Genomic DNA, 576,716 nt, shown 5'->3' on the forward strand with positions numbered 1-576,716 from the left:
CAGTTTGGATACCGACACCGCAGTCACCTAGATCCTTCGTGGGACAGCTCGAATCCAGATCCTGGTCATCGTCGACGCCTCTTGGTCCTCGTGGCTACAGAGACAAGCTTCACCTCTTCACCTGAATCAACTCAACATCGCCTGGTTCCTTCCTGGTTTCTTCCTGGTCACTGGATAGTGACCCAGACTTTGTCCTCTCTGCTTTCAGGTTCCTCTCATCTCTGATCCACCCTTGGATCCACCCGGACACTTTTCCTCTGGTCGCCTGAAGCACTTATTTGTAGATCTCCATAGAAAACATCGACGAAACCCGACACGAAAAGACACCTATGCACCCGGATTCCCTGGGTGAGTTAACTTGAGTACTTTGGTGCTCCCGTGGGTGTTTACTCTCAAAGTGTCCTAGCTTAAAGGGCTTTTACCGTAGTCCATCCGAAAGTGTCCTTTTTCAGTAACTTTGTAACTTCTTTGTTCTCCATTATAAGTCAATGGTAACTCGCGACTGTGCTTAGACACTGCACGCGTCTCCAGTGGGTCTCCTACTTCCTAACCTTTGGTTGTCTAGTGTAGCCCCAGCGATTCCCTAGGCCCTAGGCCTATTCCCTATTCCTGAAGTGGTTCTTATACCACTTACTTAGTATATAGTTTGTGAGGCTCCTAGGGCAGAACTGTATTTGTGCAACTTACAGTATGCTTAATGAGTAACTTGTAATGTATATCGATCTCTGACCTCATAAAGAGTTTAGAGGGGTTGTGTTAGTAATAAATACATATATATTTGATATATACCCTGTGTGGTGTCCTTTCATTTGGTACTCAAGGGATTATAATTGGTAAAACAGCTTGCTTTACATGCTCTCTGAAGTTTTAGCCTAAGACTGCTGGTCCATGCTACCACTAGGATAGCTGATCTATACAACCCCCATCAATAAGGGTTGTTTAGACTGGTGCAAGGTGCCCACTAGAATAGTGGACATCATATGCCAGGCTAACTTCTCACATGGCCCGCCGCAGAAGAGGAGCTGTTGCTGCTGAGAGCCCGCATTTTCCTGTGTTATCAAAGTCATCGCTATCGCTATTGTGGGCTCCCGCAGCAGAGGAGCTGTTGCCGCTGAGAGCCCGCATTTGCCTGCGTTACCAAAGTCATCGTTATCGCTATTGTGGACCGTTGAAGCTGAGGAGGTGTGCCGCCGAGTGCCCGCATTTGCCGTCTTACGAGAATTATCGCTATCGCGGGCAGCTGCAGCTGAGGAGCTGTGCCGCTGAGGGCCCGCATTTGCCTGTGTTACCAAAGTAATCGCTATTGCTATTGTGGGCCGCCGCAGCTGAGGAGCTGTGCCGCTGAGTGCCCGCATTTGCCGTCATGCGAGAATCATCACTATCGCTATTGTGGGCCACTGCAGCTGAGGAGCTGTGCCGCTGAATGCCTGCATTTGCCTGTGTTAGCAAAGTCATCGCTATCGCTATTGTAGACCACCGCAGCAGAGGAGCTGTTGCCGTTGAGAGCCTGCATTTGCCTGTGTTACCAAAGTCATTGTGATCGCTATTGTGGGCCACTGCAGCTGAGAAGCTGTGCCACTGAGTGCCCACCTTTGCTGCCCTACGCGAATCATCGCTATTGTGGGCCGCTGCAGCTGGGGAGCTGTGCCGCTGAGTGTTTGCACTAGTCCCCACTTCCAGGATTATTGAGAGTGCACGCCACGGACCGCTACAGCTGGGAGCTGTGGCCGCTGTGAGTCCGCCTGTCACCACTGCGGATTCATTATGAGGCTGCGTGCCATGCCCCTTTAAATCTCAGGTACATTGTACATCACCGGGTCGCATGGACCCCGGCCTCGAACTAAGTCTGTTCCACATCCTTTTTGAGAGCCTTTATTGCTTTTGAAGTAAATCTGTAATTATGTGCATTGTGGCTCCTTCAGCGCTTTAAGCCTTGTGTGCAGTCTATATAAAGATAACTATTTTTCTATAACTACTTTTGGTGTCCTTTTGTAGCGTCTCTCTTGCGTTGTTGTGTATGGTCATAAATGCTTCACACACTGCCTCTGAGATAGGCCTGTCTGCTCGGGCTACGTTACCACAGTGTTGAGCAGGGGTTATCGAACGGTGTAGCCCCCTTACTCTGACTTAGGAAGAAGGATCACTATTTGGACCTCGGCGCTAGCCTCTGCCAACTAGAGATCCCCATTTCAAATATTGGTGCTCAGCGGTGAGGATCAGGACTTGCATTTATGATCCACATACAATAACTGGTGTACGCTACTAGTGAGGGTAGGCCTAGGTGCCACCACATACGGTTTGATTTTGTTCTATTGTTGATTGTAATTGCCAGTTATGTCTATAATGGGTAGGCCAACGTCCAATGCTTCGGAGGATCTCATCGGATATATGATGTTACAACGCGTACTTTTAGCACGCATACCATTACCACGGATTTTTTACAACACAGGTCATGTTATAACGGATACCTTTACAACGCAATACACTACAACGCAGATACTATTACAACGCATACCATTACAAAGTAAGTATAGGTAAGTATATAATATTAATATATATTGTAAATAATTATTTATGTAATATTTAATTTAATGAATAATTATTAAATTATAAAATAATTATATTAATGAAATTAAATTAATTTTAATGTTATTATTTGTAAATATATATTAAAAATACCCCTGTACCCCAAAACCCAAACCCAGCCCTAAAACCTAAAAATACCCCTGTACCCCATAACCCAAACCCAGCCCTAAAACTTAAAAATACCCCTGTACCCCAAAACCCAAACCCAGCACTAAAACCTAAAAATACCCCTGTACCCCAAAACCCAAACCCAGCCCTAAAACCTAAAAATACCCCTGTACCCCAAAACCCAAACCCAGCCCTAAAACCTAAAAATACCCCTGTACCCCAAAACCCAAACCCAGCCCTAAAACCTAAAAATACCCCTGTACCCCAAAACCCAAACCCAGCCCTAAAACCTAAAAATACCCCTGTACCCCAAAACCCAAACCCAGCCCTAAAACCTAAAAATACCCCTGTACCCCTTAACCCAAACACAGCCCTAAAACCTAAAAATACCCCTGTACCCCAAAACCCAAACCCAGCCCTAAAACCTAAAATACCCCTGTACCCCAAAACCCAAACCCAGCCCTAAAACCTAAAAATACCCCTGTACCCCAAAACCCAAACCCAGCCCTAAAGCCTAAAAATACCCCTGTAACCCAAAACCCAAACCCAGCCCTAAAACCTAAAAATACCCCTGTACCCCAAAACCCAAACCCAGCCCTAAAACCTAAAAATACCCCTGTACCCCAAAACCCAAACCCAGCCCTAAAACCTAAAAATACCCCTGTACCCCATAGCCCAAACCCAGCCCTAAAACCTAAAAATACCCCTGTACCCCATAACCCAAACCCAGCCCTAAAACCTAAAAATACCCCTGTACCCCATAACCAAATACCACAAAAAAATTTAAACTTACCTATAATAATACTTACGATGTAATGGTATGCGTTGTAATAGTATGTGCGTTGTAGTGTATTGCGATGTAAAGGTATGCGTTGTAAAATGACCAGCGTTGTAAATGTATGCGTGGTAATGGTATGCGTTGTAAAAAATCCGTGGTAACAGTTACATACCATCTCATCTTTGAGGAAGACAGGTTAGAAACCTACACTTTCAAACAGCTAAAGTCTTTTTGCAAGCGATTCACGGTCCCTGTTGTGGGTCTCTCTAGGAAGGATGAGTATCAGAAGGCCCTTAAGGCCTGGTTAGAAGCGAGAAAGTCTGCTAGGAATGAGGGGGAGAGAATGCTGGAGGGCAGCAGGATGGCGAAGTGGATTTAGTGGGAGGTAAAGCACTTTCCAATCCAGGTACTAGTGTGTCCTCAAAGGGTCTGTCTCCAGAAGAGATGAAGGACAGGGAGAGAGATAGCAGGCATAGTTTCGAGTTGGCCAAATTGGAAGGTCAGAAGGACCTAGAGAGTAAAAATTTGGATATTGAGGATAACAGGTTGGCATTTGAGCTTGAGAAAATGAAACTTGAGCATCAGAGAGTATTGAGGGAGATGGAGATCAAGGCTAAGAGTCAAGAGATCTCCCCCTCTGGTGGCAGCATACCTTTAGTACCTACCGAGAGTAGAGTTTACATACCCAAGGATGTCATCAAGGATTTCCATAAGAGTGAGGATATTGGGGAATGGTTTGCCGCATATGAGATAGCCATGGTGTCCCAGCGGGTTCCTGAGAAGGATTGGGGAGCGGGGTTGTGGGGACACTTTGTGAGTGATGGGAGGGATACCATGTTGGATCTGCTTGAGGAGAGCAGGATGGTGTATGCCCACATGAAAGAGGCCTTGATAACCAGATATGGTTTGACCCCAAAAATGTACAGGCAGAGGTTTAGAACCTGCAAGAAGTTAGAGGGTACCACTTGGGTCGAATATGTGTCTTTTTTTGCAGAGCAATGGATCGCGGGGTAAAGGGTAGCAAAGTGGAAACATTTTTGCAACTGTATGATTTATTTGCATGGGAGCATTGATCTAGTAATTGTTTTCCAGAGCTATGCCAGCACCTTATTGATAGCAAGTTAACTAACCCTAGGAAGCTTGCTGAGGAGGCGGACTGCTCGGTGAGCACCTGGGTTCACAAGAGTCCTGTGGGAGACTTTGCCAAAGGTGGGCAGGCTCCCCAGCAGAGAAGTGGGGAGGCAGGGGTAAACAGGGGAAGTTCCAGAGAGGGCTACCCAGTAATTCCCATGGTAACCAAGGAGTGGTGTCCCAGCCTCCCCCTGAGAAGAAGCCAGTGCCCCTGACAGGTAGGCCTATTCAGAGGTGGGCTCTTACTTGTTTTAAGTGTGGCCAAGTGATCCACTGGTATTACGATCCCCAGTGTCCCCAGAGGGACTCCAATGCACCACCCCTTACGCCCCTCGCCAGATTGCTAGTGTAGCCCTGGGAGGAGAAGAGATGGGTGCCCAAGGTGGGTGGGATCCCATAGAATTGACCCTTGTCTCGCTAGGAGACTTTGAGAAGGTCCCTAACCCCACGGTGCCTGATAACACTAAGAAGTACAGGAAGTGGGTGCCCATCAATGGCCATAGGGTGGAGGCTCTGAGGGACACAGGAGCTAGTGTGACTGCTGTCAGCTCCTGGTTGGTGTACAAAGAGAAGGTGGTCCCCCATGCATTCTGCCCAGCAGTGTCAGCAGACAACTCTGAGAGCCAGTGTGAGGTGGCTCAAGTTATCTTTGAGTGGGGGGGGGGTCTCAGGAACTCTTCAAGTGGCTGTAAGGCCAGCAATGCCGGTAGACTGTCTGTTGGGCAACGATTTAGAGAACTCCCCGTGGGCTACTGTGGAGAGGAAATCTCACTTGGAAATGTTGGGCCTGCCTGAGTGGGCGTGCGCGACCACTCGGTCCATGACAGCCAGTCAGGATGTTCAGAAGGACCTGGAGCCTGAAAGTATGGCCCAGGCCCCTGCCTTAAAGAGAAGGGGTACGGGGTGCGGGAAACTGGCCCCCATGGTTCCCACGGTCCAGGAGGGAGCAGACCTTGAAGGGGATGCCCTGGAGCCTACAGGGGAACAAGTTGTCGAACTGGGGGACATGCATGACCTGACACATTGGCAGAAGGAAGGGGGGACCACCAGGGAGAAGTTTTGTGAACAGCAGAGAACGTACCCTTCTATTGGGGGGCTGCAGGGACAGGCTGCAGCCCAGGATGCAGGTGATCAGTCAGGGTCACATCTGATCTATTGGGAGAATGACCTTCTTTACAGCGAGCCTAAGGTTGCCGAGCCTGGGTCAGCCCGTGTGCTGGTGGTACCCTAGTGCTGCAGATCCTTCCTACTCTGGTTGGCTCATGATGTGCCATTGGCCGGACAGCTGGGGCAGACCAAGACCTTCGAGAGGCTGGTCACCCATTTCATTGGCCTCAGATGCACAGGAGCTCAAATGCTCACTGCAGGACATGTGAAACTTGCCAGGCAAGTGGGAAGAGTGGGGGGAAGATCAAGGCCCCACTCCAGCCCTTTCCAGTTGTCAGTACCCCATTCGAGCGAGTGGGCATTGGCATTGTGGGGCCCCTGGATCCCAAGACAGCCATGGGCAACAGGTTGATCCTGGTGGACCATGCCACCCGGTACCCGGAAGCCATCCCACTCAGGACAGTGACAGTCCCTGTGGTGGGATTCCCAAGAGAGGAGGTGTCTGATAGGGATACTAACTTCATTTCCAAATATATGAAGTCCCTGTGGGAGGAATGTGGGGTAACTTACAAGCGTATGACTCCTTACCACTCCCAAGGTAATGGGCCGGTTGAGTGATTCAACTGGACCCTCAGGGCATGATGATGGGCCTAGAGGAACCCATGAGGCGTAAGTAGGACGTCCTTCTGCCATGCCTGCTGTTTGCTTACTGTGAGGTGCCACAGAAGTCCTTAGGATTCAGTCCCTTTGAACTGCTCTATGGTCACCCAGTAAGAGGACTTCTGAGTCTGGTCAAGGAAGGCTGAGAGCAATCTCCCAGGAAACCTCCCCAGGATGTGTTTAGTTACATGCTGGCCTTCAGAAAACTTGCTGAGGCAAATCTGGAAGCCAGGCAAGAAGAGATAAAACACTAGCACGATCAGATGCCACTCTGATTGAGTTTCAGCCTGGTCAAAAGGTTTGGGTCATGGCCCGGAGGAGCCCTGTGTGCTCCAGGATAAGTGGACCAGCCCCTTTGAGGTGGTTAACTATATGGTGGACTTGTGGTCTCCCAGGAACCCCTTGCGAGTCCTGCATATTAACCACCTGAAGCCCCACTTTGAGAGGTCTGAAGTGGGCATGCTTCTAGCCACAGATGCTGGAATGGAAGAGGAGGGTGAGCCTCTTCCTGACCTCCTGTGTGCAGAGGAACAAGATAGGTCAGTGGAAGGTGTGGTCCTCTCCACCATACTGATCCCTGAACAGCAGAGCGATTGTCACCATCTGTTGGGGCAATTCAGTGATCTGTGCCTAGTGTCACTGATTGGTGCGTCTATGACGTAGACACTGGGGACAGTCCTCCTGTCAAGCACAAGTTGTACCAAGTGACTGACCGGGTCAGGGCATACCTTAAGGAGGAGGGTCTCCAAAATGTTGGCTTTAGGGGTGATTGAGTCCTCTAGCAGCCCTTGGTCCAGCCTGTGGTCCTGTTACCAAAAGCTGCAGTACCTGGTGAGACCCCAGAACTTCGGTTCTGCGTGGACTACCGAGGTCTCAATTCAATCAAGAAGACTGACGCGCACCCCGTCCCCAGAGCTGATGAGCTCATAGATCGGTTAGGGGCTGCACAGTACCTCAGCACGTTTGATTTGACATCTGGGTATTGGTAGATCGCCTTGACTGATGGGGCAAAGGAGAGGTCAGCATTCTCCACACTAGATGGGCACTACCAGTTCTGGCTGATGCCCTTCGGGATGAAGAATGCCCCTGCCACCTTTCAGAGGTTGGTCAATAGGGTGTTGGTTGCGCTGGAAGATTTCAGTACCGCCTACCTAGATGACGTTGCAGTGTTTAGCTCCTCATGGGAGGACCACAGGCGCCACCTATGGGGAGTGTTGATGGCACTGCGAAAGGCAGGCCTTACAATCAAGGCAAGTAAGTGCCAGATTGGGCAGGGTTCTGTTGTGTACTTGGAACACCAGGTGGGAAGAGGCCAGGTGGCGCCCCTACAGCCCAAGATTGAAACCATCCTGCCTTAGGAGCCCCCAAAGATCCAGACACAGGTGAGAGCCTTTATATGACTCACGGGTTATTACAGGAGGTTTGTCAAGGAGTATGGCAACATTGTTGCACCCTTGACTGAGCTGACTTCTATGAAGCAGCCAAAGATTATGAACTGGACTGACACCTGTCAGAAAGCTTTTGACACCCCGAAGACTGCCATGTGCACAGCACCAGTACTTCAGGTGAGCAACTTTTCAAAAGAATTTGTTATCCAGACCGGCGCTACCGAGCATGGCGTGGGGGGCGTTCTGTCACAGATCAATGAGGAGGGCCTAGACCAACCTGTAGCCTTCATTAGCAGGAGTTTACTTCCAAGGGAACAGAGGTGGGGTGCAAGTGAGCGTGAGGCATTTGCTGTGGTCTGGGTACTGAAAATACTGAGACCATACCTGTTTGGGACTCAATTCCGGCCCCTCAGATGGTAGATGCAGATGAGGGGTGAGAATCCAAAGTTGTTGAGGCCGTCCATTTCCCTACAGGGTCTGGACTTTACGGTGCAACACCGCCCTGGTACAGAACACGCCAAAGCTGATAGTCTGTTCAGATTTTTCCGTCTTAGTGATGAGAACTACCAAGTGGGTGGGTAGGTCTCCCCACATGTCAGCTGGAAGGGACGTGTGTTAGACCTGGCACGATTGGCCCTTCCATTTTTTGCTTTTGTCTCCTCTGTGTTTGCTGGTGTTAGATGCTCTGAGGGCGGTGCCACTGTCATTCAGTGCCACATCGCATATGCTCCCTATTGCAAATTGACTGTATGAATTGGTATAATCCTAATTGACCCAAGGAACATGATAGAAAAGTTGAATTTATTATGCCTGAGCTCCAAATATTAAAGTGCATCTTTTAGTGACAATTATTGTTATATTCTGTGATTGAAAATACTTTTAGGAAATAGGTATTTCCTTGCCTACACCTTCCAGTGCGCTCTGCTGTTAAGTGTATGAGCTGTCTGGTTTTGGAGGGTCAGGGCAGGCTGAGCCCGACCAGGCTTGAATAGAGAGATCTGCAGTTGGAGTGTGGTGAGGGGTGACCATTTGATCTGAGCAAGGCTGTGCCTGGCAAGGTGAAGGATGGCTCCATGTCCCATTATGCATATGATGGCAGACCCTCTCTTCCTGATAGGCAGGATGCAGCCTTGTAAACAAAGTGTTCCAGGACGACACCAAACTGGTTCAGGCTGGGTCCAGTGATTTGTGACTTTTTTTTAGAACATAGACTTTTGGGGTATAAAGGTCTGTGCAAAAAACCCTACAAGGTGTGTTACTTTGGGATGTCAATACGAACCTCTGTCCGTGTAAGTAGAGGAAAAGGACTTTGAAACTTTCATCCATCTTGCTGAAGCAACTACCCAAGGGCCTGATGAGAGCTTGCCTCCTGCTGAAGTCTCAGTGACGTTAGACTTCACCCATTAGCCGCCTGGATTCCAATTTGAGGGGGATTCTACTCGAAGGGGAGGCCTCTGTTGAGAATTCCAGAGCCTCTGGTTCTACTGCGTGGAACGCAGGCTGAAAGTCATTGTATCGCTATTGTGGGACACCACAGCTGAAGAGCTGTTGCCGCTGAGAGTCTGCATTTGTCTGTTACCAAAGTCATCGCTATCGCTATTGTGGGCCGCAGCAGCTAAGGAGCTGTTGCCGCTGAGAGCCCGCATTTGCCTGTGTTACCAAAGTCATCGCTATCGCTATTGTGGACCGCCGCAGCTGAGGAGCTGTTGCCGCTGAGAGCCCGCATATGCCTGTGTCACCAAAGTCATTGTTATCGTTATTGTGGGCCCCTACAGCGAGGGGCTCAGCCGCTGAGTGCCCGCATTTGCTGTCCTACGAGAATCATCGCTATCGCTATTGTAGGCCACTGCAGCTGAGGATCTGTGCTGCTGAGTGCCCTTATTTGCCCGTGTTATCAAAGTCATTGCTATCGCTATTGTGGGCCGCTGCAGCTGAGGAGCTGTTGCCGCTGACAGCCTGCATTTGCCATCCTATGAGAATCATAGCTATTGCTATTGTGGGCCGCTGCAGCTGTGGAGCTGTGCCGCTGAGTGCCCTTATTTGCCTGTGTTACCAAAGTCATCGCTATCGTTATTGTGGGCCACCGCGGCTGAGGAGCTGTTGCTGCTGAGAGCCCGCATTTGCCTGTGTTACCAAAGTCATCGTGATCCCTATTGTGGGCCGCTACAGCTGAGGAACTGTGCCGCTGAGTGCCCGCCTTTGCCGACCTACGAGAATCATCGCTATCACTATTGTGGGCCGCTGCAGCTGAGGAGCAGTGCCGCTGAGTGCCTGCACTACTCACCTCTTCAAGGATCTTGTTATCACCTGCGTGTGCCGCTGGGTGCCTGCATTTAAGCCCCGTCCCAGGATTATCACAAGTGCATGCCGCAGACCGCTACAGCTGGGAGCTGTGGCCACTGCCAGTCCGCCTGTCATCACTGCGGCTTCCTTGTGAGGTTGCCCCTTTAAATCTCAGGTACAATGTGCATCACCGGGTCGCGTGGACCTCGGCCTTGAACTAAGTCCGTTCCACATCCTTGTTGAGTGCCTTTATTGCTTTTGAAGTGAATCTGTAATTATGCGCATTGTGGCTCCTTGAGCGCTTTTAGCCTCATGTTCAGTCTATAGAAAGATAACTATTTTTCTATAACTACTTGTGGTGTCGGTTTGTAGAGTATGTCCTGCATTGTTTTGTATGGACATAAATGCCTCACACACTGCCTCTGAGATAGGCCTGTCTTCTCGTGCTACGTTACCACAGGGTTGAGCAGGGGTTATCAAAGGGTGTAGCCCCCTTACTCTGACTTAGGAAGAAGGATCCCTATTTGGACATCGGCCCCAGCCGCTGCCAACTAGATATCCCCATTTCTAACAATGTTTTTCATTCGCAATTGGACAAAGATAACCTCAGATTCATGGGTCTCGAACACTGTTCAAGGATATCAGATAGAATTGACTAAGACCCTGATTCAACAGACCCTCTACTCCACTTTTCCTGACAAGAAGAGTTTTCTATAGACCACAAGCTCTTAGATCTTTTGGCATCAAAAGGCCATTGCTGTGGGGACATTTCAGCAAGAAGGTTTTTGCAGCAACGTCTTCTTGGTCCAAAAGCAAGGAGGTGGTCAGAGACTGGTCTTAAATCTCAAGAGCGTTCCACCCCTTTGTCACATACCGTCATTTCAAAATGTAAGGGATCCACCTTCTAAGAGATCTGTTGCTAGAAAAGGACTGGATCGTCCGGTTAGTGCTAAAGGACACCTATCTGACAGTCCCAATTTATTCCCCTCACCAACTTTACATCCAGTGTCAATGGAAAGGTCAATGGTTTTGGTATCTTTCCCTACCATTCGGCCTCTTCTCAGCCCCTTGGGTATTCACAAAACTAATGAAACCTGTGGTGACTTGATTATGAGAAATGGGAGTTTGCATGATCGTATATCTGGACGACATGCCCTTGCTAGCTCAGGATCACACTCTGTTACTAACTCATCTGCAATGGACTGCATTTCTCTTTCAGAACCTCAGCTTTGTGATAAATCTCAAAAAGCCCTTGATGACGCCATCTCAACAGATGGACTTTCTAGGATTCCAGATCAACTCAGTGTTGGCCCAACTACTTCTCCCTTCATCGAAAATAAAATCCATCAAGAGGGAAATCAAAGCGACATTATCGAAACAGACAGTTTCTTTGAGGTCCCTGGAGAGGATTGTCGGTCTTCTGGCCTCCTCTATTCAAGCGATTTTTGCTGGTCCTCTTCACTATAGGGCGTTACAGTGCCTGAAAATTCAGTATCTTCAACAGAACTTGAGTTACGATCGTTCTTTCACCCTAGATCTGGAGGCGCAAGAAGAACTCCAATGGTGGATGAACCACGTGGAAGCTTGGAATGGCAAGGCCATTTTCGGAGTCTCTACCGATGTAGTCATCAAGTCAGACGCCAGTCGTTGGGGCTGGGGCACAAGATGCGGAGAGTTCGCTACCGGTGGACGTTGGTCGTCAGAGGAACTGAAACTTCATACCAACTGACTGGAATTGCTGGCAGGTTCCTTTGCCATCAAGTCGATCTCTCCTGTGAAGAGCAATTGTTGCATCCTTCTTCGGATGGACAATGTGTCAGCGGCACGATACATAAATCGCATTGGAGGTACAAGGTCCCGTCTGTTAGCCAACATAGCCCAGAAATTCTGGCACTTATGCCTATCACAGAAGATCATGGTGTTGGCAGAATACATTCTTGGCAAAGACAACTTAGTGGCAGACTGGAATTCCAGATTGGTGAGAGACTTCAGCCATTGGTAACTCCACCCTTCGCTATTTCAAGAGATCATGACTACTCAAGGCCCGCGCTTCATAGAACTGTTTGCCTCTGGCCTGAATGCTCAAATTCCCAGGTTCTTCAGCTGGAAACCGGATCCGATGGCGGTAGGAACAGATGCTTTTCTCCATCATTGAGGATCTCAGATGATTTATGCCTTTCTAACCTTTGCGATGATTCTGAGAATGGCGGCCCAGCTCCGTCGACTGTAAGCATCATTGGTTTTAGTCACACAGTTATGGAAGACTCCGTCCTGGTTTCTGACTCTCTTGGAGTTGTCAATAGATTTATCCTTTCGACTTCCTGTATTTTCACAGTTGCTCCTGGACACAGTCGGGTCCCCCCATCTGCTGGTTCTGCAGGATCAACTGATGTTCATGGTTTGGAAAGTATCAGGAGACACAAACAAATTGAAGGCTTTTCATTGGCGGCTGCTGAATTATCACAATACGCTTGGGCTCCTTTCACCCGTAAACAATATTCTTCTACATGGAAACGTTGGTTGGGTTGGTGCCTTCAACGTGAGGTGGATCCTGTGGGATCCGATCTAAAAGACATCTCGAACTTCCTCTTGGAGGGTGCAGAGTCCGGATTATGTCACAAGTCTGTAAAGAATTTTAGATCTGCTTTCTCAGCCGGACATAACCATATTGATGGGAAACCGGTAGGTGTTCACTCGGTTGTTTGAAAACTATTGAAAGGCATAGGAGTTGCTCTGCCTCAAAAGTCTAGGTACAGCACGCTATGGGATGTTTCAAATATGTTAGCATTATTTGAATCTTGGCCAGAGAACAGAGAGTAATCATTAAAACAGCTTTCTGCAAAACTTACCATGCTTTTGTGACTCATTTCTTGTCGGAGAGTGTCAGATGTACGTGCACTTGATCTAGCAGGCACGTTATTTTCTCCACATGGTGTATCATTTATTATTTTTAGACGAACTAAGACTATGTTACGCTCAATTGATTACTCTGATTTTCCCCACAATGATAAACTATGTGTGGGTAAATGTTTGAAAAGTTATGAAGAGCGTACCTTGCCTCTCAGATCTGAACCCTTAGGACCTCTTCTTTTGTCAATCAAGAAACCTTTCCGCCCGGTTTCAGTGGCTACTTCAGCTCAATTGGTTCGATGGATTATGGCTGAAGCCGGTATAGATGTATCTTTGCATGGATCTTATTCTGCTAGATTCCCAATGGCGTCCAAAGCCTTTGTTATGGGATCCAGGCTAGAGGATATTCTTAAGGCAGCAAATTGGTCATCTGATTCAATGTTCAAAATATTTTATTATAACCGATTGTTCATGTTTCTTCTCTTGTGGTTGGTCAACTTTGAACAAGCATAATCTGAGCCTCTGGTCCTGCCATAGAATAAAATATTTTCCAGCATACGTGACAAGAATTTTAGTTTCTATTAAGGACACGGAGGTGAGGATTATCCAAGAAAGTGGGATAGGTAAGAATGATCCTGTGAGAAAGTGAGTTTCTGTTGCAGTACCTCCCCACTTTTTGCCTGATATCTGATGCACTTTCCCTTGGTGTGCCCTGGGTCCCTGCCAATCAGGTACCCAGGGCCTGTGTTCCTGCCCTAAAAACTATATATAAAGCCTAACCCCAATTGGCATCTCTGGCCACATGTCAGCCCCTAGTAAATGGTACTCTAGGTACCCAGGGCATTGTGACCAGAGAAGAGCCCTAAGGGCTGCAGCACTTATTGTGTCACCCTTAGGAGCACTGTACCTTGACACCCACACACTGCCGGTGCAGGCTGAGTGTCTAGGTGCAGAACTAAGCAAAGAGTCGACATGGCACACGTCCCTGTGTGCCCTGCCCACAAACCCAATGCCCTGGCATACATCAGCCACCACTCTAGGTGGGTGCCCTATGCCAGTGGTATGGGCACAGGTGCCTGAGCCCTGTGCCCCTATAGTACCCAGGGCCAAGCCTCCTCCCCCATGATGGGCAGGGGATGCTTCAAAGGCATTCCGCATTTCGTGAGCTTCTCCAGACCACTTGCTGTACTCAGCAACTGGCCCCCACCAGTTCTGACCCCCACTCTGGCTGGAAAACTGGCAGAAAAGCCTACATCAGAAAGGGGGATGTGCCAGCCTGTGCCAACTCCACCACTCAGGTGAGAGAGGCGAGGTGATGCACGACCCCGGGCTACGGCCATCTTGAAGATGGGGAGCCCTGCCCAATCGCAGCTAGGCTCCTGCCCCCCTCCCACAGGAGAGGAGCAGGCTAGGGGGTGTACCCACCCAGGACAGGGACCCATTGGTCCCTGCCCTTGCCCTACCTGTACCACCCCTAAATTTAGTATTTAGGGGCATCCTGAACCTTTTTCCACAAATCCAAATTATGAAACAAGAAAAAAGATCAAGGAACACGAAGACCTGCCGTGCAGCTGCTAAAAATAGGAAGACACCAACTGACTTGGCCCCAGCCCTACTGTCCTGTCGACCCTCGAATCTGCTCCTGTTAAACCCCGGCATCTCCAGTGGTCAGCAACCTCAAAAACCCCAGAGGACCTGACTGCCTTGTGAATCTGACTACCTGGGTCTCCCACACGCAGTGGTACTGCTCAAAGCAAGTAACAAGCCCTGGCATCAGCCCGGAACCGCGAACCCTGCACATTCTGCACCCGCCAAGCCTTGCCTGTGCCGGAGTGAATCAAGACCCTGAGGACGTCCCCCGGGCAATTCTGGCCTGGAATCCAGTGCCCAAGGACCCTCCTCGATGACCCCGACGACGCCTGCAGCCTCAAGACAAAGGACACCTCCGTCCGCGACCAGCAGGGGGTAAAATTTCCCAACCTCAAAAGACACCCCTGCATCCGGCGCCCCACGGCCCCCTGTGCCCAACTCCTGGGTGCCTACCTATCCCCCAAGATCTCAACTTACCCCTCGAAGTGTTGGTCGCTCCAGAAGATCCACCGTCCCCAAGCCTGCAGCCTTTGTTCCCTTTTCAAGATCCTCACTGAATAACATTGAGCGCCCAACGGCTCAAAAGCACTCTGCACCTCGCCGCCCGAGTGCCCCTGGGAGTGCAACTTTTGGCCTATCCCACTTCCCCATTTGCCCTGAGCAAGTGACCAGGAGCCCAGCTCCCACAGCTGCGTGGCCTGCTAGCCAGCAGCCACCAACCGAAGGCCCCTTGCCTCTCGTTGCATAACATTGGGCCTAACTACCTCTGCACCCGGCCGCCCCAGTGCCGCTGAGGGTTTACCAACTGTACCTACCTGACCCTGGGGGACCCCTGAGTCTATGCCCGGAACCTTAACTTCACCAGTCGAGTACTCACCTGAAAACCGATGACTCACTTTCCTGCCATGGGATAACATTGACTGGTTTGATTCGAAATGTCTTCTAAGTGTGAAGTTTTGAAACTTTAAAATATTCATCTAAAATCAGCCAAATAACGAATTTCGAATTACTTGGGATCAGGAGAGAAGCCAGTACTGTACCTTGTAGCCCAGTACTTAACCGCAAAAGTAATCACAACCGTGTTTGCTAGTAATCTAAATTTCTGTCATAGGAAATCATTGACTGTTTTTCTGTGAAAATTCTTTTAAGTGTGAAGCTTTGAAATGTTAAAATATTCATCTAAAATCAGCCGAATATCGAAATCCGAAGTACTCACGTGTAATCAGGAGAGAAACCAGTGCTGTATCTTTTAGCCCAGTACTGAACCGCAAAAGTAATCACAACCGTGGTTACTAGTAATCTAAATATCGTCCATTGGAAACCATTGACTGTTTTTCTGTGAAATTTCTTATGTCTACTTTTGAAAGTTACAAATATTCCTTAAAAATCGTAACAACTACTAAACGTAATTACTTACCTGTCTTAGGTAGAGACCCCAGTGCTGAACCTAGGAGTCCACTACTGGATTACAAAAGTAACGAGATCCTACTTTACCTGTGCTTTGAATTTCCTTCCATTGGATAACATTGCAGGTTTTGCACTAAACAGTTTCTAAGTGTCAACTTTTAAAATACCTTTATATTCTTTAGAAATCATTGCAATAACTAAAAAGCTTTTACTAAACTGATTTCAGCTTAGACCTCAGGACTGAATCTAGGGTCCAGTTATGAAGTTACAAAAGTAATTTATAAAGTAATCAACTGCATTTATGTAGAAAATGTTAAATTGTGTTTAGAATTGTGTTGCCTACTGCAACTATTGTACCTATTGTGTTTACAAAGTTTATTGCCCCTTTGCAAAGTAATTACATGAGAGTACTCATATCGAGAAAAGTATATTTTGATACTGGTTGGTTCTAAAAATAAAATATCTATATCTTTCGATATAAAAACAATTGGCCTAGAGTTCAGTTCTTGAGTGTGTGAAACCTTTTGCTGACTGTGTGCAACAAATGCTTTACATTGTCCTCTGGTACTGCCTTACTGCTCGACCAAGCTAACACTTTAGAGAGTAAGGTCAGACCTGACTTTAACCTCTGTTATACCTCTGGGGATTGTGGACTCTATACATACTGTACCTTCCTTTGGTCCAGTACATATAGAGCCACTTTCTCACAGATCCTTAACTGCCATGATGTCTTATGAGATAACTTGACATGTTGATTTTCCCTCGCTTGTTATGATAAAGTGATTGGATACCATAGTATTCAAACTTCTTTTTGATTGCAGGAACGGATTCGAAACAGAGCTGATTCTGGAGTCTTACAGCTGGCTGGCGAGTTCTATGCTGTTATGGATACGTTTTCTCTTCTGGGACCTGCTGTGTGGTGGTTGCTCTCCGTTGAGAGCTGGAACTGTATCCTTTTTGATTTATACTAATAAAGGACTGCTTGCTGCAAAGAAAGAGGTAGTAAGATGGTGCCTAGCTATTTTGTAGACACTGGACTACTCTGATTGGCAGTGCTAAGGAAGTGTGGTTCAAAGCCTCATGGGATTTGAAGTGTTTGTTTTTACTGCTTTTTTATTGGCTGCTGTTTAATGTGCAATAAAGATTGAGAAGCATATTCTTTGTCTCCGTGTACTTAATAGAATCTAAAATTATTTTTGCAAATGCTGCAAAGTTTTCTATTCTGATGGGAGACTACTCATTTCAAGGCTAGTCTCCCGCCTCCCGATTCCTGCATGCAGGAAAGTGATTCGGAATGCCGAATCATGGTCTGCTGAAAACAGGGCAAAAGTGAAATGTTGTTGCCTGTCACATACACTCCAATCTCCCCCTCCAAGAATTACCTCTGTCATCAAAGGTTAACTCTAAAAATACCCCTGTACCCCATAACCCAAACCCAGCCCTAAAACCTAAAAATACCCCTGTACCCCATAACCAAATACCACAAAAAATGTTAAACTTACCTATAATAATACTTACGATGTAATGGTATGCGTTGTAATAGTATGTGCGTTGTAGTGTATTGCGATGTAAAGGTGTGCGTTGTAAAATGACCAGCGTCGTAAATGTATGCGTGGTAATGGTATGCATTGTAAAAAATCCGTGGTAACAGTTACATACCATCTCATCTTTGAGGAAGACAGGTTAGAAACCTACACTTTCAAACAGCTAAAGTCTTTTTGCAAGCGATTCACGGTCCCTGTTGTGGGTCTCTCTAGGAAGGAGGAGTATCAGAAGGCCCTTAAGGCCTGGTTAGAAGCAAGAAAGTCTGCTAGGAATGAGGGGGAGAGAATGCTGGAGGGCAGCAGGATGACGAAGTGGATTTAGTGGGAGGTAAAGCACTTTCCAATCCAGGTACTAGTGTGTCCTCAAAGGGTATGTCTCCAGAAGAGATGAAGGACAGGGAGAGAGATAGCAGGCATAGTTTCGAGTTGGCCAAATTGGAAGGTCAGAAGGACCTAGAGAGTAAAAAGTTGGATATTGAGGATAACAGGTTGGCATTTGAGCTTGAGAAAATGAAACTTGAGCATCAGAGAGTATTGAGGGAGATAGAGATCAAGGCTAAGAGTCAAGAGATCTCCCCCTCTGGTGGCAGCATACCTTTAGTACCTACCGAGAGTAGAGTTTACATACCCAAGGATGTCATCAAGGATTTCCATAAGAGTGAGGATATTGGGGAATGGTTTGCCGCATATGAGATAGCCATGGTGTCCCAGCGGGTTCCTGAGAAGGATTGGGGAGCGGGGTTGTGGGGACGCTTTGTAAGTGATGGGAGGGATACCATGTTGGATCTGCTTGAGGAGAGCAGGATGGTGTATGCCCACATGAAAGAGGCCTTGATAACCAGATATGGTTTGACCCCAAAAATGTACAGGCAGAGGTTTAGAACCTGCAAGAAGTTAGAGGGTACCACTTGGGTCGAATATGTGTCTTTTATTTGCAGAGCAATGGATCGCGGGGTAAAGGGTAGCAAAGTGGAAACATTTTTGCAACTGTATGATTTATTTGCATGGGAGCATTTATCTAGTAATTGTTTTCCAGAGCTATGCCAGCACCTTATTGATAGCAAGTTAACTAACCCTAGGAAGCTTGCTGAGGAGGCGGACTGCTCGGTGAGCACCTGGGTTCACAAGAGTCCTGTGGGAGACTTTGCCAAAGGTGGGCAGGCTCCCTAGCAGAGAAGTGGGGAGGCAGGGGTAAACAGGGGAAGTTCCAGAGAGGGCTACCCAGTAATTCCCATGGTAACCAAGGAGTGGTGTCCCAGCCTCCCCCTGAGAAGAAGCCAGTGCCCCTGACAGGTAGGCCTATTCAGAGGTGGGCTCTTACTTGTTTTAAGTGTGGCCAAGTGATCCACTGGTATTACGATCCCCAGTGTCCCCAGAGGGACTCCAATGCACCACCCCTTACGCCCCTCGCCAGATTGCTAGTGTAGCCCTGGGAGGAGAAGAGATGGGTGCCCAAGGTGGGTGGGATCCCATAGAATTGACCCTTGTCTCGCTAGGAGACTTTGAGAAGGTCCCTAACCCCACGGTGCCTGATAACACTAAGAAGTACAGGAAGTGGGTGCCCATCAATGGCCATAGGGTTGAGGCTCTGAGGGACACAGGAGCTAGTGTGACTGCTGTCAGCTCCTGGTTGGTGTACAAAGAGAAGGTGGTCCCCCATGCATTCTGCCCAGCAGTGTCAGCAGACAACTCTGAGAGCCAGTGTGAGGTGGCTCAAGTTATCTTTGAGTGGGGGGGGGGGGGGTCTCAGGAACTCTTCAAGTGGCTGTAAGGCCAGTAATGCCGGAAGACTGTCTGTTGGGCAACGATTTAGAGAACTCCCCGTGGGCTACTGTGGAGAGGAAATCTCACTTGGAAATGTTGGGCCTGCCTGAGTGGGCGTGCGCGACCACTCGGTCCATGGCAGCCAGTCAGGATGTTCAGAAGGACCTAGAGCCTAAAAGTATGGCCCAGGCCCCTGCCTTAAAGAGAAGGGGTACGGGGTGCGGGAAACTGGCCCCCATGGTTCCCACGGTCCAGGAGGGAGCAGACCTTGAAGGGGATGCCCTGGAGCCTACAGGGGAACAAGTTGTCGAACTGGGGGACATGCATGACCTGACACATTGGCAGAAGGAAGGGGGGACCACCAGGGAGAAGTTTTGTGAACAGCAGAGAACGTACCCTTCTCTTGGGGGGCTGCAGGGACAGGCTGCAGCCCAGGATGCAGGTGATCAGTCAGGGTCACATCTGATCTATTGGGAGAAAGACCTCCTTTACAGCGAGCCTATGGTTGCCGAGCCTGGGTCAGCCCGTGTGCTGGTGGTACCCTAGTGCTGCAGATCCTTCCTACTCTGGTTGGCTCATGATGTGCCATTGGCCGGACAGCTGGGGCAGACCAAGACCTTCGAGAGGCTGGTCACCCATTTCATTGGCCTCAGATGCACAGGAGCTCAAATGCTCACTGCAGGACATGTGAAACTTGCCAGGCAAGTGGGAAGAGTGGGGGGAAGATCAAGGCCCCACTCCAGCCCTTTCCAGTTGTCAGTACCCCATTCGAGCGAGTGGGCATTGGCATTGTGGGCCCCTGGATCCCAAGACAGCCATGGGCAACAGGTTGATCCTGGTGGACCATGCCACCCGGTACCCGGAAGCCATCCCACTCAGGACAGTGACAGTCCCTGTGGTGGGATTCCCAAGAGAGGAGGTGTCTGATAGGGATACTAACTTCATTTCCAAATATATGAAGTCCCTGTGGGAGGAATGTGGGGTAACTTACAAGCGTATGACTCCTTACCACTCCCAAGGTAATGGGCTGGTTGAGTGATTCAACTGGACCCTCAGGGCATGATGATGGGCCTAGAGGAACCCATGAGGCGAAAGTGGGACGTCCTTCTGCCATGCCTGCTGTTTGCTTACTGTGAGGTGCCACAGAAGTCCTTAGGATTCAGTCCCTTTGAACTGCTCTATGGTCACCCAGTAAGAGGACTTCTGAGTCTGGTCAAGGAAGGCTGAGAGCAATCTCCCAGGAAACCTCCCCAGGATGTGTTTAGTTACATGCTGGCCTTCAGAAAACTTGCTGAGGCAAATCTGGAAGCCAGGCAAGAAGAGATAAAACACTAGCACGATCAGATGCCACTCTGATTGAGTTTCAGCCTGGTCAAAAGGTTTGGGTCATGGCCCGGAGGAGCCCTGTGTGCTCCAGGATAAGTGGACCAGCCCCTTTGAGGTGGTTAACTATATGGTGGACTTGTGGTCTCCCAGGAACCCCTTGCGAGTCCTGCATATTAACCACCTGAAGCCCCACTTTGAGAGGTCTGAAGTGGGCATGCTTCTAGCCACAGATGCTGGAATGGAAGAGGAGGGTGAGCCTCTTCCTGACCTCCTGTGTGCAGAGGAACAAGATAGGTCAGTGGAAGGTGTGGTCCTCTCCACCATACTGATCCCTGAACAGCAGAGCGATTGTCACCATCTGTTGGGGCAATTCAGTGATCTGTGCCTAGTGTCACTGATTGGTGCGTCTATGACGTAGACACTGGGGACAGTCCTCCTGTCAAGCACAAGTTGTACCAAGTGACTGACCGGGTCAGGGCATACCTTAAGGAGGAGGGTCTCCAAAATGTTGGCTTTAGGGGTGATTGAGTCCTCTAGCAGCCCTTGGTCCAGCCTGTGGTCCTGTTACCAAAAGCTGCAGTACCTGGTGAGACCCCAGAACTTCGGTTCTGCGTGGACTACCGAGGTCTCAATTCAGTCAAGAAGACTGACGCGCACCCCGTCCCCAGAGCTGATGAGCTCATAGATCGGTTAGGGGCTGCACAGTACCTCAGCACGTTTGATTTGACATCTGGGTATTGGTAGATCGCCTTGACTGATGGGGCAAAGGAGAGGTCAGCATTCTCCACACTAGATGGGCACTACCAGTTCTGGCTGATGCCCTTTGGGATGAAGAATGCCCCTGCCACCTTTCAGAGGTTGGTCAATAGGGTGTTGGTTGCGCTGGAAGATTTCAGTATCGCCTACCTAGATGACATTGCAGTGTTTAGTTCCTCATGGGAGGACCACAGGCGCCACCTATGGGGAGTGTTGATGGCACTGCGAAAGGCAGGCCTTACAATCAAGGCAAGTAAGTGCCAGATTGGGCAGGGTTCTGTTGTGTACTTGGAACACCAGGTGGGAAGAGGCCAGGTGGCGCCCCTACAGCCCAAGATTGAAACCATCCTGCCTTAGGAGCCCCCAAAGATCCAGACACAGGTGAGAGCCTTTATATGACTCACGGGTTATTACCGGAGGTTTGTCAAGGAGTATGGCAACATTGTTGCACCCTTGACTGAGCTGACTTCTATGAAGCAGCCAAAGATTATGAACTGGACTGACACCTGTCAGAAAGCTTTTGACACCCCGAAGACTGCCATGTGCACGGCACCAGTACTTCAGGCGCGCAACTTTTCAAAAGAATTTGTTATCCAGACCGGCGCTACCGAGCATGGCGTGGGGGGCGTTCTGTCACAGATCAATGAGGAGGGCCTAGACCAACCTGTAGCCTTCATTAGCAGGAGTTTACTTCCAAGGGAACAGAGGTGGGGTGCAAGTGAGCGTGAGGCATTTGCTGTGGTCTGGGTACTGAAAATACTGAGACCATACCTGTTTGGGACTCAATTCCGGCCCCTCAGATGGTAGATGCAGATGAGGGGTGAGAATCCAAAGTTGTTGAGGCCGTCCATTTCCCTACAGGGTCTGGACTTTACGGTGCAACACCGCCCTGGTACAGAACACGCCAAAGCTGATAGTCTGTTCAGATTTTTCCGTCTTAGTGATGAGAACTACCAAGTGGGTGGGTAGGTCTCCCCACATGTCAGCTGGAAGGGACGTGTGTTAGACCTGGCACGATTGGCCCTTCCATTTTTTGCTTTTGTCTCCTCTGTGTTTGCTGGTGTTAGATGCTCTGAGGGCTGTGCCACTGTCATTCAGTGCCACATCGCATATGCTCCCTATTGCAAATTGACTGTATGAATTGGTATAATCCTAATTGACCCAAGGAACGTGATAGAAAAGTTTAATTTATTATGCCTGAGCTCCGAATATTAAAGTGCATCTTTTAGTGACAATTATTGTTATATTCTGTGATTGAAAATACTTTTAGGAAATAGGTATTTCCTTGCCTACACCTTCCAGTGCGCTCTGCTGTTAAGTGTATGGGCTGTCTGGTTTTGGAGGGTCAGGGCAGGCTGAGCCCGACGAGGCTTGAATAGAGAGATCTGCAGTTGGTGTGTGGTGAGGGGTGGCCATTTGATCTGAGCAAGGCTGTGCCTGGCAAGGTGAAGGATGGCTCTATGTCCCATTATGCATATGATGGCAGACCCTCTCTTCCTGATAGGCAGGATGCAGCCTTGTAAACAAAGTGTTCCAGGACGACACCAAACTGGTTCAGGCTGGGTCCAGTGATTTGTGGCTTTTTTTTAGAACATAGACTTTTGGGGTATAAAGGTCTGTGCAAAAAACCCTACAAGGCGTGTTACTTCGGGATGTCAATACGAACCTCTGTCCGTGTAAGTAGAGGAAAAGGAGTTTGAAACTTTCATCCATCTTGCTGAAGCAACTACCCAAGGGCCTGATTTGAGCTTGCCTCCTGCTGAAGTCTCAGTGACGTTAGACTCCACCCATTAGCCGCCTGGATTCCAATTTGAGGGGGATTCTACTCGAAGGGGAGGCCTCTGTTGAGAATTCCAGAGCCTCTGGTTCTACTGCGTGGAACGCGGGCTGAAAGTCATTGTATTGCTATTGTGGGACACCACAGCTGAAGAGCTGTTGCCGCTGAGAGTCTGCATTTGTCTGTTACCAAAGTCATCGCTATCGCTATTGTGGGCCGCAGCAGCTAAGGAGCTGTTGCCGCTGAGAGCCCGCATTTGCCTGTGTTACCAAAGTCATCGCTATCGCTATTGTGGACCGCCACAGCTGAGGAGCTGTTGCAGCTGAGAGCCCGCATATGCCTGTGTCACCAAAGTCATTGTTATCGCTATTGTGGGCCCCTACAGCGAGGGGCTCAGCCGCTGAGTGCCCGCATTTGCTGTCCTACGAGAATCATCGCTATCGCTATTGTAGGCCACTGCAGCTGAGGATCTGTGCCGCTGAGTGCCCTTATTTGCCCGTGTTACCAAAGTCATTGCTATCGCTATTGTGGGCCGCTGCAGCTGAGGAGCTGTTGCCGCTGACAGCCTGCATTTGCCATCCTATGAGAATCATAGCTATTGCTATTGTGGGCCGCTGCAGCTGTGGAGCTGTGCCGCTGAGTGCCCTTATTTGCCCGTGTTACCAAAGTCATCGCTATCGTTATTGTGGGCCACCGCGGCTGAGGAGCTGTTGCTGCTGAGAGCCCGCATTTGCCTGTGTTACCAAAGTCATCGTGATCCCTATTGTGGGCCGCTGCAGCTGAGGAACTGTGCCGCTGAGTGCCCGCCTTTGCCGACCTACGAGAATCATCGCTATCACTATTGTGGGCCGCTGCAGCTGAGGAGCTGTGCCGCTGAGTGCCTGCACTACTCACCACTTCAAGGATCTTGTTATCACCTGCGTGTGCCGCTGGGTGCCTGTCTTTAAGCCCCGTCCCAGGATTATCACAAGTGCATGCCGCAGACCGCTACAGCTGGGAGCTGTGGCCACTGCGAGTCCGCCTGTCATCATTGCGGCTTCCTTGTGAGGTTGCCCCTTTAAATCTCAGGTACAATGTGCATCACCGGGTCGCGTGGACCTCGGCCTTGAACTAAGTCCGTTCCACATCCTTGTTGAGTGCCTTTATTGCTTTTGAAGTGAATCTGTAATTATGCGCATTGTGGCTCCTTGAGCGCTTTTAGCCTCATGTTCAGTCTATAGAAAGATAACTATTTTTCTATAACTACTTGTGGTGTCGGTTTGTAGAGTATGTCCTGCATTGTTTTGTATGGTCATAAATGCCAAACACACTGCCTCTGAGATAGGCCTGTCTTCTCGTGCTACGTTACCACAGGGTTGAGCAGGGGTTATCAAAGGGTGTAGCCCCCTTACTCTGACTTAGGAAGAAGGATCCCTATTTGGACATCGGCCCCAGCCGCTGCCAACTAGATATCCCCATTTCTAACAATGTTTTTCATTCGCAATTGGACAAAGATAACCTCAGATTCATGGGTCTCGAACACTGTTCAAGGATATCAGATAGAATTGACTAAGACCCTGATTCAACAGACCCTCTACTCCACTTTTCCTAACAAGAAGAGTTTTCTATAGACCACAAGCTCTTAGATCTTTTGGCATCAAAAGGCCATTGCTGTGGGGACATTTCAGCAAGAAGGTTTTTGCAGCAACGTCTTCTTGGTCCAAAAGCAAGGAGGTGGTCAGAGACTGGTCTTAAATCTCAAGAGCGTTCAACCCCTTTGTCACATACCGTCATTTCAAAATGTAAGGGATCCACCTTCTAAGAGATCTGTTGCTAGAAAAGGACTGGATGGTCCGGTTAGTGCTAAAGGACACCTATCTGACAGTCCCAATTTATTCCCCTCACCAACTTTACATCCAGTGTCAATGGAAAGGTCAATGGTTTTGGTATCTTTCCCTACCATTCGGCCTCTTCTCAGCCCCTTGGGTATTCACAAAACTAATGAAACCTGTGGTGACTTGATTATGAGAAATGGGAGTTTGCATGATCGTATATCTGGACGACATGCCCTTGCTAGCTCAGGATCGCACTCTGTTACTAACTCATCTGCAATGGACTGTATTTCTCTTTCAGAACCTCGGCTTTGTGATAAATCTCAAAAAGCCCTTGATGACGCCATCTCAACAGATGGACTTTCTAGGATTCCAGATCAACTCAGTGTTGGCCCAACTACTTCTCCCTTCATCGAAAATAAAATCCATCAAGAGGGAAATCAAAGCGACATTATCGAAACAGACAGTTTCTTTGAGGTCCCTGGAGAGGATTGTCGGTCTTCTGGCCTCCTCTATTCAAGCGATTTTTGCTGGTCCTCTTCACTATAGGGCGTTACAGTGCCTGAAAATTCAGTATCTTCAACAGAACTTGAGTTACGATCGTTCTTTCACCCTAGATCTGGAGGCGCAAGAAGAACTCCAATGGTGGATGAACCACGTGGAAGCTTGGAATGGCAAGGCCATTTTCGGAGTCTCTCCCGATGTAGTCATCAAGTCAGACGCCAGTCGTTGGGGCTGGGGCACAAGATGCGGAGAGTTCGCTACCGGTGGACGTTGGTCGTCAGAGGAACTGAAACTTCATATCAACTGACTGGAATTGCTGGCAGGTTCCTTTGCCATCAAGTCGATCTCTCCTGTGAAGAGCAATTGTTGCATCCTTCTTCGGATGGACAATGTGTCAGCGGCACGATACATAAATCGCATTGGAGGTACAAGGTCCCGTCTGTTAGCCAACATAGCCCAGAAATTCTGGCACTTATGCCTATCACAGAAGATCATGGTGTTGGCAGAATACATTCTTGGCAAAGACAACTTAGTGGCAGACTGGAATTCCAGATTGGTGAGAGACTTCAGCCATTGGTAACTCCACCCTTCGCTATTTCAAGAGATCATGACTACTCAAGGCCCGCACTTCATAGAACTGTTTGCCTCTGGCCTGAATGCTCAAATTCCCAGGTTCTTCAGCTGGAAACCGGATCCGATGGCGGTAGGAACAGATGCTTTTCTCCATCATTGAGGATCTCAGATGATTTATGCCTTTCTAACCTTTGCGATGATTCTGAGAATGGCGGCCCAGCTCCGTCGACTGTAAGCATCATTGGTTTTAGTCACACAGTTATGGAAGACTCCGTCCTGGTTTCTGACTCTCTTGGAGTTGTCAATAGATTTATCCTTTCGACTTCCTGTATTTCCACAGTTGCTCCTGGACACAGTCGGGTCCCCCCATCTGCTGGTTCTGCAGGATCAACTGATGTTCATGGTTTGGAAAGTATCAGGAGACACAAACAAATTGAAGGCTTTTCATTGGCGGCTGCTGAATTATCACAATACGCTTGGGCTCCTTTCACCCGTAAACAATATTCTTCTACATGGAAACGTTGGTTGGGTTGGTGCCTTCAACGTGAGGTGGATCCTGTGGGATCCGATCTAAAAGACATCTCGAACTTCCTCTTGGAGGGTGCAGAGTCCGGATTATGTCACAAGTCTGTAGAGAATTTTAGATCTGCTATCTCAGCCGGACATAACCATATTGATGGGAAACCGGTAGGTGTTCACTCGGTTGTTTGAAAACTATTGAAAGGCATAGGAGTTGCTCTGCCTCAAAAGTCTAGGTACAGCACGCTATGGGATGTTTCAAATATGTTAGCATTATTTGAATCTTGGCCAGAGAACAGAGAGTAATCATTAAAACAGCTTTCTGCAAAACTTACCATGCTTTTGTGACTCATTTCTTGTCGGAGAGTGTCAGATGTACGTGCACTTGATCTAGCAGGCACGTTATTTTCTCCACATGGTGTATCATTTATTATTTTTAGACGAACTAAGACTATGTTACGCTCAATTGATTACTCTGATTTTCCCCACAATGATAAACTATGTGTGGGTAAATGTTTGAAAAGTTATGAAGAGCGTACCTTGCCTCTCAGATCTGAACCCTTAGGACCTCTTCTTTTGTCAATCAAGAAACCTTTCCGCCCGGTTTCAGCGGCTACTTCAGCTCAATTGGTTCGATGGATTATGGCTGAAGCCGGTATAGATGTATCTTTGCATGGATCTTATTCTGCTAGATTCACAATGGCGTCCAAAGCCTTTGTTATGGGATCCAGGCTAGAGGATATTCTTAAGGCAGCAAATTGGTCATCTGATTCAATGTTCAAAATATTTTATTATAACCGATTGTTCATGTTTCTTCTCTTGTGGTTGGTGAACTTTGAACAAGCATAATCTGAGCCTCTGGTCCTGCCATAGAATAAAATATTTTCCAGCATACGTGACAAGAATTTTAGTTTCTATTAAGGACACGGAGGTGAGGATTATCCAAGAAAGTGGGATAGGTAAGAATGATCCTGTGAGAAAGTGAGTTTCTGTTGCAGTACCTCCCCACTTTTTGCCTGATATCTGATGCACTTTCCCTTGGTGTGCCCTGGGTCCCTGCCAATCAGGTACCCAGGGCCTGTGTTCCTGCCCTAAAAACTATATATAGAGCCTAACCCCAATTGGCATCTCTGGCCACATGTAAGCCCCTAGTAAATGGTACTCTAGGTACCCAGGGCATTGTGACAAGAGAAGAGCCCTAAGGGCTGCAGCACTTATTGTGTCACCCTTAGGAGCACTGTACCTTGACACCCACACACTGCCGGTGCAGGCTGAGTGTCTAGGTGCAGAACTAAGCAAAGAGTAGACATGGCACACGTCCCTGTGTGCCCTGCCCACAAACCCAATGCCCTGGCATACATCAGCCACCACTCTAGGTGGGTGCCCTATGCCAGTGGTATGGGCACAGGTGCCTGAGCCCTGTGCCCCTAGAGTACCCAGGGCCAAGCCTCCTCCCCCATGATGGGCAGGGGATGCTTCAAAGGCATTCCGCATTTCGTGAGCTTCTCCAGACCACTTGCTGTACTCAGCAACTGGCCCCCGCCAGTTCTGACCCCCACTCTGGCTGGAAAACTGGCAGAAAAGCCTACATCAGAAAGGGGGATGTGCCAGCCTGGGCCAACTCCACCACTCAGGTGAGAGAGGCGAGGTGATGCACGACCCCGGGCTACGGCCATCTTGAAGATGGGGAGCCCTGCCCAATCGCAGCTAGGCTCCTGCCCCCCTCCCACAGGAGAGGAGCAGGCTAGGGGGTGTACCCACCCAGGACAGGGACCCATTGGTCCCTGCCCTTGCCCTACCTGTACCACCCGTAAATTTAGTATTTAGGGGCATCCTGAACCTTTTTCCACAAATCCAAATTATGAAACAAGAAAAAAGATCAAGGAACACGAAGACCTGCCGTGCAGCTGCTAAAAATAGGAAGACACCAACTGATTTGGCCCCAGCCCTACTGTCCTGTCGACCCTCGAATCTGCTCCTGTTAAACCCCGGCATCTCCAGTGGTCAGCAACCTCAAAAACCCCAGAGGACCTGACTGCCTTGTGAATCTGACTACCTGGGTCTCCCACAAGCAGTGGTACTGCTCAAAGCAAGTAACAAGCCCTGGCATCAGCCCGGAACCGCGAACCCTGCACATTCTGCACCCGCCAAGCCTTGCCTGTGCCGGAGTGAATCAAGACCCTGAGGACGTCCCCCGGGCAATTCTGGCCTGGAATCCAGTGCCCAAGGACCCTCCTCGATGACCCCGACGACGCCTGCAGCCTCAAGACAAAGGACGCCTCCGTCCGCGACCAGCAGGGGGTAAAATTTTCCAACCTCAAAAGACACCCCTGCATCCGGCGCCCCACGGCCCCCTGTGCCCAACTCCTGGGTGCCTACCTATCCCCCAAGATCTCAACTTACCCCTCGAAGTGTTGGTCGCTCCAGAAGATCCACCGTCCCCAAGCCTGCAGCCTTTGTTCCCTTTTCAAGATCCTCACTGAATAACATTGAGCGCCCAATGGCTCAAAAGCACTCTGCACCTCGCCGCCCGAGTGCCCCTGGGAGTGCAACTTTTGGCCTATCCCACTTCCCCATTTGCCCTGAGCAAGTGACCAGGAGCCCAGCTCCCACAGCTGCGTGGCCTGCTAGCCAGCAGCCACCAACCGAAGGCCCCTTGCCTCTCGTTGGATAACATTGGGCCTAACTACCTCTGCACCCGGCCGCCCCAGTGCCGCTGAGGGTGTACCAACTGTACCTACCTGACCCTGGGGGACCCCTGAGTCTATGCCCGGAACCTTAACTTCACCAGTCGAGTACTCACCTGAAAACCGATGACTCACTTTCCTGCCATGGGATAACATTGACTGGTTTGATTCGAAATGTCTTCTAAGTGTCAAGTTTTGAAACTTTAAAATATTCATCTAAAATCAGCCAAATAACGAATTTCGAATTACTTGGGATCAGGAGAGAAGCCAGTACTGTACCTTGTAGCCCAGTACTTAACCGCAAAAGTAATCACAACCGTGTTTGCTAGTAATCTAAATTTCTGCCATAGGAAATCATTGACTGTTTTTCTGTGAAAATTCTTTTAAGTGTGAAGCTTTGAAATGTTAAAATATTCATCTAAAATCAGCCGAATATCGAAATCTGAAGTACTCACGTGTAATCAGGAGAGAAACCAGTGCTGTATCTTTTAGCCCAGTACTGAACCGCAAAAGTAATCACAACCGTGGTTACTAGTAATCTAAATATCGTCCATTGGAAACCATTGACTGTTTTTCTGTGAAATTTCTTATGTCTACTTTTGAAAGTTACAAATATTCCTTAAAAATCGTAACAACTACTAAACGTAATTACTTACCTGTCTTAGGTAGAGACCCCAGTGCTGAACCTAGGAGTCCACTACTGGATTACAAAAGTAACGAGATCCTACTTTACCTGTGCTTTGAATTTCCTTCCATTGGATAACATTGCAGGTTTTGCACTAAACAGTTTCTAAGTGTCAACTTTTAAAATACCTTTATATTCTTTAGAAATCATTGCAATACCTAAAAAGCTTTTACTAAACTGATTTCAGCTTAGACCTCAGGACTGAATCTAGGGTCCAGTTATGAAGTTACAAAAGTAATCTATAAATTAATCAACTGCATTTATGTAGAAAATGTTAAATTGTGTTTAGAATTGTGTTGCCTACTGCAACTATTGTACCTATTGTGTTTACAAAGTTTATTGCCCCTTTGCAAAGTAATTACATGAGAGTACTCTTATCGAGAAAAGTATATTTTGATACTGGTTGGTTCTAAAAATAAAATATCTATATCTTTCGATATAAAAACAATTGGCCTAGAGTTCAGTTCTTGAGTGTGTGAAACCTTTTGCTGACTGTGTGCAACAAATGCTTTACATTGTCCTCTGGTACTGCCTTACTGCTCGACCAAGCTAACACTTTAGAGAGTAAGGTCAGACCTGACTTTAACCTCTGTTATACCTCTGGGGATTGTGGACTCTATACATACTGTACCTTCCTTTGGTCCAGTACATATAGAGCCACTTTCTCACAGATCCTTAACTACCATGATGTCTTATGAGATAACTTGACATGTTGATTTTCCCTCGCTTGTTATGATAAAGTGATTGGATACCATAGTATTCAAACTTCTTTTTGATTGCAGGAACGGATTCGAAACAGAGCTGATTCTATTACAGGACCGGAGGCTTCGGATTATGCTTCTCTTTCTTATATTTGCTACTCACAGCAGCCAATGAAAAACGTTTTGTATGCAAATAAAACTACATTTCCCATGATGCTTGTACATACATCACATCCTGTATAGCCCCATAAGAGCTGCTGTATCCTGTGTCTCCTCCTCTTTCTTTGCTGCTCACGCAGACAGTTAAGTGCTCACAACATTGTGCCATGATTAATGTCTTAATTGACTGTTAGATTACCTTTGATGTTATTACTTAATTGACTGTTGGATTACCTTTGATGTTATTGCCTGTATGTTTGCGCTCATATCGCGCTATTTTGAATGCTTTGCGCTCATATCGTGCTATTTTGAATGCTTTGCGCTCATATCGCGCTATTTTGAATGCTTTGCGCTTATATCGCTCTATGTAAAATGCTCTGTGCTTTTATCGCGCTGTATTTACTGCTTGTGGCACGAAGGTGTTTTTGTTACTACACGTGTGTTTTTGACAAATTAAATCAGGATTGCCATGACTGTGTCTTGAACCAACTCTCACGGGCGCCTTTGGTGTTATGGTTAGAGCGGAGCAGCTCCCGCTGGGAGCGGCGTACTCCGTGCACGCTTTGGATTATTTGACGGTTCGGCCTCTCCGGTCGAGTTTTCCGTCCCCCGATGGCCTGCGGGCATGGCAGTGTTTTATCGCGGGGAGCGGCGTACGGGTGTTGAGCCCCCTCCCGCAGCGAGTCTGTGGATTGCTCTGTTGGCCCGTTCGGGCGCGGCTTCAGTCCCTGTTGGCCGCTGAACACCGCGCAGCTTCAGGGCTCTCTTTAATAAAAGGCAGATGCGTGTCGCCTCGTGGGCACAACCTGGGGCTGTGGTTGTGGCGGTGTAGCCGCTACGCGGGTGGCCTTATCGGGCGTTCTGTACTCCCACTGATTCTCAAATGCCGCGCTTCCCTGCCGGGGTCTTCAGGCCTCATCAGCTTTGCCATGATTGGTTTACACGTGGCCTAGGGGGAAGGCGGTTGCCTCTCATATCCATGGTGCAGGGTTCGAGCCCAGGAGCCCCGAGTCATGTTTTTTTCCATTTGTAAAATGATATGAAATGTTAATAATTTCTATTTTCGTACTTTACTACAATTTAGGTTTCATATTCTCCTGGTGCATGTTTTCATTATTTATACTGGAAGGCCGTAGTGCGCTTGGTAGCGTTTTTTGTTTCACACACCGATACAAGTTCAGATTGCTCCTGCAGGAGTGGTGAGGTCGCTCTGCTCTTGCTGGTGACATTAAACCTCATGGGAGGCCTTGACTCGGCCACAAACTGAATCAAACGCTCCCTCCGGAGCTGAAATACGGCGCTGGCATGGCGCCATGATGAACAATGATTGTGTCTAGATTTTTTGCTCCTAGATTAGGTTCCAACGTTGCTGTTTCCACATTGCAATAGATTTTCCTGTCACTTCCATAGGGTTGGTTGAATTATTGCGCGGTCTCGTGCTTTCTCCGCCAAAGGCTTTCCCTAGTAGCCGAGTGCGGTTATGGAGTCATAACGCTCCGGTGTGCGTAACCCACTTGGGCACAATTTTGGGCTTAATTTTGGGCACTTTGGCCTACGCACGTCGCATGCGTCCCCTGTTTTGTTTTGTTTCGAGGTCTCAGTGCCTCCTGCTTTACCTGAGCAGATTGCCTGGTAGCCTCCAGGTTTAACAATAGGCTGGCCCTCGGAGTGCGCACACGCTCCTTGTATTTTACAATGACTCCGACGCCCTTTGGGCTGGTATAATGACTACAGCTTTGCTGAGGAGCCGATACATTATTCATTCTCTGTTTTAGTGTGCATAGGGTTGGCTCCCCCTCTACTCCTCCATTGCACTGTGCTTTGCACTACCATATATATTGAATACCGATATCCCGTGAGGGTGATGATGGGATATATATATATATTGGAGGATGACAACTAACTGATAGGAGCGCAAGAGCCTCCTGACCTAATTATGTTGACACCCAGGTTCTTCCCGTTCTTGTGTGGTCAACAGGGCCTCTAGTATGACGTTACCTAACTCAGGGTGACAGGGCTTGATTGACGCCCATTTTCGTTCTGCTACCACAAATCCTTGAGCATGATTTTGTTTTCTATGTACTTATTATCTTTATTATTTTTATTTATTATTTTTATTTATTATTTTGATTTCGTATTTCCTTTTCGCCAACACGTAAGGCAGCCGCGCGCGTGTGACGGGATTTAGCCTAGGGCGTTGCGACCCCCTTTTTAGGGTATAGCTGAGGAATTGCCCGACGGCGTCGCCAGGCTTCTTCTTTTCTAGTCGTCTCAGAAAGGGATTCCCAGATTTGACAGGCTGCAAATCAATGTCTTAGTCAGCGGCGATAGGCGTCGGCATGACGCCATTTGCGCCAGATCGTCCGACAGGCGCAAAGCCTTTCATAAGGTTGGACGCCAGATCCAGGTAGGCCTTTTGCGACAGGCCCCTATGGGACAGGTTTATTATCGTTGAGTGTATAAAGGGTAGAAGTTTTTTGCTTGTGGTCACATTCATACTAGTTGGTCGGTTCTTTTTCCATCGTTTTTCCGCAGCTTCTGGTGCTCTCCTCCCCTACAATGGCAGTTGTGGCGGTTCTAATGGTTGATGAGAGGTATAAGTTATCCCTAAGCTCTCAGCTCTCTAGTACCCTCCGAGTACAGAGTTATTTTACCTTTCAAGTTAATTGGATACATATATGTATGGATAGGTCTATCTTAACAGGCCTTGGCCTCACATTTCCAGACATCGGATTGATGTGCTGGAATGGACCGGTTATAACCTTCATACATTGGTGGCTCTTAGTTTAGGTTTCCAGGTTTATCTCAATCCTACGCGACTCAGTGGTTGTTCGACCCAATCTACAATGCGAGGATGACTTTCCGATGGTATCAGTACAAGAGTTTCCCTTCATGGGAGGGCCACAGTAGCGGTGTGTTGGGCACCGTCATTCAAACAGTTTTTTACGAGCCTTCGGTCATTCGGGCTCCTTATCGTGCACGCCTCTGGAGGCTTACGGTTCACCATGCGCAATATCTCGACGGCGTGAACGATCAGCGGATATGGGCATATAGGTCATCTTCTTAGTGGACTTGTTCCAGGACTCAGGCCATTCTGTCGAAACGTTCATATTTAGGTTGTTGCGGTATACCTCTTTAGCCTACTTGGCAGTAAAGGTTTGTTCCATCCGGTTTCCTTGTATTTCTGGCGACTGGGTCACAACTTTCGTGCAGGGTGGACTCCATTTTTGAAATTCCAATGCCCCTTGGGTCGGCGGAGGCCGGCTCGGTTTCCTGCCTTACCTTACAATTTTCCCTTTTCTCATGAAGTAGAACTCATGTAGTTCAAGGCAGATGCCTTTATGGTTCACCAGGGAGCTACGACCTGCAGATTCTTTGTTGCCGTTTAGTAAGCACGGGTCTGGGTCTGACACATGGCAATGTGGTGAGTACAGTTTTCACTAGGTGTATGTATTCCGACTTTGCTTTATTTACGATCAAGTTCTGGTATTCTACAATACTTCCTGGTTTTCGAACGCGCTGAGGGCGTTCATTTCGTATTCTGGGTCCTTCCATTACCGACATACGTTTCGGCGATAGAGGGTCGCTTTGTTGATATGTACGCCATTGGCGGCTTTGTGAGAACTGATTTCTCTACTTGTGAATTATTTACCAAATAATGTACGGGGTCTTCAGTAACGTTCATCTTATAGCATCCGTTTTGGCCGTTTTTCCGCGGCTCATTCTCGGTTCAGGGCAGGTTGCTGAACTTGCGTCGGGTTTTCTTTCGAATTCTTTTTGGTGGCGTAAATATTCCAAACCGGACTAATTCTCGTGATTTCCTTTTTATTTTTAGACATATAATAGTAGGTCGACTGGACATTAAATATTGTCAGGCTGTGTTACGAAGCATTCCACCTACGGGTGTTCCTATGGCGAGGCAAGTCCGCCTTTTACAGGTACAGTATATACTTTAGGAAGTTGCTCTGTCAGCGAGGTCTGAACTGCATGTGGTCAGTGCCTGGTCACACGAATTCGAGATAATGCACTTTATGGGTTTCTTCACATGCCTCATGGCTTACAACGATGATTCTCGGATTTACTATCTGAGGTTTTCGCATATATGTTCATATGATTGTTGATGATTAGTGACATTTATATGTGAGTACGAGGCTATTACAGCCGATGGTTGAGGGCCTTTGGCCGGAATGGGTGTTAGAACCAATTGTGAGATGCAGTTGCTCAAGTACCATACTTATCATTCTTGTTTTGATAATTACCATTGTTGTGAAAGTTTTAATTCTTCTGATGGAGTTTTCTCTGACTCTATTTAAACAGTGTATTATGTACCGGTGGGAGATTTAAGACTGTAGTTGTGTTTAATAAGCGTTGAACTAGCATAATCCGAAGCCTCCGGTCCTGTAATAGAATCAAAAATTAGCTAGCATTCGCGCCAAGAATTTTCAATTCTTTTAAGGACACGGAGGCGAGGATTATCCCACCCGGTTTATTACAGTATTGGTAATAATTACCCACCCGCATGTTCTTGATATTCTGTATCAGCAGAAGTTACGGGTTTTTCCTGTCTCATTCCTTTCAGCTTCGAGTAAAGAAGAAGGAGCAGGTGTTCTTCTGGCTTAGAAGACGTAATCTTTCCAGTTTGACGATGGTTCTCCATGTTGAAGGATGTTTATTGAGACTCATATTCTGTGGAATGGACTGGATTTATTAATGTGTGGACTGTATATGTTCGAGCAAAGAAAGAGGAGGAGACACAGGATACAGCAGCTCTTATGGGGCTATACAGGATGTGATGTATGTACAAGCATCATGGGAAATGTAGTTTTATTTGCATACAAAACGTTTTTCATTGGCTGCTGTGAGTAGCAAATATAAGAAAGAGAAGCATAATCCTCGCCTCCGTGTCCTTAATAGAATTGAAAATTCTTGGCGCGAATGCTAGCTAATTTTTGATTCTGGAGTCTTACAGCTGGCTGGCGAGTTCTATGCTGTTATGGATACGTTTTCTCTTCTGGGACCTGCTGTGTGGTGGTTGCTCTCCGTTGAGAGCTGGAACTGTATCCTTTTTGATTTATACTAATAAAGGACTGCTTGCTGCAAAGAAAGAGGTAGTAAGATGGTGCCTAGCTATTTTGTAGACACTGGACTACTCTGATTGGCAGTGCTAAGGAAGTGTGGTTCAAAGCCTCATGGGATTTGAAGTGTTTGTTTTTACTGCTTTTTTATTGGCTTCTGTTTAATGTGCAATAAAGATTGAGAAGCATATTCTTTGTCTCCGTGTACTTAATAGAATCTAAAATTATTTTTGCAAATGCTGGAAAGTTTTCTATTCTGATGGGAGACTACTCATTTCAAGGCTAGTCTCCCGCCTCCCGATTCCTGCATGCAGGAAACTGATTCGGAATGCCGAATCATGGTCTGCTGAAAACAGGGCAAAAGTGAAATGTTGTTGCCTGTCACATACACTCCAATCTCCCCCTCCAAGAATTACCTCTGTCATCAAAGGTTAACTCTTTCTCCTTAACTCTTGGTGGGGGAAGAGTGCATTCTGTGCTAAGCCTCAACGTTTTTTTGGGTAGTTTTACAGAGCACATACAAAAAAAGAGTTTAGAACTCTGTATTTGTTTACAGTTATTAAACTGCCAAAAATGAAATGCTGATTGTCTGTCAGCATACAAACCAATAGACCTGATTAAGGGCACATTGCCTCTGCTTCTATATAATTCAATGGGTAAAATATATTCTCCCAACGTTTTATTTTTAAATCACCCACTTGCCTGCTCTAAAATGTTGCCATGCATGTAGCAGGCCTACTCGCAATATTTCCATGCCTACATTTTTTGCAATATTAAATGTAGCTTCGTTTTATTGTTTCTGAAGGGGAATTTGATTTGCCGATTGTATTTGCATTTGATAATGTTTTTTGTGTGAGCCATGTGGCTGCTAACTATGCAGTGTTCGAGCAATGTTTACTCTCAGTGTGTATTCCACTTCCAGCACCCGTCTCTAGGTGAGGTTTATCTCAGGAGAGTAGGTGTGACGTTTACGGAGAGCCGTGTAGATTTTAAAAAAACCTACTCGTTTACAACGTACCCTGCTTGGCCTCCTTTAAACGATCTAGATAACAGACCGCATGATTGATGAGCTGTCGGGCGCCAGCGGGATGGAAGCGGCAGCGCACACAAGCCACACTGGCGATACTTCTGCACTCAACATAAGCTTACGTTGCTCTGATTCAAAAAGACTGCCACGTGAGGACGCACTGTCGCCACTAAAGGCCTCAGAAGTCTTCCTGGATAACAGAAGCTTTAGTGATCAGGTGGAAGTCCAAGCGTCCTATTATACTGCGTGAAAGTCTGCGCAAGCATGCGCACTAACACATCGAGCACGTCACTGGGAAGGAGCTGACAGGAAGAAAGTAAATAGGAGGGATGGCCTTCTGAACCGGAAGTGAGTGGGGCGCATTGAGAGAGGCGTTCTGGGGCGTTGCGCGAGTCTGGAGCATCCAAGGGTCTGAGAGGGTAATTGCCGCCCGGTACCATGGCAACCAGCGTCAGCACCCAACGAGGCCCGGTGAGAGGAAGTTATTATTGTGAACCCCCAAACTGTAGTTTTTAAGAATTACCCTTTGGCCAATTTCTCACCCTTAGGAAGCCTCCGTTGGTAGTGTCAGCATTCTCTCCCTCGTCCAGTACGCTGAGCGATCCTTTTCGAGATCCCTTCTGTCTAACGTAGCACCTTTATGTTCGTAGGTCTGTCGCAACGAACGTCAGTCTTCATTGCTGGTTGATGATATGTGTCCTCTTTCGTGCTTTGCCCCATCCACTTCCCATGCTGCTAGGTTGTTATTCGTGACAATCTGTAGCTACTTGTGCCTCTTACCATAAAATATTTTGCTTGTTAAAACCTGTCGGGATTTTTTGAGCATTCTGTCATAGGGTGACCAACTGGCATGGGTGCAAAATGCAAATTCAGGACGGTAAGTGTAAAAAATCAGGACAGAAGGTCAAAATTCATGACAAAACTTAGGAACAAAAGGTACGTTTTACAGACATATCAGAGGAAGTGGCGCAATAGTATAAAAGTATATAAATAGACAAACACTTTAAGTACAAGTCAAAATAAGTTTTAGATTAAGTTGAGACCATCGTTTTTCGGTATACGTGCAGCTTTGAGCAACTGTGCATGTCTTTTTGTGGTATTTCATATGATAATCTATTTATATGGTTACTGCACTGGGTGTCCAGTCGGATGTTTTGTTTATAACTCACGGTCCTGAGCAGGAATGTTTGGTGAGAGAAGTGGTCAGGAAGATCTGCTCGGATAGACTTTCTTACTAGCATTTCACATCTGAGTGCTATTGTGAGATGTAAAGCGGCACGCATAGTGAACTAAAGAGAGGTTTGCTGTTATAAAATCACTATAAGGAACGCATTATGGCTGTTTCAGCAAGTGGAACTTAAAATATGGAATCTGACTTCGCATAGAGTTGCACTAGCTGACTGAAGTCAACAAGGTGATTTTTCCTGCAGCTTTCTTCAAGAATGTACTGTCGATACACTATTACATCGTTTATGTTTGATGCCTTGCCTATTGCTACAAACACAATATACATCTCAATCACAGCTCATGGCATTATGAGGCTCTCTCTAAAACCTTACATCCAAAACAAAGCATGCAAAATTTTACAATTACTAGTGTAACCATTCAAGTAGCAGTTGGGTGTCACTCAAAATGTCATATACATGATGTATAGATCCCACACATAAGCGCACAGCAAATACAGAATATTAACACATAGGCAAGGGAGTTGCCAGAAAATGTAAACACCTCCCACTTTGAACTAAAGCTCTTGTGGCACCAAGAAAGCAAAGTAAGTCATCAAGTCAAGTCAAGTCAAGTCAAGAGATTTATATAGCGCACTACATACCCAGAGGGTTTCAAGGCGCTTAGGAGGGGGAGGTGGATTATTTGTCAAATATCCACGTTTTAAGCTGCTTTCTGAACGCTAGGTGATTCTGGGTTAGGCGAAGGTAGGCGGGGAGTGAGTTCCATGTTTTGGCAGCCAGGTAAGAGAAGGATCTGCCTCCCATGGTAGTCTTGTTGATGCGAGGTACAGTGGCGAGGGCTTGGCTGGAAGAGCGGAGTTGGCGGGAGGGGGAGTAGAAGGACAGTCGAGAGTTGAGGCAATCTGGTCCGATGTCGTAGAGTGATTTGTGTGCGTGGGTGAGCAGTCGGAAAGTGATCCTCTTATTGACGGGTAGCCAGTGGAGGTCTTTAAGGTGACCAGAGATGTGTTCGTTGCGTGGGATGTCTAATATGAGCCTGGCTGAGGCGTTTTGGATTCGTTGTAGTTTCTTCTGGAGTTTAGCGGTGGTACCTGCGTAGAGGGTGTTTCCGTAGTCCAGTCGGCTCGTGACCAGAGCATGGGTGACTGTTTTCCTTGTTTCGGTGGGGATCCAGCGAAATGTTTTTCTGAGCATGCGAAGAATGTTAAAGCAGGAAGAGGATATGGCGCTGACTTGTCTGTTCATTGATAGTGAGGAATCCAGGATGACGCCAAGGTTCCGTGCGTGGTCTGTCGGGATGGGTGCATTTCCGAGGGCTTCCGGCCACCAGGAGTTGTCCCATGCAGAGGGGGATTTACCTAAGATGAGGACTTCTGTTTTGTCTGAATTCAGTTTCAGTCGGCTTTGTTTCATCCATTCGGCGACTTCTTTCATTCCTTCGTGAAGATTAGTTTTGGCGGTGCTGGGGTCCTTGGTGAGAGATAGGATCAGTTGAGTGTCATCCGCGTAAGAGATGATGTTGAGGTTGTGTTGGCGGGCGATGGCCGCGAGGGGGCTCATGTATACGTTGAAGAGGGTGGGACTGAGTGAGGATCCTTGTGGTACGCCGCAGATGATTTCAGAGGCCTCGGACTTGAATGGTGGGAGGCGGACTCTCTGGGTTCTTCCGGTGAGGAACGAGGTGACCCATTCCAGTGCCTTTCCTTGGATTCCGATGTTTCTGAGGCGGTGTAAAAGGGTGCTGTGGCAGACTGTGTCGAAGGCTGCAGAAAGGTCGAGGAGGATGAGGGCGACAGTGTCTCCATTGTCCAGTAAAGTTCGGATGTCGTCTGTTGCTGCGATGAGGGCGGTCTCAGTACTGTGTTTGGCTCGGAAGCCCGATTGTGAGGGGTCGAGTGAATTGTTGGCTTCGAGGAAGGCGGCGAGTTGGTTGTTGACAGCTTTCTCGATGACTTTGGCCGGGAATGGAAGAAGCGAGATGGGGCGGTAGTTTTTGAGTTCGGTGGGGTCTGCTGTTGGTTTTTTCAGAAGGGCGGTGAGTTCAGCGTGTTTCCAGTCTTCTGGGAAGGTAGCGGAGTTGAAGGAGCAATTGATGACGTCTCGGAGGTGAGGAGCTATGACGGAGTCTGCTTTGTTGAAGATGTGGTGAGGGCATGGGTCTGTGGGGGATCCAGAGTGGATGGAATTCATCAGGCGGATGGTGTCCTCAGTGGAGATAGGGTTCCAGGCGTTAAGGGTGTTAACGGGGGGAAGATGGTCAGCTGAAGGTAGGGTGGGTTGGCTTCCGGGTTGGTTGTCAAAGCTGTTGTGGATGTCCGCAATCTTGTTGTGGAAGAAAGAGGCTAGGGAATCGCAGAGGGTTTGAGAGGGGGAGATGTCGTTGGCGTTGGCCGAGGGGTTGGAAAATTCCTTGACGATGTTGAAAAGTTCCTTGCTGTTGTGGGCGTTGTTGTCAAGTCGATTTTTGAATGCTGTTTTCTTGGCTTTTCGGATCAGTTGGTGGTGAGCTCATCCATCCCTTCATCCATCCATTCACTCATCCATCCAACCACTTACCATTTCACCCAAGCATCCTTTCACTCATCCATCCACTCTTCCACCCATCCATCTATTCACTCATCCATCCAACCATTCACTCATCCATCCAACCATTTACCCTTTCACCCATCCAGCCTGTAAGACAATAAGAAATTTACATTTGTCAGGTGTCAAGCTCTGTGAAATGTGCATAATGGGGTTTGTGTGTGAACTTGAACGACCCCAGTACATCGTTCACTGGAAAAAAACATAAACGATAAAGTGCACTTTTAAAGCACACATTCATTCTGAAAGGTTAGTTGGCGCTGTATACCTGATATGTATAGTTAGACTCCTTACACAAATTAATTATGATAATTTTATCGATCAAATGAAGATGGAAGGTCTATACAGCAGCATGAGATTAGGGTACCTTACACTTTTACACGCGTTCACTGAAAAAGGATTGCATCCTGGTATCTTGAATAAACCGAAGTGCATAAACATGCGTAAACATTCAGACACAAATGAAACACATTCGAGGTGTCTTTGGGTTCTTGTTCAAGAGCTATGAATCCCAAAAGTTACAGTGGAGTGGGGCATGCTTCCTCACCTTTCCAGGACTGAAGAGGGTGGTTCTTGCCTTTTATGCACAGCCAGATGCGGAGTGTTCGCTTCTCTGATTTGAGCGAGCAGGCTGGAGAGAAGGGACTAGCGTGCCTCTTTGGGAACTCGGCTCACGGGTAAACAGCCCTTCAGGAGCCTTCGCTGCTCGGCTTTTTTTTATTTTAGACAATACTGTGTAATAAACCAGCCTTGAAATAATTGAACTTCTATTTGAAACACATTACACCCTCCGTTCATTTTCAAATGTGGCACATCGTGTTAGCTGTCATTATGTGCCAAAAGAAGAGAAAGAGACAGACTCCGGACCCTGAGGCCAGCAGCATACTTCTGATGAGATTTTTGGGAGTGCCCTTCACCAGGTGTTAATGTTGCCGGTGGCCGCTACTGCGCAGGAGGCGGACCACCACATACTGTGACACACAATTTGCCCATTGTCATTCTGTATGTGACAATCAGCAGCATATAGAGTGACAATGGGCGGGGTGAGGTTGTTCCTGTGCTTCACAGATGAGTGCCCCATCAGAGATCTGGGGCCTCTCACAGGGAACAGCTCTGTTCGCTCTGTTCCCTGCCAGGCCCAAAATTACGGACAAAAGGCGTCCGTAAAAGGGACCCTACGGACGTGAGGTCCAATTTACGGACAGTCTGTGAAATTTACGTCCGGTTGGTCACCCTATTCTGTCATTGTTTGCAGACTTGCATGCACCCTGTCCGTTATCACACACAGCAATTATTTATAAGCAGAGCATGCTTCACTCAACAGAGAACACCCTCTTACACAAGTCTTAAAATAAAATGATTGCTTCAGCTATTCTGCGCTTCCAGTTATGTTCTAAAACGTATTTAGTATTTCAGACCTACGTCCGAACATTTAAAAACTGCTTCCAGAACAGTATAATAGATTGGTATTTATTATGTGCGTCTCAGTGGGAGGCACATTAAGAATAAAAACTGTTTGGGATTCTACTAAACTGCGCGTGGCATCTTCAAATAACTACTACTTTGAGAATAGTCTGTGATAATTTTAATTTGTGTGTATAGTGAAACACTTTTTTTTCACGGTTCATAAGTATTTGCACTCAGTTTTTATTTCCTTTACGCAGGTAAGGTTTTTGCTTTCTATTGCTAGTGCTCTTCTCCAGACATCAGTTGAGCCTGTTACCAAAGATTGGCACAAGTGTCACCTCTTACACTGGCCACTGAAAAGTGGTGTGGTAACATGTACACCGTGATATTGACACTTTAATTAATGGTATTAATGTGTTGTATGAAAACAACTATGAATGCACGGTGCAAAGAATAACCAGTTTCCAGTTACTCTGGTACTAGTGTAACGCTGTCACTAGGCCACATAAAGTTTGTATGACTGTGGTGTACCCTGAAAAGGTGTTAACCGAAACTGTACAGTTTTGACTACATCTTCCAAGTGATGTAAAACCTAAAAGTGATCAAATATACCTACAAAAAGGTGTTAACCATATTTTGTGTCTTGTCAATGAACTGATAAATTATGTACATCTCATTAACGTGCAATATTTGTGAATTTACTTTCACTCCATTGGACCGCATCCCTAATTTCAGCATTTTCCCCCTTTTGTAAGATAGAGAATATCTTTTATTATGCATCATGTGTAATCCCTCCCTATCTGTCTGAATCTGGTTAACTGACAATTGGCATGGAGATCTTCATTGTTTTTAACACAAATGTTTCAATTAGATTGCTTAGTGATGCCGTCTGATCTAGGGTGTCCTCAAAAGTACTTTGATTGCACTGTACCAATGCAGGTACAGTGTCTCTCATCGCACTCCTTGTGGTCCCAACAGGGGTTCATCTCTAAGTTCTCTGTTGTTTAAATATGTTTACATCATTGTCTCAAAGACATTTGTAAACGAAGATTCATAAAAACAAAACATTCTTCTATTGATGTTTATTTAATTATTTTAGTGTTTGTAATTGTTTTTAACATGTGCTTTTATGATCTTATGTGACTGAATAAATTAGGAGTATTGTGAGATATAAACATAAAAGTTTTCTCAAAACAAAGTAAAGGCTGTTTGAAATGGCTATATGAACCTACATTATTATGGTACATGCTAAGCCTTATGAAATATGTACTGAACAACATGTTTTCGAATAATATTAGGACACTTCTGATGAATGTCATTGGTTGATACAATGATGACTATATGAAATTATCAGTTTAATTATTAATTATATTTTATATGACCAAACTACATTATTTAAATGTTTGAATATATGATTTTCTTTCATTCCAGAACACTTAGGCCCCCATTAGGATGGTGGGCGGACTTTGCCCGCCCGCCATCCTCCCTGTACAAGGGACCACCCGCCATAAGGGCGGGGGTCCTGTAGGTGGAATTAGGATGCGCCCGCCACAGTGGCGGGCGCATCCTACATTTTTACCATTGCGCAGGCTTTGCTAAAAGCACCGCCCGCCGCAATGCTAAAAATACATGTTGTGCATTTCAAAGCACAACATGACGGGCACCGCACGGTGCCTGCCATGTTGTTCTTTGAAATGCTGGGGGGTACCATAGGTACCCCCATGTGCACCCCTCACCCCCCCCCCCCCCCCGGAGTCCTTGGGGGCCTGCAACGTGCCCCCAAAGCAGACTCTGCATGCCTGAAAGGCATTGCAAAATGCCCATTGTAATATGGCTGGCGGTGTCTGATAGACACCGCCACCATATAAACCCTTGACCAGGGCGGAAATGCGGCGGACAGTCTTTCCGTCCGCCGCGGACCCCCCAGCCATGTTAATATGGCGGGGTGTCATTTGTGCACGGATGGCGGGCGGATCGCCCCCGCCAGGCAGGCGGTGGCGATCCGCCCGCCATCCTAATGGGGCCCCTTAATGTCCTCTTGATGAAGGACCAGCGGTCCGAAATGCATGGAGGATTTATTTTCATGTTTTATATCACAAACATATTGTTGAATATTTGTGGGCCAAAGCCACAAATACGTTGATAACCTACTACAAGAAGGAAATAAACATCAACAGAAGAATTAATTGCTGTACGAATCTTCATTTACAAATTCCTTTCAGACAATGATGTAAACCTATTTAAGAAACAGATAACCTAGGGAAGAACCCCTGATGGGAATCACAAGGAGTGCGAGGGGAGGCACTGTACCAGCATTGGTACAGTGCAACCAATACACATTTTGGCAGATTTGCCCACTTATGTTTCTGTTGTTCCTCCCAAGCTTTTGCTGGTTTACTTCCCTTCACTTCCATTTAGTGCTCGCATTAGGCTGGAGTTGCCTTCACTCCTCTGTGCTTTCCGACAGGAGCCTCTCTGGCTCCTGTTTCTCTCTGCTAGTCTTAATCACCTGCCTCGTACAGGTTTGCAATGCTTTATAATTTTTTGTATTTTTGTAGAGAAGCCCGTTTTACTTTAAAGAAAACTGGCTGCATTGCAAAAAATCTATTTTGCTTTATGTAAAAAGCAATTACAGACATGGTGGTCTGCTGACCCCAGCAGGCCACTATCACTATAGCCAGTCTCACTCGGTCGCATATTGCAACCTGCCTCATGAATATTGATGAGGCAGGTCCATTTGCGACCATTGTAAATCGCAAACCGTGTCTAAGACACTGTTGTACATAGCTGTTTGCGAATTCCTAATTGCAAATTGCTACAATTTGCAGTTAGGAAATGGCAAATGGATTCTACATACATCTGGCCCTAAGGCTCTTAGCTTCTATATGCAATTTTGGAACCTCATTTGACACTTGCATCTAGGCTGCAGAGACGCATTCTTGTCTGAGGACACCAATATTGCCAAGGACATTGAACATTCCATTGTCTCCAGTTGACTTATGTCCCAGCGACATAACATTGCTAATTGAGTTCTCATAAAGAAACTCAACAGAGTTAGGAAAAGTGAGTCTAAGCGTATGGATTCCGCGTAGGTTGTGAAATTACCTAAGGGCTTTTCTTTAGTCTCTGGGAAGGGTTGGTGGAGCAAGAGGTGCTTAGTTAGGCTTTTCTCAGAACAAGCAAGGGAAATATTGGCTGTCAAGACTAGTCACAGGTTAGCATTTGACTTTAGTCATTACGTTGACAGTTCAGGGTCGTGTAATATTCAATCTCCCTTCCTCCTAATGCATCCTTCCAGTGTGTCGTGTCACCTGATACGTCAGTCAACAGTAATTTGACTAATCATTCCATTGCTAGTTCAAGAGTTGTCAGGACGGTCTTGGAGAATTACCTTGAGGTATGTAAATGTAAATGTATTTGAGCTTATATAGCGCACAGCTACCCGCAGTGGGTTTCCCGGCGCTTGTTTAGGGAACCCGTCCTGGTATTCCCCTGTGAGATAAGCCTGGCAGGGTATCCACAAGGTGAAAGCCAGGCATCCCGCCGCGAGGGGCCATTGTGGAGATTAAGCAAGCTATTGCCCAGAGTCGCAGAGTGTGAACCCGTGAGTCGAGAAGGCACCGGAGCGAGAATTATCGAGTCCGTGGAATTTTTAGCCCAAGACCCGCCGAGGCGGGGAATTGAACCCTGGTCCAGGGCCGATCTCAGCTTCCGGGTCTGCCGCCTCTAACCCCTGAGCCACACTTCTCCACATGTATGTACCTCGCCATCTCGCCATCTCATGTTCGTGCTGCTTTTGATCTCCAACCTGCTATTAGCAGCATACATGTCAACCCTCCTCATTCAGATGGGAGACTACAAATTTCAAGGCTGGTCTCCCGCCTCCCGATTACCTGCATGCAGGAATCGGATTGCCAAATCATGGTCTGCTAAAAGCAGGGCAAAAGTGAAATGTTGATGCCTGTCACGCACACTTCTATCTCCCCCTCCAAGAATTACTTCTGACATCAACGGTTAACACTTTTTCCTTAATTCTTGGTAGGGGAGAGTACATTGTGTGCCAGGCCTCAACAATTTTTTTGGGGTAGTTTTACACAGCACATACAAAAACTGTGTTTAGAACTCTTTATTTTTTTGCGTTGCACTATGTTATTACACTGCCAAAAAATGAAATGCTGATTGTCTGTCTGCATATAAACCTATAGATCTAATTAATATTGCCTCTGCTTCTATATAATTCAATGGGTAAAATATATTCTCCCAACTGTTTTTTTTTTTTTTTTAAATCACTCACTTGCCTGCTCTAAAATGAGGCTGTTTGAAATGACTATATGAACCTAAATGATTATAAATTCACTCCTCAGTGCTTTCCGACATAAGAGCCTTTCTGGCTCCTGTTTTTCTCTGATCGACTTAATCACCTGCCCCGTACAGGTTCACATTGCTTTATAATTCTACCATAAGCAGCTTGCATCCCTGTTGATTTGACACTACTCCTCTGCTGCCTGCTGGTCACCCACCTACACTTACTCTTAAACTCTGACCTCAAGCCATTCTTATTTCTGTTGTCTTCCGATAACCCACAGCTTCTACTAGTCACCTTCCCACGTCTCTCCAGTTTCACGCTGCCGTCAGGCTTGAGATATCCCGGTCCTCTGCAGACTACCAGCCACCTTGATTGATCATTGCACGTGGTCACAGTAGGTTGTTGCAGATCTTTAGATTCTCTCTGCCTAGAATTTGAGCACTCCCATGTCAGAAGAAACATAGCTTTTCTAGGCACCAACAGAGTTCATAATCTGCTGTTAGTACACTGGCTGTTGGAATTCAGTGGCCCTCAGGGAGGAAGTCAGAAGAAGACTCAGTTATTTCATATACTTTCACAACACACTGGATGTGATGTGATGTGTACTTTGGGCTGGAGAGGGAAAGGGTTCTTCTAAGAGTGAACGAAAGGTCTCTTGTTGCAGGCGAGTATGCTTACTAAACTGAAACACTACTCTATGGTGTTCGCTAGCACTTAGGGCCTCATTACGATGTTAATCAGAATTCCGACCGACTCCTTGTCGGAATCGCTTCCGATCGACTTGGGTTCAGGGAGTCCGACTCACTGATACTATGGTTCCGAACACCGTTCAGTTGGACTCCCATTGACTTCAATGGGAACCTGTGTTCCGACTGACAACATAGACTTCCATTGAAGAAAGGGGTGGTTGCAGGAAACCTTGCACCCTGTGGCGGGCACCCCATGTTGCCTGTCAGACTGTGTATGGTTGGATAGAGGGGACCCATGGGTACCCCCACAGGCCCGAGCCGGAAGTCTCTGGGTGAAGAGGGGCCTGCTACAGGCCCCAAAGTCAGTTTCCGACAGCTGCTCCTTGTCGGACAAACCGATTCAGAAAGGCTGTTCGAATCAGACATCGTAATGTGTCAGTTGGAAACGCAGTCCATAGAGCTGTACAATTTGACTTCGACCAACTCGTAGTCTCAGATTGCCGGTCGGAACCGAGTCGGACAGACTGAACAATTAACTTCCATTGTAATCGGTCGGTCGGAATATTACAGAGTTGGTTGTAAACTTGGGTTCTGATTCGGGTTTGGAAAATCCGAATGCCGTAAGGAGCCTTTCTGACTGACATCGTAATGAGCTCCTTAGTTGTAATTCTTGTCATTTTGGTTTCAGTGTGTCTGTTTATTCCATGACCCGTCCACTACGCCTCACTTAAACTCACGTTACTGTCTCTAGATTGTGACATGCAGTTGGTCCTGGGGTTGGCAGCTGAAGTCCTCCTCATGCTTCTGGTTCACAGACAAAATCTTCAGCAACTGGATAGACAAATTCGGACAATTCCCAGACAGACCTTTTCCCAGCTTGTTCCAAACTGGAATGAAATGAGCAGCACAGTTCTCCATATTCAAATAGCACTGAATGGGTGCTCTTCATGCAGACAAGGTGTTGTTCTGAAAAATACCATGCGCAGGGTCTCAGTATTTGTACAATCAAAGGGATCAATAGTGGGCTGGTTAAGTTTCTAAAACATTGACAACCTACCAATCTCCAAGGTGGAGAGGGAAGCATGCTCTTTTGTTGGCATACTGACACTTTCCTCACAGTTATAAGGACACCTCCTGTAAACCATGGCATAAGGCATGCAAGTATGGTTGCATACACAGGATGGACCTCCAATATGGACAAGCAATATCACAGTCCTCCCTACTCCCGATGGATATATGCAATCTCACTTCTAAATTAAGCATCCTCTAATTGGGGACTACAAAGATATTTACACCATGGGTGGTAACATCTGTCAGCAGTTTTCCTTGCCTCTGATGAAGTAAACTACCTCACAGCCCAGACAATGAAGTCGCTCCTGTACATTGTGCAGCGGTCGCGCTCAGCGGTTGCGCCCCAGTTGCGCCCCAGTTGCGCCGAAGGTGCGCAAAATGTAAGCCCGTCTACGCCCGTCTGCGCCAAGCCCGTGCCCTGCGCCAGACCCCCTGGTCCTCGTCCCTCCCACCCTTCCCGCATTACTTACGATGCCACTTCCCTCCTAGCCCTTAACCCCGGCCGCCCCCCCAACTGCGTCCAAGCCGCTCCTGGACACACCCATGGACCCTTCTCATGCAACTCCTGCAAGTTGGACGGCACCAAAACCAACTCCTCATCCACCAACACCAAACAGAGACCTGACATCAACCACCTAAAATGCATCCTACTCAACACCCGCTCGGTCCACAGACACGCCATCGACCTCTGGAATCTACTAGACACCATCTCACCGGATGTCGCCTTCCTAACAGAAACATGGATGAACGCCTCCTCAGCCCCAGACATCACCATTGCCTTCCCGGAAGGATACAAGATCATCCGTAAGGACCGCGTCAAGCAAACAGGAGGAGGCATCGCGATCGTCCATAAGAACTCCATCCGCATCTCAACCAGCTCAGACGTCAACCTTGCCAGCGCCGAGCACCTTCACTTCCAGATCCACACCGACCCCAAGACCACACTCAGAGGCACCCTCCTCTACCGGCCCCCGGGACCCCGTGCACAATTCAGTGACGACATCACTGACTTTATCACCCCACACGCCCTCCCCTCCGAGGACTACATTCTATTGGGAGACCTCAATTTTCACCTGGAAAAAAGTAATGACAACAGCGCCACCACCCTTCTGGACAACCTCGCCAACCTTGGACTCAAACAACTTGTCACTACCCCCACCCACATTGCAGGTCACACACTCGACTCTATCTTCCCCTCCAGCAAACATGTCTCATTCAGCCACACCACAGCTCTTCATTGGACGGACCACAGCTGCGTTCACTTTATCTACAATAAGACCACAATCCACAACCATCCGCAACCCACCCTGCGTAGAAATTGGAACAAACTCACCATCGACCAGATCTCCTCATGGCTCCTTCAAAACCCCCCTATCCACTCCTCAAACCCCGACCAAGCAGCCACTAACCTCACCCTTTGGCTATCCAACAGTGCCGACATCCTAGCACCGTTGAAAAAAGTCAAATCAAACTAGGCAGCAAAAACGCCTCCTGGTTCAACGATGATCTTAAGAAATCGAAGAAACTCTGTCGCTCCCTCGAGAAGGCCTGGAAAAAAGACCCAAACACCAGCACCAAGAACGCCTTCAAAAACGCCACCCGCATACACCACCAACTAATTCGGTCCGCCAAGAAAGCCGCATTCAAAGACCGACTAGATAACAACGCCCACAACAGCAAGGAATTATTCAACATCGTCAAAGAATTTACCAACCCATCAGCCAACTCCAACGACATCACCCCCTCCCAAGCCCTCTGCGACTCCCTAGCTTCCTTCTTCCACAACAAAATCGCAGACATCCACAACAGCTTCGACAACCCACCCGGAGACCATCCCACTCAACCTTCTGCAGGACCTTCACTCCCCCCTCCCCCCCCCCCCCCCCCCCCCGAAAATCCTTAACGACTGGAACCCAATCTCCACTGAGGACACCATCCGCCTGATGAACTCCATCCACTCAGGATCCCCAACTGACCCATGCCCTCACCACATCTTCAACAAAGCAGACTCCATCATAGCTCCACACCTCCGTGACGTCATCAACTGCTCCCTCAACTCCGGCACCTTCCCGGAAAGCTGGAAACACGCAGAACTCAGCGCCCTTCTGAAAAAACCCACAGCTGACCCCACCGAACTCAAAAACTACCGCCCCGTCTCGCTTCTTCCTTTCCCGGCCAAAGTCCTCGAGAAAGCCGTCAACAACCAGCTCGCCACCTTCCTCGAAACCAACAAATCCCTCGACTCCTCACAGTCCGGATTCCGAGCCAAACACAGCACTGAGACCGCACTTATCGCAGCAACGGACGACATTCGCACTCTACTGGATAACGGAGACACAGTCGCCCTCATCCTCCTCGACCTCTCCGCTGCCTTTGATACAGTCTGTCATAGCACCCTTCTACAGCGCCTCACAAACGTCGGAATCCAAGGTAAAGCACTGGAATGGATCACCTCGTTCCTCACCGGAAGAACCCAGAGAGTCCGCCTCCCACCATTCAAGTCAGAGGCCTCTGAAGTCATCTGCGGAGTACCGCAAGGATCGTCACTCAGCCCCACCCTCTTCAACGTGTACATGAGCCCCCTCGCGGCCATCGCTCGCCAACACAATCTCAACATCATCTCCTACGCTGACGACACTCAACTGATCCTCTCACTCACCAAAGACCCTAACACCGCCAAAAACAACTTACACGAAGGAATGAAAGAAGTGGCCGAGTGGATGAAGCACAGCCGTCTGAAATTGAACTCAGACAAAACAGAAGTCCTCGTCTTAGGCACCTCCCCCTCCGCCTGGGATGACTCTTGGTGGCCAGAGGCCCTTGGAAAAGCACCCATCCCGACGGACCACGCACGGAACGTGGGCGTCATCCTGGACTCCTCACTCTCGATGACCAGACAAGTCAACGCCGTCTCATCATCTTGCTTCAACATTCTCCGCATGCTCAAAAAAACATTCCGCTGGATCCCCACCGAAACTAGAAAAACGGTCACTCACGCACTGGTCACGAGCCGCCTGGACTACGGAAACACCCTATACGCCGGTACCACCGCAAAACTCCAGAAAAAACTCCAACGCATCCAGAACGCTTCAGCCAGGCTCATACTAGACATCCGGCATAAAGAACACATCTCTGGTCACCTGAAAAACCTCCACTGGCTCCTCATAAATAAGAGGATTACCTTCCGCCTCCTAACCCACGCACACAAAGCACTTTACGAACTTGGACCCGAATGCCTCAACACACGACTGTCCTTCTACACCCCCTCCCGTCAGCTACGATCCTCCAACCAAGCCCTTGCCATCGTACCTCGCATCAACAAAGCCACCATGGGAGGTAGATCCTTCTCCTACCTGGCAGCTAAAACTTGGAACTCTCTTCCCACTCACCTTCGCCTTACTCAGAACCACCTAGCATTCAGAAAGCAACTTAAAACTTGGATATTCGACAAGTAATTCCCCCCCTTTCCTCAAGCGCCTTGAGACCCTCTGGGTATGTAGCGCGCTATATAAATCCCTACTTGACTTGACTTGGTTCCTGGCTTGAGAGACCATCGGATGCAAATAGACAGAGGGTACACGGTGAAAAAGTATGCTGCGCAACAGCAGTAAAAAACCTCTCCTGGCCTTTGCACTTAACATAACTAATTCCTAAGCACACCATGTGATTGTTCAATACAAGGGTCCCTCTTCTGCTCTTGACAGAGTATGAGTTTGGGTTAATCCCCTGCAAACCATTGGCTTGCTTGGGTGAGCTTCCTTCACCCATTGGCCTGGAACACTGTCAATCACATTTTGGATCAGCCTAAAGGAATGTTTTAGTCTTGCTGTTTTACCACTGACTGTTTGGGTACATCAAACCCCCTTCTGTGAAGTCCTTTCGTTAGAATGCATGCTGGGTATTTTACATTAGAAAAGTAACTCAATCACTAAACTTTTTGCACATTGCATTTCTTATATACAAACGCAATCGTCTCTTCATTTTTATTTTTCGCTGCACAAGATGCATTACTGCAAAACATAAATATATCGGTGGGAATGCCAAGAGTCTGTTTCTCTATGTTGTCTATTCGAAGCCATCATTTTCGACATCCCTATAAACTGCAAACATTCCTTGGGCCACTGGTGAATTTCAGTGTACTTTGTAGCTTCCCTGCTCCATTTGCCTGGCTACTGTTGGAACACAAATCAAGTGAACCAGCAGTTTTGGAATCCAGTAGGTCTGTTGTATAAATGAACATCATAGCCAGACCTATTGGCTAAAAAAAAAACCACGATGTATTTAGGCTCAGATCTATGTACTGTGGTGAATGTATGACCTTGTTCTGCATTTTTTCCATCAATTGTTCTTTTTTGCAACTTTTTTAAAAGTGGCATTTTCAAAATTCTAATCTAAAATCCAACTTTACCATTACTTATTTTAAATTACAATTCATTTGTGTGTACACATAATTTCTCTATCGGCTTCCAATCAGAGATTAGCCCTGAATCCAAATAGGGTAACCCAGTGCTAACACATGGGAGTGATAAGAACTTAAAACAACTTTAGGAGTTGTTAACTGTCCGGATATGTAAAACTAAGCACTCGTCCAATCCTGTCAGATGAGCATGTAGGGCCTACCTTTGTGGTGGCTTTTAAGTATTAAGAAGCATTTACAATGCAATGGTCTCGGCATTATTAAAGGTAGAGCTATTGGCATTGCTCATGATTTTTTTAAATCATAAATAAATAGCATTGTCATTAACCTTGCCAATAGCTTAATCGTTAAATAAATGGCATTGTCATTTACAATGCCAATAGCTTAATTGCTCCCATATGCATGACCTATTGCATTTACACCCACACAGAGCCACACACACAGTCATTCACATAGAGCCACCCACACACACACAGCCACCTACCCAGAGCCACCCTCACACAGACAGAGCCACCCACACATAGAGCCACGTAGAAAAAAATCTATCCACACGGAGCCACACACACACAGACTGGCTTGTTAGTAGAAAGTAGGGACGCCCTTTCATCAAACGAAAAAAGGGCGTTAAAGGAGTCTCATTTGCGATTAACCGATGTGAGCGAGCCCATGCTACCCTTTGTCCCAACTTGGGGCCGCTCACCACCAACCAGATGTCCCACACACACCACTGAATTCCAACAGTGCTCTTCGTGATTTACAATGCACCTTATAAACTTGCTGGGTAAAATATTCCTGTAAGTACCACTCTCAAAATTAAACACAGGTCAGAAGTGCAGACCAGGCTACTGAAGTATGCTCGTATAACAAAAGAAGAAATAGACACCCACAAATAAAAATGCACTTAGTGCCAGACCGTCTGACGACATGTTTGGAAGTTCGATTTAAAAATAAATAAATAAAAAATGGTTTGTGCAGGCAGGAGTGCACCCAAAGAAAACAGAGCAGACATTTGTCAGAAATCTGAAACCCACTAGAGCATGAGTGAAGTGCTCAGAAACGGTAACGGAGCTCGGAGCGACATCGGTCACAGAAAAATGTAATGATAAAACAGGAAGGGAGCATACTGAAAATCATGGTGCAACCTTCAGCTCCGTGCCCAAGGGGAATACTACTTGTCCTAGCACACACTTTTTAATTGACACAATGTACCACACACAGAAACACAAGTGCATGGGTTATGCGAGTTTGATTTGTTTGATTTTATCTTTAAACGTAGAGGCGAGGAGCTGCGATCTCAGAGCGGAAGGGGCGAGCAAACAAGCACCGGGAGAAGCCTCTTACCCATGTCCCTTTCAGCAGTATTTGAAGAGTTAATTTGTACCCACTCACTTCAACCAGCGGTACCCTGCTTTTTGCACCTTGATTCGCCTTCTGGGACTTAAAAACAGAAAACTTGTAGCAGACACAACGCAGAGTTGTTCTTGTAGCGCTTTGACCACTGTTAAACTATTGGCCTGCGCATAGAGGCAGTTTGGTTTGCAAAGTAGCCTATGTGCACAATGATTATTATTATTTTTTTTAAAATATATTTTTATTGCAGGAATTAGCCAAAATTACATGTCGGACTAGCAATACAGTTACAGTAATAAAATATTGGACACATCCGATCCCCCGTGAGAAAACGACATGAGTACACAGCCATTCAGCCCACAACCCGAGGGTCGGGCGGCGAACACAGGAGGGGATCTGATAGAAGGTCAAAGCTGGTCCGGATAATCCAATGGGCTTCATCTGCTTTTCTAGATCAACCTACCAAAAGGGCAAAAGAACCCCCCCCCGCCCCCCAACAGCCCAATGATTGAACTTGTTCCCCCCTCCCCCCCAACCCCGCCATCAGTGTGTTGTAGTGTGTGTAGGAAGAGCCTATGGGAAAAACCCCAGATGATTCTATTCATATCTGTATTGTGAATGGTTATCGGGACTCGGAATGTGCCGCATCTTCACCCTCGGAATCGCTGGAAGCGCAATAATCTCTAAGGGCCTGCACTAACGTCTCCCATTCTAGTGCTGATTCTAGCGCTCTCTCGTTGTGCTGCCGCCTAGCCAATTGGTATCGCAGAGTGCTCTCCCCCGCAGCCCATTTCAGAAGTTCGCTGTGCCACCTAACTCCTGTTGGACCAACTCTTGCCTTCCAATTCCTAGTCACCTCCTGTTTAGCGAGGATAAGGTGCACAATGATCTGACTAGCTCAACACTGACGAGGCAGTAATGCTCAAGACGGAATGGCACAGGCAAAAGTTAATAGGTGAGGGAAACCCCTTCTTCACGCTCTCTCCTGGAACTGCCCAAGTGCTGCTCACCTGCGTCATTGCACATCTTCAAACAACACAGAAGAAACGAGTGAATTACAGAAGTAAAGGGTCGATAATTTAGTGGGGGGTGGCCATTGCTCCAATAGAATCTGTTCAGTTCTACAGATCAAGCCATGTGAAAATGGCAGAAAAGCGCCGGATGTGAGGCATGGTATTGGGCTGTTTGTTAGTTGAGGCTCTTTTCCGTGGCTAATCAGTGCGGGGGTGGCCACGGTTCAGTGGGGTGGGGGGGGGGCAGGAAGTAATGATCAGTGAGGTTAAAGTAAGGTGCTTTAAAGGCAGGAAGCGCTACATACTATATGAAGGTGAAGCACAGTAGAGAAGCCCTTCTCAACAGCACTATCTACCAAAAGGAAGAGCTGACTGCAGAAGGTGCATTAACCATGGAAGGCGGTTATGAGGGGCTCTTGAGGGGGGAGGGTGCTCTCGGGTTGAGGACGGCTTCACATTGGGTGGAGGTCTCAAATCCGGGGGGTGGGACTCTGCTGGGTGCCATTTATTATGTGGGTGGGGGGTAGAAGGTTGTCACTGCAAGGTTGCCAATGTACTGTGTAGCAGGGGACATTCGATACAGTAACGCGTTTTGCACAAGGCAAGTGAAACACGTCTCATCAAAGTGAGCATTTAACAAGTGGAACATGCAAGACAACTGTGTACAGAAACCGCGGGGACAGGACTTGAGTGGCAAGGCTATTCACTATAGCTAACAACGAGGGGCTCCTCTCTGAGAGGGCACTTTGCTCCACTGGGGTCCATCCTGCTGTGCTAGTGACGCGAGGCTATTGTTTCTTAACTCTCTCCTCCCTGGGAGGTATTCACTCTCATGGTCTGTTCTCTGTGGGAGGTTAAGTGACTGACGGGACGCTCTGAGGAGTGCTCGGCCACGGACCCTATACATAGGTGTAAACCCTAACCCCTGTTCACCCACCCGCAATACTTTACATTCTCAGCCCCTACCTGCCCTCCTGGATCCACTCTGCTCTACCGCCGGCACTCTGGGCCTCTCCCTCTGCACTGTGCATGCGCGAGGGGCTTGGTTCAGACCGGAACTCAACGCCGACTCTTGACAATCTGCCCCAGGACAGAGGCGACCAGCAGACGCTGCCTGACCTGCAGTGAGGGGGCATCGCTCTGTTTCATCTTGGAAAGTTTCACTGTGAAGTGTTCTATTAAATTATCATTTTAGATGCTCACAGAATAGAACTGTTTTTGTCCTAGAAAGAAAATCCGAACTGTCCTACGAGTGCGACTTGAGAACCACACAATGAGGCTTCAATTAGAAACCCGGAATCACTGGGCAGACCAACACCGGCGGAGGGGTAGAGAGGAGTGTAACTAATCACCTACACTGTGCCCCTTCCCACGTGCCCCATGGCTTGTAAGGCCCCCGTGGGGGTAGAGAGAGACCTGGGGAGGGCCCTAAAGGCAAGAGAGGAGCGCTCCACACCACCATCTTTCTCCGAGGAATTAGCAGGAATGCCTCGGAGAAACCAGCGTCATTTTTGCATTTGGGGCGTGTTTTATTTCTCTCCTCTACCCATTGGCTGGAAGGTAAAATTCCAGCCAATGGGAAGAGGAGAGAAAGTAAATAGAAAGACGCTTAAAATACTCGCCGCCGAATCTGAAAAAGACGGGGCTTTATTGGAGTGACTCCCTTCTCCTCCAATTGCTGGCCTCCGTGTAGGAAGCCAGTCAATGGAGGAGAGAGGCGGGTTCAAAGCCCCTAACTCCAAAACATTAATTCTTCGGGACTCCGCCCCTCACTGCTTTCGCAGTGAGAGATTCGGTCCCTCGACCTAAAAAGGAAGGTTAACGCCTGGCAAAAGCAGCCCTGTAGTAACATTAAATTTACTGGCTCTGGGTACATGTACCATTTAGTAGGGGCTTGCAAGTAAATTAAATGCTCCAGTTAGTTGTAGTCCAATATTGCGATGGTTTAAGAAGAGAGCACACGCACGTTAGTTCTGCTTAGTAAGGGTTAAGTGCACAGAGTCCCTAATCAAACCAAAATGAGTTCAGCAAAGTAAGGAAGTGAAGGAAAAAAGTTTGGGAAAATGCCACGCAAAGGATGTCCGGTCTAACATATGTATAATGGTGAGTGATCAGCAACTCCCCCCCCCCCCCCCCCCAACAATAACAGTTTTAAAAAAACATGACAAAACAAGCATTGACAAAGCCTAAAGGGTGGCAGATCACTCCAGACCTATATGCTATGCCAATGATTGTTACTTGTAAATACGTGTAACATTGAGGCTTTTACATAATGCTTCAATGATAAATTCAGTATGATCCACTTATGTCACCTGCTTCTGTTTGGGTTATTTTTAATATCACTCTGAACTCTTAGTCAAAGAGATGTAGTTCATCTAGCATACTTGCATAAAACAGTTTGTTTTCAGTATTATCTGGGAGTGATCGCTCCTTTTATACAGTGTGAGCAGAACTAATAGGAAACGGCTTTGAAAGGTCAGGAACTTATGGCAGGGTGTCAGAACAGCCAACTTTTAACATGAGTGTATATGCTCAGATATATTGCTCCAGTCTGGAGTTATGTCAGCTGGCAGTGGGCACACAATACAAACCGTCCAGCATTTAGAGATTATCCATTGGAGCAAATGGATTAAAACAAATTATGCCCCAAATATGTATAAAATAAATTAAAGTCTGTTGACCTGCTCGTTATGTACATTTATAATGCTATATACATCGGACTACCGATATCTCAAGTGTGTGGCTATCTGTACTGAGTATTATACACCGCAGTCTTTGACTGTTTGTCGCAGAGAAAGCATTGTTTCTTTAGTTGCCCAACTTCCGGTATCTTGCACAACCCCCTAGGCAGCTCTGTAGCTCTCCTGGCTATTAAAGCCGATGCCAGCCCTTACGCGCTACAGAGCGCAAGTAACCCTGAGCTTTTAATATATGAATTATGAGGCAACTAAATCATGTTATTTGATCTCCTCTGGTGTAACTTGCACTTTTAACAAAACATACTTTTATTTGCGCCGTTGCTTTCCGGTCCATCGCAGTTTTTGACGGTTTGTCGCAGAGAATTAATTTTTTTTTCTTTGTTGACTCACCTTTGATATCTTGCACTAGCTCTCCGGGCTATAAAAGCCTCTGTCGGTCCGGACGCACAGTGGACGCCTGCAGCGGGTGAGTTGAAGGCAAACCCTTCTGCGCCTGGACATCATCAGGACCCCTGGTCCACCAGGGTAAAAATGTATTTTGCTTAATCAAATCTCCTACTCTTTTGCTTCCCTCTATCAGATAAACGCTTCTTGCAGACCTAGCAACCCATACCAGCTGCTCTGTACAAACCGCTTTCCAAAAACCCTGGAAGGCCTGTTGGCATGCTACCGCAGTCCCTTTCAAAGTGGTCAGGACCACCCTATGCTGTTTGCAGTGACACAAATCGGGACATAACCACATCTAATTTAATGTGAAATGGAATTCACTGTACCTCCCACAGTGGCCCCCACCATTCCACACCATGTTTCCCGCTTGAACCATTCTAAAAAACTAGCATAAAAAGCTTTCTCTGAAATGTAACACCGCCTAGCTTACCACACTACCAAAGTAGGGTACATTAGACCTCTCTATCTCCAGACTTATGCTTTCTTATAGAAACATGGCTGAATGCCTCTAACCTCCCAGCCATCACTCTCGCCATTCGTGACAAATACCAATTAATAAGGCTTGATAGAGACCGGAAAATAGGAGGAGGCATCGCCATAGTTTAAAAAAAATTAGCTCAAAGTCTCATGGATCAATACTTCTATCACTGCCTTGATGGAATTGTGTATTTTTTAAATAATTCTATCTGCAACGGATAGCTGGAAAGGTGCTTTGATATACCGGCCGCCTAGGTCTGAGAAGGGTTTTAGACAACGTTCGAGGGAAGTAATAGCCCCCCAAGTCTTCGCCACTAAAACCTTTCTCCTCCTGGGTGACTTTACTTACCATGGAGAAGATCTAGCCAACCCAGAGGTAGTGCAGCTTATGGCTGATATGGTAAGTGTAGACCTACACCAATGAATAATTGGCCCTACTCAGTAAGTGGGCCATTCACTGAATTTGCTATTCACTAACAAAGTGGCAATTAGTTGCGCAGCACCTCTTCATATAACTTGAACTGACCATTATATAATCCCCTTTCAAAATCAACTTCTCTTACTAACAAAATTGTCGGATAGTAGAAGAACGGATAAGACCTTAAGAAGGGCCTGGTACTCACTCTCCTTGGAATGTTTCAGTGAGCCGATTCATCCGGGCTTACCATCAGGGGTCTCTGACGTCAAGGCTTCGTTAGAAAATCCTAACATAGCTCCAGCAGAGGTTTTTGATACAATTGTGCATCTTAGAAAGAGGAGTATCACTAAAGTGGAGAAGTGTGGCTCAATGATTAGAGCGGCAGACCCTGATGCAGAGGACCAGGGTTCAATTCCCCGCCTCGGCGGGTCTGCGCTAAAAAATTCCACGGAACTGATAATTCTCGCCTCGGTGCCTATTCCAATCATGGAGTCCCACTCTGCAACTCAGGGCAATAGCTTGCTTAATCTCCACTACGGCCCCCACAACGCTAAGGATGCCTGGCCTCCACCTTGGGGGTGCCCAGGAGTGGACGCCTCACAGGGAAAGCCAGGATGGGTTCCACAGCGGTATTCGTACAAGCGCCTTGAGACCCTTGCGGGTGAGTAGTGCGCTATACAAGTATCAGTTTACATTTACATTTAAAGTATGCCCCTCTGCACCTTGGTATACGAAGGAGCTAAAAATAGAAAAATTGGCTTGTAAAAACTTAGAGAGAAGATGGAGCAGAACTAAGAATTTGCAGGATAAAGATGCTTATAAATCAGCTCCGCCTAGATATAATTGCAATATTAGAGCTATGCATCAGCTTTAATCTCTAACCAAATTGAACAGGCAGATAACGCAGCGGAATTGCTCTTTAAAGTCATTCGCGATTTCACAAGCCCTTTGGTGTGTGCGTAGCCCTCCTTAGCATCACAGGTACTGTGTGACACTCTCGACACTTTTTTCCAGGAGAGAACCTCACAGATTTACTTAAATTTCAACATCTCGTTCATCATAGACTCTTGCTTATCCAGCGATGTGTCTGACATGGGAGCAGTTGGGACTCCCACACTAATCCAGTTTAAACCATTCTTTCTGGAGGAGGTACAAAGGTGTCTAAATTTGTCGAAGTCCCGCTCCCCCTTAGATATCTGCCTTCCCAGAATTATGGCATCACTAGCTAGTCAGAAGAAAAACATTAGAATGGGGTCCTAGGGCTATTTTAATGAACTAACGGACACATGCCCTACTGACACTATAACTAGAAAAGGTGTCCGGGGGTCTGGAGAGAAACTACGAATCTACTTTAGAGACATCAAAAAGAAATGTTATGTGGTGATTAGAGTGATCCTGCACGCAAATTCCCATATTTGGAAAAAAGTGCCCATCAGTTCCCGCCTGATTCCGCCCTACATCATTTGGGCTCTCCTTACCCAGGAGAAAGTGCAGTATGTATCCACTCAATAACTACCTAATTTTAACATTGCACTATTTTTTCACACATTTAATTTGGCACTGTAATTCAGTTACCCGCAGTAAAACAATTCAGCAGTCCTACCAGCATAACTTTGGAAATTTTCTGAAGTTGATCTATCAACACTACACTGATAGACCTACTGCACTTTCTCCTGGGTAAGGAGAGCCCAAATGATGTAGGGCGGAATCAGGTGGGAACTGATGGGCACTTTTTTCCAAATATGGGAATTTGCGTGCAGGATGGCACATAGTCACATCACTCTAACCACCACATAACATTTCTTTTTGATGTCTCTAAAGTAGATTCATAGTTTCTCTCCAGACTCCCGGACACCTTTTCTAGTTCTATAATCACTAGCTAGTCATCTTGCTCCGGAAATTTAATCTTACAGTAGAAACGGGCATTATCACCTCTGAATGGAAAGCAAAGCCGTACATGTTCTACTGATCCTAAAGAAAGCCAACCTGGATCCAAACATCATGTCTAACTACCGTCCCATATCACTGCTACCCCTTCTGGGTAAATTGCTAGAAGGCTTAATCAACAACCAATTAACAGCCTATTTAGAAAAGAATAAAACTCTGGACTCTTCGCAGACCGGATTCAGACTGGGCTATAGCTCTGAAACAGTCCTGCTGGCAGTCGCTGATTCTTTGAGACTCACTCTAGACGCAGGTACCCTTTCCATGCTAGTGCTGTTGGATCTCTCTGCAGCTTTTCATACAGTCTCTCATTCTAGACTGTTGATGAGGCTGTATGAGATTAGTATTCGAGGGACTGTGCATAAATAGATGAATAATTCTTGGAAGATCGATATCAAATGATCACTCTGGGCCTTTATACCACTTGTAAGATGCGTTTGGATAAGGGTGTTTCACAGGGCTCATGCTTCAGCCCCACTTTGTTCAACCTACATATTGCACCCCATTCAGCCTTTTGGCTTTGGAATTATATCCCATGCTGACGACACAGCTAACCTTCACTTTTGATTCTGCTTTAACTAAAGATCGCTTTACAAAAGGAATGTTAGCCATTTTATGTTGGATGACAGACAATTCTCTACAATTGAACATTGACAAGAACGAGTTCATGCTGTTCAGCAAAGCCATCACTCTGTGGTCTAATGAGTGGTGGCCCTCCCAACTAAGATTAGTCCCATCTCCCAAACAATCTGTGAAAAATCTTGGCATAAAAATGTATCATGCCCTCTCTATGAACGATCATATCCTGGATACCACTGGCAGGTGCTACCATAATATGCATCTCCCATGCAGAATATTCCCTGTTCTACCTCTCTCTGTGAGCAGAACATTATTTTAACCCCTAGTAGTGAGTCGGATAGATTACGGGAACTCTCTATTGGCTGCAGCTAATGAGACGCTTGTGGATAAACTACAGGTGGTGAAAAATACGTCAGCCAGACTTATTCTCTTTCTTCCGCCGGGTACCCTGTCAGCTCCTTCATTGAAGTCTCTGCACTGGCTGCCAGTAAGAAACAAGCATTTACAATGCAATGGTTTTGCCTTTGTTAAAGTTTGAGCTATTGGCAATGCTCTTGACATTATTTTTATTTGTTTTTTTTAACATAAATAATTGGCATTGTCATTTGCAATGCCACTAGCTTTATCTTTCGCAAATGACACCCACAAACACCTACAGAGAGCCCCCCAAACACACACCCACACAGAGCCCCGCCCACACACTGCGAGCCCCCCCACACACTGCGAGCCCCCCACACACACTGCGAGCCCCCTCCACACACTGCGAGCTCCCTCCACACACTGCGAGCCTCCCCCACACACTGAGAGCCCCCCACACACTGAGAGCCCCCCACACACTGAGAGCCCCCCACACACTGAGAGCCTTCCCCACACACTGAGAGCCCCCCCACACACTGCGAGCCCCCCCACACACTGCGAGCCCCCCCACACACTGCGAGCCCCCCCACACACTGCGAGCCCCCCCACACACTGCGAGCCCCCCCCACACACTGCGAGCTCCCTCCACACACTGCAAGCCTTCTCCACACACTGCAAGCCTCCACCACACACTGAGAGCCCCCCACACACATTGAGAGCCCCCCACACACACTGAGAGCCCCCCACACACACTGAGAGCCCCCCCACACACTGAGAGCCTCCCCCACACACTGAGAGCCTCCCCCACACACTGAGAGCCTCCCCCACACACTGAGCCCCCCCACACACTGAGCCCCCCACACACTGAGAGCCCCTCCCCCATACTGAGAGCCCCCCACACACACTGAGAGCCCCCCCACACACTGAGAGCCCCCCCACACACTGAGAGCCCCCCCACACACTGAGAGCCTCCCCCACACACTGAGCCCCCCCACACACAGAGAGCCCCCCCCCCACACAGAGAGCCCCCCCCCCCCTTGTCAAACCTCCTGCCTCTGGAAGTCGCCAGCGCTTTTTTGTGCTGGTGCTTGTAGGTGCTGGCCAACGACACTCATGGTCCAGCATGACCTGGAAGAAGCAATGCCGTGGAGTGCGGAGAACAGGAACACACATCCAAACATTACTGGCAATACTTTGACATTTTCAAAATCAAATAGCCAAACCGGAACGGATTGGCATTTAACGTGGAGTTCCATTTGTTGCGCTATATACCAATATGCAACGTGCCGGTTTCCTTACATGACCTTTTGGAACCAGTCTGTAAGATGACATTCGATGGGACATCCGCATTACACAAAGAAACACAAGTGTTTGCGTTATTCAGATGTGAATGATTTCGCTAAACGTTTGCCACGAATGGCGCTTAATTGTGGTTCTTAGTGAGGTAAGTAATGTTATGAACTTAGCATAACCCGTGCAACATTAAATTACGCGAACCAGAAGTGTCATCAAATCAGGTACGGAAGACTTGCCCTTCATTCTTCTGAAGTCGATAACTGAGCCTCGAGCTCCGTGAATCCCAGGAGACACACACCCGCGACACTCAAAGAAATCCCATCTCCCCCACAAAGCAAAAAAGTTCAAACAAAAAGTACGTCTCCTACAATGCAGCGGGAGGGGGGCGGGAACGGCCACACACTGACAGCGGGGGAGTGGGGGGGGGGGGCAGGAACAGACACACACGGACATCTCTCGGGTGAGCTCCGATCCTGTTCCTGCAGTGAGGGTGAGGGGCTCACAGGGCTTCCTTCTTGTTTCACCCCTGCTAAGACCCCCGCAGCTCCACTCCGCCTCTTGCTTCAAGGTTCAGCCCCCCCCCCCCCCCCCCCCCCCCACCCGGCTCTAGTTGCGCCTCTGAGTGAAGCTCACTCAGGTCTTTGAAGTCAGGAAAAGCAGGGTACCAGTCTCACCGGCTTCTCCTGCTGTTGCGGTTCCGGCAGGATGCGGGGCCCTCCTGAGCGCATGGAGGTCCCGTGGCTGGACCGGCGGACGGCTCCTTTCTCCTGGGCGGCGGGGTTCTCCTCCTCGCAACGGAGCCCCGCCTGCACCATCCGCCGCCTCTCTTCTTCCGTGTGAATGCACCGGGGCGCAGAGTAGGCTCCTGCCTGCCCCGGTGCTCAATGCAGCCGCGATTCTCAGCTGCCCCACTCACCGGCTTCTCCTGCTGTTGCGGTTCCGGCAGGATGGGGGCCCTCCTCAGCGCATGGAGGTCCCGTGGCTGGACAGGCGGACGTCTCCTTTCTCCTGGGCGGCGGGGTTCTCCTCCTCGCAACGGAGCCCCGCCTGCACCATCCGCCGCCTCTCTTCTTCCGTGTGAATGCACCGGGCGCAGAGTAGGCTCCTGCCTGCCCCGGTGCTCAATGCAGCCGCGATTCTCAGCTGCCCCACTCACCGGCTTCTCCTGCTGTTGCGGTTCCGGCAGGATGCGGGGCCCTCCTGAGCGCATGGAGGTCCCGTGGCTGGACAGGCGGACGGCTCCTTTCTCCTGGGCGGCGGGGTTCTCCTCCTCGCAACGGAGCCCCGCCTGCACCATCCGCCGCCTCTCTTCTTCCGTGTGAGTGCACCGGGGCGCAGAGTAGGCTCCTGCCTGCCCCGGTGCCCAATGCAGCCGCGATAAACAAAGCACTCACGTGAGCAGGAAGGCGGGTGCCGGCTCCATGCCGGACCAGATTCGGGGGCGTTCCCGGCTTTTGGCTGACGTCGCGTGACGTAGCCAAAAGCCAAAAATTCTCGGGAACGCCCCTGAATCTGGTCCGGCATTGACGGACAGGCCCGTCTTCCAATGGCTAGCCTCCATTTATGGAGCTAGCCAATGAAAGACGGAGGCCGTTCCTGTCTCCCGTATAGATCTCAAGAGGTTTTCGCCTGCGCGAAAAAGATGCGCAGAGCGCATCTTTTCGCCAGGCAAAACCTAAAAAGGGCATGTTTAAGATCTGCTGCCTCACATATAAGGCTGTATGGGGCACTGGCTCCAGCTATCTCCAACAGTAAGTTAAATTGTATGCACACACCAGAAGTCTAAGATCCAAGGACAAAGCCCTGTTGTGTGTCCCCTACATTCACCTGACTAGATGTGGAGTAAGAACCTTTTCTTACCTGGCACGGTCTATTGAAACAGACTCCCAGTGCATTTTCATACCTGTTTGAATTATTGGCAATTTAGGAAACTGTTGAACGCCTCCCTTTTCCAATGCGATCTCTTTTGTAGATGCATTCCTCATCTACAAATTGTAGTTCTGAGATACCCATGGATGATTTGAGCACTATATTAAATTTAATTATGACGTATTCTAAACTCTGAAGTATTATTGTTGGATTGACAGGCCTGAATAAGGCACATCTCATACCTCTTAGCATTGCCTAGTTGTCAGTGGTGGTAGGTTAACAAAGGAGGTAGAAGCGCCATGGGAACTACCAACTTGCTCCTTGGGACAGTTGACACCACTTCCTGGTGAGACTTTGGCCAACTGACGAAGACCCATTGGGCATCTGGAGAGTTCTAACCAGGACCCTATCCCCATTATTGCTATCCTCCATCCCCTGTAGACTGGTACCAAGGCTAAGGAACCGGAGTAACTTCCAGAAGGTGATAGTGCCCAATATCTTTCATAAATACTGGCACCGTTCCCTCGTAAACTCTGAACTTCTCATAGATATTCAAAGTGTCAGGTATGCTCCGCAGAATCCAGTTGTTGCTAAATGGGGTCCACCTCTTGATGTCACCAGCACTCTGAAGTGGAAACACAGGGTGTTCGAACCATCAAGCGAGGGAAAGGAAAGGAAAGGGAAGGGGACAGTAGCGAAAAGAACCTGAAACAAAATAAAAACAATGATATAAACAAAGCATATGTATATAAGACTACTCTCGTGTGGTCTCACTAAACTGCTCAATACCTGTTGGAGAAAAGAATACACTCTCAAGGCAGTAACACCTCCAAGACCATTCCCTTCCTGTGTCAAATCTGTATGTACAGGAATCACTCATGGATACTTATAACCACACATACAGTGAACACCACCCTTCCCTGTTTGTTCAACATGTACACTCATACCATAAATAAAGCCTCAGCCTTCAAGAAAAGTATTCCTTCAACAACTCCAATGAGGGAAGCCACCCTAATACTTGAAAGTTGGAAGTTTGAGAAAGTTGAGACCCCTCCTTCCCGAAAGGGTAGAAAGTGATAGAACAATCCTGCAAAGTTTTTGACATGAGCAAGGCACTGCAACAACAAGGGATGGCAAGCGAATAAAGTCCTCCTCCTCCTAAAATGAAAGCAAAGAAATCAAGAATAAATGCGGCAGTATGTGGTTACACTCACCACCAAGCTCCGTTTCTTTGTACTTGTCTGTATGCCAAGAGTCAGGTTAACACGGTAATGCCTGGTAGAAACACCACCGTGCTCCCCGTCTAATGCAGCAGAAAATTAGGCAATGATCTCTTTGTAGAGCCACGGGCAAGAGAGAACACCGCATCGTGTGGTAACCTACCACCACGCTCCGCTTCTCTAACGATAAGGTGATAGAACCGAATACGGTAAAGCGTAGTAAATAATACCACAGCGCTCCGCTTCACAAGCAATCAATCCTGATAACTGAGGGAATACAGTAGCGCGTGGTATGTCACACCACTACGCTCCACTTCTCTGGTTAAACAATCCGGGGTAACGGTATGAATACAGCAGCGCGTGGTTATTCAGACCACAGCGCTCCGCTTAAGGGATCTTGCCGCTACTTTTCTGCACCGATCCTGATGCCTCAGAAGACAGCCCCAGAAGACCACGTACGACGGGCATAGAAAGGACTTCACTCGGTGGACGCAGTAATCTTTGTTCAGGAAACAGAATCAAACTTGAAACAACAATCAGAATTACGCGCATACATCCCAGCGCGACCTTGCCTGAAGTACTTCCTCCCCTCAAGCATCATGGGAGTTGTAGTCCAGGACATGTAAGGCAGGTGCGGCTAGGACCAAACCTGACACAAAGTACTGCTGGTAGACATTAGCTGTTACATTCAGAACCAAATTATTACTGCTCCTTACAAGGCTCGACCAAGCCAGAAGCACCTAAGGATTCACCAAATTCCCATGTGCTCTGCAGGCAGAATAGGAACTGGTCTGATGCATTTGGAGCATCCTCTACTCTGAGCCACGGCCCAGCTATTACTTCGAGCTCTGTAGGAAGACTGATTCAGGGTAGCTCAAGGAGGAAAAGGCCCCAGAGCCATGATGCTCAATAGGGCTGCAAAACAAATATTGAGACATTCATGTGAGCCTGAGGTGTGACTCTGTTTTCTGAACTTGGTTACCTAAGTATACCCCAATTGCCTTCCTCACTGCTTGTTTTTAGGTCTGGTGTTAGCCAAGACCTTTTGATTTTACTGAAATATGTGTAATGTACTTATATAAAGGAGCTTTCAGCCACCTCTCTTTATCCATTGGTCGGTTGTTGTCATTCTTATTTGCTCCCACACACCACTGCATACAGCCTGGGGCAGAGGGTTAGCCTACCTAGGAAGCCACTGTTTAACTTCAAGTGACTGCATTTTGTTTTTTTATCAAAGAACACTTCTGCACACACAGTAGTTCTCTCAGTGCCAGTTTTTTTTCTCAATACTTTAGTGTTGCCTTTGTGGTTAGAGCCTCATGTGATAGCAGGACACTTCTGATGAGGGCACACGGCACACAGATCCCATCCCAGTGCTGTTGTAAATTCCCTTTGGATTGTTCCAGATAAAGTCCCTTTAACACTGTTCTGTATTGTTATCCTTTTTTTTCCTCATTTTTCTTGATCTCCTTCCTTCTTTCCTTTTTGGCCTACTTTTGTTACTTTTTTTTATTCTTTCTTTCCTTTTTTCTGTATCTTGCCTTTTTTAACTTGTTTTCTTTCCTTTCTTCTTTTTTCTTTCTTCCCTTTCGTTTGTTCATTTTCTTTTTACTACAAGCTTCCATTTTCTTGCTTGCTTTTTGCCCTTTCTTTCTTTTTTTTCTTGACTTACTTGTTTCTTTTGTTCTTGCCTGCCGTCTTTCATTCTTTAGTCCATTCTTTTTGTTCACTGTTCTGCCTACTTTTTTTCTTGACTTACTTGTTTCTTTGTTGGATTGTTTCTTTCATGCCTTTTTTCCAAAAGCAAGAGATTTGCAGCCAATGATAGACTTGATGGCATTAGTCTGTGGTTGGTGTCCTTCACATTTTTGTTCCACTCAGTTCAGCATTCATTAAGAACAATGGGTCAGCCCACTTCAGCCATTGGCTTAATCCACCACAAGTTATAGAATGCCTTCCTTTCACAAGGAGCACCTCCACACACAAAGTAGCTCCTTCAGTGCCAGTACTATGGTAAAGTGTGCCCACCCCCCTGGCCCTAAACTATTTTGACCTGCATTTCCAGTGGGTGCACCTTGTGCTGTCCATTTTACTGCTAACTTGAATTCTGGAGAACATTGACTGCTCTCAGTAAAGCCCCCTCACCCTCAGTACCATAGACTGCAGATCTATTTAATTAAAATGGTCCTGACAATGATAGAAGTGAAGGATCATGTGTCTGAAGTTTAAAATCACCTAAAGTAATGCCGTTCTAATTAAAAGAAGAGCCAAACACAGCCATTAAAATATCCCAGAAAGGACATCTAAGGGCCAAGAGGGAGGTAACTAAGAATCCTTGTGCTTCAACACCCTGCGCATGCTCCGAAAGATCTTCCGGTGGATCCCCACCAAAACCAGGAAGACGGTCACCCAGGCCCTCGTCACCAGCTGTCTGGACTACGGGAACACCCTCTATGCTAGAACCACAGCCAAACTCCAGAAAAGACTCCCAACGCATACAGAACGCCTCTGCACAACTCATCCTGGACATCCCCTGCCACAGTCACATCTCTGCACATCTAAAAGATCTGCACTGGCTCCCCGTCAGCAAGAGGATCACGTTCAGACTCCTCACCCACGCACACAAGGCTCTCCACGACATGGGCCCGAAATACCTCAACAGCTGCCTCACATTCTACACACCCACCCGCCAGCTCCGTTCCGCTAGCCTCGCCCTCGCCTCCGACCCACCAATTCTCAGATCCACCGCCGGAGGAAGATCCTTCTCCTACCTGGCGGCCAAGACATGGAACTCCCTCCCCACCCACCTACGGCTGACCCTGGACAATCTCTCCTTCAGGAAACAACTCAAGAACTGGCTGTTCGAGCAGTAGTGACTTCCTCCTCCCCCCTCCCCACCCAGCGCCTTGAGACCCTAGTGGGTGAGTAGCGCGCTTTACAAATCTGTCTGATTGATTGATGATAACGGTAGGGAAGAGACGTATTTGAATGCTAAGAGTGAAAACATTCATTGTGAAGATTTAGTTTTGATTAAACCAGACCAAATAGGGTTTCTAATTTGCTCATTTTTAAGGAATCTAAAGGATAAGACCTCATTGTTTATGAGAGTTTGGTTGTGGATTGATTAGTTTAAATAGTGGATTCATTAATAGTTTTCCCTAGTTACGGTGTGTATACGAAGTACCCTTGTGGATAAAGCTCTTCCTTTTACCCCATTTTGCTGCGCAAGTTAATGCAAATATTGCAGCTGCGTGCTTTTTAAACCTTGCTTCCCCCTGGCAGACCAACATGTTCCATGTAACCATTATTTGTACTGGATAAAAAAATCTTCTGCAAAAATGTACCAGTCACCATTTCAACACATCACAAATGATAACCATGAAATGAATGGTAAAAAATAAAATAAATGAAATTTTTTTTATGACCATTTTCACATTTGTTATGAAGTTGGCGCTGAAAAGCTCACAGAGCTCCCCGATTGTCATTGATTATACGCATTATTTTCCTTAAACCAGTTTCTAGTTAGACAGAGTTTGACATCTCAAACTGTACAATTGCTTTGCTCTACTGAATGTCTAGGAGAAATTATGATAAACCTGAGAAATCATTGTCATTATTTTTCAGAATTCATCATTTTTCCTCTTAATGACACAACCATGTTATGGAAAAACATTAACAATCTGCAGAACATGACAGCGTTTTAACTTTGTATACACTAAATTTTGATACCACCAAATCTGTTCCAAAGAGGTCACTTTATACATTCAATTTGGTACTGCCCGAATGGCTTGAACACAGAACCCATCACACTATTTCTGCTGTATAAGCCAAATTCGATCTTTCTGATGTGTGGCTCTTAAGGAAATCTTTCAACTCAAAACAATAACTTGTCCTTCTATAAAAAAAAGGATACATATATATATATATTGTTGGCCCACTTGGTCATTAAGAGCCATATGTAATTAATTCACTTTTTAAAATGAAACCGTTGCTTAATGAAATGCAAGGGAAATTGTAGTGTAGCACTGATGAAGCCCCCTGCAGTGGTGCAGCTCTCAAACCTTGGCTATATATCCCTACTGGATGAGTGAGGGTGAAAGTATTAATTCAGGTCAGCAGTTATCCCTAGAAAAAGCAGTCATTTCTAAAACATTGCAGTGGCTAACAGTATGGCATCCCATACTCGATTACTTTTCTTTTACATTCAAATATTTATGGATTAGCACAAATGTCTTATTGACTTATTCTGTGTTTAGTTCTCTTTTTCACATGTTCACTACTGATCACCAGATTTCCTTCCTCTTTGCGGTTACAGTGAGTCATTTTATGCCATGGGCTGGAAAATATTTCAACACTCATTTGTCTTAGTGATTGTTCATGGCCAATAATGGGAGAGAGAGAGAGAGAGAGAGAGAGCAGAATGTTTTTCCTGATATCTTCCATATCTAAATATATTAATTATGCATTTGTTAAACTGCAATGTGGCCTGGTTCATCCACCAGTTTGTTCTGGTGTCAGCGCTTTGTGACTGGTCTACTAGGTACTATTGTAAAGTGATAACCGATCAATCAGCTGGGTTGTGTACACTATAGTCAGGAATACAATTTTATCAGTTAAAAAATAAAATCTGGGTGAGGATGGAAAATTTTCAAAAGGCCACCTCAAGCAACTAATGGTCAGCTTTTGGTGCACTTGATTGAATTCATTTTCTCACCTAATACTTCTAATAGTTTTCCATTTGTTCAGAGGGCTGCAATATTATTGGATAACTTGGTCAGTTGAATTTGAACTGTTAGTTTTACTTGAGGTCCAAGCCTTTGGAACCCTTCAAATGGTAAACTATTTTTCAATTAAAATCCTTGGTGATTTGAGCCTTGATCGTTAGCAGTGCTGAGAGGGCATCATTTAAAAAACAAAACACAACAAAAAAACTTGAAACGTATGTTCATGTGCGATAGCAGTTTTTTATGAATTTGTGAATCATGAATCCTAGTCAGCTCTGTCCCGTTCATGTCCAGGTTTTGTAAACTGTTTTTCGTAGCTATTAGTATTAGTATAGTATTGGTTTGTTGAACACTTTTGACAAGCAAAAGTTTAATTTCAGACCTTTTGCCTTCTGTTCTGCACTTTGGAGTAAGTAAAGTACTAAGAAAGATGATGCTTTTCCTTCAGCACAACAGTGAAGTTGGGTAAACTTTCAGTTACTGCTAATTTCTGAACAGGAACATAACTCCTTTCACCAGTTTCTAAGATAATGTTATGAATGTTATCTTACAGTTTTTTTGTATGTAGCATTGGTACCACTCTCTCACCTTGCTTCAAGGACAAGTGAATCATTTTCAGTGTTTTATAGTGGTCTATACAAGGATCACTCTAGGGTTGGGTATGGTATGGAGGCGTGGGTAATAAATAGTACAATGTGTGAGTTTCCTACTGCAGCCCCTAACTGCCTCATGTGAATTGATTTTGGGTACTTGTGCTACCGGAAGCATTAGCAAAGGTTGAGTAGCTCAGATAATATCTGTTTGAGTACGCTCCACCAGCGAATCCTAATGCTGTCAGGATCTGTCACCAGAGTGTAGTAGGAGCACAGGTTATCGTTTTCCTTCTAGGATAGTTTTCTTTTTTTTTTAGAAGATCACCCTGAATTAGATTATTGAGTTTTCTTTTGTGTTGGCAGGACAGCTGTCGACAAGCCCCTTTTTACAAATTCTTTAAATTATACATATATTGAGTTTTGGCTCTTCCCAGAGGAGTACCCTTACCTAAAGTATTCCCTGTTTGGCTCATCATTCCACCCCTGTACAGTGTGTCCATTGCAATTAATTTGGGATTGTTTTACGTCTCAGAGGTAGACTAAGTCTTTAGGCATTAAATTCTTTAGTATCCTCGGTCCGTTGTATGCAGAAAACAATTATTTTTGTTTTGCTTTAACATTGCAGTACGTTTTTTCCCCCAATGTTTAACTTTCAACTCAAAACGAAAGCCAGACCTGTTGGCCTTAGCACTGTTTGCCTTTGTCTGTAGTGGCTTTTGGTATATTAGAGAGGCGTGTACTGAATGTAATATTTAATTGGGAGTCAGCATTGTGAATGTAGTGTTGGAGGAGATGTTATCCACATATGTGATATTGTTATATTGCAGAGATGAGGCTTTCTGCACTGTACCAGTATGGCTGTGCGAGTCTCACAGACTTCCATTAATGGCATGCTCCAGTAGTTGAGCTCTGAGAGTGGCAGGGTTAGAATCAGCTTTCAAAAAATGAAGACCTTCTGATATTATAAGACGACAGTCTCCCAAGCAGCAAGGCAGGTGGTGTGTATTCACTCTGGCATTTTATTCTGCTATTTAAATGATATGGCCATTCAGTCTATTTTAAATCATAACCATAGTGTGCCGTCCTGGTGGAGAGCAGACCTCTCCTTGCTAGTACATCCCATACAATTAGAAACAGCAAAAACATACCATACAAACAATCCGTGAAAGGTTGCCACACATTAAAGCTGGTGTGAAGGGTTTTTGTATTGGTAAAACAAATAAAAAAAGAATTGTGAGAAGGCCAAACTCCAATATTTGGGGAGGAAATAATGGTTGCAGATCACCCAATGAAGAGAGGATTGTGGAATTAAGTTGTTTTAGGGAACTATACCAATTGTTGTTTTGTTTTGACCATAGGAAATGAACCAAAAGTTTCAGAGCGTCTTTGGAGAATGCAACAAGATTTGTGTGCTAAATCCCAGATGTCAGAAAACCAGGTTCATAAATTATTCAATGAAGCTGCTGGGACTGTAGTGGAGCGCCAATAGTAATTGGAAAGTGTTTCTCAAATAGTATCAAAAATAATATGCTGGGACCCTCTTCAGTGTTCCAGAAAAGATATGGCGGCTATACATTTTAATAAAATATCAAAGTGCTCTAATTTATTTCATTTATCAAGAAAAGGTAGGGAATTCCATTGTGTGCTTACCTTTGTCAAAGGACTTTGGGAAAGCTGGTCTTCCCAGTGAAGCTTATAAGCTTCTTAAATCTGAGCTAGCCCATTGGTTGATATTTAAATCTTATTTGTAATTCCCTGTTTAGGGGGTGAGGAAGTGATGTAATGTTTTGATGAAATGGGTTGGTGTCATTTATAAAACTGGAACAAAATGCTGGGACCGTTGGGTCATACTTACCAACCGCACTTTTAGATACTGATTACTATGCAGCTATGGGTGCACCTGGCATGTATTGCCCCCCTCACCCCCCAAACAATATGTTTAGTGCAACCAGGATTTGGCATGTCACCTAATTGTGGCGTTGTGTTGTTGTGCTTGTACAGAGATGCCTTTTATAACTTTTAATTCTTGATGCTGAAAAGGCTTTCTAACCTAATAAACTGGGTGTATTTGGACCCTAATGTGCATGAAATCATCTTTTGCACCGAGTTTCCTCTAAAGTGACTGAGGGACACCGTCATTGCTGTATGATTTGACTTTTGAGTAGTGTACTGTTAAAGAGCATCTTGTTCAGATCTATGAGCAGCTGAGAACTTCCATTAATTTGGTCATGAAAAAATTCGGAAAAGATGGACCGATTAATTTTGGGTTGAAATGTATTGATGTAGATTAGGAGCACATTGTCAAAATTTGTTTGCTGCTATACAACGATTATCTTAAAAGGATCAATTATTTTTCAGTATACCTGCTCTACTAAGTAAAGTAATTGTTTGAATAAGTACTTGGAAAGCTGTGACACCTTCGGGTAAAGTCCGCGCTATATAAAAATGCATAAATAAATATAATGCCAAACTGCATCTTGCAGCTCAACACCTACTTCATGATCTTACCCAGAGCTGTAGAGGTATTGGCAACCAATTTTTAGTATCTCTTTCCCCCCTCAAGTCTGTGGGATAGGTAATCCGACAGATCTTTGCTTTGCTGGATCGGTTCCCCCTATAATATTATTGCGCTCGATCCTTCGATCATGTGATTTTCTTCAGCACACAAATGGCAAAATTATTACCTGCACAGAATGGTGGTATCTTACAAATGGAGTGGCTGGGTTGATTAATTTGAGGCAATATGGGGCTGACTATTAGAGAGTACTTTGAGGGTGTTCGCTTATTGAAAGGAAGCGCCAATTATTTAAGGGATGTTTGAATATTGACAGCATATATAGGGAGAAGATGTGCCGTTATGGCCTGAGCTGCTGATTTAGGAACTGGGGAACCAGGTTTGAGTGTCTGCATCTGCTTAAATCCTGTGATTCTTGGCAAATCCCTCAATCTTCTTTGCCTGAAACAATAAATGTGAAATTGTGTAGCGTAACTGGTGCCCATGTACAGCACTCCAATTTTTGTTTTCTATTTGTTTACTTTTAAAGCAATTGCGGCACCTGCACTTTAGCTTAAAATTTTAGGTAAAATGTGTGCCGCCATTGTAGAAATAAAGGAAATAAACAGTAAAAGAAAGGCGCTCGGCCTGCAAATGACAAAAGAAAAATGCGTCCATGCCATGCTGGATAAATGGGGGGAAAAAATGTTGAGGGAGAGCGTGACAAAGCTATCTAAGAAAATAGTGTTCAGGGGCTGTAATTAAAGCCTACTGAGTAACATCACATGTAACAATGGGTGGCCCTGTAGGAGGAGACAAGGCGGTACTAAGAAGAGTGAAGTAGTGTGGCTCACTGGTTAGAGGCGGCAGACCCGAGAGCAGAGGACGGCCCGGGACCAGGGTTCGATTCCCGGCGCGGCAGGTTTCTGGACCAGGGTCAGCGGACTCGATAATTCTCTCGCCTCGGTGCCCACTCTGATCAGCGATCAAACTCGGCAACTCTGGGCATTAGCTTGCCTCATCTTCACTAACGGCCCCACCAGACCGCCGGGGATGCCTGGTCTCACCCTGGAGATACCCATTAAGGGACCATCTCTCAGTGAAGCCAGGAAGGGTTTCGCAGCGGTCGAAGCGCCTTGGGACCCTCCGGGTAAGTAGTGCGCTATATAAATGCCTATACATTTACATTTACAAGGGACTACTAAACCTATTGACTAATGAAAAGCCACAGTTTACAAAGGACAGTGACATGAGCCAATTAAAAGATGGGCGGAAAGTGGGCGGAGCTTCATGCCCTTTACTGAATACAGCATGTCTCTAAGAGACTGCGCAAGCGCTGCCTAAGTGAGACCTAAAAAAGCCCCAATTCCCACTTGTGGTTGTTTTTATGATAGAATCTTTTGGGCTGAAAGACGTTGAGGGACTCCGACGCATGTTTGTTTTACATTTATTAAAAAAAAAATGTTTGGAAAAAGATAATCTGCTTTATGTATATATTTATTTACTCACCCCTTGAAAAAGCTAAGAGGCTCCCTTTTTAAATATTTTGGTGTTGCAGAAGGCATTGCGTGGCATAGGTTTGGTGACTTGGAAGCGTGGCCGTGTAGCCAAACCCCACGGGGGGAGTGGTTGAGGGTTGGCCACAGGGCCTAGCCAAAAGGCAAATGCTGTGCGCGGAGGTGAGTTGGCTTTACCTATTTTAATACAATATTACTTTACATAACAAAACCTTAGATAAAACAAAAGGTTAAAGTGATGTTATAGTGAGGTGAAAATATCAGTGAAAACATGCTTTTTAAGACTACACAACGGCTGAAATTCACCAGTTCTAGGTATCTCCAGTAACTTTAACCACTGCCCTTCAGTAACTATTACTCACTCCATCTCCATGCACTGCTAATTACTCCACATATATTGCATCACTCATAACTTCTAGGACATCATTAATAATTACTACCACATTTGCAATGAAATAATTGATGAGAACTGATTGGCGAGGGCATAAGTTATAATTACCTTGGGGCACAAGTTTACGAAATGTATGCATGTTACTATTGCTAAAATGTTAATGAAAAACAATCCCTGGTCAGTTCACCTGATTCATCCATAAATGAGAGAGTGGATAGAGAATTGCAGAATAAGACCAGAAGATCTGAAAACCACATTTTTCACCAGACGTGCAGAACCCACATCTCCCACAGTAGCCTCTTTTCTGATTTTTCGATCCTAAGGATGTTGACTACAAATATTCTGTGTGAAATGATTTCCTACCCATCTGATTTTTCATCCCTCATGATTTCTCCACAAACAGCAGCTCCGCCTAATCTACAGGTTTCTGATACTGTAGCAGTTTCAGAAACTTTGACAAAATTGTTCCTTCCTTCCCAGGTCTCCTACAGCCAGCCTCATTGCTTTGTCTACAAGAGATATTAAATTGGAGGGCATGAATTGAAGGCAGAGAGGATTATTTTTTATTTGCTACATCTGTGGCTAACTTATTTTAGTAACTCATTGGATACACGTTTTCATGATCCATATTTCTTCATTGATCTTAGTTCCAACAGTAGAAAAAGCAGAACAGTTGGGAATTAACATGTTAATTTGGGGAATTTAAGTTCAAGGCACACGTAGGAAGGTATTTGAATTTGAACTCTGGTATGTGTAATGAATTACACAAAGTCAGAATGTGTAATGGAGTGACTACATTGGCAAGGTATACTGATTGTATTAAAAACTGACCTTTTGTTAATTAAAAAAACAAACAATATGTGTGTTTCTTTTAGAACCGTCATAACTGTATTTACCTGTGAACATTTAAAGAATGCGGTAGAAGTTTTGTGCCATAATGGCAAATAATTGTGAAGTCTGAAAAGTCTATGCATTGCTTATGAAGTGCATTTGTATTGACCTAGTTTACAATTAAACTCGGACTGTCCAAGGGAGTACATGACTTGTTTGTCCTGCATTCCCAGTTATATTTCTTTCTTTCTCTGTCTTGGTACAAAATCGTCCATAGTCCCTGGTTTATCAAGGCTGCCGCAACCACCACCTTCAGTTGTGAGATCAGGAGACAAATTCCTAGAACTCTTCCAGTCAAATTCCTAGAACTCTTCCAGTCAATTAAACTAAGAGACCAATGGTTGGGTTGCAAAATCGGATACACTAGATGTGTCCTTGAGGTCTATCCTCTCCAGCTATTCCCTTTGGTGTAAGGCATTCCTGATGAGATGGGCTCCTTCCATATTGAAATGCCTTTACACCACCTATGTATGCCTCAAACATTCTCAGGTCTACGTCATGTCTTACCACACTGTTTTTTGTCCAGGAAATAAGATGTTCAGATGAAACCTTTTTGGTGCTAGAACAATTTCACAATCTTCTCTGAAACATGGTCTCACTAGAAAATACATTGGGTTTGAGGAGCAAAAAGGCTAGACCATTTTTGGCAAACTTTATCCTTAACCCATGAACAGTCTGAGCCAAGTCCTGTGGCCCAGTAGATTAATGCTACCACTGCAGGTATCTGTGTTTGACCTCATGGTCACAAGTTTGACTCTCAGTGGGTCCACTCAGCCTTTCACCCTTCTGGAATTGTTCAAATGAGCACCATTGAGTTGGATTACAATATACATCTGTTATGTAGCACCAGAATACTCCTCAGGGTGAATGTGCTTTTTACAAATAACACGCTATCTAATGGTATGTAGAACCCATGCATCTGTGGTTGGCTCCTGCATTTTTCTAACAAGTCCTGTGTCCCCATCTTTAAGGGAAGAAAGAAAGGGGATGGCTCAATACATTGAAGTGTGGGATTCTTTAAGCCCACTCTTGTGCTGTGTCCTCTGCTTGTTCTCTCTGTTGCAGAGAGCAGGTTGAAACAATATTTGTCCTTCAATTGTATGCTACTCATTGATTTTTCTGTCTTCATTAGAAGGTCTACGTTTTTGCTTAGCCTTTTTGCTGCCCACCCCCTTCCCGAACCAGTGCCAAATCTGTGAATATGTGGATGTTTTTTTATCACTTGTGTAAACTGTGCCAAACTGTCATCCGCTCCACTGGACCCATTTCTGAAGAGAGGTTCTTACAATTTAAGATCCATTCTATCACATCCAACCTGCACTTCTCAGGGGATTCCACATTGGCCTTCCCTAGGAGCCATGTGGTTCATTGAGCCCAACTTGTTAGCATCCCTTCACACACTTGAGCCTAGCCGTCCTGTTTGGCCAATTCTGCTATATCCAGCATCTTGGATTTTCAAACTACAATTTCCAAGAGTTTGACTTCACTAGCTCTTTTATAAACCGTGCCTAACTGTCATCCCCGCACCACTGGACCCACTTCTGAAGAGAGGTTCTTCCAATTCAAGGTCCATTCTCATCACATTCAACCTGCACTTCTCAGAGGATTCCACATTGGGCTTCCCAGGAGCCAAGTGGTTCATTGAGCCCAACTTGTTAGCATCCCTTCACACACATGAGCCTAGCCCTCCTGTTTGGCCAATATTGCTATATCCAGCATATTGGATTTTCAAACTGCAATTTCCAAGAGTTTGACTTGGCTAGCCCTTCAAGACTTTTTGTTACTCTTCATGGGGCCTTTGACAAATTTTCTCATCAGTGTTAATGTTAAACCAAAGCACCAACCACGGGCACCTAATCGCACAAGACTGTGTCAAAGTTGTAAAATTCGGCCAAGCTCTGTTTGGATCCCAGAAGTGGATTGGGCCTGGTCAGCAGTTACCTTCGGACTTAGAAAAATTTCTGAGAAAAATGTTCTGAGAAGTTAAAATTCAGTGAGGCAAAGCTGCAACAGGTGTCTGAGGAGGAGGCATCATCCCCAGGTAGCCTTGGGTCAAATGTTCGGACTTAGTCTCTGAAATGGAAGCCGAAAATTTCTAGTGGCAGAGGGCTGGAGCCGAAGACAGTTACACGAGGTCGGATACACCTCTGGCGAAGGACCGCTGAAGCGGGTTTGCAGCTTCTCCCTCTACGTACTTCTCTGCAGCAGCAAAGTCAATCCGACCGGCGATGCACCTCGGGCAGATAGGAGTGCAGGTTGGTCCCTGTCTCCTCCTTGTTCACAGAGCAGTTTTTAGCAAAAAAACTTCTAAGTACCCACTTTTGGAATGTGGCTATCTGGTCGCCTTTAACACCACTTCCAAGGGTCCTGGACTAGAGGGGCACCCCTTGGAGGGTCAGCTCTCACTCGGCTGGGTCCAGACATGGGTTCAAGATGAGGACGCTTTTTGTGTCCCTGTGTCTCTGAACAGGAGGATAGCAAACTAGCCTTTGTGAGTCACTCTGGAGGTCCCGGGACAGTTGAAGATCTGGTCCTTGTACCCAGCCAGATGGTAGTAGGGCAGCAGTCAGCAGAGTGGCAGACCTTCCAGCAGCACAATAGTCCTTCTGCAGAGTATCCACACGTCCAGAAGTGTACTGAAGAGTTGATGTCTGAGGTTGCCTTTTTATACTCTGGTATCCTCCTTCTGGAAGATGGGAGAAGCTTCTAAACAATGGCTTTGAAGTGCATGGAATTTCCTGACTTCTCTGCTCTGGCTCCGAACTGGCTGCAGTGACAAAGTAAGGGCGTTGGACCAATTGCGTAAAGGAAGAGCACAGGCTATTCAGTTGCGAGTGGTCTATACTCCTCTCCGCTTCCCATCCTGCCAGCAGTTGGCCCATTAAGGCACACCTAATCCCTTTATTGTATGACAGTCTGGCAGGAAGTTATGGAGTCTGTCAGTTATACCCAGTCATGTGACCCCGGCCAGGCTACTGGCATAAAATGGCTAAGTGCAGAAAGATTCCAACTTTCTAAAAGTGGCTTTGTTTAAATTGTAATCAAAAACTGGGCTTTACCATTAAACAGGGCATTTCACTGCAATTCAAAGACAACAATCATGACATATCTACAGCTCCCATTTGGAAAGTACAGCTTATTACATGTAATAAGCAATCTCCAATGTTCTCCTATGGGAAGGGTAGGCCGCACAGTAGTGAAAAACGAATTTAGGAGTGTTTCACTTCCAGGACATGTAAAACTTAAAAGTACATGTCCAACCTTTTAGTTACACAGCGACCTGCCCTCTGGGCTTCTTAGGGCCTACCTAAGGGCGACATATATGTAATAAATGGGGAGTTTTAAGGCTTAACAAAGGGGGTTTTAATGGCAAATCAACTTGGCAGTTTAAAACTGTTTTTATAGTGTTACTTAAGTGGGTGGCAGGCCCACTGGTAGCACTTAATTTAATGGCCCTGGGTTTATGACCTACCACTCTACAAGAGACTTCTAAGTAAATTAAATATGCCAATTGGGTATACGCCAATGTAACCATGTTTGAGGGGAGTGAGCACAAGCACTCAAGCTCTAGTTAGCAGTGGAAAAGTGCACCAAGTCATATGACCAACAAAAATAAGTTCAGCAAAAATGGAGGAGTCAATAGCTATATCCATTTGTGGCTGGTGTGTGGTAGTCAGAAGTCTTGTTTGAAGGCTTCTGTTTGGAAATGATTTACAGGTGTGGTGATCTCTTTCACTTTCAATATGTAAACTAACTTAAATACTTACAAGAGAACATTGAGTCCAAAAATATCAGAGACACAACTTGGTTTCAAATTTGTATTTGATGCAATGTGACCTGAAGGGAGCCCTCTAGAATTTGTCTTAAATTGCTAACTCACATTAAGTACAGCTGGATTTAAGTTAAGATTCAGGAACAGCGCAAGGATGTTTGTTGCTCCCCATCCGCTGACAGAAATGTGTTTTCTGCCGATTTATTCTTAAAGGGTGTCATCATTGTGCAATTCTCTGAAGCTGTTGCTTTATCCTGCCTTTTGAAAAGTTTGGCACTGTGGAAAACTGCAGAGTTGCTATTTATCCGCTGTTCCTGCACTGTGGTGTGAGTGGGGACTCCTTTACTGTTGGAATTTACATAGACCTCTTTCCTCCTACTGTCATTGCTCGATCTCTTTCCAGGCTGCTCTCCTCTTTCTTTGTGAAGGGCTCTGAATCACTTGCTGATGAGAACTTAACACACCCTCTCCCTTATTTGCTCACTGTGAGAAGTTGGCCCGATATGCAGTGTTCACTATTCTAGCGACCACTATGCAGCGGTCCAAACGACCCTTATGGTGATTGGTTGTAAGTCAACCTTAGACCAGCTATCCTAGTAGCGTGGATACGAGCCGTCTTCGGGCTAAACTCTAGAGGGCGTGTTAAGCCAGCTGTTATACCATCACATACCCCTTGAACACCAAGTGAAAGGACACCACACAAGTGTTATGAAAATAAACAGTGTATTTATTAGAATCACAACAGCCCTGTACTCTTTATGAGGACAGGGTACTAAGCACACAACGAAACTCTTAGGAAAATACTTCAAGTGCACAATCAATACAAGTGCCCGAGGGCACGGAAAGTTTAGTGGTCTCGGGCGGACCCGATGAGGCAAGTCGGAAGCGAGGGACTCGGGACCCTTAAGTAAGGAGGCTATGCGGGCACCGAAATGCCGAAGTTACCTAGCCACAAGGGCTGCGGCTGCACAAGTCTTACAGGCGTTGGGGGTCTTCGCTGACGAGCCAGGAGCCGGAACGAAGGAGTTGCTGGCCGGCGACCAGTAGAGAATAGTTCGTAGAGATCCAAGCCTGGATCAGAGATGGATGACACCTGAAAGCAGAGGGGACCAAGTTCGTACTACTAGCCAGTAGTCAGAGGGTACCAGGAGGGCACCGGATGATCGTCGCCTCGACTAGGTGAGTGGGCGACGCTAGGCTCTGCAGTCTCACGGACCAGGAGGGGTTGTCGGCGACCAGGATGGAGGTGCGAGCTGTCCCACGAAGATTGATGCTGTCGGCGTCGCTGGGCCCAGGATTGGGGCAACAAGCCTTGGCAGATTTCAGGGCCACGTGGTGGGCCTAAAATGGCGTCTTGAGTGGACCAGGAGGGTCCGGGGTGCTCCTCTCGCAGAAGGGAGCAAAGGCTAGTCTGGAGCAACCAGACCAGCAGCGTTGGTTGTCGGTTGTCGTCAGAGAGTCACAAGCCAGCGGCTAGTGATTGGACAACGTGCTGAACAGCGAAGCAGAAGGGCCCCACGCAGATCGTGGAGATGCTGGGAGACTGCACTTCGGTGCTGGAGCTGCTCAGGGTCGGGGCTTCTCGGACCCCAGAGCACTCACCAGAGGATTCCTTCGGTGGTTGTGCTGGTTAAGAAAGCGTGCAGGTTTTGATGATGGCCGGTCCCTCGAGGTCTCGTCGCACCCACAGATCTCAGCTGAGCTGACGATGTGGGTAGAGGTCAGAGGTGAAAGGGAAGCCGGTTCTCGTCGAGCTGGGCAGTCGGATTCCTGAGGAAGGACTTGCAGCAAACCGCAGAGTTCTTAGATGGTGCCTGCGGATGCAGGGTGACTACTCCTTAGCCACAAGGGAGAAATCTTAAGAAGAGTCTCGAAGTCCTTTCGTAGAAAGTATTCTTGATTCAAAGATGATCTAATTTGGAAGGGTCCCCGCTCCGGCCTTTATCCTAAAGAAAGGGGTGGGTACATGACTAGGTCCTGCCCTAGGGGTGGGACCAGGAAGGGGGGTAGTTACACCCCTCTCCCCTGCCGGACTTTCCCCAGGTCAGGGGCTGCGCGCCCCTGGAACTGGTTCTAACCGGCAGATGCGTAGTGAGCACCGGGGTGCCACTCCGCAGTCACCTTCTTGTAAAGCCCTGCCTACCCAGGATACACAAAACCCTGTCTGGGATGGTGCGAACACCGCCCTGGACAGGAAACCCTTTGTCCGAGCTCTCCTCGCTGGAAGGACTCCCAGCAGCAGGAGGTCAGACTCGTGTCTGTGGTGGCAGCATCCATTTTGTGGAGCTGAGGCTTCAGTTAACTTTAACCGGGGTTCGCAGTTACGTACATGTCGTGTCCCTCTAGAAGGGCGGAATGCTAACGTCGTCGCCAGCATTGGTGAGGGGGCAGCATCCCGATTCGTATGACTCCTTACTCGACATGTCTTGATAACGCTATACCGAAGTTACTAATATGGTACGCGTTATGATGGAACAGCCATTGGGTCTTGGTTCCGCAAGCTGCAACCGGGCTCGGCTTGTGCCAGAGCCCAATTCACACGATTCCACGCACTCTGCCTTCAGGATTGTCAAGGCCTGCCATAGGAGTGACTGATGGGAACTCGGGTGTCCACTCTAGGGTTAGATATAGGGATACTATACCTACAGCATCGGGCGAGTACGCCACGTTGCCCCAGCTGTCGCGCAGCCAGTTGTGTCAGATTTAGATGGCCATCCAGGGGTGGCATAATACATGCTTCAGCCCCTGGTAGGCCCGGGGTACACCGATACCCTGAGTTACAGGGTCTGACAAGGTGGCCCAGTTCCAATTGGGTAATGCACCTAAGGTACACACATCAATTTAGCGAGAGAAGAGCTAGGCTGTGGGTCTGATTGGCAGGCCCACAGCCCGAGAAAGTCGTAAACCAGTGAAACAAAAGCAAAAAGTCTGGGTGATCATAGGATTGCAGACCCTACTCTCCTACATGACCCCCTCTCCCCCCCCCCCCCCCAAACGTTGGGACAATAAACTAACCTTGACCAGGTGAGTCTACTTGTTCTAAGTGGAAATACCTGGAGAGCCCATCTGCATTGCCATGATCAGTACCAGGTCTATGCTTCACTGTGAAGTCCATCCCCTGTAGGGAAATGGACCACCTAAGCAGTTTGGGGTTTTCACCCTTCATCTGATTTAGCCATAGGAGGGGCTTATGGTCGGTCTGAATCTTGAAATGAGTGCCAAACAAGTATGGCCTCAGTTTCTTCAGGGCCCACACCACAGCGAAGGCCTCCCTCTCTATAGCTGACCAATTTTTCTCTCTGGGGGTCAGCCGTCTGCTTATAAAAGCAATGGGCTGGTCATTACCATCAAAATTCAGTTGAGATAGAACAGCTCCCACACCCAACTCAGAAGCATCTGTTTGGACAATGAATGGTTTGGAGTAGTCTGGACTCTTGAGGATAGGCGCCGTGCACATGGCCTGTTTTAGGTCATCGAATGCTTTTTGACAGCTCGCTGTCCACTGAACCTTTTTTGGCATTTTCTTACTTGTCAGTTCATTAAGCGGAGTCACAATCGATCCGTAATTTCTGACAAACTTCCGGTAGTAACCAGTCAGGCCCAAGAAAGCTCGAACCTGAGTCTGGGTGGTTGGAGGAGCCCAGTCCCTGATTGACTGGATCTTGCTCTCCAGTGGTTGAACTTGGCCTCCACGACAAGGTGGCCCAAGTATACAACCTGTGTCTGCCCTATCTGGCACTTGGTAGCCTTGATAGTGAGACCTGCTGCTTGCAGAGCCTCTAACACTTTCCGCAGGTGGACCAGCTAAAGACAGCAATATCGTCAAGATACGCCGCACAGAAGTCATCCAGCCCAGTGAGAACGTGATTCACCAACCGTTGGAAGGTGGCAGGTGCATTTTTAAAACCAAAGGGCATTACCACAAATTGATAATGCCCACCAGGGGTAGAAAATGCTGTCTTAGGCTTGGCGTCCTCAGCTAACCTGATTTGCCAATACCCAGCTGTCAGGTCAAACGTACTTAAGTAGTTGGCAGAAGCTCATCTGCCCTTGGTATTGGGTGGGCGTCAGTCTTAGTGACTGCATTGAGACCCCTGTAGTCTACGCAGAACCTCATCTCTTTCTTACCGCCCGGGGTGTGAGGTTTTGGCACTAGAACTACGGGACTAGCCCAAGGGCTATCCGAGGGTTCAATGACTCCCAACTCCAACGTTTTCTGCACCTCAGTCTTGATGCAGTCTCTAACGTGATCGGGCTGCCTGTAGATTTTACTCTTGACGGGCAAGCTGTCACCAGTGTCAACCTCATGGGTACACCAATTGGTCTGACTGGGTGTTAGAGAGAACATATGCCGGAAGGATTGAAGAACCTGTTTACAATCCTCCTGTTGATGTTCGGAGAGGCTGCCACAAAAGACAACACCGTCTACCGATCCATCGTCAGGATTCTGAGTGAGCAGGTCTGGGAGAGGGTCACTCTCTTCCTCCTGTCCCTCATCTATGGCCATGAACAAGCTCATGTCCTTCCTGTCGACATATGCTTTGAGCCTGTTGACATGGAGCACCCTGTGGGGGCTCCGGGGAGTTCCAAGGTCTACCAGGTGGGTGACCTCTCCCTTTTTCTCCAGGATGGGGTAGGGCCCGGACCATTTGTCCTTGAGTGCTGCTGGCGCTACTGGCTCCAACACCCACACCTTCTGTCCGGGCTGATAAACAGTCAAGACAGCCTTTTGGTCATGCCAAGCTTTTTGGAGTTCTTGGCTTGCCTTAAGGTTTTCGGATGCCTTCTCCATGTACTCAGCCATCCGGGAGCGGAGGCCAAGCACATAGTCCACTATGCTGGTTGCAGGCTTTTTGAGAGGTCTCTCCCATCCTTCCTTCACCAAACACAGGGGTCCTCTTACAGGATGCCCGTACAAAAGTTCAAAAGGGCTGTAGCCAACCCCCTTCTGTGGGACTTCTCTATAAGCGAACAAAAGGCAGGGAATCAGGACGTCCCATCTACGCCGGAGCTTTTCAGGTAGTCCATGAATCATCCCTTTTAGGGTCCTGTTGAACCGCTCCACAAGCCCATTGCATTGTGGATGATAGGGTGTAGTGAACTTGTAGTTGACACCACATTCCTTCCACATAGCAGTCAAGTAGCTCGACATGAAGTTTGCACCTCTGTCAGAGACAACCTCCTTAGGGAAGCCCACTCTGGAGAACACTCCAACTAGGGCTCTTGCCACCACAGGGGCTGTAGTGGTCCTAAGGGGAATAGCTTCAGGATACCTGGTGGCATGATCCACTACCACCAGTATAAACTTGTGCCCTGATGCTGTTGGGGGTTCCATTGGACCGACAATGTCAATCCCCACACGTTCAAAGGGCACCCCCACCACAGGCATTGGTATAAGGGGGGCCTTTGTCGTGCCACCTGACTTACCACTGGCTTGGCAAGTGACACAGGAGCGACAAAACTCCTTGGTATCTTCGTTCATGTGAGGCCAGTGAAAGTGCGAGACAAGCCTGTCCCACGTCTTCGTCTGGCCTAAGTGTCCTGCTAAGGGAATCTCGTGGGCCAAGGTAAGAAGGAAACCACGCTGAGACAAGGGGACAACCAGCCTCCTGGTCATGCCAGGCTTGGGGTCTCTTGCCTCAGTGTACAGGAGTCCATCCTCCCAGTATACCTTGTGGGTACCTGTGGCGTTCCCGGCAGCCTCAGCAGCAGCCTGCTGTCTGAGGGGTTCAAGGGAAGGGCAGTCTAACTGGCCCTTCCCCAGGTCTTCTCGTGTGGGTCCCCCTGAGCCCAGAAACTCAACTTGATCAAATTCGAGTTCTTTAGGTTCAGTTTCCCGCAATTCCTGGAGGTCAGCCTCCTCTGAGACTTGATCCTCGACCTGGGGCAAGGGGGAAGGCGCTGCCTTAACCCGACTGCTCTTCTTCTTGGGAGGCGTCTGGTCCGTTGTTCCAGTATCCAGCACCTGTTCAGTGGGGCATCGTCTGACCTGTGACCTAGTCACAGCAAGCACATGTGCTGGCAAGCCTAACATCTCCATGTGAGTCCGGTGCTCAACTTCGGACCATTGTGATGACTCCAAATCATTGCCCAACAAACAATCCACTGGGAGATCTGAACTAACAACAACCTTTTTCTGGCCATTTACCCCTCCCCAGGAGAAAGCAACAATCGCCATACTATGACTGGTAGTGACGTTGCTGGCATTGCTCACCAGGAAATCTGTACCTGGCATGATCTGTCCAGGGTCCACAAAGTTAGGCGTCACTGGCACAAGTGTCCCTATAGGCCTGAGCCATTCTTCCATTGATCAAAGGCGTCTGTCGGTATTTGCCCAAAGTATTGGGACTGACATCAGGGGATATATCCACATCCCCCGTACAGACAAGGACAGCCTGAGTGAGTGTGCCAACTAAGTTGTCACACCCCTCAGAACCCAAGGTTAACCCCACTAGTCCCTTGGGAGGCACACTACTACTGCTGGCTGTACTAGGGGGCACAGGTGCCTTAGGGGCTGCAGTAGCAGGAGTCTGCCCTCCTTTCTTGGTGCACTCACTAAACCAGTGAGTTTTACTTTTACAGTATTGGCACCACCTTTTCGATTGGCCTTCTTGATTCTCCTTTTTCTGGGAAGCCTGACCCCCCCCCCCTCTTTGGGTTGTTGGGGACCTGTCGAAGACTTCTGGTCATTTTGTTCCCCTTTTGAATCTTTACCCTTCTGGTCTGCTTTCTTCTGACCACCCTGGTTCTGGCCCTGGTTTTGCTTAACCCTTGTTCTGACCCATCTGTCTGCCTTCTTTCCCAATTCTTGGGGAGAGGTCAGATCCGAGTCGACAAGGTGCTGATGCAACAACTGGTTCTGGCAATTGTTTAAAATCTGTTCTCGCATGATCAAATTATACAATCCTATGTAATCAGTAACCTTGCTGCCCAGCAACCAGCCCTCCAAAGCCTTAGTGGCACAATCAACGAAATCAGACCAGTCCTGAGACTGAGTTTTCTGGGTATCCCTGAACAGCAACCTGTACTGCTCAGTGGTTAGGCCGAACCCACCAATCAGTGTGTTCTTCAGGACCTGGTAATTGTTAGCATCCTCGACTCTAGTAGTGAGGAGCTTGTCTCTACCTTTACCTTCAAAGGAGAGCCACAAGATAGCTGCCCACTGACTCTGGGGGACGCACTGGACAGTGCAGGCCCGCTCCAAAGCAGTAATCCATTTGTGGATGTCGCCCCCTTGCTTAAAGGGGGACACTATCTTACTCAGGTGCCTAGTGTCTAAACTCCTGTTTTCCCGTGGGGGAATGCTGCCACCAGTGGGAATTGTCCCACTCAATTCTTGCTCTCTAGCGAAGGCGAGTCTTTCTTTGGCTAGGGCAAGTTCTTCCCTTTCGATCCGTAGATTGACTTCCCGCTCCTTAGCTTTGTACACTCTCCTCTGAGGGGATGTCATCCCTCTTCGAGCAGAGCCTCGAGAGCCATTGGTTCGAGCGGATCTGTTAGAGCCTCTCGATAGAGACCTAACTCGTCCACTCCCAAGGTTAAGCTGGCCTGAGAGGGGCCCCAGGGGTCTCCTAGTACCATTCTCGTGCCGGCTTAAGTTGTCCTTAGTTAGCTGGCTAACCACTACTGTTACCCGCCCTTCTAGCATCATAAGTCTCCAAGAGACCAATCAGAAACGGAGTTGTAGGGTTTGAACCCTGTTTTAACTTCCGAGATGTACAGAGCTGTCGCATCTCTTGGAAGCTAAGTGCAGCATATCTGGCGTGACCTGTGGAGGGTCGACTGACACAAGGGGAGACTCAGAGTTTCCTCCTTTGTCGGACATGCTGCTTCTAGTGTGGTGTAAGTGATGCACCTACCTACACTATATGTTTACCTACTGATCCTTGCTAAGAGTTGTAGCCAAGGTGTGCTAAGCCTTGAGGAGCTACAACAGCTGGTTCAGTAGAACTCAGAGTATTCTAAGCTAAGTTATATGTACCTGGAGTACTTGTGCGATCTTTCACAAGATATTCTTAGGATACGCGTGGTAAAACAACAGCAAGCTCAAATCCCAACCGCTGCTCACCAATGTGAGAAGTTGGCCCGATATGCAGTGTTCACTATTCTAGCGACCACTATGCATCGGTCCAAACGACCCTTATGGTGATTGGTTGTAAGTCAACCTTAGACCAGCTATCCTAGTAGCGTGGATACGAGCCGTCTTCGGGCTAAACTCTAGAGGGCGTGTTAAGCCAGCTGTTATACCATCACATACCCCTTGAACACCAAGTGAAAGGACACCACACAAGTGTTATGAAAATAAACAGTGTATTTATTAGAATCACAACAGCCCTGTACTCTTTATGAGGACAGGGTACTAAGCACACAACAAAACTCTTAGGAAAATACTTCAAGTGCACAATCAATACAAGTGCCCGAGGGCACGGAAAGTTTAGTGGTCTCGGGCGGACCCGATGAGGCAAGTCGGAAGCGAGGGACTCGGGACCCTTAAGTAAGGAGGCTATGCGGGCACCGAAATGCCGAAGTTACCTAGCCACAAGGGCTGCGGCTGCACAAGTCTTACAGGCGTCGGGGGTCTTCGCTGAGGAGCCAGGAGCCGGAAGGAAGGAGTTGCTGGCCGGCGACCAGTGGAGAATAGTTCGTAGAGATCCAAGCCTGGATCAGAGATGGATGACACCTGAAAGCAGAGGGGACCAAGTTCGTACTACTAGCCAGTAGTCAGAGGGTACCAGGAGGGCACCGGATGATCGTCACCTCGACTAGGTGAGTGGGCGACGCTAGGCTCTGCAGTCTCACGGACCAGGAGGCGTTGTCGGCGACCAGGATGGAGGTGCGAGCTGTCCCACGAAGATTGATGCTGTCGGCGTCGCTGGGCCCAGGATTGGGGCAACAAGCCTTGGCAGTTTTCAGGGCCACGTGGTGGGCCTAAAATGGCGTCTTGAGTGGACCAGGAGGGTCCGGGGTGCTCCTCTCGCAGAAGGGAGCAAAGGCTAGTCTGGAGCAACCAGACCAGCAGCGTTGGTTGTCGGTTGTCGTCCGAGAGTCACAAGCCAGCGGCTAGTGATCGGACAACGTGCTGAACAGCGAAGCAGAAGGGCCCCACGCAGATCGTGGAGATGCTGAGAGACTGCACTTCGGTGCTGGAGCTGCTCAGGGTCGGGGCTTCTCGGACCCCAGAGCACTCACCAGAGGATTCCTTCGGTGGTCGTGCTGGTTAAGAAAGCGTGCAGGTTTTGATGATGGCCGGTCCCTCGAGGTCTCGTCGCACCCACAGATCTCAGCTGAGCTGACGATGTGGGTAGAGGTCAGAGGTGCCAGGGAAGCCGGTTCTCGTCGAGCTGGGCAGTCTGATTCCTGAGGAAGGACTTGCAGCAAACCGCAGAGTTCTTAGATGGTGCATGCGGATGCAGGGTGACTACTCCTTAGCCACAAGGGAGAAATCTTAAGAAGAGTCTCGAAGTCCTTTCGTAGAAAGTATTCTTGATTCAAAGATGATCTAATTTGGAAGGGTCCCCGCTCCGGCCTTTATCCTAAAGAAAGGGGTGGGTACATTACTAGGTCCTGCCCTAGGGGTGGGACCAGGAAGGGGGGTAGTTACACCCCTCTCCCCTGCCGGACTTTCCCCAGGTCAGGGGCTGCGCGCCCCTGGAACTGGTTCTAACCGGCAGATGCGTAGTGAGTTCCGGGGTGCCACTCCGCAGTCACCTTCTTGTAAAGCCCTGCCTACCCAGGATACACAAAACCCTGTCTGGGATGGTGCAAACACCGCCCTGGACAGGAAACCCTTTGTCCGAGCTCTCCTCGCTGGAAGGACTCCCAGCAGCAGGAGGTCAATCTCGTGTCTGTGGTGGCAGCATCCATTTTGTGGAGCTGAGGCTTCAGTTAACTTTAACCGGGGTTCGCAGTTACGTACATGTCGTGTCCCTCTAGAAGGGCGGAATGCTACCCTCGTCGCCAGCATTGGTGAGGGGGCAGCATCCCGATTCGTATGACACCTTACTCGACATGTCTTGATAACGCTATACCGAAGTTACTAATATGGTACGCGTTATGATGGAACAGCCATTGGGTCTTGGTTCCGCAAGCTGCAACCGGGCTCGGCTCGTGCCAGAGCCCAATTCACACGATTCCACGCACTCTGCCTTCAGGATTGTCAAGGCCTGCCATAGGAGTGACTGATGGGAACTCGGGTGTCCATTCTAGGGTTAGATATAGGGATACTATACCTACAGCATCGGGGCGAGTACGCCACGTTGCCCCAGCTGTCGCGCAGCCAGTTGTGTCAGATTTAGATGGCCATCCAGGGGTGGCATAATACATGCTTCAGCCCCTGGTAGGCCCGGGGTACACCGATGCCCTGAGTTACAGGGTCTGACAAGGTGGCCCAGTTCCAATTGGGTAATGCACCTAAGGTACACACATCAATTTAGCGAGAGAACAGCTAGGCTGTGGGTCTGATTGGCAGGCCCACAGCCCGAGAAAGTCGTAAACCAGTGAAACAAAAGAAAAAAGTCTGGGTGATCATAGGATTGCAGACCCTACTCTCCTACACTCACCAGTTAATAGATTTCCCCACAAACCATCCTTCCCATAGAAGTCCTAGGTTTGCCATAGGAGCCTTCTGTTTTTTTCTCAGAGTGCAATCCTGGTGAAAGTAACCAGTCTAAAAGCAAATTTCTACAATTATCTTTGAAAGCAAGCCCAGGAACATAAACTCCCTAATGTATTTGTTCTTGTACGGTTGAAGTTTGCCTGCTGCCCTGCTCTTTTTTGGTTGGTGTATCACACTGTTCTTTGAAAGTGTAGCGAATTCTGGTAAACTTGTGAGCAAGGCACTGCAAAATTGACGTCCTATACATACTGCTTATTTATTCATATGATCCCCAAATAATTCGAATCAAAGTCTTTCGTTCGGGCCTGATGTAAAGTCCTCATTTTTGACCTATGCTTACACCAAACTTTTTAAGGTTTTTACTTTTCCTAAAACAACACTTCGAAGGCACAAATCTGTTTTTGCAGAAGCAAAAACGAATGGCCCCACCACCATGGGAGTTTGCTCCTATGGTGTGGAGGTCATGTTTAGGTTTCGCCTGCACAGCGCTTGCGAAATCTTTTGTATTTAATGTATCTTAAAAGTGGTCTCTTATGAGTTCCCATCGCTGAATTAATGGGTTCATTTGTTTTTGTGTGAAACCCTTTTTTTTTTCTTTTGCTTTCTTTCCGCTGGCTGCATGCATTTACGATACTTCTGCTAAAGCTGTTAACACTGTTTTAGGCCCATTTGCTTTCGAGATGAGATCTCTTCCTACGGAAACGGCAGGCCGCTTCCAACAATATGCTGGAATGCTTGTTTTTTATTATGTAGTTGTGTAAAGAGGATATTTTAGCCTTAGAACGTTGGTGGCATTTCTTATACATGCCTTCATACACTTTGTAGCCCTTAGTTGATTATTTTTTTTTAAACTTAATGTATTTGGTTATTATGATTGAAATCTAAACGTAATTAACTATATTTTTAACACCCATTTTTAATATACAAGAGCTGTGCTATTTTTTACTACTAAACATGCAGCCAGAAGTGCAGTTACCTTGCAGACAACAGGGTAATGATTTGAATGATGTAGCAGGGGCAGTAGCACCGGGCTCAAAAGTTGTTAGAACTCCTCTAAACACATAGGGGCTGATTAGGATACGGCCTGTAAAGGCTCTGAGATAAAGGCTCTGACCTCGGCCGCATCGTAATGGGCCGTTCGCTTTCCTTTACGACCGCCTCATCTTGATGGAGGCAGTCGAAATGGAAACCGTACGTCATTGCTGATGGCTACTGACTGGTTCGGAGAGCCAGTCCGCCAGTCAGAATGCAGCCTGTAATCTCAAGGGTGGCTCTTTCGGCCCTTGAGATTCAAATGCATGATATAGCATGTTTTGGGGACCCCAGGAGGGGTCCCCTTTGGTGCATGGCCTCCGGTTTGAGGCAAAGTGGGCACTTATGATGATCCCCTGTTGATCCCTGCACCTTGTGGCAAGCACTTCGATGTGCCTGCCACGGGGTGCAGGGATGAACTGCACCACCCGTTTCCCTATGGGAGCATGCATTATGGCCGTAAACCGTCCGTAATGCATGCTCCCATAGGGAATTATAAGAATACGACCGAACCGTTTTCGGTCGCAGCCTAATGGGACGGTCAGGAATGCCGGCCGGATGGCGTTTGGCCCCATGACCGAGTCGGTGTCGGGCAGAAGTGATTCTGCCTGACATCGTAATGAGCCACATAATATTGGTTTATTTCACTACCAAACAGGCAGTCACAATTGCAGTTACCTTGCAGCTGCAAGGGACTTTATTTAAATGATGCCGCAGTTGCACGAGGGCCAAAAGCTCTAGTGAGCCCACTAATTGCATAACATTGCTAAATGTTACTACTAAACAGGCATTCAAAAGTGAAGTTATCTAGCAGTCCCTAGGACCATGATTTAAATTGTGCTGCAGGTACAGCAGCGCCGGGGCCAAAAGTTGTCAGAACTCCTCTAAACAACAAATATTGCGTTATTTAACTACTAAATAGGCAGTTACCTTGCAGGTACTATTGTCATGATTTCAGTGATACAGCAGATGCAGTGACAGCAGGGCCCAAAGCTCTAGGGACCCCTCTAAACACCAAATATTTCAATATTTTGCTACTAAACAGGCAGTCACAAGTGCAGTTACCTTACAGGTAGGGTCATGATTCGAATGGTCCAGCAGGTGCAGTGGCACAGTGTGTTGGACAGTTAAAAAAAATTAAATAAAACCAAATGTCATCCAGCCGCCCAGTCTAAATAAGTCTGACAGTCTGATGGCTTGCCTCTGACAGCCCGAACTCCCTTGGGCCATTTGAAGGAAGATTTACTCCGATGGAGTAATTTTAACCCTGTGCCTTAAACCCGATCGTCTGCCTGACTCAATATAGAGCTGGACGGATAGGGCACTCCATTGCGACGGAGTGCCCTCTCCCTGTGCTTAATTTGTGCCGATGGTTCCAGGGCTCGGCACCAACACTTATTTCTTAAAACCAGCACTTATCCCTGACAATCCACCACATGGTGGTGCTGTCGCACTATTCCTAAGGAGAACACAACCATAGATTGTTTAAAATGTCATCATGAATGTAAATTAAAATATCTAGGGCATTAATGGAAATAATAGGAATGTTTAGAAAATTTCCTGTGACCACTGGACGTTAGTAGGACCGCAACTGTTTGAATTGTCTATAATGTTAACATTATTTCAAACAAATCTAGCTGAAACTTCATATCCTTGGGATATGCGAAGGGACTGTTTTTTTTTAGCATATCGTAAGGAGCAGGAGCTGTTAACCCTTTTATGAATGATTTGGTGCACCATATGCCAGTCAAATAAGACGTTGTTGAAAGAAAACAAGCCAAAGTTGTCAAACATAGGATGTGCAGACTGTGTTAACAAACAAACATGTAGATAGGGAATGTACAGGGATGATTTGGGGTTAGGAAAAAATATTTCCTGTAACTTCCATCATGTTCTTTTTAAATTACCGAATTCATATATCGGAGCAGGACGCAGGAGCTGGATGCTTCTTCTTACAGAGTCTGTCTTTCATTCCTAAAAGTGACTCTTTGCACTTTTTTAAAATGTGCTAATGTTATATGAGCAAGACCTGATTGACCTGATATGAGCACATTTGAAGTGGTTGCTGTTGTTTAGCAAGCACTGGCAAAGCAAAAAGGTCTCGCATTTGAGACCCATTGGCTTTACCAATGGTTTTTTATTATTATTATTATTATTATTCTGAGTTTTGTATAGCGCCTGGTTACCGATAGGCATCCCAGCGCTTACCAGAACATAACCCTACTAAAAGAATGCAGGGATTAAACGGAGAACAAAAAAGTTTTTAAAAGTTTACGGAACCGAAGAAGACTAGCTTCCGAGCGCAGTTGTAGGGTCAATGAGTTCCACAAGGAGGCCACATTTATTGAAAACCTTCTGCCACCGGTTCTTGCCTTTTTCACCCTGCCAACCTGAAGGAGATGTTGAGGGTCAGAGCGAAGAGAACGAGAGGCCTTGTAAGGCTGGACCATCTCCTCCAGAATAGGTGGTTTACAGCTGCAGCACAATATTTATTGTAGTGCACTTTGTATTGGTGTTTATATAGTGTGAACCTATCTGTGAAGTAACAGAGCGCTGTACATTACATGACATTACATGAGTGGGTTGGTAGACCATGTTAGATCGTGTTCATCAAGTGGGGAATACATAATGCATATTTACACACATTTGGCCACAGTAAGTGATTTGCCCAGAATCACATGATGTTGGATCCACGCACAGGCCAGGATTCAGGCCTGGGTCCCCAGGTTCCAAAAGCAGCAGTTTGATATGCTAGGTCACACCTCCAACTATCTGGCTAAATAGGAAGAAAAAGGCCTTTTTTTTTAATGAACAAGGCTAGAAATATATTTAATGCTACGAAGAACAACATAGTAAAAAAGAGAGGAAAACAAAGGCTATGAGACAGCCGGTGCGTAATTTCATTGGTGCTCATGAAGTGGTATATTTTTACGGAGTTGAATCTGTAAATAAAAAGATAAAATAAAGTAGCGCAGTAGCATTTTTCTTTTGTAAGTGGGGAGGGTTTAGTAATACGGGGTGTGGAGGAGAAGTGTTTGACGCAGACATCAATGTGGAGAGTGGGAGGCGGAAGAAGAGAAGCACACGTGAGAGCAATATGAAGAAGGGGAGAAGCACAAGCAAGAGAGCAAAGCAGTGGGGAGCAAATCACGGAGGGTGGCCGGGCAGAAGCACATGGAAGAGAGCAACACTGAGCGTGGTGAAAGGGAAGCACATGAAGGAGACTACTGGAAAACGCACTCGTGGAGTGCTCAACGAAAAAAAGAAAAGTAGCGCTTGAAAAGTAAGCAGTGGAAGGGACAAGTAATGAGACGTTTGCCAGGAGAGGAACAAACACAAGAATAGGAAGGAAAGCCCACAAATGCTAACAGAAAGCAATGTAAATGGATGACTTTAAAGCCAACAAATGGTAAGCAATAGGTGGACTCCAGAGCCCACTGTAAGCTGACAGTAGGTATTACAGAGGGCTGGTGCTGTCGGGTAGACAAGGTCTATAAAGGGTAATCGGAGGTACTACATTTCTGGAAAGTATGCTTTGAATAGACCAACATCAAGTCCGTTTTTAGGTCGAAGCCTGCATTGCAGGGCATGGCCCTGCTGCAGGCAAAGAGATATTGTGAGCAGGGGATTTCAGTATGGCATGAAGCCACGCCCCTTTTTTCCATTGGCAGGCCTCTTGAAACGGAGGCCTGCCATTGGAAAAATCTCCTGTTAAGCAGATTTGTCTGCTCTGGATCCCACCTCTCGAGGACTCCATGACCTGCCTTACGGTAGCACGGCAATATTTTCAGAAATATTGCCTTGGCAACCACGAGGCAGGTCAGGGAGTCCTGGAGGGGCGGGAATCAGTATCATGCGCTGCAAGTAACAATTATCGCAGCAGGAGACCCCACTTATCACAGCATGTCAACAGGCACACCAGGCTGCTGGAGCACTCAACTATAATTAATGTGCAGTTGAGTGCTCCAGCAGTGTGGGGCGCCTCTCTGCATGCTGTGATAATTATCACTTTGGGGCCTCATGCTGTGATAATTAGGGCGGCATGCTCTATTTGCAGCACTGAACATTTTCAAAGAAGGCGAAGCAGTGACATTCATTTGAGACATTCACCCTCACGCCCCTCACTCGCCCTCACCCCCTCACACCCCCTGACCCCTCACACACCACCTCACCCTCACACCCCCTCACCCTCACACCCCCTCACTCTCACACACCCTCTCACCCTCACATACCCTCTCACCCTTACATACCCTCTCACCCTTACATACCCTCTCACCCTCACACACCCTCTCACCCTCACTCTCACACACCCTCTCACCCTTACATACCCTCTCACCCTTACATACCCTCTCACCCTTACATACCCTCTCACCCTCACACACCCTCTCACCCTCACACCCCCTCACCCTCTCTCACCCTCACACCCCCTCACTCACCCTCACCCTCCCCCACCCTCCCTCACACATCCTCCCTTTTAGCTCATTCTCTCCTTAGTTGTGTTGTGTTGGCTACCTTGTCAAGCGCCGGGACACTCCTTCGCTGGAGCAGCTGTGCGCTGAATAAATTACATTAATATAACATAACATAACACACCCTCTCACCCTCACTCACCCTCACACCCCCTCACCCTCACCCCCTCTCACCCCCTCTCACCCCCTCTCACCCCCTCTCACCCTCACACACCCTCACTCACCCTCACCCTCTCACCCTCTCAACCCCTCACCCTCACACACCCTCACCCTCACACCCCCCTCACCCTCACCCTCCCTCACCCTCCCTCACATACCCTCACCCGCATAACAAAACATAGCATAGCATAACAAACAAAAGCATAGGATAGCAAAAGCACAGCATAACAAAACAAAGCATAGGATAGCAAAACAAAACATAGCAAAACAAAACGTAGCATAGCAAAACACAACAAAGCATAGCATAGCATAACAAAACACAACAAAACATAGCATAACATAGCATAACAAAACAAAGCATAACATAACAAAGCATAGCAAAACAAACAAAACATAGCAGAACAAAACATAGCATAACATAACAAAACAAACCATAGCATAACATAACAAAGAATAGCAAAACTAGCATAGTAAAACAAAACATAGCATAGCAAAACACAACAAAGCATAGCATAGCATAGCATAACAAAACACAACAAAACATAGCATAGCATAGCATAACAAAACATAGCATAACAAAACAAAGCATAACATAAAGCATAGCAAAACAAACAAAACATAGCAGAACAAAACAGCATAACATAACAAAACAGCATAACATAACATAAAACAAAGCATAGCATAACGAAACCTAGCATAACAAAACATAGCAAAACACAACAAAATATAGCATAGCATAACTAAACACAACAAAACAAAGCATACATAACAAAACACAGCATTGCAAAACAGCATAGCATAAGAAAACAAAACATAGCATAGCATAACAAAACACAACATAGCATAGCATAACAAAACAAAGCTTAGCATAACAAAACATAGTATAACAAAGCATAGCATAGCATAACAAGACATAGCATAGCAAAGCAAAGCAAAGCATAGCATAATAAAACACACCAAAACATAGCATAGCATAAACAAATCCTAGCAAAACACAACAAAACATAGCATAGCATAACAAAGCATAGGATAGCAAAACTAAACATAGCATAGCATAACATAACAAGGCAAAGCATAGGATAGAAAAACAAAGCATAGCATAGCATAACAAAACATAGCATAACATAATAAAACATAGCATAACAAAACACAACAACACATAGCAGAACAAAACATAGCATAACATAAAGCATAGCATAACAAAACAAAGCATAGCATAACAAAACAACGAAAACACAACAAAACATAGCCTAGCATAACAACACACAACAAAACATAGCATACATAACAAAACATAGCATTGCAAAGCATAGCAAAATCTAGCATAGCGTAACAAAACCCAACAAAACATAGCATAGCCTAACAAAACAACACTTGGCATAGCATAACAAAACATAGCATATCAAAACATAGCATAACAAAGCATAGCATAAAAAAGCATAGCATAACAAAACAAAGCATAGGATAGCAAAAAAACATAGCATAGCATAGGATAGCAAAAAAACATAGCATAGCATAACAAAACAAAGCATAGAATAGCAAAACAAAGCATAGAATAGCAAAACAAAACATTGCATAGCATAACAAACCTAGCATAACATAACAAAACATAGCATAGCATAACAAAACACAACAAAACATAGCATAACAAAACAAAACCTATCATAGCCTAGCAAAACATAGCATAGCATACCAAACACAACAAAACATAGCATAGCATAACAAAATATAGCATAGCAAAACAAAGCATAACGCACACAAACAACCACGCACACACAACTATCTATCCATCTATCTATCAATCTATCGCCCTCACTCCTATCTATCTATCTATCTATCTATCTATCTATCTATCTATCTATCTATCTATCTATCTATCTATCGGCCTCACTCTATCTATCTATCGGCCTCACTCTATCTATCTATCGGCCTCACTCTATCTATCTATCGGCCTCACTCTATCTATCTATCGGCCTCACTCTATCGGCCTCACTCTATCTATCTATCGGCCTCACTCTATCTATCTATCGGCCTCATTCTATCTATCTATCGGCCTCACTCTATCTATCTATCGGCCTCACTCTATCTATCTATCATTCTATCTATCTATTTATCTAGATACTGATCGCCATCACTCTTATCTGTCTAGCTATCTATCGCCCTCTATCTATCTATCGCCCTCCCTCTATCTATCTATCGCCCTCACTCTATCTATCTATCGCCCTCACTCTATCTATCTATCGCCCTCACTCTATCTATCTATCGCCCTCACTCTATCTATCGCCCTCCCTCTATCTATCTATCGCCCTCACTCTATCTATCGCCCTCTATCTATCGCCCTCACTCTATCTATCACATCACCACAGCATTACTCAGCACCACCACAGCATCACTAAGGGGCACAACAACATCACTATGCGCTACCACAGGATCATTGAATGCCACAGCTTCACTAGTCGCCACCACAACATCACTCAGCGCCACCACAGCATCACTCAGCGCCACCACAGCATCAATCTGTGCAACCATTCAACAACAACTGGGTCAAATATGTTCTCTCAATGTTTCAAGCTTTATTACAAATGTCACAAAAAGAGGTTAGTATTTCACTTCTGTTCTTGGATTTTCGTCACAATAAAATACACTGAACATATTCTCCACAAAAGTTATGTACAAAAGTTTAAGCTATTGCCATTATAAATTACAATAACTTTTATTTAAGTATTAATTATTAAAAAAATTAAAAGCCATTGTTATTTGTAATATCAATAAATCTAAGTCACGTGAATACAACACATATTGCATTACAAATGCTATAGGTGTCACAAGTTATAACTATTGGCACTGTAAATGACAAAGCTATTACTTTTTGCTATTTTCAAAACCAACACATAAATAAAAAATGTGTCATTTACAATACCAATAGCTCAAATTTTCCTAATGCGAGACCTTATGCATTGCAAATGCTTGTTGAGGTATACAATGCATGATCATAATCCACCCTGGACTCATTATCTTGTTCAGTAATAGGGCATTCCCATAAGCCCCTTCAAATAGAGGGATGTCGTAATTAATTGAAGATAGAGTTACTGTCTGACCAGTCTTTCTTGCACTGCCAGATTGTCTTTAGGTCAGTCCTACCCTGCTTACATCTAGCAGAATGGTTTTAGTATCTCTATCTCGGCGGATGTCTGTCTGTTGAGCAAAAGTGCAGGGGTTTGGCAAAGTGAAATGTTACCATTTTCTAGAATTTTTAAGCAAGTTCATGTGCACCTGCTACTGAACGATAAATAGAGAGCACCTAAATCGTAAAAGTAAAATAAGTGGTAAAATAAAGAAACCACTAAAAGAAACCACATTTCCAATCCTATAAGTTAATAATGACTGATACTCGAAGATTAATACTTTTAACATTCTACTATCTAAAAATGGTTTGTCGGAAAGCCTGTCGTTTAGGTCTCAAAAGTGACACAACATTTACTGTGCCCAGAGTCCTAAGGCTAGCAAAAACACATCAGCAAAAAGTGAGCTAAAACAGGCAAAATGTTTGGGCGAAGACCACCCTAAGGCTGACCGTTCGGACACTGTTCCTTTGTAACGATCAATATAAACAACTGTCTGTTGGAATCTACTTGCCTCTCAGTTGCAAGCTATGATCATTACAAAAGGCGCAGTTTGTAAAAATTGTATGTCTTGTGTATGAACATGTTTTATTGTAAAGCTCTCCGACACCTTTTGATAATGTCTGTACTATAAAAAAAATGCTTCAATAAATGCAATCAAATTAGGCCTTGGGAAGTGTTTCCATCTACGTTCTCACAGTTTCTTAACCTTTTTAAATTATACTCCGAGTTGTCGGAGTAAAAGTATTTGAAAAGGTGTCCGTCATATATCCAAATTGAAACCTTGAAATTCAATGTACAGTTTTAGGTATCATAAAATGTGTTTTGCTTTCCTCCAGTATTTTAAACTGTTTCCTTTTTTTTTTTTAAAAACAACAAGAAAAAAACAATGCTTTCCAGATAGACGGTGACAAAACCAGCATCTTTGCACTCTATAAAAGCGAGATCTACAGGCTTTGCCAATTCTTGTTTCATTTGGCTCATAACAGTTGCTTGGATCGCCCACATTCCTACCGCCAGAGCGGGATGATATCTCCTTGAGATTGCATTCGCACTTCATTGATCAGAGAGTGCTAGGAGGATATTGTACTTGAAATGCATTTTACACATGGTCATAAAGTATTTTTTACCCTTACATCGATAATGGCTTTCACGGGAAACACTGTGCTGACATTAATCAACAATGTCCAAAACTCAGTCGATTTATTTGCATGGATGTGGCTACAGTTGTAGCATTTTAGCCAGAGATGGGTTTGGGAAATCTTGCCATATGAAAGTGCATTTACTAGCGGCCTCGCCAATCTTTAGATGCTAGTTTAATGTGCCTTTCCTTCCCTTGGGACTTTAATTTTTGGGTCTGTGTTGCAGCCCATGTCTGCCTTTCCTTTCATTTGTAACGTGTGACGCATGCCGTGTAAGCACCTTTTCCAAAGAGTATCATAGGAACATCGGAGTCTTCACAGCTGAATAAAGTACTCGAGATTGCCAAATTTAAATCGTGCCGCAGTGTTGAACATGAATTATGCCAGGTATTGATAACACCCTTTTGGGTGTAGGTTCACGTACTGTGTGCCAGGTCCTTGCGGTCAGAAATTGTCTTCCTGTCACTGTCTCCTCTTACTCACATACCAAGGTGCGGCAGGCCTAGGTGCGGCGTGGTGACTAAGAAGAGTAGATCGCTACCTAAAGAACTGCCACATTTCAACAAATAGCAGAGAAAACAAACTGGAAAATCTGCTCCCTTCCACCGAACCAGCATCGATGACTCCCACACCCTTCCCCATCTAGCACACCCTGCGTTCCACTAATGTGGCGCAGAGTGTTCTCTCTTAGGCACTTACTGATTTGCACTGCTGAAAGAGGAGGATTTTCGTGACAGCTGGTTGCTCCTACCATTACCTCCTCGTCCTGTCTTCCTCGCCACAGTAATTAACATATGAGCCTCCGGCTCCACACAGAACTCCAAGTAAAATTAAAAAGCAACGCTCTAGTCTCCCCTCCCTCCTCCAATATGGCCCCCGAGGCTTCCACCAATCCCATAAAGGGACACATAACCAGTAACTCAGCCTGTTCTTTTTTTCTGCACTTCTCCGAGTGCTGTGTCCCTGCTGGTCAGGTGAGTGGGCTGGGTTCCTGCTTTAGCGGTTCCCTTGGTCCGTGGTATCTGGTTGGGGGAAAGTAGTGTTGTTTCACTATTGCGTGTATTTCTGTTCGTAACCGAATGCGTGTATGTTAATTTTTTTCCCCCTTCTTCTGCCTATGTGCCTCGTGTCCTGCCTAGCGGACGTACGTGGCGTTCATTGCGGCTGGGTATGGCCGGGACGCCTTGTGTCCGGTCGGCCGTTTTGTTACTTGCCTTTACCGACCGCGTGTCCTGCTGAGCGGACGTTGCGCGGCCGGGGGCATTGTCTGTGGGGGCCGGTGGCTTCCGTGGGCGTTTTCTTACCTGCTGCCGGTTGGCGTCGGCATGGTTTGCTGCCTCTTCGCTCTCTGCTCCTTCAGGGGCGCATTCAGGGCTCGGCTGGGCTGGGCTCTGCTCTCAGTCTGTGGCTGTGGGTGCGCGCGCGGCGTTTCCGGCTGCATTTATTCTTGGAGCATGCGTCGAGGTGGGGTTTGTGGGGTTGCCTGGCAACCTCGGGCCCTTATTTTAACGGGCTGTTCTGCCTTTTGCCTGTGTTTGTTTTACACGGCTTCACGTGGCTGACTGTCATGGATGTTTCAGCTGATGCTCGTGCTCCTGATTCTTTGGCTGTGGCTTCTGGTTCTGGGGTGCAAATTCCTTCGATGGAGATGTTGCAGCAGATGATAAATTCTGCTGTGTCTGCTGCTTTAAGCGGTCAGGTGCCTGTCCCTCCTGCGAAGAAGGCGAGGGTTGATGGCGCTGCTGCTCCTGCTGATTCTGAGAATGAGGAGGAGGTTGATGTCAGGGGTCGCTTTGTGCAGGGTGCCGACCTGAAGGAGGTGCTGGGTCACATTCGCGATAACTTGGTGTTTCCTGCTTCTGTGGTGCCTCTGGAAGACGATCTATTTTCGCAATATCATCGTCCTGAGCCTGATTCTTTGCCTCTCCATTCCTCTGTCTTGAAGGTCCTGGAGAATGAATGGAAGGATGTGGACAAAGGTTCCTTTCCTCGTTTCTTGAGTAAGAGGTACCCTCTTCAGGATTTTGCGGTGAAATACCCTGCCTCCGTGAAGGTTGACTCTTTGTTGGCGAGCATGTCTTCACATGGGTCCGTTGTCTCGGAGGACTCTTCTCCTGCGGACCCGGTTGACCGTAAGGTGGATGGTGCTGTGAAACGCACTTTTGCGGCTGCAAATTTTTCTATCCGGGCGGCGGCCTATTCCTCTTACACTATCCAGTCCTTGCTCAAGGATTTCCAGTCTCTGTCGGAGTTGTTGGACCAAGGGGAGGATGTTTCTTCTACCCTGGCGATGATGGAGCAGCAGGTCCGTCTGCTGTCGGATGTCTCCTTTGATTCGCTGGGGGCTGCTGCTTCTGCGGCCGGATCCTCTGTGGCTGCGAGGCGTCAGTTGTGGCTCCGTTCCTGGAAAGCTGATGCTGCTCAGAAGAACTTGCTTATGAAAATCCCTTTCTCTGGGGTTAGACTTTTTGGTTCGTCTCTTGACGACATGGTGAAGAAGACGGCAGAGGACCGTAAGCTGCTTGCTCCTGACCGTCCTGGCAGATTCCGTGCTTTTGGTTCCCAGCGGTCTTTTGGTACCTCGAAGAGGGGCCGGGCTGGTCAGCCCTTTCGTGGACGGGGGCGTGGCCGGGGTGCTCCCTCCTTTGATAAATCCCGGTTCTCCGGCGCTTCAGCCTCCTCCGCTCCTGCTTCCAAGTCCTGACTGGATCGCTCCTGGTGTCGGTCCGGTTGGGGGTCGACTTTCTTGCTTCATGGACTCTTGGCGCGAGACGGTGTCAGACCGATGGGTGCTTCGCGTGATTTCGGAGGGGTTGCGCATTGGATTTGCCCAGACGCCCCCAGACTATTTCAAGGCCACTCCTTGTCCCGGAGATCCGGTGAAACGGTTGGCGCTTTTGGACGGCATCGCTTCCATGGTGGTCAAAAAGGCGGTGATTCCTGTGCCCTGCGACCAAGTGGGGAAGGGGGTGTACTCCATTCTTTTTCTGGTGTCCAAGCGCACGGGGGATCTTCGACCTGTGATGGACCTGAAGTGGGTGAATACTTTCGTCCCTCACCGAGGGTTCAAGATGGTTTCCCTGCCTTTGATCCTTCCTCTGATCTCTCAGGGGGATTTCCTTGCTTCGATCGACCTGAGGGATGCTTACCTTCATGTTCCTCTTCATCCAGAGTTTCAGAAGTTTTTCCGGTTTTGTGTGCAGGGGCGTCATTACCAATTCCAGGTATTACCTTTTGGACTCTGCTCTGCTCCACGGGTCTTTACTAAGATTCTGGCTCCTCTTATTGGACATTTACATGGAGAGGGGGTTAGTGTTTTTCCTTATCTGGACGACATTCTAATTTCTGCTTCTTCTCTTCCTAAGGCGGAGTTGCATGTCCAGAAGGTGTGCCAGGTCCTGACGCATCATGGGTTCCTAGTGAATGTGCCGAAATCCTCCCTGGTTCCTGCACAAGAATTGACATTCATTGGGGCTCTGTTCAAGACTCAGTTGGGGATGGTGTTCCTGCCCCCTCCCCGTGTTTTGTCCCTGATATCTGCTGTTCGCTCCCTGTTGGTGGGGGTTTCTCATCCTGTGAGCCTGTGGTTGCGAGTTCAGGGTCTGATGTCGGCTTCCTTGTTGACGGTGCCATGGGCTCGCCTTCATATGTACCCGGTGGTGTCCCACATTTTATCGCATTGGGACCCCTGTTCCCTCGATATGGAGGTTCTGGTTCCTATGTCGGAGGAGGTTCGGGTGGTCCTGGGTTGGTGGTTGGACGAGGGTCATCTGTCCAAAGGCCGCCCTTTTCTGATTGTTCCCACCCGCGTGGTCACTACCGATGCCAGCCTGCTGGGATGGGGTGCTACTCTGGGGGTTTCGGCGGCTCAAGGGATTTGGCCTCAGTCGGTTGTGTCCTGTTCCTCCAACTTCAAGGAACTGAAGGCCGTCCTTCTGGGTCTGTTGGAATTCTCAGCTCTTGTTCAGGGTCACCACGTGCAGATCCGGACGGACAATCAGGTTGTGATGTCGTATGTGAACCATCAAGGGGGGTGCAGGGTTCGTTCCCTCAGTTGCCTGGCTCGTCGGATTGGTTCTTGGGCGGAGGTGCATCTGTTGTCCCTGTCTGCCATCTACCTACCTGGGACGGAGAACACGGTGGCGGATTGTCTGAGCCGGGTGTTTCCTTCCATGGGTTCCTTATCACTCACGAGGTGGATGTTCAGGAGGTTGCGGATGATGTTTGGTTGTCCGATTGTGGACCTGTTTGCCTCCCAGGACAATGCCCAGACCCGTTGTTTTTGCACAATTATGCCTTGCCGGGGCGCCTGGAGGGTGGACGCCCTTTCGTTCCCTTGGCCGGAGGGTCTGCTGTATGCCTTTCCCCCTGTTCCCCTGCTTCCGGCTGTGCTACAGAAAATCAAGAGGGAGAGGTCATTGGTGCTTCTGATTGCGCCTTGTTGGAAGCGTCGCCCTTGGTTTCCCCTTCTGAGGGACTTGGCGGTGTCTCCGGGGTGGCCCTTGCCGTTCGTGCCGTATCCGCTGATGGGTCCTCTTCTTCCGCTGCCTGTGTTCCGTTCCCTGGGTCTGCGGGCCTGGCTCTTGAGAGGGAGTCTCTGATACGTGGCGGTTGTTCGGTGACTGTGGCTGGTGTCATTCAGCAGTCACGGCGGCCTTCTACGCTTAAGTCTTACGCCAAGCATTGGGATCATTTTGCTTCTTGGTGTGTTGATCGTGGGCTGACATTGGAGTCTTTGGATCCGGCTCGCATTCTGGACTTTCTGAACGATGGGTTTGGGTTGGGTTTGGCCATCTCGACCCTTCGGGCACAGTGGGCCGCCATTCGGGCTTTTCATGTCCTGCCTTTGGTGTCCATTTCTCCGTTGGTTGCTCGACTGTTTAAGTCTCTTTCTTTCCAGCGGCCACGTCCTATCATGCGTCCTCCTCCTTGGGACCTTCCTTTGGTTTTGCGTTCCTTGCAGTTGGCTCCGTTCGAGCCTTTGGAGTCTGTGGACCTGAAGTTTTTGACTCTCAAGGTGGTGTTTCTGGTGGCGATTGCCTCTGCCAGGCGTGTGGGTGAGTTGGGTGCTTTCCTTCGTTCTGCCCCGTTTTTGTTGGTTTTGGCGGACCGTGTGGTCTTGCGCCCTCATCCCACCTTTGTTCCTAAAGTGGATTCTTTTTTTCACCGGTCTGCCGAGGTGGTTCTTCCGGTTCTGTGTCCTGATCCCTCCTCGGCTGAGGAGTCCCTTTTGCACCTCTTGGATGTTCGGCGTGCCTTACTGATTTACGTTTCTCGCACTTCTCCCTTTTGTAAGGTTGACTGCTTGTTTGTAAATTATGGTTTGTCACGTCAGGGTATGAAGCCCTCCCTGTCCACGATCAGTCGGTGGATTAAGGAGGCCATTCTTTTGGCCTATGCTTCGGTGTCGGTGGTTCCATCTCTTCCTGTTCAGGGTCGTTCCACCAGGGCTGTTGCTGTATCCTGGGCTTCTTTCAAAGGGGTGTCTATGGAGGATGTTTGCAGGGCTGCTACGTGGTCTTCTCCGCATACCTTCATGTCCCATTACCGCCTCCAGATTGGGGGCGGGGGTTCTGTTTCGTTTGCCTCTTCTGTTTTGACTGCTGGGGTGCCTTAAGAGGTTGTCCAATTTTTGGGTTGTTGTGCCTCTGTATATTAAAATATGTTTCACTGCACTGATGTGGTGGTCTGTTTTCCTTACATGAAGCTGATTGCTTGGGTATCGGCTCATATGTTAATTACTGTGGCGAGGAAGACAGGACGAGGAGGTAATGCCCCGGTTACTTACCGGTAATCTTCATTACTCCGAGTCCATGTCTTCCTCGCCACAGTATAGTTTCCCTTCCCTCCCGGCCCTGGTGGTGGCTTCATGTCTGCGGCTTGGTTTTCAGGCTGAGTTACTGGTTATGTGTCCCTTTATGGGATTGGTGGAAGCCTCGGGGGCCATATTGGAGGAGGGAGGGGAGACTAGAGCGTTGCTTTTTAATTTTACTTGGAGTTCTGTGTGGAGCCGGAGGCTCATATGTTAATTACTGTGGCGAGGAAGACATGGACTCGGAGTAATGAAGATTACCGGTAAGTAACCGGGGCATTTCCTGCCTCAGCTCCGGCAAACTCAAGGCACTTTAGAACACAATTTCTTCATCCTTCCATCGGCGAAACAGTAAGGTTAATTGACAGATTGTCAAATGTACCTATTGAAGGATTTTTTAAGGCACGATTTGTCCCAAAGTTTTTACATGGGGCTGCATCCTGTATTGAATAGCGCTCAAATGCCGGTTGGCAAGTCCTGGAGCATTTTGTATGTGTAGGTGGAGTTTTACATGGGATAATTTAGGGAGAGGAGAACTTTCCATCTCCTGGTAGCTATCTGGAAACAGTCCAGGATCATTACGCATGCAAAATTACAGTAGTTTAACTGAGATTTAAGAAGGCTCTCAGTCTGTTATCCATGTGACCGTTATTACCAATTTAGCCAGTATAATCCTTTAAAACGAGGTCGGTGAAGAAATGTAACAAAGAATTAATTTTCTCGAAAACGTGTTAAACATTTGTATTTTCTTGAGATGATCCTGTATGAGTCTGGATTCAGATCTCATACGGTTGACTGACCTGAGAAGAGGATACATATATTGGCACAGAGGCTGAGCGTTACTCTTTCTCATAAAGTGTGACATTGAACTTCTTAATACATTCTGAAGTAGGTTGATTCTGAATGGGTCCATACTGTGTATGAGCACATAAATGTAATCTAATTGCAGCTCTAAGTCTGGGAGGTTGGTGGAGTGCAATTTTTCAAGACCGCACCTAGTGACCATTGATAGTAAACTGCATTAAACACAGTACTAGGTTTGGAGTTTGACTACTATACAGTTTTAAATGAAGCTAATGATCACTGTATAATATAGAGTGAATACTTCCCTAGACAGGGAAAACCTTCCAAAGGCGAAGGGTGATTATTTTGCAGGGAATTTGATGACTTCTTACACGACAATGTTTAATTCATAATGTCAGCCATTAGCACACAATAGTCGCACAACTGTAACCGCCACATGTTCTACACTTGTCTTGGTGCATGAAGAATATCCATGGTAACTCGTTAGACAGGGATTTCTCAGCCTTTAAGTTTCTTCTGGAGAATGAAGGGGCTTGCTGAGTAAACTGCTGGTGTAATTTCCCTCTCCCTGGGTAGGAGAAAGAAGAAACAACCTGACTTGAAATCGTTGAGTAGCCTATACTCATTTCATCATCTGCCAGTATTGTAACAATTGCCAATTTGGATCTTTCCTACTAGTCCGTTTTTATCTCTGTGTAGGCAAAAGTATATTGTTTATTTTACCAAACGCTTATAGTGGGCTTAGAACCTGCCTGATGCTTACCATTGGTTGGCTTTGTCACTTATTTGCTTATTTGTTGCCTTGGCTTCCTCTTCTTGTGTCCCTCCCCTGGCACTTACACTGATTTACCATCCTTTTAATTGCCTGACTGGTATATCTCAGTGCTTTCATTGTAGGGGAAAAAAATCTTGTTTATTGAGCACTCCACTAGGAGTGCAAGTGTTTTTGTGGAAGAACTTGTCAGATACAATTATGTGCCCAACTGCTCATTAATCCAAAATGCGCCTTCAATGTTCCTCCAATGCTTCTACTCCCTGCTCCTCCGTTGCATTTTGCCCTGCACCTACATGTTCCTCCATTGCTTCTCCCCAATGCTCCTGCTAGCTCCTCTGTTGCATCTTTTCACCTGCTCCTCCTGTTTCTCCCCCACTTGTGGTACATTAAATACATGTATTTGTTTTTGAGAGGGCGTGCCAACACCTATTTGCTGCTTAGCATTAAAAAAATTTCTTTCAAACCAAGAATTAGATTTCTTAAATTAAAAAAAATGTTTTATTTATTGATCCAAACTGACAACTAATCAGATTGCAGTCCAATATTCGGCATTAAAAAGTAGTATGAATGGGATTTAAAAAATGGTAGGCTATAGAAGTTGTTAAAAATACATTCGACTACTGCCTACATTGGTAGGGTTGGCAAGTATGGTGTCTGTGCAGTCCCCGCCCTACCTCCAGCCGTGATGGAGCTTGCTTGTGGCAGCACTTAGATTTATAAAAGCTGAAGGAGTATCTGGGGGTTGTACACAGGCAGAAAAAAGCCATAGGATTGTGCAAAAAGGGCCAGAAGTTCGTAGTTTGTTAAGCATGCAGACGAAGCTCTAGGAAACCCCATAGGAATTTGGCTGAAATTCCAAGGTAACTGATGGCAGAGAGATTACTTGGTAGCAGTCAAAGAGAAAGTACTCAGTCAAATATGTTCCTGCCATTCCAGTGTGACAGAGGTATGTAAATGAAAAGATTTGATTGGCAATGTCAACATCTGCCTACATGGAAAGGAGGTGATAAATGTCTTAGTTCATCCAGTGCAAACAGGATGGTTCCTTTTCCATTAAGAGGGCAGCACCTCGGGGCGTGGCCAAGCTAGCTGCAGAGTAGGACGTTTCTTCGGTCCCTCTGGTGCCGTAAACTTTCAAGCTTTGTTTAGCCCCTGTTAATGTGCCCATACTCGCTTGCAATTGTGCCTGGGGGCTCCCGGGTGCTGTGAGGCGGCGAGCGGCACCTTTGTTATCCTGAGAAGCCGGTGTGGGGAAGAGCGGAGAGGCGCGGCCTAGGCTGGAGACGAGCTGGGAAACCCCGCCGACCGCTGGAGCTGAGTGGCGGAGGAGAGGCGCGAGCGGCTCCGAGGCGTAAAGACGGCGACAACGGAGGCACTGGAAATTGCAACCGGGCGCCTCGCAGCACAAACGAGCATGAACTAGAGCCCGGAATATCCAGAAGGTGCCTGGGTCTGATGACGACACGCCGCGGGCCATGGGCTTGACTGGCGCCCGCCGCGGCCTGCACTACTTGAGGTTGAAGAGAGTGTGGGGGCTGCTGGGAGGCCCGCGCGGGCCGGCGATCACAGGCGCGGGCCAGCGGACTGCCCGAGCCTGCCGAGACAGTGAAGAAGAGAGGAGCGTCCCGGGAACGAGTGGCAGTACCTTGGCACCAGTTTGGGCCGAGAGGAGCGATCCGATATAACGCCCCCCTGGAGAGCGGTGGAGCTGTGCAGCACGGGGCCCAGGCGGAGGTACTGGAAGTGCTTCAGGGCGATTGCGGTGGTTGAGATCCCTGCTTTGCGGGTGAGTGCTCCCTCGCAGTGGGGCCCTGCTGCTGACATTGGTGAAGGTGAGAGGCGCGTGGGTGACCCCAGTGACCCCTTAGGGATAGTGGTGTCTCGGTCCGCGTCTCAGCGGACGGGGGGATTTGGAGGTGTGTACGGCTACTTGGAGGACGGGGATTGCGGCGAGTGGCTTCCCTGACCTCGAGTGGGGGTGACCATTTACAGAGCTGGGGCTCTGCTTGATGACTGTGCATTTTGGCGTCCCTGCCCCCGCTGTTGCCTGAGCGCGAGTTGCTACTCGGCCCGCATTTCAGCTGGCTACGCGCCACCGACAGTTGTTCCTCCACCAGTGTAACAACCGGATTCTCGTACCAAGCAGCCTACCAATCGTAGCTAACCCAGTCGTCACGCAACCACACCCTTCTCAGGTCCTATAACACATAATATCTAGAATACCCACCTGAGAATGGGGAAAAGAGCGATTTACAAGCCTGTATAGTCAAAAATACCCCTAACATCTAAGGAATTCCATATCACATTCTATAGTCACCTCACTGAATAACTGACTCTTTAACGTCACCCGACGATTCTTTAACGTCACCCGACGATTCTTTAACATACTTAGACTCCTAACTACTGTATCTACATTAATAAGGGGTCACCTTTATAAGTTATTCCTTAAATGAAGCTCACACTCTCCCCCCCATCATCAGTTACCTTCTCAGAAGGGAATATCCCATCCTTCTGTACGTCAGCACCTGGTTAAAAGGAAAGGTTAATCTCATTCATAAAACAACATTCAAAGATAATCATTACTAAGATCTCTTTATTCTACAATTAAGCATAGCAGAATGAACAAAAGAAACATAATTTAGCTTAGTCACTACCTATGACCTAAAAGAGGAGCAAATAGATGATATATATATATATATATATATATATATATATATATATATATATATATATACTACATTAGCTTAGAACACCTCACCTTAGGCGTGCGTCTTTCCATCTTGAAAGTAGAGTCGGTCCCTCTCTCTCTCTATCTGTCTTCAATCTGTTCAGGACTCTGCTCTGTACCCACGAATGCACATCTGCACCGCTATGCCTCGTCTAGTCTGCCACGGTTCCGAAACACTCGAACCCTCTTCTGGTTTCAGTCTCTGCAACTCCTGTACGATGTCACTACAGGACCTTCAATCACTTTCCTTCTTCATCTCAGGATTTCAATTAGCTAATGACACCACACTCTCTGCTCCAGCCTTCCTGACCAACTTCTTCTATCCACTCCGCACGTCTCCTTCCATATTCTGCCCTCTCCCTCCTTGATAATATAGAGCTCTCTCTCTTCATGGAAATTTCCAGTAACAGGCCGACTCCCACCGAATTCCTGTACCAGTCCTCAGGCTCCCTGCGCATCCACAGTGGCCACTTGCGTATTGCGTCTAGAGCCGGGGAGACAAACACATTCCTTCGATAAGGGCCAGTCTTGACCGGTTTCTTACTAGCGAATAACAGGCTAAACTCTAAACATTACCTCTACCCTACAAGCTCCTCAGACAGACGAGGCAGAATCAAAGATCGCTTCTCTCTAGCTTTTAGGCCCGAAAAGAGGTAAAGAAGGCACTAAACCCTGTCAAAGTACATAGGTAAACCCTACAAACAAACAGAAATGCGACTAAAACTAAGATGGCAGTGGATCATAGTCACCACCAGTCTAAAATAGAACAAATTATCCTGTCGCTACATTCCACTCCTGACTATGTTCAATAACATCGAAAATCAAAAAACAAGGGGGAACTTAAACAGGACGTAAATCAGTAGAAGAATAATAGGAGACAGAACTAAAAGATCTGGACATAATTTGTGAACGGAACATACGGAAAAAGGATGGTATACACTGAATACAACAACAAATAGCAATCAAAAAACTAACTGCTAAGAAAACACCACCAAACACCTGGCATAATTAATGTAAATCTGGTAACCAATTAAAAAACCAATCAAACCACCCCTCATCTAAATGTTCCCTCACTTCTTGTGTCAACTCATGTAATTTATTAAGGTGGGACTGAAAAAGATTTAGAATGATCTGACAAATAGAAACAACAAAGGCCCTCAAAATCTGAACAATCGTGGTCCTGTTTTAGTAACAAATAATATATTGCAGTTCTATTCTGTAAAATAGCACGGCGCTCACCTTGAGCATCTAATAATAGATCAGATAGAATAGCAGAAGTGCTATTAAGCGATTTCACCATCCAGCAAGCAAGTTTATCTATAGTTATAGCATTATAAACAGATCGTGCAGGGACACCAATAATAGAAGCAGCTAAACTAAGATATTCAGATTTAGAAAACAGATGCAATGAAGGAGTCAAATTCCTTGTAACCAATGGGGCATCGCGCACTATGCGAGATGGTGCATCTTCTTTAGAGGAAAACATTAACCGGCTCAGTCGTGTTAAGGCACATGGGCCTCCGGAAATATTTGCTGGAATATAGGACCAGGACACGTTGCCGCAAGAAAAGAGCCATCCAGACGGCAGCAACACATCATGATAATGGCTTGCAGTCACTATAAGACGTTTGCAACTCATGTTGTTTTGAACTGAAGCACAAGCAATAGGAGTCCTGGTAATACACAGAAGTTTTTCGTGAACAGAAAATGAACTAAGATTATCTAACCGGAGTTGAGCACATTTACCTATATATCTAGGGTCACAAGTCATGTTATAGCAAACTTCACCCTCTGTGATATTGTATGTTGAAATTTTGAAAGTCAGTGGGAGTTCTGATTCACCTAAAACAATACATGAAATACAGTAATCATATGCCTAAAAATCCGAATGAATAAATTCAGGATGAACTTCAGATACATTAAAAATATGTAGCAAAGATGCTGTCTAAATAGGTACAGCTACAAGGCACGTTGTTAGGAGATCACTGACAGATCTCATAGATGCTAGGCAAAAATGGGTAGAATTCATAACTGACTGTGCTAAATGTGTCCAAAAATTAGTAGTAATGTCCCACGATGCAATGGAACGACTTTCTCTGTCCAAATAATCAGTTCAGTCCTGGGTGCTCTCTTGACTCTCAGCGCAGCAGGCCAAAGGGAGTCCAGCGACGACACATCCGGCAACAGCAATCCATACAATGATCTGCAATTCAAAAACCGGCATTACTAATTCTCGCAAATAGCATTTGTCAGCTGGGACTACATCCCAACTATCCAGGCCTCATCCCTAAAATTGTATTCTCAGATCCTGTTGCTATAATTTCGGCCTGTTCAGGGGGATTATTAGGTGACTGTACCCATACTCTGGCTCCGGGATTATCAGTTGAACCAAACCTCCAGTTCCACGCATTGTCAACAGAGTCGGGGCAGTGCCCTTTTGAATCGCACCACTGAAAACAGGCATGATAATCAATTGAGCGAATCAGTTTCTTGGATCGTTCTGTCAGAATCGCCACTATTCAACAGGATGACTTTTATTTCTCCTTGATAATCGCTATCAATTACACCACCAAGCACCTGGATGCCTTTTAAAGCCAAACCAGTTCTTGGGGCAATCAATCCAAAATGTTCTGCTGGTATTTGAACACCAATTCCTGTCTCCACTATGACAATATTGTTAATTTTCAAAACAATTGTTTTTAAAGAATGCAGGTCCAAACCTGCAGATCCTGGGGTAGCTCTGTATGGAGCCAAAGCTCCGGGGGTGATTTCTCAGTATGACACTGTGCTTTTAATCGAACTCGGATTTGTATCCACAATAGGAGGGAATAAACGCATTAATGGTGTATTAGTATACAGATAGGGTCTGTTATTCAAATTATCCTGTCGCTACAACCACGTGACGGCGCGTTCGGAAGCGGTTCAGATTGCCAAAGGGGCCTGCACTTGCACCCTTGCACCTGGGCCCGACTGGTTTTGGAAGTGGTGCCGAGTCTGCACCTGGCGGCTGCTGTGCGGGTGAACCTGCTTAGCGATCCCATCGGAGGCCCTGGACTGGAGGCGGCAAGGCCGGCACTTGGATCTTGGCGGTTGCGGCCCTCTCGACAGTGTGTGGGGTGCTGGGCTGCTGCATAGCGACAGGGTGTGAAGCAGACTACTGGTCTGGATTTGACGACCGAAGCCGTAGGGCACGCTCAAAGTACTTAACTGCTCACTACAGGGTATGCCGCTCCCGCCGCCGTGAGCCACCGACGGAATTGAAATGGCGACTGCCAGGCCAAAAAAAAATGAGCCGCTAAAGGACCACATTCAGTAGCCCCCTTTGCAAGCGGCCTCGCCGACCACTGCAAAATCCCCAAGCCAGGATGACGATAATGCGCCGGCGACCAAAGCATTCATGCTAGAGCTGTTTCAGGCTATTAAGGACGATATAACGAAACTACGTTCCCAGCTGGCCTCGGATATGAAAGAACTGCGCCGGGATGTGGATGATGTGGTGGAACGAGTGGCAACCTTGGAGGAACACGAATTGGCGACAGCGGAGGATATTCACCAGCTGCAACTGGATGTGCTTCGTCTCACGGAACAGAACCTGGACCTCCAGTCCCATGCCGAGGACCTAGAGAACAGGTCTCGGCGCAATAACATTCGGATCAGAGCGTTCCCTTGGAAGGGGGAAGGAGAGGACCTTAGGGAGTATGTGGAGGCCCTCTTTAAGCATGTTCTGAATGAAGAGGGTCAGTTATGAGTAGGGAGCTACCCTTTCTGTCAGGAAAAGGACTGGGTCAACAACTATGAAAAAAACAGGGTGCCTTTTCCTGATTGTTATACCTTATTCGGTGTGCCTCTCCCCCTGGGGGTGGCCACCTCTGTGTGTACAAAGATTGTGCAGTCTTATTTAGGTTACCAAATTTACAACATGAACTCACAACCCTTCAGTGTCATAGGGGACCATATATGAAGCAAAGACTTGTTTAAAAATTGTCATACATTTATTCAAAAAAAATTTTGTTTAAAAAGGTCATAGTACTACAAAACTGTTGCATTAAAAACCATTACACGATATATGTTCAGTTTATACAAACAATATTAATAACACATTTCTTAAAACCAATTTCAGTTATTTTTTTAAAAAAAGGATTTTTCCTTATGCAGCATTATTTCCAAAAAACATATTTGTACAAAGGTAATAAAACACAAATGATAGGAACAAACTGTCGACGCGGCGTTTCGGTGCCTCTTAAGTTCTTGCACCTTCTTCAGGACTTGTTCCCTGATTGGTCACATCTATAAAGACATATATCATAATACATTTCATTAGGTCCCATCTACTAGTATCAGTTGCATATATTCAATACATCAATTGGTCAGCCTAATATTTGGTAACCTATATAGTGTCTTCTGCACATCACAACTCGAGATTCGTTCCCGCTCTGTTGCTATCTTTTTTCATTATCTATAAATTGGTAGCCTACTAGGCTAAGCGGTGGTATGGCAGTGTTTCCTTGCACCATTATTTAGACGATTGGCTCAGTTCTTATTTACTCTACTGGACAATCCTTTTTCACACTTCTATCACAAATCCCGTCAGTGAGAACCACGTAGATATAATCAAAAGATTTGTGATAGTGTCTTTATAGATGTGACCAATCAGGGAACAAGTCCTGAAGAAGGTGCAAGAACTTAAGAGGCACCGAAACGCCGCGTCGACAGTTTGTTCCGATCATTTGTGTTTTATTACCTTTGTACAAATATGTTTTTTGGAAATAATGCTGCATAAGGAAAAATCCTTTTTTTTAAAAAATAACTGAAATTGGTTTTAAGAAATGTGTTATTAATATTGTTTGTATAAACTGAACATATGTCGTGTAATGGTTTTTAATGCAACAGTTTTGTAGTACTATGACCTTTTTAAACAAAATTTTTTTTGAATAAATGTATGACAATTTTTAAACAAGTCTTTGCTTCATATATGGTCCCCTATGACACTGAAGGGTTGTGAGTTCATGTTGTAAATTTGGTAACCTAAATAAGACTGCACAATCTTTGTACACACAGAGGTGGCCACCCCCAGGGGGAGAGGCACACCGAATAAGGTATAACAATCAGGAAAAGGCACCCTGTTTTTTTCATGAATGAAGAGGGTCTACATGAGATTAAAATGGACCATGTGCACAGAGTGTGTTTGCCGAAGGGGGCCTAGTCACCTCCCCCGGACATTCTTGTGTGTGTGCATGATTTTTAACTTAAAGAGAGAATCCTGAGGCTGGGGCGCTATCACGCACCCCTCCAATTCCGGGATCATCGATCTGTGTTATACCAAGACTTAGCAGCCTCCACATTGCTCAAGCGGAGAGACTTTAAGCCCGTCACTAATTACCTGAGGGAGCAGGGGGTCCCCTACTCATGGGGGCACCCGTTCAGGCTTATCTTCAAGTGGAAGGCTAAACTGGTTCAGGTTCTATCCTTGGAGGCAGCTCGTACCATCCTGGGTTTGGAAAGACCTGCCACCCCGTCTGAAACTGGAAGCTCCCCTGACAGACGTCGGCGGCGTTCAGCGGCATGGCAGGCGGTGGGTTGGACGGACGCCAGCATTGAAACCGGACCGCTCATTAAGCCTGAAAGAAAGAGGGGATGCAGTGGCCTCGGTGGCCTTGGTGACAGATGCACCCGTGGACGCCTGAGGCTCCCATACACTCGCTGGGCCTTTCTAGGGATTCTGCTCGGCGCGGAGGGGTCTGGATGGGGACCACCTGAGTCGACTGTGAGTGTCTTCGCCGAGAGGAAAGCCCTGCATCAGGATGAGGGTACGGGGTTGGTGGGTGCCGTTTCCCCTTGCCGTTGGGGCCTGTTGGACGGACTAAAGTCATATTCTAGTATTGTTTTGTTTCGAGATCTTTTGGTCGTTTACTTGTTGGGAAGTGGAGGGAAGGGGGGGGTGGGGAAGTTGGGGGGTGGGCTGGGGGGGCTCTGCATCAGCTACAGGGGGGCTTATAGTGGCGAGAGGGGCTGGGTCTCCTCTCACAGAAGCGGATAGAATGCGACTAGACTGAGATGACTAGAGCACTGAAAGTGGTGAGTCTGAATGTGCGTGGGTTAAACAGCCCTGTGAAACGAGCTGCGGTCTTGTCCCTTCTAGAAAACGCAGATAGCGATGTGTGTCTGTTACAAGAAACCCACCTACTTACTAAAGATGTCCGCCGCATGCAGGACAAGCGGTTCCCTTTGCAGCTATGGTCATCAGGTCCTAATAAAAAGAATGGAGTGGCGCTATTGTTTCGTAGCCGTATGCATTGCAAAGTGTTATCTCAAGTAGTGGACATTAGGGGGAGATTCATGGCAGTATGAGTTCAATGGGGGGCGACAACCTTTACAATAGGGTCCCTGTATGCACCGATTGTCCAGCAAGAGCCCTTCCTGCGTGCTGCCCTCGCGCAGGTGCTGGCGTCCCCAGACACATTGATTTTGGATATCGTACCCCTTCACTCCGATTCCGTAGCAGCGTTGGATGCGGAGATCTGCATTGAGGAGGATATTTCGGCCATTTCCAGGCTCAAAGTGACCAAATTACCAGGACCAGACTGGTTCTCAGCTATATTCTACAAAACATTTTGTAGAGAGCTGGCTCCCTTTTCGACCCGTCTCTTCAATTCTTTTCTTGACACGGGGTGGTTACTCCATCCATGACTGAGGCGGCCATCACGGTTATTCTCAAGCTTGGGAAGGAACCATCGGAATGTGGCTCTTACAGGCTGATTTTGCTCCTCAACATTGATGCTAAACTGTTTTCCGTCATCTTAGCGGCGAGGCTTAGTCCTGAATGGACGGGGTGATAGACCCTGACGAAGCTGGGTTTATTCCAACTAGACAGGGAGCTGATAATACCAAGAGACTGCTCCATTTGATGGACCTAGTTCACCGATCTAAGGCAGAGGCTTTTCTGCTGTCTATAGATGCGGAGAAGGCCTTCGATCGGGTGGACTGGGACTACATGTTTGAGGTGCTGAAGGCCTTTGGCATAGGCGATAACTTTTTACGCTGGGTGCGGTGCCTGTACGCGGTGCCCAGAGCGGTGGTAAGGGTGAATGGTTGTAGTTCGGCCCCTTTCCCCATTGCCCGAGGCACCCGGCAAGGGTATCAGCTTTCCCCGCTGCTCTTGCGCTCTACATGGAGCCCTTTGCCCAGCGCGTTCGGGCCCAAGCCGCTATCTTGGGTATCCGCTTCGGGGCTGATACCCATAAAATAAGTATGTATGCGGATGATGTCATCTTGGCGCTAACGGATCCCCACTCTTCACTGCGGTGCTTGTCCTTGGAGCTCCTTGCCTTTTGTGACGCGGCGGGGTTTAAAGTTAATTTTGCTAAGTCACAAATCCTTAACATCTCGGTCCCAGTCTCTGATGTGGTAGACTTGCAGAAAGACTGTGCCTTCCAGTGGGTGCACTCGGATATTACTTATTTGGGAGTGCGTTTAGCCCCGACTCTAGCCAAGACCCTTTCCCTCAATTACTCGGCGCTAGCTGAACAAGTCGCTAAGTCCCTCTCCGACTGGTCAGGTCTTAAATTGGCATGGTTTGGCCGGCTTGCCGCGATTAATATGACAGTGCTTCCCCGTATACTCTATCTCTTTCAGATGCTGCCCCTGGTGCCGCCGCCAGGCATGCTGAGACGACTGCAGTGCTACCTCAATAAATTCTTATGGGACAATAAGAGACCCCGCTTTGTGTTCACGGTGACCACTTCTCCGAAAGCAATGGGTGGACTGGGATTCCACCTACTATCTGCGTATCTTCAGGCGTCCTGCCTCAGATATTTAGTGGAATGGAATAGGCCTATGTCCAGTAAACATTGGCTGTTTATGGATCAGACTGTGGCAGGCTGTAACATTTGGAGGGAGCTATGGCTGCCGAGGAAATGCAGAGCGTGGGGGCTGTATTCCTCGCCGGTGACGTCCCCGACATTGCACGCGTGGGATTAGCTGGCGTTACGCAAGGGTTGGACCTCCTTCCCTTCCCCGATGACGCCAATAGTAGATAACCCTGACTTCCCCCGGGTTGTTCATCCCCCGTCTTTCATCGTTGGCGGGAGAAGGGTTGTAAGCGGGTGGGCATGCTTTTTGATTTAGAGGGGCTGATCCCATTCTCAACACTATGTGCGGACTACTTTCCACTGGAACCTGCGGACGAGTTTCCCCATGCGCAAGTGGCGCACTGGGTGACCCAACTGACTAATGGGGCGCTTATGTCGAGGCCGCTGATGACCTTTGAGCGATGGCTGCTCTGTAAAAAGGACGATCGCAGTCTTATTTCTGAGCTGTACGCCATGATTCTACGCAGCTCCCGAAAGCAGCGTACAAAGGCGCAGGTTCGGTGGGAGACAGAATTAGGACGCCCCTAACCGACCAGGGAATGGGAGCAGGTGTTCTATCGGGCCCATCATACGACCTCTAACACTACATGAACCGATTCGGCCTATAAAACAGTAACCTACTGGTACTAAACCCCAGCGCGCGTCAAAGCTTGGGACAAAGCGAAGTCGGGCCTCTGCTGGAGGGGCTGTGGGATGTCCGGAAACCTAGTTCATCTGCTATGGCGGTGCCCGAAGTTGGAACGCTATTGGGCAACAGTCCTTGACGAGCTTGATGCTGCTTTTCAGATCACACTGCCCCGACTGCCTGAACATACACTGCTGGGGCTCCCACACCCGAAATTTTTTCCCTTGCGCTCCCTTAGGGGCAAACAAATAGTGTTGGCTCTATTGGCAGCGAGGCAAGTCCTGTTAGCACAATGGGGTTCCCCGGCAATACCTGATGTGAGGGACTGGTTTCAGCTATTGTGGCACACCCTTGCTATGGAGCGCCTTGATTGATTGATTGATTGATTGATTGATTGATGGAAAGGGCTCTACATATGCTACCCTATGGGCGCCGTTCTTGCAATTGTTATCTAAAGAACTGCAGGAAGTGACATGTCCAAAATATCTGCAGATACTACAACTTATTCCCTTTGAACCTTCCGGCCCTTCCCGCGTACCTGACGGCCTCCTAGTTGTACCGAGGAGAGAGGAGATGAAACATGGGGAGCGAATGTCGCCTGGTTGAGCTGATGCGGAGGTGGGTGGGTGTGGGAAGGGGGGGTGGGGGACATAGGAGAGGTGGGGGTGAGGGTTAGGGGGGGTCTTGTTCTACCTTTTGTCCTTATGTTTTTTTCTCTAAAAGCGGTTTCTATGCTTCCGGTGAGATGGTGGTGCTTCCTCGCATACGCAGGGTCGGCCTCCGGGATGTAGACCCAGTAGCTGTGTTCTATTATACTGTGCATCCGCCCTGCCGGCGTGTTGATGTAGGCAGCTGGGCTGTGTTATACGATACTCTAACCGCATAATAAAATGTTTGATTCTAAAGAGGGCAACACCTGACCTGAAATTCCAAGACAACTTGTTAAAGCTGAAGTGTTACGAAATAAGTAATTAGTGACATACACACGGCCCAGTGCTATTAATCGGTACTCCCTGGTGCCTTAAACCATTTGTAATGTTGGCCTCAATTGTAGTGTGCAGTGGGATGTCTTTATTTCACAGAGGCGGGATTCCAACTCTGGAAGGCTTTGATACGCTATTGGCAATACAAATCAGAATAACTGTTGTTTTGTACTTACTTATACGCCTCAGTATATGCTGTAGCATCATATAGCGCAGGGGAAGAAATTAGATGCTTGAGGCACTGCTGTTAAGACTCTACTGCCCATACCTTTCGCTCTGTAACTACATCACTCTATCCACACTATGACACACCGTGTTCAACACCATCTACAACTTTTCACTTAACTGTAACTCTGAAATGCTGCAGCTGTGCAATACAACTACTATAACACTTTAAGACCAAATATAACATTCACTCTACTAGACTACATTATCTTAAGCCGCATCATCTGAAGCCTTATTTCACTTCTGAGCAAACTCCTTGTGTCTGGTGATTTTAACCTAGGCCAGACACATGCACACCACAAATATGCAGAACACCTTAAAAAAGCTAAGCCTATTGTATTTATCAATGCTTCAGCAATATTATGAATCTACCAATGGTTAATAGTTTGTAGAAAAATTATATTTCTCAATCATAGAATTCTCTGTATTAGGAAACATTAAAGCTGTTGCTCCTGTCTTTGCATATTGGATGATGGTTTGTTTTTCCACATTAAAGTGCATTATGAATCGTGTGGAAGGACCACTTTGAATGACTTCTTTGTGACTCCGGAAGGATGCCCTTTTATTTTATTTGATTGCTCTCTTTTCAGCATTAGTTTCTGTGCTTAATCCATTTCAAGTTCTAGATATTCAATTGAAACACGTTTCTCGGTTATCCCATTTGAGGGTAGAAGCAAATGTGGGCAGTGACAAAATTGTTGCTGTGTGGAAAGTGATTTCGGTTTTGTGAGATGTACTATAACAGTAGAGTGGGTTAATTGTTAATACAAAATAAATCCTTCCAAATGAGCAGGGAGACCTTGTTCAAAGCGTTGACCTACATGCATCCGTTAGGCCCAGCAGTTCTGGCTGGCTCAGACTCATCGAAGCCACTCCAAATCCACCATTCTAGATAGGATGAGTATGATACACATGTCTAATAACCTGAGCTCACCCTCGGTAGCTTTGCTTCGAGAGGTCAGTCTTATCTCTGGTCCCAAGTGTAATGTATTGGCACAATACCACCCTTGCAACACACTGCGCACACCACAAAAAGACTCCACTGGTCTTTGTATTACACACACATTGAACTCAAAATTAGATGCACATTGTATATACATTTTACAGTTACCAGCAATTGTCAAACTTCCCTATTGAATTCAAAACGAGATACACATTGTATATACACTTTACAATTATATGCAATTGTCGAACGTTCCCGTTAGTAGCAGAACGGCATGAACAAATATTCTCAAATAGAGGCATTCATCCAACACAACATTCCACCAATATCTCATACCCCGAACAGTTGAAATTGTCAAGCAATCACAGGTCTTTGACTACTCCTCATGACTCCGCCCCTCAGTCACTCCACTACACCAGCCAACGATACACGTTGCCACTGCTGGCACCACGTTGATTAGATTAACTGAACCACCTAAGCAGAAAGAAACAGTTGCTCTGTTTCGTCCATCCGGATTAGACCTCCAGGCACCCAGCAGCACCCTCACGAGCATGGGATTGCTAGCCCCTCCCTCCTTTTACCCCCCCCCCCCCCCTTACCCTCTCGCACGAAGACAAAAGGTTGTGACCCAGAAAGCTGAGGAGCTACCAAATCTGGAGAAATGTTCCCCATCAGGCAGAGGCGCAAGCTGCTGTAGCTCTCGACAGCCAGCCATAGGTGCCCACATGGCACCACAAAACCCCTCTGACCTTTGCTGTGGAGAACAAAGTACCTTGTGGCAGGAGTCCAGGGAGAGGAAGCCAGCATCCTCTGACTGAGGCCGCGATGTCAGGCACTGTCCTCCTCCCAATCTGGAGGTCGGCGACAGTCTCCGCTCAGGTCCCCAACACCTCTCGGACACCACACGCTCCGGAGTGCAAGCTAGTACAGGTCCCCTGGTTGCAAGCACCAGTCCCTCGGGCTCTGCAAGCTCCCCTTGCTCTCCTCCAGTCCTGGCACCTCTGGTGGGTTGCTGATCTTTACGAGCACACTCCTCTGCACAGTGTGAGGACTGTGTATGTCAGGACGGTCCTTGTCCCAACTGACGATCACTTCCATCCGTTTTCGCCACTCCCTGCTTGATTCTTATGATCTTGTGGAAACCGAGATCCTTTTTGGCCCTGGGATCCTGTGGACAGGAAGCCTGCCAACCAGCCCTTGGAGAGTACTTGGGTACCCAGGCCACAACAGTGGACCCTTAGCTGCAGGCCAGCAACGTCCAGTCAAAATCCACCAACTGATAGTCGACTTCCTGGAACACGACAAACTCCAGGCCATCGCAAGTCTGCGGATAATCCAGTTGCAGTCATTCCTGTCCTCTTATCGATATCCCATCATCGAACCAGTGTAGTATTCTACCAAATCCAAAAGCATCTTTACTTTTGGAGGGCAGAGCCCCAGTAGGTATACCCACAATGACCTCTGAATATACAGTGACAGGTTCTTGATCTATAGGCCTCCAGGACCCCCTATGTGCTTTCGACCGAGTCTGCTTGAGGGTATTGCTCATCTATCTATAAGACGCGACAAACTCCTGGTTTTAGGGGACCTAAATCTCCATTTTGAGGACCCTATGCACATGGAGGCATCTGAGTTACGCCAGGATTTACAGTCCCTGCATCTGGGCTTGCAATCTTGCTCCCCCACACATCAGCAAGGACACCTACTCGATCCGGTGTTTGCTAGGTGGGAGGAAGTTGCGGTGTTGACTCCGTTCCAAGTTGGGGTGTTGACTCCGTTCCCTGTTCCTTGGTCGGACCATTTTTTGGTGCCTTTTGTAATATTGATGCCCGCGATTGAAAGTCAGGAGGGGGTAATGAGCAATCACCCGCGTAGGAAGTGGAAACACTTTGTACAGGACAACTATAACAGAGAACTGAGTGTGGGTGGCCCTCCAGGGGGCTTTGACAGTGACACTGCTTGTGAGAATCTGGAGAGGCGTATCACTAACGCCCTCAGTAAAGTAGCACCGCAGCTCCTGAATAAAGTTAGGGGCAGAGGGCATAAATCTGCTCCCTGGTTTACCCCTGCCTTACAGCAGGTTAAAGCAGAATGTAAACGTTTGGAGAGGCAGTGGAGGAAAGGATTTCAGACCCAGGACAGACTGATATATAGGTAGGAACAGAGGAAATATCAAAGCTGGTTAAGATGGGTTAAGCCACTCACTATAAGGCCAGAATTGAAATGGCTGAAAATTCCACTAAAGAACTTTTCAAAATCTATAAGGAAATATCCTCCTTGGCTGCTACGGCAGTGCCAAGCAGGGGTTCCCTAGAAGAGTGCAACCGGGTTGCAAATTACTTCTCGGCGAAGGTGAAGAAAATGTATTCATCCTTCTCAGGAAATGTAATTTCACGGTCCCCCCTCCTGAGTCCCTAAGGAGTATTTACCTTAGTGTAAAATCTGGTTTTCCCAGAGACCCTGCTCCACCTAAGGTTATGGGGGAAAGCTTGGATATTCTCGAGCCGTTTATCAGACATGTGTTAGATACCTCGTTCACCCTACATGCGCTGCCGGCTAACTGGAAACGAGCCATTGTCCAGTCGAGACATACTAGAAAATTTGCAACCCATCTCGCTTTTGCCATTTTTGGCTAAGGTAGCAGAGAAGGTGGCTAATCTCCAACTTATGACGCATTTGGAAGACGCTAGTCTCCTTCATCCCTCACAATCGGGATTTCGGGCAGGTTACTCTACGGAAACTGCCCTACTACGTGCTACGGAAACCATCAGACAGGGGGCTGATGCGGGGCACACCATGGCACTGATAATGTTAGATCTCAGTGCAGCTTTCGACACTGTAGCACATCACACCTTGCTACAGTGTCTGAACAGAGGAGGTGTCTCGGGTTCGGCCCTGAGGTGGCTAAAATCATTCTTAGTAGAGCTCAGTTTTCAGGTCTGACAGGGTGCACACTACTCCAATGATATTAAACTGGAGCAGGGAGTGCCTCAAGGCTCAGCCCTTTGTCCCACCCTGTTTAATCTATACATGTCTCCTTTGGCGGAGATAGTACAGGCCTTTGGAGTAGATGTAGTCTCCTATGCTGACGATACCCAGCTGATGATCTCACTAGCCCAGGCACCAAAGGTTGCGGCATCTAATTTCAGAGCTTGCATGCAGGAGCTTGTCTCCTGGATGGATAAGAACTGCCTGAAATTGAACGGCAGCAAGACCGAGGTGCTGGTGGTGGGAGGCGACACTTCAAGCTGGACCTCAGAATGGTGGCCTCCGAGTCTGGGCCCTACCCCAACACCTTGTACCAAGGCAAAAAATCTGGGGATTTGGGTGGACTCCACTCTTTCCTATGACGGACATATTAGACGCGTAGTTGTGAAATGTTTTGGAGTACTAAAAAAACTGCGGAAAACGTTGGATCTCCCATTAGGGGCTAGAAAGAAGACGATACATGCTCTTATTACATCTCGACTTGACTATGGGAACATACTTTATCTAGGAGCCACGTCTAATGGCCTTGGGAGATTACAGGTTCTACAGAATGCTGCAGCACGGCTGGTTCTTATGCAGCCCAGGAGTGCAGCTTCAAAAAAGGCCCTTGACTCATTGCACTGGCTCCCAGTCAAGAAAAGAGTTATGTTCAAGACGTTACTCACCTGTCATCGGATTTCTCAGAATGTTGGCCCCCAATATCTGAGAAACTTGGTCACCAGGTATGTTCCAAGAAGGTCTCTTAGATCCAGTGGGACTGGGCAGCTGGTAATCCCTAAGGTCAAGAAGGCTAAAATGGGAGGTCGTTCTTTCCGGGTCATGGCTGCTCAGAACTGGAATAAGCTCCCTCTAAAACTAAGGCTAGAAAGCTTGGAAGCTAAATTTAGAAAGCTGCTGAAAACTTACTTCACTGCTTAGCACGGTATGGCCATCTGTTGCGGTAAATTCCACCTCCCTCTCACTTAGCGCGGGGACACGCCGAGATGGCGTAACCATGCGCTTTACAAATGTCTTTATTATTATTATTATTATATGATGAGTTCAAAGGCTGCCTTTGATATGCACAGGCCCTCTCTAAATTTTGGCCCGTCTGCCATTCTACCCCGAGAGCGTTTGATCACCATCTTTAGTGGGGGCAAGATCCTGCCACTTGGAATGCAGATGGCAATGCCACTCCCAGATAACTGTCCCAGAAAAGCCCCTCCGGGTCAGATCTGCCGTTTTCCAGGAGCCCCTAGTTTATGGCCTTTTATCAAGAATGCACAGATGTAGCTGTCCCTCCGGCACCCAGATGTGAATTGGAGACGGGCTGTCACACACACACAGCCACAATCATCGAAATGTCCTTGTTGTCCTTGTTGTCAAAGGGACATTTCCACATTTGTAATGTTAGATCTACCTGTACTACCAGAGAGGATTCGCCTTTACGAACTCCTTTATAATAAACACTATACTGCTACTATTCTGCGTGTAGGAAATGCTGCTCAATAGACTTTCTCTAGCCCTTGCTAATCAAATGCATGAGACAGGCCCGTTGTACTGAACACACCATCCAGTGCCATTCACGACCCTGGCATTTAACACATCTGTGCACATGTCCTACCTCTTCCCAACACCACACCCAGACACCCGGGAGAACTCTGATATAGCTGGAGAAATGCCAACCCTTGGCATGCAGCTTTTAAAGTGCCAAACCGAGTAACAGTAACCTGCGCTCACAACCCCACCAGGGCAACCCGTGGTACGATCAATGAGCTACATCCGTGGATGGTAACCAGTGCTGCTGGCCGACGGAGATGCATTCGAGGTACATTCCCTGGATATATGTCTTACCCCTAGAATAGGGACTTGCAGCTAACTCTAATCAGCCAATCATGTATACACAATCAACAGTATGTATATGACCAGCACAGCGCTTTAAGCACGTTTGTCGACCATTTAGTGCCAAAGCCCTAGGGCTAGTAGCTAAATTAGCTGAAAACTAGGAAGTAGGTGAGAAAAAAAGTCATGTTAAAGCACCCTATAAAGGGCGATTTCCAACAGCTGCTAAGAACAAATTTCAGTTGTATGAAGCAATTCACATTTGCACCTTGGCTATCTCTATTTGAGTCTACCACTTAAGACTGATGAGGTGAGGAGGAATACATTTCTGATTAGTCTCCTTCAATTGCCTATAGAACTAGCAGGGTCCAGAATCTGCTGACTATGTAGTGCTGAATATGTATTGGTCTTGATGTAAATTTGTGAATGACTTATTTGAAATATTTCAAAGTATGTATTAGTAAGGAGCCGTTGATGAATATGATGTAATGTATTGACATTTAAACTATATTTCGTAATATATTGTGTTCATAAGATTTGATTTTAAGTATAATTTAAACCCCGTTTCTCCTGCAAGAACCCTTGACCAGCGCTGCGAGGCCTCGGTAGTCATGCGCTATAGAAATAGAATTTCATTTACAGATACAGAAGCCTCAACCAGTTTTTCGCTGACTGCTGAATCCTGGAATGTGCTAGATGATTTTGTTCGTTTCCTCTAGCAAATATGTGAAAAAAATTGGATAGTGTTTGAATGAAGTTCCATTCTGACTTTGGTTCTTGTTTCTGCCTGCTCTTACATCCTAGGTGTTTATCGGTGAGCTTCCTCAGGACTTTCTACGTATCACTCCCACTCAGCAACAGCAGCAGATCCAGCTGGATGCCCAGGCAGCTCAACAGTTGCAGTACGGAGGTGCCATGGGAACAGTTGGCCGGCTGAGCATCACTGTAGTGCAGGTACAAAGTTTTAACCCCCATTGCTTCTCTCGATTATTTGCCTTTTTCTTATGACGTATAGTGTCAGATGAATACTTGGCATGGTTTAGAATGCTTGTATTTATACAAGTAAGCCCAAAATGTGGCACTAGACCTCTCTCATTCCATGAACCTTACCCTTTAGTTTCTGAAAAGGTGAACTTAATGTTTCAAGACAACTTACATGTGTTTTAAGTTATAGTCTCATCTCTTGCCACGAAGTTATATGGAGCCTATGTGTTTTGTGAAATGTCACTTGTTTTGGCAATGTCATTATAAAACATAAGTAGCCAAGATATGTATGCAGTGATTATGTATACATTTAGCCTGGACTCCTGAGCTATTGATGATTAAAGTGCGCTGTACAAGAGCAAGTGCCATGAGACTAAATAGCCTGAAATGTATGTTTTTTGACTAACCTAAGTGCATATTCTCTAACTCTACTTTGCTCCACATTGCATTTGCGGTTAAAGCATTTATAAACATTTTCCTTCATGCTGCTTCCCCTAGACTGACTTGGGGGTCATTTTCCACGAAGCCTGCACTTACCTGTTGGACCGGTCTCCGCTGCAGCTTCTGGGGGGCTAACGCTGTGAGTCTCCCTGGCGCCGCATCGCTCCATCTTGCGGCCGGAGACTACAGCTCCCAGACAGCTTAGCGGGCACTTCCGGTTCTCGGCACCATCGCGCTCGGAGGCGCTACTTAAGACCAGAGGGCCCCTCGGTGGAGCAGGGGTCATTTTCTACAAAGGCTGCACTTACCTGTTGGACCAGTCTCCGCCTGCAGCTTCTGGGGTCCTAACGCTGCGAGTCTCCCTGCCGCCGCATCGCTCCATCTTGCGTCCGGAGACTACAGCTCCCAGACAGCTTAGTGGGCACTTCCGGTTCTCGGCACCATCGCGCCCGGAGGCGCTACTTAAGACCAGAGGCCCCCTTGGTGGAGCGGGGGTCATTTTCCACGAAGGCTGCACTTACCTGTTGGACCGGTCTCCGCCTGTAGCTTCTGGGGGGCTATCGCTGTGAGTCTCCCTGCCGCCGCATCGCTCCATCTTGCGGCCGGAGACTACAGCTCCCAGACAGCTTAGCGGGCACTTCCGGTTCTCGGCACCATCGCGTCCGTAGGCACTACTTAAGACTAGAGGCTCCTTCCGCGTCGAGGGACGCGCGTGGGCGACGCCGGGCGAAGCCCGGGACAAGGGCGGGACAGTCTGTGACAGTCCAAGACAGGAAGAGACTGGGCTGGGCCAGAAACCCCGATATATTTTAGCTGGCACTATATGCAGTGAGATTATATTAATTTTCTTTTACTTGGTGATTATACCACTAGGTGGTTTATCATTACTGGTTTAATTTCTGTGTAGCTTTGAAGAAGCCTTTTTTTTCGGTTCTTTTAATTGTGAACCATGTCTAAATTAAAGTCTACCCAGGTGCCTCATACCATAGATAATAACTTCATGAAGGTTGTGAGCAAGATCAATAATGAGAGGCGCCAGTCGCTGGGTTTAGCCAGCTCTCCCCCGCCACCTACTACGGAAACTGTACCGTTTTCATTGGTATTGGATGAAAGCTGCAGCACTAACAACCCCGAAGCCCCTGTTAAAGATGTTCCAAGGCAGGATATTTCTAACTTAGTCAACTTGGATGACTCTAACTCCACAGTACAGCATCCACGTACTCCAACCACTAGAGTGGTAAGGGCATGCAGAAAAGCCCAGACTAAACGCGGAGGGTTGCGCCCTGTGAGGAAAAGAGCAGTTACCCCCCCTAATACTTCGGATAAGGATGATAACAGCACGGTTAAAGAAGACGCTGTTATATTGGATGCTGAATTAATTAAGAATTTAGTGGGTATTAGTGGAGAAGTGTGGCTCACCGATTAGAGCGGCAGACCCTGAGGCAGAGGTCTGGCCCGGGACCAGGGTTCAATTCCCGACGCGGCAGGGTCTTGGGCTCAATGTCCACGGACTTGATAATTCTCGCCTAGGTGCCTACTCTAATCATGGGTCCCACTCTGCAGATCAGGGCAATAGCTTGCTTAATCTCCACAACGGCCCCGAAAGCGCCAGGATGCCTGGCCTCACCTTGGTGGTGGTTGAATAAAGACTGTAGATACAGGGGTAAGGCGCACGGCGTAAATGGTTGCTTACAAAGTTGATTTGTGGTTGTTTTGAATTTGAGGTGATTTTGATGATTTTTAGGGTGCTCCGACAAGTGGCGTAACCGTCCCAGTACGCCGGAAATTTGTGGCTGGTTGAGTGCGTTACAGGGTATGTAAACGCATCCTTGTGTTTGGGCACACCATTGGGTTCGTCATAAATACGACAGACTCCCGAATTTCAGAAATGAATTGCTTTTTAATTTGTGTTCAAGTTTTTCAAAGTTCATTTGGTTACATTTTATAACTTCATCTTATCCATATTGATGCATATGGTGAAATGATTCAACACTGTTAAGCTTCACATAAAACAAATGCTCCAATGCATTTCGGGCAGGCAAGGCCCTTTTTCAAGGAGCTCTGAAAACGTAAACATAAACACTTATTTAGAATTGGACTAACCCAAAAAGAAAACATGCATATATGCTTAAATGTTGCAATGATATACATTAGATTGACAACCCATGAGTACACATGCTTGTGTGGTGGAGTGATGGCAGGTGAACAAGGTGACCTTATGGCCCAGGGGGTGGAGGGTGGTGGGTTGAGGCGGCAAGGGGGTTCGGTGAAAAGGCAAGCGCAGGCAAGTATCAAAGACACTTACGTGCAGGTGGTCGGTCAGTTTGGTGAAGACCTAAGGAAAAGACGTGGGAGAAGACTGTTAACGCTGTCTGTTTCAAGCCAGTTGGCGAAACAAAGGGCTAATACTCGTCGGGGCCCCGACTTACTTGTGGATTGAGTGGATGCTTGCAGGTCATCAAGTTTGAAGCTTCAAACTTGATGCCCTGCAAGCATCCACTCAATCCACAAGTAAGTTTGGGGCCCCGACGAGTATTAGCCCTTTGTTTCGCCAACTGGCTTGAAACAGACAGCGTTAACAGTCTTCTCCCACGTCTTTTCCTTAGGTCTTCACCAAACTGACCGACCACCTGCACGTAAGTGTCTTTGATACTTGCCTGCGCTTGCCTTTTCACCGAACCCCCTTGCCGCCTCAACCCACCACCCTCCACCCCCTGGGCCATAAGGTCACCTTGTTCACCTGCCATCACTCCACCACACAAGCATGTGTACTCATGGGTTGTCAATCTAATGTATATCATTGCAACATTTAAGCATATATGCATGTTTTCTTTTTGGGTTAGTCCAATTCTAAATAAGTGTTTATGTTTACGTTTTCAGCGCTCCTTGAAAAAGGGCCTTGCCTGCCCGAAATGCATTGGAGCATTTGTTTTATGTGAAGCTTAACAGTGTTGAATCATTTCACCATATGCATCAATATGGATAAGATGAAGTTATAAAATGTAACCAAATGAACTTTGAAAAACTTGAACACAAATTAAAAAGCAATTCATTTCTGAAATTCAGGAGTCTGTCGTATTTATGACGAACCCAATGGTGTGCCCAAACACAAGGATGCGTTTACATACCCTGTAACGCACTCAACCAGCTCACCTTGGAGGTGCCCAGTAAGTGAAATCTCACAGGGAAAGCCAGGAAGGGTTCCACAGCGGTATACAGCGCCAAGATACCTTCTAGGTGATAGTGCGCTTTACAAGTATACACACATTTACACATTTACATTCACATATTATTGACTCCAAGATTAAGGGCATTGTTAAACCTCTCATGACTAAAATTGACCAGCTAACTGCTGAAGTCAATAGATTAGGTGGTCTACTTAAAAAGTCTGTAGAAGTAGCGGATAGTCAAACGACATTGCCATTAAGTAATCGTGATAATCAGGATGTTGCCCCTCAGAGAGATGTAGGCCCTAGTGATAATGGTACATGCAAGCCATCAACTTTCGCGCTTCCAGTCAGTAATGATAGTCAAGCTGTAACAAAAGCCGACGGTAATGAAGACTGGACTGAGGTTAGACATAGGCACGCTACTAATCTCCCGCCTGATTGTGCCCCGTACGTGGTTGTTTTAACCAATGTCCCCCCAGCTGAGAATGGCAAATACCAGGAAACACACAAGACCTTAAAAAATAAAACGGTGTCCTGGCTGCACAGATACTGTGGTTTTCCAACTGCCTTCTCAGACCAAGTTTTGACCACCAGAAGGGTGAACTGGATTGGGAGTTCCAGGAAATGTTTTAGGGGTGATTGTGTTATAATAAATTTTAAGCACCCACAACATGCAGCCACTGTACTTCTGAGAGCTGCATCCCTACTGATTACTGATGGTAATGTGTGTGCCCGCTCACTTGGGTTTTTCTATAGCCCTCCTGGTATTTCCCCTCGTGATGGTAGAAGAGGTATACCCTGGCCGGTGATCCAGAGGCCACATCCTGATCTTGTAATGCAAAACCGATAGCAGATTCTAAATTCTATGGATGCCAATGATTGACCCGAACCGAGAGGGAAGCTCCGACCCCAGGAGCTTATTAGCCCTTCTTTGGCTGTCTGTGAGAGCAATATCGTGGCTCCAGAGTCCACAATTAGTATAGATATTGATCAGGGGATGGGTGATAGTGCCCTATCTAAATCTGGGGGCCTAAGTAAAATAATTCAGAATGAGAGTGGGGGGAGAAATAACAGTCTGATGCCTGACAGTGATAGTGCCAGGGGTAAAGGCACAACAATTGTCTGCTGGAATGTGGCAGGACTGAAATCAAAAGAGAGGGACCCGGGTTGGGCTAAATTTATTAATGCCCACGATATATTATGTTTTCAGGAAACGTGGAGTACGAGTGAAGATAATTATGACTGATTTGTTTCCTATAATTTATTAGCGATGGGTGGGGGTCCAGGTAGACCTAAAGGTGGTCTCCTCACACTTGTTACTATTTCACGTCCTATTGTGGTTAATAGGTATATACCTGTAAGTGATCTTGTACAGAACCTTTGGCTAATAGAGGGCAAAGAGCGCAATATTTTATTGATTAATTACTACAACAATATTTTCGATGGTACTAGGGCTAAATTGGTAATAGATTTGGCCGCCGCTATTGATAATTTGTGTCAGGAAGTGAATGTTGTATTTGATTTTATCTGGGTGGGGGATTTCAATATTGCATTGTGTGATATGTCAGCACAGAAGGTTTGTGGGGTTACCAATAATGCGGGATGGAATATTTTGCATTTTGGTCACAGTGGGTATGGCGAAGCATTGCATAAGCTCATGGGCTGTTATAATTTGGAAATAGTGGAGTGCTGTAAAGATGTTGATGGATTGCCCATCCCTACTTTTTAAATTTGGCACGCCACCTCTGTCATCGACCATGTGATTTTGTCGTCGAACATTATTCCTTACTGTGTACCCCCACGAATTGAAGTCACCACATTAAGTGATCACAATCGAATTATTCTGAACACTAGCCTTTGGGTAGGTAGCTCGATTGATGTAGGTAATATAATTACAAACGTGGAACCACACAGGACCAATGGGGTAAGGCTAAAATGGGTAGGAGAAAAGTCTAGGGAATTATCCAGCTCCATAATTAAGGATAGCCTGACGGATATTGTTTTTATTTTAGAAAATAGATGTGATTCCGAAAAAGTTTTATCATTGTTCAATGTAATTAATAAAGCGATTGATGCCAAATTTACGGGAAGTAACAGTAGGCAATGTAGGAGTGGACCAGGTTGGTTTAACCACCATTGCACCGCCATATTAACTAAACTCAAGCAGGCATTAGTAGATAAACCCAGGGACAAAAAAGTAATAATTAATCTGAGAATGGAGTATAAACGTGTGCTCAAACAGAGGAAGTGCGAACTGCAGCAACTGGCTTGGGATTCTCTTAACCAAGCGGCAGAACTTTCAAACTGCACCCTCTTTTGGGCCACTGTTACTTCCCCCTTCCTAAGAGAAGAAAAAACACCAGAGTTAACATCTAATGTATCAAGTGAAGGGTGGATTGTCCGTTTCTCCTATATTTTTGATACCAACAGAATTTTAGAGACTTGCCCAAATCAGTGGGCTGTTTTGCCGCTTGATATTTCTGTTCAAGAGGTTGAATGCGGAATACGTAATAGTAAAGGAGGGAAAGCTCAGGGCCCTGATGGGGTACCTATAGATGTTTATAAGGCAGCACCAGAGGTGTGGGGACCTCTTCATACAACTGTTTTCAATGCTGAAGTGTGTACCGAGCCCCCTGCAACCTGGGGCGAATCGATTATAGTACCAATTTATAAAAAGGGCAGCAGGTCTGACGCAAAAAACTATCGCCCGATCTCGCTCCTTGACTCATCAGTCAAGGTGATGAGTAGAGTTATGCTTGTGAGATTAGAGGATTGGGCCGAGCAGAATGGTATACTGGCTGATGGTCAGTTTGGTTTTAGAAACGGCCGGGGTGCGGTTTTAGAAAAGGCCGGGGTACGCTTGATCAATGTATTAATCTTGATCTATTGATCGGGAAGTACACTGAAGCCAAACCTGGCTCAATGTACCTTTGCTTTGCAGACCTGAGTACTGCTTTCGATATGGTAGACCATGCAATTTTGTGGCCAACTTTGTTGAAGCTAGGCGCACCCAAAGGTATTATCTTCTTCCTCGCCAGGTTATATGAGAAGTTGAAAACTAGTGTGCGCTTTGGAACTAGAGGAGAATGCACCCCACAATTTAGTGTTAGAAGAGAAATTAGACAGGGCTGTGTTCTGGCTCCCCTCCTATTTATTTTATTTATTAATGAAATTGATGTCATTTAAAAAAAAGTTAAACGCTGATGCCCCTCAGGTCAAAGGTGTACCAGTGCCGGTGTTATTATACGCCGATGACGCTGTTTTACTTTCAAGGACCCCGGTGGGATTACAGCGACTAATGGATAGTTTTTCCTCTTTTATTAAAGATAGAAAATTGGTAATTAATAAAGGGAAAACTTACACCATGACCTGTGGAGCTAAAGCTAGAGTTTTAAATACTTTTTTTGTAGATGGAGAGAAGGTGCAACAGGTGGAAAAATTGTGTTACCTAGGTATTACTTTTTCTAATGATAGGAAATGGAAAAATGAATTTATTAATATCTGTAATAAAATGGCAAAAAATGCCCATGGTATTTACAGATTTGCTGCCAAGGTAGGGTATCCCCGTCCCAGAGATATGCTCAAGATTTACCAGGCTAGATGTGCTACTGTAGCACTGTATGGGGCAGGAGTGTGGGGCCACAGCTGTGTTTCAGAACTGCAGCTGGAGGAAAATCTATTTTTAAAAGGCTCCTTTGTTTGCCCATGTCAGCTTCGATTGAATTAATTCATCGAGAGCTAGCTGTTAATCACTTAGCTGATCTATTATGCCTTAGGCCATTGATGACTTGGCGGTCTATTTTGCTAGAGGATGATAAGCAATTTAATAGATCTATTGTTGAGGATTGTTTATGCCTGGACAAATACCACAATATTCCTTGGTTAAAATATGTTGCCTGCTTTTCAGACATTTTTAATCTTAATCTTTTAGATAACCCTGGTGCAGAATCTATGATCTCCAAATCTGAAATGGAAAATACTTTCTTGAAATTCATGGGGAGAACGCGGGCAATTGCAGCCGGATCTCTGTCCACTGTTATTTTGTATAATAGGTATATTACAGTGGAAGGTTTCCCTTCGTATTTAACCATGGTAACTAGGAATTCTCACAAATTTGTACTAACTAGGCTCCGATTCGGAATGGCCCATCACTTGGTAGCCCATCCTAATATTAAGAAACATCCGACTGGGCCTTGCAGGTGTGATTATGTATCCACCCAGAGCATTGTACACTTTCTGTTGTTATGTAAACTGTACACATACTTTAGTATTGCTTTTCTGAAACCCATGTTTGTTAAATACGGAATACGCACAGTTACACATGCTATGATCTTAATTTTTAACTTGGAATCGCCAGATATCTGTTTTTATACTGCAACGTTCTTAAATAAGTGCATCAACGCTAGGAAAAGTATGATTTTTTAACTGCATTTTTGATCAACTGGTTAGATATGTCTATTTTAATGTAAATAACTGCATTTGATATGATATTATGAAATATGTAATATTAGTTTTTATTCTTTTAACATGTTGTACTTTGTGCTTCTATGGTCATTTATTTGAACCGAATTAAGCTTCATGAAATGAAATGACTTGGGATTCACGTGGCAGCAATAATCTAGGTTACTTAGTTTAAAATGTTTTTTTATTTAACGTAAACATTGGTGTTCTTTTATTATTGTGGCCCAAACTCTTAGTCATCTACTTCACGGTCACTGATATTTTGGTTAGGTTATGCAAATATGAACACAAGATGAAAGAAAAAAATACATACCTGATTTTGACACCTGAAAATCTATGAAATTTTGCATTTCTTGAAAGCCGTATAATCAAAGTTTCAGCTAAAGGACTTTCTGGCAGATACTTCTACCTGCAGATTCCTCACCTGTGGAGCATACCCAAGCACCAAATTGGACCTGGAAACTTCAAAGTGGACACTTTGCTGATAGGGAGCACTGGCTTTGCATTCACATTGAGACTGGCATTAGATGACATCATCAAAGCTAAATAGCAGCAGCCCTGGTGCAATAATAAGTTCCCTTTTTTTCGTTGCAGATCCTGCACTCTCGGAGAACTTTTCCCTCAAAAGCATGCAACTTTCTGACGTTATACAGTACCATGTCTCCTCCCAAGATATCAATATTTAAACCATGTTTGGACTGCAAGGTGTGCCTCTGGTGCTTAAAGTCTTACCACGACTCGCAGTCGTTTTTGAACCCATGCACTCTATTTATTTCCTAAGGTGTCAGTGCCTATGGGCTCTTCTATGCCGTATGGACAACCTGTGTTTATGCACATAACACAGATGGTGACTGGCACCGCACCACCAGCTCTGGTGCCAGCTCAGCATTTAATGAGCCGGTCTTGCGCTACACAATTCCTTGGATGGCGCCATTGCTGCTACTGCCGCCACCACCTACACCTATGACTTTGGGAATGATGCGGAGATAAAATCTTGAAGAGCTGCCCAGCGCCTCATTTCAAAAGAGCAAGAAAGGGAGAGGTTGCATGAGGTCTTTGACACCGACGATTCAGACACACTGAAGATCCAGAAGGGGAATTTCATTGCCGATTGTCTTCAAGTAGCCTAGAGACCTACCGAGAACTGGCTATGGACTTCCCCACTGGACCACCAATGCCTGAGATGATCCCTTTTCAAAAGAGCATAGTGAAAGCTGCAGAAACGCAAGATGTGCAGGGACCAAGACTAAGGCCATCGGGGAGGTGCTGCGACCGACCAAGTCCTTATTCCCCTTGTAATGAGGTCGCCACTGAGCCAGTCATGGCAGCATGGGACAGACCTCCCTCAGCCACATCGATTAACAGATTGGTTGTCTGTCTCTATCGCCATGCCCCAGGTGATCCACTTTTCCTCTCTACATATTCTATGCCTAACAGCTCTATAATACAGGCTTACTTCTCTGTGCAATTGGGAGGAACATTCCCATCTGCACATGCAAACCGTGTCAAAGCGCCTAGAGGCATGGGAAAGGAAGACTTTTTCTGCAGTGAGTGTGATGCCACAATATATTAATGCCAGCTGTATCCTAGCAAAACACACCCATGCCCATTGTGGTTCCGCCAGAAGACCTGCATGATCACTTTCAAGAAGGGAGGTTGGAAGAACAACTCTCCTCTAGGCACATTAGTGAGTGAGAACTGACCCAGCTCGAGCAATTGGTACCTCCCTATCAGTCAGGAGACGCAACTGGCTGGGACTCTCCAATTTCTCCACTGATGTCCAGAATAGCTTGATGGACCTACCCTTTGATGGAGTGCGCCAATTTGGTGACAAAGCTGATTCAGTTTTAGAGCCCTTCAAGATCCATAAGGCCACCGCTCCTACCCTGGGTTTACAACCACCTTTTGCCTCAAGGGATTTCCATCAATTTCAGCGTGTTTTGTGGCTTGGCCAGAAGTTTCTCCTTTGAAAACCACAGCGATATCTGCCTCAAAATCAACAGATTGCTAAGGCAGTACAGAGGTTAATCCAGGGGAAGGGGCTTAGCCTCCATTCAGCAACCCTCCTCATATCCCTTGCATGCACCTTCAAGAAAGAAAACCTAGTTTACATCCCAACATCCACCAGGAGCTTGTGAATAAATAAATGAATGAATAAATATATGAATGAATTTGGTTTATAAAGCGCGTAATACCCAAGGGTGTCTTAGCGCTCGGCGGAACAGGACGAAAAAGAGGAGGCAGCAGCCAGGCAAATGACTCGCCAGACCCTGGAGCTAAGTTGGCAGAAACAGCCAGGTCTTCACCTGCTTTCTCAACAGCTGCAGGCTGTTTTGGGAGCGGAGGGCCAGCGGGAGGGAATTCTATAACTTTCCCCCTTGAAATGTCAGTCATCCCGCCCCATTTGAATCACCTGTTTCTCTGAAGCTGCACCTTGTGTTCTGTGCTGGATCTCAACATTCTACTCTGCGTATACCATGTAAATAGCTCCTGAAAGTAGAGGGGGCAGATTGCATGAAGTGCCTAATGCATTAGGCACAAGGCTTTGAATGAGATTCTCCTCTCGACAGGCAGCCAGTGCAGGCCATGTAGTAAATGTGACAGAGGTTTGAACTTGGAAATGTTCAAAAGTGTTCATGCCACCGCATTTTGAAGAGACTGCAGTTTTTTTGTAGAATATTTTGGAATTCCTAGGTTAAGAGTGTTACAGTAATCTAGCTTTGATCCAACTTGGGCCAGCATTATGGTCTTCAGCAGTTCAGGGGGAGTAAACAGACATATTTTTTTCAGAATATGTAGCAGATAGTAACCCCCTGAGGTTACTGCATTGATGTGAGCACTGAAGCATAACTTGGTAACAAAGATGACTCCCAAGATTTTTAGCCTTCAGTACTGGCTTTGGTAGATCCCCCAACTCCTGGGGCCACCACAATACATTCCAGAAGGAGCTTTCATTCCCTAATAGCAATACCTCAGTCTTCCCAGAATTTAGCTTAAGGCAATTCTCCTCCATCCAGCCTGCCACTGCTGACCTGCAGCTGTGAAGTTATGAGCATCATATTCAACCTTTGATGTTACTGACACCACAATCTGTGTGTCGTCAGCGCAAGAGAGTACAGATAGGCCAAACCTCACAATAAGCTGAACCAGAGGGGTAACATAAACATTAAAAATCGTTAGACTGAGGGCCGAGTCATGTGGGACCCCTCATGGGAGACAGAAGGGGCTAGATTTAACCCCATCCAACTCCACCCACTGACTATTTTCTAAAAAGGTGTTCAGCAATCAAAGTGCTGTGCTCCTAAAGCCCAACGTATGTAGGTGTTTTCTCAGAAGCACATGGTGAACCGTGTCAAAGGCGGCAGAGAGATAGAGTAGAATTAATGCCGCTCTGCCGCCCTTGTACACTCTCCCTCTGATTTCCTCCGACTCCGCCACCAGTGCGGAATCGGTGCAATGTTGGGCTCGGAACCTGTGCTGAGCAGGGTCCAACAATCAGTGGGCATCCAGAAAGGTTTGTAGCTCTGCGTTCATAACCTTCTCCAAGACCTTAGCCAGGAACGGGAGACGGGAAATAGGTCTATAACCGTCCACTGACCTAGGGTCCAGAGAAGGCTTTTTCACAGGAGGGAGAATAGAGGCCTTCTTCCAGATGTCTGGATATAACCCAGACTCAGAATTTGCTTCAGAAGGTCATTGAATGGTCCCCCCACCTGATTGGTCAACTTATTAAAGATTTCGAGGCGGTATGGATCAGAAGGAACACCCGACCTAATACAGCTCATCAAGCTGATGGTTTTTTCCTGCGTGAGAAGAGCGAATTCCTCAAATGTTGGGAAAACTTCATGACCCCTGTCTGACTCTGAAGCCCAGGCCCACTCTGAGTTCCAGCTGGGGCTGGTACTGGGAGGCTGCTGAGAAAAAGCTTGGAAGATGGAATTGACCTTAGATTGAAAGTGGTCCGCTAGCACGCCGCTGAATGCTTCGTCCATCTCAAAAACCTTACTGTTACTCCAGTGTGACAGATCATTTACTCTTTTAAACTGTTCCCTAGCGGAATTCCCATCTGTTTTAATTTTGCCTGAGAAAAACTTGGTCTTTTCAGCTTTTAATAAGCTGTTTGTACCCTGCAAGGATCTTTTTGTACCTAGCTTTTTTCTCGGGGGAGTAATCTTCTCTCCAAAGACGCTCTTCCCGTCTACTGCTGAGTTGTGCTTCCTTCAGCTTAGGGGAAAACCGCGGCGCAAAGGGACATTTCCTATGGGTTTTTATTGTTCTCATAGGTACTATTTTACTGCATGCAGTCTCCAGCCATTGAGTGAGGCTGCTGGCAGCTTTGTTATTATCCTTGTCAAGGTCAGGTGAGGACTTTGAGAGAGCAACCTGTAGTGCTTCTATATTCTAACGTTTCCAAGGCCGAACGCAAATACTTTGGCTGAGTTGCCCCGTTCCGCTCCCTGCCACTGGGTCAAAATGGAAAAGAAGACAACTGAATGATCTGTCCAGCGAAGTGGGAGGGTCTTAATTGAGCCTAATTCAGCATTATTAGTAAAAATGCCATCCAGAGTGTGATTGGCTGTATGAATTGGTGAAAAAATGTTAGGATAGATCAAAGCTTTTAAGAATATCCACCAGATGTCCTGTTTTCACATCAGTGGTGGCCTCCAGATGGAAGTTAAAATCCCCAACCAAGGTAAAATTACCATAAGTAATACTCAATTCCATTTACGTCTGTAGTTTGTCGATAAAGCCCCTCCTGGGCCAGAGGGGACGGTAAGCCTATAGCCCTTGGAAGGTGTAGGATTTTGTGAGACTGAGACTAAACCTGAGAGCCTCACAATCTAAATGAAGTACTAATGTGAACTTGGCCACAAACGTACTACGATAAATAATTGCTAGCTCATTCCCCCCAACCCACCCCCACCCCTACATGGTCTGGTCTATTCAGTCTTTCAATGTTCTATCCTTCTGGAACCGCCACCTTAAAATCTGGATCCGATGCCTTATTGGCCCAGGTCTCCGTAAGGAAAGTAATGTCTGGGTTGTGCTGGGTCATTAAATCAGCAAATTCAAGCTAGTGCTTGATGAGGGACTTAGTATTGAGAAGTAGGCAGTAGTGTGCCTTTATAGCAAGACGCTTTTCCACACTATTTTTGATAGAAATGCTGTGGGGTTAACAAATCCACAGCAATTGCACTTATATTTCCCCTTACTAACACCCAAGTCCTGAGAAGAACAGTACCTGTCCACTGGCCAGTGGGTCTGAGGGTGAGGAGTACACTCCTCGTATAGGTGATGAAAAAGGCAGGGTTCCTGGCACCATCCAAGTGCGGGAGGGCGTAGATGGGTTTGCCTTAGGCGCACCCGCTGCATGCCTGGCCCCTTACCGCCATTCATATGAGGGAGGGAGAGGGACCAAAACTAGAGTGCCAGCCTCCTAAAGATGGCTGCTCACCCAGAAGTGAGTCAGGAGAGGTGGGGGCAAAGAAGCCCGCTTCCTGCTCCCTCCACTCAAACCGGCGAATGCCGGGCGGTGGACCAAGGAGGTCAGAGTTAGGGCAATCCCCGATTGAGCTTCTGGGAGGGAAAGTTTCCTCTTTTCTCTCCTCCTGGAATGCCATTACTTCGGACCAGTGGGTCCCTTATATTGTGGAAAGTGGTTACATACTTCCTTTCCTTTAGGTTCGACCCCAATTCCTTCCCCCACACCCTCATCCTTCCACTCCCTCCCCAGATAATCAGGCCATACTTCAACAAGAGGTGGCAGTACTTCTGAAGATATGAGCTGTCGCGCTAGTGCCAGAACAGGAACAAGGGAAGGGATGTTACACAAGTTACTTTATGGTGCCCAAGAAGGACGGCTGTTTGGTTCTGATCCTGAGACTTGAACAGCTTCTTCAAAAAGAGATGTTCAAGATGATGATCCTAGCTCAAGCTCTCCTGGCATTGTAGCTTGGAGACTCAATTGTTTCTCTTGACCTGCAGGATGTGTACTTCCACATCCCTATCCTGTGGCCACATTGGACAAACTTGTAGTTTGTGATGGGTTCTGTGAACTACTAGTTTGCAGTACCACCCTTTGCCTTGACAGCAGCACCTCAAGTCTTCACAAAGTTGATGGCAGTGGTAGTGGCACATCTTCGACGATCCGGCATCCTTATTTTCCCGTTCCTAGATCACTGGCTAATCAAAGCGAGTTCACCAGAGATGATGTTGAACCATTTGCAGTCGACAATATCTCTACGGTTTGACCTGAGTTGGTTGATTGAAAAGCCCAGATCTCACCTTCGGCCCCTGCTTTAGGACTACAGTTTATTGAGCAAGTGGTGGACACCAGTCTTCTCTATGCCTTTCCTCCTCAAAGGATCAGTGACATTCAGGAGATTATTCCATCCTTTCAGCCCGGCATGAGAATTTCAGTTCTACAGGTTCTCGGATTCATAGGTCTGCTAGCATCCTAAATTCCACTGGTCACACACGCATATTGGCACATTAGGGCCCTGCTGTGGTGCCTTGACAGGCAGTGGCTACTCCCGGGTTGGAATTGATGGGGGAGGGGGGGTCACATTTCTTTTTTTTTTTTTTCCATTTTTTTTTTCATTTCAAGTTTTTTTTATTTTTTTCCATCAACATCAGAATTACATATTCATAATACATTGCCAGAGAAACAGAAACAACAAAAAAAAAGAAAAAAATATATATATATATATTCCTGCAATTCGGAAAGCATTAACGCCAATTGTAAAACTAATGAAGCATTTTTTTCCAAATACACAAAGAGCTTTAGACACAATGGAAGACCCTCATTAAGAGATATCTCACATATTCTTAATTGCGTCTGACTTTACACCTATTTCATCTTAAGTCTCTCCCAACCTTCTTTTCCATTCAATTATTGGGGCCCATATCCTCCGTCCAGCCTCTTTTTTTTCCCTACCTTTTTTTTCATATAGGGCCATTTCTAATATATATATGGCCAGTACACGAGAGATCCATTGTTGTAATGTTGGGGGGTTTGGGTCTTTCCAGAGTGTTGCTATACATAGTCTGCTGAGAGTCATAGCTAAGTACAGAAATTCATGGTGAAGAACGTCTACACCCGCCCTCACTACACTCAAAATCATGACTTCATCTGTCAGAGTTAAATGTATCCCCAGAGAGTCGGAGAAGAATTGTTCCAAAGATTTTTTATATATATCCAGAGAGGGGCATGATGCAAACATATGGATTGTATCTGCTTGTGTGGATTGGCATCTCGGACAGATGCCCCTGTTATTTCCCCCCCACTGCGCTATTTTTTGAGGGGTATAATAAAGTTCAAACATAGTCTTATATTGCTGAGATTGTAAATTTGCTACTCTTAAGACCGAATTTGACAGTTTTAATGACTTCTCTGCCTCATTTCCTGTTAGACCTAGTTTGACTCTCCACTTCACATACATTCTATCACAATCATCCTTTTTATATTTACAGATTTCCTCGTATAATTGCGAGATGGAGGATCCCCCTTCTTCCCTTACACATTCCAGTAGTTCGACCCTCTGGAAATTCATGTCTCCTCCCTGTTTCTTTACCAGAACTGACCTCACTTGTAAGTACTTAAAAAAGTCTCTGCGTCCTAAGTTATATAAGCGGTGTGCTTGCTCAAACGAGATCAGACCGGTTGCCCCTATAAGGTCCCCGATGGTTTTAACCCCTAATGCATCCCATCCCCTCATAACTGAGTCGTGAAATACCCCCGGCAGTGATGGGTTCCCATACAGAGGGGTATAGTAATTCATTCTCCCTAGTTTTAATTTTCTCCTTATCCCAGACCAGACTGATCTTGCGGCCACCAAGGTCTTACACCTTACTTTTTTGTGATAGCTCCTCTCCTCATAAGTGAGTAACCATTGACTAGAGTTTTTCACTACGAGTTCGTATACGTCTGGGATCCCATCTCTGCCTCTCCATCTGTCTATAACACTCCCCCCCCAGCATGCCTCTGGTATATTGCAAGACCGTTGCCCAGTAATATGCCTTAAAGTCTGGTAGCGCCAGCCCACCTCTCTCTCTTGGGAGTGACAGAAATATTTGGCTGCAACGTGTTTTTCCCTTGGCCCAAATAAATCTGTTTGTTACCTTTTCTAGCTCCCTGAACCACCTATTGTTAAAAATTAATGGTATGGTCCTAAATAAATAAAGCACTTTTGGCATAAACACCATTTTGATAACATTGCAGCGACCAATTGTTGTTAGATGTAGGTTATTCAGTTTGTCAAAATCAATTTTGGCCTTATCTATAATGGGGCTTAAACTCTTCGATACCACTTTCGAGAGGTCTGAGGTTATGCGAACCCCCAAATATACTGCTGTCTCTACCACTCTTGGATCGACCAAAGATATATTCTGATTTATCACTACTTGGGTCTTATTTACATTTAATTTATACCCAGACAGTCTTCCAAATGTAGCCGCTTCCTGTTCTATTTCTGTTAGGGCTGACATTGGTTCGCTTGATGTTATGGCCAAGTCATCCGCATATCCTAGTATTTTAGTTTCATACCCGTTCAATGCTATGGGCAAGATGTTTCTGTTCTGCTCTATTCTCCTAATGAATGTATCTATGTATAGAGCGAAGAGTAGCGGGGAGCAGGGGCACCCTTGCCTAGTTCCTCGTCCAATAACTATTGTACCACTCAGCTCCCCCATGGTTCTAACTCTTATTCTTGGATTGTGGTATAAGGCTTTCAAAGCTCCCACATAGCCCTCCCCCAGATTCAGCTTCTCCAACGCAGCCCAGAGGAATCCCCACGAGACCCTATCAAAAGCCTTCTCAGCATCTAAAAGCATCTAGGGTCTCGTGAGGATGCCGTACCATCGAATAACGTGAGCACTCTTCTGACATGTTCCGCTGTTCCTCTCCCAGGGATAAATCCGTGCTGCCATGGGGAAACAATCTTGCCAATTACTGCACCTAGCCTATTTTCCAGCATCTTGGAGTAAATTTTCACATCGCTGTTCATTAGGCTTATCGGCCTATACGACCCAGGATTGGTTGCAGGTTTATCTTTTTTCAGAAAGACAATCATAGTTGCCTCTCCCCATGACTCCGGAGGTATCGCACCCTCTTGTATATTTACAGCCAACTCATATAGTTCTTCTTCTATCTCTGGCAAAAATGTTTTGTAAAACTCCAAGGGTATAGAGTCCGGGCCTACTGCTTTGCCAGATGGTAAGTCATGAATTGCCCTCTGTATTTCTACTTTATTAAATGCCGTCTCCAATGTCCCTCTGTCCTCGGTCGTTAGTTTCTCTAATCTGACACTCCCAAGATAATTATATATATCTTCGCTAGATGCCATATAGTCAGCTTCATATAGCTTCTGATAGTAGTCTCGAAAGCTAGCACATATACTCTCGGGTGTTGTTGCGACACTTCCATTCTCAGATCTGATCTCAGATATATCCCCCCTTTGTAGCAGCCTGCCTTGTTCGAACAGCTAGCGTTCGACCTATCTGCTCACTATACTCATATTGATCTTTCCTCCAAGCCAAATATTTCCCTGCTGCTTTAGACGCAAATAGTTCCCCAACCGCTGCCTTAGCCATAGCAAGCTCGTATGTTATTCTAACAATATCCTGATTCGCCCTAATTGCGCTACTGAGTTCATGTTCTAGTCTGGCAACTGTCCTTATTCTCGTTTCTACTTCCTCCCTCTCTGCCTTATTCCGCCTAATCGAGTATCTGATTGTCTCCCCCCTTATACCTGCTTTTAGGGTGTCCCATACTACTGCAGGGGGAGCAGAACCTTTGTTTAGTACCAAAAAGTTTCTTATCCATTCTTTCATTAGAGCAGTGTATTCTGAGTCCTGTAGCAAAGCTCTCTCAAAAGTCCAATTTGTCATCTTCTTTTGTTGGACAGCGGTTGTTATATCTAAGATAAGCGGGTTATGGTCGGACATTAGCCGGGGTAGTATGCTAATCTTTGCGATGGATGCTACTGCTGGTGATACCAGAAAATAGTCTAGCCTTGCTAAGACCTTGTGAGGGGCAGAGTAATATGTACTACCTGTCCCTAAATTATTTTGCAGTTCCCATATATCTACTAAACCATTGTCACACATTAATTGAATCAATGCTCTGTGACTTCTCTTCTTCCGACCAGAGAATTTCCCCGGATAATTTTTCCACAGGCCATTCAATCCATTCACATTCAAGTCTCCACAGACTATTAATGGCAGAGGCCAGTTGGCTATTTCTAGGTTAACAGAGTCCATAGCTTCAGGGTCGTCTACGGTGGGAGCATACAATGAGCATAGTGTGAAATTAAAGCTTTGTACCTGGCACTCCACCAAGACCCATCTACCATAGCGATCTGACTTTTGCCTATTTACTACCACACACCCATACCTTGCTAAGATCGCTACCCCTCTTGTTCTTGTTCCTTGTGTCGTATATGATACTAATTGGTATCCCAGCTCAGCATGCAATGTTCTTAAATATTCCTTCATTGCTCTTCGTTTTTTTCCATCATTTAGTCCGCAGACATTCAACGAAACTATCCGCATAGGCATTTCTTTTTCATTTTCACTCTTTCCCAATCAGTTTTTGTTAACCTGGCATCTTTAATTTCTTCTATAGCTTGATGTGATGGATTTTTTTCCCCCCACTTTCCCCTCCTCGGCCCTCTCTTATTTCCCCCTGATCCCTCCCACAAATTGCTCTTCCCCCCCACTACCAGTTCCCCTCCCTCGGTCCCCCTCCCTTCCCCCCCTTACCATCCTATGAGGCTTGCTGGGTCCCCGAGTACCCAGGTGTGGGCGTCAGTGTGGGCAGAATGCGCCTCAGTGCGTCCCGCAGGCAGGCCCTTTATACTTTGGCGGTGTCGAGTGGGTGGGGTATACAAACATTCATACCAAATTTCAGATGCATTTATTCCCCCCACCCCCCTTCCCCAACCCTTTCTGATTGCTCCCCATGTTTTTGTGTTCATGGACTGGTTGCTGATTTGCATTTATATCCCTGAGTTCCCTTTCTCGGTTACTGAGATTTCTCTTAGGTAAGCTTCGGCTTGGATTTCGCTTGGGAAGGTTCTTGTTGATCCCTTGTATATTATTTTGAGCCGTGCTGGATTTTGTAGGTAGACTGTTGCTCCGACTTTTTCAAAGGGAGTGATTAATTGTCTCATTCTCCACCTTCTCTCAACAGTTGCGTGGGCGAAGTCAGGTCTGGTGAAGAACATAAAATCTTTGTTTCCTCTGCTTTGTTGGCCTAGCCAGATCATAGAGCGCTTCTCTTAAAAGGAAATTCCCAAAGTAAACCAACATTGCTCGAGGATATTGACGTGATTTTTGTGAATGTTTGGATAGCGTCAAAGGAAATCGATGGGCGCGCTGGATTTCTCTGTCCATGTCCCAGGTACCAAGTTCCGGGAAGGCTGATTTCAGCAGATTAATCATGGAGCCCCTGGGGTCATTCTCCTCAAAGCCTTCTGGTATTCCAAGGAACCTCAGATTGTTTCTCCTCGATCTATTTTAATGATCTTGCACTTTCATCATGAGGTCCTTTATGATTCCATCGTGCTCATTCTCCTGTTTTTGCAGCTTGGTTACATCCATTTCCAAATTTTCTGCGCGTGCTTCCACTGATGCCATTCTGTCCGAGATCTCAGTGCAGATGTTGCCGACTTTTTTAATTGCCCCTTGTAGCTTCTCAATGGCAACGTGGTTCCTTTGGGTTTCCTTTTTAATGTCCTTATGAAAGTTTTTTATGGAGCTCAGCACTTCACTCAACAGTGGCTCTCCTGGTGTTGCTGAGCTATGTCCATTTCCGGATTGTTTCTGACTTTTTCCTTCTGGCTCATCTAGGGTATCATCATGCTCATGCTCAGTTTCTCCTGGTAGCTTTGGAGTCGGGCTTTTTCGTATGGGTTTAGGTCTTGTTATGGCATATTCATTGTTACTGCCAGGATCCGTAGTCTCATCATTGAGTAGGTTAGCTCTTCTCCTTTTGTCTCTCGCCCTCTTTTTCTCCCGTTTTTTCTTTGAATTCGAGTTTTGACGTGTTTCACTAAGTTTTCTGGTTTCATTAGGGTCTGGAATTTCAGAGGCCGTTGCTTCTAATATTTGTTCATCATCATTTGTTTCGCTTATTTCGCTTGTTTTGCTTGAGGTAGACATCCCTGTTTCATATATGTCTGAGTCTGAGTCTGTTTCGGAGAGTGCCATATTACCAGGCTGTGGATCTGGCTCAGGTGGGGATGTCTGCACGCATAGTGAGGTGGAAGTTTGAGTTTGAGTTGTATTTTTCTCCTCCACGTTGATTTGCTCCACAGACGTGTTTGGTTCGACCCCTCTGATGCCGTTCTCAATGCCTGCTTGGTTGCTTTTTTGTTTTGTAGCTTCAGTAGGCTCACTTGGTCCCTCCTTGGCTACTGGGATGGAGATATTAGATATCCGAGGCTGAGAGGAGGTAGGGGGCCCAGTATTTTTAGCGGCAGCTTTCAAGTTTTTTATTGTTTGCAGTCTTTGAGCCTTTTTAGCCATTAATTCCAAATTAGCTTTGTCCGCTATATCGTTTTCCTTCTCTTTGTCTTTCTCTTTGTCGTTCTCTTTCTGTTTTTGTTTCGCTTTTTCCTTGTCCTTTTCAGTGTTTTTGCTTTTATTTTTAATTTTGCTTTTATCGGTCTCTTCAGGTGTAGCTTTCTCCACAATATTCTCCTTGGCCTTAAATCCTCTGGTTTCAGGCCGTCTTTGTGTGTCCTTGTGTTCCTGTGGGATGTGGCTTTTCATACTCTGTGTAGTTTTTTGTTCTTCCTTGTTCCCTAGGTTTTCCGGACTCTCTGTACTTTCTACCTCTCTGTCTGGATCTTCAAGATTTTGCGCCCGTGTCTGTATTTCTTGCATATTTCGGGTTGCTGAAGCTCCCTCCTCGTCTCTTTCCCCTCTTTCTAGATTAGGCAGTGATGAGTTTTGTGCCGCTGTTCCATTATTTTCAGCCATATTTTCAGGGTCACATTTCTGTTGAATTGGAACTGTCCCCCCTCACCACCCCACACACCCTCACCCCTTGATTCTGTGAGTTCTGAGGAAGGTTCTCCCAGACGGATCCAAGTCATGCCCAATTCCCCCGATTGACTGAGAAGGGTGTATGCAGACCTTTTGCGCTTCTCCACACACCCCCTGCTACAACATCAAATTAGTCCGGACCTTCTCTCCTAGTTGGAGGGAATGGTTCTTCATCCCAATCTCCCAGGCCAAAACCTACGTGCTTGGCGATTGAGCGAATACATCTGAATTCCTTTCAGTGCTAGTCAAGAATGTAATTTTGTCGATGCTTTGCCCCTCCACCAAATTTGCTTGTTCGGGCAGATGGAGCTACTTTGTTGCTTGATGTGCAGAGCCCTTGCAGGCCAAGAGGGGTTGTGCAATAGGAACGGTTCAGGGATATTTTGCCTCATTGTCTGCATTCCTTAGTACGCTGGACCAGCTCTCCCTTTTCAAGTCCCTCATAATTATACATTTTCTAAAGGGATTGACAAATATGCGTAATTCAACCCTATTTGCTGTTCCTCAGAGGGACCTTTCATTTTGACTTCTCTTGTTGACTCAATTTGAGCCCCTGCACAGTTGTTCCTTGAGAATATTAACTAAAGGCTGTATTTTTGATGTCTATTACATCAGCCAGGTGGGTGAACGAGCTGCACATCCTTAGTTTCCATCCTCTTTTTAGCCTCACAAGGGAATGTGGCAATTCAGCGCTCCTTTCTTGCCAAAGATGGAGACGTGACTCCATTCAATCTTAGTCACTCCATCACTCTCCCAACTTTCTACCCCCTTCCCCACCCCTCTAAGGAGGAGGAGGAGCTGTTGTCCCAAGTGGGCGGTTAACTACTATCTAAATCGCTTAAGGCTGGAAGACAAGCTTTTTAATGGCTACTATGGTGCAAAAAAAGGGAAAGCAGTGCATAAAAGAACCCTCTCAGGATGGATCATTCTCTGCACCAAGACCTGCTATAGTTTGGCCAAGAAAGACCCTCTAGAAGGAATCGGGCCAAATGTGGTTCCATTCAAGATATCTATAAGACTGGTATGCAGTCTTCCCTGCGCACTCTTGCTGAGTACTAATCCTGCTTTGATTCAGATATGCATTTAGATGGTCACTTCGCCCATTCAATTATGCTTCATTCTCTTGGCTAACCATCTTCCTTAGGTAGGGTATTGTTCTGTAATCTGTTCTACAGGTGAAGAATCTGCAGGTAGAAGTATCCGTCAGAAGGAAAAGGTACTTACCTGCCGTAACTATCTTTCTTGTGGATTCTTTATCTACCTAGAGAACCCTCAATGACCCGCTCACCTCCATGTTTGATGGATGTGTTATAGAGAAAGTTAATAAGATCCCACTTTAACTTTGAAGGTACTGCACTACTCTGTCTGGGTCAATCATCCTATCGCCTCGAAGGCTGGGGAAACAAATGTCTGAAACGGACTGTGTTGCCCTGGGATGGGCACTATATGGCTTCGGCAACATCATCTGATGCCTCTTCTGAGGTCTATGCGAAGCGAACGCCCTCTACCAGTGATGTGAGAGCTTTGAAGTTTCCAGATCCAGTCTGACACCTAAGTAGGTCCTACAGGTGGGCAATATGCAGGTAGATAAAGTATCTAAAAAAAAAAGTCTTCCTGCGGGTAAATACATTTTTCTTACTGTATACAAACAAAATACTGCAGTGTTTTCCTTTTAGGTTACTTAAGAAGTAAAGTAAGGATGTGACTAATGCACCATTGTTAGACCGGTCAGCTCTAGGGTGGCCTTACCCCGCTTTTTTTTTCACCCTTGCCTTGTTTTTTCCATCATCTTTTTCGTTGGACCTAGGTCTCTGGGCGCTTTACCACTGCCAACCAGTGCGAAGGTGCAGGTGCTCTCTCGTACCAACATGGCTGCCACAGGCCCCTGCTACTGCGGAGTGGCCTTTTTAGTCGCACACTAGTAGTTAGGAGCTGGCTGGGACATTAGGATACTGTAGCAATGCCATCCTGCCTTGTCTGTCGATAGCCTAGACTGTGGAAGCTCCTGGAACCTTCCGGAATAGGGGAGGGGTTTCACTTGCTGCCTTAGAGAGTGGTCACCTGACCTAGAGTTATTTAGGGAAAGGAGGGAAACCTGTTTGCCGGTTGAGGCATCACTGGACCTGGGAGAACCTCTGCAGGACTTTAGGCGGTAGGGCCTAGGGGAGGAAACTACACCACTGGAAGTAACTGGTCCAAGGCTCCGCCTTCTAAGCTGAGTGAGGGACTGATCTAGCCCAGCGTTGGTAAACCACCTACAGTGAGCTGAGGGAACCATCCTGACTCTGACACACCAACTCAGCCCCCCCTTAATACCTACCCCCCAAGAAACTGCCTAAGAAGGGCGCAGAAACCATCCAGCGCCGCAAGAGAACACTTACTTACAAGGAGGACTGCTGGAGAATCAACCAGGTAACTAACGCTTCCCTGATTGACCTGTGCACCCCTGTGCTGTCCTGGAGAAGCTACCTTACCCTGGACTGCCTGAGCCCTTATTTTTAAAGCTCTGTACTACCAAAGCGATCTCCTACTGTGCCCCCGAGTGCTGTGGCTCTGGAGACTGTTGTGCCCTGAAGCGCTGTGCTGACCGAAGCGCTATCGCCAGCCTCGCCGCTGGAAGAGGCTGCTTCCGTGACCCCACGTGTGTTAACCCGACGTCCAATCCCCACAGAGGCGATGGCCTGGAGTGCGCCTGTGGGCCGAGATCGCCGCTGCCACCCAGCGTCCAGAGCAAGGAGTTCCCACTGCGCCCCCTCCCCCCCCCCCGGAGCCTGGGGAGGGCCGCCGCGATATCTGGAAAGGCTGTGCTAGGCCTCTGAAGCCGGAGAGGGAGTCGTCACTTGGCTGGGGAGTTCTCAGCAATGCCCCCCTGCCGAACGCGCTCCCATTGGTGCCACGCCCCCGCAGGCCGCACTGCAATTGGCGGCTGCGGGCGCGCCCTCACCTGGGCCTTGCCGGATTGGTCCTGGGTCCCGGAAGCCTAAGGAGGCCCGGGACCGAGACCGGAGAGAGGCGGAAGAGGGAGAGCTCCTAACAGCCCGGACGGGGCCGCACCACCTCAGGGGGCTCCCCGGAGCATGAGTCCCCCTGCTGGCCCAGACTTTGCTGCACATAGCAAGGGTCTCGAGAAGGACCGAAGCCACAGGTAACCCCCTGGGGAGGAGGGCGGCAGGATCGAGTGGAGGCGGGGCCTCCCGGGAGCAAGGAGGAGGCCCCGGGACCGCCCCTCCTCCCAGGAAGACTGTAGTTGGTCGCTGTTGGCCCCGGTTGTATTGATAGGGACTCCTGGACTGGGCAAGAGCCCAAATTAAGTACTTGATGGCTGTCCTGTAGCCAAAGGTAATCCCTAGCTAGGGGGACTGTACTCTATAGACTGCCTTTAAGCAGGCGCTGAGTTGATACTATTGGTGTGCCCTGCTGTGAAATCTGACAAAAATCGATGTACATAGACAGCAGTCATTTCCCTTCTTCTCCCACTCCCCTCCTTGTGAGCACCATGGATACTGTAAATTATTGACTATATCACCCTGCCAGTAAAAACCCGTACCCCTATACATATGTACAGCCATTCTAGGCACCATGGCCTTTTTACCCTTTGGAATCCCTAGCCTCCCTCCTGCGCGTATCTTGCACCCCCTCTCCCATGTATAGACCTCGACACCCTTTCCCTTTGCGCGACCCTGATGTGAAAGGTAACCCTCCTGCTTGACCCAGGCCTTCTCCATTTCCCTCTCGAAGAAGCATCCTTCGCCTCAGCTGACATAGCCCCCCCCCCCCCCAGTTGTATCTGGCTGCCCCTGTTCTCCCATGTACAGGTCATGAGATCTCTCTCTCTCTCTCTCTCTCCCTCTCTGCGCGGCTCTGGTCCTGCACGCACCCTGTTCCCCCCCCCTTCTCCTCGCATGAACAAGTCATAAACCCTCTTCTTACGCAAAGCCCTGTCCTTGAGGGTCACGGCCGCGCCTGACCAGCACCTCCCTCCCTTCCATGAATGTCCCTCTGTTGACAAGCCTTCCCTCCGCGCTCGATTGTCCACGCAGACATGAATACCCCTCCTTTGATAACCCCCTTCCCCCAAGCCCGGCTGACCACACATGTCCGAGGCCATCGCCTATGCCAGGAGATACCATTTACTGCCCTTATTGTATGCCTAGCCACCCCACCCCCCTGGGCCATGATCAGGCGTACATCCTACCAAAGCACTCAGCTGCGTGATTGCCCTCCCCACTTATCAGCAGGTCTAAAGGTCCCCATTGTGAGCATATGTGGAGTAGGATCACCACGAGGATTATAGGGATGACCTTCTTGTGCGTCATACCGTTCTGATTGTATCACCAACTGTTTTGTAAAGGTATAAAAGCACGAGTCTCAAGCTCACTTGTCAGAGCACCTCCCGAAAGACACTGTGTTTCGTGTCCGAAATGACTGGCTCTCCTCATGAGTAATAAACTCTGTTCGTGATTCCTGCCTCCAGCGCCCGTCTCTTTATTTTGGTAATTACTCAACATGGGAACTAAGAGGCGGTTTGCGCCAGCAGCCTGGGCATCGATGGGAATATGGTTGCATTTTCCACAATTGGCGCCCAACGTGGGGCCCATCAGTGACATAGGGTTCGGTAAGAGAGATCCAGGCGAAGAAGTGAACTTCTAAATGATCGGGGTATGCCTGCCTTGAGAGGGCCCTAGCCCGGCTGCCGATCGACAGAACTTCACCAATTCTGAACGGACCTCTCTTCAAGTGACCTATTGTCCTGACTGGAATCCCACAGGAATGCTACATGGAATAAGAGAACGATCGGGCGCTGGAGGAGGGAGTCGAAGAACTGTCCGTATGGTCCGGTCCGGGTAAGATTAAGTAGGGTGTTTTTACATCTGATTGGTAGGGTGGCTCTATCCACCTGATTGATTGATTGTTTGTATTGAAAACCAGTATTTGTATACTGGCATTGTTGGTATTGGTTCATTTAGCTTTGAAGGCTACTTGACATATTGGTTCTCTTTTGAGAACGAGACATTCTCTGTTTGCAAACAGCGGCGAATAGGAACGTCGTCCCTCTTTGCAGATAGAGAAGGGTAGGTAATGCGGACTTTTTGTCCCCATTGTAACTCGTCATACCTACCTTTCTCCCCACTGAATTGTTTGAAGTCGATTGATAACCGATTGTTGTTCTTTAAAGAATTGTTGAAGTCGATTAATAATCGATGTTGTTCTTTGAGAATTGTTTGAAGTCGGTTGATGGTCGATGGTTGTTCTTTGAGATCTTCCCTGTCCACAAACAGAGACGAATAGGAATATTCTGTTCCCTTTGTGGATAGCGAAGGGCAGGTAATGCAGACCTTTGTCCCCGTTGTAATCCGTCATGCCTGTTTTTCTCCCCACTGATTGATTGAAAACCTGGACATTGTTGTTCCAGGCATTGCTTCGTTTGAGGTATTTTCTGTTTGCAAACAACATGAAATGGAAATATTCTGTTTAGTCTTTGCAAGTAGAAAAGGGTAGGTTATGCCCCTTTGTGAATTCGTCAGTCCTACCCACTCCCCACTGGTTGGTGATTGTGGGGTAGCTCGCATGGTCCGCCCAGGAGACTACTCTTATGGAGGACATATGCTCTCTACTCATGGGCCATTTAGTAGAAATAGACCGACTGGTCCGTCCAGGAGGCTACCCTAGTAAATGGAAGTACATCGCTCGGTCTGTCCAGGATGATACCCTAATGAAGGAATATATGTTCCCCTTTTTGATCGATAATCTCGTTCCACCCCGGACCATTTATTGGAGGGAACTCGTCTGGTCCGTCCAGAGGTACCCCCCTAATGAAAAGGACACATAAAAATATGAAGTGATCACCGCTCCCTACTAACAGAAAGCTTTAGCTCGAAACACGCTAAGGAAGAGAAAGAAAAATAGAAAAAGGAACCAGGCTAAGTCAGTAACCCCCTGATGAGCTTTTTGATTTCACTAAAAATAAGAAACATTAGAAATAGTTCGTAATAAGAAATATAAAATGGCGAAAAACTTTTGCAGCAAAAGGAGCCACGAGGTAGCTAGGCTTCACTGCCTGTTCTCTCTTTTGCCTGCCCCGCCCAAATAACGGTCACATGAAATAGAAATAATGTAACCAATAGGTACCTACCCCCATTCCGGAAGCTCCCGAAGTGCAACAGGTCCGCGGTTACGCCCATCCGGAAGGCGAGGCCTCGAGGCACGAGGGGCTCGCCTGACCACGGTCGGGAGGAGACGATGTTGGGCAGGCGGTCCAAAAGAATGGCAAAGTCCTCTCCTTCTCTCCTCTTCCGCTGCCCTGCAGGCCACGGGGGGGGGGGGCTGTCTTGCCTCAGCCACCGACCACCCCCCCCCCCCTTCTGTCTCTCGCCTGGTCCGACCCACGAAGAAGGCCGAGGCCAAAAGCGAGAATGGCGGCGCTTGCAAGTAGTCCCGCCACATGTCAAATTCCTGGACAGTTCCAGGTAGTCCCGCCACATGTCGACGAGAAAAGGGGGGGGATGTCTTGCCGCAGCCACCGACCCCCCCCCCCCATCATCAATGGCTGGCATGGCCGGTATTGAAGACGACGGAGCCGAGGAACGGCGCGGGGTCGCTGGAAGGGGGAGGCGGCGCGAACGACCCTCCCCCACCTCCCTCCAGGTGGAGGCTTCCAGCGACACCCCAATGCTCTTACTTAAAGAGGGTCAACATCATAAAGCGGTCCTCTGCCCAGGACGGGCACACGTTCCACATCGCCTCTCCTCGACCTTGAAGATTCTATAAGAGCCGGGGGGCCCCCGACCCCCTGCATGGGTGCCCCCGCCCCCCCTTCACTGGGAGCCACGACATCGGTGCACCTCCTGCCGGCACCAGCCTCGGATTGGAAATGGCTAAAATGCAGCCACGGCACAGACTTGTTCAGTTCCGGAGGAACACCAGGATGACCCGGTAGGAAAATTGTTGCCGCCCTTCCCACTCTTTGACTCATGGTCCATATTGTTAGACTGTTAACCTTATAGCACAAACTTTTTGAATTCCCAATGGAAGGCCCTGCGCCAACTATGCAGGACTAGAGACACTCTGACTATGCTGGAATTTGCCTGACCCCACCCAAAATGGCGCCGACACCAAATGAGACGTTTTTTTTTATATATAATGAACTTTATTGCACCATGACCACGCAGTTCTTTTACCTCGAGATATATATATCGTTTTGGATAAATGAAAGTAGATATGAAGGATATTGAGCATGTGATTAGACAATGAATTGACTTAGGGTGGGTACTGATTATGAGTTGGAAAATGAACTGGTGTAATTCGAATAACGAATGAGTATTGGATAGATGAACTTCTGAATTAATCGAAGATGAATTCTTGACATGCATCATGCTTGCTCTGTAAGGAACTTTTAATACGGTTTTATTTGCACTGCTGCACTTTATGCAATGAACTGTCACCAATTTCGTTTATTAAAAAATATTTTGAAAAAGAACGCATGGCTGTAGCAGTTGCATTAATGAGTTTTGGATGCCTTACTATTGCAGAGAAGAATAAGTAGGATGAAGGATGTAGATCAAAAGGGATCAGATATTTAGTAGCTACATTATGTATTGCAGGCAGCCCAGAAAAGTGTTTTAGACACCCTTAAAAAGACTCCGCGGAAATGCCACCTGACCGTCACCCTTGCACCCGATAAAGAGGGTTACGATCGAGTAACTCAGGTAGGTAGGCAGATCGTCAATGATTATCTACCTGACATTACTGGTCAATCTGGGCTTAAACGCCGAGATGGTAAAGAAAGGCAGTACGTGAAGATGGGTCGAGTATGTGGTGAGTAAAAATATTTTCGGACTACTACATGCTGATGTACTTTGAATGCTGCCACCCCCACCCCTTCTTTTCCCCACCCTTCTGCAGGTCACGTCAGAACGTCGGCTGAGGTGTGGAAGAGCGATGGTCGGATCACCGACGAAAACAGGAAAAGAGGGAATATGTGTGTGGTCGTTATAATGATAGGTTTTTAAAAGAAAAGACGTAGACTTTACATGACTGTTCCTCCTTAGGACATAGCGACTGAGAGGATAGACTGACGCAGAAACTGGACAGGTACTGATTGACGAAAAATGACTGGAAATGACGTATTAAATAATATAACTAGACGTTTCGACTAGGTAGGGAAAGGACAAAGAAAATTGTACGGGTAAGGGTTGCCACGGCACCACCCGTCTAGAAAGTTAGAAATATTACTGATGTTCCAAATGCACTACCCCCTTTCTCACACTCTTGTAGATATAGCCAAGCTGTCCGACTGCTCTCCCGATCAATATTTGCCGTTGCCTCAGCCTGGAGAACTTTCCACCAAAGGAAGGAACTGAAAAATGGTTTAAGATCCGACCACGGGTAACTAGCACAACCAGGTTAATTTCTGGTCGACCAACCGAGGTGTGAGTATTGGTAATTAGGGACGCTCGCAGGTACAGCAAGCGAGAAGGAAAAAGGGAAAAAGGGGGAAGGGCAGGAAGAGCTAAGTACGTAGACAAATAGGATAGTAGAGGTACGTAGGATATAAAAATATATATATATATATGTATAAACAGATCTTGTAGACTAACAATTGTTTTATGTCTTGTTGTGAATGTCTTGTATATGTGTGATATATGTGCCGTCTTCCCTGTCTGGGTTTGTATGTATGTAACGTACGTATTTATGTCCCCCCCCCGCCCTGTCTGTATCTATAGGTCACCTGACCTTTTGCCGTTCTGTGATGTGAGCACGCTAAATGACCTATTTTTGTACACGTCTCTCTCTCTCTCCACCCCCTTTTTCTATCTCTCTCTCTCTCTCTCCCTCTCTCTCCCTCCTTACATGTCATACGTGTACCGAATGGCTCGTTTAGATTGCGGACGACTCTCACTCTCTTTGAAAGTCTCCCTATTTTCTCTCTGTCTTTCTGGTAAAATTGTGCTCCACCGGCACCAGTCCGATTTGATACGTATTTTGAACGCGAAGGTGTTCAGCGAAATTGACCGCAACTAAAATGACTGTATCTTGCCATGTTACTGCCTCTCCTTTCTGTAAAATGAATGTACTTGAATTGGCTAAGAAGGAAAGGACAGGTAAGACGACTAAAGTCCCCCAAATCAGGCCGTTTCTAGGGGAACTGTATGTCAATGGCATCCTATGTCTGTTTTTCAGAGACGAACGCCAAAAATGCCTAGATTGACACCCAATACCAAGATTGCCCCGCCCCCTTTGCACCCAAGCGCAAGCGCCCGAAGCATCCCCGCCCCATTTCTTTTTTTTGATAGAACCACTCCTGTTGTCCCCGGTATTAACATAATGACCATGGGTAGCCGCTGACCCTTGAGGAAATCTTGTTTTGTCCGACACTCGACGATAGCACCCCCCCCCCACCCTGTCTGAAAATGCTAGCCAGTTCCGAAGGGAAATGCTGCGCTGATGTTGAAAATGATGTAATGCACAGTTGATGGAAATATTATCTTGTCCTTGCTCGAATCATAAATGAGCTGATGAATATACCTGCCATAAACTCAGTAGGAATGCTGACACATGCACTGCTTGGTAATAGACCTCTGACTGTGACCGATGACCATAAGAACTCAAATGCAAAAAAAAAAATTGAGGGAGGAATTCACATGCGTAGATATCTTCTTCTGCCATTTCTCTAAAACACTGTCTTGTACTCATTCAAAGATGCACGATCACCGAAGGAGATGGGTCGGATGTGACGTACAGCCTGACTACAGATCCTGGGACACGTGTGACCTCGACCAAAGGTGGAGCTGCAGAGCAACAAGATACGGACGAGACAGCACTTTCAACGTGGAAAATGAAAAATGACGGGCCACCCTGGAGCCCTCCGTCTGCTAACCCACGTGTGCCTGGAGTCTCCGTCCCCCTACTCTGGGCCCGATTGATGGGCCTGCCTGCTTGTTATCCTTTGCTCCCTTGGTCTCTTGGTCCCTTTTGTGTGTCCCAGGAACTCTGACCCAACTCCGCTCACTCTTTTCTCCCATTGACTGTTTGAACGATAGCCACCCACCTTCCCACGTGACTTTTTGCCAAAGGAAAGAGCTGCAATTATGTGGGAAGAGGGTGTTGCAACAGAACTATAGGTGCCGAGCATAAGGCGCCGCCAAACGGACTGTTTAGGGAACAGGACTGTGGTCTAACAGCAGAGGACTGACCGCACCCTGCGACGCGTAAGGATGGAACTGAGCTGGACCTATAGCTCCACCGCCGGTGCTCAACAGCGCCAACGAAAATACTCGGATTAGAGCCTACCAGTGATGGCTCGCTGATAAAAAGACACTGGGACGAAGAGATCTTGTGTAGTGAGCTGAATTCCGCTCTCAACTATCTGGTCAAACTGTTCATTGGTCACATTTTCAAGTCAGAAAGATTTGTGCTATGTAATGCGTTTAACTGTCAGGAACACACCGAAAATGTAATTCCGTATGTACTGCATTCTTCCCTTCACCTTAGCTGTCTATGATTATACGCCACATGTTAGTATCGACAAAGTGCTAATTCGTCACCGATGCTTGCCTGCATAGAATGTCATAAACTGTAAAAATGATTGCTGCTATGTAAAAAGGGGCGACTGTGAAATCTGACAAAAATCGATGTACATAGACAGCAGTCATTTCCCTTCTTCTCCCACTCCCCTCCTTGTGAGCACCATGGATACTGTAAATTATTGACTATATCACCCTGCCAGTAAAAACCCGTACCCCTATACATATGTACAGCCATTCTAGGCACCATGGCCTTTTTACCCTTTGGAATCCCTAGCCTCCCTCCTGCGCGTATCTTGCACCCCCTCTCCCATGTATAGACCTCGACACCCTTTCCCTTTGCGCGACCCTGATGTGAAAGGTAACCCTCCTGCTTGACCCAGGCCTTCTCCATTTCCCTCTCGAAGAAGCATCCTTCGCCTCAGCTGACATAGCCCCCCCCCCCCCCCAGTTGTATCTGGCTGCCCCTGTTCTCCCATGTACAGGTCATGAGATCTCTCTCTCTCTCTCTCTCTCCCTCTCTGCGCGGCTCTGGTCCTGCACGCACCCTGTTCCCCCCCCCTTCTCCTCGCATGAACAAGTCATAAACCCTCTTCTTACGCAAAGCCCTGTCCTTGAGGGTCACGGCCGCGCCTGACCAGCACCTCCCTCCCTTCCATGAATGTCCCTCTGTTGACAAGCCTTCCCTCCGCGCTCGATTGTCCACGCAGACATGAATACCCCTCCTTTGATAACCCCCTTCCCCCAAGCCCGGCTGACCACACATGTCCGAGGCCATCGCCTATGCCAGGAGATACCATTTACTGCCCTTATTGTATGCCTAGCCACCCCACCCCCCTGGGCCATGATCAGGCGTACATCCTACCAAAGCACTCAGCTGCGTGATTGCCCTCCCCACTTATCAGCAGGTCTAAAGGTCCCCATTGTGAGCATATGTGGAGTAGGATCACCACGAGGATTATAGGGATGACCTTCTTGTGCGTCATACCGTTCTGATTGTATCACCAACTGTTTTGTAAAGGTATAAAAGCACGAGTCTCAAGCTCACTTGTCAGAGCACCTCCCGAAAGACACTGTGTTTCGTGTCCGAAATGACTGGCTCTCCTCATGAGTAATAAACTCTGTTCGTGATTCCTGCCTCCAGCGCCCGTCTCTTTATTTTGGTAATTACTCAACATGGGAACTAAGAGGCGGTTTGCGCCAGCAGCCTGGGCATCGATGGGAATATGGTTGCATTTTCCACACTGCCCGCAGAGTTCCTAATGTTTATGATCCTGGAATACTGGTTTATTGACCCTGCTTACGCCAATGCTAATGAAATGTTGATTGATTTCTAAAAATATTATTTCATATGGTTATCTAAAGAAGTATTACCTGAGTTTCAAAGGAGTGATTTTACTTATGCCTATCCAATGAAATGTTGCCTAAGTTCCCAAGGAATGAGTTTACTTATGCCTATACAATGAAATGTTGCCTAATGAGTTACTGCTGAATTGATGACAATGAATTATTTACCAGCAATGAGCCTAATCTAGATAAAAGCATCTTGTTTCTAAAAGACTAGCTGGTGTGGTGTCATTTTATTGTGTGTGTTCCCTGTGTGAGTGTGTGCTGCACTTCTACTTTACACCTAGCTTTTGGGTGCCTTCCGCTCGCGCCAAACTACCCCAGTGGAATTGGTGACCCCAGTTCTCACATTGGTGTTCAGCGGTGGGATAAGGACCTGTGGTTGTGCAGCACCCTCCAGTGATTCAGTGCGTGCCGCAATTGGACACCTGTTGCATGCAAGCTTAGCAAATTGAATTCCACTGTCTAAACTTAGTGCGCAGATTCCTGTTTTAACTTGTTACCTACGTTCTAGTGTCTTTCCTGTATATTGTCTGGGTCCCCACCTGTCAAAATTGAGTTTGAGCTGGCCAATATAAAAGTGTACACGGCGGCACAGCTGAGGGACTTCTGTCAGGGGATGGGGTGTCTGTCGGGTGAAGCGCCAAGAAGGAGGAGCTTCGGAAAGCCTTGAGGGCATGGGTAATTGCCCACCCGAAGGGGGACAGGAGGGGCAGGGCGCACCAGAGGAGGCGGGTGCTCCAGGAGAGCTAGACCTACTGAACCTTGGATGTTAGTGAGAATGTGTTGCCAAGAAGACGTTCCGGGGCAGGCAGTAGTGTGTCTAGGAAGAGTGCCTCGCCAGAGGCGTATGAGGAAAGGAGGGAGGAGAGGCGATTGAGACTAGAGCTTGCTAAGATGGAGAAGGAGGAAAAGAGGTTTAGCAATGGAAGAAAAGAAGCTTGCGCACGAGCTTAGCCTAAAAGAGTTGGAGCTGCGAGCAATGCAGATAGGTGCGCAAGGCAATGTGAATGGTGGCAGGGTACCAGAGGTTCCACCGGAGCCTAAGTTCGATCTACCAAAGGAGGTGATAGCCAGTTGCAGTGTGGGGGGGATGACATTGACAAGTGGTTGGAGTCCTTGGTAGCCTATGGGGTACCCGAGAGTTACTTGGGGGTGGGGAGGGGTGGCCTGTATCGATCCATACCTCCCGTAGTGAAGGGACACACTCCTGACCTTAAAGAAAGCGGACCAAGTCAACTACCCTGTCATGAAGGAGGCTCTACTTCAGAAGTTTGGCCTCACCCCAGGGAGGTATTGCCAGAGGTTCTGCAACAGCCATAAGCTGCATACACCGAACTGGGTGGATTTCTTTGACTATGCCCGGATGGCTTTAAAAGGTTTGGTGCGTGGCAGCGAAGTGAGCAAATATGAAGGGCTGTACAATTTGTTTCTAAGAGAGCACCTTCTAGATAAATGTTTCCCGGAGCTGCACCAACATCTGGTGGACCGCAAGCTGGCCGCCCCTCGTGAACTTGCGTAGTAGGCGGATACCTGGGTTAGCACTCGGGTGCCCCACAAGGGAGATGGCCCGAAAGGTGGACAGGGTTTTCCCCAGAAGAGAGAGGGGAAGATAAAAGGAAGGAGTTCTCTCGAGGCCCACAAAATAGACAGCCTGGGAAAGGAGTAGGTTCCCCACCTCAATCTGGATCTCAGAAAGCCACTTACCCTGACAGCAGCCAAAAACTGTCCTGTGGTTTTAGTGTGGGGAGGTTGGACACTACAAGGGGGATCCCCAGTGCCGCAAGAGGTCCCCAGCCCCCACAGGAGGTAAGAGCCCCGGGGTGGCTAGTGTAGTGCTGGGGACGGAGTTGCCCCTAGATAAGGTAGGGGAGTGGACAGGCTTGACTCTGGTCTCACTCTGGGACAGAGATGGTCCCAGTGACGCCCTTGCCATCGAACACTGCTAAATACCGGCAGAGGGTGCAAGATAACGGACAGGAGGTGGAGGCTCTGAGGGACACAGGTGCCAGCATGGCAACGGTGTTGAGGCGGCTGGTGTCCCTGGAGTAAGTGATCCCGGACGTATTCCATCCGGCCGTATTGGCTGACTGCATTCTGAGTCAGTACCCTGTGGCTCAGGTTCCCTTTGAGTGGGGAGGAGTCAAGGGCCCATTGAGAGTGGAGTGTCTGCTAGGAAACGATCTGGAATATACCGCCTGGAAGGAAGTGGAGTTCCAAGCCCACACTGAAATGCTGGGGTTACCAGGGTGGACTTCCGTGGTCACGAGGTCCATGGCTGCCCGGCAAGGAACTCAACCCGGATTGAGCCTGAGCCTACGGCCCAACCCAATGCTGGTCAAGAAGAGGATGTTGTGGAGGACACGCCTCGTGTGATGGATGGGAAGCCCGCGGAGGTTACCCCGGAGTCCGCAGAGGTGGATGCTGTTCCCATGGGGGACTTGCCGACCCCTGCTGAGTGGCGGGTGGAAGGAGGGCCTACCCGGGAGGAATTCTGTCGGGTGCAGAGAGAGTGCCCCACGCTTGAAGGCATGCGGCGGCAGGCCGAAGTCCAAGCGACCAAACAGGGGACCAGCAATTACAATGTGTACTGGGAGGATGGCCTCCTCTACAGTGAGCCTAAGGCTCCGGTGTATGGATCATCAAGGGCCTTAGTGGTCATCCGATGCTACCGGGCCTTCTTGCTAGAATTGGCAAACGAAATACCACTAGCTGAACACCTGGGTCAGGACAAAACCTTTGCACGGTTGGTCCCGCATTTCTATTGGCCCAGAATGCGAGTTGTCTCTGACTTCCTTTTGGTGTTTGATGGACCACGCCACTCGGAATCCAGAGGCCATTCCTCTGAGGACAATCACTGCACCTATGGTGGCGTGGGCCTTGGTGGGGATTTTTACCTGAGTGGGATTCCCCAAGGTCGTGGTTTCGGATAGGGGCACGAACTTCATGCCGGCCTACATGCAGGCCATGTGGAAGGAGTACGGAGTGACCTACCGATTCTCCACTCCTTACCACCCCCAGACTAACTGGCTTATAGAGCGCTTCAACAAGACCCTGAAGGAGATGATCCGGAGCCTGCCAGAGGACTTGAGGCGGAAGTGGGATGTCCTCCTCCCTTGCCTGCTGTTTTAGTACCGAGAGGTGCAGCAGTCTGGTTCAGCCCCTTTGAGCTGCTCTATGGCCACTCCGTCAGTCTTGTGAAGGAGGGGTGGATGAAGACTCCGAAGAAGCTTCCCTGTGACGTGGTCCGCTACATGCTACATGCTGGCATTCCGCAGCCAGATGGCCAAGCTGTGGAAGGAAGGCTCAGATAACCCTGGAGGCTAGTCAAGCCGTCATGAAGGAGTGGTACGACCGCAACACTCGGACGGTGGAGATGGGTGCTGGACAGAAGGTGTGGGTCATGGAGTCCGGAGAGCTTAGCGCCTTCCAGGACCGGTGGACTGGACCATAAGAAATTGTGGAGAAACGAGGCCAGACCACCTATGTCGTCGATCATGACAACCTCATAGGGTGTTCCACATCAACCGCCTGAAGCCACACCATGAGCGATCTGAGCTTGCTCGTCTCATGGTGACGGACGGGAGCGAGGAGGAAGAGAGCGAGTCTCTTCCCAACCTTCTGGCGGCTCACGAGAAGGATGGATCGGCGGAGGGAGTGGTCCTCTCCCCGTCCTTGACCCCGGAGCAACAGGGGGACTGCCGCCAGGTGTTGGAGCAGTTTGCCTCATTCTCCCACACGCCTGGAATCACGCATCTTTGTACCCATGTCGTGGACACCGGGGACAGCCCACCGGTGAAAACCAAGTTTTATCGGCTGTTCGACAATGTCAAGAGCAGCATCCAGGGTGCGGTGGCTAAAATGTTGGAGCTGGGGGTGATTGAGCCTTCCAGTAGCCCTTGGGCTAGCCCGGTAGTGTTGGTGCCGGAGGCGGCCCCACGGGGCACCACACCAGAACTTCGCTTCTGTGTGGATTACCGTGGTCTGAATTCCGTGATCAAGGCGAATGCTCACTCGATCCCTCGGGCGGATGAGCTGATTGACCTGCTGGGAGCAGCCCGGTATCTCAGTACCATCGATCTGACGTCCGGGTACTGGCAGATCGCCATGGCGGACGGAGCTAAGGAGAAAACAGCGTTCTCCACCCCCGAGGGCCACTTTCAATTTCGGGTGATGCCCTTCGGGCTCAAGAATGCTCCGGCCACTTTCCAGTGGTTGGTTAACCAGGTGCCTTCTGGCCCCGAAGCCTTCTCAGCTGTCTACCTGGACGAAATAGCTGTCTTCAGAAGCAGCTGGGAGGACCATCTGCAGCATCTCCAGGAGGTACTACGGGCTCTGCAGCGTGCTGGCCTAAACATCAAGGCTAGCAAGTGCCAGATTAAACAGGGATCTCTCATCTACCTGGGACACCTGTTGGGAGGGGGTAAGGTGCAACCCCTCCAGGCCAAAATTGAGAGCATCATGGTCTGGGAGCCCCCAAAACCCAAACAGAGGTCCGAGCTTTCCTCGTCCTCACTGGATATTACAGCTGGTTTGTCAAGGGGTATGGTACCATCGTAGTCCCCTGACTGAATTGATGTCCAAAAAGCAGCTACGTAAAGTCATCTGGACGGCTGCCTGTCAAGAGGCCTTTGACACCTTGAGGCACGTGATGTGCACCACTCCGGTGCTTGCCACACCAGATTTCTCAAAGGAATTCATTGTGCAGACCGCCGCCGCTGAGCATGGCATAGGAGCTGTGCTCTCTCAATTGAATGTTGACGGCCAAGACCAACCTGTGGCCTTTATTTCCCGAAGGCTACTTCCCAGGCAACAACGGTGGAGTACAATAGAGCGTGAAGCCTTCGCTGTGGTCTGGGCCCTGAAGAAGTTGAGGCCATACCTTTTTGGTTCTCACTTCCTCATTCAGACCGACCACCGACCCCTTCGCTGGCTCATGCAAATGAGAGGCGAAAATCCAAAGTTGCTAAGGTGGTCCATTTCCCTCCAGGGTATGGACTTTCGGGTGGAACATCAGCTCGGAGTTGACCACGCCAATGCTGACGGTTTCTCCCGGTTTTTCCGCCTTAGTGACGAGAACTCCCTAGAGGTTGGGTAGCTCTCCCCACTTTCGGCTGGGGGGGACGCATGTTAGACCTGTCAGCCCTAGGGTGGTCTTACCCCGCTTTTTTTCGCCCTTGCCTTGTTTTTTCCATCATCTTTTTCGTTGGACCTAGGTCTTTGGGCGTCTTTCCACTGCCAACCAGTGCTAAGGTGCAGGTGCTCTCTCCTGCCAACATGGCTGCCACAGGCCCCTGCTACTGCGGGGTGGCTTTTTTAGTCACACACTAGTAGTCTGGAGCTGGCTGGGACATTAGGATACTGTAGCAATGCCATCCTGCCTTGTCTGGCCATAGCCTAGACTGTGGAAGCTCCTGGAACCTTCCGGAATAGGGGAGGGGTTACTCTTTGCCGCCTTAGAGAGTGGTCACCTGACCTAGAGGTATTTAGGGAAAAGAGGGAAACCTGTTTGCTGGTTGGAGCATCACTGGACTTGGGGGAACCTTTGCAGGAGTTTAGGCGGTAGGGCCTAGGGGAGGAACCTACACCACTGGAAGTGACTGGGCCAAGGCACTGCCTTCTAAGCTGAGTGAGGGACTCTACCAAACCCACTGGTCTGGCCCAGCATTGGGGAAACCAGGGAACCGCCTACAGTGAGATGAGGGAACCATCCTGACTCTGACCCACCAAATCAACCCCCCCTTACTACCTACCCCCAAGAAACTGCCTAAGAAGGGTGCAGAAACCATCCAGCGCCGCAAGAGAACACTTACTTATAAGGAGGACTGCTGGGGGATCAACCAGGTAACAGCGCTGCACCATCCTAGCTCCTTCCTGACTGAACTGTGCCCCCTTGTGCTGTCCGGCAGAAGCTACCTTGCCCTGGACTGCCTGAGCTGCTATTTCTAAAGCGCTGTACTACCAAAGCGCTCTCCTGCTGTGCCCTCCGAGCGCTGTGGCTCTGGAGACGGTTGTGCCCCGAAGCACTGTGCTGACCCAAGCGCTATCGCCAGCCTCGCCGCTGGAAGAGGCTGCTTCTGTGCCCCCATGTGTTAACCCAAGCACTGTGGCCGAATCGCGCTGCATTCCCAGACTCGCCGCTGCAGCCCGGGGCTTCCCTGTGGGCCCTTTGACGAGCCACCTGCCTTCGGCGCTACCGCGGCACCCGTGCCCCCGAGCTCCATGCCTGGGAGCGCTCACTGCCAATCACCACTGCGGGCCCGGCGCTGGCCTGGGGTGCGCCTGTGGGCCGAGATCGCCGCTCCCGCCCAGCGTCAAGAGCAAGGACTTCCCGCTGCGGCCCCCCCCTGGAGCCTGGGGAGGGCCACCGCAATATCGGGAAAGACCACGCTAGGCCTCGGAAGCCGTAGAGGGAGTCGTCTCATGGCTGTGGCTAGGTCATCAGCCGCGCCCCCTCTGCCAGACGCTCTCCCAATGGTGGCCCACAACCGCGCCCCGCTGCAATTGGCTGCTGCGGGCACGCCCTCGCCTGTGCCTTGCGGATTGGTCCTGGGTCCCGGAAGCCTAAGGAGGCCCGGGACCGAGACCGGAAAGAGGCGGAAGGAGGCTCTGTGGAGAGGACGAGTCCGTAACAGCCTGGACGGGGCCGCACCACCTCAGGGGGCTTCTCGGAGTGTGTGAGCACCCCTGCTGGCCCAGACTTTGCCGCACATCGCAAGGGTCCCACGAAGGACCGAAGCCACGGGTAACCACCTGGGGGAGGTGGGCGGCAGGGTCGAGTGGAAGCGGGGCCTCCCGGGAGCAAGGAGGAGGCCCCGGTACCATCCCTCCCCCCGGGAAGACTGTAGTTGGGCCCAGTTGGCCCCAGTTGTATTGATAGGGTCTCCTGGACTGGGCAAGAGCCCGAATTAAGTACTTGGTGGCTGTCCTGTAGCCAAAGTTAACCCCTAACTAGGGGGACTGTACTCTATAGACTGTCTTTAAGCAGGAGCTGAGTTGATACTATTGATGTGCCCTGCCCGCAGAGGTCCTTATGTTTAATGATCCTGGAATACTGGTTTATTGACCCTGCTTACGCCAATGCTATGCCCACCTAATGAAATGTTGATTGATTTCTAAAAGAATATTATTGCATATGGTTATCTAAAGAAGTATTACCTGAGTTTCAAAGGAGTGATTTTACTTATGCCTATCAAATGAAATGTTGCCTAAGTTCCCCAGGAATGAGTTTTTTTATGCCTGTACAATGAAATGTTGGCTAATGAGTTACTGCTGAATTGATTACAATGAATTATTTACCAGCAATGAGCCTAAACTAGATAAAAGCATCTTGTTTTTAAAAGACTAGCTGGTGTGGTGTCCTTTTATTGTGTGTTCACTGTCTCAGTGTGAGTGTGGCTGCACTTCTACTTTACACCTAGCTTTCGGGTTCCTTCCAGCTTGCGCCAAGCTATCCCCGTCGGATTGGTGACCCCAGTTCTCACAGCCATTCATTCTAGTTCCTCAGGCAGAGCATATGTTTTGCTCCATTGAAACCTCCTAAATATGATGCAAGTCTTCATACAGTTCTGACAGCTAGAGTTTGCATCTTTTCCCTTCCTTAGTTGTTTGGTACCGCAAGAGAAAATTGCTTTAGAAGAATACCAAAACACCACAAGGCAAGTTAGCAGGTGCATCGCTTTCAGGCTGTTGATTTTATGCAGTGCAAGATACTGATCAGAGTGTATGAAACCACCCATCCCAGAGGTGAGTGAAAGTAGACTTTAATTGAATAGTATTTGAAACGGCAGGACTATTCTTGAGCCAGTGAAAGAATAACCACCCAACTTTGTCGCTTCTGATGGACACACCCTCCTGCAGATTCCTCATCCTATTGATATCTTTCCAGGTGCCAAGCCCCCCTCCCCGCCACACTACTCTTGACCTACACCCCACACCCTGCACCCAGCAATAGCTTTCTAGCTGTTCCTGGTATTGCCATGCTGCTACAGCCATGCGAGTTCCTGTATTAACATGCCTCAAAGATGTGGCTCTAGAGTGTTATCGGTTCATTGATAAAATTCCTCAGCATTTGACAGCCACTAGGTTGTTGTGAACACCGGAACAGTTACCATTTAAGTCTGCAGTAATTTGATGCTGTGCTTGCTTTCAGAGTCGCCTGAACACTTTAAAGATGTGTTGGGCTCAGGAGAGGAATGGGAGGATTTTATGGACCCTTTGAAATACCAGGATGAGTCTGCAGAGCGGTTGGACTGGTATGGGGAACTTACAGTGGACTAGACACTTCTCCAGAAACTGGCATGCTCTCTCTGTCAACTGTGGCTACACAGGAGGGCGCATCTTATGTCATAGTGGTTAAAAGTGCGCCAAGGTCCTCGGACTAGACCTGCCTTCTGTGCCAGTCAGGACTGATCTCCTGACTGACGTCCTTCTGCCTGGGGCTTCCAAGCTCTGAACCCCTTTTGCCCTTTTGCACTAACTGAGGTTCAAGCCTAGCACAGAGGCTCCTGTGAATAGGATAATTGCACACAGACATCGCCCAGCTCCGGACACCCTTACATTTCATAGCCTGCACCCCATCTCCTGAAAGTTTGGTGGTGCAGGCCTCTACATCCCAGTGCACATTCCTTTCCGCCCGTAGGATAGGAAATCCAAGAGGCTGGATTCCCTTAGTAAGAAAATATTTCCTTCCTTCAGCCTGGATTTGCAGCTGGTGAATACTGCGTGCTTATTGGGCCGTTTCTCCCACTCCCTTTGGGGGATGGTTGCGGAAGTGCTGCCACAAGTCCAGGAGGAGGCCCAGGATGCCCTCGCTCCGGCAGTTAAGGATGGGAGAGATGCAGCAAAATTTGCCATAATTGTGGCCTTGATGCAATGGATTCGCTGGGCAGAATAATTTCAATAAGAGTGGCCTTGAGGCACCACGCCTGGCATAGGACAACTGGCTTCTCAGGCGATGTCCAGGCAAATTTGATGGACATGCCTTTTTGATGGAGCCTGCCTTTTTGGGGAGAAGGCAGATTCAGCCCTAGTGGGGGTTAAGGACTCTCTAGCTACTGCCAAATCCTTGGGCCTCTCTTGTATTCCTTGTGGCCAGTCTAGCTTTCACTCCGTTTGTGGCAACGGAAGGGGTTTCCAACCACATCAGCCCTATCCCAGCCACCGTCTTGTGCAGGCTTCCCAAGCTGTGTGGGGACGTGAATACAGTTCATTTCAACCTAGGAATGTAAGCCAGTAGTCGTCGGCCACCCTGCCCTCGGCAGCCGAAGCCTTCAATCACTCCTAGTCTGACTCTGCAAGACCACACTACTCCAGGTGGCGGGAGAATCCATCATCTCCCTCGCTGGAGGTCCATAACATCGAACAAGTGGGTCTTGCAGACCATTCAGGAAGGCTATTCTCTACCTTTCCATTTCCTTCTCCCATTTTGCCAAATCTGGAACGGCTGATGGAGGATCATTTAAAATTGCTCGGAGGGTGTTACAGCTATCTTGGCCAAGGGAGCTATAGAGGGTCCAGGATTCAGTAGACAGTGGCTGTTATTTACGCTACTTACTCATTTTGAAAAAGAACAAAGGATCGCGACCCATTTTAGATCTTCGGACCATCAATCTTTTCCTCAAAAGGGGAAATTCAAGAGGCTCACCCTACTCAGGTCTTGTCTGCCGTAGAAGACTAGATGGTAGCGTTGGACCTACTGGATGCTTATTTTCACATCCCCAACCTGCCGGGCAACCGGCGTTACCTGCAGTTCAACGTAGGCCACGAGCACTTTCAGTTAACCGTGCTCCCCTTTAGCCTTAATAATCAGTGATTCTCGGGTGTTCACCAAGGTGTTGGAGGGGGTTGCAGCTCATCTGCGCAGGTTAGGTGTGTCAGTCCTCCCCTACCTCGGCTGTTGAAGGCGTCCTCACCCCAGGCTGCTGTCTCACACCTTCAGACTACGGTGGACCTCGTGCATTTGCTGGGGTTCTCTATAAATGTGCCGAAGTGCCACCTGACTTCTCCTCATGCAATCCTTTCATCGAAGCTATTCTGGACACAGTGCAGTTTTGGGCCTATCCTTCCGAGCAGCAAGTTCAGGATATTCAGGTTATGATTCCGATATTTTAGCCTCTATCCTGAATTTCGGTGAGACTGACTCCGAGGCGGTTTGGGCTCATGACCTCCTGCATCCTGTTTGTAAAGCATGCCAGGTGACAAAAGCGGCTCTGCAGAGGGGAACTGAAGTTACAGTGGGCACAGCATTGAGGAAATCTCAGAAGGAACTGAGCGAGATCTGCAGTGGTGGGTCAATGGCAGACCCCTCTTCCTTCCCCCCAACAAGAGCTCACAGTTGTGACAAATATGTCACTTCTGGGATGGGCGGCCATCTGGGAGAGGTGGCGATCAGGAAACACTAGTCTCAGGCGGAGTAGCGGCTCCATATCAATTTGTTGGAGCTTCAAGTGATTCCGCTGGCATTGAAGGCATTCCTTCACTCTGTCAAGGGGAAGTCAGAGCAGGTGTTCACGGACAACACAACCGCCATGTTGTTCTGCAACAACCTGGACGGGTGGGGTTGTGGACCCTATGTCGAGAGGCCGTGTATCTCTGGACATGACTGGAACAGCAAGCAGGTTCTCTGAACGCTAGGGCGGACAAACTCAGCTGTCGATGCCTAGTGGAGCACGAATGGCATCTCCATTCGGATGTGGCACAAGGTCTCTTTCCACAGTGGGGAGACGTTTTAGCTAGATTTGTTCACCTCCGACGAAAATGCACAGTGTCAGCAATACTACGAGCTGGAGTTTCCAAGGCGGCTAACGCTCGGCAACTCCTTTCGTCATGGGTGGAGCTCACGCCTGCTGTACGGCTTTCTGCCTATAACACTCTTGACCAGGATTCTGAAGATCAGGAGCGACCGGGCCCAAGTCATCCTTGTGGCTCCGGACTGAGCGAGGAGAGTCTGGAATCCAGAGTGTCTGAAAATGAGCATCGATCCTCCAATCAGGCCATCTTTTTGGGAGGATTTTCTGTCGCAGCAGCAGGGGAGGGTTCTCCACCCGAACCGGTCAACTCTGCGCCTCCATGTATGGAGATTGAGCGGGGGCAGTTGATGGCTTTTGACCTTCCCCCCAAAGTATGTTATGGTATTTTGGTGGCCAGGCGGCCCTCCACAAAGACGGCATATATATCTGATGTTGGCAGAAATTTGTATTGTACTGTACGGAAAGGTCTATTGCCCTTCTTTCTGCTTCTCTTTCCACTTTCCTTCCATTCGTTTTAAACCTTGCTCGACAGGGCTCTGCTTTGGGAACTCTCAAAGGTTATTTTTCTGCTCTGGTTTTCTTTTTGCGGCTGCCAGACCAACCTTCTCTTTAGCAAGTGGGTTTCAGAAGGAGCTGGCTCACTTGTGTCCGACCCCGCCATTTGTAATGCCGCAATGGGACCTTAATTTGGTCCTCTGTTATCTTACCCCTCTGGCTGCTTACCATCAAGACAGTATTTTTAGTGGTGATTACATCTACCCGGAGGGTTATTAAGTTGCAGGTGTTATCTTGCATGCCTCCCTACATGACGTAGGACAAAGTGGGGCTTCGCATCCGTGCTTCATATATGCCAAAAGTGACCCCTTTCCACTGGGTTCAATCCATCACGCTGCCCACCACCTTTGCTCCCCGCATTCCTCTAAGGAAGAGTGGCTGTTCCACTGTCAGGACCCACAAAGAGAGTTTTCATTCTACCTTGACCGCACAAAAGAATTCCGGGTAGGCGACTAAATCTTTGTGGGGTATGTGGGAGCTAAGAAAGGGTGGGCACTGCAGAAAAGGACCATCTCTTGCTAGGTCGTTCACTACATTAAGATCTGCTATACCTTGGCGAAGAAGCAGCCCCCTGAGGGATTGAGGGCCCATTCCACCAGGGAAAGGCTGCAACTACAGCCTTGGCTTGAAGCGTCCCAGTTTTGGACATCTGTCAGGCAGCAACGTGGGCATCTTTGCATACGTTTTCTAAGTACTACTGCCTGGACAGTCAGGTCTGCAGGGACGAGCATTTTGCCCATCCTGTCCTGTAGGACTTTCTAGTATAAGGCATTGGTCTGCAACCCACCCCCAGAAAGGTATGGCTTGGGTATCTAACTCAAAGGTAAGGGATTTGCAGCTAGACGTCTCTATCAGATGAACAAGTTACTTGCATTCGGTAATGCATTATTTGGTAGAGACTCTTTATCTAGCTGCAGATACCTTACAGCCCCACCCATGTCTCCCCGCTTTGCGGACTGTTTTTTTTGGGGGGGGGCTAGGGTTACTCCCCTTTTCAGGGCCCTAGTTTTGCACACAACTACATCAGTTACTTCGCGCATCTGCGCTTTTGGCATTGAAAAAACAAAAGGTATTGACGTACGCGCATCTGGGTGGTGCCTAAATAGGTGACAGCAACGTCCTAACCGCCGCTGGTGTCACGCTGAACCGTATAGAGCCACCTGACAGCGCGCGCAAGGGGTATTGCTCAGCAAAAGTTTCCGGATCCAGCCTGACGACTGGGAAAAAGAAGGAATCTGCATCTAGATAGTCTCTACCAGATAATGCGTTACCGAAGGTATGTAACGTGTTCTTTAAAGGACCGACCTTGTTTCTTCGTGCTACTTTGAGTCTGTTGTTCAATAACAAAATGGTGTTGCACTGTGTCCCTAAACTCATCTTGTGGGACTGATCATTGCCAGAAAGACTTCATGCGCAGTATTGCTCAATGAGTTGTGTATGTGTTGCAGTCCAAATGGATGTTTGATTCGTATTGGTGCGTTGACTGATTCCTTGTGTCAGTCGGTTAGAAATCCTACTCCTGCGGCTGCAGGGAGCGGTGGGACAGATGTCAAATGTCTTTTCCTAGGATTTCCTGGTTTAAACTCTTTTAGGGATGCTGCAAAAATGTCCTTGTTGAACCCACTTTACATTTGAATGAGGTATTTATGCTCCGAATGCTCCCACTGCTTGCAACTCCTTTGAATCAATGCTTGCGAAAATCATCAAGGAGCGAGGGACCCAGCTGTTTTTGTCCAAGGAACCCAGGCATATTCCAAAGAGTTCCCTTCACCTTCAGGAAGCCTCCATACAGTAAACAAACTCCAAAATGGTCTTGCCATCAAAAACAACAAGTCAGAAAGTGCAATAGGAGAGAGAAATCCGGTTTTCTAAAGGAAACTGTCCTGCATCCTGGGACTGTTGAGTCTCACTGAAGTCTGATGGTTTCTCTGAGTCGGAAAATCCTGCCTTCAGAAAAGGTGCAATTCAAGGCTTCATGGTTGGTGGTGATAGAAGTGTTTAAGGTGGCATCTCCCTGAGGCTGAGCCTGGTCCTACAGTTTTGGCAACTCAGGCAGTTCTGATCCAGACACCTCAGAGCTCTTCACCTCCATGGACCCTTATTGTTTTGGCAAGCGTTGACTTCTTCATAGGCACAGTCTCCCTTTTGATCGAGCCTCCTGTCATGCGGATACAGAAGCTGCCCCCTGAGCAGACTATTGTGATCTCAAAACCTTCAATATTGGTTGTTTTTATCTAAATGGTAAATATTTTTGTGACTGCATGCTTTCATTACGAACACTTTGTGGAAGTTAATAAGATTTCTGCCTGCAAAGATTACTGGAAGCTGTTCACTTTCTTCCCCACTACAACACCCGTGTTGTTGACTTAGGCCTCAGACACCTTAGAGTTCATCTTGCCCTTTTGCCAAGTCCAACATTTGGACAGAGATATTGCAATCCTGTTTTTTAGCAATGGAACCCTCCTTACTCCTATTTTGTGAGGCATTGGTATAACCTGTAATGATTGCAAGGGAGATCCATTTTAACCCCTTCCGTGCTTCGAAAGTCCAACGGTCGTCACGTGCACTACCTCGCTGGTGCTGCGCACGACCGTTGGACGTCCGAATCCCGTTAGCGCGGTCGAACGTCCGCACTGGGGCGGAATGTTCGACGCGCTAAACGGGTTAAGGCACATTAGTTAAGAGACAATTAAAACAATAGTAGGCAACCAATCCTGTAAATATTTAATGTTTCTCACACCGTCTTCCTTATGAATTCCTTTTTATATTGCAATAAAACGAAAAATATAAAAAGGAATACATAAGGAAGACGGTGTGAGAAACATAAAATATTTACAGGATTGGTTGCCTACTATTGGTGGTATTTGAAAAATCCCGTCTAAGTTTGCCAGAATCCTATTGGCTGTGGTAACTTTAAAGAAGTGTCCTCACTACATATTCTGGAGGCAATAATTTGTCACACTGAACATTAAGAAGAGAGCCCTTGAAGATTTTTAGGGTAACCTGTGCTAACCATGATGCACAGTATTGGAATGCATTTTTGGCAAGCCTGAAGAAGGAGGTGGGACCAATATAATCCTCCAAAACGAGTCGCTGTCTTTTGCTCACATATGTAAAAATGTATTTGTACACTATTTTGTAATACATGCGAATAATGATACATTAATGTGAAGGTTGTTGTTATAATTAACTTGAATTAATTTTTGTGACTTGGTTTCTCGTATGTTTTTAATGTGAATATTGATGTGCTATTTTTAGTGCTTTTTAATGATTTTATATGAATTAGTCACTTTTTATTGTTTATATTTTGACTTTCTGGTAACTAATGATACTGACCCAACGTATGCTTAACAACATTGTTGACTACTGAAGTACGAATGTGTGCTGAAGTTTTGTATGTGTAAGTTGTATGCCAATAGAATATACCAAAGGGAATTGTTTTTTAGACTTAAGAGTCTTTGTGGTGTCCTGACCCTTTGGGTTGTTTGACCCCTTTCTTGTTATTGAGATTTTCAGATAAACACCCAGGTGACTTACCTCACTCCAGAGGTCAACCTTCATAGCAGTAGTCCTAGACTGCACCTTCAGCAAGGTCTTTCATCCTCTTAAGAAGATTGTGAATTTTTGGGCGATGATTCTGTTATTTTTTGTCTTGGTCACGCTTCCCGTTTCTGCATGTCATACATCTGCTTGGCCTTATGCACCTTGTTTGGGCCACACACCAGATGGCAGATGAGGGTGCCACCGTCATACCTATGGAAGCCGTGACACTATCAAGAGCTTTATTACTAGGGTGGATATCTTCCAATCAGTTAATTTGAGGATGAACTCCTTCAGACTGGTTGTGGGGTGTCCCTTCCGCAATCTGTAAGGCAGGCTACCTTGGTCTAGTATGCCTCTGCACTGTGTTGCAGTGCCTATCTGGGCTTCATGATGGTGCAAGTCCTTAGGTTGGCATAGGAACAGTGTATGCACATAAATGTGCTGAAGCTGCAGGCCATCTCTTTTCATGTAAACATTTGTGCCTTTCATCTCGAGGAGCACAATTGTGTTTCTATCAGACACTATCACCACCTATTATAGCAACAGACATTGTCATTGTGGACCTTGTGTTGGGAAGCGGTTAGTGTCTGGCAGTGGGAATAGTGTGTGGGGAATTTTCACGCTAGTAGCTCCCCTTCCAGACTCTCTCCGTTTGAGAGCGTACACTGAGTCTCTTGTCACTGAGGATCAAAACAGGGTACTGTACTCCACAAAACTAAAGATATTCTTCCCCAAGTTGCGGTGTACATATGTTGATCTCTTCACCATGAGGCAGACAAGGAAATGGCCTTGGTTTTGTGCCATACACTTTCCTTTGAATTGTTCCTTGGAGGATGATTTCAGGTTCAGCACATCTTGAGGCTTGCAGCACACATTTCCACTGGTTCGGGTTCTGTCATATATCCTCCAGAAGGTGTAGGAGGATGGACAAGGCAGATTCTAATTGCCCTAAATCTGGCAAGTCTAGTACTCTCATCCATTAGTACTTGGCATTCAGGCAACTACTTTCTCTTGCACAGGCTGGACATGTCTCAATTCAGGAAGGTCCGGTCCTCCACTTCAGTTCCCTAATGCTGTGGCGGCATGTTTTGAGCTTGATAGTCTGAATAGTTTTGCCTTACAGATTAAGTAGAGGATTTCATTTTACTTGCCAGGAAATCTGCTGTGAGCTCCATGTATACAGGTTCATAAGCACAGTTGATCAGTGGTGCAAGTCGGAAGGTATGATCTGTTTTCCTTTGTCTTCCTGACCTGGTGTGATGTCTTTCTACTTAGAAACATAAGACAAAGCACCAATCACCCACAGTCACTTCTAGGGTATTTCCTGCACCTTAACTGTATTAATGTAACTTTTTTAGCAACCATTTTATCCCAAAAACCACTTGATATATTTATGGTTGCTATCATCACTCCATTCCCAGCGACCTGTTCTGGTGAGAGAGGTGAATAGTTGGCTCGTGAAAAACAAACTTTTTCCGTACGTTCTCTAGCCAGCGAATCAAAACTAGGGTAGTCTACAACTCACCAGTAGATTACTTTGAGTATAGAAAATGCATATCATTTGCCCTGCCGTAGAAGGTTGCAAATGTGTAAAATGTGTTTAGAATAGAAATTTGCCTAGCCTATGAGAAAGTAAGTTTCAATTCTATTAAGGACGCAGAGGCGAGGATTATGCTCAACATTCTCTCTTCGCTTTATTCAATTTTCGCACTGAAGCTCTTCATATAACCAGTCATAAACTTCATTTCCCACAACACTAGGGAAAAGAAAAACAGTCTCTTTTAAGTCCATTCACAGTTTCAATGAAGGTCTTCCCATAAATCATCCTGCAACTTCCTGCACTTCCTCTTTCTTCGCTGGAGGAGCTCTCCCATAGTAAGGCACTTTGCTTCGTATGATCATTGCTTGAAAGAAACAGCACCAAATTACTTTTTGTGTCATTAACTGTCTGAACATTGAAGTACATAAATCCACTCAACATTATGTACACACAGCAGTGATCATAAAACAGAGAACAGTTTAATCATTACGCAATAACGAAACAGAGTTACTTAAACCTATTACGGTGAGGGATTGCAACCAACGCGCTTGCTGGGTGGGATAATCCTCGCCTCCACGTCCTTAATAGAATTGAAACTTACATTCTCATAGGCTAGGCACATTTCCTTTCTATGTCAGGACCGGAGGCGAGGATTATGCTCCTTCAAAGCTTACTCACCACCACTTGCGCGCTAGACTCAGCAGCGGCTTAAAATGGAACCGTTTAAAGGTCGAGTTCGATGACTAGTCCGCTGCTCTCATAAGGTCTTTCAAACGCACACCAAGGTTAAACGCCTTGGAAGCCATCGAACCCAGAGCGGAATGCGCACCAAAAGCTTGTGTATTAATACCTGCCTACTGCATTACCCACCGGGCGATAGTGGGGGAGGAAACCTTAAAGTGCTTCTTTCGGGCTATAAGGAGTTGTTGTTTGCCCTTTGCACGAACTTCCTCCGTAGCTTCCTCATAAGCTTTTAAGCATTGCATCACACAAAGCTTAGGAGATTCTGCAAAAGCAGGATAGGAAATTGTGCGTGTGTTCGATTTGGTACGTCTACTCACCGTAAAAGTCACCCCATCCGGGAAAAAAACTCTAGCAGTGATGTTTAAAGCACGAATATCAGACACTCTTCTACACGACACAAAACATAACAACATGGCTAGTTTATCCGACAATTCCTTGCGTGAAAGAAAATGATTAGGTTGCCATGACAACAATAAATTCAGAACCAGGTTTACATCCCAGAGAACCGAATAACGTGGCTCGGGTGGAAGCGACAACCTAATGCCCCATAGGAGCTTACACAGAAAAGGATGGTCCCCCAAGGGTGCTCCATCCACCGGAGCATGTCCTGCTGAAATTGCTGACCGGACTGCGTTCACTGACCTATATTCTAAGCCCTTCTGAGCTAACTCCGCAAAATAATTCAGAACATGGGTCAGATCTGCGACCATGGGATCCACTTCCCGTCGTAAACACCAGCATACCCATCGCGTCCAAGCTGATTTATATCGTTTCGATGTGCTGTCTGCCCAAGCTTTGGACAACAAGAGCTCAGCGTGGCCCGAAAGACGTTGCCTGTAATCCGCCATGCTATGAGCTACAGGGAACCTTCCTCCACAAGACGGTGGGCACTTCCTTCTGGATTCAACAGGAGATGAGGAGTTGGGAAGAGTTGGATTGGAGAATCCCAAGAAAGTCCCAGAAAAACTGGAAACCAAACTTGTGACCTCCAACACGGTGTTATCAGGACCTCGGCAGCCCTCTGCCTGCAAATTTGGGCTGTCACCCTGGTGATCATGGAAAATGGAGGGAAGGCATATCCCCTCTCCTGCGTCCAATCCTGACTGAACGCGTCGCATGCTACCGCCAGAGGATCCGGTCTCCAGCTGAAGAACCGGGGAAGCTGCCGATCGAGGCCACACGCAAAGAGGACGACAGAGAACAGACCCCACCTCTCCTGAAGTTAACGGAAGATCACCGGGTCCAGCTTCCAAACACTGGAGTCCCAGAGGTAGTAGGAGAGCCAATCCGCTACGAGAATCTCCATCCCCGGAAGGTACTCCGCTGTTATCGATATTTGATGGGCTAGACCGAACTCCCAAAACTGTTTCGCCATATTCGCTAATGCTTTGGATCGAGTACCTCCTAGGTGGTTTATGTACCGGACCGCCGACACGTTGCCCATCTTCAAGAGGACCGAAGCCTGGACCCGGTCTTTGGTCCAACACTGGACGGCAATAGAACCCGCCAGGAGTTCCAGACAATTGATGTGAAGCAGCTGCTCTTGAGAAGACCAACTGCCGCCAGTGGAAAACTCTCCACACCGCGCGCCCCAGCCTGCCCGGCTGGCGTCCGACTCTATCACCAAGTCTGGTGCTGAGCCAAAAATTGCTCTCCCGTTCCATGCTTCCATGTGGGATAGCCACCACTCTAGCTCTTCGCGTACCTCCTCCGTCAGGGGAACCACCTGAGAATAAGTGAGACCTTTCCACAGGTGATGAGCTTTCAGCCTTTGCATGGCGCTGTAGTGTAACGGCCCGGGAAGATTGCTTGGATCGACGCCGAAAAGAGGCCTGCCAAATGAGCGCTCTGCCGCAGAGAGGTCCTCTGCTTGGCCAATGTCTGACGGATCTCGTGTCGAATCTTTGCTACTTTCCTGGAGGGTAAACTGAGTGTGGCTCAGGTGGAGTCTATCACAAACCCCAGGAAGGTGGCTTTCTGATTTGGAACCAGGAAGGACTTCTTTTTGTTGATAACGAACCCCAGTGACTGGAGGAGCGTCACTGCCATCTGCAGATGGTCGGCAGCTGCGAAGGACACTGACTTAGGAGAAGCAAGTCGTCCAAGTAGACTATCAAGCGGACCCCGTGGGTCCTCAAGTACTACACCACTGGCTTGAGAACCTTGGTGAAATACCATGGGGCTGAGGTGAGACCGAAAGGAGGCAACTAAATTCGTAAGCCAGCCCCCTCCAGAGAAACTGGAGGAACCGCCTGTGTGAAGGAAAAATCGGCACCACTAGGTACGCGTCCTTCAGGTCCAAACGTACCATCCAATCGAGTGGTTGGAGAACATCCCTGAGCAAATGAATGCCCTCCATTTTGAAGTGTCTGTACACCAACCACTCGTTGAACTCCCGAAGGTTGATCACAGGCCTCCGACCTCCGTCGGTCTTGTCCACCAGAAAAATATTGCTGAGGAAGCCTGACGGGTGAACCACTGTGTGACTCACAGCTTCTTTGCGGAGCAACTCTCGCACTTCCTCGTCTATTAAAGCCGCGTCGGATGCGCAGATCCCAATTGGTTGAGGGGGGCGCACCTGCCAAGGGGACCCATAAAACTCTATTTGAAATCCTCTGACTGTTTGGAGTACCCAAGCATCCCCTGTCAGTGCTTCCCAAGTGGGGAAGAACTGCGCTAGCCTACACCCAACTTGCCGCAGGCAAGACACTCGCCGTTGTTATTACCCTCGTTTCCTTTGTAGCCGCGTCCTCTGAACCGTTGAACTCTGGTTGGTAAAAGTTGGTTGAAGCGCTGGTCAAATTGATATTGTCCGCGCCCGGAGCCTTGCCCCCTACCTTGGGGCTGCTGGTTTTGGCCACGGCCGGGCGGGCGGCTCCTACCCCGCCCGGCCCCACGGAAAACCCGCGGAGTAAAAGCTCTTTTTATGTTCACTTGAGTCTTGTCGAGGGACATGACATAGCCATGAACTTCCCAAGCTCCTTTATGAACGGCTCGCCGAATAGTCTTCCCTGCGCCGAGGCCCCCGCTTCGGAACCTGCCAAGTCTCCAAGTTTGGGGACGACCTTTATCAACAGAGACCTACGCCTCTCTGTTGAGAGAGCGCAGTTGGCATTGCCTACAAAACAGATCGCCCGCTGCGCCCAGGCTGATAGGACTTCGGGATCAATCAAGGAACCCGAAACAGGAGCGTCCGCCATGTCTAGGATCTTGGCAAGAGGGCCTATGATATCTAGTAACTTGTCCTGACATGAGCGCCAGGAACGATCTATTCCCTTTTTGGGATCCTTAATAAACTTGGCCAAGAACGTCGCCATTTTGCTTTCAATCTCTGGGGTAGTCGACACCTTACCGTCTAAAGTGGGCCGTGGGCACTCAGCCCTTAGTCTGCTTTGTGCTTCGTTCTCCAAAGGTTTCTTAGGCGGGAAGCCAGATATAAAGCCGCTTTCTCGGCGGGCATCCATTCCGCAGAGCGGGGATGAACAATGTCATCTGGGTCCAACATATCCAAAATAGTCGCCTTGGGAGGGTCCGAGGATCCCGCAGGCCCCCACGACCTTGACGAGTCTGCTTCGTCATCAGAACCATTCGGGGAATCCCCTTGCTGCGTCCCGGGAGACGCTGGCGGGAGTTCGTCATTCCCTTGAGGAGGTAAAATGGGGGCTCTATGCTCTAGAAACGCCTGTTTAAGGCGCTCGAAGGCGTCTGTCTCTATCTCTCTGTCACACTTTTTCTTAGGCAGGGGGGACCCTGACCATCTAAAGCCTGCCCTGAACCACCTCAAGTCCCCGGGACTGCAGGGGAGGGCTGCCCCATCTTAGCACACAGCCTCTCTATCTTGTCAGCCAGTCGCTGCTCCATCGGCGTCATTAGGTCTGACACTGCCTTGTGAATGGAATTGTCTACTTTGGCGTAAAACTCATCATCCCATTGCAGGTATGCCAAGGAGTCCTCCTCCTCATAGTAATCTTGCTCCATGTCAACTATCGCGTAACCCACACGCGGGTACAGCACCGGACACTGTTGTGTAGATGTCTAAAACACCGGCTGCCAAGCACCAAGGAGCACTCTCCCGCTAACGCGGTAATCTTTTGGGGCTGAGGGTCTCTCAGTAATAAAAGCGGCCTAAGGCACAATTGACAGGCTTTCCAGCCCAAGGACACCACTCTCTCAACACTCCCAGCGGGAAATCTGCCGCCTGACCGGGTGTCCGTGGGGGACCTTCTGCCAAGGTCCCCACCACACTACTTACCCGACCGTGAATTGGGGCGTGAATGGGATCGGATCCCTCGGTGTACCGCACAGCTACCTACCCGCAGAGCGGGCGTAAGCAAAAAGGGGAAATTATTTAATACAGACCCAGAATAACTGGGCGATTTCAGGGGGGCCAGGCGTGGACATGCAGTGGGGACCGGAGCACGTCTAACGCCATTCCTGTCATAAACGCGCTCCAGGACCTAAGTCGCGACGCCCCCACAGCGGCCTGCGGTCCACTTAGCTGAAAACGGGTTACCATGTAAGGAGAGCACGGGCGTTCCCACAGTCTAGAGGGATCTGAAACGGTAAACAATTCCCCGCCAAAACAATCCCCCAACAACAGAACACTTCACAATAGAACTGGAGAGAAATAAATGCTCTTATCTCGAGCTGCTGAGCAACGAAGAAAGAGGAAGTGCAGGAAGTTGCTGGATTATTTATGGGAAGACCTTCATTGAAACTGTGAAGGGACTTAAAAGAGACTGTGTTTTTCTTTTCCCTAGTGTTGTGGGAAATGTAGTTTATGACTGGTTATATGAAGAGCTGCTGTGCGAAAATTGAATAAAGCGAAGAGAGAATGTTGAGCATAATCCTTGCCTCCGGTCCGGACATAGAATTCATGATAGAAACCTCTTCAGACTGTGTATTTACAAGTGTGACTAATGATCTTTCAATGACCAGTTTTAAATGAATACTGTTTACAGTTGCCAGTAATGAAGACCAATGGCTCTTGGATGTAGCTTGTGATGTCTTGGAGGAATTGTAATTTAAATTTCTCTTCTCCCATTATTGATGAAAATGTACAAAACTGATCTACAGTAAGACAATTCCCTGATTCTGACAGTTGGAATGACATTTGCAACCTGAATAATTATCGGATATTTATTGTCCTTTTTATTGACCCAGAGTGATAAGTCTTCTGTCTCTTGTGAAATAGTGTTCCAGCATGCTGATGCAATCTAGTTCTGTTAAATCACCATAGGCACAACCGTTGGAGCAAAAGACTAAGTTTAAAGAAGTATTCATGTGGTATGGAAGTAAAGAACTGTTTGATTTTAACCTCCTTTTGCCTCTTTATTTGAATATTTTTCAGGCAAAGTTGGCAAAGAACTATGGCATGACCCGCATGGATCCTTACTGCCGGGTACGTCTGGGCTACGCTGTGTATGAAACGCCTACTGCTCACAATGGTGCAAAGAACCCTCGCTGGAACAAAGTTATTCAGTGCACGGTCCCACCAGGCGTGGATTCCTTCTACCTGGAAATATTTGATGAGGTTTGTAACATAATGATCAATATTTATATGGATATATTTGTTATTTTAAGTGATTACAAACCTTAAACAGCATACTTAATTAAGTACCTTGAAAACTTTAAAAAGGTTCGGGAAAGTTATAATTGACGTGGATTAATGCAGTTTTGAAATGACTGTATGACGGTGGAAGACTATTGAGACTATTTAGCAGCTGAAGAAAATTTCTGATGTGGAATCTCCATATTCATATTCTTTATGTTTAGTTGCACCTAATGCATAAGTCTATGCAAGTTTGATGCACAATACTTTCGTTTCAAAACATAGATTTTTTTATATTGGAACAGCAATTTGTGTGTTACTAATCTCTGGTTCGTTTTTAAAACTTTTTTCAATACCCAAGTTCTATTTAATTGCCCAAAAATGATCTGCAGACTAGATGTGCTAGTTTTTGATTCCTGCATGAGGATCTTTGGAAATTCATGAATTGCAGACAGCATATTTTTTCTAGAATGATGTTTAGGGTTGTGGGTGATGCCTAGGAAAAATGCCAAATTCATGAAACGCCTAGAAAGCCAGAAAGTCATGGGTCCTGCCAATTATTTTGCTTACCCAAGTTCACCCTTGAAATTACTGTACATCTCCTTGAAAATGTTTTTTTTCTTTTTTCCGTCCGTAAAAGAAATTCCTTCCATAATTCTTAAAGGTATACAGAAAAGGGGTGCTTCCACCTGGAAAATTATGTTTTGGGGTTGGTAGGAAAAATATCTAATGTGCACATCACAAAACTGCTACGCATATTCCTGCGGTTCACCAACTTTGTGATCTATCCTCTCAAGTAAATGAAGGAAAATAGGACTATGCTTTGTAATCTGTAATTTGCATTTCCTTCCACAGATTTTCTGTAGATTTTTATGGAATGTGCATAAGGTCAGTAAAACAAATCATAAGACTTTGTCCAAGAGGAGTAGATTTAAAAGTTTCTTTTATTTATGTGTAAGCGTCTTATAATACTGTTACAAATCCAACACACACTGATGTAGAAGTTGCACCTCCTATCCTTTGCCACACTGTGGCTTTCAGGAAAACCTAGGCTGACTCTTTGCAATCTCTTTGTCTTCTTATCCGAGAGACCAGCACTCCCATCCCAGATGCATATGAAGGGTGCTAATATTGCTATCCATGATATACAACCATGAGCCCTTTACTTGCCTTTTTAGGTCTCGCCGAGGCAGCACATGCGCTCTGTCTCTTCAAGACATGCTGTATCACAATATAGACTTTAAACTCTGCCAATCTTTTTAACTGGTTCCTCTTACAGTCCTTTGTAAAGGCTGGCTTTTGTTTGGTGAATATATTTCCTTTAGGACTTTTGTATCCGCCCATGAGTACTGCCCCTGTTGCATGTGCTCTTACTCGTTAGGTTAGTTAGGATACTTTATTAGCACTTTTTTATTGGGCTTCTTCTGCTAAGTGTTCATGTTTTTGTTTACTTTGTGCGTCAGCTTGTTCTTTTTGTGTTTGCGCACTCTTCTTGCTTTGTTGCAGAGTGCACAGGTTTTCCTGGCTCAGTGCGATGCGCACTTTATCTTTTACAGATGCTCGCTCCCCTCCCCGTTATTTTTTTACAGGACAGCAGCAGTGAAAAGCGCTCCCTGGTCCAGCTGTGTAAGGAGTGGTGATATATTGACAAACAACAACCCAGGCAAACCAAAGTTAAACAATACAATGAAAACCAGCGAACCAGTAACAACACTGAACTAAAGTGAATGTATGGTATAAAAACAACACGATTTTTAATAAATTTCAAATGTGCATTGATAAAAATTAGATAAAAAACAATTATATTTTGAACACAAATTTCAGTACAATCAAGATACATAAAATACATTAAAAAGATCTCATAAAGTTGAGGTGGAGACGATTTCTTCAACGCGTTTCGACACTAGGTGTCTTCGTCAGGAAAGTACCATCAAATTTATAATCTGAGTTAGCTTAAGGATAAAGCCCAGCAGTAATCAAATTTTAATAAAACTTCCACTTCGTAGTGTTGATAAATATGTAAATGATAGCAAGAGCGCTAGATGAGAGATCGTTATAATTAAAGTCGATTTTGATGCGTTTCAGGTTCTGTTGATATAACGCAGGACCGCTAAATCTAACGAGACGATATGTAGTTCTAGAATTGATTTATAGAAGTGACGAGCGGAGTAGGAGAAGGGGTTCCCGGCTAGCCACGATTTTGACGGATACAGCGTGAATCTTACAAAGATATCGAGGGCCTCCTCCCATCTTGCACGAACGAGCGCTGTTAGTCTGGAACTGGAGTGGTGATAAACATGCTTGTTCCATTTTTCATCAAGATCCCCTTTAAAATCGCACAAAGGCTCTAATGGGAACATTTGTCGTCTATTGCCATTGTCTCAGCATTTTATTTTTGGAAGGCACAGAGAGATATGACACCAGGCTCAAACCCTGTTTCCCCTGTTCCAAAGTCAGCAGCTCTGAATGTTATACCACATCCTCTCTCAAAAACAATCAGCATTTTCGGGGGGGATTTGTCTCCTTTTCTCTCACTTATTTACCCTCCCACCATGCAACCCCCATAACCTCCTCCTCCCTTTTTGTTTCCCTAAGCACCTTTCGTAAGTGCATGGGAAGGGCGTTCCCTTGATTACACAGAGGTGTGCTCTTTGGAGGTGGGCGCTGGCGATGCGGATAGCGCTTTCCTCTATTAAAGGGCCCCAAAGCAAGGAGCGCTGACAACCTGTATTCCTCTATTATGCAACAAGGTCAGACTTGAAGCATTTAAAGGAATCACAAATTTGGCTTTCTTAGCTGCATGGCGGGATGCGGGGTGTTTTCAAAGAGTGTATTGAATATGGATACCAAGTTTGTGTTATCAGTGACACTTGTTTATGAGGCAGCAAAGGGGTGAGACGGTACTCCTGTGTTGGCGTAATATTATCTATACTGGGTCACTCAGGAGTTTGCATATTGTAAGATCGTTTGCTCTCTTTTTTAACACCAACTTTTCTGAATGTGGGCATTTACTCAATATTAATTATTCCGACGTTTAACACTCCTTTCCCATGGCTCTGTAAATCAAGTAATCCTACTACTTCTTCCCAGAGATGTTAGTTTAATTATGTGTGGCATTTCCCTATTTCTTAGGCGCATAAGCAGCAGCCACTCTGGATAGCGAGGAAAACCTGTTCGAATTTCCTCATGGTAAGTTATTGGAAATCGTAGTGTATACATCGTGTGGCCAGATATCTTTATCTGCGATCTCCTAAACGTCTTCAACACTTTCAGCGCATTTTGAAATCTGAGCTACGCACAGCCTCAGTGGCTGCCTTGCTGTGCATATTCTTCCTTCTTTAGTAAGACTTAAGCACCAGGGCACCCTTTGTTAGCTTTGAGGGTTTCTTTTTGCTGTGCAGCCTTGGCTTTTAATTGCGTCTGAGCACAAGAAATCTGGGGCAATAGTGCAGTCACACGGTTTAGGGTTAATTATGCAGTGGGGGGGGGGGGGGGGGCACGAGTTCTGGGAATGGCGGCCTACATCCCCCTGCTCTTACATGCAGCCGTCATGGGGCGGCACAGGCACCCCCTGCTCTTACATTCCGCCGCTACAAGGGCCACCGTGGGCAGTATAATGTCTAGCACTGCCACTGTCATTATGTTCATAAAACCATTTTAGTTTGTTTTGCAGTTTTATATAGCTGAACGCTACCTGCAGCAATTGGAGCGCTTTACATGATCTCCAGTTACATTACAGAAGGTACATTTTTTTGGCACTAGAAGATTAAGTGATTTACCCAAAGTCTCAGCCTCCCAGTTAAAAAGTTGGCAGCTCCGACCATAACGCCACATTCCCTCCAAGTTAGGGTTTTATCTTGTGTCGCAAGGATTACTGTAGTAATCCCGTTGTCCGCAATTAACCATAAATCGTGTAACTTCGTCTGTTACAAATTGAATATATTTGGGATCTAAAATATATCCATGCTGTCTAGTGCTGTTCCTACCCGCTCATCTTCCTATCCTGGTCTGGGCAATACTTTATGAAATCTTAGAAATGGCACTGTCTGAGGAACAAGTCGATGGTTATATGCTACCAGACTCACCTAGAGGTGAGCTGACTGCCTGGGGATGTCAGCTGGTACTGTGAGACTACTAGCACATGCAGAGTTGCTTCAGAGAAGCAGAGGGGTGGGAGTGGCATTGCAGGGCTCATGTCTCAGACGACCCTCCCTCCTCAGTGGGACAAGAGCAAAATTAAACGAGCCTCTGCTGTTTTACATTTTTTTTCTTTTTTTTACTGAAGCGTATTCCTTGGGCCACAGAACCCTATTATTACCCAGTTCCTAAAAGTGCAGACTTAAACTTGCAGCTGGTAAAGCTGCTCAGTAGGTTAATGCACATACTGCACAGACGTATGTGTATAACATTGATATGCAGTTTGGAGGAAGCTGTACCATTAAATGTTAAATACCAGCAATCAAGCATCTAGCGCAATTTTAAGATGCTGTATTCGCATCTTGTGAATTAAGAAGCAATTGAATTATCTTTTTTATCACGTGTTCAGAAATGTTGTTGTTGGGATCTCGTGCTATCTAGATCTTGTGCGCATTCCTCTCTGTGTGTTCCCTGTGGGGGATCATGGAATGGGATGGTATAAGTAGTTGCTGCCAGGGAGCTGGGAGACTGGACGTTAATAAAGGAAGCTGGAAACTTACCTGTGTGTCGTCTTACTTTCACTGGCGATGAGTTGTCCGGTCCCCAGTCTCCTCCACTGCGTGTTGCTGGATGCTGTGATTACTGGTTCCTGCCTCCCATGTTGCCTCGATGCGTTTTCGACCTGCCTGTTGTAGTGCCACATTTGAAGCTGAAGTTTTGTGGTGCAGTCTTTGAAGGTCAGCGGGAACCTCGTGGAGTCCAAGTGTGCATCTCTACTTAAAGTAAGGTTTTGTTTGCGCTTTGATCTGCTGCGGCATTGGAAAAAACGTAGCAAAAGCTCGAACAAGATGGTGTGATGTCAGGAAGGAGACTAAAGACGCTTTCTACTTGTGGACGCAAGCAATGCACGCTGCGTAGGCGCCATCTTGGAAGCGTTTTTCTTTTAGCGGCGCAATCCGTTACGAAACTGCCAATTGCCTTCGTAGAATGTTCGTCGTGGACATCAATAAAGTTGTCGTAGTTCAAACCATGGCAAACCTACCCGGAGTGCCACTTTGAAACTGAGCTAAAGTGCTTTTGCTTTTCTACTTTACTCATGCAATTCCTTCTTACGGTGACACGCACACCTGGCGTGTCAAATGGTCACCTAAAGGATTTGTTTAGTAAAGCTACACGCACTCCATGAGCGTTAACGTGCCATTCTAAGTGTGCAGTGCAGTCTTTACAAGTTTCTACATGTTGTGATACCCATACACCTGTGATTCACACACCATTCAATTTTCCATCTACAACAATCTAGGAGGAATTACTTGCGTGATTCGCACATTTTTCTGCCGAATAAGATTGTGTGAACACATTACCAGCACTTTCCTCACCTCTTGCTAGTTAGCACATAGGTGTTGTGCGCACCTGATACTCCATTAACTGCATGTTGGTTGCGTTTCCAATATAGCTGGTAGTGGATATGTATGTCTCGCACTTTTAACTTGTTAGTATGGCAATTTCTACGTGCTGGCTGATTTTTCTAATTGTGATTCCTGGGCCAGCAACTCGCCCACGCACGGCCACCAAATGGATTGCGTACTCGCACCACCTCCCTTTTTTTACAGTCACCCGGTACTCCTCCTATTAATTAGCAACAGTGGAAGACGACATTTGACGCCTATCTTGATGTGATCTCAAAGAAGAAGAAAGCTCTACTTGTATACAATTTGGGTTCTGAGGGGAGGAGCATTTTAAAAACGTTACCCCTGGAACTTGTGAGCACACGTGGGGTTGATGAAGGTGATTCTTTAATAATAAGACGACTATGCTTCAATCCCAAGAGAAACCTAGTACTGGAGCCTCACAAATTTCTGTAACGTGCTCAGTTTCCGGTTGAATCATTCAATGATTTCTTAATTGCTCTCAGAACCCTAGCTGTCACTTGTAGTTATAGGGAGTTTATGGACAAGATAATCCGCGATCAGCTAATTGAACGCATAGGCAATAGGAAGATACAGTAGAAACTTTTATCTTCTGAGGAGTCTGACTTGGAAACCGCTCTCACCTTAGCTAGAAGTATTGAGCATTCTCAAGTTTGCATGAAAGAGGTGTGTGTCTGCGCCGTCCAATGAAATCAAGTTAGTGCAAAATCTATCAGCAAATCTGCAAAGGGAGCTAATGCGAACGTGTCTCGTATTCTTCCACCTGCACCTAGTTTGCCTAAACCCAAACCTGAAAGATCTGACCTCTCGTCACCGTTGTGGGAGCAGATCTCACCTGGGAAATTCTACGTTTTGTTTTGCTGTAACCCAAACTTGCTTCAAGTGTGGCAAAAAAGGATACTTGGCATGTGTGTGCAAGGTTACTGTAGTACACAAGGGACCGTTGCAGACTGTGAAAGCTAGTGAGGAGGACTATGCTGACTCTGGCGAAGAAAATGAAAGTTATGACTTATTAATGGTGTCCTCTTCCTCTATTCAATTGGATGGTGTGGTAGGGATAGCTTCTATTGTGGAACAACGTAAAAGGAAATCCCCTGTGTGTGCTATAAGTCTGAAATGCATGAACGTGAAGTTTCTTGCTTATTCCGGCTCTCCGTTTACCCTCATCAATGCCAAGGACTTTGAGGGATTGGGCGACATCCCTGAAGACCAGTCCAACATAAAGATCTTTGCCTATGGTGGAAAAAAAGTGGAGGTTCTTGGCAAGTTGGAGGGCCACTTGAAATTCAAAGGGGATTTTGCACGAGGGACTGTATGCAATGTAAAGGATGGTGCAAATTTGTTGGGATGTGAGGAGCAGGGTGAGCTTGGGATCATCCAGGATCCCAACCATTCGGATATGATCTTGTCGAAACATGAAGCCAAGCAGTTTTACTCCTGTCCCGCTGCTGCCACCCCTGTGCATACGGTCACTGTGGGACTGTTATCTGATAGTGACTCGATCCAAAAGATCCCCGAGATTTTTAGTGGTGAGGGGTGAGTTGGGAAAACTCAAGGGTTTTCAACACCCCATTGTTATTAAAGGGGGTGCAAAGGCAGTTGCAAACAAGGTGCGCAAGGTACTGCTTAGTATGCGTGGTGAACTCCGGCAGGAACTTGAGCGGTTGTGCACCATGGGTGTAATTGAGTCCATTGAGATTCCGAATGGTTGTCCCCCATTGTTTTGCCACGCAACGCGGACAAGTCTCTCCGAATGTGCGTGGACTTGCGCGACTTAAATGCTTGCATATGAGTGAACTGACATTCCCTGCCAAATATCAATGAGATGCTGTCAACTCTGGAGGGTGCAACATACTTTTCCTCACTCGACATCTCCTCTGCCTAACATAAAGTGGAATTTTGCAAGGACTCGAGACACCTCATGCCCTTTGTGACACCCGAAGGTGCGTTTCGCTATGTACGCCTACTGTTTAGTTTGGCGTTGGCTTCTGCAGTATTCCAGCGCCTCATGGGAAACCTGTTTAAAAACACTGCAGAAGTCGTGTTTTTCCATAACGACATCCTTATTCACAGCAAAACAGAGTTAGAGCACAATGCCAGGGTCAAGCAAGTGTTGGAGATTGTCAAGTCAAGTGGGTTAACGCTGAGGAAGGACAAGTGTAAATTTCTTCAAGAAGGTGTAGACTACCTGGGGCACCACATTCCCGGGAGCGGGATGGAACCCAAGGTTATGCTTTGAGATGCCATCTAAAATGCACCTGAACCACAGAATAAGGACCAGCTTCGTTTCTTACTTGGGCTGGTTGCATACTACGCTAAATTTGTGGCCAACTTCTCCGATAGGACGGTGCGTTTGCGTGAGCTCCTGAAAAATAATGTGAAGTATGTATGGTCAGACCAGTGTGCTTGTGAGATCAAGCTCCTGAAGGAAGCAATTGTGCAGGCATGCCCACTTATGTTATTTAACATTAATGATCGCTGCATTGTTACCTCTGATGCAAGCAATGTGGGTCTGGGGGCTGTTCTTATGCAGAAAAGATGTGACAATAGGGAGGAGACCATTGCTTTTCCCTCTAGAGCAGTTCGGCAGCGGAGAACACTTACTCTACGATTGAGAAGGAGGCTCTGGCCCTGTGGTGGGTCAACTTTTTATGGGATAACAAATTTGTTCTAAGAACCGACCATAAACCGTTGGTAGGTCTTTCTACCACTAAGGATGGTGGCAATTACACTCCACGCATAGCCAAGTGGCAGTACAGACTAAGTTAATTTAATTACCGTCTGGAGTTTGTGGCCGGTGTGAAGAATCACATAGCCAATTGCCTATCCGGGTTACCCCTCACTGAGGTTGCTCTCAACACTGTGGGTGAGGATTTGGAAATGGTGTGTGCTGTTGGTGTGGGAGCCGACACTGTTGGAGTTACCTTGTCTGAAATTGATTGGAAGCTGGCTTTATCCGAGGATGCTGAGATCACCAAGGTGATGGACTTTGTGGTTCACGGCTGGCCCAACAATATGAATCTGGCTCCTGAACTGATTCCTTTCAAGAGAGTATGCAGCGAGTTGTCCCTTGCGGATGGGATTCTGCGGAGAGGTCGGTTATTGGTTGTGCCTGTGATTATGTGCAAGAAGGTTTTGGATCTGGCCCATAAAGGTCACCTGGACATCACTGCTATGAAGCAAAGGGTTAGAGAAGACTTCTGGTGGCCGGGTTTTTACAGGTCCATTGAACACTGTGTTTGTGATTATGGTGCATGTGTTTTGAGTGACAACTCAAGTAACCTATCCTTCTCCCATCAATCCCATAGCTGTGAAGAACTAACCCTGGTGCAAGTTGGCTTTCGATGTGGCCGGTCCTTTTGGTGTTGATTGACAATATGTTGACATGGCCTGAGGTTAGGTTTGTGGATGGTATCAATTCTGCAACCATCATAAACCTTTTCAGGGATGTTGTTCTTCGGAAAGGGTTTCCATAAGAGTTGGTGACTGATAACGGCACCCAGTTGGTGACCGTGGAGATGCAGCAATTTCTGAAGGAGCATGGCAATCGGCATATCCTCACCTCCCTTTATCATCCCCATAGCAACGGTATGGTTGAACACCTGAACCGTGTTATCAAGGATCAGTTACAGTTGGCTTTTATCAATGGCTTGCACTGGAAGGTGGCAATTTCTGGCATGTGGGCAATGAGAACCACCCCTCATTCAAGTACTGGCATATCTCCTGTCACCTTGCTAAGGGGTAGGGTGGGTGGTTCCAAGCTGAATAAAGACTGGATGTCAAGGAAGGAGGTGACTCTGCAGAGGCTAGGCAGGGTAGCTGATGTCTGGGCCGCTGCTCAATCCAAGTATGCATCTGATTGTGTCAGAGTATCCCCGGTGTGCGAGGGGGACTGGCTGAGGATTAAGAAACCTGTTCTTGTACACAAGGGAGCCTCTTAGTTTTCTGCTCCAGTTAGAGTGAGGGAGGTGAGAGAAGATCTGGAACAAGTTTGCTGTCTCAGTGTTGCCGGAGTCGAAAGCCGAGTATGTAATAGGAAATTTGGGGTTCACACTCCTTGCACGGCTTTGTCTCCTGTGGTGGAGAGTCCGAAGGTTCCTGTTCCTGCCAAGGACACTGTTCACCAGCAATGCCCTCCAAGAACAAGGGCTGCTCCCACTAGATTCCGGGACTACATTAGGTATTGAATTTTTTCTTGACACGTTGGCCAACTTTGTCAACCTTTCAATTTCATGGTTTTCTTTTGTTGGAAAACAACAAAGATACAAAAACTTATCTATGTGAAGAGAGGGGGTGTGTTGAGATCTCGTGCTATCTTGATCTCGTGCGCATTCCTCTCTGTGTGTTCCCTGCTTGGAACATGCAATGGGATGGTATCAGCAGTTGCTGCCGGGGAGCTGGGAGATTGGATGTTAATAAAGGAAGCTGGAAATGTACTTACGTGTTGTGTTCCCTTCAGTAGTTTATCTTTTTGTTACATCCTTTATCTGTTCACTATAACACCAAAACTGCATTTTCTGCTTTGGGAATCTCCTTCTGACTGTGCATAATGTTCCTGCCCACAACACATGGTGGACTACGTTAAGATGATTCCTTAGTGGCCCCAATGCACAGGAAGAAAACCATGTGCAGATTAGGAACCTTGATTTCTTTTCATTTCAGAAATGAACCAAGGTTTTGGAGGTTTCTGAAATACATAAAAAAAAGAAAATAGCCACTCGCCATAATATATTGTCTGTTACATTTTTGTTGAATTTTCTCTCACAGTATCAGCAGAAGATTTCTGCAAAATGAGCACTACCAACCCTGTGGGGATCTCTAAATTTGGCAAGCAATCGTGCACTTGGGCTGAGGTTAGGCCTATGACAGTTCGGTAGGCTGGCAGGCAGCCTGCTGAACCTGAAATTAATTTATGTCTATCATAATCCGCTCATGACCAGTATCTTCATTTTGGGAACTCTGAGATTAAGCAAAGACATAGCCCTAGCCCCTTTGGACTTCTCTGTGCCCTGTCCCACGAACAGTTCAAAATTATTTAGGATTGAGGAAGAGACCAGAGGAAGGCCCACTTCATGTAAAGCTTGCGAAAATACAATCCACACACATTTGAAATAATCCACAGAGAGGTTTGTGCAGCGGCGTAGTGCACGTGTGGAGTGAAAAATAAGTAAACACGGAGTGAAAACAAAATGCTTGGTGAGAATTTAGTTGTATTTCAGACAAACTATAACATTTTGAAAATGTTGCAGTCACAAATGATATCATCCAGGCAGCAATTACATTTTTATCGACGTTTTGAACCGTGATAAGTTGGTCTTCATGTATGAGGCATGTGTACTAAAGCAAGTACAAAGAGGATCTTGTGAGAACAGCATGTATATTGACTTGCCTCCAGTTATTCTAGAGGAGACTCAAATTACCAAAGGAACCGAAGCCTGCCCTGTAGAGAAGTGGAAAATGGAGATTTGCATGCAGTATGGAGACGGCTAAAATTTTCCCTATATAAAAAGACAGAGAAAAAAAAATACTCCCCAACCAGTATTAATGACGTAGCCTGAATTTCACGGTTAATCAAATAAGAATCCTGAATTCTGTAGTAGGGGATCTCTGTTATAGTCCTAGTGAATAGTCCCGCTCATGAGAGTGAACCCCGGAGCAATCAAAAATAATCTCTTAAGGTGTCTAAAAATGCAGTCCTGCACAGATACTTAGAGAATTTAAAGACAGATAATGCAGCCTATATCCACAGGCTACACTGTCCAGTACTTAAACTAGACATTCCACCAAAACCACAAACAGCACAGCCTGCCAAGTTTTCTTCATAGAGAAAAACTTCCCCTTTTGCCAACAAAGCCTCTGGAATGATAGAGAGGAAGGGGAGGACAGACAAGCCCCATAGGCTGCCATTATGTGGCTCAAAAAGGGATACCGTGCCTTTAAGAAAACTTTCTCAGTATCCCAGAATGCCCAGCAGGTCCCATTTACCTTCAGTTCTTTTTTCCGGCTTCTGCTAGCAGGACCCTGGAGCATTGAGCTCTCCCTTTTTTGGGTTTATTGTAAGAATTTTGCACTTTTAAAGTGTGTTAGTGTTTACACTCGACGTGTTTTGGTGCCCTCTTCCTTTTCTAGTATTCTGAGCACTCCTTTTTTAAAATAAAAAAAAAAAGCCAGCATTGTTTGATAAATGCCCGGAGTGCTCCAGGAAGAAGGCCAAGTCGGACCCACACCCTGTGTGTATCCTGTGCCCCCCTTCTACTCATCTACCTGAGAAGTGTGAGATTTGCCAGACCTTCTCCTCCAGGAGAAGGCAGAAAGAAGATCAGGCTCCAAGGACTGGAAGAAAGAAGGCTACAGAGTCAAGGTGGGTCTGGACATGCTGGATCTGCTTCCTCTGCCCATGCTGAGGCCTCTGGAGGGCTCCCCAGCGTCAAGAAGGCCAAAAAGCGTTGCCGTTCTCCGTTGACGTCGATGGCATCGACGGCGTCGAGAGGCATGACGGCGATCTGCTCCCCGTCTCCCCAGGGCTCTGGGTCGAGGCGACGTCAACGTTCGTCGTCGAGGGGACTGACGAGACCGCCGTTGAGGTCGCCATCATCATCGTTGTCATCTTCAACGTCGACACTTCGACGTCGTGAGGATTCCAGACGGCGCCGGCGTTCGCCCTTTACGTCGACTCTACAATCGGCGTCGAGAAGGAGGTCACCGACGTCACATTCGACGTCAAGGCGCAGGTCATCAGCGTCGAGGCGGCGCAGCCCGTCGTCGAGGCATAGGTCGTCGACGCAGAGACCACGTTCGTCTGCGTAGAGGAGGCGTTCTTCGACGCCGAAGAGGCGCCCGGCGCCTAAGAGGAAGAGATCATCCTCCAGGAGGCGTTCTGGAACCAGGAGTCCTTCCAGATCCTCTGAGGCACGACGGCGACGTCGGTCACCGACAGGAGGCGCTGCCTCTCGATCGCCTACACCTAGAAAGAAGATGAGGGAGTCACCGGGCTCGGTGTACTCGACCCCCAGCCGAAGTCACCTACTCCTACTCCTCCTCCACTGCCTAAGGAGCTGCCGCCGCGCACTCCTTCGCCACCTCCTCCTCCTGTTCTTCCACATGGGCCGCCACGGGCTCCGAGGTCGGTCTCACTGACGCACCTCTCTACGCCGCCTAAGGGGGCACCTCTGCCGAGGTTCCTGGTCAGGCCACCACCTCAGGCTCCGCCGCAAGCACCAGCGGAACGCCCAAGGCCTAGAAGACCTAGATTCCGCTCCGGACGGAGAGGGAGATCCAGGAGTCGCCGTCACTCATCGACGAGATCCAGACGACACCACAGGAGGGGTCGGTCTAAGTACAGCACAGATTCGTCCAGCGCAGGGAACTATTCGCCAACTCTATCAGAATACCCTCGGACGAGGGTATCCCCGGTGGACGACGTAGTCTCCTTTCAGGAAGTCTTGTTGAGGGGTGTGAGCAAGCTGGGCATCCAACTGACTGTGCCCACGCCTACGACTCGGTAATATTTGAGACTCTCCACAAGAAGCACCTATCTAGGCCTCTGTTGCCCTTGGTGCCTGGATTAGTGGAACCCGCCATGGAGTTCTTCCTCACTCCGGCGGTGGCGAAGGCAGCCCCCTCCAGTCTGCAAAAGAAATACAAGGCTCCTGATGCGGACCCGGCTTTCCTCCGAGTAGATCCAGTTCCGGATTCCGTAATTGTGACGGCGGCGAGGAAGCAACACGCCACCACCCCGTCCTCAAATGTGCCTCCGGACAAGGAGAGTCGCTGGTTGGACTCAGTGGGCAGGAAGGTATGCGGGACGGCCGCTACCTCCATGAAGTCTGCCAGTGCATCTGCGCTGTTGGGGCGCTATGATCGGGCGCTGTGGGAGTCCCTCCAACAGTTCGCCGACCTCCTCCCACGGGAGAAGGAGGATTTTATGGAGATCCTGAATGAGGGATTGCTGGTGTTGAACCAGCTGATCAGCGCAGCTTCAGACTCATCGCTCCTGGCAGCCAACGGGTACTGCCATGGAGTTAATCAGAGGCGCCACGCTTGGCTCAGACTGACGTGCCTGAAGCCCAGAAGAGGGTGGCCAACCTGCCCTTCTCGGGCAAGACCCTATTCGGGAAATATGCCGACGATGAGATGGTCCGCATGAAGGCCGAGGCTGAGACTCTGACGGCTGAGGGCTAGGACCAGAAGAAGAACTACAGCCCGTTCCAGAGACGGTACGGGGCGCAGGGCAGAGGGCGAGGTCAACAGTCTGGACAGCAAAAGTAGCAGCAGCAGCAGTTCCAGAGGAAGCCCTTCCAGAAACGTCAGAGGGGCAGGGGTGGTCAGCAGTCTCCCTCATTGAGGATGCATCATGCAGTGGTGAGTTGATGCTGCGATGCACGGTCCTGTTTCGATGATGCGTCACACAGTAATCGTTCCGAGGGATAGCAGTTGTGAGGCAATACATTGTGCTGCATAGGTTCTGCTTGCACCACAGGTGGAGTTGCAAAACACCTTCAGTCACACTTCCAAGGGTCCAGAACTGCAGTGGCAATTTTTGGCGACATAGTTCTCACAGTAGACACAGTCCTAGTGCTGGGTTCAAGGTGGTTGGAACTTTTCTGCCCCTGGCCAGCTAGTCATTTGAAGCACTCTGGTGGTGCTGGGTTCAAGATGCAGGACCAGTCATTTTCACTTGTACAACAGAGTAGTAACCCTTCTTGCAGCAGAGCAGCACACCAGTTCTTCGGCGTCTTCCGCAAGTCCAGAGTTTTACTGAAGAGTTGATTCTAAGGGTCCACTATTTATACCTGGTGCCAGCTTTTGAAGTAGGGAAAAGTTTTGGAGGTTTACATCTCCAGAGGTATTTTGGATTTTCTGCCTCCCGGCCCTAGCTCCAGCTTGTCTGTGGGCACAAAAGACTAATGTAAAATTCATTGTGAGTGTGCTGAGGCAGAGCCTTTCTGATGTAAACGTGTGGTAGGTGACCAATCTACCCCCTATCAAGTCATAGATGGCCCATACTGTCAACACCTACACCTATTCCCCTTTTGTCTCACTGTCTGGGAGCAATACACAGAGGATAACTTCCAGATACACATAGTTGTGTGACCCAGGCTACAGGTACCAAATGGTGGGCAAGAAATTGACAACTTTCTAAAAGTGGCATTTTCAGAATTGTGACTTGAAATCCAACTTTACAATTAAAGAGGGTTATACATTTTAGTTCTTTAGACACCAAACCCAGTATTTCCACCTGCTTCCACTTGAAAGCTATCACTTACTAAAAGTAATAGAGTAACCCAATGTTATCCTATGGGAGAGGCAGGCCTTTCAGCAGTGAAAAACAAACTTAGTAGTTTTTCACTGGCAGGACATGTAAATGTTAAAAGTACATGTCTAACTTTTTAAATACACAGCACCCTGTCCTACGGGCTGTTTAGGACCTAATGTAGGGGTAATTTATACATATTAAAAAGGAAGGTTTAGACCTGGTAAAAGGTTTATTTTGCCAGGTCGAAATGGCAGTTTAAAACTGCACCCACAAGCCCCATCATCTTTTGTGTTGCTGAGTGGGATGTGTATGCGTAGATGTAGGCTCGTGCTTGGTATGGCACTGGATTCAAGCTAGCCTGGCAGATGAGTGGTGATACCTCAAAACCGGTCCAAGGATGCTTGTTTTTCGTTCCAGCGGGGTCCGGCCTGGCAGTTCAGACTAGACTGATTTACATATGGCTGGGTCCAAACTGGGGTGGCATGGTAAGCAAAAATACAATGGATTTACCCAGAACTGTGTTTACAAAAGCTGCCATGGCAGGCGAGAGATCTGTTTAAAAGGGCTACTTAAGTGGGTGGCACAATTGGTAGTGCAGGCCCACTAGTAACATTTAATTTGCATGCCTGTAGTACACTAAGTACCACTTTACTAGGGACCCACAAGTAAATTAACTGTGGCAATTGGGTCTAGGCCAATTTTACCATGTTTTAGGGCGATAGCACATGTATTTTTTCAGTGTTAAAGTGTGCAAATTCCTAAGGCCAGCAAAACGAAGTCTGCAAAAACTGGAGAACCGAAGGCACACAGTTGGGTGGGAAAAAGGCAAGTAGGTCCTGTAAGATTCTTTAAATTAAGTATTTTGTGCTTTGCTTGGTTGACTGTCTTAAATAGGAATCCTAATATGTTGATTCTAACAATAACTGTCAGCCAGTATGAGACGTGAGCAAATAGAGTTCTACAGTCCATTTAGAAAATGATGCAATAAAATATGAATGTAACAGATTGCTTCATATTGGAGATATTTAGAGAGTGCTCTTGAAAGTAAGGACAGATCTACTGTGATAGTTATGAGAGCAAAAGTCCTGGAATTAGGTTTAGGAGGTTGCAGATGTGGAGTTCTGAAAGGATCAAGACAAACTACGTCTTGTATTTTGCGGTGCCTTACTTATGCAATGGTGTATTCATTTCTTTATGGAGCATCACTCCGACCCGTTTTCAAGGGAATAGTTGGACAGTTATCTACCATTTAGAAACCCTCAACAGTTGAACAATTGCTAAGAGTCAATATTGTGTAGCCTTCAGCCATGTATTATATTCAACTAGACACTGTTCTATAAGTTTTTTTAACATAAATAGCCACTCTAATCTCTCTTATTACCCTTCAACCAGAATGCTAAAATGATCAGTAATTTCCACCAGAGATTCATCTGAATTTGCACCCCCTGTAGCATTCATCCAATGCTTTTGACATTACTACGGCTACCTAATTCCACTTATGAATGATTTAAAAATGGCAGGCAGCATACAGGATGACAGAGTATGTACCGCTTACTTCGTATGATGCCTAACGCAGCAATGTCCAAGTCCGTCTCCAAAGAATCCATGTGAATATTTGTCTCCTGCCTCCTCTATATTCTAACGATACTTGGTGGAACTTATAACTTTGGTCCAACTTTTCCTTCATTGTCTGCGGATACGTGGAGATTGATGTTGAGTTGTCTGTCCTGTTCATGAACACTACAGGAGTGTTTAAGAATTACCCCTTTATTCATCCTCTCACTTCTGAATTAAAACCTTTCTCTCCCAATCTATGGGGAAGCCCGCTTTGTGTCTCCTCAATCCTCTAAATGCATGTGGTTTGCAAAAATAGAGGGAAATAGGTTTCGAGGGATACGCTTTCCCTGAGGTCAAAACCTGTCTAGGCATCTTATGTCCCATGGAAGCCATAGCGACTGGACTGATTTTAGTCTGCCAGTTAGCTACAACCTGAAGCGTCAGTAAACCAACCCATAAGGGGCCTATAACTGAATTGAAAGTACTTAGTGACAAGTTTTGTAATAAGATTTCTGCCTAGTAAGCTCTAGGAATTTTGTGGTACCAAATGGCAACTAAAACAAACATCGAATCATGAAATTCAATTCAAATAATCTTTATTTCGATCATTTCAGATCATAAAAGATAAACGCATAGACATACCATAAAACATTAAAAATTATTTCAGTATTACAGGTTTTTAAAAAGCCATAATTGGAGTCTAAAAAGATGTATGATTTAAGCTTAAAAGTTAATAGGGGGTGCCTTATTGAAGTCTTTTATAATTCTTGCGCGTGCTCTCCACATTGCCGTCAAAAATTTCGTCATGGCAAAAACAGTTGTAGGTGATAAGTCTGTTTTTAGCACTCTATACGCTGGGGCATAAGTTCGGAAACCCAAGTTCCTTAAGTATGGGACCAGCCAGTAGCTCCTGATTTTACTGTAAGCTCTACAAAAGAATACTACATGTAGCTCACTTTCCAGCTTGTAATTGCATGCTGGGCTGGTAGCCAACTCCAGGTTACCATTCCAGGATTTGGTGAAGGCCCTCAGTGGTAGCGAGCCATATCTCCATTGCAGGAAAATCTTTCTTACATGCACAGGGGACATGGCGTCCAGAACATACTCAGGACTATAGGAGTCTTTTGCTTTGATGAAAGTGTCACTTAGAGATCCTTCCCTGATTGAACCCAGAGCTCTCTGGAGCATAAAATTGTAAAACAGTCTGGAGAGTTCTTTCCTTGGGAGGCTTGTGGCAGTTACTTCAGGGTTACACCACAGCTCAGGGATTCCCAGTGTTGTGCACATGTCCCGGATATACTTCAACCAAGGGATTTTGGACACATGTATTAGCCTAAGCAACTCCTGTAATTCGCTTCTGTAGTGACCTAGATCCTGACTGCTCCACAGACGTCTCCAGTAAGTCAGAGGTTTTAGGCCCAATTCTTCAGTGATTGGGCGCAGTGCCAAGTCCATTCTCAAGGGGAGAAGGGGGCTACTCGATGGGAGAGCCGCTAGCTGTCTTATAAAGTTATTTTCTGCGACCTGTACATTTTGTAGCGATGTGTGTCCCCATAACTCTGCCCGTAGGCAATACCTCCTCTAGCTTGAGCTTTGTAAATATGTATTGCCGGTGCCAGAGGTCGAAGATAGGATTTCTTGGCAATTCTAGAAATAGCTCCCGCCCTCTGAATTAATTTTATAGTGGCCTTTGATTTATGTTGCTGCCAGGTCAGAGACTGATTAAGTGTAATGCCCAGATACTCGATTACTTGGACTCTTTCTAGAGATACAGCTCCCAGACGGGTATTTGGGCAATTTTTGGGTTTTTTGCTGAGAATCATGAATTTGGTCTTGGAGGGGTTTATTTCTAAACCCCTTTCGTTACAGAACTCCAAGAATCCGTCCAAGACTCTCTGCAGCCCCATTGGTGTTTTTGACAGCAGCAGGGTGTCATCCGCGAACATAATCGCTGGCACCCTGCTGTTGTTTAGTTGTGGAGCATCGACATTAGGGATCCTACTCAGATGTTCTATTACCCCATTTGTAAAAAGACAGAAGAGGGTCGGCGCCAACACACATCCCTGTCTTACCCCACGTTGGACAGGGAACCTATCTGTTAGCCTACCGCCCTTTCCATATCTTACACGGGCGTAATTATCTGTATGTAGCCTAATTAAGATATGCAGTATATCGCCGGGGACACCCAGATCCGCCAGTACCGCCCACAACCTGGCCCGTGGGACCAGGTCGAAGGCGGCACGGAGATCAACGAAAACCGCATACAGTGACCCCCCTTCTAAGTGTGTTGTCTTCCAGTACAGGATGTTAAGTCTAAGTAACTGGTCGACTGTTGAGACTCCCCTCCTAAATCCCGCCTGGAGAGGGCTTAAAATGTCAGTCTCATCCATCCAACTTTGGAGCCTATCAAGGATTAATCTGCCGAACAACTTTTGGGTCACATCGATGAGGCTGATTGGACGATAGTTGGCTGGGAGCAGGGGCGACCCCTTTTTGAATATCGGGACCACCTCCGCTCCCAGCCAAGTGTCCGGTATTCTCATCCCCCCCAACACTGCATTAAACAATATCATCAGGTAGGGTGCCCAGATCTCAGGTTCTTGTTTAAAGAGGTCGCCCGGCACCCCATCAAGTCCCGGGGCCTTTCCGGAGGACAGCCCTGCTATTGCCACCCTTATGTCTTTAATAGTAAAAGGGACAGCAATATGCGTGTTATGGGTAGAGGGTTTTATTGTTGCTAGCTCCTCCTTGTCAGAGGAATATAGCTGCTGGAAATGGTCCTGCCAGACGTTTGCAGCGATATTTGATTCCACAGCCGAGGGGAGATCCCCACTTCCATGGTTTATAATTCTCCAGAATCTACGGGAATCCCTTTCAGCTAGGGACTCCGATAGATTCTCCCAATGCTGAACGCCCCACTCTATTTTAGCGTTGGTTATGAGTGATTTATAGGTCCTCCTTTTGAGGCGAATTTCCTCCCTCTAGCCCCCCTCCTTTATAGTGGTTAAGAGGTCTCGCTTTGCCAGTCTACAGGTACTATTATACCAGGTATTTTTGGCTAAGCCCTGCACTCTTGGTCGTCCTGTGCTTAGAAAATCAGCCTCAAGCTTCTTGGTTAGATTTAGGTGTAACTGAGCTATATCCTCGCTAATGTCTTTTATGGAGTCAAGGCGCCATAAGTCAAAAGCCTCGTCTAGAATGGGGATGATCCCAGTATAGAGGGCGGCTAACTTTTCGCTGCTGAAGGCAAGCTTTTCTCATCTTATCCGCCTTCGGTTGTTCTCCAAGAGGTGCCCTCCTCTCAATTCCTGTGCGCATAGTGCAGTCTCCCCCGAAGGAGGGATGGCATACTCTAGCTCCAGGGCGTTGTGGTCACTGTCGTCTCTATCTATTATTTTAAAATCCAGTACCCTTTTCCACTCCTGCATTTGTACCAGAAAGTAATCCAGTCTACTCTGCCTACCTGCCTTGTTAAATGTGCATTTAGATGGAATGTCAGATCTGGTGCGGCCGTTGCAAGCTCTTAAACCAAAGGTGAGATTTAATGTGTTTATTTGAACGGCCAACGGCATCCAAGCTCTGGGAGGGGGTGATTCTGTCTGGGGAACCTGCCATCTTGAATCCTCCTCTAGGGAGGGTCCATCAAGTAGGCCAGGTAATGGCTCAAAATGTGAGTTGAAGTCGCCCCCTATTAGATAGGACATATCCCCAGGGATGGCTTCTAGAATGGACGACAATGACTCTATGGTTTTGGAAGTTGCCGCTATTTGAACTGGTCTGGAATAAATGTTTATAACTAATAGTTTAAAAGGGCCTGGCCATTCCAGTAGTACTGCCAGTATGTCTTCTGAGTCTACTGGGTATCTTGAGGCTATGCATCCTAGGTCTGAAGCAACCCAGGTTGCCAGTCCTCCGGATGGTCGTCCTCTCCCACCTCATAGAGCGGGGATTGAGAAAATCTGAAATCCCCTAGATGTCTCTTCCCTTGTCCAAGTCTCTTGAAAGAGACACACACTTTTTAGGTGTATTAGCTCAGCCCATGATTCCGATTCGATTTTGTTGCTTAGACCTGCAACATTCCAGGAGAGAAATTTTAGGATTAGTGGGGCAATCTGTGTCCCAGCTTGGCTAGCCCTTAAGATAGTATGGGCTGAACATAGGGCGGAGTCTATTTGAAGTTCCTCAATTGACGGGGCTTCTTGAGTATTTTCCCTTTTGTTCGGTTTATAGTGACAGTCTTGAGTCCCAATACAGATTTCCTCCTCGCTGGTAGTGAGGGAAACTTGGTTACCTTGATCAGTGCCTAACGAACTCTCTTTTGCCCCTGCTACGGAGGCCAGCTGTCAGTCCACCATTTCTAGGCAGTCATACCGGTTAGACAGCAGTAGGAAAGGTGGCTGATAAGGTCTTGGTGGCCATGGCTCCTCTCTGTCGTGATTTCCCCTTCCTCTTCTCTGTACAGTTTCCCATCCCTGGGAATCACAGTATGTAGGAGGGTAGATGGGGGGTGGTCGTACGTGGTCAAAGGAAATTCTCCTCCTTTCCTGATTTCCCTCCCAGTTTCCCCTAGGGTCCGGATAGTAACCTCTCCTCTGTGCCTTAGATGGATGATCACTAGGTGGATAGAAGAACGAAAGAGGGACTGGGTGAATAGTACTCCCTTCGTCCTCCAAAAAAGAACCACAAATAAATGGGACTGTACCTGGTTCTTTAAAACTCACCAGAATACAGTCACCACTAATTGTTTTGGGACTCTTGCCCACCCATGAGACTCTTCTTGCCATGCGGATATCGCTGGTCTTGCCTCTAGGAAGCGGCCTATGTGTCGAGAGCCAGTTAATTACTTTGTTTTTCAACGACTCCCCTGTCTCATATGAGTCTGATTTCAATTCGGGGACCCCAATTAAAATAGCAGTGTATGGCGCTACCTCCGGTGGAAGATTAACAGTGACTGTTCTTGGTGGTTTAGTTAAGAAGATTTTTGGGTCAGGTGGATTTTGATTAGTGTTCAACTGAGATTTTGGAGGACTTTTGTGTTGCGCATTTGCCTGAGTTGTGTTAATTGCTATTGGTGATTGATGTTGTATAGCACTAGTTTGTTTATTGGTAGCGCCTCCTGAAGTCGCTGGAATTGCCAAGTTAGATTTTGGTTTTGGTGGTTGGTTGCTGTTTGATTTAGTGTTTTTAGCCCCCGCTAAAGTAGTTATTCCTGTCTCAGCGGCTTTTGCGATTTTAAGGGGGTCCGAAGTGTTCTTGTGTTTCGGGTCCATGGAGGGGGATATGGAGCAAGGAGCACCCGATTTCCAGCCTTCCATAACTTTTAAGGCAGTCTTCTCGATTTTGATTAGTCTCGCCTCCATTTTTATCAGGCGAGCTTCTAAAGGACTTATGATTGATTTCAGGAGGTGGCCAATGTCCGCTAGTGTTATGTCCTCTTCCGTGGACTCTGGGATATGTTCTACGGAAGGAGGTAGCAGATTAGTGGGAGTATCACTAGGCAGTTCCTGGGGCGGATCAGTTATTATCCTAGGGGATGTTCTTTCCTGGATATTATAATCTGTTCTAGTTGTGTTATGTTTTGCCCCCACATTTTGTTTCATTTCCTTTCCCTTCCTTTCCTTACTACTCTGTTTCCCAGTTTTCCTCTTTTGTATGGCACCCTCCCTTCGCCCTCGGTCTACGCTAGGTGACTTTAATAGCTTTGGGATATTGGTGGTAGTTATAACTAGTTCTTCCCCCAAAGGTGGGGGGCTTGGAGTAGTTATTTCACTGTCCTCCCTCAATTCTGTAGTGTTTGGAGGTTGGGTAATTTGCGTTAGGGGGAGGGACAAAAGGCTCATGTCATCTAAGTCACTTAATGTTCCTTCGGAAAGATCTATACTGGTGGTTCGATGCGCCCCCCCACATGCCCCAAGCTGGGAGCTATCTGCAGTCCGCCTATCCTCGGGGGTTTTCGACATTGCTATGACCCCCATCGACGATCTCCTCACCCATTCTATTTCCTGCGAAATTCGTCTTTCCAGGAGGGTGATATCGTCTATCAAAAGGGAGCCTGCCTTCAAAAAATAATCATCAATTTTGCCTTGGTTTGGGGCAGTTGTAGTAGGGGCATTGGCTGCCAGGCTAGCTTTGCTCCTAGTCTCCATATTGCTCATAATGAGTAATCTAGCTCAAGGGGACCCAAGATGTAATAGAAGAGTGATGTGTTGAGAGGGAAATATAAGTTAGTACCTGGAGTAAATAAGGAGGCCCAGTCCAGTCTCTCCGGTCCTCGAACGGCCTCAAACGGCCCGCTCTTTGCCCGGTCTTCGCCCCGGTCGCTCCCGCGCAGCAGAAGTGCCGCCCTATGATATAGGGCAGGGCAGGGGGCGTGGCCGGCAGGGAGAGCGGCCACAGGTGTTGCACGCAGGGACTCCTGGTCAATGGAGTCCCTGCTGGCCTGCTCGCAGCCCTGCCGGTGCTCGGGGGGGTTGGTTGGTCTCCTGCTGCACTCCCGCGAAGTCACCTGGCGCTGCGGGACCCGCGCAGCGGGTCTGGCAAGGTACACAGTCCTCTCAGCTCAGGACCGAGTGGTGAAGTCGGGCAGCAAATCCTTGGTCCTCGAAGCAAACTAGCAGCAAAAAGGAAGGTTTCCCGCACTTGGCAGGCACGGAACTGCTTTTACAATGACGGGGGCGTGGCCGGCAGGGAGAGCGGCCACAGGTGTTGCACGCAGGGACTCCTGGTCAATGGAGTCCCTGCTGGCCTGCTCGCAGCCCTGCCGGTGCTCGGGGGGTTGGTTGGTCTCCTGCTGCACTCCCGCGAAGACTCCTGGCGCTGCGGGACCCGCGCAGCGGGTCCGGCAAGGTACACAGCCCTCTCAGCTCAGGACCGAGTGGTGAAATCGGGCAGCAAATCCTTGGTCCTCGAAGCAAACTAGCAGCAAACAGGAAGGTTTCCCGCACTTGGCAGGCACGGAACTGCTTTTACAATGACGGGGGGCGTGGCCGGCAGGGAGAGCGGCCACAGGTGTTGCACGCAGGGACTCCTGGTCAATGGAGTCCCTGCTGGCCTGCTCGCAGCCCTGCCGGTGCTGGGGGGGTTGGTTGGTCTCCTGCTGCACTCCCGCGAAGACTCCTGGCGCTGCGGGACCCGCGCAGCGGGTCCGGCAAGGTACACAGTCCTCTCAGCTCAGGACCGAGTGGTGAAGTCGGGCAGCAAATCCTTGGTCCTCGAAGCAAACTAGCAGCAAACAGGAAGGTTTCCCGCACTTGGCAGGCACGGAACTGCTTTTACAATGACGGGGGGCGTGGCCGGCAGGGAGAGCGGCCACAGGTGTTGCACCCAGGGACTCCTGGTCAATGGAGTCCCTGCTGGCCTGCTCGCAGCCCTGCCGGTGCTCGGGGGGTTGGTTGGTCTCCTGCTGCACTCCCGCGAAGACTCCTGGCACTGCGGGACCCGCGCAGCGGGTCCGGCAAGGTACACAGTCCTCTCAGCTCAGGACCGAGTGGTGAAGTCGGGCAGCAAATCCTTGGTCCTCGAAGCAAACTAGCAGCAAACAGGAAGGTTTCCCGCACTTGGCAGGCACGGAACTGCTTTTACAATGACGGGGGGCGTGGCCGGCAGGGAGAGCGGCCACAGGTGTTGCACGCAGGGACTCCTGGTCAATGGAGTCCCTGCTGGCCTGCTCGCAGCCCTGCCGGTGCTCGGGGGGTTGGTTGGTCTCCTGCTGCACTCCCGCGAAGACTCCTGGCGCTGCGGGACCCGCGCAGCGGGTCCGGCAAGGTACACAGTCCTCTCAGCTCAGGACCGAGTGGTGAAGTCGGGCAGCAAATCCTTGGTCCTCGAAGCAAACTAGCAGCAAACAGGAAGGAATCCATGTGAATATTTGTCTCCTGCCTCCTCTATATTCTAACGATACTTTGTGGAACTTCTAACTTTGGTCCAACTTTTCCTTCATTGTCTGCGGATACGTGGAGATTGATGTTGAGTTGTCTGTCCTGTTCATGAACACTAGAGGAGTGTTTAAGAATTACCCCTTTATTCATCCTCTCACTTCTGAATTAAAACCTTTCTCTCCCTTTCTATGGGGAAGCCCGCGTTGTGTCTCCTCAATCCTCTAAATGCATGTGGTTTGCAAAAATAGAGGGAAATAGGTTTCGAGGGATACGCTTTCCCTGAGGTCAAAACCTGTCCAGGCATCTTATGTTCCATGGAAGCCATAGCGACTGGACTGATTTTAGTCTGCCAGTTAGCTACAACCTGAAGCGTCAGTAAACCAACCCATAAGGGGCCTATAACTGAATTGAAAGTACTTAGTGACAAGTTTTGTAATAAGATTTCTGCCTAGTAAGCTCTAGGAATTTTGTGGTACCAAATGGCAACTAAAACAAACATCGAATCATGAAATAAATAGACGCCTGCTGTGTTTGCCATTTTTGGACACCCTTTCTCAGGACCCCCAGGGTTGCTACTTCCAACTGTCTGATTTGTGCTTGAAGCTCTTTAAGGGGTTAAAGAGTCCTTTCGCCCTAGTGAAATTGGAAACATATGGAATTTATCCCTATCAAAATAAGAGCTCGAGCCCAGTATCCCCTTTCAGAAGTTAATCACTGAATGAACATGAATACATAATAAGAGTGTTTCCGATTTGAAGACTGTCTTTGGAGGCTCATGCTCTTTGATGAAATTGTCTTGCTCATGCTGAACCTTAATTTATCCTCCTTCCTAAAGAATGGAGCTGGGTAGACAGTTGCTTCCCTTATTCTTGAATCATATTCTTAAAAATGTATAACTTCTACATATAAATGAACACATTTAAAAAACGAAAACTTTTTGTTATTTACATACTTAAAGCAACATCATAAACCTTTAAAACAAAATATTGAAGGCTAAGGCTGCTTAACCGTTTACATTTTATCTTAAGTTTAAATTGTTTGTATTAAGGTGCAAAAAACAGAATACTGTCGGTAATGGTCACTGTCTGTTATAAAAATACGTTTGAAAGAACAGTAGCTTGTCAGTAAGTCCACTTTCGCAAAAATACTCTAGACTTTGCATTGAGGTGCCCCTTCAAATACGGAAAATTTCTCTTAAAAGGTAAACAGGGAAGTGAAATCACAGAAAATGAAAGGCATGAGAGAATGACCGGCTTGGGCAGGGAAACCGGTAAAAGCAAAAGGCAACCAGGAAACTAGCGGATCCTGTCAATCAGCAATGTTTTAATTCTCTACTCTTCTTTAATAGCTATGATAGCCTCTAGAATTCTTGTGCCTGGGTCCCACACATACCACCACAGCCTAGTCATGGGGCATCATTCCTCTGCATACCCATGACGGTGTTTATACAGAGTCCAGGAATCATTGCACTGATTCAACTTGAACAAAAACATAGGAATTGACATCTTTGACCACTTTCAAATGGCTAGGAAACAACGAGGCTCCAGATCCTTATGAATCCGCCTAATTTTCTTACTCCTTTTTAGGTCTCGTAGACCTATTGTCACCGAGTTCGCTCTCATGGGAGCTAGAGCGGTGCACGAGCGGACCAGAGTCTGTGACCGCGCTTATGCAGGCCGGCCTACTGAAGGCACGCACACACACACGAGCAGACACACACACATGCAGACACACACACACACACACACACGCGCGCACACACACACACACACGTACCAAGCCCCACTTACCGCATCAGCGGCCTCAGCCACCACTCCCGACTTCTGCTGCCACCTGCCGCCACTCCTGTTGCCACGCTCCCACCTCACAAGAAGCCGTGAGCGTGCACATCCCGAAACCGGAAGTTCGGGAGTGTGCACGGTCTCGGCCTGCGTAGACTGAGTAGGCCGCGGGAGTTCAGATATCACTGAATCTGGTTGCAGCCCGTCTCCGCCCTCATGTTTAAATTTTCTCTGGCTTGCTTGGGTTTGGCAGATTTAAAAGTCCCACTCTGCTTCAGACCACCCGACTCACGGAGCACCCATCGTGTCCCACGTTGTTATGCAGCAGAGTTATGTTTATTATTATGCATCTGCGCATCGGCTCACCTCGCAGAGATAAAACAAAATTGTTCAAGATTTGAACCCGATCGGGAGACGAGAGGATAGAGGTCGAAGCAAGTGAGCTGTTCAATCAGAGCTCGCACACACACCTTCTTGTTTGTGTTATTCGGTAGTTTTTCAATGGGGTCTTTGAAATAAGCTAGGTAATATTGGCAAGTTATTTTTTGTGTCAAAAGCATGTGAAATATATTCAGACATTGTTGTACACGAGGAGCTAGCACCATTTTTGTAATGTAAACAGTTGAGTCCAAAATACATCTCCTCCCTACCGAAATCAAACGTGTCTAGAAGTAAACTTAGGAGAAAATATTTTCAAAGAAATATATAAAATAAATCATAAAACAGACCCTGGCTCCAGTCTATTCTCCACACTTCTTCATGATACATACTGCCCAATGCGTACAGGCACGAAAGTAGTGAGAACCTTTTGCTCATTAAGCACAAACATGCGTAAACGTGTGTGACTGTTTAGCGCCTACAGTAGCCACAACAACAGCAAAGGCGCCTGTTCCCTTCACGCGCAAACCTGAAAATCACGTGTGCCCACGCTTCGTTTCACAGTATCACAGCTCCACAGGGGGCACGACACACCCAGAGTCCGACCCAATAAAACACAACGAAGAGCGCCTTACAAATATCGGGCAGTCTTCATGGCCCGCTGTGACGTGTAAACCCAGCAGGAGGCATTGGATATTATTGTGGCTTGAAGTTTAGTTACAGCCTCATCCACTGGCAACCTCCCTAGGACTATCATTAAAAAAAAAAACCTCTCGCACTGGAGCGGGGGTGACTGACCACATAAAATGACAGTCTTTGTTCCACACGTACTTGCTCCACTGAGACTTCAGGGAAATCTACAAATAAAACAAACATTGGCAAACACAATGGTCTTCGTCTGCTGGTGTGATGGTTATTATTATTATTATTTTGGAATTGCAAGCACATGCTGAAAAAATAAAAATGGAAAACAAAAATAAAACATAAATCCGTACAAGCCATATGCTTGCAAAACACATTCAATGTTACAACGAAATAACCTACGTATATAAGCTTAATAGAAGGATGTTCCGTTGGGGCCAGAGCTGCAGACTTTGAAGCTGGGGAACAACTTGGTTCGAGTCTCGGCGTCACCTGAACGTGATCCTGAGCAAATCACTTAAACCACCCCGTATCTAAAAAAAAATGAATGTAACCTTGTCTAATGTAACTGGTGCTCATGTAAAATACTCCAATAAATTCGAATCGAGTTCCCGCTACATAAAACTGCAACAACACAAAAAAAACACAACTGTAAAGGTGCTTCGTGGCTTAAAGGTGTATTTTTACACGCATTTATAATGATACCCTTTTAAGTTTTAATAAACAACTCATGGAAATATTATTTTTATTGCACAAACACTAGTAGCTTTGAATTACTGTAACCTGGAGACATAGGTTTGAAACACAATCATGCCTACACAAATGAGAATAAAGAATTGAACGGAAATACGTTTTCAACACATAGTATTGTCTCAAGGGGCCCGGCACTGAGTGTATGTCTTTTTGAGAAATAGGTCACCGTGTGATCGGGTAACATAAAAGCTGTCACTCAAAGTGCAAGAGAGCCAATGGCTGGAGTGTGCTGACCATTGTCCCATTCTTTACGCTTTGGTTGATAGAAGCAAATCGTGTATGCATTTGACAGACCAATGGATGAAGAGGGCTGACTCAAAGCCCCACGAGGTACGATATTTGTTTACAATTTTTGTTTTTGATTACACGAGAGTGGAGAGCGAGAAGTGTTTGTTGCCTTATTTGAAACCAGGATGCTTGGAGTCTGATCTGTATTTGAAAATGGAGATCCCCGGCTTGTTCAATGTCACATCTGGGATTACTAAACTGATTTCATGTTTGGCTTTTCACGGCAGACACAGGCTAATTATCCGGTAAAAAGAATGTACTCTTATTTTATACATATTCCGTATAGGTAAAGGAATATTTGAAAGATACTGGGAGTTTCAGAGAAGTAATTCTCGTAAACAGCTTTTCTAGAGTTCACCGTCGAGACACCGTTGAAACACGGTTTTTCATTTTAGTAACAATGTGCATTACCACTGTAAGCTTAACTATTTTCGTTTCGAATTTCAGGCTTGCTAAAATTCTGATTTAAAATTCCCTAGTTCTAAAATCCGGGTTTGATTAGATTTGAGGTGCTAATTCGTGGTTCTTAAAATTCGGGTTTCAAAAAAATGATTACTATAATTTCAAGCTGGAGAAAATTCACTTTTGAAAAAAAAATATATTGTTTTATAACTACTAAAGTTCGTGTTTGTTACAATTCACGTTTAGAAAAACTCGCGTTTTAAATTGATAACAACTACAGTTAATGAAATATTATTCAGGTTTGTAATTTATGATTATAAAAATTCGTACATGAACGATATAATTGTACATTTTTTGCAGTTACTTATACATTGGCGGCCTTTCCCAGACTCTGTCCGCTAGCCCTGGATCCACTAGGAGAAATCTCACCATGTTCCCGCTAAGCGGCCGCCCGGGAGCTTCCTTAAACCTCTCATTACAATGCCTTCCCTCCATTGGGCACAGTGTGTGTGTGTGTGGAGGTGGGGGGCGGGGGGGTTCCACGTAGAAACCCTCACAGACTTTCAGGGTCGCCACTTGTGACACATTTACATACAAAGATTCGGTGTGGGAGTAATTTGCATACTCACCGTCCTCCTAATTGTCTGACAGGTTCTCGACCCTTGTGGACTGAAGTTGGACACCCCGGAAAACATTTGTCAACATACTTTTGAACCTAGAATTGCTCTTCAACAGCCACGAAGGGGTAGGGTAGCAACCTGGCTCAATGCCCTAAGAACACTAAGGGCCATAATAAATGGCCAAGTCACCCAGTGCAGCGCAGCAAGTAACCTTGGTGCGCTGCATTGTGTGAGAGTATTTGTCAATAGGATGCATTCATGCCTTTTCTGCTGCCCTGGTGCCCTTCTGGCAGCTTAGTGCCAATGCAGACACCCTTGCACCAAGGTGCGAGGGTGCCTGTGTTGTAAGGAGGATTGTTTTTGTGCAGAAGGCACACATTTCTGCACAAAAACAATTCCATTAGGCTTTTTTTCTCTCTCTTTCTATGAGTGCTGTAGAATGCAGAATGCAGCATATATAGAACGAGAAAAATACTGAGCAGAACATATCTCACCTCGTTATGCCTCTCCAGGGGAGGTGTAGGTTTTTGGGGCATTACCAGGTCTACCACTTCTGGTAAATCTGGGAATACATCAAAATCTATGGATGTTGCATGGGAACACACATGCAACACCCACGAAAATGTCTCTCTGGCGCAGAGTAATGCAACACAGCAATTTGCACTGTGTTGCATTACTCGAGATTTATAATGTCACTCAGGGCCACACAAGGTGGCCTTGCGTAGCTTCCTACATCTCATTTTTAAGTTGCGGCACGCTTGCACCACAGTCTTTGGTGCAAGATCGACGCTAAAGGGCTCATAAATTTGGTCCGTAGGGGGCCTATTTCCGAGCCACTTTGCATTGCTCTTGCACCACACAACATGGAGTAAGGGTGATGCAAACCTGACGTGAGATTCATAAAGCCAAGCAAGGCCACTTTGCGTGGCCCTGAGTGGCTCCATAAATCTGGAGTAAAGCATTGCTGTGCAAAACGCTTCATTGCCTTACTCTGCGCAAGGGAGGTGTTCCATGGGCATTGTGTTGGTGTTCCCACACCGCTCCCATGGTTTTTGACGTAATGCACCAAAAAGATACACCTTCCCAGAAGGGCATAATGAGGAGAAATAGCTTTATTTCTCCATGTTACTTCCGCTTTTAGTGTGTGCTGAATTCTAAGGATTTGTTTTGTGCTGGGAGGTTCCCCTTCCTTCACAAAAACAATCCTGCATGCAACGCAGGCACTCTTGCGCCATGGCGCAACGTTGCCAGCATTAGCGCTAGGCTGCAAAAAGGACGACAGCGCAGGTAGTGCAGTGCTTTAAATGGGAAAAAATAAGTGCAGGTACTCAGCAAATTGAGCTAGGGGTGTGGCTAGTGGGCGGGCTGTGGGCCGGGCTAGCGGTGGGACATAATGCAAAGGAACTTCTGCCATTTGTTGAGTATTCATTTTGCACGTGCATTGTCCTTGTTCGTACTTTCTACTTTCCCATATGTGCAGATTCCCTGTGAACATGTGGCAAAGCACATGAATAGTCATTGGTAGTCAGGTTGCTGCTAAGATACACTAAAATATGTATGAGCTCATTGCACTTAAAGTGATCTTAACCTATGCTGTGTGGTCTTTGGCAAGAATTGTGTGCTCTTGGCTCTGCACTTTGTGTTTTAAAGTCATCCTTGTCTGATCTTGAGCCATTACTGTGGTTTAGGCCAGCACTGAGTGATATTGGATCACCAATGTACTATCTTGTGCCAGTGATGTGGGGTCTTGGTTCAGCCCTGTCTGACTTGGCCTCTGCCATTTCAGATCTTTGCTCAGTGCCTTATTCCTCACAGAGGACAAAGACTACGAAAAGATCAGGATGCGCTCACGAAGAGAAGCACTTAGCTCCTAATGGCATGCATGCAAAACCATGCGAAGTAGGAAGGAGATTTTACCTTAAATTATACTTTAACTCTCTGACCCTTTTTAGGTCTCGGCAGCGAGACCTATTGTCGCCGAGTTTGCTCTCAAGGGAGATAGAGCGGTGCACGAGCCGACCAGGGTCTGTGGACGCGCTTACGCAGGCTGGCCGAAGGCACGCACACACACGCGCAGACACACACACAAACACACTCACACACGCGCAAACACACACACGTACCAAGCCCCACTTACCGCATCAGTGGCCTCAGCCGCCACTCCCGACTTCTGCTGCCACCTGCCGCCACTCCTGCTGCCACGCTCCCGCCTCACGAGAAGCCGTGAGCGTGCACATCCCGAAACCGGAAGTTCGGGGGCGTGCACGCTCACGGCTTGTTTAGGTCTCTGCCTGCGTAGACTGAGTAGGCCGCAGGAGTTCAGATTTCACTGAATCTGGTTGCAGCCCGTCTCCGCCCTCATGTTTAAATTTTCTCTGGCTTGCTTGGGTTTGGCAGATTTAAAAGTCCCACCAGAGCTCGGCACGGCAAGGCACGGCCAGCAGCAGCTTCCCTCTGAGGGCGGCGGAGAGCGCACCAGTTACACAGTCTGCCTCCCTCCCTCCGCCTTGGACCCTCGCGCCAGGCACGTTAATGCACATCTGCTTAATGTTCAGTGTTTTCTGCAGGCTGAGGAGGCCGCCGCGCAGTGCCTTCGCTTCTCTGGGAAGGTAGGTGGCTTTCATGGTGGACTGAGAGGGGGGGATCTGAACACGCCGGGGTAACGTGGAGGCAATGCAGCCACAAGGCGCATGTTCACGGGAAATAGAAAAACATGTGCATCTTATTCTTAACACCAAGTTGCACGAATGTTTGACGCTCCATTGCTTGCACGTGTGCAAATTAAATAGGCAGCCTCTGATTTCCTAACAATGCGCTTTCCCGGACTTGGTGCTTGTAGCTGCGACTTAGGCTGCGAGCGCAGGGGATAACGCGCGCGAGAAGTGGCGGGGGCAGAGGGGAGAAATGTCACAGACTCGCAGAGGAAGGAATGCAGCCCGGGGCTTGTCCGGAGCTGCCCGAGAGGAGCGTTTATTTGTAAAATAGGAAGGTAATCCGCCGCCTGAGATAGAGCCATGGTGCCCACAGTAGGTGTTTTGGCTTGATTTGAACGTAACATTTTTTTCGCCTGGTAGTTGTGCAGACCGGCCTTGGTTCCCTGGCTTGTTTACCTAGCTGGTTTTGGTTTGCCTCCGTTTTTTCACGAGTGGTGAATGGTCTGGAAACGGGATAGCTGTGGGACGGAGAGTGCGGCTGAAAGAAAGAAATGCCTTTTTTTCCCCTCTTGGACTCTGTACTCAGATATTTGAATTTCAAGGCAGGAAATGCTGTGGGGGTTGGGGGATTGGAAAGCGCACATTCTGCAGCGACATCTCTTTGGGGTAGATTATCCTTTGCCTGGTGTTGTTATTTGCATGTAAATTAATCCAGGTCCCCTCACCTCTGTAGTGAGGTAGCTGAAGGGCGTTTTTGACATGAACCTGTCCTGTTGCTTCTAGACTCTCTCTCCTTTAATAGCTCTTTAATTATGGTTTTGCTGTACTTATACCAAGTTGCGTATACATGAATCTGCTCTTCTCAGCAGCATCCTTCTGCAGGAGTCCCAGGCTTTATACTTTATTTTCAGCATTTAATGCAGCGTTCAATCCCCATTAACGCTCCTGAGGTGTATTATTTGTTTGTTAATGATGTCTGTATGATCTTAAAGAAGTTCAAATAACATGTTGTGCAAAAGCCATAAGTATGAACAGATATAACACAAGTCTCGCTCACTGGGGCCAGTTTCATACCTTACAATAGTTGTATCGCTTTTTTGCCGCCGCCATGGCCCTGAGGACTTTGAAGGAGTTTTGCAGTGTTCTGTTAAAATTTGACGTTTGGACTAACAGCCTGTAACCTCCCTCCTGTGTACCTCTGAGCCTTGAGATCACATTACAGTTCCTGGAGCATGCTGCTTTCAAAAGTCAGCCGGTGGAAGTGAGGATGATGACATTGATATGTTGTTCCAACTTGAAATGTCCTCTGAAGTACATTTTACCTTATGATTATTATTTAGATTCATAGCTGTATTCAATCAATTTTAATTCCTTTTTCTATTAAAAACGAGGACTGGATCCTTTATAATGTCTCACTGTACTAATACACCTATTCTCAGGATCTAGGTTCCAATTCGTGGTCACAGATTCAGTTCTTAGTTGGTCTGCTCATCCTGTCATCTTTCCAATGTTGATAATCTGACCATGAAAGTGGGGGAGGGGCTTGGAGAGGCAAAGCCTCGAGAGGGTCATGATGTCCCTCCCTTCCCTGAACTGTGGTAGTGAATAACGCTCTACACCTAGGGCCACTGCAAATATAGTTTTTGCCATGACATTTTTAGGTCTCAGCTAGCGTAGGCTGGCTCTGTGTGTGTGTGGCTCTGTGTGTGTGTGTGTCTCTGTGTGTGTGTGGCTCTGTGTGTGTGTGTGTGTGTGTGTGTGTATGTGTCTCTGTGTGTGTGTATGTGGCTCTGAGTGTGTGTGTGGCTCTGAGTGTGTGTGTGGCTCTGTGTGTGTCTCTGTGTGTGGCTGTGTGTGTGTGTTGTGCTCTGTATGTGTGTGTGTGTGGCTCTGTCTGTGTGTGTGTGGGTGGCTCTGTGTGTGTGGGTGGGTGCGTGTGGCTCTGTGTGTGTGTGGGTGTGTGTGGCTCTGTGTGTGTGTGTGGGTGCAAATGCAATAGGTCTCGCATTTGCGAGAGATTAAGCTATTGGCTTTGTAAATGACAATGCCATTTATTTATATGTTTTAAAAATAAAAATAATGTCATGAGCAATGCCAATAGCTCTAACTTTAACAAAGACGAGACCGTTGCATTGTAAATGCTTGTTTGCACTGCAATGCTCCGGTCCTGGAACAGGACAGCCTTTTGATCCCTCTGCAAGTCTTGCTTCAGACATGCTGCCCACCTTTAGATAAAATGGAACAAAGTAAATTTATAAAAGCACCCGATTACCCGAAGCTGTCAAGGTGCTAGACTGGGTGACATGGGCAGACTATTACCCTAATGCCCCCAGTGAGGCCATGAAAGTTTATAGAGAGACACACCAGGTTTTAAGGGCTTTCCTAAAAGCCATCTGACTTTTCAGGCTTGTAAAGTGACGAGGAACGGTATTACATAGCATAGCAGTGGCCACCGAGAAGGATCAGCCTCCCAATCTCACTTTCTGAAGTTTGGGAAACACCACTAGGTTATGAGTAGCCAAGCAAAGACATCTACCAGTGACACATTGCTCTGATGGCTTTAGGCCCTGAGCTATTAAGGGCCTTGTGTGCATTTCCTAACTGGGATCCAGTGAAGCCTTATCAAGTCTGCTGAGTGACTGAAATTTGGGGATGAGCGCAAAAAGAGCAATTGATGGACAGAATGCAGAACAATGTCATACATTCACCCCAGTACAGACATCTGGGCCAAAATGCATAGTTGTTTTTCTCACCATGCAATTCCATTTTGGACACAGCCATATGCAAATCAGTCTTGACCCTGTGCCCAGCCCGGACTGCCAGGCCAGGTCCTCCCTGGACTGTAAACAAGCATCCTAGGACCGGTTTCGGGGTTTCACCCCATTCTGAGTTAGGATTGCTTGACTCCAGTGGCATGGAGAGCACGGTACCCTCGTCTGGGCATACCTGTCCCACTCGGGGTGACGAGTGCAAAAAGAACAATTGATGGACAGAATGCAAAACAATGACATATATTCACCCCAGTACTGAGATCTGTGCCTAAATCCATTGGTTTTTTGTTTTGCTCACCATGCCATTCCAGTTTGGACCGAACCATATGCAAATCAGTCTTGACCCTGTGACCAATGGGACCAGTCCATCCCGAACTGCCAGGCCAGGTCCTCCCCGGACTGGAAACCAGAATCGGAGGACCGGTTTCTGGGTCTCACCCCTCATCCGCCAGGATAGCTTGACTCCAGTGGCACACGTCTGGGCATACCCGTCCCACTCTAGGTGACATGTGCAAAAAGAATAATTGATGGGCAGAATGCAGAACAATGTCATACATTGACACCAGTACAGAGATCTGGCCCTAAATCCAAAGTCCTACAAAAGGGGGTGGTGATGAACGGAGCATCTGAACCAATCAAACACTCACACCCAGTCAAAAGATCTGGGTTTAATCCATCACCATTCTTTAGCCCACTCTGCCACCCCAGTTCAGACATGGCCATATGCAAATCAGTCTGACCCTGTGCCTCATGGGAACAGTCCAGCCCGAACTGCCAAGCCATGCCTTCCCTGGACCGGAAACAAACTTCCTAGGACCGGTTTCTGGCATTTCAGCAGTCTTCAACCAGGCTTGCTTGAATCCAGTGGCAAAGTGAGCAAGGGTGTGAGTGTTTGATTGGTTCAGATGCTCCATTTCATAAAGCTTTATTCGATTTTTACATCAGAAAAGCATACATCATCAGAAATGCAAAACAGTCATACATTAAAAAATAATATACAAAAAATTATTTAAATCTCAGAAATGGAATTTAGAGTTTTAAAACCATAAAACACCTTGGGTTAAAAGAATAAAAGATGGTCATGTACATACAGCATAGACATCATTAACAGTTATTAAGCTTAATCAGACACAATGTTTAAATTTCCGTGCTCTCAGAGTCCATGCCCACCCTAAAAATGTTGCCACAGCAAACTCGATGGGCAGTGAGGTATCTGTGCGCAAAATACGATCAGCCTCCACCACTACCAAGCAGCTTGCAAATGGGTAAAAGCCAAACTCGCCTTTGGGCAGCATAGATACCACAGACCCAAAGAACATGTGCCGTAGTCTCAGTGTTGACAGAGCATCCTGGGCACCCAGCTTGCGGCATGAAGACCACTTCTGAGTAAAAGATCCGACTGGTAGGGACCCCACCCTATACTGGAAATACAGTTTTCGATCCAAAGGTTTCGTAATTGCATCCCAGTATTGTTCCAACCTTGGAACACATTTGTGATCCAAGAAGCGGCTTGGTAAAGAAGACGATTGTAGTTTAGCGTTATTCAGTAAATACAATTCCCAGAACTTGGTCTTAAGAATAGCTTTCGATGGAAAGACAGTATTAGCGGGGTCAATCCATAATTCAGACAATCTTAACTCCCCTAAAAGGTTTCGGACTACCTGTAGCCATTTAATTTGATGTGATGTGTCTGATTTGATAATATCTAGGAAGCCCTGGGCGTAGCCATCCAGTTGGGGAGTGGTCCACAGTCTCCTCCAGTACAGGAGGGGACGTAATTTAGCTATGGCTGCTATGGGTTTCTTACTAGATCTAACAGTAGCGGACACATAGGAGAGCTCTGGGGTAGTCCAGTTAAATTTCTTAAAAACCTATTCTCTGCAGTGGTAAGTTATCAAGATTCTCACAGCCCCAAACCTCAGAGCCATACAAGCTTGAGCTGACGGCTTTCAGATTGTATATTACGAGGGCGGGCTGATAGGCTTGGATATGGAGCATTTGTGCTCCTGAACAAGAACCCCAGCTATCTGTCTGAGCTTTAGTGAGGCTAAATCGATTTGTCGCTCCCACTTCATACTAACATGGAAGTTAACACCAAGATAGGTAAACTCATTAACTACTACTAAAGGGCCCTCCTTCATTGCCAAACCTATTGTGTTTGCCTTACGTGCATTAAATGCAATTTGCTTGGTTTTGGACACGTTGACCTCCAATCCCCTCTCGCAACAGAAATCCTCAAATGCTCCGTCCATCACCACCCCTTTTTGTACCGCTTTGTTCGCCGTAAGTTGGCAGCCCGGCTTGCTTGAATCCAGTGGCAAAGTGAGCAAGGGACTCGCGTCTGAGAATACCCTGCCAACTTATGGCGAACAAAGCGGTACAAAAGGGGGTGGTGATGAAAATCAAAATCACCCGATGCTGAGTCACATTACTGACTGGGGAATGCAACATCCGGATCACTAATAATTCAGGAGCTCATTACGTGTTTCAAGCTTCTTCGCTAACAGGCTTGTAAATATTGTCCTGGTCTCATCACATATGCCATAGTGCAAAATCAGGCCAGTCTTCCCTGTAAGTTTTTAACCTGCATAGTGAGTCCCCCTCATGTTCGAGATTACAAGCTACACTAGAAGTCACCCCGACTTGTCGCTTTCTGCATGTTGATGTGCCAGATGTTGCCTATAGCTAAAGTTGTTGAGCCCCTTCACTTGGATGACAGTTGTCCCTCTCTGCAATGTATTGTGTGGTCTGGGTTAAAGACCACCTCTCTTTCCAGCTGTATGTTTCCTCACTAGTGTTTATCGGACCGCCACTACTGCTCCAAAGCAGCGGCCAATGACCGCTACTTTAATGCATCCCATTCCACCACCAAGGAAGAGGCTTTACCCTGGTTCTCCTAAAAAAAAAATGTTAATAAATTGGAGCAACGTGCTCTGGAATCCCAACATGGTGATCGGGTAGGGTGGGGCATGCCCTTTTGCATGTGTGTAAATAAGGGGTAAAGGCTAATGGTCTGATATTGTCAGTCCCAGATATTCATAATGCGTGATCTTTAGGTATAACACTCTGGAAGCCAAAAACGTATTGAAATGAACATGTAAGTCATGTGGTGCAGAGTAGGAGTATTCCTAGTGATGAGCGTGACTTGTCCACCAAACGTCTTCCAGGGTCCACTCCTAGAGCCATTTTGCTAATGTCCCTGCCACTTGGATTACCAGGGCAACGAATATCGGAGGGAACCTTCCAGTGCTGCGTCCAGTACAAAGTTTGGATCCCCCACCCCATCAGTCTTGGCATTGCTGTTTTTGTGGCCAGTTTCGCAATCAATTATTTAAAGAAGACTTGTTGGCCCACACCACATTAAGGGCCCGATGTAGGTAGCCAAATACCGGTCGGTAACGGCCGAAATTCGGTAATTTCGTCCCTTACCGACCGCAATAAGAGTTTCGAGATGTATGTGGAAAAAAGTGTCCGAATCGGTAAAAACAAGTCTGTAAAATACCGATTCGGTAGTTCATGAATCTGAATATACCGAATTCATATTTACCGAGTCGGTAAATAAGAAATAGCTATTTTCTGAATCGGAATATACCGAATTATAAATCAGAAATGGTAAAAATGGCATATCGAGATGTAGGAAACCCAAAAAATACTGAATACCATGAAAATCGGTATTTATGAGTCAGTATTTACCCCGGAATGAAAGCAGGTGGAAACCAGGTGCAGGATATAAAAGAAGGCCCCAAAATGCAACCGTGCAACCACAATGGCGGCTTTCTACATAATGACAAGGCGGCTACGAATACAGGCAGCAGGATAAGAGGGTCTGGCTAAGGGAGGAGCAGGTGTATAGGCAGAGGATCACCCTATTCCAACTGACTGAAACTGAGATCCTGCAAAGATACAGGCTACACCCCAGAACCATCCTGGACTTGATCAGGGACCTCCACCCATATCTAGAACACCCAACCCCAAGAGCACACGCCATCCCACCCCATGTGCGGGTGCTGTGCTGCCTACACCTTCTTGCTTCTGTGAGCTACCAGAATGTGATTGCTGCGGTAGGTGGGGTGTCCCAGAGCTGCCTGTCACGTTTCTTCAGGAAATTCCTTGGCGCCATGATGCAGAGGATGGGACACTACATTGAGTTCCCTGACACACCTGCTGAACTAGCAAAGACCAAAACCGATTTCTACCAACTTGCACAGTACCCGCACATCATAGGCTGTATCGATGGGACGCACATTCCACTATGCCCACCTGCAGCAACAGAACACATTTACAGAAACCGGAAGTCTACGCATGCAATCAATGTGCAGGTGATCTGCAACGCTGCCAACATCATTACCGACATTGTTGCCAAATTTCCACGGAGTACCCACGACTCCTACATCTTCCAGAATAGTGGGATATACACACGCCTTGTTGCTGGTGATTTCGGGGATGTATGCCTGCTAGGTAAATAACTGTGAGACACCCTGTTTGTCAATGCCGAAGGATCAATCGTGAGTATGTGACTAATCATTATTTCATTTTCCATCCAGGTGACAGTGCATATGCCCTGCGTTCATTTGTCCTCACCCCCTACCTGAATCCATCCACAAGGAGTGAAAGGCGTTACAACGTGGCACACAGAACAACACGTTGCGTGGTGGAATGCACTTTTGGACTGCTTAAAAGCCGATTTCGCTGCCTCCACAAGAGTGGAGGTGCACGGCAGTACACGCCAATGATCTGTTGCAAAATTATTGCGACCTGCGCCATGCTGCACAATCTTGCCACCAAGGAGGGCACAGAGGTAGAAATGACATATCATGAGGATATAGATGATGGGACAGAACAAGCCGATCACAATGCAGCAGGAGCAGCGCCAGCAATAGATGGCATGCTGAGACGCGCAGAAATCACAACCAGATATTTCTAATAGAGTGAGGAGACACAGGCATGTTTAGTTCCTGAAGCACTCAGTTTAATATGCACTTCTGCACTTCACACATACCAGACCACATGAATCAAACAACATCCGCATTTCACACTGGGTGGCCAAAGTTCACATCACTGTGACCTGTCCTGTGTTCAGGATTATTTGTTAATGCCTTCGCTTACGCAATATGGTGTGGGAGCAACGGGGCAGGGGGTCAACTTGCGCAGTGGTGCCAGGGTCTTCTGCATGGAGCCTGCTGCTCCGACGAACGTCCTGTACAGGCGTGCTGGATCCACTCCTGCTTGTGGACTCCTCTGTGTCCCCGACACACGTGTTACCAGCAGTGGCTGTCTGCTGTGTCAGCAGTACCTCCATAGCAGAGGTCACTCTCCCCATTCCCCTGGACAAGTCACTGCAGCAGTGCTCAATGTCAGTCTGCATGTTCACGGACCGGCGGCATAGCAGGGTGGTTGCAGTTGCCAGCCGGTTGATGGCGTTATTCTGCTGCTTAAGTACGTGCCTATTCCTGCGCCTTTCTGTCTGGTCACTCTTCAGCATGTCACAAAGGGCACCCATGCGCACACCCATTTCCCTCACCCCCTCTGCCATGGACTCCATTCCTTTTGCCATGGACTCCATTCCTTTTGCCATGGACTCCATTCCTAGGGCCATGGAGCATATCCCCCGATCAATGTTTGACATCCTGCTGTTCAGGATGCGCACCTGTCTGTACACTGCCATGATCCCTGTGGCCTGCATGCGCTGGATCTTCACCATAGTGCTTTCCAAACCAGCAAAGACCCCCTGCATATCCTGCCCCTCGTCTCGCTCACGTGCCCTACGACCACGGACACTTGCACGCACAGATCCTGATGACCCCTATTGCCCTGCGTTGCCAGCCAGTGGTGGAGTGCTGTGGGTGTGAACCTCCACCTCTTCTTCATCAGAGCTTTCTAGGATCCTGAGTGGTGGAACATCCTGCCTCCTTGGCCTCACATGCACAGAGGACCCTGAGCTTGGTGTTGTGGCACCTGCAGGTGCTGCCGGAGTCTGTGTCCCAAACAGCAGGGGAGACAGTGGCTGTGCTGTGGTGTCTTGCTCCAATGCTGTGGGTGCCTGCGCTGTGGAAGTGTCCTCAGGAACAGTGCTGGGTCCTTATGTGTCTGAAGGCTTCTCCCTCGCAGCCCTTGCTGGTGCACTCGCCTCCCCTCCCTGTGCTGCACTACGCGATGACTCTCCTGTAGGCAGACATGGACGATGATCACCTGTGTCTTCATTAAACACATTCCTATCACACAATTTCCTACGCCTCTACTGCTTGTGTATGGGGAGTGTGGCATGGCATGCTGAATTCTGTGTTGGCTGCTTCGATGTATGTTCCTATGACTACGACTACCATGATTCATTGGTGGTGAGTACTGACATGTGTTCTGGATTGTGATTCAGTCACCCACATTGGGGAAGGGGCCAGGGAATGGGTGGGGATTCATGTCCATGCATCTTACCTTTCTTTTTTGCAGCTCTGGCTGAGCTGTCAGCATCCCCAATCCCGTGTATGCATTCCGGCTCCATGGTGGATTCCACCAGCTGCTCCAGTTCAGTGAGGCTTGGTGCACGGCTAAGGATTCTTTACTCTGGGTTGCAATCTTCTTTTGGTGGTGATCCTCAGATCATACCACCTTTTTTTGAGGTCTTCAATTTCCCGATGTGTGACCCCCTAGGGCATTTACTTTGCTCTGGATCGCCAGCCAGGTGTTTCTTTTGACAGACTCTGCTACTTGCAGGGACTGTCTCCCAAAAAGCTGGCTGTAATGTTGCACTACCTCCTCTACCAGCACCTGGAGCTCAGTTGTGCTGAATGTTAGCTTCCTTTTTCTATCACCTCCATCCTTCTGGCCTTCCTGGGACTCCATGGTGATGCTCTGCTGGGCTCAGTGCAGCCTGCTCCTCTGTCTTCCCTCCAGCTCTCCAAACAGTTCTGTGGCTCTGCACCTGCATGGGTGTGGCCACCTCCAGGTACTGGGGTGTTTGTACTTGCATCTGATTGGTTGATTTCTCAGTTGTTTTGTTGTGGGGTGTGGTGGGTGTCCCTTATTGGTTGACTGGCTCACATGTCTTCTATTCGAATTTTCAGTTTTCCGATTCATGAATACCGATTCGGTATGAATCGGTATTTAAGAACCGGAAAAATTAAATTACCTACATTGGGCCCTAAGTGCATAAATACAACCAAATGTAAGGTCCTGGCCATTAAGCCTACTGGAATTAGTACAAATCTACCCTCCGGGTTCTTATCGATCTTAGTAGCCTAGTAGGGAACCTCCGGCTTCACCCTGGCATATGAGTATTAACTATTGGCATATAGCTAGCCAATCCAGTGTCCTTTGTAGCCTTGCCACTTTGTGCGCTGTCACATGGGATTCCTGGAGGAATACTATTTTAGCTCTCCTCGTGTTTAAGTAGATATGGACTTTGAACCTTTTAATCACCGTTCCCAGGCCCTTAACATTCCATGTCAAGAGTGTGTATTTAGAATTATCATCTCCCCATCTAGGCGTTAGTGGCCCCTTCATTTTAAACAGAGTTCCCAGCTTTCATCCCTGCAGTATTTGTGAATGCCACCTAGTTAACTGCAAGATTCTCCTATTCGATCCCATATGGTGAGTGATTATTTAACAATATAGAAACATTCCCTACAACTCCCAATCCCCAGGACCGTTAACAACGGGCACCTGTCCATAACTATTCTTTCTTAAAGGTTAGAGACTTAGAGTAAGAGAAGAGATGGAGGCGTAGTATCGAATATACTGCATATCCCCTCCAAGCCACCAGCACTCACTGCATGTCTCACACATTCCTTTGCGCCAAGCGCCCATCTAGCCATCTAAATCACACAATCCATAGATTCCATTCGTGTTCCACATCCTGCTCCACTTCACAGATCACCCTCCAAAGTCACCTGCTGTTATAAAGGCAGTGCACGCATATCATCCACTTGCTGTGTTTGCTTCCAATGTCACAATTCTTCTGTCAAGCGAGGCATGAGGACAGCCAGTAGAGAGTTCTCCATTGCCTCTAGTTCGCGCGCCAAGTGTCTCCGGAGGCCTCGGGGGTTGTAGAGTTTTCCCCAGTGCTTACAATTATCCATCGCCAACACTGCCGTCAGAGCCAACTTTGTTCCTTCTTCCCTCTGTTTCCTCATAGGGAGTTTGGCAGTTTTCCGCCTTCGCTGTGGGGCCCGTTGTCCTTTAGGTGCAGGATTTGGTTTAAAGTGCTCCCCGCTGGCCTCTGCCTTGTAAGCCTCCAGCTAATCCCTTGCCATTGCGGCATCTGTGAAAAATATTGTTTGACCATCAAGCATGTTTTTTAGTGTGGCTCGGCACAGCAAGGCATAATGGATACCCTGGTTTTGCAGAACCCTTTTGACGGCAACAATGACACACTTAGTTGTTTTTTTTACAGACACAGTGTAATCAGAGTTTATAGACACCCTGGGATTTTCCAACATGAAAGGCCCAGCGAGTCTTTCCTGTTATATAATTAAGTCTCTATCTTTATGTGCAGTAGACTGGCCACCACCAGTCTTGGCGGGGCACCCGCAAGTAAGGAAACTTGAATTGCTCTGTCCTGGTCAAAGAACTTGGTGAGCACCTACGGGGCAGGGGCATCTTCTTTGCCAACCATGCCTCTAGGTACCATTCTATGTCTTGTCCCTCACTCCTTCGGGCATCCCCATGATCTGTATCTTTATTATTCCTGCGATTGTGCCCTTTCGCATCATCCATTTTTTGATTCAAGGTATTTAGTTGTTGTGACAGACTTGTTACTGTGGTGTCCACATTGATAGTAAGGCCCTGGCTTCCCTGCATTGGCTCCCGGTGAGGGAACGTGTTCTGTTTAAAGCTATGTGTGTCAGTCATCGTATTCTGCAGCTGAGGGAACCCTCCTATCTGCATGACCTTCTCACCCTGTATGTTCCCACGCCAGGTTTAAGATCTAGTGGGAAAGGTCAGGTCAGCATCCCAATCATCAGAAGAGCCAGGATGGGCGGGCGCTCCTTAACCTTTTTAGCGGCCTCTCATTGGAATAAGCTGCAGATAGGGCTCCGGCTGGAATCCTCAGAGACCATTTTCCGGAAAAAGCTCAAGACGTGGCTTTTCCCATCTGATAACTCTATTGTTTGATAATTCTTTGCTTTATCCTCTGCCTGAAATGGGCTCTTGTCGCAGCGCAGGGACGCACTAGCTAGTGCAGCCATGAACTTTATAAATTTGATTTGATTTGATTGACCACACTTTGTTGTAAGTCCACTAAGTCTGCACCGTGTTGTTCCACTTTCTTGGCCAAATTCCTCCGGTCTTGGCGGAGGAGCCCCAAATCCACTACATCTGCATCTATTTCCTCTCCTGGGGCTCTCTGGAGTTATCAGTGGCAACCAGTATTTTATCTAGCATGTCTGGCTAGCTATGGGACTCCGTTGCCATTAAGTCCTGCGATTGGGGCATGGGGTATTCTAGTTCTGTGATGGACTGCTTGAGCTATGCCCCGTTGGGCTGTAATATCCCCACACAGCCTACCCCTCTGCCTAGCATTCATTTTGACAGTGCATCTGGGCCCAAAAACATGCTGTCTGCTATCTTTTTCTTTTTATAACTGGCGTGGCATGTGCCTCTGTTATAATAGTGCGAGGGATGGTAGCTGGTCACCCAGCGCGGTTCAGGTGAGCTCAAACTTTACCCAGGGGGAAGCTGTGCGCTCACCGTGGAGTTAATTTTCAAACTCCACTACCCAGTTCTGGCGTTGCTGCACTTGGTCTAGTTGCCCCGTGCAGTGAGTACTTGTACACAGAGTATCCTGACCTCCATGTCTCTGGGGGATTAGTGTGCCAGTGAGAGCGCCCATGCCTCTGTCCTATTTAGGGAGCCAGCAATCAAGGACTCTCCTGTGCTCCACTGTGTCCTGCTGCCCAGTCTCCACAATGCTGTTCTATCCACCTTCTAAACCAGCACCTCTCTGTGGCTTCCCCCACCAGCCCCAACCCCACCTGCCATAGGCCTGCAGTAGCGTGTGCGTCCTCCTCCTCCCCACCCCTTCCCCCCAGGGAATCTTTCACGTGCAACCCATGTTTTGAGTACAGGCACAGGTGGTGCTACTCACACCAATCAGTGCACTTGGTCCTCAGGAGTCTGAACAGTGAGGCAGGACCGTCTGGGGGGCGTCTAGTCTTCATCCCGGCTGCCACACACTGCAGCAGTCCCTAGGCCGCTAGCATCGTGAGGCTGCCCTTTTTGGAGGCTGCCCACAGGAGTTTCTTTTCACCTGATCTGGCTGTAAATGTGTAAATGTAAATGTATAGGCATTTATATTGCGCACTACTTACCCGTAGGGTCCCAAGGCACTTCGACCGCTGCGAAACCCTTCCTGGCTTCCCTGAGAGATGGTCCCTTAATGGGTATCTCCAGGGTGAGACCAGGCATCCCCGGCGGTCTGGTGGGGCCGTTAGTGAAGATGAGGCAAGCTAATGCCCAGAGTTGCCGAGTGTGATCGCTGATCAGAGTGGGCACCGAGGCGAGAGAATTATCGAGTCCGCTGACCCTGGTCCAGAAACCTGCCGCGCCGGGAATCGAACCCTGGTCCCGGGCCGTCCTCTGCTCTCGGGTCTGCCGCCTCTAACCAGTGAGCCACACTACTTCACTCTGGCTGTTTGCGGCCACCTACTCCACTATGTGCCAGCCAGCCACCTCATCACCGGCTTTCCGGGATGCTGTTTCCCAATAGCCTGTGGCACCTGGCAACAAGTTTAATGGCAGTTCTCGGAGGCCAGTTGCGTCGATTCCATGTGGGCGCCAAGCCCCTTTGCTGAGATTCCTTTATAATTAGGGCTCCTGGTTATAGGCTTATTTAATTACCCCAGTATGGGAACTTTCATAGATTCCCATGCTTTGTATCATGCCCCGTCATCGGAATGGGAGCCTCAGTAAATAAAAAATATCATAACCATAGATACAAAAGAGAAAAACTAGGCCTCATCTCATTTTGTAGCATATCACCCTCTTTGTGTAAAAGAGCCCCAACTTTCTACAACAACAAATCAGAATAGCCTCACCCCATAGAACCTTCCTGAGAGAGCCTCAGAGCCTCAGATTTTTCTACCGCACTTGTGCTAGGGAGTCTTCACTCAGCTCTGCTCAGTGTTCTTTTTTTTCAACTTCAATTCTTCTGCAATGTTCTTAAAAAAATTATGTCGGACAAGGAAAAGAAGGCTTTGTTCAGGGCCTGTGCTACCTGTGCAAAAAAGAGACTTTTTGTTGAGGACAAGCATGATGACTGTATCTATTGCCTGTATCCAGACCACAAGGCCACAGATTGCAAGATCTGTAGAACTTTTTCTACAAAGACATTGAGAGACAGGGAGGGCCGATTATTAACTTGGCTACAGAAAATGAAGTCATGGAAGGAAGTGCTGTCTTCGGATGAGGTGGACTCTTCATCTGCTACATCTTCCAGAAGTTCCAGAAATAGGGGTAGGTCACCTCCCTCTACTTCTTCTGAGATCCTTGCCAAAGCCCAACAAAAGATCTCGGATAGGTCTGCGAGGGCTAGTCCCATTAAATCTCCTCACTGAGGTGAAAAGGAGAGTCTGGGACAGGCTGCTGAGGTGAACACAGCCAAAAAGGTGAAAAAGGATGTTTCTGTTCCTTCACAACCATCTCTAAAAGTGAAGGAGAGCAAGAAACTGGCTGCTGCCTCTCAGTATGGAAAACCTGACAAGAAACAACGACGAAATCAGCAGGTACGTCGACGACTTCTTCTCAGAAAGCCTTGATTTAAGGTGCCTTCCTGCTCGTCGGCAATTGCTGTATTCTCGACATCGATGATCATGACGACGAGGGTAGTGTCGATGGCTGCTTCGACAACAAAGACTACGTCAACGACGGCGGCTGTAATGTTGATGACGACGAGTTCGTCTACGACGTCGTCGACGATCAACCCACCGTCGGCGATGAAAGCTCCGTCGACGATCAATCCACCGTCAACGATGAAAGCTCCATTGACGAGGACCACTTCTCCGTCGACTGTTCCATCGGCGGTTCCTTCGACGACGACTCAGTCAACGAGGTCGTCGACGATTCAGAAAATACACATTTCCATGCGAAAGCAGCAGATAACTCCGGAGAGGACTTCTCCTAGAAGAGTAACACCCTTACTCCCAACTATGTTGTTAGATGAGGAGTCTGATGACGATGAGGAAGAGAATCCATATGGGGATGCCTACAGTCCCTCTGACTTAAATATGAAGTGTCAGGATACGGACACTGAGGAATATTGTGAACAACAATATGTCCAGCAAAGCACACCTCCTCCAACCTTAAGAAAGGACATGGTGGCCATGCCATCATCTCTAATATCGGACTTACAACTGATGTTGCAGGATTACAGGAGCAGGTTTCCAACTCCACCTATTCAACAGCAGGCGCGCCCTCCTTCACCTGTTAGACCTCCTGCTCCGGCACTCATAGTGATGACGGTGGTCCCACGGGCTGTGCAACCAGAACCCAGAGAGGAAGTCCAAGAGGTAGTAGATGTTTCTTCTGATGACGATGTTCCACCCTTCTTCAAGCGCCTTGAGACCCTCCGGGTATGTAGCGCGCTATATAAATCTTTGACTTGACTTGACTTGAAGAGCCTACACATGATCCAGATCTGGATTATGATGATAGTGGTGTTCAAGATCCAGATGTGATGGGGCAGGATACTGCTACCTCTCCGCCTGCTGACATTGGGGGATTCCATAACCTCATGGAGAGGGCATCTGCAAGATTTGGTCTGCCTATCACGACTGTGCAGTCAGACTGCTTCCTATATGACTTTAAAGAACCATACTAGAGGTCGGTCCGATCTATTCCTATCATTGAACATGTATGGTCAGAGGGAGTTAAAGTTATGCAAAATCCGGCGACAGTCATTCCGGTTCTTCCCAGGCTAGAGAAAAAATACAAGGAGCCGAATGGCAGTCCAGCTTGTCTACTGGGACAACCTAAGCCGGATTCTGTAATTTCTCAAGCGGCACAAAGCAAATGGAAAAATCCTTCCACGCCCCTTACTACACCTCCGGACAAAGAAGGAAGGCGCTTGGACAATGTAGGCAAAAGATTCTCCTCTATGGCCAGTCTCCTTGTCCGTGCTGCCAATGCCCTTGCCATCCTCTGCGGGTATGATCGCCAGATGTGGTGTGACCTGTCCCTGTTTGTGGAACAGCTTCCAGAATCTACATGGGATGAGGCCAAGAAAGTCTTGATGGAAGGAGAGCGGTCTTCGTCGGAGGTAATAGGTTGTGCTATGGACATAGCGTCTACTGCCTTTCGTTCGCTGGCTGGATCAGCTGTGCTACGGCGTCGGGGCTGGTTGTGGGCGACCTGATTTCGCCAGGAAGTCCAGAACAAGATCTTGGACTTATCATTCAATGGAGAAATGCTTTTTGGAAAGCATGTTGATGGGGCTCTTCAAAGCATTAAAAAGGATACGAACACAGCAAAGTCCTTGGGTTCGTTGAACTACCGTAAGGTTCCTTTTAGAGGGGTGAGAGGAAGAGGTTTCTCCTCTTATAGGGGTGGCAACCAACAAAGATATTCATCCCAATCCTCCCAATCGTACAAACCTCAATATTCCAATCAACGTCTGGGCCAGTCGGCGTCTTTCTCTCGTCAACCGCAGAGAGGACGCCAAAATCGTCAAGGAATGACAACTCCAAGAGGCAATAGCGGCCTCGCGGCTCTTTCTACTGTTCCTACCCCTCCGATCACATCAGTGGGGGGCAGGATATCTCATTGTTTAGACAGCTGGAGACTTTATAACATCAGACCAGTGGGTCTTAAATATCATCAAGAGTGGCCATTAAGCATGGGCGAATTTTGCGAATCTGGCGTTCGCGAATTTTGCGAATTTGTGAACTCGCAATCCGCAAAATCCGCGAATTCTCGCGAATTTGCGGATTATTTTTTTCGTGTTCGCAAGGATTTCTGCCAGTTCGCAAGGATTTCTGCCAGTTCGCAAGGATTTTGTACCAGTTCGCAATTGCGAACTTACATGTCGGCTCGCAACGGTCACGATTATGTTGTTTCTACGTCTGGTTCATCATCACAGGTTCCCAGAACCCTCTGTTTCACCCCTGCCACCCTCTGTTTTACCCATGCCATCCTCTGGTGCATCAATGCCACCCTCTGGTTCATCATCACTGTAGATTATGGGGGGGGAAAGCAAGCACACCTGCCTGCTTCAACTGACATGAATTAATTTGGGGTTGATTTATTAATGTGTCACTGTTTTAAAATTCCAGTCTGGCACCTGCTTCCTTATCTGTAATTTGCTTTCTGTTGCAGTGCAATTTTTTTTTCCAGGACCTTTGTGGCCTACTTGTAGCTATTCTATGAGCCTGCTGTGAGGGTCAGAGCAGGGTCATATAATTGTTGCAACTAGCAACTGAACTCTGGAGGGGCCCTTGTCAGGAAGCACTACAGGGAATGGTTACTAATGATGAGTTTGAACTTTTGAACCTGCTGAATGCTTTTTTTGTGTTCGCAAGCATTTCTGCCAGTTCGCAAGGATTTCTGCCAGTTCGCGAGGGTTTTGTACCAGTTCGCAATTGCGAACTTACACCGCACGCAGCAAAAAATCCGCTGCGTGCGAATTTGCGGATTTTGCGGGAAATTCGCGGATCTCGCGGATTGCGAATTTACCGAAAATCCGCAAAATCCGCGAGCGTAACAGATTTTCCGCCCATGCTTAGTGGCCATACGTTGGAGTTTCAACATCTACCTCCAAACAGAGCTCCAGGCGCCAGACAATCGAAACATCTGGGACTGCTACATCTCAAAGCCCACCAGCTTTTCATCAAGGGGGCAATAGAACCTGTACCTCTCTCGCAGAGGGGGAAAGGGTTTTATTCCAGGTTCTTCCTGGTTCGCAAAACGATGGAAACTTGGCGCCCCATATTAGATCTACGAGAGCTCAACACCTATCTCATCAAACTATCCTTCAGGATGGTCACTCTTCAGGATATTCTTCGTCTTTTAAATCCAGGCGATTACATAGCGACTCTGGATTTGGAGGATGCCTACTTCCATGTGCCGATCCACCCAGCTCACAGACAATACTTGCGCTTCACAGTAGGCAAGAGCCATTTCCAATTCAAAGTACTTCCTTTTGGTCTACGGTCTGCACCAAGGATATTTACGAAGGTGTTGGCCCCAGTGGCTGCTTTCCTCAGGAAACAATCTCTGAAGTTTTTCCCTACCTGGACGACTGGCTAGTCAAAGCTCCAACTTTCCAGGACACTTCCAAGGCCATTACGACCTGCAGTCAATTGTTCAATCTCCTGGGCCTTCAGCTCAACAAGAACAAATCAGTTATTCAACCGTCCAGGTCAGCAAGGTTTCTAGGCGCCATTCTGGACACGAAACGCTGCAAGGCTTACCCTTCAGACGATCGTCAAAACAAATTGATGCTCTCGGCTCGCCAATTACTCAAAAAGAAGTCTGTCAGTACGACTCTACAAGTCCCTTCTCGGGTCGATCTCATCCTGTATACCATTAATTCTGCATTGCAGGCTGCAAATGCGTCCTCTGCAAGAGCAGCTCGACAAACAATGGTACCAAGCAGAAGGCTCTTTCGACAACAAGATTTCAGTAACACCAGAGATGAGAAATGCATGCGACTAGTGGGTGGTGAGGAGCAACATCGCCAAGGGCTTGACTTTCATGCTTCCTCCGTCTCCCATGGTTCTCACCACTGACACCTCGTTAGAAGGCTGGGGAGCGGTCCTCCAAGAATTACAAGTCAGTGGACACTGGGATCCAAGTCAACGCCAGTGCCCCATCAACCTGTTGGAGCTCAAAGCCATCCGGTTAGCTGTTATGACCAGATTGAACCAGCTCACCAGAGCAACACCAACCTGGCCAAAACGTAACCACCTCCCTCCTCAGGACCCATCTATCCAGGCACCTGGGTACCTACCTGAGGATGGGTAACTCGCAATATACAAGCTCATATCATTAGAAACACCACTAAATCTATAGGGATTACTAGGAATACTCACTGATTACTAAGGACGTCCATGCCCTACACCACACTCCTACCTCATAGTCTCGCGACCACATGGGTCCAGACTAATCTACCCTGGGGCAGTTCTGATTATTTACCATTACACACTGATCACCATCAGTGCTCACTAGACACGCAATCCGGCGTGTCTACACACTAGGCTGCAGCCCTAGTGCTCTCTTCCTCACAATCCGGTCCACAATCCGGCGGACCTACACATCAGGCTTCCACCTGATGCTCTCTTTAATGCCGCTTTCCCTAGAGGCGATCTCATTACACACCGTATCCCCCCGGTGCTCTCTCAAGCCACGATCTTGTGGGTATACACACTGACCACAATCAGTGCTCTCACTAACGCCGCTACACAACGACGATCACTTTCCTATGAATAACTTCAGCTCTATCTCTCTCTCTATGTTGGGAAGTCTCTCTCACTATTCACTAAAGTTTGCTACTACAATAATATTATGGGATGGCCGAATCACTTAGTGTCTATCTATTTTCTTAGCTCAAGGGCTCCTCTCTCTCCCTAATTATTCAGTGGCTACTTACCGGATCAGGGGCAGCATCTGTTCTGGCTGTAACACCTGACTAGAAGGAAAGGTTACCTGTGCTTTAAGAACAAGAGACACACACTGTATGCAAGAGTTATTCCCTGATTTAAACGCTCTCTATCATAAGAACAACACATGCACACTGGTTCACTAAGAACTGGGGTATCTTTATTACAATAACAATAGAAAAGGATTCATACACAGATCTGCGGGGTCTCTGTAACTAACAGGAACTATAAATAGACTGCACACCGCTGAAAGAAAAGGATTAGACATATAACAGGGACAATGTTATCTGCGGGGTCTCTGTGACTAACAGGAACTGTAACACACCGCTGAAAGAAAAGGGATTAGACATACAATAGCCTAGGGAATAAAGACAAGATTAAGGTGTAAGTGTAAAGCAAACTAATTTAGACTACCTCACCTATTAGAAGGAATATTTCTCTCTCTCTGGTAGGATCAGGGCTCTCTGTCTCTCCCTCCGTCACCACAGCTTCACGCCTCTGGCTCAACTGCTTCAGCTGACAGCCTCAACTCCTCCATTAATGCATTCTGATAAACTGGCAGCCCCAGCTGATAGTTCCAGCTTTGTTCATATGACTGCTCTCTCCAGCTTCAGCAATCATCTGCCTTCTTTATCCATTCCAGAAAACCAATAGAACTGAACTATACTTTTCAGCTCCAGCAAACATTCTACTCTTCACTCTTCAAGAACCAAACTGACCACTCCTCCTCTCCTGCAATTCGCTAATATGGAAACCTCTCCCCTAATGGAAATTTCCAACAGAGGGCTGCCTCCCACCGAATTCATGTGCTAGCTCCAGGGCTCTCCGCGCAACCGCAGTGCGCATCTGCATGTTACGTCTGGGCCCAAGAGGCAAACACATTCCTCGGATAAGAACCAGTCCTGGCTGGTTTTCCCCTAGCAGACAACAGGCTTAACTATAAACATTACCTTTACCCTTCAAGCATCTCAGCTCTGCAGGGACAGAAAGCAAAATGGAGTCTCTCTAGTTCTGGGTCTTGTAGGCCTGAGAAGGATGAAATAACCCTTAGCTCTGTCAGAGTACCTACACAAACCATACCAATATGTAACATAAAGTCAGGACCACAGGATCCACCCTCTACTATAGGCAGGATAATGAAAGGACACATAATTATGTCAAAGCCAATAGGCAATAGATGGATTAGAGTCGAGAATAAGGGATCTATCATCATATAAAGCAGCTATCCTCTTCTAGGTCTGAAAAAAGGGCTTAAAAGGGCCAACACAAGGTAAGAATACAGATCCTAGATGTGAGCAAGCTTAAAGTGTTCATCACTCCGAAATGGAGCCAAAAAACCCGTCAAGACATTAGCTTTACAGGCTTTTCTGCCACGAATACAGAATCAATCAGTGCTGGTCCGGACGGACAATACGACGGCCATGAACTATATCAACAAACGGGGGGAAACAAGATCTCAAACTCTGTCCAAGGAAGCTCAATTGATTTGGGATTGGGCGATCCTTCACAAGATTGCGTTACAGCAGAACACCTTGCGGGTTCGCTCAATATAACAGCGGACGCACTAAGTCGCCAGAAATCGACCACTCACGAATGGGAGTTGGATCAGGCCATTCTGGAAGAGGTGTTTTCGGTCGGGGGGACCCCGACCATAGACCTGTTTGCGACTCCGGAGAACACCAAATGCCAGTTCTATGCAAGAAGGGATCACCATCCGGGATCCTTCGAACGCGCTTTCGATTGCCTGGTAAGGCACATTCTTTTACGCTTTTCCACCGATACCCCTCATTCAGAGGATACTCAGGAAGGTCAAAGCGGAGCCGTGCAAAATGATCTTGATTGCACCGGCGTGGCCCCGGCAGTTCTGGTACACGGAACTCCTATTACTCTCTCAGGATCATCTAATTCCCCTGCAACTGGTTCCTTCCCTAATGAAGACGTCTCAGGGTCAAGTGCTCCATCCGGATCCGGGCTCGCTTCACTTAACAGCGTGGCTCCTGAATACAGGGAGTTCCGACATCTGAATCTCCCCAAGGAGTGTAGGGACGTGTTGTCTCAGGCTCGAGCTCCAAGCACTTTGAAGACTTGCAAGGCAAAATGGAAGAGGTTCTGCCTATGGTGTCAGAAGCAACATCTCCATCCGTACACTTAAGCTCCACATCAAATTTTACCATACATCCTGTTACTGGCTAAATCTGGACTGGCACATTCTTCTGTAAAAGTTCATCTAGCAGCCATCTCAAGATTCAGACGGACATCTTCAGGTCCTTCTCCTTGGTCTGCTAGAATTGTCAAACAGTTTATGAAGGGCCTGTTTCGGATGTATCCCCCAGTCCGTCCTCCGCCTCCAATTTGGCAACTTAATTTGGTGTTAGCTCAGCTAATGAAAGCTCCGTTTGAACCCATCCACAAGGTGGACCTTAAATACCTATCATGGAAGCTAGCTCTTCTGTTGGCTCTGACATCTGCCAGGAGAGTTAGTGAGCTTCAGGCGCTGTCAATAGTGGAATCCTTTCTTCAGTTCAAGCGGGATGTCCTAATCCTTCGGACTAATCCAAAGTTCCTCCTAAAGGTTCCATCTGAATGAACCTTTGATTTTGAAGTCATTCTTTCCGCAACCTACGACTCCAGCAGAAAGATCCTTGCATTCTTTGGACGTTCAAAGGTGTTTAAAGTTCTATTTGGAGCGCACAAAATCTTTTAGGAAATACAACTGTTCGTATCTTACAGTGCTCCGTGGAAGGGATTTCCGCTAACCAAGTGCAGCATTTCCCGCTGGATCTCCTGCGCTATTCAATTCTGCCATCAAGCAGCGGGCAAACCACTTGCATCAAAAGTCCGTGCACATTCCACAAGATCGGTGGCATCTTTTGTGGCTCTATTTGCTGGAGTCCCTATCAAAGACATCTGCAGGGCAGCGACGTGCAGCAGTACACATACCTTCTCGAAACACTACTGCCTTGAGTCTACAGTGAAGGACGACGCTGCTGTTGGACAAGCAGTCCTCAGGAATCTTTTTCAATAAGAGGTGAGCTTTCCCTACAATCCCTCCTTCCTGGGTGGCACATTTTGTATCACTTATCGTGTTCTTTCTATGGTAACATGTTATGATTTGTTTCCAATGAGAATTACAACAATCTCAGGTGATAGAATTCACAGAACAAAATGTGCTTTTATTGCTTACTGCTAGCTATTCTGATACAAAGCATGGGAATCTATGAAAGTTTCAATACTGGGGTAAGAAAACAAGTTACTTACCTGTAACTTTGGTTCCCCAGTATTGGTAACTTTCATAGATTCCCATGCGCCCACCCTCCTCCTTTGGGAAAGCTCGGCCTTTTTACTGAGATAGTGGCTGTTTGCACAACGGCTACGAAAATCTGAGGCTCTGAGGCTCTCTCAAGAAGGTTCTATGGGGTGAGGCTATTCTGCTACAAAATGAGCTGAGGCCTAGGCCTGGTTTTTCTCTTTTGTACCTATGGTTATGATATTTTTTATTTACCGAGGCTCCCATTCCGACGACGGGGAATGATACAAAGCATGGGAATCTATGAAAGTTACCAATACTGGGGAACCAAAGTTACAGGTAAGTAACTTTTTTTCTTTTTGACGTTTCCATCTGTATCTATCCATTTTTTATATTTTGCTAATTTAATCTACGTTTTTCCAGATCTATTTTGCGTTTTGTGAAAAAAACATTTATCTAACTGATAAATATACACTTTTTCTTGAATTCCTGAGAGGTTTCAATAATATGAACACCCACAGATGATAAATCAGTGCACTATGTGAAAACATCCACATTTTAGTATCAACCTTTGGAAGATCTACTGCTTTTTAACCCTTATGACTAAACTTTCTTTTTTCGACGTACTAATCTGCAAGACTATTGGCCAGGCAATCATGACTGACAGCATTTAAAATCACTCAAACATCCTAATTTCATTTTTTATTCACATTTAAAACCAAATACAGATATCTGTTTTAAACTGTAAAAACATAAAACGAGGACCCTTACTTGTTATCAAGTCACCTGAAGCTTTGTTTGGCCTATGTAATCACTTCTTCAAACTTTCTATGTGTTGTGATGTTTTCCCAGCATATTAGAATGCAATGGGGCATAGAGGTCCTGGTACTTTTACCATTATTTATTTACCATTTATTTGACTACCATTAACCTATAGGTCTCATGTCGCCAACCAAGTCCATATTATAGTCTTTCTCTATAAAACTGCATTATATGCTGCAATTGTGTGTTCGGTGGTATTTACTGAGAAAGGCGGTTGTGGACTGCACCTGAGGTCTGTGCTTAGTATCCTTGCACAGAGCTGTGGCTTTTTTGTTTCCGCCCCAAGATTTTAAGATGTATGGCACTCTAGCTCTGGTCATTCTTCCTCTTTTGATGACTAGAAGCTTATTCTTGTATTCAAAGATGAAAATCCTGTTTTAAGGTGAGGAAATGTTTCCTTTTGTTAAGTGTGAACATGAGTTTTAATTTCTTGAGTTTAGAATTTTTATCACAATTTGAGAAGACTTTACTAAGTAGAACTGCATCACTAATTGTGGTTTTACTCCCCTCACTCAGCGAGCCTTTTCAATGGATGATCGTATTGCGTGGACGCATATTACTGTACCAGAATCGCTCAAAGAAGGCAAGGTGGAAGATGAGTGGTACAGCTTGAGCGGAAGGCAGGGTGATGACAAAGAAGGGATGATAAACCTTGTCATGTCCTACACGGTAAGTGTATGGAAAAGGTCTGGGCTTTGCATACAGTGTATGTTTCTCATTTTGACTTTGTGAGATTGCTCTATCCATCTGTTTTCCCCAATTTTATAAGAGTGTTGAACAGTTGGTGGGCCTATTCAGATCTTCTGGGACTATGATAAGGATATCTAAATAACTGCAGCCAGGTACGTATCGTTGGCATCTGTTTCGTAACAAAACATTTCATTGTCTTAGTATAGAAGCCAGATTACTAGCCTATTGAAAGATGAACGTAAACTACCTTGGGTTGTTACCCACAAAATCCATGCACCCCTAAAGTCAGTAACTACCAACATAAGTCAAAACATATTAGTCATCAGCAGCTGAATGAGAACATGGAGTCTAGTTATGCTTTTCAAAGATGTGAAGGTTTGAGTACACATCTGTGTGTGGACTGATGCATCCATTGCAGGGAGGAGTCATAGTTTTATCCCATTGGTCAAAGATTTGATTCCCAGGAATCCAATCAGCCTTCCGTCCATGCAGCATTTGAGTTGGGTAATACTAAACATCTGTAATCGATTTTATAGTGCCACGAAAACGTTTGGGGGCCAACGTGTGCTCTCTGAATGCACCTGCTTTGTTATGCTACTTTGATGTCCAGTGCAAAGTTGCATGTATTGCTTTTCAGGGTTCATCTTGGTGCATTCCTTTTCAGCGCTTAAATAATGGACACATCACTGTTTTCAGTGCCAATTTAACTGAAATGTAGAGGACTAAGACCACTTTACTCATACACATTCTGTGATTAAGAATGGTGACATTTCCTCAAAGTTCTATTCATCTTTATCTCCTAAAAGAACTCGGTCTGTTCCAGCATAATCCTACATCAGATCAGATGAGTTGTAGATCTTGATAAAGGCTCAGTATTTTCATGGCATTTGCAGTCATCCAGGCTCTGAATAGTTTAGGGTCGACTAATCGCGCCAGCTCTAGCCTAAACTAAACACAAACGAGAAATCTAAGCATTTTGAAATGCGGATTGCATTCATGAAATGTGGTAGGAAATGGGTGATGGCGACTAGGTGCAGAGGTGGAGGCCAGATCTTGTAGAAAAGAAGGAAGGTATTTGTTCCTTGTAAACATGAAAGGGAGAACCAAATTTGGCTTTTGCTAGTGGGTTGTGAATTTTTGGATGGACAAAGGTGACCCCACATTTCTAAATTATATGCACTGAATTTGTGCACTCACAGCTGAATTAAAATGTATCTAATTGGGTGTCCCTTTAGATTTCAGGAACTATCCATTTACCATCTCTATTTCTTTCTCATTACAGCCAACTTAGATCAGCATCTCTGTGATAGTGCAGGCAGTCAGTAAGAGATACTAGCTTTTCCATAGGTAGATGCAGAGAGGGAGAAAACAAGATCCCATATTCTTTGAATCTCAGACTATGTGCTTTAGGATACGCAGAACAGTATTCAACTGTCAGCACACCTGCCCTGTTATGTTATGTTTATGTTCTGCCCAGCCTTCTTAGTCAGCGATTTGGTAAGCTCAGCTGGTATGGTTAAGAAGATCATGTAAGAGTGCTGCACAAAGACATAGAATGTATTTTAAGTTGAAGAGATAATGACCTGTGTTTAGACGTGTTTACCCAAACAGATGCTTCCAGGTGAGAAATATTGCGGTCCTTGGGCTTTGGCATAACTGAAATTTCTGGCTCCTTTGTACCAATATGCCCTTCCAGGTTATGATAGAGATATTCAGGCGAGGTGCAGTCCCTCCTGTGAATCACGAGGCCCCACTGGACCTTATAGTGCCCCATATGGGTTCCCACCAGTGGGTTCTTCCCTGGTGCCATGCAACCCTACTGTTACTCCTCCGAGAGCACCCCCTGGTGCTGACTGGAGCCATTCTGGCCCTGAGACTCTCTCTGGTAGTGCCTTCAGCACCATCTTCAATGCCATTGACACTGCGCGACCATCCAAGCCAGTGCCCTCACATCCACACTCTAAGTCACAGACTATCCTATTGAGGGCTAGTCGGTAAGCTCAGAGGATAATTGGAGAGTCAATATGTACTCTGGAATCTCTGCCTGACATCTCTTCACCTAGCGCTACTGTCAAGCTATGGTTGACTTCTTTTGCTACAATATGGACCATATTCACCTACTCGAAAGAGTGTCCCATGATACAGACAGCAGCAGTGAAGTAGCCATTTTGCTACTGCCTCCCTTTTTGGACACTGTTGACAACCTGGCTTCACAAAATGCTAGTGTACCGGATACTTGCAACAAGACTGAAATGGAGCGTCCACCAGGACCAGCCTCTCTGCAAGTAACTTCCTTCCATGCAGCAGATTTGTTTCAGTTGCGCCTTCTAACAGTGGCATCTAGGGCTAACCTTTTGGCAGAGGTCTGCAGCCGGCTGCACTTTCTTTGGAGACTTTCCTACCAATTAAGAAGACTTTGCTCAAGCCTGTGAAGTTGTCTTGGTGCAAACCTACCTTAGCCCCAACTTGAACCTCCTGAGATCTAGATTGTACATATCAGCACCTGGAGATCCAACTGTACTCTCTATTCATCTGTCAACTAGAAGTCTAATGGTGCAAGTCTCATCCTGCGGTAAACAGAACCCTGGTACTTTCTGCACAGCCACAGTAGCTAGGGAATCCAAAAATGTTGACTGTACACATTGGACTTCGTGGCCAGGGCCTGGGCACTTCTGCAACACTCTGAAGGCATACCTTGAATCAGGTCAACTGCGTTCTGTGGTAATACTCAGCCACCATTAATGGACATGCCCCTTGGGGCACCTCACTGCGACCAGTCCCTGGAGAATTTCAATGTTTGAAGAGCGGCAGCCTTGAATTTGGGCCTTCAGTCACCAGTCTGGGACTGCAGGCAGTTTTAAAAGTTTCAAAGCTTTTCAAATACTTCAACTTCCACCAGTCCTCCAAGCTAGTCTAGCAACAGAGGCAACTACTTTGACAGTAAAAAGGCAGAGGCAAGGATAAGGGTCATCAAACCTATCCTCAGCTGTGCTATCCAGAAATCTGATTTGGCTTCTCCTTGAAGAGCACATGTGGCTGGTTGGAACGAGTATCCTCCTGAGTACAGCCCTGGAAGGCTATAACATCAAACTAATGGATCTTAAACGTGTTCCTTTCTTATGATACTATCACTTGCTCAGGTTCTTCAGGCACTGAAAGCAGAATACTGAATGGTGTCCCTCTTCTTTGCAGGGAACCTTTCCACATACTCATCCGCAGTTGCACATGAGGTATCTGTGTTTCGTAGTAGGATCCACAAAACTACTAATTGCCCTGTTGCAGTCTTCTTATTCAAAACTGGCACCACACATTTTTACAAAAATGCTGGTGGTGATTGGAACTCATCTGAAGGTCGGGGAACCTTCTGTTCTTGTACTATGACAACTGGCTGATCAAGGCCAGATCAGTGCAGATATCGGACTACCTGCAGGCAACGTCACCACTGCTGTTTGATTAGGGCCAGTGCTGGACACCCAATCTTTAACAGCCTTCCCTCCGCTTCATAGGATCTGGAATATTCTGCTTAAGGTTCTGATATTTCGGTGCGTATTTGAGTTGCATTCCTGGTGGTTCTCAGACTGAATGGTCTGCCAGGGTTGATGATGAAGATTTATCATGATCAGGTCCAAGCAATTCTTGTCATCCGGACTGGCTGGGATGGGTTTGCTACACTGACCTCATGCAACTCTCTCTATGCCCCGGAGGTACCTCTCATGTTGGACGTCCTCTCTCAGTTGGAGGGACATGTTCTGCACCCCAACCTCCAGAGCCTTCAAGTTCATGCCTTGACATTAAGCAGGCCCCTGATCTGCTTCCAACTGTCACTGAAGGTGGTTAGCTTTTTGTCCGCTCATTGCTGCTACACAAACACTTCGATCCTCCAGGGTAGACACCGATTTGCCACATTGTGTGTGAGGCAGAATTTATACCCTTTGAAACCATGATTTTCAGAAGTCTTTTGTTTTGCTCTGTCATTAGTCACACTCTGTTAAAATGCTGCCCTGTTAGTATTTCTCTGCCTTTCAGTTCACCCCCCCAAATCCCTGATTATGTTCAGTTTTTTTAAGGCAATGACACGTTTTTTCCTACATTTATTAATGCCCCAGTGGAATATAAATCTTGTTTTTACTTTTTTATGGGTGCTCTCTTTGGACCCCTTCATTTTTGGCAGTTACATTTACTGACTGACTGACCAGGAACACATAACCAAAACAACAAAGATGGAGGATACCAGCACTCTCTGCTCTAAACAAAGTGAAACAGTTTTTTGTAGAATCCAACTTCAGAACTGCTGTTCAAATCCTTGTACTCAAGGATTTGATGTTGATAATGCCATACTTCATGGCCACCCAGACTCCACACGGGCACCCCTTAGGGGCCTCCTACTGCAGCATGTCTAATTGAGGGCCTGGAGAAACATGATCACACCACCCACTGATGCAGGGCCAGCTTTAGGGTGGAGAGACCGGTGCAGCTGCACTGGGTGCTGACCTGTAATGGGGGTGGGGGAGGCACTGTGTTTAGCAATTACTTACAATTTAAAAGCACCTGCTGCAGAGTTCCCTGTGCATCTAGCTTACAGGCAGCAATTAAAATACTAAGATAACTCTTGTGATTGATGTTCCTGCTAGAGCAAGATATGAGTTTTATCTAGTGGCAGTTTTGACTCACCATAAAGTAGCTCAGAGGGTTAATATGCCTGCTGCAAAGAACAGATCTGTATTTCATGTGGATAGCTGAGTGTATTAGTAAACTTTTACCAGCGCTTCAAAACAAATGCAATTAATGTGAGAAAGGGGCTATGGAGAGACGAGGGACACTGTTGCTGGGTGGAAGTCGGGGACTCTGCGGGGAGGGGGGCTGGGGCGCCAAAGAATAGTGTCACCCCTGGATGCCACAGAGTAAGAGCCGGCCCTGTTCTGATGGAACTCCATTGGCTCCTCTTGTGAGACCATCCTATCTTCAAAGCCAGCTGCATCATTTCCAAAGCCATCACAACCATCAGCCCCGCTTACCTTTCAGACAAGTTCACCATCTTTGGTGGTTCGGCACACCCGAAGCCAGGAACATCATTAGATTGCAGACTAAGAGGTGTAAAAAAGAATAAAAATGTGAACAGGCCTTTTCCATCTATGCACTAAGGGTCTGTAACAATATCCCTAAATCCATCAGGATCACCCTAACTCTGCTCCAATTTAGTTGAAGATTCACCTCTTTAACAAATACCCAAAGACAATGCTTGAAATGTCCACAACTCTGCTTTCTCTCTTATTATTCGCCAATCTTACCATGTGCAGCACTCCAATGCATTTTGGCTAGGTTTGTGCAATGGAAATACCATATACTTACTTGCATACATACTTTTCTTGTGACCGTTTCCTTGGCATCTGTGAGCTGCAGGTACTAAAGGTGGTAACCTTTTCCACATGGGTAATCCATTACCTTCCCGTTACCCACCACCTCATTACACTAAGGAGGACAGATTACAGGAACATCATAGAGAAGTTTGATATAAAAAAAATACCAGGTCTTTGTGCAGCATACAGGCCGTAAAAGGTCCAGGCAGTCCAGAAGAGGATATTGTCTCACTGGATCATACTGTATATAGAAATGTTGGATCCCTTCAAAAAATGAAATGAATGAAATGAATGAAACTTATATAGCGCACGACTTACCCTGGGGCATCTCAGCGCTTGCTTAGGGAACCCGTCCTGGTATTCCCCTGTGAGATATCCCTGGCAGGGTATCCACAAGGTGAAAGCCAGGCATCCCACCGCGAGGGGCCGTTGTGGAGATTAAGCAAGCTATTGCCCAGAGTCGCAGAGTGTGAACCCGTGAGTTGAGAAGGCACCGGAGCGAGAATTAACGAGTCCGTGGAATTTTTCGAGCCCAAGACCCGCCGAGGCAGGGAATTGAACCCTGGTCCCGGGCCGAACTCAAGCTCCAGGTCTGCCGCCTCTAACCCCTGAGCCACACTTCTCCTAAAAAAAAAAAAACACCTAGAAAAAAATACACACTCCCTCCACTCATGCCAAGTCTTCCACTTCAGCACTTTCAAGGATTATTCTTGTGACTGAGATTTGTTGAGATCACACCTTTGCTGAACATTATTGCTTGGAATCCGAGGAGAGAAGGGATGATCATTTTACATGTTTGGTGCTCCTGGATTTCCTTGTGTAACCACTCCTTCAGACCCACCACCTGGGAGGTGATACTGCTTTTCAACAATAAGGACTGCAGGTAAATGTATCCATCAGAAGAAAAAGTTACTTTTAAATCATGATCATTCTGGTGGATGCTCTGTCTACCTGCATATTCATCACTAATTCCACCCACTTCCCTTTTCTGAAGGATGGTTGAAGACGGGCACTAACAAACTTTTACAGTTCAGTTGTTGCATGCTGTGCCACTCACTTGATCTGTCCTTACTCGTCTCTTCGTTTAAGTGCATGGAAAAATTTAATGGGGAACTGGCACTAGTGACTTTACTCTGGTGCCAAGATGGAGCCAGTACCCCCTAGGGAAACTATGAAAGCTTTTCCTATCCAGTCTAGTGCTTGGGGATAATCACATTTGAGGAGTCTGGAGGAATTCTAAATATCCACCAGAAAGATTGTTACCAAAGGTATGTAACTGTTCGTGGCATGTGTAGCTGTAGATGCACATGCTGGGCATAATTCTGCCATCTAATGTTTGGCTTGGATGTGTACTACTTGCTTTTCTTCAAAGGAAGTCTTTTCGAGTCACAGGACCTACTGACTTCACCCATTAGTGGTATGGCACATGGGCTTCAGGCTCCACTGCTAGATTGATTTTGCTGTGCCATCCGGTTCAGATGTTTTGTTGTGAGCTCCTGTTCAATGCCATATGGTGTTTTCGCCTTTCCCTTGAATCTGTTCCTTCGTCGTTTTCTACAAAAAAATCCTGGTTATTGTCTGTTTTCAACCGTCGCGTTCTATTCTACTCAACGTTGGTTACTACATCTCTACTCCCACCATCCGGGTTGAGAATGTCCCAGTGATGGCCGGGACTCAATTTTGATTCTGTCCTACTTGCCACACCAAGTACACAAGGTCTGACCTCCACAAAGTGTGCAATCTCGGTTTGTCTCTGACCACCAAGAGGACTCCTGGTCGGCTTATGTTTTATTAAGTAGCAAAAGGACTCTTGTGAACCGATGCTTTCATGTCCTTCCCTCTGACACCATGACACACAGATGAGAGGCAGAAGACACTCTGGACATCTTTGGAGAGGTTGAAGTCTGATATTCAAGAGGTGGATGTTCGAAATGGAGACAGCCTTCTCATCAGAAAGCATTAACTCCTGTGCAGATGTCAATTTCGAAGAGCCTTAGTCAGCCCAGCAGCAACAAAGGACTGCACTGATTCTCCAGTATTGGGGTGTCTTTCATAGATTCACATGCCTGAATCATTCCCCGTCGTCTGAGTGGGAGTCCCACGTTACATAAAAAGCAATAATTTGCACCTAGTAACTAGAAAAACATGGTAATAAACAACCAGGAAGTAAAGTAGCCCTAGGCTACAAGAGAAAAAACTTCCACACTCGTGACTATCATTGTCATTTTGTATAATCCAAACAGCAGCCAGTCAGGCGACAGCACCCACCAGAATGTTCTCCCCAGAGGCTCAGGCTCTCAGATTTCCTACCGCACGTCGTGTGAAGGGAGTCTCCCTGAGCTCTGCTCAGTACTTCACTTTCCTGACTGGATTTCTCTCTTTTTTGATGTCCTCTACTAAAAAAATCTCTCTTCAGGCCTTGTGAATCTTGTGGGAAGCTCCAGCTTTTTTCAGAAGATCCCCACAAAAAGTGCATTTACTGCCTTTATCCTGATCATGAGATGAGAGAGTGTAAGATCTGCAGGACCTTCCCTCAGAAGACCCTCCGAGAAAGGGAAGGACGCCTACTTCTGTGGCTGCAGAAGATTAAAGACCAGGATAACCCTTTTATCTGAGGTGGGAAGTGTGGCTTCAGGTCATCTGTATCCTCCAGAAAGAGGATGGCTGAGGAAGATCTATCTTCTCCTGGGGCTAAGGTGTTGAGAAAAGTTCAGCCCTCCAAGGGTTCTGGCTTGCCTTATGCAAAAAAGGCTTCTGGATCGTCATCTGTATCGCCCCCTAAAAAGACTGGAAAGTCTCTGGCGTCTAAAAAGCTTCCTGAGAAGGTTTTTCCTCAGAAGATGAAGACCCCGCCGTCGACGGCTCCTTCGTCGACTATTATAATCGTCAACGCTACTTCAACTTCGGCAGTCACCTTCTCGCCGTCGAACCCAAAGATGATGTCGTCAGCCTCTTCTCCGTCGATGCTGGTCTCTGTTACAGTAAGACCTATCTCGTCGGCGAAGGTAATGCCATCTATCGTTGACTCTCCGTCATCGGCGACGAAGGGAAGAAAGATCCCGTCGACGAGTGCTCCGTCAACGAAGGCCACCTTGGCAACGGCTACATAGTCAACAAAATATACCCTGTTGACGGCTGCCTAGTCGACGGCGACGACCTCACCGTCGTCGAAGACTACCTCGTCTTCGGCCACATCGTCGACGAAAAATGTCTCTGACGAAGACATAGTCGACGAAGGATGCCTTGTCGGCGAAGGTATCGTCGACGAAGATTACACCATCTGCAAAGTTAAATGTCTCGTCTCGGTTTTTGTTGGTTTTATGACTCTGGGCACTTTACCACTGCTGATCAGTGCAAAGGTGCATATGCTCTCCCTATTGTAAATTGATGTAAGGATTAGTGATTCTATAATTGTCTGGTTTCGTTTACTAGTCAGATCCTAGTACATTGCACTGAGTGTGCCCAGGGCTTGTAAATCAAATGCTGCTGGTGGGCTTGCAGCACCGGTTGTGCCACCCACAGAAGCAGCCTGTAAAGTGTGTCTCAGATCTGCCATTACAGAGGCTGTGTGCAGTCTGGTAGTGCCATGTTCACTGGGTCAGTTCACCCACTTGCCAGTCCCTAAACCTTCCCTTTCTGCATATTAGTCACCCCATGGTAGGCCCAAGGGCAGGGCACATTGTAGGTAAAAGGTAGGATATGCCGTTATGTGTGTGACATGTCCGAATAGTGAATTACAGCCATTTTCGTTTTTCACTATTGCAAGGGCTACCTGTTCCCCATAGGCCAGAATGGGCAGTTCGATTATAACACCTTATAATCCTAACTGACCCAGGGAACTAGATAGAAATTAGTTTAGTATGCCTGAACTCAGAATGATAAAATACATGTTTTAGTGTGTTTGAAAATACCACTTTTAGAAAGTAGGTATTTTCTTGCCTAACTATCCAAGCCTGCCTCTGCTATGTTGTGTATTCCTTGTCTGGAGTTTGAGTGACAGGGGCCGGGGGATTCCAGGAGACAAAGTGAGTCAGCACAGGGATGAATAGAGCTATCTGCATGTAGATGGGTGGGAAGAGTTGCACCTGGGACCTGAATAGAGCTGGGCCTGCCTTCCACAATGCTGGTTCCACCTCTTGTGATGTGTCTGATGTCCCTGGCCCACACTGTCAAAGGAAAGGAGTCTTGTCAACAAAGTGCTCCAGGACTGACCAGAACTGGTTCGGACTAGGCGCAGACACTCTCTGCCTCCGGTGACAAAGGATGTTGGTGTACAAAAGAGGGGACCCAGACCCCAGAGAATTACATCACTTTTTGGGAAACAAGAAGAACCTTTGCTGAGGAGAGGAACCAGAGAAACTGAGGAGGAGACCATCCCTAAGCTGAGTGTTGTTTGGGGGATTGGCCTGCAGTGGTTGCCTGACTGCCAAAGAAAGGATTAAGGACTGTGTGCTACTTTCAAATCAACTTTTAAATGCTCTCCAAGGGCTTCAGATGGAGCTTGCCTCCTGCTGAAGTCTCAGGGACAACCAACTTCATCAACCAGCTCCCCTGCCTTCCCTTGCTGGGAATGGAAGTGCCTGCTGTTGAGCTGGGCCTTCTGAAAGATGTGAGTGTCGCTGGGAGCTGGAAGCACGACTCAAGACGAAGAAATGTGTCGCCGCTGCAGCCTTTGTCGTCGCGTCACTGGAGAAGAGTGTCGCTGTCATAGCAGACGCCGTCACATCACCGGAGAAGCGTGCCGCCGCTGCCGCCATCGCCTCACCTGAAGAGCCTCGCCTCACCGGAGAAGAGTGTTGCAGAGCCTGTCGCAGCTCAGAAGAAGCGTTGAGTGGCTGCATGGCCGTCAAGCATGCTCGCATCAAGAAAAAGGCGCAATTTTGTTTCATTGCACCAGATCTTCATCGCATCACAGCGCTGCTGGTCGCATTGCCACGGAAGCACAGTAAGAAACCAACACATCACCTCACCACGTGGAGAGGAACAGACGCATCCCCTTCGCAGCAGTAGGGACCTGACGCATCACTGTTCTTGCGTGTAAGGAACCGAAGCATCACCTTACCTGCAACACTTTCGTAGTATAGCATTCTGCATCCAAAGGTACATTGAACTCAAAGTGTCGCATTTTACATCTAAAGAGAACTAAGCTATTTCTACCATTTTTAAAGTACAGTATTGTGGATGTTTGTCGTTTCTGTTCTTGTGTTAAGTCTATATAAAAATACTTCTTTTTATACTACAACTTGTGTGGTGTCGATCTGTAGTATTGTCACTGGGTTACTGTATGTGTTCACAAATGCTTTACACACTGCCTCTAAAATGAGCCTGGCTGCTCGTGCCAAGCTACCAAGGGGGTGAGCAGGGGTTATTTTAGGAGTGTACCACCTTACCCTGACTAGCCGCAAGGGTCCCTATTTGGTCAAAGGTACCTACCTCTGCCAACTAGAGACCCCCAAATCTAACAATGATCTAATCCAGAAGCTGTTGTAAATCCTTCCTGAGACTAAATGGTACCATATACGTCTTTGTCTTACAGGCTCCGCACCATGCTTTAATTTTATTTCATGCTCTTATCCTCGTTATTTACCCAATTGTTGGCAGAAGCCATCTGGGATTTATCTTTTTTTTTTATATCCATCACAACTAATACAGTATGTGTGGAGAAGTGTGGCTCAGGGGTTAGAGGCGGCAGACCCGGAAGCTGAGATCGGCCCTGGACCAGGGTTCAATTCCCCGCCTCGGCGGGTCTTGGGCTAAAATTCCACGGTCTCGATAATTCTCGCTCCGGTGCCTTCTCGACTCACGGGTTCACGCTCTGCGACTCTAGGCAATAGCTTGCTTAATCTCCACAACGGCCCCTCGCGGCGGGATGCCTGGCTTTCACCTTGTGGATACCCTGCCGGGGCCTCTCACAGGGGAATACCAGGACGGGTTCCCTAAGCAAGCGCCAGGATACCCTTTGGGTGACAGGTTGCGCTATATAAGTACACCTACATTTACATTTACGTTTACATGTGCGACATTCGGATAGAGTTTAATGTTCAACCTTCTTTGATCCTCCAACCTAATACATCCCAAGGTGCTCTTCAAGGGGGTAGTGTGGTGGAGCAGCCTTAGGCTTGTCCGAGAGGAGTGTTAGACATCTTTTGCATACACACTGCCAATTAATGATCCACACGGCTCAGTAAGGAGATCCACACCAATGTATAGAAATAACCCTTATCTTTATATAATTTTAGGCACCAAGAGCATCATAATTTGATGGGTACATTTTAAAATAACAGGTTTAAAGAAAGCAGGTTTTTGATACTTTAATTTGTAATTGAAGCATTTTGAGGCACTGTTAACGTAGGAAGAAAACATATGCTGCATACGGTAATTTAACAATGAATTACAGGACTCTTCCCCAGGTCAAAAGGTGATTATGGGGCAAGGTCCAAGGCAGCTGCAACAAGTCACCTCGGAAGGCACACTGGGATGTCCAGATGCAGAGGTGTGTTTTTCAGCATAGGGTGATTTTGATATTTTAACTCGTAGCACTTCTTGGTAATGTTACCTCTGGAGGAAAAACATATATTGCAATCGGGCACTCATCAGCGACTTTCAGGACTAATTTTCTGGACTTATAGGGCAAGGTCTAAGGCAGCACCAGCAGTTCTCTTTGAGCAGCAATGTGGCGACCAAAAGCAGACGTCCCTTACAGCGTCCGGTTCCCGATTCAACTCTATGGAGATCAGTCAGTTTTAAAAGAGGCTGCTGGCTTGGACTGGCGAACCAGTCAAGCTGAGCAAACAGGAGGGCTCAACTCTTGCGATGCTCAGGGACTTGGGGAAGCCTTTGGGCCTCTTCTCCTGCAGCCAGGAGCGATGGGTGATGGTGTCTTTAGGCAACAGATTTCCGGAACCGGGAGCACTTGCGGTAGAGGGGTTTGAATGAATGAAGGAAGGAATTTTTAAAGCGCTGGAATCGCCCCTTAAGGGGTATCTCCACGCTGGAGGAGGCTGCAGGCGGCGGGAAGGCCACAGTGGGCATGTCCAAGGTATACTTTGTCTCTGGAAGGACCATGCTGGTACTGTTGGCCCACTTCAGCTCGAGCTAGGAAGCACGTGCAGTGGTGCTTTGCGGCGTCCGGTTTTTGCGATTCCGGAGTCTGTCTTCTTTTGGGTGCCTGCAGGATGCAGTGAAGCAGCTCTGCTGCTCCACAGGAGTCTTGGAGTCTTTATTGAAGGCAGGCAGTTCTCCAAGGCTTTGGAGACAGAATAGCTGCAGGACGAGACTTGTTTGGTGCAGTTTCGACGGGGAACAGCACACAGGCTAGCAGGGCTGAGGACAAGTCAGTTGCTCTTCTCCAATCTTCAGCTTTCGCGGCACTTCAGTGTCCTTCTTTTTAGGTCATCTGGATATGATTTCCTTCTGCCAGGGCTCTGTTAAATAACGAATTAAGAGCCGTTAGGGGAGATTAGGTTAGTAGCCAATGGGTTACTTACCCCTGGGGTCACCAGGCCCCCTTTATGACCACTTCCTGGGGGAAGGGAGCATAACCATGTCCTAGAGATCCTAAATTTGCCATCACCAAGATGGTCACTTCTGAAAAGTTGCATCCACTTCAGTGAGCCCAGTTCAGGGGTGGTACTCGCCTGAGGGTGGGCACGCCTTACCTTGCATAGCTAATATTCCCACCTGTCCAGGTGCCAAAGGCTCTGGACAACGGGGTCGGTTTCCTCTCATGTGAGAAGCCAGATTCTCATACCAAAGGAGGTATGCCGATTTGAAGCTTCCCGGCCCTGGAATGCTAATTTACAGGCCATGCTGTGGGCGAGGGGTTTAAAGCACCTTCTTCTTGAGCAGGCTTGGTTTAATGAATGCTGAGAGCAAAAGTCCTCACCGTTAGGGTTCAGAAACCCATCTCTGTTGACAGGCTAGTGAAAACCAGTCAGTCAGCACACCAGAAACTGGTAAGTTTTCAGGGGCCACCTCTAAGGTGCATATATTGCTAAATCTGACACTACCTACAGTGTGGGTTTATTAATACAAGATGTTTGATAGCGAACATCTGTTTAGTGAAGCCATTGTGTAGCTGGGGAACTCGTTTTCACCTGTGTCCAGCACATGCTTTTAAAATGGCTTTCCTGATCACTTGTTCTGGCAGTAATGGATATGACCAGTACGAGGGCATATCTGCTCATGCATTTATGCCCTCACATATAGTATAGTGCATCCTACCCAAGGGCGCTAAGGCCTTCTGTAGAGGTGACTTGCTTATACAGCATGGAGTGTTGGCATGAAGTGCACACAAGGTATATGCCATGTTCTGTTTTCACTTTTGTCTGCACCAAGACACGTAGTCTGCAGTGGCTGTTAACAAGAACTTGGTGAGGAGTCCCTTTTGGGGAAGGGGTTGGGGCACAATTTGTGCTGTAGACCTTAGGGACCATCTTTAATACCTCAGGTCCTAGGTACCGGCATACAATTTACTAGGGATTTGCAGGGGACACTAAAGGTATTGTCAATGGGGTAGGGGGAAATTTTGTTTTCACAGTTTTGTGAAAGAGATCGGTCACTAGGCACCTGGTTAGCAGGAACCCAGTGCACTTCTAGTCAATATCACATCAAATACTGGGGGGAAAAAATGGTGGGTGACCATGTCAAAAAGGGCCCTTTCCTACACTGTGTGTGTATACACACTCACTCACTCACTCACTCACTCACTCACTCACTCACTCACTCACTCACTCTCCTCCTCCTCCTCTGAACCATGAATACCGCAAAGGTCCCCCTCTTTGCCCCTGTAGTTTAAGCCCTTCTTGGGAGTGGTACTCAACTCTGACAGGGAAAGCATGCCCCAGCCCGGCAGGGGTTCAAGCTTTCCAGTCGCTGTCCCCCCCCCCCCCCCCCCACCTTTGCCGCCCCCCCCCCTTTCCTCCCCGAGTATCAGGAAAAGGTATGTAAAGTCATGCTCCTCCGTGGTACGATGGCCTCTTGTATTGCTATAGTTCCACGTGCCAGGTTACATATGTACCTCTCATAGGAGTGCCAAGTGTCACATTGGTCTCAAGCACAGGGTCATTGGAAGGGATCTAGTATGGATCTGGCCTGCAACCATTGCTGTTTGCAGTGGTGGAAAGCCATCAACCTGTTGCATGGTTGTTCCTCTTTAATCCCTGTACCTTAGATGACCATTAGACCAGGCTCCTCCCTCACCAGGTGGAGGGGCGAATCATTGGACTTAACCCTTCAAGGGTTTGTGACCACTCCATCAGGCTCCAAATAAGTTAGTCCTTGTTTGCATAGACCGCACAAATGCCATGTTGTATCTACTGAAACAGGGCAGCACTCCCTCTCTACAGTTGTCCACACTAGCCCAGAGCATTTGGTGTGTGTCAAAACATCACAGACTACGGCTAATAGAGTACCTGCCATGGGTGGACAATGATTTTACAGAGCTGCTCAGCTGGATGAAGCAATAAGCCCATGAGTGGGAACTCCACCCGCAAGTCCTTTTGACGTTCTTCTATCATTGGGGGTTTCCCCACCTAGACCTCTTGCCACTGCCAAAAACACAAAATGTCCAAACTTCCCCTCCAGTTTTCCACAGTCTATAGGCAATGCACTATGGATGAACTGTTCAAGGATACTTCCCTACGCTTTTTCGCCTCACCCCAACGTCTTTCATTTGTGGCTCAGAGGCTTCGGCAAACATCCTTTTCCCCTATCCTGGTGACTCCCACCTGGGCCAGGCATCCCTGGTTCACCACCCTCCTCAACATATCCCTAGTACCACATCAGAAGCTTCCCAATCTGACAAATCTTCTCACACGCAATTGGTAAATACTATGGCACCTGAACCCCAAGCCGCCCTGTCCTGCGATTTCACTCCTGAGGTCCTGGAGTTTGGCTACGCCACTAGGTTTAGATAACATCGTACACTTTCCCTACATCTTCTCCCCTTCATTTCATATGAACGAGCCTTATAAGGACATAACTCCAAATAAGGACAGAATGCCTTATAGGGACTGAACGCCTTATAACGACTGACGCCATTTAATGACTAAACCTTTCACCTAGTTCATGACGAGGGTTGGTTCTGCTCGATCGATATTGCTAAGACGTCATCCTAAGCACATATGAATAATTTATGAGTACACTCTCGAAGGGGGGCATACTTCACCTCTCCTATCTACGCACAAAGGTTTAATCCCCAACGTCATCCTCATACTAAACAATGGGTAACACACATACATAGACTGTATAAATACAGCACCTCTTTCTATCAGTAAGCAGGAGGGAACCGATACTTCATGGCCGACACACTGATCAGACAAGCTGCAGCTCTATTTGACAGTGGTCTAACCATCCCTTGCAGGGTGTCCAACTAGAGTCCAGGACGAAGTCCCCCACTCACTTTTCAGGTATGGGGGTTCGACTAAATCCTCTTGGGATTCTTGGCTCTTAGATTCTAGGCTCTTACACTGTAAAAGTTCTTATTAGCTCTATAGCAAGTGCTAGGTACACTCAGGTACATCTAGACAGGCATCTTAGGAGTACGCACTTTCTTTTATAAATGTATTTTATATTTATGTATAGGTTCATGACTATTGAAAAATGGTAGATCTGTACTACTCCTTTTTATTCACTGTACTGCTGACACTACATCTCTGCTACTGTGTTAGTTATAGCAGAACACTTATTTTACATGAGAAGAACAACGGTACAATACATTCTCATTGTAAACACGCTTGACTGTTTCTTCTGTGTATCTCACACAGCATGTGCATCTAAAGTGAATGTGCCATAATGTTACTTGCCCTTTAAGCATATTTTTGTGGCATGTAGTGCTGTAGATTCTCTTGCGCCCACCCTCCTCCCCGAAAGCCTTTTGATATTGCAGACACTTCATTTTTTCTTACTATGCATGGTAGTGTCTGCTTCTCTATACTCCATCTATATCTTCACCCTGCATGCGGAAAGAATAATCTTATGAGAGAGCCGGTGCCCATTTGCATTGCCATCAATAGGTAGAGTCACTATAGCTTGTGACTCGAAGACTTCCTTGAAGAAAAAACACTTCCAAGCCCAGCACTAGATGGCAGGAGTATGCAAAACATGTGAATCTACAGCGCTGCATTCCATGAACAGACAGGGTAAGTAACATTTTCTCCTGCTTTATTTTATATATTTTTTAATAAAACAGAGGGCAAATGCAATGTGTGTGAGGCACTGCGGGCCCATGCCTGCCCCACACTTTTCTTCCTTGGAACATGTCACTCAGCGCGACACCACATCTGAGCCGTTCAAACAAAGGAAAGAAGATGGAGTGGTTGTGAGAAGTTGGCCTGATATGCAGTGCTCACTATTCTAGTGATCACTATGCATCAGTCCAAACGACCCTTATGGTGATTGGTTGAAAGTCAACCTTAGACCAGCTATCCTAGTAGCGTGGATACGAGCAGTCTTCGGGCTAAACTCTAGAGGGCGTGTTAAGCCAGCTGTTATACCATCACATACCCCTTGAACACCAAGTGAAAGGACACCACACAAGTGTTATGAAAATAAACAGTATTAGAATCACAACAGCCCTGTACTCTTTGAGGACAGGGTACTAAGCACACAACGAAACTCTTAAGAAAATACTTCAAGTGCACAATCAATACAAGTGCCCAAGGGCACGGAAAGTTTAGTGGTCTCGGGCGGACCCGATAAGGCAAGTCGGAAGCGATAGGGACTCGTGACCCTTAAGTAAGGAGGCTATGCGGGCACCGAAATGCCGAAGTTACCTAGCCCCAAGGGCTGCGGCTGCGGCTGCACAAGTCTTTACAGGCGTCGGGAGTCTTCGCTGACGAGCCAGGAGCCGGAAGGAAGGAGTTGCTGGCCGGCGACCAGTGGAGATAGTTCGTAGAGATCCAAGCCTGGATCAGAGATGGATGACACCTGAAAGCAAAGGGGACCAAGTTCGTACTACTAGCCAGTAGTCAGAGGGTACCAGGAGGGCACCGGATGATCGTCACCTCGACTAGGTGAGTGGGCGACGCTAGGCTTTGCAGTCTCACGGACCAGGAGGCGTTGTCGGCGACCAGGATGGAGGTGCGAGCTGTCCCACGAAGATTGATGCTGTCGGCGTCGCTGGGCCCAGGATTGGGGCAACAAGCCTTGGCAAATTTCAGGGCCTCGTGGTGGGCCTAAAATGGCGTCTTGAGTGGACCAGGAGGGTCCGGGGTGCTCCTCTCGCAGAAGGGAGCAAAGGCCAGTCTGGAGCAACCAGACCAGCAGCGTTGGTTGTCGGTTGTCGTCAAGGAGGTCACAAGCCAGCGGCTAGTGATCAGACAACGTGCTGAACAGTAAAGAGCAGAAGGGCCCCACGCAGATCGTGGAGATGCTGGGAGGCTGCACTTCGATGCTGGAGCTGCTCAGGGTCGGGGCTTCTCGGACCCCAGAGCACTCACCAGAGGATCCCTCAGTGGTCGTGCTGGTTTAAGAATGCGTGCAGGTTTTGATGATGGCCGGTCCCTCGAGGTCTCGTCGCACCCACGGATCGCAGCTGAGCTGACGATGTGGGTAGAGGTCAGAGGTGCCAGGGAAGCCGGTTCTCGTCGAGCTGGGCAGTCGGATTCCTGAGGAAGGACTTGCAGCAAACCGCAGAGTTCTTAGATGGTGCCTGCGGACGCAGGGTGACTACTCCTTAGCCACAAGGGAGAAATCTTAAGAAGAGTCTCAAAGTCCTTTCGTAGAAAGTATTCTTGATTCAAAGATGATCTAATTTGGAAGGGTCCCCGCTCCTGCCTTTATCCTAAAGAAAGGGGTGGGTACGTGACTAGGTCCTGCCCTAGGGGTGGGACCAGGAAGGGGGGTAGTTACGCCCCTCTCCCATGCCAGACTTTCCCCAGGTCAGGGGCTGGCGTGCCCCTGGAACTGGTTCTAGCCGGCAGATGCGTAGTGAGCACCGGGGTGCCACTCTGCAGTCACCTTCTTGTAAAGCCCTGCCTACCCAGGATACACAAAACCCTGTCTGGGATGGTGCGAACACCGCCCCGGACAGGAAACCCTTGGTCCAGGCTCTCCTCGCTGGAAGGACTCCCAGCAGCAGGAGGTCAGACTCGTGTCTGTGGTGGCAGCATCCATTTTGTGGAGCTGAGGCTTCAGTTAACTTTAACCGGGGTTCACAGTTACGTACATGTCGTGTCCCTCTAGAAGGGTGGAATGCTAACCTCGTCGCCAGCATTGGTGAGGGGTCAGCATCCCGATTCGTATGACACCTTACTCGACATGTCTTGATAACGCGATACTGAAGTTACCAATATGGTACGCGTTATCATGGAACAGCCATTGGGTCTTGGTTCCGCAAGCTGCAACCGGGCTCGGCTCGTGCCAGAGCCCAATTCACACGATTCCACGCACTCTGCCTTCAGGATTGTCAAGGCCTGCCATAGGAGTGACTGATAGGAATTCGGGTGTCCATTTGAGGGTTAGATATAAGTATACTATACCTAAAGCAAAGGGCGAGTACGCCACGTTGCCCCAGCTGTCGCGCAGCCAGTTGTGTCAGATTTAGATGGCCATCCAGGGGTGGCATAATACATGCTTCAGCCCCTGGTAGGCCCTGGGTACACCGATGCCCTGAGTGACAGGGTCTGACAAGGTGGCCCAGTTCCAATTGGAAATGTACCTAAGGTACAGGGAATCCATTTTAGAGAGAGAGCAGTAGGCCTGGGGTCCTGATTGGCTGGGCCCCAGATCAACTAAGTTGGAAAACCAGCAAAACACCAGGCAAAAAGTCGGGGGTAACCATAGTCAGGTATCTACCTTCCTACAGTGGTGCACTTCTGAAATATTCAAGGATTAATAATGAAGTCCGATCAGTTTCTTCGTAGGAAAAATCTTTATTCATATAAATCCAAATGCATGAATACTAAACAGCCAACGCGTTTCGTTCTCGAAAGAACTTAGTCAGGGCGATAGTTGAGTTGGACAAACGTATCACTGGAAAAGGAATTCCAAGTATTCTGGGACGCGTTGCTCAGTAGAGTCATCAAAGTAAGAAACGGGCCGCCCATGATAAGGGCCAGAAACGAAACACTGAATCTAAGTGATCGTGTTGCGGCAAATTGGAAGGTGGGGGGTTCTTGTGTGTCCCACCGTTTTGTGTTTAGTGTCTTCCCAGGGAACACGATCATAGTACTGTATCTTTATGCTTTGGGTGTTTTTTTATTGGTTTGTTCAGTGTGACCATTTTTTCCTGCTCATGTTATTGGTGAGTGCATGTTAACCTACAGCTCACATTGCTGACTGGGGAAAGCAACATCCGCATCACTAATAATTCAGGAGCTCATTACGTGCTTCAAGCTTCTTCGTTAACAGGCTTGTAAACATTGTCCTTGTCTCGTCACATATGCCATAGTGCAAAATCAGGCCAGATTTGCCTCTGCAGTGATGCGAACCGCTCCCGGGCGCAACTGGTTGCCCTCTCTGTGCACCGGGTAGGAGGACTCAAGTGGAGCCATAAATCAGAACCTTAAGCCGAGCTCAGCTGTGCCCGCATGTTTTCCTCTGCTCCTCAAGTTTTTCTCCTGCCTTTTGATCCCCAGATTTTTCTTTTTTGTTTAGGATGAAAGAAGTGGTTGTTTCTGCAAGCAATTAGTTCGTCGTGCCATACTCCAAATAGAAATTGATGATTGATTGCTTGAATTCTCAAAAGTAAAACATGAGGTGCGTGTCCTCTACTAAGTGTGGATGCACAAGTAAAGCTAGACCACTGCTTTACAGCACTGACAAGTAAATAATATTGGGTTTCACTCTAAGCCTTTATTTTGTAAATAGCTGCTGTCTGTTTCATGGGCCCAGGCCAGGTGGAGTCGGCTTGCCCTGGACTTCTCTCTTTAAGATTTCCCCTTCCCACACAAAAACTCCACTGGCAGTCGTTTCTTAACTCCGTCCTTTCTCTCCCATGTCCCACTTACTTTTCTCTATCATGGAACAGCTTACTGCTCCCAAGCTCCGATGCCATCGGCGAAATGACGCCTTGTTTTATTTAAATTCGTAGCCAGGCAGATAACCACTTTCCAAAATCACTGATTTGTTTTAATTGTTCTACTAAAATATGTCTCATTTGATTTGTAAGGTCAGGTGCTGCAAAATTAAAACCTGTGGTATTCTGTACTGTTGCATCTGTTCTGGTTAAGTAAGCCCTCTTTAAGCACCCAAAAGCCCCCATATCCATGCCTGAGGCGCTTCTACACTTCTGGCCCAGTCTCTGCTGCCACTGCCTGGTGGGTGGAAGTTTCCACCGCATCGCAAAACTCATCATCAAGGGGGTGAACCTGCAGAGACTCCTCCTCCTCCTCCTCCTCCTCCATGACGATGAATACGAGCATTCCTGCAGTTAGTGCAAATATCAGGCAAACTGTGTCAGCGATCTATATGCTAGGATGGGGATCAAAGTAGCCCAAGGCTGATCGTTATGGGAATGAAGTCCCTAATTTCGTGCTCCCAAAGTGAGATAGTCGGATTTATACATCCGCTAAGGGGCGACTCGCCCTTAATTGCACATGGTGTCCTAGGTGCCTGGGCCTGCCCCCAACAGCCTCGTCAAGGGCACTTGCGTCTTTGGCGCATTAAAAATTAAAGACCCGCCAAGCAGGCGTAAAGCTGGGGCAATAATAATGCTGATCCGCGGGCATAAGGGCGTTCAGGCAATTCAGGCGAATGGTGTCGCGGGCGGTGTGTCGAGCACTCGTCGATCCTGCCGGTCAGCATGACTCAGATCGAGACGCGCGGATACGCGCCCCCTAAAATTCCGGCAAGCGTACTGCACCGCTGCCTGTCAATCGAGGGGAGCCGTGAGCGGAGCCCACGAAAGCACTCACTCAGACCTAATTAGGCTGAAACAAGACGCAACGTTCTAAAACAAGTCAACAGCGTATCGCTATGCAAGCAAAGACATTTCCATTAGAACAAGCACTTAATTCCCCAGCCTTAAATAAGCAAGCGGGAAAGAGTACTTATTTGCTGGAAGCAGGAAAAGAAAGACAAAGTCATGCAGGAAGCATACGCCCTTGTAGACCATGTGGACTGCCTATTGGTGGATTGTGGATGACCTTTACTGCATGCATTATGCGAATGTTAACATCTGAAAGAAACACGTTAGTATTAGATTCCTTACCTTAGAATATCCCCAGGCGTCAGACTGGATCCGGAAATTTTTGCGTAGCAATACCCCTGCGTGTCGTCTCTGGCTCCGTGTCCGTCGTCTGCGCCGGAATGACGTCGGAGTACTTAGACGCCGCCCATGCGTGCTGACGTCAGTTCTTCTTTTTTCCGCGCCAGCTAGCGCAGATACCGAGAAGCTCTACCCCCCAGTCACTTTTTGACTAAACTTTTTTGATCATTTTTGATATTCTTCGAGTCGCTCTCGACTCTTCAGGTGCCGGTAGGGATGCCCGGGTTCAAACCCTGCTCGAAGTGTAGTTGACTGATGTCGAGTACCGACCCCCATCGCCGGTGTCTGCAGTGCCTAGGCCTCGACCACGACGACCGTTCCTGCTCCGACTGTCGGCTCTGACGTCGAAGGCTAGGCAGGAGCGGTCCCGCAAGCGGCTCGAGCTCAGACAGTTGGCCCCGCGCCATTCGAGGTCCCGGTCCCATGGGAGGTCGAGGGATCGGTCGCGGGGACGGAGCCCTCGCACCTCCGGAAGTTGGCATCGGTCTTCTGGTTCCTCCTCAGGTAAGAGGCATGAGAGGTCGGAGCGGCGTCATCGCTCCTCCGAACGCCCCCGACGCTCGCCCGATGCGGCCGTTGTTTTGGGTGGCACCACCCACGCGGCTCCGCAACAGTCGCTAGCGCTGCATCCTGCCCCACACCTTCGGGTCCCTGAACAGGATGCGACGCCGGAGGAGATCGAGCGGTACCTCATGGCCATGAAGTCGCTCTCTTCTCCACCGGACCCCACGGCGCCTTCGGGCCCAGTGGGTCCGGCGCCTGGCGGGTCGCGTGCTTCGGCACCGGCGCCGCAGACGGCTTCGGCCTCGGCGCCGCCAGCGACTTCGGTCTCGGCGCCGCAGGCCCCGGCCGGATCCGGATCCGGGTCAACGCCGGTCGACCTTACGACCTCACCGGCGCCGTCCCCAAGGGTGTCACCCCCGGCGCCGACTTCGGCAGACGCTGGCCCCAGTTCTTCTGTCAATCCCGTTAAGCCGTCGACACGGCCCCGTTGGGCGCCGTACGAGACGGCTTTGGGTACATTCTACTTTAATGAACGGGCCCCAATTGTTGATCCTGGCTACCAGGCATTGGGTTAAGAAGAGGACTGGGAGGGGTCTGAGGACCCTCTGACACAGGAGTGTCAGGACCAAGCAGACTGGACAGAGGAGCTTGGGGAAGCCAGCGGCCTGGATCTCTCTCCGGACAATGGTTTTGTCTCCCCTCCAACCATGGCTACGGAGGAGGGGGCAGCCTATACCGTGGTTCTGATGAGGGCGGCTAAGGCCTTAAACATTATGCTCCCCACAGTGGCCGTGAGGACTAATCTCCTCACCGAGGTCCTCAAACCGCAGTCAAGCTCAGTCGAGCCTCTGCTGCCGTTCAATGAGGCCTTATGTGACGATCTGCTGGGCACCTGGTCCAAGCCCGCCTCAGGACAGCCTGTGGACAGGAACGTGGCCAGACGCTACCGCCCGGCTCCGGGTGACCCAAGCTTCCTGTCGACCCATCCAACTCCCGAGAGCCTGGTTATCCAGGCCTCTAACTCCCAGACCGCGTTCCCGTCGGCCCCTCTCGACAGGGAATCCAAGAGGTTTGAACAGTTTGGCAAGAAGGTGTTCTCGTCCCTTATTCTGGGACTGGGGTCAGTCAACACCACATGCCTCTTGGGCTGCTACACCCACACCCTGTGGGACACGGTTGCGGACGTGCTGCCACAATGCTCTGAGGAGGTCAGGACTAAGCTCACCCAAGCCCTAGCGGAGGGTCGAGATGAGGCACGGTACTCTATCCGGTGCGGACTGGATACCACCGATACGCTAGGCAGAGCGATGGCCACGACAGTGGCAGTCAGACGCCACGCCACGCCTGACTACGGTGCGCCAATTTTTCGGCCGATGTCCAGGCCACACTTCTGGATATGCCGTTTGATGGCCGTCGCCTGTTTGGCGACCAGGCAGACCACGGGCTTGAGCGCTTTAAGGACTCAAGGGCTACGGCCAAGTTCTTGGGCCTCTCGGCCCCGCGCCAGCAAATGGGTGCCTTTCGCTCCTTTCGTGGCCAAGGAAGGGGCGCCCCCACACGGACCGTCAGCCACACGCCGCAGCAGAATGTCCAGCGCGGTGGCGGCCGGGGAGGCGGTCAGGGTCCAAGGCGAGGCCAGTCCGCACCCGCTCCCGCAGCACCCGCCTCAAAACCTTCCGAGTTTTCAGGTCCATGTGACGCCAGTGGGGGGCAGGGTCCGCCATCACCTCTTCCACTGGCGCACAGTCACATCGGACAGGTGGGTGCTGCAAATCGTCCGAAGGGGCTACTCCCTCCCCTTCGAGTGGACCCCTCCAGCCATGCCACCGCAGTACCACCGCGTGTCGGGGGACCACTTGCAACTTCTGCAGGAGGAAGTTACGGCCCTCTTGGCCAAGGGGGCCATCGAGCGCGTTCCTGGGCCAGAAGTGGGGTGTGGTTGCTACTCCCATTACTTTCTGGTACCCAAGAAGGGCTAAGGGGGCCTACGCCCTATCTTGGACCTACGGAGCGTCAACGGCTTCCTCCGGAAGGAGAAGTTCAAAATGTTGACTTTAGCTCAAGTCTTGGCTGCCCTAGACCCGCAAGACTGGATGGTGGCGTTGGACTTGCAGGACGCCTACTTTCACATCCCCGTCCTGCCGGCCCACCGACGTTACCTGCGGTTCACGGTAGGCCTCGAGCATTTTCAGTTCACCGTGCTCCCCTTTGGCCTTACCAGCGCCCCAAGGGTGTTCACGAAAGTGATGGCGGTGGTCGCAGCTCATCTGCGCAGGTTAGGGGTTTCAGTCTTCCCCTACCTCGACGACTGGTTGTTGAAGGCGGACTCGCCCCAAACAGTCGTCAACCACCTCCAGATTATGGCGGATCTCCTGCACCTGCTGGGGTTTTCCATCAACGTGCCGAAATCACACCTGTGCCCCTCCCAAAAGCTCCTCTTCATCGAAGCTGTTCTGGACTCGGTGCAGTTTCGGGTTTTTCCTCCAGAGCAGCGAGTCCGGGATATTCAGGCTTTGATTCCCATCTTCCAGCTGTTATCCCGGGTTTCGGTCAGGTTGACGCTGCGGCTCCTGGGGCTGATGGCTTCCTGCGTCCTTCTGGTGCATCACGCCCGGTGGCGGATGCAGGCTCTGCAGTGGGACCTGAAGTTTCAGTGGGCCCAGCATCAGGGCAACCTGTCCGACCATGTCCTGATCTCGGAGGGCACTGCGAGACAGTTGCAGTGGTGGCTCACGGACCGCGATTGGGTCAACGGCAGATCCCTCTCCCTTCCCCAATCGGAGCACGTAGTTGTGACGGACACGTCCCTCCAGGGCTGGGGGAGGCCACATGGGAGAGGCGGAGATCAGAGGCCTCTGGTCTCCGGCGGAGTCCCAGCTCCATATCAACCTTCTGGAGCTGAGGGCGATTCGTCTAGCACGGAAGGCATTCCTCCCCTCTGTCCGGGGGAGTGTGGTGCAGGTGTTCACGGACAACACCGCCGCCATGTGGTACTGCAACAAACAGGGCGGTGTGGGGTCCTGGACCCTCTGTCAAGAGGCTCTGCGGCTCTGGCAGTGGCTGGAACATCAGGGCGTGTCCCTGATGGTTCACCACCTGGCGGGTTCTCTGAATGCCAGGGCGGACGAACTCAGCCGACTGTGCTCGATGGATCACGAATGGCGTCTGAACTCGGACGTGGCGCAAGGCATCTTTCTGCAGTGGGGAGAGCCTTGGTTAGATCTATTCGCCACCGAAGAGAACGCGCAATGTCATCAGTTCTGCGCGTTGGAATTTTCAATGCGGCACTCGCTCGGCGACGCATTTCGTCACGAGTGGAGTTGCGGTCTGTTATACGCCTTTCCGCCTATACCACTTTTGCCCAGAGTGCTGAAGAAGATCAGGCGCGACCGGGCCCAGGTCATCCTTGTGGCTCCGGACTTGGCTCGAAGGTTCTGGTATCCCGAGCTACTCAACATGTCAGTCGGTCCCCCGATCCGTCTGCCTCTTCAGGAGGACCTTCTGTCGCAGCAGCAGGGGACGGTCCTCCACCCGAACCTGTCCAGTCTCCACCTCCATGCTTGGAGATTGAGCGGCGGCAGTTGAGGCCATTTGACTTGCCTCCTGAAGTTTGTGATGTTATCCTGGCAACAAATTTGTGGCATGGTGCACAGCAAAGGCTGTGGATCCCCTTTCTGCCCTTCTTTCTGAAGTTCTTCTCTTCCTTCTTTCTCTTGCCCAGCAGGGCTCTGCTCTGGGCACTCTCAAGGGCTACCTTTCTGCCCTTTCGGCCTTCCTAAGGCTGCCTGATCAACCTTCTTTGTTAAAGTCCCCTATAGTAACTCGTTTTCTGAAGGGCATCACGCACATGTTTCCACCTGTCCCTTTTGTGATGCCTCAGTGGGACTTGAACCTAGTTCTTACTTTCCTGATGTGCGCTCCCTTTGAGCCACTTCAATCTTGTCCTCTCCGTCTTCTCACTTTGAAGACCGCTTTCCTAGTTGCAAACACCTCTGCCAGAAGGGTGAGTGAGCTCCAGGCTCTATCTTACAAACCTCCCTTCCTGTCTGTGCATCCGGACAAAGTGGTGTTGCGTACCAAACCATCTTTCCTGCCCAAGGTAGTCTCTGCTTTCCACATCGGGCAGTCCATCACCTTACCCTCCTTCTTCCCGCCTCTGCATCCCTCAAAGGATGAAGAGCGGCTCCATCGTCTGGACCCAAAACGTGCGCTTTCATTCTATGTGGATCGCACACGCCAGTTCCGGGTGGACGACCAACTCTTTGTTGGCTACGTGGGTGTGGAAAAGGGACGGGCGGTGCATAAACTGACCATCTCTCGGTGGGTCGTCTTATGCATCAAGGCGTGCTACTCCTTGGCTAGAAAGGAGCCTCCAGTTGGGCTGAGGGCCCATTCCACTCGGGCCATGGCGGCTACTACTGCCCTGGGTCGGGGAGTCCCCCTGCAGGACATTTGCCAGGCGGCTACGTGGGCCTCGCTGCACACCTTTGCGAGGCACTACTGCCTGGACAGTCGGGTCCGGAGGGATGGCTTCTTTGGCCGTTCCGTCCTCCAGGACTTCCTGGTGTGAGTATTGGTTCGCAGACCCAGCACCGGGGTTGGTATTGCTGGGGTATCTATTCTAAGGTAAGGAATCTAATACTAACGTGTTTCTTTCAGATGAACAAGTTACTTACCTTCGGTAACGATATATCTGTAAGAAACAGTAGTTAGTATTAGATTCCTTACCGCCCCACCCATCCTCCCCGTTCTGCGAACTGATACCTAGGGTTAAGGTTATTCCCCTTTCAGGGCCCTAGTTTCTTGGCACCAGTGTTGGTTCTAGCATGGCTCTGCGTATCTGGCGCGGAAAAGCTGTGGCTAAGAACTGACGTCAGCGCGCATGGGTGGCGTCTAAGTACTCCGACATCATTCCGGCGCAGACGACGCCGACGACGGACGCAGAGCCAGAGACGACGCCTGACAACGCACAGGGGTATTGCTACGCAAAAATTTCCGGATCCAGTCTGACGCCTGGGGATATTCTAAGGTAAGGAATCTAACTTGCCTCTTTGTTCACTATTAGCATGTCGTCAGGGTGGGGGCGTGCAAGTGTTTCTAAGTTCGTGTTTAAAAGAGTGATGCTTTGATTTATGCAATGCATTCGTGGAGCATACCACTTCTGGTTGAAGTCTTCAGACTCTTCTAAAGACAAATTTAGTACATCCCTTAAACAACGAGGTGCAGCATCAACAGATCAGTATGCTTCTTGCGAAATTATAGTATCTATCAAATTTGTAATGACACGACACCAGCCCTCCTCCTATGTGGACCAGTTGTTTAAGTCTTGTAAGGCAACAACATTTTTGGCCATAGTCTCCTGTCAGTGCATCCTTGTTTTCTGCTCAGGGCTTTAAGAGGGCCGCGTACCACTGGTGCGCAGCATCGACAGTTCTAAAAGGTCCCTACTGGGCTCTCCATTTTTGGCCTCACCATCAGGCCAAAAAAAACAAATATTTACTCTGCAGCAGTACCACCCTTCACTGCCTTTAGGGTAACTTCGAAGGTCTCTCAGTCTCAAAATTTCGGAACACAAGCATTTTCAATATTATATACAACGAAACCATAGTTATTGCGTATTTAGCATATGCAATTACCAACCATTGACAAAACCAACAGTCCTGGCTTGTAGGTATAAAATACTGTTACTTATTGTATTATATCTCTGGATGCAGTGAAAGAAACAGCAAAACACCAGTCGAGCGGCACTGCACACTATGCTAACTAAGCACATCTTTTAACATAGGTGTTTTACCCTCGCCCTTAATTACATAGGCCACGCCCCTTTGAGAGGGACACCCCTCTCCTGTTTTTTCGTCCCACTTATAGCCCTGCTTCTGTTCATATTTTCTGATTCTATCGCGAAAAATACTTTAGAGAAGTGGGGAATTGTAAGCACATGTCTGTCGCTCTGAATCTCAGAGACTGGGGCCTCCACCGGGTGTTGCAGAGGTTTCTGGATTTGTTGTGTATGAAATGTGTGCTTTTTTCCCTGGATGGCCCTGCGATTAGTTGCTGGAAAGCCAGTTCAGGCCTGTCCTCGTCCATTGTCTCTTGATACCAGCTGAGTCGAAATTTAAAAAGAGGCAAGCCACTTAGCTTACTTAAATTCTTCATTTACTTACAAAAATTAATTGTCTTTGATCAAATATCTCTGCATTAACACCCAGAACAGAATATCCGAGGCACCTATAGGAACAAAGACCTTTCGCAAAATGTTGCAGCTACATCATGGTTGGGTACACTCAGTGGAAAATCAAATTCATAGTATTGAAAACATAAGAAAAGGTTGCTAATTGTATTTTCATTGTTCAGTTTGAGCATGGTTCATTACATTAGATTTTCAACCTCTGTTTATTTCACTGAATTTGTCGAATTTGAAAAATGAACTCCTTAGTTCATATAAACAAAACGATTGTATTTTTGATTCAAGAGGTTATATTTTACGCCAGACGAAGATCTCTGCGAAAGTGATGAAAATGTATAATCTTTAAACAAACCGTTAACATTTTAGTGATAAAAACATGTGTACAACATGCACCAAGTTTTCGGAAACCTCGTCAACTGTGACTGATAACAATTGTTATGCCGTGGTTTAACTAAACTAATTCTAGAGCGCCATCTTTCGACGTTATGCTGAATTTCTTGAATGTTAAACTTTACAGGCCTTTTCTGATCTATCTAGCCTGATGCTGCAAGCGCCGTTTCTTAGAGATCCATTGTATCCTTCACAAACCTAACAAGCTTTGGCAAAGCTGAGCGGTCTCTCCTTTTGGAAGTACTCACTTTTCCAATCATTTTTCTGATGCAGTGCAGCATGGCTAAAGAGGAAACAAACAAATGTGCTGTGACGCAGCAGCCGTCATTTTGTAGGCACATGCACCACACATGAACGGAGCTACAGAATACACTAGGAGAAAGTTATTTTGTGGTTTCGCCTGCACAGAGCTTCTGCCATGCTTGTGAAATCTCTTACATTTAATATATCTTAAAAGGGGGCTCTTATCAATTCCCATGGCCGAATTACTGTGTTCATTTGCTTTCGTGTGGAACTTGTTTTTTGTTAACTTCCCTTGGATGCACGCATTTATGATACTTCTACTAAAGCCGTTCACACTGGTTAAGTCCCATTCATAGTCAAGGTAAGATCTCTTCTCACAAAAAGGCATACAGCTTCTAACAGTATGGAGGAATGCTTGTGTTATTACTTAGTTGTGTAAGCAGATGCTTTATTCTTATAAGATTTGTGGCATTTCCTATTCATGCCTCAGAACATTTCTTTACACTTTGTAGGCATTATTGGATTGATTTCTTCAATTTAATCTATTTGGTCCTTATGATCAAATTCTAAATGTAATAAACATTGCATTGCACTTTAAAACTAAATAAATGTACAAAAACTATACTATATTTTACAACTAAACAGGCAGTCACAAGTGCAGTTATCTTTGTCAAAATTTGAATGGCGCAGTTGGTGCAGTGGTGCCCGGCCCAACAGTTGTCAGAACTTCTCTAAACAGATAATATTGCCTTGCAATTCAAAGGGGCTTGATTTAAATGGTTCAAGAGGTGCAGTGGCACTGGGGCCAAAAGTTGTCATAACCTCTCAAAACACAGAGTAGTGCTATATTTTACTACTAAACAAGCAGTCACAAGTGCAGTAATTCAAGCAAACAATAGGGGTATGACTTTATTAGTGCAGCAGGTGCAATTGCACCAGGACGAATAGCTCCAGGCACCCCACTAAACACCTAATTTTGCTATATTTAATTCCTAAACAAACAAACACAATTGCAGTTATCTTGCAGATATATGATTTGAATAGTGAAGTAGGTGCATTAGTATCGGGCCCAAAAGTTGTCAGAACTCCTCTAAATACATAATATTGCTATATCTGAAAGAAACACGTAGTGATAGATTCCTTACCTTAGTATTACCCCCAGGCGTCAGACTGGATCCGGAAAGGTTTTTCGTCTGCAGTACCCCTGCGCGTCGGTAAACGTCGTCATGCGGCTCCGCGTGCATCGTTGGCGCCGGGATGACGTCGCCGGAGCTACTTAGATGCGCCCACGTGTGCTGTCTGTTCTTCTTCTTCTTTTTTTTTTTTTTTTTTTTCGCACCATCAAGCGCAGATCTGAGAAGAGCAAGTGCCCCCAGTCCCTTCTTGACTGAGTTTTTTGAGACCTTTTACCTCATCTTTTTGAGTCGATCGACTCCTGGTGTTGTAGGGATGCCTGGCTTCAAGAACTGTGGAGAATGTCAGCGCATGATGTCGGTGACGGACCCACACTGCGTGTGTCTCTACTGCCTGGGGCGCGACCACGACCCCAGGTCGTGCCCCGACTGCTGGGTCATGGCGCCGAAGACTTTGCGGGAGCGGTCCCGAAAGTTGCTTGAAGCCCGGCAGTCGGCTCTGCGCCGCTCGAGGTAGAGGGACCGGTTCCGGAGTCGTCGCCATCATTCTTCTGGATCTAAGTCTTTGCACTCGGGGACAGGTAAGTTGAAGCATTCCAGGAAGAAGTTGAAGAAGCATTCTCTCTCTTCAGCTTCCCGTCGCACGACTCGGCTGAGGGGGCGGGCGGGCGGTGCCACCCCTGTGGTTCTGGCGGTGCCTGCGACGTCGACCCCGGGTGCGGGGGCGATGCCTGCTCACTTGCAAGAGTTTCTTGCTGCCATGGCCCGACTCTTTGGGCCGTCTAGCCCCTCCGGTCTGCTTGAGTGCCCGACTGGGAGTCCTGCTTTACCATCTCCGGCGGCTCCCCAAGGATCCGAGATTGGATCCCGATCGACGCCGGTTGACCTAGTGACACCTCCACCGGTGCCGATCTCCCTGGCACTGCTCCCGACATCGCCCGCTCCTCAAGACAACGTCGTCCCCAGGTTCAGCACCCACCCGGACACGGTGCCGGATCGATGTCGCCCGACGCCGATGCTGACGGGCCCTTTTGTGCCCTGTGTCCCTCCTCCTCCTTGTTTTGAACCTGTTCCACAGACTTCGGAGGAAGGGGAGGACTGGGAGGGCTCTGAGGACCTTCTAGCACAGGACTGTGGTTATGATCCGGACTGGGCAGAGGATTTGGGGGAGGCCAGTGGTCTTGACACTTCGCCTGACCTTAGCATGCTGTCTCCTCCTACCGTGGCTACGGAGGAGGGAGTCCGTTACGCAGTGGTGTTGTGAAGGGCGGCCGAGGCTCTCCACCTCGAACTCCCTACGGTGGCCATCAGGACTAATCTCCTGACAGAAGTGGTCCAACCACCACCTACCTCTTTGGAGCCCTTGCTGCCTTTTAATGAAGCACTAGCCGACGTTCTTTTGGGCACCTGGTCCAGGCCCAACACAGGGGCTCTTGTGGATAGGAACGTGGCCCGACGCCATCGCCCAGCTCTGGGTGACCCCCTCTGCCTTACCCAACACCCCATCTCTGAGAGCTTGGTTGTCCAAGCCTCTACATCCCAGAGCGCATTCCCTACCGCACCTCCGGATAGGGAATCCAAGAAGCTGGATCAGTTTGGTAAGAAACTGTTTTCATCTGCCAAGCCATGTCTTCCCTGGACCGGTAACAAGCTTCCGAGGACCAATCAATCATGGCAGGGTATGCTCAGACGTGAGTCCCTTGGTCACTTTGCCACTGGATTCAAACAAACCGGGCTGAAGACGGCTGGAATGCCAGAAACCGGTCCTCGGAAGCTTGTTTCCAGTCCAGGGAAGGCATGGCTTGGCAGTTCGGGCTGGACTGTTCCCATGAGGCACAGGGTCAGACTGATTTGCATATAGCCATGTCTGAACTGGGGTGGCAGAGTGGGCTAAAGAACGGGGATGGATTAAACCCAGATCTTTTGACTGGGTGTGAGTGTTTGATTGGTTCAGATGCTCCGTCCATTACCACCCCCTTTTGTACCACCTCAGTACCACAGCATGTCCGGGGATCACTTGGCGCTCCTCCAGCAGGAATTTGCGGCCCACTTGGCGAAGGGGGCCATTGAGCGCGTTCCGACACCAGAAGTAGGTTGTGCTAGTTATTCCTACTACTGTCTGGTTCCAAAGAAGGACAAGGGACTGTGTCCTATCTTAGACCTTTGGAACGTCAATGGCCTCCGAAATGAGAAGTTCAAGATGCTCACACTTGCTCAGGTCTTGTCTGCCTGGTGGCGTTGGACTTACAGGACGCCTATTTTCATATTCCCGTTTTGCCTACCCACAGGCGCTACCTGCGATTCACTGTAGGCCATAAGCATTTTCAGTTCACCTTGCTCCCCTTTGGCCTTACCAGCACCCCTCGGGTGTTCACGAAAGGGATGGCGGTGGTTGCAGCTCATCTGCGCAGAGAAGGGGTTTCAGTCTTGTCCTTTCTCGACGACTGGCTGTTGAAGGCGGGCTCGCCCTAGGCAGTTGTCTCCCACCTCCAGACTACGGCCGACCTCCTGCATTTGCTGGGGTTCTCCATCAATGTGCCGAAGTTGCACCCGATTTCCTCACAGAAGCTCGTATTCATCAGGGCGGTTCTGGACTCGGCGAAGTTTTGGGTTTATCATCCAGAGCAGCGAGTCTGGGATATTCAGGGTATGATTCTGATCTTTCAGCCTCTGTCTCTGGTTTCGGTCAGAATGTTCCTTCGACTACTAGGTCTGATGGCCTCTTGCATCCTGCTGGTGGATCATGCCAGATGGCATATGCAGGCTCTTTCCAGACTGGCGGCAGGTGTAGGTGACCCGGCACAGTGACACAGAACTACAAGATAATTATCCTCGAAGTGCCACAGCCCTGCTGGTACCGTTGAGGCATGAACAGAGGTACAACAGGATTACCCTCATCTGTCTTTAGGTATTTATCCTATAGCATACGTGGTAGTTAGATAATTATCACTACGACGAGGTGTAGATAAGTTACACATTCGTCCTGATTAATTGCCGTTTGGCCTCTCAGACATTGTGGCAAGAAACATGTTGACCATTATTGAGTAGAGCAGTACAATCTTGAACTAAAAAATTCAAGATAGAAGTTGCCACTCTAGTTCCATTTTAATCAGGTAGGAGCCATTCTATGAAAGTACATTTTTGGACTACCGAACCTGTTTTATATTGCACCTTCACTATAAAGCATCTACATTTACCAAGGCCCCTCACCCACACCTTACCAAACGGCAAGGAACAAAAGATCTCTGCCAAAGAGCTCCAGCATTAAGTCCCCGTCGGGTACTGCAGTGCCGACCCGACGAGAAGCAGTCCCGATGATGAAGCATGACACCAAGCTGGCTGGGTGTGTGACGGCCTTTATTCCGAAAGGAGGAATTCCCCTGCCTCCTTTTTCACTTCCCTATGAGGACACTTTTCCACTCCGGGATTTGTTAACCCCTTATCTCTCTCTACTCTCCCTCTGGGTGACACACCTAAGAACTGCATACCCTTTTGTTCTCAGCTCTGCAGTAGGACCTGAAGTTCCAGTGCGCACAGCATGACTGCAACCACGTCCAGATCTCGTCCAGATCTCGGAGGGCACTGCACGGCAATTCCAGTGGTGGCTCACAAATCGCGATCGGGTCTATGGCATATCCCTCTCCCTTCCCCAACCGGAAAATACAGTTGTGACAGACGTGTCCCTTTTGGGATGGGCGGCCACATGGAGGAGGAGGAGGAGGGGATCAGTGGCCTCTAGTCTCCTGTGGAGTCCAAGCTCCACATCGACCTTCTGGAACTTCGGGCGATCCGACTTGCACTGAAGGCATTCCTTCCTTCTGTCATGGGGAGAGTAGTGCAGGTGTTCACCGACAACACCACCGCCATGTGGTACTGCAACAAACAGGGCGGGGTGGGGTCGTGGACCCTTTGTCAAGAGGCTCCGCGCCTCTGGGCTTGACTGGAACTTTAGGGCATGTCCCTGGTGGTTCAACACCTGGCAGGTTCTTTGAATGCCAGGGCGGACAAACTCAGCTGCCGGTGCATGATGGATCACGAATTGCGTCTGAACTTGGAAGTGGCGCAAGGTCTCTTTCAGCAGTGGGGAGAGCCTTGGATAGATCTATTCGCCACAGAAGAGAATGCGCAATATCATCAGTTCTGCGTGTTGGAATTTCCAAGGTGGCACTCGCTCGGCGACGCTTTTCGTTGCAAGTGGAGTTGCGGTCTGTTGAACGCCTTTCCACCTATACCACTTCTGCTCAGAGATAGGAAGATCAGGCGCGACTGGGCCCAAGTCATCCTTGTGGCTCCGGACTGGGCTCGAAGAGTATGGTATCCTGAGCTACTCAGTATGAGCATCGGTCCTCCGATCCGTCTGCCTCTTCGGGGGGATCTTCTGTCGCAGCAGCAGGGGACGGTCTTCCACCCGAGCCTGTCCAGTCTCTAACTCCTTGCGTTGATATTGAGCGGCAGCAGTTGACGTCTTTCGACCTGCCTCCCGAAGTCTGTAATGTTATCTTGGCAGCCAGGCGTCCCTCCACTAAGATGGTTTACACCTGCAGGTGGAATAAGTTTGTTTGTGGCATGGTGCACAGCAAAGGTTGTGGATCCCCTTTCTGCTCCTCTTTCAGAGGTTCTTCTTTTTCTTCTCTCTTTGGCCCAGCAGGGCTGCTATCTCTCAGCCATTTCCACCTTTTTAAGGCTTCCAGATCAGCCTTCCCTTTTCAAGTCCCATGTTTAAAATAGTTTATTGAAAGGCATCACGCACGTTTCCTCCCTTTCCCTTCGTGATGCCTCAGTGGGACTTTAATCTAGTTCTTACTTTTCTGATGTGTGCTCCCTTTGAGCCACTTCACAATTGCCCTCTTCGTCTCCTCACTCTAAAAGCTGCTTTCCTGGTTGCCATCACCTCTGCCAGAGAGTGAGTGAGCTCCAAGCTCTTTCTTCTAAGCCTCCTTTTCTCTCTGTCCATCCGGACAAAGTTTTTCTAAGGACTCACCCTTCTTTTCTGCCAAAGGCTGTAACTGCTTTTCACATCGGGCAGACCATCACTTTGCCCACCTTCTTTCTGCCTTTTCATCCCTCAAAAGAGGAAGAGAGGCTCCACCGTCTGGACCCAAAACATGCGCTCTTTCTATCTGGACCACACATAACAGTTCCGGGTGGATGACTGCTTCTTTGGCCGTTCTGATCTCCGGGACTTTCTGGTGTGATCTTGGTTCGCAGACCCATCACCGGGGTTGGTATTGCTGGGGTATCTATTCTAAGGTAAGGAATCTATCCCTATGTGTTTCTTTCAGATGCACAAGTTACTTGCCTTCGGTAACGATATATCTGTAAGAAACATTAGTAGTGATAGATTCCTTACCACCCCACCCATCCTCCCCGTTCTGCGAATGATTTCCAGGGTTAAGGTCATCCCTTTCAGGGCCCTAGTTTCATGGCACCAGTGGTCAGTTTCTTGCATGGCTCTGCATTCCTGGCCCAGAAGGTAGTGTACAGAACTGATGTCAGCGCACGTCTAAGTAGCTCCGATAACAGGGAGGCGCTAGGGGGCGCACGGCGACATGGCTGCCTGAGAAGCAGCTCCGTCGGGCGATCGCCAACTGTGGTGATTTTCGCCGCTCCCGCCTGAACAACCGGCCCCCCGATCGACTAGCAGGATGTGCGAAGCGGTGGAGCACATGTCGGGATGAGAGCCAGCCACCGGCGAACGAAGACAACCCTGCAATTCGCGATTAACCGTGGCGAGGGATCCGGGCGCCTGACAAGATGGCCGCCGTGTTGGGACATACCCACAGCAGGCGAGCGGAGACAAATCGCCACACTACTGTCCAGGAGCAGGGACGCATGGCGGAGGTAGGACTCTGAGGGCTATCCTCCCCACTACCCCTGCATACGAAATTGTGGCGCTGCGAAGCCTCTGGTTATCACATTCAGGCATTGGAGGCACTGCCTGACAAAATGGCGGCGGCAAAACGAAAAACGCGGGCATAATCGGGTAATCCCTGACTCCTGTGGCAGTGGCGAGACACCAGCGGTGGCCTGATGCAGCGGAGGGGAGATCAGCTACCAGACGAGTACCCAGCGTTGTGCACAGTGCGGAGCGCTAGCGCAGAGGTGGACATCTCCGCGCTCCTGCAGGGTGAGTGCTGCTGGCTACTGGAGGTGAGCGCTATGAGGAGCGAGCAGACTACGGTGGACAGTGCTGCATAATGATCTGCGTGGGCTAGCCCATAAATAGGAGACCTGTGGCCACTGCTGCCAGACCCCATCAGCCCAAGTGTGCAGGTCGCTGCATGTTCTTGCGCCAGGGTTGGTGCCTGCTGTGAAAAGCGTGTCCTCCAAGGCGACCACGTGCGAGGCGGCCCCTCCTGGTGGGACACTCGCGGACCCAGAACCTACAAGCCGGCGCGGGCTGCACGGAGAGACAACGCCTGGCATACGTTTGATCTGAGGAGGCGTCGCACCAGCGTGGATGGCTGTCTACCCTAAACACTGAGTGTGAGGGGAGTGCGCTGACCATAGAACATCGACACGCCACCTGGGTGATCAGGAAGACCTGCGATATCCACTGCCCTGCGGGCTGCCACGCTGGGACCATCTCTCTGCACGGTTGGGAGGCCAGAAGTCCACCACGTGGAAAGAGTCTGCTAGGCGGAGATCGCCCCAAGGGTGGGGTTCAACACGGCGTCGGCGACCAGACAGACGAGGGCTTCGGGGTCCACGTACAGGAAGGCAACCTCCCCACCCGCGAGCATGGGCAAACCGGACAAACACCAACAGAAGCTGCCTTTTGAGACGAAGAAAACGCAGAAGTCCCCTGACGGGGTGTCGGAGGAGGAGGCAGGTCAGGCGCCCAACAACAACATCGAAAAGATCCTGCTAGCGATACAATCAAACCTGCAGGATATTAATGGCAAGTTAGATAACTTAACTTGTAGAATGGACACCATGGCAGCGCGACAGGAAAAGCATGGGGAGAGGCTGGACGAGGCCGAAACACGGATATCCGCGGTCGAAGATGAGGCGCGGGCCTCCACCTCAAAGTGCGCAGATATGGAAAGGCTACTGGAGGTTATCAAGGCGAAGGAGGAGGATTTAGAAGCGCGCTCGAGGCGCAACAACGTACGGATCACGGGCCTGCCGGAGTCCACCAACACAGGCCGCATGGAAACCTACGTGGAAACACTGTGCAAGGATCTGTTCGGAGCTGAGGCCCTGTCGCCCCTCTTTATTGTGGAGCGTGCTCATAGGTCGCTGGCCCCGAAACCACCACCCGGTGCCACGCCGAGACCGATTGTTGCACGTATCCTCAATTATCGCGACAGGGACACGATCCTTCGGCTAGCAAGAGAGAAAGGGAAGATCCAGCATCAAGGGAACTCCTTGGAATTCTATCCGGACCACACAGTTGCGGTCCAGCAGGCCCGGAAGGAATATACTGCAGTGAAGACCAAATTGCGTGAGATGAACATTGTCTACTCCATGATGTATCCAGCGCGCCTCAGAGTGGTATGGAAGGAGAAAGCGACAATACTACCGACTCCGAAAGCAGCACAAGAATTTGTCAAAAGGGTTCAGCGAGAGATCAGAGACAATTTGCAAAATGACCAACGACGAGACTCGGACTAACGATGAGGGGTTGTTTCATGGTATGCCACTGGTGAGTGTACAATTCAGTTATTAAATCATGCGTTCTAGCATGGCCTTTGATTTCCGCACTTGCTAGACTGCTGTGACTTGTTTTCCAGTATGCCCGGTGGTGGGATTGACTCAACATGCGCAGAGAGCCTGGGTGAAGAGGTCCAGTTGGGGCTAAGAGGCCTCTGTTCGGACATGCGGCTCACTACTAACTTTGCGCTGGGAATGCACTGCAACTCATGCACATCACATAGGGCGGTGTTGGCATACGCAATGGAGTGACACTATCACCCGGAGGCGATTACTTAATGCAGGCAAATGCACGATTGGCGAGAAACTGCCCCTTTATCTGAAGCGCTCTGCTCGGTATGATTGCACTATGGGAGGCCTCGGTCACTGACTGTGGGTGAGCCCCAATGCACTCTGTGCGGCGAGCAGTAAGGGTGTGAAGGGAGGAATAATGTGCCTTGATGACGAACTGTTGACATTGCAATGGGGACACACTATGCCAGACATGTTGCTCAGCCGGTGGCTTGGTTGTTGGTTGTTCGGGGGGTGGGGGAGGGGGGGGCGGCGGGTATACACCTGAACTGCGCTTCTTACAGCTTCTTTAGCATCGCCCACACCTGTACACCAGGTGGTGAGTTGTGCCCCTGGCGGACCTCTACAAGGGTATTACCCAATAAGAGTTTGGTTCTGGCACTATGTTACTGTTTATGGGAGTTTTGCATTGGTGCACTGGACGGGAATGGCTTCGGCAGGTTGGGGTTGCTGGAGTGGGTGGGTTTTGGGGGGGCGGGATGTATGATTGTACTGTTAGGCCGACAGAATGTGTAATGTCTTTTTGTACTGATTTCGAGTTGGTCCCCGCTACTGCTGGGACGACTGGAGCACCTAATAGGGAGATGCTCCTGATCCTTATGCGATTGATTTGTATGGAACGCTCATGCATTATGTCATTGGTAATTGATGGGGACTAGGGAGGTGGGTAGACGCAGTTTAAACATACTAACCTGGAACATTAGAGGGTTCTCACAGCCGCGTAAAATACGACAGATTTTTGCTAGCCTGACGAGGTGGAATGTGGATATAGCATTCCTGCAGGAATCTCACCTGGCCCCACACTCACAAGCACACCTGGGGGCAAGATGGGCGGAGGAGGTTTTCAGGGCCTCGTACTCTTCTTACTCTAGAGGGGTGATCATTCTGGTGAAACGAGGGGTGGGTTTTGTGAGTCACACAGTCACACAGGACCCTGAAGGCAGGTTTTTAATGGTTTCAGGTACATTGAGGGGGCAGAAAGTTACATTGCTGAATGTATACGGTCCTAACACAGATGCCCCGGATTTCTTCAGGGAGATATGGGGACACCTACAGGAACACAATAGCGCACATATATTATGTGGTGGGGATTGGAACGTGACACTCTGTGATGGTTTAGACCGGTCAACCAATTCGGTGGAACAGCACAAGCACTCACGCACAATGGTGGGACACATGATGAAGGATCTGGGTATGGCGGATCTTTGGAGGTTGAGGTACACTGACGCGCCTGGGGCCGCGCACGTTAATGCTTCCCACAACAGCTGGTCAAGATTGGACTACTGGCTAGGCTCCTCTGATCTGGCACTATGGGTGAGACACCTGCAGGTGCTCCCTCGCACGCTGTCTGATCACAATCCTGTCCTACTACAGCTGGACGTTCCACGATACACACCCCCCCCTTTCCAATGGCGCTTTAACGCACGTGCTCTAACTGATGCCGTTTATGCCGACACGATTCTGAGGGCGATTAGAGATTACTTTGACCTTAATGCCCCATCGACTGATGATCCTGGCATCCTCTGGGAAGCATTCAAGGCCACGATAAGAGGGGTCTGTATCAGCACCACAGTAGGGGTCCTGAAGGATATTAGAACTCAGATACGCAGATGCGAACAGCTAATGAGAGACCTGGAATCCCTGTATGAATCCACTCAGGATATCACGCACCTGGCCAAGCTTCGCGAAATACACACAGAACACGAGACCTTTCTAGACTCTGAAATGAAATATTTAAACCGCACGCATGTGGCTAGAGCTTTTGGGGAAGGAGGTCGGCCGGGGGCTGTGTTGGCTAGGAAGATCTGCACAGGTCGCGGCCAGACTACGATACTTAGGGTAAAGAACGGGGAGGGCGCCACACAAACCCATGCTAATGACATACTGAAATGCTTTGTGAATTCATTTGGTTCCCTATACAAATCCCAACCCACTGCTCCGGCGGATGACACCTACACATACCTGCACGACGTAGCGATAGGGTGGCTATCAGATGCACACAGAGAGTACTTAGCAAGGCCGATCACGGCGGATGAGGTTAAAGAGATAATAGGCTCACTTCCGAAGTGGCAAGGCACCTGGCCCGGATGGGTTCACCCCGGAATTTTACAAACAATATGCAGACATACTAGCGCCACACTTAGTAGATATGTATGGCACCTCCTTTGAGAAAGGCATACTTCCCCCCTCGCTACGCGAAGCCATGATTATCGCTCTTCTGAAACCATCTAAAGATCCGGAGGAGTGTGACTCGTACCGACCGTTATCTTTAATCAACGTCGACTCGAAAATTCTTGCTAAGCTTATAGCCAAGCGGCTATCACCACTGATGACTAGTCTGGTACTACCGGATCAGTCCGGATTTGTGCCCACCAGATCAACAGCACATAATACCCGGACTCTATTTGCACTATCGCACTATCTACAACCTTCAGTCAAAGCTGTAGCGGTCATGCTAGACGCGGCGAAGGCGTTTGACTCTATTGAATGGAGGTATATGATCACTGTCCTCAATAGAATGGGGTTCCCTAAACGTTTTGTGCAATGGGTCACCCTGCTTTACACGAAACCACATGCTAGGGTCAGAATTAATGGATACATTTCGGACCAATTTGCGATTGAGCGAGGGACGCGGCAAGGCTGCCCACTCTCGCCGCTATTATTTGCATTAGCACTAGAACCTTTGGCGTGTCTGATACGACAGAACTACAGGGAATCGGCACTGCACTTCATAGCCAGGCCGCTTCACATCTCCTTATATGCTGACGATATGTTGCTATACGTCCGGGACCCGGAGACTCATTTGAACGCCATACTCAGGGAATACATAAGGTTCGGGGGACATTCGGGTCTAGCCATAAATTGGTCCAAATCGTCTATAATACCCCTCACGGACACCACTTCTGAGTTTGTGGTGGACTTTCCGCTGGGTTGGCAACAGGACCCTATACGATACCTAGGGGTCATGTACCACAGAGATCCGGATGAGGTGCTCAGGGCAAACTACGGAGTGGTGCTGACGAAACTGGAGGACAGTGTACAACGCTGGATACGTCTGCCCCTTTCATTGGCGGACAGGATAGCGATTGTTAAAATGAACATACTGCCCAAGCTGTTATACCTGTTTAACAACATACCAATCACTCCACCGCAGGCTATCTTCCGACATATAAACTCCTTGGTGCGGACCTTGATTTGGGCGGGTAAACAGGCACGTGTGGATCTACAGACTCTGCAACTTCCACTTGCAAGAGGCGGCTTCGGGGTACCTGACTTTCTCCTGTATTACTTGTGCGCACAGGCACAATATGCGGCGTATTGGTATCACGCAGTTCCTTACCTCACCCACACCGCTATAGAGGAGAGCGACACACACCCTATTCCACTCACGGCAATCATCTCACACACCCGCCCCCCGCTACATGCTAGAGATATCAACACGGTAGATACCACGGTCAAAGCCTGGCATAAATTAGGGCAACTAGCACACAAGACCCCACTATATGCACCAGCCATGATGCTACACCACCACCAGGAGCTCTCGGTAACTGGGGAGAGCGTCGGAATGTCTCTACTGGCCAAAGCCGGTATCGATAGGATGGGTGACGTGTTCCGAGATGGGGAGTTCGTGGGCTTAGACAACCTGGGTTATGTAAATAACCAAACGTCCATGTTTCGCTTCACATATTACAGACTCACTAGAGCCCTGAGGGAGCACTACCCTACGTTCCCTTCAGAGCCGCAATGCCTTGCACCACTGCAACTGTTAATCACAACTAATGATTTATCACACCTGGTATCTAGGCTGTATTCAGCCGCACAATTGGAACTGGATGGCCAAGGGTTGAAAGCGAAAGGGCGGTGGGATGCACTACTAGACGCGCCATTATCTGATGAAGAATGGGCTAACACATGCGCTCTGACACAAATACTCACACCGAATGGTAATCTGAGGCTGATTCACTTTAAATTCCTCCATCAAGTATATTACACACCAGAGAAATTGTTTAAATTTGGGCTTCAAGAGGAGGACAGATGTAAAAGGTGCAACAGGGAGGGGGCGGGCTTTGCACACTTAGCGTGGGACTGCGCCAAGGTGGGAGGATACTGGGGGCAGGTGACTACTACTTTATCTGTCATGCTGGAAGAGGAGGTACACTGCACACCCAAAGTCTGCTTATTGGGGATAGTACCGCAGTTCAGAGCCTTGAAGAAGAAGTTCTGTGCGATAGCACTCTTATTGGCTAAGAGACAAGTGGCACAATGCTGGCATAGTCGCAAAGTGCCGAAGTTAAAAACATGGTTACATGACATGTCCACCTGCCGTGACAAGTTACAAACTTACGAAGAACTGATGCCAGCTAAGTCACGACCAAAAAACATGTGGGTTTATCTAGAAGATTATCTGACCTCACAGCAGGATAATGAGGAACTTCCACACACGGACTGAATGGGTTGCAGGACTGCATGAGTGCTGATGGGACAGGTGTGAGATGGAGGCGGGGGGAGAGGGACCCTAGATGTATCGACGCGACTGCTGGGTAGTACATTAGGATTACACGATACGGCCGAATTGGGGTATGTTGGTTTAATGTTCTTGTTATAAAAAGTGAAAAAAGTGAGACTCAGTTTCGAATGCCAGCTATTAACCATACGTGCGATACCCTGCAATATTCTGGAATATGTGTAACATTGGATTACGATGATGGTTAATGGAATAAACGTAGCGAGCCGGCCTCCGGGTTGTAGGCTCTTGCTGTGTCAAATGCTTGATTTTCAATAAAGGTCTTGCGCAAAAAAAAAAAAAAAAAAAAAGTAGCTCCGATAACATCATCCAGGCGCCAACGACTCACGCTGAGCTGCATGACCACGTCTACCGACGCGCAGGGGTACTGCTGATGGAAAAACTTTCTGGATCCAGTCTGACGCCTGGGGGTAATTCCAAGGTAAGGAATCTATCACTACTAATGTTTCTTACAGATATATCGTTAGCGGAGGTAAGTAACTTGTGCATTTGACTACTAACCAGGCAGTCACAAATGCAGTTACCTTGCAGTTAAAAGGGACTTTACTTGAATGGTGCAGAAGGTGCAGTGGTACTGGTGCATAAAGCTCTAGGGACCCCTCTAAATCCAGAATTTTGCTAATTTTACTTCTAAAAAAAAATTCACAAGTGCATTTATCTATCAGGCAATAGGTTCATGATTTGAATAGTGCAGCAGGTGCAGTAGCACCCAGACCAAAAGCTCTATGCACCCCACTAAACACTGGGCTCAAAAGTTGTCAGAACTCTTCTAAACACATATTATTGCTATATGTTACTACTATACAGGCAAATACAATTGCAGGTATTTTGCAGTTTAAAGGAGCTTGATTTGAATGGTGCAGTGGCACCAGAGCCAAAAGCTCTATAGACCCCGCTAAACGCAGAACATTGCTAACCTTTATTACTAAACAGGCAGTCACACGTGCAGTTATCTAGTAGGTACTAGGGCCATGAATTCAATGGTGCTGCATGTGCAGTAACACCGGAGCCAAAAGTTGTCAGAACTCCTCTAAACACCAACTATTGCTATATTTAACTACTAAATAAGCACTCACAAGAGCAGTGCCTTGCAGGCACTAGGGTCATGATTTCAATGGTGCAGCAGGTGCACTGGCACTGGGGCCCAAAGCTCTAGGAATCCCTCAAAACAGAGTATTGCAATATTTTACTACTAGACATTCAGTCACAAGTGCAGCAAGTGCAGTAGCACCAAGGCCAAAGATAGTCATAACTCCTCTAAACACCAACTATTGCTATATTTAACTACTAAATAAGCTCTCACAAGAGCAGTGCCTTGCAGGCACTAGGGTCATGATTTCAATGGTGCAGCAGGTGCACTGGCACTGGGGCCCAAAGCTCTAGGAATCCCTCAAAACAGAGTATTGCAATATTTTACTACTACACATTCAGTCACAAGTGCAGCAAGTGCAGTAGCACCAAGGCCAAAGATAGTCATAACTCCTCTAAACACCAACTATTGCTATATTTAACTACTAAATAAGCTCTCACAAGAGCAGTGCCTTGCAGGCACTAGGGTCATGATTTCAATGGTGCAGCAGGTGCACTGGGGCCCAAAGCTCTAGGAATCCCTCAAAACACCGAGCATTGCAATATTTTACTACTAGACATTCAGTCACAAGTGCAGAAGGTGCAGTAGCACCAAGGCGATAGGTTGTCATAACTCCTCTAAACACCAAATATTGCTATATTTTAATACTAAACGGGCAGTCAAAAAGCAGTTACCTTACAGGCATTAGGCATATGTTTAAATGGTGCAGCAGGTGCAGTGGCACAGGGCCCAAACATTGCCAGAACTCATATAAACACATAATATTGCTATTACATCAATCAATGCTTTATTTTCCCTCTCATTTAGTTTTTGTAAATGTTGCTATTAATTTCCCGCACTATACCACTAGTAACAGCACACTAAATTGCCATTTTGTACAATTAACAAGTCATAACACTTTAACAGACTATCTGTCACTTATATTATAAAACTACTCTGCAAGCTACAACTTACAACAAAAAACAGCTTATTAATCTCATGGGTGAACCCGAATGCATTTGCCTATGCTTGTTATGTACTGATCCTTGTTGGATTGCTAAATTAAATAGAATAAAAGTGGGTAGAAGGAAGCATCAAGGAGAGTAGGTGTGAAAGCAACACGGAGGAAGGGGTTGAAGCATCATGGAGGACGGCAGGAGAAATAAAAAACCTGGGCATGAGAACTGCATGGACTGAGCAAAGGGAAACGGAAGCACACAGGCGAGTGAGAGCAAGTGTGAGAGCAAAGTGTGGAAAAGGGAGAAGCGCAAGAGTGAAAAGCACATAAGTGCAAGCGCCACACGAAAGGGCATGGGAGAGAAGCAAACTGGTTAGATCAACATGGACTGTGGTAGAGGGTCGAAGAGAAGTGAACACGGGAGACAACTGGTATTCATATGCACTTTCATTGAGTGCTCATTTAAAAAGAAAAAAGGAGTGTCTGAAAACTAAGTAGTGGAAGGACACAAGTAATGAGGCCATGCTCCAGTAAGCAAAAGAGGAGGAAGAAAAGCCCACACAACTAGTCTTGGAATTAGAATTGACTTTGTTGTTCAGTTGCTATATTAGAAGCATGCCACGTAATGTGATGAACACTACATTCTTATTCCCATTGCACAGCAATTAACATGTAGAATCAATCAATTATGCAGTTAATGCAAATATAAATCTGCCCCAATGAGCACTCGCCCTTGGGTTTGCCATAACATCTTACCTTAAAGTTCCTTCTCAACATGCACATATTGATTTCCATAGATCAGGTTGATAGATAGCTATATACCATATGTAAGTGTTTATTATCTTTGATATGACTTGGCTTTACTGGATACTTAGCTGCATAGTTCCAGGTGAGAACAAGTTACTCAGGAGTAAACAAATTCAAACGTAGTCCACAACTACGAGGAAGTTGGTGGTGGTTAGGGTAGATTGATGTTAAGGTGGCAGTGGGTTAGGGTGGTGATGGTAGTTAAGATAGTGGTGCCTAGGCTTGTGGGTATGGTAGTTGTGGTTAGGGGTGCGTGGTGGTGGTTAGGGTAGTGGGTGGTGCTGGTGATTAGAGTAGTGTTGATTAGGATTATGGTTAGACTGGTGTTTAGGGTTGGGTGGTGGATAATAGGGTGGTGGTGAGTGGGGTGGTAGTGGTGAAAGGGGTGGTAGTGAAGTTGTGGTAGAGGTGGTGGTTATGGTTGTGTGGTGTTGATGGTTAGGTTGGTAGAGGTTACTGTGGTGCTGGTTATGGAGGGGTAATAGTGGTTAGGGTCAGGTGGTGGTTAGGGTAGGGTTAGTGGTTGGGGTAGGGTTAGTGGTTGGGGTAGGGTTAGTGGTTGGGATGAGACATGGTAGTGGTGGTGAGAGATAGGGTGGTGAGGTTGATGGTGGTTAGGGTAGGGTGTTGGTTATGGTACAGTGGTAGTGAATAGGGTGGTGGCTAGGGTGGGGTGATGGTGTTTATAGCAGTGATAGGGCAGTGGTTTTAAGGGTTGGGTGGCGGGGTTAGGGTGGAGGTGGTGAAGATTGGTATTGTACTTAGAGGAGTTGTGGTCATTAGGGTGGTAGTGGTTTTAGTGGAGGTGGTTGTTAGTGTTGTAGTTGTTAGGGTTGTGTTGGTAGTTGAGATGGATGTGCTTAGGCTTGCCTGGTTAAGGTAGGGTGGTTGTGGGAGGTGGTAGGGTGTGCTGGTAGTGGGGTGATTACGGTAGTGGTTATGTGGTGTTGGTTAGGATGGTGGTGGTGGGGTGTTTGTAGGCTGGTGAAGGAAATAAGTGTTAGGGTGGTGGTGGTAGGTGGAGGATGATGAAAATGGTTCTCAGGGTAAGGAAGTGGTGATGAGGTTGGTGATGGTTGTTAGAGTGGAGAGGCGAGTGATGGTGTTTGGGGTATGGTGGTGTTTTATGTAGCAGATGGAAAATGAAAAGGAAAGCCAGAGCAAGCAGTGAAGTGTCTGCTTCATCACCAGTGGACGGCTGCCTCCACCTCATACAGACACCCCTGTAGGGCTTCCATCGCTTGGAAACTAAAATCAAATAATTATTTTAGAGTTTTACTACATAGCGAGCTGAGCTATCTGAGGAGCCAGGCCCTTTGCATAGTCGTGCTCTTATTTACTGTATTCCAAGGATGTTATGGTCTGAGTCAGAGCTCTGAGAGCTGCTGTACTCGAAAAACTGACCATAATCAACATAATGGATTCAAAGACAATCACTGCATGCATTAAATTGTACAATGTTGGCTTCTGTTGCCATACATGTTTCTCACATGTATAGGTGGTGAAAACACACACTGCAGACCACATATGACATTTAATTTCCAAATCTCTGGTGCAATTTATCCACCAATTTACACTGGTCTTACTAGAAATTTAAATACACCAATTTGGTTACACCTATTTTACAGTTTTAGGGCATTTTCACATAGCTCAGTATCTTGATACTTGAAAAATAGCATCCATTAATAAGCTGAAAAATACATGGTGACCTCTTAGAAAGGCTAATTTGCTAGGAATACAGTCTTACACAGGTCGTTATCAACCACAAAGATTTCAGCAATAGGAACTGCAGGCCGTCCAATTTTCCATCCATTAACATCTTACACCAAACAGCAGTTCCACAAGAGAGGAGGCAGCCAAACAAAACCTTGCACAGGAAGGGACAGGCTGAAGGCCCCAGCTCATTATCTTGCTTTCTATGCCTCACCTAGCTCAGTGGGTAGAAGAATCCCTAATTTCTGTCATCAGTGAGCAGCAAACACCTTGTATTTGTGGGTTATGGATCTGGTCTGCTATTGCTTGCATATGGCTGGTTCCAAACTGGGGTGGCGTAGTGGGCAAGAGAACAATGGATTTAACCCAGATCTTTTGACTGGGGAGAATGTTTGCATTGTCAGCATTCTGTCCATCATTTGTTTGCTGTAACACTTTTCGCCCTAAGTGGGATGGGTATGCCCAGACATTGGTCTCTTGCTTACTGTGCCACTGGATTCAAGCTAGCCTGGCTGAAGAAGGGTGACATACCCTGAAACAGGTCCCAGGATGCTTGTTTCCGGTCCAGGGCGGATCTGGCCTGGCAGTTCTGCCCTGGACTGTTCCCATGAGGCACAGGGTCAAGACTGATTTGCATATGGCTTGGTACAAACTGGGGTGGCGTAGTGTGCAAAAGAACGATGGATTTAACCCAGATCTTTTGACCGGGGGAGAATGTTTGCATTGTCAGCATTCCATCCATCATTTGTTAGCTACTATTGCTATATACTTGGATTTGTCCTGAATACGTGCAGTTTTCCTGTTTATACATTCTATTGAATCACCAAGCCATTTTATATCCAGTTCGAAGCACCTCTGATAATTATAACTTGCTACGTGGCAGAGGCTCTGTATCTAGTCTCATTCCAAAGGTTTGGTTTCTGTAATCTCAGAAGTTAGGTGCTAGCATAAGCATACCTTTTTGAATTGGCCAACTTCACTCTCAAGTAAGGCTGCTGTGTGGGAAGCTGAGTGCTTGTTGCAGTAACCCCCCACTTTTTGCCTGGTATTGAAGCACATTTGACTGAAGTGTACTGTGTTCCTGCTGACTAGGTCCCCAGTACCAGTGTTCTTTTCCCAAAAACCTGTTCCACAATTGGCACAACTTAAGCTCCTCTGTTAGTACATAGTAAATGGTACCCCTGGAACCTAGGGCATTGGGATGCTAGAGGGTCCATTAGGGCGGCAGCACGCACTGTGCCACCCTAGGGACCCCTCATAAAGATCATGCAAACTGCCATTGCAGGCTGCGTGTCTTGGTGCAGACAAAACCTAAGAGTCAACATGACACTGCCCTATATTTCATTCTTATCTACACTGCATGAGATATAGGTAAACCACCTTTGCAGCCTGAAGGCAGGGTGCACTATATCCCATGTGTGGACAGAAGTGTCTGAGCAGATATACCCCTGCAGTGTCTAACTCCATTCTTAGACATTGTAAGTGAACAGTGAACCCATAATGAGTACATGGGCCGCACACTAGTCATTACAAGTTCCCTAGCTCCATGATGGCTTCACTGTATACCAAGATGTTTGGTACCAAACATCTTGTCTTAAACCTGCACTTATGCCAGTGTCGGATTTATTAATAAAGGCACCTTGAGGGCACCTTAGAGGTGCCCCCTGAAAACCTACCAACTACTAGTTTGGTTACTGATTGGTCTCAGCCAGTCTGCTATCACTAACCATATGTCTGGCCTCCAGGGGTGACAACGTTCGCTCTCAGAAGCCAGGAACGAAGCCTGCTCTAGGTGAAGGTGGTCACTTTTCATCCAAACAGGAATTGCATTTCAGGGCAGAGAGCTTCTATGGCTATGCTGCCTTTGAAATGCGATCCATGCCTCTCCAGTTTGTGGAAGATGCCAAACCACCTGTCCTGACCCCACTTTTTGAAGGGAGTACCGGCGCGAATATTAGATTAGGAGTTATGCCCACACCTCGCCAGGACCACCCCTAAGGCGGGACAGCTGATGTAGACCCCACTTTTCCAATTCCTCCATCTTGTGTTGGAGAGATTTAGCCTATTAGGTTCAGAGTTATGCCCACATTCCACAGGAAGTGGTCATATAGAGGGTGTAATCACCCTAAGGCTAGGTAGCCCATTGGCTATTACCTGGTACTCACCTTAACACCCCTAAATTGAGTATTCAAGTGGCACCCCTCGACCCAGAACTTCAGATTTGATGGACTTAAAGATGAAGAGCACAAAAAAGAGCAGCAGAACCTGAGAACTGAGCGCCTGCTGCAGAGTTTTGTCGCAAACCTCGGTCTGCATCTTAAAGACTTGATAATCAAGGTGAATTGTCTCGTCCTGCTTCTGTGTGGCCTCGAAGAACCCCAGAGGACTACGAGCCTTCGCAAACTGCCCAAGAACTTCCTCGTAGAAGAGGAGCTACTTCCCTACTGACCGCAGGCACAGAAATCTGGGCCTGGTCCACCGACTTGAAGCTCCCCGGCACAACCAGTATAGCACCTGACCAGCCTTGTTGGGAATGTAATGGGCACCTTTCCACGGGCAGATCTACATTAAGTCTGTAATCTGTTTGTCACCAGGACAGAGAGAAGTGTTCAGTGTACACAAAGGGCAGGGTTCTTGTTCCTAGGGACTGGTAGCGCTCCGCTATATTTCTGATTGCTATCTGTAAACTCGTTTATTTTGGGTCGTGGTGCCACAGGAAAGGGGAGACCCTCCCAACCCCTTTAAGGATATTGTATACACAATATCTGAATTTGAGAACACTTCCTCTGCACACACAGTTTAGTTCATGCATATAATAAAAACATTAATGAATTTTGCCAACACAATAAGGTTATTGTCCACTTCTTCTTCTTCAAAAATTTCTGTTTTAGTACTAGAGCTACACCGCGCCAGCCGACACGTGTTTCATCAAAGTATATGTCACTTTGACTCTTCAGGGCTTCCTTCTATTCTAGGCGTACACTGTAATTCCACTGAACCGGTGATAATTCCAACCCTGTTAGGGTATCTGCAGGTAACTCTGTTGCTCGTTTCGACCAAGGAATCTCATCTACTGTAATAGTTACAGGACTTGTGTCATACCGTAACGGTTGTGGGGCAGAACAGGAATCCCTCTCTTTGTGAATTTCGCTCAATGTGCGGCCAATCCGCTCCGTAATTTGTCGCAATCAAAGTCCGGTTCAGTTCTCTTGAAGTCCCTCCTGTTCAGCCCAGCCACGATTCTGGCATCTGTCACCAAGGGTGGATGCTTTCCCGCCTCACAATCCTTACGTGTCGGCCAGCTCGAGTATTAAAACAGAAATTTTTGAAGAAGAAGAAGTGGACAATAACCTTATTGTGTTGGCAAAATTCATTAATGTATTTATTATATGCATAAACTAAACTGTGTGTGCACAGGAAGTGTTCTCAGAGAGAAGTGTTCTGATCTAAGAAAGCTCTTGGAAACCACAGAGCTCAGTGACTCGACATGTCCCAAAGGTGCATCGGGGGACTCCAGACTTCTACGGCCATGAAGCAGTCTAAGAACAATAAAAGCTGCAGCCATTGGCTGTGGAAGAGAAGGTGCCCTCCATTGAGGGCTGGTCTGACTCGGACCTAGAAGTTGACCTCAACATCCTCTCGGCAAACCATGAGTACGGTACCTGCTGTACCTCAACAGTGCACTGATCATCCCATAAAGACTTTCACAAAAGCACAAAACAGAGGCCCTCACCTCAGTTCATCACTGCCTTTTGGCCATGGTTGTTACCGAGCAACTTGTTTGGACTCCCCACTGCCGAAACACCCCCCAGAGCCGAAGCCTCTGGCGTGGAGTACTTCCCACTCTGCTGTGCCGAAACTGAAAACTGGATCGGACACGAAACCTTAAAAGCTGACCTCCTTCAAGCAAATGGGCACATTCTCCATAGTCTCCAGGAACAACTAAATGCCAATCAAAAGAAAATGCACACTCGTCGGATCCTTGGGACAGCCTTGGCCCCCACTCCAAAAACATAGCTGTCTTTTCAGGAAGCTCTAGACTCACTGGTACCAATAAAAGACCATAAGAAATGGGATAAGGCCACCAGCCCTTTGCCTCCACCACCACTCTTCCCACCTCCTCCTCCTCCTCCTCCTCCTCCTCCTCTATCACCACCATTCTCGCCTTCTCCCCTGCATTATCAAGAAGACCCATTAAGAATTTCACCTGAAGGGTCTCCACATTATGACCCAGTTGGGTAGGAATTGGGGACAAACGCTTTTGGAACACCACCACATGACCCCTTGGATAATTATGGCATTGAACCTCCATGGGTCGCCGACCCATATCTGTATTCCTCTCCTCCTGACGATTCAACATCATATCAGGAGCTCGTAGAAAAAGCGGTGGCATTTCACTACGTAAAGCTCAATAAGGAGCCTATAGAAGAGGTTTTTCTATTTGAAACTAACTTTTTACCACTCGTAGGGCTGCATAGTAGCTCCCTATGCTAAAGGGCATGCTCAGACACATTGAGGATATTTTTAAAGACCTTGTTAGGGCTCAAGTTATCAAGTATAAGGTCTCACCATCCGATCCCATATACAGCAAAGGCCAGTTACCACCGAAATCGCTTGTGTAGGAAGATCGCTTTCTATATAGTACACTGACAAGAAGTACACTGTGCAGAGTGTCCATAGTGCTCCCAATTGGATTAATGGAGGCTAAAGTAGATAATGCTAACGGTCTATTTGTGGTACTGTGAATGAGCAGTTAGGCTTATCAGAGGGAAACGAGATACACGCAAGAAAAAATCTGTGGCCAATTCAGAAAAATTGCAAATCTTTTTATATAGATTTTTGAACTAAGAACTGCATTCACAAGTAAGTTCTGTATATCTTATGAATTTTCAAAGATTAGCAAATAGTTCAAAGTCGTGTTTAGTTACACACCACGCACTCCTATGGGAGGAAAAAGCAGGTAGGTAAAGCACACAACACAGGGGTTCACCTTCCGGGTTTGGAGTTGTGGGAAGTGAATGTTCAATGTTCTACCAACAGTTTGGTAGGTGCGTCCCGAATTCTGCAGGAAGTTGGTGGAGTTGGTTGCTGACACACTACAGGAAAGTGGAGCCCTCTAAAAACAGGCTGCACAAGGGGATTTGCACTAAAGTCTGAGATCGTCCAAATGGGAGCTAGGGTAGCAAGGGCTTTGGGTGAAGGAGAGGACAGCCGGTTCGTCGTTACCCTGACCGGGCCGGCTGGGTTCAGAGAAGGTAGGTTTGCCGTCCCGGTACTAAAGGTGCTCCTTGCAGTCAGGGGCCAAGAGCGAGCAGGGGCAAATTGAGGATTGCTTGGTATCTCTCAAAGAGGGTCTCTGGTGTCTTGATGTCCCTCATAGACTCTGGTACAGTTTGAGTCCCACTGGTACTCTTCGATGCCAGTCTTGGTTGCTGGGTGTCTGATACCCCAGGGATTGGTACTGCACAGTTTCGGTCGGTCCTGGTGTTTTCACACTTGGCAGAGAGACATATCTGACTTTCCAGAGCACAAGTACCTTTTCATGCTTGATTGCTGCGCCAGCAGGCCAGGGAGCTGTAAGTCGGTGGACTGAACTCTCCGGTTTCAGTGCTTGCATTCTACAGGGGAGTAGCTTCTCTACTCTGAGGGAGTTCTTGGGCAGTTTGTGAAGGCTGGTAGTCCTTTGGAGTTCTTATAGGCAACGCAGCAGCACGTCAAAACAGTTCACCTTGATTGTCAACCCTTGAAGCAGCAGGCAGGGGTTCGTGCCAAAACTCAATGGCAGACACTTCATTCTAGAGATCAGCAACTCTTCTTTGTCCTTTTCGTCTTTAGATTCATCGAATCTGAAGTTCTGGGTCAAGTGGTTCCACCAAAATAATCAATTTAGCGGCGTTAAGGGGAGTACCAGGTAGTAGCCAATGGGCTACCTACCATTGGGATGACTACACGCTCTATATGACCTCCTCTATATGACTGGGCATATGCCTGACCCTAATAAGTTAATTCTCTCCAACACAAGATGTAGGATTCAAAACAGTGGGGTCCAAATCAGCTGGCCCACCTTAAGAGTGGTGCTAGCTAGCTGAGGGTTCATCTCCGAAACAAACAATTTTTTCCGCCTTTTCTCCCACCACAATGTGGGGTCTGGACAGGGGCTTTGGCATCTTTCACTAACTAGAGACTCCTGGGTCGCATTTTAAAGGTGGCATGGCCTTTGAAGCGTCCCGCCCTGCAAGGCAGTTTCTGCTTGAACAAGGTGTATACACCTCTGCCCAGAACAGACTTGGTCCCGGACTCTTTGAGCGATGTTTCTCACCCCAGGAGGCGTGAAAAATGTGTGTTGTGGTGACCGGTTGTCTGAGAGTAACTAGTTGTCGGTAGGTTTTCAGGGAGTACCTCTGGGTGCATTTATTAATAAATCCGACACAGGCATCAGTGCAGGTTTATTAAGATTAGATGTTTGGTATGCTTGAGCTTGGTGAGGGGTCCCAAGGCTGGCATGATTTGTGCTGCTGTCGTAGTGGACCCTCTTTCGTCCCAATGTCCTTGGTACCAGAGAAACCATTTACTAGAGACTTACAGTGGGGCTGGAGATGTTCTAGCTGTGTATCAGTTTTTGGGGAAAGAGCACTGGTACTGGGAACAGTTTAGCAGGAACCACGAACACTTCAGTCAAAGGTGCATCAATAGCTGGCAAAAAGTGAGGGGGGTACTGAAACAATTACCCAGCTTTCTACAGCTTGTCATTACCACAGCACGCACATTTGCTAATTCCCAAATCTAGCTGAGATGACACGCTGCCTGAAAAATATTCCAAATGTATCAATATGACGGGGATAAGTTTGCCAATTAATTAGGCCTACTTGCCCATTGCGATCGTGTTCTCTGGAATGAACTGGAGGATCTGCTCTAATATTCCCCATTGATCACAAAAAATTTCAACAATAACTTGTCTCTGAAGGCGAGCTTATTTCTAACACCTCAATACGCTTTTCCTTAGACTTTGCTGACACAACTGCCAGAGGTATTAATACCAGTGTCTCCATATTTCTAGTTTGAAAGCAGCCTCTTTTGAATCTTCCACTTTCTACCAATGCAATCAAAGACAAAATACCTCCTACAAAGGTTGTTTCCGTGGCTGGTTCAGTGGCAATAATGCCAAGGGTAAGGGTAATGGTGCGTCTCCTAATGGCAAACAGCCTTTTCCACAAAGTTCCTACTACGAGCTACAATTACCACACATTCTTTACTTCGTAATTACTTTTGGAGCAAGTGTCACTATAACGTACGTTTTTACCATGCAAATCCTATAATTACTGTTACAACGCATGTCACCAGCGACTGCCAAGGAAAATTAATAAAAAGTACTTTCCTTTTGTTGTTTTTTCCCCACTGCGCCTTTTTGTTTTATTTCCTTAAAAGATGTCAAACGGCAACAGTGGAAAACATGGAAATTATTTAACACAGCTGTGCCTCGAGATGACATCTATACACTGAGATCTGCACTGTGGTCATGATGCCATCTGAAAGAGACACGTTAGTCATAGATTTCTTACCTTAGAATATCGCCAGGCGTCACACTGGATCCGGAAAGTTTAGCTTAGCAGTACCCCTGCGGGTCAGTAGGTGGCGTCCTGCGGCTCTGCGTCCATCGCTGGTGTCGTATGCGCCGAGATGACATCATGGGGACTACTTAGGCGCCACCCATGCACACTGGCGTCAGCTTGTTCATTTCAACACCAGTAAGCGCAGATCTGGTTAGAGCACGTTCCCTAGTCATTTTTTTACTATCTTTTTGAGACTTTGTCTCGTGTTGGTTTTCTCTGGTGCGAGTAGGGATGCCTGGTTTTATGTCTTGCAGGACCTGTTGTCGCAATATGTCAGTGGGGGACCCTCATGACATCTGTCTATACTGCCTAGAGTGCGACCATGACTCCTGGTCCTGTCTGGACTGTAGGTCTATGGCCCCGAAGGCCCTGAGGGAACGGTGCCGGAAGTAGTTCGAAGTTTGGAACTCATCACCGCGCCATTCCAGGTCCAGGGGTCGTTCCCGCGACCGCTCGCGGAGTCGTCTTCCCCTTCGGATTCGGGTAAGAAACGGCACAAAAAGAAGTCTAAGCGTTTTCGCTCTCCAGTCCCCGTCAGTCCCCGGATGCAGACAACGGGGATAGGGGCTCCACCCCTGCAGCACCTTTGGAGCCTGGGAGTCCCGCGGCCTACCCGCCTTACCCGGGTCCGTTGGCGGCTCCTGCACAAATGCAAGAGTTCCTTGCTGTCATGGACCACCTTTTTAGGCCTCGGACTCCCGCCGGTGCGCCTTTGGGCCCGCGGTCCTGTGTCCGGATCCTGCTGGTCCGTCGACTCCTTCGGCGGAACCAGCCCAGGCGCCGCCAGGGGCTCCGGCCCTTGCGCCGCAGGATCCTGCGCCCCTGGCTCAGGCCTCGGCACCAAGAGGTCCCATGTTGCCGGCCCCGGCACTGCCCTCTGCTCCACCGGCGGCGCCGCAGTGGATACCACTGGTTCCGCCTCTGGCCGGGTTCCCGCAGGGATTTGTCCCCGCCTGGGATCCAAATTGGGAACCCGCGCCGGCTCAGGCCCGGCCTGAGCAGTTTCCAGCACCATTTATTCCTTCACCGGTTCCTGCCCCGCAGCCAAGGCCTGTGCCTGCGGGGCTGGCGGAGGAGAATGACTGGGAAGGGTTTGAGGACCCGCTTGTTCATCAGTGTGATTCTGAGCAGGATTGGGTGGATGGTTTTGAGGAGGCTGGGGACCTCAACGTCTCCTCTGATCTGGGGCTTGCCTCTCCCCCCCCCGCCCACTATGGAGGAAGGTGCCTTGTATACAGTGGTGCTCTATCGGGCTGCTGAGGTCCTTAACCTCGATCACCCCACAGTGACCCTGAAGAGAAACCTCCTCACTGAGGTGCTCCAGCCGGCATCCACTTCTTCTGAGCCGCTGCTGCCCTTTAATGATGCTCTCACCAAAGTCTTGTTGGGCACTTGGTCAGTGAACACCCCATGCCTTCTGGGCCGCTATTCCCATGCGGTGTAGGATTTCATGGCTGAGGTGTTGCCTCAGTGCCCAGAGGAGGTCCAGACTGTATTGTCTTAGGCTGTGGCAGAGGGTAAGGACGCGGCTAGATTTGCCATTTGTTGTGGCTTGGACACATGCGGACTCCCTCTGTAGGGCGATTTCCACGACTGTGCTGCGGTCCACTGGGTTCTTCCTGGACGTTCAGAGCTCGCTCATTGACATGCCTTTTGACGCCACTCGCCTGTTTGGTGATAAGGCCGACACGGCACTGGAGCGTTTTAAGGACTCTCCAGCTACGGCCAAGTACTTGGGACTTTCCACCACGCTGCCGGCCATGTCCACGTTTCATTTCTTTCGTGGCCATGGCAGAGGCACCCTTGGCCATTCGTTCAGTCTGAAGCCTGCGCAGAACCAGACTCAGCAGACCCGTGGGCGCGGCGGCTGCCGTGGTGGTTCCGGGGGGCGGCGTGAGGTTCAGTCCAACTCCGCCTGCGACGTCTACCTTAAAGCCTTCCTAGTCTGAGCTTCAGGCCACATCCCACGCCAGTGGGTGGCAGGATCCGCCATCACCTTCCGCATTGGCGTTCTGTCACTTCTGACAAGTGGGTGTTGCAGCTCGTCCGGAGGGGCTACTCCCTCGCCTTATATCTACCCCCCGGCCATGCCTCCTTAGTTCCACCACATGTCGAGGGATCACTTTGCTTCTCCAAAAAGAAGTTGCGGCCCTCTTGGCCAAGGGGGCCAACAAACGCGTCCCTGGGCCAGAAGTAGGACGTGGTTGTTATTCCCACTACTTTCTGGTCCCCAAGAAGGACACAGGGGGCTTGCGCCCCATCTTGGACCTCAAGGACGTCAATTGCTTCCTCCGGAAGGAGAAGTTCAAGATGTTGACTCTGGCTCAGGTCTTGGCTGCCCTCGACCCTGGACACTGGATGGTAGCGTTGGACTTGCAGAACGCATATTTTCGCATTCCGGTCCTGCCGACCCACCGGCGTTACATGGGGTCCATGGTAGGCCAGGAGCATATTCAGTTTGCTGTGCTCCCCTTCGGTCGTACCAAGGCCCCTCAGGTGTTAACGAAAGTGATGGCGGTGGTCGCAGCTCATCTGCACAGGTCAGGGGTGTAAGTCTTCCCTTACCTCGACGACTGGTTGTTAAAGGCAGGCTTGCCCCAGGCAGTCGTCGCCCACCTTCAGCTTACGGCCGACCTCCTGCACTTGCTGGGGTTTTCCATCAGTGTGCCGAAGTCACACATGAGTCCCTCTCAGAAGCTCTCCTTCATCGGAGCGGTTCTGGATTCGACGCAGTTTCGGGTCAATCCTCCCGAGCTGCAAGTCCGGGATATTCAGGCTATGATTCTGATCTTTCAGCCTCTATCCCGGGTTTGTCAGGATGAGCCTCCGGCTCCTGGGCCTGATGGCCTCCTGCAGGTACAACATACCAGATGGCATATGCGGGCTCTGCAGTGGGACCTGAAGTTCCAGTGGACGCAGCATCAGGGCAACCTGTACGATCACGTGCAGATCTCAGAGGGCACTGCACGGCACTTGCAGTGGTGGCTCACGAATCGCGATTGGGTCAATGGCAGATCCCTATCCCTTCCCCAACCGGAACACACAGTGGTGATGGATGCGTCCCTCCTGGGATGGGGAGGCTACTTGGGAGAGGCGGAGATCAGAGGCCTCTGGTTTCTGGTGGAGTCCTGGCTCCATATCAACCTTTTGGAGCTTTGGGCGATCCGACTTGCACTGTAGGCATTGCTTCCCTCTGTCCGGGGGAGTGTAGTGCAGATGTTCACGGACAATACCACCGGCATGTAGTACTGCAACAAACAGGGTGGGGTGGGTCGTGGACCCTATGTCAGGAGACTCTGCTTCTTTGGACATGGCTGGAACATCAAGGCATTACCTTGGTGGTTCAACACCTGGCAGGTTCTCTGAACGCCAGGGCGGACCAACTCAGCCGCCGGTGCATGATGGATCACGAATGGCGTCTGAACTCGGTCATGGCACAAGGTCTCTTTCTGCAGTGGGGAGAGCCTTGGTTAGATCTATTCGCCACTGAAGAGAACGCGCAATATCATCAGTTCCAAGGCGGCACTCGCTTGGTGACGCTCACTGTCTCGAGTGGAGCTGGGGTCTGTTGTACGCCTTTACGCCTATACCACTTCTGCCCAGAGTCCTGAAGAAGATCAGGCGCGACCGGGTCCAGGTCATTCTTGTGGCCCAGGATTGGGCACGAAGGTACTGGAATCCCGAGCTACTCAGTATGGCGATCGATCCCCGATCCGACTGCCTCTTCGGGAGGATCTTCTGTCGCAGCAGCAGGGGACGGTCCTTCACCCAAACCTGTCCAGCCTCCACCTCCATGGGTGGAGATTGAGCGGTGACAGTTGACAGCTTTCAATCTTCCTTCCGAAGTCTGTGACGTCATTCTGGCAGCCAGGCGTCCCTCCAGAAAAACGGTATATGGCTGCAGGTGGAACAAGTTTGTGGCATGGTGCACACATGTCTGTGGATCCCTTTTCTGCCCCTCTTTCCAAGGTTCTTCTGTTCCTTGGCCCATCGGGGCTCTGCTCTGGGCACTATTCAGGGTTATCTTTCTGCCATCTCCGCCTTTCTGCGGCTTCCTGATCAGCCTTCTCTTTTTAAGTCCCCGGTTGTTAGCTGTTTCCTGAAAGGCATTACGCACACATTTCCTCCTGTGCCGTTCATAGTGCCTCAATGGGACTTAAACCTTGTCTTGACATATCTGATGTGTGCTCCCTTTGAGTCCCTTCGTAACTGTCCTTTGCGTCTTCCTACTCTAAAGATGGCTTTCCTGGTAGCTATCACCTCTGCCAGAAGAGTGAGTGAGCTCCAAGCTATTTCATCTAAACATCCTTTCCTTTCTGTTCATCTGGACAAGGTGGTTTTAAGGACCCGTCCTTCTTTCTTGCCAAAGGTTGTTACGCCCTTTCACATCGGGCAGACCATCACTTTGCTCACTTTCTTTCCGCATCCCTCGAAAGAGGAAGAGAGATTCCACCGTCTGGACCCAAAACGTGCGCACTCGTTCTATCTGATATTGTCAGGTCAAATGTACCAACAAGGGATTTTATTTAGAAAATGATTTCTAATTGGTTGTATTCCAATTTTTTTTGGGGGGGGTAGTTCAGTTTAAACAAATCTAGAACCAACGATTGAATGAATTATTTATGCAGAACTAACACAGGAATGTCTTATATTCAATAAACGTATTTTCATATAGAAATCACATTGAGAAGGGTAAAATTAAAACGGAAATAAATTCAATGCAAAAACATGAAAAAGGTATATTACATCTTAACCTATAGTTCATGAATAAAAACATCCATTCCCAAATCAAAGAAGTGACGTATCTCCAGATACATAAAACAATCAGTTAAAATGCATTCAATATTAGGGAAGTTGATGGTACAGTCGATGTTTCGGTCTTCCGTGGTGTGAATCCCTCAGACCATCTTCAGAACAATAGATATTGCATCTTCAAAGACCCTTTAAAGAAAGCCAATGTGAAAATGAATTCAGCACAGTATATTCGGTTTCAAGGGAACTCTGTAATGCTCCACACTTTCAATGTCGGAGTTCACACTGTGGTCTGGTGATTGATAAGGCAGCGATGTCAATTGCAAAGGTGTTCGAGTTAGCCTCAAGATTCAGTATTTTCGACAATCACAATTTCCTCACGACAGTTACACATACGGGCAGCAATCCTCCTGTAGTGGTGTCTACACTGAGGCGCACACAACAGTTCCAGGTGGATGTCCAGCTCTTTGTTGGCTACGTGGGTGCCAAAAAAGGTCGGGCTGTGCACAAACGGGCCATCTCTCGATGGGTCGTTCTCTGCATCAAAGCCTGTTACTCGTTGGCTAAGGAGCCTCCTGTGGGGCGACAGCCCATTCCACCAGGGCGACGGCAGCCACTACTGCTTTGGGAAGCGGCGTTCCCTTGCAGGACATTTGTCAGGCAGCTACGTGGGCCTCGCTGCACACGTTTACCAAGCATTACTGCCTTGACAGTCAAGTTCGGAGAGACAGCTTCTTTGGCCGTTCTGTTCTCCATGACTTTCTGGTGTAATCTTGTTCGCAGACCCACCACCGGGGTTGGTATTGCTGGGGTATCTATTCTAAGGTAAGGAGTCTATCACTAACGTGTCTCTTTCAGATGCACAAGTTACTACTTGTGTAACGATATATCTGTAAGAGAAATTAGTTAGTGATAGATTCCTTACCGCCCCTCCCATCCTCCCTGTTCTGCGAACTGATTACTAGGGTTAAGGTCATCCCTTTCAGGGCCATAGTTTTAATGCACCAGTTGTCAGTATCTTGCATGGAACTGCGTTCCTGGTGCGGAAAGTCGTATACAGAACGGACGCCAGCGCACATGGGTGGTGCCTTAGTAGTCTCCGTGATGTCATCTCTGCGCATACATTGCCGGCGACGGACGCGGAGCCGCAGGACGCCACCTACTGACGCGCAGGGGTACTGCTAAGCAAAAATTTCCGGATCCAGTCTGATGCCTGGGGATATTCTAAGGTAAGGAATCTATCACAAACTAATGTCTCTTACAGATATATCGTTACACAAGTAGTAACTTGTGCGTCAGTGCTAATGGTGGTGCATTGTAAATATTCATATTGCAAGGCTTTTCTGGGAGACTGTTTTTTCGACATTCAAAAAGCTGTTGACACTGGTATTATTTTCAAATACCTGAATATTAATTTAATTAGTATTATATAATGTATGCGTTTATGACGTATGCATTTTTGGGACATTGTCCACGCATAACATCACTCAGTATTGAAAAACTATTTGGTATATAATGTGTGTCTATCTATAGATACAGACAAACAAACGGTTTAAGATAAATGTTTGTGTGTGTATCTATTGATATAGATAGATCTATCGAGAGAGAGCGAGACCAACACAGGTTTAGGGGTGGGTAAAGTTGTAGTGTGGCAAAGGTATTTTTAGGGTCTAGGCATGGGTTGGGGGTATAGGTTGGTAAGGGTGTATTTTAGTGGTGGGTAAGGGCAATTACTTGGAAAGGGAGTTTTTAGGGCTTGGGGGCACATAAGGGTATTTGGGTTGCAAAGGAGATTTTAGGGCTGCGTGGTATTGAAGGATATTAGGGTGGCCAGGGTGAGATTAATGTGTGACACGGAAAGTTCAAGAGCACTGTTCCAGGCAATTAAGCTCTTTATCTCCCTTCTACTCTTTAATGGCATATTGCCCCCTTCACTTATAAAGCATTAGGGTCATATTGAGAAAAGTAAAACCGATAACATAAAAATAAAAAAGGAGCAGCAAGCAACTCGGTGAGAGATTAGTACTTCCGATCTTTTGATAAAAATAAGTCATGAACCTGCCATTAACACCAAACAAGGAGCCCCTTCTTCAGATGGAAAGAGTGTTCACAAAAAGATATTTCCAGACATTTACTGTTAATAATTAATTTTACTTACAGTAGTATTGTTGCTGATATGCTTGGAACTCTGCTTTTTTGAAAATTAGAAGTCCAGTACGTGATAGTGGTACTCTCTCAGTTAAACGCCTGTACTGGTTAGCATGTCTGATCACAAAAGTTATATTATTACATAGCCATAGTAATGAAATGCATGGTGACGGTGTGCGTGCTAGTTGTTTGCGTGCTAAGTGTTTTTTAAATGTATGCAAATGTTAAAGCGTGCTAATGGTATTCGTGATTAATCTACTGAGTAAAGACACATGTAGTAAAATAGTAAAACCGCACGTGGTAATGACATACATACCTCCACACAGAGCAACACCCACCATCTAACTAAGATTTCTCTCTCCTGCACCAGACCACGAAACACCTGTCTGGGTTTGATTACTGGATTTCCTACACGCATGGCAAACCGTTAAATCAGCCCAGTGGGTTTTGGACATTACCCAACATAGTTATTGTCTGTAGCTCATTGCCACACCTCCCAGCATTCCACATCACACTCACAGGCTCTCATTGGAACATCAAACATTGCTCAGACAGGAAGTTCAAGATTTTTTTCTCAGAGGAGCTATACAACCCATATCTTTGTATCATCAGGGTCCAGGAGTATATGCTCTATATTTTCAAATACCCAGAAAGGACAGAACTTTACAGAAAATCTTGGACCTCAGGCCCCTAAACCACAACATCCTGTTAGAGCATTTTCACATGACGACCTTACAGGGCATAATCTCACTTCTCCAACAAGGCGACTTTATGGCTGCATTAAAGGATGCCTATTGTCACATGCCAATAAACCCAGCACATAGCAAATATCCCAGGTTTATGGTGGGTGGCAAACATTACCAGTTCAAAGTCTGCCCTTTCGGGGTCCCCACTGCACCTTGGGTATTCACCAAATGCCTAAGGAGAAAGTAGCAGCCCATCTACGGAGACAAAGTCCATGTTTTTCCATATATGAAAGATTGGCGTATCATAGTCAACCATCAATGTCACAAAGTTCACCTTTAACCTCTGCAAGTCCAAACAGATCTAGGGATTATTCTATACATACATGTGGGATAAGCCAATCCCAATACTGCAAGAATCCAGAATTTCCTTGCATTCATAGCTCAATTGCAGGTAAATCAACCACTCCCAGTAAGATCAGTCATGCGTCATAGTCATAATGGCCTCCTGCATTGCCATAGTCTCTCATGCACGACTACACATGCACCCACTGGAAGAATGCCTAGCACGACAATGGTCTCTGTCACTGGGTCAGTTAGAAGATAGTGTGTTGTTAGACCGCCATATTCCTCACTCTGTGCAGTGGTGGAACACCAGCAACTTATTGGTAGGGCGTGTTTTTCTCCACCCTGTTCCCAAGCTCATTCTAACAACGGACAATCATTCATAGGTTGGGTTGCACACTTTCAGGACCTCACAGTACAGGTTCACTGGGACACCAAACACTGGTGTCTCCACATCAACTACCTAGAACTTCAAGCTGTTCACCTAGTATTGAAAGTGTTTCTATCTCAACTGATTGGCAAGGTTGTTCTAGTTCAGACAGACAATATGACAACCATGTATTGCCTACAAAAATAGGAAGGGACACATTCTCAACAATTGCCCCTTCAATCCCAGACCATTTGGATGTGGGCTCTACATTTCAAAATTAATCTGTTAGTGGAATACCTTCCGGGAGCAGACAACAAGTTTGCAGATCTCCTCAGCAGGATGCAGCAACAAGTCCATGAGTTGGAACTCCACTCCCAAGCCCTGCTTCCATAATTCCACAGATGGGGGCGGGGGGGGGGGGGGTACCTGAGGGGGGTAGTCCCTGGAATAGATTTGTTCTCAACGCACAAAAAAACAATTTCCCAGACTTTTCATTCAGGTTCCTAAACCCACAATCCAAGGGCAACACACTATGGCGGAGTTGGTCAGGGATATTTGCCTACTCTTTTCTTCCTCTCCCTCTCATTCCATTCCTGGTTCAAAAGCTCAGGCAAACATCTGTCATACTAATACTAGTGTCCCCCCATATAGGTCTCTCGCCCTGGTTCAAAACATTACTAGACCTTTCTGTAGTTTCTGGGCTAGCAATTATCACCATAAGGTTATATCTTGCTTTCTATCTACAAAAACACGTCTTTATTCAAAATACTTGTCATTAAAGCCTTCATGGAGGCATTAAGAGTAATTCCGCACAGGTTCGACCCACAGGCATTAACCTTAGATGAGCCTTCCAGCTTTTGAGAGACAGGTTGATTCTCCGCACCAACCCTAATTTTCAAAAATGATCTCTCACTTTCATCTTAATCAATCCATTGAGTTGCCGGTTTTCTTCCCTCAACCAGTCTCAGTTGTAGGGAGAACTCTGCACACATTAGATGTCAAAAGAGCCCTTATGTTCTACATTGATACAACTAAAAGTTTAAGAAAAAATCAACAAATATTTGTTGCTTTCTCACCACTTCAATAAGGAAATCCTATTTTCAAATACGGTATTGCCAGATGGATAGTTGAGTGCATTCAAAGATGTTACGTTAAAGCCAAAAGACCCTCCTAGAGCACACTCTACATGTATAAAAAAAAAAAAAAAAGCTGGCATATGCATAGCGGCTTCATGGTCTACACCACACACTTTCACTAAACATTGTGTGGATGTGTTAGCATGGCAACAAGCAAATGTAGGACAGGCAGTGATACATACATATTTTCAAAACTACTGGAACACCCACAGATTAGCCACAGCTTCTTATGAAGACTGCTTTACAGTCTATGCAAATAATTTGTATCTATAGCCACACATTCCTTGAAATGAATATATCACTTATTCTGCAAATATCTGTTTGATGTTTCAGTTTGAGGTGCTGTAGATTCACATGCATCCACCGTCCTCCCCAGACACCTGTGGCCTTTGCACTTTACTTATTATATACATGGACATCTCTTTACAATGCATCAATGGAGTCAATGACCATGCCCATTATCACCAAGAGGAGGAATCACACTTATGACTCAAAAGACTTCTAACAAAAACAACTTGCACACATTCGTACTCAACACTAGATGACGGTAGTATGCAAAGCTTGTGAATCTACAGCTCTACATGCAACAAACCGATGCTTACAGGGTAACCTATTCCATTACAGGTACATACATTTTTACTTATGACTTCTAAAGGCTGCATTTGAGTGCTTCTGTCGCATAGAAAGTGAGATTATTTGATGAAGGACAAGCTGAAGGTTTGAATGAGGCTTCGGACGCTGATTTTCCCCCGTCTTTCCCCCACCACAGACCCTGCCAGCAGCCATGATGATGCAGCCCCAACCAGTGGTTCTGATGCCCACGGTCTATCAACAGGGAGTAGGCTATGTGCCTATTGCAGGTGTGTATCAAGTGACCTTATCTCACTATCTCAATGTGGGTTATGTAAGGGTGCTTGTTTATGTTTTGTCCTGCTTACTTGTGACACTGATTTGTACACTATTACCATGATGACACTGTACAACCAAGCTGAGGAGTCAGATTTATGGGTTCTCCTTTGTGCATCCTTGTAACAAGCTATATTTTATTCTGTGGTATTTTCTTTGAGCGTGTACTGAAGTAGTATTACACTAACTTCTTTGTAGTATATTTAACACAGTATATTTTTAAACCGATTGCAAAGCAGGTGCCATCTCATCACTTTTTTTCCTTTCTGTCTGCTATGCTATGTTGTACATTGCTTTCCCTTATTACATATTTCAGAAGAGTTTACGGTGACCTTTGCTGTTTGTAGAGCGTTGCTCAGATCCTGATTGATTAGTGGCAGTCCTCTGCTGGTTCTTTTCTATTGTTTTCTGTCTAGTATTTATAAAAGTTAGAGTATCTCAGTATGTGTGTGAGATTTTGAAACACATTTCAAGAACACTGCTGCAGTATAAAAGAAAAACAGGAAGTGTGCCCCCTATACTTAAGTGTGCATAGTTCTTAAAACGTACAAGATGATGGACGGAATGTTGCACAATGGCTATCATGGCTGAAGACTGCTGATAGTCAAAAAATTATCCTAGGATGCTTGATTCCGGTCCAGGGAAGACATGGCTTGGCAGTTCGGGCTGGACTGTTCCCATGAGGCACAGGGTCAAGACTGATTTGCATATGGCCATGTCTGAACTTGTGGTGGCTTGGTGAGCAAAATAACGATGGTTAAACCCAGATCTGTGACTGGGGTTGATTGTTTTGCCATTGTGCAACATTCCGTCCATCATCTTGTGTGTTTTGCTGTTCGCCCTATGTGGGAAGGGTATGCCCAGACGTGGGTCCTGTGCTCACTAAGCCACTGGAGTCAAGCTATCCTGGCTGAAGACGGCTGATAGCCAGAAACTGGTCCTAGGATGCTTGATTCGGGTCCAGGGAAGACATAGCTTGGCAGTTCGGGCTCAACTGTTCCCATGAGGCACAGGGTCAAGACTGATTTGCATGTGGCCATGTCTGAACTGGGGTGGCTTGGTGAGCAAAATAACGATGGATTAAACCCAGATCTGTGACTGGGAGTGATTGTTTTGCCATTGTGCAACATTCTGTCCATCATCTTGTGTGTTTTGTAGTTCTTAAAACGTAACATAGCCGCTTGAAGATTTCCAGAGGCCACACTATTGCATCATGCCCAACAAATATACAAGGCAACCCAATGCCAGACCCCCACCCCGGCCAGAAATTGCGTACACACCCTGACTGGAAGTGTGACAAATTTCAGCTAGAAACACCAATTTGGGGGATTTTGTTTTTTCTGTTTGCTTTTGCTTTTTTGTTTGACATTCTTTTTTAAGCAATTTGTGCTGATGCTTCCGGAGGGCTGTTTAGCCTCATGTTTTTGTGGCTGTCAGGTCTGCAAGTGTCCTGCCTGTGTGCCAAATGTCTTGGAACGCAGTCCTGATGTGTGTTGCTTCCCTGACACTCATTCAAGGATGTGCTACATTTAGAGAAAACATGTCTTACTGGGGGCTAAGTGACAGAGAAGAGCTGTGGCTCAGGGTCAAAAGAAGTAAGATTTACAAAGATATTTCTACAGCTGCATCGTTACCTGCCTCTGAGACGAGAGAAGCAGTTTTTCCCCATCTCTACATCCTGTGACAATTCTCTTCTCACTTCAAGAGGTGAGTGGGCAGCATCCCAAGTTCACCTTAAACGCTCTCTCCTGGTAAACAGTGAGAAGCTCCTCAACGTGACATTTGACGTTCGTAGGAGGGATAAACATCCCTTAGAGCCTCTTTAACAAGAGCTGGTTCGTCCTCTTCTCTTAAGACTTGGAGAAGAATCCTGCCATCTCCAAATTCACTACATTGTGTGGAAGATGATATGGTTGCTATTGAGGCCAACAAAGGTAATACTGCTATGCCTTAATCTAATCCAGTACAAACTACAGTTTTTTTCCTGGAGAATTATCATCAGTCCTAAGCATTGAATAGTCTTGGCCTATGGCGGATCGTTGCCGCCAGCGAAGGCAGCGGTGTTGAGAGGCTCTCGACGACTCTGATTTTACAATGTGGAGGAGGAGCCTTTTCGGGATTTCGAAAGCGGAAATCGCGTACTGAGAGACTGCTGAGGTGAGCCGCGGATTACAGGAGGGTTGACGAGTAGAGCAATGAGCTGACCCGACATCCCGGACACAACCCTGCTCTCGACCCGAGATATCGGGTAGCCTGGTGGTGCGGTGCGGGGGATTGTCCGTGTGGCGTGTGTTATCTACCACGGGTACTTCAAATCATCTACCATCTTACCGGTGGATCGCGCATACAGCCCAAGACGCTGACAATGGATGCGACTGTTGGATTTCCGCTGGAGGTGGCAGACGCTACCTGCTTGGAGGCTCGCCCTGAACCGGCTGGCTGTGGGACACTGGGCTAGGTGGGAGGTTCTAGCGCTACTCCCAGGTAGCGAGGAGCGGGAGCAGGACGAAGAGGTGGGAGCCGGATTCACGAACGAGGAAATGGCCCCTAAGAATGCCCGTACTACCCGGGCCGGAAAAGCTGCAAAAACTGACTCTCCGGTGGGAAATACAACAGCGACCCTAAAGGTAACAGCAGGGGATGTGCCTGATGAAAGCTCCGGGCAGAAAACAACGGGAGCATCAACAGGGGCTTTACCAATTGTGAAACTTTCTCTTAAACAACTAATCAGACCTCTGGTATTTGTTACAGAACCAAAAGGGAATAACTTGCAGGAAAGTAACAATGTATCAAGGGGGCAAGGAGACGCAGGGCCTGTTAACGTCGAGATTTCCCTACCAGATCAGACCAACGTGCAAAAGAGCGGGCAAGATATAGCAGTAACAGAGGCTAATTCCAGCAAAGAAAGTGAATGTCTCTTACCGGGTTCTTCAGGCTCCTCTAGTTCAGCGGTGGAAAATACTGAGGGGGACAAAACAACTGGGGTGAGCCTGCAACTGGAAGGAAATCTGAAAAATATATCGCAACAACCGGCGGAGGCTGATGATGGGGAAGCTGAATGTGCAGAAAGTGCAGCTAATAATGTGCCCGAAGACGGGAAAAATAAACACTCTGAAGCGGCAGGAGATATGTTAAGGGACTGTTCCTCGAGTTCAGCCGAACAGAGTGAGAACTCTCCGGGCACGCGCGAAGACATCCCAATCGAACATCCAATAGTAGATTTAAATACTATGGATAACATTATAATAGGAGGTGAAATTATCGAGACGCCTGAAAATGAAGGTGCAACTGTGGTAGAACTAGAGACGGTTGAAGAGGGAACAAATTTGGAGTATGCAGAAATTTCTGACGAAGAGGAGAAAGGAACCGGTGATAACAGGATAAAAGTCTCTAAAGCACCAGGGCTAAAAAAAGGGAAAATGAAAGCCAAGACTAAATTGAAGAAAATTATTAGCAGCCTTTTGGCTAGAGATTTATCTGCAAATTGTGTAGGAGGGAGAAAACTGAACAGGGATGAGAGCCCCTTAAGAAAGTGGATGTAGGCGAAGGGAGGAGTCAAGAATATGGCTCTGACACTTTCGGGGGCAAGCCCTGAAGATGATTCAAATTTGAGGACTGATGTGAATATTCCCATATGTTCTGACGATTTAAGTTCTCCTGTGCCGGGGGTAAACGCAATCCTCTTGGATATTCCTGATACTGTAGCTAGTGAACTAATTACTGAAATAACAATTACAAATACTAGTACAAGCACAAGGCCTATCAATAGTACTAATGCCTTGGATACTACCCATCGTGGAGATGCCACCCAGGTGCAGACTTGTAAATCAACCACTCAATTGTCTGCAGTACAAAGGACTTTAGATGTAGGAACGACTAATGGGGCATCTGAAATACCTGGATAATCAAACACCATTAGTATTGGTACTGCTAAGAGCACTGTCGGGGGTATCCCTTCGCCATTTCTGAACTCAGATACAGAACTCAACGCACTTACTGAGCAACCCGGGGGAACGAGCAAATGTTTATATAATGAAGAAAATATGGGGACTGGTAATTTGAACACTTCTTCTATGGATCTGATTAGGCGGACACTTATGGCTCAGCGACAAGAGGGACAGTTACGCTTTTTACAACTACTAGAGGATAATACCAAACTCCAGACTTTTATGTTAGAAGTATCCAGCAAGTTAGGTGGTGTCACACAAGATCTAGAGGAACTGAAACAAAGAGTCGTGGGGGTGGAAGAAGGGGCTGCGAGATAGTAATCTTTAGCGCAATCACACAATGGAAGAATTGCCAAGCTAGAGGCAAAGGTTGAGGATCTGGAGAATAGGGCGAGAAGACACAACCTTGGATTATTTGGGGTACCCGAAGGGGCAGAAGGGGCTGACCCCCGGACCTTTGTTGTGAAACTTTTTCAGAAAGCCTTCGTCGATTTGTCAGATTGGTGCTGGGATTCCCAATTATAACGAGTCCACCGGCTGCCACTATTCCAAATAAATAAGTTCCGCAAATATCCAAGACCGCTATTGATTGATTTTGGGAATTTTTTGTTACGCCAAGAGGTATCCTTAAAAGCAAAACCTAACAATCCAGTTACAGTGGATAATCTTACTTTTTTTGTCCGATCGGATTTAAGTAAAGAAACGATGGACAGGCGATGGCAACTACGTAAGATGATTGACCCATTTAAAGCAACTGGATGCACGGTATACTTACATGAGCCGGCCAGGCTCAAAGTTATTAAAAATGGTTAGGTGCACTTCCTCACTGAAGAGAAGGAGGCTGAGCAATTACTGATTAAACTAAGCACCTAAAATCAGCAAGAGAATTTGATACGGCTTATTTAATATTTGACTAGTAAATATATAGGATATGTTACTGCCCTCTTGAATTATCTTTGGTGTTAGATCTTTGTTCTTCTTACCCCTTTTTTTGTTGTTGTTTTACTCATGGGCTGGATGGAAACTTTAGATCACTTGTCAAACACATATCTAGCAGCCACAATCTTTACGGAAGGGGAGAGCAGGGATAAGGGGTACAATTTAGTTAGATTTTGGCACGTGTTTCTTTAAGAGTGTATTTCGGCTCTTTTCTCTCTTCTATAAGGAAATGTTTGAAGTCTTCATTCAGAGGTAGTCAATTGTAGTCTCTCCACGCTACTTCGTGATGCTGCCACTCCATCAGCAGCAAGGTATAGAGGGGAGCCCTCCGTTCGGGCACTTCTGGGTGGGGTGGGTCTGGGTTTGGGGTGGGTTAAAAGGGGAAAAATGTTATTGCAAGAAAGAGATTAACAGCTACAGAGTTAAAGTTTTTATGTTTTCCTTTTCTAAACAAAATGTAATGCAGAGGAGATCGAAAAGTATAGTTACAAGATATGTTGTTTCTTAGATGTTTGGTATGGAATGTCGCTGGTCTCAATAGTAAATATAAAAGGAGTCTGGTACAAGAAGAAATTAATATGTATAAACCTCATATAGCATGTATTTCGGAAACTCATATTGGGTTTCAAGACCGCAAACTTTTGTCTCAAATGGGATATGATCTTGTTGTCTGTTCAAAGTTAGGGGCATCAATCAGGGGGGTAGCTATTTTGAAACAGAAGCACATAAGGATGAATATCCTTAAAACTGCTGCCGATGTCTGGGGGAGGTGGGCAATTGCACTGGTGCAATTTGATCAAAAATGCTTTGTATTCTGTCTGGTCTACGGCTCTAACACTGATGAACCTAAGTTGTATGAACAACTAAATATAGAGCTACTCGAATGGGAGGGCGAATTGCTGATAATGGGGGATTTTAATTGTGTTATGAATTACAAGATCGACTCCACAAGTAAAGGCACTACAACTAGGATGCGCAAAGTTAGGGCAGCCATAGGTGAACTCAGTAGGATACATAACTTGAAAGATGCTTGCCGTACTAAACACCCTATCATAGCAGGGTTCATGTACTATTCAGTACCTCATAAAGCTTGCTCCCGAATTGATATGGTATGGGCATCAGACAATATTCTGGAGAACTGTAATATAGAACTCTGCCCTAGGGTTACATGTGACCATAATCCTATATTGTTAGAATTTAAAATCCTTGATAAAGAGCAAACCCCCAGACAGTTTACATTCCCTAGATATTTATTTATGGATTCTGTATTTATTTCAGGTATTAAGGCACATATAAAAGAATTTATAGCAATTGATAATAATTCTACAACAGCTAATTTTGTATGGGATGCATGTAAATGCAGCATAAGAGGCTTCGCTCAACAATATATTCTAAGGAAGAATGCTGAAAACCGGAGAGTATCTAAGCTGACTACATCTAGTATATTATTAAGTGAACATCATTTGGTAGAGGCCCTCATACAGGGCAAATCAAACATTGAAGAATTAAGGATGTGATTGGTGTCACTACGGTCGGCACTAAAAAAGACTCTCAGGGAAAAATACAGTTCTAAAATCCACAAATACAATCTGGCACAATATGAAGGGGGTGACAGAATTGGCAAAGTACTGGGCTACAAGGTAGCAGATAAGAAAACTAAAACAACTATCAAATTATTAAAAGATTCAGACTCTATTAAATACAAAAAACCGGATCAAATCTTAGATCAGTTTGCTAAACATTATTGTCATTTATATACTCCAGAAAATGTACCCCCCCAAAGAGAAAATTATGCATTATTTAGAGAAATATTTGCCCTTGCGACCAGATAATGAAGCAATCAAACATCTTCACTCTAAAGTTACAACCACTGAAATAGAAGTAGCTATACAAGTACTACCCTCGGGCAAGGCTGCAGGAGAGGACTGCTTACCTATAGAGCTTTACAAGATTTGTGATAAGGAACTTCTTCCGCTTTTCCAACTGGTAATAGACTCTATGGGGCAAACAGGAAGTGCTCCTTTATCTTGGAAATCCGCAAAAATAGTGTTTTTAAAAAAAAAAGATAAACCGCCAGAAGATCGTGGGTCATATAGGCCCATTTCATTAATTAATACAAACGCGGAAGTGTTCGCTAAAATCCTGGCTAATCGCCTAGCTCCCATCATGCCGGATCTGGTGAAAAGTCAGCAACATGGGTTTGTGGTGGGGAGAGACACCACTACCCACATAAATACGGCCGTGACCGCATTCGATGTAGCTTCAACTACTCTCACCCCACTCGGAATGGTTATGTTGGATGTGGAAAAAGCATTTGACCGAGTGGGGTGGGAGTATCTGTGGGCGGTACTGAGGGCATTTGGTATACAGGGTCAATATCTTGGATGGGTCCGCTCTCTATACGATAATCCAACGGCAATAGTAAGCTATGCAGGGGCCAATTCGGCTAACTTCCCAACTAGGCAGGGTTGCCCTCTATCTCCTCTGCTCTTTGCCCTATCTTTGGAGCCATTTTTAAATGCGCTGACGGCTCAAGATAATATTATACCAGTGCAACATGGAGGAAAGAGTTTAAAAATAACCGCTTTCGCAGATGATATAGCTATATTAACCACTGACTTAATTTTGGCTATCCCTGAGATATTGGACGAAGCAAGTAAATTTGGAGAGATATCAGGATATAAATTAAATGTGAGTAAAACTCAAGTAATTGCTAATTACAAACCTGCTCAACCGATACTAGGACTCTGTCCGAACGCTATTTATTTAAGCATTAGGCTTGCAGCCGAGGTAGAGAAAATCATAGCCTTGAATTATGACCCATTGTTTAAGGAGATAACTGCATCTTTAAAAAAACTGGCACAAGATACCACTTAGTTTGGTAGAACGAATACATTTAATAAAAAAATGAAGATCGTACCAAAGCTTTTGTATCTATTCAGATCCATCCCACTGCAACTTAATAATCTATATTTTAAAAAATTGGAGGACATTTGTAGTAGCTACATTTGGGGCTATAAAAAAGCCTGCAGATCAATTGCGATCTTGAAACGATCTATTGAAAAAGGAGGTCTAAACTTCCCGGATTTTAAAATATATTTCTTTGCAACCTTCTTTCGGTGCATAAGCAGTCTCTTGATAAATGAAAACTCCCTATTTTACCATCAATTTATGTTGGGATCAGATAGCAACCAATTCTTGTTCCGTGTGCATGACCCTAATTATTTCAAGCGAGTCAAATTTAGGACCGTGAGACATATTAAAAAAATTTGGAATCAAATTACGATCTCAGATAAGATCCCTTTCTTTAATGCTTAATTGCAAATCTGGGGAAACCCAGGAATACCAGGTATTTTTTCTGATGGCTCTGGGGCTCAGTGGATAGGACATGGCATAACCACTCTAGGGGACTTATATGGGCCGGATGGTTTCCTAAGTTTCAAAACATTAAAATTACTATATAAAATTGGCGACGGTATGTATTTTAAATACATTCAGATTAAGGATTTCTTGGTTAATAAAATGAAAATCGAGAGAGTTGACCATTCAGATACTTTAAAATGTCTTTATTCCGGGCGAACTAAATCGCTAATTAGCGAGAGTTATGCCTGTCTAAACTGTGGCAAGATATGAGACTGTGAGAAAATGGCGGACAAATGGTCCAATAGATTAGGAGCCAACCAGATTGCTGGGTCACTCAGACAAATACATCAAGTAGTTCAATCTTCTAATTTAAGGCTGCAATTCTATAGAACGGTGAGTCAAATATATTATACACCTCAAAGAATTGCTCGATGGGTATCTGGAAATGTTTCTAGTGAGCAAACTAAATGTCCGAAATGCAATCTGGAAGCCGCAGGTATTGAACATATGCTTTATCAGTGCCCGGAACTTGGTCTATTCTGGAAAGGAATAACAGCGGTTTTAAACAGTAGGCAAATAATATCTCCACCACTTTCGGCTCATTTAATTTTGCTTGGCATACAGGATATCATTAGTAGCCATAAAGATTTGTCAACTATAGTTTTCGCTTGCGCCTGGCTAGTTATAGCTAGGACTTGGATATCTAAGGAACCTCCATGTGTCATGGAGTGGTGGAGCCTTATTAACAAAATTCATACAATGGAGCTAGCTCTGGCAAAACTTAGGGGTCCCAAGGCACTGAAAGGGAGGGAAAAAATCTGGGGATCATTTGTTTGATATGTTTTGTAACTATTCAAAGGGATCAGCTCACTTTGTAGCGGCATCGCTGTGATGATTTAAACATTTTTGAATGTATGTATTGTATTCCTCTGCTCGAATTCAAAGGTGAAAACCTATGTTTTGTTGTTTTTGCTTTTTGTATATATATGTAAATTGACGCTGTTTTCATGCAATAAATAAAAAAAAAAAAAAAAAAATTGTCTTGGCGCACATAACATGTACGTGTGTGTGTATATATATATATATATATATCTCCTATTATAACTTAGGACCTGGTTTCCATAGGAAATCCACAACATTCTATTTGGAATAACTTTGGCGCCGATTGACCAATCTTCGTGAAATTCTTTAAGAAGATGGCCTGCTCAGTTCCGCTCCTTCCCTGAAAGTTTGAAGGTGATTCGTGAAGTCGGGCCGAGAAAAAAGGGGGTCCCAAAACGTGTTTTCCCCATGCAGAGTGTTACAATCAGTCACCTCAAGCCCCGCCCCCTCCCTGCACCACTCTGCAAACCCGCCCCTGGCGCGTTTGCAGAGGGGGAAGTAATTCCCCTTGAATACTGGGGGTCCCTGGGGGCCAACTAGCCCTCCAGGTACCTCCAGTAAGCGCCACAGAGCTGCGTTGCAGAGTGTTGTAAAAAGGGCGTGGCCTCATTACACCTCTCTGCAACGCAGCCCCCTGGCGCATACTGGAGGTTTCTTGTGGGCTAGTTGGCCGCCAGGGACCCCCAGTATGCAAGGGGAATTAGTTCCCCCTCTGCAAACGCGCAAGGGGGCTGCGTTGCAGAGAGGTGTAAAAAGGGGGCCTCAGAACACCTCTCTGCAATGCAGCCCCCTGGCACATACTGGAAGTTCCTGGTGGGCTAGTTGGCCCCCAGGGACCCCCAGTATGCAAGGGGAATTAGTTCCCCCTCTGCCAACCAGCCAGGGGGCTGTGTAGCAGAGAAGTGTAAAAAAGTGTGTGGTCTCATTACACCTCTCTGCAACCCAGCCCCCTGGTGCATACTGGAGGTTCCTGGTGGGCTAGTTGACTCCCAGGGTACCCCGGTATGCAAGGGGAATTAGTTCTCCCTCTGAAAACGCGCCAGGGGGCTGCGTTACAGAGAGGTGTAAAAAGGGGCGTGGCCTCATTACACCTCTCTGCAACCCAGCCCCCTGGCGCATACTGGAGGTTCCTAGTGGGCTAGTTGGCACCCAGGGGACCCCAGTATGCAAGGGGAATTAGTTCCCCCTCTGCAAACGTGCCAGGGGGCTGTGTTGCAGAGAGGTGTAAAAAGGGGCGTGTTTTTACACCTCTCTGCAACGCAGCCCCCTGGCGCATACTGGAGGTTCCTGGTGGGCTAGTTGGCCCCCAGGGACCCCCAGTATGCAAGGTGAATTAGTTCCCCCTCTGCAAACACGCCAGGGGGCTGCGTTGCAGAGGGGTGTAATGAGGCCATGCCCCTTTTTTCACCTCTCTGCAACGCAGCCCCCTGGCGCATACTGGAGGTTCCTGGTGGGCTAGTTGGCCCCCAGGGACCCCCAGTATGCAAGGGGACCTAATCCCCCAACTTAGAACACGCTATGGGGCGAGTTTGCACAGTGGTGAAGGTAGGGGGCGGGGCTTGAGGTGATATGTGTGCAAACATGCCCGTTGGTGCGTTTTAAGTTGGGGGAATTAATTCCTCTTCAATCCAGAGGTGCCCTAGAGGCCAACTAGTCCAACAGGTACCTCCAGTAAGCGCCACGGAGCGGCGTTGCAGAGTGTTGTAAAAAGGGGGCGTGCCCTCTGAACACCTCTCTGCAACTCAGCTCCATGGAGCATACTGGAGGTCCCTGGTGGGCTAGTTTGCTCACAGGGGACCTCAGGATTGAAGAGGAATTAATTCCCCAACCCAAAACGCGCCACAGGGCGTGTTTGCACATATGTGACCTCAGGCCCCGCCCCCTTCCTTCACTATTGAGCACACTATTCCTCTAAAATCAGCGGAACTACGAATTCCGATTTACTCACCTGTTATCACGAGAGACGTCAGTGCTGCATCTTTGAGCCCAGTACCGACCCTGAAAAGTAAATCTAAGTGAACCTACCAGTAACTTGTATTTTCTTCCATAGGAATCGATTGTGTGGTTTTCACCAGAAAAGTTTCTAAGTGTCTTTTTTTGAAACGTACAAATATTCCTCTAAAATCATTCCATAGGTTAACATTGACTGGTTTCACTTGGAAATTCTTCTAAGTGTGGAATTTTGGAACTTTAAAAAATTCCTCTAAAATCACCTAAACTACGAATTCCGATTTACTCACCTGTTATCAGGAGAGACCTCAGTGCTGCATCTTTCAGCTCACTACTGATCCTGAAAAGTAATTTTAACCGTACTTACCAGTAACTTGAATTTCCTTCCATAGGATATCATTGCCTGCTATATACAATATATATAAATTAAAAAAAATATAAAATAAAAAAATTACAATTTCAATATTACATTTTTTTTTTAATTAAAAATATGTAATGTAATTTAAAATCTAAAATTAAATACTTTAAAACAATGTAGTAAATCAGTATAAAAAAATAACAGTTAATACATTTAAAAATCATGATTTACAAAACCTTTGAAATTCACTGAAAAAAACATAGGTTTCAGCCACGTTATAGTTAGGAATTAGCATTTACAAAACCTTGGAAAATCACTGAAAAAACCATAGGTTACAGCCACGTTATAGTTAGGAATTAGCATTTAAAAAAACCTTGGAAATTCACTGAAAAAAACAAAGGTTTCACACATGTTATAGTTAGCTCGACATTTCACTCATAGAAAACCATTGAAAGTCCCCCGTTATAGTTAGTTCAGCTAACTATAACTCGCGCGCCCGCGATGCACTGCTGATGACGTCACATATTACATCACTCATGACATGGTCAGTGACATCACTCATGACATCGCTGATGACATCTCAAATGACATCACTCATGACATCTTCCTTGTGAAAGAGTGGCAGACCTCCTCTCAGCGTAATATAACCTTTGATACACACATTCAAAAATAGAAACTAACATTTTCAAAAAAATGGAGATACCAATACCAGTTACAACAACCTATCCAGTAATTTCACCATCTACATACACATCCACTCATTCACCAACAGTTCTATATAGTCACTCATACATCTACTCACTCATCATATGTACTCATACACCTATACATCCTGTTACACACCGACACTCATCCATAGTTACTCACACACATACTCACACATGCAAATAAACTATCAAACATCCATTTATTTGCATATACAGCTATACACACACCACTACACTTACTTATACAAAAACGTACACATACTCTCTTAAACAATCATTATAAAAACACATACTTATTCATACAGGAACTCTTCCAATCTCTCACTCTCGCATATAATCACTTTTATACATCAATACTCACATATACTAGATTAAAACATATGTAGTTAAAGATACTATTGAGACAGTCATTCACTCAGTAACACACCCATACACACACTCATCCACCCATACACTCCTGCACGCATGCTGTCTTCAAAACACATACAGGGAGTCACTCATTCATGCATCTATGCGCTAAGTAATACCCCCCACCAAACCAAACAGACACTCATACTGATACTCAAAAAACAACTAATAACCCATATACACACTCCTGTAACTACTCACCAACCCATGCAGCCACTTATACACAAAATGAGACACTGATACAGATATTTACATATTTAAACATTACTCGCTAATACATGTATTCACTAGGATACACTTAAGTCAGTTATACAATCAATTTTACAAAAAAAAATCCATTTAGACAGTTATTTACCCATTTATTCTTCCATCGACCTTTAGATATACATATAAAAAAATATTTATTTTTCAGAAAGACATATTCACTGGATTATGTCATCAGTGATGTCATCAGTGATGTCATGAGTGATGTCACTGACCATGTCATGAGTGATGTAATATGTGACGTCATCAGCAGTGCATTGCAGGCGCGCAAGTTATAGTTAGCTGAACTAACTATAACGGGGGAATTTCAGTGGTTTTGTATGAGTGAAATGTCCAGCTAACTATAACGTGTGAAACCTATGGTTTTTTCAGTGAATATATATATTCTTCGAATGGCGTAACTCAGAGAAAAGACTTTGGCTTTTCTTTGAGTTGCGCCATCAAGGATCCTTAAAAAAATATTAAGCTCCGGACCAGTACTGGTTCTTTCTAAGAGGTGATCCCCCACCAGACTCAGTCATCATAGCTGCTGCTTGCAAGACTCACTCTATTGGCTCCTCATCAACAGTTCTTATGGATAAGGACAGCAAGCAGAAAGACTCCATTGGGAGGAAAATATGCTGAGCATCCGCCTCCTTTACGGAAGTTGCCAGCGCTTCTGACTTGTTAGGCAGTTATGGTAGATCATTGTGGGACTCTATGAGCAGGTACATGGAGAAGCTACCAAAAGAAGACAGACTGGAATCAAGAAATCCTGCATGAAGAGGGACTAGTATCCAATCAGGTCATCAATGCTGCTGCAGATGCCTCAGATCTGGCGGCACATGTATACTCCCCCAGCATTTGTGGCAGAAGGTCTTCCTGGCTTTACTTTACAGGCCTAAAACCAGAGGCCCTGCACAGGATTATGAATCTCCCTTTGTCAAGAAATTCATTATTTGGCACTTATGCAGAGGATAAAATGGCCAAAATTAAGGTGGAGCTGGATGTACTAAAGGCTGTAGGTCTAGAGAAGAGGAAGGAGTTCTGAAAAGTTTCAGATCCTGTGATCGATGCTATTACCAACAGAGGGTTCAAACCCCTGACTGGACCTCACAACAGCAACAAAGCCGGGCCGACTGTCATTCCCGCAGACCATCTTGTGGTAGAGCTCTGCGACAACCTGCATCCTCTACCAAACCACCGGCCAAACCATGAATCATCACTTTCCCCTTCTCTGTTACCTACTCTGGTGGGGGCAAGTATCATGAAAACACCTGGACTAGTTGTGCACCATCACAAAAGGCGAATGGGTCTTAAATATTTTTCAACATGGGTACTCACTTTTTTCAAATCACCTCCCACGGTCCCACTGACCAAAACATCATGCCATCAGCGAGACCTCCTTTAAACAGAAGTTGCCATCTGCTCTTAAAGGAGGCCATAGAGGAAGTCTCTTTTTCTCCAAGGGAATTTGGAATCTGCTCTCGCTACTTCGTAGTGCATAAAAACAATTCCAACCCATTCTGGGCTTGGGGGTTCTGCACAAATACATTCGAAAGGAAACATACAGGATGCTTGCCCTTCACTAGATCTACCCATAATTACATTGGGGAATTGGATGTGTTGGATCGATCTTCAGCATGCATACTTCAACAACTGATTGCTACAAAATGCCGGAAGTTCCTACACTTCTAAGTGGCATCCAAACATTATCAATATAAAGTGCTACCGTCCGGCCTAAAATCTGCACCACGCACATTCTCAGAATGCATGGCCACGGTCGCAGCAGCCTTAAGGAGGCGGAGAGAGTTTGTCTACCCCTACCTAGATAAATGGCTAATAAAAAGTTCCTGTCCGTCTCAAACTGAAGAATACTACCAAATCTGCACCGTGACTCTGCAAAGTCTACATCTCCAGATCAACTTCAAAAAGTCTGTAAAAAAGCCAGTTCAGATTCTGCATTACCTACAGGCTACTCCAAATACAAGAGCCTCGAGTGTATCCTTTGAAGGAGAGACTACTCTCAATCAGTCTGAAGTGCTGCACTCTCCTTCACACTTCACATCTATCGGCCAGACAGGTGTCTTCTATTCTAGGTTCAATGGCCTCTTGCATTTTCATTGTCCAACACAATTTCGCCTATGAGACCTCTGCAGCAATCTCTGGAGGATCAATGGAATCAGTTTTCAAACATTTGGAATGACTAACTGACTCTCACAAGCGTTCCTCCAATTGCTGCCATGGTGGTCCCAACAGCAAAACCTACTGGTGGAAGTCCCTTTTCACTAGGATCCTCCCACAGACTCCCTACTCTGGTGGGGTGCTCACATGGGCTGTCTACTAACTCTGAGTGTGATCAGACAGGGAACAATGATATATCAAAATGCTGAAGCCAAGAGCGGTCCATCCAGCCCTCAAGTTATTTTATCCATTAATAACAGAAAGCTCTCTTTTGGTTCAAACAGAAAATATGACCAAGATGTAGTATTTAAACAAGCAAGGAGGGATTCTCTCTTGCTCCCTCTCTCTGGAAGTGCAGGTCATCTGGAAGTGGCTAATAGTCAAGAAGTTAACAATCTCAGCCATTTGCCTACCAGGAGTTCAAAACACTCAAGCAGACTCCCTCAGTTGCAACTAACCGAAATTCATGACTGTATTCTACACAACGCTGTTGTGCACAACCTCTTTCAAGAATGGGGATGTCCGCAAATCGACTTGTATCCAGACGAAAACACCAAAACATGCCTAGACTACGCGTCCAGGTTTTCGTGACCAGGGTCAAAGAGGAATGCTCTTTAGATAAGTTGGTCAGGGAAATTTCGTTATGCATTTCCCCCAACTCTGCTGATTCCTACAGTGATCAACTGTAAAAGTCTAGGACCAGACTGATCCTCATAGCATCAGAATAGACTGCCAGTGGTGGTTCTCAGACCTGCTATACTTATCAGCAAGACCATACAAGAGATTGCCATGCAGACAAGATCTCCTAATCCCTCCTCCCCAGCGTAGAGGTCTTTACATTTCTTGGATATCAAATGAGTACTGACGTTTAACTTAGATAAAGCGAAGATATCTGGCAATCTGACCATATATTTATTAATTAAGATCCAATGTGAACAGGTATAGCTTCCTCCAAGCTGACCATTTCCAGCTGGACAGTATCCTGTATAACTCTTAACTACCAGTTAGCTAACAAGCACTAGCCACTAGTGGAATGGGCCTGAGGCCTAGCTGGTAAGGCTGATTCAGAAAAGGGGGTGGTGATGAACAGAGTGTCTGAATTAAGCAGACCACTCTTACCCAGTCCAAAGATCAGGGCTTGATCCATCACCGTTTTCTAGCTCACTGCACCATCCCAGCTCAGAACTTGGCTATATGCAAATTAGTCTGACCCTGGCCCAGTGCATCATGGGAACAGGGCAGACCAAACTACCAAGCCAATTCTTATACTGGGAAGGAAACAAGCTACCGGGGACCGGTTTCTGGCATTTCAGCCGTCTTCGGCCCGGCTTGCTTGAATCCTGATGGTGCAATGAGCTAGGGACTCACATCTGAGTATACCCTTCCACGCTTATGGTGGACAAAAATGATTCAGAAAAGGGGGTGGTGATGAACAGAGTGTCTGAATTAAGCAGACCACTCTTACCCAGTCCAAAGATCAGGGCTTGATCCATCACCGTTTTTTAGCTCACTGCACCATCCCAGCTCAGAACGTGGCTATATGCAAATTAGTCTGACCCTGGCCCAGTGCATCATGGGAACAGGGCAGACCAAACTACCAAGCCAATTCTTATACTGGGAAGGAAACAAGCTACCGGGGACCGGTTTCTGGCATTTCAGCCGTCTTCGGCCCGGCTTGCTTGAATCCTGATGGTGCAATGAGCTAGGGACTCACATCTGAGTATACCCTTCCACGCTTATGGTGGACAAAGATGATTCAGAAAAGGGGGTGGTGATGAACAGAGTGTCTGAATTAAGCAGACCACTCTTACCCAGTCCAAAGATCAGGGCTTGATCCATCACCGTTTTTTAGCTCACTGCACCATCCCAGCTCAGAACTTGGCTATATGCAAATTAGTCTGACCCTGGCCCAGTGCATCATGGGAACAGGGCAGACCAAACTTTTATTTTTAATATAAAGGAGCTTGTAAAGCGCCTGGTGACGCCTCCCGGCGTGTCCCCGCGCTGTGGAGAGAATGTGAAAAAAGGTGTAGAGGAAAACCCATCACCGAGTAAAGAGGCATGTTTTCAATTTCTTCCTAAACAGGACTTCATTATTCTCCATCCTGATATCCAAGGGAAGAAGGTTCCATTTCCTGGCGGCTAAAGTTCGGAAGGATCTGCCTCCCATTCTAGCTTTTTTGGGGCACGTGGTTCTCAGCAGACTCATGCCTTTAGATCTGAGCGATCTGCTAGGTTCATAGACAGAAGCCAAGTCCGCCATGTAGGCCGGTGCTCTGTGATGAATTATTTTATGGCACCAGAGCATAGCTTTGAAATCAATCCTCTTCCTGATAGGCAGCCAGTGAAGGGCTACGAGGGAGGGGCGTGATGGAGCTCGGCGAGGGAGCCTTAGGACCAGGCGAGCTGCCGAATTCTGTAGCACCTGTAGCTTTTTAATATTTTTCTCAGATGTGCCCATGAGCAGCACGTTTCCGTAATCAATACGGGACGTTATCAGTGCTTGCGCCATGGTACGCCTGGAATTAATGGGTAGCAGGTCTAGGGTGCGATTCAGAGTTTTCATCACCCCAAAGCATTTGCCCACAGTTTTTCTTATGTGGCTATCAAAGGACAGTTTATTGTCCACCCACACACCCAGATTCTTCGCCTCACGAGAGGGGGAGGGCAAAGGACCAAGGCAGCTAGGCCACCACTCAGTCGTCCATTTAGCCTCATTGCCTCCCATGATGAGGACCTCTGTCTTAGTCCCGTTAAGTTTCAGACAGTGGTCGTTCATCCATGTGGCAAGTTTAGTCATGCAGGCATTGAAATTATCAGCTTCCTTGGAAGGGGCTTGGGTCAGAGATATTAGAAGTTGCGTGTCGTCGGCGTAGGAGACAAGCTCCACGCCGAACGACAGCACTACCTCTGCCAGAGGGGCCATGTATAGATTAAACAGGGTGGGACTCAGGGCCGAGCCCTGAGGGACCCCCTGCTCAAGCCTCACCCTATCGGAGAGAAAACTCCCCCTTTGGACTTGAAAGCTCCTGTTAAGCAAAAAAGCCTTCAGCCATCCCAGTGCCTTATCGGTGACTCCCGCTTTGTTTAGACACTGTAGCAAGATGGAGTGTGCTACAGTGTCAAAGGCGGCACTGAGATCAAGCATGATGAGGGCCATTGTCTTTCCCTCATCTGCTCCCTCACGTAGGGTTTCTGTGGCCCTCAGGAGAGCTGTCTCCGTTGAGAAACCTGATCTGAAACCCGACTGGGATTTATGGAGAACATTGTGGGTCTCAAAATGTTCTATCAGTTGGGTGTTAGCGATTTTCTCCGCCAACTTGGCCACATACGGTAGCAGGGATATGGGTCGTAAATTATCCATTACGTCCAGACTGATGTTGGGCTTTTTCTTAATGGGGAGCACTATAGCCTGTTTCCATTCCTCCGGGAGACAAGAGGTTGAAAAAGACGTTAGTAATAGGTGCCTCAGGTGAGGTTCCAGTACTGAAAAAGCTTCAGCAAAAATTTTTGGTGGAGCCGGGTCTCGGGGCGATCCTGATTTGATCTTGTTACACATCTTGGACAGCGTCTCCTGGGAGGGAACTTCAAAAGCTTTGAGACAGACCGGTGTGTTTACAATATTCTTATTTTCAGCAAAATCTGCGGCCGGGGCTCCCTGTTTAGAGAAACTGGTATAGATTTTGCTAATTTTACCAGCAAAATACTGAGCAATGTTATTGCAAGCTTCCACTGAATCATTTTGGGTGGACGAAGACATCTCCACTATGGATATCTCCTTATATATTTGAAACAGTTCCCTAGAGGAGTTGGCTGCTTCCGTGATACGAATATGATAATGCTCCGCTTTTGCCAGGCGAACGGCTTTGTTGTATTCTTTCTGTGCTGTTTTGTACTGTGTTTTTATGTCTGCACAGAAGTTATGGCGCCAGGCTCTCTCCAGTTTCTTACAGGCCGTTTTCAGGGTCTAGAGTAAAATTCTTCCATTTCCTGCGTTTGTAACTCAGAGCTTGCTGACGAAAGAGCTCCGTTTTGTCAATTTGAACTGAGATGGGGACAATATAGTGATCCGACCAGGGTATGGGTATAGGATCGGTAGCATGCACTCCCAGCCAGTTACCAAAGACGGGGTCTAACAAATGTCCTAGTTGGTGTGAGGGTTCTTTATTTTTAAGGTCAAATTGGACCGATTGCAGTTCCATACGAATGTCCGCTGCATCTTTATCTAAATGATCATCAAAGTGAGCATTAAGATCTCCCAGAACCAACAGTTTAGATTTTCTTAGTGCCAGATGGGTGACCGCCTCCATGAGGGTGGGAGTGAAGTCATATAATCTACCCGGAGGTCGATATATCAGGATACCAGAGATCGAGTGATTGGGACCAGTGTTGATAGTAAAAATACCAGCTTCACTATGATCAACCTGTATGTGTGCAAGGGAGCAGACGAGAGGTGCTCTGGTAATAATGGCGATGCCACCACCTCTCCCGTCCTTTCTATCTAACCTGGATATAGAGTATCCGTTAGGTAAAGCCTGAATAATGTCCGGATCCGAGTATTCATCCAACCAGGTTTCTGTTAAGAAAAGGATGTTAAGATTCAGTTCATCAATCAAATGGTAGATTTCCAGCGCATGTTTGCGCAATGATCTACAATTCAGTAAAGCGGCTTTGATAATAGGCTCGGGGCTGGTATCAGGGGCTTGAGGGCGGGGATCAAAGCTACACCTCCCGCATTTTGTGAGTGACTGGGCCAGCATGGTGTGCTTGCATGTTGCATACGTGTCAGGTTGTAATGCAAGTAAAGAATGTCTATCATACCTTATGGTGGTTTGAGTCTGTTTAACAGGGTCCGTGGCCCCGCGCCCCGTCCTGTCGCGGACGGGCGCAGACGGGCTGGACATTGGCTCGACTTCGGCGCGCTTCCGGCGCGCCCGCTGCACGCGTCCGCTGCGCGGTCGCTGCCCTAAGCACATTTATGTTGGAGGGAGGGGTCGCTAGAGCGCTGACCTCTGCTCCCAGAGCCCGGATGTGCAAGGCTCCCCCTCGCCCTCCGCATCAAACGTCCATGATTGGACGCGGCGGACCGGGGCGGGAGTGGGAGAGTACCTAAACAGCACTAAAAGTGCACAGTGATTCACCCCCACTGAACGTTTATAAAAACAATAGCCTCAGTGCTAAATTAAAAGCATTCGCTGTTACAACAGCGCGTACAGTGTAGGACACAGACCAGCAGTTAGCAGCGCTAAGTGAAGGGGGCTGCCTCTGCCACCGGCAACACACTACTCCACAGCGCAAGCGTTTACACAGCTGAATTAAATACCCTCGTTTCTATCAGCGTCGCTAGAGCGCTGACCTCTGCTCCCAGAGCCCGGATGTGCAAGGCTCCTCCTCGCCCTCCGCATCAAACGTCCATGATTGGACGCGGCGGACCGGGGCGGGAGTGGGAGAGTACCTAAACAGCACTGAAAGTGCACAGTGATTCACCCCCACTGAACGTTTATAAAAACAATAGCCTCAGTGCTAAATTAAAAGCATTCGCTGTTACAACAGCGCGTACAGTGTAGGACACAGACCAGCAGTTAGCAGCGCTAAGTGAAGGGGGCTGCCTCTGCCACCGGCAACACACTACTCCACAGCGCGCGCGTTTACACATCTGAATTAAATACCCTCGTTTCTATCAGCGTCGCTAGAGCGCTGACCTCTGCTCCCAGAGCCCGGATGTGCAAGGCTCCTCCTCGCCCTCCGCATCAAACGTCCATGATTGGACGCGGCGGACCGGGGCGGGAGTGGGAGAGTACCTAAACAGCACTGAAAGTGCACAGTGATTCACCCCCACTGAACGTTTATAAAAACAATAGCCTCAGTGCTAAATTAAAGCATTCGCTGTTACAACAGCGCGTACAGTGTAGGACACAGACCAGCAGTTAGCAGCGCTAAGTGAAGGGGGCTGCCTCTGCCACCGGCAACACACTACTCCACAGCGCGCGCGTTTACACAGCTGAATTAAATACCCTCGTTTCTATCAGCGTCGCTAGAGCGCTGACCTCTGCTCCCAGAGCCCGGATGTGCAAGGCTCCTCCTCGCCCTCCGCATCAAACGTCCATGATTGGACGCGGCGGACCGGGGCGGGAGTGGGAGAGTACCTAAACAGCACTGAAAGTGCACAGTGATTCACCCCCACTGAACGTTTATAAAAACAATAGCCTCAGTGCTAAATTAAAAGCATTCGCTGTTACAACAGCGCGTACAGTGTAGGACACAGACCAGCAGTTAGCAGCGCTAAGTGAAGGGGGCTGCCTCTGCCACCGGCAACACACTACTCAACTACCAAGCCAATTCTTATACTGGGAAGGAAACAAGCTACCGGGGACCGGTTTCTGGCATTTCAGCCGTCTTCGGCCCGGCTTGCTTGAATCCTGATGGTGCAATGAGCTAGGGACTCACATCTGAGTATACCCTTCCACGCTTATGGTGGACAAAAATGATTCAGAAAAGGGGGTGGTGATGAACAGAGTGTCTGAATTAAGCAGACCACTCTTACCCAGTCCAAAGATCAGGGCTTGATCCATCACCGTTTTGTAGCTCACTGAACCATCCCAGCTCAGAACTTGGCTATATGCAAATTAGTCTGACCCTGGCCCAGTGCATCATGGGAACAGGGCAGACTCAGACATGAGTCCCTTTCTCACTGCTCCATCAGGATTCAAGCAAGCCGGGCCGAAGACGGCTGAAATGCCAGAAACCGGTCCCCGGTAGCTTGTCTCCTTTCTGGTGAAGAATTGGCTTGGTAGTTTAGTCTGCCCTGTTCCCATGATGCACTGGGCCAGGGACAGACTGATTTGCATATAGCCAGGTTCTGAGCTGGGATGGGTCAGTGAGATAAATAACGGTGATGGATCAAGCCCTGATCTTTGGACTGGGTAAGAGTGGTCTGCTTAATTCAGACACTCTGTTCATCACCACCCCCTTTTCTGAATCGTTTTTGGCCACTATAGGTGTGGCAGGGTATACTCTGACATGAGTCCCTTTCTCACTGCTCCATCAGGATTCAAGCAAGCCGGGCCGAAGACGGCTGAAATGCCAGAAACCGGTCCCCGGTAGCTTGTCTCCTTTCTGGTGAAGAATTGGCTTGGTAGTTTAGTCTGCCCTGTTCCCATGATGCGCTGGGCCAGGGACAGACTGATTTGCATATAGCCAGGTTCTGAGCTGGGATGGGGCAGTGAGATAAATAACGGTGATGGATCAAGCCCTGATCTTTGGACTGGGTAAGAGGGTCTGCTTAATTCAGACACTGTTCATCACCACCCCCTTTTCTGAATCGTTTTTGGCCACTGTAGGTGTGGCAGGGTATACTCAGACATGAGTCCCTTTCTCACTGCTCCATCAGGATTCAAGCAAGCCGGGCCGAAGACGGCTGAAATGCCAGAAACCGGTCCCCGGTAGCTTGTCTCCTTTCTGGTGAAGAATTGGCTTGGTAGTTTAGTCTGCCCTGTTCCCATGATGCACTGGGCCAGGGACAGACTGATTTGCATATAGCCAGGTTCTGAGCTGGGATGGGGCAGTGAGATAAATAACGGTGATGGATCAAGCCCTGATCTTTGCATATAGCCAGGTTCTGAGATGGGATGGGGCAGTGAGATAAATAACGGTGATGGATCAAGCCCTGATCTTTGGACTGTTTAAGAGTGGTCTGCTTAATTCAGACACTCTGTTCATCACCACCCCCTTTTCTGAATCGTTTTTGGCCACTATAGGTGTGGCAGGGTATACTCAGACATGAGTCCCTTTCTCACTGCTCCATCAGGATTCAAGCAAGCCGGGCCGAAGACGGCTGAAATGCCAGAAACCGGTCCCCGGTAGCTTGTCTCCTTTCTGGTGAAGAATTGGCTTGGTAGTTTAGTCTGCCCTGTTCCCATGATGCACTGGGCCAGGGACAGACTGATTTGCATATAGCCAGGTTCTGAGCTGGGATGGGGCAGTGAGATAAATAACGGTGATGGATCAAGCCCTGATCTTTGGACTGGGTAAGAGTGGTCTGCTTAATTCAGACACTCTGTTCATTACCACCCCCTTTTCTGAATCGTTTTTGGCCACTATAGGTGTGGCAGGGTATACTCAGACATGAGTCCCTTTCTCACTGCTCCATCAGGATTCAAGCAAGCCGGGCCGAAGACGGCTGAAATGCCAGAAACCGGTCCCCGGTAGCTTGTCTCCTTTCTGGTGAAGAATTGGCTTGGTAGTTTAGTCTGCCCTGTTCCCATGATGCACTGGGCCAGGGACAGACTGATTTGCATATAGCCAGGTTCTGAGCTGGGATGGGGCAGTGAGATAAATAACGGTGATGGATCAAGCCCTGATCTTTGGACTGGGTAAGAGTGGTCTGCTTAATTCAGACACTCTGTTCATCACCACCCCCTTTTCTGAATCGTTTTTGGCCACTATAGGTGTGGCAGGGTATACTCAGACATGAGTCCCTTTCTCACTGCTCCATCAGGATTCAAGCAAGCCGGGCCGAAGACGGCTGAAATGCCAGAAACCGGTCCCCGGTAGCTTGTCTCCTTTCTGGTGAAGAATTGGCTTGGTAGTTTAGTCTGCCCTGTTCCCATGATGCACTGGGCCAGGGACAGACTGATTTGCATATAGCCAGGTTCTGAGCTGGGATGGGGCAGTGAGATAAATAACGGTGATGAATCAAGCCCTGCTCTTTGGACTGGGTAAGAGTGGTCTGCTTAATACAGACACTCTGTTCATCACCACCCCCTTTTCTGAATCGTTTTTGGCCACTATAGGTGTGGCAGGGTATACTCCGACATGAGTCCCTTTCTCACTGCTCCATCAGGATTCAAGCAAGCCGGGCCGAAGACGGCTGAAATGCCAGAAACCGGTCCCCGGTAGCTAGTCTCCTTTCTGGTGAAGAATTGGCTTGGTAGTTTAGTCTGCCCTGTTCCCATGATGCACTGGGCCAGGGACAGACTGATTTGCATATAGCCAGGTTCTGAGCTGGGATGGGGCAGTGAGATAAATAACGGTGATGGATCAAGCCCTGATCTTTGGACTGTGTAAGAGTGGTCTGCTTAATTCAGACACTCTGTTCATCACCACCCCCTTTTCTGAATCGTTTTTGGCCACTATAGGTGTGGCAGGGTATACTCAGACATGAGTCCCTTTCTCACTGCTCCATCAGGATTCAAGCAAGCCGGGCCGAAGACGGCTGAAATGCCAGAAACCGGTCCCCGGTAGCTTGTCTCCTTTCTGGTGAAGAATTGGCCTGGTAGTTTAGTCTGCCCTGTTCCCATGATGCACTGGGCCAGGGACAGACTGATTTGCATATAGCCAGGTTCTGAGCTGGGATGGGGCAGTGAGATAAATAACGGTGATGGATCAAGCCCTGATCTTTGGACTGGGTAAGAGTGGTCTGCTTAATTCAGACACTCTGTTCATTACCACCCCCTTTTCTGAATCGTTTTTGGCCACTATAGGTGTGGCAGGGTATACTCAGACATGAGTCCCTTTCTCACTGCTCCATCAGGATTCAAGCAAGCCGGGCCGAAGACGGCTGAAATGCCAGAAACCGGTCCTCGGTAGCTTGTCTCCTTTCTGGTGAAGAATTGGCTTGGTAGTTTAGTCTGCCCTGTTCCCATGATGCACTGGGCCAGGGACAGACTGATTTGCATATAGCCAGGTTCTGAGCTGGGATGGGGCAGTGAGATAAATAACGGTGATGGATCAAGCCCTGATCTTTGGACTGGGTAAGAGTGGTCTGCTTAATTCAGACACTCTGTTCATCACCACCCCCTTTTCTGAATCGTTTTTGGCCACTATAGGTGTGGCAGGGTATACTCAGACATGAGTCCCTTTCTCACTGCTCCATCAGGATTCAAGCAAGCCGGGCCGAAGACGGCTGAAATGCCAGAAACCGGTCCCCGGTAGCTTGTCTCCTTTCTGGTGAAGAATTGGCTTGGTAGTTTAGTCTGCCCTGTTCCCATGATGCACTGGGCCAGGGACAGACTGATTTGCATATAGCCAGGTTCTGAGCTGGGATGGGGCAGTGAGATAAATAACGGTGATGGATCAAGCCCTGATCTTTGGACTGGGTAAGAGTGGTCTGCTTAATTCAGACACTCTGTTCATCACCACCCCCTTTTCTGAATCGTTTTTGGCCACTATAGGTGTGGCAGGGTATACTCAGACATGAGTCCCTTTCTCACTGCTCCATCAGGATTCAAGCAAGCCAGGCCGAAGACGGCTGAAATGCCAGAAACCGGTCCCCGGTAGCTTGTCTCCTTTCTGGTGAAGAATTGGCTTGGTAGTTTAGTCTGCCCTGTTCCCATGATGCACTGGGCCAGGGACAGACTGATTTGCATATAGCCAGGTTCTGAGCTGGGATGGGGCAGTGAGATAAATAACGGTGATGGATCAAGCCCTGATCTTTGGACTGGGTAGGAGTGGTCTGCTTAATTCAGACACTCTGTTCCTCACCACCCCCTTTTCTGAATCGTAGCTGGTAAGGCGGCAGCAGCTGCTGTACTGAGAAATGCACCCATTTCTGAGATATGTAAAGCAACAACATGGAAATCAGTATATTCACCAGGCATTACTGTCTAGACTCATATAGTCAAGTAGGGCAAGCCTCTTTAAGGAATCTTTTTTGATAATCGTAACAGCTGCTATTAAAGAATAATCCGCAGATGTGTGGGATGGGCTAGCTACTCTATTAAATGCTTATGACTATTGAGGAGGATCTCCTGGGAGAGAAGGATAAATTGCTAACCTATAGTCCTAGTTTTCTTCCAGGGGACTCCTCAGCAAAGTCATAGGATACCATTAGTACTACACTATTTCAAGAGTGTTGTTCTGCCAGAGCAGATTGGCAATCTAGTGGTTCTCGCAAGAGAAGTTATGATGTTGATCCTTATTAACAATCTTCTCATGGGTGTTTCCTCCACATGTGGAATGAATGTCCAGTGACAGGTGGGAGGCACAGATATGTCTCACAGCTTTCTGCTACAGACTACATCTCTTCTGACGATTGCCTTGCTACATCTTTAGCATAAGTGGCACCTCTCGCTTATTGAAGACCTCCTATTGTTTCATGAAATCTCTAAAAGAGCTGAAAGGACCTTCCCTATCCCAACCATGCTATCTGAAGTACACGTCTGTCATTTGTTAGCCTATTCTACAAAACCAGAAACACACCAAATTCTTGCTTTGGTTCCTGGACTTTTAGAATCCGTGGCGGAACCTTTTATCAAAACTTTTTCAGTTTGTTCAAATAAGACAGTTGGAGAAGAAACTCCAACCTGTGGTGTCTTTCCTGGAGTCATTAAAAGATAATTCTACAGCATATTCTATGTTGGTAGTGATTTCAGAAAGACACTGCTGTTGCCTCCCTTTTATTTTGTCGTTAATCAATCAATCGGTCAGGATTTATACATCCATCTAATCGCCCATTAGGGTATCCAGGCGCTTGCAGGTCCTGGAGGCTAATCCGAACAGCCAGGTCTTAAAGGCCTTTCAGAATTCCAAAAGTGAGGTGATGGTCCGAAGGTGCATGGGAAGGCTGTTCGAGGTCCTTGCTGCGATGTAGGAGAAGGGGCATGCTCCACTTCTGCTTTGGCAGATCAGCAGCGTGAATTGGCAGATCAGTAGGTCTGGAAAAGAAAAATGAATTCCAAGAATTCTGTTGAAAGAGTTTGGCAAGAGCAAGCAACATTCGGACATTCATGTCTGGAAAATACAACTGCAGAAATAAAGACTAGCATTTTCAATCATTTTAACGATTAAAAAATCTTACTGTGTGAGAAGAAAAAAACAGCCTTCTGCTGCTGCAGGAAATCCTTCTACAAAACATTGACAACATCCACCTTCCATTTAGCCCCCCGGTAGGCGGAAGTATTTTCAACGTCTCCCAGTATGGCAAAAGATTGGAGTATACGTGGGAGTAAAATACTGCGTAAAAAGAGCACAACATTGGGGTTTACTATCCCCCTGAGATTTAACCTAAGAGGAAGATTCTAGGTATTTAAGGTGAGCTGATTCAAGAAACCATGTTATTGGAGAAGAGTGATATTGTGTCGGGCCGAAGACATCAGTGGAACAAGGGGGAGTTTGCTTGCCTTATTCTCTGCCTGTGCTTTACTTTGAGTGTTTTCGAAAACGTTTTCTGAGGCCTTCTTCAATGTTACGTCTGTCACTCATCTTTCTCTCGGTGTTCCACTCGTTTTGAGTGCTGCTCTCCCTTCCCATGTCTACACTGCACTTGTTGCCTTGTCTTTGTGTATTTTTTTTTACGAGTCTTTTAGAGAGTGCAAAAACACCTGTATCTTTTCTAGGAATTAGGAAAGATTGAAATCTGAGCAAGGGATCCCGCTGTGAATTTTGTAGTCCACAGTATGAACAGACACATTTCTGTGATTCTTGAAAGAAAATGGATTCGTCAGTGTTTTTCGTACTAAGGGAAGATGGTTCCATAAGGAAGAGTAGAGTATAAAAAACATTCTGCATGGCTTTCTAAAATGTGGAATGCGGTAAAGAAAGTTAAAGGAGCACAGGCGTCTGGAAGTGGAGTACCAAAGTACAACATTTTGTCAACAAAAAAAATGTACAAGGATCCAGAAAGGAGTTTTCTGCACCGAGCAGAGTACCTTAAGAAGTTCATAGCTGGTGTATGAAGCATGTGCATTTTATGCAAGATTAGCATTACATGACTTAATGGGGGGGTTCCCAGCTAGTTTTATGCCATGGTTTTGTTTGGTTTTAATGTTACTCTGGAGAGAAATGGCCCTTCCTAAGTAAACGGGCTTTATAGTAATCCAATCTAAAATAGTCTAGCATTGCCACTGTGGAGTGACGTTCCTCATTTTAAGTATACATGAAGAATCTGCTTTCCAATGACAATGTAAAGGAGACACAGGAGAAGAAATTATAACCTAAATAATCATTGTAGAGTATTTGTCAGCTTTTCCTTGACATTATTCAAGTTCTTTTCTTGGAAACCTCAGCCATTCATAATGTTCTTGCAGTGCTTAAATGCTTTCCTTGATGATTACACAAACTCCCGCAAGATCAGTTTTTAACAACTGATCGTGATCTCGGGGATCACCTTCTTCAGAAACCTGTCTCTGGCACAGAGAAACTGCCATGGTAAAAGCACAATCTGAAAGAGATATGTTAGTGATAGATTCCTTACCATAGAATATCCCCAGGCGTCAGACTGGATCCAGAAACTTTTGCTTAGCAGTACCCTTGAGGATCAGTAGGTGGCGTCCTGTGGCTCGGCGTCTGTCACTGGTGTCGTCAGCGCTAAGATGACGGCAAGGAGAGTACTAAGACGCCACCCATGCATGCTGACGTCAGTTCTTTCTTTTTCCGCGCCAGTAAGCACAGATCCGAATTGAGCACGTACCTTAGTCACTTTTTGACTGCTATTTTGAGACTTTTGTCTCCCCACTTTTTCTCCTGGTGCACGTAGGGATGCCCGGCTTTAACCCCATGTGTGCTATGCGTTTTCCCGCTGTGCGCGGAGTTTTTAAAAACCCGCGGTTCATGAAGAGCTCAGCTCGTCATGAGCGTACGACAGGCGTAACTCATGACGAGCTGAGCTCGTCATTAGTGTCGAAGGGGTTAAGTCTTGTGGGGCCTGTTGCCGGGATATGTTGGTGGCGGACCCCCCCGGTGTTCGCCTCTACTCCCTAGAGACTGAGCTCACCTCCCGGGACTGTCGTACCATGGCCCCCAAGGCCTTGCGGGAGCGGCACCGGAAATTGCTGGAAGTCCAGCATTCGTCACATCGCTGCTCCGGGTCTAGGGGCCGTTCCCGGGACCGCTTCCGGGACCGTAACCATCGCTTCTTGGGCTCTAAGTCTTCGCCTTCGGATTCCGGTAAGCGACGTCATAAAAAGAAGTCGAAGAAGCGTGTTCGCTCTCCGCTCCTCTGAGGCAGACGAGGGGACAGGGGCTTTGCCCCTGCGGTTCTTCTGTAGCCTGGGAGTCGTGCGGCCTACCCGCTATACCCGGGTCTCCCCAACAGATGCAAGAGTTCCTTGCTGCCATGGACTGCCTTTATAGGCCTCGGGTGCCCGCTGGCGGGCCTTCGGGCCCTGCGGTCCCGTGTCCAGACCCTGTTTGCCCGGCGGCTCCGCCACCGGCTCCAGCCCTGGCGCCACAGGAACCTATGCCATTGGCTCCGACCGCAGCGCCACGAGGTGCTACGTTGCCGGCTCCGGCCCCACCCTCGGCTCCACCCTCTGTGCTGCACTGGGTGCCGTTTATCCCACCCTTGCCCCGGTTTCCGGACCATTTTGGTCTGACCTGGGATCCACATTTGGAGGCAGTGCCGGTCCGACTCCGGCCGGCGCCGTTTCCGACGCCGTCCATCCCTTCTCAGGCTCTGCCGCTGCGACTGGCCCCCTCTACGACCGAGGCGGCCAAAGACTGAGAAGGGACCGAGGACCCGCTTGCCCAGCAATGTGACTCCGAGCAAGATTGGGTGGACGACTTGGAGGATGCAGGTGACTTCTATGTCTCCTCTGACCCGGGGTTCGCCTCTCCCCCACCTACGATGGAGGAGGGTGCCTTCTACACGATGGTGCTCCGTTGGGCTGCTGAGGCCCTCAACCTTGACCTCCCCACAGTGGCCCTCAAGACCAACCTCCTCACCGAGATGCTCCAGACGGCGTCTACTTCGTCAGAGCTGTTCCTTCCCTTTAATGACGCCCTTACAGAGGTCCTCTTAGGCACTTGGTCGAGGCCAGCCACGGGGCCCTGGTGGATAAAAACGTCACCAGACGCCACCAACCGGCGACCCCACTTTCTTGACCACTCACCCTACGCCTGAGAGCCTGGTCATTCAGGACTCGACGTTGCAGAGTGCCTTTCCCATGGCCCCACCGGATAAGGACTCTAAAAGACTGGACCAATTTGGGAAGCGGTTCTCTTCGGCCAGCCTGGGGCTGTGGTCGGTGAACACCGCCTGCTTGTTGGTCTGCTACTCCCACGCTGTGTGGGATGCCATTGCTTAGGTGTTGCCCAAGTGCCCTGAGGAGGTTCAGGCTGCACTTTCTCAGGCGATTGCTGAGGGTAAGGATGCGGTTAAGTTCGCCATTCGTTTTGGGTTGGACACCGCCGACCCATTGGGCAGGGCGATTTCTACGACTGTTGCAGTACCACGCCTGGTTGCGTCTTACTGGTTTCTCGCTTGATGTCCAGAGCTCACTCATGGACATGCTTTTTGATGGCACCCGCCTGTTTGGCAACAAGGCTGACCGTGCACTAGAGCGCTTTAAGGACTCGCGGGCTACGGCCAAGTCCTTGGGTCTTTCTACTAAGAACCCGGACACTCCTGGTTTTCGTGGCCAGGGTAGAGGCACCCAGGCACGTCCCTCCACCAGGCCTGTGAAGAACCAGCCTCAGCTCGACCGTGGGGTTTCCGCAGGGGTGGGTCGGGGAACCAGCGTGCGGGTCCATCCACCTCCACCCCTGCTGTTTTCACCTCCAAACCTTCCTAATCTGAGCTTCGGCTAGGGCCCCACGCCAGTGGGTGGCAGGATCCACCACCACCACCTCCCCTGCTGGCGCGAGATGGGTGCTGCAGATAATCTGCCAAGCATACTTCCTTTTCAGTCCTCCCCTCCAGCCATGCCACCTCGGTGCCACCGCATGTTGGGAGATCATTTGGTTCTTCTCTTACAGGAAGTCACGGCCCTCCTGGCCAAGAGGGCCATCGAGAGCGTTCTTGGGCCAGAAGTAGGGAGTGCTTGTTATTCCCACTACTTTCTGGTTCCCAAGAAGGACAAAGGGTGTCTGTGTCCTATCTTGGACCTCCGGGACGTTAATCGCTTCCTCCGGAAGGAGAAGTTCAAGAGGCTGACCTTGGCTCAGGTCTTGGCTGCCCTTGACCCTGGAGGCTGGATGGTAGCGTTGGACTTGCAGGACGCATATTTTCACATCCCTGTCCTGCCTGCCCACTGGCGTTACCTGCGGTTCACGGTAGGCCAGGAGCATTTTCAGTTTACCGTGCTCCCCTACGGCCTTTCCAGCACCCCTCGGGTGTTCACGAAAGTGATGGCGGTGGTCGCAGCTCATCTGCACAGGTCAGGGGTATCGGTCTTCCCCTACCTCGACGACTGGTTGTTGAAGGCGGTCGTCACCCACCTTCCGACTACGGCCGACCTCCTGCATTTGCTGGGGTTCTCCATCAACGTGCCGAAGTCGCACCGGTGTCCCTCTCAGAAACTCCCCTTCATCGGAGCGGTTCTGGATTGTATGCAGTTTCGGGTCTATCCTCCCGAGCAGCGAGTCTGGGATATTCAGGCTATGATTCCGATCTTTCAGACTCTATCCCGGGTATCAGTCAGGATGACCCTCCGGCTCTTGGGCCTGATGGCCTCCTGCATCCTGTTACTGCAACATGCCAGGTGGCATACGCGGGCTCTGCAGGTGGACCTGAAGTTCCAGTGGGTGCAGCATCAAGGCAACCTGTCCGATCATGTCCAGATCTTGGAGGGCACTGCACGTCACTTGCAGTGGTGGCTCATGAATCGCGATTGGGTCAGTGGCAGATCCCTCTCCCTTCCCCAACCGGAGCACACAGTAGTGACGGATGCGCCCCTCCTGGGATGGGGAGGCCACTTGGGAGAGGCGGAGATCAGAGGCCTCTGGTCTCCGGCAGTGTCCCGGCTCCATATCAACCGTTTTGGAGCTTCGGGCGATCCGACTTGCACTGAAGGCATTCCTTCCCTCTGTCCGGGAAACTATAGTGCAGGTGTTCACGGACAACAACACCGCCATATGGTATTGCAACAAACAGGGCGGGGTGGGGTCCTGCACCCTATGTCAAGAGTCTCTGCGCCTCTGGACTTGGTTGGAACATCAATGCATTACCTTGGTGGTTCAAAACCTGGCAGGTTCTCTGAACGCCCGGGCGGAAGAACTCAGCCGCTGGTGCTTGATGGATCACGAAAGGTGTCAGAACGCTGACCTGGCTCAAGGTCTCTTTCAGGAGTGGGGAGAGCCTTGGTTGGATCTATTCGCCACCGAAGAGAACGCGCAATGTCATCAGTTCTGCGCGTTGGAATTTCCAAGGCGGCACTCGCTCAGAGACTCTTTTCTTCACGGGTGGAGCTGCGATCTGTTGTAGCCTTTCCGCCTATACCACTTCTGCCGTGAGTGCTGAAGAAGATCCGGCGCAACCGGGCCCAAGTTATTCTTCTGGCTCCGGACTGGGCTCAAAGAGTATAGTATCCTGAGCTACTCTGTATGAGCATCAATTCCCGCGGTTCGACTGCTTCTTCGGAGGATCTTCTGTCGCAGCAGCAGGGGACAACCCTTCACCCAAACCTGTTCAGCCTCTACCTCCATGCGTGGAGATTGAGCGGCGACAGTTGGCGGCTTTTGAAGCCTGTAATGTCATTTTGGCAGCCAGGCGTCCCTCCACTAAAACGGTTTACGCCTGCCGATGGCACAAATTTGTGGCATGGTGCACAGCAAAGGCTGTGGATCCCCTTTCTGCCCCTCTTTTTGAGGTTCTTCTGTTTGTTCTGTCTTTGGCCCAGCAGGGCTCTGCTCTGGGCACTATCAAAGGTTATCTTTCTGCCATTTCCGCCTTCCTGAGGCTTCCTGACAAGCCTTCTCTTTTTAAGTCCCCTGTTGTTAACCGTTTCCTCAAAGGCATTACACACAAGTTCCCTCCTGTACCTTTCAAAATGTCTCTGTGGGATTTGAATCTTGTTCTGACTTACCTGATGTGCGCTCCCTTTGAGCCCCTTCATAACTCTCCCTTATGTCCTCTTACCTTAAAGATGGTTTTCCTGGTCGCTATCACCTCTGCCAGAAGAGTGAGTGAGCTCCAGGCTCTTTCTTCTAAACCTCCTTTCCTTTCTGTTCATCAGGACAAGGTGGTTTTAAGGACCCGTCCTTCTTTCTTGCCAAAGGTTGTCACGCCCTTCCACCACGGGCAGACCATCACTATGCCCACCTTCTTTCTGCCTCCGCATCCTTCCAGGGAGGAGGAGTGGCTCCACCGTCTGGACCCAAAACGTGCGCTTGCTTTCTATCTGTTCTGGGTGGATGGTCAGCTCTTTGTTGGCTACGTGGGCGCCAAAGAAGGTCGGCCTGTGCACAAACGGACCATTTCCCGGTGGGTCGTTCTGTGCATCAAAGCATGTTACTCCTTTGCCAAGAATGAGCCTCCTGTGGGGCTGCGTGCCCATTCAACCAGGGCAACTGCATCCACTACTGCCTTGGGACGCAGCGTTCCATTGCAGGACATTTGTCAGGCAGCTCTGTGGGCCTTGCTGCAAACATTTATAAAGCACTACTGCCTTGACAGTCGGGTCCGGAGAGACAGCTTCTTTGGCTGTTCTGTGCTCTGTGACTTTCTGGTGTAATCCTGTCCGCAGACCCACCTCCGGGTTTGGTATTGCTGGGGTATCTATTCTAAGGTAAGAAATCTATCACAAACGTGTCTCTTTCAGATGCACAAGTTACTACTTGTGTAACAATTTATCTGTAAGAACTGATTACTAGGGTTAAGGTCATCCCTTTCAGGGCCCTGGTTTTATGCACCAATGGTCAGTATCTTGCATGACTCTGCGTTCCTGGCGTCGAAAGTTGTGTAGAGAACTGACGTCGGCGCACATGGGTGGCACCTAAGTACTCTCCGTGACGTCAACTCTGCGCTGACTACGCCAGTTTCAAACGCAGAGCCGCAGGACGCCACCTACTGACGCGCAACGGTACTGCTAAGCAAAACTTTCCGGATCCAGCCTGACGCCTGGGTATATTCTAAGGTAAGTAAGGAATCTGTCACTAACTAATGTTACAGATATATCGTTACACAAGTAGTAACTTGTGCTTCTAGTGAAGGAACTTATTTCACTGAAGGGCGATCTCTCAACCGTTTCTCTAACATCCCCTATTGGTATTTCTTTAGTATTTGTTTTAGTATAGAATTTTATTTTATTGATTGGACACTTGCTGGGTATTCAATGAGGGACCTACGAAGCTGCACTTCCTTTGTAAACCTGAAGCACTAAATATCAGAAGATCAGCTCTTGGGAAGTAAAATTGCAATTTTTATCAGAAAGAGTGCACAAAATATGAATTCATGGTCCACTCTGCTGCGTGTGCATCCCCCACGCACCCCTCCCCACTCTAAACAGTTGACAGAAAATCCTATTGGTTTTGTTTGGCTGTCTTGTGGTGAGTTAGTGTTAAAAGAATACTAAGTTAAGCTAAGACCTTTGAACATCTCCCTACATAGATGTTCATGCTTTGTGCGTTTGTAGTTTGGAGACAGACCTCACTTAATGCTTTTAGAATACTTCACTGAGAGCTACCTGGTATTGATTACCTTCATCGTATGATCTAGTCCTCTGTGAACAAGAAACACACATACTCGCGTTCTTTCAGGTTATCATTTTTTACATTTGTAATGGTTTTTCACTAAATTGCCTGAAGTAACACACTACATAGGAATCACAGCATGCCTCCTTAAACAACAAACAATAGGAAACTCCGCCGCAAGACTTATCCTCTACCTCCCCAGACAGACCCACATCACACCCCACCTCAAGAAGCTACTCTGGCTTCCAATCCAGAAGAGATGCCAGTGCAAGATGTTGGCCCACGCATACAAGGCCCTGCACAGTGAGGGACCAACATATATAAAAAAAATACATGACCTTCCACCAACCAACCACACACTTACAACCCTCCTCCTTCCACCTCGCAGACCCCCCCCCAAACCCACCAATTCACCAGTTGATGACGCTCCTTCTCACAATTGGCGGCCAAAGCTTGCACAACCTTCCCCTGCACCTCAGGACCGACCCAACACTCCAGCAATTCAGGAAAGGACTCAAGACCTGGCTGTTCGAATGAACAAGATGACCTCGAAGCAACTAGCATCCTGAGCACCTAGAGACCCTCACATGTGATTTGCCGTGCTTTACAAACAAATCCCGATTACAAACAGCAAATCCTGTTTACAAGTTAATCTTGCATTTTCTTGTTGCCTTTTTGCCAGTATTGACCTTTTTAGTACCTTATCTATTGAACTGCATTTCACTGCTTTATTGTGATAGTTGGAAAGTAGACACAGCACATAAAGTGCTTGGTGATGGTGTCTGTATTACGTCACTACTCTGTATTTACTTCCTTGTTCACAGATGGTAACTTAATAAGTAAAAATTGTCTGTATATTTATCAATTGATGCTGTTTCTTTTATCCCCCTTTTTGCTTACCCATTCCTTATCCTCATGGCTTGAGTACTTTGCTCTGGGTAAGTGGTTGCAGTTGTTTCCCTTTCTTCCTTGACGTCTTCTCTGTCCTTGTTGTGCCCAGCCTTTGCATGCGCACGCACAGGCCTCGTACCAGTTATCCTCCAATAGATCAGTGGTGAGATGTGTGCTGACCAGTGCCAGCTTTCTACTACTTTACTGTGCTGGATTGTTATCACAAGCAAAGGGTCTTGGGAACATAACAGTGGAGCTGGGTTATTTGTTTTAGGCATAGAGCTCTTTCCTTTGCACAGATGAAGGAGCAACCCCAGCATACTTTAATTTTGAGGTAGGTGCCCTCGTTTTTAAAGGTCCAAGCCCAAGTTCTTTCCTAAATGCACACTGCGTGCATGATTCCTCTTTCCATTCTACAGTTTTGTGTATATAATACCATTGTATCTTTTGGAGACGTCCGATTTTGTTTCGAAAACTATTTAATTTTCTTTCACCAGTTGCAGCATGGTCCTGCTGGCACTGCATTAAACACATATTCTTTTTAGCTAGCTCATTTAAATCTCTCTCGGGGTTCCTAACTGGAGGTGCTAGGTTAGAATACTTCTCATATAAGATTTTTGGCATTCAGTAGGCTTTGATGAATAGAACAGAATTTTTTATAAAGCAGGCGGAAGAGAACCTTTACAAGAGGGGTTCGAGGTGGAGCAAAAGAAATGAGGATGATGCCTTTAAAATAAGATTAACAAGAAACATTGTATAACTTGCGTTGGATTGGTAACTATGTGGACATAGTAAGCAGATTGGCCCTTTAAAAGGGCAGATAGAACGTGGCAAGTAATTCAGCAGGTAAAATGCAACATTTTAAAGATGAGGTAGAGGGTGGTGAAAGGCTCAACAATAGGGCTTGCTTGAAATGACATGAGATTAGAGAAAGGCAGCGAAAAGGTCTTGCAGATGGTAATGCTCACAAAAAGAGGAACCGTTCGATTGGAAAGAGCAAAGAGAACGATCGATTATTCAACCTTCCCTACTAATTCAGAACTTGTGGGCCTGTTCTTAAAAAATAGCTTGCACACATTTGAGCAACTCAGAATTAAAAATACCAACCATTTGTAAGACCATAAATCTTTAAATTTATAAGTGCTGGTAATTCTTTTTCTTCCATCCACATTTCCTGAAGAGCTTCCCTCCCCTGGGATTGCATTCGTTTTAGAAGTGCCTACCACAAGTAAATCAATCTGGCAAATAGTTACTGGTGGCAGACCCACACAAAGCTTTCATGTTTTGTCTGGGGCACTGCCCTTATGGTGAGAAATGTTTTCTGAACTCAAATTAATCAAACTACTCTAGAAAGACTTGCCTTTAAAAAAAGGCAATGCCAAAACATGAAAACCCAGCAGTAAAAAAACTATAAATTCCAAGGTAGCCTTCAACTAAAAAACCGCTGTTTGTTTTCTGGGTTTATTTTTCCGGGTAAGTCTGAGCTGTTTTGGATTTGGAATAATTCAAATCTGTGGGGTCTAATCCCATCCATAGCCAATAGTTTCTAGAGTTTGGGCTCAAATTATCATACCCCAATCCATGGCCCTTTCAGTTCTGTCACAGCAGCATTTGCTAAGTGTAAAGACTAAGGCATGGTATAGTCCAGGAATGAGATGGGACCAGAATTCCTCTTACCCAGAGACTTAAACTCTGCAACAGGTACACCACGGAAAAAACAAATTGGGAAGTGTGACTTGACTGAATGAGGCAGCCCCATGCTCGTTCCCTGAGGCCTTGCTGGGTGAGATTGTCATGCTGCATCTCACTAGGGTACGGTTTGTTGCAGTTTACAGAGTTGGCGGCCCAGCAGCAACACAGCAGAGGCAGTAAAGGGAAGCATTGGAAACCGAATAATGCAGAACAGTGAGCCGTTGAGGTCCTTCGATGTAGTCAATCAGAACATAATACTTAGCTTCCCAAGTTGGTTGACCTGTGCTGCTCTTGCGGCATTGGAGAGGCTGCAGAAGCGAAATTCGAGTGTATTCATTTGGAGTGCATTGACAGTCACCAACCAAATACAACTGACAAACTCTCTGAGTAGCCCTTATTTGGTGTGATTGGAGGTTGTTTGATAGACCATGCTGTGGGGAGCACTTTGAATTACGTGTTATCCCTGTCTTACTACCTTCTAAGGTTTGGTTTTAGCAATGCATATGTAAACATCTCTATTTTACATATTCATTTACATCCAGTGTAACCTTCTAGTGGTACCTCTTTACACTTTGTTTGTCCCTTGACTTTTGCTGCTGCCTTTCCCACTTTGCTGTTTGACTTTGAGATAAAGCGAAAGCAGAGGACATCGTATGTCAAGATATATATATATATATATATATATATATGACATAGTTGCTGCAAATAGACCTAAATTCTACGAGAGTGTGTGCGGAAAGCTTTTTCTCTTGCCTAAGGAGGAAAATGGTTATAACAGCCCTTCTTAAGTGGATTTGTGACAGAACCAGATGTGGGTGGCCAAGAGGGGATTCCTAAGTCAAGATGCCTTATATCGCATCTGACATTTCCATAATGAAGGCTTTGGGGTGTGCCACATTAGGCCAAGTCACTCAAGCACACCGTTGGCAGAGATCTGGGTTCTGAAGAATGGCAAAGAAAGCTGAGGAGCTTCTTTTCCTTTGCCACAGAATGAAATTTGTTCACAGTCTCCCCAACTCAGTCCGTCATCAAACTATGGCTTTTTTCCCCATTGTCTCTATTACCTGCCTCTCAGGGAGCTAGATCCAGGATTTCCTAGATAGAAATAGCAGGAGAACAAGAGGTATGGATGCCGAGGTAAAGAAAATGAAAACTAGAACTGTGCTCAAGTTGCCTGAATTTCAAGGGCACACAAGAATCTATTCTCTCACACCATGCTCCTGGGATCTGATTCTTCTGGGCTCTCAGAAGAGACTAGTTTCCCTTAGATAATAGTGGTGGTGGACTCCACCATAATGGGAAAAGGCAAGCAACTAGACTCACAAGCATGTGGGCACCAAAGTATAATACTCTCTGCCAAAATAGAAGTTAATCCCTGTCCAAAACTCCCAAAACATACACCTACTCCTAAGCTTCAGCTGACCCATTGAGACTTGCTGTAATACGAAGGAAAAAAACACAAGTCCTCAGAAGTCTGCAAAGCCCACACAAAGAGTAGGCATCACAGGCGAAGCTTGCCCAGTCTTGATCCTTCAAAGCTACTCAGTTACACAGCCCATGGGACCCTTGTAAATTAAATTAAAGGAAAGCCTTAAAGAGAAAGGTTAATTAAACTCCCTACCCCTATGAACCATTCAGCGGATCCCAGATTCCATCTTTATTGGCAGAATCAAGCTGCCAGACAATGAAATAGAGAACCTATATTGTGGGTAGATGGTCACTCAGGAAATAAATTACAGCATAAAGGTATCACCTGACAAGAACAGCCCCTGGTTTTGCTTTCATAGTACTGAATATAGTCCAGAGGTCTAAAGGCCACCTTTTAGCCTAAGGTCATCTGTGCTGCAGGTTGTAAACAGGAACACTTGGTCCCTGGTGAACGTCAAAAGAAATGTATACTCTCCACACCAATCTGGTACAGTTAAACAGTTGTGCATTGCCCACCATGTTTTCATGCCAGAAAAGTGTTTTATTCCCAACAATATCTAGAGAATCCCTTATCACTGGTCTGGGTGCATTTGTGGTCTTGCATTTGTCTGGGCGCATTGGCGATCACTGCAGTTCTTGTCGTGCATGATCTGATAGTGGAGAAGGTTATGTAGGAGGAGCTAACACTAACATTAACTTGGTATTGATTGCTGCCCTATTATATGCAGGATCGAACCACTATGACATCCTTCCTCTATCACACAGGACAAGACGGTCAAAGGTAGCCAGGAAGAGTCATTGCAGGGGAAGTAAGGAGTAGTTGGGAAAAAAAGAAATAGGGAGGCATTGTTGAGGGGGTAAGTATTTGAGAGGGGGAAGAATGGATAGAGGCCCTGAAGTTGTGGGTAAGAAGAAGTGAGGAACAAAAGATAGTAACAGCCTAACAGTGAAGCATGAAAATTAAGCAAAAAGTGCTTGGGCACGGGACTTTGAAGTGGAGGATTAGACAATGAGGGGAGTAAGTATTGAATGAGACTTTCGAGACAATCAAAGAAAATGTTAACCTTCATCTTGGTGACGTCCCGGATCTGCATAGATCGGTTAAATGACTGTAAATGTTAAGTTGTGTTGCTTGCATTAGCATGGCTTCCCCATATTGCTCGTCAAGCTTCGATCACACTGCTCTGAAACTCATTTATTCAATATTGCCTGCATGAATCTCACTGATCCCTTATATATGCTTCATGCACAAGGCACTACTCAAGTCAACTTTCAGGGCTAGTTTTTAGGAACGTAAAGTTATCTCCTGTACTGAAGAGGAAACTTTAATAAAGGTTAGGACAGGGATAAGGTTAAAAGCAGAGCAGTGTAGTGCAGATGGGTTAATGGCACCTAGTGATCTGGTGGACATGTTCTTTCCATTCGGTTGCCCCTAGGGGTCTGAGACCTGTGAGTGTTCAATTTGCAGGTTGTGATCACACACTATTTTCATGGTGCCAATGGTGTACAACAAGTGTTGTGACTCCATCATTCTCTTAGACTTAATAGGAAAGCCATGGAGGTTTGGAGACAGTCCTTTTGGAAATCCGTCAAATAAATGTGGTTCACTTTCCTTTTGATAAGGGATATTACTATTCAGAAGCTCAGCAAACCTCTGCTTCTATCTTCACCCCCTTCTGATTTAGATATGTTTTTATAAACGCCAGCTAATTTTTTGAGATAAAAGTTTTGGTCATGATAGCCATTATAACCAGAGGAAGTGTTTATCAGAACATTTATCTGGAATGTCAGTTAGGTTAGTTTGATACAGTTATGCAGACTGGGACTAATAAAACAAAATGTAAGTGTTAGAAATGGGATCTCTGGTTGGCTAAGGCTTGCGCCAAAGCCAGGCAGAGACCACCACTCTAGTCCGGGCAAGGGAGTTACATGCCAAAGATAACCCAAGCTCACCCCCTTGGTAGCTTGGCACGGGCAGTCAGGCTTATCCCGGAGGCAATGTGTAAAGCACTTGCGCAACACACACAGCAACAACATACTAGGCACACCACTAAAGGAACTCCACTCAAGAATATATCAAAGATAGCCTTTGTATTCTCATAAACACATTAGAATAGTAATCACACAATATACACGGTGCCAACTGGCACTGGGCAATATTAACTGGAGAATATATACATACGACAGGGCCACTTTGACCATCACTTAGTAAAGATAGTAGATGTAGAACATATATTAAACGTAGAACACAACCAGTAATTACTGGCAAACACTGTACTCCGCATCACCCTGTAACACAAACCATAGTATGCACAGTATCCCATTTAGGCGTGAAATACATTCTGCGCCAACCTCCTAAGCCTAAACATATTAGACCATAATCTCCTAAACATAACTCATGTTAGGAAATAATCTCACTAGCATAAACCACAGTAGAGAATAACTCCCACATAAACACAGTATGCCAAACCTCATAATCCTAAAACCATATTATCCCGTTTTAGGGGTGTCTTTCATAGATTCACATGCCTGAATCATTCCCCGTTGTCGGAATGGGAGTCCCCGGTACATAAATAAAGTAATGTCCCATAGACCTATAGATAAATAGGCCTAAAGGCCTCACGTTAGTAACCTAACCATGTCCTTTTGTAAAAAGGATCAAACTCTAGAAAAGAGCCAGTCAGCTGTCCCCTCTCTCTAGAACCCTCCTGGAAGGAGCCTCAGTTCCTCAGATTATCTACTGCACATTGTGCTAAGGGATTCTCCTCTGAGCTCGGCTCAGTTTTTTCTTCACAACTGGTTTCCAGTGTTCTTTGGTATTTTATTCTGTTCCATCTGTGATTGCTGATCTTATCATGGCTGACACACCAAATAAGGGTCTTTTTAGATCCTGTGGTTCCTGTGGAAAGAAAAGGCGGCATATAGATGACCAACATCAAGACTGTCTGTATTGCCTGTACCCAGACCATTCTTTCAAGGACTGCAAGGTATGTTGTACCCTTTCCACTAAAACCCTCAAAGACCGTGAGGGACGCCTCTTAATCTGGCTCCAGAGGCTAAAAGACAAGGACAACCAGGAATCTTCTGAGGAAAGTGAAGGTTTTTCAGGCTCTTCCAAATCTTCACTAAAGAGACCAAGGGTGTCTTCTCCTAGCCCTACGGTGTCTCCTCAAAAGAAGATGCCAAAAAAGTCTTCAGAGTTTCTCTCCAAGGCTACTTCTGCGAAGGTTTCCTCTCCGGAAGTTCCCACCTTCAAAAAGCCTGTTTAGACGACTGTGTCATCGACGACGCCTTCATCGTCGAGGAGAGCTAGGTCTACTGCTTTGTATGTATCAACATCGACGACTACTGTTTCTACGTCGATGGCATAGACGTCATTGTCCTCGTCGACGACTACGACCCCATCGTCGACTATTCACATCAAGAAAACACGGTCAAAGGCAAAGCACCCGTCGACGCTGCACTTGCCGACGACTGAATCATCGACGAAGAAGTCAACATCATCGACGTCCACACCATCGACGAAGGCACCATCGACGAAGGCACCGCCGACAAAGACGTCATCGACGAAGTCTCCAGTGATGTCTCCACCGTCGACGGTTGTCCCGTCGACGATGAATCCTCCGGCTACGACACCCATTGACTCTCTGCCGTCGACGGGCTCGTCGACGATGATAAATTCAGGTCTGCAAAGCACATATGTGCACTTGAAGATTACAAAAAGGCGATTACGCCGGCTTTAACATTGCAAAGCAGAGTCCAGCCACTGCCTCCAGCATGTCTTCTTCAGGAGGAGGATTCAGATGAAGGGGACATGTTTCAGACGGTGACAAGCCCTTCGGGGCTTCATGTCAAATGTCCGAGTTCAGACGAAGAAGGGGATCAGGAGGAGGAATATCATCCACCACCACCTCCAATGGTTTGCCTTGCAGCCTCTTTGGTTTCAGACTTGCGGTACCTCATACAAGACTATAAACAGAGGTTTCTAGAGTCTCCTGCTTCTCAACCTTCCGCAGTATCGCCCTCACCAAGACCACGGCCTCCACCTTTGAGTGTACTGCCGGAGCGGATACATCTGCTACATCCTCAGTCTACTGATGAGGAGGAGGAAGAAGAGCAGCAGGAAGAACTACAAGATACTCAATCTAACCTTGATGACTGGGATGACTGTCATTCCCTCTCCCGCATCTCCAGTGCCTGCGCCCGCAGATTCACCGCCCGGCGACTTTGGAGGGTTCCATAATGTGGTTGAGAGGGCCGCTCAACGTTTCAAAATTCCAATGGTCACTCAGCAGCAAGACTGCTTCTTACATGATTTTAAGGAGCCTCTTAAAAAATCTGTAACATCAATACCTATTATTCAATACCTTTGGGAGCAGGGTGTTAAGGTCATGCAGAAACCTTCCTCAGTACCTCCGGTAGTACCTCGCTTAGATAAGAAGTATAGGGCGCCTGATACTGCACCAGGGTGTTAATAGGACACCCCAAGCCGGATTCGGTTGTTACACAGGCGGCCCAGAAGAAGCCCAAAAATCCTTCTGGCTCGTTATCAGCCCCTCCAGATAAGGAAGGCCGAAGATTAGATAACATTGGGAAGCAGCTCTCGTCAATGTCTGCAGTAACAGTAAAGGCGGCCAATGCTTTGGCACTTTTGGGGTGCTACAATAGGCAACTATCGGCATATATAGCCCCATATCTATCGGAGTTACTGTAGAGATGACTAATGTGGAATGTTAATGGTTGCCTAGCAGCTTAGAATGTTCTCTCTTGAGAGATGAAACTGAGCTGTGAAGCAGGCTGTGGATGAGCTGGAGGTTCCTGTACCTACTCTTCAATAAAGACTACAATTTTAATATTTTCTTGGACTCATCTTTACATTGGAGACGAGGGAAACCTTTCTGCGCAAGGGGCAGATGCTGGGTACCTCCACCCTTGGATTTTGGAACAGTTTAAATACATCATCCACCGATTTGTGAGTAATTGATTAAATTCTGCACTCAACTGATTGAATTCTGAACTCGACTTCGAACTAATTTGCATTCAGATTGACTATTTTAGATATTTTTAAAATAATATCTGAATATCTGGAAGTTTGTGTGAATTGCTGCCGATATTTACAAGCCTTCTGCTGTGAAAATGTTTAATAGCGCTTGTGAAATGCTAGCTGATGCAAGTATACAGCGCTGAGAATGGTTCTTCGTGCACATCTCTACTTGGGGTAAGTGTTTCACCCGCTGTACTTTATCCGATTTCGAATCGCGACCCTGCATGTAAGGAAAACTTTCTCTTACTGCTTTGAAGGAGGAAATCTGCAGTTCAAACTTCGTATCTTGGAGTCATCATTTTTTTTAAAGAAAAGAGAGAAAACGAAGATTTCGATCTTAACATTCTGGTGACTCTGGACTTAACTTTGTCAAGAATTGAAGGTTTTTATTTTAATTTGTTATGTTAGTTTCTTTATTTTAAACTAACTTTTCCTTCTTTTACAGGTGCAATTTGTTTAAAATGTCTGATCAAGCTTTGTCCACTCCACCTGCCTTTTTGCCAACTCCTGGAGAACCAATAATTCCTTGGAAAGAATGGACAAAGTTGTTTTTTACCTATATTCTTGCCACTGGTGCTGATAAATATGGTCCAGTGCGTAGGCAAGCTAATTTACTACACAATTTGGGGGTGGAAGGTCGTAGATTATATGAAAATCTACAAGAAGTTTCCCTTGGTAGTGGAGATGGACAAGCTGCAAATGTTTATGAAATGAGTTTACAAATGCTTGAAATAAGGTTTACCACAAAAGTAAATATAGTTATTGACAGATACAAGTTTTTCTGTAGAGTGCAAAAAGTTGATGAAGATATAGCGTCATATGTTGGTGCTTTGAGAGGGTTGTCACTGACTTGTCAATTCGGCACTTTAACAGACTCACTTATTCGTGATCAGATAGTTAGATGTACTAATAATAAGAGAGTACGTGAAAAGTTATTGATTAAAGATTCTGGTCTAGAAGAAGCTATTCAAATAGCAAAGGGCTTGGAGCATAGTGACATTTGGATTAAAGAAATGGATAAATGTACAAATTCTATTGTAAATAAGGAGGGTGCATTGAAAGTTTCTAGTTCTAAAGATTCTGAAATTCATGCAAATATTGATGAAACCGAAATAACCAAACCTTTGGCTAAAATTCATGAAAAACCCAGTACTAAAGTTTTAGATAAGAATAGGGAATTTCGCCAAAACAGTGGTTTTATTAATGTGCGACCTATCAAATGTTACCGTTGTGGTGCACCCGGTCATATTGCTTCCAGTGTGAAGTGTATGGCCAGGAACGCAATATGTAGGACATGTGGTATGAGAGGCCATCTTGCTAAGGTTTGTAGAACTAAAATTCCTTCTGTTCATCAAATTGATGGTTCTTGTGAAGATGTTTGTGAATTTATCCCCTCTATTGATAATGTCAAGGGTTTTCAACTTAATGTTGGTGCTGAGGTTGAAATTAACAATATTGATTTGTCAGGTATTCCTAGGGAGAGCACTGACAAGCTGGATAAGCCTCATTATGTTATCAAGTTTGATACTGTGGGGGTAAACATGTTAATTGATTCTGGAAGTTTATATACCTTGATGTCAAAGGAAATGTATATTAAGTCATAATAATAATAATAAAGTATATTTATTGGGATGGCGTCACCAGAGAGATTTAGGTATAGTTTTAAATCCTAATGCCACTGTTCCAGTTCAGTCTATATGCTTAGTAAATAGTGAGGGTTATGATTCCTTAATTATGGGAAAGTACTCTGATGTCTTTTGTGATGAATTGGGAAAGTTGAGAAATTTTTCTCATAAAATTATTCTCAAAAGTAATGCTACTCCCGTAGTTCACAAAGTTAGATCTGTTCCCCATCTCATGAAAGGTCCTTTACAAGTTGAACTTGATAGGTTACTGAATTTGGGGATAATTGAGCCTATTGAGGCTTCTGAGTGGCTTGCGCCCATTGTCGTCGCGCCCAAGGATGGGGGAAAGAAGATTCGTTTATGTATTGATCTTCGCGATCTAAACAAGAACATTTGGGTTGATCGCCAACCTCTACCAAACATTTCAGAGATGTTGACGGCAATGGGCTGGGGTGTGTTTTTAGCGTCATTGATATGTCGTCAGCATATCACCAGATTGATCTCGATGAAGAATCTAGACATTTGACATCATTTGTAACACCGCTGGGTGCTTTTCGTTACCGTAGGATGCCATTTGGACTAGCTTCGGCCTCAGCGGTGTTCCAAAGGGTCATGGGAAAAGTTCTTCATGGTATAAATGATGTACTTTGCTTCCAAGATGATGTGTTAATTGTCGGCAAAGATTTTGATCATCATGATCAAGTGATGGAAAGTGTCTCGTGTAGAATGAGAGAACATGGGTTGACTATTCAGAAGGAGAAATGTCAGTTAAGGAAGGATGTAGTTAATTACCTTGGCCACGAAATTTCCAAGGAAGGAATCAGACCAAAGAAAAGTATTGTCTCTGCCATTAGAGATGCTCCTGTTCCTTCTACTAAAGATCAGTTGAGGAGTTTTCTCGGTTTAGCGGAGTATTGCTCCAAGTTTGTGAGAAATTTTACTAATATTGTGGAACCATTGCGGATATTAATGAAAAGTGGTGTTGAGTTTGTATGGAGTGATGCTTGTGAAAAAGCATTCCAAGATGTTAAAGATGGAATATTGTCTGCACCCAGCCTTGGACACTTTGATGTTAGAGCAAAAACTTTTATCACCACTGATGCGAGCGCTATAGGTATTGGTGCAGTTTTAACGCAAGTATGTAATGGAGAAGAAATAATTATTGGGTTTGCATCTAGAAGACTACAGGGTGCTGAGAGGTCATATTCAGTGATGGAAAAAGAGGCCTTAGGATGTTGTTGGGGCATTAAACATTTCAAATACTTTGTATGGGGTTTACCATTTAGACTTCGTACTGATCACAAACCTTTAGTTCATTTGTTTAAGGGGGCAAAGGTTTAGAAGGGAGTGTTACTCCGAGGATATCAAGGTGGATTTTATCAGTTTTAGAGTACAATTTTGAAGTGGAATACATGAAGGGATTGAAGAATATAGTAGCGGATTGCTTGTCGAATACCTGTTGTTGTGAGTGATATTGAGTCTGAAGTTGATGTTGAGGAAGTGAGATATACTGAAGAACAAGCTTTTGGGTTGGAGCAATGGGATGCTGCAATGTTGGAAGATGAAGTATTGGAAAGAGTTATGTTTTCTATTTCTAATGGATGGGATGCGCAATTGTGCAATGATTTACGGTTTAAAGGTTTCATTAATGTTGCAGAAGAGTAAAGTGTAAGAGAAGGGAAACTGTGGAGGAGAGACAAATTAGTACCACCGAAGAATCTTAGATCTAAAATTCTCATCATTGCACACGAAGGTCATTTGGGGAGAAATATGACTAAGCGACGTGTACGTCAGTCATTCTGGTGGCCTAGTTTAGATAATGAGGTTGAAGCAGTTGTCAAAGATTGTTATGCTTGTGCTGCTAGTGACAAGACCAAAGTTTTACGTCAACCTCCTATTTCTTCTGTGAAGTTTCCTGAGCGTCCTTGGGAAAGGTTGGCTTTAGATTTCATTGGTCCTATTTCCAAGTTGGGAACAAATTGCAAATTCCTAATGGTTTTGGTGGATTACCACTCCAAGTGGTTTGTGGTTGAGACATCTGAGAGTATTACAACTGAAAAAGTAATTAAGTTTCTTGAGAAGGTTTTCTTGAATGAGGGGATTCCAAAGTTCTTGGTGTCAGACAATGGTCCGCAATTAATTTCTAGGAAAATGGTGGAGTTCCTGTGTGGGAAAGGGATTAAACATGAGAGAGTTGCTTTATTTAGGCCACAAGCCAATGGCTTAGTTGAGAGGATTAATCGCCTGATCTTGGACAATATACAACTTTCTTTGTGCAATGGTTTGTCCTGGTCTGAAGAATTGAAGAAGCTGACGTGGTCTTATAGGGTAACACCACATTCCATGACTGGAGTGTCACCTTTCATTTCTCTTAAAGGAAGGGAACCAGGTTTGAAAGAAGTACCAGGGTGGTTGAAAGACAGGGAATGTGTATGGGTGAATCGTGATGAGGTTGGAGATCAAGTGCTTAACAAACAAATCATTGCTGCCAAACATTATGATCACTTAAAAGGTGTCACATTTCCTAACATAAAATCTGGTGATTGGGTTGTAGTGAAACGTGGAGGTTTTATTGCCAAGGGTGATAGCAAGTTCTCTAAACCTGTTCAGGTGAAGGAAGTGAAGAAGAATGTGGTGATTCTGTGTGATGGGACTACTTGGAGTTTGGGAAATGTATCTAAGTGTTTTTCTCCTTGTAGTTAAATTGATTTTCTCTCATCTTTCTGTTCTGTATAATAGTTTCCTTCAAGTTTTTGTTGTGGGATATATAAGGGGGAAGGTGTGTAGAGATGACTAATGTGGAATGTTAATGGTTGCCTAGCAGCTTAGAATGTTCTCTCTTGAGAGATGAAACTGAGCTGTGAAGCAGGCTGTGGATGAGCTGGAGGTTCCTGTACCTACTCTTCAATAAAGACTGCAATTTTAATATTTTCTTGGACTCATCTTTACAGTTACCTAACGAGTCTAAAGAAGAGGTGAAGAAGACCTTGCTAGAGGGTGAAAACCTCTGCGTCAAAGATAATAGGCTGTGCGATGGATTTCGCAACTACAGGATTTCGTCAGCTGGCTGGGGCGGCAGTCTTGAGGCGACAAGGTTAGCTAAGCGCAACTTCCTTTCGTCCCGATATACAAACGAAAATACTGGATATGCCCTATGATGGCCAATTTCTCTTCGACTCACAGATTGATGAAGCGCTGCAGAGTATAAAAAAGGACGCTGACACCGCTAGAGCATTGGGCACTCTCCAATACAAAAGTCAGTCCTTTCGTGGGTCTAGAGGTAGAGGACAGTCCTCTTATAGAGGGGGCTACCAGTACAGGTCTTCATATTCTTCAGGCCAGAATCAATCCCAGTATCAACAGCGCCAGCAACATAGCCAACAATCCTCTTATGGCAAGACGTCCTTTCGTGGTAAAGGCCAACGATAAAACAACGGACGTAGACAATGACCTTACACTTCAGCCAGTCTGAGATTCATTTCCATCCTTAAAGATTGGAGGAAAAATCTCCCATTTCATAAAAAATTGGAAGCAAATTACCACGGACCGTTAGGTTAAATTCGGACATTCTCTGGAATTTATGCATATACCTCCCCAGACACCTCCCCGCCCTATGCTTCACAAAAATCTACGTCTGCTTCTCCAAGAAGTCTCTCTTATGCTCCAGGAAGGGGCAATAGAGAAGGTCCCTCTGTCTCAGCGAGGGAAAGGATTTTATTCCTGCTTCTTTTTAGTTCAGAAAAAAGAGAAGCTGTGGAGACCGATTTTTGGACCTCAGAACCCTCAACAAATTCCTGAAGAAGCAGTTGTTTCACATGGTAATAATCCTGGAGGTCTTGCAACTCCTGGAGGGCGGAGATTACATGGCGTCCCTGGACCTTCAGGACGCTTACTTCCATATCCCGATTCACAGAAATCACTGCAGTGGCAGGCAGACACTTTGAATTTCACGTCCTGCCTTTCGGGCTCAAGTCTGCAACTCACATCTTTACAAAGTGTCTCTCCTCAATAGCTGCATATCTCAGACAGCACCACCATCAAGTCTTTCCATATCTGGACGACTGGCTGATCAAGGCTCCATCCTTAGAAAATGCGTCCAGGTCTTCCAACGCCTGTCTGCAGCTTTTCAATTGTTCAAGACTCACGCTCAATCAGGAGAAATCAGTCCTTCTACCTTTTCACGCAGCAACTTCCTAGGTGCAACCCTCAACACACAACTGAAGAAAGCCTTCCCATCTCAAGAGAGGAAGGACAAGATTTTGGCACTGGCTATTCTCGTGGCATCAAAGAAGACCTTAACAGTCCGCCTTTTCAAATCCCTTCTGGGGATGATGTCATCATGTATCCTCTTAGTACCTCATTGCAGTCTGCGGATGTGCCCCCTCCAAGAGGCACTCTCAAAGCAATGGGTCTAATGCACAAGCTCATTCGACGATCTCATAAAAGGGACTCCTCCAGATGGTCAAGGCCCTGCAATGGTGGATGTCTTTTCAGACCCTTTCTTAAGGCTTACCATTCCTGCTTCCAGCTGCACCGCATATAATCACAACAGACGCCTCCTTGGAAGGTTTGGGAGCTTTTCTCCAGGAGCTACAGATAAGCGGAAAGTGGTCCCCCTTCGAAAAAGGGCTCCATATCAATCTCCTCAAACTGCGGGCAGTCTTACTTGCCCTCCAGGCCTTTCTTACAAGAATCAAAAATTCCCTGGTGCTCGTCTGTACAGACAACACTACCACGATGCACTACCTCAACAAACAGGGAGGGACTCGCTCTTTGACACTCTCTCACGAGTCGCAGAGAATCTGGAACTGGTTAATCGGACACAATATATCTCTTCGGGCGGAGTACGTCCCAGGCAGGGACAATGTACTCGCCGACTCATTAAGCAGACAGACGACAACGTCTTACGAGTGGGAACTGGATCAAGAGATCCTCAACCAAGTCTTCTCACGATGGGGCACTCCTCGGATCGACCTGTTCGCCACAAAACCCAACGCCAGATGCCCACACTTCTCAAGTTGGCATCCCCGGAAAGGGTCTCTAGGGAATGCATTTTCGATGGCATGGTGCAACGTCTTTGGGAATCATTGGAAATGGTGGAAAGGCGTACGCAGAGTCCTCAGGAAATTGAAGGCGGAGCCTTGTACACTCATTTTGATAGCCCCAACTTGGCCACGCCAACATTGGTTCACGAACTCCACCGACTGTCTCTGGAGCCGCCAATACGCTTGAAACCGTTTCTGTCTCTACTCGCTATGAGTAACCAGCAAGTCCAGCATCCGAATCCAGCTTCACTCAAATTAGCCGCTTGGCTCCTGAGTTCAGAGAACTTCGGAATTTGAATATTCCGCCAGACTGTAGAGCCATCCTGGCTGGAGCACGAGCGGATAGTACCAACAAAACATACTCTTTGAGAAGGAAGAGGTTTTGCATCTGATGTAAGGCTCAAGGGATACATCCTTTCTCTTCCTCTCCGGAACAAGTATTGCCTTATTTTCTCCATTTGGCAACCTCAGGCCTTGCTCATGCTTCCGTCAGGGTCCACTTGGCTGCAATATCCTGTTACAGAAGATCTCCTACGGGTCCTTCTCTTTGGTCTCACAGATTGATCAAACAATTTTTGAAAGGACTCTACAGGACTTTTCCCCCTGTGAAAAATGTTCCGCCTACCTGGCACCTTAACACAGTCCTTAATCAGCTCATGAAGCATCCCTTTGAGCCGGTATACAGGGCTGACCTGAAATACCTCTCTTGGAAGACAGCCGTCCTGCTTGCACTCACCTACGCAAGGCGGGTGAGTGAGCTCCAAGTCTTTTTGATACAGGATCCCTTTCTGCAATTCAAGCAGGACAGAGTAATTTTACAGACAAATCCAAAATGTATTCCAAAAGTCCCATCGGACTTCCATCTCAACGAACCTGTGGTCTTGCGCTCTTTCTTCCCGAATCCCAGTACTGCAACGGAAAAGTCGTTACACTATCTGGATCTTAAACGTTGCCTTAAATTCTATATCGACAAGGCAAAAGCCTTCAGAAAGTCGAATCAGCTATTCGTGGCTTACAGTAGGCCCAGGAGGGGCCTTCCACTCACCAAACAAAGTATTTCCCACTGGATTTCGGCAACTATTTCATTTTGTCATGAACAAGCAAACTAAAGTACGATCCCACTCTACCAGGGCGATATCTACATCCATGGCGCTTTTTGCAGGAGTGCCAGTTATAGACATTTGAAGAGCGGCAACATGGAAGTCGCCACATACCTTCACTAGGCAATACTGCCTGGATATGAAGGATGCTGCGGTGGGACAAGCAGTACTTCGTCATCTGTTTCAGTAGAGGTGAGCCTCTTTTCATCCCTCCATCCTTCTCTTATATACACAATTTGTTATTGTATAATTTGGTAGTATTTCCTGTCTGCAAATGCATGATTAGTCGTTTGATATGTTATCTAATGACTGGTACATCGTAAACTATCCGAAATGTGCTTTGTTCATTGCTTGCTATTCTGATTCAGGCATGTGAATCTATGAAAGACACCCCTAATACTGAATAAGAAATGCGTTACTTACCTGTAACTGCAGTTATCCAGTATTGGTGTCTTTCATAGATTCACATGCAACCCTCCCGCCTCCCTTGGAAGGGCTCACCTACTTCTCTCAGTAATACACCTACTTAGCATTGTGCGTACGAAAATCTGAGAGACTGAGGCTCCTTCCAGGAGGGTTCTAGAGAGAGGTGACAGCTGACTGGCTCTTTTCTAGAGTTTGGTCCTTTTTACAAAAGGACATGGTTAGGTTACTAATGTGAGGCCTTTAGGCCTATTTATCTATATGTCTATGGGTCAATACTTTATTTATGTACCAGGAAATCCCATTCCGACGACTGGGAATAATTCAGGCATGTGAATCTATGAAAGACACCAACACTGGATAACTGCATTTCTTTAGAGGCATAAATCAGTGTATTTAAATCATACTACATAAATCACATTCCCTAGCACCACATAAATCACATTAGTGCCTGGCACCCTACAAACCTAACAGTCCCCCTGACCAACTGGCCTACTCCAAGGCGTTCAAATGCCCTATGTCCAAAGTGTCAGGGCGGCTGCCAGTGCAGCAGAATCCATGAGTGTGCTGCCTAGTTGTGAAAGTTAAATGTGGGGCACTGACACCGACTGTGCCCTGGGAACAAATAGGCAGAAATGTTGCAGCCGCCCTCGAGAAATGCGGCGCAGCTGATATCAAAGCACATGGGCCCTGGCACGACTGTGCCCACAGGACCCCTCTGAGGCTCTCTACATAAAACTGCCCCCATCGGTGCAGCTGCCCTCTATCAAGCAGGGCAACTGAAATGTACCTCTAGGAAAAGGCAGGGCCACCGACAATGTGCCCCGATGCTCCCCTCTCACCAGGGACTCTAAGGAAGGAATGCCCCCCATTGTTGCAGTTGCCCGCTGTGAAGCAGGGCAACTGTGAACACTCCTGCAACGGGGCTTGTAAAGCAACTTGCCTCTATGCTGCAGCTACACAGGCTCTTAAAGCAATCACGCCCAACATTGGAGCGGCCCGCAACGGTGGGACTGTTCAGGCCCCAACATTGTGCCCATATCGAGCCTTCACTCACCGGCTCGAAGCAGAACTCTGCGCTCCTCTCTGCGCTTCGGGACTGGTGCCGGGGATCCTCCCTACTTTTGCCGGGGTTCTCTGTGGTCTGTGCGGGCCTTCCCTGAGCTTCACAGGAGCCCCGCCAAACTGCTGCAGGAACTCTCCGCACTTCACCCGGTCTCTTCGTGTGGACGCGGGGCTTCCTCTGGAAGGCAGAATTCCCGCCCCACATCAGGCCTCATGCTGCCTGACTTCCGGTTGTGGTGCATTCGGGCCGCAGCGGTGATCTCCTTTCAGCTGGGCCAATGCGGGTGGACACCCGCTCGGTGAATAAACTGGGTGGGCACCCGCCACTCTCCTCCATCGAAATAAGCGGGGTGGGCACCCACCTAAAATAAAAGTAAAATAATCAGCAGAAACGCCGGGTGGGCTTCCGCTAAAGGCACAATGCGGGGGATTCCCTTTGCTGGGGATTCCCTCTAAAAGGGCTATGGCTAAAGGCACAATGCGGGGGATTCCCTATGCTTGGGAGTCCCTCTAAAAGGGCTGTGGCTATGCGCGGCGAAGCCCACGCTCCTTATCATCTGGGCAATTAAAAGATAGCACTCCAAGGCGCTGAAGGCAAAAATCAAATATAGCGCTCACGAGGAGCCTGGGGCCACAGCTCCAGTAGCAAAGAAATCTTCCAGGTCCTTAGGGATCAAGGAGCAAGGCAGGGCCCACAGGGCCAAGCCCTCATGCAGCCCCCCCCCCCTATGGCCCCAGCAGCAGCACGCCCCGGCTGGATTCAGGAACAAGAACGTACCATTTTCATAAGGTCACAGCCCCTAGATTCAGACTACATAATCCTTTGTCTGCAGTGCAGGGCATGGGGGAATCTGATGCAACTGATTCAGGGGGGATTTGGAGCACTTTGTTTTGCAAGCTCCTCTTCCCCTTTGTCAGGTTGGGGCTAGGTGATCAGACACACCACAGGGTGCGGAGCCAGCATTCACTAGGGCAGGTACCATCCTATTCAGAGTCAGGGGATTACCCCTCCCCCTACTCTCAGCCCAGATGTCCTATTCAGCCCAGCGCTGACTCATCCTACCCCACCTGGTGCCACACACACCTCCCAGGTCCTGTCACTCACAAGCCAGACATGCAATTCACATCAGGCAGGCAGAAGCATATCACACAGAAATGCTAACTTTTAAAAGTGGCACTTCTAAAATAACTACAATAAATCTGCGCACACCATTGTGCAGCCTTTATTCACACAATTTCATACATACCAGACTTGCCCACACTGCTCCTCTCATAACAGAAATTACCACTGACACACACTGATCAGGGAATCCCCAATGCATTCCTATGGGAGGGCAGACCAACCTTCAAATGTAACACAGAGAGCGCACACACTTTACACTGGACCACAGTGCTAAAGTGCCCAGAGGCCCAAAACCACCAATACCATGTCAGAGAAAAGGCAAAAAGTTTAGGGGTCTACATGCCAAAAAGGGCCAAGTCCAATAGTAAGGTCACGCCTAGAGACCACAAATCAAATGTTTTAATTTTGAGTTGTTTAATGCAATATGTCACCATGTAGTAACACCAATCACTTGTTTGCAAAGCAGACAAAATATGTGAGATTTGGCTTTGAAATGGTGTAGTACTCTGTGTGTCCCCATTTCATGTATTTCTGAGCTAGTGTCTCAACAGCTGAGAGTCAATGATGTAATACATTTGTTGGTGTGGAGTGAAAGCTAGTAGACTGTAACAGTTGGGAGGGAAATTAAAGCCCCAACACAGCCTACTCGCTGTTCTTGTAACCAAAGGCATAAATTGAAACAAAGAATATTCCTCCTACCTGAGTGGCTCTAGACTCCTGTCTGTAGACACGGCTCCTGAATCTCAACTGCTTGATTAGCCATTGTGATTCTTTGAACGGGTGATCGTAGTTAGAGAGAGGGAAAGCAGCACAGTGTTCTTCAGTTGATGAGAGCAGTCAGATACACTAGATGTCAATACCTGTTATGAAAAAATGTCAGCAGACTCTTTGCTCCATCTGGTTCTCTCTCTGCTTCTTTCCATCTCTCTTGCAAGCTTTTTGTCTTCTGGTTTTCTCTCTGGTACTCACCCTATTTTTGTGACTTAAATGCTTCTTTGAATACAAGAGCTATTTAAAATGGATTTGCTGCCGTGCATCCCTCCCCCCCCCCCTCCAGTGCTGACTGGAATTATAGTGTCATAAATGTTTGGCGAACTTGGCTTTAAAAGTCTTTTTTTTTCACCAGTGTAGAGTACCTACCTGTTAACAACCTGAGGCGGTGTTACTTGCTTGTGATAATGTTATTCTTACGGCCCAGTCCTCAAGTACTATGATTGTGATGCACTGAATGTGTGCTTGGGAAGGTTTTTTAGTATTTAAAGAGCTTAGAATCTTAGCCTCTTTACTCACCCAGAATGCCCTTGGTATATCTAGCTCATTTGAATAAAGGCCAACATTCTCCACACTGAATGGACTTATCGACCTTTTGTCTCTAAAAAAAGTGCTGTTCTTTTGCATGGTGGAAGTGGTTTGAATTCTCCCTATATCTTGCTTGGTGTCCTTTTTCTGGCCCCATTCCTTTAAATTAGTTTATAATAACTATTGTTTTGCAGTGGGCATTGGCTTCATATCGACCTCCAGGTGCCTGTTTTATTGTTAACAGCACCGCTATGAGTAATAGTAAATACAAGTATTAATGTTGATGTTCTCTGCCAGAAAAACAACTTAGCAATGCTTGGTGTGAATTGGAAGAATTTGCAAGTTCTCCTGCACTAACATCATTTCACCCTTGAACACTACCTCATTACCCATGATAGACCCATCACCACACCCACATCCAACATTGACTTCTCTAGAGCTTCTTGTGTTTTTCAGGTGGTACCATTTTAGTTTTGTTTTCACAGTTTTCATTTCCTAAAAGGGTCATCATGTTCCTCATACTTGTTTCAATTTAGATGATGGGTCATGCATGCCAGGCTACACATAATTAAGAAAAATATTCAGCAGATCACTTTATAGTTGGTATATCATGGGAAGCTACGTACTACAAGGTTTCCACCACTAAATATATTTATAGATGTGCAATCTGCTCTAAAAGGTAGTCTATAACTTTTCAAGGGTACATCACCATTATTGTTATCTTTAGAATGTTTATTTGGGAATGTGCCCTCAGTTGTTTATGTAGAATCTTGGCTCTACAGAAAGCGCTGACTTTGATCAGGCTAGGCTAAGTGACCTTTTTGGCTAGGTAATATTGAACATCACTCTTTTTCATTATCCAGTCAACTCATACCATTAAAGATGCTGGTGTGTAAGAATGGGCATACATTTCTCTTTATACTATCTTCTGAATGTTTGGCTTTTTTTCATATGGCCCTCTCTTGCTAAAGCAACTACTCAGTTATAAGTCCAAAAGTCATATAGTATCCTTTTATGGCCATAAAATGTTCATGCAGATGGTGAAAGATAACTAGTCAATAGCGATTACATGGCCAGTGCGAGAGTATGCATCTTTGAAGTGACAAAACTCAAGTACTGTCAGGGATTTGAGCTTCTTTCCCGACCTGAAGTGCTAAGGTACCTGCAATCAGTATCTGATAAACTTCTAGCTGCAGATTCCTTACCTTAGAATATTCCCCAGATGTCAGACTGGATCTGGAAATGTTCGAGCACTAAACCTACACGCCAGTTTGTGCCTTTGTTTGGCTTGGCGTTGTTCGCGCTAGAAATGACTTGTGTAGTGCCTATATATGCATCCTGACATAATTTATTTTCTTTCCGCGCCAGTTAGCACAAATCCAGAAAAATTCTACTCCGAGACACTTTGAACTGACATTTTGTCAAAGCTTTTTTGAGATTTTCAATCTCTGTGTGTCAAGAATGTCCCCTAAGAAGCCTACAGGCTTTAAACCATGTGATGCGTGTCACAGACAGATATCTGCAACAGACCCCCATTTGGTTTGCCTATGGTGCTTGGAGTGGGACCATGACTCCAAGACCTTAGAGGACCGCTGTGTCGTGAATCAGAAGGTGCTGAGAGAATGGTCCCTGAAGCTCCTTACTGCCCGATAATGGAAGACACTGTGATGCTCTCAAACCCGGTCATGCGGAAGGTTCCAGGACTGCTCGTGGAGCTGCCGCCGACGATCGTTATCACAATCCAAGTAATTGGGTAAATCCTACAAACAGAAGAAGTCTAAAGTTAAAGCAGCCTACGCTTTCCTTCCTCCAGTCCAAGTCATCGGACCTGGTGCGGGAGCACTGGCACGCTAGGCCTCGTTCCATGATGGAGCCTGTGCCTAGGACTGCTCTGCGCCTCCTAGAGTTTCCTGGAGCCAAAGGGACCCTTTCCCAACTCAAGGAGTTTTATGAGGCTATGTATCTCATAAATGGAAACCCAACCCTTCTGGAGCGCCTTTTGGGCCCCACAGATTTAATAGGGGCCCATACTTATTCTCTTCTTGTATGCCTGCCTATTGGATTTGGTGCTGGATCTGGAGGCGTGACCTTCCTTGGCACCTGCTCCAGTGTCATAGTTTCTGGCGCTGCCACCAGCCCCCGGTCATGTAGGCCCCCATTATCATACTAGACTCCGACATGGAGCTGGATGGGCGTAGTCTGACGCTGACTCCGGTGTTCTACCAATACCATTCCTTCCGCGCTGGAACTCGTGCCTTTTTCCGTGGGCTGTGGAGGAGAGTGTTTAATTCGCAGTGGTGGTTTGGAGGGCAGCTAAGGTTTTGGGCCTTCAGTTTCGCACAGTGGCAGTCAAGACGAACGTCTTGACAGTGGTGCATCAGCCGGGAGTTGCTCATTCTGAACCTTTATTCCCATTCAGTGATGCCCTTACAAATGTCCTCCTTGGGGCCTGATCCAAGCCCAGCACAGGAGCTCCTGTGCACAGGAAATTTCCCCTCTCCCATCGGCCTCTCTTGGCGACCCCAGTTTCCTCACCTAGCACCCACTGTGGAGAGCTTGGTCGTCCAAGCCTCCACTTCCAGAATCAATCGCAGCACTTTCCTTACTACTCCGCCGGATAGGAAATCCAAAAGACTGGATACCTTCAGTAAGAGAATTTTTCTCTTCTGACGGCCTATCATTGCGGTCGGTGAACGCTGCATGCGTTTTGGGCCACATGGTGCCCTCCTTCCGTCTAGTGCACATACCCATTGCCATATGAAGGTTTTGCAGTGGGTTCTGAAGTTCTAGTGGACACAGCATCTGCGGAATCTCCCTGACCTGGTCCAGATGTTGGCAGGAACTGCAAAGCATCTGTAGTGGTGTCTATCGGAACACAGTTGGGTCAGACCCCTCTCCCTTCTCCACCCAGAGCGGACTGTAGTAAAAGATGTGCCACTCCTAGGTTGGGGCAGCCATCTTCAAGAGGTGGAGATCAGAGGACTCTGGTCTCCTGCGTAGTCATAGCTTCAAGTGAACCTGCTGGAGCTTCTGCCAATCTAGTTTGCATTGTAAGCCATTCTTCAATCGCAGGAATGCTTGTGCAGGTGTTCACGAAAAACACCACTGCCATTTGGTACTGCAGCAAACGGTGTGGAGTGGGTTTGTGGACCGTTTGTCAAGAGACTTTGCTCTACTGGGCAATGATGTAATGTCATGGCATTTTCCTAGTAGCTCACCATCTGGTGGACCTCCTGGATGCCAGGGCAGACAAACTCAGCAGTTGATGTTTAGTTTAGCACAAATTACATCTATATGTGGAGGTGGTGCAAGGTCTCTTTCAAGAGTGGGAGAGACTTGGTTAGATCGGTTTGCCCAGCTGAGAAAGCACAATGTAAGCAGTTTTGTACGCTGGAGTGTCCAAGGTGATTCTTTCTCGGACAATCTTCTCGTTTGGAACTCTGGCCTCTTATCCACCTTTGTGCCGATACCTCTTCTGCCCAGAGTTCTCAAGAAGATCGGGGAACGAACGGGCCCAAGTCATTCTTGTGGCTCCAGATTGGGCACAGAAAGTCTGGTGTCCTGAGCTCCTGAGCCAGCTCATTGGTCCTCGATTCAGGCTGCCCTTGGGAGGATCGTGTTTCTCAGCAGCAGCTGAGCACATGCTCTGCCTTAATGCTTCAAGATTGAGTGGGGAAAGTTTGGCAGCTTTCGACCTGCCTCGCGAAGTCTATGATGTTATTCTGGCAGCTAGGCATAACTCCACCAGGACGGTATACACCTGCTGTTGGGACACGTTTGTGCCATGATGTACATCCAAGAATATTAATCCTCCTTCTGCACCTTTTTCCCACATTTTATTGTTTGTTCTTTCTCTGGCCCAGCAGGACTCTGCTCTGGGTACTGTTAAAGGTTACTTGTCTACCATTTTAGAGTTCTTGCAGTTGACAGACCAGCCTTCTTTATTCAAGTAATTTGTTGTTCCTAAAATGTCTCCAGTAGGTTTCCTCCTATGCCTCTAATCATGCCCCAAAGGGTTCTTAATGTAGTCTCAAATGTTCACATTTGAGCACTTTGCTTGCTTACCATCAAGACAGCATTTCTGGTGGCCATAACACTGGTCAGGAGGGTCTGTGTACTACAGGCCCTTTCTGTCCACCCTTCACATACCACCTTTGACTCAGACAAGCTGGTTCTCTCCTTTCTCCTAAAGATTGTGACACCTTTTCATGTAGACCATAAATACAGACCCAATCAGTACTACATTTTACAGTTGTCCAACCGGACATGGGGTTTTGTAATATGCATTTGCTTAAATATATACAAAATAAAGCAAGAAACAATTAAAGTGGGGCACAAGCCTGTATCGAACTTAGTGGGAAGGACGTCCAAGATATAAAACCGAAAGGCTCAGGCAGAGTAAATTGTTTGTATGGGGCACATCTTGATATGTCAGACAAATTATAGTGGATACACTATTACACAAAATGAGTATTAAATAAAGAAGTGTATATGGCGCACACCAAGTCTACGGCGTTTCGATCCTTACAAAAGATATAAGATGATCATCAGGACAATATCAATGGTATGAATGTAGATGTAGATGTAGAGTCCATTTATAACGCGCTAGCAATCGCTCCAAGGAGCATCTCGGCGCCAATATGAGGACAACCAGATGAAAAGGTTGCCTTACTGCTAAGGAGACCATAACCGGGATCACACTAGCGCTCTGGCCATTGGGTCTGGAAGATTGTAAATCCAGGTTTTCAATTGCTTGCGGAACTCAGACTCCTTGTCCAGTGCTCTTAATAGAGGGGGTAGGGCATTCCATGCTTTGGCACCCAACACCGCTAGGGATTTGCCCCCGCGGGTTTTGAGTCTGAATCTAGGGATGGTCAAAAGATTGGCATTGGAGGATCTTAGTGCGCGATTTGGACAGTATTTTACAAATTTATTTCTTAGGTAAGTGGGGCCTGAATTATGCACAGCGCGAAAAGTGATAGTTAAAACTTTGTGGAGGACCCTTTTAGTTATAGGCAGCCAGTGTAGTGCATTGAGGGCTTTGGTTGCTGAGGATCTTCTTGGCCATTTCAGAACCAGCCTTGCAGCTGCATGCTGCACCATCTGGAGTTTATGAGTAACCATCTTATTGGTGCCAGCGTACAGGCTATTGCAATAGTCAATGCGGGAGGTGACTAATGCAATCGTAACAGTTTTCCTTGCTTCGAGGGGCAGCAAGTCGAAGAACTTTCTAAGCATTTTTATTACCCCGAAACAAGTGCCTGCCACTTTTGACGCTTGATGTTTGAAGTATAGATCGGCGTCAAACTGTACCCCAAGGTTGCGAGCCGAGGAGGTAGTGTGGGGTGGAATTTCTGCCTTCTCAGGCCACCACAGTCTGGGGATGAAATCATTATTTGAGCCTATGGGCATGATCTCGGTCTTTCCTGTGTTACATTTTAGGTGGTTTTTCCGCATCCACTCAAAGGTGGCCGTTAAGCAGCACTTAAGCTTTTCCTCCCAGGCCTGGTTGTCTTTGTCCATGACCAGGATTAGTTGGGTATCGTCGGCATATGCTATTACATCTATGCCGTAGGACGATATCAGCTGAATCAGGGGTGCGGTGTAAACATTAAACAATGTCGGACTCAGACTGGAGCCCTGAGGTACTCCCGTTGACAGTGGCTTCTCGCTGGAACGGAATTCCCCCAGAGTCACCACTTGTCTCCTGTCACTAAGAAAGTTTTTTATCCACTCTAAGGCAATACCTTTAATGCCAGATGTTATTAGCCGGTCTATTAAGATGGCATGTGAGACCGTGTCGAAGGCCGCCGACAGATCTAATAGTATCAGGACGGCCTTCTTGCCTTGGTCTAGAGCTGAGCGGATAGTTTCCGTAGTGAACAGGAGAGCCGATTCGGTGGAATGCTGAGTTCTGAAGCCAGCCTGATTGGGGTGCCATACTTCATTATTTTCCAAGAAAAGTGTCAGCTGTTTGTTAACTGTGGACTCAGTGATTTTACACAGAGCTGGAAGTAATGAAATCGGACGTAGATTGGATAGTGTGGAGGGGTCAGGAAGTTGTTTTTTTTGTAAGGGTTTTACAGCTGCCAGTTTCCACTCGGGGGGGACATAGGCGGTGGACAGAGAGTTGTTAACGATAACATTTATGTCCGGGTTGACAATATCCGCAATAAGATGTAGGAGTGCTATAGGACATGGATCAAATGGTGATCCTGATTTGGTTGCCAGGATGGCCTTTTTTGTCTCTTCCAGGCTGATTGTGCGGAAAGCTGTAAGCTGGGTGACTTCCTGCCTAGTAGTTTCGTCCTCACATATTTGATCAAAGCTGGGAGCCTCAAAGTCTTTCGTCAGACCCTTAACCTTTTCCTCAAAAAAGTCTGCGATGGAGTTGCAAAGCATTTGAGAGGGGGGGATGTCCTGTGTTAGACATTTGGGTTTACTAAAATCTTTTACAATATTAAAAATCGCCTTCTGTTTACAATTGGCTGTTGCTATGGCTGACGTGAAATACTTTGTTTTTGCCTGTTTGATTAAGGCATGATACGCTTTCTTGGTCTTTTTGTATTTGCTGCGTTCTGTGCTGAGGTAGTTCTTACGCCATCTACGTTCAGCCCGTCTTAGTTCCCCCTGTTTATTTTTGAGCTCTAGGTCAAACCAAGGGGCAGATCTCTTCTTATTCCCGGGTTTGAGCTTGCGTCTTCCCTGTCCGGTCATATTTTTTAGTTCTGTCATCCATTCCCTAAAGGTATTTAGGTTTGGGGGTCCGGGTAACTTAGTTCTACACTCTCTGGCTATTGGTATTAATTCTGGATGCTTCATGGTGGCCTTCCAATCCTCGTGTCTGGCCTGGTTGCTTTTGCAAGTATTCTTTTTGTTGGCATTAGTCTCTGGTGTAATCGAAAAAGGCATTAATACATGATCAGTCCATATTTGGGGTTTCAGCTGGTCTATTGTTAAAGTGTCTAAGTTGGTAGCAATACAATCAATCGTGTGTCCCGCCTCGTGAGTGGCTGGAGTATCACGTATTTTAAGACCCAATACTTCCAAGGTTTCTCTGAAGGAGGCAGTAGGTGCCTCAATTATAGACTCAAGATGAATATTCACATCCCCCAACAAGGTGAAGTTTGAATATCTGAGTATCAGTGGGCTTAGCGCTTCTCCCACACTTCCTAAAAAGTCAGTGCTAGTACCGGGAGGGCGATAAATTAATGCCCCAGAGAAAGAGAAGTTGTCATGAATTTTAATACTAAAGGCCATCCCTTCCGCCCCTTTTAAATCATGGAGTTCCGTCATGACACACCCAAAGATATCTCTGTGTATGATAGCCACTCCCCCTCCCCGTTGCTCGTTGCCTCTGTCAACCCTCTGGATACCATACCCTAAAGGTAGGGCATGTACCAGATCAGGAGTGCACCAGGGTTTGAGCCAAGTCTCTGTAATAAAAAGACAATCTAGGTTGTCGTCTATGAGGAGGTCATATATGTGCTGGGCGTGTCTTGGTAAAGATCTAGCGTTTATTAAGCCCGCTTTTAAGGAATGGGTGGGGGGGGTATGTGTTGTAAGGGCGGATACCTGAGACCATGAAAATGCGACATGGCATTTATGGCAGCTCACCGGACCTATCCAGTCCGAAGGGTCTAGGTTGTGGTAGTCACAGTCGTGGTCTGGTTGTAGGGTTAATAGTTGTTGCCTGCTGTAAGTGTCTTTACTGATCCCAGCAGAGTCCTTAGCCCTTTGCCCGGCCCGTGCGCGGACGGGCGCAGACGGGCAGGACTCTGGCTTGACTCCGGCGCGAGTCCGGCGCGTCCGCTGATCGCGTCCGCTGCGCGAAGTCATGGCTGTCTATTTTTATAGCGGTGACTCTCGCCCCTAAGGAAGGCTCGCCCTACCTAAGATGGCCGCCGCAATACTTCTACCCTTGCCAGCAGGTAAAAACAGCCCTGAAATCGGCTGTAGTGTCTGGGGGAGGCAGCGCTCTGCAGGAAGAGTGCACCCAGTCAATTTAGAAGGTCAGAGTTTTAAAATAATGTTTCTGCCCGAAAATCGGCCGAAACACCACAGCGTCGCGCTAATTCAGCGCGCTGGTGCAGGGGGGAGAGGACACAAAGGGCAAGTAAAAAGCAATGAACAAATGTATTTTAAAAAGATAGCAAGAGAGAAAGAATGACCGCCCGGCTCAAGCCTCAGGCGATATTAGCAGTAATGGTAAGCCAAAGTCCTTCTTTCCTCTTTATAGCGGTGACTCTCGCCCCTAAGGAAGGCTCGCCCTACCTAAGATGGCCGCCGCAATACTTCTACCCTTGCCAGCAGGTAAAAACAGCCCTGAAATCGGCTGTAGTGTCTGGGGGAGGCAGCGCTCTGCAGGAAGAGTGCACCCAGTCAATTTAGAAGGTCAGAGTTTTAAAATAATGTTTCTGCCCGAAAATCGGCCGAAACACCACAGCGTCGCGCTAATTCAGCGCGCTGGTGCAGGGGGGAGAGGACACAAAGGGCAAGTAAAAAGCAATGAACAAATGTATTTTAAAAAGATAGCAAGAGAGAAAGAATGACCGCCCGGCTCAAGCCTCAGGCGATATTAGCAGTAATGGTAAGCCAAAGTCCTTCTTTCCTCTTTATAGCGGTGACTCTCGCCCCTAAGGAAGGCTCGCCCTACCTAAGATGGCCGCCGCAATACTTCTACCCTTGCCAGCAGGTAAAAACAGCCCTGAAATCGGCTGTAGTGTCTGGGGGAGGCAGCGCTCTGCAGGAAGAGTGCACCCAGTCAATTTAGAAGGTCAGAGTTTTAAAATAATGTTTCTGCCCGAAAATCGGCCGAAACACCACAGCGTCGCGCTAATTCAGCGCGCTGGTGCAGGGGGGAGAGGACACAAAGGGCAAGTAAAAAGCAATGAACAAATGTATTTTAAAAAGATAGCAAGAGAGAAAGAATGACCGCCCGGCTCAAGCCTCAGGCGATATTAGCAGTAATGTGTACATTTTGCCTGTAATAACTAGGTCCATGTCAGAGTGACTTGGAGGAGTTTTGTTTCAAGCGAAGACCGATTAGAAGTCCGGGCCGAGTAAGAAAAGTGCAGAGAGCCGGAGGTACAGTCTAAACAAGTAGTACCCAAGGTCCCTGACCAATTGTATTTGGGTTTCCCTTGTCTTTTATAACACCTTTTCATGTATGTCAGAACATCACCTTGCCTACCTTCTTTGCTTCGCCTCACCCATCCAAGGAATGGAGACTCCACCATCTGGCCCCAGAAAAAGCGTTTTAATTCTACCTTGATCTTTTTAAGTGTTCTGTCTGGGTGGAGGATCAACTGTTAGTTTGGTATATCGGGGAAAAGAGGGGAAAGGCTGTGCAGAAACAAACCATCTCACCATGAATAGTGCTCTTCATAGAAATCAGATGCACATTGGCCAAAAAGCAACCCCCTGAGGACTTGCGCACTCATTCCACCAGAGCCAAGGCTGCGATTGCTGCTTTGGCTCACGGAGTCTCTGCCCTGGACATCTGTCTGGCAGCAACGTGGGTGTCTTTGCACATGTTGACCAAACATTACTCTCTGGATATTAAGATCCATCCTGATGGGCACTTTACTTGTTCAGTCCTGCAGGACTTTTTAGTGTAATCTGTATCACATACCCACCGGTGGGAGGTTGCGGGGGCTGTAATGCTTGAGTGTCTATTCTAAAATAAGTATTCTGCAGCTAGAAGTCATAGTTGAACAAGTTACTTACCTTGGGTGATGCCTTATATGGAAGAGAGTCAATCTAGCTGCAGATTCCTTACCAACCATCTCATCCTCCCCACTCTGCGAACTGATTTCACAGGGTCACCCTTCTAATGGCCTTAGCACTAGACACCCTCAGTTGATTAGAAATTATGGTTTCAGTTCGAGACCTCAGACGTCTCGAAATGTTGCTGGTTAAAATTGGCTCCTCAGCCATAACCCGCTTTCAAGACACCAGACTGGCAGCTTAGGATCCCACACATGACATTACTGAAAACATCTCAGTTCCATTTAAAGACTGCACTGAGTATGACCTGTTAGATAATGGCCATCCCGGAAGGGTCACCCCAAACATTTTGCCTTCATCCTCCTGTTTCTCTTACCTTCTTTTTGTTGACTAAGCACTTTACCACTGCTGACCAGTGCTAAAGTGCATGTACTTCTCCCCTAAACATGGCAACATGGGTGTATACACAATGTACCTATTTAGCTTGCTTGCAAGTCCCTTGTAAAGTGATATGCCATATCACCAGGGTCTGTAACCTAAAGGCCACTGGTGGGCCTGTAGCACTGATTGTGCCACCCACACAAGTAAAACACACAAGATGATGGACAGAATGTTGCACAATGGCAAACCATTCAACCCCAGTCACAGATCTGGGTTTAATCCATCGTTATTTTGATCACCAAGCCACCCCAGTTCAGACATGGCCATATGCAAATCAGTCTTGACCCTGTGCCTCATGGAAACAGTCCAGCCTGAACTGCCAAGCCATGTCTTTCCTGGACTGGAATCAAGCATCCTAGGACCAGTTTCTGGCTATCAGCCGTCTTCAGCCAGGATAGCTTGACTCCAGTGGCTTAGTGAGCAAGGGACCCACGTCTGGGCATTCCCTTCCCACATAGGGTGAACAGCGAAACACACAAGATGATGGACGGAATGTTGCACAATGGCAAAACATTCACCCCCAGTCACAGATCTGGGTTTAATCCATTGTTATTTTGGGCAGTTTGGGCTGGACTGTTCCCATGATGCACAGGGTCAAGGCTGATATGTATATGGTCATGTCTGAACTGTGGTGGTGTGGAGTGCAAAAAAAGATGGATTAAGGCCCATATCTCTGTACTGGGGTGAATGTATGACATTGTTCTGCATTCTGTCCATCAACTGTTGTTTTTGCATTTGTCACCCCGAGTGGGACGGGTATGCTCAGACATGAGTCCGGTGCTCTCCACACCACTGGAGTCAAGCTGTCCTGGCTGATGACGGCTGATGGCCGGAGGCCGGTCCTGGGATGCTTGATTCCGGTCCAGGGAAGACATGGCTTGGCAGTTCAGACTGGACTGTTCCCATGAGGCACAGGGTCACGGCTGATTTGCATATGGTCATGCCTGAACTGGGGTGGTGTGGAGTGCAAAAAAACTATGGATTTAGGCCCAGATCTCTGTACTGGGGTGAATGTATGAAATTGTTCAGCATTCTGTCCATCAACTGTTGTTTTTGCACCCGCACAAGTAGCCTTTCAAACTTGTCTCAGCTCTGTTGTTGCAGTACCTGAGTCTGCGGTTTACTGCCTCTTCGACTTGGCATTTAAAAGTACTGAACAAGCCTTAAACACTCTTTTGTTGCACATAGGTCACCCCCAAGGTAGACCCTAGTTAGCTCCAAGGGCAAGGTGCTGTGTAAGTAAAAGGCAGTAGGACATGTACTTTTACGCTTTGCATGTCCTGGTAGTGGCAAACAGCTAAATTAATTTTTCACTACTGAGAGGCCTACTCTACTCGTGGATTAGCATTTGAAATTCATTAATACACTTTTAATCTGTAATTCTGGATTACAAAGGAGTAGGTACATTATGTTGTATGTTTGTAATGGTACTGACAAATCATCATTACTAGTAAAGCTGGATTTTACATTACTATTTTAGAATTGCCACTTTTAGAATTTGGGTATTTCTCTGCTCTTACTGCTCTGTGTGCTTTCAACTTGTTTCCAATACACGTTTGGGGTGGGTGAAATCTGCGCACTTTGCATTCCCTCTAGACAGCCACAAACACAGGAAGTGCAGGTCTGACAGAGGACTCATGAGGCATTTATCTGCATTTGGATAGCTCTTCCTGGGCAGCAAAACAGAGGGGAGCAGACACATTTCCCCTCTATGTCCCATTTCCCACACGAAGTGCTGATTAGCCCCTACTGATAGTCTGGAGCCAGGGCTGAGATGAAAGGGAATCTTTGCACTTCAAGGGCCTGCTTTAAAGTTACCCCCACTTCCTTGGTAGGGCCTTTGACCCTACCAAGGCACTATACTACTGGACCTGTGAAGTACTCTGCCAGGAGTATAGACTTCTGTGCTTCACTCATTGACACATTTCTTGACTGCTGTTCTGGAAGAACTTCTTTTCTGCTTTACTGTGCTGGCCTATTGATCTCTGCCTTGCTGATGACAAGGACTGGACCCATCTCACTTGAACCCAGAGTGACTCCAAGGGCTTGCTGGCTTGCTTCCTTTTCTGAAGTCTCTGGGCCATCAAAGACTTACATGAACAGCACCTGGACTCCTCCATCTGTGAGCCCTGCCAAGTGGTGCCAATCCAGACCTGGACTCTTACAAGGTGATTTTATGTGCTGGCCCATCAAAAGTGACGCAACAATGTCTTTGCACCGATCAGAACCGACGCAGTTGCTGCTAGACGACATTGCTTCAATGGACTGCACGGCTCTAATAAGACTGACTAACCGAGATCGACCATCGCCGGCAAAGTCGATGAAGCCTTCATCTACTGCGCGGATCGTAACAGGCACATTGGCTCCATTCACTGTTTCAATGGCGCAGCGACTCTTCGCATTGAGTCTCCGATGTTTACGCTTCCTCCATCCAAGGTACTTTTTCAGTGGGATGTGTGCGAGTCCTGTAGCTGGCCTGCCTTCCTTTGCAGTCGGCCTCATCTTTGGATTTACCCCTGTTAAGTACGACCAGATGTCCCCGGTTCCCAATTATGACTCTAAGCATTATAATTTGATTTCATCTTTAAAAATTCTTAAACTCCGGTTCTACTTATTAGATTTTTGTCGTTTTGGTCCTGTATTACCCATAAGACTATATTCTATTGTTCTAACCCTGAGTATTTGTGTGTGTGTGTGTGTGTGTGTGTGTGTGTGGGTGCGTGTGTTTGTGTGTGTGTTTGCTTATGTGTGTTTACTTTTGTGTCTGCATGTGTTTGCTTGTGTGTGTGTGTGTGTGTTTTTGTTGCACAAATACTTTAAAAATTTCCTCTGTAGATAAGCCTGACTGCTCTCTGGCAATCTACCAGATGGCGAGCATAGGTTATAATTTAGTGTGTATCTAGCTTACCCTGACTAGAGTGCTAGTTCCTGCTCGGACAAGATACATACCTCTGCCAACCAAAAACCCCAGTTCTAACACCACCTACTTGGTAAATAAACCGAGCCAGATAGGAATCTTCTTGCCCATGACCTTAGTCCATGCATGACTATAGAAAGTAAAAAGTGCTCTTGTAGTCCCTGTGCTCCATTCAGGTGCTAGTAGAATAAAGGGAGATTAGTAGATTCAAAAGTGGGGGTTACACCCAAAAGATTAAAAGAATGAAGGGTTTGGGGGTACCCCTAAAAAAGAAAACAAAATAGTAAGAAATGTTATTTATGTATTCATTTATCTAGTGAGCGATGCTGTGGTTGTTTTCGTCTCGCTCACTGTTCCCAAAAAGTGCCTGCGCCAAATTACATCACAGTTTTAAGTTATTGAAAAAACAATTGCAGGACACTCTAGAAGCTCATGTTGCCGATTTTTAATAAAGAAGGTGTAGCGGATTAAAAACGCTGCCGTGTTTCTACTAAGTGGTCTTTGTCACAGCTCGCTTGTTAGTTTACATTGTTTAAAGGCATATGGGCTAAATACCCTATATGTGAAGTCTGATATTCATTTAGCAGATGAAAAGTTGTCTTTTCAGTCACTTTGTCTTACATTTCACTTTCCAACAACAGATATCTTTGCACCCCTTATTAAGTTTGAAGCCTTCCTCCCCAAGTTCAAGGACCCCCAGTTGTGTAGTTTCTAAACTCCGCAGTAGCTTTGTGTCGATGTGTGATCATATTAATTTTAGGAACATTGCTCTTACTACTGGACTTATGATAAGTAGCTGTCTGAAGCAACAAAAATGATATTGGAGTACCATTTTTCTCAATGAGAATTGATTCTATCACCTGGGTTTTTGCATTGCCCCACCCAGAAGGAAATTAAAAGACCTGCATGTAGAAAGCTGCACCACCGGAATGTCATATTCTCATACATTATTTATACGGTATCTAACGCGCTTGGCTCTTGCCCTCCTGAACCCACAAGTATGTTGTACTCTTCCTGTCAACTTAATATTAGCCAAATATCACATTGGCTATCACTATATACTTTACACCCTTTCCAATGCGCCATCGTCAGTGTCTCTGCCAGTAGTTTAACCTTCATTTTGGATAATGCTTAAGCTTTTAGATATGTCGTCGGCATTGCTATAGTATATTAAATTGAGTCTTCTTTTTCAGGTTACAAGAGTTGAAGATTGATCTTTACCTAATTTCCGAAGGCCAGAGCTATAGAGATTTTTTTTCTCCAAAACATTCTAACCATGAGTCCGTGGGCTACATAATCTTGAGAAATTTATTATGGGAAAACAAATGCACTGCAGGTGTAATCTCTGGTGTAATAATCTTAGAACTTCATAGTGGTCTGCCAGGCGTACGTTACAGCTTGGTGGGCTAAGCTGCCACAAAGATGTGCAGGTCATGCGTGTGTCCCAACAGAGCAGTTCAGACTACCACCCTTCCAGGATAGATAATATGACTTCCATTGATTTGAGTATTAACACCTATTATCCAGTCATTTAGAGACAACGCCGTTTTTGGTGTTTCCCGTGTTATAGTCATTATTATTGTGCTGTTGTTTTTATTATTGTGTTCTTTTGTGTTGGCACTATTATCAGATTGTGTTACAGTTTTACTGGGTGCCAGTTACCAGGCCTTCAGAACTGTAAATCTGGTGGTGTAAGTGCTCCCATTGTAGTTTCTCTTTTCTCTTAATGATTAGCAGTTGAATAGTGAAAACTGTATAGTTTACTGTGAAACTAAAATAATCCAGAACTTTTCCGTCATAAAATCTTTTTTGACGTTCATAGACGGTGGTTGCCTACGTGCTTGAACCTGGCACACATTTTTATAGATAAAATATTCACGCTTTAAAATAAACTTTTAATGAAAACAATCACACAGGACGCAACATTATTTTTTTGATGTATAAGTGCCCTAGTGCAGTGTTAAGAAGGATGCACTCACAATACGTGTAATTTGTCGTTCAGACTCACACCATTGAAGAGTGTTATTTGTCAGAAAATACCATATAAAATGTTTAAATCTTAATGTTAAAATATAAAATGTTTAAATATAAGCAAAGCTTGCCTATGCCTTCTCAAAAAAGGAAAGAACTAGATTTCGCCATGATGTAACTCTTTCTTCTATTATGTTACCTCTCGTGATGCACTGTTCCTCTTCTTTCTTCAGGAATGCCGACAGTCTATAATTCTGGAATGGTGCCAGTGGCTGTGCCTCCCCCAGCTGTCAATCCTCAGCATAGAATGACTGATGAGGACCTGAAGGCGATTCAGGATATGTTCCCAACCATGGACAAGGAAGTTGTTCGCTCTGTGCTGGAAGCCCAAAATGGCAACAAAGACGCAGCCATCAACTCTTTGCTTCAGATGGTGGAAGAGTCCTAGGCAATATTTCCTCACTTGTCCTGGTCCTTGTTGCCTTTTCCTAGTTGCCACTTGGTTTGTTGACTTGCCAAGCTTCGGATTTAGTGTCAGCCTCCCAAAAACGCATCATTCCCTAAAACAGTTATTCATCATCCTTGGCACTTTCTTGTTGGATGCTTATGTTCTATGCACAATGTGTTTGATCTTTCCATGTCCCAGCAAACTACAGCAGGTTGTCTGTGAGGAAGTGGTGGTTCTATAGACGTTTTACCTAAAAACAAAAGACCCCAATAACTCTTGCTGCTCTTTTATGTTGGCTTGTATCCTTTTCCGTTACGCAGATCCAATTGCATCATAGAGGTGCAAAAGGATTCATGAATCTATTTTGACCAGAAGAAAAATGATCTCCTAATTTGGAACATCTCTTCCATGTCACTGGTTGTTTTTCCTATATGTTTAATATGAAGCACAGCAAATAAAGTGGAGAATGCCTGCCTTCAAATACCATATGCCTGATAGGTTTTCAGCCCCACAATGCTTAGTACTGGCTAGCAGGTCATGCTTATTTCACAGATACCTAAGGTAATCCTGTCCTGCCCCTTTCAGCCCCTCCTCCCTCCTTTAACCATTATTTCCACCTAATTCCACTCAGAAAAGGTTTGGCCTTATAGCATTAATGTTTCCTTTCTGCTTCTTATAACGGATAGTTCGCTGTGGCAGCCATGTTTTATTAAGAGTACCACGTGACATTTCCGTAAATCGTATAATTGCGCCACCATATCTAAGCTTACCTCCTAATTTCATGGGTTTAGATATGCATGGCCGATGAGTACTTTGTTGCCCCTCTAACTGACTCGTGAACGTGTTTTAAAGCAAACCTGCATATCACCCTTATGAGTAATTCTGACATTTCTTCCCAACTACAAGGGATCATGTGGTGTATTTCAGTTGGTTTTATTCTGGATCGGATTTGTTTTTCAGAGTAACTGCCAATTTCTTTATCAATTTCTAAATTCAAGTTAAATGTTCAATGTAGCATCAGAAGGAGGGAAAACTAGTTTGCGAGACCAAAGTAACCTTTGTCGGAGGTGGTGAAGAGTAGCAAGCCTGAAGCAGGAACTCCAGAATAGGGTCATAGAAAGGAGCTGTAAATTGGATATCATGCCACACAGAACTGAAGACCGATAACTGACATGCATACAGGGACTAATGGCATAATGTGATTTTTTCTTTTGTTGGTATTTCGATATCGGAGCCGAATAAAACGTTGCACATGGTTACAGGCTTGAAATGTGGGTCCCAGAACTGTGTTAGAAATGAGATAATCAGACTGAGTATGTTAAAAGGAGTAAAGTCCGATGGTTTGGTGGCAGCACTAAGAAACTGTTTGATGGCATATATGGATGTATACGGAGGGGCCAAGAACTTGGAGACAAGACATATTTCAGGCCTGAGATTATAGAATAGAAAGGAAGTCTGAAGTTTGTGTGTAAAGGAGAAAACTCTTCGGATTGAGGCATAGAAAGAGTGGCAGGTGGCACAGGAAAGAGACAAATACTTGAGCTGAGGACACTGAAAATAGGCTTGTACTACAGTGTGTTACGGTGCAACACGTGGGTGTGGACGCCAATATAAAACCACCAATATCTATCTGGCAATGCATAAAGGTGTCAATGGTCCCTGGTCCCATGTCACAGAACTGATGCATGTACATCATGTGTTTTCCATGTGGCAAAGTAAAATAATATTATTGTGAATAATTTGAAATGTATAGATGAGTATTATGCTCCACATATGTTTACAAATATTATATACCGAAGGAATGTCTTGTTTCCTACCTTTCACTCAAGCAGACTTGCTAACAGAAATACTGTAGATGGCCACATCAATACTGTTGTCATTGAAAAGTAACATCAGTTGTAAATCGAAGGCAATCAAACCAAGACAGAATTCATGTACTTTTTCTGCAGAATCTCAAATGTGTCCTGCTTTATATAGAGGGGCATGTGGCTTCTTCATTCAACTTTCCTGTGGTCCTGAGTTTATGCCAAAAACTGTAAATTGAGACAATAAAAAATGTGTCCTCTTTTTTCAGAGCCTCTTACCAGCTAGGCCCGTCTATGTCTTTGTCATTGTGCAGAAAATAAGAAAAGAGGCATAAGAATGACACTTCGTGTTAACCCCTTCGCTGCGGGGCGAATTCCACCGCGGTGCGAGGCTGGGCGTGGCTCTCCCATACTCAGACTGCTCCCGGCCGTCATAAATCATGGTGGGTGTGTGCTCATGACGGCGTGAGCCGTCCGAACTCCGCCCACTGATTAATTCCTTCACACAGGCAGGGAATTAATACCGCGTGGGCGGAGCGGCAACGTTCTGACGGCTCCTGGCTGTCATGAGCACATGCCTACTGTGACTCATGACGGCCTGGAGCCGTCATGAGCACCCAAGTTGTTAAGCAGCAGCAGTCCATGGGAAATAAAATGAACTGCTAGTAAAATGCACCGAACTACATTCAACCCTGTTGATAGAGGCTATTTATCTCCTTGTTTGTGATCGATCAGAGCTGCTGATGCCTAGGTAATGAGAAGATCACCTTCTCGCTACAATGGGGACTTCCCGGGTCAGTAATGTTAAGAACACGCTAGTGTTCGAACAGAATTATAAGTGATCTTTTGTTTCTGCACTGAGTGATAAAGAACTAAGAAGTCTGTGCTGTTACAGAGCGCTACTGTCAACAGCACACAAAGACTGATGAGTATTCATATTTGCTACATCAGTTGAGATGTTTCAATTAGCACAACTTTGGTTGCCTGCTTTAAATTGTATTTTTGCGTTTTTCAAATCTTTGCACTTTTTTCACTCTAAAAACGGCTTCAAGGTGGGTAGAGCACACAATATTCGAGATTTATCTTTCCCTCCCAACTGTCAAAAGAGCATACATTTTCAGTAATTTTAATAAAAGCTTCCTAATCTTTAGTCGCTAGTGCATGCTGAAGAGATATTTGTCCCTGTGACCACCAGCCTATCCTGAAGCCCTACAGGCTGGCGTGTTGCTGATAAACCATTAACAGACATTTTTTAACATGTAATGGTGCCTACCATTGAGATTTGACAATGCAAGCAGTCATTTACATTGAAATCAAATCTTGTCAATGGAAGGATGTGAACTGACTAGTGACATTACAGAGTTGTTAAATTCCTGAATTTGACTGCATGAGTGGATATATGTCACAACAACATCTATTGCATTTTTGAGAATTTCATGCCGTGACCATACGGAATCCAGACTGATAAGTTATTACGACTTCTTGCATGAAAGTCACTTATGTCTTATGCAAAGCTTGAGGTAAACCCTGTTTTGGACCTGCAAGAAGCGATGTACTCAGAGTGCTGGCTTCAGGTTTTTTAATGTCTTCTCATTTCTTCCCATTTGATTCTTCACCCTCTTGTAGATTGATGCAATTTATTGTGCAGCTGGTCAAAGGTTTAGGTATTATTGCAGACCTGCTGAGAAAGGAAAGAATTAGTGAGGTTTTAAGCAGACAATATTTCTTTCAGATTGTCGAATGTCTTAAAAGTGAGGTTTTCCAGCCTTTATATGAATGAAAAGTAAAAACATTTATATTTTTGGTGATATCCGATGGGAAGGGATGACAAGCCATCATTCACATCTCTACTAACAGATTCCACATTGTTTCAAGAAGCATGAAAGGACTTGCTGAGAAGCAACCTTAAACTAGGATTAAATATGCAGGAGCCTTCACTCAATGTAGAATTAGAGCAATCCCATCACAGATGCCATGTTGGTCTTTGCTGAAGAGATGAAATTGTGCTAGTGGCCATTGAGCGTGAGAGGCATTCATTGTGTTAGATGTGGAAATGTTGTTTCCTATAGACCGTGGCAAGGGTAAAGTTAATGTGTCTTTGACGAATGTGGGGATTTCTACTCCCTTTAAAGGCTTTTTCTATGATGAAAATAAGGAAGAACAATGCCAGAACAGCGCAGTTATTAAAAAGAAAGATTTATCTTTTTCTTTCTAAACAAAAAGACTTGGATTGCATCAACTCTCATTGACCTAATTTAGAAGACAGTATAGCAGTTGCTAGATAAAAACATAACATATAACTTGTACACTGGGCTAGAATAAGTGTTCTGGGAAGATGGCACTAGTCCGATTTTTCCTTAGTAAAATTCCTAGAACAACTTTGATATCTCCGCGGTGGTTGCATAGATTGACTTGCGGACCAATGGTCAATGGAAAGTAGATCACATACGCAACTCTATAATGATGAATAGGATTTAGAATTCCTTGCTGTCTTTCAATGTTCTGGCATCATCTGGATAGTAGAAAGAGAAGTCCTCTTCCACTGACAGCTTCTGCTCTCTAGTTGGTGAAGGACCTAATTGAAGAGAAGCACACCGGAATGAGAGCAATGATGCCTGCTGGTCAGGCAGAACTGAAGGCTCATGTTTTTGGTGAAAGGATTTTGACGTCTTTAATGGGTCTTTCCTCCTTAGCAGAATGTTCTTTTTACGAGTCAGTGAGGGCCGTTTTGTGAACGGGATTAGGTTTAGTTAGTTGGTAACCATATGTGAGTTCGCCTCACACCATTCACCTGCTAGTCACTGACGAGCAGGAAACACTGACACCCTCACCTTCTTTAAGTAGCTTCTGGAAAGGTACCTCCTAGAAACAAGAAGACACCTCATTTGTTTGTTGCTTGTGCGTTTACCTTTGTGGCACAATTCTAAAGTCAGATGCCTCAAGCCAGTGAATGGAAAATGGATCCACAAACAGAAACATGCTACACAGTCAATGTCCCCTTGAGTTTTGTAGAAAGTGCAACTGACATCTTTGATTTGGAATGTCTTCTTTCCTTGAGGTGCTGTTTGCAATCTCTTCACATCTTTCAAATGCTTCTTTGCACATTTAACTCTTATTTACAAGTGGCTTTATATTGTCGTTGAAATTGTTTAGAAAAAGCCTATGTGGTTGTTGTCCACTGTGCCATCTGCTAGAATGCTACAGACCAGTAAATTGTGGGGACATTCTGCTCTCTGCCAATGTTAGAATTACTGGTTGTTGGCTTCAGTGCCCTAGACCAGTAAATTCTGGGGACATGCAGCTCTGTGCCAGTGTTTGATATGTCCAACAAGTTGACTGGCTGAAGAGAGGCATACCGATCAAGCACCATTAGTTAATCCCCTAAGCAAAAACCCTATGTTACGAATAGACTTCAGGATTCCTCTAGATTTCTAATAAGAGCCCCAGTGTTTATTTGCATTTGTTTTTGACCGATGTGTTATTTTATTGAATTTTAGGAACACACCGTAACCAAAGGTGTGATTGTATGCTTTTATCTGGGGTGACATCCCATTTGCGAACCACTTCCAAGAAATTAGATTGCCACTTTAGAGTGAAGTTGCTGTTATCCCAAAACTCCTGTGCTTAATTTAGAGGCATGGCAAGTAAGGTTGCTTTTCTTCAGGCCTCACCTTTTTTCACCCACCTGTGCTGTTTGCAGTGGTATATTTTGTCCAGCTGAAGCCAAAGTCTGAAGAGGAAGTTAGTCCCATTGGAGGCAAAAACATTTGGTTCTGCCTTTTGCCTTCAGAGTTAACCTCACAATGAGGATATTTTCTTTACCACCCTCTGGACACAAATTGGGAGGAAATTGTTATGTTATTGTGAGCGCTAATAGGAATGGGTATATATAGTAAAGAAATTCATGTACCTCAAGTTTTATTCTTGATGGCGGCGTACACTTGTGCAATTTGTATAAAATAAGCAAACTCTACTTGTTTTAGTGAAACTCACCTGAAACAGACTTGTTGCAAATACGTTCTCCCGTTTATGAAATGATTTCCAAAGCGCTGTTTGAAAATGCGTGACTGTCCACTGTATAATATGTTTTATTTTTATTTCTGCCATCTGATTTAATAAATGTATCATCTAAATTGTTAAAAGACTTGGAATTAGTGTTTTTTTATATTTGTCCTTATAATGCAAACCCGATTAGCCCCGCTTTGCACTGTCTTGAGACAGTCCCAGGCTTCATTGGCTTTGTTATAGAAAGTGCGCTTTTTTTAAGCAAACCAGATATTCTCACTTAGTAACAAAGCTGAAGACCGGCTAATGTGATAAATGCGCTTGTATTTAGAGTCCGTCTTTGTTCACCTCGAAAATGGAGTTATTTGTGAAGCTGTATTTTCATTTCAGTGAGGTCTAAGGAAGTGTTCCACATGGTGTCGTTTGACGAACCACATCCGGGTCTGTGCTGGCAGCTACAGTTGCCCCTATGTGCCAGCTCCTTAGATATCACATGGCTGTCTCTTCGTGACATGCTGCATTCAGAATATGGGCTTGGAGGACCGGCCATCTTTTTAATTGGTTCCTTGTTCTGTCCTTTGGAAATTCTGGCTTTTGTCTAGTGAATATCCTTAGGAGTCTCATTTTTGGACTTTTGCATCCTCTCTTGAGGATTGCCCCTTTTACATGTGCTCTTACTCGTCGGTTTACTTAGAGAGCTGTGAGAGCACTTTGTTTTGTTTTTTGACCTGCTTCTGCTCAAGTGTTCTGTTCAGCTTAATTTACCTGCCCACTTAATATCCCTGTGCCTCACCCCTTCGACAACACTGCTTGCCACCACCCCCACTACTGCTTTTTTTTTATGTAAACTTCTAAATTAGTAAATTTTTGCATTGAAGATTAAGTATTTTGCCCAGATTCACAAGATGTTGAGCCGAGGCTCGAACACTGATCCCCAGCTCCAGGGTCGGCTGCTCTGACTGCTACGCCACATTCTCTCACTCTGGGGATCCATGTTGGAGTCTCCCTTTCTTTGCCTTAAAGGTGCTGCTCTTACGTCAGGGGGTTTGTTTTTTATGCAAGTCAACTGCTTTCTAGGAACAGTTTCTTGCTTTAAGGAAAGAGGCCAACAGATGCCACCCACCCCCAGATCACTCAGACAGACCTAACCCCATATTTAGTGCAGTAAAGCATACTTGCCAGGATTTCCCTTCTATATCAACTCTGATACATTTTGCTTCTCGAGTCCTTTACATCGTTGGCCATATCAAAAAAGGAATGTTTTATTGGCAATGAGACTGCACGTAAGAATCAGCTCTTAATCCAAGAGCAGGTTTGACCTTAACACGGGAGAAGCTACTGCCAAGTATCAAGGTAGGTTTCTACAATATTGCATTTTAAAATATTAAGGAATTTATATAACAAGCTTCCCTCACTTGGTTTCAAACTTTGCTATTGCTACTGGAGTGGTTTTGTTTTGTAGAAATTGGTGGAGTGCCTGGCTGGATTTGCAACATGCGATTTCTTAACGGAGTTGCCCCAGTAAGATTGTCGTCACATCGTACTTTAATTGTCAGCTCGCCATTGTGTCACATGACGAAAACACCCTCCTTTCCTGCTGAAACACAAGAGAAGACTAGTTGCAGGAAATGGCAATGACCCTCCACAGTCTCACCTTGCCTCACAAAGGACAAAACACTGTGTAACAGATGCTCATTCATATGCTATTTTTTTTAATAATGTAATATTACACTATTTGCCATATATTAGCACCAAACTGGTTTACAGTTCATACACTGAATACAAATGTGTTACAAACCTTCAGAATTTATCAATCTGAAAGAAACTATTAGTTATAGATTCCTTACCTTACAATTACCCCCAAGTGTCAGAATCGATCCGGAGAAATTTTTTCATAGCAGTACCCCTACACCTCGGTAGGTGGCGTTGATCGACTCTGCATTCGTCGTCTGCATCGTGATCGCCGGGATGAAGTCGCAGTATCTACTTAGATGCCGCTTCTGCGCACTGACGTCAGTTCTTTCTTTTCCAGTGCAGATCCAGAGAGAATGGTACCATTAGTATTTTTTTTACCAGTTTTTTTCGACTTTTATTTAACTTCTTTTCCTAGCCGTTCAACTCCTGGTACACGGAGGGATGTTGCATTGAAAACTGGCTTCAAACCTTGTGACACCTTTCACAAGTTGATTTCGGTTATGGACCCACATCTCGTGTGCCTCTGATGTCTGGAGCATAACCCCATCCTCAAGTCATGCTCAGACTGTCTGACCATGAACCCGAAGTCTTTGCAGGAGCGGTCATGAAAGCTTCCCAAAACCCGGCAGTCCGCTCCGTGACACTGGAGGTCCCGGTCGAGAGGGAGGTTGTGGGACCGGTAGTGGAGTCACCACCTTCACTCCCCATCGAAGTTTTCGACTTTGGGTAAGTCGAAGCACAATAAGGTGAAGAAGCACTGTTCCCTTTCGTCTCCTCCCCGTCCATCGGCAGACTCAACACGGGATGCAGAAGGTCATTGTCCTTCGACTCCTCCCGCAGAGCCTGTTGGGATGGCTCTGAGCTGCCCTCCCTTCCCGGGAGCCGGAGTGACCCCTGCCCAACTTTGAACCTTTTACTAAGTCCTCCTCTCCATATTTGGGCAGCCTGACTCTGCCCGCGCGCCTTCGGGCCCGCCAACTCATCTGAGTGTTCTAGGCCTTCGATGCCAGCGGCTCCGGAGCCGCAGGGATCCAGGCCTGGATCTGGATTGGCGCCTGTCAACCTTACGACACCTCCTCTGGCGTTGATTCCATTGACAACACCTCCGCACCCTCCAACGCCGGTTGTGTCCCCAGCCGCCGTCGACCCCGGCCTCCCCCTCGACTTGGACACAGAGCTAGCCCAGCATCCACCGACGCCGAAACTGGTGCCGACCCGTACTTTAGTACCACTGTTCTATTCTGACATTTCCTAACGTCAGAAGAGGGTGAGGAGGATTACTGCGAGTGGTCTATTGACACTCTTGCAGACCATCTTGAAGAGCCGGACTGGAGAGAGAAACTGGGTGAGACCAGTGGTCTGGATCCATCCCCAAACCTTGGTATGCTTTCTCCCCCTACTGTGGCTAAGGAGGAGGGAGCCTCCTACACTGTGGTGTTGTGTAGGGCGGCTGAGGCCTTGGGCCTTGAGCTACCTACGGTGGCAGTCAGGACCAACATGCTGACTGAGGTGCTTCAACCAGCAGCAGCCCCTTCGGAGCTCCTGCTGCCGTTCAATGAGCCCCTCACAGACATTCTTCTGGGCACTTGATCAGAGCCCAGCACAGGGGCTCTTGTGGATAGTATGATTGCCGAACACTGCCACCTGGCCCCAGGTGACTCCATGTTCCTCTTGTGGTAAATAAATTTACCGGGACTATTTTTCTATACATTAAATGACCATAAGAATAGCTCAATAAATGAGAGGCAGAGTCCGTGGTATCTGAGTCATACGGGCTTTAATTAAGTGGCTCGAGACACTGGACATCGGGTTCCATCACCACTAAGGTTCAGGAAGGGATATTCAACATTTTATTAACATCACACATTATATATAGTAAAACTGTACAGTTGCATTGAATACAGTAGGCGTAACCAGTGAAGAAGAGAAAGATAAGAACACATGGGCGTAAAAGAAGGCGTGTACAGAGGCGTACACGGAGGTGTGTGCTGGAAACGTCACAGAAGTGTCATTGGTGGGTGGATGCATAGAGAAATTCTGCAGGGTCAGCAGAAACCGGTACCATGTAAGCATGGGCGAATTTTGCAAATCTCGCGTTCGCGAATTTTGCGGATTTGCGAACTCGCAATCCGCGAATTCTCGCGAATTTGCGGTTTTTTTTTTTTGTGTGTTTGCGCGGGTTTCTGCCAGTTCGCGAGGGTTTTGTACACTTTCGCAAATTGCGAACTTACCTGTCGGGTCGCAAGTTTCGCGAACCGGTTGTTTCTACGTGTCCAGCCTGTTTGGGACACTCTTCTTCATCACTGCCACTCTCTGTCACCACTGCCACTCTCTGACTACTCATGCCACCCTCTGGCCCACCCATGCCACCCTCTGTTTCATCACCACACCCTCTGGTTGTCCAGTGTACATTATTTTCGGCAAAGCAAAGCACACCTTCCCTGCCTCAAGTGACCTGAATTAATTTGGGGCTGATTAATGTGTCACAGAATATTTTTTTAGCTGGCACCTGCTTCCTTAGTGCGCCCTGATTAGTGATCTTTTGCACTTGCTAATTGCTTTCATTGTTGCAAAATTAGTTACAACACCTGCCCTGCCCCAACTGACAATAATGAATTAGGGGCTGATTAATGGATTTTAACTTCCAGCCTGGCTCCTGCTTGTCTCCCTTAGCTGTAATTCAGGACCTTTGTGGCATATGTGTAACTATTCTGAGGTTCAGAGCAGGGTCACATAATAGTTGCAACTGGCAACTGAACTCTGGAGGGGCCCCTCAGGAAGCACTACAGGAAATGGCTACTAATGATGAGCCTGAACTTTTAAACCTGGTAAGTAGTTTCAGTTTTGCTAAGATCGTATTTCTGCAATTTAGCACTTATTCGCGGGGAGCGAAGTTGTACTGGGAAGCCGCGAACTCACGCGAACAGTGCGAGCAGTGCGAGCAAAATCCGCTGCTCGCGGATTTGCGGATTTTGCGGGAGATTCGCGAATCTCGCGGATTGCGAATTTCCCGAAAATCCGCAAAATCCGCGAGCGAAACGGATTTTCCGCCCATGCTTAGTACCATGGATGCGTGCGCAACTGAGCATGACGTGGTATTGACGTGCAACTGGGGAGAGCTGGGGGCTTGACTTTAGCACTAGTAGAGGAGTCTGGTGTCTTGGATGTCAGAACGACCTGCACCTATAGCATATCTGGTATCTTGTGTTTGGAGGATGTATTATCTGAAGTAAAAGGTCTCTCGGGCAGAGGCCGTACATCACTGAATGCTAGTGGGTGCATGCGTGTCTTGGTGCAATGCGCGGGGCCATGGGGCTACTATGGCAACGGGTGCAGTAAATTACTTGTAAGGAGACAGGAAGGCCTGGCCCTTTGCTCTGCAGGCTGGAATATGTTTACCTATTTCACTAGACTGGAATGTGTTTTTGCGGAGGCTGAGCAGATAACTGTAGGCAAAATACCGTCTTGGCAGGCAGGCCAGGCCGAGCCGGGCACCGCTTGGCTGAGCAGGAAGTAAGGTAGAGGTCAGGGATGCATACCTAGACTGCAGCTTTCAGAGACAGAAGAGGCTCGGAGCCTCAATTAAGGGCCTGGCTCGACTGAGCCAGAAAACGTGGAAAACGTGAGCTTTGCAATATTTAAAAGTGCACCATGTAAATGCATTGGAAACGTAGGCCTGGATGCGAAATTGACATTAGAACCATGAAGGGCCTAGTAACAGACATGCTAACTGTGGACGGAAATGCAGAGGCATTATCATGACGGGCACAGGAAGGGAATTACATGACATACATGGGGCACGGGTGCATGGATAGGGTGCGAGTGGGGGTCACACTGACTACCTAAAAATTTCTATTTCCTCCCCTACCCCTGATAGCTTGGTGGTCCAAGCCTCAACATTTAAAGGTGCGTTCCCTACTGCTCCCCCAGATAAGGAATCCAAGAAGCTGGATCGTCTTGGGAAGAAGATGTTTTCTTCTGCCAGCTTAGGACTGCAGTCGGTGAACACCCCATGTCTCTTGGGGTGTTACACCCACTCTGTTTGGGACACGGTTGAGCAGGTGCTGCCACAGTGCCCGGAGGAGGCCCGGGCTGTACTCTCCCGTGCTGTCGCAGAGGGGAGTTATGGAGCAAAGTTTGCCATTCGCTGTGGGCTGGACACCACCTATTCGCTAGGCAGGATGATTTCAACATCTGTAGCCCTGAGATGCTACGCCTGGCTGAGGTGCACTGGCTTTTTAGGCGATGTCCAGTCAACCCTTTTGGACATGCCCTTTGCTTGCTGTCGCTTGCTTAGTGACCAGGCCGACAACGCGCTTCAGCGCTTCAAGGATTCTAGAGCTACGGCCAGATCCATGGGCCTTGCTACCACCACTCGCCCTGCGCAGTCTGCTTTTGCCCCCTTTCGTGGCTATGGAAGGGGTGCCCCACCACGTTCCGCCCAGAGAAACAGGCATGCGCAAGCTGCCCAGCCTCTTCACAGCCGGGGACCTGGGACCCAGCGCCGTTGGTCTGGAAGCCAGCGGGTGGCCAGTCCACCAGTGCCCCCTCTGCAGCAGCTTCCAAACCTTCCAAGTCAGACCTTTCGGGGCCACCAGATGCCAGTGAGCAGCAGGATCCGCCATCACCTCCCCCACTGGCAAAGCATCACGTCGAACAGGTGGGTTTTGCAGATAGTCTGAAGAAGCTACTCCCTCTCCTTCGAGACTACTCCTCCATCCATGCCACCAACATTCTATCGCATGTCGGAGGATCACTTGGCCCTTCTCCGCCAGGAAGTTACAGCCCTTTTGGCCAAGGGGGCTATCGAACAAGTCCCTCTGCCAGATGTAGGTCGTGGTTGCTACTCCCCCTAATTCCTGGTACCCAAGAAGGACATAGGCCTTTGGCTCAGGTTCGGTCTGCTTTCGACCCTGGAGACTGAATGGTAGCGTTGGACTTGCAGGACGCCTACTTCCACATCCCTGTCCTTCCGGCCCACAGGCATAACCTACGGTTCACGGTAGCCCACGAGCATTTTCAGTTTACCATGCTCTCTTTGGCCTTACCCCTCAGGTGTTCACGAAAGTGATAGCGGTGGTCTCAGCTCAACTGCGCAGATCAGGGATTCCAGTCTTCCCCTATCTTGGCTGGCTGTTGAAGGAGAGTTCTCACCAGGCTGTCGTCTCCCACTTTCAGACTACGGTGGACATCCTGCATTCGCTACGGTTCACTATCAACGTGCCAAAGTCACACCCGATTCCCTCTAAGAAGCTCCTTTTTATCAGAGCAGTTCTGGATACAGCGCAGTTTAGGGCTTATCCTCCCGAGCAGCAAGTCTGGGATATTTGGACTATGATTCCAATGTTTCAGCCTCTATCCCAGGTTTTGGTGAGAATGACCCTGAGGCTGCTGGGCCTTTACGCCTATTCCACATCTACCCAGAGTGCTGAAGAAGATCAAACGCGACCGGGTTCAAGTGACTCCGGACTGGGCACGCAGAGTCTGGTATTCCGAGCTCTTGAACGTGGCCATCAATCCTCCGATCAGACTGCCTCTTAGGGAGGAGCTTCTGTCGCAGCAACAGGGCAAGGTCCTCCACCCGAACCGGTCCAGCCTCCACCTCCTTGTGTGGGGAGGGAGCGGCGCCAGTTTACAGCTTTCAAACTTCCTCCCAAAGTCTTTAATGATATCTTGCCTGCCAGGCGACCCTCCACTAAAACGGTATACGCTTGTAGATGGAACAAATTGGTGGCATGGTGCATAGCAAAGGCTGTGGATCCCCTTTCTGTCCCTCTTTTAGAGGTTCTCTTCTTCATTTTTCTTTGGCCCAGCAGGGCTCTGCTCTGGGCACCAATAAAGGCTATCTTTCGGCCATTTCATCCTTTCTTCGCCTTCCTGATCAGCCTTCTCTTTTCAAGTCCCGTATTGTAAACAATATTTCCTGAGGGCATTACCTCTTTCCTCCTAATCCTTTCGTATTGCCCCCGTGGGACTTGAATCTTGTCTTAACTTACCTTATGTGTGCTCCTTTCGAGCCGCTAAATAATTGTCTATCAGACTCTTGAATTTAAAGACTGCTTTTTTGCATTCAATCACCTCTGCTCTCAGGGTGAGCTTCAGGCTTTATCTTCAAAACCTCCTTTCCTTGCTGTTCATCCGGACAAGGTTGTCCTTTGAACTAGGCATTCTTTTCTTCCCAAAGTGGTTACCTCTTTCCACATAGGGCAGACCATCACTTTTCCCACCTTCTTCCCGCCCGCCTCCTTCTAAGGAGGAGGCGAGACTCCACCGTCTGGATTCAAAACGTGCGTTATCCATCTATTTGGATCACACAAAACAGTTCCAGGTGGACGATCAACTCTTTGTTGGTTATGTGGGCGCCAAGAAGGGTCGGGCTTGCAAAAACGGACCATCTCTACGTGGGCTGTCCTTTGCATTAAAATCTATTATTCCTTTGCGAAAAAGGAGCCTCCAGTAGGACTGTGCGCCCATTCCACCAGGGCCTCTACTGCTTTGGGACGTGGAGTACCCCTTAGTGGCATCTGCCAGGCTGCCACATGGGCGTCTTTGCACACGTTCACTAAACATTATTGCCTGGATACTCCAGTCCGGAGAGGTGGCTTCTTTGGCCATTCTGTTCTCCAGGTCTTTCTGGTGTGAACTTAGTTCGCGGATCCACCTCCATGGTAGGTAATCCTGGGGTATCTATTCTAGGGTCAGGAATCTATAACTAATAATCTCTTTCAGATGAACAAGTTACTTGCCTTCCGTTATGATATATCTATAAGAGACATATATTGGTTATAGATTCCTTACCGCCCCACCCATCCTCCCCGTTTTGCGTAATGGCTTCTAGAGTTAGGGAATCCCTTTCAGGGCCCTCGTTTTGTGCACCAGTGGTCAGTGTCTTGCATGGCTCTGCACTTCTGACATGGAATGTCGTGTAATAGAACTGACATCAGTGCACAGGGGCGGTGTCTAAGTAGATATTGCTAAGTCATCCTGGCGATCAAGACGATGGATGCAAAGTCGACCGAGACACCTACCGGTGCCCAGGGGTACTGCTACGAAAAATATTCTCCGTAGCCAGTCTGACGCCTGTATGTAATTCTAAGGTAAGGAATCTATAAGTAATATTTATCTCTTGCAGATAAATTGTTACAGAAGGTAAGTAACTTGTTTTTTAAGTTTCACATTATCATAATTTTTCATAAATTCTTCCCCGCCATCCCTCCAAACATTAAGCCACCTATGAACTGAACAGAGTGGTGGTCCCTTACAACATGGTTGGCTCGTGTAGGCGAGTACATTCACATCCCATTATATGGCCATCAGAGGTGCAACTAGAGACAAATTTCGGGGGGGGAGGGGGCTACAAAAAATTTCGGGGGGAGCTGATTCTTCAAGCAATATGCAGAGTGGAAAAAGGGTGAAAACGCTACATAGACTGATTGGCAAATAAATGGTCTTTTAAAGACCTGTGAAGTACTCTGGTGCGGCTGTGTGTGTTCCCGGGAAGCTGTCTCAGCCCTGGCTGACACTCCGATGGGGCGGCTGAAGCTCTTTGAGTCCAATGGGCTTTGCGCACCTGATGGCCATTCTTGTCCTGTCTCTGTTTCCACATTAACAGCATAAAACAATGAATACTGCTTCTTACTACAGAGCTGCTCAGCTGTGAGCAGGGCTGGTTGGCACTGCTGCCTGGAGGCTGAACTCACCGCTGTTTGTATGCTGTCAGTTCACCACTCTTAAGAGCTTTGACTACATCACTGTTCTGATGCCATCAGTGACTACGTCACTGTTCCGATGCCATCAGGAAAGTGATGCCTCAACTTCAAACTACTTTCGTTTTCCTTTCAACTGGTACAGATATTCTATCATTTATAGTACAGTAGCGATTAAATGTTTGGAAATATTATCCATATTTTATTTAGCTTACGTCAAAAGAATAAATTATAAACCTTTAAAATAACTGTTTTTGGATGCAATATCAGCCTTTCCAATTGCAACAAGCAGTAAACAATAACAAAAATAAGCACGGCGTCTGTGCGGTGGGCGCCGTGCTGATGCATAAGCACAAGGCAGACCCCCTCCCAAAAAATAATGCGAACGAAGGAATGTAAATTAAACACACGTCCACCATTTTCCCGGCTGCGCACGTCATCCTGCATGCAGTGGGGAAAAAAAGACCAGATCGGCCTCGCAAAAGTTAAAGCATTTGTAACATGAGCCACCTTTGCAACTCCGCATGCTGAGCTGCCAAAAAATGGAAAACCAAGTTTCCCTGAAACACACATCAAAGAGAAAATCGGATTAAAACAGTACTAAGGCGTTGCTCCTTCCGTACTAAACGGAAGTCAGTATCCGATGAAGAGCCAGTAAAAACCCAACTAACAAAAGGTGTGCCAAAGTTAAACAAATGGCGAGCAGCAGGACCTATTAGCTGCAAATAGGTGGAGTTTCACTCAACATATGGATTACTTTGTCTCGCAGACACAGCGCATGCGTGCTGCCTAGACGAGACCTAATAAAAAAGCTCCAGGAATACGGCTCATAGAAAAACATGGTGTAGTTCTTTGTTGTTCCACTGGGCGAAATGTAGGAGTTCTGGCTTGTGTTTAGCATTGTACAAAAAAACAAAATGCTGTAGTTAGCGTTGAGTTGCTTTAATGTCTTGGAGGCATTGAGTAGCTTGTCCAGCAATGTTAAACGCTTGCAAACCATAAAACATAAGTCAAAAACGTTCTTAGTTGCAGCGCCAATAGCTTGAACATTCACCAATGCGAGACCGATACCATTGCAAATGTCTGTTAGCACTGCTTCACTGAATAAATTCAACCTGAAGTCGTCACGTACAAAGTGACATTTGTTTAATAACTCTGTCTAGAACAGCGATTGGATTGATTTGATCACATTTAGAGGCAGCTGCAACCACATAGATCCCTCAAATCATTACTTCTATCTGTATTTTTTTTCCATTTATGCATATATGTGGTTATTTGTATACCAATAAAGGAAAAGTTACCTGTAATTCTAGTTCTCCCAGAGTGTAATATCACTTGAAACCATAAGCCCTGAACAGTCCTGCCTATTTTCAGGAGAACACTTTACAAGATATACATATGTAAGCTTTTCGTATAAAAACCCCAATCTGTAAAAAAAATGTTTTTAAAAGTCTAATCCAGGCAATATCTACACATTTTAGCTTATTTTCTTTAAAAAAGAAGCCAATAATACACTAAATTGAAAAACATTAAGTGACAACAATTTCACATAGACTAATATGCAGTGTGCAATCCATCTGGAAATGGAGTGTTTGGAGGTGGATAAACCTACACTAACATCCTTAATTCGCAACCCTCTGTTTTGATTAACAAATGCCTATTAATCTGACACTGTGAGACTTAAGAGCTTTTAGCATCAACTGTATGCAGAGACAGTTTTGTTAGATTGAAGGGTTTCTGAAAATGCCTGGAAGCAATACCTACTGATTAACATGGAAGTCTGAAACCGCTTTAGAAAGGAAACACGGCTGCATCCTCATGACCACTTTATTTTGTAAAATCTGATGAAGACTTCTAGCCTTAGATTTCTTACCTTTGAATTTCTCCAGGCATCAGACTGAATCTTGAAAAAAATGCAGGAGCGGTAGGTGGCATCTATCGGCTCCGTGTGGCGTCATCTGTGCCGAAAGTGATGTATGCGGCACCTATATAGATGCCGCCCAGGCACGCTGCCGTCCGTTCTTTCCTTTCTGCACAAGCCACCTCTGATCCAGAGAAAAGCTACCCGCTCTGTCATTTTTTACAGATTTTTCAATGATTTGTCGACTGTGGTTGAGGTATTACCTCCTGGTGTGTCGAGGATGTCATCTCATAACAAATGTTTTAAGCTTTGTGGTGATGGTCACTGGCCGATGTCGGTGACAGACCCACTTCTTATCTGCCTGGGGTGATTGGAGCTCGACCACGACACCAAGTTGTGTCCCGATTGCGGAGCCTTCTCCAAAGCCGCTAGTGGCCTGGCACGTGACTCTGCTGGAATCGAGATACCTGTCGAGGGGAAGGTCCCAGGATTGTTCTGAGTCCGAAGTCCTCTTCATCCCATATGAAGTTCTCAGGACACTCGAGTAAGAGGCACAAGAAAAAGAGCAATAAGTCTTAAGTGCTCTTTGACTTATCCTTGGCCTTCAGCTGACACAAGGGAGCATCAGCACTCTAACCATGATTCGTCGGAGCCTGCACCTGGGCTGACTTTGTGCCTTCTTGACTTTCCAGGAGCTGGTGCGACCCCCGCCCAACTCAAGGAGTTTTACGAGGTCCTGCGTCTCATATTTGGGCAGCCCATCCCCATTCATGCACCTTCAGGTCAGTGGGTAAAGAGGGGGCCCCATCTGGTTCCACACCAGTGGCTTCTGTGGGCCCCCATGGATCCATTCCTGGATCCGGACCAGCACCAGTTGTACCATCTCAAGCTTCCCCGGTGTTGGTCCCGATGCCAACACTACCGGCACCACCATCCCCATTTTGATCCCGGACTCAGACACATAGGATGGGCGTCGCCCGACTCCAACAGGAACTATGTTTCCTAGATCGTAGCCTGACCCTGTTCCCATGGACTAGAATTCCGGGAGGAATGGGTCGGGTCGCTAGACCCAGAAGAATACCAGCAATACGTAGAAGACCCTAAAATGGACTGGTGTAGGGAACTGGGTGAAGCCAGTGGACTGGATACTTATCCGGATACTGGTATGCTTTTCCCCCCTACCATGCCTACATATGAGAGAACCTTGCACGCAATGGTGGTGCTGAGGGCAGCTGAGGTCCTTGTCCTCCAGTTGCTTTCTGTGGCAGTCAAGACCAACACCTTGATGAGGTTCTACAATCTCCTCATCGGACCTCCTATACCCATTCAATGATGCCTTCACTGACATCCTTTTGGGGACCTTATCCAACCCTAACACAGGTGCTCCTGTGACTTCGATGATTGTCAATCATCGCCCTGTGCCAGAGGACCCAAACATCCTCATCCAACACCCAGCTTAGTCTTCCAAGCCTCGACTCCCAGGGTGCATTTCATACAGCTCTCCCAGACAGGGAATACAAACGATTGGACTCTTTTAGGGAAGAAAATGTTTTCTTCTGCTAGCCCAGCATTGCAGTCTGAAATCGTCATACATTTTGAACCGTTACTCCCACACTCTGTGGGGCACGGTTGCGCAAGTGCAATTGCAGGTTGAGGAGGAGGCTCAGACTGTACTCTTTCAGGCTGTTGCTGATGGGAGAGATGCAACAAGTTACACAACTTGTTGTGGATTGGACACTACTGACTCCCTGCCCAGGGCGGTTTCATAGACTGTGGCATGAGGTCCCACACCTGGTTGATGACTGCCTTTTTTGGGGGATGTCCCAGCTTCCCTTATGGGCATCCCTTCAATGGCACCCATCTCTTCAGAGACCAGGCATACTCGGAGCTGGAGCGCTTTAAGGACTCACTGACTATAGCCAAGTCACACCCAGTCTGCCTTTCGCTCCTTTTGTGGCTACAGAAGGGGTTTCCAACGGCGCCAATACCCTACCAGCCACTGAGCTGTGCATGGACAAAGGCGCTGTACCCACAGACCTCGTGGATCAAGTAGCCAGTGTTCTGGTCCATCCACAACTCCCCTCCAAGTCTGGCCCGTTACGATCATGGGCGTCCAGTTGGTAGCAGGATCCGCCATCACCTGCCCCACTGGCAGTCCATAAAATCGAACAGGTGGGTCGTGGAGATTACCTAAAGGGGCTACTTCCTCCCCTTCAAGCCTGCCCCTCTTTCCATTCCACCATCTCTTGACTGGCTGACAGAGAATCATTTGTTTTTGTTCTGCCATCAAGGGAGCCATATAGAGGGTTTCGAGGCCAGAAGTAGGCTGTGGTTGCTATCCTGGCTACTTTGGGGTTCACAAAAAGGACAAGGGCCTTCTTCCTATGCTAGACATCAGAGTCCTTAATTTCTTCCACCAGAAAGGAAAACTTCAAGATGCGTACGCTAGTTCAGATCTTGTCTGCCTAGGACCCAGGAGACTGGATGGTTGTGTTGGACCCGCAAGACACCTATTTCCACATTCCCTTTCTAATTGGCCACCAACACGATCTGTGGTTCACAAGTACTTTTAGTTCAATGTGCTCCCTTTTGACCTTACAAGTGCCCCTCGGGTGTTTACAAAAGTAATGGCGGTATTTGCAGCTATTTACGGACATGAGGAGTTTCGGCCTTTCCCTATCTCAATGACTGGCTGTTGAATTCGGGCTCGCCCCAGGCTGTCGTCTCCCACCTCTAGACAAAGGCGAACCTCCTGCACTCGCTGGGGTTCACTGTCAGTGTGCCGAAGTCGCACCTGACTCCCTCTCAGATGCACCTTTTTATCGGGCTGTACTGGAGTTTCAGGCTTATTCTCCTGAGTGGCGAGTCCAGGAAATTCAGGCTATGATACAGGTATTTCAGCCTCTATCCTGAATTTTTGTGAGGCATACCCTGAGACTGTTGGGACTCGTGGTCTCCTGCATCCTGTAGGTATCTCATGCACAATGGCATATGGAGGCTCTGCAGTGGGTCTTGACGTTTCAGTGGGCACATCAGGGGAACCTCTCCGACATGGTCCTGATCTTGAAAGGAACTGCGAAAGTTCTGCCGTGGCGGCTAAAGAACTGTGACTGGGTCAGTGGCAGACCCCTCTCCCTTCCCCAAACAGATATCACAGTACTGTCAGGTGCGTCACCTCTGGGATGGGGTTGTCATTTGGGAGAGGTGGAGATCAGAGGACTTTGGTCTAAGGCGGAATCCGAACTCCACTTCCACCTGTTTAAGCTCTGTAAGATCCGACTGGCATTAAAAACCTTTCTACCCTCCATCAAGGGAAGGCTAGCGCAGGTGTTCACGGACAACACCACCGCCATGTGGTACTGCAACAAACTGGTCCGGATTGGGTCATGGACCCTTTGTCAAGAGGCTCTGCGTCTCTGGACATGGCTGGAAAAGCAGAGTATATCCCTTGCGATCCAACACATGGCCTGTTCACTGTGAATGTCCTCTCCATCCGAAGGTGGGCAAGGTCTCTTTTAACAGTGGGGAGAGTCTTGGTTAGATCTGTTTGCCTCTGTTGAGAACTTACTGGATCAGCAGTTTTGCATGTTGGAGTTTACAAAGCCGATCTCTCAGATGCTTTTTTCTTGAGCAGAGTTCAGGCCTCCTGTATGCTTTTTGGCCCTTACTACTCCTGGCCAGAGTTCTCAAGAAGATCTGGAATGACCGGGCCTTTGGCTTGTGGCTCCGAACTGGGAACGGAGAGTCTCGTATCCGGAGTTACTGAGCATGGACATCGATACTCTGATCAGGCTGCCCCTTTGGGTGGATCTTCTGTTGCAGCAGCAGGGGAGGGCTCTCCACCCGTACCTTTCCAAACTCTGCCGTCTTGCGTGGAGATTGGGCGGCAGCAGTTTACCTTTTTGCGACCTTCCTCCCAAAGTCTGTAATGGGATTCTGGCCCCAGAAGTGCCTCCTCCAAGACATTACGCCTGCAGTTGGAAACAAATTGTCATGGTATGTAGTAAAGTCCTTTGATCTCCTTTCTGACTCTTGATGAAGTTTTTCTTCTTGCTGTTTCGCTTGTCCAGCAGTGCTCTGCAGTTGGCACTATTAAGGAATATGTTTGTGCTCTGTCTGCTTTAATGTGGCTGCCTGACTAGCCCTTCTTGTTTAAATCCACAATTGTATATAGGTTTTTGAATGGTCTTGTCCTCCTTTTTCACCCTTCCCCATTCATTCTGCCTCATTGGGACATTAATTTGTTTCTGACATTTTTGATGTGCGCTCTGTTTGAGCCTCTACTCCGACTGTCCACTCATGTTCCTCACGCTCAAAACAGCGTTCCTGGTGGCCATTATAACCGCCCATAGAATGAGTGAGCTGAAGGCATTGACATCCAACCAGCCCCACCTCTCTATCAACACTGACAAAGTGGTGCTTTGCTCAAGGGCCTTCTTTCTACCGAAAGTAGTCACACCATTCCATGTTTGACAGAACATTACCATACCTCCTTTCTACGCTCCTTCACATCCCTCTAAAGAAGAGGAGTGACTCCACTGTTTGGGCCCAAAAAAGAGCATTGCAGTTCTACCTAGAATACACACAGGAGTTCCGGTGGACGATTAACTCTTTGTGGGGTCTGTTAGTGCAAAGAAAGGTTGGGTGATGCTGAACAATCTCTCACTGGGACGTGCTGAGCATCAAAATCTACAACCCAGTGGCCAAGAAGCAATCACCGTAAGGCTTGCAAGCTCATTCCACCAGAGCTAAAGCTGCGACCAATGCATTAGCTCTCGGAGTTCCAGTTCTAGATATCTGCCAGGCTTCCCTACCATTCACCAAACATTACTGTCTGGACAGTTCGATCCATAGAAATGGGCACTTATCCCATTCTCTCCAAGAGGACTACCTAGTCTGAAATTGGGGATGGTTTTGCCTAGGTATCTAGTGAAATGTAAGGAATCTTCAGCTAGAAATCTCTATCAGATAAACAAGTTACTTACCTTCTGTAATGCCTTATTTGGTACAGACTACATCACGCTGCTGATTCCTTACCGTCCCACCCATCCTCCCCGGTCTGCAGACAGATTTCTGGGTTCATGGCTAATCTCTTTCAGGGCCCCACTTTGAACGCACCCGTGTTGGTGTGCCTCATGGCTCTGAGCTTCTGGCATGGAAAGTAACAGACTTCCCCCACAGGTGATGTCACATGGAGCCGATTGATGCCACCTACTAGCGCAGGGGTACTGCTCACGAAAAATCTTCTGGATCCACTCTGACGCCGGGGGAATTTCAAAGGTAAGAAATCTGAGGCTAGATATAGACTCTACCAGATAAGGGATTACTGAAGGTAGGTAACTTGTTCATCATGTACTGTGCATGGCAGCATAGGGCCTTAATCTCAGTAACCCTATATTCAGATGTGATGGCAACCACATTATCGATCTCAAGCTAGTACACAACATAGGGAACCCAGCCACCCGAAACACACACAGCAAGAATAATGACCAACACTCGCTAACTGTCCCAAGAAAAAACTGCCTTCTGGAACAGTTTCAGATCTGTCTTAGGGCGAAATCCAGAAAACCATCCAGTCAATGAAACCTTCCACACATTTCAACAATCCCATTCCTTCCCACCTACTGAAAGAGATCCACCAGGCCGTCACTCCTTGTAGTGCTAGAGGCACTCCTATGGTTTGAAATCATGTTATGACCTTGACTACCATGATTTTAAGTGACTTTTGGTGTTTTATTTTACCCTAGCCTGAATGTACGACCTGCATATGCAGTTTTCCCTTGAAGATTTCTTGTGTAATCTCTTTGCAGTTTTGAAGTGGGAGCTGCCACAGAGTAGAACAGCCTTGCCAGGAACAGAATGTGTGGGATGTGCATTTGAAAGCATGAGAGAGGTGTGGAATGAACTTTTTGGTCTTGGAGTGTAGTGTTATGTGCAGTGGTGCTCAAATGTGCATTATGTTGGACATGGGCAGATAAAGTCTGTGATGCTATAGACAGTGGTGCACAAATGTGCATTGTGTTGTACATTGGGATGTATTATGAAGTTCTTACTATTGGCTTTGACGTGCCCTCATGTCATCTTGATTTTTGACTCTGTCTTGCTTGAGCTTTTTCCGAGCATAGGCAGGCCCCCAGAATACTCCAGTTTAGGTTATTCCCGTTCAAGTTTGCTTTGTTATTGTTGAATGCACTGCAGGAGACTTTTGTAAGCTTCACTAAGATAGAGTCTGGGACACATGAAAATGCAGAAGGAACATGAGAACTCCTTTGCCTTGGAATGCTTCGATGAAAAGTGGCCAACTCAAGTAAATTTCCTTTTACGCAAGGGAAAGTCTCTCGAAACCTTCTAGTATGTTTTGAGACTATAAAGCTCAGGTTTGTTGACCTGGAAACAGGGATTGTTGAGCCTGAACCGTGGATGCATAGTCAGTGCAAGCATCTGGTTGCTGGGTCTCTTGACCCAGTCTGTAAATCCCCCAGTCTGGAAAGGGCCAAGATGAAGTTTGCACCAGGTGAAGTGTTGATTTTTGATTGTTGCCAATGTGATGTGTGGCTGTTTATATGCATTTTCAGTTTCCAGTGGCTATAACAGTCACTGTGATGTGTTAATGTCTGTGTGCACCTTCAGTTTCCAGTGGCTGCAATCATCGGAGGTGTTTTCTTCGAGTATTAACTTTGCGATGTGTGAGACTTTGTGTGCACATCCAAGGTAATCATCTGATGTTTTAGTGTATATGTCTATCTGAAAGAAACACGTAGTGATAGACCTTAGAATTACCCCCAGGCATCAGACTGGATCCGGAAAGTTTTTTCATCAGCAGTACCCCTGCGCGTTGATAGGCGCTGTTGTGCGGCTCCGCGTGCCTCGTCGGCACCGGAATGATGTCGCCGGAGCTACTTAGAAGCGCCCATGCGCGCTGACGTCAGTTCTTTCTTTTTCCGCGCCAGCAAGCACAAATCCGGAAAGCGCAAGTACCCCCAGTCACTTTTTGACTTAGTTTTTCAAGGCCTTTACCTCATCTTTTCGAGTCGATCGACTCCCGGTGTCTTAGGGATGCCCGGGTTCAAGAACTGTGTAGACTGTCACCGCATGATGTTGGTGACGGACCCACACTGCGTGTGTCTTTACTGCCTGGGGTCTGACCACGACCCCAAGTCGTGCCCCGATTGCCGGGGCCAGAGCGGTCCCAAAAATTGCTTGAAGTCCGGCAGTCATTTCCGCGCCGCTCGAGGTCCTGGTTCTGTGGGAGGTTGAGAGACCGGTTGCGGAGTCGTCACCATCATTCTTCTGGATCTAAGTCTTCGCACTCTGGGTCAGGTAAGTCGAAGCATTCCAAGAAGAAGTCAAAGAAGCATCGTCGCTCTTTGACTTACCCTCGCCCGTCACGTCACGCGGCTGAGGGTGCGGGCAGTGCCACCCTCGCGGCTCTGGCGAAGCCTGCAATGTCGCCCCCAGTCTACCCCCATTCCCGGGTGTAGGGGCGACGCCTGCTCAGGTGCAACAGTTTCTTGCTGCCATGGCCTGACTCTTTGGGCCGTCTGGCCCCGCCGGTACGCCCAGCGTGCCCGACTGGGGGTCCTGCTTTACCGGCTCCAGCCCCAGTGTCGCCCGCAGCTCCAGCCCCGATACCGCAGGCCCCAAAAGGATCCGAGATCGGATCCCAATCGACGCCGGTTGACCTAGTGACACCTCCACCGGAGCTGATCTCCCCGGCACCACTCGCGACGTCGCCCACTCCTCGAGACGACATCGTCCCCGGGTTCAGCCCCGAACCGGACACAGTGCTGGATCGACATCGCCCGACACCGATGCTGACGCCGATGGGCCCTTTTGTGCCTTATGTCCCTCCTCTTTATTTTGAGCCTGTCCCACAGACTTTGGAGGAAGGGGAGGACTGGGAGGAGGTCTGAGGACCCTCTAGCACAGGACTGTGTTTATGATCCACACTGGGCAGAGGATTTGGGGGAGGCCAGTAGTCTTGACACCTCCCCTGACCTTGGCATGCTGTCTCCTCCTACCATGGCTACGTAGAAGGGAGCCAGTTACGCAGTGGTGTTGCATAAGGCGGTCGAGGCTCTCCACCTCGAACTCCCCATGGTGGCAGTCAGGACTAATCGCCTGACAGAAGTGCTCCAACCAGCGGCTACCTCTTCGGACACCTTGCTGCCTTTTAATGAAGCACTATCCGACTTTCTTTTGGCACCCTGTCCAGGTCCAACACAGGGGCTCCTGTGGATAGGAACGTGGCCCGATGCTATCATCTGGCTCCGGGTGACCCCCTCTTCCTTACCCAACACCCCACCCCTGAGAGCTTGGTTGTCCAAGCCTCTACATCTCAGAGCGCGTTTCCTATCGCACCTCCGGATAGGGAATCCAAGAAGCTGGATCAGTTTGGTAAGAAACTATTTTCATCTGCCAGTTTAGGGCTGCAGTTGGTGAACACTGTATGCCTCTTGGGCCGTTAGACCCACACTCAGTGGAACACGGTAGCGCAGATGCTGCCTAACTGCCCGTAGGAGGCCCAGGTAGTTCTTTCCCAGGCGATTGCGGCCGGGAGAGAGGCAGCAAAGTTTACCATACGTTGTGGGCTAGGCACTGCTCACTCACTGGGCAGGTCGATTACAACGACGGTGGCGCTTCGGCGCCACACCTGGTTGAGGACCACTGGCTTCTCAGGGGATGTCCAGAACACTCTGATGGACATGCCCTTTGATGGCATTTGCCTTTTTGGCCCTAAGGCAGATAGTACGTTGGAGCGCTTCAAGGACTCCCGGGCTATGGCCTAGTCCTTGGGCCTGTCGGCCGCTCGGCCTCCTCCGCCTTCTGCTTTTCGTTCCTTTCATGGCCACGGAAGGAGTGCCCCACAGCATTCGCAGAGCCACAGACCACAGCAACAACAACCTCAGTGTGGTCGCGGACGTGGGAACCGTCGAGGCGGTTCAGTCCACCTCCACCCCCGCAACATCCACTTCCAAGCCTTTCTAGTCCGACCTTTCAGGCCCATCAGGCGCCAGTGGGTGGCCGAATACGCCATTGTCTCCACCACTGACGCAACATCACTTTGGACAAGTGGGTCCTGCATATTGTCCGAAGGAGCTACTCCCTCCCCTTCGAGACAACCTCTCCAGCCATGCCACCTCAGTACCACTGCATGTCGCTGGATCACTTGGTGCTTCTCCAGCAGGAAGTTGCGGCCCTCTTGGCCAAGGGGGCCATCGAGCGCGTTCTGATGCCAGAAGTAGGTTGTGGTTATTATTCCCACTACCTTCTGGTTCCAAAGAAGGACAAGGGCCTGCGTCCTATCTTGGACCTTTGGAACGTCAATCGCTTCCTCCAAAAGGAGCAGTTCAAGATGCCCGTCCTGCCTGCCCACAGGCGATTCACAGCAGGCAACGAGCATTTTTAATTCACCGTGCTCCCCTTTGGCCTTACCAGCGCCCCTCAGGTGTTCACGAAAGTGATGGTGGTGGTCGCAGCTCATCTGCGCAGATTAGGGGTTTCAGTCTTCCCCTATCTCGACAACTGGCTGTTGGAGGCGGGATCGCCTCAGGCAGTTGTCGCCCACCTCCAGACTACGGCCGACCTCCTGCATTTGCTGGGGTTCTCCATCAACATGCCGAAGTCGCACTTGATTCCCTCGCAGAAGCTCCTTTTCATCGGAGCGGTTCTGGACTCGGCGCAGTTTCGGGTTTATCCTCCCGAGCAGCCAGTCTGGGACATTCAGGCTATGATTCCGATCTTTCAGCCTCTGTCCCAGGTTTCGGTCAGGATGACCCTTCGAGTACTGGGTCTGATGGTGGATCATGCCAGATGGCATATGCTGGCCCTGCAGTGGGACCTGAATTTCCAGTGGGCACAGCATCAGGGCAAATTGTCAGATCACGTCCAGATCTTTGAGGGCACTGTTCGACAATTGCAGTGGTGGCTCAGGAATCGCGATTGGGTCAAAGGCAGATCCCTCTTCTTCCCCAACAGGAACATACAGTTGTGACGGACGCGTCCCTTCTGGGATGGGGTGGCCACATGGGGAAAGGGAGATCAGGGGCCTCTGGTCTCGGGCGGAGTCCAAGCTCCACATCAACCTTCTGGAGATTCGGGCTATCTGACTTTCACTGAAAGCATTCCTTCCTTCTGTCATGGGGAGAGTAGTGCAGATGTTCACTGATAACACCACCGCTATGTGGTACTGCAACAAACAGGGCGGGGGGTCGTTGACCCTTTGCCAAGAAGCTCTGTGCCTCTGGGCTTGGCTGGAACATCAGGGCATGTCCGTCGCGGTTCAGCACCTGGCATGTTCTTTGAACGCCAGGGCGGAAGAACTCAGCCGCTGGTGCATGATGCATCACGAATGGCCTCTGAACTTGGACGTGGCGCAAGGTCTCTTTCAGCAATGTGGAGAGCCTTGGTTAGATCTTTTCGCCGCAGAAGAGAACGCGCAATGTCATCAGTTCTTCGCGTTGGAATTTCCAAAGCGGCATTCGCCCGGCGACTCTTCATCGCGAGTGGAGTTGCGGTCTGTTGTACGCCTTTTTGCCTATACCACTTCTGCCCAGAGTGCTGAAGAAGATCAGGCGCGACCGGGCCCAAGTCATCCTTGTGGCTTGTTGGCTACGTGCCCGCCAAGAAAGGTCTGGCTATGCACAACTGGACCATCTCTCGGTGGATCGTTTTGTGCACAAAGGCTTGTTACTCCTTGGTTAAAAAGGATCCTCCGGTGGGGTTGCATGCCCACTCTACCAGGGCGGCGGCAGCCACTACTGCTCTGGGACGGGGGGTTCCCTTGCATGACATCTGTCAGGAAGCTTCGTGGACTTCGCTGCACACGTTTACCAAGCACTAGTGCCTGGACAGCCAAGTCCGGAGAGACTGCTTCTTTGGCCGTTCTGTTCTCCAGGACTTTCTGATATGATCTTGGTTCGCAGACCCACCACCAGGCTGGTTGGTATTGCTGGGGTATCTATTTTAAGGTAAGGAATCCATCACTACGTGTTACTTTCAGATGCACAAGTTACTTACCTTCCGTAACAATGTATCTGTAAGAAACATTAGTAGTGATAGATTCGTTACCGCCTCACCCATCCTCCCCTTTCTGCAAACTGATTTCTGGGGTTAAGGTCGTCCCTTTCAGGGCCCTAGTTTATTCGCACCAGTGGTCAGTTTCTTGCATGGCTTAGTGTTGCTGGTGTGGAACGTCGTGTACAGAACTGATGTCCGCGTGCGTGGGCACTTCTAAGTAGCTCCGGCGATTTCATCCCGGCACCAACAACGCATGTGGAGCCACACGCCGATGCCTACCGACGCGCAGGGGTACTGCTGACGAAAAACCTTTCCGGATCCAGTCTGACACCTGGGGGTAATTCTAAGGTAAGGAATCTATCACTTCTAATGTTTCTTACAGATATATCGTTACCGAAGGTAAGTAACTTGTGCTTCTGATTTCTTGCAGAATGTCCAGCATAATCTGCTGATGCATTTTATTATTATTATCCATGCATTTAACAGTTGCATTTGCCAAGTGTATTGTTATTGCTAGTATACCTAGACTTTGTCCTTTTCTTTCTCGGCGGGATGGCACTGTGCTAATCCTATGCCTAAAGACTTTGATAGAAAAGCAGACATTTGAGGCGAACAGATCTAGAGTGTCGCTGGTATTGAGTGCGAATCTGCGGTCAGCAGAGAAAAAAATTCAAACTCTATGCAGAGATGGAGACGCCCTACGGGATAGAATGGAGACACTCGAAAATAATTCTCGTAGAAATAACCTACATCTTTTGAAGATGCCTGAGGGTAAGGTCATTAAAACCATTGTCGTCGCACTGCTTAAGGATTCTTTAAATTTCGAGGAGTCGGTGGGCTTTTTGGAGATGGATATATAGAGAATCCACGGAGACCCTTTTTGCATCAATCCTAGTAGACCTAAACATAGGAAGATCCTTATCAATTTCCTTACCTATGTGGTTAAGGAGAAGATTTTGAATTTGGCTCTGTGTTAAATACGGATTTGTTAGCATGAGCTGAAAGCCATTTTGTATTTCTGGCAGCCATTTTAGTTAACCATGTGCTCTGTGCTCCCTCAGTTTTGACTGCTCTTGTAATCTTCCTAGAAACTAACTATATTAGCATCTTCCACCTTCGCACATGCTCAGAAGGACCTAGCTAGTAGAATGCACCTGCTCATTTTGTAGAACTGTCAGGCTATTTTTGCTGCTCTATGGAGAAGTAACTCTCCTCCCACTTTATTGAGCAAGCAGATCTTGCATGCCCATATTAGTCATTTTGCATGCTTACATGAGCCAGGACTGCCCCTTGGTCTTATGCTGACTATGTAACCCTAAGAATATATAAGGCCTCAGTTTTCTGTACTCCTTAGACTGCCTCATTCAGTTGCTAAGGCTTCTGTGTGCCGTAGTCTTCCTCATTTGAGGTTAATAAAGATGTTACTTTTATATTTCAGCTTCTGTGCCAATTTCTTCTTTGTTGGTTTAAAAGGACCAAGTATCAGTGGTACCCCAGAGAAGGTTTCTATGTTCTACATCTGAAGGCCAAATCTTTAAGAGGTTCTGACTTTTCTTTTGAGGTGCATTCGGACCTATCTAAAGTTACACTAGAGCGCCAGTGGGAACTGGGTCAAAGGATGGACAAATTTAGGAAAGTCGGTGCTACAGTTCAATTGAAATTTCCCGCTTTTCTAAAAATAATGTTCAATAACAAGATGTATAGCATCAGATCTCCATATGAGGCAGACAAGCTACTAGAATCCCTAAGCAATGTATCTCCTGGGAAGAAATGATTAGGGTATGGTAGGGCCGTTCTGTTTTGAGGGCTGACTATGTGGAGATCGAGGCTTCTTGAATCTTTTCCTTTAATCCCTTTCCAATTCCCCAATCTGTCTTGTATGTCTCAGGAATGGAATTTGGGTAAGAAAATCAAATATTGGAAGGCATATGTTAAAATGGATTGATGTTTTGTAAGCAGAGTATTATATCATATGGAGAGTAGAAAGGGGAGGGCGAAAGAAAGGAAAACAGGAAAAGAAAAAAAAGAGAAGAAAAAAGAAAGGGAAAAAAAGTGAAAAGTGAAAAATAACAGAAAAAAAGGGAAAGAAAGAAAACAATTAAAATACAGATTTGGGGTTAAGGAAAGGGAAAAGAGAAAAGAAAAAAATTATAATTTTTTATAGAGAAAGTACACATTAATACACAATGAGGTTTGTTTCAACACAACGGCACAGACACAACACAGGGGAAAGGGGTGGGGAGAGAGGCTGCAGGACTTAAACTTGGTCATTCACCAGACCAGAGTAAAAAGGGGAGGGGGCAAGGGTAAAAATTCCTCATTCACCAAGACCCTGCCAGTACTACTTATGCCAAAGCTCAGGAGTGATCTTAGAGATGGAGTCTATGAGGCCGTTTGGGCTCAGGGAAGGCTAGGACTAGGTTGCGGGGGTTGGAAGGTCAGTGGGACACCTGTCGAAGTAACGGAAGAAATATCATGACCTCTCTGCCGATTTTGTCCTGGAATGTCAATGGCCTGCGCACGAAGGGTAGAAGAGCCAGAATTTTACAATATTTAAGAGACTCTCCGGCGCAAGTCATTGTCATCCAGGAAACCCATCTTCTTAAAACCGAGACAAAAGAAATGTTAAAAAATCAGAAACTGGTGGATGTTTATATCTGCACTGATCAGACGGCAAATATCAGAGGGGTGTTGTTCTTATTAAAAAACAAGCCAAGGCCCAAATAGTGGAATATGGGGAAGACCATAGAGGTAGATGGCTTATTCCGAGGATCTCTTTAGGAGGTATATTTCTCTCTTTAGTGGGATACTATGGTCCGAATCAGGACGATGTCTCATGTCTAAAAACCATTTGTTGCCATCTTATCGACTTCCCAGATCCTGTAATTTGAGTAGGCGATTTTAACATAGTGTTGAATCCTAAGTTGGACAAATCGCCAAATTCCAGGGCAGCAGTCTCCTCTAAATCTCGGCCGCTGCTCTTGACAATCATGGACCAGATGGGTCTATCTGATATATGGCGGGAAGGGGCAGGAGATCAATTGGGAGTTTCGTTCAGAAATTTGAACTATAAACATAAGTCTAGAATCGACTACGCCTTGATTAGCTATAATCTTAAAGATCGAGTTACGGATATTGAATATCTGCCATCACATCTCTCTGACCATTCTGCAATTTCTTCAAGCTTAGTATTCATACATTACCAGCAGACTAGATCCTGGTCCTTCGATCGAACCATTTTGCTTGAGGAAGATTAAATCATTTTTTTCCTCTCGGAGACTAAACATTTCCTTGATGTGACTTTAGATACAGACAATATTTCTGTGGTCTGGGACACTCTGAAAGCTTTCTGGAGAGGTTGCATAACCAATAGAGCAACCTTTAGAAAACGGAAATTTAGGGAAGCCACCATGGGCGTAGAAGCAGAAATGAAGGAAATTGAGCATAAATTGAATGCTCAAACAGGAATCGATCTGAAGGAGGATCTGGACAAACTAGACTTGCTTAAAAAACAGTTGGAGTGTATTCTCCAAGAGAGAATAACTCGTAGATGGGAAGCAAGTAAAATTTCCCATTCTGAATTTGGAGAAGGGGCAGGTAAATTACTTGCCTGGAAAGTAAAATCAGATCAGGTGCATAATCACATAAAAGAGATTAAAATAGAAGATGAGCTATCACCTCTCTCCTCTAATCTAGATATTGGTTTGGCTTTCCATGACTTTTTCCAAGATATATACAATGAATCTATCATCGATGATAGCAATAAAAGGAAAAGGTGGTTGGAGAAGGTCATCCTACCTACCCTCACAGATTATCAAAAATCAGATCTGGAACAGGAAATAACAGAAGAGGAAGTAAGAAGGGTCATCGACCAGTCCAAAAGAGGGAAGGCGGCTGGCCCAGATGGGCTTCCAGGGGAGCTATATCGTCTTTAAAAGAGGTCAATATCCCAGTACTTGTTAAAGTTTATAACAACATACTTTTGAAGAGAGAAAACCCCCCGTGTTCATGGAGTGAGGCTACAGTTGTACTGATTTTGAAACCCGGTAAAGACCCATCTAACTGTGGGTCCTATCGACCAATCTCACTCCTTAATATTGAATATTAATTCTTCGCTGCCATCTTGTCAAATAGGTTGGGGGGGGGGTGGCTGATAGTATCCTCCACCCAGATCAAAAGGGCTTTGTTAAGGGGTGCCAAATAGCAGATCTTACCTATGATTTGGTAGGCGCAATTGATATTGCCTATACTTCTACACTCCCTCTGACTGTTTTAACCCTAGACGCAACCAAGGCCTTTGATAGGGTAAATTGGGGATACCTGTCTGAGGTAATGAGGAAATTTAATCTGAGAGAAAAATGTTGCAGTTCCATAAAACTTATATACAAGGTCCTGACAGCTAGATTACTAGTGAATGGACCCCTGACAGACATATTTAAGATCACCAGGGGTATGAGACAGGGCTGCCTTCTCTCCTCGCTGCTCATCAACTTGCACATCGATCCATTTGCACAGGTACTTAGGGAAGATCCTAACATCACTTCTTTTAAATTTAGAGAGTGGGAGAGGAGGGTGGCCCTGTACCCAGATGATATCCTCATTTTAACAGCCGACCTGGATTCAGCTTTTCCTACAGTTATTAAACATGTGGAGGAATTTGGCCAAGTTTCGGGTTATGAAATTAATGCTAGCAAAACCGAAATAATGGCATGGAATATAAGAGACACACAACTCCAAGTCGGGTCTACCATGCGATATCTGGGGATTAGATTTATACAGGAGGTAGGCAAAATTCCAGAATATAATCTTGATCGAGTCTTTAAAGACTGTCAAAAGCAGATGAAATCGTGGGCTCACCTCCCCTATCCATCTTCGGGAGGCTCAATTTAATAAAAATGTCAATCTTGCCTAAGCTCACATTTCTTTTAAATACCATCCCGCTGTCTTTTGATAAGTATCAGATAGAAAAATGTCAACGAGAATTAAATTCTTTTATCTGGAAGTATAGAGCTACCAGGTTGGCATGGAAGAAGTTTAGGTGGAAGAGGGATAAGGGAGGATTGGCGCTGCTCTATTTGCAATATTATGCCTGGGCATTTCACCTCTCATTCAAGAATGCTGTTGAAAATGCCCTCCAGTACATGGGAAGGAGAGATGTTTCGGGCTATGTTAAGGGGGGCAGGGTTACCGGAGGAAGGTTTTATGCTTAAGTTCGGAGACCAAAAATTCTTTAAAAAAGTCAAATTAAAGGTTCTCCACTCAATGGTAAAAAACTGTACCATAATAAGAAGCAAAGTGGGGCTTAACTAGTTTTCCAAACTAGCGCCATTGTAGGATTCCCCCGGGCACACCCATATGCTTCCAGGATAGTTTGACTAAACCAGTGAGAGATTCTGGGATCACAGTGTGGGGAGAGTTGTTGAATGGCAGGTCTTTACTCTCCTGTGAAGATCTACGTGAGAAAGTGGGGACTGGCCTTTCCAGATTTAAGTACATCCAGATGAAAAGCTGGGCCCAGGCCCAGGCTAGGCATAATACATCCTTTGGGAAGGTCAGTAAGCTGGAAGAACAGTTAGTGGCGAGACCGGCGGGTAAAAAGGAGCTTCAGTGTGGTATTGGGCAGTCGAGGAGGAAATGGATGGCGTCTTTAAACTCGCTGAGGAGCTATGGGGAGAGCAGATGGATATTCAGTGTGATCTTGTTTGAGTGGACTCATTTAGTATTCTGTATAGAATAGTTTAACTTGGTTGAAGCGGAATCATCTGTTTACGGTTCATAGAGCTTATCTTTCCACTCTCAAGTTATCAAAATTTCAGAAAGGGAAAGTCTGTAACAAATGTGGGATGCCTGAAGCATCAGACGTTCATATGTTTAAGGACTGTCCTTCCATTCGGCCTTCTGGGAAAATGTGAAGAAGACTCTTGAGTACATCTTGAAAGTATCACTAGAGATTAATCTGCCTCTAATCATCTAATGACTGCATCACGGGTCCCACCAGATCTCTACTTTTCTATGCAATCCTAATGGCTGAGAGACAATTATGCAAGCATTGGGAGGATCCAGTTGCACCAACCCACTCAGAATGGCTGTCCTCTATATGAAGTATCCAAGATGGGCATGGCTAGATCCTGCAGTAAGAAAAAGATCGCGTTTTGGGAGAGAGAGAGCCCGGGTTTTTTTTTCCAGGGTCCTATGATTATGCCTCTTCTTGTATACTCCTTGGACTACTGCTTTGGTCTCCCAGGTCACCGATATGGTCAGTCAGGTCTGTAATGACCGAGTTGGAGTAAAAAACCTCACCTCACCCCTTGACATTCCTCCGGCCTATTAAACGCACCCTTGTTTGAGTTAATAAAATGCCAAAGACTCCTGAACTCATTCAGTAAGGTTACGAATGGTGGTTGGTTTCTCTTTTTTTTCTCAAGAGGGTTAAAGGCGAATGAGGACAAAAAAAAAAAATATATATATATATATACATAAGGACAACAAAAAACCTCCAGGGCGACCTATAATCAGTGCTAGGAATAGCATCCTAGAAAAAACGTCAGTATATGTGGACTTCTTCCTCCAGGACTACGTAAAATCATTACCATCCTACGTAAGGGATACAAGCGACTTCCTAAACAAAATAAAGAACTTTGAATGGAACTCTGAATATACTATGATGGCAATAGATGTATCTTCGTTATACACTAGTATAGTACATGAGGATGGCATTCAAGCGGTGGAATACTTCTCAAAGGACAGAGAGCCAATCTATAAACAACATAACGAGATGCTGTTGGCATTGATACAATTTTGTCTACATAATAACACATTTATGTTCAATCACCTTCTATATTGTCAAGCACAGGGAGTAGCCATGGGGGCCAGCTTCTCCCCGAGTTATGCTTGCCTGCATATGGGCAAATGGGAGAAGCTGGTCCTCGGTGAAACACGTGGAGATATAATGTCAAGTTGTGGCTAAGGTTTGACGACCTGTTTGTAATCTGGCATGGAACTAGAGCGGAAGCAGAAATGTTTTTGGTCAAACTTAATAACAATGATCTCAATTTAAGATTTACTGCAGATATTAGCAACTCCTGTGTTGGTTTCCTAGATACCAAAGTGTATATTGACAACAATACCTTACAAACGACTTTATACCGTAAAAAAAACCGCAGGAAATTCGGTGTTGCATGCTTCTAGTTCACACCCTCGCCATTTAGTGAATAGCATTCCCTACGGAGAAATGCTTAGGATAAAAACGGTATGCAGCACACAGGAAGAATTACATAAGGCCCAAACACTGAGCAAACAACGCTTCTTAGCCAGAGGCTACTCCAGACAAACGATTGACAATGCCATTGCCAAAACAACATCAATAGCCAGGGATACTTTATTGGTCAGTAAAAAAGACAGGGAACAGCACAAAACTCAAACAAGTGAAGAGGACAAAAACTTTCGCCTCAAATTGGGATACAGCAAACAACATAAGGCAATCCATAAAATCATTCAGGGTGAATGGCCTCTACTGCTTAGCGATCCTGTATTAGGACCCCTGCTACCGCAGAGGGTGTCCATTACATACAGTAGGGCTCCCTCAATGAGAGATTGCTTGGTTGTATATGACCCTGAAATTATAAATAAACCAGTTTGATATCAAAATCTGAAAGGCTTTAGGAAATGTACATCATGCAAAGCCTGTACACATGGGACCAACACTAAAACATACCTCAGTCCTTTCAAGACAAAACCTTATACAATAAATAAAATGTTGAATTGTAAAACTGAATATTCTGTATATGTGCTAACTTGCCCATGTGGATTAGTCTACGTAGGCTCTACCAAACTACAAGCACACGTCAGAATACTCCAGCATCTCCGAGCCATAACGAATACAGACAACACCTATCCGGTGGCCCGACATTTTAAGGCATGCCACGGTTCGAACAACAAAGGGTTATCATACTATCTCATTGATGCAATCCCTCCTAATAGACGAGGAGGTGATAGGGAGAACAAATTAAGAAAGCTGGAGACTAGATACATTTTATTGTTAGATTCGAAACATCCAAATGGATTGAACCTAACGGAAGACCTATATACTTGTCTAGAATAGGGATCCCTGAGGAAATTGGCCCTTGCTTATTAATAAGATAACCAGTAAACAATCAAATAAATATGCACTATTTTGCACTTTTTACATATATCAATGGATAAAAATATTACATATATTAATTCTAAAAATGTGTTTTGTGTAGATAATACTTTATTTATTTATATGAAGATTCTTTTATACTAACGATTTTAAATATTTGTAAATATCTTAGGATGTTTTTAAGTATTGTTTATAGATCAAATTAAGTATAATGTTTTGTATAAAAGGGAGAAAATACTGGCATTTTTATAATAAGCATTTATTTGATGAAAATTCAGTGACTGATGTGGTACGGGTTGATGGTTAATTTCACAATATTGATGTTGAATGCTGCTATGTGAGATTTAAGAAATGAAACAATTTAGAACAATCTACAGTAATGAACAGTGGGAATATGGGTTGGTTTATTTACATAACAATGACAACAGTAGCGAATCAAGATCCATTTGGTTTTGGAAAGCATAATGAGATCCACTGCAATGATTTTAAAAGCACTTGCACATTTAAGCACCTTAAACATGTTTTCACTAGAAAAAAGACAGAACGTCTATAGTATTATACTATATATGCAACTGTTTTAGGGCTAACGTATTTTACACAGATTTTTTTAAACAAATAATGATTATTTATTTGTTATAAAAATGGTTGATTTAAAATACAAAAATGTATTTGACTAATATTTGTATATCAACTGATAGCCCAATTTGCACAAAACGTAGTATTGAAATGTATACAGAGTGTTTTGTCTATTTCTATAGTGAGATGAACACACGTGATTCACTAATTTATGCACTGTCACTTTAAAAATGCCTTCTGAGTAGTAACAAACTGTCGAGTGAACAAGCGGCGTTCGCGCTGCGAAACGCGTCTCAGACACTTGAGCAAATAAAAAATGAACGAGCACGAAATCTGGGTCTGTGTCCTGCTTTAACTGCATCGCGTGAGTCAAGACGTGGCGGCTGTGCAGGATTTGGATATATATATATATATATATATATATATATATATATATATATATATATATATATATATATATATATATATATATATATATATATATATATGAAACAAGCAAACTCCTCTCCAGTGAAAGAGGCAGAAACCTCAGCGGGGATAAAAAGGCAGCTCCGTTTATTGACAAATGAAAGGCGAATGCATTTCGGCCGGTATGGCCTTCGTCAGCGCCTGCGGTAGATGTGAAAGAACCCCACGTTCTGCAGTTCAAATAAGCCCAACCGCACTAAGATAGGTGCAATGACCGCTCCGCCCCTCAGCTCCGATTAACTCAGTTCAGCTGGTCCAGACATTCTCAGGACTCAGTTCCCCAGGATGCAGCAGTGGCTCCCAGGTGAGTGAAGCTCAGGGTCGTTCCCGGTAGAATCCAAGAAAATAGCTGGGGGTTGGGCACTCTGCATAGCGTTCTGGGACCCCGCAATTTGTGGTGCTGCCTCGGGTCCCCGTAACCTCATCAGTCAACAATCCGAGTTAGAAGTAAACGAGGGCGGGAGGACAGTGCATCCCGCCCGGGTTGAGGCAATGCCTCGCTGAACCGCTCCAAATCTCTTCGGACTGCTGGCGAGCCTGGAGAATTTCCATAACATAAAAAAAGAGAAAAATGCCGTAGCATGAGCCAGAGTCTCCAGGCCACTTGCGATGAGGGGGCTTCTGAAACGCGCTTCTGGGAGACGCGTGAAATTGATGAAACAAGCAAACTCCTCTCCAGTTAAAGAAGCAGAAACCCTGGCGGGGATAAAGAGGCAGCTCCGTTTATTGACAAATGAAAGGTGAATGCATTTCAGCCGGTATGGCCTTCGTCAGCGCCTGCGGTAGATGTGAAAGAACCCCACGTTCTGCAGTTCAAATAAGCCCAACCGCACTAAGATAGGTGCAATGTCCGCTCCGCCCCTCAGCTCCGATTAACTCAGTTCAGCTGGTCCAGACATTCTCCGGACTCAGTTCCCCAGGATGCACCAGTGGCTCCCAGGTGAGTGAAGCTCAGGGTCATTCCCGGTAGAATCCAAGAAAATAGCTGGGGGTTGGGCACTCTGCATAGCGTTCTGGGACCCCGCAATTTGTGGTGCTGCCTCGGGTCCCTGTAACCTCATCCGTCAACAATCCAAGTTAGAAGTAAACGAGGGCGGGAGGACAGTGCATCCCGTCTGAGTTGAGGCAATGCCTCGCTGAACCGCTCCAAATCTCTTCGGACTGCTGGCGAGCCTGGAGAATTTCCATAACATGAAAAAAAGAGAAAATGCCGTAGCATGAGCCAGAGTCTCCAGGCCACTTGCGATGAGGGGGCTTCTGAAACGCGCTTCTGGGAGACGCGTGAAATTGATGAAACAAGCAAACTCCTCTCCAGTGAAAGAAGCAGAAACCTCGGCGGGGATTAAAAGGCAGCTCCGTTTATTGACAAATGAAAGGCGAATGCATTTCGGCCGGTATGGCCTTCGTCAGCGCCTGCGGTAGATGTGAAAGAACCCCACGTTCTGCAGTTCAAATAAGCCCAACCGCACTAAGATAGGTGCAATGTCCGCTCCGCCCCTCAGCTCCGATTAACTCAGTTCAGCTGGTCCAGACATTCTCAGGACTCAGTTCCCCAGGATGCAGCAGTGGCTCCCAGGTGAGTGAAGCTCAGGGTCGTTCCCGGTAGAATCCCAAAAAATAGCTGGGGGTTGGGCACTCTGCATAGCGTTCTGGGACCCCACAATTTGTGGTGCTGCCTCGGGTCCCCATTACCTCATCAGTCAACAATCCGAGTTAGAAGTAAACGAGGGCGGGAGGACAGTGCATCCCGTCCGAGTTGAGGCAATGCCTCGCTGAACCGCTCCAAATCTCTTCGGACTGCTGGCGAGCCTGGAGAATTTCCATAACATGAAAAAAAGAGAAAATGCCGTAGCATGAGCCAGAGTCTCCAGGCCACTTGCGATGAGGGGGCTTCTGAAACGCGCTTCTGGGAGATGCGTGAAATTGATGAAACCTGGGTCCGTGTCCTGCTTTAACTGCATCACGTGAGTCAAGACGTGGCGGCTGTGCAGGATTTGGATATATATATATATATATAATTGGTGGCCGTTCTTTTGGTGTTCTGGCAGCAGAACTTTGGAACTCACTCCCTGTTAACATTCGTTCCATTCCCGACCTGCTGCCTTTCAGGAAAGCCGTGAAGACATTTCTCTTCACCTTGGTTTAATAGTATTCTGTTTCTGGTATGGTCCTCCACTGTGTTGTGTTGTTCTGTCCACCATAGCGCTGGGACGCCACTTGGCTGTGGCAGCTACGCGCTTTACAAATAAAATAACATAACCTAACCTAACATAACATATATGTATATCTAGCTCTATATACATTTGAATGTTGTTAATTTGACATCTGGAAAAACCTTTCAGTTAGAGAGCATTGCATATATAAAACCCCTAGCCTTCTTCTGAAAACAGTCTTTGATGTGCTTCATTTTATAAAGTGAAATCCGTTTCCAGGTGGTATTGTGTTGTCCATTGCTTCGTCGTGTTTGGGCCTCCGTGTGGGAGAGTGGTATTCTATATTATCTGGGAGTGCAAAGCAAGACACTCCAAAGGGACGAAAATCCTAAACTCATCCCTCCAACAAGGATCCCTCACAAAATGCCTGAAAGTGCGCCAATTATCTCCCCCTACTAAAGAAAAAACAGACACTGACCAGAAAGACTTGAACAACTTCTGACCAGTATCCAATCTGCCTTTCATGGCTAAATTGGTAGACGAATGTGCCCATGATCAGCTTTGCAAAAATGTTGACCTATTAGACAAACACCAATCAGGTTTCAGTCCTGGACACAATACCATTTTAGAATGTCGCCATTCTAAACAGCCTATATAATATACAAACATCACTAGACCACAAGAAAACCTGTCGCCTAATACTTTTAGATATATCAGCGGTGTTCCACACGATCATCCACAAATGCCTCAGAGAAACTCGTGAACTCAGAATGGACCTTAACTGGTTCACCTCCTTCCTGCAGAACTGACAACAATGAGTCAAAATCCTTACCACCCTATCTAATGTAGGAGGTATTGACAGGGGCATTCTGCAAGAATCTACAATTTCACATACGCTCGTCAATCTATACATGGAACCATTCACTGAAATCCTTAAACAATCAAAAAATCATACCACATGTATGCTGACGATATTCAACTCTACATCAAACTCTCATCACAAGAGGATCTCCAGAGACAGGATGACACTGAGGAAAACACAGGCCAGTCTGGCACACACCCATCTAGAACTAAGTTGGCTGAAAACTGATTTAATTTTTTTCTCCCCCCCCCCCCATATGTTCCTACAACCACAACCATGGTCTCTTAACCTCAAATCGCTAAACTGCACCCAAAACATTTGTGACTCCGTCAAATCACCAAGCATCGCACTAGACTCCAATCTAAACAAGCAAGCTCAAATACAAGCTTCCCTTTCCCTGCAAACACTATTTGTACAGTGGATCTCATGTAACAGTTGTTCTTACTGTACTACAACCTTCATCAGCTCTCTCTTGGTACAGCATTCTAATTCCGGTGTGGTCATGTACCTGCTTTGTAAAACTTAATAAATAAAATTAAAAAACACAAAAGTGCCTTTCCACAATATATGTTGAATGAATGTTTTGTGAATTGGTTTGGAAGGGGAACCCATTGGTTCCAAGAAAAACACATTAATTTCCTAAGCGGGGAATTTTTAGTGATTAGGGTAAAACTTTCCTAAGATCCAATTGGAAGTACTTCACTACCTGGAGGCTGAAAAAAAAGTTTGTGAAAGACACTTCCTGTAAGCTATAGTGGTGGCAAGATGTAGATTAATGGAAGAAAACTGCAACCTTGACCTAACCAAATTGATCAAGTCAGACACTGTTTCTTTTTCTTGGCATTCCATTGGGTTAATGTTTTTCTGAATGCACCAGATGCAAGAAGATTTCCATTCAAATGAATATGATTTGCCGGTTAAGGGCGTTTGGTTTCCCTAAGAGTGTAAATGCGATATTGAGTAAAGCTCAAATTACCATTTTAACAGCACCCTGCACCTAGCGCCCCTTGCTGCTGCGGGTGTACTTTGGATGCTAACTCTGATTCCCCCTTTGCCCTGAGCCTATCACCAGGAGCTTTGCTCCCAACAGCTTGTGGCCTGCTCGTGAGAATCCACCAACCAGAGGCCCCCTACCCCCCATTGGAAAAGATTGGGCCTCAGCACTCTGCCCTCAGCCGCAATAGTGCCGCTGAGGGTGTTCTGGAAGTGCATCCTCGACCCTTGTGGAACCCTAGTTTTAACTCCAGAATACAAACTCCCACTAATAAGTACTTACCTATAAATCGTTAACTTCTTTTCCTCCCATAGGAATGTATTGACTGTGAAGTTGATTTGTATAAAATCTTGAAAAACTGCAAGTTTACTAAAAGTGAATTACTTGCCTTTTGTCTAGGAAATGTCTCAGTGTGATATCTAGGTGTATCACACTGATTAGCAAAAGTATCTAAAAAGTAACTTGCACAGTAATCTGTAAAGTAGCTGAGAAGTAATTTCGAACTGTTGACTTACCTGTAATTCAACCAACTGCATTTGAACCTGAATTCAACTGAAAATCACTGCATACGATTTTGCAAAGTATGATTTCACTTACCTGCACCAAGCTTGGCTTGGTTCTAGAAATAAAATAACAAAATAACATTTATGATACAAACAAATTGGTCTGAGTTCAGTCTTTGAGTGTGTGATATCATTTCAGACTAGCCTCTGTTAAAGCCTTACTGCTCATCAAAACTACCACAAATAGAGAGTAAGGTACTATCTACTTTTACCTCTGCCTACCTTTGGGGTTCCACTGGACTCTGTGCATACTATACCTCATTTTGGTATAGTATATACAGAGTCAGCTTCCTACATTGGAGGATCAGCAGAAGGATATACAACTTTGCTATTGTTGGACTGACTCTATCAACACCTGATCACACTACAGAACTCCCAAATTGTCGTTAGAAATTCAGAATTTTTTAATTGACAACTTTTTCCAAATTACTAAAAGCCTTGTTAGGGCCTTGGTTAAGTCCCTTTAGAATTTTAGTTAGAGTTAACAAGGGTTAGACATTTTCTTTTACAATGTCTCTTAACAAGAAACTCGCTGTTAGTGAAGATAACAACAATGACCTAGAGAACCAGGTTCAGGCGCCCGACTTCACCCCTTATCTCCACTTAGAATTTAAGGAGTTAATGTCTCTATGTAAGCCTAAAAATATTAACATGGGGTTCCATCCCTCCAAACAAAAGCTCCAGGAGCTATTGGCAGGGTATGCTAAGGACCATCCCTCTGAGAATGGTGAAGACCTCTCAGAGGAAGAAGAAGAAGATGGAGGGGATGAGGATAACTTCCAATCCCCACACACCCTCCTCCCACCAACTTCATAGGTAGAGAAGAGCCCCAGTGGCCCTGACTCCAAGAATACACCTCTCAGCACCTAGGGCCCACACAGGTGGGCCAGGTGCTTCTGAGGACATTGAGGACAGCTTCAATGAGGAGGCCAGCTTTTAGTAAGGCTGACAAAAATATTAGATCTAGAGACCAGACTCCTGGCTCTGGAAAAAAGAGAGCAGAGATTGACTTTGCTCCCATCAATGGTGGCAGCAATATACCAAATAGGGACAGAGCAATCTTATAATCTCAAAATCCTGAAAGGGGATGTCACCAAATATGAAGAGGGTGAAGATATCACAATATGGGTTCACAGTCTTTGAGAGGGCCTATGAAGTTAGAAATGTGAAGAAGTCACACTGGGGGGCACTTCTTTAGGAACTGTTCACTGGTAACTGCAGGGACAGACTCCTGGCCGAAGAGGTATATATATATATATATATATATATATATATATATATATATATATATATATATACATATATATATATATATATATATATATATATACGGTTTTGTTAGAACATTTATGGTGGTTGATTGAATGAGATCGAGAAGTGAGCTTTTTGATATACAGGAACCCAGAGGAACCTTGTTATCCTGTTCTACTGCATGCATCCTTTCAGATGACACGCGTGGGAGTGGAAACTAGTTACCACTGCTATTCGGTAGCAGTTCTTTCTCTAGATGTTTGTGGTGATTTTGAAGGTTCGGGGTGGTTTGGGGGTGCAGGCGGTGGATGTTCAGCACGTTCTGTGACCTGCTGATGAGGTAAAAGTGAGCTGTAATTCCAATATTGCATACGTCTGCATTCCACACCTTGCTCTGTATAAGGACCCGCAAGAAAAGATATGACCCATCATAAGTAACTTCATTTACCCGCGTCACCATGTCTGAAGTAGTATTCAATTGGCAGTGTGAGGAAGTAGCACAAACCAGTGCGACTGATAGCTAAATTCATTTATAAAATTATCTGTCCGCTAAGTTACACGAAGACACCATTATTTAACTGCAGCAATAACGTGTTGTAAAACAGATCGTGTTTTCCTATTTACAGGATCTTTTTAAACAGCAATAAATCGCTTCTTTGTTGTATAGCGTGTGCAGTTTCTTGCATCTTGTGTGAAGTGCGGAGACAAGTGTGCTTTATGGTCTGTTTTAGTTTGTGCCTATTGTAGGATGCTGGAATGCATACTTAAACGAGTAGCGGTGTTTGATGTGCGGTTTTCGCCTCCGAGATGTGATTGATCCTAATGCATTGTGATTTGTTATTCTCTGCTGAGTGAAATGCGCATGCGCAGGAAGCTGCTGGCTCCTGTTAGCCAAAGCAGTTGGAATGAACCTCCCTGTGAAAGTTTCGGGATGTAGGTTCGAGGCCGAGGAACGTGTCTGGCTCCCAAAACGCTGCCGCTCCTCTTTTATGTACCCTTCTGCTTTTTAATTTAGCGGAGTGTTAGATACCGGAAGGCAATAATCTGGAAATGTTTTGTAGATATCCCTTTAATGCCCATGTATCTTGTGGTGTTGCGCTCTAGTCTACGAGCGTGAACGCGATGACGCGTCACGCTATAGACAAGAGCGAGGCGCGCGCTGCGTAGAGCATAAGTAGAAAGGCGCGAAGGTGTGAGCGCCATTGGCGACCAACGCAGCAACTAGCAAGACGCTCGGCGCTCTTTATGATCTTAAATTAAGCTTGTTGTTCAATAAAGCTGGTTGAACTTTACCTTGGCTCCGAGCACTGTGTGGGGGACAAAACTAACATCATTACATATCTTCCATAGAAAATTCAAGTGGGTGGTATCTGAGCATGGTTTGAGCTTCTGCATGAGGCCACGTTAAAACATAATCCTTGGCAAATCCAATGTGTCCCTTTTTGGGGGCTGTAGTCTTTACCAAAGCCTTTTTGTAATGGTCAAGATGCTGTGCAGAATAGCCAAAAGTACAATCTAAAAAAGGCAGACAAGACGCAATGGTGTGGCCACGGCGCACACATCATTTTGTATGCGTGTGCATGCTTCATTACAAATACACACTTACAAAATGACGCAGGTGCAATTGTTTTTTAAAATTTGCAGATTCAAAATGGATTTGTAAATAAAAATAAATGAAAAAGAACTAGAGCCAAAGCAGAGGTGCCCAGCAGCAATTTGCTTACTGGTTCTCTCTCCTTCCACCCCAGCTCCCCTATTTATTTATTTTTTTCTTAAAAATGTTAGGCAATGGAGGAGCGGGAGGTGGAAGCAACAAGGAGCGGGTAGTGGGAGGAGAAAAGCAGCACATGGGGGAGAGCTAAGCAAGGTTGAGGGAGAAGCATATGGACTAAAAAGCAACAGTGAGCGTGGGGGAGGGAGTTCAATGGGTGGTGAAGCACACAAGACAATTTGCAACATAAGGCAGACAGCAAAGCAGCACAAAGGAAGAAATACACAACAGAGAGAGCTGGAAAACACATGCATTCCCATGGAGAGCTTAGGCAAAAAGAAGAAAAGTAGTTCCCTGACCTTGAGCAGTGGAAAGATAGAAGTCAGCCAATCGGAGAGATAGTGAAGAGACTATGCTCCAGGGGAAGCACAGACCCAGTAAAGCCAACCAGTGGTGAGCAATGGGTGGGCTGTAAAGCCCTGTAACATTTTGGTGTACCCACAATGTGTTTTGCAACCAGACAGTGTGTGTTGCCTGGTAGGCTCGACCTAGCAAGCATTGGGAAAGCCAATCGGTCTGGCATTGGCTGCCAGCCTTTTGACTTGTCAATGCTTGTTTTCTCTCGTAATGATTTTTAAAAAACATTATTGTTGGGGAATCTGTTGGGCTGTCAACAGTCTACAAAAACATTGGCTAAAAGCAAAAAGTAAATATTGCTATAACAGTCCCTGGAACTTCAGTGAACTACTATGTGTGTGGATGTGCTCCTTGTGAAGGGGGTAAATGTCTCACTCACAGCGATGTTAGCTAGTTGTTGAAGTAGGCTAATCTTTAACCCATGGTGGATGCTGTAGTGGGCGGAAGAAAAATACGATTAACACAATAAAAGACCAGTGAATGAAAAGGGCTGGCTGAAAGGCTCTACAAGTAAGTATCTTTTTACATATAATTTTAGTAGAATCAAAAGGTCTTGTTAAACACCACATCTAAAAAAAAAAGTGTCAGAATGGCAGGGTCCCTGAATCCAGCAGTACTCTTTGATAAGATAGTCTTTTAGTCATGTTATGTTTTCAAAAAGACCTGTATACAGTGAAAAAGGACATTTGTGTCCAGTAATATGCTTTCCCAATCGGTTGTTTGATTTCTTTGCTAGTAAGAGGGTAGGCACTTCAAGCAAATACAACTAGTTAAAAACAAGTATTCCCAATCATGCTGGTGTGTTTTCAAATTAAAGAACCTTGTAACAGTAAACACGTAACTGTCCCTTTAGGTATTACTGACGTTAAATGATAGAAGTGAGTGAGTGAGGATTTATGAAGCGCAACTTAGCCCAAGGGCATCGAGGCGCATAAAAGATGGAATAGTTGTTAAGGATGTAGGAAAGTGCGCCGACTACAAGTAGGCTTCTGAGAGTAGTATTTTCTTTTTACTTTTTTTTATAAACATGAGAGAAAGATCATTTGAGTTTCGGTTTTCTTACAGATGTGCACCATTGAGCTCAAGTATTGATATTGTCAAGTTCTCAAATTGTGCAACTTGTCTTTAATCCAAATTGATTTCAGTCAGGGTTTGAGGATGGATCTGAATGGTCATCCCAACTGTTACAGCTCTTGAGTGCATATTCAGATTTCAATGCCTAGAAGCATTATCTCATAATCTCAATAAACCTTTTTTACACATAGGAGGATCGTATTTTATCTTTTGAAGCTGCTTAATGCGTGTAAGTTTGGAGTGGGGTGGTATGTGAAGGTTCCTTTTTGTCTAACTCCGGTAGTGTTTAGATATTTGGTAAGGACACTGCAGTCAGTATTCGCATTCCAGGTCTGTTTAATGATGCTCTCTTCAAAATGCTGTGACTTTCATCATAAAGGTAAATTTCTTATATTTTTTTTCAAAATTTTCAAATGAAGGTAAACACACTTTAAACTTTTCAAAAGAACAATAAAACAGGCTTGTGATTTAAAGGATGTGTGCATCACATTTTTTCATCTACCTCGCATGTACTGCTTCTCATTTACTCCTTTAAGGTAAACGCCAATAGTTTACCTTAAAGAAATTTGTCTGTCTCCCCGATTTCTCGTCTCAGTCAGTTAGCACTATGAGCCCTCCATGAGTTCCTGAAATGTATGTGTACAATGTTTATGGAAATCCAATAGCAATAAACATAACATTAACCTGGAGATAAATCTGGCCCTACTAATTGTTCCCATCTATTTTCTGCATTACGTAGAGATTGGTGATCCACAACAAACAATCAGTTATCACATGTGGACTTATTGCACACCATTCCATTTTTCTCCATCCTTATTGCGTTGTCCTTATGTGGTCTTGGGCTGCCAGTATTCTGTTGTGGTTGCTTCCCTCTGGCTTCTCTTTTGGGGTGTTTGTAGAGGCTGGTGGTCCCATTGGGATCCATCATTTTCTGGTGCAGGTAATGGGTTTCACATGTCTGTCCTTGTTAATAGGATTGCCCTCCTCCTAATTTCTTCGGCCAAAGCCCATTTTAATACATCGCTCTCCCAAGTCAGTACTGCAAGGCTTCCGGTTTGGGACAGTGTATGACTATTCATCGTTTTGCCAAAAGCAAGCCCAAAGCTGCAAACTTATGTATTCATAGCCCCTTCGGTCTCGGCACAACAGACAGCAAATGATGCGTGATCGCTGTCTCGGTTTATATCTGTTACGAATTTCAGACTCCTTACTTGTCTCCAGTAGACTGTCAAGGCCTCACATGTCTTTGTAAAAGTGGCTATGCCCGCTCCACACCTTTGGAACCTGGAGGATCTCATGGTATATATTTTTCTTTATATTCAAGGGGGTCAGATATGTTCTGTATATGAAATTGCAATTAATTAGTTCACATACTAGTGCTTCAGATGAAGGTGCAATATTAATTACTGGATGTTCACACATGACCACAGGGCAGATGAGATCACTGAACAAATTAAATGGTGCCCCAGTCCGGGTTTACCAAAGAAAATAGATTTAAGTACATCTTAACAAGTCCGCCACTGACCAGGGAGCCTCGTAGTTACGTAATATCTGTGGATCGATTCAAATTACCGCCATCATAATGAGCCCCTAAATATCAAATCACAAATATGGATTTAGCTGAATATCATTGCAAAAATATTGTGGCTCAAGAATATCGACAGACAAAATATCGTGGTGCAGAATATCAACTTTAGGTAAGTAATATTGATGTAAAAAATATCAAAGTGTTTGATATCATTCGCAAAAATATAGATGTTAAAAATATCGATTTTGTATTAATGTAATTATGTTTGTATTTATTTTGTATGTGTGTGATGCATGTATTTTTGGGATAAGATTTGTTTTTGTTTTTATTATCTGTGTAAAAATGTTAGTAGTTATTACATTTTTTTGTTCTCATTTTGCATTTTTAGTTCCATAGTGGGATGTGGGTTTATAGAGGAATAGGGTGGGAAGTTATTTATTTGCCTCAAATTGTAAAGCGCTCTGATATCCTTCGGGATCAAGTTCGCGCTATATAAAACTTTATAAATAAAAAATAAAAAAATAAGAAGGGCAAATGCTGGGTCTTATGACCTCATGAAGAGTACTCTGATTGAGGGATTTGGACTCACAACTGAGGAATATAGAATTAAATTCAGGGGGACTCACTCAACCCTAAATCAGTCCTGGATTGACTTCGTTGACTACTCAGTTAAGACACTAGATGGATGGTTAACAGGCAATATTGTGCATGATTTCATTGGACTTTACAGTTTGTCCATGAAGGAACATATTTTGAGTAATTGCATTAATGAAAAGTTACATCAACATTTGGTAGACGTCGGTCTAATTTCTCCCCAAGAATTGGGAAAGAAGGCAGACTACTGGGTCAAGATCAGAGTAACAAAAACAGCCACTGGGGGTGACCAAAACAAAGGGGGTTACAATACCTCCCCAGTGGAAATGGGGTGAGAATCCAAAAGATAAAAAGCCAGAGTCTTCTAAAGGGCCCCAAAATCCTGCTCAGGGGGATGGGTCCCAAAACTCTTCCCAGTCCAATAATAGGGACAAAGGGAAGAACTTTGATCCCCTAAAGGCCTGGTGTTTCAACTGTAAGAAGTTGGGACTCTTAACTGGAGATGCTACTTGTCCTAGCATGAACCCCGCTAGTCCTCCAGCTACTACTGGTGTAGTCAGTCTCCTGATGGGATCACCAGTGTGCCCAGAGCAAATGAGGGTCCACATTGAAGCAGTTCTAGTCACTGAGGGAGAAGTTGAGTTTGCCACTTTAGCTGTGTGGCCACCCAACTTAAAAAAGTATTTGCAATACAGCTGGATCAATGGGACTAGAATAGAGGCCCTGTAGGATACAGGTGCCAATGTCACTATGGTGAGAAAGACACTGGTTTCCCTAGAGCAATACTGTTGGACCCGTCTGCTTCTGAGAGTCCCCTCACCACTATGATTTATTTTGTTCCCCTGTACCTCCAAAAATTTGTCGCTTTTTATTTTTGTCTACCAGGACTTTTTGTGTGATTGTCTCATGGGGCTAGATGTTCCTTGACACTCAGTTACTCACGAGGTTTCTGGCACCTATGTACAAGGCACCTGGCGAAACCTGTGAGCCTGGAAACTGAGGTTGACAACCTGTGTGTGTGTTCAAACTTAAAATGGTGGACACATATTTCCCTCATGTGAGTGACTCCCATTGGAGCCTACATGAACTTTGGCCTTTTGAGGTTTTGGCGCCCTTTTGCTTGGCGCGCATTCCTGACAGGAATTCCTTTAGTTTCTTCAGGAACACAAAATGGCTGCTCCAGAACCCCAGGATGGTGGCTCTGAAGGACCAGAAAGTACCTCAAAAGTGCCATGTCATGGGCCTACCCAGAGAAGGTTCTAGAACCTTCTGGCTCGTGCTAGCACCCCAGGGCACTGGCTATATAAGGTCCAGTCCCTGGCGGCCATTGGAGATGAAGATCATTCCTGATTCCTGATTTGACCTTGACAAGGAAGGAGTTCTAGACTGACACCAGATTGACACCTGCCCTGTTGACCCCTAAGGCAGCTGGTGACAAAGGCAATAGTGCAGCTAAGGTTGCTGGCGTTGGATGTGACTGGCGTTCCAGTCAACAGCGTGGGCGGTGACCTAGCGCCTGTAGCGCCTGCCCAGCGACCGCCTTGAATTCCCCAAAAGACTGTGGCCAAGTTCGAGTGCCTCTCCGCCCCCCCGGTGGCTGAAGCGGCTGTGGAAGCGAGTCGCTAGGCGAGAGTGACGTCGCCGCGATCGTGATCCCCCCTGAAGTGCCCCCTTCGTGAATAGCGCCTACCGCGAGGAGCTCGGACGTCTCCGAGCCCCATCTGCGAAGAGCGCCTCCTGCGTGGACCGAAGGTGAGGTGGTGCGCCGGGGCGGGGAAGGCCAGCCTGCATTGGGCGGGACTAGCGAGTCAGCCCCTCCTTGTTGACCCGGGAGCTGAAGCTGTGGGCGGGAACCACCCCGAAGAAGGAAGTCGGAGGGAGGTCTGTGGAGCCCCTGCGAGCCCCGTTGCTGGCTAGAGAAGTACTGTGCTTGACTGCATCGTCCGCTACAGCTGATGTGAGGTGGGCCGTGTGTTCCGCTAAAAGACTGCGGTGTGTGAGAGCTAAACAGCGGCATTACTTTGACTGAACTGTGGAGTTTTTGCGACCTCCCCGGCAGCCCGTTCGTCGTCTTAAGACTCTGAACTGGTGCCGCCAGGGTTCTGAGGGTGAACCAGCCCTGTAGGCGAATATTGACCCCCAGCGCCAAGTATAGGTCCTCTCCCGGTGGCAGCTGAGTGTGAATGAGCTGCTAAATGTATTTCCTTGCTTTCTAGATACACGCGTGTGCATCGAGCGGTTACAAAAGAGTCCCAAAAGTAGTTCTGTATCCCGAGAAGCCTGAAAGCCTGTCGGGCTGTCCAACTAACTGTAAGAGTAATCTCTCCTTTCTCCACACTGGAAAAGTGACTGTATTTAAAAGTGATTAATTGGTGGCAGCGATACCAGTCATTGGTGATAACTAAAGTGATATTTAGTCCAGTCATTATTGTGCTAGACATTGCTGATATTTATTGTGATATTTATTCTGGTCATTGATATTATTTATTCTATTTATTCCAGTCATTGCTAAATTAATATTTATTCTACTGTATTCATATCTGCTATTTATCCAGTGTATTTATTCCTTAGAGTCCAACTATTTATTTATTTATGAGAAACCAGTATTCCATTGAACAAATGCTTACCAGAAATGTAACTGTGAAACCCTAAGTGAATTTGCTACAAACCCAGAGAACTTTTATATAAATGAATCGTATTTTTCCATAACAGTGGTGTGGTGTCCTTCTTTTTGTGTGGTGTACAGGGGGTTATTATCGGGTCCAAGCTGGCTTAACACTATAGCCTTCACCTGCCTAGCCACTCGAGTCAAGCTACCTTCCCCCTTTATGCTGGGCTTGCCCGCGCAGGTCCAACATAAAATTGGTGGCACAGCGGTGGGATTGCGAGCCGTGCTTGTTGTGAACCCCATAATAATTCAGTGTGCCCCACAGGTACACACCCGGAGTTTTCTCCCAGCGGCCCTCTAATTTATCGTTTTGTTTTTTCTAAATTCTTGTCTGGTGGTGGGTGGAAGTGACCCTCAGTTGTCCTTACCTTACAACCTACTTCGTGGTAGTGGTCCACACTTTTCGCTGACGAGATGGAATTCAATATGTCAGAGTTGGAGACCTATACTGTGGCGCAACTCAAGGATTTCTGTCAGGAAAGGGGTGTGTTCGTCAGGCGAGGGGCCAAAAGAGAGGAGCTCCGTACTAGTCTGCGAGCCTGGGTGGAGGCACACATGGAGGGAACGGTGGAGGAGGAGGAATTTGACAGAGATACTGTTGTTGAGGTAGTGACTGCAGGTCCCCCGGGGGTGGGTGAAATGTCAATTAGCCCCAAGGAAACTTCACGGGAGGGCAGCAGTGTATCCTCTAGAGGGTTGTCTGAAACTGAATTGGCCGACAGGAGGGAAGAAAGACATCTGAGGTTAGAGTTGGCTAGGTTGGAGCTGGAAGGGAGGAGGATGGAACACGAGTTCAGGCTAAAGGAACTTGACCTCAAGTCCCGTAACAACACTCCGGAGGGTGTCGAGTCTCAGGAATTTGCCAGGGAGCCCAGACCTCATTTACCTAAGGACGTGGTCGCCAGCTACACTGCTGGAGACGACATTGCTAAATGGCTGACAGCCTATGAGGTCTCCTTAAGAGCCCATGGGATCCATGAGAAGCATTGGGGTGGTGGATTGTACCGGTACATGCCTCCGACAGGTAGGGATGCCTTATTGGCCCTCGACCGGGAGGAACAGGTAAATTACCCCGCCATGAAGGTGGCGCTCATCAGGAAGTTTGGGTTGACCCCCGAGAAATACCGGCAAAGGTTCAGGGGCAGCCACAAGCTGAGCTCACAAAATTGGGTTGACTTCCTGGATTATGCCAAGAAAGCCCTGGAAGGGTGGGTCCAAGGTAGGGAGGTGGAGGACTATCACGGGTTGTATGACTTGATACTCAAGGAACATCTACTCGAGAAATGTCTTCCCGAGCTGAGGCAACACCTGGTAGACAGCAAACTTACTTGCCCCCGTAAGCTTGCTGAGGAGGCGGACGTCTGGGTAAGTACCAGAGTGTCCACGAGGGGGACGGGAGGAGAAACTCAGAAGTCCGGACAGGGCGCTCCCCAGAGGAAAGAGGGGGGAGATAACAAGAAGCAGGAGTTCTCCAAAGGCCCCCAAAATAGCTTTAAGGGGAAAAACACCTTCTCCAACTCTAAGGCTAACCCGCAGAAGAACCCTAATCCTGGCCAGAGTCAGCAGCCAAGGGTTGTCCATTGCTTTGAGTGCGGTGGTATTGGACATTATAAGGGAGACGTGAAATGCCCAAAGAGACCACCCCCTCCCACTGGAGGAAAGGCCCCGGGAGTCGCTAGTGCAGCGCTTGGGGAGGAGATGTCCTTGAGTAAGGGAAGGGAGTGGGCGGGAGTCACCTTAGTGTCCCTGGGTAATCGGGAGATGGTTCCAAAGATCCAGGTGCCCGCGAATACTGCCAAGTATGGGCAATGGGTCACCATCAATGGCCATAGAGGGGAGGCTCTGAGAGATACAGGAGCCAGTGTGACTATAGTTAGGAGTCATCTGGTATCCTCAGAGCAGGTGATTCCAGGCGTACTTCATCCGGCCGCGATGGCTGACGGCCGAACGAGCCACTATCCTGTGGCCGAGGTTCCCTTTGAGTGGGGAGGGGTTGCAGGTTCACTTCGAGTTGCCGTAAGCCCCGCCGTGCCAGTCGATTGTTTGCTGGGCAATGATATGGAGCACAATGCTTGGAAGGAGGTGGAATACCGGACTCATTCTGAGATGCTGGGTACACCTGAATGGGCCTGTGTGAGTACCAGGTCGGCGGCTGCTCAGAAGGAGAAGTCGCGTGGGTTGGAGCCTGGAACAATGGCCCACCCAGCTGCCGAAGAGGGAGCATCTCGAGGACAGGAGGAGCCTGCCTCGGTGTCCGTGCCCCGTGAGACGGATAGGCCACCGGAGGAGGTGGACCCGGAGTCCGCGGAGGAGGACATGGTTCCGTTGGAGGACCTGCCTATCCCTGCCGAGTGGCGAGTGGAAGGAGGACCGTCCAGGGAGGAACTGAGCAAGGGACAGAGGGATTGTCCCACCCTCGAGGGTCTGAGGCAACAGGCTGAAGCCCAGGCAGCAGGTAACCAGTCTGGGAACTATCGTGTTTACTGGGAGGATGGTCTCCTCTACAGTGAGCCCAGGGCACCAGTGCACGGATTATCACGGGCCCTGGTAGTCCCACAGTGTTACCGAGCCTTCTTGCTAGAGTTGGCTCATGAGATTCCATTGGCAGGACACTTGGGTCAGGACAAGACCTTTGCCCGGCTTGTCCCCCACTTTTATTGGCCTCGGATGAGGGTGGCGTCCGACACATATTGTCGGACGTGTGTGTCATGCCAAGCCAGTGGGAAAACAGGGATGAAGCTAAAGGCTCCCCTGGAACCACTTCCCGTCGTTGGCACCCCCTTTGAAAGGGTGGGCATCGACATTGCTGGGCCCCTTGATCCACCGACATCATCCGGTCACAGGTTTATCCTGGTACTGGTGGATCATGCCACAAGGTATCCAGAGGCTATACCTCTGAGAACCATCACTGCACCGGTGGTGGCGAAGGCCCTGATGGGGATCTTTACCCGAGTGGGTTTCCCCAAAGAAGTTGTGTCTGACAGGGGGACCAACTTCATGTCAGCATACATGCGGGCAATGTGGAAGGAGTGTGGAGTGACCTACCGGTTCACCACTCCTTATCACCCACAGGCCAATGGCCTCGTGGAGAGATTCAACAAGACGTTGAAGGGTATGATCAGAAGTCTACCCGAAAGCCTGCGGAGGAAATGGGACGTCCTCCTACCCTGTTTGCTCTTTTCCTACAGGGAAGTGCCACAGAAGGGAGTGGGTTTCAGCCCCTTCGAGCTTCTGTACGGGCACCCTGTACGTGGACCTCTCAGCCTGGTGCGAGACTCCTGGGAAAAGTCTCCCCGGAAAGTCCCCCAGGATGTGGTGAGCTACATGCTGGCCTTCCGAAGCCAAATGGCTAAGTTGTGGAAGCAGGCTTCTGACAACTTGGAAGCCAGCCAGTCTGTGATGAAAGCGTGGTATGACCACAATGCTCACCCGGTGGAGTTGGAGCCTGGCCAGAAGGTGTGGGTGATGGAGCCTGGAGAGCTGAGTGCCCTCCAGGATCGGTGGACAGGCCCCTTTGAGGTGTTGGAAAAGATGGGCAAGGCCACCTATTTGGTGGACGTGAAAACCCCTCGGCATCCGCATCGGGTGTTACATGCCAACCGCCTCAAACCCCACTACGAGAGGCCCGAAGTCACGTTAATCATGGTGACTGATGGATCGGAGGAAGAGGACACTGAGCCTCTCCCCGACCTGTTTGCGTCTCAAGAGAAGGATGGGTCAGTGGAGGGAGTGAAACTCTCACCATCTTTGACTTCTGAGCAGCAGGAGGAATGTCGCCAGGTCTTGGGGTCATTCGCTCCTCTGTTCTCCCTTGTTCCGGGTAAGACCCACCTGTGTACCCATGATGTGGACACAGGAGACAGCCCACCTGTGAAGTCCAAGTCTTACCGGCTGTCTGACAAGGTGAAGGCCAGCATCCGAAGCGAGGTAGCCAAGATGCTGGAGCTAGGAGTCATCGAACCCTCAAGTAGCCCTTGGTCTAGCCCGGTGGTTTTGGTTCCCAAACCTGCGCCACCTGGCACCACGCCCGAATTGCGATTCTGCGTGGACTACCGAGGACTCAATTCGGTCACGAAGACCGATGCTCATCCGATCCCTAGGGCGGATGAATTGATTGACCGGTTGGGAGCTGCCCAATATCTCAGTACCCTTGACCTCACCGCAGGGTATTGGCAGATTCCCATGACTGATGGAGCCAAGGAAAGGTCAGCCTTCTCCACACCTGATGGACACTACCAGTTCTGTATGATGCCCTTTGGGCTCAAGAACGCTCCTGCAACATTCCAGCGACTGGTGAACATGATCCTCACCGGAATGGAGTCCTTCTCAGCTGCTTACTTAGATGACATCGCTGTCTTCAGTAACAGTTGGGAGGATCACTTGCAGCATTTGCAGGCTGTTCTCCAGGCCCTGGAACGGGCTGGCTTAACGATCAAGGCCAGCAAATGTCAGATTGGGCAGGGGTCGGTGGTGTACTTAGGTCACTTGGTGGGCAGGGGAGCGGTGCAACCCCTTCAGGCAAAGATTGAGGCAATCATGGCCTGGAAACCCCCCAAGACCCAGACTGAGGTCCGAGCCTTCCTGGGCCTCACAGGTTACTACAGACGGTTCGTGAAAGGGTATGGCACTATCGTGGCACCCCTTACAGAACTCACGTCCAAGAAGCAACCCAGGAGAGTCATTTGGACGGAGGCTTGCCAGCGAGCCTTCGACACTCTGAAACAAGCATTGTGTAAAGCTCCAGTCCTGAAGGCTCCAGATTTCACGAGAGAGTTCATTGTCCAGACAGATGCATCCGACATTGGCATTGGGGCGGTGTTATCGCAACTCAATGAAGAGGGTCTGGATCAACCCGTGGTCTTTCTGTCACGAAGACTGCTTCCCCGGGAACAGAAATGGAGTACCATTGAGCGGGAAGCCTTTGCGGTGGTCTGGGCACTGAAGAAGCTGCGACCATACTTGTTTGGCTCGCACTTCCTGGTTCAGACAGACCACCGACCCCTTCGTTGGCTCATGCAAATGAAGGGGGAAAACCCCAAACTGTTGAGGTGGTCTATCTCCCTACAGGGAATGGACTTTCGGGTGGAACACCGACCCGGAGTTGACCACGCCAATGCAGACGGTCTCTCCAGGTATTTCCGCCTTAGTGTTGAGAACTCCCAAGGGGTTGGGTAGCTCTCCCCACTTTCAGCTGGGGGGGACGCGTGTTGGACCCGTCTGCTTCTGAGAGTCCCCTCACCACTATGATTTATTTTGTTCCCCTGTACCTCCAAAAATTTGTCGCTTTTTATTTTTGTCTACCAGGACTTTTTGTGTGATTGTCTCATGGGGCTAGATGTTCCTTGACACTCAGTTACTCACGAGGTTTCTGGCACCTATGTACAAGGCACCTGGCGAAACCTGTGAGCCTGGAAACTGAGGTTGACAACCTGTGTGTGTGTTCAAACTTAAAATGGTGGACACATATTTCCCTCATGTGAGTGACTCCCATTGGAGCCTACATGAACTTTGGCCTTTTGAGGTTTTGGCGCCCTTTTGCTTGGCGCGCATTCCTGACAGGGATTCCTTTAGTTTCTTCAGGAACACAAAATGGCTGCTCCAGAACCCCAGGATGGTGGCTCTGAAGGACCAGAAAGTACCTCAAAAGTGCCATGTCATGGGCCTACCCAGAGAAGGTTCTAGAACCTTCTGGCTCGTGCTAGCACCCCAGGGCACTGGCTATATAAGGTCCAGTCCCTGGCGGCCATTGGAGATGAAGATCATTCCTGATTCCTGATTTGACCTTGACAAGGAAGGAGTTCTAGACTGACACCAGATTGACACCTGCCCTGTTGACCCCTAAGGCAGCTGGTGACAAAGGCAATAGTGCAGCTAAGGTTGCTGGCGTTGGATGTGACTGGCGTTCCAGTCAACAGCGTGTGCGGTGACCTAGCGCCTGTAGCGCCTGCCCAGCGACCGCCTTGAATTCCCCAAAAGACTGTGGCCAAGTTCGAGTGCCTCTCCGCCCCCCCGGTGGCTGAAGCGGCTGTGGAAGCGAGTCGCTAGGCGAGAGTGACGTCGCCGCGATCGTGATCCCCCCTGAAGTGCCCCCTTCGTGAATAGCGCCTACCGCGAGGAGCTCGGACGTCTCCGAGCCCCATCTGCGAAGAGCGCCTCCTGCGTGGACCGAAGGTGAGGTGGTGCGCCGGGGCGGGGAAGGCCAGCCTGCATTGGGCGGGACTAGCGAGTCAGCCCCTCCTTGTTGACCCGGGAGCTGAAGCTGTGGGCGGGAACCACCCCGAAGAAGGAAGTCGGAGGGAGGTCTGTGGAGCCCCTGCGAGCCCCGTTGCTGGCTAGAGAAGTACTGTGCTTGACTGCATCGTCCGCTACAGCTGATGTGAGGTGGGCCGTGTGTTCCGCTAAAAGACTGCGGTGTGTGAGAGCTAAACAGCGGCATTACTTTGACTGAACTGTGGAGTTTTTGCGACCTCCCCGGCAGCCCGTTCGTCGTCTTAAGACTCTGAACTGGTGCCGCCAGGGTTCTGAGGGTGAACCAGCCCTGTAGGCGAATATTGACCCCCAGCGCCAAGTATAGGTCCTCTCCCGGTGGCAGCCGAGTGTGAATGAGCTGCTAAATGTATTTCCTTGCTTTCTAGATACACGCGTGTGCATCGAGCGGTTACAAAAGAGTCCCAAAAGTAGTTCTGTATCCCGAGAAGCCTGAAAGCCTGTCGGGCTGTCCAACTAACTGTAAGAGTAATCTCTCCTTTCTCCACACTGGAAAAGTGACTGTATTTAAAAGTGATTAATTGGTGGCAGCGATACCAGTCATTGGTGATAACTAAAGTGATATTTAGTCCAGTCATTATTGTGCTAGACATTGCTGATATTTATTGTGATATTTATTCTGGTCATTGATATTATTTATTCTATTTATTCCAGTCATTGCTAAATTAATATTTATTCTACTGTATTCATATCTGCTATTTATCCAGTGTATTTATTCCTTAGAGTCCAACTATTTATTTATTTATGAGAAACCAGTATTCCATTGAACAAATGCTTACCAGAAATGTAACTGTGAAACCCTAAGTGAATTTGCTACAAACCCAGAGAACTTTTATATAAATGAATCGTATTTTTCCATAACAGTGGTGTGGTGTCCTTCTTTTTGTGTGGTGTACAGGGGGTTATTATCGGGTCCAAGCTGGCTTAACACTATAGCCTTCACCTGCCTAGCCACTCGAGTCAAGCTACCTTCCCCCTTTATGCTGGGCTTGCCCGCGCAGGTCCAACAAATACCTTATTGGAAAATCTTACCCGATCACCATTCCTGAGAGTGTTACTACTAAGCATGCCATGACGACATTAGACTGGGGAGGTGGGCCTTGTTACTGGACTGAAACAGGTAGTGAGTGGTCTCTCCAAAACTTCCAGCTGCCTGTCGGCTTGAAAATGACATGGAGACCTCAGCATTGGCTGAGATAGAATTGAAAACCCATGCAGCAATGCTGGACATCCCTGAGATTGTGTGTGTCAAGACTAGTGAACAAAGCCGAAAGCAGGGTGAAAAAGAAGTTTTGGAGAATGAAACAATGGCCCAACCTTCCAAAAGGAAAGGTAAGAAGACTGGGAAGCCAGCTTCTGAGCAGCCAAAAACCCAGGACCCTCTCGTCGAGGAGAGAACTTGGAAGTCCCAGAGGGAGCTGAGCCCATGGAACTCGACCCTTAGCAGGTTAAGCTTTTAGGCCCAGGGGGACCCACTAGGGAAGAGCTGTGCCTTGGACAGCAGACATGAGGCAGCAAGCTGCTGCACAGGAAAATGGTACCCACAGAGCCTATTGGGCGGAGGGACTACTGTACATTGAGGCCAGAAACCCCAACCCTGGAGCCACTAGGAGAGTGGTAGTACCTCAGAAGTACAGGGAATTCTTACTCACTTTTGCTCATGATATCCGCCTAGCTGGACATTTGGGCCAAACCAAAATTTGGGAAAGGCTAGTTAGCCACTTTTACTGGCCCCATATGTCTCAGAAGGTAAAGGAGTTTATCAGTTCCTGTGTCATCTGTCAAACCATTGACAAGACAGGTAGACACCCAAAGGCCCCCTTAATTCCACTACCAATTGTTGGGGTTCCCTTTGAAAGGATAGGTGTGGACTTAGTGGGTATATTTGAACCTCCCACAGCATCAGGCGACAAATTCATACTGGTGGTAGTGGATCATGCCACCAAGTTTACTGAGGCAATTCCCCTTGGGACTACTACAGCTCCTGCATTAGGCAATGTCCTCATTGGTGTCTTCACCAGGGTAGGGTTTCCTAAGGAGGTGGTTTCAGACATAGGATGAAACTTCAAGTCTGCTTACCTAAAACATATGTGGAAAGAGTATGGAGTGCAGTACAAGCTTACTACACCCTATCACCCACATACCAATGGTCTTGTTGAAATGTTCAACAAGACATTTAAGGGCATGATTATGGGGCTCCCTGAAAAGCTCAAAAGAAGATGGGATGTCCTCTTACCATGCTTGCTTTTCACCTACAGAGAGGTGCCTCGAAAGGAAGCAGGGTTTTCTCCCTTTAAACTTCTGTTTGGCCATCCTGTTAGGGGACCACTCTGTCTTGTAAAAGAGGGTTGATGGAAGCGTCTCCAAGAACCCTAACAAGATATTGTACTAAACTAAAGATCCAGAAGGGCAGAGTACATGGGAAAAGCTTCCAAATGCTTCCAAAAATCAGCCAGGAGCTCCAGAAGCACATCTAGGACCAAAAGGCTGCACTGGTGGAATTCTAACGAGGGCAAAAGGTGTGGGCTTTGGAGCCCTTGGCACCTAGGGCTTTCCAGGACAAATGGTGTGGCCCTTACCCCATCTTAGAAAAGTGAGGTCACCTATTTGGTCGACCTGGGCACAAGCAGGACCCCCAAAAGGGTGATCCATGTGTCCTCTTACCATGCTTGCTTTTCACCTACAGAGAGGTGCCTCGAAAGGAAGCAGGGTTTTCTCCCTTTAAACTTCTGTTTGGCCATCCTGTTAGGGGACCACTCTGTCTTGTAAAAGAGGGTTGATGGAAGCGTCTCCAAGAACCCTAACAAGATATTGTACTAAACTAAAGATCCAGAAGGGCAGAGTACATGGGAAAAGCTTCCAAATGCTTCCAAAAATCAGCCAGGAGCTCCAGAAGCACATCTAGGACCAAAAGGCTGCACTGGTGGAATTCTAACGAGGGCAAAAGGTGTGGGCTTTGGAGCCCTTGGCACCTAGGGCTTTCCAGGACAAATGGTGTGGCCCTTACCCCATCTTAGAAAAGTGAGGTCACCTATTTGGTCGACCTGGGCACAAGCAGGACCCCCAAAAGGGTGATCCATGTGAACCGCCTTAAGCTTTTCCATGACTAGGCTGACATCACAATGCTGATGGTGACTGATGAGGATGAGGAGACAGAGTGAACCTCTCCCTGACCTCCTCTTTTACAGCCCCAAAGATGGGTTGTGGATGGAGTTCGCTATTCAGACACCCTCTCTGCCCAACAGTAGGCTAACTGCAAGCAAGTCTTACAGCAGTATGCTAAGATCTTTTCTCTAACCCCTAAGCATTACAAACTGGTGTACCCATGATGTGGACACTGGGGACAGTGTACCTGTCAAGAATAAGATCTATCAACAGTCTGATCAAGTTAAGGAGAGTATCAGAGCTGAAGTCAGCAAGGGGCTGGAGTTAGGGGTTATTAAACCCTCTGCAAGCCCCTGGACCAACCCAGTGTTTCTAGTCCCCAAACCGTATCCACAAGGTGGAAAGAAAGAAATGAGGTTCTGTGTGGACTATAGAGGGCTTAACTCTGACACCAAGATAGATGCCCACCCTATCTCAAGACCTGATGAGTTGATAGTCAAATCGGGTACAGCCAAAGTTCTATGTACCTTTGACTTAGTTGCATTGTACTGGAAGATTGGCATGGCACCAGGAGCAAAAGAAAAGACAGCTTCTTGCACACCTGATGGGCTTTATAAGTTTACTGTTCTGCCTTTTGGTTTAAAGAATGTCCCTGCCACCTTCCAGAGGTTGATGAATCAAGTCATTGCTGGATTGGAGGCGTTTAGTGCAGCATATCTAGATGATATTGCTGTCTGTATCTCCACCTGGTAGGATCACCTGATCCACCTGGGGATTGTTTTAAAAGCCCTACAAAATGCAGGCCTTCCTATCAAGGCAGCCAAATACCAGCTAAGGCAGGAAACAGTTGTATACTTGGGCCACCTTGTTGGTGAAGGCTGGCCTGGACTGGGTAGCTCCAACAACCCTGACTCAAGTCAGGGCACTCCTAGGCTTGACTGGGTACTACAGGAGTTTTGTGAAAGGGTATGGGTCCATTGTGACACCCCTCACAGAACTCTCCTCCAAGGAGATGCCCAAAAAAGTAAACTGGACAGTTAGCTGTCAAAAGGCGTTTGACACCCTAAAAGATGCAATGTGCTCAGTATCAATTCTTAAGGCTCCAGACTATACCAAGAAGTTCATTTTGCAGACTGATGCATCTGAACTAGGGATAGGAGCGGTCCTCTCCCAGACCAATGATAAAGGTGAAGACCAACCTGTTGCTTTTATAAGCAGGAGGTTACTTCCCAGGGAGCAGCATTGGAGTGCCATTGAGAGGGAGGCTTTTGCTGTGGTTTGTTCCCTGAAGAATCTGAGACCATAGTTGTTTGGTACTGTCTTCATAGTTCAAACATACAGACCTCTCAAATGGCTAATGCAAATGAAAGGTGAAAATCATAAATTTTTTAAGTGGTCCATCTCCCTACAGGGAATGGGTTTTATAGTGGAACATAGACCTGGGACTGCCCATGCCAATGCGGATGGGCTTTCCAGGTTCTTCCACTTAGACAATGAAGACTCTAGGGAAAGGTTAGTCTCATCCTCTTTCGTTTGGGGTGGGGTTTGTATAGGAAAGTACTCTCTTTTTGCATGGTTGCCCCCACATTTTGCCAAACTGTTGATGTACTCTGAGTGTGACCTGGGTTCTTGCCAACCAGGTACCCAGAGCCTATGTTCTTCCCCAAAACTGCATTCCGAGAAAACACAATTGGCACTTTTTGGCCACATGTCAGTCCATTGTAAATGGTGCCATAGGTACATAGGAAACTGTGGTCAGGCAGGCCTCTAAGGACTGAAGCACTTATTGTGCCACCCTTAGAGGCTATATATATATATATATATATATACACACATACACATCCACATCCACCCCACCCACCCCCATATTGCAGGCTGTGTGTTTTGTGCAGAAAAAAATGAGTCAACATGGCACACATCCCTGAGTGGCAACACAGTAAAGCACCCCTGGGTCTTAAGTGAGAAGGGAGGGAGTGCAGAGGAATCCCTTTTTATAGGACATTATCCCACATCCATCCGTGTGTGGCATGCTTCATCATTGGGTACCTACTCGCCCTGCAAACCTAGTCGCAGTGCTGGCTACAGCCCCCTCTTTGAGAGGGAGGAGCTCAGGGATGTTTTTGCAGTATGGCAAAGAGGTATACTCAAATGCTTCAGATGAGCAGGGCGTGGAGGCAGTGTAAAAGGAGAGTGAAAGTGAGAGATACTGTCCTTTAAAAAGGGATTCCTCGCACTCCCTCCCTTCTCGCTTTAGACCCAGGAGTTCTTTACTGTGTTTCCATATTTGATCAGAGGGTATTCACCCCCTGTTGATCGGTAAATCTCTTCAGGCCTCTTTTGTGTGTTTTGACAGATCCATGTGTGCCATGCTTATAACCCACTGCCCTGGCATAGGTCAACCACCCCGCTAGGTGGGTGCACTATACCAGTGGTGAGGCTACATGAGCCCTGTACCCCTACAGTGTCTAAGCCAATTCCTAGACATTGTAAGTGCAGTAATGCCATTAACAGTATATGGTACTGGAAGTTTGTCATTACTAACTCCACCGCATCATAATGTCTTTACTAAAAAACCTGGAAGTTTGGTATCAAACTTCTCAGCACATTAAACCCACACTGATGCCAGTGTGGGATTTAATGAAAAATGCACTTAATGATGCTCCCTGAAAAACTATCCATCACTAGTGTCCTGGCTGTGTGGCTGCTTGCCAGCTCCACGACCAGACATGTTTCTAGACTCAAGGGTCGAGAGCCTGATTCTCTCGGGGGTCTGAAACAATGCACATCCTGGGATAAGTTGCCAAGCCCCCTCCTCCAGGTTGGGCAGGGTCCACAAAGGGGAAGATTCAAAGGCTTGCCACTTTTGTGAGCTACTCCAGTCATTTGCTGCTTCTAGCAACTGGCCTCCACCGGTTCTGACCACCACTGTGGGGGGAGAATCAGCGGGAAAACCAAGTGAGGAAGGGAGGTGTGCACACCTTTGCCAACCCCACCTCTCAGGTGGAGGAGGGGAGGTGAAGCACATCTCTCAGTCCCCACCATCTTGCAGATGGGGGAACCCAGCCAACCAGAGAAGGGCAAATGCCCCCCTCCCACTGGAGGGTGGCATAATAGGGTGCATACCCACCCCAAGGAAGGGACAATTTTGTCCCGACTTTTACTTGCATGTAACATGCCTAAATCTAGTATTATGGGGAAACCCTGAACCTTGCCTCCTCATACAAGAACTAACCAGAAGAAGAGAAGAAGGACCAAAGAAGCTGAGCTAAACTAAGAAGAGGCGGACGCCAACTGACTTGGCCCCAGTCCTACATGCCTTTCCCCACCTTGAACCTGCTCCAGCAAAATCCTGGTTTGTTCTGCAGCCAGCAGTCCTCAAGAACCCTAAGGATCTGTCCTGTCTTCCTAAACTAAGACCATGTCTCCTGTGAGCACTGAATTTGCTCACCCACAGACTCTGGCTCCAGCCAAATTCTCGGGCTGGCATCACTCTGCACCCGACGCCCTCGGCGGGAGTTTGAGTGGCCCAAAACCACGAAGAGGTCTCCCCGGTGATCCTGTCCTGGGATCTGGTGATCTCTGACCTGCCTCTAATCGCCAATCAACATCTGCAGCCCTTTTCTGGAGGATCACCCCGACAGCGACCGGAGCTGGTAAGAAAACCAGACGCCTAAAGACACCCCTGCATCCGATGTCCCAAGGACTTGAGAGGCCCAACCAACGGTGTTCAAGCATCCCCAGGCATCCCAACTTACCATAATCAAAATAAGCTTTATTCAAAAATACATGTCATAAAAGCATTGTACATAAAGTACTGTTTAAAAGAATAAAACAGCGAGTTTAAAATATTTTTTTATAAACTTGCTAATAATCATAGCAGAAAATGTATTCAACCTATTTGTTTAGGATAAAATAAGTTCATAGGATAAGATAGCAGCATGAGTAATTACAAGTAGCCAAGACATTAGTGTCTTTAAAAAAAAACGCCAAACCTTAGTTATAGGGAGCTAATATTACGTCCACAAATGGCATGATTCCAAGTTCAATTGTTCACAGTCAATAATTGTAATCTTATAGTCCACTTCCATCTCAGAAACTTGGCCACAGGAATTGCATAGCGGGCTCATGAATCAGTGCGCAAGATTCTCAAGGCGGTGCTGCTTTGTCTAATACCCAAGTTCCTACACATCTGGACAAGCCATACTTTGCTGGGACCAAAACAAGCGGGTCAAACAAACAATACATGAGAGTATGTTTCTTCTTGGTCAATACAAATAGGGCATTTGTTGTCGCCTAGTGTGGCCCATTTAGCGGTAAAAGACTTTAGTAGTAGGCAGCTCACTCTGAATTGGAAATACAGTTTGTAATTGATGTGTTTTAAAACTGCGTCCCAGTAATGCTCGAGACTCAGCCAAGATTTAATTGTGAAAAAGTTCTCCGTCAGCATTGTACAGTCACTTTTTCTGAAGTTGTTTTGTTAAATCAGTTCCCAATATTTTTTCTTGATTATATCTCTTGATGGGTACTGAGTGCTAAGTGGCTTTTCCCAAAGGTACAACAGTCCCATTCTCGCCAGGGCACATCTGATATCACAAAGCCAGCTGATTTTATGGAAATTATCTGCCTCAATAATCTCTCTAAGCCCGTCTGCAAAGGTAGCCAGTTCCGGGGTGCACCAAATTCTGCACCAGTATAAAATAGGGCGTAACCTAGAAAAGATCTGCCCATGCTTTCCTACCTAGATCATTCAACAAAGGCAGCATAGGAGTGCTTTGTGGTAAGTTGGTAATTTCTTGAAAGAACCTATTTTCTGATGTGGCTAGCTGTGTGAGTTTCTCAAAACCCTATAGCTCTGCCCCAAATAAGACGTAGCTTACTACTTTCACACAGCACCGGATTAACTGGCTTGGTCAGAGATGTTTTAAATTCATAGCTTAGAACACCGGCTAATTGACGGTGTTTCAGTGTCATGATATCAATGTGTGGCCTTTATCTCATTTCCTTCAGCAGTATACATGTTCTAGGGTTGTCCCATTGAAAATTAGTTTACTCCTAAATGTCCTGTGCTGTTTAAAAGTCATAAACTTAGCTTTTGCTGCATTGATTTTTAAGCCTCGTAAAGAGCACAAATTTTAAAAATGTTTCAACACACTGTAAACCACTGGGAGTTTTTGAAATAATAATTGTGTCATCTGCAAATATTACAATTGTGATCTTTTTACCTCCTAACACTGTGTTTCAGTAGGGATCATAGTTAAAAATTTGGCAACTCCATTAATAAAAGAGTAAAATATTGTGGGTGCCATCACACACCCTTGGCGGACTCTCTTCTCTACAGGAAAAGGATCTGTTCTGTTCCCCTGTGAGCCCCATAGTATTTTTGCAAACTTTTCTTATGGAGACAGGAAATTAGAGAGAGCAAGTCCATAGACATCCCAACTTACCTCCCCAACCAGTGGTCCCTCCAGAGGATCTTCGTCCCCGAGCCTGCAGTCTTTGTTGCAACCAGAGAATCCCCTTTGAAATCAACAGGGCACCCTCCTGCACCCAGCCGCCCTTGCGCCCTCTGGGTGTACTTTGGGTGCTAACTTGGATCCCCCTTTGCCTTGAGCATATTGCCAGGAGTTTTGCTCCCACAACCGTGTGGCCTGCTCGTAGCAGCCACCAACTGTAGGCCCCAGTCCCCCGTTGGATAACATTGGACCCCAGCACTGCAACCGGCGCCCTAGTGCCGCTGAGGGTGCATCCTCGACCCTAGGGGACCCCTGGTTCTAACCTCAGAATACTAACTCCCAGAAATACGTACTTGCCTGCAAACCATTAACTTCATTTCCTCCCATAGGATTGCATTGACTGCTTTTCTTGTGGAGTTGGTTTTTATGAAAACTTGAAAAACTGCAAATAAACTAAAAGTGAATTTCTTACCTTTTGTCTAGGAAATGTCTCAGTGGGATATTAAGGCATATCACAGTGATCAGTCCCCTCTATCTTGAAGATGAGGGTACTCAGCTAATTAGATAGAGGCTCATGCCCCCCTCCCACTGGAGGGTGGCATAATTGGGAGTGTACTCACCCCAAGGAAGGGGCCCGCTAGTCCCAACCTGCACACCTCTGTAACACCCCTAATTGTAGTGTTTACGGGTGACCCTGACTCTTGCCTCCTCAGATTCGAGGAAGAAAGAAGGACACAGGAAGAAGGGACACCAACTGCTTTGGCAACAGCCCTACCAGCCTGCCTCAACTCTGACCTGCCTACAGTGAAACCCTGGCATGTCAAGCAGCTCCCCAGAACCCGGAGGACCTTCCCAGCACTCATCTGAATGACTCGGTCTCCAGTGAGCACTGGATTTGCTCCATAAAGGCTCCAACACAGAAACCGGATCCAGGCGTCTCCGCGGTTCTACATCACTTTGCACCTGAGGCCCATGACCTGAGTAGCCCAACACCAAGAGGATGTCTACCCAGCGATCCTGACCCAGAATATGGTGATCCCCAACCCACCTTGAGCTCCAGACCAACGCCTGCAGCCTCAACCTGAAGAGTCCCCCCTGACCAGAGCTGGTAAGAAGATCCAACGCCTCAAAACACCTCTGCACCCTAGCCCCACGGCCTTGGGTGACCCAATTGATGGTGTCCATGCATCCTTCAAGAACCCAACTCGCATCTCATGCCGGTGGTCACCTTCAGGAAACCTCCTTTCCTGAGCCTGCAGCCTCTTGTTTAAACCATAGATCTCCATTGCTGGTGGTGTGTGTGCCTGGTAGAAACGTGCACTGACGGCTGTTGGTATGTGTGCCTGATGGAAGTGTGCACTGATGGCTGGTGGTATGTGTGCCTGGTGGAAGCGTTCACTGACATCTGGTGGTGTGTGCGCCTGGTGGAACTGTGCACTGATGGCTGGTGGAAGCGTGCACTGATGGCTGGTGGTATGTGTGCCTGGTGAAAGTGTGCACCAACTGCTGGTGGTGTGTGTGTGCCTGGTGAAAGCATGCATTGACGGCTGGTGGTGTGTGCCTGGTGGAAGCGTTCACCGACAGCTGGTACTGTGTGACGGCTGGTAGTGTGTGTGTGCCTGGTGAAAGTGTGCACAGACGGCTGGTTGTGTGTGTGCCTGGTGGAAGTGTGCACTGACGGCTGGTGGTGTGTGTGCCTGGTGGAATTGTGTGCTGACGGCTGGTGGTGTGTGTGCCTGGTGGAAGTGTGCACTGATGGCTGGTGGTGTGTGTGCCTGATGGAAGAATGAATTGACGGCTGGTGGTGTGTGTGCCTGATGGAAGCATGCACTGATGGCTGGTGGTGTGTGTGCCTGGTGGAAGTGTGCACTGACGGCTGGTGGTGTGTTTGCCTGGTGGAAGCGTGCACTGATGACTGGTGGTGTGTGTCTAGTGGAAGTGTGACTGGTGGTGTGTGCCTAGTGGAAGCGTGCACTGATGGCTGGTGGTGTGTGTGCGTGGTGGAAGCGTGCACTGACGGCTGGTGGTGTGTGTGACCGGTGGAAGCGTGCACTGATGGCTGGTGGTGTGTGTGCCTGGTGAAAGCGTGCGGTGACGACTGATGGTGTGTGTGCCTGGTGGAAGCAGGAGCATTCACAGTGATAGACACAAATGAAACTGACAAAGAGGGAGGGGGAAGAAGGGAGGGGGGAGTGCGAGCAGAGGAGCCTGATTACAGCAATAAAATCACAGATGGCACCTGTGCACTTGCACAAGCTCATGAACGCAATCTGTAGGCCAGCAAATGCCTCTGGTGGCATTTTAAAAATCCACTTACTAAATGTCTCGAAGAGATCGCTCATGTGCTTTCTCAGGTGAGACCTAAAAAGTGCTGGACTCAGGGCTGAGCCTTGGGGGACACCGGAGAGCAACTGTTTCTCTGTGGATAGATAATTGCTGAGGGTTACTATTTGTCTCCTGTTCTCCAGGAATGATGTTAGTCAAGCTAACGCTTTGTGCGAGATGCCAATTCTTTTGAACTGTTCTCCCAAGATGGCATGGAAAACAGTTTTGAATGGGGCCGAAAGATCCAACAGGATCAGCACTGCCACCTTTCCTTGATCTAATGCGAATTTTAGTGTACACTTATGTATCACTATTATTATTAGTATGTAGCAGTGCAGACTGTTGAATGCCCGGCTCTAAACCCAGATTGCATGGGATGTAACGTGTTGGTTTGTAGGAGAAAGTAACACAGTTGCATATTTACTAATTTCTCGGATATTTTGCTTAAACATGGAAGCCCACAGATGGGTCTGAGATTCGAAAGGGTTGTTGGGTCCGGTAGTTGTTTCTTTTAGACGGGTTTGACGGAGACAATTTTCCAGTTATCTTTTACTATTGGTTGCCTAAGTGAAGAGTTTATAATTTGATTAATAATTGGATTAATAGTGTTGATGAGCGTGTGTAGAATATTTGGGGGGCAGGGGTCACATGGGGAGCCCGATTTACACATGATGATGGCTTGTCTAGACTGTTGGAGTATAATCTCCTTGAAGCAGTTGAGCATCTGTCTGTTTTCTAGATTCAGATAGGATTTTTCTGTTGGTAATATGACAGTTGGCTTAAAATTCCTTTTTAGATCTTTGACCTTTTCCTCAAAGTAGTCTGCGATCTGGTCACATAGTTTTTGTGATGAAGGAATTTCATGATCGAGCATCTTGGGGTGTGTAAAGGATTCAATGATTTTAAAGATCATTTTTTGATCAGACGCTGCTTGCTTAATAAGATTGGTGTTTTGGGCTTTCTTTTCTAGTTTGATATTTTGATGATAATTTTTGAGTGCTAGTCTAAAAATGATGGACTCTTCGGTTTTATGGTGTATCCTCCATTTCCGTTCAAGTTTTCTGCATTTGCCTTGCAGCTCTTTAAGCTGTGGCGTGTGCCAAGGAGCTGATTTTCTACCAAGGGAAACGCTCCATGGTGCGGCTCCTGGTGCTAATTTATTGGCGAGTGAAGCCATCCAGTCATTAAAGAGGTCCGTGTGAAGTGAGGAGTCCCCTGATAGGGTGGGTTTGCCTAGTTCCGCCAGTGTATGCAAGTTAGGGTTTGTTAACATTTTATTCCATTTTCTTCTGGTTGTTTTGCAAATGTGTCCCGAAATTTTCCTTGTATGTGTAGTGGTGTATCCAATCCCGATGGGGATTCATTTATGGTCCGACCAGGTTAGAGTAACCAGGAGGCCAACTGTAAAATTATTGCAGATTCCATCCAGGGTGTGCCGTGCATTGGGCATTGGAGCCATTATCAGCAGCTTTAGTCCCAGGGTTTCTATCTTTTATCTGAAGTTTTTTGCAGTAGGGGAATCTTCTACTTCCAAATGGAGGTTAAAGTCACCTTTCTCCCAGGGTATCTAGAAACTTAATGCTATTCCCCGGTGGCCAATAGATCAGGGCTCCTGGGAATGACACTGAAATATGTACTTGGAAGCAGAAGCCTAGACGTTCTGACCCTTTGATTTCTGCTATGTCAAACGTGGAGCATTTTAGTATGTTCCTATGGATTATTGCTAGACCCCCCCCCTTTGTATAGGTCTATCTCTTCTGGATATGGTATATCCTGGAGGAAGGGATTGTACAATGTCTGGGTTGGACCAGTCCTTTAGCCATGTCTCTATAATGAAGAGTCCATCTAGATTAAGATTTAGAATCAGGTCACATATATGCAGGGCATTTTTGCCTAATGATCTAACATTGACCAGGCCACAAAATAGTAGTCTGAAGTCCGTTATTGGACAAATGAAAGGCGAATGCATTTCGGCCGGTATGGCCTTCGTCAGCGCCTGCGGTAGATGTGAAAGAACCCCACGTTCTGCAGTTCAAATAAGCCCAACCGCACTAAGATAGGTGCAATGTCCGCTCCGCCCCTCAGCTCCGATTAACTCAGTTCAGCTGGTCCAGACATTCTCAGGACTCAGTTCCCCAGGATGCAGCAGTGGCTCCCAGGTGAGTGAAGCTCAGGGTCGTTCCCGATAGAATCCAAGAAAATAGCTGGGGGTTGGGCACTCTGCATAGCGTTCTGGGACCCTGCAATTTGTGGTGCTGCCTCGGGTCCCTGTAACCTCATCCGTCAACAATCCAAGTTAGAAGTAAACGAGGGCGGGAGGACAGTGCATCCCGTCCGAGTTGAGGCAATGCCTCGCTGAACCGCTCCAAATCTCTTCGGACTGCTGGCGAGCCTGGACAATTTCCATAACATGAAAAAAAGAGAAAATGCCGTAGCATGAGCCAGAGTCTCCAGGCCACTTGCGATGAGGGGGCTTCTGAAACGCGCTTCTGGGAGACGCGTGAAATTGATGAAACAAGCAAACTCCTCTCCAGTGAAAGAAGCAGAAACCTCGGCGGGGATAAAAAGGCAGCTCCGTTTATTGACAAATGAAAGGCGAATGCATTTCGGCCGGTATGGCCTTCTTCAGCGCCTGCGGTAGATGTGAAAGAACCCCACATTCTGCAGTTCAAATAAGCCCAACCGCACTAAGATAGGTGCAATGTTCGCTCCGCCCCTCAGCTCCGATTAACTCAGTTCAGCTGGTCCAGACATTCTCAGGACTCAGTTCCCCAGGATGCAGCAGTGGCTCCCAGGTGAGTGAAGCTCAGGGTCATTCCCGGTAGAATCCAAGAAAATAGCTGGGGGTTGGGCACTCTGCATAGCGTTCTGGGACCCCGCAATTTGTGGTGCTGCCTCGGGTCCCCGTAACCTCATCAGTCAACAATCCGAGTTAGAAGTAAACGAGGGCGGGAGGACAGTGCATCCCGTCCGAGTTGAGGCAATGCCTCGCTGAACCGCTCCAAATCTCTTCGGACTGCTGGCGAGCCTGGAGAATTTCCATAACATGAAAAAAAGAGAAAATGCCGTAGCATGAGCCAGAGTCTCCAGGCCACTTGCAATGAGGGGGCTTCTGAAACGCGCTTCTGGGAGACGCGTGAAATTGATGAAACCTGGGTCCGTGTCCTGCTTTAACTGCATCACGTGAGTCAAGACGTGGCGGCTGGGCAGGATTTGGATATATATATATATATAATTGGTGGCCGTTCTTTTGGTGTTCTGGCAGCAGAACTTTGGAACTCACTCCCTGTTAACATTCGTTCCATTCCCGACCTGCTGCCTTTCAGGAAAGCCGTGAAGACATTTCTCTTCACCTTGGTTTAATAGTATTCTGTTTCTGGTATGGTCCTCCACTGTGTTGTGTTGTTCTGTCCACCATAGCGCTGGGACGCCACTTGGCTGTGGCAGCTATGCGCTTTACAAATAAAATAACATAACCTAACATAACATATATGTATATCTAGCTCTATATACATTTGAATGTTGTTAATTTGACATCTGGAAAAACCTTTCAGTTAGAGAGCATTGCATATATAAAACCCCTAGCCTTCTTCTGAAAACAGTCTTTGATGTGCTTCATTTTATAAAGTGAAATCCGTTTCCAGGTGGTATTGTGTTGTCCATTGCTTCGTCGTGTTTGGGCCTCCATGTGGGAGAGTGGTATTCTATATTATCTGGGAGTGCAAAGCAAGACACTCCAAAGGGACGAAAATCCTAAACGCATCCCTCCAACAAGGATCCCTCACAAAATGCCTGAAAGTGCGCCAATTATCTCCCCCTACTAAAGAAAAAACAGACACTGACCAGAAAGACTTGAACAACTTCTGACCAGTATCCAATCTGCCTTTCATGGCTAAATTAGTAGACGAATGTGCCCATGATCAGCTTTGCAAAAATGTTGACCTATTAGACAAACACCAATCAGGTTTCAGACCTGGACACAATACCATTTTAGAATGTCGCCATTCTAAACATCCTATATAATATACAAACATCACTAGACCACAAGAAAACCTGTCTCCTAATACTTTTAGATATATCAGCGGTGTTCCACACGATCATCCACAAATGCCTCAGAGAAACTCGTGAACTCAGAATGGACCTTAACTGGTTCACCTCCTTCCTGCAGAACTGACAACAATGAGTCAAAATCCTTACCACCCTATCTGATGTAGGAGGTATTGACAGGGGCATTCTGCAAGAATCTACAATTTCACATACGCTCGTCAATCTATACATGGAACCATTCACTGATATCCTTAAACAATCAAAAGAATCATACCACATGTATGCTGACGATATTCAACTCTACATCAAACTCTCATCACAAGAGGATCTCCAGAGACAGGATGACACTGAGGAAAACACAGGCCAGTCTGGCACACACCCATCTAGAACTAAGTTGGCTGAAAACTGATTTAATTTTTTTCTCCCCACCCCATATGCTCCTACAACCACAACCATGGTCTCTTAACCTCAAATCGCTAAACTGCACCCAAAACATTTGTGACTCCGTCAAATCACCAAGCATCGCACTAGACTCCAATCTAAACAAGCAAGCTCAAATACAAGCTGCTCTTTCCCTGCAAACACTATTTGTACAGTGGATCTCATGTAACAGTTGTTCTTACTGTACTACAACCTTCATCAGCTCTCTCTTGGTACAGCATTCTAATTCCGGTGTAGTCATGTACCTGCTTTGTAAAACTTAATAAATAAAATTAAAAAACACAAAAGTGCCTTTCCACAATATATGTTGAAGGAATGTTTTGTGAATTGGTTTGGAAGGGGAACCCATCGGTTCCAAGAAAAACACATTAATTTCCTAAGCGGGGAATTTTTAGTGATTAGGGTAAAACTTTCCTAAGATCCAATTGGAAGTACTTCACTACCTGGAGGCTGAAAAAAAAGTTTGTGAAAGACACTTCCTGTAAGCTATAGTGGTGGCAAGATGTAGATTAATGGAAGAAAACTGCAACCTTGACCTAACCAAATTGATCAAGTCAGAAACTGTTTCTTTTTCTTGGCATTCCATTGGGTTAATGTTTTTCTGAATGCACCAGATGCAAGAAGATTTCCATTCAAATTAATATGATTTGCCGGTTAAGGGCGTTTGGTTTCCCTAAGAGTGTAAATACGATATTGAGTAAAGCTCAAATTACCATTTTAACAGCACCCTGCACCTAGCGCCCCTTGCTGCTGCGGGTGTACTTTGGATGCTAACTCTGATTCCCCCTTTGCCCTGAGCCTATCACCAGGAGCTTTGCTCCCAACAGCTTGTGGCCTGCTCGTGAGAATCCACCAACCAGAGGCTCCCTACCCCCCATTGGAAAACATTGGGCCTCAGCACTCTGCCCTCAGCCGCAATAGTGCCGCTAAGGGTGTTCTGGAAGTGCATCCTCGACCCTTGTGGAACCCTAGTTTTAACTCCAGAATACAAACTCCCACTAATAAGTACTTACCTATAAATCGTTAACTTCTTTTCCTCCCATAGGAATGTATTGACTGTGAAGTTAATTTGTATAAAATCTTGAAAAACTGCAAGTTTACTAAAAGTGAATTAATTGCCTTTTGTCTAGGAAATGTCTCAGTGTGATATCTAGGTGTATCACACTGATTAGCAAAAGTATCTAAAAAGTAACTTGCACAGTAATCTGTAAAGTAGCTGAGAAGTAATTTCGAACTGTTGACTTACCTGTAATTCAACCAACTGCATTTGAACCTGAATTCAACTGAAAATCACTGCATACGATTTTGCAAAGTATGATTTCACTTACCTGCACCAAGCTTGGCTTGGTTCTAGAAATAAAATAACAAAATAACATTTATGATACAAACAAATTGGTCTGAGTTCAGTCTTTGAGTGTGTGATATCATTTCAGACTAGCCTCTGTTAAAGTCTTACTGCTCATCAAAACTACCACAAATAGAGAGTAAGGTACTATCTACTTTTACCTCTGCCTACCTCTGGGGTTCCACTGGACTCTGTGCATACTATACCTCATTTTGGTATAGTATATACAGAGTCAGCTTCCTACATTGGTGGATCAGCAGATGGATATACAACTTTGCTATTGTTGGACTGACTCTATCAACACCTGATCACACTACAGAACTCCTAAATTGTCGTTAGAAATTCAGAATTTTTTAATTGACAACTTTTTCCAAATTACTAAAAGCCTTGTTAGGGCCTTGGTTAAGTCCCTTTAGAATTTTAGTTAGAGTTAACAAGGGTTAGACATTTTCTTTTACAATGTCTCTTAACAAGAAACTCGCTGTTAGTGAAGATAACAACAATGACCTAGAGAACCAGGTTCAGGCGCCCGACCTCACCCCTTATCTCCACTTAGAATTTAAGGAGTTAATGTCTCTATGTAAGCATAAAAATATTAACATGGGGTTCCATCCCTCCAAACAAAAACTCCAGGAGCTATTGGCAGGGTATGCTAAGGACCATCCCTCTGAGAATGGTGAAGACCTCTCAGAGGAAGAAGAAGAAGATGGAGGGGATGAGGATAACTTCCATTCTCCAGTATTAGGGGTGTCTTTCATAGATTCACATGCCTGAATCATTCCCCGTCGTCGGAGTGGGAGCCCACGGTACATAAAAAAGTAGTAAAATATACCCTTAGTACATAATAAATAACAATATACCCAACCAGGAAGTAAAGTAGCCCCAGCTACAGTAAATAAAACTTCCACATTAGAACCTGTCCAGGTCATTATGTATGGACCAAACTGCAGCCAATCAGGCCACAGCTCCCACCAGAATGCTCTCCCCAGAGACCCAGGCTCTCAGATTTTTTACCGCACGTCGTGTGATAGGGAGTCCCTCTGAGCTCTGCTCATTTCTTCTCTTTGATCGAGTTTATTTCTTCTACAATGTCTACTTCCAAGTCCCTTTTCAGGGCCTGTGACTCGTGTGGAAAAGCGAGACTGTTTAAAGAAGATCCACACACTCGCTGCATCTACTGTTTGTACCCTGACCATCAGGTTAAGGAGTGTAGCATCTGTCGTAAATTTTCTCCTAAAACCCTCAGGGACAGAGAGGGTCGCCTGCTGCTGTGGCTGCAGAGGATAAAGAACAAGGATGAGCCACTTTCTGAGGTAGGAAGTTTCGCCTCAGAGTCTACTAAGGGGTCTAAGAAAAGGAGAGCGGAGAGTGCTGTGCCTACTCCGAAAGCTAAGGTGGCGAAACACCAGATCGCCTCACAGACTGGGGAGCCTTCTACTTCGAAAGCTCAGAAATCCTCTGAGAAGTCTGTTAAGCTTCCAAGCTCAAAACGAACGGAGTCTTTGGTGTCTCCTGTGAGACCTGTGACTAAGGCACCAACAACGCTGCCGATTTCCAGTCAGGCTGCCTCTGCCATGACTTCTACTTTGACTTTCTCCTCACCAAAATCGACTATGGTGATGTCCTCGGCCTCCTCTCCAACTTTTGTTCATGTTCAGATTCGTCCCATCTCGTCGACAAAGGTTATCACACCTCTCGTCGACGATCAGACATCGACGACACTGAAACAGTCGACGAAGAAACCCTCGTCGTCGTCTGCTCCGTCGACGAAGAAGACCTTGCTGTCGTCGACACCATCGTCGACGAAGATATCGTCGACGGACCCATCGACGACGAAAAAGACCCCGTCGACGGACGTGTCGACGAGAGCGTCGTCAACGAAGGTGAAAATTGTCTCGTCGACGGCCCCGTCGACGATGAAGACTGCTCCGTCGACGGTTCCCTCGTCGACGACGAGATCCACCACGTCGACGAAGGTAACACCACCTCTGAAATCGAAAGAGCCATCGTCTTCAACGTCCAAGGCGACGACACAGAGCTCGGATTTGCCAGACCATCCACCTACACCAAAATTGTCGTCTTGTACAGACCTGCAAGTATGGTCAGCAAAAAGCACTGCCATACCTCTTCCATCTCCAGCCACAACTGCGGCTTTATTGCAAAAAAGGTCATCTCAATCCACGCCATTGTCGCCACTCCAAATGCCAGACAGGCTATTGGATTCTGAATCAGAATCTGGTGATGACATGTTCCAAGCGGCTGAAAGTCCTTCTGACTTACTGATACAGGTTAAAGATCAAGAGGAAGAGGAAGAGCAAATTCAGGCACCTACATTGGTGAACACTTCTGCGCCTGGGATGCAGATGCCAATGGAACTTTATGAGAATCTGCAATATATGCTGAGCGATTATTATCGCCGCTTCCCGCCTTCGGAGTCGGGCGACTCTCATATTACCTCCCCACAGCCTCAAGTGAGTAAAGGTCCAAGGGCTAGTAGGTCGGAGGAGGCACAGAATACCCGACCTACCACACCATTATCTCCCCACCAACAGGATGATGACAATTCTGATGAGGACACCCATGAAGAAGGGGAATTGAATAAGTCGGACTCGTCGGAGTATGAAGACTATCAGGCAGATACGCCATCCACAGAGGAACAACCAAAGGCTGAGTCACCACCGGTGGATATAGCGAACTTCCATAGAATTATGGACAAGGCTACTAAAAGATTTCTAGTTTCAATGGAAGCAAAGCAAGATGAGTGCTTTCTTTATGATTTTAAGACTTTATCTCAGAAGCAAAGTTGGTCTATTCCCATTATAGACTTATCTGGAAGGAGGGGCTTAAGATAATGGCCACGCCAAATTCTTCTCCTGCGGTTTTGCCGCGAGTCGACAAGAAATATAGGGCGCCCGCCTCTTCACCTGCTTGTCTTATCGGCCAGGCAAAGACGGACTCAGTCATTGCGCAAGCAGCTCAAAAGAGAGCTAGGAACCCCTCAACTCAGATCTCCATTCCAACGGACAGAGATGGAAGACGCCTCGATACCATTGGTAAAAAGGTATCTACTATCGCGGCCACCACTGTTAGAGCTGCTAATTCGTTAGCAATTCTCGGTAGATATGACAGACAAATGTGGTCTGACATATCGCCATACATCCAGAAACTGCCTGAGCCAGACCGCTCTGAGGCCACCAAGATTCTACAAGAAGGCGAATGTGCTTCGTCTGAAATTATCGACGCAGCAGTGGACGTGGCGGCCACAGGTTTTAGACAATTGGCAGGAGCTGCAGTGCTCAGAAGAGAGGGATGGTTAAAATCTACGTCCTTTCGACAAGAAGTACAAGCCAAAGTTTTAAATATGGCTTATGACGGCGAGTTCCTTTTTGGCACACATGTGGACGAAGCCTTACAGTCCATTAAGAAGGATACAGAAACCGCACGTTCATTAGGTACTCTGCAGTACCGTAAATCTATCCTTCGTGGTGCAAAAGGAAGGGGTAACTTCTCCGGCAGAGGAGGTTATTACCAGCAACGCCCATATTCGAACAACCAAAGCAACCAAAGGTACCAGCCTTACAAACAACAACCTTATGGCCAAAGACGGAGTAATTATACACAGTCCCGAGGTAAAACTACCTATCGGGGTAGAGACAACGCCAACAAGAAGTGAAAAAAGCGTCCTGCCGCCACTTTGCCTACGCCAGCCACAAATTGGAGGAAGAATATCCCTGCATTACTCTCAATGGTCCAATATTACAACAGACAGATGGGTCTTGGATGTAATCTCAAAGGGTCACATATTGGAATTTGTAAAGACCCCTCCAAATTCGCCCCCAAAAGGACCACCCCCAGCACATCTCAAAGAGCTGTTCGTCCAAATCAATACAATGATTCGGAAAGGGGCAATCGAGAAAGTACCTCAACATCAGAGAGGAAAAGGGTTTTACTCTCGTTTTTTCTTGATACGCAAAAAATCGGGGGAGTGGCGCCCCATCCTCGATTTGCGTGCCCTCAACAAATTTATCAAGAAGTTGACTTTCAGAATGTTGTCACTCCAAGAGATCCTCCAGTTTCTGACGGAAGGCGACCACATGGCAACCCTGGACCTTCAGGATGCTTACTTCCACGTACCCATCTTCCCCAGGCACAGGAAGTTCCTAAGATTCAGAGTGGCTGGCAGAGACTTTCAGTTCAAGGTCCTTCCCTTCGGGCTACGTTCGGCCCCGAGGGTATTCACAAAGATGTTGGCACCGGTGGCGGCCCACTTACGGTTGCAGGGTGTCCAGATTTACCCATATCTGAACGACTGCCTTATCAAGGCCAATTCCTATGCCACCGCAAGCAGTCATATCCAGACATGCCTTTCCCTATTTCAAAAGTTGGGTTTCTCAATAAACTTCAAAAAATCGGACCTAACACCGTCTCAGAGGACGTCTTTCCTGGGAGCGACTCTGGATTCCAAAAAAGCTCAAGTCTTCATTTCAAACGAAAGACAAGCAAAGATCCAGGAACTGGCGAGGGCACTCCTCAGAAAAAAGTGCGTTTCAGTTCGAAGATTCAAGTCTTTCCTAGGGATGTTGTCGTCGTGCATCCTCCTATCCCCGAACTGTCGTCTGAGGATGAGACCACTACAAGAAGAACTCGGCCACCAATGGGTGCAAATATCCGGTTCCTTCGAAGATGTCATCGTCTTAACGCCACGAATGAAACAAGCAATTCTGTGGTGGACTCAGGAACGCAACCTGCAAGTAGGCTGTGCCTTTCTAGCAGAAGTCCCCAGTTTCATCGTAACCACGGATGCCTCGCTGGAAGGTTGGGGCGCTCACCTTCAAGGGATGACAATCAGTGGCAAATGGAACACACAGCAAAAGACATGGCACATCAATTTATTGGAGTTGAGGGCCATTTTCCTCGCACTCAAATCATTTCAAGCGACTCTGTCAAACTCGTCCGTGTTGATCCGAACAGACAACACGACGAGCATGCATTACCTGAACAAACAGGGGGGCACAAGATCAGCCCGTTTGTCTCAGCAAGCTCAAGAAATCTGGAATTGGGCCCTGACACACAACATCAACTTGGCAGCAGTACATGTCCCGGGAGTAGCCAATGTACTAGCAGATTCCCTAAGCAGATCCAAATGCAGCACTCACGAATGGGAGCTGCATCAGCCGGCACTGGATCGAATTTTCCAGAGATGGGGTCGCCCCGATCTAGATCTATTCGCGACCTACCACAACAAGAAATGCATCCATTTCGCGAGCTGGATTCCCCACAAGGAATCTTGCGGGGACGCTCTCTCAATGAACTGGGAACAAATCTTTGCCTACGCCTTCCCTCCGATTCCTCTAATTCCCAAGGTCATCAAGAAAATGAGGAGACAACCGTGTCGTATGATTCTAATTGCTCCACGGTGGCCCAGACAATACTGGTTCACACAGCTTCTTCTCCTCTCAGAGTGCGAACCAGTTCAGCTGCCTCAAATTCCGGATCTTCTGACAATTCAGGATGGCAAAATATATCATCCAGACCCTCATTCTCTAAAATTATCAGCTTGGCTCCTCAACACCATGAGTTCGCACATTTGAACATTCCTCAGGACTGTCAGGAAGTCCTGAACAATGCTAGGGCACCTTCTACGATCAGAACTTACAGGCTTAAATGGAAGCGTTTTTGTGCTTGGTGCAAAACGATGGGTTTACATCCTATACATGCTGAACCAGACAAAATTTTGCCCTTCTTTTTACATCTTGCTAAATCGGGCTTGGCGCACTCTACACTTAAAGTGTTTTTAGCGGCCATATCCAGATACCGACAGGACGGTAGGAATTCACTATATTCCTCAAGAATTATCCAGCAATTCTTTAAAGGTTTATTCCGCATGTTTCCACCAGTACGTAGGCCACCTCCTTCCTGGCACTTGAATATTGTGTTAGCTCAACTCATGCGCCATCCTTTTGAGCCAATTCATAAAGTTGATCTAAAATTCATCACCTGGAAAGTTGCTTTACTACTGGCATTGACATCTGCCAGAAGGGTCAGTGACATACAGGCGTTTACTTCTAAACCACCTTTCTTGCAATTCACTAATGATTCGGTGATACTGCGCACCAACCCGAAGTACATGCCCAAAGTACCATCGGATTTCCACCTGAATGAGCCAGTCATACTTAAAACGTTTTTTCCAAATCCGCAGACACCAGCGGAACGAACTCTACACTCGCTGGATATCAAACGGTGTCTTAAATTCTATCTTTCCAGGACAGCGGCCATCAGAAAGACTGATCAGCTATTCGTTGCACATGGCAAACCACGACAAGGCAGTGCAGTAACAAAACAAACTATCGCTAGATGGGTCTCTTCAGCGATAGGGCTCTGCCATCAACAGGCAGGTAAACCCTTACAAACCTTGCCCAGAGCACATTCTACGAGAGCAGTTGCTTCTTCGACTGCTTTGTTTGCTGGTGTGCCTCTCCTGCATATCTGCAGAGCTGCAACTTGGTCCAGCAGGCACACATTCACGAGGCATTACTGTCTGGAATCTTCGAGCGATACCGATGCCTCGGTGGGAAGAGCAGTCCTGCGTAATCTTTTCCAATAAGGTGAGCCTCTGCTACTTCTCTCCCACCTCCTCTTGCTCTTTTGACGCCTATTGTGTTATTGCTTTGCATTGTGTTTTTCTTGCATTACTGCTATGTGCCTTGGCGTCCAAGAGCTATGTATATGTTATTGCTATTACTGCTCACTACTCTGATTCAGGCATGTGAATCTATGAAAGACACCCCTAATACTGGAGAAGAACAATAGTTACTTACCTGTAATCTGTGGTTCTCCAGTATTGGTGTCTTTCATAGATTCACATGCACCCACCCACCTCCCCTCAGAGGCTCACTCAGGCTGTTTTATCTATACTTTACTCCGGTACACTCCGGTGCTACAAAATCTGAGAGCCTGGGTCTCTGGGGAGAGCATTCTGGTGGGAGCTGTGGCCTGATTGGCTGCAGTTTGGTCCATACATAATGACCTGGACAGGTTCTAATGTGGAAGTTTTATTTACTGTAGCTGGGGCTACTTTACTTCCTGGTTGGGTATATTGTTATTTATTATGTACTAAGGGTATATTTTACTACTTTTTTATGTACCGTGGGCTCCCACTCCGACGACGGGGAATGATTCAGGCATGTGAATCTATGAAAGACACCAATACTGGAGAACCACAGATTACAGGTAAGTAACTATTGTTCATCCCCACACACCCTCCTCCCACCAACTTCATAGGTAGAGAAGTGGCCCTGACTCCAAGAATACACCTCTCAGCACTTAGGGCCCACACAGGTGGGTCAGGTGCTTCTGAGGACATTGAGGACAGCTTCAATGAGGAGGCCAGCTTTTAGTAAGGCTGACAAAAATATTAGATCTAGAGACCAGACTCCTGGCTCTGGAAAAAAGAGAGCAGAGATTGACTTTGCTCCCATCAATGGTGGCAGCAATATACCAAATAGGGACAGAGCAATCTTATAATCTCAAAATCCTGAAAGGGGATGTCACCAAATATGAAGAGGGTGAAGATATCACAATATGGGTTCACAGTCTTTGAGAGGGCACTTCTTTAGGAACTGTTCACTGGTAACTGCAGGGACAGACTCCTGGCCGAAGAGGTATATATATATATATATACGGTTTTGTAAGAACATTTATGGTGGTTGATTGAATGAGATCGAGAAGTGAGGTTTTTGATATACAGGAACCCAGAGGAACCTTGTTATCCTGTTCTACTGCATGCATCCTTTCAGATGACACGCGTGGGAGTGGAAACTAGTTACCACTGCTATTCGGTAGCAGTTCTTTCTCAAGATGTTTGTGGTGATTTTGAAGGTTCGGGGTGGTTTGGGGGTGCAGGCGGTGGCTGTTCAGCACGTTCTGTGACCTGCTGATGAGGTAAAAGTGAGCTGTAATTCCAATATTGCATACGTCTGCATTCCACACCTTGCTCTGTATAAGGACCCGCAAGAAAAGATATGACCCATCATAAGTAACTTAATTTACCCGCGTCACCATGTCTGAAGTAGTATTCAATTGGCAGTGTGAGGAAGTAGCACAAACCAGTGCGACTGATAGCGGACAGATAATTTTATAAATGAATTTAGCTAAGTTACACGAAGACACCATTATTTAACTGCAGCAATAACGTGTTGTAAAACAGATCGTGTTTTCCTATTTACAGGATCTTTTTAAACAGCAATAAATCGCTTCTTTGTTGTATAGCGTGTGCAGTTTCTTGCATCTTGTGTGAAGTGCGGAGACAAGTGTGCTTTATGGTCTGTTTTAGTTTGTGCCTATTGTAGGATGCTGGAATGCATACTTAAACGAGTAGCGGTGTTGGATGTGCGGTTTTCGCCTCCGAGATGTGATTGATCCTAATGCATTGTGATTTGTTATTCTCTGCTGAGTGAAATGCGCATGCGCAGGAAGCTGCTGGCTCCTGTTAGCCAAAGCAGTTGGAATGAACCTCCCTGTGAAAGTTTCGGGATGCAGGTTCGAGGCCGAGGAACGTGTCTGGCTCCCAAAACGCTGCCGCGACTCTTTTATGTACCCTTCTGCTTTTTAATTTAGCGGAGTGTTAGATACCGCAAGGCAATAATCTGGAAATGTTTTGTAGATATCCCTTTAATGCCCATGTATCTTCCATAGAAAATTCAAGTGGGTGGTATCTGAGCATGGTTTGAGCTTCTGCATGAGGCCACGTTAAAACATAATCCTTGGCAAATCCAATGTGTCCCTTTTTGGGGGCTGTAGTCTTTACCAAAGCCTTTTTGTAATGGTCAAGATGCTGTGCAGAATAGCCAAAAGTACAATCTAAAAAAGGCAGACAAGACGCAATGGTGTGGCCACGGCGCACACATCATTTTGTATGCGTGTGCATGCTTCATTACAAATACACACTTACAAAATGACGCAGGTGCAATTGTTTTTTAAAATTTGCAGATTCAAAATGGATTTGTAAATAAAAATAAATGAAAAAGAACTAGAGCCAAAGCAGAGGTGCCCAGCAGCAATTTGCTTACTGGTTCTCTCTCCTTCCACCCCAGCTCCCCTATTTATTTATTTTTTTCTTAAAAATGTTAGGCAATGGAGGAGCGGGAGGTGGAAGCAACAAGAAGCGGGTAGTGGGAGGAGAAAAGCGGCACATGAGGGAGAGCTAAGCAAGGTTGAGGGAGAAGCATATGGACTAAAAAGCAACAGTGAGCGTGGGGGAGGGAGTTCAATGGGTGGTGAAGCACACAAGACAATTTGCAACATAAGGCAGACAGCAAAGCAGCACAAAGGAAGAAATACACAACAGAGAGAGCTGGAAAACACATGCATTCCCATGGAGAGCTTAGGCAAAAAGAAGAAAAGTAGTTCCCTGACCTTGAGCAGTGGAAAGATAGAAGTCAGCCAATCGGAGAGATAGTGAAGAGACTATGCTCCAGGGGAAGCACAGACCCAGTAAAGCCAACCAGTGGTGAGCAATGGGTGGGCCGTAAAGCCCTGTAACATTTTGGTGTACCCACAATGTGTTTTGCAACCAGACAGTGTGTGTTGCCTGGTAGGCTCGACCTAGCAAGCATTGGGAAAGCCAATCGGTCTGGCATTGGCTGCCAGCCTTTTGACTTGTCAATGCTTGTTTTCTTTCGTAATGATTTTTAAAAAACATTATTGTTGGGGAATCTGTTGGGCTGTCAACAGTCTACAAAAACATTGGCTAAAAGCAAAAAGTAAATATTGCCATAGCAGTCCCTGGAACTTCAGTGAACTACTATGTGTGTGGATGTGCTCCTTGTGAAGGGGGTAAATGTCTCACTCACAGCGATGTTAGCTAGTTGTTGAAGTAGGCTAATCTTTAACCCATGGTGGATGCTGTAGTGGGCGGAAGAAAAATATGATTAACACAATAAAAGACCAGTGAATGAAAGGGGCTGGCTGAAAGGCTCTACAAGTAAGTATCTTTTTACATATAATTTTAGTAGAATCAAAAGGTCTTGTTAAACACCACATCTAAAAAAAAAAGTGTCAGAATGGCAGGGTCCCTGAATCCAGCAGTACTCTTTGATAAGATAGTCTTTTAGTCATGTTATGTTTTCAAAAAGACCTGTATACAGTGAAAAAGGACATTTGTGTCCAGTAATATGCTTTCCCAATCGGTTGTTTGATTTCTTTGCTAGTAAGAGGGTAGGCACTTCAAGCAAATACAACTAGTTAAAAACAAGTATTCCCAATCATGCTGGTGTGTTTTCAAATTAAAGAACCTTGTAACAGTAAACACGTAACTGTCCCTTTAGGTATTACTGACGTTAAATGATAGAAGTGAGTGAGTGAGGATTTATGAAGCGCAACTTAGCCCAAGGGCATCGAGGCGCATAAAAGATGGAATAGTTGTTAAGGATGTAGGAAAGTGCGCCGACTACAAGTAGGCTTCTGAGAGTAGTATTTTCTTTTTACTTTTTTTATAAACATGAGAGAAAGATCATTTGAGTTTCGGTTTTCTTACAGATGTGCACCATTGAGCTCAAGTATTGATATTGTCAAGTTCTCAAATTCTGCAACTTGTCTTTAATCCAAATTGATTTCAGTCAGGGTTTGAGGATGGATCTGAATGGTCATCCCAACGGTTACAGCTCTTGAGTGCATATTCAGATTTCAATGCCTGGAAGCATTATCTCATAATCTCAATAAACCTTTTTTACACATAGGAGGATCGTATTTTATCTTTTGAAGCTGCTTAATGCGTGTAAGTTTGGAGTGGGGTGGTATGTGAAGGTTCCTTTTTGTCTAACTCTGGTAGTGTTTAGATATTTGGTAAGGACACTGCAGTCAGTATTCGCATTCCAGGTCTGTTTAATGATGCTCTCTTCAAAATGCTGTGACTTTCATCATGAAGGTCAATTTCTTATATTTAAAAAAAAAAAATTCAAATGAAGATAAACACACTTTAAACTTTTCAAAAGAACAATAAAACAGGCTTGTGATTTAAAGGATGTGTGCATCACATTTTCTCATCTACCTCGCATGTACTGCTTCTCATTTACTCCTTTAAGGTAAACGCCAATAGTTTACCTTAAAGAAATTTGTCTGTCTCCCCCATTTCTCGTCTCACAGTCAGTTAGCAGTATGAGCCCTCCATGAGTTCCTGAAATGTATGTGTACAATGCTTATGGAAATCCAATAGCAATAAACATAACATTAACCTGGAGATAAATCTGGCCCTACTAATTGTTCCCATCTATTTTCTGCATTACGTAGAGATTGATGATCCACAACAAACAATCAGTTATCACATGTGGACTTATTGCACACCATTCCATTTTTCTCCATCCTTATTGCGTTGTCCTTATGTGGTCTTGGGCTGCCAGTATTCTGTTGTGGTTGCTTCCCTCTGGCTTCTCTTTTGGGGTGTTTGTAGAGGCTGGTGGTCCCATTGTGATCCATTATCTTCTTGTGCAGGTAATGGGTTTCACATGTCTGTCCTTGTTAATAGGATTGCCCTCCTCCTAATTTCTTCGGCCAAAGCCCATTTTAATACATCGCTCTCCCAAGTCAGTACTGCAAGGCTTCCGGTTTGGGACAGTGTATGACTATTCATCGTTTTGCCAAAAGCAAGCCCAAAGCTGCAAACTTATGTATTCATAGCCCCTTCGGTCTCGGCACAACAGACAGCAAATGATGCGTGATCGCTGTCTCGGTTTATATCTGTTACGAATTTCAGACTCCTTACTTGTCTCCAGTAGACTGTCAAGGCCTCACATGTCTTTGTAAAAGTGGCTATGCCCGCTCCACACCTTTGGAACCTGGAGGATCTCAGGGTATATATTTTTCTTTATATTCAAGGGGGTCAGATATGTTCTGTATATGAAATTGCAATTAATTAGTTCACATACTAGTGCTTCAGATGAAGGTGCAATATTAATTACTGGATGTTCACACATGACCACAGGGCAGATGAGATCACTGAACAAATTAAATGGTGCCCCAGTCCGGGTTTACCAAAGAAACTAGATTTAAGTACATCTTAACAAGTCCGCCACTGACCAGGGAGCCTCGTAGTTACGTAATATCTGTGGATCGATTCAAATTACCGCCATCATAATGAGCCCCTAAATATCAAATCACAAATATGGATTTAGCTGAATATCATTGCAAAAATATTGTGGCTCGAGAATATCGACAGACAAAATATCGTGGTGCAGAATATCAACTTTAGGTAAGTAATATTGATGTAAAAAATATCGAAGTGTTTAATATCATTTGCAAAAACATAGATGTAAAAGATATCAAAGTGTTTGATATCATTCGCAAAAATATAGATGTTAAAAATATCGATTTTGTATTAATGTAATTATGTTTGTATTTATTTTGTATGTGTGTGATGCATGTATTTTTGGGATAAGATTTGTTTTTGTTTTTATTATCTGTGTAAAAATGTTAGTAGTTATTACATTTTTTTGTTCTAATTTTGCATTTTTAGTTCCATAGTGGGATGTGGGTTTATAGAGGAATAGGGTGGGAAGTTATTTATTTGCCTCAAATTGTAAAGCGCTCTGATATCCTTCGGGATCAAGTTCGCGCTATATAAAACTTTATAAATAAAAAATAAAAAAATAAGAAGGGCAAATGCTGGGTCTTATGACCTCATGAAGAGTACTCTGATTGAGGGATTTGGACTCACAACTGAGGAATATAGAATTAAATTCAGGGGGACTCACTCAACCCTAAATCAGTCCTGGATTGACTTCGTTGACTACTCAGTTAAGACACTAGATGGATGGTTAACATGCAATATTGTGCATGATTTCATTGGACTTTACAGTTTGTCCATGAAGGAACATATTTTGAGTAATTGCATTAATGAAAAGTTACATCAACATTTGGTAGACGTCGGTCTAATTTCTCCCCAAGAATTGGGAAAGAAGGCAGACTACTGGGTCAAGATCAGAGTAACAAAAACAGCCACTGGGGGTGACCAAAACAAAGGGGGTTACAATACCTCCCCAGTGGAAATGGGGTGAGAATCCAAAAGATAAAAAGCCAGAGTCTTCTAAAGGGCCCCAAAATCCTGCTCAGGGGGATGGGTCCCAAAACTCTTCCCAGTCCAATAATAGGGACAAAGGGAAGAACTTTGATCCCCTAAAGGCCTGGTGTTTCAACTGTAAGAAGTTGGGACTCTTAACTGGAGATGCTACTTGTCCTAGCATGAACCCCGCTAGTCCTCCAGCTACTACTGGTGTAGTCAGTCTCCTGATGGGATCACCAGTGTGCCCAGAGCAAATGAGGGTCCACATTGAAGCAGTTCTAGTCACTGAGGGAGAAGTTGAGTTTGCCACTTTAGCTGTGTGGCCACCCAACTTAAAAAAGTATTTGCAATACAGCTGGATCAATGGGACTAGAATAGAGGCCCTGTAGGATACAGGTGCCAATGTCACTATGGTGAGAAAGACACTGGTTTCCCTAGAGCAATACCTTATTGGAAAATCTTACCCGATCACCATTCCTGAGAGTGTTACTACTAAGCATGCCATGACGACATTAGACTGGGGAGGTGGGCCTTGTTACTGGACTGAAACAGGTAGTGAGTGGTCTCTCCAAAACTTCCAGCTGCCTGTCGGCTTGAAAATGACATGGAGACCTCAGCATTGGCTGAGATAGAATTGAAAACCCATGCAGCAATGCTGGACATCCCTGAGATTGTGTGTGTCAAGACTAGTGAACAAAGCCGAAAGCAGGGTGAAAAAGAAGTTTTGGAGAATGAAACAATGGCCCAACCTTCCAAAAGGAAAGGTAAGAAGACTGGGAAGCCAGCTTCTGAGCAGCCAAAAACCCAGGACCCTCTCGTCGAGGAGAGAACTTGGAAGTCCCAGAGGGAGCTGAGCCCATGGAACTCGACCCTTAGCAGGTTAAGCTTTTAGGCCCAGGGGGACCCACTAGGGAAGAGCTGTGCCTTGGACAGCAGACATGAGGCAGCAAGCTGCTGCACAGGAAAATGGTACCCACAGAGCCTATTGGGCGGAGGGACTACTGTACATTGAGGCCAGAAACCCCAACCCTGGAGCCACTAGGAGAGTGGTAGTACCTCAGAAGTACAGGGAATTCTTACTCACTTTTGCTCATGATATCCGCCTAGCTGGACATTTGGGCCAAACCAAAATTTGGGAAAGGCTAGTTAGCCACTTTTACTGGCCCCATATGTCTCAGAAGGTAAAGGAGTTTATCAGTTCCTGTGTCATCTGTCAAACCATTGACAAGACAGGTAGACACCCAAAGGCCCCCTTAATTCCACTACCAATTGTTGGGGTTCCCTTTGAAAGGATAGGTGTGGACATAGTGGGTATATTTGAACCTCCCACAGCATCAGGCGACAAATTCATACTGGTGGTAGTGGATCATGCCACCAAGTTTACTGAGGCAATTCCCCTTGGGACTACTACAGCTCCTGCATTAGGCAATGTCCTCATTGGTGTCTTCACCAGGGTAGGGTTTCCTAAGGAGGTGGTTTCAGACATAGGATGAAACTTCAAGTCTGCTTACCTAAAACATATGTGGAAAGAGTATGGAGTGCAGTACAAGCTTACTACACCCTATCACCCACATACCAATGGTCTTGTTGAAATGTTCAACAAGACATTTAAGGGCATGATTATGGGGCTCCCTGAAAAGCTCAAAAGAAGATGGGATGTCCTCTTACCATGCTTGCTTTTCACCTACAGAGAGGTGCCTCGAAAGGAAGCAGGGTTTTCTCCCTTTAAACTTCTGTTTGGCCATCCTGTTAGGGGACCACTCTGTCTTGTAAAAGAGGGTTGATGGAAGCGTCTCCAAGAACCCTAACAAGATATTGTACTAAACTAAAGATCCAGAAGGGCAGAGTACATGGGAAAAGCTTCCAAATGCTTCCAAAAATCAGCCAGGAGCTCCAGAAGCACATCTAGGACCAAAAGGCTGCACTGGTGGAATTCTAACGAGGGCAAAAGGTGTGGGCTTTGGAGCCCTTGGCACCTAGGGCTTTCCAGGACAAATGGTGTGGCCCTTACCCCATCTTAGAAAAGTGAGGTCACCTATTTGGTCGACCTGGGCACAAGCAGGACCCCCAAAAGGGTGATCCATGTGTCCTCTTACCATGCTTGCTTTTCACCTACAGAGAGGTGCCTCGAAAGGAAGCAGGGTTTTCTCCCTTTAAACTTCTGTTTGGCCATCCTGTTAGGGGACCACTCTGTCTTGTAAAAGAGGGTTGATGGAAGCGTCTCCAAGAACCCTAACAAGATATTGTACTAAACTAAAGATCCAGAAGGGCAGAGTACATGGGAAAAGCTTCCAAATGCTTCCAAAAATCAGCCAGGAGCTCCAGAAGCACATCTAGGACCAAAAGGCTGCACTGGTGGAATTCTAACGAGGGCAAAAGGTGTGGGCTTTGGAGCCCTTGGCACCTAGGGCTTTCCAGGACAAATGGTGTGGCCCTTACCCCATCTTAGAAAAGTGAGGTCACCTATTTGGTCGACCTGGGCACAAGCAGGACCCCCAAAAGGGTGATCCATGTGTCCTCTTACCATGCTTGCTTTTCACCTACAGAGAGGTGCCTCGAAAGGAAGCAGGGTTTTCTCCCTTTAAACTTCTGTTTGGCCATCCTGTTAGGGGACCACTCTGTCTTGTAAAAGAGGGTTGATGGAAGCGTCTCCAAGAACCCTAACAAGATATTGTACTACACTAAAGATCCAGAAGGGCAGAGTACATGGGAAAAGCTTCCAAATGCTTCCAAAAATCAGCCAGGAGCTCCAGAAGCACATCTAGGACCAAAAGGCTGCACTGGTGGAATTCTAACGAGGGCAAAAGGTGTGGGCTTTGGAGCCCTTGGCACCTAGGGCTTTCCAGGACAAATGGTGTGGCCCTTACCCCATCTTAGAAAAGTGAGGTCACCTATTTGGTCGACCTGGGCACAAGCAGGACCCCCAAAAGGGTGATCCATGTGAACCGCCTTAAGCTTTTCCATGACTAGGCTGACATCACAATGCTGATGGTGACTGATGAGGATGAGGAGACAGAGTGAACCTCTCCCTGACCTCCTCTTTTACAGCCCCAAAGATGGGTTGTGGATGGAGTTCGCTATTCAGACACCCTCTCTGCCCAACAGTAGGCTAACTGCAAGCAAGTCTTACAGCAGTATGCTAAGATCTTTTCTCTAACCCCTAAGCATTACAAACTGGTGTACCCATGATGTGGACACTGGGGACAGTGTACCTGTCAAGAATAAGATCTATCAACAGTCTGATCAAGTTAAGGAGAGTATCAGAGCTGAAGTCAGCAAGGGGCTGGAGTTAGGGGTTATTAAACCCTCTGCAAGCCCCTGGACCAACCCAGTGTTTCTAGTCCCCAAACCGTATCCACAAGGTGGAAAGAAAGAAATGAGGTTCTGTGTGGACTATAGAGGGCTTAACTCTGACACCAAGATAGATGCCCACCCTATCTCAAGACCTGATGAGTTGATAGTCAAATCGGGTACAGCCAAAGTTCTATGTACCTTTGACTTAGTTGCATTGTACTGGCAGATTGGCATGGCACCAGGAGCAAAAGAAAAGACAGCTTCTTGCACACCTGATGGGCTTTATAAGTTTACTGTTCTGCCTTTTGGTTTAAAGAATGTCCCTGCCACCTTCCAGAGGTTGATGAATCAAGTCATTGCTGGATTGGAGGCGTTTAGTGCAGCATATCTAGATGATATTGCTGTCTGTATCTCCACCTGGTAGGATCACCTGATCCACCTGGGGATTGTTTTAAAGGCCCTACAAAATGCAGGCCTTCCTATCAAGGCAGCCAAATACCAGCTAAGGCAGGAAACAGTTTTATACTTGGGCCACCTTGTTGGTGAAGGCTAAGTGCAACCCTTACAGCCCAAGATCCAGCCCACCCTGGACTGGGTAGCTCCAACAACCCTGACTCAAGTCAGGGCACTCCTAGGCTTGACTGGGTACTACAGGAGGTTTGTGAAAGGGTATGGGTCCATTGTGACACCCCTCACAGAACTCTCCTCCAAGGAGATGCCCAAAAAAGTAAACTGGACAGTTAGCTGTCAAAAGGCGTTTGACACCCTAAAAGATGCAATGTGCTCAGTATCAATTCTTAAGGCTCCAGACTATACCAAGAAGTTCATTTTGCAGACTGATGCCTCTGAACTAGGGATAGGAGCGGTCCTCTCCCAGACCAATGATAAAGGCGAAGACCAACCTGTTGCTTTTATAAGCAGGAGGTTACTTCCCAGGGAGCAGCATTGGAGTGCCATTGAGAGGGAGGCTTTTGCTGTGGTTTGTTCCCTGAAGAATCTGAGACCATAGTTGTTTGGTACTGTCTTCATAGTTCAAACATACAGACCTCTCAAATGGCTAATGCAAATGAAAGGTGAAAATCATACATTTTTGAAGTGGTCCATCTCCCTACAGGGAATGGGTTTTATAGTGGAACATAGACCTGGGACTGCCCATGCCAATGCGGATGGGCTTTCCAGGTTCTTCCACTTAGACAATGAAGACTCTAGGGAAAGGTTAGTCTCATCCTCTTTTGTTTGGGGTGGGGGTTGTATAGGAAAGTACTCTCTTTTTGCATGGTTGCCCCCACATTTTGCCAAACTGTTGATGTACTCTGAGTGTGACCTGGGTTCTTGCCAACCAGGTACCCAGAGCCTATGTTCTTCCCCAAAACTGCATTCCGAGAAAACACAATTGGCACTTTTTGGCCACATGTCAGTCCATTGTAAATGGTGCCATAGGTACATAGGAAACTGTGGTCAGGCAGGCCTCTAAGGACTGAAGCAGTTATTGTGCCACCCTTAGAGGCTATATATATATATATACATATATATATATATACACACATACACATCCACATCCACCCCACCCACCCCCATATTGCAGGCTGTGTGTTTTGTGCAGAAAAAAATGAGTCAACATGGCACACATCCCTGAGTGGCAACACAGTAAAGCACCCCTGGGTCTTAAGTGAGAAGGGAGGGAGTGCAGAGGAATCCCTTTTTATAGGACATTATCCCACATCCATCCGTGTGTGGCATGCTTCATCATTGGGTACCTACTCGCCCTGCAAACCTAGTGCAGTGCTGGCTACAGCCCCCTCTTTGAGAGGGAGGAGCTCAGGGATGTTTTTGCAGTATGGCAAAGAGGTATACTCAAATGCTTCAGATGAGCAGGGCGTGGAGGCAGTGTAAAAGGAGAGTGAAAGTGAGAGATACTGTCCTTTAAAAAGGGATTCCTCGCACTCCCTCCCTTCTCGCTTTAGACCCAGGAGTTCTTTACTGTGTTTCCATATTTGATCAGAGGGTATTCACCCCCTGTTGATCGGTAAATCTCTTCAGGCCTCTTTTGTGTGTTTTGACAGATCCATGTGTGCCATGCTTATAACCCACTGCCCTGGCATAGGTCAACCACCCCGCTAGGTGGGTGCACTATACCAGTAGTGAGGCTACATGAGCCCTGTACCCCTACAGTGTCTAAGCCAATTCCTAGACATTGTAAGTGCAGTAATGCCATTAACAGTATATGGTACTGGAAGTTTGTCATTACTAACTCCACCGCATCATAATGTCTTTACTAAAAAACCTGGAAGTTTGGTATCAAACTTCTCAGCACATTAAACCCACACTGATGCCAGTGTGGGATTTAATGAAAAATGCACTTAATGATGCTCCCTGAAAAACTATCCAACACTAGTGTCCTGGCTGTGTGGCTGCTTGCCAGCTCCACGACCAGACATGTTTCTAGACTCAAGGGTCGAGAGCCTGATTCTCTCGGGGGTCTGAAACAATGCACATCCTGGGATAAGTTGCCAAGCCCCCTCCTCCAGGTTGGCAAGGGTCCACAAAGGGGAAGATTCAAAGGCTTGCCACTTTTGTGAGCTACTCCAGTCATTTGCTGCTTCTAGCAACTGGCCTCCACCGGTTCTGACCACCACTGTGGGGGGAGAATCAGCGGGAAAACCAAGTGAGGAAGGGAGGTGTGCACACCTTTGCCAACCCCACCTCTCAGGTGGAGGAGGGGAGGTGAAGCACATCTCTCAGTCCCCACCATCTTGCAGATGGGGGAACCCAGCCAACCAGAGAAGGGCAAATGCCCCCCTCCCACTGGAGGGTGGCATAATAGGGTGCATACCCACCCCAAGGAAGGGACAATTTGGTCCCGACTTTTACTTGCATGTAACATGCCTAAATCTAGTATTATGGGGAAACCCTGAACCTTGCCTCCTCATACAAGAACTAACCAGAAGAAGAGAAGAAGGACCAAAGAAGCTGAGCTAAACTAAGAAGAGGCGGACGCCAACTGACTTGGCCCCAGTCCTACATGCCTTTCCCCACCTTGAACCTGCTCCAGCGAAATCCTGGTTTGTTCTGCAGCCAGCAGTCCTCAAGAACCCTAAGGATCTGTCCTGTCTTCCTAAACTAAGACCATGTCTCCTGTGAGCACTGAATTTGCTCACCCACAGACTCTGGCTCCAGCCAAATTCTCGGGCTGGCATCACTCTGCACCCGACGCCCACGGCGGGAGTTTGAGTGGCCCAAAACCACGAAGAGGTCTCCCCGGTGATCCTGTCCTGGGATCTGGTGATCTCTGACCTGCCTCTAATCGCCAATCAACATCTGCAGCCCTTTTCTGGAGGATCACCCCGACAGCGACCGGAGCTGGTAAGAAAACCAGACGCCTAAAGACACCCCTGCATCCGATGTCCCAAGGACTTGAGAGGCCCAACCAACGGTGTTCAAGCATCCCCAGGCATCCCAACTTACCATAATCAAAATAAGCTTTATTCAAAAATACATGTCATAAAAGCATTGTACATAAAGTACTGTTTAAAAGAATAAAACAGCGAGTTTAAAATATTTTTTTATAAACTTGCTAATAATCATAGCAGAAAATGTATTCAACCTATTTGTTTAGGATAAAATAAGTTCATAGGATAAGATAGCAGCATGAGTAATTACAAGTAGCCAAGACATTAGTGTCTTTAAAAAAAAACGCCAAACCTTAGTTATAGGGAGCTAATATTACGTCCACAAATGGCATGATTCCAAGTTCAATTGTTCACAGTCAATAATTGTAATCTTATAGTCCACTTCCATCTCAGAAACTTGGCCACAGGAATTGCATAGCGGGCTCATGAATCAGTGCGCAAGATTCTCAAGGCGGTGCTGCTTTGTCTAATACCCAAGTTCCTACACATCTGGACAAGCCATACTTTGCTGGGACCAAAACAAGCGGGTCAAACAAACAATACATGAGAGTATGTTTCTTCTTGGTCAATACAGATAGGGCATTTGTTGTCGCCTAGTGTGGCCCATTTAGCGGTAAAAGACTTTAGTAGTAGGCAGCTCACTCTGAATTGGAAATACAGTTTGTAATTGATGTGTTTTAAAATTGCGTCCCAGTAATGCTCGAGACTCAGCCAAGATTTAATTGTGAAAAAGTTCTCCGTCAGCATTGTACAGTCACTTTTTCTGAAGTTGTTTTGTTAAATCAGTTCCCAATATTTTTTCTTGATTATATCTCTTGATGGGTAGTGAGTGCTAAGTGGCTTTTCCCAAAGGTACAACAGTCCCATTCTCGCCAGGGCACATCTGATATCACAAAGCCAGCTGATTTTATGGAAATTATCTGCCTCAATAATCTCTCTAAGCCCATCTGCAAAGGTAGCCAGTTCCGGGGTGCACCAAATTCTGCACCAGTATAAAATAGGGCGTAACCTAGAAAAGATCTGCCCATGCTTTCCTACCTAGATCATTCAACAAAGGCAGCATAGGAGTGCTTTGTGGTAAGTTGGTAATTTCTTGAAAGAACCTATTTTCTGATGTGGCTAGCTGTGTGAGTTTCTCAAAACCCTATAGCTCTGCCCCAAATAAGACGTAGCTTACTACTTTCACACAGCACCGGATTAACTGGCTTGGTCAGAGATGTTTTAAATTCATAGCTTAGAACACCGGCTAATTGACGGTGTTTCAGTGTCATGATATCAATGTGTGGCCTTTATCTCATTTCCTTCAGCAGTATACATGTTCTAGGGTTGTCCCATTGAAAATTAGTTTACTCCTAAATGTCCTGTGCTGTTTAAAAGTCATAAACTTAGCTTTTGCTGCATTGATTTTTAAGCCTCGTAAAGAGCACAAATTTTAAAAATGTTTCAACACACTGTAAACCACTGGGAGTTTTTGAAATAATAATTGTGTCATCTGCAAATATTACAATTGTGATCTTTTTACCTCCTAACACTGTGTTTCAGTAGGGATCATAGTTAAAAATTTGGCAACTCCATTAATAAAAGAGTAAAATATTGTGGGTGCCATCACACACCCTTGGCGGACTCTCTTCTCTACAGGAAAAGGATCTGTTCTGTTCCCCTGTGAGACCCATAGTATTTTTGCAAACTTTTCTTATGGAGACAGGAAATTAGAGGGAGCAAGTCCATAGACATCCCAACTTACCTCCCCAACCAGTGGTCCCTCCAGAGGATCTTCGTCCCCGAGCCTGCAGTCTTTGTTGCAACCAGAGAATCCCCTTTGAAATCAACAGGGCACCCTCCTGCACCCAGCCGCCCTTGCGCCGCTCTGGGTGTACTTTGGGTGCTAACTTGGATCCCCCTTTGCCTTGAGCATATTGCCAGGAGTTTTGCTCCCACAACCGTGTGGCCTGCTCGTAGCAGCCACCAACTGTAGGCCCCAGTCCCCCGTTGGATAACATTGGACCCCAGCACTGCAACCGGTGCCCTAGTGCCGCTGAGGGTGCATCCTCGACCCTAGGGGACCCCTGGTTCTAACCTCAGAATACTAACTCCCAGAAATACGTACTTGCCTGCAAACCATTAACTTCATTTCCTCCCATAGGATTGCATTGACTGCTTTTCTTGTGGAGTTGGTTTTTATGAAAACTTGAAAAACTGCAAATAAACTAAAAGTGAATTTCTTACCTTTTGTCTAGGAAATGTCTCAGTGGGATATTAAGGCATATCACAGTGATCAGTCCCCTCTATCTTGAAGATGAGGGTACTCAGCTAATTAGATAGAGGCTCAAGCCCCCCTCCCACTGGAGGGTGGCATAATTGGGAGTGTACTCACCCCAAGGAAGGGGCCCGCTAGTCCCAACCTGCACACCTCTGTAACACCCCTAATTGTAGTGTTTACGGGTGACCCTGACTCTTGCCTCCTCAGATTCGAGGAAGAAAGAAGGACACAGGAAGAAGGGACACCAACTGCTTTGGCAACAGCCCTACCAGCCTGCCTCAACTCTGACCTGCCTACAGTGAAACCCTGGCATGTCAAGCAGCTCCCCAGAACCCGGAGGACCTTCCCAGCACTCATCTGAATGACTCGGTCTCCAGTGAGCACTGGATTTGCTCCATAAAGGCTCCAACACAGAAACCGGATCCAGGCGTCTCCGCGGTTCTACATCACTTTGCACCTGAGGCCCATGACCTGAGTAGCCCAACACCAAGAGGATGTCTACCCAGCGATCCTGACCCAGAATATGGTGATCCCCAACCCACCTTGAGCTCCAGACCAACGCCTGCAGCCTCAACCTGAAGAGTCCCCCCTGACCAGAGCTGGTAAGAAGATCCAACGCCTCAAAACACCTCTGCACCCTAGCCCCACGGCCTTGGGTGACCCAATTGATGGTGTCCATGCATCCTTCAAGAACCCAACTCGCATCTCATGCCGGTGGTCGCCTTCAGGAAACCTCCTTTCCTGAGCCTGCAGCCTCTTGTTTAAACCATAGATCTCCATTGCTGGTGGTGTGTGTGCCTGGTAGAAACGTGCACTGACGGCTGTTGGTATGTGTGCCTGATGGAAGTGTGCACTGATGGCTGGTGGTATGTGTGCCTGGTGGAAGCGTTCACTGACATCTGGTGGTGTGTGCGCCTGGTGGAACTGTGCACTGATGGCTGGTGGAAGCGTGCACTGATGGCTGGTGGTATGTGTGCCTGGTGAAAGTGTGCACCAACTGCTGGTGGTGTGTGTGTGCCTGGTGAAAGCATGCATTGACGGCTGGTGGTGTGTGCCTGGTGGAAGCGTTCACCGACAGCTGGTACTGTGTGACGGCTGGTAGTGTGTGTGTGCCTGGTGAAAGTGTGCACAGACGGCTGGTTGTGTGTGTGCCTGGTGGAAGTGTGCACTGACGGCTGGTGGTGTGTGTGCCTGGTGGAATTGTGTGCTGACGGCTGGTGGTGTGTGTGCCTGGTGGAACTGTGCACTGATGGCTGGTGGTGTGTGTGCCTGATGGAAGAATGAATTGACGGCTAGTGGTGTGTGTGCCTGATGGAAGCATGCACTGATGGCTGGTGGTGTGTGTGCCTGGTGGAAGTGTGCACTGACGGCTGGTGGTGTGTGTGCCTGGTGGAAGCATGCACTGATGACTGGTGGTGTGTGTCTAGTGGAAGTGTGACTGGTGGTGTGTGCCTAGTGGAAGCGTGCACTGATGGCTAGGGGTGTGTGTACCTGGTGGAAGTGTGCACTGACAGCTGGTGGTGTGTGTGCGTGGTGGAAGCGTGCACTGACGGCTGGTGGTGTGTGTGACCGGTGGAAGCGTGCACTGATGGCTGGTGGTGTGTGTGCCTGGTGAAAGTGTGCAGTGACGACTGATGGTGTGTGTGCCTGGTGGAAGCAGGAGCATTCACAGTGATAGACACAAATGAAACTGACAAAGAGGGAGGGGGAAGAAGGGAGGGGGGAGTGCGAGCAGAGGAGCCTGATTACAGCAATAAAATCACAGATGGCACCTGTGCACTTGCACAAGCTCATGAACGCAATCTGTAGGCCAGCAAATGCCTCTGGTGGCATTTTAAAAAGCCACTTACTAAATGTCTCGAAGAGATCGCTCATGTGCTTTCTCAGGCGAGACCTAAAAAGTGCTGGACTCAGGGCTGAGCCTTGGGGGACACCGGAGAGCAACTGTTTCTCTGTGGATAGATAATTGCTGAGGGTTACTATTTGTCTCCTGTTCTCCAGGAATGATGTTAGTCAAGCTAACGCTTTGTGCGAGATGCCAATTCTTTTGAACTGTTCTCCCAAGATGGCATGGAAAACAGTTTTGAATGGGGCCGAAAGATCCAACAGGATCAGCACTGCCACCTTTCCTTGATCTAATGCGAATTTTAGTGTACACTTATGTATCACTATTATTATTAGTATGTAGCAGTGCAGACTGTTGAATGCCCGGCTCTAAACCCAGATTGCATGGGATGTAACGTGTTGGTTTGTAGGAGAAAGTAACACAGTTGCATATTTACTAATTTCTCGGATATTTTGCTTAAACATGGAAGCCCACAGATGGGTCTGAGATTCGAAAGGGTTGTTGGGTCCGGTAGTTGTTTCTTTTAGATGGGTTTGACTGAGACAATTTTCCAGTTATCTTGTACTATTGGTTGCCTAAGTGAAGAGTTTATAATTTGATTAATAATTGGATTAATAGTGTCGATGAGCGTGTGTAGAATATTTGGGGGGCAGGGGGTCACATGGGGAGCCCGATTTACACATGATGATGGCTTGTCTAGACTGTTGGAGTATAATCTCCTTGAAGCAGTTGAGCATCTGTCTGTTTTCTAGATTCAGATAGGATTTTTCTGTTGGTAATATGACAGTTGGCTTAAAAATTCCTTTTTAGATCTTTGACCTTTTCCTCAAAGTAGTCTGCGATCTGGTCACATAGTTTTTGTGATGAAGGAATTTCATGATCGAGCATCTTGGGGTGTGTAAAGGATTCAATGATTTTAAAGATCATTTTTTGATCAGACGCTGCTTGCTTAATAAGATTGGTGTTTTGGGCTTTCTTTTCTAGTTTGATATTTTGATGATAATTTTTGAGTGCTAGTCTAAAAATGATGGACTCTTCGGTTTTATGGTGTATCCTCCATTTCCGTTCAAGTTTTCTGCATTTGCCTTGCAGCTCTTTAAGCTGTGGCGTGTGCCAAGGAGCTGATTTTCTACCAAGGGAAACGCTCCATGGTGCGGCTCCTGGTGCTAATTTATTGGCGAGTGAAGCCATCCAGTCATTAAAGAGGTCCGTGTGAAGTGAGGAGTCCCCTGATAGGGTGGGTTTGCCTAGTTCCGCCAGTGTATGCAAGTTAGGGTTTGTTAACATTTTATTCCATTTTCTTCTGGTTGTTTTGCAAATGTGTCCGGAAATTTTCCTTGTATGTGTAGTGGTGTATCCAATCCCGATGGGGATTCATTTATGGTCCGACCAGGTTAGAGTAACCAGGAGGCCAACTGTAAAATTATTGCAGATTCCATCCAGGGTGTGCCGTGCATTGGGCATTGGAGCCATTATCAGCAGCTTTAGTCCCAGGGTTTCTATCTTTTATCTGAAGTTTTTTGCAGTAGGGGAATCTTCTACTTCCAAATGGAGGTTAAAGTCACCTTTCTCCCAGGGTATCTAGAAACTTAATGCTATTCCCCGGTGGCCAATAGATCAGGGCTCCTGGGAATGACACTGAAATATGTACTTGGAAGCAGAAGCCTAGACGTTCTGACCCTTTGATTTCTGCTATGTCAAACGTGGAGCATTTTAGTATGTTCCTATGGATTATTGCTAGACCCCCCCTTTGTATAGGTCTATCTCTTCTGGATATGGTATATCCTGGAGGAAGGGATTGTACAATGTCTGGGTTGGACCAGTCCTTTAGCCATGTCTCTATAATGAAGAGTCCATCTAGATTAAGATTTAGAATCAGGTTACATATATGCAGGGCATTTTTGCCTAATGATCTAACTTTGACCAGGCCACAACATAGTAGTCTGAAGTCCGTTATTGGATCTAGTTTAGGGACTTGATCAGGGACGGTGTTGGGTTCATGAGCCTAATATTTTGTCTAATTGCAAGCTGCTATGGCATTCACTTACATGTGTGTTGACAGACAATGTTTCATCCCTAGAGTACTGGTACTTTGGGTTGAAACTGGCAGCATTTCTGGCCCTGGCCGCGATTGAGACGAGGACGGGCGCAGAGTGGCTTGCCTTAGGCGCGCCTTTGGTGAGCCAGCAACACGCCCGCTGAGTGCGTCCGCTGCACGTCTGGCTCAGCATGTGTCCTTTATTGCTGGCCGGATGTGATCAAACGCACTTTGCCCCGCCCCCTGGAAACACCTAAGCAAGGGGGAGTGTCTGGAGACCCTCAGGAGGCGAAGCCGCTGCAGACCAATGGTAACAGACAAGTAGAAAGCACACTCCAGAGAAAGTACGGCAGCAGTGAGTATCTTTGCAGTTGACTAAAAACCATATCTGCCTACAACAGTTTAAAATTATTATGTGCCCTGATCCAAAGTGCAAAGATTAACAAGATTTAAATGTTGGCAAGGTAAAAACAATAAAAACGGGATAGCGAGCGTTACGAGGCAGTCTCCAATACACTCACCCGCCCGCTTATGGGCAGATAGCTCTAGGAGAGGTCTACTTTGTTCACACTTGAACGCCATTTTCAATTTAAAGTGATGCCCTTTGGGTTGAAAAATACACCTGCCACCTTCTAGACATTGGTGAATCGAGTACTTATGGGTCTGGAAAGTTTTAATGCAACTTATAATGATGATATAGCTGTAGCGACGCTAACGAGGGTCAAATTTGTAGAAGTTTGGTGGTGCTCTAAATGACATACACATACAATTATTGTAATTCTACTTCTGTGTGGTGCTTTGAGGTATGGAGATCATCCACTCCCCAGTTAGATGACCAAGGTCAAAACAATTTAGCAATTAATATCTCCCCCAGCACTCGCTAGTATCAACATACAATCATATTATTGTACAATACATAAATTACAGATGTCAAAAATCCTTTTTTGTTTGATTTATTCTTGTAGTTCTTTTTTAGCCAACACGTTTTTCTTCACCAAGGGTAAGTAACCTAGACTTCCTCAGGGCTGTTGCTTTAGTAAGTTGTGGCTATCTTTAAACCAGTTTTACTTCTGTCCCGGTGGCCCAATCATTTCTTAAGTCTGATAAAATTTCCCAGGCTCAGACAACCCCAAAACTGTTACCTCAAACCATTATTACGTCAGTTTTTCGGATTCCGAAAATAAGTTGCACATCATCAAGTGGTCCAAGCGAGTATTGGGGTTGGCTGAGCCTGGGATATTTTATTGTACTAAAGAAATGATTGGGACACCGGGACAGAAGTAAAACAGGTTTAAAGATAGCCACAACTTACTAAAGCAACAGCAAGAATAAATCAAACAATGCAAGACAAACAAAATTTATTGACATCTGTAATTTATGTATTGTACAATAGTATGATTATATGTTGATACTAGCGAGAGCTGGGGGAGATATCAATTTATAAAGCTGTACTTGGTTTCACCTGGCCCACTTCAAGGTCGTGCTGCTGGCCCTGCGACAGGCAGGCTTTACTATTGAGGCAAGTAAGTGCCAGATAAGACAGTGCTCTGTTGTGTACCTGGAAAAACCAAAGGGGGTTATGGACGGAGCATTGACAATACAAACACCCCCAGTCAACTGATCTGGGTTTAATCCATCACGTTCTTTAGCGCACTCCGCCACCCCACTGTTCGCCCTAAGTTGGCAGGGTATGCTCCGACGTGAGTCCCTTGCTCACTTGGCCACTGGATTCAAGATAGCCTGGCTGATGAGGATTATGAATCCGAAACCGGTCCCAGGATGCTTGTTTCCGGTCCAGGGAAGACATGGCTTGGCAGTTCGGGCTGGACTGTTTCCATGAGGCACAGGGTCAGACTGATTTGCATATAGCCATGTCTGAACTGGGGTGGCTGAGTGAGCTAAAGAATGGTGATGGATTAAGCCCAGATCTGTTGACTGGGGGTGAGTGTTTGATTTGCTCAAACACTCCGTCCATCATCCCCTTTTGTATCACTTTGTTCGCCCTAAGTTGGCAGGGTATGCTCAGACGTGAGTCCCTTGCTGACTTGGCCACTGGATTCAAGATAGCCTGGCTGAGGAGGATTATGAATCCAAAACCGGTCCTAGGATGCTTGTTTCCGGTCCAGGGAAGACATGGCTTGGCAGTTCGGGCTGGACTGTTCCCATGAGGCACAGGGTCAAACTGATTTGCATATGGCCATGTCTGAACTGGGGTGGCTGCAGTGAGCTAAAGAATGGTGATGGATTAAACCCAGATCTGTTGACTGGGGCTGAGTGTTTGATTTGCTCAAACACTCCGTCCATCATCCCCTTTTGTATTGCCCTGTTGTGTACCTGGGCCACCAAGTTGGTGGAAGCTATGTACAGCCTCTTCAATCCAAGTTCCAGACAATTCTGGCCTGGGAAGCTCCTAAGACTTAGAGCCAAGTCGGAGCCTTTTTTGGCCGGACTGGTTACTACTGGAGATGTGTGAAGGGTTAAGGTACCATAGTGGCACCACCAACTGAAATTATCTCCAAGAAGCAACCTAGAAAGTGATATGGACTGAGCAGTGCTTTTGACCCCATCAAGGAAGCTCTGTGCTCAGCCCCTGTCCTGAAGGCACCTAACTTCAGTAAAGTATTAATTATTCAAACAGATGCCTCTGAGCATGGAATTAGGGCAGTATTGTCATAAGTAAATTACTTGGGCAATTATCAATCAGTTGCTTTCATTAGTAGAAGACTCCTCATCGGAGATCAGCGTTGGAGTGCCATTGAGAGGGAAGCCTTTGCTGGGGTTTGGTCTCTGAAGAAGCTGAGGCCCTACCTGCTTGGGACTTGCTTCGGAGTTCAAACCAACCACAGACCTCTTAGGTGATTGATGCAGATGGGAGGAGAGAACCCCAAGCTGTTGTACAGTTCATACCCTAGAGGGTACAGTGGAACACAGATCCGGGACTGACCATGCCAATATAGATGGGCATTCCAGGTTCTTCCACTCAGATGATAACTACCAGGATAACGGTTAGTTTCTTATCACCTTTCGTTGGTGGGGAGGGGAGGGGCATGTAAGAAAATGCCTCATTTTGTATGGTATCCCAACGTTTTTCAACTGATGCTGCTTTTTTTTTTTTAACTCTGAGTGCACTGAGGCCTAGTAACCTTAGTGCCATCACATAAAAACGTGTATGTTGTATTGGCTATATTAAATTAGCATAGGCTAATTTGCCTATATGTCCTTAGTATATGGTACCCAGAGCATGCAAGTTAGGTCACCCCAGGGATTGCAGCACTGGTCGAGCTACCTTGGGTGTGACACAAATAAACATGAGACACCCAGTCTGTCATTGCAGACTGGAAGCGCAATTTTAAACTGCTAGTCCGACTTTGCCTTTTAAAGCAATGGCAAAGCCAACAATTCCTCTGCAATATGTTTGTCACCCATACGGGCAGAACATGTGGTTTATGAGTTCTGGCAGTAAAAATGCTTAATTATTGTTTTTACAGTGGAAAGACTAGGTCACCCCATTGGCTAGTACAGAGTTGTACACTTACCCCTCTGGTGTGCTAACTCCTGAACAGTTCAACCAAAATTAATATTCTAAGGTATCAAACAAACTTGTTATATACATTTGTACTTGAAAATCAAGTTGGAGTAAAGTAAAATGTGGCAGTGTACAATGTTTACAGTTGTCAGTTTGTTGCCTTTGTCTCCTGTGTCCTTAAAAGTTGCACAGGGAGCCTGTTCCCGAGACCGCTTTCTGCCCTCCTGGGGAGATGAGCTAATGAGTCCCAGGAAAGGAGATAATGTAATCCCGCACAGAAGAGAGGTGTTACTATCCTCTTGTAGGAAGCCACAAGTGAGTTGACCCCAAAGGCGAGCTTCAAAGAAGAATCTGGCTTTGAAGTGCACATGGGTAACACTTGGGAGAGGGGCTGTTTCATTGTCTAGGTGAACAGACTGGTATTAAGGACAGAGATGGAGAAACCAGTTGCCATACCAGTTTTCCAGAGACGGTTAGCCCCCTTGATAGCCACACCTCTGGGTTGGGGTAAGGATCTTTGGATGCCAAGAGATGGGTTCTGCCATTTTGAAAGTGGGCAGAATGGTGCATCTTGGGATGGTCATCGGGATGGAGGGAACTTGGTAGCATATTGTCTGCCAACTATATCCTATCCTGATGGCATTTTTTTTGCATAAATAGGACACCACTGGCACCCATAACTCGCAAATTGACTGTACTGCCTCACCCCCTTCATGGTCTTGAGTAGCCACAGGAAGACCCCTGTCAACAGCATCGCATCCACAGCATTCTTAAGCATCTACAGCATTCTGTATCCTGTGCCTCAGGGCCACTGCCATAGGAAACCATAGCAAAGAATAAAAGTGACTGGAACTGACAGAAACAGTTACCTCATCAGGGAAGAAGTTTTCAGAGGGCCTATCTGGTCCCCCTGATGGACATCCTGTTGGAGATGGTCACCCCAATTAACTGTAACTGACTGCAGTATAACAGCCAGACGTTTTAGCTCAAAATAATTGTGTTGAATTAGTTGAATTTGCCAGTGCTTGTTTGCAGTAGAGGAAATGTGCATACACTACTGTACGTTGTAAAATCTACATCTTCAGAACCCTCCAGTGAATCTTTCTTGTTGTGGTGTCAAAAAATAGTCTATTTTTATAAATTGGTATCAGATTCTTCGATAATCTTCAATTGTTTTGATGCTTTACACTTGTTTGTTTGTGTGAGCCTTGCTACTCAGAGCCACAGCTACCCAGGGTTGAGCTAGAGGGTTTAACAAACAAAATCTACTGGTCATATACCATTTCCTCCATGTTTTTGAGGATAGATCTTGTGCTAGCATTTTGTAATCTTTTTTTTTTCTCCATTACCTAATTTAAGATTGAGAAAAGTTCTGAATTTGCACTTAGGTCCCTTTTTGAACCACAAAGTAACATGAATAAATTCCCTTTTCTTTTTTTCTGAATTTTGAACTTTCTCCACTGCTTGCTCTTGCAACAAGATATTAACGTCTTTATACAGCTGTTCCTGGTAAAAATGATTCAACCTCGTCCGAGGGATTGCAGTTGGAGGAGCTTTGAATTGGAGATTGAAACCATTGGGCACAATATTCAGCGCTCATCCATCTGCCACATCGTTTGCACATTTCCACTCTTTCAGATGTATCCTGATGATTCCTCCTACTGGAATGATACATGGAGAAGGGGAAAGGATCAAGATAATGTTTTCATGTTGGAGGCTTCCCTTCACCTTCAAAGGGTTAAGGACCTCCTATTCCTTTTGAACGGTGATACAGTTAATATGGTTGCCTGAGCTGATGTTGCAGAGGCCACTGAGGTGTTTGAACTCTCTGTTGAGAATATCTGTTGTATTTTGGATAATTGCCTCATAAACACAGAATGGCTGGTGTTGGAAATTTGCCCTTTCTGCAGGATCACATTAGATTTTGCCTTCTTTCGCTGAACACATTTTTTGATGGCTTTAGGTCTCTATTCCTGGTTAGCCGGAGTAGAGTGCACAAAGTGCTTGCTCGTTTTAAAAAAAATATACCTAATAGACCCATATAATTTACTTATAAGCCCTAGTCTATGGTACTATTTGTAACTAGGGCCTCTAAATAAAATGCTGAAAGTGGCCTACTGCACTCATTGTGCCACCCACTAATGTAACGCTGTAAAACATGTCTAAAGGCCTGTTCTTGCATCCGGTGTGTTCTGGTTTTAACTGATATTTTGACCTGGGAAAATAACCATATTGCCAGTCCCAAACCTTCCTTTTATTAATACATACATGTGGCAGAAAAGTGGACCCCACAAACTTCCTCTTGGAACACTCCCAAAACGATGCCTGCTGGAAGGAATGCATTGTTGTCAGAAGAACCTAGATGTGCTTGTCTTGAACCCAGGACCCCATAAGTGACTCCAAGGATCAGTTGGCTGACTTCCTGTTTGACCTACAGCGACACAGGTTTTCAGAGGCCTCTCTCCTCGCAACTGCCCCACTGATCACATCCGACTGGACCTGCCCCTGGATCCTGGTGCTGGCCTCTGCTGGAGTGAGTCCTAACCTTTAAATAAGGCCCCCCCGGGTCCTGGACCCTTTGTGGTGTTATAATGTACTCACCCCGCCTCAATACTGTAAGATCTGAGACTTAGAAACTTTCTGCTTGGAGAACCATCGAGACTGGCACCACCGTCGAAGCCACATCTGTTGATGCTTAATCACTTGTCGGTCTTGGCTTGCTGGTTGGCCCCACGTAAGATGATCTAACTTTCTGCATTTGTGCCAAGCTACCAGAGGGTTAAGCACAGGTTTATTTAGTGACTTTTGTGCTTCACCCTGGCATGAATTGTGGTTATTATTTGAAGTGGGTTCTCTCCCCCTTCAACGAACGAACACCCTAATTTCTTACAACTGGTAAGCACAAAGGACGAGAGATAGAAACATGTATAGATCAACTCGCTCCTTAATGACATGTTCATTCAAACTACAGTCCACCACTAATTCCAACTAGAAATGCTTCTTCAAAATCTTCCATAACAAACCAAGCACTAGCAATGGCATGAAGTAGCCCACCTAGTATCTGGAAAAAGCCAAATTGCACATAGCTGGGTCTGAACTGAGGTGGCGAAGTGAGCTAAAGAATGATGATGGATTACTTCTTTGTATTTGCTTTGCTCACCCTAAGTTGGCAGGGTATGCCCATGCGTGGGTCCCATGCTCACTTTGCCACTGGATTCAAACTAGCCTGGTTGATGAAGGTTGTACCCAGAAACCAGCTCCAGGATTCTTTTTTCCTCTTCAGGGAAGACCTTGCTTGGCTGTTTGGGCTGGACTGTTCCCATGAGGCACAGAGTCAAGACTGATTTGCATATAGCTGGGTCTGAACTGAGGTGGAGAAGTGAGCTAAATAATGATGATGGATTCAACCCAGATCTGTGACTGGGGGTGAGTGTCTGAAAAGTTTCAGCACTCCGTCCATCATCTTCTTGTGTTTGCAAAGCCAATTTCAAACCTTCCTCCAACCCATTCTACTGGAGTACTTGGAAAGTTGGATCACTAACACAATATTGAGGTAAAAAGGAGGGGCCCGATTCACAACGGTGAAATGAGACAAAAGTCTAACTTTAGAACATTCGGTATTCACAACGGGCATTTACTTCTCCAGTTCTCTGGCGACTGCCTCTCCCGGACATCGAGCCTCCTGCTGATTGCACCTTGATAATCACCAAAACAATACCCCATTCCCACCTGGGTTTTGATCGTACTGTGGTTTCTCATCTCTCCAACTCCCTTGGTTGACCTCGATATTCTCAGATTTAACCCGATCATTATCCTGACAGTGGAGTCCAAGCATTATGGTAGATGCCCGGTGGAGCTGCTTAGACGGCTATTGAGGAGATCAGCCCTGGTTCACCGCCAGCCAGACATTGGGCACAGTTTCTCCCCGTCTCCCTGTTATGTCTCCGTCCTCCCCCTCCTTCTGACAAATTACCGTAATATTGCTTTTTGTATCCTATGTTTGACTATGCTCTTGTAACAAATGTAACTTGTAAATCACTGCTCCTCATGTAAAGCGCTCTGAAACCTCCGGGTCTAGCCAGCGCTATATAAAACTCATCAAATAAATAAATATAGTGTAGCATAATGAAAATATTTATTGTTTGTCTGTGTAAATATATATATCTATAATTTTTAATATTTTATTGTCTACATTAATATATTTTTTCTATTAGATTGTATATATTTTTATGGTTTTATTTTGTATGTATTATGTACATAATAACATATAGGTACAGTGAGTTCACAATGTACATGTGTATGTAAAAAAAATATTGTTATCAATTGTAATTCTACATACATTTACAGATATATAATAAATGCACAATAAAACCATACAAATGTAAACAATTCCACAAGAAGAAATATATTAATTAAGATAGACAAAATATAAAAAATTCAAACCCCCAAAAAACACGTTTACTAAAAATATGATAAATATTTAAATAAATGTAAAAAATAAATAAATATAATGAAAACTTTTGGAGTCTTAGAAAGTGTTGGACTGCAGAGGAGTTAGATTTACTATTCTAAACAACAGTAGAATATTTTATTATGGAGGGGTAAAATGTACTGGTCCCAACAGCAGGGAAAGTGTTGGACTTCGGAGGAGTGAAACTTACTATTTCTACTGCAATTTGTGCAACAGCAGAGAACGGGCTTGATTTTGGAAGGGCTTAAATTTACTTTTCCCACTCCAAACACTGCAACAGTAGGGAAAGCATTGGGCAGTGCAGAAAGTGTTGGACTTCGGATGGGGGTAATTTTACTTACCCCTACAGTCTAAGCAAGGGTAGGGAAAGTACTTCACTCCAAACATATTACATACATGACTAACCCCATAAATGTGGATTTTTTAAAATTCGTAATATAAAAATTATTAATTCACATGAAACATATATGTATAAAAAAACAAACAAAAAAATATTAATGTACAGTATTACCATTCAGTAATTATTATTTAATATATGATTGTTATTCAATTAATCAACTTCACACCCTATGCCCCTACAAACCTAGAAGCCCACACCTAACATGAAACTAAACCATAAGCATTCCCTAATTTACATATTTAAAATAGGTTAAATAATTATTATAAAAAAATGTATTGTTATTAACTTCCCACCCCTGGCTCCTACATGCCTAGCAGCCTGCTACTAAAATGTAATTAAATAAATAGGTATTCCATAATTTACATATTTAAAATCGATTCAATAATTAACACTTAATAAATGTTAATTATGTATTCACTTCCCAACCAAGACCCCTACAAACCCAGCATCCCAAATTAAAATTTAAGTAAAATAATTCAAAATTCCATATTTTACATAATTAAAAGCCAAATAAAAAAATAATTGGTAATAAATAGTTAACTTTCCACGCTACAAACCTAACAGTCCGCAAATAACATATACCAAGAACAAATCAGTATTGCATAATAAATATCCATCATATATATTAAATAACATGTATTAAATTCATAATTATTCATTGTAATCGACAAATCTTCAGTTATAGTTCAAGATGTTTTTATTCTTCCTCTAATTCATATAGGCATAGGCATTTTTCCATACATAGGAACATCCAGCCAAGGTGTTTTGTTCAATCAGGTTTTGGACTTCATCAGGGCTGTAGATAATATTCAGAAAAACACAAATAGGAAATCACACACATACAAATTAATTCAACAGACAGTACAACATTTGTAAAAGACCAACAAGGTTACACACAACCATAGACAAAGAATACACTGAAGCATCACAGGATCATTATGTAATGGACAGCAAAGCTTGACACTAAATAAATACATGACACATTATAAAACATGACATAATGCATCCATAGTTAGAACAGAGAATACCCTGCAAGACCACATGTGCACACGAGACCCCACAGAAAATATAAGGGGTAGTCCTTCACATCGTGTTGTCCCCTCATCCATTATATAAGACATAAAACAGCACAGAAGAGAATAATCCACGTATATAAAACATTTAATGCACAAATGTTCCATATTCCATGAATGGTGACTACATTCAATGTTACCATATTATTATTGTAATGCTTTTTTTATTAATCATATTGTTTATTACAAAACCTATATTATGTCACATCGCCCTCACATATAAGAGAACTTCAACATACCTCAACTGTATTCACATTCTTTGTACTCCCAGTGTGGAGAAGTTTTGTTTTTAAATCAGTCCAAGAAATTCTTAATTTACATTAGATGAGTGTTACAGTCAAATGAATCCCATGATCATGAGTTGGGCCCATCAAGGGGCATGTTATATTAGGAAATAGTGTCTCCCGGATGATAACTAAAAAGGTAGTATCGATTTTGATAAAATCATAGGTATGAGTAATTAATTGCCAAGAATTATTATTCCAAATATCAAAAAGTTTGCATACACATATTGTGCAGAGCACACTGTGCCAGGTCTGAGTGCCACTTTGAGTGCCTACCCATGCTATATTCGTGTCCAACTTTGTTGGTCAAAGACACTCATTAGAAAATCGCTACAGTGTGATAAATTTGTGTGGATAACACAGTTGTCGAGCGTGAGAGGAACAATATTTGCAATGTTCCCATACTAAGGGCCTGATTATGATGTCAGTGGGAAACTAAACCGCCTGAGTCCTTGTTGGATTCAGTTTTGACTGACTCGTGGTCGGCGGTTTCTCCCGACCGATTATGATTCTTCCAAACACTGTTTGGAAGGACTCCCATTGACATCAATGTCAGCCTGTATTCCAACCAACAACACAGGCTCCTATGGGTAAAATGGGTGTCTGAAGGAAACCTTGCACCCTGTCGCGGGCACCCCATGGTGCTTGCGACACTGTGCATGGATTTATAGGAGGGTCTTCTCGACTCCAAACTCCAACAGACCACGCACGCAACCTGGGCTTCATCCTGGACTCCTCCCTCTCGATGACAAGACAAGTCAACGCCGTCTCCTCTTCATGCTTTCACACCCTCCGCATGCTCCGCAAGATCTTCCGATGGATCCCGACTGAAACCAGGAAGACGGTCACCCAGGCCCTCGTCACCAGCCGACTGGACTACTGAAACACCCTCTACGCCGGAGCCACAGCCAAGCTACCGAAAAGACTCCAACGCATCCAAAACGCCTCCGCCCAACTCATCCTGGACATCCCATCCCCCGACGCAGCCACATCCCCGGCCACCTGAGGGACCTGCACTGGCTCCCCGTCAACAAGAGGATCACGTTCAGGCTCCTCACCCACGCACACAAGTCTCTCCACAACCTGGGCCCCAAGTACCTCAATGACCGCCTAACCTTCCACACGCCCACCCGCCAGCTACGGTCTGCTAGCCTCGCCCTCGCCGCCGTACCACGCATCCGAAGAGCCACCGCCGGAGGTAGATCCTTCTCCTACCTGGCGGCCAAGACATGGAACTCCCTCCCATCCACCTTCGACTGACCCAGGACCACCTCGCCTTCAGGAGACAACTCAAGACCTGGCTGTTCGAGCAGTAGCGGACCCCTTCCCCCAAGCGCCTTGAGACCCTTCCGGGTGAGTAGCGCGCTATACAAGTGTTATGATTGATTGGTTGATTGAAACTGGAAGTCTCCAAATGAAGGGGAGCCTGCTAGGGTCCTCAAGAGCCAGTTTCTGACAGCCTTTCCTTGTGAGGCAGACCAAGTCGGAAAGGCTGTCGGAATCCAACATCGTATTCAGTCGGTCGGAAACACTGTCCATTGAGCTGTATAATTCAGCTCTGGCTGACCTGGATTCTCCCAGTGCCGGTCGGAACTGATTTGGAATGACCGAACGCTTCCCCTAATCGTTGGTCGGAAATGTTTCTGGCTAAGTAGGGTAGAAGGGTTCCGACACAGTCTAGGATAATCTGACTGCCAATCAGAGGCTTTCCGACCGACATCAAGTTGTTATTTGAGATCGATTATTCTATAAAAATATACTTTGTAATTATCTTATTTAAATTGAACTACAGAGAAAAGTAAAGCAGAATAAGACAAAAGAAAATTCTCATATATCTTCCTTATCAACATTCTTGCACTTTCACAGAAGGTAGTAATCAAAGGGCCTCCCTCAAACCCAGTCCTCTGGCCTCTTCGTTCATGAAAGGATTAATGGGAAATAATTATGATAGCGATTCTGATTACAAACAACTGTCTGTGCATAACTTGCCTGCATGTGTATATCGGTTTGAGAAAGCACAGAGTAAACCCACCCGTTTTCACATTCCTGTCATTGTAATGGGCTCGCCACAACATGGAACCCACCCGTTTTCACAGTCCTGTGAAAGTAAAGGCCCGTTCCCCCACAACACAGAACAATTTCATGCCACAATCAATTCGAAACCTAGCCTACAATATAGTTAAAAATGCGGATAGAATTGGCTACCGCAGGGAGGACTAGCATATTTATATCTAGACTTCCTAATCACTCTAAGTCTTCACATCTAGCATATTAACTCTTGATATTAAAGAGCATGCAAACGGCTTAAGGAATATGCCCCGAAATATACTATTCATTTCTAAACAATGTCACCACACTAACTTCTCAACTTAGCTCCAGGTCCCATTCTCACCTTAGTCCATATCAAACGCTGCATGCCATGCTCATCACCAAAATGCTGACCCTTGGTGATGACACCCATTTTAAACAAAGAAGAAAGACGACAAAGATTACATAGAGGGCTGCATATATACTTTTGAAAGACAGTATTATAATGTCCACCCAATTGACAATAGAAAGAGCGTTAGAGAGGAGAGCGAGGAACTTAAATCAGCATGGAGAAGTTCCATTGCCTCGATAAGTAGCATCACCTCTAGTGACGTTATATCGGAAACCCTTTAGGGGAGGAGTCTCTTCCTTCCAAACAGAATGGATGGAAGGAGATGAGAAGGAAGAACAGGTAGAAAAATGAAGGTCCGGGCCCGATTGAGGAAAAGCTCATTGGCACAGTCCCTGCTAATGTTGTTGCTCACAATGCAGTGATTTTGAATTTATTTAGAAGTCACCAAGGGCACCCATCCGAGTCAGCAAGGAACCTCTGGGAACGTATTTATGAAAACAACAGTGGTCCCATGCATAATCAAAATTCAGACAGTATTCAATATAGACACAATGGCTACTATATTGGTTTTGGACATGTCCAGCCAGACAGAGGTCTCAATCTTTTTACTTATCACACAAAATCAATAAGAATTTCCTTCAACAATTCTATGTAGTGGGGTACAAGCCTGTACCCTAACACATACAGATTGGCATGGTGAAGAATGTTGCAAACAGAAAACACAAGGCTTTTAGCAAAAACTTGAGATTCCTGTAGATAATAATGCAACAGAAATTCCAGTCACACCATTACAGACATATAACACTTGGTGTACGTTATAAGTATATGGTGTACAAAGAAGTCGACGGCGTTTCGATCCCACTATCTAATCATGGGGATCATCATCAGGACATTAATAATGCCTAAACAATATACACCTTTGAAGCCTAGAAGAAAAATAAGGAGAAAGACACTTTTTACTAAGGTGACACGAAAGTAATGAATTGCATACAATAGTGCAGTGGGTGCCTGTGGGTGGTGAATCATAATACTCTTTAGTGACTATTAACTAAAGTGAAATGGCGGTGTGAAAATATAAGTGCAAATCCCAAGCCAATTGGATTGCTACGGCGAGCGGGAAAGTGGGGGAGAGACCGTGCCTGGATTCCAAACCGTTTGATTGGTTGGAGTGTTCGAATTGGGCAGTGAAGTAGGAATACGTCAAGAAGGGCAATTAGAGAATGGCTAAAAGTGAGTATATGGTTTAAAACAGTGAGTAAAATATGGTGACTATATGGTTAAAATCGCGGGCAAAGCTAATAAAGTAAATTAGTGAGACGGCGCAAAATAAAGTGTGAACCTTACGTGGTGCAAGTGAAGTAATACCGGGATTGTATGGCAAGCACCCATGTAGAAATAGGCGCAAAAGGACGTGAGAGCCATACGTGGTGCAAGTGAGGTAAAACCGGGATTGTATGACTAGCACCCATGTGGAAATAGTGCTTGTAGAAATTAGAAATGATCGGAATAATGGTTTACCATTAGCGTCTACCCTAGGGATACAGGGCAGAACAACAATTATCAGGGAAGTGGACCCGACAACCTATAAGTAATAGGATACACAAGGGTCAAACTAATACCAAAAAACTTATATGGGAACCAAACCAACCGTGCAATTATGCACTCTTACCAGCAATCGGAGTGTCTAATATAGACGCGTCAGCGTTGTGCTCGATCGCGTTCGGGAAGGAAGAAGGTCCTGAATGGGAGTTAAATCAACATTTAGGTACGATCCTACTTGGCCTCCTATCTGGCAATTTAAGAAAGCTTCAAACATGTCAGCCTTACCGGATCAGTCGGTCGTTGTTTCCTCCTAGTAATGCAATGGCGTACTCAGACAGGAAGTCATATATAGGAAGCTAATGATTGGCTGATGTCGGTTATCCGTGGTCATAGAAATAAACAACGGACATGTATCCTGATGATTCCTCCTACTGGAATGATACATGGAGAAGGGGAAAGGATCAAGACAATGTTTTCATGTTGGAGGCTTCCCTTCACCTTCAAAGGGTTAAGGACCTCCTATTCCTTTTGAACGGTGATACAGTTAATATGGTTGCCTGAGCTGATGTTGCAGAGGCCACTGAGGTGTTTGAACTCTCTGTTGAGAATATCTGTTGTATTTTGGATAATTGCCTTATAAACACAGAATGGCTGGTGTTGGAAATTTGCCCTTTCTGCCGGATCACATTAGATTTTGCCTTCTTTCGCTGAACACATTTTTTGATGGCTTTAGGTCTCTATTCCTGGTTAGCCGGAGTAGAGTGCACAAAGTGCTTGCTCGTTTTAAAAAAAATATACCTAATAGACCCATATCATTTACTTATAAGCCCTAGTCTATGGTACTATTTGTAACTAGGGCCTCTAAATAAAATGCTGAAAGTGGCCTACTGCACTCATTGTGCCACCCACTAATGTAACGCTGTAAAACATGTCTAAAGGCCTGTTCTTGCATCCGGTGTGTTCTGGTTTTAACTGATATTTTGACCTGGGAAAATAACCATATTGCCAGTCCCAAACCTTCCTTTTATTAATACATACATGTGGCAGAAAAGTGGACCCCACAAACTTCCTCTTGGAACACTCCCAAAACGATGCCTGCTGGAAGGAATGCCTTGTTGTCAGAAGAACCTAGATGTGCTTGTCTTGAACCCAGGACCCCATAAGTGACTCCAAGGATCAGTTGGCTGACTTCCTGTTTGACCTACAGCGACACAGGTTTTCAGAGGCCTCTCTCCTCGCAACTGCCCCACTGATCACATCCGACTGGACCTGCCCCTGGATCCTGGTGCTGGCCTCTGCTGGAGTGAGTCCTAACCTTTAAATAAGCCCCCCCCCCGGGTCCTGGACCCTTTGTGGTGTTATAGTGTACTCACCCCGCCTCAATACTGTAAGATCTGAGACTTAGAAACTTTCTGCTTGGAGAACCATTGAGACTGGCACCACCGTCGAAGCCACATCTGTTGATGCTTAATCACTTGTCGGTCTTGGCTTGCTGGTTGGCCCCACGTAAGATGATCTAACTTTCTGCATTTGTGCCAAGCTACCAGAGGGTTAAGCACAGGTTTATTTAGTGACTTTTGTGCTTCACCCTGGCATGAATTGTGGTTATTATTTGAAGTGGGTTCTCTCCCCCTTCAACGAACGAACACCCTCATTTCTTACAACTGGTAAGCACAAAGGACGAGAGATAGAAACATGTATAGATCAACTCGCTCCCTAATGACATGTTCATTCAAACTACAGTCCACCACTAATTCCAACTAGAAATGCTTCTTCAAAATCTTCCATAACAAACCAAGCACTAGCAATGGCATGAAGTAGCCCACCTAGTATCTGGAAAAAGCCAAATTGCACATAGCTGGGTCTGAACTGAGGTGGCGAAGTGAGCTAAAGAATGATGATGGATTACTTCTTTGTATTTGCTTTGCTCACCCTAAGTTGGCAGGGTATGCCCATGCGTGGGTCCCATGCTCACTTTGCCACTGGATTCAAGCTAGCCTGGTTGATGAAGGTTGTACCCAGAAACCAGTTCCAGGATTCTTTTTTCCCCTTCAGGGAAGACTTTGCTTGGCTGTTTGGGCTGGACTGTTCCCATGAGGCACAGAGTCAAGACTGATTTGTATATAGCTGGGTCTGAACTGAGGTGGAGAAGTGAGCTAAATAATGATGATGGATTCAACCCAGATCTGTGACTGGGGGTGAGTGTCTGAAAAGTTTCAGCACTCCGTCCATCATCTTCTTGTGTTTGCAAAGCCAATTTCAAACCTTCCTCCAACCCATTCTACTGGAGTACTTGGAAAGTTGGATCACTAACACAATATTGAGGTAAAAAGGAGGGGCCCGATTCACAACGGTGAAATGAGACAAAAGTCTAACTTTAGAACATTCGGTATTCACAACGGGCATTTACTTCTCCAGTTCTCTGGCGACTGCCTCTCCCGGACATCGAGCCTCCTGCTGATTGTACCTTGATATTCACCAAAACAATACCCCATTCCCACCTGGGGTTTGATCGGACTGCGGTTTCTCATCTCTCCAACTCCCTTGGTTGACCTCGATATTCTCAGATTTAACCCGATCATTATCCTGACAGCGGAGTCCAAGCATTATGGTAGATGCCCGGTGGAGCTGCTTAGACGGCTATTGAGGAGATCAGCCCTGGTTCACCGCCAGCCAGACATTGGGCACAGTTTCTCCCCGTCTCCCTGTTATGTCTCCGTCCTCCCCCTCCTTCTGACAAATTACCGTAACATTGCTTTTTTTATCCTATGTTTGACTATGCTCTTGTAACAAATGTAACTTGTAAATCACTGCTCCTCATGTAAAGCGCTCTGAAACCTCCGGGTCTAGCCAGCGCTATATAAAACTCATCAAATAAATAAATATATTGTAGCATAATGAAAATATTTATTGTTTGTCTGTGTAAATATATATATCTATAATTTTTAATATTTTATTGTCTACATTAATATATTTTTTCTATTAGATTGTATATATTTTGATGGTTTTATTTTGTATGTATTATGTACATAATAACATATAGGTACAGGGAGTTCACAATGTACATGTGTATGTAAAAGAAATATTGTTATCAATTGTAATTCTACATACATTTACAGATATATAATAAATGCACAATAAAACCATACAAATGTAAACAATTCCACAAGAAGAAATATATTGATTAATATAGACAAAATATAAAAAATTCAAAACCCCAAAAAACACGTTTACTAAAAATATGATAAATATTTAAATAAATGTAAAAAATAAATAAATATAATGAAAACTTTTGGAGTCTTAGAATATTTAATGTACTACTCTAGTTTATGCAACATTAGGGAAAGTGTTGGACTGCAGAGGAGTTAGATTTACTATTCTAAACAACAGTAGAATATTTTATTATGGAGGGGTAAAATGCACTGGTCCCAACAGCAGGGAAAGTGTTGGACTTCGGAGGAGTGAAACTTACTATTTCTACTGCAATTTGTGCAACAGCAGAGAACGGGCTTGATTTTGGAAGGGCTTAAATTTACTTTTCCCACTCCAAACACAGCAACAGTAGGGAAAGTGTTGTACTTCAGAGGAGTAAAATTTTGTATTTCCAATCCAGTCTGTGCAACAGAATGGAAAGCATTGGACAGTGCAGAAAGTGTTGGACTTCGGATGGGGGTAATTTTACTTACCCCTACAGTCTAAGCAAGGGTAGGGAAAGTACTTCACTCCAAACATATTACATACATGACTAACCCCATAAATGTGGATTTTTTAAAATTCGTAATATAAAAATTATTAATTCACATGAAACATATATGTATAAAAAAACAAAAAAATATTAATGTACAGTATTACCATTCAGTAATTATTATTTAATATATGATTGTTATTCAATTAATCAACTTCACACCCTATGCCCCTACAAACCTAGAAGCCCACACCTAACATGTAACTAAACCATAAGCATTCCCTAATTTACATATTTAAAATAGGTTAAATAATTATTATAAAAAAATGTATTGTTATTAACTTCCCACCCCTGGCTCCTACATGCCTAGCAGCCTGCTACTAAAATGTAATTAAATAAATAGGTATTCCATAATTTACATATTTAAAATCGATTCAATAATTAACACTTAATAAATGTTAATTATGTATTCACTTCCCAACCAAGACCCCTACAAACCCAGCATCCCAAATTAAAATTTAAGTAAAATAATTCAAAATTCCATATTTTACATAATTAAAAGCCAATTAAAAAACATAATTGGTAATAAATAGTTAACTTTCCACGCTACAAACCTAACAGTCCGCAAATAACATATAACAAGAACAAATCAGTATTGCATAATAAATATCCATCATGTATATTAAATAACATGTATTAAATTCATAATTATTCATTGTAATCGACAAATCTTCAGTTATACTTCAAGATGTTTTTATTCTTCCTCTAATTCATATAGGCATAGGCATTTTTCCATACATAGGAACATCCAGCCAAGGTGTTTTGTTCAATCAGGTTTTGGACTTCATCAGGGCTGTAGATAATATTCAGAAAAACACAAATAGGAAATCACACACATACAAATTAATTCAACAGACAGTAAAACATTTGTAAAAGACCAACAAGGTTACACACAACCATAGACAAAGAATACACTGAAGCATCACAGGATCATTAAGTAATGGACAGCAAAGCTTGACACTAAATTAATACATGACACATTATAAAACATGACATAATGCATCCATAGTTAGAACAGAGAATACCCTGCAAGACCACATGTGCACACGAGACCCCACAGAAAATATAAGGGGAAGTCCTTCACATCGTTTTGCCCCCTCATCCATTATATAAGACATAAAACAGCACGGAAGAGAATAATCCACGTATATAAAACATTTAATGCACAAATGTTGCATATTCCATTAATGGTGACTACATTGAATGTTACCATGATATTATTGTAATGCTTTTTTTATTAATCATATTGTTTATTAGAAAACCTATATTATGTCACATCGCCCTCACATATAAGAGAACTTCAACATACCTCAACTGTATTCACATTCTTTGTACTCCCAGTGTGGAGAAGTTTTGTTTTTAAATCAGTCCAAGAAATTCTTAATTTACATTAGATGAGTGTTACAGTCAAATGAATCCCATGATCATGAGTTGGGCCCATCAAGGGGCATGTTATATTAGGAAATAGTGTCTCCCGGATGATAACTAAAAAGGTAGTATCGATTTTGATAAAATCATAGGTATGAGTAATTAATTGCCAAGAATTATTATTCCAAATATCAAAAAGTTTGCATATACATATTGTGCAGAGCACACTGTGCCAGGTCTGAGTGCCACTTTGAGTGCCTACCCATGCTATATTCGTGTCCAACTTTGTTGGTCAAAGACACTCATTAGAAAATCTCTACAGTGTGATAAATTTGTGTGGATAACACAGTTGTCGAGCGTGAGAGGAACAATATTTGCAATGTTCCCAAACTAAGGGCCTGAATATGATGTCAGTGGGAAACTAAACCGCCTGAGTCCTTGTTGGATTCAGTTTTGACTGACTCGTGGTCGGCGGTTCCTCCCGACCGATTATGATTCTTCCAAACACTGTTTGGAAGGACTCTCATTAAAATCAATGTCAGCCTGTATTCCAACCAACAACACAGGCTCCTATGGGTAAAATGGGTGTCTGAAGGAAACCTTGCACCCTGTTGCGGGCACCCCATGGTGCTTGCGACACTGTGCATGGTTTTATAGGAGGTTCCTCTCGACTCCAAACTCCAACAGACCACGCACGCAACCTGGGCTTCATCCTGGACTCCTCCCTCTCGATGACCAGACAAGTCAACGCCGTCTCCTCTTCATGCTTTCACACCCTCCGCATGCTCCGCAAGATCTTCCGATGGATCCCGACCGAAACCAGGAAGACAGTCACCCAGGCCCTCGTCACCATCCGACTGGACTACTGAAACACCCTCTACGCCGGAACCACAGCCAAGCTACCGAAAAGACTCCAACGCATCCAAAACGCCTCCGCCCAACTCATCCTGGACATCCCATCCCCCGACGCAGCCACATCTCCGGCCACCTGAGGGACCTGCACTGGCTCCCCATCAACAAGAGGATCACGTTCAGGCTCCTCACCCACGCACACAAGTCTCTCCACAACCTGGGCCCCAAGTACCTCAATGACCGCCTAACCTTCCACACGCCCACCCGCCAGCTACGGTCTGCTAGCCTCGCCCTCGCCGCCGTACCACGCATCCGAAGAGCCACCGCCGGAGGCAGATCTTTCTCCTACCTGGCGGCCAAGACATGGAACTCCCACCCATCCACCTTCGACTGACCCAGGACCACCTCGCCTTCAGGAGACAACTCAAGACCTGGCTGTTCGAGCAGTAGCGGACCCCTTCCCCCAAGCGCCTTGAGACCCTTCCGGGGGAGTAGCGCGCTATACAAGTGTTATGATTGATTGATTGATTGAAACTGGAAGTCTCCAAATGAAGGGGAGCCTGCTAGGGTCCTCAAGAGCCAGTTTCTGACAGCCTTTCCTTGTGAGGCAGACCAAGTCGGAAAGGCTGTCGGAATCCAACATCGTATTCAGTCGGTCGGAAACACTGTCCATTGAGCTGTATAATTCAGCTCTGGCTGACCTGGATTCTCTCAGTGCCGGTCGGAACTGATTTGGAATGACCGAACGCTTCCCCTAATCGTTTGGTCGGAAATGTTTCTGGCTAAGTAGGGTAGAAGGGTTCCGACACAGTCTAGGAGAATCTGACTGCCGATCAGAGGCTTTCCGACCGACCTCAAGTTGTTATTTGAGATCGATTATTCTATAAAAATATACTGTGTAATTATCTTATTTAAATTGAACTACAGAGAAAAGTAAAGCAGAGTAAGACAAAAGAAAATTCTCATATATCTTCCTTCGTAGGTTATCAACATTCTTGCACTTTCACAGAAGGTAGTAATCAAAGGGCCTCCCTCAAACCCAGCCCTCTGGCCTCTTCGTTCATGAAAGGATTAATGGGAAATAATTATGATAGCTATTCTGATTACAAACAACTGTCTGTGCATAACTTGCCCGCATGTGTATATCGGTTTGAGAAAGCACAGAGTAAACCCACCCGTTTTCACATTCCTGTCATTGTAATGGGCTCACCACAACATGGAACCCACCCGTTTTCACAGTCCTGTGAAAGTAAAGGCCCGTTCCCCCACAACACAGAACAATTTCATGCCACAATCAATTCGAAACCTAGCCTACAATATAGTTAAAAATGCGGATAGAATTGGCTACCGCAGGGAGGACTGGCATATTTTTATCTAGACTTCCTAATCACTCTAAGTCTTCACATCTAGCATATTAACTCTTGATATTAAAGAGCATGCAAACGGCTTAAGGAATATGCCCCGAAATATACTATTCATTTCTAAACAATGTCACCACACTAACTTCTCAACTTAGCTCCAGGTCCCATTCTCACCTTAGTCCATATCAAACGCTGCATGCCATGCTCATCACCAAAATGCTGACCCTTGGTGATGACACCCATTTTAAACAAAGAAGAAAGACGACAAAGATTACATAGAGGGCTGCATATATACTTTTGAAAGACAGTATTATAATGTCCACCCAATTGACAATAGAAAGAGCGTTAGAGAGGAGAGCGAGGAACTTAAATCAGCATGGAGAAGTTCCATTGCCTCGATAAGTAGCATCACCTCTAGTGACGTTATATCGGAAACCCTTTAGGGGAGGAGTCTCTTCCTTCCAAACAGAATGGATGGAAGGAGATGAGAAGGAAGAACAGGTAGAAAAATGAAGGTCCGGGCCCGATTGAGGAAAAGCTCATTGGCACAGTCCCTGCTAATGTTGTTGCTCACAATGCAGTGATTTTGAATTTATTTAGAAGTCATCAAGGGCACCCATCCGAGTCAGCAAGGAACCTCGGGGAACGTATTTATGAAAACAACAGTGGTCCCATGCATAATCAAAATTCAGACAGTAATCAATATAGACACAATGGCTACTATATTGGTTTTGGACATGTCCAGCCAGACAGAGGTCTCAATCTTTTTACTTATCACACAAAATCAATAAGAATTTCCTTCAACAATTCTATGTAGTGGGGTACAAGCCTGTACCCTAACACATACAGATTGGCATGGTGAAGAATGTTGCAAACAGAAAACACAAGGCTTTTAGCAAAAACTTGAGATTCCTGTAGATAATAATGCAACAGAAATTCCAGTCACACCATTACAGACATATAACACTTGGTGTACGTTTTAAGTATATGGTGTACAAAGAAGTCGACGGCGTTTCGATCCCACTATCTAATCATGGGGATCATCATCAGGACATTAATAATGCCTAAACAATATACACCTTTGAAGCCTAGAAGAAAAATAAGGAGAAAGACACTTTTTACTAAGGTGACACGAAAGTAATGAATTGCATACAATAGTGCAGTGGGTGCCTGTGGGTGGTGAATCATAATACTCTTTAGTGACTATTAACTAAAGTGAAATGGCGGTGTGAAAATATAAGTGCAAATCCCAAGCCAATTGGATTGCTACGGCGAGCGAGAAAGTGGGGGAGAGACCGTGCCTGGATTCCAAACCGTGTGATTGGTTGGAGTGTTCGAATTGGGCAGTAAAGTAGGAATACGTCAAGAAGGGCAATTAGAGAATGGCTAAAAGTGAGTATATGGTTTAAAACAGTGAGTAAAATATGGTGACTATATGGTTAAAATCGCGGGCAAAGCTAATAAAGTAAATTAGTGAGACGGCGCAAAATAAAGTGTGAACCTTACGTGGTGCAAGTGAAGTAATACCGGGATTGTATGGCAAGCACCCATGTAGAAATAGGCGCAAAAGGACGTGAGAGCCATACGTGGTGCAAGCGAGGTAAAACCGGGATTGTATGACTAGCACCCATGTGGAAATAGTGCTTGTAGAAATTAGAAATGATCGGAATAATGGTTTACCATTAGCGTCTACCCTAGGGATACAGGGCAGAACAACAATTATCAGGGAAGTGGACCCGACAACCTATAAGTAATAGGATACACAAGGGTCAAACGAATACCAAAAAACTTATATGGGAACCAAACCAACCGTGCAATTATGCACTCTTACCAGCAATCGGAGTGTCTAATATAGACGCGTCAGCGTTGTGCTCGATCGCGTTCGGGAAGGAAGAAGGTCCTGAATGGGAGTTAAATCAACATTTAGGTACGATCCTACTTGGCCTCCTATCTGGCAATTTAAGAAAGCTTCAAACATGTCAGCCTTACCAGATCAGTCGGTCGTTGTTTCCTCCTAGTAATGCAATGGCGTACTGAGACAGGAAGTCATATATAGGAAGCTAATGATTGGCTGATGTCGGTTATCCGTGGTCATAGAAATAAACAACAGACAAGGAGGGGGCCATCTTGGAAGTACGAAGTGCTCATGCTTGATGCCCCGGAGAGATACAAAATGAAGGGGGAAACAATAGGTTGATACCGGTCTCTAGGGGTCATAAAAATGAAGGGCGCCATCTTTAGAAGTGTGAAGTGAACATGCTCAGTGCTCAGAAAAGGCATAGATCAAAGCGACAGGCAATTTGTAGGGTACATTAAAAATTACATACAAATAGAGACACAATCCTTATTAACAGCTCAGTAAGGGATATAAGAGACAAAGAAAAATTATAATAGGAAGGGAAAAAAGAAATAAATTATGTGCTGTACACTTATAATACATGATAGGGTGAATGACATTTATCTCAGGAAACCACATTTACTGGATTTATATCAGGTTAGTCCAAGCCTCTTGTAGATTCAACCTTGAAGATAGATTGTCAGTTTGTAGGATCCATTTGAGTTCCTCTTTATTGAGTATTTTATTCAGGTCACCACCTCTTGGGTGTATGGTCACCTGGCTGATCACAGTCCATCTGATGTGATTTTCGCTGTGTCCTTATTCACTGAAGTGTTCAACCAGAGGAGCGTTAATTGTTTTACATCTAATTCGACTCCTATACTGAGAGATCCGTAGTTTAATCTTTTGTTTAGTCTGTCCCACGTAGATCATGTCACATGGGCACAAGATAGCGTAGACCAGATTACAACTATTACAGTTCATAAAGGTTTTAAGCACATTTTTTACATCTTTGAACACAAATTCTTTACTTTCAATGCAAAAATCACAGACCACACATGTACCACATTTAGAATGGCCCCTTAGAGGAGGGAGTAACCAGAGATCGTTCAAAGTGGCGTTGGCAGACTTCGGGCAGGGAAGGGCCGCCCTAACAAGTTGGTCTCTCAAATTCTTGCTTTTTTTTAAAAGCAAACATTGGTATTTCCAAATTTAGGGTACCTTAATTGAGAATGTGCCAATTTTTTTTTAATACTTTTTCGGATTTTATTAGACACAGGGGAAAAAGTCATGACACAAACAAGTTTGTCTGAGGGTTTTTTGGGGCGAGGTTCTAGCAAGGTGTCTCGGGGGCAGTACCAGGCCCTTTTCATGGCGTTTTTAACCAGACGACGTGGATACCCCCTAAATCTCAATTTGGCTGATAGTGTATAGCTTCCATGAAATAGTCTGAATTGAGGAAGCAATTTCTCCTTATTCTTAAAAATTTAGAATAGGTCAGACTGTCCTTAAGGGCTCTCGGGTGGCAACTGTTGTAACTGAGCAATGTATTCCTCTCAGTTGGTTTTCGGAATAAGGACGTAAAGAGCAACCCATCCTTATGATGGGTATATAGATCAAGGAAAAGAATACTGATTTTACTGTGGGTTAAGGTGAAAGTTAAGCCATTGCAATTGTTATTTAACCAATGTAAAAACAGTGTAAGACTTTCCTCAGGGCCACCTTTCCACTTAAGAACCCCTTGATGAAACGGGTTGGTAGGTGGAAGGATAGTAGTACACTCAAGCCAGTCCATGTACAGAATTCTATTTCATGGAAGCTAATACACTATCAGCCAAATTGAGATTTAGGGGGTATCCACGTAGTCTGGTTAAAAACACCATGAAAAGGGCCTGGTACTGTCCCCGAGACACCTTGCTAGAACCTCACCCCAAAAAACCCTCAGACAAACTTGTTTGTGTCACGATTTTTTCCCGTGTCTATTAAAATCTGAAAAAGTATTTAAAAAACTGGTACATTCTCAATTCAGGTACCCTAGATTTGGAAACACCAATGTTTGCTTTTAAAAAAAGCAAGAATTTGAGAGACCAACTTATTAGGGTGACCCTTCCCTGCCCGAAGTCTGCCAACGCCACTTTGAACGATCTTGGGTTACTCCCTCCTCTAAGGGGCCTTTCTGAATGTGGTACATGTGTGGTCTGTGATTTTTGCATTGAAAGTAAAGAATTTGTGTTCAAAGATGTAAAAAATGTGCTTAAAACCTTTACGAACTGTAACAGTTGTAATCTGGTCTACGCTATCTTGTGCCCATGGTACATGATCAACGTGGGACAGACTAAACAAAAGATTAAACTACGGATCTCCCAGTATAGGAGTCGAATTAGATGTAACACAATTAACGCTCCTCTTGTTGAACACTTCAGTGAAAAAGGACACAGCGAAAATGACATCAGATGGACTGTGATCAGCCAGGTGACCATACCCCCAAGAGGTGGTGACCTGAATAAAATACTCAATAAAGAGGAACTCAAATGGATCCTGCGAACTGACAGTCTATCTTCAGGGCTGAATCTACAAGAGGATTGGACTAACCTGATATAATTCCAGTAAATGTGGTTTCCTGAGATAAATGTCATTCACCCTATCATGTATTATAAGTGTACAGCACATCATTTATTCCTTTTTCCCCTTCTTTCCTTTCCTAATATAATTTTTCTTTGTCTCTTATATCCCTTACTGCGCTGTAAATAAGCATTGTGTGTCTATTTGCATGGAATAATGTACCCTTCAAATTGCCTGTCACTTTGATCTATGCCTTTTCTGAGCACTGAGCATGTTCACTTCACACTTCTAAAGATGGTGCCCTTCTTTTTTATGATCCCTAGAGACAGGTATCAACCTATTGTTTCCCACTTCATTTTGTATCTCTCCGGGGCATCAAGCATGAGCACTTCGTACTTCCAAGATGGCCCCCTCCTTGTCCGTTGTTTATTTCTATGACCACGGAATACCGACGCCAGCCAATCATTAGCTTCCTATATATGACTTCCTGCCTCAGTACGCCATTGCATTACTAGGAGGAAACAACGATCGACTGATCCGGTAAGGCTGACATGTTTGAAGCTTTCTTAAATTGCCAGATAGGAGGCCAAGTAGGATCGTACCTAAATGTTGATTTAACTCCCATTCAGGACCTTCTTCCTTCCCGAACGCGATCGAGCACAACGCTGACGGGTCTATATTAGACACCCCGATTGCTGGTAAGAGTGCATAATTGCACGGTTGGTTTGGTTCCCATATAAGTTTTTTGGTATTAGTTTGACCCTTGTGTATCCTATTACTTATAGGTTGTCGGGTCCACTTCCCTGATAATTGTTGTTCTGCCCTGTATCCCTAGGGTAGACGCTAATGGTAAGCCATTATTCCAATCATTTCTAATTTCTACAAGCACTATTTCCACACAGGTGCTTGCCATACAATCCCGGTTTTACCTCACTTGCGCCGCGTTTGGCTCACACGTCCTTTTGCGCCTAGTTCTACATGGGTGCTTGCCATACAATCCCGGTATTACTTCACTTGCACCACGTAAGGTTCACACTTTATTTTGCGCCGTCTCGCTAATTTACTTTATTAGCTTTGCCCGCGATTTTAACCATATATTCACCATATTTTACTCACTGTTTTAAACCATATACTCACTTTTAGCCATTCCCTAATTGCCCTTCTTGACGTATTCCTACCTCACTGCCCAATTCGAACGCTCCAACCAATCACAATGTTCGGAATCCAGGTACGGTCTCTCCCCCACTTTCTCGCTCGCCGTAGCAATCCAATTTACTTGGGAATTGCACTTATATTTTCACATCGCCATTTCTTTTTAGTTAATAGTCACTAAGGAGTATTATGATTCACCACCCACGGGCACTCACTGCACTATAGTATGCAATTCATTACTTTCTGTCACCTTAGTACAAATTGTCTTTCTCCTTATTTTCCATCCAGGCTACAAAGGTGTATATTGTTTAGGCATTATTAATGTCCTGATGATGATCCCCATGATTAGATAGTGGGATCGAAACGCCGTCAAATTCTTTGTTCACCATTTACTTATAACGTAGACCAAGTGTTATATGTCTGTAATGGTGTGACTGGAATTTCTGTTGCAATATTATCTACAGGAATCTGAAGTTTTTGCCTAAAAGCCTTGTGTTTTCTGTTTGCGACATTCTTCACCATGCCAATCTGTATGTATTAGGGTACAGGCTTCTGCCCCACTACATACAATTGTTGAAGGAAATTCTTATTGATTTTGTGTGATAAGTAAAAAGACTGAGACCTCTGTCCGGCTGGACATGTCCAAAACCAATATAGTAGCCATTGTGTCTATATTGATTACTGTCTGAATTTTGATTATGCATGGGACCACTGTGATTTTGAATTTAGACATGACAAATGATGCCAATATACATAACGATTTAGAAATTGCAAATGGTAAGGCAGATCTTGGGATGCAAATTTTGAATTTCAGTCTCACACAAAAGGGGATGTTGTTGATGTGCACATTGATTTGTTCAAATTCACAAGAGCCTTAAAATGTAAGGAATATTTTATGAAATCATTATTGTATGATCTTGATATAGGAGAGAATCTTAAAGTGGAAAGTGGCCTTAAGCTAAGGTCTAAGTTCATTCCCTTGGCAGCATACCATAAAAATATTGATTAATTCATTGAAAATGTGATCGGTGAATTGTATCATTTAAATCCCCCTGTTAGGTTTGGCTTGCAACCTCAATACAGTCTTTCACATGAGGAGAGAGAAGCGCTCCTTAGATTACAAAATTAAACCACCATAGTAATCTAAGAAGCTGACAAAGTCAAAAATGTGTTAAGTAAACAATGGGGTGACTCTGTGTCCCTCAGAACCTGGGTATAAATTGCAAATAAGTACAGTGGATCTGTCGGGTATAACCACAATATTGCTTCACATTACAATTGAATCTACAGAGAACAAATTATATCACTCTACAGATAAATGCGCAAAGAACATTTTTGGGCAAGGAAACATTTTTTGGAGAAGGAACACATGGAAAAATAAGGATACAGTAACCACAAGTGAATCAGGTTTGCTGGGTGATAAGATATTTTTATACAAAAATTGCATAATTTATACTTGCAAGCATATACACATACTTCTTTGTAGCATAGTCGGCTATCAACACTGCGAAAGTTTAAGGTGAGTTGTGATTAAGTGACATGGTGAAGTAAGTGACACAATGAATGCGCGATATGTACAAGGTGAGTAAAAGCTTATATACAAGTTTGTAACAGGGCAGTACGAGTATTTTGCAAGTGGGGCCTTGAACTTGGCCAAGATGTTATTGACGTTTCAACCCTATGTATGCGATCTAAGATCGTCATGCGGGTCTTCATCAGGACTTGAGTGTGGGATGGCAGCCTGCAGGAGTAATTTAAGGTGCGTGTTAAACTAATCATACACAAGATTGTCATGTGTTCCAAAAACCACTAGAGTATTGTTGCAATGTGAGGTGTTGAGAACTCACCTATTGAATAGCAAGAAGGCGCAATTGAGTGCAGATGACCCATCTTGTTGGATTCTGTGAGTAAAGCAAACTTAATCAGTGTAGAGCCAGTAGTTCAATAATTAATAAGAAACATTGCACATGAGTGGCATTAAATCTAAGTGGATCCACGATATAGGTAAGCGAGCCCCATCAATATTAACTATCATAGGGCCTAATGAGGATGAGGCATTTAAACACGGCCCATGGCGGAGCGCGCAAGGTGGATTCTGCGAGGGAATGAGTGGCAATGAATCTAAGTGGATCTTCCATATAGGCTCAAAGTAAAAAATGTGGTCATCATGAATAAAGATGACCCCATGAATGAGATGAATCGTCAATTAAACGAATGCCAATGCTATGAATGCATTAAAACGAATCCCATTATTGAGCTTACAAAAGTCATCAATATTTAATTGGGGGAATGGAAACACACGTGCTTACTATCGGACAATGAGTATCGTTATTTGTTAGGTGGGGAGGCAAGATTCCCATGTATTTATGTGTTGGCGAAGGTCCATAAGTGGAGCTCCTTTCCCCCAGGGAGACCTATTATCACAGGGTTTGGGTCCCCAAATTTCAGAATTTGTGGATATCAAATTGCAAAAATACGCGCCTAATGTTCTCTGCATTATTAAGGATGGCAAAGATATCCTCACCAAATGTAAAAATCTATCTTGGTCAGAGAACTTTCAATTTGTGCACTAGATGTTACCATCTTATACACATGTATACAAAAGCACATTGGATTCATGGTAGTGCAATCCTTTTTGGACGAGGGTGGGCCTGACCATTTTGAGTATAATGACATGATATTGGATATGATTGACATAATATTGTCCAGAAATTACTTTATTAATGATAGCCACTTGTACCATCAATTACAGGGAACAGCAATGGGTTCCCTGTTTGCTCCCTATTATGCTAGCCTTTTTATGGGCTGGTATGAGAGGGAGCATAACCAAAGGGGATGATGGACGGAGTGTTGAACATTGCAAGCACTCACCACCAGTCAACTGATCTGGGTTTAATCCATTATCATTCTTTAGCTCACTCCGCCACCCCAGTTCAGACATGGCCATGTGCAAATCAGTCTGACCCTATGCCTCATGGGAACAGTCCAGCCCGAAATGCCAAGCCATGTCTTCCCTGGATTGGAAACAAGCATCCTGGGACTGATTTCTGGCTAATCAGCCGTCATCAGCCAGGGTAGCTTGAATCCAGTGGCAAAGTGAGCAAGGGACCCACGTCTGGGCATACCCTGCCAACTTAGGGCGAACAAAGCAAAACCAAAGGGGATGATGGGCGGAGTGTTGACCATTGCAAGCACTCACCCTCCGTCAACTGATCTGGGTTTAATTCATCACCATTCTTTAGCTCACTCCGCCACCCCAGTTCAGACATGACCATATGCAAATCAGTCTGACCCTGTGCCTCATGGGAACAGTCCAGCCCGAACTGCCAGGCTGTGTCTTTCCCGGACCGGAAATAAGCATCCTTGGACCGGTTTCTGGCTAATCAGTCATCATGGGCCAGGATGCTTGCTTGTTTCCAGTTCAGGGAAGACCTGGCTTGGCAGTTCAGGCTGGACTGTCCCCATGAAGCACAGGGTCAAGACAGGTTTGGATATAGCTGGGTCTGAACTGAGGTGGCAAAGTGAGCTAAAGAATGATGATGGATTCAACCCAGATCTGTGACAGGGGGGGAGTGTCTGAAAAGTGTCAGCGCTCCGTCCATTATCTCCTTGTATTTGCATGAGAGGGAGCATGCCTGGGGCAACGGTGCCTACCTCTGGACTGAATGCATAATCTGCTAGGGGAGGTACATTTATGACATTATATGCCTATGGACAGGCTCGACTGAGGCATTGTATGATTACTTTTCATATCAATGACAATTCTTACAACATTAAACTAACAATGTGTCAGCATAAGGAAAGAATTGGCTTTTTGGACCTTCTCTTAAATAAGAGATGGTGTGATTCATAGTATTATGTTTCTTAAGGAAACCGCTTGTAATAGCATTTTACATGCATCAAGTGCACATGCAACGTCAGTCATTAGAAATATTCCCAATGGTGAAATAGTCTGTGTGAGGCGAAACTGCAGTAAGGACACAATATTTAGGAAAAACATAGCAGATATCAAGAGCCACTTTCTGAACAGAGGATCTGATGCCAAGAATTTGGCATTGGTGGAGATGAGAGTGCATCTGGTATCGAGGGAATCTACTTTGCAGTCCAAAACTAGAAATGGAAGGTACACACAATGGAGGGGCAAGGAAAAGTTGGTCTTTATTACGAAATACTTGATACACAGTGATAAGATCTTTAGTATTCTACGTAAACACTGGCCCCTCCTACTGAAGATTCCAAGTTTATGCAATAAAATTGACAGAAACCCTGTGGTGGTGTACAGGACCGGATGTGCACTGAGGGACACCTTGTGTCTTGGTTACATTACTACCACATAAAAAAGTGTAACTTGGATGCCATCCAAACCATGTAGTGTTACACCTGTAATTGTTGTAACATATACCTAAATGGTAAAACCAAAACCAAAGACTTTAAATTCAACACATCTCAAATACATAGCATAAAACATTTCCTCAATTGTAATACGCTCTTTGTGGTATATATAATTGGATGTAAGTGTAATATGATTTAAGTAGGCAGTACTGCTTACAGCCTCAAGGCATGCATACAAGAACTCCACAGAACACTAAGGAATAGTGATAGTAGATACCGTGTGACTGACCATTATCGGGTGGTCCATCCAAATGACTCAAGCTTCTGGTTCTTTAAAATTGACCATGTTTTTGAAAACCATTGTGTGTGGAACAGGGAGCTGCTCCTATGACAAATCAAAACTAAATGGATATGTCGTCTAAGAGCCACCACTGATGGACATAATATGGATAATGAATTCCATCATTTTTTTGGCTGAAATTAGGACTGTACATCTCATTATTCTATTGGTGTCCCACCAATAGAATTTGTTGGTAATAATACACACTCACTATCATAGAACATAAGCATGGGATTAGGAACAATGGCTGAAGAGTATATTCTTTGACACTGTAAGGCATTTGGATGAGCCTTCAGTGCTAAATCTACATTTATCCGCATTAGAACAGGGTGAGGCTCTCTTATCTGAAAAGGTATTCAACCTTATCACTGAAAGTAAGATATGGCTGAATATGAAATAATGCTTTCTCTACCTCACACTATTTGCTACTTTTAAACTGTTTTCAGACTTAAAGGATGTGATCTTAGTTGTACCATTTTGTATTCTATTCCCTCTCATTACTACACACATGGATGTGGCTATAAGGACCCTCTCCATCCTTCATGAACCAGATGACTTAATTTAAACTTAACAAATGAAACATAATAAAATTGTACACTATATACATCTCAATGATGCTCCATGTGAATAAATCATAATAATATTAGTCAAAGGGGTGACCCTGAGTCCCTTGGAACCTAGGTATCGTTGATATAGTCTACAAAAAGTTCAGTTGGGTGAAACCAAGTACTTTTAAATCATAACAATTTATATGAGAAGACATTTCTTTTTTCGTTGTCTAAATGTGGTTCTGAACACACCACAAAGACACTTCAAGTTATATATATGTTTAATTTATATGTTTCATTTGCTGAGAGGGGCTTCATACAAAATATAAACAAAACAACAAGTTAATCAATGACTGATGTGTGGATTTTCTCTGATTGGACTTTCTCAAACTGATATGCATATGCTGGCAAGTTATGTGCCGGCAGTTGTCTGTAATCAGAATCACAAACATAATTTACCATTCATCATTTCATGAATGAAGAGACCGCAAGTAAATCTCTTCATTTAGACTTCGGAGGGCTGGGTTGAGGGAGGCCCTTTATATTACCACCTTTTGCGAAAGTGCAAGAATGTTGATAACCAACAAAGGAAGATCTATTAGAAATTTATTTTTTGTTATATTCTGCTTTACTTTGCTCTGTAGTTCAATTTAATTAAGAACTTTATAAATGGCATTGTCACAGAGTAATTGATCTCAAATCTCAACTTAGTATGAAAGCATTGCTAATATTGGTCTTCTCAAGCATGAGAACTGTGTGAGCCACATGAATATATCACACTGTAGAGATTTCCTGTTTTTAGATGTTGTTGGAGGGTGTCTCTGACCAACATAGTTGGAGACGAATATGGCGTGGGTAGACACTCAAAATGCCACTCAGACATGGCATAGGGTGCTCTGCACATTATGTATGTACACACATTTTGAATGTGAATGCAGTTGAGGTATGTTCAAGTTTTCTTACATATGTGGGTGATGTGACATAATATAGGTTTTCTAATAAACAATATGATTAATAAACAAAAGTATTAAAATACTAATTTGGTAATATTGGATGTGAGCAAGTTCCCAATATATTTTTGATGGGGTCTCTCATGCACATGTGGTCCCGCAGGTTATTCATTGTTGCAACTATGGATGCATTATGTAATGTTTCATGTTGTGCCATGTATCAATTTAGTGTCAAGTTTTGTTGACCAATTACATAATAATCTTTGTCATGATTCATTGTATTCTTTGTCTATGATTGTGTGACCTTGTTGGTGTTTTACAAATGTTGTACTGTCTGCTTTATTAAGTTGTATGTATGTGATTTCTTATTTATATTTTTCTGTATATTATCTACAGCCCTGACGAAGTTCAAAACCTGTTTGAATGAAACACGTTGGCTGGATGTTCTTATGTATGGAAAAATGCTTTTATGAATATGAAATGGATATGAAATGAAGGAAGAATAAAAACATCTTGAAACATAGCTGAGGATTTGTGGATTGTGGATTGCAATATATTCGGGTGCACCATTCTGTTATTTTATTATTATTATGATGGAGTTGCTTATGGGGAAATTGCTGTCCAATGCCGATCAACCGATCTGGACGGCCCCAGGCCGAAAAGATTGCAATCTATGTGGAGCAGCAGTACAGGATTTTACGGATCTGGTATGTATCTGCCCAGGGCTAGTGCGCTGCCGTCAGGATTTGCTTAAGAGAAAGCTTAATGAAAAATGCATACGTACCTGCAGATCGGCAATATTAATGTGTATGGACTCAAAGGACCCACAATTAATTTGTTGTATAATCAAATTTTTAACTCATTTTGAGAATTTGAAGAAAGAATAATGTTGCAATATTAGCGGATCTTGTAAAAATTGCAAAATGTTTCTTAAGCTTGATATTAATTGATTGCATCTGATCTTTTTTTAACAGTTCATGAAGGCAATATGTAATATATTTTATGTCATGGAACATTGTAATGGTTTTAATTAACTACATAATAAACTATTTACTTACCATTCTATTTATATTTGGATCCAATTACTGCTGGACAGTGGTACCCAACGACAGCAGGTGCCGGAAAAGAACTGCAAGGAGCCATAGTTGATTAGAAATTTGTATGAGGTGCAGTCATTTGAGTCCACAATTGGTGTTTTTGGTTGCTTATCAATCAGGAGTTTGTTAAAGTGCAACTACTCACCCGTAAGGGTCTCAAGGCGCTAGGGGGGGGGGTGCAGGTTCCATTCCATCAAGGAGGGGGTCTGTCGAAGAGCCAGGCTTTGAGGTTTCTTGCGAAGATGGGGAGCGATGTTGTCTGTCTGAGGTGGAGTGGAAGGGCGTTCCATGCTTTGTCCGCGGGGAAGGAGAAGGAGCGGCCTCCCGATCTGGTCTTTCTGGTGCGGAGGACCTCGGCGTAGGAGAGCTGGGCTGATCGTAGGGTCCTTTGGGGTGCGTGGAATTTGAGCTGGCTGTTCAGGTATGCTGGTCCGGTGCTGTGGAGGGCCTTGTGTGCGTGGGTGAGCATCTTAAAGGTGATTCTCGCCTCGACAGGGAGCCAGTGGAGTGTGCGCAGGTGCTGGGAGATGTGGCAGTGTTTTGGCAGGTTGAGGACCAGTCTTGGGGCGGCGTTCTGGATGTTCTGTAGCTTGCGGATGAGGTTTTTGTTTATTCCGGCGTAGAGTGCGTTGCCATAGTCGAGTCTGCTGGTGACCAGGGCGTGAGTGACTGTCTTTCGGTGTTCGAGGGGGAAACATTTGAAGGTCTTACGAAGGAGGCGGAGGGTGTGGAACCAGAAAGATGAGACAGAGTTGATCTGGCGGTCCATTTTGAGCTCGGAGTCCAGGATGATTTCCAGGTTGCGTGGTCTGTGGGGGTTGGCGGGTTTCCGAGGGCTGTGGGCCACCAGGTGTCGCTCCAGGCGTCGGGGTTTGGGCCCATGATGAGTACTTCTGTTTTGTTGGTGTTTAGTTGTAGGCAGCTGTTTTTCACCCATTTGGCGACGGCTTCCATGCCTTCTCGAAAGTTGCATCTGGCGGTGTTGGGCTCGTTGGATAGGGAGAGGATGAGCTGGGTGTCGTCTGCGTATGACACGATGTTGAGTCCGTAGGTTCTGACGATGGGGGCAAGTGGAGCCATGTAGACGTTGAAGAGCGTCGGGCTGAGGGAGGAGCCCTGGGGGACTCCGCAGGTGGTAGGTGTGGGGTCTGAGAGGAAAGGGGGGAGTCTGACCCATTGCGTCCTGCCGGAGAGGAAGGAGCAGATCCAGTCGAGGGCCTTGTCCTGGATTCCTGCGTCGTAGAGTCTGCGTATTAGGGTGCGGTGGGAGACTGTGTTGAACGCCGCTGATAGGTCTAGGAGGATGAGGGCTACTGTTTCTCCTTTGTCCAGTAGGGTGCGGATGTCGTCTGAGGGCGGTTTCCGTACTGTGGTTTTTTTCTGAAGCCGGATTGGGAGGAGTCGAGGATGTTGTGTTTTTCAATGAATGTAGCGAGTTGGCTGTTAATGGCTTTCTCAATGACTTTCGCTGGGAAAGGGAGCAGGGAGATGGGTCTGTAGTTTTTGAGGTCGGTGGGGTCCGCTGAGGGTTTCTTCAGGAGGGGGTTGATCTCGGCGTGTTTCCAGTCGTCGGGGAACGAGGCAGTCGCCAGGGAGCGGTTGATAGTGTGGCAGAGCATGGGTGCGATGGTGTCAGCGGCTCTGTTGAAGATGTGGTGGGGGCAGGGGTCCGTGGGGGCCCCTGAGTGGATTGACTTCATTGTCTTCAGTGTGTCTTTGGTGATGAGGGCTGTCCAGTCATCAATCGCTGGTTTCCGGGTGTCGGGGGTGGTTGGTGAGGGTTCAGTGTGTTGGTTGTCTTCGTCGAAGTTGTCGTAGATGCTCTTGATTTTGTGGTGAAATAAGGTGCTGAGTTTGTCGCAGAGGTCTTGTGAGGGAGGGATGTCGGTAGACTCGCTGGTGGGTTGGGCGAACTCCTTGATGATGCTGAAGAGTTCCTTGCTGTTGTGTGCGTGGGTGGAGATTATGTCTTCAATCGCTTTTTTCCTCGTTTCTCTGATGAGTTGATGGTGAGCGTTGGTGGCGGCTCTGAAGTTGTTGTGGGCTTCTGTGGATTTGGTGTTTCTCCAGGCCTTTTCGAGGCGGCAGCATGTGCGCCTGGACTCTCGAAGTTCGGTGGTAAACCATCTGGCTTTCTTGGCACGGGAATCGTTGTTTTTCTTGAGGGGGGTTATGGTGTTGGTGCTGTCCGAGATCCATCATTGCAGGGTTCGGGCTGCGGTGTTGGGGTCGTCGTTTTCCGCGATGGTTGGGGTGGAGTTGTTGAGTGAGGAGATGAGCTGGTCGTCGGTGATTTTGGTCCAGTTTCTTTGTGGAAGCAGGTGCTGGTGTCTGTGGATAGTGGGTGTTCTGAAGGTGAAGTGGACGCAACAATGGTCGGTCCATGGAAGTTCGGTGGTGTGGCTGAAGGTGATGGAGTTTCCTGTAGTGAAGAGGGGGTCGAGGGTGTGTGTTGCTGAGAGCGTGGGCTCGGTCACGATCTGGCAGAGTCCAATGTTGTGGAGGTTGTCCAGGAGGCATGTGGTGTTGGGGTCCAGTTGATTGTCGAGGTGGAAGTTGAGGTCTCCCAGCAGGGTGTAGTTGGTGGATGCGATGGCCTGCGGGGAGATAATGTCTGTGATGGAGTTGGCGAAGGGTCCGCAGGGTTCAAGGGGTCGGTAGATGAGGGTTCCTCAGAGGGCGGCAGTGGGGCTAGCCAGTATCTTGAAGTGAAGGTGTTCCATCAGTTCTGTGGACTCGTCAGGGAGTGTGCTCAGGGGGAGGCTGAATTTGTGGACAATGGCAATTCCTCCTCCTGGGTGGGTGGGGCGGTCCTTCCTGTAGATCTTGTATCCTTGGGGGATGGCGATGGCGATGTCTGTTCCTGAGGTGGCGTTGGTCCAGGTTTTGGTGAAGAATGCTACGTCCTGGGTGGTGCTGTCAAGGAGGTCCCAGATTTCTGTGGCGTGTTTGTGGAGGGATCGGACGTTGAAGAGGATGCATTGCAGGGTCTTCGGTTCGGTTGTGTTCTTGTGGGCGGGTTGTGCTGGATCCGTGTTCTTGGTGGTGCTGCAGGTGTGCCGGCAGCGGTGACAGCTGAAGGGTCCATGGGAGTCGGCTGGTGATCTTAGCTTGCAGTTGTTGTTGCTGCCTGGGTTGAGTGCGTGGAGTGCTGCTGGGTCGTAGCGTTGGCGGGGCGGAGGTCCAGGGTTCCTGGTGCTGGTCGCGGACGGGTCGCGGACGGGTGCAGACGTGCTTGCCGTTGGCGCGCCTTCGGTGCACCAGTGGCGCACCCGCAGCCCGCAGTGGCCGCCATTAAGTAGGGGTCGGGGAGGGCTGGACAGCTGGGAGGCGGTAGCGGGGAGAGGAGCTGGATTGGGCCGGTCGCGCTGGGGGGGGGGGCCGCGGGGGCAGCAGCGGCGGGGAAAGGTAAAGGGAGGAAAGAAGGGATAAAGAAAAAAGGGAAAATAAGCAGAAATAAGGCACAAAAGAGCAGAAATGCAGAAAAGGGCAGAAAGGGGAAAGATGGAAAGGGTAGAGAAACGAGTGAAAATGAGTGAAGGAGCAGAGGGAGAGAAAGGGAAAATGGGCAGGAAAATGCACAACATGGCAATTTCACATTGCGGCGGGTGCTGCAGCCAGCAGCACCCATCGCAATGTTAAATTGCCAGATGTGACCGCCGCGGTGGCGGTCGCATCCTAATTAAGGGGTGCAGGACAGCCCCATTCCAGGCAGCCAATCCCGCTACGATGGCGGGCGGACTCAAGTCCGCCCGTCATCGTAATCGGCTCCTAGGTTAGCAATAATTGGAGAGACGAAGTGATTGTAATTTTTGAATCGTTGATGGTAGGGGACAGGTATTTACTCAACAATGTACCAAATGCCATTTACGCTCTGATGTATGCTTGCAATCGAGAGCTATAGGTGTAATCACTCCTGTGATCGTAGGAGCACAGCCCACGCTTAAGTAATCTTTGAGGTTGGATCATATCACCTAACTGCTAAAAATGGTTGGAAATGGTCCTCAAATTAGTGGAATCTTTCAGTGTCTGTCTGAATCCCCGATATATCCAGGAGCTTGAAAATCATCAATTTTCAATAGTAACAGAAATTATGAATGCCTGATATTGCCATCACAATACATATACGGCCTTAATAATCTAGCCTGAAATCCCTGTACCCGGCTCTGACTTCTTCCTGATTTATACTATCATTAATTGACCCTATTGATTCAAAAAAACCTGCAATGTTGTGAATTTTATATGGGTGACATAGAAGTGCATTAAACAGCCTTTGGGTCTATTGAAGGCATGGGAGCAGCCACTCTACTAGTCAAAAACAATTGACTGCTTTGGGCCTTGATGGTTGATTTCAGTTTGGCAGTTGTTAGAACTGTGCTGAGAATTGTTCCAATAATTTAAACACTTTATCGATTAGGGACCCCTGTTGTAGCACTGAAGTCCTTTGATACTGCTGCAACACATAGTATTGTCCTTTTGGTCGAATAAGATACTGCAAACCATCACAGATCTTCAGTACATTTATCTTGGCGACTTAAAGACCTATTCATCAGCACTTATGTCTTTGAAGATCTCAAAGTCTCTGTCATAGAACACGCTTTTTTTTTGTTGACACCAAAGCATTGTGATAATATTAAAAAGTGAAGAATATTAACTGCTGAGGCGTTTTCACAATTGTTGCATAATTGAAAGGAGAGAAAAAAGGCTATTGCAACAAACATGGTGTGCTTTGATAATGGTTCACTGACAAAATATCGATGTTAAAAATATATAAGTAAACAATATTGATGCAAAAATATAGAATACAAAAATATTGACTCCCTATACTTAAACAGGTTAGAACAAAAATATCGGAAAAAATATCGATGTAAAAAAAGTAGTTGTACAAAATATTGAATTATATATATATATACTAGCAGCCCGCCCCGGCGTTGCCCGGGTAAGAAGGGGGCTGGGGGCAGCATCGCAGCAGGAGAGGCGCAGCAGAGCGGCCGGGAGCAGCAGAGCGTACTTACAGTGTTTCCTTGCTCCCGTTTTGTTGGTCCTGGCCGCTTCTGCCCACGCTCGTGTCCGCTGGCTCTCTGCCCTTGTTTTCTTGGTCCTGGCCGCTTCTGCCGACTCTCCTGTCCGCTCTTACTCTGCGCTCCCCTGGGCATGTCGACGCTTCTCTACTCGCTCCGGACCTTGGAGGGTGTCGCTTCCTTTCTCCTGTCCGCTCCTCGCAGGATGTTGTCTCTCCTACAGTTGCTTCCGGCTTCAGCGCTCCCCCGTGATGTCAGCATGCATCAGCACGCACGTCATTAGCTGGCGCTACTTCTAAGGGACTACTTTCCCTTAAAAATTACGTTTCCCTTCTAACATATATATTTTCCTCTACTCACTCCGCACCTTGGAGGGAGTCGCTTCCGCTGTTTCTCCGCCCTCGTTTTCTTAGTCCTGGCCGCTTCTGCTGACTCTCCTGTCCACTCTTACTCTGCGCTCCCCTGGGCATGTCGACGCTCCTCTACGTGCTCCGGACCTTGGAGGGTGTCGCTTCCTTTCTCCTGTCCGCTGCTCGCAGGGTGTTGCTTCCGCGCTTCCCCGTGATGCCAGCATGCATCAGAACACACGTCGTTAGCTGGCGCTACTTCTAAGGGACTACTTTCCCTTAAAAATTACGTTTCCCTTCTAACATATATATTTTTTTTTATATAGCCTATGTCCTTCTGCTTGCCCTGACGTTTTCAAAGATGTATTGGGTGTTTGGATTAGTGGTGTACTTTTCGAGTTTACCTGGCTCAAAGGACACAGTTCTCTCTTTATAATAGTATATAGATATATATATATATATATATATACATACATATATATATATATATATATATATATATATATATATATATATATATATATATATATATATACATACATACATACATATATATATATATCACACCATATGGCTCACTTTCTTTCCCGGTAGGCGCTACAAGCTGTGGCCGCGTTGCTCCTTTGGTTGAGCCCAACCGCTAATATATCCAAACAACGATTCCTCCCACGAGAGGATATCATGGAGTCGCAAAAACCCAATCGTAATCCACAGAGAAGTTAGTTTAAGTTCATTTATTTTTCAATCCATGGGGTGTCAAAACAAAGGCAACAACCAACGCGTTTCGACAGCCTCCGCTGTCTTGGTCACGGTCAGTTTGAAAATTACATCGCCACAGTTTTATAAACAAGAGTACATTTTCGTAAACAACGTCACTCCCCAGAAAGGGGGGTGACCATCATCACATGATCATTACACAACAAAGTCCTCCCTTAAGGGAATTGTGGGTCTTGTAGTCCATGTTAAAGCACAATGTTACTTTTCGCCGTTTTAATCACGGAGACTAGTCATGTGTTTTTGATTCATCATTTGTATTGTGCTGGGGCTTTTGTTTTGCAAACAAAACAGGTGATGGACAGAATGTGGATCAATGTCACACATTCACCCCAGTCCAAAGATCTGGGCCCAATTCCATCGTTTTTTTGCACTCCACACCACCCTGGGTTAGACAATGGCGATATGCAAATCAGCTCTGACCCTGTGCCCCATGGGAACAGTCCAGTCCGAACTACAAAAGCCATGTCCTTCCCAGAACGGAATCAAGCATCCGAGGACCGGACCGGTTTCGAGGTAACACCTCTCATCAGCCCGGCTAGCTTGACTCCAGTGGTGTGGAGTGCCTGGGACCCACGTCTGGGCCTCCCCAGCGCACTTAGGGCGGAATTTGCAAACAAAACAGGTGATGGACAGAATGTGGATCAATGTCACACATTCACCCCAGTCCAAAGATCTGGGCCCAAATCCATCGTTTTTTTGCGCTCCACACCACCCTGGGTTAGACAATGGCGATATGCAAATCAGCTCTGACCCTGTGCCCCATGGGAACAGTCCAGTCCGAACTACAAAAGCCATGTCCTTCCCAGAACGGAATCAAGCATCCGAGGACCGGACCGGTTTCGAGGTAACACCTCTCATCAGCCCGGCTAGCTTGACTCCAGTGGTGTGGAGTGCCTGGGACCCACGTCTGGGCATCCCCAGCGCACTTAGGGCGGAATTTGCAAACAAAACAGGTGATGGACAGAATGTGGATCAATGTCACACATTCACCCCAGTCCAAAGATCTGGGCCCAAATCCATCGTTTTTTGCACTCCACACCACCCTGGGTTAGACAATGGCTATATGCAAATCAGCTCTGACCCTGTGCCCCATGGGAACAGTCCAGTCCGAACTACAAAAGCCATGTCCTTCCCAGAACGGAATCAAGCATCCGAGGACCGGACCGGTTTCGCAGGGCTTTTGTTTTGGCTAAATAGTTACTCGCTGGGGGTATGTTATGTGTGTGTTTACGGAGATTTTACGGAGATTTTGGGGTTTGCTGCCCTCCAGTGGGCAAATTCAGATTCTCCAATGTTATGGTCTATCTATGTGATGTTATTTTGACGTTTGTCATTTTCATGTTTATGTGGCATTGTACATAGGGTTGGGAGGTGTGAAGATGTCAATTAAAAGAGTTCAAGATTGTCTGTAAACGGCATTTCATTAAGGATTTAGGATAACAATTACAGGCCTCCAAGACATGTTTCTTTTACAAGTGTATGTATAATTCCTCCGACTGGTTGAGGCCAAAGGGAGTCATTGTCCTGAAATTTAAGATATGGCTCGATTCCTTTTGCCGCAGTAGTTTCTCATTGTGTCCACCTCTTTCTTGGAGGCCTGTAATTTTTCCCACATTGAATTGTGGGAAAAGTAGTCCTCTATGCACGAGTGAGCACGATCTTTCCCGACTTTAATTTAAATACCCGGAAATGTTTAATTATTATGTTAAGGAGAATACAGGTACTATGTGACAAAATGCAACATGTAAAAGAGAAATTTCTAAATGAGAGAGTATGTTTTCACTTTCAAATGATTCACAAAACGAGTCACATGACTAAGTTTCTGTTTTTGTTATTGTATATAACTTTATTGAATTAACACAACCTATCACTCGTGAGAAAGCGGCGAAGGCTGCGAAACGCGTTGGGTGTTGTTGTTGCCGAATAAAAGCACTTAAACAAAGCTAAACGGGGCCTCGACTCTCTGTCACTAAACGACTTATGACGGTAATTTTTGGATTTAACGGGGCAAGGCGAAACCCCGTCGAGGCCCGCCATTAACGAAGAGGCGCAGGCATGAACTTCGTCAGGCTTCTGGAATATATATATATATATATGCGCAAAGTGTAGCTCTCTCCTGTGATAACCGCAACTGCCGTAGCAATGTCGAAAAGAAGCCACGCCACTCCAACGTTCGTAATGGGCCAAAAAACAGTTTATTTGCTCTTAAGCCACCAGATCCTACGCGTTTCGGGCATCCGCCCTTGTTCACAGATCGTTTGTCCATAAAATCTCAACAGCTTAAATACAAAAGTTTTCTCCCGGGCATTTTTTTCACAACCACGTGGTGATAGACATTAAAGACACACTACACATCTTAGGCTGAGCAGTCTTTCTTCTCCAAATTCAGTGCCATATAGAGCCATTACATGAATATTATACCAGCATAAATGCATAATCATGTTAAAATCACAATGATATTACAATTTATTTTATGGATTAAAAAAATAAATACATTTTAGTTTATAAAAATATATTATTGATTTCTATAAAGAACACGCAACAGAGACAATGTGCAAATATCGCAACCAGCAAATTTGTGCAAAAAATGCAGGGATAGTGCAAAAAGCAATGCATTAAAGTGCCGTGGTCTAAAGTGCAATGTTGTTTCAATAGTCAATGACTAGAATTTGTAAACAAAACACTCTGTGCACAAAGAATTGTCTGTACATACTCCACCGGAGCTAAGACCTGTTGTATGTTGTCTCTAGTCTGTTAGATAAGAAACTCATCTAATATCAGCATAAATGCTCTATAGAACCATTCTGATTTTGTATTCTGTTTAGAAATGCTCATATGGTCACTGGAATAAATCGCATAATACGAAAAAGTGTTACCACTACTCGTCATCATGCCCCCTTTGTCTGTGTCAATGTTAAAGTGCTATAATAAACCCAAAATCATGAGTACACCCAAAAGAAAAAAAGAAATGGAAAACATCCTAAATGGTATTCTTCCAATATGAATGGAGAGTGAAAGAAGAACTCTTACCCAATTCCAAACATGTGTGCCGAAAAATAAAGAGATGAAATTAAACATATATTTCATTCAGAGACTTCAAGAAAGGGAAGGGGGGCGGGTAATGGCAGGAAAGCTTTAAACTATGTACATCTTGGTCAACAAATAACTTACAGGAATACATGGAGGTCTTCAGTCGTATTTAGATCGTTAGGAAAATGACTGTCCAGCTCAAGAATAAACTGGGATTCCAGTCTCCTCAGCATTAGATCCCTGTCCCCTCCTCTGATAGGTTTAGGTATGGAGGCTATGACATAGTATGTCAGGCATTCAAGGTTGTTGTGGTGAATAGCCTTAAAATGTCGAGCCACGGGGTATGAGCTGTCGTTGTTGTTATATATATTCCAACTCGGTGGTTCCTGTTTTCCCCGTAATGGCGCTTCATAGCAGTGCTACAGAAAGCAGCAGAACAGCTTTTCAGCGCAAGATGGAGGGCTCCCAATCACTTGTGGCGCTGAGGAAGGCAAAAGTATTGCCGAAATGCATTCGCCTGTGACCTGTGGATAATACATGCCTCCAACAATGTCCCCAGGTGTGGTCTTCGCTCTTTCTTCGGAGGAGTTGGTATGGATATTTTAGGCACGTGTCAGAGGCGCATTACGAAGGCCCCCGCTTCACTAAAGTGGCCCGGACATTCTTTGACAACGCTCCGGCATGGTGAAACCTCCAAGGTATTGGAATTCGTCTGGGCCCGCCTCGGTGCACAAAGAGAGAAAGAGCGGTTGTGAGGACATTGTCCTGGCAGTGGGCGACATGCACCGTCATGATTGCCCCCGCGAAGTATTGGACTTGAGCATTGTGGCTGAAGCGGTTCTGGGGCATAAGGAGACTTTTAATTTTCCACTACAAGGCAGATTGGACACCATCGGCGCAATCCTCCTTCGCTATCCGACAATTTTGTCAGAATTCCACTCCACCTTTTCCTGTATGCAAGGCTTTGCATGCCGGTATCTGCAGTTCTGGACTACACCCGGATTGTTCAACAGGTGGGGGAATTACATCGCGGTGGAGCCTAAGCCAATGGGTTACAGAAAGCAGCAGAACAGCTTTTCAGTGCAAGATGGAGGGCTCCCAATCACTTGTGGCGCTGAGGAAGGCAAAAGTATTGCCGAAATGCATTCGTCTATGGCCTGTGGATAATAACTGCCTCCAACAATGTCCCCAGGTGTGGTCTTCGCTCTTTCTTCGGAGGAGTTGGTATGGATATTTTAGGCGCGTGTCAGAGGTGCATTACGAAGGCCCCCGCTTCACTAAAGTGGCCCGGACATTCTTTGACAACGCTCCCGCATGGTGAAACCTCCAAGGTATTGGAATTCGTCTGGGCCCGCCTCGGTGCACAAAGAGAGAAAGAGCGGTTGTGAGGACATTGTCCTGGCAGTGGACGACATGCACCGTCAATCATGATTGCCCCCGCGAAGTATTGGACTTGAGCATTGTGGCTGAAGCGGTTCTGGGGCATAAGGAGACTTTTAATTTTCCACTACAGGGCAGATTGGACACCATCGGCGCAATCCTCCTTCGCTATCCGACAATTTTGTCAGAATTCCACTCCACCTTTTCCTGTATGCAAGGCTTTGCATGCCGGTACCTGCAGTTCTGGACTACACCCGGATTGTTCAACAGGTGGGGAGAATTACATCGCGGGCAGAGCCTGAGCCAATGGGCTACAGAAAGCAGCAGAACAGCTTTTCAGCGCAAGATGGAGGGCTCCCAATCACTTGTGGCGCTGAGGAAGGCAAAAGTATTGCCTAAATGCATTTGCCTGTGACCTGTGGATAATAAATGCCTCCAACAATGTCCCCAGGTGTGGTCTTCGCTCTTTCTTCGGAGGAGTTGGTATGGATATTTTAGGCGCGTTTCAGAGGTGCATTACGAGGCCCCCGCTTCACTAAAGTGGCCCGGACATTCTTTGACAACGCTCCGGCATGGTGAAACCTCCAAGGTATTGGAATTCGTCTGGGCCCGCCTCGGTGCACAAAGAGAGAAAGAGCAGTTGTGAGGACATTGTCCTGGCAGTGGGCGACATGCACCGTCATGATTGCCCCCGCGAAGTATTGGACTTGATCATTGTGGCTGAAGCGGTTCTGGGGCATAAGGAGACTTTTAATTTTCCACTACAAGGCAGATTGGACACCATCGGCGCAATCCTGCTTCGTTATCTGACAATTTTGTCAGAATTCCACTCCACGTTTTCCTGTATGCAAGGCTTTGCATGCCGGTACCTGCAGTTCTGGACTACACCCAGATTGTTCAACAGGTGGGGAGAGTTACATCGCGGGCGGAGCCTGAGCCAATGGGCTACAGAATGCAGCAGAACAGCTTTTCAGCGCAAGATGGAGGGCTCCCAATCACTTGTGGGGCTGAGGAAGGCAAAAGTATTGCCGAAATGCATTCGCCTGTGACCTGTGGATAATAAATGCCTCCAACAATGTCCCCAGGTGTGGTCTTCGCTCTTTCTTTGGAGGAGTTGGTATGGATATTTTAGGCGCGTGTCAGAGGCGCATTACAAAGGCCCCCGCTTCACTAAAGTGGCCCGGACATTCTTTGACAACGCTCTGGCATGGTGAAACCTCCAAGGTATTGGAATTCGTCTGGGCCCGCCTCGTTGCACAAAGAGAGAAAGAGCGGTTGTGAGGACATTGTCCTGGCAGTGGGCGACATGCACCGTCATGATTGCCCCCGCGAAGTATTGGACTTGAGCATTGTGGCTGAAGCGGTTCTGAGGCATAAGGAGACTTTTCATTTTCCACTACAAGGCAGATTGGACACCATCAGCGCAATCCTGCTTCGCTATCCGACACAGGGTTCTTGTGATTCATCCCTGTGCTGAAATTCAGACATCCATAGAGCATTCACATTCCGCTGTCTGTTGTTTTGCATGAGAACCGATATCCCAGAATTAAGGTTTTCATGAGTTCTATATTTGCACTTTTGTCTTCGCTGTGAAGATTGAAGTCCCCCAGAAAGGCGTTAGAATTGGAGTTGGATTTTGTGCTGTAAGTTCCTTGAGCTGTTTGGTGAATAGAGCATTTTGTTCAGGAAGGAGGGAGATGATGTGAAAGTATTTTCAGGATTTTGCATTGAATAGATTTGTGGTTAGTTGCCACCCTCCACCTGGTCTTCCCTTTCAGTGAGGGCGAATGATAAGAGTATTTTGGAGGTAATAAAAATCAAGGGCTGGCGGAGAGGTATCAGAGAGCCATGTTTAGTTAGGAATAGTAGGTATAGGTTATAAGAGTGGATTTTTAAACTTGAACAAGGAACTCCAGGGTATTAAATTTAGTTTGGATACCATTAGTTTATTTTAACCTTTCACTATTTCTCTGATCTTCTTCTAGGTGTTTCCATGGTACACTATAGTGCATAGGATACAGGCATACATCGGTTGACCTTCAGTCATATATATGGAAAAAAAAGATCTTTGGCAAAGAGTCTTCTCTCAGGGGCCCATTGGGCATTGCAGTGCCTGCTCAATGAAGACCCTGATGATGAAGCATGCCACCTAAGTGAATGAGGGTTTGTTCAACCTAAGAGAGGGATGCTCTGTGATCTTTGAGAAGATCTCAGAGCCTCATCTGTGCCTCCTATGCTTCCCCTAAAAATCCCTCCTCTGTTTTAAGCGATGTTCGCCTCCATAATTTTAATCCCATATTTGGCTGCCGATCTGTGGTTGTGGTGCATGCAATTCAGGGAGAAATAGGCAGTCTTTCTAATCGGGGTAAAGATGATTGGACCTTGAGTGAGAATGCATGTGTCAATTTGCTTTCTTGTGGGAGCATGTCACATTTGATGATGGAAATGTCGGAGGGAGCTTCAGAGGATCTTGGAGGTGAGACTCTTGTATGATAGGAGTAGGTTTCTGATGTAGTCCTCCAATAGAGTCGGTTGAGATCCCCATGGACGAGGGAGCCTATTAATTATTACTTTGTAGACAAGCTGAAGGTTTGACAATAGTAGTATAGGAAGATGACCTGGGATTGGTGAGAATTGAGATTGGCTTCAATGTCAAAGACCGAAGGGCTGAATGCAAGTCTTGAGACTGCCGTACCCTTGGTGGCGGTCTGACCACCGCAACATAGATCGTCCAAGTTTGGCGGCTGGACCACCACCAGCCTGACTCAACCTACGATCCAGATGGTGCAGAGGAGGTGAAGGTGGTGCTGAATGGCGGTAGTGCCAAGGCAGGCACCGCAGTCGGGATAGCAACTTCCCTTTTTGGCAGCCTTTTTTATGACGGGAAACCCACCATGAAAAGGATGGCGGGAATGGAACAAAGGGTCCCCAAACAGGGCCCCTGGGCAATTTTACCAAGGGGGGAATGCATGGGGGCTCATGTTGCGGCCCCATCTCCATGCACTGTCATATGTGCAGTGTGTGCCATGCACGACATGCGGCATGGCACACACTGAACTGATATGCAAAAGGTGCTACACCAAGGCGGCATCTGCTGCAGCCCTTTTCAATGGCTGAGCCATGCCGCTGTGGTGGGACTGCCGACTAAGGACTGCCAGTCCAGTGGTCCACTCGGAATCCTTTTGTCTGAACACTGCAGGCTTTGCTGTGTTCTCCTGACCGCTACATCGGTAGTCTAGCGGACGGTCCGCCGATGTCGTAACCAGGCCCCAAGTCTTTCAGAATTAGGAGGGAGAATGAAAAATGTTTTACTTTTGATGGGAGAGCATCACATTTTTATTAATGGTGTTCAAACTGTTGTCAGAGAGTGAGGATTTTGACATCAATGTGGGAAAAAGGAGTAGTTTTGCCAGTGAAATTTGGGGATAGATGCACATTCTATGACCTGGGGGGTTTAGGGATGGGAGATATATGATTGAAATTTGTCCTAGTGAGGAAGTTGGTGTGATCTTTGTGGAAGCAGCTCTTTTTGGGAAAGGGAGTGTGAGTGTGGGGAGCTGGGGTATTCAAGTTAACTGTTGGGAATGTGAGAGTGGAGGCTTTTGCAATTGTGTGGAGAGTTTGAGGGAGCAAGAATAAATGTGAGGAAGTGAAGCTATTGAGGATCACGTCATGAAGTGGAGTAATCCAGCCTGTCTTCCCTATGATACCTGATCTGTGATAAAGGAGAGGGAGAGATTTCTCATCACTTATCTAACATATTTCAGGGTGGAATTGTGAGAGCAAGAGATCGAGGAGGGGAGTAGGAAGTGATGGGTCAGAAAGAGAGAGATATGGAGATATGGGAAGGGGGTTGAAGGATGAGTAAAGGAGGCAAGTGAGGGCTGGGTTTATGGCGAAGGGTGGGAGATATTGGATAGGGCCTTCCGAGCTTGGAGTAGGGTATTGAATTGTTAGTGAAATTGTGCAAGGTTTTTGTATGTTGGCTGAAACACTGGGCCATTTTTAAATATGGAACTGTAGAGTTTAGCAATGCAGAGTGGTGCTGGAGATTCCGCAAATTTCTTACAGGAAGGAATTGTTCAGGATTTGGCCACTTTCAGTGAATGAATGAGAGTTTCTTCTCAAAGGGAGGGAAAGCGGGATAAAGAAAATATCTGTTTTTGAGCAACCCTTCAGGCCACAGTCATATTAATCCGCAATAAGAGTTTCCACAAGTTCTTTCATAATTTTTTGTTTGGAACTCTTCAAGAGACTTTAAAAATAATTCATGAGGAAAGGTTTTTCTTATTGATGATTGGGCCAGAGTTTGACAAGGTTTTCTCAGGATTTTCAGTTTAAAGATGCTGTGGTACAGGTACACTATATGCACCTTAGATGGTGGTTATCATTTTGTTCAATACTTTGAATTTAGAGGAGAGCCTCTTTAGAGAGTTACTATATTGAATTTTATATGTATACTAGCAGCCCGCCCCGGCGTTGCCCGGGTAAGAAGGGGGCTGGGGGCAGCATCGCAGCAGGAGAGGCGCAGCAGAGCGGCCGGGAGCAGCAGAGTATACTTACAGTGTTTCCTTGCTCCCGTTTTGTTGGTCCTGGCCGCTTCTGCCCACGCTCGTGCCCGCTGGCTCTCTGCCCTTGTTTTCTTGGTCCTGGCCGCTTCTGCCGACTCTCCTGTCCGCTCTTACTCTGCGCTCCCCTGGGCATGTCGACGCTTCTCTACTCGCTCCGGACCTTGGAGGGTGTCGCTTCCTTTCTCCTGTCTGCTCCTCGCAGGATGTTGTCTCTCCTACAGTTGCTTCCGGCTTCAGCGCTCCCCCGTGATGTCAGCATGCATCAGCACGCACGTCATTAGCTGGCGCTACTTCTAAGGGACTACTTTCCCTTAAAAATTATGTTTCCCTTCTAACATATATATTTTCCTCTACTCACTCCGCACCTTGGAGGGAGTCGCTTCCGCTGTTTCTCCGCCCTCGTTTTCTTAGTCCTGGCCGCTTCTGCTGACTCTCCTGTCCACTCTTACTCTGCGCTCCCCTGGGCATGTCGACGCTCCTCTACGTGCTCCGGACCTTGGAGGGTGTCGCTTCCTTTCTCCTGTCCGCTGCTCGCAGGGTGTTGCTTCCGCGCTTCCCCGTGATGCCAGCATGCATCAGAACACACGTCGTTAGCTGGCGCTACTTCTAAGGGACTACTTTCCCTTAAAAATTACGTTTCCCTTCTAACATATATATTTTTTTTTATATAGCCTATGTCCTTCTGCTTGCCCTGACGTTTTCAAAGATGTATTGGGTGTTTGGATTAGTGGTGTACTTTTCGAGTTTACCTGGCTCAAAGGACACAGTTCTCTCTTTATAATAGTATATAGATACAATAAAACTTTATTTTTGAATATTTTGCTCCTTTCTTTTGATTTTGAATATGACACCTGATCCTTTTTCATTTTTCTCCTAAAGTCGTGTTCAATTCTTTTGTATAAAATGTACATGGGACATTTTTATGTGTTAGTTTGGGTCACTCTATAGACCACCAGAAGTGTTGTAACTACAGCATTCTAAACTGGAGATCAAAGCAAACCTATTCACAGAGATATTGCTGTCTTAACCTGTGACTTCAGAGCAGCTCTTTAATGAAGCTTTGACAGAACCTCCAGTGAGTCGCCTTGTGGCTAGGTATCATTCTTCCCCTGGGGACTGTACCTCTCTTACCAAGCATTCGACTCCTGAGACCTTGGTGGATCAGGCTTCCACAAGCAAGGTCAACTCCAATGCATTCATCACTGCTAAACCAGATAGAGACTCAAAGCACATTGATTTGTTCAGGAAGAGGTCATTCTCATCTTCCAGCCTGGCTTTTAGGTCCTTGATGACCCTCCACCTCTTGGGGCATTATGTTATGTTATGTTATGTTATGTTAAAATAAATTTGTAAAGCGCCCATACACCGAGGAGGTTTCTTGGCGCTGCAATGTTTGAGAACTCGAGTCCAAGTGCGCAATTAGAAAGCTTGCCGAAATAACCAAATTTTAAGACCACTTCTAAAACGGAGGAGAGTGGTACAGGGGTGTATTTAGGAGGGGAGAGTTCCAAAACATGGGGGCCAGAACAGCAAACCTGGCACCGCCAGTGCGCTTTAATCTGTAGGAAGGGATATACAGAAGTAGCTGTGTGCTGAACAAAGGTTACGCATGGGGACATACTTGTGAATCAAATTGTTCACAAATGTTGGACTTTTCCCATTGAGGGACTTAAAAATGAGGCACCCGACCTTGAAGGCGCAGCGCTGGATTACTGGGAGCCAATGGAGTTGCTTCATGAGGGGGGTAACATGTAAATGTAAATGTATGTATTGCGATTTATATAGCGCACGTATCACCCGAAGGCATCAAGGCGCTTGCCTTGGGAACCCATCCTGGTATTCCCCTGTGAGATAACCCCAGCAGGGTATCCACAAGGTGAAAGCCAGTCATCCCGCCACGAGGGGCCGTAGTGGAGATTAAGCAAGCTATTGCCCAGAGTCGCAGAGTGTGAACCCGTGAGTCAAGTAGGCACCGGAACGAGAATTATCGAGTCTGTGGAATTTTTGAGCCCAAGACCCGCTGAGGCGGGGAATTGAACCCTGGTCCAGGACCGATCTCAGCTTCTGGGTCTGCCGCCTCTAACCCCTGAGCCACACTTCTCCACTGAAGATGCCTGGGTTGATGAACAAGCAAACGAGCCGCCTGGTTTTGAACCAATTGTAAACGTTTGGAAAGATAGAGGGGAATACCATAGTAAAGTGAATTAAAGTAGTCAACATGAGATATAACCATAGCAAGAATCACCTGAATTCGAGCTTCATAGTAGAGGAACCTGCAGATCCTTTTTATTTTCCTGATTTGGAAAAAGCAGGTAGAGATCACTGACCCTATCTGAGCCTTCATCGTGAGATCCAGGATGATGATGACCCCCAGGCTCTTGGCCGAAGTCGATGGCGAAGGAGGTTGGCCAAGTTCCCTGGGCCAGAAATGAGGGCCCCAGGGGTTCTTAGTAATGCCGCCAGTAAGAACTAACTCCGTCTTGTCCGGATTGAGCTTAAGATGATTGCTGTTCATCCACTGACTAATGAACAGCATGGTAGATTGGAAAGTGTGGACCGTCTCCGAGGAGTTACTAATAGAAAAGATGAGTTGAAAGTTGTCTGCATAATTGAAAGTAAAGACTTTCAAGAGGGAGGAGGTACAGATTAAATAACAGGGGGGAGAGCGATGAACCCTGGGGGACTCCGCAGGAGATGCTTACTCTGGGAGCGATGAATGGCGCTGTACTAACTGCCTGTAATCGATTCTCCAAAAAGGAAATAATCCAGCCAAAGGCGGGTCCCGTGATTCCCGTGTCTACGACACGATCGACCAAAAGATTATGGTCGACCGTGTCAAAGGCAGTGGAGAGATCAAGCAGGACTATAGCCTGCGGAGAGCCACCGTCGACCTTGTCACGAAGAGTGTCTAAAACTGTTAGAATCACTGCCTCGGTGGAGTGAGCCGGGAGAAACCCTGCCTGATTGGAATCGAGGAATTCAGATTCTTCTAAGAACTCAGTGAGGCATATCGTGACATAGGTTTCCAGAACCTTAGCAAGGTAGGGAAGAAGAGAGATGGGGCGATAATTTGTTAGCAGTGGTGCACCAATCATGAGTTTATATTAAGGATGTGATAACTTGAACAAAAGTTAAAGAGTGGTGCTCCACTCATGAGTTTGCCTGCATCCATTGCCTACATCCATTCAAGAGTAGTGCTCAGCGAATGAGTGAAATGAAATGAAATGGGGCTTTGTAAAACGCACTTCTACCCGGAGGCCTCATAGCGCAAGTGTGTGATAACTTGAACAAGAGTTCAAGGGTGGTGCTCCACCTATTAGTTTAACTTAAGGATGTGATAACTTGAACAGCAGTTCAAAAGTGGTGCTCCACTCATTAGTTTACTGTAAGGATGGGATACCTTGAACAACCTTTCAAAAGTGGTGCTCAGCTCATGAGTTTACCTTCAGGATGTGATAACTTAAACATCCAATAAAGAGTGGTGCTCAGCTCATGAGTTTACCTGCATCCATTACTTACATCCACTCGAGAGTGGTGCTCAGCTAACGAGTTTACCTTAAGGGTGTAATAACTTGAACAAGAGTTCAAGGGTGGTACTCCACCTATTAGTTTACCTTGAGGATGTGATAACTTGAACAAGAGTTCGAGTGTGGTTCTGCACTTATTAGTTTACCATAAGGACGTGATAACTTGAACAACCTTTCAAGAGAGGTGTATGAATTTACATTAAGGATGTGGTCACTAGAAAAACAGAAGTGGTGATCCACCCACCAGGAGATTATCTTAAGGATGTGATAACTTGAGCAACAGTGCAAGAGTGGTGCTCCAATCATGAATTTATCTTAAGAATGTGATAATTTGAACAAACTTTTAAGAGTGGTGCGCCATTCATTCGCCTCCATCCATTACCTACATTCATTGAAGAGTGGTGCTCCACTCATGAGTTTGCCTTCAATGCACATGCCCACTGGGGTATGGCCAGTGAGCGCTTGCCTACTGTTCTCAAGGAATTCGGAAATGCTTTTGCACAAACAATTCGTTTTTATCTACCTGACTGGTGTGCAATTACCTCAGACCAGTGGGTGCTGAAGTTTGTTCGAAAGGGTTTCAATTACACTTTTACACCACTTGACACACCTGTTCCAAATGTTTTTAGGCAAAATGTTTGCAGGTTGTGCCTGTATGATTTTCCAGGAAGGTCAGTTGTTTCTGGCAAGAGGGACCATTGAGAGTTGTGTTGAGCCAGGGAGGCGCAAGGAGTGTTACTCCCAGTACTTTTTGGTGCTCAAAAAAGTGCAGGCCAGTATTAGACCTCCAGTCTCTAAACATTTTCTGTTGGAAGGGCAAGTTGAGATTGTTGACTTTGGCTCAGGGCCTCTGTCCTGGATCCAGGTGAGTAGATGGTTTCCTTGGATGTACATGAAGCATAAATGTATGTGCCAGCCCTGCAGCACCACAGATGCTTTCTTCAGTATGTGTTGGGGTCGAAACACATTCAGTTTGCGGTCCTGCTCGTTGGCATCACCTCAACAGTTCCGGATGTTAATGAAGGTGATGGTGGTGTTTGCAGCCTATATTTTCTGTGGAGTGGACTTTTAGATTTCAGAATAGGTACCAAGTTATGTTGTGCATAATGAAACGCACCTTCCTCACATAGTTTGATAAACTCACAGTTTATTTGTAGTATCTACAACACAATCAACCCTGGCCAGCTTTGCATACCAACTGCCAAGTCGATCACCCCAACCGTCCACATTTTACATTCTGTCATGATAACACTCATGACTACTTGATACAACAGTGCACACTGTCATTTTTGAGATGTTGTTGTTCTACATCTGAGGGCACAGAAGAGGTTAAAAAGAAAACTGACATCGGTGTGCAGGGGTGGCACCCTGGGTTGTGGTGAACAGAGTCTGATGGCACCACCTACCAGCGCATTGGACCAATTACTAGGAACATTTTCAGATCCATTTTGGTGAAATTCAGGGAATTCAGAAAGTGCGTAAAATACAATTCCATAGAGTATCCATCAGAAATAGCATCACAGAACTTAGGTAACTTGTTCTATGGTGTTAATCCTTCTGTTGCAGTTTATTGGAAATTTCAACATGACAACATGACTGATGACAGATACAGATACAGGCTTGGCAATTTGCTCGTGATTTTTAACCGGCTGTTTTGCACATTATTTTAATTTGTATTGATTGTATTGCTTGTTACCTGTTCCAGGCGCCCTTGTTCCGTCGCGGCTTGTGCCGTTTGAGCGGAGGGATTACGCCACCCTATGAGCGACTCACTTCTTGAAGGGTGAAAGGTCAGCGCTCTAGGGACATCCTATCACTGTTGCGGTCCTGCCCACTTCCTCCTTATCTAGAAGTGCGCCGAGCGGACGCGCGCAGCGGCGCGCCGAAGGCGCGCCAAAGGAAAGCCCGTCTGCGCCCGTCCACTCCCGGCCGACTCCAGACGCCAGGTACCCTGTACCTTTTCATTCCACTTAGACTGCTACCCATGATTGGTATCATCCGCTATACTAACCAGGAACTCCACTCCTTAAATATAGGCAGGTTGTCCTACACTGCTCCTTATATCACTCCCCATAATGGCAGTACCAATAGTAGAGATAGAAGATCTGTAGCTGAAATAAACAGCCCCAATCCCCAGTCTCAGTTATCTTGCATGTACTGTAAGGCCAGATCGGTGCCTAAACATGCCGTGGAAATTTGGGCGCTTCTGGACTCACATCACCCTGATGCACTATTTATCACAGAAACCTGGTTACATGAGTCTTCTTCACCAGATATCTCAGTTGCCTTACCTCCCCCATACAAAATACACAGGCTTGACCGCCTAGGGAGGAAAGGAGGAGGAACGGCAATAATTTATAAACCTGACATCAAAATTCACATTAATGACTCCTTTCTAGAACGTTGGGGTGAAATGTGTATTGCCTCCTTAACCATAAGAAACCAGGTGTCATGGAAAATTGCCCTCATATATAGACCCCCAGATGCCAAAACTCATTTTGTGGAGAAGCTTGTCGAAGCAATTGCACCCTACGCCCTAGCAACGGATAACTTTCTACTGTTAGGAGATATAAATTATCATCTAGATCAAACCCATGACCCTCATACTGTTGACCTTATTTCAAGCTTCGCCTCCCTACAGTTAAATATTCTCCCGACAGGCCCAACCCACATTGCGGGACATGCACTAGACCTCATTTGTACGAATGTCAAAATTATGCAGATTGATCCAGTCCTATGGACTGACCATTATGTTATAAAATTTTATATCTTATGTTCCCAGTCTGAACCACGGAAAACTACTCCAGTCAAAATGAGCAGACCATGGAATAAAATAACCTTGGAATTCTTTGCTACACATTTTTCCCCCCCAGTCATTACTGACAATACTGACCCTAACATAGCCGCCAGAGAGTTGAAATCTGCAATTGTCCTGGCATTGAATCGTATTGCGCCAGCTCGAGCATCTAAACCTCCTAAGAAAAATTCGCCTTGGTTCACGCCAGAACTGGAACAAATCAAACAGGCAGTCAGAGTAGCTGAAAGAAAATGGCGCCAAACCAAAGATCTGAAGTATAGGAATTTATATAAAACCGTTCATAGACAATATATGAAAGGAATCGCCGAGGCAAAAAAAACATATCTTGGTGATAGAATCTCTTTGGCGTCGAACTCACAGAGAGAGCTCTACAGTATAGTGAAAGACTTCACCAACCCCTCGGCTAGCCAGCAGACACCTGATGAGTCTAAAGAATGGGTAGATTCTGTAGCAGCATATTTCCATGACAAAATTAACGAAATCCACAAATGCTTTCCTCAGTTGCCTCCCACCTGTCTGACAGCAGTCTCGCCCGCCAATAACTGCGGCGACTCCGACTCTGGCTTTCCCTCATTAGGAGAATTTTCTCCATGTACCGAAGCTCAGGTCGAGGCAATTTTACAACGAATGAAGTCCGGGGCCCCGGGAGACCCTGCTTCTCCACAAATCCTATCTAAAATAGCTCCTGCTCTGATTCCGGCCCTCATGAAAACTTTAAATCAGTCCTTACTTCATTCCTCTGTCCCATTACATTGGAAATCGTAATCAGACCTATTTAAAAAAAAACCTCAGCTGATCCTAAATCGCTTCCTAATTACCGGCCCATCTCACTCCTTCCCTTGTTTGGGAAGATTTTAGAATCCCAAATAAATAAACATCTTAAACTACATCTCGAGACCAATAAACTTCTTGACCCCTCACAGTCAGGGTTTAGGGCATTCCACAGCACCGAGACGGCTCTGCTCGAAGTCGTAGACAATATAAGAATGACACTTGACTTCAATCAGTCTGCCATATTGGTCTTGCTCGACCTGTCTGCGGCCTTCGACACCATCTCACATCTCATTCTGTTAGAGCGTCTTGCTGAGATTGTTGTCGAGGGCCCCGCACTAGGTTGGATAAAAAGCTACCTGACTGACAGACGGTCTAAGGTTCAAGTGGGCGCTCATTCTTCCACCCTCTATGAAAACGAAAAGGGCGTACCACAGGGGTCCATATTGAGCCCTACGCTTTTTAACCTGTATGTATCCACTCTTGCTAAGGTCATTCGAACGCATGGCTTCGGAACCGTATCCTACGCAGACGATACCCAAATACTGATCACCATCAGTCAGAATCCTGATCTAAATAAATTGAGATTTAAGAACTGCATGGTAGACATCCATGACTGGATGACCAGGAACTTTTTGATGATGAATGCAGGAAAGACAGAGGTCCTACTGTTTGGAAAGGCAGACAAAATTTGGTCCGATGATTGGTGGCAAGCCTCGCTTGGCCCATGCCCATCACCCAAATCCTCAGTGAGGAATCTCGGGGTAACGATCGACATTAAATTATCTATGTCTGATCATATTAGTAAAGTAGTAGGCATGAGCTATGGCCTGATGCGCAGCCTGAGGAAAATATTTAAATGGCTCCCCCTCTCGGCACGCATGCCTTTAGTGCAGGGTCTCATCATCAGCAGAATTGATTACGGGAACGCACTTTTGGCTTCAACAAACACCACCTTGCTGGCCCGCCTACTGGTCTTGCAGAATACCGCTGCAAGACTGGTGCTTGATCTTCCCTCCCGCTCCCCGTCACTACCCTGCCTAAAAACATTACACTGGCTCCCAATACAAAAGCGTATTAAATTCAAACTATGCTGCCTCGTCCATAAATCAATCAATGGACATGGCCCGGTATACCTTGAACAAAAGCTGAAGGCCTACCACCCGGCGAGGACTCTTAGATCGTCCTCCAAGTCTCTTCTGAGTGTCCCTTGGGTCCGCACGGTTAGAAACGGCGACAGGGCCTTCAGTAAAACGGCACCCGAGGCCTGGAACTCTCTTCCCCTCCAGCTTAGGACGGAACCTGATTACCTGAGAGTCCGCAAACAGTTAAAAACATGGCTTTTTTTATGCCCTTGCCATATCTGGGTTTCTGCTAGGGCTTTCTGCAAGCGCTCTGAGACCTTCGGGTGATATATGCGCTATACAAGTGAAATAAATAAATAAATAAATTGGTATGCCACCTGCAGGTCGTACCTTTCATGCTTGTAAGAAGCCCATTGCAGTAATTTCATTATCATAGTCTGGCATTCATTCACTTACCACACTGTTGGAAGACAGCTATTGGTTCTAAGGTCTTAGTTCCACCTAATACATGAATGAGGGGTTGGCCTGAGACTTTCAAAGGGAGTACATGGCAGGCAGGCCACTTAGTGATCATTGCGGACACCTTGTCATTTCTTTGAAGCAATAGCTCATTAAACAGAAACGTTGCTATTTTGCAAATGTTGTCATTTGTATTTTTAACACTTGCCCCAAATTGCACCTTGTTCTCACCCTAAACCCATCCTTATTTCTCACGGTTTCTTCTCCCATGTTCTTCAGTGCTTTGAAGCTTCCTATGGACTGAAGTAGAGGCCTCAACCGACTGGCCAGAACTTCAGTGCCTGGATCACCAACAGTGCTGGCAGAGTAGCTCCACTGAAACCTACAAAATCCAACAAGATCCCCAAATATGCCGGTTGGTACATCCCAGAACTCAGGACCACCAAACTCAACTCTGCGGCTAACCACTCAAAAGAACTCTTAAAAAAAGTGAAAGAATTCTCCAACCCAACAGCCACACAGAACACCATCCACTGCTCACAAGATCTCTGCTGTGTAATTCTCAGTGGTTCAAGCAAACTAAAGTACAAACTACCTTCACCTTCTCTAGCATGCTGACTAGGGAAAAATGATTTACATGCTTGTCCTAGTTTGCCACGCGCCATATGTTTGGACTAAGGATCAGATGTAGTCTCTTACCCTGTGAGGGCGGCCTCCGATTGAATCTCCACCCCACTGATTCAGCAGAACTTTTAATCAATTATGGCGTCTGCTCACTGGTGTTGTTGCGCATATGTGAATCTGTTTGGGCAAGTCTTCCTGTCCTTCGGCAGCAGTCGGGCTTGATAAACCAATGTCTACACTCACTCGCATTCCAACAGACATAACAAGATGGATTCACATTTTTAGAAAACATACATATAACAATTGTTCTTTCTTGAACTAGAATAGGTTTAAACTTATTATTTAATGTATTTTTTTTTGTATTTGTGTATATTCAAACAATTTTGGGTGTTTTTTTGTCTTTTTCAAATAAAACTGTAAAACAGCTCTTGAGAACAAAATGCACAAAAGTTATGCAGCAAATGCTATAACACAAAAAGAAAAACAAACACGTGTGCATGTTGAAAATGTCAACTAGATCAGGGATTGACCGCCCCTCATGCTACACATTTTTTTGCACTTCAAGGAAAAATGTCCCAGATTCGCAAACTCCCAAACTGTCGCTGGAACATCTGATAACACCTGAGGAGCTGATAAGGCTCCTCGTTGTGCATCGTCTTCAGCAGGTGTTGTTTGCTGGCTCCTCTTTCGCTCTTTCTCTGCTTCTGCCAGAGTGTCTCAGGCCAACCTCGCACCAACCTTGTCTTGTTTCTCATCTTCCTCGAGTGTGCCTCTGCTTGTTGTTTCAGCCCTGCTCTTCTGACTCTACTGAGGCTGATATACGGTGCAGGGATGGCTCAGTGCTAATTCCACGTGTTAATTGCACATTGCCCAGTTGGATTCAAGCAAGCCGGCTGAAGACGGCTGGAATGCCAGAAACCGGTCCTCGGAAGCTTGTTTCCGGTCCAGGGTAGACATGGCTTGGCAGTTCGGGCTGGACTGTTCCCATGAGGCACAGGGTCAGACTGATTTGCATATAGCCATGTCTGAACTGGGGTGGCAGAGTGGGCTAAAGAACGGTGATGGATTAAACCCAGATCTTTTGACTGGGTGTGAGTGTTTGATTGATTCAGATGCTCCGTCCATCACCATCCCCTTTTGTACCGCTTTTGGCCGCCATAAGTGGGGCAGGGTATACTCAGACGTGAGTCCCTTGCTCACTTTGCCACTGGATTCAAGCAAGCCGGGCTGAAGACGGCTGGAATGCAATGAAACCGGTCCTCGGAAGCTTGTTTCCAGTCCAGGGAAGACATTGCTTGGCAGTTCGGGCTGGACTGTTCCCATGAGGCACAGGGTCGAACTGATTTGCATATAGCCATGTCTGAATTTGGGTGGCAGAGTGGGCTAAAGAACGGTGATGGATTAAACCCAGATCTTTTGACTGGGTGTGAGTGTTTGATTGATTCAGATGCTCCGTCCATTACCATCCCCTTTTGCACCGCTTTTGGTCGCCATAAGTGTGGCAGGGTATACTCAGACGTGAGTCCCTTGCTCACTTTGCCACTGGATTCAAGCAAGCCGGGCTGAAGATGGCTGGAATGCCAGAAACCGGTCCTCGGAAGCTTGTTTCCGGTCCAGGGAAGACATGGCTTGGCAGTTCGGGCTGGACTGTTCCCATGAGGCACAGGGTCAGACTGATTTGCATATAGTCATGTCTGAACTGGGGTGGCAGAGTTGGCTAAAGAACGGTGATGGATTAAACCCAGATCTTTTGACTGGGTGTGAGTGTTTGATTGATTCAGATGCTCCGTCCATCACCATCCCCTTTTGTACTGCTTTTGGCCTCCATAAATGTGGCAAGGTATACTCAGACGTGAGTCCCTTGCTCACTTTGCCACTGGATTCAAGCAAGCCAGGCAGAAGGCGGCTGTAATGCCAAAAACCGGTCCTCGGAAGCTTGTTTCCGGCCCAGGGAAGACATGGCTTGGCAGTTCGGGCTGGACTGTTCCCATGAGGCACAGGGTCAGACTGATTTGCATATAGCCATGTCTGAACTGGGGTGGCAGAGTGGGCTAAAGAACGGTGATGGATTAAACCCAGATCTTTTGACTGGGTGTGAGTGTTTGATTGATTCAGATGCTCCGTCCATCACCATCCCCTTTTGTACCACTTTTGGCCGCCATAAGTGTGGCAGGGTATACTCAGACGTGAGTCCCTTGCTCACTTTGCGACTGGATTCAAGCAAGCCGGGCTGAAGACGGATGGAATGCCAGAAACCGGTCCTCGGAAGCTTGTTTCCGGTCCAGGGAAGACATGGCTTGGCAGTTCGGGCTGGACTGTTCCCATGAGGCACTGGGTCAGACTGATTTGCATATAGCCATGTCTGAACTGGGGTGGCAGAGTGGGCTAAAGAATGGTGATGGATTAAACCCAGATCTTTTGACTGGGTGTGAGTGTTTGATTGATTCAGATGCTCCATCCATCACCATCCCCTTTTGCACTGCCTCAGCCTTGGAGTCCTTCCCAATGAGTGCTTGCTGCACCCGAGTCTCCCTTTCTGAATGCTCCTTCAGTATGTGCCTGCGCAAGGTAAAGCCACCACCCCACCTCCTGCATTTGCCTGCTCTGTGGCAGCACCTTTGCTATCTGACTCCCTTTCACCCTGCATTGAAATATACTATATACAGTGAGGGACAGAACTGCTGCAACAATGCCAATAGCTCACACTTTAATAATGCGAGACCTATTGCATTGTAAATGCTTGTTTAAAGATAGCCTCTAGATATACATGCTTTAATTCCCCTCAGAGGCGCAACTAATGCCAAGTTTCGGGGGAGAGGGGCTACAAAAAATTTCAGGGGGGGGGGCTGATTCTTCCAGCAATATGTAGAGTGGAGATGCAGGGGCTCTAAGAAGGGGTGAAAAGGCAACAAAGCCTCGTTAGCACGTAAATGGTCTTTTAAAAACCTGTGAAGTACTCGGGTGCGGCAGTGTGTGTGCCCGGGAAGCTGTCTCAGCCGGGCTGACTCACACAACGGGTGGGGCTGAAGCCCTTTGAGCTCAATGGGCATTGCGCACCTGATTCCCCTACACCCACTTTACACCCCCCAGCTGGCATCAGTGGGGCCCTCGGTTACACCTAGCCCAAACTTTGTGGCCCCCGGGAAAATGTTTGTGAGTACCTATGCGCTAGTTGAACCCTAACTAAAGTTGAACAGTAACTTAGCTCACGTTCCCTGCTGCTACCTGCATGTATTTACCAGAGTTGGTGGCCAATACTGCGGGCTGAAGAGCCGAAGTTCTCGTGCCGGGATTACTGACGGGCCACAGCACACACTGGCCTCCGGCCACATGTCACATTTGTACAAGTCGCGCTTGTGTGGCATTAATCTGCTTTGGACGCAGGGAAGAAACCACAGTTTACAGAACACTAAGGCAAACAGATCGTATGACACAGAGTTCGTACAGTCCTCCTTGCAGCCAGCCAAGCAGAAAACCTGGGAAAACAAACATGGGCGGCAAACAAAACCCACGCACATGCCTCTCTGCACTACATTCTTCTCCCTCACCCTTGGCTTTCTTGCTATCACAATGTTCCTGCCACTTTGCCCCTTTAAGAAGCTTCCACGTGGAGATCAGTGATGTTTATTGGCTGGTAAGGCAGAGGAATTCCCCCAGTGCCTGTTAGACTATCAGAATAGTTGTTTCTCACCCCTGACAAAGGGGGGGACAGCATTGATCAAGCCACTCACTGGGTGTACCTCAATGGTGTTCGACCAAAACATTATGCTTTACATGTCACCCTACAAAAATGTTGTAGCCAGAATATCAACTATCCCACTATTGTTAAGGAAAATATGTATAGTTAAGTATAGATTTGCTATTCTTAGCACTGTATGGCTATGTGCCATGAGGAAACATATAAAGTACATAGATGTGTGGTACCCATATATGCTTACCTCCTCGATACTATGATTGTTGCTACTCTGGCTACGACATTTTTGTAGGACGTTTTGTAGATGGTATTCTGCCATAGGATGCCCACGAGAAATATTGGAAGGCAAGACTCTTGCTCAGGCCACAGCATCCAGGTAGTGGCACTCTTTCTTGTCCAGCCATCTGCTTCCCGGAAGTCCGTCATTTGCAGTGTTCGAGTATAACTATAAGCCCGATGACGACTTAACATACTCCCTAGAACTGTGCCTGCCTACGCAACAGAGAGGTGGTGAATTTAATTGCCTCCTCTTGTCACAGCCGGCTCAATCGGCTTTGAGATGCTAGTCTCGATGGTCTTCTCTTATAGTGCAGTGAATGCAGTGCCTGTGTTTGCAGCGTTAGGGCAGGACATTTGTCAGATGTGAGTGTTTTACTTGCTGTCATTTCTTTAAATACGTGGATCTTTACTCAAAGGTTGTGACGTTTTCTGCATGTGGATTTTGACTTTTAAATAAGGTCTTTCACATACCTTTTAAGTTGTTTTGAGGAAACAACTATCACTAACATCCATCCAGTTCCAAAGTTTTCCAGAAAATGTTTTTATATTCAACTTGTGAGAAAACGGCACAGCCATGGCCAGGTCCAACTAGCAGTCATGAGGACAGAATTCTAGTTAAGGTGAAAACTATACCGAGCCCTAAACCTACGAAAAGCAGGACACTCTCTGAACTCCCCTTGGAAGCTCTTCCATGTTCCTCTTTCTAAAAATATATGTATAACCTAGACGGGCATAGGATTGCTTATGACAGGCTATCCTAGGTATCTTAGGGAAACTATCTTTGGCCAAGTACATGAAAACCCTTTACACACTAGGGGGCAGATTTATGAGGCCGTTGCGCCTCTTTGCGCCGCAATTGCGTCACTTTTTTTGATGCAACTGCGGCGCAAACAATGCACCCTATTTACAACGTGACGTATCTAGGAGATGCGTCACGTTGTAAAGCACTGCGCCATAAGGAGGCGTTCCTGCGCAGGGGGGCGTTCCTGCGCAGGAACGCCTCCTGAAAGCGGCTGTGTGAAGTCTATGAGATTTCACTCAGTCACTTTCAGGGCAATGCTGCGTCAAAACCCTGCGCCTGCTTGAAGCAGGCGTAAGTCTTGAGGCAGCATTGTGCAGATGGTGTACCCCCGAGCCTTGCTGGAGCTGCGTCGCGCTTGCGACGCAACTCCAGCAATGCACCACATTTCCGGCACAGATGCGTCACGCTGAAACCTGCATCAGCAAGTAGCTGGCACACTTGTGTAAGAGCCTTATCATGCTCCTTTTGCATTGTCCCAAATACCAGTATATCATCACTGTAATTAGAAGGACTTGTCGGAGGTTGAATTATGTGATGCATAAAATGCTGGAATATTTCTGCAGCCGAAGGCAATCCAATACTCAGTCTTTTGTATCTGAACAAACCAACATGAGTCAAAAACGTAGTATTGTACCTACAGTTTTCTTCTAGCTCAAGTTGATGATTTCCCTTGTTCAAGTCAAGACCAGAAAATACTTTGCCTCCATTCAGTTGCATGATCATGTGTGATATGTGTGGTCCAGGATGCCTTTCTCTCCTAATTTCCTTAAGGGCCTGGCTCATATCAACTTAGATGCGCACTGCACCTCCAATGTCCTTTTTTGGTGCCACCACTATGGGCGAAACCCATGGTATTGACCAGTGGAGCATTCAATAATGTCATGCTTCAACAGCGTTTCTAGTTCTTTCTCATTGGCTTCTTGTAAGTGAAAAGAAATCCTACGGTGACGGTGTGCAAAAAGGCTAATGTCCTCATTGATATGAAGTCGCACTTACATTGTCTTAAGTCTCCCTAAACCATGAAACAATGACAGGAACTGATTCACAATGCCACACTGGGCATGAAGGTTGTAATTGATGGATATTGGCCCCATGTTAGCAGCAGTGGTAAAACTGAGCAGACAAGCACTGTCAGTCAGTCAGTCAAAGCAAGCTTTATTCGATTGCATTTAAAATCATAAAAGCAACAAAACGACACATATTTAAAAAATTGATTACAATTTTAACAAAATTCATGAAGTCAAAAAAAACAATCAAGGGTTCAAATCTGTCAGGGTATCCACTGCACATACATATGAAGGTTCAGATCAGTATAAATCATACACAGTATAAAAAGTTAAAAATGGTTAAAAAGTCAATAGCGGGAATACAGGATGATAAGGTCACCCTTCCAGTTGTCTCGAGGATAGCGTCCTGGTCCTTGTACGCATGGCTGTGACCAGGAAGCTAGCAACCCCGAAGATTGTCCTGGTACTACCTAATAACTGCTTAAAACGGGTGCCAAGAACCTCAATCTACTCTCTTTGTAGTGGCTACAAAACATGACAAAATGCATGAGGGTTTGCTCAGAAAAGTTATCGCAGCTACACGGGGTAGACTCATCAGAAACACCCCACACAGGAAAATCACCCAGGGAGTATTGGATTATGTTGAACCTAAATCTAATGAGTAAATGGCGATGAAATGGTCTGCTCACGATTTTTAGATAAGGTTCAATTTGGGGCGTGGTCAGAAGGAGAAAGTTGGCTCTAACTCTAGGTTTAGTAAGTTCTTTCTCCTCCCGTGTTTGAGCTGCCCTCCTCATAAAGTTTTCTTTAATCCATTTCAAGTCTTCCTTAAGTATAGTGTTTGGGTGACTGAAAAGGTTTGGTCTGCCAAGTCTGCCCATCTCCCCCTTTATGTATTCCAACCACGGGATTTTTGAGGCGTTATCCAAGGACATACAGTCCCTGAGAATTGTATGGTTCAATGTGATGTCCTTGTTCAGCCAAGTTTTGGTCCAGCATACTAGGGGTGCTAGTTGGAGCAAGTCAGTAATATATCCCAATCCTAACTCAGTGTGTATTGATAGGACTGGTGTGGATTGTGGAACGCCCAATAAGGACCTAAGAAAGTGATTTTCTGCTGTCTGTAGTTTGCCACAGTGTGAATGGCCCCACAATGGAGCTCCGTAGGAGGCTATAGATAAACATTTGGTTTTGTAGACCTTCAATAATGCCTCCATCGGTCGAGACCCAAGACGCTTGGCAAAATTCAAAAGTGCGGAGGTGGATCTAGTGACAGCTAAAGATTTTGCATCCACCTGTGGGGTCCATGAGCCCTTCTCTTCGAATATCACACCCAGGTAGGTAAACACTTGTACCCTCGAGATCCCCTCTTCACAGCAGCTAAAAGATTTCAGCTTTTTTGGCCTTTGTCGCTTCCCTGCCAGCATAATGTGCGATTTTTTGTTATTGACCAAGAGGTCTAACGAGGACATAAAGTTACCAAATGCGTCAAGAAGCCTCTGTAACCCCACCCCTGTGCGGGCTAAGAGCACCGCGTCATCCGCGTAGAGGAGTACGGGTACTGCGGACCCCCCCACATAAGGGATATCAGGTGTGGACCCCTCCAAGGCTTTAAGCACTGGATAAAGTTCCTTGAAGAACATGAACTGGTACTTGCACTAACATCATTTTATGTCACATGGTTGCCATGACTGACCCTTAATTCTGTAAAGGTTGGGAAGCAGCCCATGAGTATACCTTCGTGTTTGATGGAGTAAGGCGTGGTACAGGAGATAGGCTGTTGAACTCCTCCACTGATATCATGTTAATCGCTGCACCACCATCTAAAATGAAGGTTATGGGGCAACGTTCACCTTTAAGGTAATATTAGGGCAGTGTGCAAAGGAATCTGGTCGCTTCATCTTGTGATTCTTTTCTGACTTTCGATCTCCTTAGTCAACATCATTAGCACACATCCATCGTCTTTGTCAGTCCTTGATAATGACGTTGAAGAGTCTTTACAAGATGAATTTGACGATGATCTACTTTGTTTAGTTTCTATTTTTCATAACTGATGTTGTCTTTTGGCTTTGTGGGCGCGGTGAGAATATTTCTGGAACTTTATGGCATCAATGTTCTCTTCACACTGTGACACATTTGGTTTCTTTTTCACTTTGCAGACTGTTCTGAAACGTTCTTCCTTTCCACAACCTTTACATGTTTGCCAGCTGGCGAGACATTTACTTTTATGGGCAAATGGAAATTTACATCTGAAACACATCTTCTTTTTCTTCAGAGACATCAACTTATGTGCATCTACCTTCTGCTTATGCCTGCTTTTCATGAAAAATGCTCATTCACTTTGCGCTGTTCCAGCTTCCACACCAGTGGCCTGTTGATCTGCACAGTCTTCTGCCCTAACGGCCATTAGCACTTTGTCTAAACTGAGGGGCATATTCACAAGGAGCTATTGCCAAATTAATAGCACTTCATCGCAGCCAAAGTCATTATAAATGTACCCCCATTCACAAGCTGTTGCTAACAGCCCACAGCACCAGTTTTCCTGCGATAGCAGCCTCAAAAAACATCGCTACAGAGGACCCCTGCAACTATCGCTAATGAGATGCAGAGTAGGCGTTCCAGTGCAAAAACCCACGACAACACAACACCTCAACATTCACAACGACCAGCAAGATCGACGATAAGAGCACAAAACACTCAATAAGGCGCGTTAGCAGCAGGAAATTAACACCTGCTCTGACTTGGTGTAAAGTTGGACCACAGCCTGCACCATAAAAGGGAACCCATCCCACAGCCACACCTGAAGACAAACAGATGCCATGGAGTAACTGAACATGTAGCACGGACACCTAAGAAGGCCACAACACCCACCAACACCATACCCAGGACCACCTCTCCCTGGCACCCCCGACCAAAGGCATGCCACATCAGCTACACCTAATTATGCACAAAATAATCCGCCTGATGTCGCATAATCACAACTGGTAACATGCATGTGTCATCACAGAAATGAGCCCACACATTCACTTTCGAAGCAACCAATGAAACTTTATTGAAATTAACACTGAAATGAAATGAAGACACATGGCTACCCCTCGGCAAAATACGTAGGTCACAGCCTGCAAGACAAAAAACATGATGAGAAGGTGTGTTCTGCGCATATCAAAGGACAGAGAGAGAGCGAAGGAGAGAGAGAGAAGAAGAGAGGGGGAGAGAGAGAGAAGAAGAGAGGGGGAGATAGGGTCGCCCCTGCACGCCCAGGCCACACTGCTCACCTGCTGCCACCAGTGTGTCTCTAACCACTTGCCGGTATGTAAAGCAGTACACCAGGTCACACCTCAGAGTCAGAGCCATCTGTATCTGAAAGAGAGTCCAGATACATGACTGGCACAGTACACACACACACTTGCACAAGACAACATTGCCCGCCCGCCCATGCATACCCCGTCGGAGGCATCCCAGTCCCTCCCGCCGCCCATCGGAGCATGCCCGCCCATGCACACTCGGGCCTCACTGCTCACCTTCCGTTACCGGCGTGTAGATAGCAGGTCCCACCACGTGAAGCTGCAATTCACAAGCACGGGGTCCGCGGGCATGGCACCCTCCACACCATGCAGCCACGCTGCTCAGGCCACCAGGTGTCACGTCTGGTGCTGGGTCTTGATTACACCATGGCATAGGACATACCAGGGCACTCGGCAACATCGCAGCCTGCACAGCCGCTCAGCCTAATGGGTGCCATAAACTCTGTGATCCAGGAAGCGAGGCCACATGGTGGTAGGCCTGCGCAACCCGCTGGCTCGGCCTACACTGCGGTCCAGCAAGGCACACAAATCCTGAGCAGTCTGGACCGCTGGGATGGGGCATCATCCCAGGCTGCACACCCGCTCAGCATCTTAAGGTTCAATGACTCAGTGCACCCAAAGTCACTGTCCCGTGGCGAGGTGCCTGTGCCAACCGCAGTGCAGTGTGTGCCACAAACTCTGTTAAACCCCAGTCACCGTCCCGTGGAGGGGTGCCTGTGCCATCCGCAATGCAGCATGTGCCACAAACCCTGTTCAACCCCAGTCAGCAACATGTGGTGGTAGACCCGTGCCCGCCTCAAGGCCTCGGATCCGTCATCCAGTCACCACCAGCAGAGGGGTATGTGATGTCGTCAGTCCCATATATTTGTAGGGTCACATGGCCTGTGATGCCTGTGCTGGATGTGTGTGGTGTGCGTGCAAACCTGTCCTGAGGGAGTGGCTATGACATGCTGACAACTAGACCAGTGACCTGCACACCACTTGCGAGTATGCCTGCGATGGCTAGCAATGAGGCCCCCCCTCGGAGCGTGAGTGGAGTGGTCTGGCCTGGCGAACGCCGTACCAGTGCAGTGTCTGCAACAATGACTTGGGGGCTCTGGGCGTGGTTCAGTCCATGTCCGGATAAGAAAGCGGCTGATGCGTTAGACCCTGTTGTGGTGTTCACGGGACCCGTAACCCAAATTGCAATGGTGCACCCCCTGACTGGCATCCCACAGGATGAGCATCATTGACACAATGGAAATCACTGTCCCTACATTCCTCCACACATACATACATGAATGATGAAAGACATGAGATAGCAATTTGTCACTGGATGTTTATTGCACATCCAGTGCAATTCTGCAGCTGGAGCGGTACAGGACAATGCTGAACACAGTACACAATATGGGCCCGTGGAGGGCCAGCCAGAGTCCATCCGGGAATGACAAGTACTGTGGAAGAGGAGGGGTGCAGTCCGCAGTCTGGTCGCGGTGTCATTGGTCATCAAACAGGATATGGCAGTCCTTGTCATAGTCCAAGGTGAGTGCATCTGTGTGAATCAGGGGTCAGTGGAAGGTCATGAGGCCATGTGCGGGACCAAGCAGAAACAGGCCAGGTGGCGGAAATGAATGCTACTGACCTTCTGATCACAGGCACATCCAAGTCCTCATCCTCAGATGTGTGCTCAGCCCCACCTGTGCGTGTTGCATTACCGGCTGCAGCACTGTGTGCCACTGACACATCAGGGGCCGGAGGTGGATTGTCGGCCACACTATGTGCCACTGACACATCAGGTGCCCGAGTGGTTAGGCCTGCCACACTGGGAGGCAGAGACACACCAGGGGGCGGAGATGTGGATGGCTTGGGGGCAGCAGTATTCATCATCGCCACACCTTGTGGCAGCAATGCCATGATGAGGAACTGCAGGGCATGGTTAGTCCCAGCTACATTCCGCTGATGTGCAGCAGTGGCTGCAATCCTTTCTGCCTCCTTCCGCACCATGTCCTCCATGAGCCTTTGCATGTGTGCCAGCTCACGGCTGGTATCGCTGGAGCCAATCTGAGTGGACAGGTGTTCTTCTCTCCGTGTCATGACTCCAGTGATGTCAGTCAGGGCTCGTTGGACACGATGGAGCGGGCCTACACACCCAAGGATGGCGTCAAGTTTGGTTGCCATGATCCCGAAGCCCAACCGCACCTGCTCTGCAGTCTCCGTCTGGCACTCCAGCACATGGCGTTGGAAGGCCATGTGGTGTTCCTTGGGGCCCTAGAGGGGTGCATCAATTTGTGATATTTTCTTTATCACTTCTTTCACCTCATCGCCAGCAAGATTTCTGATTGTCTGCTTCTTCGAGCGTATGCATGAAACCATCAAAGTCTCGATCCATGCAGCCCATCTGGTGCCAATGTTCTGCTTCTTGGTGGTGTTGAACAGTGGTGCTGGTTTCAGGAACGCGGCTGCTGTGTATGTTTCACTCCTATCTGCCAAAATTGTGTTGGTATGTGCCGTCTGGCTGACAGCAATGGAGAATAATCCTTAGCACCTGCAACCTCAGCAAGCACAACCTGTATGTTTGTGCTTGGGTCTCCATGCCTGATCGAAGTCCGTAAAGCGCTTCACTCGCTTATGTCAGTAAGAGCTGCTTTCTTACCTGGTTATCACTGCCTTTAGTATTTGCTTAGTATGGATGATGGCTCTGTGTCATGATGTGGCACAGTATCTCCTTTTGTGGCCTTACCAGTGGGTTTCTGGCAGACTTTTTGAATATGTTCCTCTTTAGGGCCTTCAACTTCTTCAACGGCTGTGTCTGGGCCAGACCAGGTCTTTGACTCCACAAAGGCCAACTTCAGACTGCTTTGTAGCAATTTGAGGAGCACATAGCATGCACAAACAGTTTTTAGGGAGAGCAGTCTTGTTTCTTCAGGGAATGGTTTGCATAATTTTTACCAGCTGTAACGTCCTCCCTAGACCGGGAGCATGTACATGAACACACCACACATGAAGTGCCGTACCGAATGCATTACCTAATGATTTTAATAACCACACCTTAACACCTCCCAACAGAACAAATAACTTTCTTTTCAGAGTGCGCCCAGAACCACAATGGCAGTGGTTAAGCTTTATTTCTATGTGGAAAAGTGCTTAATGAAAATATTAAAACAAGTATTGACCGGCAAACATGTGCAAAGAAAAGTTTGAATAGATCACCCTAGAAATAGGAAACCACCGGAATCACACCTCTGAAATACTTGAAACAAACAAATCGGTTTCCAGAAACATTTGTCCAAGATGTTGAGAAGCGATTATCTTTTACTTTTATCTTATCGCTATTAAAATCTACCTGCATCTGTTGACTAATCTGGAGCTTTGCTTTAATGAGATGAATATCAGTTTGCAATACTGGTCTAGGTCAACATTATTTTTTTTGGAGCAAGTTTCCAATGTGAACAATGAAAGATCCTCTGAGTTAAGGCAAAGAGCACTGAGGGGAAGTAGGAGGGAGGCTACCTTTAAGAGTGACCTGAGAGAGAGAAGTAGGAGGCAGGCTACCTGAAAGGGTGACCTGAGAGAGAGAAGTAGCAGGGAGGCTATTTGAAACTATCACTTGTAACAGTGCACATGTTGCACACATTAGCAACGTGTGCATCAACCATTGTGCCCTATATGTTGCTACACCAACACTATACAAACGTTTCCATGTCTTAGAATTTTCCACTGTGGTCAGACTTTTATGCTTAGTCTGACCACATATGAGGATATGTGGTGGAGTTCTGGACTTTTTGGTACTGTCCAGAGGTGTCAGGGACAACACCCTGAAGACCCCTGAGTTCTACCTGTCTCGGTGCACAAATAAACAGAAACACGGGCTTCTCGATGGTGGCGTCAAAGACCAAAGGTTTATTACTGCAGGGACACAGAAGTCACAGAAACTACACACGGGCAGATTCTAGGAGCCTGTTCGAATTGTACAAAGTGGGTTGCTCCTTAAATACAAATTATTTAGCTTGGGGCAACATTCTTCACATGCTAGTACGTTTCTAAACCTTCATGTCCTAAACAATAAATATTTGGCGTTACACAGGGATCGTCAACAATATCTGATGTCAAAACATTACGAACGAGGGGTTCCCACTGTTCCATCATAATCCCATGTCAACTTTTCATTCAAGAGCCGGACCGCCTCATCGTAAATTTCGTTACCTCCCCCTAATAAAGGCCTAGGAGGAAAGGAGCAGAGCCAGGTGCAGAAGATAGAAAAGCAGGATAAGAGATGTTTGTGGGTCGTAAATGGGCAAGGCTACCAGCTTCGGCCGCCTAATCATGATCAGGCCAACGAACACGAGAACCAGTAAAGCAGGACTGGCCTCAGGCTGGGGAGGCAGCTTCTGCCGAGTCATGCGGCCATAGCGTTTCTGTCCTAAAGTGCACGTGTCACTAGCAAGGTGAATTGCAGGCTAAAGCTTACGTGTCCTTAAGTGAAATGGGTTGATCAGAGGTCACTGTGTGTCCATTGACTATGTGAGGGCAAGAATACAAAATGGCTGCCATAATCTAAAATGGATGCCATGGGTGAATCAGAAATGTGTTTATAACAAGAGTGCTCTTGCTCGTAGCATAGCGAAAACACCAGGATATGCTAAATGGATCATTTCCGGTTCACTGGTACCAAATTATGAGTTTACGACAACGTTGAAAACACGGGTTCAAATCGTCACGGAACCTCAGACCCTCCTTTTGCCCTTACATAGGCAATTACTCAGTCTGTATCAGAGTCTATCTCGATGTTCATTAGGTCAGTGATATGTTGTTGTATCATCATCCTTTCTCGTACCTTGTCTCCAAAGACAGGTGGTTTTCTAAAACAGGTTGCAGCACAGAGGCTACACAAAGCGGGACCACATTGGATAATAAGGCAGCACGAGAATAGGAATACTAGGATAATACCAACGACCATCAGAACCTTCCATCCCCACGCTGATAGTAGAGTCCAAATCCACTCCATTAAGGACCAATTTCCCTTGTCTACGTGAATAGAGTCGGAAATCTTGTGTAGCTTAGAGATCGCTTCGTATACAGTCGGAGCATTATTGGGTATAAAAACACAGCAGCTCGATTGGATCATTCTGCATACCCCACCTCGATCTGCAAGTATTACGTCAAGAACCATACGATTCTGCAACGTCATGAGACGATCCGCCTGGAGCTCAGCTGTTAAATTACTAAGGGCACCAGCAGTTTCTGTAATAGTAGATTCAACTACCCGTGTTAGCTGACGTAGATTTCTACTATTGGCCATAGGCCCCCAGAACGGAAGGAAACCTTTGAAAAAGTCTCCGGCTTCCTGACCAGCGGTATCTTCTTTGCTGAAAACACCTCTTGCTACTCTGGTCTTGTGATAGTCTGGGGAAGCCGTGTATGTCGGAGGCAGCAGTCGAGCAATATAACATGAACCTGAAAAGTCAGCAGGCAGCCATGTATATGCCCTATCCTGACAGATGAAGTAGGTACCCTTAGCAGTTAAGAAGGCAGGGGAGGAGTTCAACGGATACACGTAAGTCTCAACACAGTCACTCCTCCCTAGCCGAGCTCTTGGATTTCTCCCATTACCTTGCAAGCAGAATTGACCTCGGTGAGGTACGACCCAGACTGGAGTTGAGCTTTTACGCTTGCTTTCACCCAAACTAATACTATACTCCGTAGAATTCCAACTCAGATAAACCCGTAGTTCATCTCTAGGGACAGATGGGGAGTTATTGACGTCTTTAATCATGTCAGTTATTCCCTTTATCAAGGCTTTATTAACGGATGTATACTTAGCGGAACGTGGAGGACGCGGGGGATAGGTTTCGAGAGCATAGACAAATACAGTTTGGAAGGCCCGACATGATCCATTATAGCTAAAAGGCAAGACCAGATAGGGAATGCCTTTATCCATAGTGTGTGGTATCAAACCACATACCCAGCAGTCTGTTGTGTTAACTACCAGTTGGTGTTGATGCAAGAGTTGTACAAAAGTGTTATTTATAAATTCCGAGCGTCGAGCTTGCTCATGTTCAGGGAACGAGTGAAAAGAATGATAAGAAGCAACAGTAGAAGAAACAAGATCAAGGGGAGGTACTGTAGTTGTTATCGGTGCAAAAATTAAATGTACACCAAAGACGATTCCACCCACCAATGTTATTAAAACAATCAAAAACGTAATTGCACATTGCATCAGAAAACATTTGTTCTGAAGAATCTTGTAGAGTCTATTTCTGCGAACATAAATTACATTCTCTCGGTGCAGCTCAGGAAGCTCCATCTACTACAACCGCTCGCGACCACTGATGATATGTACGTAGTTGAAAATGCCTCTATCAGCCCTGGGAGTTCCCAGAACTAACAGAAAGACCGACCTTGTGTCTGGCCTCCGCAGATTCAACTAGGCACAAAGCCACAACCCTACGGCTACCCAGACGGCAAGGTAATTAAAACAACATGACATACATAGAAAAATACAAAATATTAGCAAACTTCCTGGCTGGAGGCAATGTATCAAATTAAAATATGAAAAATAGGCAGTTTCCTGCTTTATTAGTTCTTAGAATGGGAACGTAGGTTGTATCTCAATTTTCCTGGAGTTGTTTGATCCGGAAATAGTCTACTTTCAGCAGGGGTTACAATGTTCGAGTCCGCAGATGGCAAATGTTTGTTTGATGCAGAGGACAAGTGTTCAGTGTTCAGAGGAGCAGTTTCAGAAGGGTAGTCAGAGTTCGGTGAATCAGTAATCAGTTCTGCATCGCTGAAAGGAACATATCTAGGAACTGGTTCGGTTTCAGAGGCACCAATTCCTTTTCTCACCCAGTTATCATAAGGAAGTGGAAGGGGTACACGCTTAGCATGTGTCGCGTGGACCCAATTCTTTCTGCCAGCCACACGTATAGCAGTCCTTGTCGTCAAAAGAACTTGAAATGGTCCGACGAACTTGGGTTGGAGATTTCTGGTCCGTCCAAAGTTCCTAATGACGACTTGGTCGCCGGGCTTCAGCTGATGACCTGGACTTTCCAGTGGCTTTGGTAATGCATCGAAAACCTGTTGGTGAATGAGACTCAATTTAGCAGTCAAGTCAAAAAGGTAATCTATCAGCATTGGGTACTCCAGTTGTTTGAACTCTCTCGGTCTAGGTACCCCCACAACATTCGCAGGTCGACCGAACACAATCTCATAGGGGCTAAGCCCTACTCGAGAATGTACAGTCGCTCTTGTGGATAACAGGGCCAAAGGTAGTGCGTCTGGCCAGGACAAGCCCGTAGAGGCTTGTATCTTGGCCAGTTTCAGCTTGAGGGTGCCATTGTAGCCTTCAACTAAACCAGCAGACTGGGGGTGATTCGCACTGTGAAATTTTTGTTTAATATTTAAACCTGCACACACACTCTGCATAACTTTCCCTACGAATTCACTTCCGTTATCTGACCATACAATCCGTGGCATACCATACCTGGGGAAGTATTCTTTTAGAAGGATTTTGGCAGTGGACAAGGCAGTATTGTCTTTTAGTGGATATGCTTCGATACACCTTGAAAAAGCACAGACTACCACTAGAACGTACTTAAGGTTGTTACAACGATCCATGTGAATGAAGTCTAACTGAATCACTTCGAAGGGGCAAGAAGGAGGAGCGAAGTGACCAGCGGGTGTGGGGATTCCCTTGCCAGGATTATGCATCAGGCATATCATGCAATTTCTCACCACTCTTTCTGCACACTTACTAATTCCATCATTCTTCCAGACTGGAGCCAACATCTTACAAATCCCTTTAGAACTGATGTGCGCTGCTCCATGCGCCATCGTTACCACCGCAAGCACATACGCATCAGGCAACATCCAACGCTGCTGTTCCGACAAATCAATCCAACATCCATTCGAGTCCAATTTACCCGTATTCTCTTTCCATGCAAGCTTTTCCTCTTCAGTCGCTTCTTCCTGAATTGCTTTCACACTTTCCACTGTGTCCTCACACATTCCTGATTCAGTAATCCATCTTGCAGACGTTGCAACATACATTCTACTCATCGTATTCCTAGCTGTCTGTTTAGCGGTCTCATCAGCAAAAGCATTTCCACGACCAACATCATCCGTGATTGCTCGATGAGCACTGCACTTCACGATTGCAACTTCAGTCTGCAAGGTTAGAGATTCCAACAAGTCATTGACTAGCTGACCATGCTGGATCTTAGTCCCATGGGACGTAATGAAACCTCTTTCCTTCCACAAACGGCCAAAACTATGCGCTACGCCGAACGCGTACTGACTATCTGTGAACACATTCACTCTCTTTCCCTTAGCTAAAACATACGCTCTCGTCAATGCAATTAATTCTGCAGCTTGGGCAGAATTCTGACTCACTCTTGCAGTCTCCACAATCGTACTCAAAGTCGTTACTGCGTAAGCAGCTGTTACATCACCATTCTCCAATTTAAAACAAGACCCGTCAACATACAACGTGCCATCTGGATCTGGTAACGGAGTGTCTTTAAGATCAATCCGTCCTTTTGTCTCTTCCTCGGTTCTGAAACAACAGTCATGAGGTTCAGAATCACTCGACTCCTGACCAGTCGGCAACAATGTTGCTGGATTCAATACATTGCATCTTTTAATCTGAATATGACTTGCTAGCAGTGTCAGCTCATAGCCTGATAATCTAGCACTGGTAAGGTGTTGTGTCTTGGTTCGGTTCATGAGCGTGTCCACGGCGTGAGGAACCATGACCACTAGCATGTTGTTCATGACCAAACCAGCAGATTGTCGAATGGACGCTGCAGCTGCTGCTGTAGCTCTCAAGCAACTAGGCAACGCTCTGGCTACCGGATCTAATGTTGATGAAAAATACGCACAAGGGCCTTGTTTATCACCAAATCGTTGCGTCAGAACACTCAACGCGCAACCTTCTCTCTCGTGGACATAGAGTGTAAATGGCTTACTGTAGTCGGGTGTACCCAATACAGGAGCTGAACACAATGCATTTCATAACTCAGAGAAACTTTGCTGACATTCGGCAGACCATGGCACCGGATTTGGAACACCTTTTCCAGTCAAGGCCACCAATGGTTTTGCCAAAAGAGAAAAATTTGGGATCCATTGCCTACAGTATGAGGTAATACCTAAAAAGGCACGCACTTCTCTCTGTGTGCTAGGAACATTCATCTGCGTAATTGCTTTTATTCTCTCTGGGGTCAACCTTCTTCCCTCCTTTGACAAGAGATGACCTAGGTAGGTCACTTCTTGACAACAGTATTGCATTTTGGAAGGTGACACCTTGTGATTTAAATTAGACAAATGATGTAGTAGGGAAAGTGTAGCTGCTTTGCAAGTTTCCTCGTCATCGGCAGCCACTAGAAGATCATCGACATATTGCACTAAAGCAGAACCAGGAGGAAGTACAAAGGAATCTAACTGACTCTTTAATGCCTGGCTGTAAATGGATGGGCTTTCACAATAGCCTTGTGGAGCACGTTTAAACCTGAAGCTTCGTCCTCCTAAAGAGAAGCCGAAAATATCTCTGCTTTCTTCGGCTATTGGAATGCTGAAAAAGGCATTCTTCAAGTCGATAACTGAAAACCATGTGGCTGTAGCAGGAATCAACGTTAACAATGCAGTAATGTCTGGAACCACAGGAAACTGTGGGATCACAATTTTGTTAACCTCTCTAAGGTTGATTACAAATCTATAGACTGGAGGCTTTGAAGGATCAGTGCGTTTTAGAATTGGTAGTACAGGACTGTTACAAACATTTCCTCTAGTTTCCTCTATTACGTCTTTCTTGATCAAATCTTGCACGATCAATAAAAGCGCACGTTCACCTTCACTAGAGATCTTGTATTGTGGGATTCGTGGAAATTTGACATTTGCTTTCAAAGTGACTACATATGGTGGAATTTCCAAAAGACCAACGTCGTTAGGACCAGTCGCCCAAAGAGTATCAGGGAGAGAACGCAGCTCCAGTGGGAGCGCATCCATTGATAAGTACATCGGGGAGATGATTCTCTTACCCAATGTAAGCTGTATTCCTGCCGGAGAACAGTACAAAGTCGCGTACAGGCGTTTTAACAAGTCTAAACCAAGCAGATTTTCATTACAACCAGTCGTCAAAATCAGGGGTGCTTTCAATTGACGGGGTCCAACAGAAATAGACAAAGGACCAGATACGGGGTTGTGAACAGGGGCGCCTGAAAAACCTACTGAACCATTTGTTAAGCCAGACAAAGGTGCGCCAGGGAGTTTCGCATGTATGATAGAACTTTTTGCTGCACCAGTATCCAACAGAAACGGTTCGACTACACCTGATGTTGCTACTGCGACATAAGGCCCACTCTGATCTACTGGAACTGATACTACTCCCTCTCTTTGTCCATGGCTGTCCTAGTACTCATTTTGCTGAAATTCCTCACTAACTTCACAGTAGTCTTCAACGTGGTACTGTTGAGATCTAGTAGGTTGGGCAGACTGTCCATTTCGCTGATCAAAATAATTAGAAGGGCGATCATTCGTTTGTGGAGGCATAGCACCTCGTCCACGACCTCTAGAATTTTGCGTAGAACCACCACGACCTCTCTGAGCTGCTGCAGCATTATTTTGTGCTAGTACTGGACACTCATTCTTATAATGACCTTCCTTTTTGCAGTAAGCACACTGATTCCATTGGTACTGTGGTCTCTGAGAACCATAGTCTGTCCTCTGATATGGCCCTTGCTGTGTATTTGTCTGATTCATGCGGGGCGGATATGCCTGCTGCAAAAGAACTTTAGTTTTTAAATCCTTTGTTTTCTTATCTGACCTTTCCTTCTCTTCTTTATCCCTATTTTCATAATACTGAGCAGTTGCAAGTATTTGCGCAGTCGTAGAGACAGCCCACGCACTTTCAGAATCTTTTAATTTATTACTGAGCTCTGGTAACAGATTGTGCACAAATTTATCAACAAATAATCTCTGTCCTCCTTCCGTGCTCATATCCTGACCACCGTGATCTACGAAAGTTTCTTCAAACCTTGTGAAAAAATCGGAGACACTTTCGTCCTTTTTCTGCCTGCATGCGGATAATTTGTCCCAGTTAACGCGCAATGCTGGCATCAGAGTTTTCATTGAATCGATTATTCTACCAGGCAAATCAGCAATTAGAGGTTCGGGTTTAGAACCACCTATTTGTTGACCATCTGCTGCTATTATAGCTGCCCAATCACCACCTAGGGCAACTGGATGATTTTCTTTACGAATTTTAGCCCAAATTGGCTGTGGTACTACATTGCCAAATAACATGTCAATGTCCGCTAAATTCATTACGCAAGCTTCAACTGTTTGCGCCAACTCTTTGTAGTATCCAGCTGGATTTTTACGCGGATCTGGCAAGGCCTGTTTTACTGCTAACACTTCTGCTCGTTTCCACGGAATGTGTATCCACACTCTCTGGAATTGGGCCGGAGCGGCTGCAATACCATGGGCCGCATCAGCTTGCACAGCTTCGCGCCAAATTGGAGGAACTTCTCTCATAGGATATTGACGACCTTGTTTCGTACTACGTTTGTCCAAATCTCTTGGTGAACGAAGGGAAGGATCGAATCTAAAATCTAAAATTAATTCCATTGCTTCTTTTATCTCCTGACCAACTATCATACCTGCAGCAAATTTTTGTTGAACTTGGATTAATTCATCCGGTACCTGTTCAGATTCGCTCTCCTCCCATTCTTCACGTAAAAGGGAACACATGACATCAAACACATAGCGCTGTGTCGGTTCCTTCAATTGCATGAATGTATCTAATACATCTCCTACATTATACCTTCCAACTTTCGAAATCCACCTAAGGGCAGTGGAGTCTAATATTCCACGTTCTTCACTACTAGGAAGCTGACTACGTCTCTGAACGGAGTCAGAGACAGGACTCCTAATCAAAGTTTTGTAAAAGGGAGATAGAATATTAGTGACAGAATCAGTGATTCTCCGACGAACAGAAAGCGGAGTCATATAGCTTGCAGAAGTTTGGAGCAGAGTAGTAGTAGGGACAGAAGAAACAGCAACAGTAGGGGTAGCAGGCAAAGTAGCTTGTGAAACAACAGGTATCAGTGGTACAGGCATAGGCAGAGGAGCTGGCAACCCTGGAAGAGGGGGTGCCGGAGGAACATTAATATTGACCACAGGAAGTACAGGAGCTTGATTCAGGGGAGCAGGAGCAGGTATACCAGGCTGTCCAGCAACCGGTAATTGAACATTCGGTAAAGGTGGAGCTGTAGCACCCTGTGCATACGGTGGGGGTGACCTCAACAAGTAAGACAACAGGGGATCCTTTTCAGGGTCCTCTACTATCTTAGCTGTACTCGATGGCAAGGCAGGATGGCACTTGTCTATCGCTAAATTACGCTCTCTATTGGCCACCTCCATCGCTTTCTCAGATTCATTGAGTTGCAGCTGCTTGGCAGACTGTTCTAAAGTCAACTCTTGCTCTTTTTGTTCTTTCTTTAACTTTTTAGTTTCTCTCTGTTTGGATTCTTTTCGCCAATAACGGAAAGAATCAAACATTGCCGGCCGGGCTTTCTTCTTAAACAATTTCATTTCTAAATTATCAAGAATTTCGGGTTCAAAACTACCATGTAGTGGCCAACTAAGGACACCATCTTTCTCCGTGTATCGGATCCACACCTCATTATAAGATATTGGACCCACACCATGTTTACAGTACAGATCATAAAGAGGAGTTCCAATCGGAGGAACCAAACATGAGTCCTCCAACCGGGAATCCCTGTTGCAACCAAAAGACGACAACATACAATTTTTCCGACTTACCATTTTATAAACCGGAACACAGAACAAACACAAACAAAGGTGCGCATTCGAACCAAGAACTTAGGCCTACCAAAGTGAACAAATGTATCGATACCCAAACTAAACCAAATGATTATCGTAACTAGAACAACCAGTGATAATCTTACGAAACCAAACCAAACCAAGAACTAAAAGGATTATCCAACCAGGAGCAAACCCTTATGAAGTAACCAAACAGCTAGCAACCACTTAATACTTAACTGAGGTACTGAAGACGTCACCAAGGAGAAACCCGTCTCGTCTCGCCGTACTAAGGTCTGCACCTCGGGTCCAAGACAGGGCGACAGTCAAGGCAGCGGACCACTGCAGCCGTCCGAACGGGAACCCTCGTGGAAGAGAACGTCGGGCCACTTTTGCGATATGCCGGGATCGATGAAGTGGGGCGCCTCCCTCTGGAATCTTCACACGAAGCTTCTCGAACTCTTCAGGCTTTTGGACCGGTACCGAATGACGTCGCCCCATGTTGGGCGCCAATTGGAGATTTCTTGACTTTTTGGTACTGTCCAGAGGTGTCAGGGACAACACCCGAAGACCCCTGAGTTCTACCTGTCTCGGTGCACAAATAAACAGAAACACGGGCTTCTCGATGGTGGCGTCAAAGACCAAAGGTTTATTACTGCAGGGACACAGAAGTCACAGAAACTACACACGGGCAGATTCTAGGAGCCTGTTCGAATTGTACAAAGTGGGTTGCTCCTTAAATACAAATTATTTAGCTTGGGGCAACATTCTTCACATGCTAGTACGTTTCTAAACCTTCATGTCCTAAACAATAAATATTTGGCGTCACACAGGGATCATCAACAATATCTGATGTCAAAACATTACGAACGAGGGGTTCCCACTGTTCCATCATAATCCCATGTCAACTTTTCATTCAAGAGCCGGACCGCCTCATCGTAAATTTCGTTACCTCCCCCTAATAAAGGCCCAGGAGGAAAGGAGCAGAGCCAGGTGCAGAAGATAGAAAAGCAGGATAAGAGATGTTTGTGGGTCGTAAATGGGCAAGGCTACCAGCTTCGGCCGCCTAATCATGATCAGGCCAACGAACACGAGAACCAGTAAAGCAGGACTGGCCTCAGGCTGGGGAGGCAGCTTCTGCCGAGTCATGCGGCCATAGCGTTTCTGTCCTAAAGTGCACGTGTCACTAGCAAGGTGAATTGCAGGCTAAAGCTTACGTGTCCTTAAGTGAAATGGGTTGATCAGAGGTCACTGTGTGTCCATTGACTATGTGAGGGCAAGAATACAAAATGGCTGCCATAATCTAAAATGGATGCCATGGGTGAATCAGAAATATGTTTATAACAAGAGTGCTCTTGCTCGTAGCATAGCGAAAACACCAGGATATGCTAAATGGATCATTTCCGGTTCACTGGTACCAAAATTATGAGTTTACGACAACGTTGAAAACACGGGTTCAAATCGTCACGGAACCTCAGTGGTCAGACTAAGCATAAAAGGTATATGATGTCTTACTAGCAACTTCAGAATAACTTCTAGATAGTTATACAGGATGATACTTTTCGGAGAATTATTGTTCGCAAAACATTTATAATTGGTCCTCAAATAGGTTATGCTGCAAATGGCTTCTGAAGTTATATGCATTTACTCACATGTATATATATATATATATGTATATATATATATATATATATATATATATATATATATATATATATATATATATATAGAGAGAGAGAGAGAGAGAGAGAGAATACCCCCTCAGGCTTAGAATGCTGCATAAATTATTCAATAAAGGAAGCAGGGAACTCTGACTAGTTTCTAAGTTTAGACGGAGAGCAGCTCATTTATATGAAGCACCTTACAACACCAGCAACACTCTAAGGGGCAGATTTATGTTGTGAATGCGCCACGTTTGCGTCAAGCAACTGTGGCGTAAACGTGGCGCATCCCTACAACCGATTTACAACGTGACGCATCTAGGCAGATGCGTCACGTTGTAAAGCCCTGCGCCGCTTGTGGGCGTTCCGGCGCAGGGTGGGCGTTCCGGGGCAGGTGCGCCTCGCAAAAGTGGCTGAGTGAAATCTATAAGATTTCACTCAGTCACTTTTAGGCCAATGCTGCGTCAAAACCCTGCACCTGCTTGAAGCAGGCGTAAGGCTTGATGCAGCATTGGTCAGATAGGGCACCCCCGAATCTTGCTGGAGCTGCGTCGCGCTTGCGACGCAACTCCAGCAATGCGTCACTTTTACGGCACAGATGCGTGACGCATCTGTGCCGTTTTTGCACCATGGTGCGCCGCATTATAAATGCGGCGCACAATGGGTGGCGGAGCTGCAGCGCACGATAACTGGCGCATCCCTGGGGATGCGCCAGTTATCATAAATCTGCCCCTAAATGTGCTTAACTTTTAGACTGTATTTCTAGCAGAACTTTTAAGCATAGAATTTGCACAGCGCCATCCACGCTGAGCTAGAAAGTGACAAAACCTTTTGCCATTTTTACAGCAAAGTCTTAAACCATAGGATTAGTACAGTGCCATCTACACTGAGCTGAACAATGACAGAAGCCTTTTACCACTCCATGCCTAGTATTATAACTTTGGATTGCTATCATACCATACCAGCCAACCTGGAATGAATCAATGCAGCCCCTGACACATGTTTTGCTCTAGTGAGCGCTCTTCAGAAAGTTACAGCTATGTTTGGACACAAGGGAGCACCCAGTATGATAGCTCAAGACAATATACTTTAAGGCTTACAGTGCGCATACATTTATGCAAAAAAGGAAGCAAAGAACTCTGGGTAGTTCCCAATTTTAGGTGGAGAGCTTCTCTTTTATATGAAGCAGCCTACAACACCAGAAAAACCCTGAATCTGTTTACCTAAAGTGTCTGGATTTTTTAGCAGAGCTTTTAACCATTGGATTAGCAAAGTGCCATCCATGCTGAGCTAGAAAGTGACAACGCCTTTTTGCCATTTTTACAGCTAAGTCTTGAAGCATAAGATTACCACAGTGCCATTTCTAACCCTCTGGTTTCATGCCTGCATTAGCATCTCAGTGTTCATTTAATTCAGATTGCTCTTCAGTAATAGAGTTCAATTCAACAGCTACTATTCCAAAAATTGGTGTTCAAGAGTGCCCCATTTTTTAAAGGATGTGCCGGTACTATCAATAAAGGGTAGCAAAGGTTATCTTACCCTGCAAAACAAGACGGTGACTTGGTTGATATTAAATTTGGAATGGTTTAGGGGATCTATCGCGGGAGGTGATGCATGTGAAGAGAATGCCTTGATTGGGAGTCCAAGCAAAAGAAAATGCAGGTGATTATATAATTGTCAATTTTAGACCATGTATCGGTGCAAATGTACTACAATATCTATTGCAAAAATCGTTTTTTCCGATTTGAATAGAAGCACTCCTTGTAGGCTATTTTTACAGGCCAGTCAGACACAGTATAAGCAATATGCTACAGATTCCTGTATAAAAAGTGCTTCCAACTTATGTGCAGGTCAACCGGGCGGTCAGCAGGTATGTTTTGTAAGCCCTCTGCTCCGGTCATTACATCTAACAGATATACTCCACTAACCAAGCTAGATGATCAAGATTGACCGAAACAACCTCTCCATTGTCTCACAGTAAGACCCTGCTCTCATCCGGTGGATGTGAATGTATCAGCGAAGTGTAGACGGACTTCGGGATGGGAGATTATGATAATTTTGTTGAGGCCTTTTTCAAAAAACATCGACAATTGCAAAAAACCTTCATAGGCCGGTTAAGGATACCTGAATCACCTAGAAATAGAGAAAAAATAAAGGAATTAGGGGAAAATTTCAGGATGGTGTTAAGAAGAAGGAATGGACTCCAGGAGCAGGTTTGGGCAGACTTAGAACAGACAGCTGAAACTGGAAACAATATTCTCTTTTGGAAAACAGTAAATTCCCCCCTCTCAAAGAAAGTATAACCCCTGGTCTCGATTTGTCTGTGTTGCCAGATGCCTGGATTAAGCACTTTTGGAAGCATTTTCAAACCAGATGGTATCACCATTGATACCTCAGGGCATCCAAGTTAAATTAATTTTTAGCTGTTGAAACGAATAATCATGGGGGGAGGTTAGTGCATGCTTACAAGCAAGTGCCCAAGGAAAAGCCCTGGGGCCCAACGGCATCCCAGTAGATGTTTTTAAATCTCACATCTCCACTCTGGGTTCCAATTTTGACTCAAGTTTTTAACGCAGCAGCTAACTGCCACTTTCTGAAATATTGGATGAATAGTGTGATAGTTCCTATTTTTTCAAAAACGGGGACAGAGGCCGCGCTAGCTGTTAACTCCTCATATCTCTCCTGGATTTCTCTATGAAAATTATGGGTACGGTGATCTTGGCCAGATGGAAGACTGGGTCCAGAATAAAAACGTATTAATAGACAATATAAGGATTTAATTTACATCTTATTATTAGTAAGTACACATTGGCTAGGGAGGGGCATGTTTACATGTATTTTGCAGATTTGTCTAGCACCTTTGACCTTGTGAACCATGCCAAGCTATGGTAGGTGATAAAAGATATGGGCGCCACAACTGACATCGTAAGTCACCTCTCCCAGCTGTATGCTTCCTTTTTCTCTTGTGTGCATTATGGGAAAAATGGGGAAAGCACAAATAATTGTTGGGGGACCCAGGGGATCAGACAGGGGTGCTTACTCATACCATTACTATTTTCTTTATATATACATGGTGTGGGTGGCTTCCTCCAAGATATACGTGCTTATGCCCCTAAGGTTGGTTCTTACGACTCCAATTTTACTCTTTGCATACAACGCCAGTACTTTTATCCAGGATGGCAATCATCCTTCAGTGGCTGATAACAAGCTGTGTTATATTTATGGAGAGTAGAGATTTAAAATTGAATACCATGGCATGTAGGAAAAGATTAAAACTGGAGAACAGTTACTACACAAAGGGTCAAAAGCTTGAGGAGGTGAAAACTTTTAGCTACCTGGGCATTGTTTTTTTCCCCAGAAACAGACCAAGTTAAAATTTATAAGGACCATTTCTGCTGTACCCAGTTTCACCAGAAAAGTAGGCAATAAACCCCTGAGAGAGCTTAATAAATTATAAAGATGTAAGGGGCATATTTCTTAGAGAAGTAGTGAAGTGTGATGTTAGTCTCCTTGGCTTAACGCCATGCTCCACCACTTCTGAAATGTAGGACTTCACCATATGTACAACAATATGGTGCAGCTCAGAGAGTTTTACCCTGTACTGGCGTTAAGTTTAGCAGCCTAGCGCCAAATCAGGAACCCTTTCACCATAGTGCAAGGGTGTCTGTGTTGAGGGGAAGATTGTTAATGTGCTGAAAGATTTATGTAGTATTCTGGGTTTAGTATTTATGTTACTGCACTTCTCTGCATCTAGTTACTCAGCCAGTGAGAGTGTTCCAGGTTAGAATGTGAGTGTGATTGACATGGATGGAATGCTTGGGTGACTGGTATGAGGGTTGGCATTTGGAGTATGGGCTGAGTAGCTAGGAGGCTGCTCCTGGTGGGGCTGCTTGTTCCAGAGTTATACTTCTTGTTATCCTAACTATGGCTGAATAAACCTACTTTACAACTACAGTATATTTTGAATTGTTTAAGAAATGTGTCACTTTACTTATGTTGGGTTCTCTCACCCTTATGACTGCACTACAGTTACGCTTGTGTCACTTTTCTTATGTGGTGATAAGGGTTCTCTCACCCTCATTTATGTGTTTAGTTTGGTTCATGAGTTCTCTTACTCATGTCTGCGCAAAAGTTTTGTTTAAGGGTTCTCTCACCCTCATTTCTGTATTTAGTTTCGTTCATGAGTTCTCTTACTCATGTCTGCGCTAAGTTTTGTTAAGGGTTCTCTCACCCTCATTTGCTTCATTGTATCGCTGTTTTTGGGATGGGTTTAGGTTGTAATCCTATTTCCCCTCATGGTTTTACCATTAGTTAACCCTCAGGTCTGGGTTCTAGGGTCAAAGTCTTTGCTTAGGACTTTAGACCTTCTCTACTTGTGTTGGACACCTTGTTGTACGTTTATTGCGTGCATGTCGCACTGTGCGAATTTCTCTTTTGTGTCCAGTGTGTAAGACGCCCTGTGCATCACATTTTTCTCTATGTCTTGTGTAAGCTGGTTGTGCTTCACTTTTTACCTATGTGTTGGTTTGACACATTGTGCTGCACTTGTCCGTGCCGCGTGTGTGCTTGGGTCCTGTCCCTTGTTACACCTTCTTCTTTTTGGTTATGGGTAACCCCATATTTTCTCAGTTCCTCTCATGAGGAGTGGAAATGTTGCCACATTGTGCTGCACCTTCTTGTGCCGCGAGTGTTCTTAGGTCTGTCCTTTGTAACACCTTCGTCTATGGGTAGTCCCATATTTTCTCAGTTCCTCTTATGAGGAGTGGAAATTTTGCCACATTGTGCTGCACCTTCTTGTGCTGCGTGTGTTCATAGGTATGTCCTCTGTTACACCTTCATTCATGGGTAGCCCCATATTTTTCAGTGTTCCTCTTATGAGGTGTGGAATTGGTTTGCCACATTGTGCTGCACCTTCCCGAGCTGCGTGTGTATTCTTGGGTTTGTCCCTTGTTATGAATGCTTGTGTGAGTGTTGGTGAGAGTAACTACATGAGTATGGGCCCTGTCTAGTATTTATGTTATTCCATTTAAGGAATGTGTTTTACTGTGTATTTATAACCTTAAATTGTCTAAGAAAATGAGAAAAAAAGAATGAATTTTCATAACGTATAATAAAATATATTTTGACATAATTCTTTCTACTATGTGTCTTTGAAATATCCCCTTGGGCTCAGAGTGATACATAAATTTTGGACCTATTCTAGGCCTCCCATAATATCCCTTCAGCAGGTTCCTTCTGCTCTTAAATGTGTCCCTTGTTACACCTTCGCTTATGGGTTAGTCCCATGTCTTCTTAGTTCCTCTCTTGAGGAGTGGCTTTTGGTTGCCACAGTCTACCTTCGTGAAGACGTTTTCTTCATGTTAGGTCTTGCTCACTTGTTGTTTGTGAGTTCGTCTCTTATATTTCATTTTTCTTTTTCTTCAGTATTAAAGGAGGAGGATGGTGTCAGTGTTAGTGTTTACTGTCTCTTTCTTCCTTCTTTCTTGGCTTTTGTCTGTTTATCCTCTCGTGGTGTGAAGTCCTTCTCATCCCTGGGTTTACGGATAAATATTACGATTGTATACTTTGATTGTGGATAGTTTTCTTCTTCGCCCTCTTGTTCTCTTTTGTTTTCCAATTCAAGAGGGAGAGGATGTGTAGTATTCTGGGTTTAGTACTTATGTCACTGCACTTCTCTGCATCTAGCTACTCAGCCAGTGTGAGTGTTCCAGGTTAGAATGTGAGTGTGAATGACATGGATGGAATGCTTGGGTGATTGGTATGAGGGTTGGCAGTTGGAGTATGGGCTGAGTAGCTAGGAGGCTGCTCCTGGTGGGGCTGCTCCTGGTGGGGCTGCTTGTTCCAGAGTTATACTTCTTGTTATCCTAACTATGGCTGAATAAACCTACTTTACAACTCATCTACATCTGCCTCGGCTACTTCATTACTTGTATGTAGGGACCAACATACTACAATTTACCTTCCTGCACATAAACAATCTTTAAATGGCGTTTTCAAACTTCTATGTGTGCTGCATAATGCAGCACACATAGAAGTTACAAAACATAATGTTTTTATTGATTGTTTATGTGCAGAAAGAGACACTTTCCGGACATAAACAATCAAAGGTCTTTTTCTTTTTCTATGTGTGCTGCACAATACAGCACACATGGAAACAGCAAAAACTAGGAGAAAGTAAACATTTTTCCTCATTGCACCTGTTTTCTCTGGTCCTAATTTTTGTGCTGCCCCATATTTATGCTGCCCATGTAAATATTAGGCAGCGTCAAAATAAATTAGTGTTGCGGTGCAATGCCCACCGTAACACCCAGTGCCCACTACTTAGCGTGAAAGGGGGCCTTATTAACAAGGCAACTTAAAGCCATGTTAAGTGGATTAACACTGCCTTATTAATAACGCAAAGCACAAATTGCATAAGGGAATGTCACTAACATCACATTCCTATGGCGAATGTAAGAAGAGCCCCTTACCTGTGGCCCTAAATGGTTCTCCAGTATGGGGTAAAGAAAAGAGCAGATCTCTACAATTACAAGAAAGGGGATCACTGATAGAATATCGATGAAAAAATATCGATTGCAAAAATATCGACTCAAATACCTTAACCCGTTTACTGCAGTGAACATTCCTCCGCGGTGTGGGCGTTCTAATGGGTGGGCGGGGCTGCGTCGGCCAACGGTTGACCGACGCAAGCACGGAACGAGTTAATAGGCAAGTACAAAAATATTGAATCAACAATATTGAAGTAAAAAATATAGATGTAAAAAATATCGATATAAAATATTTATAAAATAAAATAATATAAAGTAAATATATTAAATATTAATATTTTTAACAACACATAGTAAATTTAATATACATGTTAACTAAATGTAACAAATAAACATAATTGAAAAAATATAAACACATAAACATAAAAATGTATACATATACATAAATTTACTTCCAAATAATTTATTTACTAGTATCTTTATTTAATTTGTAAACTTTAAAATGATATAAAAATTATATATATTATATATATATATATATATATATATATATATATATATATATATATATATATATATATATATATATATATATATATATATATATATATATATATATATATAAAAACTTAAGATAAAAATAAATTGTCTATAATAAGCCAGAAAATGTAACTATTAAAAAAAATGTAAACTTACAATTCTCAATATAATATTGCAACAGTAAGGAAAGTGTTGGTTTTAAATTTACTATTCCAACTCCAGTGAGTGCAACAGTAGGGAAAGTGTTGGATAGCGGAGGGAAAAAACTTATTGTGCCCACTCCAGTGATAACAACAGTAGCAAAAGTGTTGGGTAGAGGAGGAGAAAACATTACTATTCCCACTCCAAAGAGTGCGACAGTAGGAAAAGTGTTGGATAGCGTAGGGGTAAGAATTACTATTCCCACTCCAGTGAGTGCAAAAGTAGGGTAAGTGTTGGATAGCGGATGAATTCCATTTACTATTCCAACTCCAGTTTGTACAACAGTAGGGAAAATGTTGGATAGTGAAGGGGTAAAAATTACTATTCCCACTCCATTAGGGAAAGTGTTGGATAGCGAAGGGGCAAAAATTACTTTTCCCATTCCAAAGAGTGCAACAGTAGGGAAAATGTTGGATAGCAGAGGGGTGAAAATTACTATTCCCACTGCAGTGATCACAACATTAGGGAAAGTGTTGGATGGCAGAGAAACAAAAATTACTAATTACACTTAAACGATTGAAAAAAAAATCCAAAATTTAAAAAATCATAAAAATAAATAAACAATATTAAAAAAATATGAAATTAAATATATTAAGCATATAAAAGGAACACATATTATAATATTAATTACAAATAACAAAAACCCATGAATAATATATAAAATAAATTGATAAATACATTTATAAACAATTTTTTTAAGTAGCAAATATTAACAAACAAAATAATTAATTAAAACATAAATGTATTTATTTTATTTCCTACCCTATAACATCACACCAATACCAAAACACTGCAGCATTTAATTACATGTATATGCATAATTAACATAATTAATAATCAATTAAAAAATCATATTAATAAAAAAATAATAAACATTCATTGAGTACACATGCCTAAAACTATAATATACACAACACTCACCTACATTAAACTATAAATTAATAATGCTCAATTAAATATTATTTTTAAAAAAAGCTATTACTCTTAACAACTAATAATTACATATTTTAAAAAAAAATAATACCCACCTTTTACCCTATCAAAGTAAAAACAGCACACAAAAGAATAAACAATTGCACACAATAAATATCAAATAATTAGCATTAATCAACAACTTTATAACAATTAATTAAACACAAAATACTCACCACACTTTATTCCAATAAACATCACAACACACACCTAAAATTAATGACACAATTACCATAATCAATTACTAATTGATGCATTAAAATTAACATCTAATTGTTAATTCATCAATTAAAAATGATTACTTCCCACCCTTCCCATCCTTTCCACCTATTTACACCACAACACACACCCAAAATGTATTACACAATTACCATAGTTAATTACCAATTAACTAATTAAAATTACTTAACATCCAATTATTAATTAATTAATAATAAATTACTTTACCCATTTAACACTATAACATCTCAATATGACAAATAATAATAAAGAAAAAATATTCAACAAATTTAATAGAATTAAATTATTTCCCACCCTCTTCTCTTATAAACTCACAACCCACTACAGAACTAAAATTGCAAAATTCAAATAAAACATATTAATAACTGCTAAAAATAATCAATTAATTTTATATAATTAAATTACTTCTCACACTATTCCTCTATAAACCCACAATCCGCTACGGAACTAAAATTGCAAAATCAAATAAAAAATAATTATTAACTACTAAAAAATTAACACATATAATAAAAATATGAACAAATCTTATACGAAAAAATACATACATATAAAATATATACTAAAATGCATAACATTAATAAAAAATCGATATTATAACAAATATATTTTTGCAAACGATAGTTTACTAACACTGATATTACTTACCTAAATTCGATATTCTTGACTACAAGAATTTGTCTGCCGATATTTCTGACCCACAATATTTTTAACTCGATAGTTGTGTAAATCGATATTTTTGATTCGATATTCTGTCTCTGCACCCAAGACAACATCTACTTATGCAAGCTTTTTGCCATGCCTAACTCAATCCCTGTGTAAATTGTTTGCAAAAAACTGGGCACAGAGTGCATGGAGGATAATTAACCTTAACACACTAACTAAATGCCATAGCATTTGGTCAGAACAAGGCACAAAGATTACCGGAGAAATAATCATGAAAAAATACCAATGTCTTTGCAAATCAAATGGTTACTGGAGCTGGACATAATCCTTAATCCGATCAGAGCCTCATAGCATCATGCAATTTACCAAAAGAGAAATTAATTTGATTTTGATGGGGAAAAAGAAGGCTCTTAGAGATGCCCAGGAAAAAAGAAATCTACAGTTGCCAGATTCTGCATTGGTTTCTGTTAAACAGACTTTGCCTTCAGGGGATCCACCACCTAATGGTTTTTCCTAAAACACAAACAAGCATGTCTCCTGAATTTGTCTAGGTGCCCATGTGATGGGCTGGCAAGACAGACAATCTCACATTTTTACTGTTCTGTGGATTTTATAGTGATGTTAGGTCATCATCGTTAAGGCTCTTTTGATTATCCCAAGGTTTCCTTATCATCAGGTGGCTTTTGTTTATTAAAAAGATCTGCCAACTTTATATATATGTTGCATTATCCTTGACTATATCAAGAAGACCCTTCATAGACGAAAATCTTAAATCTATTTGGATGACTTACGTTTTGAAGAAATTCATGATGATTTGTGAGACTTCTCAAATTTGATTCCATTTGCAATTGTTTGTTAACTACCAAGACCTGTACTTATAAGTAAAACACCACAAATGGAGATGGGCATGGCCTTTGAAAAAACTGCCTGTGATATCATGTTTTGGTTGATATTGAACTGCGGTTTTTGCATTTCCACCTCATCACCCGTAAGTGTAGTTATTGTGTTCTTTTATAAACCAAATTTATTGAGCTTTTTATCTTTTTATATAACTCAAGTTCTTATCTTGCAATTATTGCTTTTTGTCATGTTCTTATATGGATTAAAAAAAATCCAAAATAAAGATTCACTTGACTTGACTTGGGTGCCTAACTTTTGTCATGATATACAAGGTTAGCATTGTAGGTATTTAATAGCACTCTTTGGTGGCACTGCAGTTGATCACTAGGGAGTTAGATGACAGATTGCTGTTGGTGTCGGAAGTCCATTTGACACTGAGTTTTCAGAATTTTTTACTGAAATTAACAAGGAAGATATAAATGTTTTACTGAAATTAACAAGGAAGATATATGAGAACTCAGAAAATGTGACCTAATTTTAGCTTTCTAAAGCACTGACCATAATTACTATGTCAAAGAGAAACCCCTCATTCTTTTTTTATTTAGGAATGCTTTTAGATGTATAGATTTGATGCCATCAAGATTGGGTTCAGGTTTGCCTCACTTGATCATAAATAAAGAATGCTAGCACGGTAGATGCTCAAACTTTGTGTTAACGCCGCAGTTGATCACTAGGGAAATCATTGAGTTAACTGGCATGCTGCTTCTGGTGCTGAAAGAACATGTTTCAATTTGTTTGCCAGAAGGTTTTTCTGAAATGGATTACGAAGAAATTTAAGAACTCCTAGAACATATTACTGCATTTTAGCTTTCTAGAACACTCATTTTAGAACACTGTTGGAATCTTCAGTAGATTACTTGGGCTTATTTGACAGAGGGCTGCTGGTCCTGAAATTACATTTTAGTCTTCATTTCAGAATGTTGTACTGACATGGAGGAGAAAGAAATTTGAGAAATCATAGAAAATGTGACATTATTATTGTCAGGCTTGATAGTGTAGCTGTCGCCAGACAATCATGTAAGAATCGCCAAAAGAGGGACTTTGGCTCCTCCCTCCCACATGTTGGGAGCCAGGATAAAAATGTTTGATTGGGCAGAAGTTGTGTGCTTCCATAAAAAAAGTGATTGATCTCCATGTAGCTAGATACTTTACCATATTTTTCTTTGGCAGCAGCATGAATAAGAAGAGGGTAGTCATTAACCTACATGGATGTTTATGTCTAGGTTGACAGTGCAATTATTACCTGGCCTTATGTGATTATAAAAAGGCCTTTCAGAGACCTACAGAGTGAGGGGGTATAGGCTCAACCCACATTCCGGTCACCCTGAGTACAGAATTTGATTGGCCCTAATTTGTGTGCTTCCACTAAAAAGACTACATATGTTGTACTTTTTGTCATGTGGTTACATTTACACTCAAAATGTACATGCTTCAGGATTGAGGTGGCTTTGGTGGCAAGCTAATGATTATGGTCATAGGCCTGATCTGTTAGTTATAGAATGTTATGATAAAGGCACTAGGGGTCATATTAACAAGGAGCAGGGAAAATTAACGCTAAGGGTGCTTAGCGTTAATTTTTTTAACGCCCGCTATCGCTGGATACAATCGCCTGGTTATCGCATTATTAACAACGCCAACCACCTAGGCGTTAAAAAATCCAGCGATATCAGTATTTTTGGAGGTTATCGATGGTAATGCAGCGATAAAACTACAAGGATAGGGATATCCTTGTTGATAGCCCATGGTGGACTTAACCATGTAGTCCACCTGCCATTAGAGTACATTACATTACAACTAATGAGGTCTCCATCTCTAGGATACCCCCTCTTAGTCGTGAACCATTTAAGGCCTGGAAAGACATTAACATTCCCAACCTCAAAATTTTACTTGACAGTTCTAAACCAACTCTGTCTAATGATCCGGATATTTCCATTAAGCAATACCAGGACTGGTTAGATCAAGCTATTAACGAACTGGTACCGCTCACACTGATAACCAGAAACAGGAAGACCCCCTCGGCCCCATGGTTTTCTGAGGAACTAAGGAAGCAGAAACAACTCTGTAGAAATAGGGAAAGGTATTGGAGAAAAAACTATTATGAGGAAAGTAAAAAAATGTATAAAGAGCGGTTAGCTCAGTACAAATCCATGATTACAGAGGCCAAAAAAAAGTATTTTAGCGAGCAAATAGAGAGTGCAAAAAATTCCAATAAGAAGCTATATGACATAACCAAGCAGCTAGCAGGAAGTGCTCCTGATCTTAATCCCCCTGCTTCACAAATCTTTTGTGATTCTTTAGCACTATTTTTCTTCACAAAAGTGAATGGCATTTATTCAGCCTTCTCCTCCAATGCTAATCACAGTACTAATGCTATATTTACTGTCTCCCCTAGCAGTTAATTTTCTCAGTTTGCAGATATCTCAGAGACCCAAGCTAGAGATATCATAAGCACTATTAAATCGGGATCAGCTTTGGATCCTTGTCCTCTGAAAAATCTTGTCCCGATCATGGACTCTTTGATTCCGGCTATTACACAAATCTGTAACCTCATGTACAGCACAGGATTCTATCCTAGTTCATTGAAAAAAAACCTCCTGAAGCCCCTTCTGAAAAAAACAGGCTTAGATAAAACAGAGTTGAAAAATTACAGACCGATTGCCAATCTGCCATTTTTGGCTAAGGTTGTGGAAAAGGCAATGAACACCCAGTTAGCAGCTTTTATCGAGGAACATCACCTGCTCGACGAGACCCAATTTGGGTTCCGCAAGTTCCACGGAACAGAAACTGCTCTGATCAAGGCTGCGGATGACATTAGAGTCATCCGAGACCAAGGAGCTCAGCACTATTGGTGCTTTTGGATCTCTCTGCAGCTTTCGACACGGTCGACCATCAGATTTTGGTCGACCGTTTCGAAAAAATGGGTATTCAGGGGACAGCTAAGAACTTACTGGCTTCTTTTTTGAACGAAAGATCGCAGGTGGTGACGTTGGGACCGTTCCAATCGGCTAATTTGTCCTTGCAATGTGGGGTATCTCAAGGTTCATCCCTTAGTCCGACACTATTTAACATCTATGTGTCGGACCTAGCTAAAACCATCAAAGCACGCGGGATGAACCTTACCTCATACGCAGACGACACACAGCTGGTTCTGGCCATCAAAAATGATGGAGAAAAAGTGGCAGAGGGTTTTAAATTAGGTATGCTGGCAATCGGACAGTGGATGTCAGCAAACTGTTTAAAACTTAATTCTGAAAAAACGGAGGTGGTATCCTTTGGACACCTATCTCCTAGCTGGTCCCCCGTTTGGTGGCCAACATCTTTCGGAACCCTGCCAAAACCAATTTCCAAGGTGAGGAACCTAGGTGCTATCTTTGATAACGACCTTAAATTCGTAGCCCATGCCAATCAGACTGCTGCCACAGCTTTTTACAAATTACGATTGGTGAAAAAAATCCTTCCTTTTCTTCTGAAGAGTGCAGGCAAAACCTTGGTAAGCTCCTATGGGCCTGATTCCGATCCTGGATTTTTTTTTCCATACAAATAGGATTTGTAGTTTTTTTCCATACAAATTGTACAAGTCCCTTCCAAACCGTGTAGTACGATTCATACGGGAAAAATACATACAGATCGGCCCAATCCTTACAAATCGGATCGGGAAAAGCTGTACGACACGGACTTGTAAAAAAGACCATACAAATTGTAAAAAGGCTATCCAACCCGTCAAGTACGATTCGTACCAGTTTGTCAGCATACGATTTGTATGGAAAATGGCCTATATACGGGGAATGGCTCGTACCGGGCAACGAAGCGAACCCCTATACGCCTCATACCCTGGTATGACTCGTTCTGGGGGTACGACTCATACTTGCCGGGTTGTAAACTGCTGCCGGGAATACATGGGAACGTCACGTACAGAGCAATCTGAATCGGAATCGCTTGTATATACGGGTTGTATGGTCTTTTTTACAATTTGTATGGAGTGCGTCTATTTGTACGGATCGTACTTCCTAGGTTGTAGGGGCCTCCTTACAAGTACAAGTTGTATGGAGAAAACGCTCCATACCACGGTTTGTACAGCGTTTTTCCAGGATCGGAATCAGCCCCTTAGTCTTATCTGCATTAGACTATTGCAATGGCTTGTTTGCCAACGCTCAGATCAGGGTCATCAAGAAAATGCAGACGGTATAGAATGCGGCGGCCAGACTTCTCTCGGGAATTCCCAGGTATAAACCCATAGCCGATACCATCAGAAGCTATCATTGGCTCCCAATTGTAAACCGTATTAAATTTAAGACCCTATGCATAGTCTACAAATCACTGCATCAACAAGCACCTCAGTTTCTGAGAGACCACTCCGCTCCTCCAATCTTAACGAATTGGTGGTGCCCCGTACAAAGTTGGTCACTTGGGGAGATCGTCGCTTTTTGGTCTCCGCACCAAAATTATGAAACACACTCCCCCAGTCTATCAGGACTAGCCCCACTCTCATGTCATTCCGAAAAAAACTGAAAACCTGGTTGTTTAATCAGTAATTGCCAGAAGCTCAGTAGTGGAGAAGTTTGCAGTAGTAACAGCGCCGAGACGCCCACGGGCAATTGTTCGCGCTTTATTAAATACCAAAAAATAAATAAATAAACAAATACATTGCTAAGTCTGAAAATGATCAGACGTAAAAAAGCAGCGTTAACCAGGGTTAGCGCTGCTTTTTTCTGTCTCTAACAGGGTTAGCGTGAAGCTTGATAATAGGAGAAATGTCGCTTTGCAACATTTCTCCTATTATTTTGCTCTGGAACGCCCACTTTGCATCTCATTAGAGATGCAAAGGGAAGCGTAATGAAAAAGGGTGCTAACATGCAATTTTGCATGTAAGCACCCTGTTGTTGCTAGGGCAATATTTTTATCTCCGCATCTTTGGCTTTTAAAGTCAAAAAAGCGGAGATAAAGCCCTTGTTAATATGCCCCCTGGTCTAAAATATTTATAGTGAAAGGCATATGTTAAATAAGGTATTTAGGTGTGGATTGTTATTAATCTTTATTAAAACCTACAGATATGAACTTTGTTGCATAGAATCTCACAGATTAAGCGGGTATGCAAGGGTTTTGATGCTGGCCACCCACTCTGAAAAGGTTTCATTGTGATGATTCTAGTTAGGCCCTGTTGATAGGGGTTGTACATTGTTTTGCAAGCTGTTTTATTCTACAATTGTGTAATTTTATAATTCTAAGCATAATTGTCGCCAGTTTACATGTGCTTGAATAGGCCAGTGTTAGGTAAAGTGTAACGCCAATAGTGAAAGATAAAGGCTTTATCACTTCACTGGGAAAGGCATGCCAGACTTCATAGGTTTGAACTGTTTATTATGAAACGTTATGACAAAGTGAGTAGACCTGACCTACTTATTGTGGAAAGCATGCACTAAAACAATAGGCTTCTAAGAATTGATTATAATTAAACTGTGGTAAAGTCAATAGGCAGGTACTTTGTTACATAGAATTTTATAGTTTGCTGTATTAGGCAAGGATTTTTGTTGTTGGTGATCAACCCTAACAAATGTTGGGATAGAAGATATGCACTACAATAATTTTTAATAAGCTTTCTTAAGAGAGATAGTATTTTGCTTTGCCAACTGTTTAATATTCATTTATACTTTTATGATGGTTGCCTTTCGAAAGCCTTTAAAAAGTTTACGCTCAGGACCGTGGGCTTAAGTTGGTTGTGGTGACAGACAATAATAAAAGCTATGTGCCTGATGATTATCCTGAAATGTTACGATAAAGGCAGTAGGCCTGACATATTGATTGTAAATAGCACATGTTTTAATCAATAGACATTTAAGGGTGGATTATTATTAGTCTAAATGAAGGCATGCAAATAGGTTTTTTGTTACATGGAGTCTGATAATTACTTTAGTATGCACAGGTTTTGGTGTTGGTTACACCATCTGACAAATTATGATTGTTGAATATTCAAACTGTGAGAATCCTTCTTAAGCCCTGTTAGGAGAGGTACTATTTTGCTTCGTCAAGTGTAATTTTCTATACATTTGAACTTTTATGACTGCATTTTCTTGAAGAAACGCTTATAATCAGTACATTAGGCCTAGGTTTGTTATGGCGACAAGCCAGTGATATCAGTTATATGCTTGATTAGTGTTCAGGGAAATATTATACCTGATGTAATTTCTCTAGCCTATTTATTTTGAAAAGTTATTACAAAGTCAATAGGCCTGTCTTATTTATTGTGAAAAGCATATGGTAATGTCAGTAGTTTTTTTCCATACAAATTGTACAAGTCCCTTCCAAACCGTGTAGTACGATTCATACGGGAAAAATACATACAGATCGGCCCAATCCTTACAAATCGGATCGGGAAAAGCTGTACGACACGGACTTGTAAAAAAGACCATACAAATTGTAAAAAGGCTATCCAACCCGTCAAGTACGATTCGTACCAGTTTGTCAGCATACGATTTGTATGGAAAATGGCCTATATACGGGGAATGGCTCGTACCGGGCAACGAAGCGAACCCCTATACGCCTCATACCCTGGTATGACTCGTTCTGGGGGTACGACTCATACTTGCCGGGTTGTAAACTGCTGCCGGGAATACATGGGAACGTCACGTACAGAGCAATCTGAATCGGAATCGCTTGTATATACGGGTTGTATGGTCTTTTTTACAATTTGTATGGAGTGCGTCTATTTGTACGGATCGTACTTCCTAGGTTGTAGGGGCCTCCTTACAAGTACAAGTTGTATGGAGAAAACGCTCCATACCACGGTTTGTACAGCGTTTTTCCAGGATCGGAATCAGCCCCTTAGTCTTATCTGCATTAGACTATTGCAATGGCTTGTTTGCCAACGCTCAGATCAGGGTCATCAAGAAAATGCAGACGGTATAGAATGCGGCGGCCAGACTTCTCTCGGGAATTCCCAGGTATAAACCCATAGCCGATACCATCAGAAGCTATCATTGGCTCCCAATTGTAAACCGTATTAAATTTAAGACCCTATGCATAGTCTACAAATCACTGCATCAACAAGCACCTCAGTTTCTGAGAGACCACTCCGCTCCTCCAATCTTAACGAATTGGTGGTGCCCCGTACAAAGTTGGTCACTTGGGGAGATCGTCGCTTTTTGGTCTCCGCACCAAAATTATGAAACACACTCCCCCAGTCTATCAGGACTAGCCCCACTCTCATGTCATTCCGAAAAAAACTGAAAACCTGGTTGTTTAATCAGTAATTGCCAGAAGCTCAGTAGTGGAGAAGTTTGCAGTAGTAACAGCGCCGAGACGCCCACGGGCAATTGTTCGCGCTTTATTAAATACCAAAAAATAAATAAATAAACAAATACATTGCTAAGTCTGAAAATGATCAGACGTAAAAAAGCAGCGTTAACCAGGGTTAGCGCTGCTTTTTTCTGTCTCTAACAGGGTTAGCGTGAAGCTTGATAATAGGAGAAATGTCGCTTTGCAACATTTCTCCTATTATTTTGCTCTGGAACGCCCACTTTGCATCTCATTAGAGATGCAAAGGGAAGCGTAATGAAAAAGGGTGCTAACATGCAATTTTGCATGTAAGCACCCTGTTGTTGCTAGGGCAATATTTTTATCTCCGCATCTTTGGCTTTTAAAGTCAAAAAAGCGGAGATAAAGCCCTTGTTAATATGCCCCCTGGTCTAAAATATTTATAGTGAAAGGCATATGTTAAATAAGGTATTTAGGTGTGGATTGTTATTAATCTTTATTAAAACCTACAGATATGAACTTTGTTGCATAGAATCTCACAGATTAAGCGGGTATGCAAGGGTTTTGATGCTGGCCACCCACTCTGAAAAGGTTTCATTGTGATGATTCTAGTTAGGCCCTGTTGATAGGGGTTGTACATTGTTTTGCAAGCTGTTTTATTCTACAATTGTGTAATTTTATAATTCTAAGCATAATTGTCGCCAGTTTACATGTGCTTGAATAGGCCAGTGTTAGGTAAAGTGTAACGCCAATAGTGAAAGATAAAGGCTTTATCACTTCACTGGGAAAGGCATGCCAGACTTCATAGGTTTGAACTGTTTATTATGAAACGTTATGACAAAGTGAGTAGACCTGACCTACTTATTGTGGAAAGCATGCACTAAAACAATAGGCTTCTAAGAATTGATTATAATTAAACTGTGGTAAAGTCAATAGGCAGGTACTTTGTTACATAGAATTTTATAGTTTGCTGTATTAGGCAAGGATTTTTGTTGTTGGTGATCAACCCTAACAAATGTTGGGATAGAAGATATGCACTACAATAATTTTTAATAAGCTTTCTTAAGAGAGATAGTATTTTGCTTTGCCAACTGTTTAATATTCATTTATACTTTTATGATGGTTGCCTTTCGAAAGCCTTTAAAAAGTTTACGCTCAGGACCGTGGGCTTAAGTTGGTTGTGGTGACAGACAATAATAAAAGCTATGTGCCTGATGATTATCCTGAAATGTTACGATAAAGGCAGTAGGCCTGACATATTGATTGTAAATAGCACATGTTTTAATCAATAGACATTTAAGGGTGGATTATTATTAGTCTAAATGAAGGCATGCAAATAGGTTTTTTGTTACATGGAGTCTGATAATTACTTTAGTATGCACAGGTTTTGGTGTTGGTTACACCATCTGACAAATTATGATTGTTGAATATTCAAACTGTGAGAATCCTTCTTAAGCCCTGTTAGGAGAGGTACTATTTTGCTTCGTCAAGTGTAATTTTCTATACATTTGAACTTTTATGACTGCATTTTCTTGAAGAAACGCTTATAATCAGTACATTAGGCCTAGGTTTGTTATGGCGACAAGCCAGTGATATCAGTTATATGCTTGATTAGTGTTCAGGGAAATATTATACCTGATGTAATTTCTCTAGCCTATTTATTTTGAAAAGTTATTACAAAGTCAATAGGCCTGTCTTATTTATTGTGAAAAGCATATGGTAATGTCAGTAGGATTCTTAACCTCATAGATGCTCGTAAACATCCCTCCCCAGTGCTGCGCTGTCCATTGGAACTAGTGCTGAATGGACGTCCAATGGTCGTGCGCAGCACTGGGGAGGTAGTGCTGCCGTCGGCCAATGCACCGAGGCAGCACTTAAGGGGTTAATGTGGATTGTTGTCACATTATGTTACAGGCCATAGAAACGTTTTAGGTTACATGGAATCTCCCAGATTACTATTTTTAGGCAAGGGTTTTGGTGTTGGTTACCCACTATGACCAACCATGGTAGTAGAATTTATTGTTAGGACCTATTGAGCACGGCTGTATATTGTGTTGCAAACTGTAATTTTGTACATATATGTAATGTTATAAATGCATGCTTGATGGTTGCCAGATTCTTCTTACTTCCATAGGTCTTGGTTGTATAAAGTGTCATGCCATTGATAAAGACTAGAGACTTTATCACTTCACTGGAAAAAGTAATGTTAGAATGCTTTGGTGTTATCTGTTTATAATGAAAAGGTATGACAAAGCAAGTAGGGCATTACTTACTCATTGTGAAAAGTATGTTAAGGGCAAACAGCTATGGATTGTTATTATGCTGTGGTAAATGGCATAGGCAAGTGTTTTGTTACAAGAGGTCTTGCAGAATCCTGTAGTAAGCAAAGGTTTTGTTGCTGGTGAACCACCTGAACAAACCATGGGGATAGTCACTTTGCACTTTGGTAATCCTCATTAGGCTCTATTAGTATGGATTTTGTATTGTTTTGACAGCCTTTATTATTTACATATTTTTAATTCTACTCCGTTTAATGGTTGCCTTGTGGGAAGGCTTATGAAGCAATACAGTAGATCAAGCTGATTATGGTGGCACAACAATTGAGGATGTATGGCGTTACAACGCATAATTTTACATCGCATTCCATTACAACGCGATTTTTACAAAGCAGGATCCATTACATTGCATGCCTTTACAACGCATGTCATTATATAGCAGATGCTATTACAACGCATGCCATTACAACGTACGTATAGGTAAGTATATCTTTTTAAAAAAAATGTAATTAAGTTAATTTAATTAATTTAATTTAATTAATTTAATTTAAATAATTTTTACATTGAAATTAATTTAATTTAAATAATTTAATTCTATTAATTTAATTTAATTAATTTAAAAAATGTAATTAATTTAATTTAATTAATTTAATTTAATTATTTAATTTAATTAATTTTAAAATTGTAATTAATTTAATTTAATAATTTC

General features: G+C 46.3%; 1 protein-coding gene and 1 pseudogene across 3 annotated transcripts; one reads left to right on the forward strand and one right to left on the reverse strand.

Moving 5' to 3' along the window:
- Positions 1 to 37,069: 37,069 nt before the first annotated feature.
- TOLLIP (toll interacting protein) lies at positions 37,070 to 380,675 on the forward strand. 3 transcript variants are annotated; one of them, XR_015308513.1, is made up of 7 exons: positions 37,087 to 37,267; positions 127,423 to 127,572; positions 183,078 to 183,260; positions 238,993 to 239,145; positions 304,023 to 304,113; positions 374,514 to 376,976; positions 377,148 to 380,675. XR_015308513.1 is itself a non-coding variant. In XM_086957730.1 (6 exons), exons 1-6 carry the CDS (start codon positions 37,235 to 37,237, stop codon positions 374,726 to 374,728), a joined length of 825 nt encoding a protein of 274 aa, XP_086813856.1. In that variant the 5' UTR covers positions 37,070 to 37,234; the 3' UTR covers positions 374,729 to 380,675. The 3 variants fall into 3 exon arrangements, 2 of the variants coding, with proteins under 2 accessions (XP_086813856.1, XP_086813857.1); XM_086957730.1 differs by having other exon boundaries at positions 37,070 to 37,267; positions 374,514 to 380,675; XM_086957731.1 differs by lacking the exon at positions 37,087 to 37,267 and adding an exon at positions 107,160 to 107,209 and having other exon boundaries at positions 374,514 to 380,675.
- LOC147733190 (uncharacterized) lies at positions 177,142 to 179,905 on the reverse strand (annotated as a pseudogene).
- Positions 380,676 to 576,716: the final 196,041 nt, after the last annotated feature.

This window comes from Lissotriton vulgaris, chromosome 2_1, assembly GCF_964263255.1.
Source record: "Lissotriton vulgaris chromosome 2_1, aLisVul1.2, whole genome shotgun sequence".
Lineage (NCBI taxonomy): Eukaryota > Metazoa > Chordata > Amphibia > Caudata > Salamandridae > Lissotriton > Lissotriton vulgaris.

Coding starts and splice junctions, on each gene's coding strand:
- TOLLIP (XM_086957730.1), top strand. CDS start 37,235: ATGGCAACCAGCGTCAGCACCCAACGAGGCCCG. Junction 127,573..183,077: donor TGAGCATCACTGTAGTGCAG/GTACAAAGTTTT, acceptor AATATTTTTCAG/GCAAAGTTGGCAAAGAACTA. Junction 239,146..304,022: donor ACCTTGTCATGTCCTACACG/GTAAGTGTATGG, acceptor CCCCCACCACAG/ACCCTGCCAGCAGCCATGAT.